This window comes from Monomorium pharaonis, chromosome 7 (assembly GCF_013373865.1).
Source record: "Monomorium pharaonis isolate MP-MQ-018 chromosome 7, ASM1337386v2, whole genome shotgun sequence".
NCBI classification, from domain to species: domain Eukaryota; kingdom Metazoa; phylum Arthropoda; class Insecta; order Hymenoptera; family Formicidae; genus Monomorium; species Monomorium pharaonis.
The window spans coordinates 19,944,600-20,521,315 of record NC_050473.1 but is presented as its reverse complement, the minus strand read 5'-3'; the positions used below and the strand labels follow the sequence as shown (position 1 = coordinate 20,521,315).

At 35.1% G+C, this 576,716-nt stretch overlaps 7 protein-coding genes, 1 long non-coding RNA gene and 6 other non-coding genes across 22 annotated transcripts; 4 read left to right on the top strand and 10 right to left on the bottom strand.

The window, feature by feature from the left end:
* Positions 1-30,507: 30,507 nt before the first annotated feature.
* On the top strand, positions 30,508-30,858 carry LOC118646555 (putative cyclin-dependent serine/threonine-protein kinase DDB_G0272797/DDB_G0274007). Its single transcript, XM_036289696.1, has one exon. It carries the CDS (start codon positions 30,547-30,549, stop codon positions 30,856-30,858), a length of 312 nt encoding a protein of 103 aa, XP_036145589.1. The 5' UTR covers positions 30,508-30,546.
* A 16,201-nt stretch (positions 30,859-47,059) lies between these two features.
* LOC118646554 lies at positions 47,060-47,599 on the bottom strand. The gene has a single exon (XM_036289695.1). The coding sequence runs from the start codon at positions 47,597-47,599 to the stop codon at positions 47,060-47,062; it is 540 nt and encodes a 179-aa protein (XP_036145588.1).
* A 66,177-nt stretch (positions 47,600-113,776) lies between these two features.
* Positions 113,777-133,243, top strand: LOC105836368. Of its 4 annotated transcripts, none has more exons than XM_036289536.1 (7): positions 113,777-113,860; positions 113,975-114,088; positions 115,475-115,709; positions 115,868-115,970; positions 117,831-118,095; positions 130,450-130,603; positions 132,704-133,243. In XM_036289536.1, exons 3-7 carry the CDS (start codon positions 115,475-115,477, stop codon positions 132,895-132,897), a joined length of 951 nt encoding a protein of 316 aa, XP_036145429.1. In that variant the 5' UTR covers positions 113,777-113,860; positions 113,975-114,088; the 3' UTR covers positions 132,898-133,243. The 4 variants fall into 4 exon arrangements, with proteins under 4 accessions (XP_036145429.1, XP_036145428.1, XP_036145430.1 ...); XM_036289535.1 differs by lacking the exon at positions 113,777-113,860 and having other exon boundaries at positions 113,867-114,088; positions 132,704-132,899; positions 132,982-133,243; XM_036289537.1 differs by lacking the exon at positions 113,777-113,860 and having other exon boundaries at positions 113,867-114,088; positions 117,831-118,083.
* A 12,990-nt stretch (positions 133,244-146,233) lies between these two features.
* On the bottom strand, positions 146,234-567,967 carry LOC105834973 (neurexin-1). Of its 5 annotated transcripts, none has more exons than XM_036290354.1 (26): positions 563,556-567,967; positions 541,515-541,565; positions 430,720-430,861; positions 423,781-423,840; positions 401,290-401,433; positions 394,842-395,002; positions 378,425-378,451; positions 366,791-366,949; positions 359,290-359,442; positions 336,564-336,635; positions 317,794-317,901; positions 316,007-316,199; positions 308,199-308,390; positions 306,059-306,202; positions 305,599-305,816; positions 290,731-290,839; positions 281,243-281,565; positions 280,408-280,699; positions 270,342-270,635; positions 268,274-268,452; positions 267,784-267,955; positions 159,678-159,919; positions 159,465-159,588; positions 152,398-152,568; positions 149,996-150,155; positions 146,234-147,948 (listed from the first exon to the last, which is right to left on the bottom strand). In XM_036290354.1, exons 1-26 carry the CDS (start codon positions 564,159-564,161, stop codon positions 147,528-147,530), a joined length of 4,917 nt encoding a protein of 1,638 aa, XP_036146247.1. In that variant the 5' UTR covers positions 564,162-567,967; the 3' UTR covers positions 146,234-147,527. The 5 variants fall into 5 exon arrangements, with proteins under 5 accessions (XP_036146247.1, XP_036146249.1, XP_036146251.1 ...); XM_036290356.1 differs by having other exon boundaries at positions 159,471-159,588; XM_036290358.1 differs by lacking the exon at positions 336,564-336,635.
* Positions 154,410-154,515, bottom strand: LOC114253802. Its single transcript, XR_003625278.1, has one exon. It is a non-coding gene; the product is annotated as a U6atac minor spliceosomal RNA (small nuclear RNA).
* Positions 183,060-210,530, bottom strand: LOC118646756. Its single transcript, XM_036290353.1, has 2 exons — positions 204,217-210,530; positions 183,060-188,411 (listed from the first exon to the last, which is right to left on the bottom strand). Exons 1-2 carry the CDS (start codon positions 208,825-208,827, stop codon positions 187,785-187,787), a joined length of 5,238 nt encoding a protein of 1,745 aa, XP_036146246.1. The 5' UTR covers positions 208,828-210,530; the 3' UTR covers positions 183,060-187,784.
* On the bottom strand, positions 195,365-195,546 carry LOC118646780. The gene has a single exon (XR_004964219.1). It is a non-coding gene; the product is annotated as a U2 spliceosomal RNA (small nuclear RNA).
* LOC105832882 (serine/arginine repetitive matrix protein 2) lies at positions 197,567-203,250 on the bottom strand. The gene has a single exon (XM_012674191.3). The coding sequence runs from the start codon at positions 201,572-201,574 to the stop codon at positions 197,588-197,590; it is 3,987 nt and encodes a 1,328-aa protein (XP_012529645.3). The 5' UTR covers positions 201,575-203,250; the 3' UTR covers positions 197,567-197,587.
* Positions 202,597-202,778, bottom strand: LOC118646784. Its single transcript, XR_004964222.1, has one exon. It is a non-coding gene; the product is annotated as a U2 spliceosomal RNA (small nuclear RNA).
* LOC118646781 lies at positions 209,846-210,030 on the bottom strand. The gene has a single exon (XR_004964220.1). It is a non-coding gene; the product is annotated as a U2 spliceosomal RNA (small nuclear RNA).
* Positions 217,100-217,284, bottom strand: LOC118646783. The gene has a single exon (XR_004964221.1). It is a non-coding gene; the product is annotated as a U2 spliceosomal RNA (small nuclear RNA).
* On the bottom strand, positions 224,353-224,545 carry LOC114254818. Its single transcript, XR_003626102.2, has one exon. It is a non-coding gene; the product is annotated as a U2 spliceosomal RNA (small nuclear RNA).
* Positions 225,777-228,843, top strand: LOC114255635. 2 transcript variants are annotated; one of them, XR_004964202.1, is made up of 2 exons: positions 225,777-227,841; positions 228,556-228,843. It is a non-coding gene; the product is annotated as an uncharacterized LOC114255635 (long non-coding RNA). The 2 variants fall into 2 exon arrangements; XR_003626857.2 differs by having other exon boundaries at positions 228,382-228,843.
* Positions 275,597-279,095, top strand: LOC105834974. The gene is made up of 3 exons (XM_012677869.3): positions 275,597-276,694; positions 278,237-278,455; positions 278,940-279,095. The coding sequence occupies exons 1-3, from the start codon at positions 276,426-276,428 to the stop codon at positions 278,944-278,946; spliced, it is 495 nt and encodes a 164-aa protein (XP_012533323.1). The 5' UTR covers positions 275,597-276,425; the 3' UTR covers positions 278,947-279,095.
* Positions 567,968-576,716: the final 8,749 nt, after the last annotated feature.

The following is a 576,716-nucleotide window of genomic DNA, read 5'->3' as shown; positions in this document are numbered from 1 at the left end:
AGCCAGCCCAGACTCTGCCGATAAGGCGTGATATGAACATCGGAGCGCAAGTTGAAGATAAACCTTATGCTGCAAAAGAGAGAGAGAGAGAGAGAGAGAGAGAGAGAGAGAGAGAGAGAAGGAAATAACATTTTGTAATAATGCATGTGTGTATACTTATATGTAATATGTAATATGTATGCACGTGTATACATATAAGTCTGTATATACATATATATGAATGTATGTGCGTAATTTATTTCTTTTTCTTTCTCTCTGTTTTTCTTTATGTAAGTAATGCTTTCCTCTTTTTGTTTTTATTTAATACATAGTTCTAATTTAGAGCTCCAATATTTAAAAAATGTAATGTTAATTAATATTATTAATTTTAAAGCTAAAGTGTCGCAGAATAATTAAATGTAAGAGAGAAGAAAAAAAAGAAAAAGAGAGAGAGACACAGAAAAGAGATTAGAGAGAGAGAATAAAAAAATAAAAAGCAAAATTGTCAGGTAAAATGTCTGGAACAGTTTGTATAATTTACATATACGCATTAAGAAAAGAAAACAGTGTAGAGAGAAAAGAAAAAAAAGGAAAATTATCAGGTAACATTAAGGGGGACAAGTCATGTAAATCGAAATTTTTTAGCAATTCTTTTTTCTTGCTTAAATTTATAGGAAATTTTTCGTAGAATATGAAAAAAAATAATAGAAACCGATTTGAGAGTTCCTTCTATGTTATTTTCGTTGAAAAGTGACGGTTGAATTCGGTGGAGCACTCATGTAGACGAGTCGGAAACTCAGTCTTTCGATCCCTCTGTAATAAATGTTAACCTGGCTGTGTTAGAATAATGTTCGAAAAACAGGAAGATCTGCTCTATGGCCCTGGAATCGCAGATTAGCAAAAAACTGCGGTAAGTTAAAATAAATTACGATTTTTTCACGATTTTGTTACTCGAACTTTAAACGCGTTTTTCTCCAAACTACTTTTTTAAAATTGGCGTGCAAGATAACTCAAAAACTATTCATCCGATTGAGTTCTCCTTGTGCACACATTTAGATAAATACTTTCCTCATAAATTGAACCTTTATTTGTAATTGTATTGTTTAAATAAATTATTTTTATTGCATAATTAACACGAAAATTTTTCGTAAAAATTAATACTTTTTTTTTACGTGTCGCCATTTTTACAATTTTGCATTATTTTCTTTAACAATAGGTTCAATCGATAACGCAAACCGTACAAAAAAGAAATCTATTTGGTTTTTTGTTTCAGATGAATACAAGCAGCGCTACATTGCACGCCGACATGTGACTTCAACGTCGACGCATTAGATTTACATTATGATTATTTATAAATTACATATTATTTTTCTGTCAAAAAATATTTTTTTAGTAGTTCAATATTACAATAACATACCCTGAAAATTTCAAAAGAATTGGTTGTATAACTTCCTCAAACAAAATTCCAAAAAATCACTCAATTTTCAGCGCGTTACATGACTTGCTCCCTTTAAAATATAATATAATTTGTAATGTAATTAAATATTTTCCATATGAAAAAACACTTTTATTATTAGATTATTGGACTATTCGCTAAAACGCTACTGAAAAACTATTGGAACTAATAGTAATACTATTGGATACACTATTAGTTCGAATAGTTTTCAGTAATTTATGTCAGTAATTTTTGGCGAATATTCTAATAGTCTAATAGTATTTTTTCATAAAGTTTAATTTAAAGTAATACACAAAATATATAATATGCTAAGCAACAAAATTAACGCAACAAAAATTTATACCAAAATTTCACTCAATTTCAAATAATCGTAACGTCGTGAAAACTTATCATATTGGAATTATTCTTTTTTTCATTTTAAAGCTTAAAATCTCTACTTTAAAGAGCATTTGTCAAATTTTGATCCTCTTTTTTTTCCTTGTCGGCATCTCTTCAAAAGTAAGAACGTGTTTGGTTCTTAAAAATTTTGCACAATTTGATGCGCTACATGGGGTGCAATGAATTTTTCTCGTAAACTTTATAAGAATTATCGTAAATTATAAACTTTTTCTTACAAATTAAAAAAAAAATAAAAGTCTGTGCGATTTTTTTTGGCGGGTTTATGACGTACCAAAGTTACCTGTGCATTTTAGTCTGTTTATGTCTGCTACCGCTAGCATTAGCATTACCCAATGCGCACCACGAGAAGGTTGCTGGTCAGATTTTACATATTGTGTGTGTGAAAAGAATTAAAAAACCATGACATTTTGTGCATATAAATATTTGTTAGAATATAATGCTTTTTTATAAAAAACGGTTATGTGGTCTTTTTATATAGATTGTTCTTATTATTTTATACATAATATTATTACAATAAAATGATAAAAAATAAATATTTTACGAAATATTTTATAGTTTAGTTTTTTGCCTAACAAGAAATTTTTTATAAAAATTATAAAATATTTCGTAAAATATTCATTTTTTCTCGTTTTATCGTAATTATGCATAAAATAATAAAAAGAATCTATTGGCATAAAAAATTTCTTGTTAGGCAAAAAACTAAACTATAAAATATTTCGTAAAATATTCATTTTTTATCATTTTATTGTAATACTATTATGTATAAAATAATAAGAACAATCTATATAAAAAGACCACATAACTGTTTTTTACAAAAAAGCATAATATTTCAATAAATATTTACATGCACAAAATGTCATAGTTTTTTGTAAAAACATGTGGTTTTCTTATATCAATTGAGTTTTTTCTTGTGCATAATATAAATCATTAAAATAAAATGATAAAAAATAAACATGTTTCGACTGATGCACGGCAAGCACATTGTTTCAATCGATCGAATGAAAATAGCTCGCGTTTATCGATTGTCTAGGGGCGATTCGCGCTCCGAAAGGTGCGCTCGAGGATCGTAGGGTCGTGGAGAACGATGAAAGATGCCAGTGAAGTTTCTTTGAATAATTGTCTTTATTGCGAATACACTATCCTTTTTGATACGATTACAGTAAATTTCACCCGATATACAACGTCCGCTGCGGGACGATATATATTTCAAGACGCACAGCTGATTGTCACGCGTTTCGACAGTGTCCGCTCCGGGATGCTCACGGTCGAAACACCATGCACTCACACAAGCGAACGGCGATCACGCGCCTCCAACATGTCCGCTCCGGGACGAAAACGGCCGAGACACGGCGCATCCACGTGAATTAATTGCATAATTAACATCCGCTTCGGGACAAGAATACTGCCAACGGCACACCCGTTGGAGTGCATCCAACTATCTAATATCCTTCTTTAGGACAGAAACGGCCGAACACAGCGAACGTATGCACGACTGTCTTTGAGTTTGAATATCCTGTTCAGGATGACACCAGCCGCCCACGGCGCACATAGCATAAATGCATCTCTTTCGAACTCGGCGTGCACAAGCACGAATGTATCTTTGGAACACGGCAAACATATGCGTAAATGTCATTTAAATTTCGCACTTTACAAAACTGCGGTAAACATCCGACAATTATTCTTTACGTAGCGTGCTGTTATTCTTCCGCGTTCCGTTCGTCGACTCTCTCACTTAAGAGCTCTCGATTCGGCAAGTACCCCCTATCGCGAGGCCCGCCGAACCGGAGCACAACGCAGTCTCAAATCACTAGTCACCCCGGGCCAATTTTGTCACGGAATAAAGGAATCCCGAACAAAATATATTAGAAAATATTTTATAATTTGTATGTTGCAAAATATTTCTGATTATACAGAAAACTAAACTATGAAATATTTTGTAAAATATTTACTTTTTGGTTATTTTATCTCAATATTTTTATGCACAAAATAATGAAGATAATTATTTATTATATAAAGAAAAGAAAATGAAAAAACAGTAAAGAAAATTAAAAAAAATAAAAAAAGTAGTTTTATGTTAATAATATTATGCACAAAACAATAAAAAGAATCTATTGGTATAAAAAGATCACATAACTGTTTTTTTTTTTTTATCAAAAAACATGATATTGTGTACTAAATATTTATATGCACAAAAAGATGAGAAAAATTATTTGATATAAAGAAAATAAAATTTAAAAGAACAATAAAATAAAAGTGAACATAAAAGTCTATTATAGTTTTTGGATATCTGCAATGATAACCGAAATATGAATTTTTCAATTTGTACGAATGAGAGCGCACCAAAAGAAGCGCTGAGCCGCTTCAGCTATAGCACGGCCCACTGTGTCAAGCATTGGCTGCCGGCGGCAACTTGAATATACCTTCTGCAAGACATCCTATATACATCATTAAGAAATCAATTCTGTTCATTTATAATAAATTTGTTATAAAAACAATTCAAAATGTTTTCATTAAAATTTTAATATGTATGTATTATGTATCGATATGGACTTGGTTAGGTGGTGTGAGAGTGAATGGTCGTGTGGCGATAGCGGTGTGAGAATAGGGATAGGAATAATTGAAATAACGAGATTTAGATTGTGAAAATTGTTGTAAGAGGGAAGAGAGGAGAGTAAAGTTGTAGGATAATTGAAGGGAATGCGGTAGAAATAGAAGATAAGGTCAGAATTTGGATAAAAGATTACAGGAATGGAAATTAGAATACGTAGTCGTGCGCGGGAAAAAGTATAGAAAGGAGAGTGGAAAAAGAGGTAAAGAATGTTAGAAGAAGACTAGAGAAATCGAATAGGTAAGATATAAGGTATATACGTGTGTCATAGTGAAGTGATAGAGGATTATGAGGAAAGAATGAGTATAGAACTGAGCAAGAGAAAGTTAGGTTAAGTTAACGTTTGAAGGTTCTAGAGAGATAACCAAACAAAAATAAGAGGTAAAGTGTATACGTTAATAAAAGCGAAGGTAATATAGTTATAGAATATGTAGGATAGATAGAATAGATAATAATATTGTTTCGGTAAGAATAGGAAATTTATAACAGAGGAGGAAGTAAACTCAGAACACATGCCCTGGATGATGAAAATGACAAGGATAAAGAGGAGGAGAAAAGGGAATGCAGAAAGGACAAGAATAAGAGAGAGCAATTCACTTACAAAACGGTCACGCTAGGAAAGAATGGAAAAGGCAAATAGATGGGGACTCGGGTTCTGGTAGGTTAACGGCTGTACACTAGAGAAGGGGAAAGCAAGGTTCTATGAAGAGGCAAACAAAATGTAGGAAAGATAGATAAATTGAAAAAAGAAAATTAAAGGGTTTTTGGGTCCGAAAACAAGAAAAGGATGGATTAGAGATGCAGTAGAGAGAAGAGGGTATAAACGGGCCTAGGATAATGGCTGTATACATTAGGAAAGAGGAAAGATAAGTGCTATAAAGAGATGAAAGAAAGGTAGGAAAGGAGTAAAATGAGAAGAGTAATTTAAAGGACTTTCTGGACCGGAAATCAGAAAAGGTTAGATCAGAGATGCAAGAGAGAGATAAGACAAGAGGAAATATTAAGGTAAAGGATTAAAAGAAAAGAAGCGAAGGATACAGTTTTATTGGTGATCCATATAGTACGGACTACACGGAGAAAATAAAGAAAAAAGGGTTGTGGTCTCCTTTGGATTATGGATCGGGACTTGAAAGTAGCTCACAATAGTACAAGAAGAGAAAATTCAGGAGGTACACGAGAAGAATGTAAGATATAGGAAGAAGTGAAGATGGAAAGAAGATTCGAGGACACAAGGGTGACAGGAGGGATGGAAGAATAAGGAGTAACAAGTACAACGAATTTAATATGACGAAAAGAGCAAAACTGGGAAGAGGCTGTGCAATGGGTTCATCGTCTTTCAGAGAGTAGATAGTGGAACAGGTTAGGTGCATGTGGAGTGGAGGGATAGGAATTATAAGTAAAGTAGGAAAGGATAGAATGATCAATGTATGTAGGGAATTGAAGAGGTAGAGCAGTTTAATTATCTTATTGTTATGTTATTGATATATTAGAATATTGGAAGTGTGTAGCGAAAAAAATGATTTAAATAAGATTATATTGTATTCTATGTAGGATTCTCTTCTTGGCAATAGATGCTGAAGAGAAAAAAGATTTGTTATATAAAAAGGATTCTTGCAATTATAGGGTAAGATAAGATAAGATACATTACATTAGATTTATAGGTATATAGGTTTATTTGATAGTGAGAAGCCATGCGACTGGAAATTAGGATAGAAGAATAGTTAAATGATTAGAGGAATACATGTAAAAATGTAGAAAGTATAATATATAAGATATAGTATAAGATATAGAAAAAGGTAAGGTGTCTAGAAAATAGAGGAACTGAATGTAAATAAACAGGTAAATGTCAAGAGAAATAATGATTAAGAAATTAGGAGTTTAGGTTAAACCAATCCCACACAGAACATGATATCATTAGAATATCGTGTACTCATACTGTGAACATACGTACCGTATATAATGTACTGAGAATATTCTCATAATATCTTCTATATTATATCATTATTCGTATATTATTAGAACGAACCTGTTATATCTAAATTAATATATTCCCAGCTAGCAAAATGACGCAAACTTTGCGCGAAGTTTGCCGCAAACTTGTGCAAACCTTTGCAACAAAATTACGACAAGGTGTGTCCGCATTAAGCTTAGCTTTTGCTGGGAAGGCTTGTTGTAAATAGTATGACGCATATTTTATGCAAATAACAGGGTAAAATTTGCTAGTAAAGCATAACAACAAATTTGCAGCAAGAACAAGGCAAACCTTGCTGTACACAATATGATAACAAATTTGTGGCAAGAATAGAGCAAACCTTGCTGTACATAGCATGATAGCAAATTTGTGGCAAAAACAACGCAAACCTTGCTATGCACAATATGATAGAAAATTTGTGGCAAGAACAGAACAAATATTATCGAAATTTAGATCAACAAAAATAAAATATTAGACTGATTAGTCCAATATCAAATGTGAATGGTGCAATTGTACTTGGTTCTCTGTTCTCGACGAGCCCCTTTTATTAATCCAGTAGGTAAATCTTTTTCACGAGAAATGCGCCATCTCGAGATAGATAGTAAAGTCAGAAATAAAATTTAAAACCCGGTAATGCAACCCTGTTATTTGCATAAAATGTGCGTCATGCTATTTGCGACAAGCCTTGCCAACAAAAACTAAGCTGTTTACGGACACACCTTGTCGCAATTTTGTTGCGAAAGTATGCTCGGCAAGTTTTATTTTGTTCTTGCTACTAATTTTTCGTTATTCTGTGCTTAACAAGATTTCCTGTTTCTGCCATAAATTTATTGTCATGTCGTGTAGCAAGGTTTGCTCTGTTATTTGCTTAAATTTTGCATTTTATCGTGTCGGAACAAATCTTGTAATTTCTATACGTAATATTTATGTACAAGTCTTTTTCTGTTATTTGCAGCATCGTGTGATGAAAACTTTTGCCGTAAATTTGCTCGAAACTTTTAGAAAACAAAGCAACAGACAATTACTTGTCATAAAATTGTTGTCAAAATTGAAACAATCCTTGCTGTAAAGCTTTCACGATATGTGATTTTAACAGGCCTGGCTAGCTGGGTTATTTCTCGTACATTCTTAGAATTTACTTTTGCAATCTAAATATCTTTTAATGTTTAAAGTTTATTTTTAGCGTCAAAAAATGTAACGTCACCAAAAATGACAAAATAATTTCTTAATTTTGATTACCATACTGTAAATATCTATACCGTACATAATATACTGAGAATATTGTTATAAGATTTTCTATTATATATATATATATATATATATATATATATATATATATATATACAGGGAGTCCCAGAGCATACTGGTCACTGTTCATAAAAAGGTAGATGGGATCGAGATGAACATAAAAGTTCAATATTGTTGTGGATTTGGTCTGCTAATAATCGAGATATAAATTTTTTAAATTATGCGAATGAGAGCGCGCCTTGCGCGCCGAAGGAAGGGCTCGAGCCGCTCGAGCCATAGCACGGCCTACTGTTTAAAGCATTGACTGCCGGCGGCGGCGGGGGAAAGAAAGAGAAGCGTGGCGTCGTCGCCGTTCCCACGTCTCGCCGCACCGCGCCTAAGCTCGCGTCGATGGCTGCTACGCACACTCGCGATTACATGACGAGATTATAAATTATTAATAAAAATAGGACAAATTTAAATCTTAATAAACTTTTGTAAGTAAGAAAGTCGAAAGAGAGAAAGCGATGGAAACGTATGGAACCTGCAAATAATATAATATTTGCCGCATCAAATTCTCTCATCGTTTTTTATGGAATATTAAATTAACGAAGATTTGTCACGATTGATTCTTTATACATTCTCCTTTCGTAACCATCTTATTAGAAAATTACGAAATGCACGAAATACTATCCCTAATATGCACTCTTTGTAAAATAACACGATAGAAAAATATTCACGTTTGATCTAACGACTTCAGGATAAATTATTCGATGCAACTTCTACGGTAATTATAGGTAATTAGAGATCAATGTTATGTCAAGTATCGTTAGTATGGTTAACTAGAAATGATTTTCTCTTGTATATGATAGAGAACTTCGAATTTCTTCTATCGTTAATACATTATAAGTCACTGAAAATCTGAAGACTCCCTCGGTACCCGGACGATTTCCTGCTCTTCCCGAGCTGCTGCAACGGGTTCCCGAGCCACGTCCACCGAAGTTCTTCGCCCCCTGCAAGGACTACCACGGGCATCCTCTCACGCCGAGCTCATCCAGCTCTCACGCAGGATCTTCCGAATCCTTCCGCGTCCCCGTGCTCCACTCCCCTTGCGACACTGTCCTTTGACGTCGGATCTTGTGCACTTCTTTCTTCTCTTTTCAGGATCGGGGGGGAATTTATCTCCGTGGACCCAACGCTTTAAAAAGCTTCCCGTCCTCTGCCTCGGCATTTGCCCTAAGTTCCACGGGAAAACCACGGTCAAAAACCGTGGATGAGGCAGTTTTCTTCTCTACAAGCAGCGACCTCCTTCCGAAAGAGATCCCTCTCCATCCGCCCTTCTTCTAAAAAGAAACTGCTCTCCGAAGAGCAACTGAAACACACAAGAAAACAAACAGAACAAAAACACAAAAACATGAACTAAAATTAACTTCAAAACGGTGTTAAAATTAGAATAAACCCCTCATTTTGTATTCGGGTTCGGATTCGTATCGTTTCGGTTTGAACTCGCATCGGCTTCACTCCCTCTCCATGAAAGGAGCCAAACGGTTTGCATGAACGACTTTATTTCTATGAAATCTCCGAATACAATACAATACATCATTCAATTTCTTGACTATCTTCCACGGACCGTCCCAAGAACTCTGCAACTTAGGAGCTCTTCCAGGAACCCGTCGAGGATCGAAGAACCATACTTTCTGCCCTGGTTCGAAATTTACTTGTCTAGTTCGTTGGTCATACCAAAACTTAGCATTTTTGGAGCTAATTGAAAGACGCTCTCGAGCGAAACGATGCATCAAATCTAATCTCTGCCTCAATCTGAAAATGAAATCAGTCCTCTCTTCTTTCTTGGAAGAAGGAGGGTTGCCTCTAAGAAGATCTAGAGGCAAACGTAAGTCTTGTCCCAAATACATTTCCGCAGGAAAAGCTCCAGTTGCTTCCTGCTTTGACGAACAAAAAGCCAAAAGATAAAGTGAAATCCAACGATCACAATCCTTCTGGTTTTCAGAAATGAACTTCGCCAAATAATCAAGAATTGTGCAATGTTGACGCTCGACTTGTCTATCAGACTGTGGATGAAGAGGAGTCGTACGCGTCTTCTTCATTCCTAGAAGCAAAGACATCTCCTTGAAAAGACTACATTCAAAATTCCTTCTCTGATCCGTGTGAAGCTCCAAAGGAATTCCGTGTCGAGAAAATACTTGATCCACAAGTGATCTTGCAATGGTACTAGCTCTTTTATTCTTTAAGGGAATAGCTTCTGGCCATTTAGTAAAACAATCCACCACTACTAGGAGATACTTATTTCCTGAAGAAGAAACCGGCAGAGGACCCAGAATATCGACTTGTATTCTCTTGAAAGGTGCGCCCACATTGTAAATTTCCAAGGGAGACTTTCCCTTTCCAATGGGCCCTTTTCTAGCAACGCATACCTTACAAGAGGCACACCATCTCTCCACGTCCTTCTTGCTGGTAGCCCAATAAAAATGTTTTCGTATTTTCTGAAGGATCTTATTGACACCGAAATGTCCCCCTGAAGGTGAATCATGGGTTTCTTCAAGAATTTCCTGAACTTTATGCCGTGGCACCACAATTTGAAAAATATCTTTCCGCAAGTTCGGGGAAACCCATTTCTTATGAAGAACTCGGTCAATCAATAACAATGAATCCCAATAAGACCAATAAATCTTCAAGGAAGGTTTGCCTGAAGCAACTTCTTGCCAATTAGGGCGAGTCTCAGCCTCCTTAGCACGAATTATCATAGAAACAACAGAATCCTGAAGCTGCTCTGAACGCCATTCCTGAAGTTCCTTATTTGAAAAGATTAAACGTCCCAAAATCTCTTCCTTTGAAGATTCCTTATTTAATTCCACTTTTATGCAGTATCGACATAACGTCTCCAAACATGGTCGTCTCGAGAGTCCATCGGCGTTTTTGTGCACCTTTCCGCTTTGATAAAAGATATCAAAATCGTACTGTTGAAGGCGTTCTACCCATCTTGCCAGCTGTCCTTCCAAATTCCGAAAGGACATCAGCCAACGAAGAGAAACATGATCGGTCCTCACTAAAAACTTTCGTCCATAAAGATAGTGATGGAAAGACTTCACTGAATCCACGACAGCAAGAAGTTCACGACAGGTAACGCAATAATTCCGCTCCGTCTTACTGAAAATCCGACTGTAGTAAGCGATGACTTTTTCCTCTTCTCCCTGCAACTGAGAAAGAACAGCCCCGATGCCATGATTCGAGGCATCGGTATCTAAAATAAATTGTCCTTCCCCCGAAGGAAAAGACAAAACCGGAGGACATGTTAATACACGTTTTAAATTCTCAAAAGCCTGTTGGCATTGAGAGGACCAAAAGAACTTAACGTTTTCCTCTGTCAAATTATACAAAGGCTTTGCTAAAACAGCAAAATTTTTCACAAATTTTCTATAATACGAGCAAAATCTAAGAAAACTTTGTACCTGCTTCCGATTTTTTGGAAGAGGCCAATTTTTAACCAAAGAAATCTTTTCAGGGTCAGTTGCAACCCCCTCTGCTGAAATAACATGACCTAAATATTTAACTTCTCTTTTAAGGAAACTACATTTACTAGAATTAACTTTTAAATTAGCTCTTTTCAACTGAATAAAAACTTCTTTCAAATTGAGTATCATTTCTTTAAAATTTTTTCCGAAAACAATTACATCATCAAGATAAACAAAGCACTTTTTTGAAATTAATCCTTCCAATACTCTTTCCATCAAGCGTTCAAATGTAGCAGGGGCGTTACAAAGACCAAAAGGTATAACTGTGAATTGCCACAAACCATTTCCGATAGAAAAAGCAGTCTTTTCACGATCCTTAGGGTCTAGGCTTACCTGCCAATATCCACTTTTAAGATCCAATGTACAGAACCACAAATTCCCCGTTAAACAATCCAAAATGTTATCAATTCTTGGAAGCGGAAAAGAATCTTTTATGGTCACAGCATTTAATTTCTGGAAGTCGACACAAAACCTTATCGTACCGTCCTTCTTTTTGACCATAACTGCTGGAGAAACTCAAGGACTATTTGATTCCTCTATTACTTTATGGGCTTTTATATCTTCCAAAATTTTATTCACTTTCGCCTGTAAATGAAGGGGAATTCGTCGAGGTACCTGCTTAATAGGGCGAGAATCACACAATTTTATGTTATGCGACAAAACATTACAATTACCAGCAATAATCTTTTCAGAAAATACACAAGAAAATTTAGACAAGAAATTCGAAAACAGTTGCTTTTGAGAAAATTCAAGTTCTTGAGAACTTTCTTCAAAAATCCGCAAAAGAGAATCGGAGAGCCGAGCAGGGCATTCCTCAATCCGAGAACAAATTTGCCCGCGCTCCTCCGCCTCGCTGCCCGTTAAACCGAGGGCGCTTTCAAACAGACCGTCAAGAATTCCCGCCTCAGAGAGAAAATCCACTCCGAGTATACATTCGTCGCTTATCTCCGCGACATAACACAATAAATTAACACAAAATTTACCTAAAGAAATTTCAACAGTAATACGAGAAATTACCGGAACTTTTTCTCCGGTAGGATATTTTAAATCACAAGAAATAATACGCTCCTGGTTAAAAGAAGCAGCCATCCTAGCACTCACGACCGATACATTCGAGCCCGTATCGATTTTAAAATTGCATACTCTCCCAATTAAATATTCGGTAAAATAACAACGACCGCGCGCGGCCGCACTCACACCGTCAAGTCACCGAACCAGAGCGGCCCCGTCGCGCGCGGGAACAGGAGCCCGAACTCCGCCTGCCGAGCCGGCCCCAATAAACCCGACAGAACTTAGTTTCCCGATTTATTTGCCGGACACTCCGCACGAAAGTGCCCGGTGGCCCCACATTGCCAAAGGAACCACTTATTTTACCTTTTGTAATTTTAATTATAGTAGTATTGCATTTATATTTTTTACATTTTAGAGGTTCATCTAATCCTTTGGGATTAAATAGGGATTATAGGAAAGTTTATTTTCATATTTATTTTACTTTTAAGGATTTATTAGGTTTTATTGTTATAATAGGGGTTTTTATAATCATTATTTTACAATATCCTTATATATTTGGTGATCCATTCTTTCCCTTTTCGCTCTCCGTTTCCTTCCTTTTCTTTAAAATAATTCCTTTTTTCTTTGTCCTCCTCTTTCCGTTTTGAAACTTCCGACTGCTCCGATCGAGAATTTCCGTCTCCCTTACGTTCCGAACGGAAATTATTATTCCACCTCCCCCCTTTTTCCGAAAAGCTATTTAAATTAAAAAATTTTAACATCTTCGCGCGCTCAACCGCTACCCGTAAAGACGTCACCCCTTCAACTTGAAGGGAGCGTTTGACAAACCCGTCCGACAGCGCAGCGATAAACTGCGAACAAGAAATTTTATCGCGCACTTCGTACGAGCACTCGGGATACGCTTTACGCGATAGGCGCTCCAAATCCGCGCCTATCGTCGCGAAATCTTCCCCCGTCCCTTGCTTCCGATTCGTGAACTGCATATAAAAATTTTGCGCGAGCTCACTTTCCCCGAATCGAAGTTCTAACTTTGACTTGAGCTCCGCAAACGAAATGGAGCCCTCGTCAGTCGGAAACGAGTCCAAAAGTGAACGCGCCCTCCCCCGCAGATAGGAAGCAAGAACCACTGCCTTCTCAGACTCGCTCCAACGATTCGCACTCGCGATAAGCGAAAATTGAGCGAGGAACTCGCGCAACGGAGCCGTCCCGTCGTAGGTATCGGGCTTTAATTTTAGTCCGACAATCGGCCGTGTTTCACCAAACGTTTCCCCGCCCGCGCCCAAAACTCGCGTCGCGTTGCCAACGTTCCCGGTCACGGGAATATTATTGGGAAGACTTAGCTGGGCGTCAATCCCTCGAGGAAACTGCAGCTGCCGCAGCGTCTCTAAGAATTCCCGCTGCTGCTGCGCTTGTTCCTCGCGCATCCGCCGAAGCTCCTCCATCAGAATCTGGAACTCCGGAGCGACAGCAGTCGAAGAAAGTCCAGAAATCTCGGCGCGCCTCCCTCCCGTCTCTCGCTCCAAATCCCGTGCATCTGAGCTGACATTCTCTATGGCGTAGGACCGAGTCACGACAGGAGAACGGGGGATGAACATCTTCGAATTCTCCGCTCCTTCTCGTCTGTTCACTCCGCGCTCTTATCACTAGATCCGCGCGCATTCCTCAAGGTCCAACAAGCGGACAAGCCCCCAAAATGTAGCGTGCGCGCCGCGGAAATGAAAGACACTTTTATAACTGTAAAACCAAGCAGCTTTATTAACGCGTCCGACAAGGCTCGAGACCGAGATTCGACTCGTTGTTTACACGCGTCGTCAAGCGCTCGTCAGCTGACAACGTTCGGTCCAGGAAATCAATAGTATTGATCCGTCTTCGAACAGCTGAGTCGCGGTCGCGGAGTATACCGGGCGACGCACGCAACAATATTATATATATATCATTATTCCGCAGCAGCCGCGAGTAGTTCGCGAGATCACTGCTAGGCGAGGGCGCGGCGCTTCTCCTTCTCGTGAGAAAATTTACACCAAAAGGTTTATAAAAGAAAACCATCTGCAGCAACAAATTATCTCTCGATGTGTATAGTGAGCTCAATAGATTTATCTAACAGCAAAGTGTAGTATCATTTTTGTCACTCGAAGAGAGTCCCTTGAGCTTCCGAATAAAGCTTCCGAGAATTGAGAAAATCTAAAAATAAAATTTTAACCCTTGATCCTTAGTCTAATGCAGTAGCCAGGAAGGAGCGAGAAACACTCTAGCTATAAAGTATAACTCACACATATGTGATTCTTGTAGAAGAAAGTAAAATAATTCACTAGATCTAGAGAGAGATGAATCATTGACCAAGTAGGTATGTGTGTGTATTTTTTATATATATATAATATTATATTAAATACATATGTGTATAATTATATATATATATATTAAATATATTATGTGTGTGCATGCGTGCGTGCGTGCGTGCGTGCGTGAGTGAGTGTGAGTGTTCTCTCTCTCTCTCTCTCTCTCTCTCTCTCTCTCTCTCCCCCCTCCCCCTCTCCCTCTCTCTCTCCCCCTCTCCCTCTCTCTCTCTCTCCCCCTCTCCCTCTCTGCTTTCGGTGAGTACAGCGTGTGGACGCACTTTTCTTCGCTCTGTAATTTTGCGCTTTTATTGTTGGTTCTTGCCCTTCGGGGCTTTCTTTTTGCAGTTACACGGTCAAGGGCACACTTTCTTGACACTTTCCTCTTAAGGTGAGTGTCCACTCATCTTTATTACACACGCTATGTTAAATTGTCTGATTCGGACGCACCGTTATATTTTGGATAACTTCTTCTGTCTCGTCATCTCTATTGGCTATCTCTCTTCTGCGCACGCGCCACTTCCGCCTGCTGCCTCTCTCTATGCCTCATCGTGCTGCCGGGTCTGCCTTGCCTCTGTGGCGTGTGCTCTGCGTGATTTCTGTGTCTACTGGGTATTCAGTTTGAATTTTTATTGTTAATATAATAACAGCGTAGGGCTAATCGTGACTGACAGTATTCGTTTTCTACCTGTGATTGATACGCTTATCATTCTAAGTGTTAGCTGTGAGATTACTGAGTGGCTCATACTCTTTTGTAAATATACCGGGCGCTTTATATCTGTGTGATTTCTCAGTGATTCTTCGCCTATTTGTGTAGACTTTAGGTTTAGCTTTATACATTGTGACAGCTATCACGTTGCCTAGTATATAGAGTTTCGGGGTCATATTCAGTGCTTATCCAATCTAACTTTTGTCACTCGTGTGCGCCAAGTGTAAGAAGGCGATTGCGACCGCGCTAGTTGAGTGTGTATGTAAGAGAACGTTCTATCCTGGCTGTGTTAAATCTTACTTTATCACTAAATACGCCGATGCGTGTTGCAAGTCGCTCTCTTCATCTCTGAGCCATTCTCTCACTCCTGTGGCTGACAACAATACATCTTTTAATTTCAATACTGTCGGTATGTCTGCGTCCGGGAGTGACGACACTCGATTGCTGCCGCGGTCGCAAGCGGTAGTGGAAACCCCTATGTCTAATGCTTCCATCGGAAAGCTATTGCTTAAATTGAGCGATCAATCAAGGAAGTCAGAGGCTAGGTTCACTGTTTTTGCGGATGAGCAGCGACGCACTAATTGCGAACTCAACGACAAATTAAATCAGCTTAATAGCATAGCGAGTAGTGTAGAGCGTAATAGTCAGCGGATTGCTGCGTTGGAGCATCAATGTACTGCTCTTGCAAATGAAGTGCGTAACCTGAAATCTGAGCATAGGCCTGTATCTGATCAATCTGAGAATTCGCTTATTCTTTCCGGCGTCCCATCTACAATGCCCATCACTCCTATGGTCTGTGCTCGCAACATGTTTACGGCCCTCGAAATTCCTGAACTGTCTTGCCACATTTTGGATGCAAGAATTATTCGCCAGACTCAATCTGTGGCAGCTAGCGATCGACCGTTGTCTGTTTCCGCAACTGGCTCGATTATTGTTACTCTGACCTCGCGTGCGGCTCGTGATACTGTCATAACTAAAAAGCGTGTACGACGTGTGCTTCTTCAGAGGGACATTTGTGGTAATGACTCCGATCGTGGTGTTTATGTAAATGAGCTTCTGCCTAAGAATACCTATGAGCTGCTTAAGATTACTAAAAGTATTGCCAAGGAAAAATCTTATAAGTATGTTTAGGTTAGGGACGGCCATATTCACGTTAGGCGTTCTGACGGCGAACCGATTGTTCACATCGACTCTGAAATCGATTTGGATAGGCTCATTTGACGTGCGCATCCTGTTCGCTTTTCGGCACCTGTCTCGCGTGGTGGTATGGATCCCAAGCATCAGTTACGCATTGCTCAATTTAATGCGAATTCCCTTTGTGGCCATATTGATTTTATTCGATTGCATTTCAATGGTAACTTATATTATCTGATCTCAGTCTCTGAAACTTGGCTTAACGCGAGCATTTCTGATGATCTTGTTGCCATTGATGGTTACTTCCTGATTCGCAATAATCGCATTGGCCGGATGGGCGGTGGTATTGCTTACTACGTCCATAAATCGCTTGGAGCTTCCATCGTTGCCATGTCTGACAGTGGTCATGTAAACGATCCGGAGTATCTGATTATCGACATTCGCTTACCGCATAACGATTCTGTCTTGTTTGCATCCATTTACAGGAGATCTAAAGGCTGCTTCCTTCATGACTTTGTTGCATCGCTTACCAGCTTTTCTTATTTGTATAAAAATATAATAATTATTGGCGACAACCTGAATTGTAATCTGTTGACTAACCAAGTGGAAGCATCTTATCTACGTGATCTTATGTATAGCCTATCTTTTCATATTGTTCACTCTGATACCACTTTTCACACTGCTACTTCCGACTCATGGCTTGATGTCTTAATTGTTAATGACCGAGATAAAATATTATCTTTTTCTAAATCATTATGTCCCTTTATCGCGGGCCACGACCTTCTTTCTCTCTCGTTCTCTATCAAGACTTTTATCAGCACGAAGCGCTCTATTCTGCGGCGCTGTTATAGACGCATTGTTAATTCTGAGTTCCTTGAGCTTCTCAGTGCTAATGTTGAGAATGTTTCTGCTACACTTAATATTTTGTCTGATAACGCTATTGTTAATGAATCATGTGCAACGCTTTCTAATGTACTTTGTAATGCGCTCGACGTATGTGCACCTGCCCGCGCTTTTGTGATCAGGAGGCCACCGGCACGATGGCTGACTGATGATCTGAAAATTCGTCTTCGTACTCGTAACAGTATGTATAAGCAGGCTAAGCTTTCAAGCAGTCTGCTTGGTTACTTAAGATACAGACATTTTAGGAATCAGCTAAACTCCGATATTAAACGTGCAAAAAATGAATTTCTTGTTGACTCTCTGGACAATATTGACGATCCGGCTAAGTTATGGAGAGAGCTTGCCCGTCTTGGTCTCATAAAGTCCACTTTGGTTTCTCCTCTTCATTTCTTTACCTTATCCCAGTTAAACTCGTACTATGTCTCTGTCTCCTCCGATTTACCATTGAGTTATTCTGACCTCAGCTCAGCCATTTCATTACTTACCTGTCCATCCATACGTCCAGAGTTTTCGTTTTCTCCTATCACTTCTAGTATGATTTATAAGCTCATTGTTGCCAACCTACCTCTATGTTCTCAATGTTTTATCTTCACTCTTTGTAACTCATACTTTGCCCTTCACTCTTACGCTTCTGGTGTTGACGGCATTCTTCTTTTTGTTCTACGCATTGCTTGGCCGTGCATCTCGTCCTGGCTTACTGAGCTTTTCAACAAATCGTTGAAATTCTCTTCTTTTCCAACTGCTTGGAAGCGTGCTCTTATTTGTCCGCTTTCTAAAATCAACAAACCGACGTCCCCATCTGACACTCGATCGATAGCCAATCTGCCAGCGATGTCTAAACTCCTTGAAAGAATTGTAGCTGATCAAATGGTGGATTATTTAAACGAACATAATCTTTTCGATCCTAGGCAATCTGCATATCGCTCTAGCTATAATACACAGTCTGCTTTATTGCGTGTTTGTAATGACATCAAGGAGGGAATAGACGCTGGACTTGTTACCATTATGGTACTTTTTGATTTTAGTAAAGCGTTTGACACTGTTGCGCATTTTCTACTTCTTACCAAGCTTAAAAAATACGGTTTTTCTGACGCGGTGATCATGTGGTTTTATTCATACCTCACTGGCCGTTCCCAAGCGATAATTGACGAAGTTGGAAACTGCTCAGAATGGCTTCCTACTTCCCTAGGAGTTCCTCAGGGTTCTGTGCTTGGTCTCTTATTATTCTCCCTTTTTATTAACGACATTAGTAATTTTGTTGTCCTTCTCAAGCCATATGCTCTTTGCTGACGATTTGCAGATTTATCTTTTCTGCTCTCCCAAGGATATTCCGCGTGGCCTTGAATTGATATCAAGGAATGGCTATATTTAAATATGCTGTAGTAAATGGTCTTAAATTAAATCTCACCAAGTCCAAGTCGATCATCTTTGCTAGCCAGGCTTACTTCAATTATATTGACACTTCTCTTCTTCCTCCAACTACTGTCGACTCTACACCTTTGAGTTTTGTTAGTGAAGTGAAGAATCTGGATGTTATTTTTTCCTCCAACATGTCATGAAGTAAATATGTCCGACGAGTCTCTAGAAATGTTCATTTTGCCTTAAATAGGTTAAAGTTCAACAGGAACTCTCTTTCAACTGAGCTTCGAATTAAACTCGTAAACACTCTGATACTGCCTCACATCGACTATTGCTGTTTGGTCTATCACGGATTGAGCAATGATTTAAATATCAAGCTGCAAAGACTAGTAAACTGTTGCATTAAATTTATCTTTAGTTTAAGGCGAGATGAACATATCACACCATTTAGACGTCGTCTTGAGTGGCTTTCCGTTGATAACAGGAGGCTATTCTTCCTTGGTTGCCTTATTTACCGCATTCTCAACCATCAGTCTCCCTCTTATCTAAGTGAACTCCTCATTCCTCTTGATCCTTCATTAAGGAGATCTAATCGCACAATGACATCATCACATATTTTTCACATTCCTAGTCATAGAACTACTTCTTATCGAAATTCCTTTCATTTATCTGCGATTTATTTCTGGCATTCTTTTCCGGACAATATTGTTTCCGCTCCCTCACTGGCATCTTTCAAGACTCTCCTTCGATCATTTCTACTAGCATCGGAGTTAGCATGATCTCCGCTGTACCACTGAAGTACGCCTGTTTGCTGTTATTTTTATTTTTATTTTCATTTCTATATTTATTTGTACTTTATTTACTTTTTTTCCTATTTTACGCTTACTCTGGATTCTTAGTCTTGCTTATGACTCGTCCTTCTTTGCGTTATGTAGTTTTAGTTTTAGTTTTAATTTTAGTTTTTAGTTAGGTTAGGTTAGATTAAGTCATCTTACTTTTGTATTCTTATGTAGCGTTTCATTAATTCTGCGTTTTACCTACCTCTATGTTCTCAATGTTTTATCTTCACTCTTTGTAACTCATACTTTGCCCTTCAGCCTATGCTTGGGCATAATAAATATCTCTCTCTCTCTCTCTCTCTCTCTCTCTCTCTCATAATAATTTTTTATTGCAAAAATATATATACTATCTAAATAAGATGCTTAATACTACAAAATGCATGATATCCAAACCAAATTACCTTTTTAAAAAAAGGTAAAAGAAGGCGCCAAGTGTGTGTGTGCGCTTCTAAGAAAAAAACTATTATATTAGGTAAGTTGTTTTATTATTCTATTGTTTTATTATCTTATTGTTTTCTCTATAAAATAATTGATATAAAGTAAATGCGCCAACTATGCGTCAACCTTGAAACGGAAAAAAGATGGACCAAATACATAAACGCGTGCTTTTAAGAATAAATTTAAGATCAATACAATTAGTCAAATATATTTAAAAAATATTAAATAATTAAATGATTAAAATCAATCAACGGGATTATAGTGAAGCAAAAACTTGGCGTGCCCGGCTCGCATTTTTTCTATATTTCCAAGATTCTATGTTATTGATATCAAAAAATACACAAAAACGCGATTAATGTGGCTTGGGTATTGTTTTACTCTCTATCAGTTTCTGCTTTATTATCTGTTATTATTTGTAACATTTCCATTTTTTAATTAATTTTTTAATAGATTTTATAAAATTTTTCTAGATTTTTTTTTTCAAATATACTTGGCTAATTGTATTAATCTCGTATTATTTTTGAATGCGTTTATGTATTTGATATATTCTTTTTATCTTTGTAAAGTTTTTAAAAGGTTATTTTTCATAATTTCATTTGTACAAATAATTTTCACATTGTATAACATTGATGGGTCACTGCGTTTCAACGAACCGGGCACGCCAAGTTTTTGCTTCACTATAATCCCGTTGATTGATTTTAATCATTTAATTATTTAATATTTTTTAAATATATTTGACTAATTATATTGATCTTAAATTTATTCTTAAAAGCACGCGTTTATGTATTTGGTCCATCTTTTTTCCGTTTCAAGATTGACGCATAGTTGGCGCATTTACTTTATATCAATTATTTTGTAGAGAAAACAATAAGATAATAAAACAATAGAATAATAAGACAACTTATCTAATATAATAGTTTTTTTCTTAGAGGCGCACACACACTTGGCGCCTTTTTTTACCTTTTTTTAAAAAGGTAATTTTGTTTGGTGTAGTATACGGCGCTTGGTATAAATAGAAGAAATTTCAAATTTTAGGTTTTGAACGTTGTGAAGTTCTTTTATGCAGTATGTTGTGAGCGTTTGCTCGTTTTGGGAATTCTTTCCCGTCGGTAGTTGGGATTCGTCCTGCCTTAAGGGTTAGGACCCAAAGGGTGAAGGTTTGGCTCGGTATATGAGAGAAAAGAAGACGCTTCTTATTTGCTTGTTCGTTGTCTTTATTTCTTTCTCTTGCGCTTACAGTCAGCTGTGTTGATGTCACGTAACACTCGCGATAAGATTTATGGTATGCGACGATGCTCGGTCGCTGTTATGATACTCTCCGCTCGGTCACAGCGTGGTCGTGTTTATATATTATAGTATCTGGCGCAATTTCGGGGGCCAGTGACCGGGCGTCGGTAGCTTCCGCGAGGCTAAGCGTTTCGACATCGGAACGCGGTAGCCTTGCGGTTTGATTTTGCAGCGTAGGGCCTATTTCTAGGACGATACGAGCTGCTTCCGAACGCGCTGCTGTAATCTCACGGAAGTTACTCGGTACTTCCGTGAGCGCGGCGGATTCTTGTGCGTCTTTCGAAAGAGGTGCTTCTTGCAACGTCTTTCGAAAGATGCGTGTCGCAATTATGATAGATATGGTTGTAATCGGCTTACAACAAGTACTTCTTTCACTATTTACTGTTTATTGACTGTCAAAAAAAAAAGATAACTTTGGTGTATTTTACAAGTGTGCTAAAATTGTCTAAAAATGTATTTCCATCTTAATATCTTTTTATTTAACAGAAGTACGCAAGAGTTTTCATCATATATATAAATTTTTGCTATTAAAGAAGTTTTCAAACTCATACAAAAAATTCCGCATATAAAAGTGACACTGCATGATGTATAATTTGTGATCTAAAAGGTGTAACAACCACGCAGTGTCACTTTTGTACATGCGAACATTTTTCGTACGAGTTCGAGAATTTAACGCATATTTAGGCGTGAAAAAGGGCATTAAAAAGCATTTAGAAATCCAGTGCACATTGATGGACATTCAGTAGATTTTGTTGGGATAGACATTATTTTACATAATTACATTTTAAGGACGTATAGTTTTGGATTGTGTATAAATACCTTACAAGCAAACATTTTCACCATATCTTTAGAGTATTTTAAGGATTTTCACGGATGTACCTTGAATGTTTAAAAATTCCTTGAGACACATTAGGTGGACGTACCTTGGATTAACTTTTGCTGTATGGAAATAAATTAAAATTGGCAAATAATTTGATAAATAAATTTCAGTAAAAATTATATAGTTCCTTTCATTATAGTCAGAAAGACAATTAAAAAGGATATTATGTCGCTGAAGAGGACTCCAAAGTAGAGTCGAAACGTTAAAATTTTGTAAGAATTAAACAAAACTGTAAATCTGTATCAATATATTTGCGCCTCAATAACCGCGCTAGTACTCTCATTAGCCTGCTCTTTTGTATACTTTGTTAATAATTAAAAAGTATTTGTTTAATATTTATAAAATATTTCTAAAAATAAAAACAAATGTTTTTAAACATTAATATATAAAAAGTAATTAATTTTATCTCGGACGTTGTACATCGAATATCCGAAGGAAAATATACTTAAGGATATCGATTTCTGTCCAAACAAAGACACTCTATTTAAGAGGATGCTAAACTACCCATCAAACTTGATCGATAATGTTCGTTTTCCTTGTTCATAAAAATATTTGCTTCAAAATATAAATTATATAGCTTATACGTACAAATGAATGGTATCCCTCAGTTCAGAATAGATTGAAGAATAAAACTATATTCGTCAAATTACGATTACAAACCGTAAAAAAAAATTTATTTATAGGATCAAATTTTGTATAGGATCAAATTTATTTATAGGATCAAATTTAAGCGTTTTCACTACAGATTTCTCAGTGAAAGCGTTTAAATGAAGAAAAAATTTGATCCTATAAATAACTTTTTTTACGACTTGTAACCGTAATTTGAACGAATATAGTCTTATTTCTCAATTTATTCTGAACTGCGATGTATCATTCATTTGTACACAAAAAAAAATTTTTTTGCACTTTAATAAATATATTTTGTTGAAATTAATTTATTTAATTTAAATAAGAATGTATTGTATTTATAAAAACATTTTATTAAATAAAAAAATAATTATTTGGATTTAAGAGGACTTCCGCTTCCGGTAACTGTGCGAGTAACAAAAGTGAAAGCAGTGTGCTAGTGTGCGAGGAGTTTATAGATGTGAGTGATAGAGCGAATGTTTCAAAGAGGTAGCAGGGAAAACAGGAGAGCAAGGCGATAGGTGAGAATAATAATTTCAAGAGGTGAAATAAGGAAAAAAGTAGAAAAAGAAAGAAAAAGTGTGGTGTTTTCGGTTAAGTTAGGTTAGGTTGAAACGTGGGTGAGCAGGGCCCTCTCCACCCTCCTCCCTTTCAAGGAGTTTGAGACGGGGGAGAGCATCGGTGCGGTGGCCACCTCGTGTAATCCCGTCTTCCGGCTTATGACACCGGTAGACGGCCATACTAGGGTTTTTAGTGGGTATTGGGGGTCTTCCCAGATTTCCCTCGAGTCCCACATACTGTCTGCCAATTTCCCGTCGGTAGAGAAATGCGCAAATAGAAGTAGAAGCAGTCGAGTTAACAAGGAGAATAAGGGAAATGGAGATAAAATGGGATAAAGGAAAAAGAGCAAAGAGGAGAAGAAATACAGTAATTAAGGGTATTAGATTGAAGGAAGAGAAGGCAAAAGAGGCTATAAAAAAGTTATGGAATGTGATGAATATTAAAGAAAAAGTAAAAGAGGTTAAGATGATAGGAGGTATAAATAAAGAGGGGAGAGGTTTAGTGTTGATAAAGATGGAGGAATTAGAAGGGAAAAAGAAAGTAATGGAAGCAAAAAAGAGTTTAAGAGGGCGGAAAGAGAGAATAGTAGATAATTTGACAAGGATAGAAAGAAGGGTGAGATGGTAGATAGAGAGGAAAGCCGAGATTGAAAGAGAAAAAGGAAAAAGGATTTAAGTGGGTTACATAAAGATATGGATGGATGGTGTAATGAAAAGATGGGATGAGGTAAGAGAGAAGTGGTATGGTGAAATGGAAAACGTGAGAGGAAGTACAAATTAAGGGATATAGGTAGGAAAGGGATAAGAAAGGGGTGAAGGAAAGGAGAAGGTAAAAGCAAAGGGGGAATGCGAGAAAGAAGTATACAAGGTAGCGTTTTGAAATGTAGCGGGCCTAGGGAACAAGGAAGGCGAGTTTTGGGAAGAGTTGAAGGAGTGGGGCGTGGTAGTAATGAATGAAACCTGGGTAAATAGAGAAGGATGAGAAAAAATAAGGGTTAGATTGCCGATAGATTACATATGAGAAATACAGTGGACAAGGAAAAAAAGTAAAAAAGGGAGAGCGATAAGAGGGATGGTGATGGGAGTGAGGAAAGGGATTGCGGTGGCTAGAGAAGAGAGGAGAAGGGAGATGAAAGGGCTGTTAGTGAAAAAAATATGCTTAAGGGGAGAGTGGTAGGAGTATGTGGATAGAGACTTAGAGATGAAATTACAAGGTATAAGAGAGTGGAAGATATGGAAGAAGGAGTGAGAGTGGTAATTGAAGGGGGGATTTCAACGTAAGAATAGGCAGAAAGGGGAGACGTTGTCAGATGGAAGGGAGGAAATTGAGGAGAATAGGAGGACGTCTAAGGATATAATAGTAAGTGGTGAAGAGAAAAGGTTTTGTAGGGTTACAGACGAGCTAAGATAGAAGATATTAAACGGCATGGTAGAGGAAGACGAAGAGGGAGAGTGGACGTACATAGGGAGGAGGGGCAAGTCGGTGATAGATTACGTAATTGGAAACGAAGAAATGAGGGAGAAGGTAGAGAGGTTAGTGGTGGAGAAGGTAGAATCGGATCATCAGCCGGTGATGGATACGGGGAAGCAAGCGGAAGGAGGCAAACAGATAGAGAGGGAGAGGGTCCGGTAAGGAAGAAAGGGAAAATACAATGGACAGAGCATGGGAGAAAGGAGTTTAAAGAGAAATTCGAAGTAGGGGTAGTAGAAACTGAGGTAAATACAGAGTGGAACACCCTAAGGAAAGATAAAAGAAGTTCTAGGAAACATGGAGAGTAGAATAAGTGAGAAAGGAAAGAGTAGCTGGTGGGATGAGGACTGTAGAGATAGTAAAGAAAGAGTGAGGAAGGCGCTAAGAAAGTGGAGGAAAGAAAGGGGAGAAAAAGAGGAGTATAGAAGGGAGAGGGGGAGACATAAAAGATTTTGTAAGAAGAAGAAGGAGAAAAAAGCAGAGAGGTGCCAGAAAAAAGTAGGTAAGGCGAGAACGGAGGGTCAGGTTTGGAAAATAATTAATAGAGAGAGAACAAGGAGAAAAGCGGTTAATGAATCGATAGAGATAAACGAGTGGGATAAGTACTTTAAAAGGCTTTCAGGAGGAGTAAATCGAAGAATACGGGCAGATAGGATTGAGGTTAGAGAAGATGAAGAGATTGAGGAAATAGGAAGAGATGAATTAAAAGAGATAGTGAGGAAGTTGAAGGATAAGAAGGCAGCAGGAGGGGACGAGATCCCGAACAAAATATGAAAATACGGAGGGGTGGAAGTAGTTAGCTGATTGTGGGAAATTTGTAATAGGATATGGAAGGGAGAGAGGTGTCCAGAGGCATAGAATGAGGGGGTGGTAGTTCTAATTAGAAAGAAAGGGGAGGGATATAAGGTAGACAGGAAAGTCACGTTAACGCAATCGGCATACAAGATATATATACGGCAGTACTAGCGAAAAAGTTGATAGAGAAACCGAAGGAGAGGTCAATTCTTCAGAGTCAAATCGAGTTTAGGAAGGGGATGGAAATGATAGATAACATATGCGTGCTCAACTATTTAATTAATAGGCAAGTAGAGAAGAAGGGAGAAAGACTGGTATTAGAGTTCGTGGATATGAAGGCGGCCTTTGACTCGGTGGATAGAGAGATATTGGTAAAGGCGATAAGAGAGAGGAATTAGAGAAGGGTTGGTGGGGAGATGCGAGGACGTATTAAGGGAATCGATAAGTAGGGCAGTGGTGCAAGATTCAGTCCGCTAGCACCTCGGGTACTCTCGGGGCACCTCGGGTGCTCCCGGAGCACCGAGTCGGCCGCGTTCATGCCTCGGCTTTCGGACCGGCTCGGCCGTTCTCGCCGCGTCTGCCACTACTCGGATATTAAAGAGAGAGAGACATCCGTCTCTTTTTCTCCAAGGCTGCCACGAAAACGTGCGTTCGCGAGCACGTTGATGCTCGACGAAAGCATTTATGCTCGCCCTCCCCTCGCTCGTCCCCCGCTCATCTCAAGCGTTGTTAAGCAGATTAATTGATATCTATCGTCGATATCATTAATCATATTATTTATTATTATTTGTTATTTAATTTTTTAGTATTAATAATGTAATTTATTGTCTTTAAAATTATCTAATAAAATTATTTTCAATAAAAATATAAATTAAATAATAAAATTTGTAATAATTTATTAAATACACAAATAAAAAAGAGCTGACGAGTTAGCAAAAGATTAATGAAAAAAATTTAAATTATTTAAGTGGCTCCCACGCCACCCATGAGGTGCCACTATATAGCGCGTTAGGTTTTTTTACGTGGACCTTCGCCAGTAGCCCTATTATACCACATTTAATTTATTGAAATTTTTAACACATCTATTTATAGATGTGAGGTCTAGCATACCAGACTAATTTTTAATTATTGCTTAAACACACCTATTATTTACAAATGCGAAGTCTAGCTTACCAGACCTGTTTAATGCTTTAACACATCAATTATTTATAGATGTGAGGTCTAGCATACCAGACTAGTGTTTAATTGTTGTTTAAACACACCTATTATTTATAGATGTAAAGTCTAGCTTACCAGACCTGTTTAATGCTTTAACACATCAATTATTTATAGATGTGAGGTCTAGCATACCAGACTAGTTTTTAATTGTTGCTTAAACACACCTATTATTTATAGATGTAAAGTCTAGCTTACCAGACCTGTTTAATGCTTTAACACATCAATTATTTATAGATGTGAGGTCTAGCATACCAGACTAGTTTTTAATTGATGCTTAAACACACCTATTATTTATAGATGTAAAGTCTAGCTTACCAGACCTGTTTAATGCTTTAACACATCAATTATTTATAGATGTGAGGTCTAGCATACCAGACTAGTTTTTAATTGATGCTTAAACACACCTATTATTTATAGATGTAAAGTCTAGCTTACCAGACCTGTTTAATGCTTTAACACATCAATTATTTATAGATGTGAGGTCTAGCATACCAGACTAGTTTTTAATTATTGCTTAAACACACCTATTATTTATAGATGTAAAGTCTAGCTTACCAGACCTGTTTAATGCTTTAACACATCAATTATTTATAGATGTGAGGTCTAGTATACCAGACTAGTTTTTAATTGATGCTTAAACACACCTATTATTTATAGATGTAAAGTCTAGCTTACCAGACCTGTTTAATGCTTTAACACATCAATTATTTATAGATGTGAGGTCTAGCATACCAGACTAGTTTTTAATTGATGCTTAAACACACCTATTATTTATAGATGTAAAGTCTAGCTTACCAGACCTGTTTAATGCTTTAACACATCAATTATTTATAGATGTGAGGTCTAGCATACCAGACTAGTTTTTAATTATTGCTTAAACACACCTATTATTTACAAATGTGAAGTCTAGCTTACCAGACCTGTTTAATAGAAAAATAAATTTAAAACATTTTTAAACATTATTATTGTATATTATTAGAAGTGGAAGGTTGATGAGTCTCATTATCATCATCATCATCATTATCACTATCTGCAGCATATAATGTTAAATGACATTTTGCTCTTTTAGGACATGTATAATATAATTAATTAGATGACATTAAAGCTATATGCTTCTCATTAATTTTTATATCTAGAGCAGTTTCTTTTTTCGCTTTTAATGCTGATTTTATAACACAAGTAGCATTGACTACTTCAGACGAAAGTTTATTTCGTTTTTTTGTTTTTAAATCTGGCAGAAAGGAAAAGATTCTTTCTGAGTCGGCATTTGAATTTGGCAGTGATCTAACAGCATTCAAAAGAGATTTTAAATTGGGAAATTGATCACTGCGTTGAAAAATTTTTTTCCACATTTCATCCAAATTTAACATTATAAAATTATTTTTTTCTACTTCTGTAAAATTTTGATGTAAAGCAAACCATTCTTTTCTTAATCCGTTATCATCAAACCCGCTAAAAGTTTTAGCAATGAAAGAAACATCATTAAATGATGTTTGTCTATTAGGATCACGTAATGCTGTCTCTGCTTCAAAAACTTTTAATTTGGACAAGAATGGATCATTTATTGGTAGTTTTTTAGAAATTTCTTGAGCAGCAGTAATGTAAAATTGCAAACAGTTCTGTCGAACATTTGCAACTACATCTACGTGTCCTTCTGTAATCAATCCATCAAGATATTTTTCACATTCAGTTCCTAAATATATTTCGTTTAATGATTTTTGATGTTCTATATTTGAAAAATCAAAATTAATATTTACATAATTTAAAAACTCTGTTTTTAAAAAAGGTTTACAAATCATGGTTAGGAACTGAAGTGATTTAGGTTGTAATAAATGTATTCTTGTCTCTAGTGCTTGAAAGAATGTATTAAACGTATTAAAAAAATGTAAAATATGTTTTAAAAATAATAAGTATGCTTTTACATCAAATTTTTGCATAATATCTAATAAATATTCGCCAGTCTTTGTCTTTTCATTAATAACAGTTTCTTGTAAAAAAAGCTTGATAGTATCCCAATATTCTAAAAGTCTCTCAATACACAAATGCCGAGAAAGCCATCGTGTATCGGATAACTTTAGAATTTTGCGGTTTGTTTCCTGAAAACATTCACAAAATTCTTGAAAAATAGCAGATCGCTTGGGACTATTGTTAATAAAAGTTGCTATTTTTTTAATAAATTCCTCGCAATAGTTTGGAATCTTACTGCATGCAGCATGTGCAACTAACGCGGCGGAATGACATGGGCAAGACAATGTTAAAACATTTTTACAAATGTTCCCAAGCTTAGTTTTAAAAGATGAATTTTTGCCTGTCATTACAGATGCATTATCACATGATAAGGCAACAATGTTTAGAAATGGAATTTGTAGTTTATACATTACATTTCTAAATGCCTCAAATAACTTTTCCGCGTTGCTATTTCTTGCATCGATATCAATTAATTTGACTAATTGCGAGCGAACATCTAATGTTTCAGGATCAACATACCGACTATGAAACGTCATCCATTTGTTATTAGTAATATCAGACGTTTCATCAATAAAAATGGTAAATTTATTATTTTGAAGAATGTCAACAACACGATCGGTTTCAACTGGACATAACACGTTTGAAATTATTTTATTACATTTAGTCCGACTCATACTCATAGCTTCTAATACTTTAGAATCTTTTCCTATCTGTTGAAAAAACGAGAGAATATCTTTTGCAGTTTGATGAGAAATATTTTTGTCGGCGATAAACGCAGCATATTTAATTTCTGCTTCTTTCTTTCGCTCATCAAACGACAAAAGTGACTCGTCTGTAATGTTAATATCTTCGTCTGTTTTCTTTCTTTCTTTATTTATATCTGTAGTAATTTTTAAATGTGTTATAGAATCTGCATGACGATAAATGTGCCATAAACTAGCATCCATGTATTTTTTGCAAAATTCGCAAAAAAATAAGGTTTTATCATGCGATGCTTCGCGTAACCATGGTTTAAATATTTCAATATCTAACCATTCTTGTCGAAATTTTTGTTTTGTCTGAGAAATACGTTTCTTTACATCGTCATTTTTTAATAAAGAAAATGTAGTTTTTTGCAGATTTTCTTTGTGACATGTAGAATTTGCATGTCTTGAAATACGTGTATTACAAGAAAAATTTTTCTTACATATGGTACAATGAAAAAGATTATCATTTAACGCTACTTTACGTATCCAAAATTTATATTCATTGTCGCTAAGCCAAGCTTCTTGAAAGCTTCGTTTATTTTTCTTCTCTAATGGTTCGCACATTTTGATAGACAATAGAAAAGAAACCAAACAAAGAATCAACGAAAGGAAAAGAATTAAAAAAAGGAGAATAAATAACGGAAAGATATATAAAAGTTTCTTACTTATTTACAATCGAAACTTTCAACTCGAACTCAACTTTCTCAATGTAACGTTATTAACAAAATGTACTTACGTTCAAAACGTTAACGTTAACGTTATAAAAAGAAAATATTACCAAAACACCGTGAAATACAATAACACAAACAAATCACGATCTCGTGCTATCTGCACAATAGTCAAACGACAAATGCGACTCGCACTCACACAATCAAGAACCAGCCGCGCGACGCTCAGCGCAGCACATGTACGCGATTCTCAATTGTTTATCATAGCGCTGCCGTTTTGCTCACTTGGGAAGCGACTACCATGGCAGACGGTGTGTCCCGTGAGTAATGAATTAATTTATTATTCTTTTTTCTGTATTCTAATGAAATTTACTTTTATATTATATTGTACATTTTCTTATATTACTAGAATCCGAGGAAGCTGCTTCGATGCAGCAGTTGTTGCAACAGCTGCTACAGCAGCAGCAGCAGCAACAACAACAACAGCAGCAGCAACAACAAGAACAGCAGCAGCAACAACAACAACAGCGACAACATCAAGAGGAAATGCAACGAGCGTTGCAGTTCCTCTTTGATGAGCTGCACAAGCAGCAGCAGCAGCAGCCGCAACAGCCGCAGCCGCAGCCGCAGCCGGAACAGCCGCAGCAGCCGCAACAGCCGCAGCCGCAGGAGGTGCAGCCACAGCCGCAGCCGCAGCAGCTACGGCCAAAACGTAAAGTATTTTACATTATTTCTCATTAATATAAAAAATTATTTTATTTTAATAACATATTTATTTATTTTTAAGAAAAAAAAGAGGTGCCGGCCGCGCGCGGGCCCGCTGGCGAGCACAGCGGGGCTTTTGGGGTGCTGGCCGAGGCGGTGACCGAGGTGGCGACGATCGAGGTGGCGGTCAAGGTGGCCACCGAAGTGGCGGCCGTGGTGGCGGCCGAGGTGGCGAGCAAAGCATAAGGCGAGGTGGTGGCCGAGGTGGTGGCCCCACATATATATATAATTATAAATACTATAATATTTCATAAAAATAAATAATTCATAAAAATATTATAAAAAATACTTCAAATCTTTTAAATATCTTTTATTCCTTTCATTATTCCTTTCCTTTATATAAATTAAATGTGGTATAATAGGGCTACTGGCGAAGGTCCACGTAAAAAAACCTAACGCGCTATATAGTGGCACCTCATGGGTGGCGTGGAAGCCACTTAAATAATTTAAATTTTTTTCATTAATCTTTTGCTAACTCGTCAGCTCTTTTTTATTTGTGTATTTAATAAATTATTACAAATTTTATTATTTAATTTATATTTTTATTGAAAATAATTTTATTAGATAATTTTAAAGACAATAAATTACATTATTAATACTAAAAAATTAAATAACAAATAATAATAAATAATATGATTAATGATATCGACGATAGATATCAATTAATCTGCTTAACAACGCTTGAGATGAGCGGGGGACGAGCGAGGGAAGGGCGAGCATAAATGCTTTCGTCGAGCATCAACGTGCTCGCGAACGCACGTTTTCGTGGCAGCCTTGGAGAAAAAGAGACGGATGTCTCTCTCTCTTTAATATCCGAGTAGTGGCAGACGCGGCGAGAACGGCCGAGCCGGCCCGAAAGCCGAGGCATGAACGCGGCCGACTCGGTGCTCCGGGAGCACCCGAGGTGCCCCGAGAGTACCCGAGGTGCTAGCGGACTAAATCTTGCACCACTGAAGTAGGGTAAGGGTCGGGAAGTGCGAAGGAACCAAATTTTGGACAGAGAAGGGGTTGAGAAAGGGTTGTTCATTAACTCCGTGCTTATTTACAGTGTTGGCACACATGGATGAGGAGCTAAATAAGGGAGGCTGGGGAGGTGTGAAAATAGGAGGTAGAAAAATTTATTCGCTAGCTTATGCGGACGATGTGGTGTTACTTGCAAATGACGAAGAGGGAATGAAAGGGGTGTTAGGAAAGTTAGAAAGGTATCTAGGCAGGAAAAAGCTGGAAGTAAATATGGGGAAGACAAAGATAATGAAATGTAGAAGGAGAGGAGGAAGGAAGAGGAAGATAAACTGGAGATGAAAGAGCGAGAAGGTGAAGGAAGTGAATAGTTTCAAATACTTAGGATATACAGTGACGGCGAACGGGAGGTAGGATGCGCACGTGGAGGAAAGAATTAGAAAAGGGGCGGCGATTTTAGGTCAGGTATGAGGGTTAAAAAAAAAGAAGGTTTGGGAAGGACTAAGGAAGGAGAATTTGGCTGTTCGATAAATTTGGGATTGGAAGAAGAGAGATAGAATCAAAAGGTTACAAGAAAGGTACTTGAGATGGGTACTGGGAGTGAAAAGAAATGTGCCAGGATACATGGTTTGCGAAGAGCTGCAAAGAGATAAGTTGGAAAGGAGAGCGGGAATGAGAGCACGAAAAGAAGTTAGAAGAGGTAAGGGGTGGAGAATTAGCAAGAGGATGTTGGAAAGAGATAAAGAAAAGAGCAAGGGAAGGTAGAGCAAAGACAAGTTGGGAGGAAGAGACGCAGAGATATTACAAGAAAAGAGGTTGGGGAGTGGAAGAAATAGAGAGAATAAGAAAGAAAGGGAGGTTAAGAGGGGAAGAAATAATAAAGAGAGAGAAGAATAGGCAGAGGAGGGAGAGATGATAGAAGATTAGTAGCTTGCGTTTTAATAGGTGGTACAGAAGAATCAAAGGTGGGAATATTCCGGATTATTTAAAGAGAAATTGGGAGGAGAGAAGGCGGCAGAGTGGCAAAGTTTAGATTAGGTAGCGGAATAAAGGGGGGAAGGTATTGGGAGGGTGAAGACGGGAGGCGCTGTAGAATTTGTGGGTGGGGATAGGAGACGTGGCAGCATATTTGAGAGGAATACATAGATTGTGGGGAGGAAAAGGGATGGCAGGAGATGGTGGACGAGGTGTTAGGAGAGAGAGAGGAGAGGGAGAGAAATGGTTGGAGAAACTGGACAACATGTGGGAGAACAGGGTGAGCGGGGGGGGGGGGAGGCCGGGAGGAGAGGACTGCAAGGAGTGAATGTGAACAAAAAGATTGGTGAACGAGGAATGGAGGAGCGACAGAAGCGGAGGTCCACGAATAAATGTGTGAATGGATGGATGAAAGGAAATATGGTTCTCTCTCGTAATATAATGTAAGCGTATGAGCGGAAGAAACAATATCTATTTTGTAAACGGAACGGAAGCCCGCTCCGCAAGGGAAAGGCAAATAAAGCTTTATTATATTATATGTATTATATTTCGATATAAAAAAAATCTTAATTTTTTTAATGGATTGCATTATATTTGAATACCAATAACTGTTTATTTTAACGTATAAAATTATTTATTAAAATGGTAGAAACGTACTTTTTTAGAATAAATAGTCAAAATTAATACAGAAGTCCGATATATAAATAATTAGTTCATTAAAGATGAAATAATATTTATTAAAATGAAAAACTTTTTTTTTAATAGGCTAGCTAAAAATTAAAAAACAAAGAATAATATTAAATAATTATTTATGTAAAAATTAAAAAATTATTCATTAGAACTAAAAATCGTTTTTTTTTTATAATAAACCACAAAAAACTTCTAAGAAATTTTTTGCATTCAATAATTGTTTATTTAAAATTAGAAAATTGTTCACTTAAATAAAAAAAACCCAATTTTTTTAACAAATAGTCCAAAATTACAAAAAGTTTGTTATTAAATAACTGTTTAATTAAAGTTAACTACATTATTCATTAAAATAAAAAACCTACATCCTTAAAGTAAGAAGTCAAAAGTTGAACAAGATTGACATAAAATTATTATTTATTTAAGGATAAAAAATTATTTAATAAAACAAAATTCTTTTTTTTAATGAAACAAAAAATAAAAAACAATTTTGCATTAAATTATTGTTTAATTAAAAATTAATTAATTAATTAAAATAAAAGAAACCTAACTCCTTAAGATAGGAAGTCTAAAGTCTAAAGTTAAAAACAAAATTGATATTAAATAAATATGAATTTGAAGGTAAAATCGAAAAAACAATTTTATACCAATTAATTATTTATTTAAAAATAAAAACTTGTTTACTAAAATAAAAGGAATTATAACAATGAAAACTTATAAACATATACGATACTTTTATACAGAAAACCTTTTTAAGATTAAATAATACATAGAATAAAACATAACTATTTAAAACGTAATAATTTTTATTATAAAACGTAATATTAGAAAAATTACAAAAGTGAAGGAAAATAATATTTATTATCTGACATAACCTAAACATTATAAACTTTAAAATTAATAAAATTGTTTTGAGCAATAAGTCCCCTGTCCGTACTTCTTCTTGTATTAAAAGTATACATAATGTTCACAGTAACATGTATCAATAAATTTATAGTACAAAAAGAACACATTTTTCGATTTATCGATTACAATAGCTTAAGAGCAAAATGTCGACTTTATGTCGACTTGTAGTTGACTACACAGTAACTGTGACTTAAGGTAGAGTCGATTTTTTTAAAGACGAAAGTCGACTTAAAGTCGACTTGAAGTCGGCGAATGTCCCAAGAAACGCCGACTAAAAGTCGACTTCCCGTCATAACGAAAAGTCAATTTTCCGTCAACTTTAAACGTCAGATTTCAGTCAACTTTCTATTCCAATCAGCAATAAAATGTTTAAAAAATGTTTTTAAAATATTTTGAAATGTTTTGAAAAACATTTTTAAAAACGTTTTCAAAAACGTTAAAAATAATGGGATAAGCGCCCTTTTTTTGGTAAAAAAAACATTTATTTTAACATTAAAATTAATGTTTTTTAAATGTTATAAAGACGTTTTTTAAAGATTTAAAGAAAATGTTTTTTAAATGTTATAAAGACATTTTTTAAAGATTTAAAGAAAATGTTTTTAAACATTAAAGAAACGTTTTATTAAAATTATTTTTTATTAAATGTTTTATTAAAAAATAAAAAAATCTAATTACTTCTACGGTAATTTTGTAAGAGGAAGAAGCCTACTTTACAACATGTTTCAGCCAACCCAGAGAGTCGTACCTGTTAAAGCATGTTTAATAGTTTAATATCTCTATACCTGAAAAAACGGTCACCCATCCAAGTGTCAACTCTCGCCGATGTCGCTTGACTTCGAAAAACCGTACGCATCCTAACGCTTCGTGATGATCCATGAACACTTTTTGTTTATTCATACATATTTGTTATAGATTATTGCAATAGATGTCGTCAAAAGGATAAAACATGTATAGTTAACTTATATTTTTATAAATAAATATAAAGTTTTAGTTTTTTTACTCATTTTTACATATGCGCGCAAAATAGCATGTTAAATGACTTATTAAAAAGTCTATTTTTGCTTTATTCGTATAAAATAAAAAAAATTTTTTTAATGTTATTTTTTATAATTTTTTAGTATTATTAATATGCCACATTGTCTCGATAAGTGTACTTTAAGTTCTTTATGTTCTGTTTTAATCTACGTTTCTTAAAGATTGAATTTACGCTTTTGTCATTTTTTAATTACATTATAATTCACTTTCCCTTTACACTTGATTTACGCTCCATTAATTGTAGAGATAAAAGATATGTTGGAATATTATTTGGATGTAATAGGATATCGTAAGATATTAACAGAATATCTTATATGAAATAAATAATTAATAAAAAATATTAAAAAACCGTTTTCAAAATTATATTAAAATTATTTTATAAATTAAATGAAAAATTAATAAAAAATACATATTGAAAAAGTATTATATAAACGTTACACAAATGTTTACTGAAACAGTCTTTTCAAATAAAAAACTAATAAGAAAATATATTTACAAAATATTAAATAAACGTTTAAAAAATGTTTACTGAAATTATTTTTTAAAATAAATAATTAATAAAAAATAAATATTTATAAAACATTAAAGAAACGTTTAAAAAAATATTTAGGAAAATCATTTTCTTAAATAAATAATTAATGAAAAATAAATATTTAAAAAATATTATATAAACGTTACACAAATGTTTACTGAAATAATCTTCTCAAATGAAAAACTAATAAAAAATAAATATTTACAAAATATTAAATAAACGTTTAAAAAACGTTTACTGAAATTGTGTTGTCAAGTAAATAATTAATAAAAAATAAATGTTTATAAAATATTAAAGAAATGTTTAAAAAAATATTTAGTAAAATCATTTTCTCAAATAAATAAATAATGGCAAATAGATATTCACAAAATATTTAAAAAACGTTTAGAAAATGTTTATTGCAATCATTTTTTCAAATTAATAATTAATAAAAAATATATATTTTACAAATGTTTAAAAAACGTTTAAAAAATGTTTATTGAAATCATTTTTTCAAATTAATAATTAATAAAAAACATATTTAAAAAATATTTAAAAAAGGTTTAAAAAATGTTTTTTAGAAATTATTATTTTTAATAAATATTTAATAAAAACAAAATATTAAATAAACATTAAATAAACATTTTTTTTCCAAAATAAGTTTAGAAAATGAATATTTAATGAAGAAAAATATTTAAAAAATATTTTTAAAACATTGTCTGCTGATTGGGATGCGGGGGATCTATTCTGTACTGCCTACTGACAACTATTGGTGTCGTTGCGCACATATTTTATATGGCAAAAAGCCTGCACAACGACACCAATAATTGTCGGTAACCAGTACAGAATAGAGCCCCACGTCGAAAACGCGGAAATTTTGGATGGAAGTATATTTTTAAGGTTATGAGTAGATGTTTAACTTGTCCTGTCAAATATGAGGAAAAGTTTTCGGGAATTATCGAAACGACAGAGAAATAGACGTACTTTAATTGTTGCTTTATCATCGTGATTCTGAACCTCCTGTTTCAAACAAATCATTATAGTGGTGATATTCTTATTCCTATTTATTCCTATAAATCATCTGCAATTTACAATAACTCAATAAATAATTTGGCAGGCGTTTTGTTTTCCGATGCATTAGTAACTACGTCGATCTTCTTTTTCTTGTCGGCTCGAGATCCTTTCTTGTCGGCCCAAGCACGAAGTCTTTTATGTCTAATGAATGACACAGATAGAGTAATGGCACTGATAGCATATAGGATATATGCGCTTCCCGAACGTAGCTCTAGTCGACTGACTTTTCGTCAACTTCTAGAAGTCGACATTTAGTTGACTTTCTGTCAACTTCTAAAAGTCGACTATTTAGAAGTCGACATTTAGTCAACTTTGTGTCAACTTCTAGAAGTCGACTGTTAGGAAGTCAACATTTAGTCGACTTTCTGTCAACTCTTAGGGTATATTTAATATTTTCAAGAAATGGGGAATCGTAAGTTGGTATATTTATGAAATTATTGATTTCGTAACGAGTTCCGTACAATCTTATCCATGAAACGCAATATCAATCATCACAAGACATTGGTAACAAAAGTTTAAAATTATCATAATTGCTTACAAAACGTAATTTTGAAATAAAGGGTCCATGAGAAAGTTTTAATGAAAAATCTTTATTATGAACAAATCTGTAACACAACTGCATTTAATGTTTTAATGATAGAGAATACACACGACATTTTCGAGAAGTAATAAACTTTACTATTGTTGTAGCCCTTTGGTGGATAGAGGGCCACAGGTATTTTGGGATCGTCCGTCGATACTCCTCGGGTCAGGTTTCTTGAGAGATTGTAGCCAATTGTCGTATAACAATGTGTATATATTTTCTATGATTTGATTACACTGAGTTACACTGACTTAATTCGTTAATACCCGTGACAAATATAAAAGGATGAGCGACATACGTTCGTCGCTGTATAATGTGTAGCAAAGCCCGCTCGTTGTCTGTACCTCGGTGTTTATATACACCGTTTTTGGGCGTATGACCGGGGAAGGTACTTCCGCGGTCACTGGCCTTTGGATAGTGTACTTGCTTAGCCAGCGAGTGCTGGCTACGCGGATTCCACCCCAAAATCAGATGATTTTGGATGTTATTGCTTAAACAACCGGGTGCATTTCCCGACGCCCGGTATGTAGGCCGGGCGATGTCCGCGCGCGAGGCGTCATTTGATACCTTTTATCGCTTGCAACATGCCGTATGTGAGTGTGATGCACTCACAACACTATATTCTTTTAATTGTTTATGCTTTCCTTCAAATCGCATTGTAGAAAAATTTTTTAAAGAACCAAATTCACGCATAATTTTTCCATAATGTAGTATGTAATGATGCTTTAGTTTGAGAGAACATTGAAAAATTTTCAAATATAATTCTAAATATTTAGATATTAATACATCAAACAATTCTACAATATTGTTAGTGAGAGAGTCTAACATAGAAATATTGACTACTTTATGCAACATTAAATAAAATTGTGTTGGGTTGTAGGTGCGGCGGGGACAGGCGTAGTGAGTCGAGAGATTGACAGTCCAATAAAAGATATTTATTTATTTGAACAATGCACAGGGCACACCCTTGTTATACAGCGAGACGTGTGGTGTGAGTAGTTCACAAACTACTGGTGGTGAGAGCCACATACAGTGTAGAAACACAAAAGGGGGAGACGCTGTGGTATCACTGGAAAAAGGCGCACGTAACAGAGAGAGGAAACCGTAATATCCATGAATCGCCATAAGGAGTGTGATAGGAAACCTTCAATAAGTTGCTATACTAAATTTGTGGTGGGAACTAAATCATTTATAAATAAGCCAAGATGTGAAATTGAATATTGTATTTCAGATGCAGACAAAATAATCGTTCCCTTTATTACGGATTCTAGAGTTATAATAGGAACATTTGTATCAAATTAAAAATGATCAAAATTTTTAATTCTTTTATTTAATATATTTCAATAAAAAATTTTTTTTCTTACATATAAGATAATATAAAATCTTAGCAATATCATACCTACAAGTTTCTTCCAACAAATCGTGCTATAGGATCTATTGATAGATTTTTAATTACGTGAAAATTTACTATATTATTGAATATGCAATTTTCTATAACTTCATGACTCCTATCAATACAATGTTTATTATAATTTTCTACATTTCTTAATAGAGTATTGTTTTCAACTGTTGCCTTATGCATTTCTTTTTTAGAAATATAACATATGCGACAACAATGAGAAGAATTGAAACTTTTTGTAAAGCCTAGAATTGTGTTAAACCTTAAATTGTCTCACCGTATGTAATACAATGTCTGTATTAAAATATTTTAAATTATTGCTCAAATTATTTTTAGTATTGCATGTTATGGCACTTGAATTACAGTTATGATACGAAGCTGTATTATTTGATAATAATTCCATTTGTTTTAATAAATCTTTTTGTATGAATGTTTCAGAAATTTAAAATATGTTTTCGTAAAGAATATACATTATTAAAATTACCTGTATAGTTTTCGAAGTTACATTTAACCTCAGTATTTATAAACAATTTATATTTTACTTTTATGTGTAACATTAATATTTCTATGGATAAAAATGCATTGTCACAGAAAAAGCATAAAATCATTATAATTATTCTAATATTTTCATTAATATAATTTTATTACAAGTAATAAAATGTCTGAAAATAGAAAATTTAATAAAAACACTTAAAAATAAAAAAATTATTTGTAGATTTAGAAATTAAACTTTTAGGTTAATAATAATTATAATAGTTTTTTATTATGCTTCAAAAATTGTAATCCTTATAATAGTATATTGTATAAAAGCTAAAAACAATAATAATGTTAATAATAACTACTAATCTTAAAAATGTTTAAAATGCTTATAAAAATGTAAATTTTTTTCAAGAATTTTATTTAATGTCAAAAAGTTTACTTAAAATGTGTTGTACAACGAAAATTACTGAATCCCTCATACTAACATTAAGAAACATGGTAGTGCCTTGTATATACAGAGTGTCCCATTTTAACTTGGACAATAAAATATTTCAAAAACTAAGCACCGTATACAAAAATATTTCAAACAAAAGTTGTATGGTCTGACTATAAATGTTCTGATCTGGACTATAAATGTTCAAAGTTCACTCTGTATACACCTTTTTGAATTAACATCTAGAAATGTTTGCTCATTAAAGGATAGTTGATTTGGAATACATGGACTGTTTTACAACATATATCGATCACTTGTAGTGTACTATTTGTTTTATATAAAATATTATCGATTTAAACGTAAGTTTTCTTAACTTCCTTAAAAGATCCTAAAACAACTAGGTTGTAAAGTAAGGTTGTAAATGTTTAACATTTCAGTTCTCCTTGCTTCTTCTTTCGCTACAGCCATATCTTTAAAAGTCCCCGGGAAAAAATATTCATTTCTGATACTATATATGTACATATATAAATGAGATACAAACATATATAAAAGAGATATAAACATATATAAATTTTACATGTCCATATATGGAGCATATATATTTATATATGATTTGTCGCCATAAATGATCAGATTGCACATTTAACATGGCACAAAATGTGATCATATTAGTTCATATATGATCAGACATAATGATACATGTATTCAGATATGACACCGTGCCGAAGAATAAATATTCATATCAAATAGTATATGAACATATATAAGTGAAATATGAACAGTATAAATTTTACATGTCCATATATGGAGCGTATACATTCATATGTGGTTATTTATCGCTATACATGATCAAATTGCACATTTAACATGGCACAAAATGTGATCATTAGTTCATATATGATCAGACATAATGATACATGTAGTTAAATATCCCACCGTATCTGGGAATAAATTTTTATATTTAATAGTATATGAACATATGTGAATGAAATATGAACAATATAATTAGTTTTACATGCCCACTTATGCAGCATATATATTCATATGTGATTATCTATCAAAAGCATCGGATTTGCTTAGCACCATGCGATAGAGAATGAAAATCTAAGAAGAAATGTCTAATATTATTTTTTGATGCGGTAAATAGTTTCGTCTTAATTCATTATTGTAATAAGTCAATAAGCGCGGAGGTACAAGAGAAAGTCAGTGACGGAGAATGCGTGAAGTTGACCCATGGTTCTTAAAAATTAAAAAATGCTTCTAATGCTAATAATTATCAATAAAATTCTTTGGAAGGCTATCAAAATTTTCAATAGAACTGTCGGTTACCGAGAAATATTTCCATTTTGACGGGACTTAGAAAATTTTCGAATTTGTATCTTTAACTAAAGAAATGTTTTATTCCGCAGCTTACAGCTTCGAGAGCTAATAATCATCGATAGAATTCTTCAGGCGGCTACCAGAACTGCCGATTACCGAAAAAAATTTTACCGTTATAGGTCTTACAAAGATTTGTCTATCAGACAAAGTAAAAAAAAATTTAATGATAATTAAATTTATTATAAAACGATAAAACATTATAACAAGAAGAATTTTATCGATAAATATTAGCACTCAAAGCTGTAAACTGCGGAATAAAAAATTTCTTCAGTTGAAGACACGAATTCGAAAATTTTCTAAGTCCCGTCAAAATGGAAATATCTCTCGATAACCGAAGGTTCTATTGAAAATTTTGGTAACTTTCCAAAGAATTTTATCGATAATTATTAGCATTAGAAGCATTTTTTAATTTTTAATAACAAGGAGTCAACTTCACGCATTCTCCGTCACTGAATTTCTCTTGTACCTCCGCGCTTATTGACTTATTACAATAATGAATTAAAGCAAAACCATTTACCGCATCAAAAAATAGTATTAGACATTTCTTCTTAGATTTTTATTCTCTATCGCATGGTGCTAAGCAAATCCGATGCTTTTGTAACACCCTGTATATGATCAATTGGGATGAATACAAAAAAATGTGATAAATTATAAACATATATACTTCATATGGCCATATATGAGAACATATGATTAAATCATTTTCGTAAATCCTACTTAAGTACGGTCTTATATAACCATATAGCCTAATGTTCTTGTATATTATCATATGTGATCATGTGGAAGCATTTATATGATCAAATATAATCATATATGAACATATATACTAGGTCTATCCATAACTGGTCCGTGCTTATGAATAGATCCAAGTATATATGTTCATATATGATTATACATGATTATTACAATTTTTTAATCTTTAAGGTTTTTAAATAATAAAATTAAAATGTCACAGAAATAAATAATTTATTATGTAATATATTTTTACTATGCAACATTTAATGTTTAAAAATCTTTTATATCTTAATAATTATGAACAAATCCGATTGTCAATAATTATGTTTAATTTTCTTTTTTACAACCATATGTATATATATACGTATATTACATACATATATATTTAATAAATATTATATACCCAGATAATCAAACCTGCAAAAGCAGAATCCCATACAGCAGATCCATAGCATACTATGTCCACATTAAGCTTGTGTTTTGTAAACAGAATCTGCTGAACAAAATCTGACAGCATATTGGCAACAGAAAAGGAACAGATCAGTCAAATGCAGTCTCTGTCCACAGAACACGAGCTTAATGCAGACACAGTAGGATATGGATTTGCTGTGGGATTCTGCTTTTGCAGGTTTGATTATCTGGGTATTGTTCTTATAGACAAACATATTAAGAATATCGTTTAGCAAAAGCATTATAATTTTAACTGAAAAATTTATAATCAAATACAAACTTATATAGTCATATAGAGTTATATATGATCAGGTCCAATACTATATCTCAAAATAGCTTGTTTAAATATATACAGCTGCGAGTAGTTTGCAAGATGGCCACTAGGCGAAGGCGCTTCTCCTTCTCGTGAGAAAATTTACTCCGAAAGGATTATAAAAGAAAACCATTACTCACGGTTTACTTCTAGCAGTTAGTACTTCACTAGCAGCAAAGTGTAGTATATATTGTTTTTGTTATACGAAGAGAATTCGTGGACCTTCGCAACTCAGAGAGAGCTTCCAAAAATTGAGAAAATAGAAAAATGAAATTTTGTTTAATTATATATACAAACTTATAGAATTATATATAATCAAATCACAATACTATACCTTCAAATATAAACTTATTTAAATATATATGCTCAAATATGACAGATAATCATATGTGATCATACATGAGTTTTTGCGGACAAAATTCATATATGATCACATATGATTATCTGTCATATTTGAGCATATATATTTAAATAAGTTTATATTTTTATTGCGCAATATTATGATTGCGGACATAATATTACTTCTTATATAAGCATATAAGAGCATATAAGAGGTATTTTTTCCCGATAGTGATAAATTACTACACGCAATTATATGTAATTATATCAAAATTTGTATAAATTAATGTAATAATGTTGGAGGTCATCAAATTATGGCTAGATTGAATTGTGTATGGACGGATATTTTTAATACGAATATGTCTGTTCGTGCCTGATCGTACCTGATCAAACATGAATATATAATATTACTAAATTATTTTTTATCATATCTGGCCAATTTTCATATATGACCAGACGTGACCAAATATATATGCTCATTTATGAAGAGATATGAATATTTTTTCCCGGGTCAGGAAATATAAAGTAAAAAATATTTAAAAAAATAGCAGGTAAAATAATTTATGCTCTAGAATTATAATAATTTAATACTAAAGTCTTATTGTGTTTGATTTTGTGTTAGTAATTAAGGCCCTATAACACTTGTTTCCATATTGTTTATATTTTTTAGACGGAATTAAATGTAAGATTAAAATAAGATCCGCAGCAACTTTTGTTTCTAAAAAACACAAAATATATTTTTCAAACTAACAATTATATAATTAACTCTTAAAATAAAAGTTAAGAATTAAGAATTAATTACCTGTCTAAGTATTTTCATTTTTCAACATTTCTAACATGAAATTTATCATCTCTGGTAATAAATATTTTTTTTACTTAATGGTGGTGCTTTAATTTTTGACAAGTATTTGTATTATATTTTTTCCAATAATATAAGAAATACGCCTTTTTGACTAATGAGTGGTATTAATTCAGATATATGGTAGATTATGATAAGTGTTGTAATATCTGTGTCGTTATATGCTCTAAACAAAAAAGAAATGTCATAATTGTACTTGTGTTACACATTACAGAATATTTAGAAAATAAAGCGAAATATTCAATTGAAAATTATAAGTATTCTACAAAGAAATTGTATTTTTATATCAATTATAACATGTAAAAAATAAAACACCGAATTAAAATACATTTAAAAAATATAATGTATATAAACGTTTAATTACAAAATATAATAGTAAATTTATCTAAAATTAATAAACTTTCCTTGAAAATTTTTTAAAGTTATACATATAAACCATTTTTGAAGAATATTTTAATTTATTCTTTTTTTTTTACATTAAAAATAATTTACTTTAACAGTTTAAGTTCGTAATTTAAATTAAGAAATATAGACAAACTAAAAATTAAATAAGGTACTGAAATAAACAAGACGAAAATTTTATAAAATACGTACTATGTGGTTTTCTATACATTTATATTACTTATTATTTATTTATTTTTTACTTATTATCTGGTTCGTAAAATTTACAAGCATGATAAAACAGATTAATGTGGAAACAATTATATAAACTTACTATTGAAATTATTGTGGGTGTGATGCACTCACACAAGAAATGTCGCAAGCGATATAAGGTGTCAAATGACACCTCGCGCGCGGACATCGCCCGGCCAACATACCGGGCGTCGCACCGGGCAATGCACCCGGTTGCTTAAGAGACAACAGTAGGAATACTACGGGAGTTCTAACTCTGGAGCTCCGAGGGGGGTGCGGGTGTGCGGGGGGAGCTTGTGGGCGCGGGGGGTGTTACGGCGGGGATGGGTGACATCACCTGGGGCTGCGGGAAGAACCGCTTATCAGAAGTAAACTGATATCCCGCTTATCAGACGTAAACTATTTTACGGTGCCTTTGAAAAAACTTGATATGTTTTTAGAAAACTTGATATGTTTTTATAAGGAGTATTGATATAAAAAAAATGCTACCTTTTACCCCCTCCCTGTTTTGGGTGTTAGATGGGGGGGGGGGAGCAACGTTGCAATAAGCGTTTCATGCATTAAACATGTTGCAACATGTTTCGCGATAACGTGATTGGCTTTCGATGATCACGTGATCTAGCTAAAACGTTGGCAACGCTGTAATTTTGTTGGGTGTGATGAGTGCTCTAGTTGAGACAAAGGACTAAGAAATTTGTGGGAGGGAGAGAGGGTGTACAATATAAGAAGAGTTCTGACAATGATACCGCATCACTCGCATGTCACAAGACGGACAGCAAAACCTCCTCAACAACGTTGCTCCTCAGTTGATCGGTGAAAGACGGACTTCAAAGCTTCCCGAAAAGAAACGTACAACATGAACTATTACGTTCCGATCCAACAGAACGAGGCGTATGATAAATCGTAAGTATTTTTATAATTTTTAAAATTTTCTTCATATTAATATTTTATATTTTTTCTATAGCTCGCTATATGCTTTTTTACAGAGCATTATCACAGCCGCGTTATACTCCTCGCATCTTGCGTAGGAGATACGCCTTGACCGCCACAACATACAAATATTTGGATATTGCAATCGGTGTGGGACCTATATCCTATGTGGAAATACTGCTTGGTGACAACAAGGGCAATCAAATAATTTTGCCATACGCAACATGGAAAACGTTTATAGATCGACGGGTGGATATTGAACGATTTGTGCAGTCAACTTTATTTGACTGCACAACGATTTGTGCAGTATTTTCAAGATTTGCAGTTTGCGATCTGATTATAAAACTTGTAAAAATGCGCGATGAAAATATTATAAAGTTGGTGTTGCATGATAATTACATGTACATGAAACCGTCAACCTTACTGTTCCTATACAAACTTGAAGATTGTGTTGATTATGTATGTCATCAATTGGATCAACATACGTACAGCGTAAGCGATAAATATAAGAAGTTTATTACTATTTTGCGTCAAAATCATATCACTAATAAAAGCGACGCTGCAAAGTTATTACGTAAAAAATATGATAAAACATATCTCGTAGAGTGTGAGCTAATTGCTTACGCTTTTGATAATATCGTATATGATGCTTTATATGACAAGTAAAATGTGTAAAAAAAACCAGTCTTGTAAACTGTAAGCTAATTACGTTGTGAATCATATTGTAAGTTATGCTTTATATAACAAAATAAATGTATAAAAAATGATATTGTTAGAATTATTTTTTTCCTATATAGTTTTAAGTTAAAAAATTATTGTATAAATAAAACAAGATAGGGAAAAAAGGAAAATATGAGGGGATGAAAGAATGTAAAAAATGGATACGATATATATTTATTTTTTATTCTTAGATCACCAATTAAACAGCTTAAATACATTTTGTAAAGCACAATTGTTCACATGATTCTGACATCGTAAAGTGCACATAATGTCCAACTTGTTTAGAGGTTCTATGTCTTCGTAATGCGTCTCGATATTTTCGACGTAAGCTTCCTGTCTCGCCTCGTCCAGAAGCAAATCATGCAACCATTCTCGTTTCTCATGTCCCTTGACATACACGAGAATTTCATCATCAGTCGTCGTTGTACCCATCACTGCCTTTGTAATCAAACTCCTAGCCATGCTGTGCGGAATTAATCCATCCTCCCATAATATTCCATGATGATTCACTTTCAACCATGCCACCTGACATCTTTCTGCCTTGGTAAGGCATTCCCATGGATAGGTTGGTGTAAACAGGTAGTGGGTGAGTTCAAATCCATTTTTGAGAGAGACAAATTCCTTAACGATAAATTTTTCTTCAACGATGAAACCTTGCAGATCTACAAACGTTGGTGCAGACATGACTGTTGTTATCAAGAAGAATGTGATTGACTTCGATGCGTCGTAGAGTTATATATCGTCTTATCCCCCTTTCCTTTAATGTACAAAGTTGTTAGGTGATTTTACGCACAACGTTTGTCAATGGGTTGTACTGAACCACGCGGTCGTGTATGATGAAGCAGTACGCGGTGGTATTCGTCGACACATTCTCTTTGCATTCAAATTCTATGCGCACGTCCACGGTTGCGCTCTTGACCGATTCGTTCTGTCGAGCGCAATCGATGATTACGAATGGACCGTTAAGTAAAAAAGTTAAAGTGGTGAGGTTCGGCTCGAGATACTTGTATCCATAATAACCCTTGCAGAAACGCGCGTACATGTCGTACAGAATCGCCCATTTATTTTTATCGAAATCCAAGTTCATATCGTCGTATGAATAACATTCCGAGTTCAGATACAGTTTCACGTTTGTCAATTTGCAATGATCGAATCGGCTTGGATCCTCGGACACAATGTTCTTTCGACCCGTCTGCAGAGCAAAAATAACATATCGTGGCTTCTCAAGCTGAGTAGCGGTCTTGATGGCCCACGAATGCTTAGTTGTTTGCTGCAATAGTGGAAACTCGTACAGATCCCACGAACGAAAAGCCATGCTCAGGTACCGTCCGCTCTCCAGAGTAGCATCGACAACTTATGTATCTTGTTCAGCAATACGTGAGGCATGCGCCATTGTATCTTGAATATATCAATCGTGGATTCCAACTTCAAACTTCCCATCAGACTGTTGTTATCGTTACGCGCGCGTATTAAAATTAACTCATGACAAGCGTTGATCACCACGCGTCTGTAATCCTCGCAAAACCCCAACAACATGTTGAGTGGTACGCAAAAATTAAAGTATCCATCCACGTCCCAACCCGAAATCCATCCGGCGTTCCTCAGAATCACGTTTTTGTCTGACGACACCGTTGCATAGTTTTTCAGTGTACTGGTTATTCCAACATTTCTGTTGCGATCAATTTCTACACCGTCGAGTTCGTATCGAATCTCATCGAACATGAACGCGACACAATTATTTCCCAATACCACCGAAAATCCCTCGGCTAGTTTCTTTATTGTCATTTTTCCCTCGATGTATAGAAAACTTTCGAACGGCAATGTGTACAGATCCTGTTGGTATATGGGTATTCGTATCTCGTCGCTGTGCCCGAACGTTGTGTTGGCAAACGGATTGTACGTATGAGTCTCGTCGCACGTGCAGTCTGATGGTGATTTCTTCTCCTCGAAAATCAAGTAATCGTCCGTTCTGATCGACGGCGCGTATTGTCAGATCCGTAATGCACCGCACGATGATTGGCAGATAAATGATTTGTGTGGTTATCTCATATCCTTTCCGATATCTTATATCCTGGTGGCACGCTCGGTGAAAACTCATGTATCGTGTGTACACTCTTATTGTTGCTGTACGTGCAAACGAACGTAAGAAATATGTGAACGAACGTAAGAAGTACGTGAACGAACATAAGAAGTACGTGAACGAACGTGAAACGAACATAAGAAGTACGTAAACGAACGTGGAAAGTATGTGAACGAACGTGGAAAATATGTGAACGAACGTAAGAAGTACATGAACGAACGTTACAAGTATGTTAAAACGTTAATAACGTGAATAAAACGTTGAGTCGTTGCTAACTCTTTTAAACGCATGTAGTAATGTATTAATTTTATACAATAAAAAACATTATGTATGTTAATTTACGTTGAATTACATTAATTAAATATTAATTTAGCAGTCATCTTCAATAGAATCGCCCATTGGTACGCACGGTGATAAACTGCGTCACGCCCGACCATTGATAAACACAGCGATCACACCCAACCATTGCGAGGTATAGCGTCACGCCCGCGCAGCCATTGATGCACGCTGCGACGAGCTTATCTTCCTTCTTTGCGCGGCCATTGATACGCGCCGCGATGAGCTTATCTTCTTTCTTTACGCTTTCTCTATCCGTACGCCACATTCACACACATACTCATATACAGCATACGTTGCACTCACCCACCTATAAATAGGTCGTTCGATTCCATATATAAACAGATTCCGAAAACATGAGATTCGTGCGACAGCCGTTGACGATATGAGTTACGAATTACGATAACAAGTTGCGATTAATGGGTGATGACGGAGACAGGCGCAAGCACAGTGCGATGCTGCCTACTACCATACGTGCGATTATTTGCGGCCCATCGAATTGCGGTAAAACCAACATTATAATAAACTTGTTGGAATGTCCGCACGGTGTACGTTTCGAGAACGTGTACGTGTACTCGAAATCTTTGCAACACCCAAAATATCGATATTTGGAGAATTTGTTAAGATCAATGAATGAAATTAACTATTTTACGTTCTCCAATAACTGTGTCATTCTGCCGAATGAAGCGCGTCCAAACTCAATTTTCATCTTCGACGATATTGCGTGCGACAAGCAGGATGCCGTGAGAGAGTATTTTGCGATGGGTCGGCACTCGAACGTCGACTGCTTTTATCTCTGTCAGTTATACGCGAGAATACCTAAACATCTTATACGCAAGAACGCAAACCTGCTGATCCTGTTTAAACAGGATGGTACCAACCTAAAACGTGTACAACGATCATGTTAACACCGATATGTCATACGATGATTTTTGTGCGTTATGTCATGATTGTTGGCGGCGTGATTATGGATTCCTAGTAATAGACAAGGATAGCTCACTTACTAACGGGCGATACAGAAGAGGATTTAACGAGTTCGCGGTGCTGCAAAGCAATTAATCGTTATCGATACTTCGTTGAGGACGAAACGTGAGCGATCGACGCTCTCTGTCAACATGATTGGGAACAACGATACGCGTGAGCGCGAGAAAATCGCAAAGGAAATTGAGAAAACGAGCGAATCGATTCGTAAGAAACATCGCGCTTTGAAGACCGGTAGGATTGAGGAGAATATCGCGGTAAAGAAACACTTCGAGCCACTCATCGAGCCGCTGCAAAAGATCGTCGATAATTCTGGCGTCTGCGCGATAAAAGACGAACCGCGTGTCGATGACGCAGGCGTCGAAACATCGTTCACCCAGAAGGATGTGATAAAAAATAAGAGAAAACGAAAAGACAGTTCAGTGGACCATGCATTAAGTGAATCAAACAAATGGATGCGATATATGTCAAACGATGCAATGAATTTACCGTTGCCATCGGTGCAACGTACGTCCAACGACGCAATAGATCCGTCGGTGATAACGTCCACACCGCGTACGGTAGCTGTACAATCAACGATTGAAGCTCCAAAACCGTTAAATAAGGCTCTCGAGACTGTTTTTGAATCCGCCGATGATTCGTTTGCGACAACCGTTCGAAATCGATTATGTTCGAGACTATAACAATTATTTTAGAGTTTTAACATTTCCTCTTTCTTGGTTCTGTTTTATCCGTGAGTAGTGAGAGCTCCTGACAGCCATCGAACTCCTTATAGTTCATTTCTTCGATGCACCGATTCGCGCGGCGCTGTCACTAGCTCCTCACGCGCGCAATTTTCGTTTGCTCGCATCGCCGGTAACTATGCATCTTGGTAACTATGCAAATAAACAAGTCCAAAAAAGGGCACGTCTAAATCCATGCCCAAATAAGTCTCGATATTGGTTCCCTACCGCCTCTTTTCTCGCCTCCGATCGTAATTGTTTTACGATGCATAATTCGTCAGTCTCTCGCAGCCCGGCACCGAAATCAGATCGTCCAGCCGATCTCTCCCGTCTTCCGCCGATCCTAGCTGCGGGGATTCACTTCCGCTTTTCCCGATCATTCGCGCCGTGATTGTGCGAGTGAATTATTAATTAATCCGCTCCTGCCAAGAAATTCTTAATTTTCATATCCGCGTGAATGTTGTAAGTGTATTACGTCCGTGCGCAGGTGACCGTATCTTTCCCGCGAACGTCCTCTGCCTTGCGCACAAGATCTTCGGATCGCGCGCAAGATTTCCGGATTCGCGAGGGCTTCGATCTCGAGGCTCTGTAAGATTTCCGCGTCGATTAGGCAGCGCAATATCAGGGCGTATCAAGATATCTGACACATTGTAAAAGATACGGTTTGCCCCTCACTTCGAGCGTTCGTTTGTGAAATAAATAATTAAGTGTGAGTGAGACCAACGCCTCCTCTTTATTCCTGTCACCTCCCGTGAACCTCCCGCATTCCTGACCACTCACTTCACGTCTCTATCGGGACGGATCCCGGCACTCCTTTCGCGTTTACCCTACGCACGCGCGAACAGATTACAAACGTCAGAAGGTCTAGAAACGTTATCTCAGCACTTGGGGCCGCTGAGTCAAAAGTACATCGGAGATTTTCTCAGCGGCCGTGGTGAAAAAAAGAAAATTATAGATATTGTGTACGGCGTTCGTTTAGACAAGGATGGTATGATGTTGGGTAATTTGACGTCAACAGTAGTGATCACATAATTATCGGTGATGTAAAATACGTTGATACACACGATCTTTACGAACTGATCTTTAAACGATATCCCAACGATTTAGTCTACACAAAAAACGATAAACGAAAGTACAAAGATATATTGTTGATACTACAAACGCGCATAAACGTAATTACGTTACACACGGCCGATTATTAGCCAATAAGGGATACAAGTATAAATATAGAATTGCGCCGTTATTAAAATATGATTTTACGAGCGGAATGGGATTACCTCGCGCTATGACGCCAAACGATGACGCAATCGGAAAGGAATTACCTCGCGCTATGACACTAAGCGACAACGTGATCGATTACGTGCATTGGGACGATCCTAACGAACTGGTAGATCGTCTACGGTTGCTCGAAGCCTCACATCGGGCTGGTCATAACGCTCACAACAACGAGATGCTGTCCATCATCGAAGAACTTCGCGAGGCAGGCCTTATTATAAATTAACTCGCGTATCGTCAAAACAAATCAGTTGATCGACGTCATCCCATACACCAAACATGAAATTACCGAAATCTAATGTTAGTTCCAAAAAACGGCGACTCGTCGAGGAACTGCATGCTTCAGCGAGAAAAAATTTTCCACGGAGACATGTCATAGTTCGAGGATACGATAATCTGTGGCAGGCCGATATCGTCGAGATGATTCCGTACTCACGTTTCAACAAAGGTTACCACTACATACTCACCGTCATCGATGTGTTGAGCAAGTACGCGTGGGCTATACCACTCAAAAGCAAAGGTGGAAGCGAGACAGCTAACGCTATCGCTGAGATAATTTGAGAGAGCGGCAGACGTCCGAGAAATTTACAAACCGATATGGGAAAGGAGTTTACAACGCTGACGTGCAGAAACTATTGCAAAAACATGACATTAACCATTATTCCACGTACTCGGTAATGAAGGCGTCGGTCGTCAAACGCTTTAATCGCACGCTGAAGAACGATATGTGGAAGCAGTTTACGCTCAACGGTAATTACAAGTGGATCGACCTGTTATCACGTCTCGTGTCGAATTACAACGTTCGGCACCGAACGATCGGTGTGCGACCCGTTGATGTAACTCTCGCGATGGCTGAAAGACTCTTGGATAGGGTATACAGCACTATAAAGATTGCTGGTCCAGCGAAATTCAAAGTAGGCAACTCTGTACGCGTGAGCAAGTATAAGACAATTTTCGAGAAAGGTTACACACCAAATTGGGCAACCGAGGTGTTCAAGATCGTTAAGGTGCAGCGTACCAATCCCGTAACTTATTTACTCAAGGATTATCGTGGAACATCTATCTCTGGAACGTTTTACGAACATGAGTTGCATCGCGCGACTCACCCGGACGTATTTCTGGTAGAAAAAGTATTGCGCAGGAAAGGAGACCAGGTTTATGTGAAGTGGTTGGGATTCGATAGATCACACAATTCGTGGATACACAAAGACAATGTTATTTAATCCGTATAAAAATTGTTTTTATTATAAACATATAAAAAATGTAGTGCATACATTATATAAAAAATATATAATTTTTTGACATATATGAAGCATCTTTATTATCCTTCCATCGTCCATTTCTAACGTTGCATATAAATTATCAAATAATTGTATGATTAAACGAACTTACCTGTAAGTGAAGTTCTATCATAATTGTATGAAGCGCCTCTTCCGAAGAGATCAAATTGTAATCCCCCTACTCTATACCGATGTCGCCACAGTCTTCAAAGTACAAAACTTTTGTACGTCTTCTACTCTAGTCGGCGTGTTTTTCATTCGTATTTAAAGTGCCCTTGCCGTAAATCCTTTGGGAATTCTCAATTATATTTATTGAGGATCGAGGATTGTTTATACTGGGAGGGATTGATCTTTTCGGAAGAAGCGCTTCATACAATTATGATAGAACTTCACTTACAGGTAAGTTCGTTTAATCATACAATTGTATTTCGCGCCTCTTCCTCGAGATCAAATTGTAGCTGTTTAAAGTTTTTTTTTTTTTTGCAATGGTTTCACGCCTTCTTTATATATATATTTTTATTTATTTAATAATTTTTTTTTGTCTCAAAATTGCCAGCGCATACGACGCGTTATCTGTTTCGATAGGACGCTTATAAAATCTAGCGAAGGTTTGAGACTTTTTAGTTCAACCGGCGGCTTTAAGAATTAGATCTATATTTACGCCACTGCGCTCCGCCGCAGATGTCGATGCATGCCTTGTGCTATAGGCGCTAAACTTAGAGGTATCAAGCCCGTTATTATTTAAAACTGATTTAATCCATCGACTTAAGGTTTGACTTCCTACGGCTCTGTGAGGTCTTTTAACTGCAATAAAAAGCTGATTTTCCTCTTTCCGAAGAGGTTTCGTTTTTCTTAAATACATAGTCAATGCTGCTGCTGGGCATATAATCATGTTGTTGTCGAAAAAGGGTATTACTAGGTTTGGTTGAACTTTTCCCGGTCTCAAAGTTTTTATAGTCTCCAATATCTTGATTTCATATTTATTATTATTTCTTATAATGTTTCTTATATCTATTGAAGCTAACGTTTGCATGCGGTGGCCTGTGACGAGAGCCAATAAGGTGACTAATTTTTTTGATAATTCATTGAGGGAAAGGTCCTCATTTGACTTTAGCTTACCTAGGTATTCTAAGACTATTTTTGGGTCCCAAGTATAATCATATTTAGCCTTGGGAGGTCTTAACCTAGCAACATCTTTGAAGAACCCTTTAATTCTGGGATCCTCAGAAAGGCTGGAACCTTGAATCTTTCTTATAATAATATATAATATTATATTGTTTTAATGAAGATTCGCTAAGTGATGATATGATAATGTCTGCAGACTCTGTTGATGTATTATTTATTTGGAGTGCTTTCCTGACATAATTCCTGCAACCAGGGTAATCTTCAACCATAGGGGATGAGGTTTCCTGTCCAGAGATTGTAACAATTTAATATCAGGTTTTAAATAGATTAGCGATGATTCAAGCATCGACATGTACACCGGAAACCAAGCCTGAGCTGGCCACCGCGGAACTACCAGAATTCCTCTACTTTTTTCGAATCTAATCTTTTCGAGAATGCGCAAAATAATTGAAAAGGGGAGAAAAGCATAGAAATAGTATTTTTTCCAGCTAATGGTGAAAGCATCAATTCCAATAGATCCAGGATCTTTTTTCCACGAAATGTATTTTTTACATTTTGTGTTTGTTCTACTGGCAAAAAGATCAATTTCTGGGTTTCCAAACTTTGAGATTATTTGGTAATAAGCTGATTTTGTCAGAGCATATTCTGTTTCAGGTTCCAGCCTTCGAGACTCAATATCCGCCTCAACGTTATCTTTAGAAGCAATGTAGCTAGCGAATATCCACAAATTTCGACTTTCACACCACTGCCAGATTTGTTTTGCAATTTTTGCTAATTTTGGAAATCTAACACCTCCTTTTTTGTTAATATATGCAATGGCAGTAGTGTTGTCTATTCTTAATAAGACATTGCAGTCTTTTAATTCCTTAGCAAAGCATTTTAACCCGAACCATGCAGCTAATAACTCTAGATAGTTAATATGCTGATTTCGTTCTTCCGAATTCCAATGACCATTAACTCTAGATTCGTTACAAAATGCTCCCCAACCTGAAGAGGATGCATCCGAGAAAATTTCGATTGATGAATTAAAGCTCTTTATTTGATTTTTTGCGTTAGTTATGTGCCTACTCCACCAATCAAAGTCCTCTTTTAAATTAGATGATAACGTCATTTTAGCTTCAAAACTGTTATTATTATTTTCAAGTGCTAAATATCGTTCCCGCTCGAAGGATCTCATGTACACTCTCCCGTACTTTAAAGTTGTGCAACAAGCACCCAAGGTTCCAATAAAGAATGCAAATTCTCTTATTTTGCATTGACTCAAAACTTTAACGTGATCGATTTTTGATTTTATCTTTTCTTGTTTTTCTATTGGCAATTCTACGACCATTTTTTCCGAGTCGTAGATGTTTCCTAGGAATTTGCATCTAGTTGAAGGAACCTTGTGGTTTTTTCGTTCGTTAATTAGAAATCCTAATTTTTTTAAATAACTCCACCGTAACCTGTACATTTTCTTGGCATTTGATCTCTGAACTCTCAATAAGTAAAATGTCATCCAGGTATATAACTGAAGTATAACCTAGATTTCTTAAATATGAAATAACTGATTTCATGATTTTTGTAAATGTATACGGCGCCGTATTTAATCCAAAGGATAAACAAGTAAACTCAAACAAACTCCCATGGAATTTAAATCTCAAAAACTTTCGATCTGGATTTCTAATTGGAATGAGATAATAGGCGTCTTGAAGATCAATTGATGCCATGTAACAATTGGGAGTTAATAGTCGTTTAACAGTTTTATCATTCTCTAATTTAAAATGTTCTGTATCAATAAATTCGTTGAGGTTTTTCAAATTAAAAATTAGTCGATACGATCCGTCTGGTTTTTGAACTAAAAAAATTTTTGAAATGAATTGTCTTTTACTTGGAGTTACCTGACGAATAGCGCCTTTTTTAAGGAGGTCATTTAGTTGCTCACGCATTGCGATACTTTCCTCCATCGACCACTTGGGTTCGACGGGTGCGACAGTTTGTGATGCCCTTGATGCAAATGGAATTCTGTATCCACTAATCCAGCTCAGGATTAGTCTATCAGAAGTAATGTTCGACCAGTATGACCGGAATACTTTGAGTCTTCCTGCTAATCGACTTACCGCCGCTATTCTTGTTTCTTCGAGGTTGACTGGTCTTGTTGGTTGTCCTTCTGTTGTGTTGAGCGACAATTGGATTGTTTCTGCTTCTGATATGACTGGTAAGATTTCCGCCCGCTCGACGTCGAGTTGTGAGTCGATCTGAATGATTAGCGGCGAAGCAGGCGTTTCGAGTTTTTTGATTAATTTGTTTGGCTTGGATAAATGTTGGGTTTTAAATTCTTGCTTGAATTCTCCAAAGTTTTGGCTGCTTTAACCTTTTCATCTAACTTTTTTCCAAAAAGCCACTCATCAATAGTAGTTGCATTAAGTATCTCTTTCATTGATGCATTAATGTTTTTTAATGAGACTCCGACGAATGCTGGTTTCCGCATGCTGAAGGTCTGCTATGAGTTGTAGAATTCCCCATAAGCATTCTATTAACTCCTTGATTGGCAACTTCTCGTCACTTTTGAAACTTGTTATCTTTGTGAGTACATTCAACAGACCGGCCAGGCTAGTAGTTATTCTCACCTGCTTTTCGACAATTCGACTGTCTCTTTTTGCAATAAATTCCTGAAGGCAGGCTTTTAATTCTGGATTCAATTTGAGGGGATCCATCATTAAACAATTTTCAGGAGATGGAAATTTTTGGATTAACACTTTCTTTTTATCCGTAGGGAGACCTTTTTTAATTATCTCCTCTATTCCAGATACAAATTTTGTATGTATAGGAGGTGCTAACTTCCTGTCCGGATGAATCCTTTCTCTTAATGCTTCAAGAATCTCGGAATCAAGATCTGATTCTATTGACTTCAGAGTTTGACTTTGTCCTTGATTCATCGTAGCATGAGGAACCTGACCAGGTTGAAGCACCTCCGCTTGATCTAACTGTGGAGCTTGGATCAATTGGCTTGGATTGTCAGTGTCGTCAGTTGGTGTCGTATCTATAGGAGTGAAAGGTCTCGAACTCCGAAACCTTTCTTTGACTCTTGAAGATACAAAAGATCTATTGCTCGAAACTGAACTGTTTCGTGATCTGCATTTTGGAAATGAGCTGTTACGACTTCTACTTCGAGTTCGATCGAGGTTCCTACTACGATCATTTGAATAACGTTCACGACTGACACTGTGATTTAAGTAGCGGCCACGTTGACTGTGGTTATCATAATGTTCTCTCCTGCTACTTCGTCTGTAAGGATGTTTATTACGATAGCATCTATCCTGGCCATCACCTGTCGAGTCAGAATTAAAAAAAATTGTTACAACAATTCATGTGAATGAGTCAATTGCGACATCATGAACGTTGTTTTTCTATTTAGATTGTAAATAAAAATTTTTTCACAGTTGGACTGTGAATCAGATATTTCTATCAATGTCAGTTGGACTGACTTGATAGAGCACGTCGATAGTTGTCAAAATACGGTTGGACCGTATATGGATTTAGTATATACCAATATCGGTTGGACCGAGATGGTAAGGTTATGTATAACGCTGATGGTCAATGTCGGTTGGATCGGCTTGGCCTTACTTATCACATAACTGACAACATTTGTACGACGTAATAACTCTTGTAACAGCAACCTCGTGGACCGAATAAGCTCTTTTTTTTTCCTTACCATTATAATTCGATCGAGCTTTCATGTGACGATTGATTTTTTTTTTTTAATCGCTTAATTTCTTTTCTTAACAAGTTTTCCTTATCATTATCCTTGTCTGAATACTTTCTCTTCTTACTCGACATCTTTTCAATTTTGCTGATAATTAACACTTTCGTGTAACGTATTCGGCACAAAGAAGAAGAATGAAAAACACGCCGACCAGAGTGGAAGACGTACAAAAGTTTTGTACTTTAAAGACTGTGGCGACATCGGTGTAGAGTAGGGGGACTACAATTTGATCTCGAGGAAGAGGCGCGAAATACAATTTTAAAAAAATATATACAATTTTTTTGTGACTTATATGAAGCATCTTTATTATCCTTCCATCGTCCATTTCTAACGTTGCACATAAATTATCAAATAATTTTTAAAAATACAATGTAAAATACACAATATGTGTAACACGTAAAATATATGAAGTGTTAAATGTAAAATTATAAAATAAATGTAAAACACATAAAATAAATGTAAAATACATAAAATATAAACTATAAAATATGCGAAACGTGAAATGTGACATTAAAATATAAATGTAAAGTATAAAATACATGAAACGCAAATATAAAATGCCTGTACAATACAAAAATATATTATAAAGGTATTTGATAATGCCCCCCACGGCAACGTCTTTACAGAATCAGGTACGAGATACCGCTTGTCGTCGTATGGACTTAGAGCGATTTTCGTTTCACGTACCGTGTATACCTCATGCAGTTTAGATCGTATGCACGTCTGATGACGCGTCATCTCTATCTCATCTCGCAGACACCGTATGTAGTCGTCGAATGTTATCGTTCTTGTGACAACGTTACACTTTACACCTTTTGCCTTTTTAGTGTCATTCTTTCCATCCACTTTTAACGCATACATTTTCGCTCTGAGTCCAACAAACTCGGTCGTTATTGCACCGTTGTTCTCGTCCTTCATTAGCCCGGAACTTTCTTATTCGCGAGTAGCATATCGTACGCGTTACCAGTCGGATAATCGCTCGTGTCGAACCTTGCGATATCGCGTTTTATATTTTCATATACGTCGTCGCACTCGATGTGATACACGAGACTATCAGTATCTGTGTACATCACTCTAGATTTGTCATGGTACAAAGGTAGCATGTACTCGTGATGAAATTCATACAAGCAAATTTTCGATATGTCTAGTATACACATACCTACATAAATCGGCTTGTTGAATTTCACCTTAAGTTTTCGGAGTTCGACTGCAATTAAATTTTCTGCAAAAATACTGCGACTGTGGAAATTTGGTTTAGCGATCATTGCCTCCGCACCGTATCGTCCTGTCCATTTTGTCAAAAGTTTTACGTCAACGTGATTGCGCACATTTTCCATAATTTTTCCGAATACAGCATTATTCATCAATTTATATAAATTTTTCTCAAAATCGTTTTTCGCGAGGGTGCAAAATTGTGTGTTAAACTCGATATAATTGCGAAGCCAGGCGGATTGAACAAATTGTAATACACGGTGTATCTGTGTTATGCGGAGACCATGACGAGTGCATTGCTGCAAGTTGTGATAATGTATGACGTACCGCTTCTTATCATGCAAGGTCGCTAAAAGTTTATGTTCTCGCTTGCCAGGCGGCTTATCGCGCGTTGGGCAGAATGGTAGGTCAGTGTGTCGATCGTGCAGATGTTGTACTCCAGATCGACTTCGAGAATGTACCCTGTGGGCGAATCAACAGCGATCGCGTTTACGTCAAAATTTGAGACGTCTTCGACCCATCGAAATTCTCCATAGGGCAGCGGCTGACACATTGCCCATCCGTACAAATTATTCACATCGAAATACATGAGGTACGACAATGGTTTCGATGGATCGTACGTCTGCATGTATTTATTGTTAGCCTGCGCGTATCTGCCGGAACATTGACTCAGATCTCCGCGTATACCACGCTCGATAAACATTACCATATCGATGTCGGTGAGCAACTCAAAATTGACGCGTGTATATTTAAGCATAGCGTCCTACGTGAATCCCGGTAATGTATAGTAATGTGCGGGATCAAGACCATAACTTTCGACACATTTGTCACGAAAATTTTCAAAAACGTCGGCTAACAACAATACATCTGTTTTCAAATACAAATCGCTGTATTCGCCCAGCGTTCGAATAGAGAATCGATCCCATACGTTCTTGGCGTGCGCGTAATCGCTCTCGGACACGGTATTGCCCGTCAACGAATTAAAAAATAATTCGCGCGATGACAAATGCGTTTTCTTCAATTTTGCGACACAGTCAACATACTCGTATAGGAATATGCCTTTACGAGTCAATAAATCGAATTCTTCGTCAGATAAATTCGAAAATTCCTTACGTACAATTTTTAGTTTTTCTTTACCGAGAAAAGATGCCAATTTTTTAAGACTAAAATTGAGAAATTTATATGAATCTATGAATCGTAATTTTATGTGATTGTGTGGGTTTAATTCGGCGGTACCTATGACATGCTTCGTAAAAGAAATATATTTTTTTTTGTAACGGGAAGCACATCGATATTCCCTTTGAATGTTGTGGCTATTTCTCTAATAATGAAGTGTGAATCGTATCCGGATAAATTATGAAAAATTACCAGTATGTACAACACATTTTGATAACACAAGTTACAAAGCGAATGCGCGGGACCGCGATAACGACCGGTGAGATGACAATGATCTCGCACTCGTGTATCATCCGGTGCAAACGGCTTATCACAAATATGACACTGCTTTGCGTTACGATATGCCTCCCATTGCTCTTTCGATAAAATTTCCATGGGGACCTTAGCAGATAAAATTGATTTTACACGATGCGCTAATTTCTCTAGTTATTTAGCGAACCACGCGATGCAATCCTTATCGCGATGAAATTAATACCCCGATAATGCGTCATCGTACGAACAATGTACATAATATCCCAAGCTAAATACTTGATGATGGTGATGATGATGCTGTTGGTACGATATTTCCATATCCTCCTCCTCCATCTTCTCCAATGTACACTCTAGGTAGGCATAGACGACAAACGGCACACGCTCCTTATTGTTAATGTTGCGGAAGCTCAGCCATTTTTCGTCTTCAGTAGGTAGTTGGATGGCACAGTCGTTCATTTTCTGACAATCTACGCTGTAGACATCCAACTTTTCCACAGAACTGAAGTAATGTAAACATCTGTAAAAAATGGCATAAATTTTTATTTTTTATTATAAAATTAATACAACGTTTATAAAATTATTACTCACTGGTCACAAATGTATTTTCTACATTTGTGTCTGCTAATTTGTGAGCCCACCAGGCGGGATAGATTTTGAATGCATGCAAAGTGTCCCACGTTGTCTTTGCGTGGATCTTGCACGTATAGCAGATTAACATGCTTCTCCTTCTTGTCGTTGTCGCAGCGGGAGAATTTTATACGTTTCAGTTTGATCCTTTTGAATCTCGTAGACGTTGACCGAAATGTTATTTAGTCTCTCGAATTTTTAAATGTCTTTTAACGCGATTGGAAACTCAATGTCGTCAAAATTCAAAACGTTTGTATAATGTGGGTACGATGACTCCCTTTCTGAATTTCTTTCTGCGGGGTATAGAGCGGCTATCACCGACGACGCGAAGCAAGCATTGTCCGTCGATTTCACGTTAACAACCGCACGCTTCGTCATTATTTCTTGCGGTAATGTCATGTGACATTCCGCGCGCATAGAATTGTACTTATTCACGTTTACAGTCAAATTCTGTATACGCGACAGAGCCCACCCACTATCACGTTCTTGAAATTCCTCGAGCGATGCTAACGTGGGCTCGATAACAAACCGCTCGTAAAACTTATCCAAGTCTGATGTTCTAAAGAGATCACTGTTTTTTGTGGTAATACTTTTATTGGCGCGTTTGTTACCCGTTACAAATACACCATTGAATGCGATGTTCACTTTCACAGAGTTGTGTCTTTCGATAGCGTCCCGCACTCGCTCGAGTACTATACCACCAGCGTCTTCTAAAAACTTTCGCGGTTCAATATAGTTCGCATTGATAACCGCTCCTGTCAGAACGCGATTCTCAAACGCGGTGTCAATCTCTCGCCACACGAGTCTGTCCGCGTTGTCACTCGCGTAATTACCACCAACGTGCACAAAACGTTTTTGCAGTCGTGTCTTTTCACCCGCGAGTCGTGCGATTCTCACCACCAAAGATTGTCCAACGTTAAGTCGAGGGCTCTTGACGTGGCTATGTTCCTCAAGTCGTTCGATACACTCGTCGCACCGCTGCAACCATTCAAAACACTCGCCCAAGGTAGCGACCCTGTCAATTTGGTCCAACAGCTCATGTTCTTCTTGCTCGAAATGTGCCATTTTTTTAATACTGTTTTTTCAATAATTATTAATAAGTCTTTACACTGTGCAAACCGGACACAAGTTACTGGGAATCATTACAAACATGGGCTGTCTGCAATTAGAGCAATATTTTCCATCCAGCCTACCAAACGCATTAGTAATATGTTTACTATAAGCGTACATTATTCCGAAATCGGTGTTCGCTATTCGCATAATGCATTCGGCACATACCGAATATGTACCACCCGTGGTGTAGTAAAAGTATATACTACAATGTTTCGATCTTACGGTTATGGTACGCACTTCCGCAGGTGTCAAATGTTTCTCAACGGCATCGATATAATCCTCGCTGTCCTCGCTGCAATCATCACTAATGTAGTTACTATCTTCCGATGCTACGCTCTCTTCATCCATTATATCCTCAAAATTAATATTATTCACAACGCCTATTATCTGGGCATCGTCCATTTGTTGTATATTGTCCACAACATTAAAGTTTTCCGGATGATTATCCGCAATGTCTATCACTTCGACATCATTATCCGCAATGTCTATTACTTCGACATCATCTATGATGTCTACAAGTTCCACCATCACTTTATTCGAAGTCATTTTTTTCACGTCACACTGATTTGCTCGCATTTTAAGCTTTACGTCGACTGTGCGATCGTGCATTTTTTGACCATTTATATACTTCCTATAATCCTTTATCTCTCTTTGTCTCAACCAGAACATTGGCATTCGCCATTTTGTTTTTTATTTATATAATTTCAAAGCAAGCTTCTAGTTCTGCGAACAGCTGGATATCGGTGCTAAACTGCGAATCGCATCCCTTGTAGCGATTGAGATGTCGATGCAACAAACGTCTTTTATTTCTTTATCCTATACCACTTCTCAAGTTTTCACATTATTTTGTCTTTGATGGATTTCAAGAGTATCTTCTCCCATGACTACGCGTCTCATAAGTTAGCAGCCGACAAAAAATTATAATATTGTTGTTTACAAATTTTAACCGTTTGGACAATAGATTTCGTCTATCGCTGGTAGTAGAGAATTTCAAAGATTTTTTTTCAACGACTTCCCCCTCCCCACATCTATTCTTTGTATATTTTATCTTTTTATCCCCTTTGTCTCAACCGAAGCATTTGTTATTTTGTTTTTTAATTATACAATTTCACAGCGAGCCGCTATTTTTACAAGCAACTATCGGGTATCGATGCTTAACCGCAAATCGCATCCCTTCCACGAATCGCATTCCTTATTTACAATTCAGTTGAAACGTCAATCGGTGTGACAAACGTTTCTTATTTTGAATCATACACCACTTCTCAGATTTTTTTATATTATCTTGTCTTCAGTAGGTTTCAAAAGGTATCTTCTTCCACGACTACGTGCATTGTCCCCCCTTATAAGTCGACGCCGACACAGAAAATTACAACGTTTCTATTTACAAAATTTTAACTGTTGTGGCGACACATTTTGTCTATCACTGATAGCAAAGAGTAAGATTATTCCCACGACTTCCCCTCCCCACGTCTTCCCTTATTAATATCATGAGCTTGGTGTAAGTAAAAACGTGCAAAAATATATATGCGGCGAATGAGAGTAAGAGCGCGCGCGAGAGAACGCTAGACCGCATCCCTTATTTACAAGTCGTATCGATCGAAGCGTTGGCGCTATCTTATCTAACGTCTAAATAATAACTTCCGACTGATGAAAGATTCCGCTACGTACGCATCATCTCGCACATAAGAAAGGTGTACTTACTCATTGTCAGTCAGTCTCGAGTCGTCCACCTATCGGGATGGACATTTCCGCGTTGGGAGCGAGCGTTTCCTTGTCGGGACGGGCGTTTCCGTGATTTCAGTTTTTTTCGCGTGTGAAACCAATATATGCGATCGGTCGCATGGTGGATGACTGCACCGCGCCTTCGGAATCTGACTCATTCGTGCGTAACTTTTTTCCTCAGTTGATAAACTGTTATATTTGTGAAAAAACTGGTAAATATTAAGGTCTCACGTGAGATCTTGAACAAAGTTTTTCCGCAAATATAACACTTTATCAATTGAGGAAACAGTTACGACATGAATGCGTCTGACTCCGAAGGTGAGGTACTTTTATTCATCACATGGCCCATCGCCTTATCAACTGTGTTAGTGAAAGTGGCGAGTCGCCTGGTGGATGGGCACGCTTCGCATTCGTCACTCGAAAACCATTCGCGTCATAATCGCGAAACATGCCATTATGATTATAAAAAAATATTAAAAACGATTTGCTGAAGATGATACGTGGGGGCTGGTGATATTTGTTGATTATATGGCAGTGATCACAAACCCACGTATCATCTTAAATAACGTGTAGGGTGCGCGGTCACTGCCATCTAATCGGCAAATATCGATGATGCGTGGGTGCGCGGTCACTGCCATCTAATCGGCAAATATCGCAGTCTCCACGCGTCAGCTTCGACAAATAGTTTTTAATATTTTTTTATAATCATAATAGCATGTTACGCTATTGACGTGAATGGTTTTTCGTTGGTGAATGCGAGATGTTCTTATGCACCGATCGACTTGCCACTATATCATCGTAATTAAATTCATTTGTGTGGTGATTTCAAAAAACGGTGAAGAGGAGGGGGAAGATCTTTTGGACTCAGAGCGATATTAGAAAAATTTAAAAATCTAATATTGCTCAGGGTCCATTAGATCTCTTTGCTCCCAGTTCAACACACAAGTGACATATGGATTACGTGAAAAATATTTCCCAACACGACGAAAGTCGTAGTGTAAGTCTAAAAACTATGAAAACACAAAATTTTTTACTGTGTGCCGTTCCTAATATCTTGGAGGGTGGAGGGGGGGGGGGGATATTGGTTCTAAAACTCCTGAGCTCCGAGAGGGGTGTGGGGGTGCGGGGGTCTCTTGCTGTTAAAGGGGGAGGGGGCGTCACGTTGGTGGGGAGAAAATGACGCCTCCCCCTCCCCTTTACCAGCAAGAAATCCCCGCACCCCCCTCGGAGCTCTCGAGATAGAACCCCCCTAGTATTCCTACTGACAACACCCAAAATCTCCTGATTTTTGGATAGAATCCGCATAGCCAGCAATTGCTGGCTAAGCAAGAGCATTGACCAAAGGCCAGTGACCGGGAAGTACCCCTTATACACCAAAAATCGGTGTATATAAACACCGAGGTACAGACAACGGGCGGGCTTTGCTACACATTATACAGCGACGAACGTATGTCGCTCATCCTTTATATTTGTCAAGTATTAACGAATCAAATTAGTGTAACTCAGTGTAATCAAGATAGAAAATATATATACATTATTATTCGACAATCGGCTACATCTCTCAAGAAACCTGACCCGAGGAGTATCGACCGACGATCCCAATTACCTGTGTCCCTCTATCCAATAAGGGCCACAACAAATCTGATAGCAGCGGTGGGATTCACTGTCGAAAAACCTAGAAGGAAATTACTCTCTAACGGACACAAAGCCAAGAAAGAAAAGAGCGGAAGCCGATCAGAGTAAAACTCGCCGAAGATCCTGCACAACGCAGCCGAGCCGATCAGCTGATCTGCGGACCCGAGATTCAGCAAGGAAGACAGCCATCGAGCCAGAGCTCCGCCATCGGACAGCGCAACAGCGATAGCGGCGAAATCGGAGAAGACACCGACCCACCGCATCGTGACTCACCAGCCAAGCGGCGAAACGGCGGACAACATGCAGCAATAGACTGCAATAATGTAAGTCCGAAAAATCACTCTTGTAAGCAAAATAAACTATAAGCAAGCGCGTCCGAAAACCCGAAATACACAGGCCCCCGATAACTTAGTTATCGAAAAATAACAGCAGCAGATAATTAGCAAAGGCGAATGTCAGACGATAGAAACTCGCCTATACGAAACGAATCGTGGCTATTCAGCGAAGCGGCGCGGCGGCGCGATTCATACATTATTTGAAATTGGATCTTGCATGGCGAGCGGCCCAAGCCCTTTGCGAGGAACGAGATAACGTTCGTAGGGCTTTAGAATGTTCTCTCGAAGGCAATAACGAGCTACCCGAGTACGTAATACGCGAGCGAGAATTTCCATTCGCGAGTCTCGATTCCAGTTTATTCGACAACGCAGTTGACGCGACTCGATAAGACCGCGAGATCAGACGGACGAGACCGTACCTTAGCCGAACTTCGAGCCGTATCCTCACGAGGTGAATTCTTATTAACCTCATACGATTCCGATATATTTAATCCCGAAGAAATTCTCGAAAGATACACAATGAGTGCCAATGAACAAGCACAACCATCGGGAGCTCAACAATCGGAAACTCAACGATTTATTGCCAATGCCGAACAAGAAATACAACAACTTCATCAGGAGATAACTGAAAATCCTGCCGAACGAACCGCACGACCTATCGTGGCGCGTGAACGGGATGATAACATTCGAGCCACCCTAGCTTTGATACAAGAAATTAGGGGAATATATATAGAAATTGACGCTTTACGTGAAACGCAATTACAAACACAACGCATCTGCGATTTTCGACCATCACATCACGGCAGACGTGAAACAGTGTTCGAAAATCCTGTAGAGAATGCGCGACATCAAAGAGGCCGCGGAATTCTGACGTTAAAAGAGGCCCGAAATATGATCCCAGAGATCGACGATACTTTGAGAGACCGAGTACGCGAATTTCTAAACGCAAGTACTTATACCATGAAAAGTATTCATTTTGCTGACGAGAATAATCTACTCGAAGCCATACTTTGCACGAAATTTAAGAAAGGCCATGATGGACTTCCACACTCGTGACATAAAAAATTTTGAGCAGCTAAAAAGGGAACTAGAGAATGAATATCTGGGCAAGCGTAATACTGCTCATCTACAACTCGAATTCAATTCCCTAAAACAAAAATCCAATGAGACCGCTCAAGAATTCGGGCGGCGAGTGGATAATCTTGCTATGGAACTGTATGAGTCCATGGAAGAAGGAAAAAACCACACTACGGAACAACAAAAAGTAAAAGAGAATATTAAGGAACAAGCTCTCTATAATTATCAAATAGGCTTAAATGAAGATATAAAATTATTGGTACGTGCACAGCAATACCACACGCTACGAGAAGCCATCGCAGGAGCAAGCGCAGAAGAAAAAGTCAAGGGACCAAATGCGAGAACCAATGGATACAGAAAAGATGCCCAAATCGCCTCTCAAAATGATCAGAACCCGACTCCCCAATGCAGAAAATGCGAAAAAACTGGTCACGACGGACGAGAATGCAGTAGCAGCCGGTATGCCAATCGTTTTGCGCTACCACAACCAGAGAAATCACGCGTCAACGCAGTCGAAAAATTTTGCGAACACTGCAAGAAACGCGGCCACACACGAAACGAGTGCTGGCACTTAAACGGGAAGACCGTAAATAACACGTCAAAAAGCCCTCAAGGACCACGAAATAATAGTATGAAAAATAATAATAATCGAAAAGTGATTGAACCGCGAAGAAAAAAGAACTCCGATTCTGAGCAGAGTAGCGACAAAGAAGGAGAGACAAGGAACAAGAAGGATAAGAGCGCGCGGTCATATCAACTCGCGCCGGTAACTCGGCCGCCCAGCGGAGCTGCGACCTCGACCAAGTTGCACTTCCGATACAGGAAACGCGGTCGGGAGAAATTAACATGCTATTTGATTCTGGCGCAACGATTTCGCGAATAAGATTAAATAAGCTAAAAAGGAAAACCAGAATTTCCCCTGAAAAAAATCACCCTGACGGGGGTGACTGGCCATCAATTGCATACGATTGGATGTATGCAGGCACATATTAAATTAGGTAAACAAGAGATAAAGCACACCATGTATGTGGTGAAAGCTGACTTCCCGATGGAATACGACGGGATATTAGGCCTCGATTTTATGAAGAAACATAAAGTAGCCTGCGATTACGGCAAAGAGAAACTGCAAATTGCAGGTGGCACTTTCAAATTAAAGCCATACGGAAAAATCACTCTGAAACCGCGCAGTGAGACCATCGTCCGAGCTACAACCAATTGAAATCAACCCGGAGTGATACGAGCTATAGAAACAGCGCCCAGAGTATACATCGGGAGATGCATGGTCAAACCAAAAAATTTAACGTGCGCAATCAGTATAGTAAACACTACTGATAAGCTGGTGAAAATACGCACGCCGCACGTGATCATTAAAGACTATGACGAGAATGATCATCAAATATATGCGGTTATAAAAGACGAAGGAAACAAAATTCAAAATCAGGGAAAAAGTACTATTATACGATGAAACGCTCCGACGTGGACGATCTAAAAAACTAGACGCACAGTGGACTGGACCGTATACCGTAACCGAAAAACATTCTGATGTAAATTATACAATAAAAAAGAAAGACAATTCGCGTACACGTGAACCGATTAAAACCATTCATAGAAGCATAAATTAAAATTTTAAATACGTGTAAGTGCGATTACAGACAGTCAATTTAGCGCATACAAGCGAGCGCACTTTTCAAGGTGCATACTTACGTCAATGTCATTGTATTGATTTGTAAAAAAAAAATTATTTTTTTTATAGCGCTATGTACAACAAAGCTTTAAACATATTGCGAAATATATATATGTATGTATGTATGTATTGTGACGTGGTAGCTTCGCTGCCACGGATGACAGCGTCCCTCCCCCGTCACAGGCTGCGGATTCGCGCCGGGCGGGGAAAATAGGCAAGGAGCGAGAGGGGATCTCCAGGGGAAATCGCGACGAGCGTGGCGAGCGTGCTATTAATTCTGTATAACTTGTTTCTTTGCGTGGCGACCGCCTCACGAGGGAATTCGGCAGGAGAGCGAGAGAGGACGAGAGAGCGATAGCGATGCGGTGAAGGAGGGAGGACTCCACCGGCAGCCGGGAGAGACGAGCACGTGGCCTGCACGGGGCCCCGGCGTGGCCCGGGAAAGCCACGGCCGGAGACTGGAGCGGCGGCGCCCGTCAGCATCCCGACAGGGCATCTCGGAGGGCTGCGGAGGAGCCTCGAGGAGACTAAACCCATCGGAGGAGGCGTCGGGTCCTCTCACAGGGAGCGGAGGTAGCGGCGTGCGCTGCCCCGGCGCGGGCGGTGGCCCGACGGAAGAATGAAAATTTCGCGGGGGTCTGCGCGCATTACAGCGCGCACGTCCCTGCGGTCGCAGGACTGCGTGCCTTGCCGCAATTATGTCACGGCGCGGAGACAATGCGCATGACCGAATGGGGGGTCGCAGCATCGATCCGGGATCGACCGCGATCCACCCCGCTTTTGCGTGCAAGCGATCTTGCTGATAAGTGGCGTATCGTGCCCCGTGCGAAATATCGATGTGGCTAGTGCGAGGCTCAGGCGAGAGTAACCGGGACGAGCCTGGAGACCGGGGAGGTGACGACGCCAGGAGATTTATCGGTGAGGTGGCCCGCGGTGTGGATGTTCTCGTGAGAGCGTTTGCCGGCTAGCGGGGTGTCCCAGGGTCCGTTCTGCATCCGCTTTCGCGTTGGTGCGTGGATCGCGTCGGTCGCGGGGTGGCTGTGCGTACACGTGTTTAGTTGGGGATCTATCGGATGCAAGCGGGCGGGACGCCAACGCACCGAGCCACGGGGAAGACACTCGCGGGGACGCTCGAATTCCGTCGGAGATTCCCCTCGACCGCGTGCGCCGCAAAGCCCTCGCGCGAGCGAGTATCGTGTCGCGAGTAGCGGGCGGACGGGACTTCCGGTCTCGGGACGAAGCAGGACGCGGCGGCGGCCGACGATTGCTCTTCGACCCTCGCGAGTCTCGCGGTCGTGATCTATCGTTGCCGGGAGTGTCGGCACGTTCGAACGCCCGAAACTTCTTGTGCGCGGAACACCCCGGCGCCCGTTGTCGATCGAGGCGGTATAGCGGATCAGCGGCATCCCGTTGATAATCGTGTTCATTTCTTACATTTATTTTGAATAAACCTCTATTAATTGTTAAATACGGAGTTAATTTTTCTAGTGTGTAGTCTGCCCCTTCGTGTCGTAGACGTTGCCCGCTCCTCTACGTACAGCCCCGCCCCTCTACCGTTAGGCAGAGCTGGCCGAGGATCGAAGCCGTTTGAGGTTTAGCGAATTTCGCGAGGTGACGCGTCGTAGCGCGCGTCTGACGCCCAACCATCATTCGCGATAGCGTGGCTGAGATTCGAGCGCGACGAGTCGGGCATAGCGGGTATCGGTCGACCCGCCGACCTTGTGGCCTTTGATCGCGGCTTTCCCGGTTAGGAAAAGTCGTGACAGTATGTATGTATGTACGTATGTGTATAATAATGTACAAAAAAAAAAAATTTTTTTTTCTCTGCGAGGGAGGGATGTGGTAGCCCACAAATATAACTTTGCATTTTAGACTATAACACAAGATTGTAATTTTATAAATAGCGTTCGTTCACAGTGGACACAACAATACAATGTATCTATGTATGCGTGTACGTATGTAAAAAAGAAAAGATTTCTTTTCAGGGCTACAAATTATGTAACATTATATTGCGCAAACAAATTTCTACGCAAAAACATTATATTGAACAATGTGACGATGCTTGTCGAAAAGCATCGTCCCTCGGCGCGAGAGCCACCGATCGCCCTAACTAGGAGGCAAAAAGGCGCGAAGCGCCAGCTCTCACCTAAACTCTGTGCTAATGACCGCGACCAAGGACCGAGCAAGCGTCGACGATGTCTCTCCGCGCACGCGCCCGTCTCCTCCACAGGAGTAGGGAAAGCGGAGGACGGAGACGACCGAAAGCGCGACAACCGTACCCGAGCTGGCGCCTCCACAGGTATAAAAACCGGAAGCAATTGCGACAAGTGACACTTCTGTCATCCGCCTCGATACCGTCCGTACTTGGCATCCGACAGAGCACATCTTCAGCGAGAAGCCGATTCCCCGGGGTGAAGCGTCTTCGCCTCGACCAAGCATTCTTGGTGATTGGCCATCGCTAGCTTCAAACCTATCACTGTATCTCCTACCGCCAGGCACGACCGTAGATTGAAGCACGTGGGGTAAAGCGTCTCTGCCCCCGCCAAGAGTACTTGGCAGCTTGTAAATCTCATGTACGCCTGCTTCCTCTCCCACCGGCCAAACACGGGGACGAGAGTCTCGCCCTCAATCGAGCGTATTCGATCAGCCATCCCATAATCCACGGAAAAGAAACCTAACTCCCAAGGCGGACCCGCAGTCCGTCTCACAGATATCCCCCCACCGGCCTAGTTTCCGCGCTCCGCCCCCGGGATCCGCGCCCACAGTCACGAAGCCACGCTGCTTCCGAAAAACGCGTACCCGATAACTAGCGCCGCGAAACACCGGTAAAACACATCAGCGCGATACCGCTCCGTATGCGTAGGCTCCGCGCTACCACCGGAACACTTGTACATATTTTATATATATATATATATATATATATATATATATATATATATATATATATAGGACTTTATTGCTTGGTAACAAAACAGCTAGAATACAATAGGAAAGTTACAGAGCATGTACAAGCAATAGGAGAGGCTACAACAAAGAATGTTGCTATGAAGCCTTCCAGAAACACATGAGAAACAAGAAAGAGAAGCGCAAGCAAGCACTAAGTATAAGTAGTTAAGGTAGAGTACATTTAAAAAGTAAAAATACATAAAGTAAGAATAAAAAAAAATAAAAAAAGAAAATTGATAGTAAAAAAAAATAAATAAAATACACAAAATTCAAGAATAGAGAGTCTGACTCAGCCGACAGAATTGAAAATACGCATACATAGAAAAACGACGCAAGACAAGTAAACAGGTTTAAACATTAAGAGAGAAGGAGGATGATGAGATGAAGCGGTCAGCTTTCTTACGAAACGAAAGAAGGGAGGTATTGGATTTTATGGACAGCGGAAGCTGATTATAATAGTACACAGCAATATAAGAGAAGGAGGCACGAAATTTAGAGGAGTGATGAGTGGGGAAAGACAGAAGGTGATTGTGACGAGTATCAGGCGCTGAGGCTGAATGGAGTTCGGAAGTGAGTTGAAGAAGCCGCCTAAGATATGGAGGAGAATTGGAGCGAAGAAGAGAGAAAACGAGACAGCATAGGTGGAGGATATAACGAGGACGCATTCTGAGCCAACCTGAGCTGTCGAAAAGAGGAGTAAGATGGTCAAACTTGCGGATACCGTAGGAAAAACGAAGACAAGAGTTTTGGACACGTTGAATACGATCAGATAGATGTTGGGTGAGAGCAGGTGCATAAACGACATCAGCGTAGTCGAACAAGAAGACAATTATGGACTGAGAAACAACAAGTTTTTGAGAAGATGAGAGGATGTGACGGAAAGGATAAAGGAGGCGTAGCCGAGAGAAAGCTGCACGACATTTCGCAGTAACATGAGGTTTAAAGGACCAGGAGGAATCAAAATGTACACCAAGGAGCTTAATGGAAGAAGAGTGAAGGATAGATGATAAGTCAAGGAAAATATCAAAAGCATGGAGACGAGATAGAAGAGCAGGAGAACCAGCGATCAGGAGGGAGGATTTCGAAGGGTTCAGGCAGAGGCCATTCGAGGACGCCCAGTTGGCAACGATAGCAAGATCGTTGTTTAATCTGGAAGAGGCGGATATGGCTTCGGAGGGATGGAAAGAGCTGAGAAGGATAACATCGTCTGCGTACGTGAACAGCTGCGAAGAAAGAGAGATGGAGGTCAGATCAGAGACGAATATGTTAAAAAGAAGCGGGCCCAGAATAGAGCCTTGTGGAACTCCAGATATGACCTGACGAGGAGAGGATAGTAAAGGAGATGGGTTGTGGACAAGGACTTGTTGAGAACGATTAGAAAGAAAGGAGCAAAGCAAGGATATAGCAGAGGGAGAGAGACCATAGAACCTGAGCTTGGTAAGAAGAAGGTCATGGTTAATAGTATCGAAAGCCTTGGTAAGGTCAAGGGCTACAATGGCCGACAGATGACCCGAGTCGAAGCCACGCAGAACACAGTGAGAGAGGTGAAGTAGCTCCGTCGTTGTGCTATGCATGCGACGAAAGCCCGACTGATGCTCGGGGAGGATAGCAGACGCCTCGATGAACGAGCTAAGTTGCATATAACAAATGCGTTCAAGCAACTTAGAGAGGAAAGGGGGAAGAGATATAGGACGGAAAGACGAGAGTGAGGACGGGTTTCGAGTTTTTGGAATGGGAAGGATAATTGAGTGTTTCCAGGAAGTAGGAAAGATGGAAATAGATAGTGCCGTATTTAAGATATGGAGGAGAGGGTCTAAGCAGTTAGGAAGACAGAGAAGAAGCATCCTGCCGGAGATGTCGAAGGGACCAGAGGATGTGAGGCGGATGTGCTTGAGGATATTGAACAACTCACGAGGAGAGATAGACGAGAAATTGAAATTAGTGGCAACAGACGGAGGAGAGGAAGAAAGACGGGACAGTAGTTTAGGTGAATGAGGAGAAGCCGGAAGAGAGTCAATAAAGTGGTCATTTAAGAGAGAGGGATTGAGGAGGTGGGCAGGAAAGGAGAAGGAGGAGAAGGGGGAGCGTGTACCACCAAGAATTGAAAGGTTACGCCAGAATTGACGAGGAGAGGAGGCTGAAAGTGAGCGAGATAGGAATACTTTCTTCTCTCTACGTATCGCAAAATTGGACTCATTCCGAAACCGCTTATAGCTGGCCCAGTGAACCGCAGAGCCAGTACGCCTAAATCTAAGAAGTGCACGGCGCTTGAGGGATATAAGATCTTTGACCCCACCCTTGAGCCAAGGCGAAGGAGGACGTGAGGCGCGCCTGCACGTCAGAGGGGCGAGGCGGTCAAAGATAGTGAGCAACGATGATGTGAAGTGAGTGACCATGTCGTCAACACGCTCAGCATCGAGGACAGGAGACCAGTCGATCGAGTTAAGTTCCGATTCCAGGACCTCATCTTGGATAGCGTTGAGGTTCCGAGAGATCGTATTTCGCGAGCGTTTACGAGGCCGACCGCATTTCAAGGTCGCAAATACTGCTAGATGATCGCTGATATCAATATCGTCCGCCACTCCCGAGTCAGCAACATCAATCCCAGAAGAGACCATGACAAGGTCAATGAGGGATGATGAGCCGCCCGAGATACGCGTGGGAGTTGAGATAATCTGTCTGAGAGACAGATGGGACATCATGTCCCTCAGGACTCTCACTCCACAATCCGAGATGCTGAGCATGTTGACGTTCAGGTCTCCCAAACAAACGAAGTCACAGTTAACGCTTGCAACATGACATAAGCAAGCTTCGATGTAATCGAGATCGGACCGCGGCGAGCAAGGAGGCCGGTACACACAGACGACGGCCAAACGCATTTGGTTAAGACGCAGTGAGGCTGCTACAATGTCGACATGCGAGCCAGGAGGAGACGCAGGAAGCTCGATTAGAGAAAACGACAGAGAGTCAGTTATGTATAGTGCGACTCCTCCGCCGCGAGAGCCAAAGGCCCGATCGGAACGGACCAGCGCGTAGTCGGGTAGGCCAATAAGGTCAGACTCAATATGTTTTCGTAGCCATGTTTCTCCAATGGCAAGCACGTCGGGCTTGATAAGCATAGTTAGGTCCTTGATCGCAGAGAAGTGAGGCAACAGCGAGCGCGCATTAATGTGGCAGACACGCAGGAATCGGCCAGACAGACGTTGAGGCAGGGCAACAGACGACGAACGGCAAGACCGTCACGCAGCAGTCAGGGAAGCAGAGGTCGACGGAACTGGGACGTCAGCAGGTGGGGCAGCCGACGACACACCAATCACAGCCATAAAGGACTCCTCCGAGGCGAATCGATGCGACGGAAAACCCTCGGCCATCCGAAAGTACGTGATGCCACGCCTCATCCAGACGTATCTCACCCCATGCAACCCAGCAAGCCGACGAGCCTCCGAAAAAAGACGACGTTCAGCCGCAGTAGACCGCTCAAAAACAGCTATCCTGGAGGACGGCCACGACCCAACAACGTCCGAGGTCGAGAAGTCGCGACGGCGTCGAGCGACAGCCAAAAGCTCATTGCGACGAGCAGCAGTCGACAGACTCACTACGATAGGGCGCAACAAGTTATCGCGACCAGGAATCCTATGCGCACTGACAATCTCCGAGGGAGAAAGCAATACGTGGAGGGCGGAGGCCACGGCCAAGACAGTGGCCGAACACTCCTCCAGTGGAAGCTGAAAAACTCCAAAAATTATAAGCTCCAAGTCACGCTTCTCGTTCAGCATACGCTCAAACTGGGTCGAAAGGTCGGACGACACAGCAGCGGCAGCGGGGGCCCGCGGTCCACGAGACATCTCCAGTCCATCACAGCGTTCACCAAGCTCGGCAAGACGCGCCTCCATGGAGTTGAGGCCAGCAGAGAGCCCCTCAATGTGAGTCTCGACATCCGAGATACGATGTAATGCCGCCTCGATGCCATATTTCGCCCGCATTCTTATGTATTAACAATATCGTCCGCGTCCAAATTAAGTGTAATCATTCCTCCCTTACATCTCTAATTAAAAATAAAGACCCACTAAGAAACCACGTAAAGACTGCCTTTTCTTTTTCCCCCGCTCGAACCGTCCGTGAGCTATTCCGCAGCCACAGACAGGTATTTACAAACACTTTACGAAAACTTATTACGTTTGCGCGTAAACGTTTGCAAAAACTCAGCCTCCTCGTTTTCTTCTTAATAAGGGGGAGGGATGTTGTGAGTGTGATGCACTTACACAAGAAATGTCGCAAGCCATATAAGGTGTCAAATGACACTTCGCGCGCGGACATCGCCCGGCCTACATACTGGGCGTCGCACCGGGCAATGCACCCGATTGCTTAATAAACAACACCCAAAATCTCCTGATTTTGGGGTGGAATCTGGATAGCTAGCAATTGCTGGCTAAGCAAGAGCATTGACCAAAGGCCAGTGACCGGGAAGTACCCTCCCCGGTTTTACACCAAAAATCGATGTATATAAACAGCGAAGTATAAACAACGAGCGGGCTTTGCTACACATTATACAACGACGAACGTATGTCGCTCATTCTTTTATATTTGTCACGGGTATTAACGAATTAAGTTAGTGTAACTCAGTGTAATCAAGATAGAAAATATATACACATTGTTATACGACAATCGGCTACAATCTCTCAAGAAACCTGACCCGAGAAATATCAACGGACGATCCCAAATATCTATGGCCCTCTATATCCAATAAGGGCCACAACACAATGTTAACGATGTGAACAGAAATAAATGATGTGAGTTTTGTTATAACATTATGAAAAAGTTAGTCTCTTCATTTTTATCCTAACTATCACCTTTAATTATTTTCAGTTCTAATAATTTGTAATTATTTAGAATAAGGCCTTTTCCCAAATTATGAGAATTGGAGGCTGAATACTCTGGTCTGGATGATATTAAGGTACTATTATGATATAACGAATTGAAAATTCGCGGCAAGATGGCGGTATCTGGAAGCAACTTTTCATTGGTTGTTAAAAAGCGTATACGTATGAGCACACCTTATATTCTTCCACCATGGTTTTAGCCGCCAGAAAGATCAATTAATTTTGGTAGAGTAAAGTTTAATGTGCTTAAACCAGTTTAGGATGCTGGTTAACACAATCCCCAGATTGACAGCTCGGCCGACAAAGGCAATGGGCGAACCGTTGATGATAAGTTTATGATCAAGGTTATGAGCCTCAGAAATGCTGTTTACATATCTTGAGCTCCCCAGGAGTATGGCCTTGGTTTTATTCGCATTCAGTTTAAGGCCGTTACGGTTTGTCCAGCGCTCAATGGCGGCTATGTCCTTGCTCATTCTCCCCAGGGCTGAGTCGAGATTGGAGGGGAGGAAGTGGATATAGATTTGGAGGTCGTCCGCGTATAGAATGTGTTTACAATAGTTTAGAGAGTGCCTGAGATCGTTTATGAACATGGCAAAGAAGAGCGGTCCAAGGACCGAGCCCTGAGGGACCCCTGCTAAGGTGGGAGCCCAGAGAAGAAAAGAGCCATCGAATCCCCGCACTCTCTGATGGCGACCAGAGAGATAAGATTGAAACCAAGACAGAGCGGGTGGGGAGATATTAAGGTAGCTGGAGCTTATGGAGAAATAGTTCGTGGTTAACAGAATCAAAAGCTTTAGTGAAGTCAAACAGGACAAATAGAGTGACCATCCGATTGTCAATGGCCAATCTAACCTAACGTCATCGACGAGCTTGACCAGCGTTGTCTGTGTGCTATTGCCCCTTCGGAAACCCATCTGGAATGGATCAAGGTGATTATGATTGTTAAGATGTGTAGAAAGCTGGTCGTAGACGATTCGCTCCAAAACTTTGGAGAGATAGGGGAGACTGGAGATAGGACGGAAATCAAATGGGGACTGAGAGTTTTTAGTTTTAGGAAGGGGAATGACATGGGAGAGTTTCATATCAAAAGAAAAGGAGGAGGAGACAAGAGATTGATTAAAGAGATCGAGGATGAAAGAGAAAATCACCGGCAAGCCATCCATGATGAGACGTCGATTTATATTGTTTGGTCCGGTGGAATTAGAGGAGCAGAGGGTAAGTGCTTTCCGCAGGACAGTCGAGGTGATATGTTGGAAGTAGAAGGTACTGGGGTCTAATAAGGATAAAGAGGATGTTGGAAAAATGTTGTGCGGTATAGGAGGAAAAATGTTGTGCGGTATAGGAACGAGGGTGTATGAGGGTAACTGGGGAGGGAGAGAAAGTGAGGGAGGAGGGGGTGAAAAAGTTAGTGTATGTGAAAAAGGCATTAAACTGATCGAGAGAGAGGTCGGAGGGAAAGGAAGATCTAGACTTGATGAGGTCGAGAGATCTTAGTTCTCACCATAGGCGCGAAGGTTGAAAAATAGACCCCAACCAATTCGAGAGGTAGGCTTCCCTAGCTTCGTCAATGAGCTTTTTTATCCCGAAGGGATTTAAAAGTGTTCCAGAGGTGTGAGGAGGGATGGAGGCGGTACGCCCGACGGTAAGAATCCCGTCGCCGCATCAACGATCGAACAGCGTTGCTAAGCCAGGGAGCGGGAGGGCGTCTAGCTATGAAAGAACAAAAGGGGCATGAAGGTCCCGAGCATGTATAAGATGGGAGTCTCTTTAACGTCGAAACTTTAGTGTCGAGTGTAGTAGGATAAAGGAAGACAGACCAGTTGGAAGAGTATAGCGAGCTGCGGAAGTGGTCAAGGTTTGAGTAGTCACGTGTTTGAATGAGGTGAGGTGGCAACCAATGTGCGTGGAAATTTAGAGTGACCTCGATTAGATCGTGTGAGGAGAGAAAGAAAAGGGGTTGTTGATGGTAAAAGAGGAGCAAGGATTTGTCACTTAAAAGGCAGTGATCAATCCGAGTGTGGGAGGAGGAGGTATAGTGGGTATTACCGTAGAAAACGACGTAAAGGTGATTAGAGGTACAGAGTAGGAATTCGGAGTCGGGAGAGTGAGCATTTAGGTCGATATTAAAATCTCTCATTAGCACAGCATTAGGATAAAATGAATGAAGTCTCTCAAATTGAGCTTGAAAGCCGGAGAGATGACCAAGTTTATGGTCGATAAAATATTTTTAGTAAAAAAAGTCGTGACATAGAGGGGGAGAAACTCACAAGAAAATATATTCAAGTTTCCCAAAATAAATCTCGGGTAAGGAGGCCAGAAGGGTGGCACTAATCCCAGAGCGCGCGTATAGATCAATACCCCCACCCCCCTTACCCTCTGTCTGTCAAGGAACTTGGGAAATGTAACTAAGCAATCGGGCATGTAAGCCTTGAGCCAGGCCTCGGACATAGCAATGAGATCGTATCGATTCCGCAAAAAATAATCGCGAAATTCTTGGAAGTGGAGGAGGAGAGATTGATAGTTCACGTGGCATAATCGAAGCGACTTGAGGTTTATGGCCTTCTCGTCGCGTCGGTCCCGGACATAAGCACCGGTCTAAGCGTAGAGCCGGTGATCAGCGGCGGCGCAGGGGACGCAAGAACAGACGGCCCATCATCGCTTGAGGCCGAGCCAACCACCACAATATTGAGGCTGGCGGTAGGTCACCGGACGGCCGCGGAGGCGGATGGCGAAGCGAGAGGCCAAGGAGCAGCAACGAGGGCGGAGTTAAATGTGCGATGTCGCGATTTTAATGGGCATGAAGTTAGAGGTGGAGTTAGAGTGGAGCATGGGAGCGTCCCAGATGCGCACAGTAATAAACGGACACAGCAGGCTGAGTGAAACGGACACAGTAACAAACGGACACAGACTAAACGGACATAGTAACAAACGGACACAGTGCGAAACGGACACAATAACAAACGGACACAGTAATAAACGGACACAGTAATAAACGGACACAGACCAAATGCGCACACTGCACATGCGCATTTGGTCTGTGGACACGGACCAAATACAATCCATGTACATTGCAAGCAAAGTCCACATAGGTTAGCGACTTGGACGGGGTGGGTGCGGGAGGGGGGCCAAAGGCCCCCCTTGCACCCCCCCCCGTGTGTGTGTGTGTGTGTGTGTGTGTGTGTGTGTGTGTGTGTGTGTGTGTGCGCGTGCAAAGCATTTATTGCTGCAACGTTACTTTCTTCGCGGCTGCAACTTCGCCGTGCTTCTCAACAAAAGGTTGGGCGCCAGGCGCGTAATTCGCGCCGCACAAAACTCGCGATACTCTCGGTACTTCGCACGACGGCCAAATGCCGGCTAGCCCGCCTCCACACGAAATGGCAGAGGGGCGAGGTTCTTTCTCGGCACGCGGAATAGGAGAGGAGAGGTCTCGCGTGAATAACTAGATCGACTGAATAAATATAATAAGCATGTATTGAAGTTAGGGTGGCAACTGCGTTGCCATCGATTACAATCTAATCATTATAACGCACTGACCGGTACGGCTATAGCGTACTTAACTCAACATTCACAATAGCTCCAAGCTTACTCTACACAGAATACAATCTACTTCAATATGACGACACACGACGTTAACAATACTTAATAGGCGATAAACGGGATAGGCCGCTACGTAACTTGCGCATTCCGTGCAGAAATCCTCATCTGCGGAAGCCCGCCTCGGTATTGCACCACCGGCTCACACTCTCGGTATGCGGCAGATGAATCCCGGCGGGTATTACTTTACGCGCTATCCCGTCGCGAGACTTTACTTCTTACGCAATTACAAAGATCGACTGTCGGCTCGACATATTCCCTGAGGGAGGAGACAATAGGCGCAATAGCTACTCTATACGAGGCGAAGATCGACACGGCCCTGCTACGCGGTGACTCGACTCTCGGTATCACGAGAATAATAGATCCGCCTACCGAACGCTCGGAAGGGTAATTAATTCTCACTAAAGGTCGGGCCGGCCGTCTTCGCTCTTACCGCGTGGTCGAAGTGGTGGCCTTACAAGCAGGGTAGCGTCGTCGATGGCCGTGGAACCGCTCTCGCTGCTATCTCGCCGAACAGTGACGAACCGTGAGCGGTCGGGGGCGCCGCGGACGCCGGCAGCGGCCCGCGCATCGATCGCGCTTCGATTTGCGCACACCGATCGCTAGTCGATGGGGGGTCCTACGCCCGTCCTGCAGGATCTCAGCGTCCGAGGGCGCCTCTGGTCATGACGCCGCGTAATTTGAAGGCCGCGGATTGCACGCCACGATGTCCTTGGCTGTCTCGGCTGCCGCTGAGCCGGCTCGGGGTTGATCAGGCCCCGTCCGGCCTCTCCTCGGGGCCGTGGCTACCGCGCCGGCTGGGGCTTCCTCCACCCTGGTTGTCGGATGTAGGGGCGCATGCTTCCTCCCCGGCGTCGCCTCCGGCTGCACCGGACTGCTGCTCCTTTCTCTACAATACAGTATAACGGCAGTGTCTGTCCCCTGACTTTTACAACGTACCTCAGTACTGTATGCAATTACTTGTTCTTGCTCGCTGTCCTCCGGCTGTCCGGGGCCCCGCCGCTCGGTCGTCTATGCTTCTCATTCCTCTTCCCTCGACGGCTGCTCCGTTAATCACAAAAGGTCATCTTGGCGCACCACCTCTCCCGCGGATCGCGACTTCCGCTCGGCGGATACCTACGTGTCTTAAGAACTAACAAAATCTTATTGAGAAAAGGAGAGGCCGCTCCTCCTCCGCTCGGGGTAATGAGCGGCCCCAAATGACCTTTTCCCGGCCGGGCCATCCGGCCCTTGTGACTGACGAAAAACGTCACGTCACACTGCATTACATGGGCTTGCGACTTTCCGTGTGTGTATTTGGTACGTGCGCATGTGCAGTGTGCTCATTTGGTCTGTGTCCGTTTATTACTGTGTCCGTTTATTACTGTGTCCGTTTGTTACTGTGTCCGTTTATTATTGTGTCCGTTTGTTACTGTGTCCGTTTGTTACTGTGTCCGTTTATTACTGTGTCCGTTTGGTCTGTGTCCGTTTGTTACTGTGTCCATTTTACTCAGCCTGCTGTGTCCGTTTATTACTGTGCGCATCTGGGACTCACTCTGGAGCATCACATGAGTGTACCCATTCCGCGTCCACGCTCGATGCAACAAACCGCTCGTGACAGCTCCTCTAGCCCGGGCAAAGGCATAACGCATAGAAGCGGAAAGTCTTTCGGCGATATCGATACGCGAGCCGGATAGAGAGTCGGATACTTCCGCCCCCTCGAGGGCACCCCTGACACGCTTGAAACGGATCCACTGGTTACGGATCTCATTGGAAGTAAGACGGACAACCAGCGGGCGATGGCGACTGTTTGAGGCGGGTATGCGATAACAAGAATAAATGTCGCCAGGGGAAACCACCACGTCGAATACAGAGGCAATATTCTTTGCTAGCTCGAGAGAATTTTCAGGGAAGAGTTTTCTTGCTCCAAATACGATGAGCTCGGAATTGAGTCTCACCCGCTCGATTGCGTCGAGTCGAGCTTCGATCTGAGCGTCCGCACCAGAGGTCCCAGCGGTGGTCGGCAGCGGTGCGGAACGCTCGAAAGCGTCAACCCGTTCATTCAGATTTTACATAGATGCAGAGAGCGCGTCCTCAAAGCAAGTTCACTGTACGTGGCGGTGCAGCGTGAGATGTTGAGCTCCAACGTTGATAATTTGGCGTTAATCGCAGTAAGGTCCTGAAGCCAGTTCTTAATATTTGTCACCTTTTGGAGCAGCGAGGAGATGGTGCTTTCGAAGCTGCTAGTCTTGTCGTGGGACGATAGGGTGAATTCCCCCACCATCGGAAGCCCGGAGTAAGCATCTGAGCGCGAAGCGCGAGTCGTGCAAACAGGGCAGGAGAAATCAGTGCCATCCTCAGCATTTCTTAAGGCTTGTGGGCCAGCGATGAGCTGAATACAGTCGGCATGAAAAACGTGATTGCTCTCACAAGCGCCAGACAGAGCATACGTTGGCGAAATAAATTTTTTACAGTGCAAACAAGAGAGCGTCATTCTACCGTTTGATCATATAACAGCCGGTCTGATTTTCTTAGTGCTCGACAAAATACCACAACTTATTTTGTCAAACTCACCGCAGCCACGCTCGTGGCAGCGGAGGGGACCAGACAGCGAGTAGAGGCGCGCGCGCAGAGAGAGAGCGGCCGGTGTAGAGGTAGAAAGTGACAGTTTGCTGGTTCGAGAAAGTTCGTTGTCCCGGAGATCCAAACTTAGGAAAAATCAAAGAAAGTGCCAAAAAAAAGACACCCAGTGGTCACTCACCGTGTCAGCAAAGCGTCAAGTTAAATCGCTTTTGACTGTCAGCCTGCAAGAAAAGAGTCCCGGAGGGCAGAAACCAGCAGTATCCAAACACGAAAACGGAGCAATCAAAAACACGTCTAATCGATACTTACGCCATGACAAAGAGAGAGAGAGAGAGAGAGAGAGAGAGAGAGAGAGAGAGAGAGATTGATTGATTGATTGATTGTTGTTTATTATGCCCAAGTACAAACTAAAGGGCAAAAGTAAATGACCGAAGAAATATAATACAAGATAAACTAATAACAAATAACAATAAAAGATTAACTAAAAACTAATAACAGATAAATAGTTAGCTAAGAGTAATGAACATACTATCAAGAGTGTCAAAGCAATGAATCTTAAACTAGCTCTTAATACTAAGATTAAACTAAATTTTGAATATAAACATAATAGAGTGGACGAAATAAAGCCAGGACATAGAGAAATGGCAAGTCATATAAAGCAACGTCATGCAAACTCGGAAACAAGCAGGTGAGAACGAAAGAGCGTCTTAAAGGTAAGAAATGAATATGCAGATACAATATTGTCCGGGAGTGAGTGCCAGAGATAGATGGCGGATAATAGAAAAGATTTTCTATAAGTGGTGATTCTGTGATAAGGAAAATATGTAATTTTTAAAATTAAAAATATGTGAAGCTGAAGCAATTCGGTTGGATTTTCTCAACGAAGTATCGATCAGAGTGAAAAGTTCTCTTAACCCTCAGAAAACACATAGGGTCAATTTGACTCTTACCTCGAATTTGATTGTAAATATTTTGAAAGCATTTTGAAAATTGGCGGGCCTGAGGCCTTCTACCTGTAGTTTGGGGTACTAACTGTATGTTAAGATGCTCCTTTTGTACAGCGCAACACTTAATAGGTGTTGGACATTATTCGAAGTCGGTGCAGGGTCATTCTGACTCTGTTGTGTACTAAGCGTCAGTTTTTCAATAATGAGCACGATGGCATATAGTTTGCGGCCACGTATTCAGAATGCCTTAGTACGTGTCGAGCAAGAATATTTCGATGGCAGCAGTTCTTCTAAGGTGAATAATGTGTCAGTACAGTCAAACGCTAACACGTCGTATTCAGATTATAGTGAAGCCGTCGCCGACAATAAATAAGTTAACTTTTATCATAAGTCATTTAAGTAATAAAGTATTCACATATATGTAATAAGAAATAAATTTTTCAAAAATTTTTCACAAAAATGTTTGATTTTTTTTACCTTAAAAACCACTTTCATTTCCTAACAAAATAAATACTTTTTTTTATGGTACACTAAAGTACAATTTTTTTCTTGATTCTACTACATTTCAAGAATACACACGTAAATTTTTAGCCAAAAATATTTAAAAAATAAAAAAATACCATTTTTTTCGTAAATTACGTTTTTTTCAAAAATAAAATTTCTTTGTGAATTTTTTTAAATATGTAAATAATTCCAACAGCACTTTTTAATTATATCAATTGATTTAACAATGTTCTAAGTACATCTGGAAATTTTTTCAAGTTAATCGCACTTGTCAATTTTAAATGGTGGACGATCAAAGTGTGTGTAGGGTCAGATTGACCCACAGTGTTCTTCGTGATCGAAAAAATAGGTGTGTTCTCCGAGGGTTAAGTAAGAAGGAGAGCACGAGTACAGAGTGCAAAATGCAAGACATCCAAGGAAAAACAAGTGGCACTCACTAGACATGGTTCAAATGGACACGATGCTTTTGGACACAATATTTTACGCACGGTTGAAATGGCCACAGTACATTTGGACACAAAAGAAATTTTATCAAAAATGTACACCAGTTATATGCGCACCAATCATTTGCACATGGAAAGATACACACCGATCATTTGCACACGGAAAGATGCGCACTGATTATTTGCACACGGAAAGCTGCACACTGATCATTTGCACACGGAAAGATGCGCACTGATTATTTGCACACCATTCATTTGGACACGGTGCTTTTGGACACCGTTTATTTGCACACCGCTCAGTTGCACACCGTTCAATTGCACACCGTTCAATTGCACACCATTTAAGTCGCAAACCCATGTGATGCAGTGAATGCTTTACACACACACACACATACGGTGGGTGCAAGGGGAGCTTACGATCCCCCTCCCGCACCCACCCCATCCAAGTCGCTAACCCATGTACACATTGCAAACACAGCCATAATGTATGAATATTTAATATGCGTTTGATTGAACGGTGTGCAATTGAACAGTGTGCGACTGAACGGTACGCAACTGAACGCTGTGCAAATAAACAATGTGCAACTGAACAGTGTGCAAATGAACGGTGTGCAAATGATTGGTGCACATCTTTCAGTGTGCAAATGATCGGTGCGCATCTTTCCGTGTGCAAATGATCAGTGCGCATCTTTCCATGTGCAAATAATCGGTGTGCATCTTTACAAGTGTAAATAATCGGTGCGCATTTCTTGGTGTGCAAATGAATGGTGGGCAAGTGAACGAAGTGCAAGTAAATACGCAAGTGAGCAGTGTGAAAATGAATGGTGTGCAACTTTTACATGTCCAAGTGAACGGTGGGCAATTTTTCGTGTGCAAATATCTGGTGGCCAAATTTTACGTGTGCATATAACTAGTGTAAATTTTTAATAAAATTTCTTTTGTGTCTAAATGCACAGTGTACAAATGCACCATGGTCATTTGAACCGTGCGCAAGGTATCGTGTCCAAAAGCACCATGTCCATTTGAACCGCTCCCGGAAAAATAGCCTTCGATTTTTGACTAAAAGTCAATCCAGGCGACGCTTGAACGGCATAATGTGCCCATCATGTCTGAGATTAAAGATAAATCTGATACAATTATTAACCAGTTTCTATAGTTTAATATCGAGTTCCTCATTCAAACCGTGATATACAAGGCAACAGTAATCAGTGTGAGACAGGGGCTTGGAAGTGATAAGCTTGTGAATTGTAACTGAGTGAATTGGAGTAAATACAAACTCTTGACGGCTCAAGGATCAGAGTGGTTACTAGTTTGATTCTAAGCTTGGTGGAGAGAGCATTCTTGTTGAACTTGAGCTTATAAACGGCGTGATGTACACTCTGCGAGACATGCAGAATGTGCTTTCTCCAAGATAGGTTGGACGTAAAGATAACATCCAGATTTTTTGCCTCGCTCACAAAAAGTAGAGATATAAGATTGACAGTCACTAGGGAAAGTAGAGAAGTGTTAATATTGTTACGCGCGCGCTCGCGGAAATGAAGAAACTCTTTTAACTCTCAAAACGAATGACTTTATTAGAAGCGTTTACAATCAACGACCGATCTGGCTCGATGCCCCTTAACAACAGTTTGTTGATTCCCGTCAATTCCGTTGCCCGGCTTCAGACAGCTGACCGCCGTCGCCGATCGACATCGCCGATTTGACAGCTAACTCTCGGCGGGAGAATATACCGGGCAGCGTGCGTAATAATATTATTGATATAGTGTATTGACTACAAAAAATAATGACCTTGGACTTGGTGAGATTCAGTGTAATGCCATTTGCCACTGCATAATCCCTAGTGATCAAATTAAGATCACGAAGAATGTCTGACAGAGGACAAAAATAGTACATCTGGAGGTCGTTCGCAAAGAGCATGTGGCTGGAGAACAATAAGACCCTGGCAATATCATGAATGTAAAGAGAAAATAAAAGTGGACTAAGTACTGAGCCCCGAGGAACCCCTAGAGTAATGGGAAACCACTCGGAGTAATTTCCCACATTATCAGCCACAGGCTGGAAGTGATTGGTCAAATACGAATAGAACTCGGAGACAACAGTGACGGAGAACCCAAGTTCTTTTAACTTGATAAGCAGTCGTAGATGGGGAACAGTGTCAAATGCCTTACTAAAGTCGAAAAGCACCATAACTGTGACAAGATCAATCCCAGCCTTTATGTCATCGCATATCCGTAAAAGAGTAGATTGGGTGTTATGTCCAGTTCGATATGCAGACTGCCTAAGATCCCAGAGGTTACGTTTGTTTAGATAATCTGCGATTTGATCAGTGACCACCCTTTCGAGAATTTTAGACAATTCAGGCAGATTGGCAATTGGACGTGTGTCTGACGGGGATGAAGGAGTACGTGTCTTGGCTAGTGGGCGGATGAGCGCTCTTTTCCACTCAGAAGGAAATGTGGATAATTCCAACGAGCGATTAAAGAGGGTAGTAATCTAGGATGAAATGCAAGGCCATGCAATGCGAAGGAGGCCATGCATAGAGAGGAACACCATCTGAACTACCTGCATAAGAGTGCAGGGGCTTGGAAGTGATAAGCTTGTGAATTGTAACTGAGTGAATTGGAGTAAATACAAACTCTTGACGGCTCAAGGAGCAAGAAAGACAAGAGATGGTCAAAATAAAATCAGTAAAGCACAATGGCGAGGCAGAGAAAACGGAAGCATAATAGGAGTTTAGTTCGTTTGAGGTGAAAAAATGGAGGGGAAAGACTAAAAAAGATTTGATAAGTCCAGAGCAAGCTCTCTCCATAATTTACTAGGTTCAGTAATATTATTGAGCGAGACAAGAAGAAATTTACTCTTGATACGCTTTAAGTCAGAATTAAGTTGACTTCTATAGAATCTGTAGCACTGGTAACCCAGCAGGCTATTAGATCTCTTTGCTTGTTTGTAAAGCGAGTGTTTCCGAACACGAAGGCGGGATTTAAGATCATCAGTAAGCCATCGCACAGGTGGCTTTTTTATAACAAATTCTCTGGTAGGTGCAAAGACATCAAGAACATCACACAAAGCGCAGGAAAGAAGTGTACAGGATTGCTGGACAGTATCAACAGACTAATTATTAATAAGAATATTGGCACGGTGTACGACAGTAGTGAGGTGTTGTAGAAACTCAGAGTTGAGAATGCTATTATAATTACGACGTCGGATGCAGCGATTCGCTTGTATGTAAAAGTTAAGTGAAAGTGAGAGAGTGAGAAGGTCATGCTCTGCAATAAAAGAACTTGAAGATTTTGAGAAGGACGAAATCTTATCACGATCGTTGACAATCAAAACATGGAGGCATAACTCCGAGAACTTGATATGATAAGTAGCTTTAGAGTTAACACGAGTTGACGAAGATGTGATGCTTCACGGTTATCGGTAAGCAGATTACAATTCAGATCTCCTAGGATTATAATGTTTTTATATCAATAAAAGAATCTAGAGAGTGTTGTACCAAAATTATCAAGAAAATGATCCTTGGTCTCATCTATAAACGGACGCAAATAATATCGATTCACCATAAGACAGACGAATATCTATAATTAAATACTCAGGCTTCTCAAACTGACATCCTGTTGAAGAGGCAACAATGGTGACCTTAAGCGATTTATGTACATAACAAGCAATGCCGCCACCCGCGCGGGTCATACGATCATTGCGAATTAAAAAATAATCGTCTAAGTCGACTAAGTTACTCGAGATACCGGCATGTAGCCAGGTCTCAGAGACAGAAATGACGCGAGATAGTCATTGCAGCCGGCACACCAGATAGTATAATCGCATTTTCTGTAGGATAATGAGGTGTAAGATTAACAGAGCCGCAATCGCTTTTCAATTTTCGAACCGTGCAAGAGTCTTACACGCTACTCCATCTCCGCAATACGCTGAGTATTGCGCTCGACACTGCTCGCAATACAGTTTAGTTGATTCAGTTTGTCATTCAATTCACTGTTTGTTATTCGCTGTTCGTCGACAAACGCAGAAAAACGTGCTTCGGAGAATTTGATTTGATCAGTTAATTTGAGCAGAAGCTCATTAGTGGTTACATTAGTGTCGGGTGTTTGCGATTGCGTTTGAACGATAGCGCCCACGGGAGCAGCCATGTTAGCAGGGTGCTCCCGTGTTAAAATCGAATGGTGGCACTGCGCTATCAGCCACAGGTGTGAGAGGCAAATTTAGAGTTGAGAATAGCATTTTACAGCACGCGTCAGCGTATTTGGAGACAGAGTATGATTTGACGCAGGGTGGAACGCTCTCCTACACCCGAACTCGACCAACGCAGTAGCAATAGTTTTTCTACACTTGGCACAAAGCGGCATGAATAGCTCACGGCAGGTACCACTTTACACTAAAGAACCGGCACTCAATCAAATAAAATCACTACACAATTCAGTACTAGAGAATTAGCGCTCGACAAGTTAGAGTAAACACGCGATCGGTTATGTTCAAACAGTCTGTAAAGGTGGCGGAGAAACAGCAGACAGTTCAGTTGATACGTTGTTCCCCCAACTACTTCGGAGATGTCAGCAGTCTCGTAAGTAAGTAGAGGCAGAGCACATGGAGCAAACAAAAAGAGGTTGGAAAGCCGTAAATTAAAACTCAAAAAGCAGTATGCGGGCAGCGAGTCGAAATGAAAATAAAATGTCGTTTAATAGAACAAACGAAAATAAGTACGTGCCTGCAACAAAAATTTACCCAAAGGCAAGAGACAGCAGAAAACAGCGCAACCGAAACAGGAGCTACAGACAGACGTGCACAGACTTACTCACCGAGAGAGAGAGAGAGAGAGAGAGAGAGAGAGAGAGAGAGAGAGAGAGAGATTTGATTGATTGATTGATTGATCTATTATTAGCTTTCTCAGCTCCTTTGAATACATACATATACAATCTTATGCTACATCATTTATAACAAACTCTTTCAACATTCGTTTAAACATTTCTAAACGATTACAATGTTTAATTTCGGGTGGTTATGCGTTATACATTAACACACCTTCATAAAATAGATTTTTTTGCGCGCTTCTTGTTTTGCGAAATTCAACAGTAATGTCCCCTGTCTGCCTAGTTTTGCGTTCTTTCCTTACTATTCTAAGTCTATTACTAAATTGCTCCGGCATCATATTATTTAAGATTTTAAAAATAAATATGCACATATTGTAGTATAGTCTTTGTCTTATGATCATAAATTACAGCGTTTGGAGCATTACATTTAACTTTGGTACGTCTGTCACATTGCAATATGACTCTCATAGCTCTATTTTGCGCTTTTTGGAGCCTACTTAGCTGTCTATCTCCCATATCAATTAGTAGCGTCGCACAATACTCAAAGTGAGGTGCTATAATTGTCTTATATATTGTACGTCTAGTGTAAGCCAAAATATAATTTTCTATTATATTTAAAAAACTTATTTTCTTTTCTATTTTCTTTAGCATGTAATCGCAGTGGCCGCTGAATCTAAGTCTATCATCAATAATTACACCTAAGTACTTTATTATTTCTACACGCTCAATCTTATTCCTGTCCAAACATCTCACAATAGTATTGCCTCTCAATTCTTTTCTTATAATTCTAACTAACATAGTTTCGTTTTTCCCGCATTCATCTTCAGTTTATTAGTATTCATCCGTTCCTCCACTACGTTAAATGCAATATTCAATTTTCTCTCTACCTCCGCAATACTCTCATCTGTTACATATATTAAGGTATCGTCCGCAAACATTTTTATATTACACACATCCGAGCAAACATTAACAATCATATATATCGTTATCATTTATATATATTATAAACAACAATGGGCCCAATACTGAACCCTGTGGCACTCCGTATTCCGTAATCAGTATCTTAGACCATCCATCATTAAACTGAACTTGTTGCATTCTATTTTTTAAGTATGACCTAAATCATTCTAGGACTGTTCCTGTAATACCATACTGATATAATTTCTCTAATAACCTTCCTCTATCAATTGTCTCGAATGCTCGTTTAAGATCTAGAAAGATAACTCCTACTATTTGTCTCTCACTAATAGTCAACTTCCATTCATCTATAACTGTTTGAATTGCTATTTTACACGAGAAATTTTTTCTGAAGCCCGACTGATGTTCCGTTATGATATTATTACTTTTTAGGTAAACTTCAATTTGTTTTTTATTTTTTAACTATTATCTCTAATATATATCTTCTCATATATAGGCAGTATATTAATAGGCCTATAATCACTTACCTTCTTAAGTTTCTCTACTTTTGGTATTGGAATTATCGTGGTTGTGTTCCACTCTTTCAAAAAACAACCCTCACTCAATGACTTATTTATTATATGACAATATTCTTTTTCTATGACACACAACGCCGTTTTTAATATATCGCTAGTTATTCTTTCTTCTGTACCTTTCTTTTTTGGTAATTCCCTAATGATTATTTTTAACTGTTCTGTCGTAGTTGACCCAAATTTTTCTAACTCTCCCTTCTTTTCAATAAATAGTTCTCTTATTTGTCCTTGTTGTACAATTCCTATCTATAGATTTTATTATGGTTTTTAATACTCCGTATATAATATAAGTTAAATTTATCAGCTATACCGCACTCTATATTATTGTCTAATATCTCAAAATTTATATTTTCTACAACTTTCGCGCCTATTGGTCCTCCTCAAATAATTTTTTTTAATGTTTTCCACATAGTTGTGGGATTATTACTATTATGATCAATCATGTTTTCATAATATTCTTTTTTCTTTGTTCTAATTAAATTAACTACTGCATTTCTTTCAATTTTAAATTGTTGCGAGTTTTGTTCCGTGTTATCGTACAGTGCTTTTTTATATGCCTTATTTCTTCTAGTCGCTAGCTCTTCTATTTCTTTTGAATACCATTTTTTCCCTTCCCATATTTTCGGTATTCTAAAAATTTTCTTAGGTGCAGAGATGTCTAGCGCATCTACCATACTATTAATAAATTTCCTTGCTCTTACATTAATATCTAAATCATATCCTATTTCTAGGTTACTCTCCACTAGCTTAACAAACTCATCCGCATTATATTTACTATAATCCCTGTTATTGAATTTTTTATATTTATTTACAATCTTGTTCATATTTATCACGACTTTTATCCACGCATGATCTGTTATCTTAGGTTCGTACTTCTACATTTATTTCTTTAATGGCAAAAACTAGATCTATAATTGTTTTACTCTTTTCGATAACTCTCGTTGGTTTATCAACATATTGCTTTATACCTAGACTTTGCATAGTCATTAGTTTATTTGTATAATAAGAGTCTGTCATACAATCTATATTAAAGTCTCCTAATATTATACACTCTTCTTTTATCGTTAATTCTTCTACTATCTTTTCTAAAAATTCTATAAACTCTATGTGACACACTCGGTGAATGATATATTACCATTAACACTCCTTTAAACAATTTTTTTTTTACTTCTATTGCAACGCACCAAACAATCCTTTCTAATTTTTTCGATACTACTATTTCATACTTGATATCATCTCTTACATACAGAGCAATCCTTCCTGTATTCCTATTTTCCGCGTCACATCTAACCACACTGTATCCCAGTACACTTGTTTCACTGTCTTCGATTTCCGCAATCAGTTTCGACTCCGACAATGCTATGACTGCAGGATTTAATTTCTTCATAGTCTGATGCTGTATCTCGTGTCATTAAACTTTGCGCATTTGTATATATTGTTACGAGCGTCGCCGGTATACTCCGCGACTGCGACTCGGCTGTCCTGTAGCCGATCGATATATTGATGTTGCCGAGAGCGTTGTCAGTTGTCACGCTCTTGGCAACGCTTGTCAACAAGGGAAGTTGAATCTCGGCCCCGCTCTCGTTAAGACGTGTTTTGCAATCGAATTAATAAAGTCGCTTGTTCTATAAAAAAAGTGTTTTTTATTTCCGCGGCGCGCACGTTACAATTTTAGGGGTTCATCCGGGATCCGTTTGACGGATCCTGCAAAACGCGCGCGAATTTAAGAGATCAGTGCGCGGAGTGAAAGAACGAGAGAGCAGAGAATTCGAAGGACGTCCATCCCCCGTTCCCCTGTGGTGACCCGATCCCACGCTTCTGTCGCTGCGGAGGGAGACGGAACGGATGCACAAAACTCGGAGCAGGAGACGCCGGGGACCGTAAAGGCGCTCCTGGAAGAGATGCGGCTGTTGCGCGAAAGCCTGGCCTGGGGGGGAAGAGGAGCAAGCCGCGACGCTGCGACGACACGAGGAGGAGCTGCGCTTTATACAGCTGAGGCTTTCTAATAATATTCCGCAAAACAGAAACGCGGGCTGTGAGTCGCGTATGTCCGGAACGGACGTGGATGCGCGGCGGGAGGACGCATTCGGTGCGGGCGCGGACGCGCGGCGGGAGGACGTATTCGGTGCGAGCGCGGGCGTGCGGCGAGAAGATGCGCGAGGTGAAGCGCGAACGTCTGTCGATGTGAAAATTAAGCCGGATACTTTCGACGGGACGGCCCCGTACGGGAATTCCTGACCCAATTTTCGCTTATCGCGAGTGTGAATCGCTGGGATGAAACAGAAAAAGCGGTGGTGTTAGCCTCCTGTTTGCGGGGGAGGGCGCGTTCGTTGTTAGATTCGTGCGCCGTAAGCGAAAGCTTTATTTCTTTTGAGGAGCTGAAATCAAAGTTGGAGCTCCGTTTCGGGGAGAGCGAGCTCACTCAGAATTTTTATATGATGTTTGCGAATTGGAGACAATGTCCCGGGGAGGATTACACAACGTTAGGGGCCGATTTAGAACGTCTCTCGCGAAAAGCGTACCCCGAGTGCGCGCATGAAATACGAGATAAGATCGCTTGCTCTCAATTTATCGCCGCGCTAACCGATGGGTTTGTAAAACACAAGAGGAAATTACATCTTTAAGGGTAGCAATTGAACGAGCAAAGATGTTGAAATATTTTAATCAAAATAGTTTCTCGGAGAAAGAGGGGAGAGCGAATGGGTGGGAACCGTATAGAAACAAAGGGAGACGGAAATTTTCGTTCGGAACAGAAGGGAGTTTCGGAGGAAAAAGGAAAGAAAACTAAGGGATTAGTAAAGAACGGGGAGCGTAGGGGAAAAAAGTGTTGGCAGTGTGGGGCCACCGGACATTTTCGTGCGGAGTGTCCGGTAGTGGAGAAATCGGAAAACTAAATTTTGTCGGCAGGCGGAGCTCGGGCCCCTGTTTTCGCGCGCGACGAAGCTGTTTTTGTCCGGAAGCTCGGCGGCGCGAGCGCGGTTGCGTGCGATCGTTGTTGCGTCAGCGGGTAATTTAATGAGAAGTTGTGTGTTTTTAGAATTGACACGGGCTCGAATGTGTCGGTTGTGAGCGCTAAGATAGCTGCTTTTTTCGATCAAGAGCGTATTATTTTGTGTAATTTAAAATATCCTACGGGAGAAAAAGTTCCAATAATTTCTCGTGTTTCTGCAACGATTTCTTTGGGTGAATTTTGTATTAATTTGCCGTGTTATGTCGCGGAAATTTGCGACGAGTGTATACTCGATCTGGATTTTCTTTCCCAGACGGGAATTTTGGACGGATTGTTTGAAAACGCCCTTGGTTTGACGAGCAACGGGGTAAAAAAGCGCGGGCAAATTTGTTCCCGAATTGAGGACTGCCCTGCTCGGCTCTCCGAACCTCTCCTACAAATTTTTAAAGAAAGTTCTCGTGGACTTGAATTTTCGCAAAAGCAAAAGTTTTTAAACTTTTTATATGAATATTCTCATGTATTTTCTGAAAAAGTTGCTGGAAATTGCAATATTTTGTTTCATTGTATAAAATTGTATGATTCTCGTCCTATAAAACAGATACCTCGTCGAATTCCCCTCCATTTACAGGAAGAAGTAAATAAAATTTTAGAGGATATGAAAGTCCAAAAAGTGATTGAGGAGTCAAACAGTCCTTGGGTCTCTTCAGCGGTAATGGTGAAGAAAAAGGATGGAACTATAAGGTTTTGTGTTGACTTTCGAAAATAAAATGCAGTGACTGTTAAAGATTCTTTTCCACTGCCAAGAATCGAAAATATTTTGGACTGTTTAAAGGGGAATTCGTGGTTCTGTACTATCGACTTAAAAAGTGGATATTGGCGGGTAAGCTTAGATCCTAAAGATCGTGAAAAAACTGCGTTTTTGGTTGGAAACGATTTGTGGCAGTTCACGGTAATGCCTTTCGGTCTTTGCAATGCCCCTGCTACATTTGAACGATTGATGGAAAAAGTATTAAAAGGTTTAATCTCAAAAGTTTGCTTTGTTTATTTAGACGATGTAATTGTTTTCGGGAAAAATTTTGAAGAAATGTCATGCATTTTAAGAGAAGTTTTTCGTCTAGAAAATGCTAATTTGAAAGTAAATCCAAGCAAATGTGATTTCCTTAAAAAAGAAATTAAATATCATGGTCATGTTATTTCTGCCGAGGGGGTTGCAACTGACCCTGAGAAAATTTCTTCTGTGAAAAATTGGCCACTTCCAAAAAATCGAAAGCAGGTTAGAAGCTTTCTTGGTTTTTGTTCTTATTATAGGAAATTTGGTAAAGGTTTTGCCGTTTTGGCAAAGCCTTTGTATAATTTGACGGAGAAAAATTGTAAATTTCTTTGGTTTTTTGAATGTCAAGAAGCTTTTGAAAATTTGAAACGAGTTTTAACATGTCCTCCGATTTTGTCATTTTCTTCGGGAGAATTTATTTTAGACATTGATGCCTCTAATCATGGCATTGGGGCGGTACTTTCTCAATTTCAGGAAGGAGAAAAAAAAGTCATTGCTTATTTCAGCTGAATTTTTAATAAAGCAGAGCGGAATTATTGTGTAACTCGGCGGGAGCTTCTCGCTGTCGTGGATTCAGTGAAGTTTTTCCATTATTATCTCTACGGACGGAAGTTTTTAGTGAGGACAGATTATGTTTCTCTTCGCTGATTGATGTCTTTCCGGAATTTGGAGGGACAACTAGCAAGATGGATGGAACGTCTACAGCAATATGACTTTGATGTCTTTTATGGTAGAGGAATTCACAATAATGCCGACGGACTTTCTAGACGTCCATATCTAGATACTTTGTGCCGATAGTGCATAAAAGTAGAAATTTTTGGACGTCTGGTCTTTTCTAATGAGAATTTTCAAGAGTGGCGTGCAGCTCAACTCCAAGATGCAGTTGTTTCTAAAATTATTCATTTCAAGGAGGCCGGAACTCGTCCAGATTGGCAGGAGATTGCTTCTTCTTTGAAAATCTATTGGTCTTATTGAAATACTCTTTTGTTGATCGATGGAGTTCTTCATAAGAAGTGGATTTCCCCGAATTTGCAAAGGAATGTCTTCCAAATTGTGGAAGTTTGGTGTGAATAAGACACTTCAGAAAGTTCGAAAACGTTTTTATTGGGTCTCGAGCAAGAGAAATATAGAGAATTGGTGTGCTTCATGTAAAGAATGTGTTGCTAAAAAAGGATCACTGGGAAAAGGAAAATCTCCTATGGAAATCTATAATGTGGGAGCTCCTTTTGAAAAAATACAAGTAGATATTCTTGGTTCTTTATCAACTTCTTCTTCTGGGAATAAATACCTTTGGTGGTAGTGGATTGTTTCTCTAAATGGCCAGAGGCTGTCCCTTTAAAGAATAAAAGGGCCAGCACTGTCGCGAGACCGCTAGTGGATCAAGTGTTTTCACGTCATGGAATTCCCTTAAAATTACATACAGACCAAGGAAGGAATTTTGAATGTCATCTTTTTAAGAAGATGACTCTACTTCTCGGAATAAGAAAGTCACGAACAACTCCTCTTCATCCTCAGTTGGACGGACAAGTCGAACGTCAACATCGCTCAATCCTGGATTATTTGGCAAAGTTTATTTCAGAAAATCAAAAAGATTGGGATCGTTGGATTCCGTTATACCTTTCAGCTTATCGTTCTTCGAAACAAGAAGCTATTGGGATGTTTTCTGTTGAGATGTATTTAGAACAAGATCTTCGTTTACCTCTGGATCTTCTTAGAGGAGTTTCCTCTTCCATGGAGGAGGAGAAGGATAGTGCAGGTTTTGTTTTCAAGCTAAGACAGAGGCTAGATTCCATTCATCATTTCGCTCGACAATGTCTTTTGATTAGTTCGAAGAATGCCAAATTTTGGTATGATCAACGGGCAAGGCGGAAAAACTTTGAGCCTGGACAGCAAGTTTGGTTTTATAATCCACGTCGAATTCCAGGAAGAGCACCTAAGTTGCAGAGTTCTTGGGAAGGACCATGGAAAGTTATTAGGAAAATAAGTGAGGTTTTGTATTGTATACAGAAATGTTCTTGTTCAAAAAATAAAATTGTGCATGCTAATTGTTTAGTTTCTTACGTAGAAAGAAGAGGGGGGCAACATGAATCCGAGCCCAAATGTCAGAGGATTATTTTCTTTTAATTGAGTGCGTTAGGACGCAATTGTCGTTTTTTTTTTACAGAAAAAAGTTTTTTTCGTTTTTTTTCTTGTTCCTGTTCTGCTTGTTTTATTTTCAATAATTTTACCGAGAGAAACGGACACATGAGGGCTGCTTCTCGAGGGGAAGGAGATTTTATTAAGAAGACTGCCTCGCCCACGGTTTTTTGACCACGGTTTTTTCGTAGGACATTGGACAAATGCTAAGGCAGGGGGCAGGGAGCTATTAGAGCGTTGGGTCCGTGGAAGTAAATCCCCCCCCTGATCCCGAAAAAAGAAGCGAGATGCATGCAAGATCGGGCGAAGAGAAAATTTCACGGCAGGAGAGGAGCATGGGGACGAAAAAGGGAGCCGGCGCAGAAAATCCCGCGTGGGAGTCTGGCCAGCTCTGCAAGGAAAGGTGCCCGGAAAAGCCCTTGCTAGGAGGATTGTCTCGATTGGACGTGGTCCAGTTGAAGACAGGGAAATCGTCCTGGAAGCAGAAGAGGCCTTCTTGGAGTAACAAGAAAACTGCTCTCCTATTTGTCGGGACGACAATCTTGAAGAGGGGGAGCAGTGTTATGAGCGTCGCCCGGTATACTCCGCGACTGCGACTCAGTCCTGTAGCCGATCGATATATTGATTTTGCCGAGAGCGTTGTCAATTGTCACGCTTTTGGCAACGCCTGTCAACAAAGAGAGTTGAATCTCGGCCCCGCTCTCGTTAAAACATGTTTTGCAATCGAATTAATAAAGTCGCTTGTTCTATAAAAGAAGTGTCTTTCCGCGGCGCGCACGTTACAATATTATTTGTTCCTCTTTTTTCTGTAATTGCTATTTTTTGGCTTCCCATCCACCTCTCTTCTTCTCCTCTTCGAGCCCTCTTATATATCGGACGTTCCGAATCCAGAGCATTATGATCGTCTTTTATTTTTAAATTATAAGTTTTTATTTTAAACATACAATTTACACATTTGTTATGCTTCTCCCTACATTCACTTGCTTTATACTTTCTTGCATATTTATGACACGTTTCATTTTTCGTACAGTTTTTTGCAATGTGGTAGAATCCAGTACTTAAAACATCTCTTTATGCTGAAGTGATTGAACACAGGACATTTTCTCCAGCCTATATTCAACTTTTTTTTTTAACATCAATTCATGTGTTATTTCATCTACTTCAATTAATTATTACAGATCTATTTTCTTTCCTTCTAGACTGACTATCATCCATAATGTTTCTTTTCGGGATTTTCTTAACTATGCTTATACGAGATTCACCAATACTATTCTGTTTCTTAATTGCATCTATTAGTTCATCATCATCTAACTCTATTTCTTCCTCACTAATAATAACAATTTTTATTTTCGGCTTCTTTTATAGTGATTCTGTAACATTATAATTGTCACCCAGCTTAGACTGTACTACATCTTTTAATTTATATATTTCTTCTTCGGTCTCACAGCCTAGAATTACTGTTCCTTCTCTTCCTTTTTGTACCTTTGTTATCCCCATTAGCATATTCTTAATATCAACCTTTTCTTTTATTATTTTTTTAGCGGTCTCATTTTCTTGGTGATTCTTCGGTTTGATGATTATGAAATTTTCCTTCTTTTTCTTTGTAGCCTCACTGTAACTGCCGCGCACATTTTCCGCTGACGCCTGCATTCTTCCTCATATTACTTTTTGTAAGTTTTCTTGTTTAATAGCTTTTATTTTCTCCTTCATTGTCTCCTTAATCAGCGTTTTTATTTCTTGTTGACATACCATTTCATCTTTCATCTCTCTCATAGTTCTTACTAGCCAATCAATTTTTGTATCCATGCCCACGTTGACAAGTATCGCTCTGCTTCCGCCGAGTAAGAGCCAATTGCGCACATAAGCGATTGGACACAGACCCGATTGTACACGGACCCGATTGCACACGGACTCGATTGCACACCGACCCGATTGTACATGGACTCGATTGCGCACCGACCCGTTTGCACACGGAACCGATTACGCACCGACCCGATTGCACACGACTCGTTTGCACACGGATTCGATTGCGCACCGACCCGTTTGCACACGGACCCAATTGCACACGGACTCGATTGGACATAGACCCGATTGGACACGGACTCGATTGGACACAGTTTCGATTGCACACCATCCCGATCGGACACAGTCCCGATTGGACACGAACTCGATTGCACGCGGATCCGATTGCGCACCGACCCGTTTGCACACGGAACCGATTATGCACCGACCCGATTGCACACGACTCGTTTGCACACGGATCCGATTGCGCATCGACCCGTTTGCACACGGACCCAATTGCACACGAACTTGATTGGACATAGACCCGATTGAACACGGACTCGATTGGACACGGACCCGATTAGACACGGATCCAATTGCACACCGACCCGATTGCAGACGACCCGTTTGCACATGGACCCAATTGCGCACCGACCCGATTGCACACGGACCCGATTGCCCACCGACCCGATTACACACGGTCCGTTTGGACACGGACCCGATTAGACACGGATCCAATTGCACACCGACCCGATTGCAGACGACCCGTTTGCACATGGACCCAATTGCGCACCGACCCGATTGCACACGGACCCGATTGCCCACCGACCCGATTACACACGGTCCGTTTGCACACGGACCCGATTGCACACCGACCCAATTACACACGACCTGTTTGTACACGGAACCGATTGCACACAGTCCCGATTGCGCACCAACTCGATTCCACACGACCCGTTTGCACACCGACCCGATTGCACACAGATCCGATTGCACATCGACCCGATTGCACACGACCTGTTTGTACACGAAACCGATTGCACACGGTCCCGATTGCGCACCGACTTGATTCCACACGACCCGTTTGCACACGGACCCGATTGCACACGGATCCGATTGCACACTGACCTAATTGCGCACCGACCCATTTGCACACAGACCCGATTGCACACGATACGATTCCGCATCGCAAAATGATGCAAAAACAACCTAGATAACACAGAAAACTTAGCATAAATTTTTATAAATATTTTACAAATTTATTTTTAAAAGACTTTAAAAGTTATATAATTGTTTTTTTATAAATTATTTAGAAATAATACAAAAATTATTATTAACAATATATGAAATATATTTTTAAAACTTACTGAAAAATATTTATGGTATATAAAATCGAAATATTTTTTATATTTTTGGATTATAATAGCATAAACATTTATTTTTAATATTTTCGTAAATATTTATTATAATTTTTTTATACTTGGCAAACTCAGACTTAAAAATATGTACAAAATATTTATTATATTTTTCTTATACATATTTTATAGTCGCAAACCTATGTGGTGCCGAAAATGCTTTGTGCACACACACACACACACACACACACATACGTGAGGGGTGCAAGTGGGGGCTTTACCCGCTTCCGCACCCGCCCGTCCAAGTCGCTAACCCATGTACTATCTGCAATGCGGAATGGTATCGTGTGCAACCGGGTCCGTGTGCAATCGGGTCCATGTGCAAACGGGTCGGTGCGCAGTCGAGTCCGTGTGCAATCGGGTCGGTGTGCAATCGGGTCCGTGTGCAATCGGATCCGTGTCCAATCGAGTCCGTGTCCAATCGGGTTTATGTCCAATCGAGTCCGTGTCCAATCTGGACTGTGTCCGATCGGGATGATGTGCAATCGAGACTGTGTCCAATCGAGTCTGTGTCCAATCGGGTCCATGTGCAATCGGGTCCGTGTGCAAACGGGTCGGTGTGCAATCGGGTCCGTGTGCAATCGGGTCTGTGTCCAATCAAGTCTGTGTCCAATTGCGACTGTGTCCAATTGGGAAGTACTACTGTGTCCAATCGCTTATGTACGCAATCTGGACAGTTCCGCTTCTGCCACTTCCTGTCGATCCTGTTGAACTAAATCTTTCGCTTCCCGTTGATATTGGTGTTTTGTCCACATCCATATCTTTTTTACTGTTAACTGTAAATTTCTGAAATGGATCAGGACATGACAAATATTCTCGATTTCTATCGTACACCTTATGTTTACTTGCATATGCTGGATGAAAAAAAAGTTTAACACATGATTTACATGTCACGACTTGACTTTTTATTGCTTTCTTACATGCGGTACATCTATATTCTGCATATTCATCGTCCATATTAGTAGAGATCAGCTGACGCCGATCCTATCGATACGGGCGCCTACTCCCGCACGTAACTGTAATTAAGATACACATCACTATCAATGTCTATCTGTCGCGAATGTATGACCCGCATGGGAAATACATTGATTTTTCACATAGATCCACCCACTCTTGTTAGAGAATTTTGGTCCTATCTCACACAGCACATTTTATCCTGATAGTTTATCCCCAGGTTATCTAGATATTTGGACATATTGCAACTACGATGTCGTACGGTTATTGCGATATTCCTCGGATATCTGGTGGATATTGCGATATCCTGTGTTGTGTGAGATTTGGTCCTTACGTGTATTCTCACAGCCACGATACTTTTTTATAATTTTCTTTCACTTCTTGATCACTTTAAATGCACTGTATTCGCGGAGCGATCTTTGACACGTCCATCTCGCAGCAGAGACGGAGAGAGAGAGAGTCGCCGCCCAGTACCTCCGAAGGAACGCTGATCGGCGCTCGCTCGGGGGAACAGGGGGATTAATCGCCAACGAGGAGTGACGCGGGAAACGCGAGCACCCCGAGGACGCAAGAGCCTCTCACTCTCTTCCGACGCCGCGATCATAAGTCAATGGTGAAAGAAAGGAAGAGAAAGGAGAAAAGAAAAAAAAGGGAGGGATATGATGTACTCACTCGTTGTATTAGGCGCACTTACAATACACGCTCGAACTCGCACCCTTACAATACACGATGTTCACTCGCGGGAGCGTCCCAGATGCGCGCAGTAATAAACAGACACAGCAGGCTGAGTGAAACGGACACAGACCAAACAGACACAGTAACAAATGCGCACAGACCAAATGCGCACAGATCAAATGCGCACGGACCAAATGCGCACGGACCAAATGCGCACAGTCGCAAACCCATATGGTGCAGAGAATGCTTTGCACGCACGCACGCACGCGCGCGCGCGCGCGCACACACACACACACACGGGGGTGCAAGGGGGCTTAGCCCCCCCTCCCGCACCCACCCCGTGAGTAGGGGTGATCTGAGAAGTCGCAACCCATGTGGTAAGTCTGTTGGTTACTGTGTCCGTTTGGTCTGTGTCCGTTTCACTCAGCCTGCTATGTCCGTTTATTACTGTGCGCATCTGAGACTCACTCTCGCTTGCAACTAAACTTAAAGTAAGAGAAAATTAATGCGATTAGGCGGGGGAAAGACCACCTCGACTCACACAAGGTATTCTTTTCGAAAATCACTCACGAAACTGTGAAGGTTGTGCCCAAGAGGTTCCCCGTATGAATTGTTACGTGTTTGCGAATGTGAAACTACTTTAACTCGGAAATAACTAAGTTTGAAAATGATCTCGAAAACTCTTGCGCTTGGTAAATCAAAAAGACAAAATCCGATTTTCGCCCGAAAATCTCGTCTTATAACGCGAAGGCGAGGATGATCGGGGGTGAAGGGCTAAGAATCGCGAATCGTAAATCTTAAGTCACCTGTCATCTAATTCGCTAATTACTGTACTTTCGGCCCCGGTATTACGCCCGCTAGATACGTTTTTAAGTTTCTACTTGCAATCTTTCCTTGCGCGCGGCGAGCCTACCGCTGGGGCCTCTTAATTAGACTGTGCATTCCTAATTGCCTTTTTTCTTCATAGGTTTCGGGATATGTATTCTCGCTTTCATGATGGCAGCGCGTGCGTAGCCGCGTGATCTCAACCGCTAAATGTTGTTATGTGCTATAAAGGTCCGAACGCCCTTTTTTTTCGCGCGGCTGGGCAGCACGAGTGCATATGCACTGGTGCATTGGTAGCCTCGCGCTTCCACTTTTAACTGACTAATTAACAGTTGTAGCCAATCAATCAATTAAGATCTTTATTCCTGCTTAGTTTGAGGGCGGGGTGTCGTCCAGGGACTTTTATTTAAAGGAGGACTCCCTCCCTCCCGTGCTTCCGCGATTCTTTTAATAGTTCTTTATTATTAACAATTCAGCAGATTTAGAGCCGCGTTTGCATGCCGCGATCACGGGCCATCGCTTCGCCTTGTGATCGCAACACGCGGCAAGGCGTGCGCTGCCGCTGGCGCGCTTCAAAGTAACGGGCGGCGAAATTTTCGTCAGGACGTAACAAATTTAAAAACAAAATTTGTATTCTACATACTTCTATATCATCTTTTCTCAAGAATAATGCTAATTAAATTTTCGAAAAATTTCAGACAACAAATTTATATCTATAATACGTCCTTAGGACATCACGCTAATTATCCCGCGATTGTAACGAGATTGTCTCAAGGGATGCCCATAGGATTGTAAATGTCCACTTTTTTTACTGCAGTAAGATGATCTTGTTGGCTTCTTAAAGACGTGTTTAAGACGTCAATAAGATCGGCCTACTGCGGTAAAAAAAAGCGGACATTTACGATTCTATGGGCATCCCATAAGACAATCTCGTGACAATCGCGAAATAACTAGCATGATGTCCCAACGGCGTAGTATTGATGTAAATTTCAATGTCCTTTCGATATCTTATGGAGATCTTGGGCTATCGTAGGGACGTCTTTAGGATGTCAGCAAGATTGTCCTACTGCGGTAAAGAAAGCTGACATTTACGATCCTATGGGTATCCCATAAGACGATCTCGTTACAATCGCGGGATAACTAACATGATGTCCAAGAGATGTACTATGGATGTAAATTTCAATGTCCTCTCGATGTCTTATGGAGATCTTGCTTAATTTCTGCACCCAGGATAAACGGTCACCCATCCAAGTGTAAACCATCACCGACGTTGCTTGATTTTGAAGATCATACGTATCCTAATGCTTCGTGATGATCCATGAATACTTCATGTTTATGCATAAATGCATTCTTATAAATCATTTCAATAGATGTTGTAAGAAGGATGAAACACGTATAGTTAACTTATATTTTTATAAATAAATATGTATAAAGTTTTACAGTTTTTTACAAATCTTACATATGCGAAATAGCATATGGAATATGAAAACTTATGAAAAGATCTGTGTTTGCTCTGTTTGTGTAAGATAAAAAAATGAAAACTAGATGTCACTTTCTATAATTTTTAGTATTGTTTATATATTGTTTGAATAAGTGTAACATTTTCGTAATTTTTTCACTTTCTTTATGTTCCTGAGAGCTCCTATGGAAATTCTCTAGAAAGTACGCTTTGCTCGTTTATGCGCTGTTACGACGGGATATCGTTAGACCGTCCTGCATTGATCTTGAGTAGGACGAGGTCTTACTGATAGCTAGTATGGACAACCATAAAACGTTTTATGCCGGCACAAAAATGGGATAATATCGAGATGATCTCGGGATCAATTTTGCTGTGTGAGAAGCTATGATTAAAACAGCTTAAAATAAAAGCATAAAATTAGACACGATTTTACTTTTAATTTGTCATATATTCTATTTTGAATATTTTAGTTGGTTTGACTGTGTCACAGGATTTAATAAATTAGATTGTAATTATATTTGTGATAAATAATTTAAAGTTTTAAAAGAAATAAATAATACATTAAAAGAGAGTGTTAAATGGTTAGATGAGAATCTAACTCCATGGGAATTGGTTCTTCAACATTGGTCTATTACTTTTGATATCAGGCTTAAAGATCTTAATAATGCTGAACAAAAAAAATTTATACAATCTTCTTAACAAATGGTCCATATTAATACATTCTCAAGAATATGAATTGATTGTTCAAGATTTTTACAAAATAAATTTAAGTAATATGACTTTGAACTTTGATATGTGGCAACAGTTTATAGACACAGCAGAAACATTCAACATTTAATGCCAGAGATGATAAATTAAATTTAATGTTAGAAATGTGGAATAATAAAGATACTTCGACAAGTAATTCATTCTTAATTTTTAACTTTATTTTAAAAACCACTTATATAGGCTGCGTTCCGATATTTACTGTCAGTACTGAAAATCTACAGTATATGTGACGTAAACTATAGATTTTCAGTACTGGTAGTGAATATCGGAACGCAGTCATAATTGTTAGTTTAAAAGATATTTTTTATTTTTCAGACACAAAAGTTGCTACAGGTCTTATCTTAATCTCACATTTTAATTCGCCTAAAAAATATAAAAAATGTGGAAACAAGTGTTGTAGGATCTCAATTTCTAACGCAAAATCAAGTTTGATAAGATATGTAAATGTTAGTATTGAATTATTAAAATTCTAAAGCATAAATTATTTTATCTGTTACTTTAAAAATATTTTTTACTTTATATACTTTCAAACTCCTGGAGATATGGCTCTAGCAAAATAAGAAGCAAGAAAAACTGCTGAAATGTTAAACATTACGTTACAACCCTACATGTTTTAGGAACTATTAAGGAAGTTAAGGAAACTTACGTTTAACCCGAGTAGAAAATGTAATAGGGCACCGATAAGGCCCTGATAAAGCTTTCTTAAAATTAATCAGGCCCTAGTAAGGATATATAAGTAGGGCCTGAAAAGGAAGTGAAACAAATGGTTTAAGAGCACCTTAAAGGAAAAATTATCAGGGCCCTATAAACAAATATTAACAGGGTCTTATAAGGCAACCCCTAATTGGCTCTAATAAGGGATGTAATAAAAATAAAAATTTAGGGGTTATATTATGTATACCATATCCAAATCAGGACCAAACATCAAATCTGGCATGCCTGATTCGGTCATTATTACAGCATTTTCTGCAATCGAAAAAACGGTCACCCATCCATCTGCGAACCACCTTGAACGCTGCTTGACTTTTAAGATCGTACAGGAACTGACACCTCGAGTTGATCCATGAACCATTGATGTTTGTGGATATTTATATGTTATACATACGTGTTGTAGATCAATTCAATAGATGTTAAAAAGATGAAACATGTTTAGTTAAATTATATTTTTATAAATAAATATTAATTAACAAATTTTTTTATTAATTTTCACATACAAGAAATAGCATGTGGAATAACTTAAAAAACAACTGTTTTGATTAAAAAAACGAATTTTCGTTTATAAACAAGAGTTTATAAACAAGAAACATATATATTATAAACATTATATTATTTGTTATAAACATGGACATATTATACATGTTTTCGTCGTGATTTATTTCAGGCTAGGATAATTATTTGTTAATTTGTTTATAACAAATTGTAAAAAAAATTTTTTTTGCAATTAATTGTTACAAAAATTATTGCCAAGAACTGCATTAACATTTTTTCGATATTGCAACTTGTCCTTATTAGCTTTTTGTAATCAAATCTTATTTAGTAAATTTAAGGCATCCTTAATAGTACCTTGTAAGGCCCTTATTAGCTTTTCGTAACAAAATCTTACTTAATAAAGCTAAGGCATCCTTAATAACACCTTGTAAGGCCCTTGTTAGTTTTTCATAACAAAATCTTACTTAGTAAATCTAAGACATCCTTAATAGTACCTTGTAAGGCGCTTATTAGCTTTTCGTAACAAAATCTTACTTACAAGGGAACCTCGCGAACCCGAAAATTCTGATTTTAATGAAACTTGGCATAAATGTAGAGGGGGTGAATATATGAATTTAGAAATTAAAAGTTGGTGCTTATAAACGGTTTAAAGGGTTGAAACCACCCTTCAAAAATTTTGAGTTTTTGCCTTTTCTGGATATATCTCGTAAACTAAACAAAATATTAAAAAATGTTTTATACAAAAGTTTTACTGTATATATACCTTTATTTAACTATGTTATTTATTAAAAAAAAAAATCTTTTTTTCAAAAACAAATTTTTTTTTCTTTAAAAAAAAATTTTTTTGAAAAAAATAAATATGATAGTTGAATAGAGGTATTCATGCCGTAAAACTTTTGTATGAAACATTTTTTAATATTTTGTTTAGTTTACGAGATATATCGAGAAAATGCAAAAATGTCTCAACTTTGAAGCGTGCTTTCACCCCTTCAAGCCGTTTTTGAACCAAAATAAAACATTTCTAAATTAATGTATTTACTCCCTCTACATTTATGCCAAGTTTCATTAAAATCAGAAAATTTTCTGTTTGGTCTTATAAACGGTTTGAAGGAGTGAAACTACCCTTCAAAGGTTGAGATATTTTTACCTTTTCTCCATATATCTCGTAAACTAAACAAAATATTAAAAAATGTTTTATGCAAAAGTTTTACAGCATAAATACCTCCATTTAAATACGCTGTTTATTTTTTGAAAAAAAATTTTTTTTTTAATTAAGATAAATTTTCAATAAAATTGACTTTTATGTATATAGCATTTATAACGTAATTATACTATCTTATACTACGTTTTATTTATATCATCTATGTGTATATTATATATGTTATATATTATCTACGTTATAATACTATACATTTATATTATCTGCATCCTTGTATGTATTAGTTTTTATCTAACAGTTGCGCAATATTAGTAGTCACGTTACTTTCACACAGTGTTCATTCTCTCTACGTCACATATTTCACATTCAAGTTTTATATTCGTCATGTCACGGTATGTATCATATATGAAATCACGTATTAATAAAAGTTTGGTATCTTTATTAATGGTGTTACGCGTCATTTTCACATCAGTGTCAAGTCTAACGTGTGTTTGATCAGTACATCAGTATCACATCTAACATGTGCTTGATTTTTCTTGTTAGATTGTTTTTAATTAAGCGAAGCATAATGTTACACATAAATGTTGCGAATGTTCTTAATATGTTAATTATTTTATTTCAAATTACACATATTCCATCAACGCCTATAAATGAAAGAGAAATACAATTACGTGATGTGATAAAGGATATTATAACAAATGCAGTGAATGACTTATCATTTGATGTACACACTCATTTTGCTTTAAAATTTCAAAATTATTTGGAAGTGGATTTACCTGGCATAGAATATGTACCAGATAAAGTGGAAGAATTTTTAGAAAATGATAATGTTGATTATGAACCTGATAATGAATATAATTGTGAACCAGAAGACGAAATTTTAAATAGTAGCTATAAAAGGAAAGCCGTCGAATATTGGAGAAGTGATAAAAGGCCGACACTCTCTTTTAGGAGTGCAACGTCGCTTCAGAAAGGTGAAGTCCCTACCACAATTATCATTTAAAAAAAATTCTTCCTCATCATTTGTTACATATTCTATGTCAGGTAAATCCACTTCCCAATAATTTTAAAATTCTAAAGCAGTATCAGTGTGTACATCAAATGATAAGTCATATTCACTCTTATAATATCATTTGTTATAATATCCTCTATCACATCACGTAATTGTATTTCTCTTTCATTTATAGGTGGAATATGTATAATTTGAAATAAAATAATTAACATATTAAGAACATTCGCAACATTTACGTGTAACATTATGCTTCGCTCAATTAAATAATCTAACAGAAAAATCAAGCACTCGTTAGATACTGATGTACTGATCAAGCACACGTTAGACTTGATACAGATGTGAAAATGACGCGTAACATCATTAATAAAGATATCAAACTTTAATACGTGATTTCCATTTCATATATGATATATACTGTGATATGACGAATATAAAACTTGAATGTGAAATATGTGACGTAGACAGAATGAATTGTGTGAAAGCAACGTGACTACTCTAATATTGCGCAACTGTTAGATGAAAACTAATACATATAGGGATGCAGATAATATAAATGTATAGTATTATAACATACATAAAATATAACATACATAATATACACATAGATGATATAAATAGAACGTAGTATAAGATAGTATAATTATTTTATAAATGCTATATACATAAAAGTCAATTTTATTGAAAATTTATTTTAATTAAAAAAAAAAATTTTTTTTTTTAAATAAACAGCGTAGTTAAATGAAGGTATTTAGGCTGTAAAACTTTTGTATAAAACATTTTTTTATATTTTGTTTAGTTTACGAGATATAGCGAGAAAAAATAAAAATATCTCAACCTTTAAAGGGTAATTTCACTCCTTCAAACCGTTTATAAGTCCAATCGAAAAATTTTCTAATTTTAATGAAACTTGGCATAAATGTAGAGGGAGTAGATATATTAATTTAGAAATGTTTTATTTTGGTTCAAAAACGGTTTGAATGGGTGAAACCACACTTCAAAGTTGAGACATTTTTGCATTTTCTCGATATATCTCTTAAACTAAACAAAATATAAAAAAATGTTTCATACAAAAGTTCTACGGCATAAATACCTCTATTTAACTAGGCTATTTATTTTTTTCAAAAAAATTTTTTTTTCAAAGAAAAAAAATTTGTTTTTAAAAAAAAATTTTTTTGAAAAAATAAATAGCATAGTTAAATAGAGGTATTTATACTGTAAAACTTTTGTATGAAACATTTTTTAATACTTTGTTTAGTTTACGAGATATATCGAGAAAAGACAAAAACTCAACATTTTTGAAGGGTGGTTTCAACCCTTTAAATCGTTTATAAGCACCAACTTTTAATTTCTAAATTCATGTATTTACTTCTTCTACATTTATGCCAAGTTTCATTAAAATCAGAATTTTCGGGTTCGCGAGGTTCCCTTGTTAGTAAATCTAAGGCATCCTTAATAATACCTTGCAAGGCCCTTTTTTGCTTTCCGTAACAAAATCTTACTTAGTAAATCTAAGGCATCCTTAATAGTACCTTGTAAGGCCCTTATTAGCTTTTTGTAACAAAATCTTACTTAATAAATCTAAGGCATCCTTAATAATACCTTGCGAGGCCCTTTTTTGCTTTCCGTAACAAAATCTTACTTAGTAAATCTAAGGCATCCTTAATAACATCTTGTAAGGCCCTTGTTAGTTTTCCATAACAAAATTTTACTCAGTAAGTTTAAGACATCCTTAATAATACCTTATAAGGCCCTGATGTGGTAATATTAAGGTAGCCCTTTTTATGGCATCCTTATTAAATCCTCATCGGGGCCTTATGCTACATAAGGATTTCCCTAACTATTTTCTACTCGGGAAGTCGATGATATTTTGTATAAGATCACGAGACACGGTAGTGTCTCGCGCCAAGTGTTACGCGCAGCGCGAGACCGCCCGTGTATCTTTACGCGAAAAGACGACTTGCGTGCATCCGAGATATCAGATTCTCAATAACGGCTGAACTGATCATGTTTTAACTAGACTCAATCGAAAGTTTGAATTTGATTTGTATAAGAAAATTGTTTTTATTTTTACTTTACATGCCCTACGAGTGGAGATATTGTCACGCAAAGACCGAATTTAAAATTTTTCATTTAAGATACGTCGTTGTCACTCTTTATTCTTTGTCCAGTACATGAAATCAACACTAGAGGGCATTAATATTTATCTGTGACAGGTCTCTTATAAAGTGTTGATGTATACTATATTGATATGATAAATCGCTGTCATTCGTGATATGATTGTTTTTGACAGAATAAGAAACAAATATTAAGTGATATATCTGTAAATCGTACGGTTAATAATTTCTTATAAAAAGAAAAGTCTCGCAGATCCGATGAGAAGTGCGCGTTTGTAGTCGAATATATGCTTTGACGTTAGCAGACGAGTTCGCGGCGAGTTTCACATGATATATAAAGTTGACAAAAGTAATATAGATAAAGAAGCTCTACAGGAAATTACAAAGCATGCAGTATCAGGAAGTTATATAGTAGAAAAAAATTTCGCTGGACTTTTAATAAATTTTACTAAATTTACTAAAAGTATTGTAAATTATCAATATATATAATAATTTTTTATTGCAAAAATATATAATATTTTAAATAAGAACTACAAAATGCGTGATATCCGAACAAAATTACCTTTTTTAAAAAAAGGTAAAAAAAAGCGCCAAGTGTGCGCGCCCCTAAAAAAACTATTATATTAGGTAAATTGTTTTACTGTCCTATTGTTTTATTGTCTTCTCTACACAAATAATGATATAAAGTAAATGCGATAATTATAAGAATATTTATACAAAATTTATTTATTATATAATTTTTTATTAAAATATTTAAGGGGTTAAACCACTCTATAATTTTCAAAAAATGGGAAAAAATTTTTTTTGCTTAAAAGGTGCTTAGGGATCTTAGAAATAAGATACAACATTATTTATAAGGAGGGGAATTTTTTAAGTGCCTGTATTTTGATCCCGACCAAAGTCACCTGCTGCGCGCTCAAGCAGGTATAAGACTCGGCGTGACGCGCTGCAATTTTTATTATTTGGACTAGAAAAGAAGAAAAGAAGAAGAAAAGAAGAACAGAAGAATGTCAATTTGAAAGGCCAATTACGGGGCAGGCATTGCAGATTGAAAGTATATCAAAAATTTTCATGATTTTCTCATAAATAAAACTTTAAACGCGTTTTTCTCAAAATTACTTTTTTTGAGCCGGCCGGAAACATAACTCGCTCAATTCTTTACCGATTTGCTTGAAATTTTTACTATACATTCTAAACAACATTATCTAGAGAAAGACGTACAAATTTTTTTTTATGATGCATATTTCTTTAGTTATAAACAATTTAGTGCCTATTTTTTAGGTGAAAATTCGACTTTTTTTTCAAATGTCCACCATTTTTGCAAAAAGTGATATAAAAAAAACTCCGTACGTTTTTCTCGAGCTTTTTATATGTAAAACTAAAAAAACTTTTAATTTTTGTTCTAAGTTCAAAATTGGAGGAGAAACTTTTCCGGCCGCGGAGCACTTCGTGTCGGCGAGCGTTGCCATCAACCAGCTGCACAATTGGCATTTTGTTTTTAATTGCTTTATAAAAATTTATTCTCACACTTTGATGTATAGGCAATAAAGACCCATAAACATATTTTTCATATTTGTCATTGTTTTCCCGGAAAAAATTCTTAAAATTAGGTTACTTTTCGACGCTCTAGAGTGGTTTAACCCTTTAACAATGAACGGACTTGATGATCAAATAATTAAATGATTAAAATCAACTAACGGGATTATAATGAAGCAAAAACTTGGCGTGCCCGGGTCGCATTTTTTCAATATTTAAAAGACTATGTTATTGATATCAATAAGTATATATACAGAATGCGATTAATGTAGCTTGGGTTTTGTTTTACTATCTATCAGTTTTATTTGATTATCTGTTATTATTGATAACATTTCCATTTTTTAAATAACTTTTTGATAGATTTTATAAGACTTTTTAGTCTTTTTATTAAATATATTTGGCTAATTGATCTCGTCCCATTTTTAAATGTGTTTATGTAAAATTTTTGATGCATTATTATTTTTATTATTTTATTTGTACAAATAATTTAAATAATTTTTGAATAGATTTTATAAGATTTTTCTAAGTCTTTTTTTCAAATATACTTGTCCAATTGTATTGTCTTATTTTTGAATGCGTTTATGTACTTGACATATTTTCTTTGTAAAATTTTTGATGGGTTATCATTTTTTCATTATTTTATTTCTACAAATAATTTCCATATTTTTATTGTTTAACATTGATGGTTTGTTGCATTTTAACCACCCGGGAACGCCAAGTTTTTGCTTCACTATAATCCCGTTAGTTGATTTTAATCATTCAATTATTTGATCATTAAGTCCGTTTATTGTTAAATATTTTAATAAAAAATTATAATAAATAAATTTTGTATAAATATTCTTATAATTGGCGCATTTACTTTATATCATTATTTGTGTAGAGAAGACAATAAAACAATAGGACAGTAAGACAATTTACCTAATATAATAGTTTTTTTAGGCGCGCGCACACTTGGCGCTTTTTTTTACCTTTTTTAAAAAAGGTAATAAATAATACACTACGAGCGATTGATATATGTTTTAAAACGTTCCACGTATTCCAAATCAGCTATCCTCTAATGAGTGAACATCTTTGGATGTTAATTCAAAAAAGTATATATAATGTTAATTTTAAAACAGACAACTTTAGGATTTCCTTAAATGTCATTTCAGTTCTAGGATATTGGAACTTAAAATGTATATTCATAAAACATCTAGTGCTGAATGAGTATAAATAATCGCGTACGAAAAAGTTGTAACATAATATTTTTATATCAAAAATAAAGACATTAATTGAATAAGACAATGAATTAAATTTTGTGCTTATTTGTCTGTCGTTGTGAGAACGTTGGCATATATTGTTTTTGTGAATATGAGTTCTTGAAAAAATTTATAGGATCCATATCATATTGGGTTATCACGGAATCACAGCACTTTTTAATTTTATTCTTTGAACTTCGTTATGATTATTTACAAAAATTAGTCTAACATGCGGACTCAGTTTAGAAATTCAAGAATTTTATTTTCTCAACTTTACCACGTTCAAGCACATCATTGATTGCCATTGCTTAATTTTAACAACCTGCACATCATTATAAAATGACTGTCGATATATCATTGAGAATGATCAAAGGAAGCGATCGAAACGTCTGATTCTAATAAAGGATATGACCATCTAAGTTTATCTGTTGATTTTTTGGTACGCGCTGACATCTGCGGTAGGTTCTATAGCCATTTTTTACTATCAATTGATTTAATTTTAAAGACATTAACATTAACATTGTAATTAAATCTAGAGATAAAATGAACAATACATTTTTTGTATATGATAAAATAGTTTTTACATTGAAATTTAGGATTTGGGCGCGTGTAGCTCACTACTATAACTGGCTATGTTTTGTCATTTACGTTCAATAAAAACGCGCGTGCGCTCTGCACGAGTCCGATACCCTCACCTATCAGAATCGCACAGGGCTAGTGTTCAATGGTAAGAGCAAAATTTCTTATCACGGTCATATTCTTCTTAATTGTGTTCATACAAAGTACGATTCGTAACGCGTGGAAAATGGACAAATTTACTTAAACTTTTTGATTTATTTAGCGTGAAATCGATGCTTAGTGTGAAGGTGTAGAGACGGAAACATAATCGAGAAGACGGTGAAGGAAGCGGAATGAAAGAGTGACTGGAAATTTAACGTTGTCGTTACTTTCAAAGGTTATATATATATATATATATGTATACATGTGTGTGTTAAATTATTACGCATTTTGGTTTAATCACTTTATTTACAATATGAATACTTTATTTTTTATTTTATACTTATCTCTCTCTCTCTCTCTCTCTCTCTCTCTCTCTCTCTCTCTCTCTCTTTCTCTCTCTTTTTCTCTCTCTCTCCTCCCTATGCATTTTAAATGTAAATATACACTTTTAACAAATATACAATAATATTGACTATTTTAGGAAAGAATTACATTTATCTTTAATAACTTTTATTATAGACATTTGCTTATTACATATTTTGTTTACTAAAGGAACAAAAAGATGTATTAAATAACTTGCTTGATAATTCTAAAAATAGATGTTAATAACTGTCAATTTCATAATAATGATAGGATTTCTGTTAATAATTTAAGTACACTGGTTTAATAATCTTTAGCGATTTAAAGATAATCTAAAAATATGAATAAATGTTTATTAAATTACAAAAAATTATTAAAAATAAAATGTTATTATTAACGTCGCTTTTGGATGAAGTTTTGTTTTTAGTTTATTATGCCACGTAATACAAGGCTATTTTTTTAAAGAATCAAAATGCACACGTATATAAAAAAATTTAAAAAAATACATTTTAATTTTTTTAGATATTTTAGATTGTTTTTTTTTTTGTATTTGTTCATGAATTTATTTACAGGATATATGAAAAAAAGATATGTGTGATATATGATCGAGAAGGAATTTAAATTTCTGTTTATATATATATAAATAAATATATATATATATTATAATCCCAGGCAATACAATATCCAAAATTGAGACGTAAGACATCTTAAAGACGTCTTATGTTATATTTTTAAAAGATGTCTAAAAGCCGTCCAAAAGACGTTTTTAAGATGTCTTTCGATTTTGCACATTGTGTTGCCTGGGATATATATATCCCAGATAGCACAAAATATTTATAAAATATTTATAAAATATTCAGAAAAAGGAAAAATATTTATAATAAATATTTTGTACATATTTTTATGTCCGAGTTTGCCAGGTATAAAAAAATTATAATAAATATTTATAAAAATATTTAAAATAAATATTTATACTATTGTTATCAAAGAATATAAAAAATATTTCGAGTTCATAAATATTTTTTAGTACATTTTAAAAATATATTCTATATATTGTTGATAATAATTTTTGTATCATTTCTAAATGGTTTATGAAAAATAATTATATAATTTATAAAAAATATTTTTTGAAAATAAATTTGTAAAATATTTATAAATATTTATGATAAGTTTTCTGTGCTATGTGGGATGTATGTATATAATTTTTTTTAATAATAAATCGGAACATAATATCCAGCGTTGTTATTTTACGAATTTATAGATGAGAGCATTGGATACAATTATGAATTCAACTTGCGCCTATTGTACACTCGAACCGCCCCCTGACATCCTTCACATACCGCCGCCACCATTCCCGGCCATTCTTCAGCAAGGCTCCGAATTTTATCCGAGCTCTGACATCCTGCCATTCCCACCGTATTTAAATGACAGTCCCTGTAAGCATTTCTGCGACCGTCGCTCCGAGGGAGTCCAATACATAGAAATGCCTCAACAAGGTTAGTAAAGAAGTTAATTTGTATTATATTTATTCTTGTTATTATATTGTTTTATAGATAATATTGTAATTACAGATCATCGAGCCATGTAAAATTTTCTTTACATTTTGTTTAAATTAAGTTCAATTTGGATATAAAATATATATGTGATTTTTTAGGGACTGTTTTTGACGATACGTGGCTCTTGATTTTAATATCGTCATGCGTCGGTGTCATTTTTATTGGCATAGTGCTTGCGACGTTGCTTCTAAAATGCAAATTGTAAGTATGTTTTATTTTGTAGGCAGAATTTAATTGATATACCAGTAAATCTAATTCGAACTGATTAAAAAACAAACAACTAATTATAGCTTATCTTTAACATTTTTATAATTGTTTGGAAGACATTGAAAATAAACATTATACATCTTTTACATTTGCAACAATGGAATAAACATATTAGCAATGAAAGCTTGAAAGATCTTGCTTTATTCATCATTAAACTAAAAAATTATTATTTTAATCTATTAGAGGAGAAGGTGGTAATATGACCAGTGCGGATAATATGATCACCCATATTATCTCTGTTATTAGCTGACGAATTCTAGTAATTATTTACGATATCATTTGTTTAGTAACCTATTGTTATATAATGATGCTAATATGACAAAACACAACAGTCAACATTTGTTATAAGGCATTTTTTCTTTTAAGAATTTCGAAAATTTTTTAAGGTACATTTTAACATTTAATTACACATACTTCCTTATTCTTTTTAAACTTAACTGCATTATCACCCAAATGTATATGTACACCTGACTTTTTTATTATTTAACTCTTTATTCGATTGTATATATTTTCAGTTATACAAAATTGAATAATGATATAGGATATCGTCAATATAGCCATCTAAATGTGCTAGTAATATGGTCACTTTCGAGATCTCTATGTCGACAAAATGCCTCGATAAATCGACTAAAGGCTTAATTTAAGACTGTTAATTTTTTAAAATCCTTTATATGAATAAGTTTCTTTAGATTTAAGGTTTCATTATATAAAGTTAAAATTTTATTTAACTTCCATTAGATATGAATAAAAATCACCTGTTGCGATATAACAACTTATTTTATATAAATACATATGTTTCTAACAAAATACTGTGACCTTTTAAAACAAAATCAATTTTTCTACATTTATTTTTGTGATGACCTTCTATTTCTCTTCGGCCCATTATGCAGTATCGTTACATTTTTATGAATAATATATAATATAATAAATATTTTATAACTTTGAATTGAAAATCTAATGAGCAACACTTTGATGAATATAATCGTAAAATTTCAACTCAAAACATTGATTATTAACGAAGTTATTAAATAAAATATAAATGGGTGACCATATTACCACCTTCTTCTCTACTAGTATATTTTTTGTTACATATGCGTCGAAAGTCATTATTTTTGTGCACTTTTTCGCGTTTAGAGTTTTCCTACCGAATTTCCTACCGAGTTATTTCTCTCAAGTAAGCTGTTATTTTATTGTTTTCATTCTTTCAATAGATCGCATGAGTAATTAAGAAAAGTATTATTTTTACGTCTTTTCTACTCGGTCATCTGATCACTTATCCTACGTTTGCTTTCGTTATTATACTTGCATGTGCACCATCTTGTAACATGCATACGGCAACTATCGCAAAATTACTGACGCTTTGTCCCTTTCGCAAACCTAATCTTGGCTAATCTATCAATTCGTATTACTCAAGGATATCAGATCAGATATCGCGTTATATCAAGATAGCGTAAAATAAAACTATATAGAAATAAAATCTTTTTTTCATTTGTGAAGTCCTCCGCAAACCCCCCGTCCTGAATCCCTTCTCGCGTCCACATTTTCTATCTCACTTGTAACAAAAAGTAGTATGTGCAACTCGTGCGGATCGGTTATTTCTCACTCGTGGAAAATAGCCGACAAAATAATAATTGTGTGACGAGCATAGAAAATCGGCTAAAAAAAATATTTGATAACGGAGTACATTAGCACAAAACTTGAAGCAATTTGAGTAATCTAATCTTTCAAGACCCTGGTATACCATTCTCTTTTTTTATGAAAAATGTGAGATGAAAGAAACATATAATTTAATAGCAATAGAAACGGGAAAGGCGGGGTGATTTCCATGCCGAATGCGACCTCCAGCATGCAAACAAAGAATGGCAGACTCCAAAACGAGGCGGTGCTCTATCCTTGCGCGGCGGACACCATGCAGGACAGTCGAGTCATGTGGGCCACCCTTACTCCACGCGGGACGACAAGGCACTATTTAGAGGAGCACACGTATGAAACCATCGGGGGTGGGCAGTTCCACAAACGTTCCTGTACGACCACACCAACCGAACATGTAAAACTCAAGGCAATCTAACAATACATTTGTATTACAATTGTTTCGTATGCAAGATATTCTAGAAAAGTTTCCCCAGTGAGTACCTTTTTTGTTCATTTGAAAGTGCTTATTTTATTTTTAAAAAAAAGTTTAATTTTAAGACATTGTAAAATATTTTGTTTATGTTTCGTTTATTTACATTTACTTTTACGTTTTTTAAACGTTTAAAGATGTTTTAGTCTTAAGCGGCGTTTATATTTAAAATACTAATGTCTATTTTTACTAATTTAAATTAACTTTTATCTCAATTTATTTTTCATTTTTTTCTAATTCTCAGAACTAGAAAAATAAAGAGCAAGTCAAATCAAGATTAAAGTTAATCTTTATTAGTGAAAATGGACATAAAATATTTAAAATTGTAATCTTTAATAGCAAATACTTTAGTGTTTTAAATTTGAACATTTAAAATCAAAACATTTTTACATTGATAGAAAAATGTATGATAATTTCGATTATAATTGCATAATAAAAAAGTTATAGTAAAAAATATTATTTTTAAAGTAATTATCACTGTAATATAAGTAACAATAACCATATGTTTATAATAATTTCAACTATCAAAAATTTTTACTATAAACTTTACGGCTTTTGAATATAAATATGGTAAAATATAAAATAATGAATAAGAGATAATCAATTATTTTTATATAATTAATATAACCATAATAATAGTTAATTTAACTATATTTATATTATTTACTTTATTATTTATATAATAATAATAACTTGGGAAAGGTAACCATTTCCATACAATGTATATGTGACTATATTAAAGTACATTTAATTACATTTAAAATTTACCATATAAATGGTAAAAAATTACAAAAAATTTACTTAAAAATTACTTAAAAATATAACTATTTACATTTTATGCATGTAACTATTGTGATGGGACGCTCCGTAATGATTCACAGTCTAACAGTTTGATCCTAAAACAATCAATTGTTCTTAACAAATTACTATGTTTTTGCAATAGTTCTTTGGTTGTCCTAGACTCAATGTATTAACAAGGGAACGGACAGAACTGTCCCTCACCGATTTTAATGAGCTTTGGATATGTTGTAGAACATAAAAAAATATTACACCCATATTTTTTTTTATCTGCGTATCTCGACGTTTAGGGGTTGAAACCACCTCTCGAAAATGACGCATTTTTTCGTTTTTTGCGAATATCTTTGAAAATACAAGGTTTATGAAAAAATGTTCTATACGAAAGTTTTATGGCATTTTATATTCTTTACAATAGTATATTTATATTTTTTTAAATTTTAAAATTTTTTAATTTATTCCACCCCCACCCCTTTTTTCAACATTTAAAAAATTTTGTAAGGACAAAAATTAAAGAGCATTAAAAGCTGAATCCACCCATATATAATAACATATGGGTTCCATCATTCTCAATTATTAGCAAAACGAGATAGTAATCTCGCGCTATAGATGCCGCGCTAGAAGTAGTGTTGCGTTATTTCTTTAGTCGCGTCACACTCAATAACTGCCTCTTCTGCGTATATTTTTATATTAAAACATAAAAATGGATTAATCTTAATTATATAATACGCAACGTATTACACGATATAAAGCATAAGTGCATATATATAACAAAAGTAGCATATATACGTATGTGCCTACGTACATTTTCATTGTTACAAATGCGAATATAAATTAATATGAAGCAAAATATTTTTTAACGTTTAAAACTGCAAATACAATATAATGAAATATATAATATCAAGAGAAAAATATAAAACATAAACTGCAATAACTATTTGCATAATTATATTATTTACACTATATGCACGTAGCACGCTCTGATAATAAAGATAATATAAGTATATAAGTATATAATTTAATTTAATTTGAAGTTTGAAAATACATTTATACGGATGTATATATACATTTTGCATACGACACGGACAAATAACTTTAATATCAGTGTTGATAAAGGGACCGGTTGTTTTCGCGCAAGCGCATCACGTGAGGCTTCAGTAAAATATCCATTAGTAATAGGAAGGAGATATTTGATCCCCATACAATTTTTTGCAAATTTATAAAAACGTGAACACATTTCACATATTAAACACGCATGTATATTTTCTCGTATTAAATAGAATAATTTATAAATATTGTATTTTATTTGATAAATACTGGTAAGATTTTTTGCAAAATTGTATGGGGACCAAACATTTCCTTCCTATTACTAATAGATACTTTATTGAAGCCTCACGCCTGCGCAAGAATAACCAATCCGTCTATCACTGTTGCTAAATTTATACGCCGGTGTCGTGTGCAAGATGTATGATCAAATATCTCCTTCCTATTACTAATGGATATTTTACTGAAGCCTCACGTGATACGCTTGCGCGAAAACAACCGGTCCCTTTATCAACACTGATATTAAAGTTATTTGTCCGTGTCGTATGCAAAATGTATATATACATCCGTATAAATGTATTTTCAAACTTCAAATTAAATTAAATTATATACTTATATACTTATATTATCTTTATTATCAGAGCGTGCTACGTGCATATAGTGTAAATAATATAATTATGCAAATAGTTATTGCAGTTTATGTTTTATATTTTTCTCTTGATATTATATATTTCGTTATATTGTATTTGCAGTTTTAAATGTTAAAAAATATTTTGCTTTATATTAATTTATATTCGCATTTGTAACAATGAAAATGTACGTAGGCACATACGTATATATGCTACTTTTGTTATATATATGCATTTATGCTTTATATCGTGTAATACGTTGCGTATTATATAATTAAGATTAATTTTTATGTTTTAATATAAAAATATACGCAGAAGAGGCAGTTATTGAGTGTGACGCGACTAAAGAAATAACGCAACACTACTTCTAGCGCGGCATCTATAGCGCGAGATTACTATCTCGTTTTGCTAATAATTGAGAATGATGGAACCCATATGTTATTATATATGGATAGATTCAGCTTTTAATGCTCTTTAATTTTTGTCCTTACAAAATTTTTTAAATGTTGAAAAAAAAGGGGTGGGGGTGGAATAAATTAAAAAATTTTAAAATTTAAAAAAATATAAATATACTATTGTAAAGAATATAAAATGCCATAAAACTTTCGTATAGAACATTTTTTCATAAACCTTGTATTTTCAAAGATATTCGCAAAAAACGAAAAAATGCGTCATTTTCGAGGGGTGGTTTCAACCCCTAAACGTCGAGATACGCAGATAAAAAAAAATATGGGTCGAATATTTTTTTATGTTCTACAACATATCCAAAGCTCATTAAAATCGGTGAGGGACAGTTCTGTCCGTTCCCTTGTTAGTCTACACACAGAAAAATAATTACTACTTCCAAGTAAATATTATTTGTTCTAAGTAACTGGTGTTTTTTTACATCTGCAAATCTATAGTAAATTTGTTACAAGTATCACATTTACTTAAAACATATTCTAAATTTTAGTATATGTAATACTTCAAACAAGAATATTCACTTCAAACAAATACTACTATTCAGAGTCCTACGTAATTCTTCTTTAATCAAGTTTTATAATATTTTTGAAACAAGAATAAATTCTTATTTTAAATAAAAAATGCTGAAATTTTCTAATACTTGTGACAAGCATACCTGAAAATTAATATTAAAAAAATATTTTTGGTTGAAGAAAACTATTACTTGAACAAAATAAAATAAAATAAATAATTATTTTTCTTGGCTGTAGAATTTTTCTGTGTATTTAGTAACTGTCATGCAAGCCTAATATACGGATAAGGCACCTAAATTTACCGATACAGTTCTTAGTCAAATAAAAAAACTATTAATAGTAAGTATTAAATAGTAAGTATTTAAATAAAAAGTTAGTATTTAAATACTTTGTTGTTCCCAAAACAATATACTACAACAATATAATACAATTCTTTTCATAGATTTACAAAAATCACATACATTAAAAATTTTTTGTTTATAGTTAAATCGCAATTGTCGTTTTGTAGTTATGTTTATTGTCCTTTTACAGTTATTGATAATAAACCTATTTTGCCCATGTTTCACTTAATACTCTTGGATCATATAATTATGTGCCGGCTTGTAATGGGAAACAAAAGCGTGGCTCTTACAGAAATTGTAAATGTGATCTATGGCCTTTAGTTTCCTATTACAATCAACACATGATTATATGTTCTAAAAGCATTAATTAAAACACGGCAGAATAGATTTATTATCAATAACTGTAAAAGAACAATAAATATAATTATAAATGTACAATTACAATTTAATTACAAATTTAACTGTAAAATCACAATAAATATAATTAAATATAATGCTACATTAATGCAAAGAGAATGAAAAGTAAAATATGACGTGTCGTTCCATATTTGAAAAATTGACTCGTGATCATTTTGTAGTCTTTCGTCTTATGCCTTATTAATTTAAAATTTACAACAAAATAAGCTAGAGGATCAAAAATACAAATAAAAGTTGAATGGTTAAAAATGTTGAATATGATCTTTGCAAATGTATTTAAAAAATTGTATTAATTAGAATAAATTGTTTTGAGAACAACAAAGTATTGAAATATTTACTTTTTGGTTTTGATTGAACTAAGAACCTTATTGATATATTTCTGTGCCTTATCCATATTCGACTCGCATAGAATCCATAGCAGTTACTAAATAGACTAATAAGAGATAGAGATGATCCTTGGCATCCATATAAACATATCTTTGATATTATAGCCTGTGACCATGTCAACGGCAGTCCAGCTGGGTGACTTTATAATCTGTAACTTTGTTGTAATTTTGTTATTTTAGACAAGATTTTACACTTTTTACCCATTTCAATAATCTAAAAAAAAGATTGTACAATATCTTAATTTGAGAGCCACACACTAGTATTTTTTAGAATAAAATTATGACTACAAATACTTCCTGACACAAAATATAAACCTTTATCCTATCATTAACTTCATCCTATCATTATTTGGGAAAAAATTACGTTATTTCATACCTTCAAGGTCCACATCATATTCTGTCGAGCACTCTGTAAATTCCAAGCACTGAGATTAATTATATTTCTCTCCTCATCGTTCACTCTTTTCTTATATCTATTCTTCTTTTACTTTAATTTTCAATAAAGTGTTTCTTCCTCTCCTTTCAAAATAACTAAAAATAAAATACAACACAAAGTATTAATCTTATCTCATAATACTTATTTCATACAAAAAATGAAAATTTTGTGTAACTTATCTGATTATACAACGCGTAGTTATATTAAATTCTTCAAGTTGGGCACAGCCATATTTTCCTTCACAATGTAATCCACGATGTAATATGCAAATTATGGATAAAACTAAAAACTCGCCACTAGTCTCGCGCACGTCAACACGTTACTAATCTCGAACTGTCACATCACCGTCGTGAAACTCGCCGTGGATTAATTACCTCGACAGGCGGACTCGACCGCCAATCAAGCCCACATAACATCGGACATTCTATGTATATGCATTCTTTTTTCATAATGTGAAAAAAATATCTTGTATGTTAAATGTATATGCATCTCATATATATGATTCGAATATACATTATGATGTGTAACGTGTATATCCATTAATGTATTTGAAATGTATATACAGCGTACAATGTTAAATGTATATACATCTTATATACATGATTCGAATATATATTATGGTATATAATATGTATATCCATTAATGTATTTGAAATGTATATACAGCATACAATGTTAAATGTATATACATCTCATATACATGATTTAAATATACATTATGATATATAATATGTATATCCATTAATGTACATATTTGAAATGTATATAGAGATTAGAGCGTACAATGTTAAATGAATGTACATATTATATACATGATTCGGATAATGTATATTCTAATCGTGTGTATAATATGTATATACATTTAACATTGTTGTACGCTGTATATACATACCAAATACATTAATGGATATACATATTATATATCATAATGTATATTCGAATCATATATATAAGATGTATATACATTTAACATTGTATGCTGTATATACATTTCAAATACATTAATGGATATACATATTATATACCATAATGCATATTCGAGTTATGTATATGAGATGTATATACATTTAACATTGTACGCTCTATATACATTTCAAATACATTAATGGATATACATATTATCTACCATAATGTATATTCGTATTATGTATATGAGATGTATATACATTTAACATTGTACATTGTATATACAAATGGTATATAATGTGTATATTCATTAATGTACTTAGTATGTATATACAGCGTACAATGTTAAATGTATGTACATATGCAAAATATTTTTCCTCTATAACGTGAACTTGGACGCCCACGCGCAAGGAGTAATTCTCGCAATCATCGCTAGGCGATGCAACTTAGTCCTTTCTCCGGAGTCAAGTGATACTCTCTTGCATATATAAGGTCACTTGCAACTCCAAAATCAGATCTCGTATCTCATTTTTATTAGTTACCGTGCCTCAAGTACGATACCGCACGCAACAATCTCCCTCAAATTTGTATCATGTATATTCTATGTACATGTTCAGTGTTGGGTAGTATCTCTATACATGTATCTAGATACATGTATAGAGATACATTTTGTGTATCTGAACCTGTATCTGAGATACATTTGAATTAGAGTATTTGTATCTGTATCTAGATACAAAACACAGTAGCTGAACTGCTTTTCAGATACATTTTCAGATGCATTTTCAAATACATTTTCACGTACTTTTTGTCTTTATTGGGAAAAAAATGTTTTTTTAAGGTCATTTTTGATTTGCTATTACTGTCGATAGCGTCATTTAGATTTGCACAAATAGTACTTATGTATAAAATAACTTTGCTATCTAGTCTATAGAATCATTAGATTTTGTGCATATTACATACATTATTAATATTATTATTATTACAATAAAATATAATTTAAAAGACGAGAAACGCAAGTTTACTCAACAACTCAACAAACAAATAAAAAATTCGGAAAAGACAGTAAGAGTTCAGCGACAGGTATTTATGCGGAACACAAAAATGTAATTATTTATTTTATAATGCGCTTTTTGTGTTGCGCACAAACATTTAAATTTTTCAGATTTTTTTATTTTATAATAATTTAAGAGTATCTGATACGTATCTGAGATACTTTTAAAGTATCTAAGTATCTGTATCTATATACATTTTGATTTGTGTATTTGTATCTGTATCTAGATACATTTTTTTATAAGTATCTGTATTTGTATCGAGATACATTTTAAAAGTATCTTACCCAACACTGTACATGTTATATATATACTGTGCACATATGTATAATATTACGCATGTATTATGTACATTCTATGTTCATGTTATGTATGTGCAACAAATGATAAATAGACATGCATGATGTATATACAAATCGTATACATGTGTATTGTATACTTCCAATCTGCAATGGATATTTTCCTTGTAACATTTGCATATATATTTAATATGCAATGGATGTACGGTGTAATACAGAACCATATACATAGTATATACAGTATACATAAATGTATGTACATAATATATATTGTATATCAAATTGTTTTGTGGGAGACACGTAATTTCTCGTTCTGTTCTTCCGTGAACACAAACATGTACTTTTTGTCAATTCTTTTGCCCTTGTCACATTCGTAACTATCTATCGCGCAAAAAGCAAAAGTACAAATCCCCACCATCTGTCCCGGGCGACGACAATAATGATGACGACGACGTTTCTTAGAAATTTTACTCTTGATGCGAAACTTTAAATCGCGATATCTTCGCTCGCAAGTCACCTAGCGGAAAAATAAAAACACTTTTGTTATATAAATCGGATGCAAGCTATCCATTAAGTTTATTTAGAAATCAATCGATTCAGCCGTTACTGAGATCCGATAATCTACGGAATCTCGCAAACGGCGTCTGCTCGACTGGAATTCTCTACTGGAATAAGTAGAGGCATGGCAGTGCCTCGCACGCGTACACTTGGCGCGAGGCACTACCGTGCCTCTTGATACTATTATGTTTTTATCCGTTGACTTTTTATATATTTGATTTGCGGCGGTTAAGACGGCAAAACTACATTGTTTTATCACGTTGTAACTTACGATTTTATGATTTTGTCTTAACCGTGTAATGTTCGTTTATTTAGATTTTATTATTGTTAATATTTTTTCACTAGTTATTTATTTTGAAGAGGACTTTGTACTAGTCGAAACGTAATATTCTGAGAGTAATTGATTTATTTTGTATAATTTCTATTAGACAAGTTTACTTTTACTCATTTATGTCTTTTTAATAAAGTACAAACACTTATGTTATTTTGAATCAGCTGATTTATTGACCTTTCTTGTAAAATATTACTATGAATATAGTATGTTTTACTACTATTATACATAGTTCTTCGAACGTTTATTTATGGTTATTATTACAATATTTTATACAACTTACTATATTAAAATCTCCGTTTTGATTAATAGCAACCATATTATGAATTGCGTAGACAAATATTATGATCCTGCGGACTATAATAAAAAGTTAAACAAACTATAATTTAGATGCAATAAATATAAAAATGGATAGTTGAAATAATTATAAAAATAAGGTTAGGTCCAAAATTAACTATAAATTATAGTGAAGTCATTGTTGCCACAATCATTTTTTTATTAGTCTACGTAACTGAAAAATAAAAATAGAAAAATTATGTCCATATATATCTTAAATTAAACGTTTTTTTTAATGTTGTTTTTGTTGTCCTATAGTTTTAGTATTATCTTTATTGTTATTTCTTTTTATCAAAGGTAACTAAAACTTTTTAATTATTTTGATAAAAATGTCGGATAATATAAATTAAAATTGCAATTTTAAAGGAAAACTTTTGTCATTGATTCTGAAGTTATAGATCGATGAAAAGTGAAATTAATGAAATTAAAATAGAAAAAAAGTTATTATAAATACAATTACACGCAAAGAATAATTTTTTAAAATATCTAAAAATTTATTTGTGTGCGTGTGTGTGTGGTGTATAAATACAGAGTATCTACACAGTAAAAAACATTTTGTATTTATGTTAAAATCGGTTCTTGTTAAAATTTTTATATTAAAATTTAACACATTTGCTTGTTACTTTGAGTAGGTTTCAGTTGCCTACATTCCCAGTTGCCTACAGCTTCGTTTGCACACACGAAAATAATTAAAGTTCAAAAGTACGATTGCACACATAATATTATTTCGCTTATACACGTTGCACACATGATATTAATACGTTTATACACATTGCACACATGACATTATTGCGCACATACACATTACACACATGATATTATTACGCTCATACACATTGCACACATGACATTATTGCGCATTATGCACATTGCACACATAATGTCATTGCGATCATATACTCTGCCCACATAGAAATTGGCATCCAGTGGATGTCCAATGGACGTCCACTAAACCTCCATAGATCCATGGGACGTCCATGTCTATGGTGGAAGTCAGATAGACGTTCATTGGAGATCCAATTAACTTCCATGGCTCCATTGGATCTTCACTTCCATGATGGAAGTCTGATGAACGTTCATCAGAAATCCAGTAAACTTCCATGGCTTTATTGAATGTTTATTTCCATTACAGAAATTAGATAGACGTCCATTAGATCCACTACACTTCCATAGTTCTATGGAATATATACTTCCGTGGTAGCAGTCAGATAGATGATCCATCTTACCTCTATAATAAATTTCTATCAAACATTTTAAAAGATATCCATTATACGTTACGTGGATAATTAATGGAGGTTTGACGGAGTCTTTATGGACGACTGATGGATGTTTCATGGATCATTGGTAGAGAGTTCATGGAGCCTTGATGACGACTGACAGACGTTTCGTGGAATCGAGGCTCCTTTATTAATGATCCACAAAACGTCCATCAATCATCTACCAAGACTCTGTAAAACCTTCACTACCCACCGCTATGTGGCGTGTGTTTCTTGTGAATAAAATGCACTTTTTAGGTGAATAAAAGGGGTTCGTCAAGAGCGCAGAAGGAAGTAAGATTTTGCCATTGACATACAGTACAAGACTGATGAACTATATCAGTCTGTAAAAAAGATTGATAAAAATGAGAAGACAAAATAAAAACTTTTCAAAATAAAAAATATTCTTGAATAAAGGCACTTTTACATTTTTTTATACGTAATGATCCACGAAACATCCGTCAGATGTCCATCGAGGCTCCATAAGGCCTCCAACAACGATCCATACAAGGTCCAGTAGACATCCTTGACAACGTCCAATGGAGATCCAATGGACGTACGCAATGCGGAACTATAGATTTCCAATGGCTCTGTAGTGGATGTCCAATGGACGTCCACTTGAAGTTTCAAACTTCCATGACAGACGTCCAGTGGACGTCCATTGGAGGTTTCGTTTCTATGTGGGTGGAGGCACGATTCCAATAACTTGGGCGCCTTGATTTGACGATGATATCTGATAATTTTTTATGCCGAACAAAAAATTGTATAGATCTTATAGAGTTAACTGCTTTAGTTTTGGAGATATACCATATTAAAAATAAAAATAAAAGTAGATTAAAAATAAAAAAAAGTAAGTAGACCTTGTTTTGCATGGAAAATCGCAAACCCATGTGGTACAGTGCAAGCATAGACGTCGTTTCAATCAGATTATTACTTTAGTTAATGTTAGGGTAAATTTATAGAACTTAATTGATGATGTCTGTTTTACACTGCGCATCTGGGATTCACTCCCTTGCTCTTGCTAAAATGCATGAGCGCAATGATATCATATGTGCAATGTGCATATGCGCAATAATGTCATATGTGCAATGTGTATGAGCGTAATAATATCATGTGTGCAATGTGAATGAACGTATTAATATCATGTGTGCAATGTGTATGAACGTATTAATATTATGTGTGCAATGCGTATGAGCGAAATAATGTCATGTGTGCAATCGTACTTTTGTATCTTAATTATTTTTGTGTGTGCAAACGAAGCTGTAGGCAATCGAGATGTAAACAATCGGGCACCTTTGCAAAATTTGTGTGCAAACAAAGCTGTAGGCAACTGAGAATGTAGGCAAATGAGACCTCCCCGTTACTTTAACATATTTCTGTTATGTTAATTCAAGCGAAGTGTTAAATTATTAGATAACTGAAAAAAAAGTAAAAGTAACACAATGTGCACGTATATTTAATTTTACACAATAAATATGTTTCTTGTTATCAGTGACAGAATTTGTCTGTTAAAATTGAAAAAAAAGTTGAGTTAATTTTATAATATAAAAACGACTATTATTTCTCGACGTAATCTTTTGATACGTGTTACATTAATATTATAATAGTGTTAAAGTTACATGTTACATGTGTTACGTTAACATAATTTTTTCATTAAATTGTTACATAAAGATTATGTCAAATTATAAAATTTACATTTATTTTTATGTTAAAATATATTATATTATTTATGTTACTATTTAATATATGCCTAATATGTTGAATTAACAAAAAAATTTCTGTGGACCGTTTGGGACATGCGACATCTGTTAAACTTAACACAAATTTTTTTATTGTGTAAAAGTAATTTTGTTAAATCATCTAAGTTATATAGCTCTAGTTAGTTGTTAGAATGTAAAATTTTCTACATTATATTGATTATCATGTGTTTCAGTATTTTTTTATTATTTTGAGAATTTAACAAAATCATTTTGAGATCTATCCAGGTAAATCTTTAAAACTATAATATACCTTTCAGCAAAACTATTTTTTTCCATATAATCGAAGAATAAAACTTATTATCTGCTTGCTATTTAAAAACTAAGTTTTTAATAGTGCACTTTCTACTTATATCATTAAATTTCTTTACAGATAAAATCTCTTTGTTTTCTTATTGTTCAAAAATTACTAGCTAAAAATTTTTGTTTCTAAACCTAAAAATAACGATAAAAATGTCTACATCGGTCTGCAGCAAATTTTGATGCTGAATAATAATTTCTAGGAATAATTTGATAGCCAATTTATATGAACTACGCGCCGACGCTTTGTCAATCTTGATTTTATAGTTACTACCAGCTAGATATTGTTGCTTAAAAACATCTATAAGATCCTCTCCCTTGATATTTTCGTTGGTCGAATATTTAACTTGTTTTTATTTTTACACGTAGAAAATGGCTCAAATTTGTTTGCCAGATATTTAACAGATCTAAATTAAAATAATGAAGTTAATCTTTCGTACAGAATATGTATAAATATATAAACTAATGATTTTCTAGACATATGCCGATCCACCAGTTATTTCCCCGGTGCAAAATCGTCCAAAGGATGACAAAGCATTTGATAACACTGCTTTCGTAGATTACGAAGAACCATTATCTATTAAAACTGAATATTATCAGCTCAATGACGTTCTGGAACCGAATGAATCCGGTAAGACAGCCTTAACCGATACAATTAATTTTTTGTTACATGTGTGTCGAAAGTGATTCCTTTTGTGTCACTTTTTCGCGGATTTCAGTACTTTAATATTCTAAAAATTTTTGTCTTCTAAACAAAAAACTTCCCAGATAGCCAAATAAAGGCAACGTGTTGTTATTTTGCTGTCACTTATTCCCAATTAATTTTATCAGACTAAAGCCAAGGTGTTTCCTCAAACTGTCTGTTGTTCTGATATCATATAAAATTCTACATTAGAATTCAACAAACTGACGGCAAGTTGTCAACAAGGCTGCCAGTTTTGATGCTCTGCCACCTAGTCGGTGTGACGCAAACCTGTAGTGGTGGCAACACACACGGAAGAAGCCGTGTACATGTGAGCGCCGAGCAGCACACGTACACAGTTTCTTCCGTGTGTGTTGCCACCACTACAGCTTTGCGTCACACCGACTAGGTGGCAGAGCATCAAAACTGGCAGCCTTGGTTGTCAACATGCATGCATTTATAATTTTATAAACTCAAGAAGGTTATTTGCTCTCCTGATGTTAACTTCGTTCCATGTTAAATTACAATGACAGCAAATTGTGGGCAAGTTCACAACATACATGCAGTGCATTAATTTGCCCGATATGCTTAATCTCGCTTGGCTATCTGGGTTTTCAGCACAACTTTTGCAGCTCTTTTGATTATTTCGTCACTTTCGTGAATTTATTAACCTTGACTTGTCAAATTGCGAGAACCCAAAACACTCAAGGGACCATACATTGACGCACGGGTAACAAAAAATAAAGTATGCCACACGAACGTAACGGCCTTTTGTACACTCGTGCATAAAAGGCCGACTTTGCAACCTTGTTACATAATATATTATTATGGAAGTTCTTCAATTTGAAAAAAAATGGAGAAAAATTACATAATTTTTTAATATATTTTTTTTATTAAAGAAGTTTTTGGTATTGCTAAAAATATATAATAAGGAAGATTTAAGCAATAAAAACGATAATTTATTATTTAAAAATATTTTGTTTATAGTAATAACACATACTAAAAAATTACAAAATAATCGTTTATTATTATTATTATTATTATACATTTAAAAGATTTAAATATATACTAGTAATAAGAAATGTTGCATTTTCACTATTATGATTTCGTATTTAAAGAATATTGTGTGTGTCCACACACTTACACACACAATTTATAGACGTTTTGTATTCTTACATAAACATACGACGAAACTTCACTTTTTTAATTTCAAAATGTTCTTTAAACACCATTCTTTCTTATGAATGTAATTTTTCAAAATTTTTATATTTTATTTGCGATTAAGTTACTAGTCTTTTTTCCATAAAATACTATTTTAAAAAGTTATATTTTAAGTTATATTTAAAGAAAATCGGCTAAAAAATTTGAAAGAATTCAGAATTATCTATGTATTAATCATAAACTATTTTCAAAATTTAATTAAATTTTTATATTATGTAAAAAACTAGAGAAATTCCTTAAAAATATACAATCAGTTTTCCTAAAACGTATTTTTTTCATGAAAAATGTTATTCCTTTAATTGACATCATAATTGTAACTGAATTGTTTAATTAAGACATTAAACTGTTTTATTTCTTTCTTCGTTTTTTTAATACTATTTTTTCAATGTTTTTTTTAACAGTGTTTGACTTTCAAACACTAACTTATTTCCACTAATGTAGATTAATTTTAATTTTACTTCAACTTATCTTTAATCTTTTTTTAGTTTTAAAAATTAGTAAATGATAAATAGTAAATTAAACCAAAATTAATCTTTATTGGTATAAAAATACCTAAAATGTTTAAAACTATTACAGTTTTAAGCGTTTTATTATTTTAAATCTAAACACCGCTTAAAATTAAACTGTATTTAAATTTCAAAAACTATAGACAGAAATAAAACATTTTAATATTTTAAAATTGAACATTTTTTTCTGAGTGTAGAAGTTCCGCTTTATGCGAACATATAAAAACGTAATGTAAACTTTTATGTAGAAAAAGCAAAGTCAGTTCAGAGACGCACTACGTTACCTTTGTCGAGATTAATGATGAATCTTATGTGATTGTAGGAATACTTACGATTCAGAGAGGAACCCTTCGTCCACACGTAAGTTCTCCGACGAGAATTGAGCATCCGAATCTACCCCCGTTGAATCTTCATCCGCATAAACGCGCATCTCGCAAGGGCTCCAGCACGCAGCACACCTCGGACACATTGTTGAGAAGCAGCATCACATCGTCCACTTACATACCTACCATATAAACGTGCTCATATATAAATATATATATATATATATATATATATATATATATATATCTTCTCTTTCTTGTCATACATTTCTTTCAGGATTCCGCCTGATAAGCTCGAGTTACGTCGTGCACCTTCTACATCCTCGTTAATATCATCGTATCTAGTCATTGTAAGCACATGCTGACCGCCAAGTAAAAAAAGAAACGATATAATCGTGAGAAATAACTTCTTTTTTATTGATTGATATGACGATATTGTGATTGTGATTGTGTAGAATGGTAGATCGTAGACTTAATAGAATAAATAATATACGTTACATTTGCATCTTACGAAATAAAACAATGCATAGCAAAAGATAGTTTTTATCTCCGTTTACTTCTGTTTGTCCGTCCCATCATACTAAAAAAGAAGTATTTAATTTTAAGATATTGAAATGTTTTATTTCTGCCTCTGTTTTTTATATACTTAAAACTTTATTTTAAAATTTAATTTTTACAAAACATTATAATATCTTAAAGTTAAATATTTCTTTTTTAAATGTATTTCCAAAATATACTCATAAGAAAGTTTTTAATTTTAAGATATAAAAATATTTATATATTTCTTTTCTCCATCTTTTAAATACTTCACAGTATTTTAAATGTTTATAATTTAAAACATCTTTTTCAAAATTAATGTTTAATAATAAAAAGTGTTTCAGTCTAAAATAAAGTCTTTTAATGTTTTAAGTTTAAATAATTTAAAACTACATTTCTAATAAGTTAATTATTTGACTAATACATGTTTTAAAAATAAAGATAATTTTTTAATTATATTTTATACATTTTTAGATATTTAAAAAACGAAAACAAAAAATAAACGTTTTAATGTTTAAGCTTAACATTGATATTTAAAAATTAATTAATATTTCTTATTATCTTAAATTAAACACTTTTTTTATGAGTATATAAATAATAAATTTATTTGAAAGTGAATGCTGTTTACATCTGTTCTTTTTGTATATTCAAAAGAGAAATATTTAATTTTAAAATATAAAAACGTTTTATTTCTCTGCAGTTTTGTAAATACTTAAAAAATATAATAATTTTAAATAGTGTTTAGATTAAAAAATGTTTAAAGCTGTTAAAGATTTTAGCTTTAAATGTATTATACCCATTTCTATTAATAGATTAACTTTAATCTTGATTTAATTTTTTTCTTATACTTTTAGTTCAAAGAATTGGAAGAAATAGAAAGTAAATTAAATTAAAATTAAAGTTAATCTCCATTAGTGTGAATGGACATTTCCATTAGTGTTTTAAATCTGAATAGAGGTATTTTTAAGTATTTATTTTATTTATTTTAATTATTATGAAGCATTTTTTAAAAAACAAAAATAAAATATTTTAATATCTTAAAATTAATTTTTTTAGTATGTATATGTAAGTACAAATCTTCAATTCATCTTTACAAAATCTCCGTTTTTAGTAATATCACGAATTCATGTAGATTTGGAAAATAGTTCAGCTTCACACGTCGAAAGTCATCGGTATGTTAAAAGGGAAAAAGAACAGTGTTCCGTGTACAATTTCAATACTTTATTCATATAATTTTGTAGTTACGGCATTATTCCTATGTATTTACAACGTTCCCAAATATCTCAGAAGAATTTTTGTAATGCGTCAGTGCGCGCGCACTACGGTACTCGCATGTGTGTGTGTGTGTGTGTGTGTGTGTGTGTGTGTGTGTGTGTGTGTGTGTGTGTTTGCGCGTGCGTGCGTGCAATAGTATATGCGTGTGTGTTTAGTATATGCGTATCTGCATATCTCTTTTTTTTGGAAAATTGACGTAAAAATCTTCTGATGAAGCTGATGAAAGCGCCTATTTCAATATTTATAATGCCTATTGCAATAATAACCGATACAAGGTGAATGTAAGTTTATGCCTGTTTTTATTTCCGTGTTATGGGAAAGAGACTGCGAATATCTCGCAGTGTTTGTGTCTGTGTGTGTGTGTGTGTGTGTGTGTGTGTGTGTGTGTGTGTGTGTGTGTGTGTGTGTGTGTGTGTCTGAGATTATAAATATTTATAATATAAATAAAATAATAAATAAAACTTAAAAGATTAACGTATTATATAATCCATAATTCAATATAATTCCTAAAATATTCCTTAGATATATCTTTATATTTTTCTATTCTAAGAATTTTTCAAAACTGGTATTCTCGAAAAATTCACCATGGTAATAACAAAATCTAAAATGGAAATATTCTAGCATTCTGATGTCTCGTAACGAGTTGTAACAGTAATAAGTCGTGTGGATTAAACGCTATATCGCTTTCTAATTGCTAAGAGGTCGTGTAAATATAAAAATAGTCGTTTCACTCAGCTCCGTGTTATCTCTTCGTAAACTATATACTGGGTAAAATAATAATTGGTCTCTCGCGAGGTGCAATTTAGGATATACACCGAGAGAACGCGAACGAAACATGACCCCTCTTTCTTGATGTGTAAAAAATCTAACTGCACCGCATATATTTATCCATTATATTCAACGTTTTATCTATACTTCACGTAATCTGGAACAGAACAGCCAATATTCCGATATTGCCACGAAAACCGTATCAGCGCAACGAGATTTCGCATTGTACGAGGAAGAAATGAGCTACGAAGTGTCAATCGAGTTTACGCTAGTGAAAGTGATCGAAAATATTTCCTTTGTATAATAAATAAATTGTGATGGACGTCGGGAAATTAGGTATTAAAAATGGCACATAATTTCCGGACGCCAATCCTCGACGCCGAGAATACGTGAAGAAAGATTTTGCGTTTCAACTATTCGCAAACAGACACAAGAATCATCATTATTGTCACGCATCTTCAAGAAAAAAGCTTATTTTTTAAATATTGAAATGTTCTATTTCTCTCTTCGTTTTTAATATTTAAATGTTTTGTTTAAAGTTGTTAAGAATATCAGTTTTAAATATAAACTATCTGTTTAAAACTCTATCCCGAAACATTTTTTCAGAATTTTTCATATTTTAAATTTATGAAAATTTCTGAAAAAGTACTTTAAATTTTTTCAGACATTTTAAGTCTTTTTTTCAATTAGAATAATAAATCCTTAGAATATATCATAATCACATATCACGTATATGAAGACTTTTAGAAAAGACGTAGACTTTTCCATATATTTTTTCATATTTTACAAATTTTGTAAAATTTTTTCAAAAACTAAAGAATAAACAGTTCTTAGAATATATCAGAACTTATATATAGAATGTCATGTAAATTACAACATTTATAACCAGGTAGAGCGCATTAAACTAAACAGAAAAGTCCTTTACTGTTTTGCAATTTTCACAATAGTTAACGAGTTATTGCTTATTAAAATTTGCTGTATTAGCCCGGCCTATCAGCAAATGCAAGCGGATTTTAAAGATGTAGATTTTTTAATATTTTTTTCATAATTGCTCTGAAAGAAATTATTCTGCTATAATTGGAGCGAACAGTATATAGTACCGATGACAGACGGCCGCTGTGGAGTACATTTCTCGTAATTAAAAAATTGCCCTGGATAAAATAAAGTAGCCGCACAAGTATAACAATTCTTAATATAAATTTTAACGAAATGTTAATAAAATGATATTTTAAATGTAAATCTCTAAAATGGAAAAATATTCAGTTGTTTCAAGCTACATTTGAAAAATGTTCCAATTTATTGAAAACAAATCTTAAAAATTTTTCAACACTTTTATAAAATTTATGTAGTTTGAAAATTTTTAAGAAAAATGTCTATTAAGATAAAACAGTTAGTTTAAGTATTGGTAAAACAAAGACAGAAGTAAAACGTTTCAATATCTTAAAATTAAATGCTTCTTTTAATGTAAACTTGATGAAAATTTTTCCGTTTTTAATTTCTGCTCAATTGCACTTTCTCGATACTAAGTGATTTTTTCTCTTCTTTTCCTTTGTTTCTCGCATTGAGACCCGTAGCCCCGATTCGCACAACACGATCCGTTCGGCGGCGGATTTCTCTTGTCGATGCGAGACTTTTACGTGTGTATACACGTCCTCTACTATGCATACTCTACACACATATCTTGAAATTTTCACAATCAATCAGCCGACAACAAAAGTGTGTCCGCTTTTGTCAAAACTTCGCAGGATTCATTCTATAACGTGTCTCTCTTATTGTTAGCTTTTCCTCCGTTTCTATCTCTTCGTCTTTTGTTTATGAACGTAGTTTACTATCTAATTATAGTGCATCCATATACGTACGACTGTACAATGTAAAATATAATTCCGTCTAGCTATAGTAACTCTAGATATACAGCTGTGAGTGAGCGTTTACCTTTTATCATTTTTCTCCACTTACAATTAGTCCAGGTATTATCGAGTTGTATGTCCGTTAACAGTGGCGATTTTTCGGCAACTTTATCGACGAAATAAATATGCATTTCTACAGCAGTCTCTAGATATAATTGTTAAATGTTACAACATTTGTCAATTAGTTGTGCCCAAAGTATTATTCATTAATCTCTCTCGTGGTCTTTTTAAAACTGTCTTTAAAAAATCGCTCATGAAAGAAACACAATTCTTTGTCATTTTTATATAACAAAAATTATTCTAAAGTATTTCCTCTTCTTCTTATTTTAATATAATAATAAGATAATAATAATTCTTTGAAATTTTATAGCAGCAATTTTATTACAACTTATCGTAACATTTCATATGAAAAGAGTGTTGAAATGCATATTCGTTTTATTAGATGAAGGCTATAGCAAAGTTAAAATTACAAAATTCGCGATTAACTTTCGTGCAATCTGATATCTTCGTTCTTTTTCCTTACAATTTGTGTAATGGCAAAAGTTTCAACTCGTTACCACTACGACCCAGTGAGAAATAGTAGTACATCGAATCGACATCGATTTGACATCAAAATGATGATTTCGATGTCGATTCGACGTCGAATTGATGTCGAATTCATTATCGTTTCTCGCTGGGGAATAATCAATAGCTTATGTGAAGCGTTCGCTAGAGCTGTCAAATATTCAAACGACTTGTCGAGTTTGAATATTTTTGTAATTTGATAACGTTAATATTGTAAACAGCGCACACATATAATGTAAATAATGTCAAAAGATTTATGTAAATGACAAAGAATAATAATTATTATTATATTAATAACAGATATTTTGATTAAAATATTCCCATGGGTTATAATTATCGCGATATCTTCATTCACCACACGATTTTTTCTTGATTGTTGTATTTCTTGATTGTAGAATTTCTTGTTTGTTTTTAACCTTGTTATAAATAATTATTTTCAACAAATAATAAAATTATATCATAATTCTTCTCAATTTTTAAAAATGTATTAAATGTTTATAATTTTTTAATTTATTAAATTTAATTTATTAATGGCCTTTACACACGAATTGACATAACCATAACAATAAAATTTTGACCAATCACGTACTTGATTCAGCCAGTTATGGCAAGTTATGATTACGGTCGCCCAATCCGACGTGTCGAAACCTTATGTTATGGTTATGTCAATTCGTGTGTGAAGGCCCTAAGGATATGTTTTATTTTAGATGTGTAATTGTTATTATACTTTTTATTTAAATCAGAATTCACTTTTGTTTTGTTAAAAAGGTCACTTTTTTTTTAAATATTTTTCTATTTAATGTTTTTTCCTTTTTATCCTTGAAAAATCTGTAAACATTTAAACAGAAGCTTTAGATTTGTTTATGTTTGTTCGTCGAATTGTGCAAACAAAGAAATTAAATAGAAATTAAGGGAATGCTGGAGTGGACCCCAAACTTCATTGGGATCGATAATGTAAAATCATTCGTGCACATCGTTAACAAAATTCTTTTATAGATTTGAAAATCCTCCAGAATTAAAATATACGTATTAATATCAGTCTATGAATTTGACTTTATACGGAGAACAAAGAACTTTTTTCATATTGCTCTACTTGTCGATTTTTCACGTGTATGCAATTTAAATTTTCGTAGTGCAACTTTATTGTAATTAGGCAACAAAATTTAATTTTCAAAACTCGACATTGTTTGTTCCTGTTGTCTATCAGTCTGAACGGAGAAAATAATTTATAGTAAAAATTATTATGTTACGATAATAGCCATGGACTATAAAAAGAAATTTCAGAGTGTTATGCTATAAATAGTGTAAATGCTAGTAATTTGATAAATAACATATAGTAAAAATTTTCATAATTCCTTCCTTGGTCCGGATTTATTATCTGCCATAGTAATTTTTACTATAAAATTTTCTCCAAATGCGAATTCAAATTTCGAAAGTACAAACTGTACATCTTTTACATTAAGCAAACATTGTTACGATGTGACAGTGAATTAACAATTTTTCTCCGTTTTTGGTAGAAACTCCACCCCACAGACTGGTGATAATGCGTATACTTTCAGTTTGGAGAAGAATTTCCAAATCTATATAAGAAATAAAGATTTCCAAATCTATACAAGAAATAAAAATTTTGCGATATAAAAATTACTGTCTTTTTGTCGGTAAAACAGACGTCTCCAGCATCCTCTTAACGTACCCAATTACGAACAAATTTGACCGCTCCAGCACTTGCACGCGTCACGCTGTTAAATTTGACATAGTATATGTATAAGTTAGTAGTATTAGAATATAACACTGCTCACTAAATATATCTTTATAGAAATTAATTTAGTTTAGTTTAGTATAAAGTTAGTCAGTATATTGAAGGATATGCAGATAGAGAATTGGAGGGCAGTGATAACAATATGTTTAGAGTTTCTTGAAAACACGGAAAGAAGAATTTCTTCTTTAATGTTCCTAACGCACATCCTCGCGAAGATACTCATTGTTGATGTAAGAACATTAAAAAAAAGAAGTTTAATTTTAAAATATTTAAATATTTTTTATTTCTGCTCTTGTTTTCTAGAAACTTGGAAAATGTTTTAGTTTCAAACAATATTTAAATTTAAAACACTAAAATGTTTAAAAATAAAATCTTTAACAGTTTTGAACGTTCTAGTGTTAGTTAAATTTAAACACTGTTTAAAATGAAAATAGTTTAATATCTCAAAATTAAATGTTTTTTTGAGTAAGATAGTAATCCATAGTCCAATTTTTGTTTTACAAGAAATATCCTAAAGATCAATCAGTTATTAGAAAAAAGCGCATATACATAAAAGATTGAGAGAAACTTTTTTTTTTACATACAAAATATCTCGTTGTTATCGATGTATCGTTAAAACTGCCCACGCACGCAAATTTCGGAACACAGAAATATGTACGAAATCCACACATTGATTTGCTTATTCATAAATAAACTTTGGAATGAGACAAGGGAAAAATGGAGACAGGAGGGATGGGATGATTGCAAGCTTAGCAAAGATGAGAAGAGTTAAAATTTATTGTGTCTCATTAAGCGTAAGAACGATCTGCGCGAAGTGTGGATTGCGATAATCGGGAGTGGCACTTTTTTCGCCTCGACGATGGGTCCAAGCATTTTTTTGTGCAATTGCAGATTAAAGAAGCTCGTTCAAAGCGTCAGCTTGCGAGATTGTGCATATGGCGCGTTTCACCGCTGAATTTGTCGTAATCTCACTGGAGATCGACCTACTCGTTGGAAGTACGAATTAATTGAAAAATTAGATGTATACTTTGAGTCTGACAAAATTCTCAACAGGCAATTGTAAATCGGTGAATTGAGCTAAAGTGGAACGATCGTCGTTTGGATAGAAAGTACTCGATAGATAGAAGGATTAAACATTTGCAAAAAATCGCAATCAACAAACATCTATCGCTAATAGTCGGTAATCGATTAATCTTGATTGATCGTGTTAATTGTTCTTCCCTGAGGATTGTTACTTCGAGATACATGCATTATCAACTGGTTAATCTATTATTTCACCGAAAGAAGAAACGGCGAATAAACTATACAGATACAAAGAAAGATAGATAGAAATCGAGAAAGAGAGAGAGAGAGAGAGAGAAGTTATTTACTGAAAAACTAGCAACTGATTTTAAGAACTTATAGAACAACGTGATCTGAAGGATGATTCGCTCGTAGGAAGAGCGCGTTACAGAAGGAGGATCATTGACTTACAAAATATTTGAGAGTATATAGTAATCGGACGTTTTTTTTCTTTTGCCTTCGATTAATCGACAGGCAGTCTCGACCAGTGATGGGCAAAGTACTATTTTTTATCTTCAAATATTAAAGATAGCTCGCTGCATTGACACGCTTCTCTTCTAGCCAATCTATCTATTCTGCCAATTATTATACAAAATACCGAGAGAATAAAGTGAGCTTTTATTCTTTTCTTATATGAAAGATTGAAAGAGTGTTTTCAACAAATTTCTTGAAATATATGAATATATGTACATCTTACAGAAGTCAGCAAACTTTATTTGCAAATTAAGAAATGATTTAGAGATAAAACCATGGTAAGAAAATTTTAATTAAACTTTGATAAAGTTTCGACGAACCTGATATTTCATTAATTCAATGAAATCTCATAAATTTCATAAATTAACATGCAATAAAGTTTTAATTTATATTTTGCTGAAAAAATTATTTTGTGTTTAATAAAAAATAAATAATATTTTAATGAAGATTTAATGTAGTAAAATTTTAACAAAAAGTTATTAATACTAATAAAAACTAATATTAATAAAAACTAAAGTTAATAAAAACTAATATTAATAAAAAAGTAAAGAAATTTTTTAAAAATCATAATAAATTTTTAATAAATTTGAAATAAAAACTTGTAGGTAATTTGCAGTAATAATAAATTAACATTTCATTAAAAATATAACTTTCATGAAAATACAACGAAAATTTACAGATAAAATTAATCTATTTAAATTTAATCTACCATCGCCGTTTCATTAAGTCTGTTTACCTTTATATAAAATTTTGATAAAATCATTGATCAAAATGAATACAAAATTCGACAAGGTATCATCGAAATTTTATCGAAATTACATTAAAATTGTTCCATCAGGAACAATACAGGAACTTTAGACCTTTATATCTAACTGAGAACCATATTCACTCTTAAGCTTTTACTTCGATACAATATCTCTATAATGTATGGTTAGGCAACAATAGAATTACTTATATGCTTCCTTCGAATGATCGTACGGAAAATTTGTGAAAAGTATTTAAGAAGTATGCACATAGTATATGTTTCTTTTGACACATCTCCTAGTATTTTACTCATCTCTGGCGTGCAGGTGTAGGTGGTTTAAACAACAATTTGCACACACTCTCTTTTACCCCGTTTGTCCATTGAAGATCCGTTCTTCCTTTAGTGACACTTTTTTTACACTTTTCGTGGCTTATACGGAAAAGGGCGTAAAAAGAGAAATGTAACCGAAAAGAATAAGGATCTTTATGTACATGGAGAGTTGTCACGAGCGCTTGAGAGCCAGGCAAAGTAACGTTTCGGTAATTCGAAGCGTATTACCGCACTTTAGATTAGCTTAGATACTAAGCCTCCAATTAATTATTATTTTATTGCTTTTTGTCATTTTGAGGCTTGTTATTACTATTAACCATGTTAATTGTCAGCCGCATTAATAGTAACGATCGACTTTTTTTTTAATCTCAAAACAATTATTATACATAGCCTAACAGTTGTTAAAAAGCAATAAACGTGATCAATTTTTCTTAAGATTTCTCTTTTTATTGTTGGTAAAATTGATTATTTCTTTCTTTTGTAAAGTTTTTCTTTAGTTCCTTTTAATAACTTGATAATAGATGTAAATCATTGTCAGAGATTCAATATAACAATTACTTACGGTAAAATTACGGTAAAATGATAATTTATTGATAATTTTATAAAATTCATTGTTTTTAATTTATGTATAACTGTTTTTTAAATAATGTATAAGGTTAAATATTTTTCTATATTCATCAATTGTACTTTGCAATTAATGAAATTAATCTCTCGTAAACTCTGTTTTTTATGATGAGGATACAATCATATCACTTATAAATTTTGCTTCTGTTAATCAGTCTCATAGTGAACAAGAATTAGTAAGTAATGTGAACTAAAAATTTCTATACTTTTTAATATAATTTTTATTAATAATTTAAAATTTGGTTCTTTACGTTACTCTAATTACTTAAAATAATTTTACAGTTTTAAAAATATTTCTGCAATAGTGCAATTATACAAAGTTTATTTTGTTTTTTGTATACAACTAAAAAAATTTAAGTAATTTTGTATTCTTTATAATAAAAGTTTTCAATTATTATTTTATATTAATTGTATATTACAGTCTAATGACTAAAACAGTAATATAATAAATAAAACAAAGATACTATAAGGTATAAAAAATATCTGTATAAAAGATTCAAATTAAAACAAACAAAATACAAAATATCACAAGCCGGATTAACGTGTAATAATTATTTTAAAATTAATTTTATAAATACTCAAATGTTTGGATCCTAGAGTCATCTTTAGTGTGTACAATAAATAAAATTATAACATAAATTTATTGACATATATATATATATATTAAGGCTTGTCAAAACGCGTTTCTAAAGATATTAACTTTCTTATTATTTTATCTTTGTTTTACGTCTAATAAATGATAAAAATAAAAGGATAAAAAAGGTGCGCTAACATCTATATAAGCGTGTCTGAATATGAGTCTAAGACTGTACTGTATCTTTTACGTCTTTTGAAAATCTTAACAAAATAAATTTATTTAAAGTTTTGTTAATTATTATATTTATCTTGTTTCCTAATTATTATATGTTAAATGTAGTGTATTAATATTAAAATATTTTATGGAAAAATATATATATGAGTTATATAAAAGGTTTTACTCATTTAAAAAATGAAATGCTCTTTTTAAACTTTATATAAACATTTTTCTTTTTGAAAATTTTTTTCAAATTACCATTTTATCAGCTTTTCAAAAATTTTGGGTAATGTATACCGTAATTTACCAAGTAAGTTACCGTTAAATTGGATCGTTTTTTAATTTTTGTTCGATAATATAATACTATTAATCATATTATTAATAAAAACTGAAGTTATCTAAAAATCGTGACCTGTATTGTATTTTTTGTAAATGATTATTATTATGCATTATTTTGTCCTTCATTGAAATATAAATTACTTCTTTCTTTGTTTTCTAAACTAAGCATTTTAATTTCATTAAAAGATAAAGATCGACTACGTTAATAACAATAATTAAGTTAATTGCATGCCATATGTAAGGGCGCATGTTTCCCTTATAAATCTTTTTTTTTTTAACATTGTTAATATTATTCTATATAACTGAACTATGTTAATACAATCTAATGTGGGGGGATAATAAATTGTTCTTCAATCATTAACGTATTTTGTTTGATTTTGGCTTCATAGAAAATAGGTTTTAAAAAATCTTTATTATCGCCAACTACGTCAACGATTAACCTTGTTAATAGTAATACTAAGTTAACAACATACATTTATACACAGGAGATGCACCGAAGTACCGCTGATATCCTCGTCTATAAATTCTCGTCATTAATTTGGAATCTTGAATTTTTTAAAATGGAGATAGCGTGGAACACTGTTGCTTTTCGCGGGGTTTAGCGTAGAGTTTATAGCCGAGAAGAAATGAGGCGCAATACCCAGAACGACCTGTATAAAAACGAGCGTATCGTGAATTTAAATTTGAGAAAAGACGATGCAATTTGGTAAAAACGACTCGGTGCACTTGCGACGCGTCGTGCAATCGTATGCTCGCTCAACGTCGTTATCACTCGGTCAAACGTCACCTTAATTTGTATCGGCAAATACTGCATTCACACACCCTGTATTTATGTATAAGCATATTCGCATATACATATGCTATATAAATCACCTATTCGTCAAGTTTGTCTTCCTTTCATATTACTTACAGATACTTTCCGTATGTATAAGAGCCACTTACATACAATCTCACACGAAACGCGAGGACGATACACATGAACGAGGAATATCGAGCGTATTAATTAATATGTAACAACACGTACAGGCAACATTGAATATAAATATGCATTAAAAAATGTCTCTAAAGTAATTAATAAACTTTTAACTTTGTACATCGAGAATAATCTATCACTTCTCCAAAATATTTAGAAAAAACTGTGTTATTTTTAAATATTAAAATGTTTTATTTTTGTCTTTATCTTTTAAATACTTCAAAATGTTTTAGTTTTAAACGATTTTTTAAATTAAATTCTTTATTTCTTCGTTACTTTTTTCAGTGTAACCATATTTATGAAAGTAATGTTTTAAGTAGTATTTTAAACAAATTTCACTCTTTTCAAAATATTAAAAACTTCCATACAATAAATCTCATTTTTTAAAATCATTTCTTGCAAATATAATATTGTAATTTATGTAATTTTACAATAAAAAAATGCAAAAATTATGGCCAACAAAACCACTATTTCTTGTTTACAAATGTGGAGTGCTATCTATATATTTGTATAAAATAGAAATATTGTCAATAAATTGATAGATTTGACATTCCTCGTTAGATGTATTTCGCACTCAAATCTCTCGATAACGAAACTTTTATTATACATGTCATGTATTCGCTCAAAACAGACTTTAATAAAATCTATTTAATTCGTCAAACAATTTATACACGCATAACATAATCAATAAGTATGTGTGTTATATACATATACATTATCTGTTCGTTTTTCTATACAATAATAAATGTATAAATAGGATAGAATACGATCATCACACTCGATCACGATGTTTTTGTCCCTAACATTTCACTTCCAACATCTTATTTCAATAAATAGCGCGTCGAGAATAAAACATACTTTAATTTCTTTGTTATTATAAAATATTATGTTTGTTTAAATAATATTAAAAAATATCTTATTAACATATCAGCGAGGTAACAAAATTTATTACATTTTATTATGTCGTAATTATATAATAATTAATAACTTTTTTAAGTAAATACTTTTGTAAAAAAAAAGTTATAATATGACTTACGCACAAATCTTTAATTTTAAATCAAATTTATAAAAATCGTATCTATATTTTTTGTTAAATTAATAAATTAATAAAACTTAAGTAAATAAATAAATGTTATATAACAACTTTTATTTTAACAGATTATTAATATCTTTCCTGGCATTTATAACATCCATAAAATTTTACACTAATAAACTATATGAAACATTTATGCACGATTATTCAAGTTTCTTATTTATTTAAAAAATCATACAAATCACTGTCAAACACTTTCATCATCTAACTCCTAATGGATAGATAATTCAACTTTATAAAATAAGGATAAATAGAGAGCAAAATAAACAATTTCAAAATTAGTACATTTTTTGACGTGCTTGGAGACGATTTAATGTCGCGTTTACGGAGAAGATGTTGGAAGTAAAATCCGTGAAACGATAAAAATAGCCTGCCTATATTGGTGCAAATTGTTTCCTAAGATTCATTCGAGTCAGAGTCATTGCTAATATCACTTTCAACATTCCTTTCATTTCAATTAACTCCCACGATTAGTCTCACGATTTTCACGTTCGTCTTTCCTCTTCGTTCCTCGCGGCGAAATCTTATTGAATATGAACGCTGATCTTTCGATTGTCGACGAATCGACTTGCCATTGGATTAATTATAACGGAAACTCGACTAACGCTAACAAGCATTATTTGGAAAATATAATAGTTCGAAAAAATTTGCAGCAAATGGAAAAAAAAAGAAAAGAATTCTTTCGGAACAACGTTTGCGATCGACATTCAATTCCTGTCTAAATTTTGTCCCGAGATTTCGCGTCAAGGAAGCGAGAGGAGCAGCGTAAGATCATTGATTGGTACAGCTCGATGTACCTTTCCAAGTGCGATCGACCTCGCCTCAATTTGTCTCAACAGAATTAGAGAATAATTTAATTTTTTTTAAGGTAATCCCTGGTTTCGTCCTGCTTTTCCTTAAAGTAAACGTGTTTTTCCTTTCTAAACGACCTCTCAATCTCGATTTCTTAGAAAATGTACTTTACTATATCAGGGATACTCAATCGTGCATTTGGGTCCTTTTCGCACCGAAAAGAGGATTTTTATTAAACTGTGACTCTTTTTTTATTACACCGGTCTTTATATAAGCGATCGCGGAAATTTTCTAAAACGTGCTTTTCTCCTCACTCGTGACCGAGAGATCGTTTTCGCACATGCACGACTACGTCGTAGCCATCGTCGATCGGATTTTTCACGAGGCACCCTCTCCCCCCCCCCCATAAAAATGTTGTCTATCTATCGCGCGATGAGCAACTCGAACGAGATTTCCTCGGTGAATATTCGATCGATGGGTACTTTTCGTGTTGCGTCAGTTTCGAGACAGATCCTTGGAATCTCGGAATCCTCGAAACTCGTTAGAGCAGAGTTCAATATTTTTAGCGGGCAAGGAGCGTACTTCCTCCTTGCATCCCCACGCAAGACTCACGAGGAACTTCTGTTTCGCGTCTTGCTTTCTTCTCTGCCATTTTTTCAGCCTTTTCTGACGAATGACGAAAGATGACGCGTACTTGGCCATATCCTTGGCTATACATCTTCTGTACACACGAACCTCAAGCACAAGGCAATGTCCTGCCCAATATGGACGTCCCCCCCCCTTTTTTTTTACACGTACCACTCTTTAATGTCTATCAGTTCTCGCTTCTTGTTAGATTTGCTGCCATTGGCGCCATTCTTCAAGGCGCCGTTAAAGGGTTGGCCAGAACCCGCAGGGCCCAGTAGGGCCGCGTTCGGATCCTGACAGAATGTCTTTGTCTCATCTACTTTGTAGTTCGTCTCCGGCCGGTTCTTAAACTTGAGAATTATCAGTATGATCAGGACTATCGCTATCAGCGCGGCGGCGATGATGCCGATTATGAGCGCGGCGTTTTCCGCCGCCTCGGATGTGATCCGCTTATTGTTGTTGTTCTTGGGCGGAGTGGGCATCGGAGGGTAGACTGGCGGCGGAGGCGGCGGCGGCGGCTCCGTCATCTCCGTCGTGGTCGTCTGCGTCGTCACGGTTGTCGACCGATGCGTCACGACGCTACTGCAAAACGTTAGCAATAATCGAATTTAATTTCAATCATTTGTTCGAAACTGATATGCATGTATTATACTCGTACACTCTTTTATATAATTTTTTTAAAAAATTGAGGAAGAAAAGAAAGGTTTTGTTCCGCCTTTTCTTCGAACAATTTGAAAACAAATTGTTCAATTATGATAATAAATTAACATACTGAAAAAAATATTTGGTTGAATTACAATAAATTCATAAGAAATATAAATGTAACCTGATAATTTCGTTAGATATGATCCATAATTTTTATTAAAATAAGTAGACAAATTTGATTGTATTCTGTTTCGAGTACACTGAAAAAAATATGTTTCCATAAATAAGACAGAATTCTTACAGGCATTATCATTATTTCTGAATTAATTTTTACAGAGGTAATAACTGTCAGAACACATATTCTTATTTGTTTCCTTTTTTGAATTCCAATTTTGGGAATTCGCAAAAGAAATTTTTTTATTATAAGAATATTGATAAAAATTTCATAATGTGCTGCGTCTCTTGTTTTTCTTCTTACACAGTAAAAAATTTTGTGTTTTCTTGTTAAAAAATATCCTGTTAAAAAATTAACATAAAACTTTTATGTTAAAATTTAACATATTTGCTTGTTACTTTAACATATTACTGTTATGTTAATTCAAGTAAAGTGTTACATTATTAGAATAACTAAAAAAAATGTAAAAGTAACACAATATGCACATACTTTTAATTTTACACAATAAATATGTTTATTTTTATCAGTGGTAGGATTTATATCAGACAGATATTATTAAAATTGACACAAAAAAATGAGTTTACTTTATAATTGGGTTTTAACAAGAACCACTTTATTTTGGGGGATTTCACTATTTACCCCGAGATGACGCATTTTTTGTGAAAAAGATTCACGTATTGGGTGAATAAAAGGGGCTCGCCAAGAACAGAGAACAAACTACGATTGCATTTACATATATTATAATATTGGACTGATTAGTCTAATAATATACACACATAAAATTTTTATCGATGATCCTGTAATCTATATATGCAATTAAAAAAAAATGTTTTTAGCATTTCTAAGATAATTACTATTTAACATATATAATACGTTAAATTAATATATATAACGTGTTAAAGTAATATCTGTTAAATTTAACACAATTTTTTTTACTGTGTAGAGAAATAGAACATCACTACATCCATCTGATGGTGGTGTTGTGTACTATATATTATGTATCAAAAGTTTTATAGATCTAATCAGAGAATATTAATTTTATCCTTGCATTTATCGTATTACAATTTTCTGGTTGTATACAAAACTTTTAATTATAATAATTTGAATTTCTGTTTATTTTTATCAGAATTTGTATAATCAAATGCGTACTTTATTAATTCAATCATAATTGTTTCTTCCGTATACATTCTTAAATTTTTAGAAAAAGATTAAAAAAGAAAACCATTTTTTCAAGAAGTACGGAGAAACGCAACTGTAATAATGCTAACAAATTTTATTTTCGTAAGAATATTTGAATCTAATCGTTTACGGGATGATGTTTTCATGAATTCCGTGACTTTTTATCGTGAATCACGGATGATTGCACGAATTATTTGATTACGATAAATTAAATTATTTTCAAAATATAGATTAGAAACTGCGTAACAAAATTTAATGGCACTGAATTTTTAGATTTTGAGACGAGCAGCGATGTATTTTTAAAAAAAGCAAGTTGATCTTGTTAATTAACCTTTGTCTCGTTAATGACGCCTGCAATATTGAGAGAACACTCTTCCACTGTGTTAGTCAAGCTGTTAAAGAATTCGATAAATTCTGTGGATACGAGATCATTAATTTTAATTTTAATTAGGAAACAATTTAGACCGCGTGTTCCACGTATGTCGACGTGATTCCAGCAGAGAATGAATATCACCGGGGCGAAAAATGTACAGTAGCTTCTCCAGTAAAGGCTAATCGATATGCAATCGCGAATTATCCGACTGCTTCAGCGTTCAACTGCGAATGTTCATCGCCGACAAACGCACGCACCTGCTATGGCTGGTCTCGAGATCTGTGGTTGACACATTGTATTGGACGGAGACAGTGACTACGTCGCGACTTAATGTTGTCGGCGACGCCGACGTCGTCTGGGTGCTGATATGGCTCGTCGAGTACTCGCGGGGCGTCGTGTACGTCACCGAGCTGATATCTGTGACAGAAAGCAAGGGAGGGTAAAAAAAGTGCGTCATAGGGGGCTGCTTCCATCGCCTCGTTCCATCGGATGGAGGGGATGATGTACGGAAGGAGGAAGAGGAGAAAGAGGAGGAGGAGGAGGAATCGGGAAATAGGGTACGGGAAGCGAAAGGGATGCGCAACGTGCGGAGGCGACAATATTTACGCGTGCGTAGGCCGGCAAATATTCACGCGTGCGTAAGCAGGAACGTTGCGAGCCGAGCGGTCCCGAGGGCCTCAGGAACGTACCCTACAATGTGCATTTCAAAGAAAGATCTACAAAGTAATCACGTCAACTTATCTAGCTCAACTGTCGATTTTGTTTAGGACAAAAGAATTAAATTTCTCTGCACGGTGCTGCGCATTGCGTTTTTTCATGTTTACGCATGTACAGTCCAAAAATGAAACGTTTTATGATGTTAAAATGTTTCATTTCTGTGCCTTCGTTTAAAAAAAATATTTTAGTCCTAAACAAGTTTAGGTTTAAAATATTGAAATATTTAAAATTGAAATCTTAAACATTAAAGTTTAGTTTTATAGTTTTTAATTCGAACATTGTTTAAAATATATTAAGTGTTTAAAAAACGGAAACATAAATAAAACGTTTTAATATCTTTAGTGCAGAATGTATAATTCAATATAATGTTCTGATGATCGATGATGTACGGTATTCAAATGTTGTGTAACAATTAAGAGCGTCCTGGGGCCGCTCGAGAACTGACAAACAAACATGTAGACAACGTCTACGCAAAATGTTTTACGTCCGTTTATTTGCCAGCGTTTAGATTTAAAACGTTTAAATAATAAAATGTTTAAAACTATTAAATTTTAACTTTATGTATATCTCTTCCAACGTAGATTAACTTTGATCTTAATTTAACTTTTTTAATATATTTTCTATATGCTATATGTTTTCTGCAAAAAGTTTAAGATGCATGTCTTTTCTTATAATTGTGTTCTTTCAAAATTAATGTATTAACTCTGTATAGGTTGACAATTAATAATAAACTAATGATAATAATAATTGTAAATCAGTATTGATATCATAAATATCGTTTAGTTTTCATCTCGGTTTTCTCATGTTTTGATTTTAACATGTTCTGTTAAAATTCATCACAAATTTGTATCTTTACTTGAGAATTTGATTACATAATAAATTGTGTTCACGTTAAGAGGCAACAAGTCTTAATACTTTGTTTTTTTTAGCATCCACACACGCAAAACCTTTAACACTACATTTTCTTCTTCAAGTTCAAAAAATTAAAAAAAAGTAAAAAGGAAACAAAAATTTTTTTTAAATTAATCTACATTGATGAAAATATATAAACAAATTTATAAACAACGTTTAGAATTAAAACATTTTTAATTATTTAAAAAACGGAGGTATAAATAAAACATTTTAATATCTTAAAATTAGAAATGACTTTTCTGAGTGTGGTGTGAAAATTTTCATGGTCTTTTCTGAAACCTGGTGTTAAATCATCTTAGTAAGCTACCGGTTGTACCATATGTTTGCACTTCAACTGTGACATTCTTTATAAATGCAGTGCTTTCGATAAACTCGTGAAAATTTATTGGAATTTAAATCCGAAATAATTGGATTAATATTAATAAATTTTAATAAAAACAAAATTTTATTAAAAATTATTTGTTGTTATAGTTGTTAAACTTTTAAAAACAAACACCACACTTGTATTAGAACTTGAATGAAAATTCACAATAGCACTTCAAGATTAAACAATTATACACAATCACACATGAAAAATTTAAATTAGTCAGAAAGACGTATGTACATTATAAAAGACGAATAAAGAATTCTTTATGGATGCTTCATGTTAAAAAGAATATATCAAATCTCAAGTATATTTCCATGTGATTCTACGTTTAGACAAAATTAAGGCTAAAATATTCGGTTTAACATTGTAGCTCGACGGGGCGAATGTTATTACTGAAAGGAAAGTCGCCTTCGGCAACAGGGTGGTGCTATTTTCATGGCAGGCGATGGTTGGTGCGCGCGTCACAAAAAGTCGTCGCAAACACGAAGAAGACGCCCACGTCTTTCCGTAGCGGAGAGTCCTTTATATTTAAAGCCGATGACCGAGAGTGATAAGATCGATTAATCGCTCAGCGCGAAAACGTTTTATATTAATATTACAATATTATATAATATATAAAATAGTTAGAATTATTAAGTAGAACAATATTCTTAAAATACGGACCGGTGGCCGAGGTAACAAAAATCTCCGTTGTTCTGGGATCACCGGAGCCCTCTTCACAGTCTTCTTCGTCGTCGCACGACGGACGTTCTTGAATATTTTCCTTGTGCAGCTTCGGCCTCAATGTCGTTGGTAATCGTGTAGGCGCCACGTACACTGGCGTGATGATGTCATCTGGAAATAGAAGCGACATAATTAAGGCACGTGATATATTCGGCACAAAATTGACTTGTAGTAGGACATGGATTAATCACACACATAGCAAGATTCATATTCTACACCGTATCCCCGCTTAAAAAGTAATTGCAAATATATTTCTTATTTGATTCTGTTAAGAGTTTTATTTCACAAATATCGTATAACGATTAAAGATGATAATTATTAACTGATGCATTTGCGCAATTAATTATGAATCATTAAGAAATAATAATCTTATAAAAAGTAAGGTTTATATCAAGTATAAATGATAAATAAATCAAAGTATGAACTCTCTTGAGAAATCCGGTATAATTGGATCACATGAAAATTTCTCGATTATCACGCCGCGTTGCAGACCAAACGGATGTGACGTTCGATCATCATCCGTATATCGCGTCTCATTAACGTTATGATGTTAATTTAGTTTTTAGTTAGTCGGAGAAGATTTTGGAGCGGGGCTTCAGTTTGTCATAAGAGGTTTGCTGGAAGGAGAGAGGAGGAAGCCGTCAGGCTTTATCTCTCCGACCGACGATCCTAAATATGTAAATGAATCGAAGATACAACCGGGCGAGCATGAAGGCGAAAAGGTGGCCGTGCCATGCGATACGTGCGATGTGTGTGAATGTGTGAGATGCGTGAGTGTATAACGAGGACGCCCTTCCTCACGTGACGTAATGTGCGTGCAAAGAAAAATCGATATCAATAATAGTCTCAGAAGAATTTTACACATACAGATGCAGATCGATCAATTGAAAAATTTATTTCCTATTTTAATTTTAATTAACTGCTTCAAACCTACACAGTTATTTCATAAGAACAGAAGATTACAATTGTTAAAAAGTTATTCTTAGTTTTTATAATGATATATGTGATCTGCACTTTTTTAACATGTGGAATTAAAACGACTTAGAAACAAATTTTTTCCGTTTTATTATTAAATATAGTTTATTTTCATAGCCGATTAAACTTAATGTATATATTTAATTAATGACAAATTCTGTGTGTATAAGCTCCAAAAAGTGATTTATTTTAAGACATTAAAATATTTTATTTTTGTCTCTATTTTTTAAATACTTAAAGATATCCTTAGTTTTAAACAATATTTAGATTTAAAACATTAAAATGTTTTAAAACGGTTGAAGATTTCAGTTTTAAATATTTTAGAATTTTTTAAATCTAAATACCGTTTAAAATTCAAAATATTTTTAAATATTGAAAACGAAGAGACAATTAAATTTGAATATTTTAAAATTGACATTAATAAAATTATCATTGTCTAGTACAATTTATTAATTATTTTATTCATAGGTACTAATATCCTTTTATTTCTCTGTATCAATATCACCAATTTGTTTATAATCATCTCCTTGTTATATGTGTTTCAAAATATTATAAAATGTTTTAAATATGAACTATTCTAATATCTTTAGCACAAAAAATAGAAAACTTTAAATCTTTAAATTATCAGTCGTAACACACATTTTTTATTATGTCGATATCAAAAATATTTTTATAATTATCTCTTCGTTATATGTGTTCTAAAGTATTATAAAATATTTTAAACATAAATTATTCTAGTATCTCTAGCATAAAAAATAAAAAACTTTAAATCTTTAAATAATTATCGTCGTCGTAACACATATTTTTATTATTACAATTAACAATGATGAAATTTTTTTAATTTATTGATAGATTAAAATTGAAAAGATGTGATTAATTATTTCATAAAATGTTAAAATTAATTAATTAATTGAAAAAATTAAAATAATATATTTTTGTAAACAAGTTCTATTTAAATAAATAATATATTTTAAACAAAAAAATGTGTGGTAGTGTCGTCATAGACGACAAGTGCCTACCATTACATATGTGTGTCCATCCTTGTCTAGGGGAGTGCTAAACGTCTCTCCTTTCATACAACACAAGTGCGATCGATACTCGGTCTCTTATATATGAAGCGACTGGTCCGCAAGCACTTGCGAGAAAGTAGATTTTTTACTAATAATGCTTGATCTAACAATTATATTGCAAAATGATAAAGGAAAATATTGTTGCAAATGTTGTAATGTACCTCATCATATAAATTTAATCTACGTATATGTAAATTTTACATACATCTTATATTTATAGGATTCTATTTTAATATTTAACTTGAAATATCTTGGGAAAATATGAAAGATTTAGGAAAACGTTTTATACAAAAATAGTTTGGTTTAAAGGGAAACAAATAATAATAAATTTAATTTATGGAAAAAAACAATTTTTTAAGGTCATACAATGATTATCGCTATTTTTTAAATTGTAATTATATACTTCTTTTTTACATATCCCAGACAGCACACAACATCCAATAGATTTTTAAAGTATATTTATATTATTTAGATGTTTTAAAAATGTTAATTTTACGTACGTTAAAAAATATTCTCGTGTAAAATAATTATCAATTCTTTTTGACGCATATAATAAAAATGATAGCATGTATAAGAAAAATATTTTCTTAAAAATTATTAATTAATTATTCAATTTTTATTGCACATTCTTGTATAAGTTGACACCGAAACGTTAAAATATGTTCAAAAAAGTAATAATATCTATAAAATGTTCTTAAGATCTGATTTGGATGTTTTAAATACTTAATACAAACATCCTCTATGTACATTCTTAATATATTGTTAAAATGCTATGCGCTGTCTGGGATGATTTTGATTATTTTATAAAAGTATTTAAGTAAAGTCATTGAAAAATTAAGTTTACGAGATATTTTATATTTTATTCTGAATATTTCGACATGAAATATAAAATATCTTGTAATAAATTAGTAATTTTTTAATAATCCACAAAATTTTAAATAATGACTGTATCTTGATGCTTATACATATATATACATATATATATATGAAATATTAAGATAAATTAATTGTTATAAAAAAACATATGTTTTTAAACAAAAAATTGATTTTTTCTAAAAATTGATTATACCACTATTTGCTTTTTTATAGATTATATAATTTTTGTTTAAAGTGTCTTTTTTGATCCGTATTTTTCGAGACATTTCGATATTAAAAAATAAAAATCGAATATTCTGTATACATATATATTATAATTTTAATAAGTATATTTTATTATATGTATGACAATACTCAAAATATGTTTAATTATAAGGTTATATATTGAAATGTTTTATTTCTGACTCTGTGTCTAAATACTTAAATATGTTTTAGTTTTCAACGATATTTAGATTTGAAACAATAAAACTGTTTAAGTAAAATTGTTTAAAGCTGTTTAAAGATTTCAAATTTTAACATTTTAATGTTTTAAATCTAAACGCGTTTAAAATAAAAATACTTCAAGTATTTAAAAATATGGAGACAGAAATAAAACATCTTTATATTTTTCAGTTAAACATTTCTTTTTGAGTAAAGTTATTATAAAAATCAATTATACTTGCTTAATTTTTATAATTCAATCTCTTTACTTCTCTCTTTTTGTCTCATACAAGATCAGATCTGTCTTGCGAAATCCGACTCGCGAGTATTAAAGCTTTCATTTCGCCATCGCTTCAATAGAGCGAGACAGAGCATAAGCAAACAAGGATAGATGTTAGAGCTACACTTAAATTCAGGCCTAGCTCACTTCATAAATTAAAAGCGCCGAAAGGGCCTTTGTTCATGCAATCGTTGCGTAGCTGTATTTCGCGTATAATTTATCATGTGTCTATTAATCTTATAACATTTCTACACCAATCTTTTTTACGTACCGTTGTTTTTTATCGTAGAAAATATGAGTTTGTTTGACATATATTTCCAATTTTAGTAAGATTTTCTAATATTATTTTGTTAACTCAATAATGCATGATACGTAAAGTAATAGTTTTACAACATGTAAATGTATAAATAAATTAGAATTTAATAATAAAATACGCGATGACAATTTTATCTTATAATTTTTATAAATTTGAGATTTACAGATATACATATATCAAATACATATATATAATAATTTCCTATAATAAGAAACAAAAGAATGTGTTTAAAAAATCAGTAGCAATGCTGCAATGTTATGAGCTTCACAGACACAGGATAACAGATGAAATATAGTTATGCAACGATTACAGGAGTAAGGGCTATCACACACAAAATGACATAAGCTGCATAAGCATAGCATAAGAGCTCTAGGCTAATAAGCATCTTATGTATATCAATATGGCAACTTTATGCTGGGAACTGATTGGTTCAACGATCTTATGCTGTGCTTATGCAGCTTATGTCATTTTGTGTGTAACAGTCCTAAGGGTTTCTTCGACGCCTTCGCTTTATGAACATAAGCAGATCTGGATTCAGGCGGAGCTCTACGTTTATCTTTTCTTGTTTAATCTCTCTGTCTTACTCTATCGAAGCGACGGAAAAGTGAAAGCGCTTTACTTTACGAAGGTTTTGGACACTCTAGATCTAGATTTACTAGGTTTTTCTTGAATAAACATCAATACAATCAATAATGCTTACATATAAAGCTACAGTATTAATAAATTAAAATTGAATAGCACGTTTTTGAGAATTTTAAATTATAATCAATTACAATTCCCAGACAATACACCACATCCAATAGACGTCCAATTTTAGTCTTTTTTTTTATCCAAATGTCCAAAATATAGCAACAAAAATGAATATGAGTGATGACATTGTAACTTTAAGATTATTAAGAGTGACAGAGTAGCTCTATTAATTTATTAGTATGTTTTGCGCAATTAATAAATTGCCATCAATTTTATTTCCATTTGTTTCCATTTATTTCCATTAAAAACAAACACTCTACCTATAGATTTTTTTTTAATTTTTTAATGATTGAAATAAGTCCATTTAATACTTAAAACGGATATTTTTCAGATGTCCAGAAAAGTAACAGGACATCTTTAAATGTTCTAAAATGTTTAGGAATCTGATTTGAATGTTTTAAATACGTAAAAAACGTCTATTACGTACATTTTTAATACGTTTTTAAAATGTCTGTGCTGTCTGGACTAAACATTACTTTACAATTAAATACGTGTATAATGATAAAATTATTTTAAATATTATTATGTTTTTTTTTTAAATTGTAGAAAAAAAGGAAATGCTTTTAAAATTATTCAGAACATTCAGAAAAAAATGTTTAAAAAAATCCTGTAGTGCCTTTGAAATTTGATCGAGGTCAATAATGTAGAATCATTCATGCACATCATTAATGAGATTTCATATGTATTTCTTGTATAGATTTAGAATTTTTTTTTTCAGAATTAAAATACGCATATTAATATCAATCTATAAATTGAATTTTATATTGAGAACGAAAAAATTTTTTCTCATATTGCTCTACTTATCGATTTTTTTACGTGTACATAACTAAATTTTCTTTTTTTTATTTTCCAATTTGCGGAATGCAAATCTTTTTTTCTAGACTTCTAATCTTATTTCTAATTGCACGATATTATTCCTGAGAGTTTTTTTTAGGGGGCGACGTAATTATTTTATACATATAAATTGTAAATTTTTCAATAAACAAATATTGTCGTTAAGTGACTAATAAATAACCATTTTCTTTATTTATCAGAACAAATCGTACGTCGCCCCCTTCATTTTTGTGCGTACTTTAATCTTGTAAAAGGATTTTGCATTCTGTTATACCAATCTGAAAATCCAAGTTCCCAAAAAATGTCGGTAACTCTGTCACTCCTGGACCTCCTTAATTTTTAAATAGTAAAATAACAAATGTTTTCAAATAAGTAAATGTTTCGTTTATCTCCGTTTTTTAAATACTTAAATATGTTTAAATTTTTAACGCATTCTTAGACTTTAATTACTAGAATACTTTTAAAATTAAAATCTAACAGCTATATAAATATAGCTTTAAATCTAAAACATTATTTGAAACTAAAACAATTTTAAATACTTATAATACAAAAATAAAATACTTTAATATCTAAAAATTGCACAGTTTTTTTTTTATAAAAAAAATATATATTCAAATATGTATAATTAGAAGAAAATTATAATAAATATAATATATTATAAATATAATATATATCCGTAAAAACGTGCAAAGTATTAAAGTGACGTTTGTTAGTACAAGATGCGATCTGCAACCCTTGTTGCACAAATTTTTTTGCTACACATATAATTTTGTTGAATTTTAGTGGAGATTTTCAATGTTAATTGCAAATCTAAAAAATTAAACAATTAAAATGGCGGATTTAATATGGCCATTCCAAAATAAAAAATTAGTAATGACTCATTTATGTACAATATTTTGCACGTATGTTTTCTAGGATTCTGATTTCAAATTACTAGTCAAAATATAAAAATATAAAATAACGAATTGATATATTTTGGAATTAAATACAACGTTCGAGTGAATATCTGACGCCTATACGTATGCTTTCCTCCCCCTACCGCTAGTTCTTCTGCTCAATGTATCGTAAAAGAAAGATTTTAAATTAAGTAATTTTCCTAAATATAAGTAATTTTTAAAACAGTATCTTGCAGAGAGTCAAACTGTGATTCAAATTATTATAGTAAAATTTTTATAATAAAATTTATATAGGAAAGGCAAATAGACGCATTTAGAATCAGTAATGGATTAAAAAACAGGAAAATATATTTACGTTATTAATATACAGATAGATGTTTCAGGAACATAACGATATTAAATATTTTACATGAATTAATTGTAAATACATAAAAATTGCGAAGAAATTAATGGGTCATATATAATTTACTATGCAACAAGATGTTAAGACAAAAATCAACGCAACAAGACACGCGCGCGTAGAAAAGAAGACTCCCTTGCGGGGAAAACGTGCAGAATAGATTACTTACGCCTTCCGAAATATTACTTACACTTACCGGAACCTGATTCATAAATCGGAGTGCACTCTTCGTCCTCATCATCGCCGGCGCATCCACTTCCGGCGCCGGAGAATATGAGATCGTCCATGACGCCAGGAAAACCGGACGCCGGCGTCTATGCGAATCAGATTAATTATTAAAATTTGCGCCATTGAAATTACTTTGAGGACTACTTAATGTCATTAACTTAAGAGGATAACATACCTGTTGCATTCTTTGCAATGGCGGGGCACGATCTAGAAGACTTCCAGCTGGTAGAAGCTGCACATCTCCTCTGACTATAACTTTGCCGTCTTTGGCCGCAGCTAGCTCTAAAATCCTAGCACCGTTGACGACCAATCCGGCTATCACACCTAGAAATGGTCGTTCCACTCTGCCTTTGCTGCGATTCCATCGGCCACCCACTTGAATAGTGGACTGGCTGTTGAAAACTGTCAGCTGATAACCTGTCGAGAAACACATAAGTATTTGAATTTATTTTCGTTGAATTTCTTCGTGTTATTAGCCGACTTAATTTTTACAATTTTGTTGATGTTAATTCAAAATTTTTCTGGTATAAATATATATGGGAATATATATGTATATATATATGTATACATACATACATACATACATACATATATATATATATATATATATATATATATATATATATATATATATATATATATATATAGAACAGGGATGTGTCGGATAGGAACCGTATACCGTATACTATTACCGTATACCGAATACCAAATATTTGGTAATAGTATAAAACCAGATACTAATTTTTAAAAAATACAATGCATGACTAACAAAACTTTTAAAAGTAGATTTATTTTCTGATTTATATTTTATAATATTTTTCTGACATTACTTTGTTAATTTTATATCTAGTAATTATAGTTTAATATTAATAAAGTTTCTATAATAAATAATATTTCTGCGTTTTGCAATAATAATCTATTTTTGTTGTCGAAATAAAATGATTTTTCTGCGTTAAAAAGTCCTTCTGATTGTACGGAAGAAGTTGGAGCACTCAAATATGTTAACTAATAAGTAATAAGACCTATAATACGATGTAAATCACATTTTAGCGCGCCTGTATAATCCATACAATCAGCAATATTAGTCATAGTAGAATTAGCTTCAAAAGAGCCGTTTTGGGAAAAATAAGTGACTCAGGTTTGATTGTGCGTAGATTAAGATAGACACGTTTGCCACTCGCAAAAAGGTGGGGGTTATTACAAAATTACAGGTTGAAGTGAGGAAAAAGTAGTTTTTTGCTTGCGCCTCGTAAACTAAAAACGGAATCGAAAAAAGTTTCGAATAAAAGTTGTAGGTATTAAGTAGATCTACAATGATAAATTTGGTTCATTAAGATCGGTCAATTAATTTAGGTTTAAAGTAAAAAAAAACATAAAAAATGGCCATTCCTTTAATTATTTATAACTTTTTTAAAAATTAACTTAAGCATTTAAAGTTGTAGGAAAATATAGCTTTTATGAAGATAAAAAAGTGTACCAAATTTCATCAAAAAATTTTAACAACTTTTCGAGTAATGTCAATTGTTAATCCAAAATGCGCTCCACTAAAATTTAATTTTTACATTTTTGAGACCATGCACGAACCTGAACCAAAGTTTTTTCTCTTCTTAAAAAGTTGCAGTATTATATATATATCGATATTGTGAAATGTGTCCAATGCAATTAAATGCCTCAAATAAACGTGTAAAAAATAAGCCTAATTAACAATTAAATAACTTTTAAAATCTTAACACTATCGTATAACTAAAACATTAAGATTTTTTTAATTTAAATGTTCGTTAAATGCACTAAATTATGCAAAAAATATAAAACGTACACATTCCTTGCAATAAAAGTTATAAAAAAATGATATTATATTAACTTAGAGCATACACGGAGAGAATTTCTCTCTTAAACTTAGTAAAATTCCTCGAGGTCATACATTATTCCACAATTGTCAGATTTTGAGGGTAAATTTAAAAGAAAATTCTCTCCGTGTATGCACACGCCGCATAGGTAAATAAATTATTTATACATATTTAACGCGTCAAATAAATAATTTTAAAAAGGAAAAAATTAATTAGAACGTTTATTTGAGGAGATATAAAAAAATGGTTTAGCTCATTAGTCTTGTCTCGTCGAAATAGCTCAGTTTAAAAAATATTTAAATATGAAATAAATACGTGTTTTTTAAATTTTTAACTAAAATTATTTTTATAATTACTGGGATTTATGTATTTCCTCTCTCTCTCTCTCTCTCTCTCTCTCTCTCTCTCTCTCTCTCTCTCTCTCTCTCTCTCTCTCTCTCTCTCTCTCTCTCTCTCTCTCTCTCTCTCTCTCTCTCTTTTTCTCTTTCTCTCTCTCTCTGTCTGTCTGTCTGTGTGTCTGTCTGTCTATCTGTCTGTCTATCTGTCTGTCTGTCTGTCTGTCTGTCTGTCTGTTTGTCTATCTGTCTATCTATCTATCTATCTATCTATCTACGTGTATCTACATTCATTTATTCATTCATTCATTCATATATTATCAAAAAATATAAAAAATTGTTTTCTTTAATATTAATATGATGTTAAAAAAAATAATTCCTTATATTTCGGCCTGACGGAAGAAACCACCATCTTCTCGCGGTTTCCGTTGAGCAACAATGTGTTCGTTATTCATAAAAATATTTTAAAATATATATATTTTAAAATTATTTATTTTTGACTTATTTATTATACAACTTATTCTGCCCGATATTTTTCTCTTATTAAAAATTTTTTTATCCTTAGTTATTGTTTGCAAATTAAAGGGCAAACTAAATAAAACATTAGTAATTGATCCTAAATAAAATAATACATAATTTAATTTTTTATTTAATTTTTTTCACTAATCATAAACTCATTAAATAAACTAATAAGTTTTCGATGAAAACATACACGTTGGCCAAGAGTGAACTATCATTTATTCTTTTCTATCCTTTATTTCTATAGTTGTTATTCTTTTATGTATAGAAAAAAATTATTTAATTTATATTTTTAATTACACCGTAATTAAAAGACACGACAGTGTCTCACGTCTAGTGCAGAATTAAAGACCCGCAAGATTCATTAGACGAATCAAGTTTTGTTTTGTTATTTTATTATAACATATATATAATTAAATAACTGTATAATTATATATAATGTACAATTTATATACAATAAGTATAATAAATAATTTAATAGTACAAATTTCTAATCGTCGGTCTGTAAATATGGTTATAAAAGTGAGCGGAGAGTAACGTGATAATTACATGAGAATGAGCGAGAAAGTAATGAAGGCGAGCGACACGACAACAGAGCCTAAAGAGCGAGCGAAACAGTAATAGAAACGAGCGAGATAAGAATAACAGCACAAGAAGAAGGCTCGAAGCTCGAGCGACTCGAGGTCGTACAGCTTGGAAGAGGAAGAGAGAGCTGTCTGCACTCTTCCGCTTCCCGAAGCTTGGACGAAGCGTGGACGAAGCGTGACAAAGCTGGCTGAGCGCCGGCAGCACACGTACACGGCTCCTTCCGTATTTGCGTTGCCACCATTACAGCTTTGTGTCACACCGATTAGGTAGCAGAGCATCAAAAGTGGCAGCGCTGGTTGTACGAACAACATATGTTGCAGCTTGTGTTCGCGTTGATTTTCGCATAATTTTATGTTTTTATTTTATGTTATTTTATGTTTTAACTGTTAAACTGTCATTATGTACTTCCGCTGAAATGATTTACCATCAATTGAATTATACGCAAGGAGGCAGCAGATGCTCTCGCTGCTCGACGCAGGTCGAAGAGTGGGGATTGCTTCTATGAGCTCTGTATGCAGACAGTATAACCAGCCTTGCTGGCATGTATATGTAAACTGGCATCTCTTAATGCACGCGCCCGCTCGTCAAACAATTCGCGACATTACCTTTAGAGGGCATTCTCTCGCTACTTTCTCCTACATAAAAATCCGCTATTGCCTTATATTAGGCAGTGCTCGTGGTCAGATCTTCACCTCATTGTAGGTCTTTGTCCCCCTCACGCCCCGTTAGATTCTTGGTTTTTAAAGTCTTGCCCAAATCTATCTCCTAAGTGTTGGAATAATTTTTGAAATGCTACATGGTAGCAGATACGCGAGATGGATTTTTGCTCACTCCTTATAGTTAACTACAAGAACGACGACGATGTATCTTAATTCTTAAATGAAATTTTAACATTTTGGACTTTGCATTGCGATATCTCCACTCGAAGGGCTTGTAGAGGAAGAATAAAAATAGTTTTCTTATATAAATCAATCCCAAGCTTTTGATTGAGCCTAGTTACAACTCGATTGATTTAGCCGTTTCTGAAATCCGATAATTTCGGGTGCTCACAAGCAGAGTAATGAAAATGCAACTTAAAAAATAATGCATTATTTATTAATTTTTTAATAAGTAATTATTTCTTTACTCATTAGTTATTAAAACAGTAATCCGAAATGGAAAAAGTCACATTGATTATTTAAAAAGTAATGCATAATAAAAGAAATTGCATTGCTTATTTTAACAGTAATGCGTAATAAAAAAAAATCGCATTAATTATTTTAAAAGTAATGCATAATGAACAAAAATCGCATTAGTTATTTTAAAAGTAATGCGTAATTGAGAATCTTCGTATTGGTTATTGAAAAAAGATTCTTTAATGAAACCATAATGCATTACAAAAAGTAATGCATTATTTAGAACCCTGATAATATATGTAATGAGAGTAAAAATAAACAAGATATATATTTTTAGAATAAAATAAAATGTATAAAATTAGTATATATTAAATATATTATCAGTTCGTGATCATATAATTTAAATTTTATGTTACAGTTTATTTTTGATTCGGTTTAAGTCAAGTGCATGCTCATCATTTCATGTTGAATAAATGTATGAAAAATACCCGTAAATGTTGTTTTTCACGGTTAGCATCATTGTTAATTATTATTATAAATGAACTCGGTCTGCAATATATTTTAATACAAATTAATTATTTAAAAAGTAATACGTAATGGAAAAAATTGCATTAATTATTTCAAAAGTAATGCGTAATAAAAAAAAATCGCATTAATTATTTCAAAAGTAACGTGTAATGAAAAAAATTGCATTAATTATTTCAAAAGTAATGCGTAATGAAAAAAATTGCATTGATTATTTCAAAAGTAATGCGTAATTAAGAACCTCCGTATTGGTTATTGAAAAAATATTTTTCAATGAAATCGTAATGCATTACAAAAAGTAATGCATTATTTAGAACCCTGCTCACAAGTCGTGTACTGGTGTAAATATACGGTCGTTCGCGCTGCGCGTTCATTTAGCGCGAGATAGATACTGTGTCTAGTGATGTATTATTCAAAATAAAAGAGGTTCCAAGCGTTGTCTAATTATTTTAGAAGAACCAATTATGGTTGAAAACAAAATGAAAATATTTCTTGATTCTAATTTAATTCTTTTCGTACTGTTACTTAAGGTGGTTCTTTAATTATTTCTTTATTTAATAAATCTGATTTATTGCCGGGATTTTGTCTGAGATTAATACGTGTTGATCTCGTGTTTATGTGAGCGGGCCCGTACCTGCTTGTATTGATGTATATCGTGAGCGTCAGATTTGAATATATTTACTATAACGAACGAGAAGATATCTTACGAGTAAGTCGCGATTTGCAGGATGCATGCCGTAACATTCGGCGTACATTACGCGCCGGACGTAACACATCTATACAAACTATTTGCTAACTCCGCAATGACAGTCTCTCACGAAGTTCAGGACCACCTCAAACATTTCGATAGATATGATTGTGGATTTTATTTTCTTTTTGAATGGATAACGTAATATTCTTTAACATTACAATTACAGTGAAAATTATGTAATTTTTAATGTCTTACTAAAATGTTTCTTATAATAACGTTATATAAAAAATTAAGAAATACATTTTTAAACTGTTATGTTATCAAATCTCGTTATTGTAATAATATTGTATTAATAATATCTTGCTTACTGGACATCTTTCTTTTTTCGACTTCTTTCTTTCTCTTTCTTTTTTCTCTTTCTTTCTTCTTGGTTACCCTCTTTTTTTATCTATTCTTTTTTAACTTCAAAGTATCCATTTTTTCTTTTTTTCTCTTTAGTTTACTTTTGAATATTCTTTATTTTTTCTTTAGATTTAAATATTAACATTAATAATATTAGTTACTATTTCTTTCTCTTTTTCTTCTAGTATACTTTCGCGATCTATTATTTTATGAAGAAAAGAGAAAAAGAACAACTTTTATTTTTATACATACATATTACATATACATATATAAATACATACATATATATATATATATATATATATATAATATATATATCCATATATAATAAATTTTAATTTATTTATATGTATATAAATTAAAATTGAAATTAAAAATTTTATTACCACTACATTACACAGTTAACCAATATTATGATATGCATCATGAAATGTCAAAATGAGATCTTCGCGATGATAGTCACTCACGAAGTAAGCGCAGTAAACGAACCAACGTCACAGAAAAGTGACAACAACTCACTCAGTGACTCAGTAAGCAAGAAACATTTGGTGCGCTATTTGACTCCTTATTTTTTACTTTTTAAAAATAAATCACAACGATAATTGTATAACTAATCATTTATACAAATTTGACAAATTTTTATAGCTTCCAAAATTCAATCGCAATAACAGTTACTTTTGCAACACGAAATAAGCGTAACGAGAGAACCAATCAACTTCGCGGATAAAAAGCAACAATGAGTAAGTTTCCACCGAGGATTCAAATCGGGGCCAATTAGCCAATGACTATGCTAGTCACAACAGAAATTAGGTTACTTCCGTTGTAACCAGCATAACTATTGGCTAATTGGCCCGACTCTGACCCGATTTGAACTCTCAGTGGAAATTTACTCAATCACTTTGAGATTTTGAATCGATATAACATGCACTTTTTAGAAAAAGGATTAATAATATTATTAACTTTGTTATTAATTTAATATTATAAATAACACCCTGGCGGAAAAAATTTCTATGAATATCTAAAAATATTTACTGAAAGTAAAAATTCGTGGAATTTTTTATTGTTTTATATAAATATTATTTTTTGTAGAAATTTTTCCAAAAAATAATCACCAATTACTATTTTTTATTAATTATATAGTTTTAGTTTTATCAGAAGAACAGAGCAAAAACATGGTTTTATAAGTCATTCCACATGTTATTTCGCATGTGTAAAGATCACTAAAAACACTGTAAATTTATATTTATTTATAAATATATTTTCTAAAAAAGTAGGATATAGTCATTGAGAACTAGCCTGTTTGAAAAAAATTATTTAACTACAAGTTTTATTTTTCTGACATCTATTAAACTGATTTATAACAAATATGTATTCATGAGCATCAAGTGTTCATGGATCATCACGAAGTGTTAGGTTGCATAGAATCTTCGAAATCAAGCAACGTCGAAATCAAACAACGGTGGTTCACAGTTGGATGGGTTTTTTTTGATCGCAGAAGCAACGCCAAATGTGACTATGGTGGGATAATTGTGCTTGTGTGAAACAACGTAAATTTAATTTTTTTTCTTACATTATAATTATGTTATTTCAATATTTTCACAATGTTATTCTAACATTTTTGCAATGTTAAAAAAATATAAATTCAATATTATTTATAACAACATTGCAAATGTTATTTCAACATTATACCGAAACCTCCAAACTAAAACCAAAATTTATTCATAATGATGTTGTCTACAACGTTAAAAACTACATACTTGGAAATGTTACTATGTTAATGAGTAACATTATAATTGCAGCAATAATTTTTTGTTTACTGAGAATAAACTTCTATAGATTCGAGTATCGATGGCATGTTCTTTTTAGAAATGAATACTTTTATTATATCATATCTTGAAAAAATATTTGTCTTATTTTAAGTAAAAAAACACCAATTACACTTTGTGTATTAATAAAAGTTGAAAATCTAATAAATACATTTTTAAATTTAATGACAAGTACAAAATAACGAGTAATTATTGTTCTATTAATTTTAAAAAATTAAAAAACAATAATGAAAGTAATATTAAATTGTATTTTTGTGTTAAGTATAAAGGCGTTGAGTATTGCAAAAAGAATAATTATATAGCAACTTTCTAAAATAATGTTGAAATATATTTAACTCTCCGTCTGTACACTGACCTCAAAAGGAAACAAGCAAAATTTTTCACTTTTGTAGCCACAAGGCTGGTGATAAGCAAAGCTTGGCGCCCTTCCTTAAAAAAACTTAGTAATAGTAAGTATTCATACCCGAAAGAACGCTTCGATCCGGCTTGTTATTAAAACGGCAGCATGTAAACTTTTCAAGTGTTCCCAAAAAGACCCAGTGTACAAACCGTGTTAGTATTTCGTGACAGTAAGAAATATTTGATTTTTGTATTTTTGTATTAATTATTTTGTTATTTTTATGATGTTTTTACTTGAGTTACAAGCATAATTTGCTTTTTTTAGTCGATAATGGCAATTTAATCACAATGGACCGCGCGCAAAGCATTCTCTGTACCACATGGGTTTGCGACTGTGTCATTTCGCACTGTATCCGTTTTGTACTGTGTCTGTTTATTACTGTACGCATCTGGGACTTATTTAATTTAAACTGTTATTGTAAAAAAAAATTTTCAATAAATGACCAAAATAACTATCTAAATTTAAAATGTAGTCACTTAAAAGTAATTGAGAATTTTTTCAGATTTTTGGCATGTATTTAACAGAAAAGGACAGGACAGACCGTGTTAATGAAAATAAGTAGTGTACAGACGGAGTGTTAATATTAAACATTTTATTATATCGAAACGATAAGTCTTATTCTTTTTTCAAAAGTTGCAAAGGGTGCAATATACAAAGAAAATTTTTTGTTTCTTTGAATTTAGTATATGTATTTGTTTAAATCATATTTGTTTTGCTAGAAAAAATTTATTTCTTACAGAATATTGTATTATTGAGTAAAAATTTGATTGTTTCATTACATTAAATCATATATTGTTTGATGGAATAATTATTGTTATTTGAAATAATACTTGAAATAAATTTAATTTAAATAAAAACGTTATTTGATTCAAATAAGATTCAATCTTATAGGTCGCAGCAGCCGCGATGTAGTTCGCGGACCGCCATTAGGCGATGACACACGCGGCACCTTTCTCATAATGCAATTTACACTCCAAACGCTACATAAACAAACCACTCACGGTGACAAAAAACGTATCAACCTATGCTATCGTAGTGAGCTCTCGGGGCCTATGTGGTATTTTTTGTGTCTTAAAGACACATCTAACCTCCGTCTAAAGTGCGCGTGTAGCTGTATCAAACTATTTTTAAGATGGAACTATCTTCAGGATGGTAGAAATCCCAATTCAACGTCCCTGATATTAGAAAATATCGATTTATATGGATTTCTGCTTTGGATCTGGGGCATTGGTTAGGTTAGGTTAGGTTACTTGGTTTCATATATATATTTGATAATAAGTTAAATAATCCAAGTAAGTTCTTTAATATATTCTTTCTTTCATATATAAATTAATATATATTCGTAAAAGATAAATTCAAAAATAAATCTTTAGCTACATGATATCATATATAGATATCTGTGATAATATATATTCACGTAAATTACATACAAATACATACAAATTTAACAATCTACCTAAATAAGAAGCTGTTAGATTGTATATTAATTTTTTAATAAGTTTTGACTAAGATTAAAACTTTTTCCAAACTCAGCTTAACCCTCTGCCTACACACTTTATTTTTCTCCCGATTCCTACACACAGGAGTTACGCTAACCCCTAAATTTCGTTGATTTATATCTTCAAATGTATTTAATCAATTTTAATTTCTTTTTTTTTATCGAAAAGAAAAAATCTTAGAATTATAATGGTCTTGGCTGAAAAGTCGAAGATATTAAAAGAAAATAGATTTTTTAAAAAGAATGAGAAAGGAACGAAAAATTTTTGTAAAAATTTGCCTTTTCTGTAAACGGCTGTATTTATTAAAAAAAAAAAAACAGATAAAGTAATTAAAATGGTGATTAATGGAAAGGGGAAGAGCTGTACTTTAAGAATCTGTCGTCAGTTTTTGGATTCTGTTCAAAAAATATATTTATTTCGTAATGTGAATTTAGTAAAAAATGAATGCAGTTCAAACACAATAGTAAAAGAAAATAGTAATATTTATTTTAAAAATGTAATTATTAATACACAAAAACATAATTATTAATACAAAAAATATTTATTACAAAAGATTTTATTTGTTATAGAAAAAAATTTTAATTTGTAATACTACAATTGCAGTATATTTTTGCAAAGTGATCGCGACATGGGTAATATATATAAATACTGTATGCGTAAATGATACTTAATGAACAAACAAATAACTTTTACTTACCCTTCAAATTTGGAACTTTTCCACTTTTTGCTACGTTCCCTACACACCGGGTAACTGTAACCCCAACACACACTTTCGATGATCCTACTTCTGTTGTTTTCAGAACACTGACAACACCCAAAGAGGAATAAGTAAAGCACAGTTCAAACTCTCCCCCCCCAGTCCCAGCGTCCCCTTGCTAAATACTTTTAAGTAACGGGCATTTCAAAATCGACTGGGGTTACCGTAACCCCATGTGTAGGGTTAACCTCAAATTTATGATTCAATTGCTGGGAAATTGAAATAATATGATTATGACAGAAAATAAAGATTCCACTTCTTTTTATAGATCTTATTTAAAATTCAAAGATGTCGAGTTATAAAAATAATCCAAAAAAAAAAGAAAAGTATTTGTTGAGACTGAAACATTAATTATTTTACAAACTTGGGCGACAGATAAAATTAAAACTATTTTCTTCCATGACACGACACAATATGATTTACAATGTAATTGCAAGAAAATTGAACGAATGCGGACATAATAGAACAGCGCCAGAAGTAAAAAGCAAAATCGATAATTTAAAAACGAAATACCGAAAAATGAAATTTAAATCAGGTACAATATTAGAATCATACACAACATTCCCACAGTTTTACAAAAAATTCTTGAAAAACTTTATGAAAATTACATCTTTTTTTCTACATAAAGTTATATCAAACATTTTTGACGAAGAGAAAGTATTTTTACAAATTTTATATTTTTCTTTACCTGAAATACCATTTTTCATAGGAGATTCAACACCAGATTGGCCTTATTATTCCGTACTACACGAAATTCTAGGCCAAAGAGATGCATGTATTATTATAATAACGATATGTTAAAACATCGTCTTATCGATGATGAATCAGAAAATAACACAAGTAATTATTGTTATTGTTTGTTATAATTATACTAAAGTAATATCTCTATGATATACAGCTATTAATTGCAGTCTAGGTTTTGATTGTTTTCAGTAAATCTAATTTTACATATGTATAGGAAATAATGACAGATTTTTTAAGAAATTAACAACACAACACATACAGTCACAAATACAGAATACTAAACTTCTGCAACAAATAATACAGCACTCTATTACTATTAATTAAAGCTTACTGTACACACAATAATCATTGTATTGAACATGTTGCTTACGTACGATTCGTGATCGCAAACGATTGTCATTGGTACTTTTACTTCGAATGAGACTACAGATATTTTTTTTTTTACATAATATACCTGAAACAATAGTTGAATCAGAAGTCAATGAGTCTGAGAATATTAAAGAGGATACTGATGTGCCTTGCGAGGAACAAACTGAGTAAATTTTGTAACATAACTTTTTTAGAAAGATGATGTTAATATGAATATTTTCAATACAAAAATTGTTCTTTTTTTTTAGTATTGAATCGAGTAAGTCAAGTGACTCACAACAACCAACATTTAACGAAGAAGATACTCTATACAATTACTCATTTAGACCGAGAAATCCTTTCAACAAAGATTAGATATGATGAGAGAACAAGAATGAAATTCGAGATGATATGGTAACGCATTCAATAAATAGATTTTTGAATGCTTTTACAGCCCTCGCTGAAGACAATATTGTACAAGATACATCTGCAGTTTTGAATATAATGCCTGACTTGAACGTAATACCGGAAATATCGAATCGGCATCAACAATATTCCATCAAAATATGACTGCTTCACGACCTAAATCATCTACAATTGCATCATCTACCGTTACATCAGGAACACATAGGGTAAAGGCGGGCATTATGGCCAGGCAGGTAATATGGCCACAATGCCCGTATTAAATATTCTAAACATTGATAAACATCGATAATGTATAAAAACTAATTATTGCAGCTATCCTTGAAGTTTAGCAACAAGAACCTTTTTATTTTGTTGTTATTTGTGGTTTGGTGCTTCATTGTTCTCCATAACTATCAAAATATACACGTCAAAGTCAGATATCGCACTTCCAACTAAGCAAGATTTTCAAATTAAAACAAAATAATTTTGACTTTTCTCATTACACATTTCAAAATCTAAACCTTGGCTATATTTTTATGATAAATTTATTGTGCTTTGCCCATTATTTTTGTAATTATAATGCACATTATTAAATGTATTCTCGGCGGCTAATATGGCCAGTCAGTGCAACGAGAGAGCAGCGAGTACAACAGAATGTAAAGTACGCCAGTGCTGAGAGTGACAATAACAGCGAAGCAAGAAAATAGTGATTGTGAGAGCACGACAGCGTTACGTAGAGAGAGAGTGGAGAGGAGAGAGAGAGAAAGAAAGCAAGCCCGAGATTGGAGCGAGCCGGCTAACCTCACTCCGACGTTTCAAATGTTTCAATGTTTATGTTCTGTACAATTAAAATTACCTCACTTTTGCAAAATATTACTGTTTTGTACACTTTTCTTATAGTTGGCCATATTATCCACCCCACGTTTAATATGGCCAAAACGCATGCTTTCAGATTCTTTTTGTTTCTTTGAATATGGATAGATTTTAATTGATCAAGACATTTTGTCATTAAAGTTTATTAAATACACTAGAATTTCAGAAAGTTACGAAATAAAAAAGCCAGTTGTTTGAAAATTATGACCTCAAATAGAAACTATGGCCATAATGCCCGCCTTTACCCTAATAAATGTCAGCGAAAACCGAATGTTAATCAAATTTATATCATTGACGATATGGATTCCTCATAAGCAATCATCGTTAATGAAAATGACAGTCAGCAAATAGCGGATATTTTTGTGAATGATATTAATTATCTCAAATTTACGTGTAATGAAAATTCAGCTGAGCAAATCGAGTCAAGCAGCATTGACACATTTCAAGAAAACTCTCACAAAAATGAAATAACAAATTCCACACAACAAATATTGAATTTTTCGGAATCTGTATTGATGGAAAATCAAAGTTTACACAAGTCAAATAAAATTATCCGTAAGCCAATTTATAAGAAAAAAAATACGAATGTGTTGAAACCTTTTATGTCATCTTACACTAAAATGTTACCGACGATAAAAAGAAAAATGAAGTGTCAAAATATTCTGATTACAAACACATTGTGATCTTAATAGTAAAGATTTTAATAACATGCATGGCAAACAAAAAAAGTAAGAAAAGATATTTAAAACTGAAATAAAAGAAGAAAGTTTAGAAAATCATTCTCGAGAGTAGTGTGAAGCTCTGATTTCAGAATGGCTTATTCTTGCTCTCGGTCTCTCAAAAAATTCATTAAGATCGACAAGGATACAACGGACAACATGTCACACAATAGTTTCATATATAAAATCTCGTATATGGATTGTGACGCTACATACGTTGGCCAGACTAAGAGAAAACTGATTACTAGAATAAAAGAGCATCGCTCTGACATTAATAGAGATGTCTCCTCTCCTTCAGTCATTTCTCATCTTGGAGAGAAATCACGAAAACTGGAGAGAAATCACGATTTTGACTGGGACCGGGTGAAGATTTTAGACGAAGAACCGTCTTATTATCTGTCGCAGCTCTGTAGCCCTGTTTTTTTGTTATTGATTTTTTAATTATTTGAGCCATTCTATTTTATTACTTGGAAAGTAAGTTTCATTTATTAACTGTTTTTTCATAATAGATTTACATAATACGGTATACGTTATTTATTTTGAGGGATATTTTTATTTAGTTTTATTCGTATTTCGTAATAAAGATAAAAGTTAGAAATTTAAGTTCCCAGTCAAATTATGAAAGTCGAATACTATTATATTTAAGTATAACCCAAATTAATTTGAATGACTGTGATCCTGGATGATTTAAAGTATACATTTTTTCAGTTTTATTCGTATTTCGTAATAAAGATAAAAGTTTATAATTAAGTTCCCAATCAACTTATGAAAGTCAAATACTATTATATTTAATGTTATATTTAATATTATTATATTTTGATGCCTGTGAGACTAAATAATTTAAAGTACAAGTTTTTAATTAATTTAATGTATTGTGATGTTTCAAAGACTGATTAATATAAAATTTATATTTGTAAGAAAATGGTAAAGAATATAAAATTGTTTTTCAATAAATATATTCTATTACAAATTAAATATTTTTTATATAATTTATTACTAACAGTGACTTGTCATTCATAATTATCTATATATATGCCGTCATTTCACAGTCTTTCGGCTAGCATATTCCGTTTCAGTTTTGCTGCTGTTGGCATCCGGGACAGGTATACTATTGACATTGTCATACCTTTTTTTCTAAATCTACGTCTTAGCGATCCATTCTGGGTAAAAAGTTTCATCTTTAGTTTCACATAAATTGTAATTACAATAAAGAATTAAACAAGCTTTAATAATATATTTCATATTTTTAAGTAATAGATCAGCTCTTTTTAACAATATCCTCTCCATCGTTCTTTCAAACGGCCAAAACTATTTTCAACAGTCATGCGTGTGCTACTGAGTCGATAGTTGAAGTTCCTTTGTGCCAATGACATGTCATTAGATATCGGATATGGTTTCGCAACCTGTGTTAATAATGGGAATGCTGCATCTGATATTATATGGAGATTTGTTGTCATATGCAGATTGACACCTACATTAGTAAAATTTCTAAACAAACCGCTTCTTCGAAATACTGACGCATTATTGCATCACCTTAAAGCTTCCCAGGTAGCAAAGTGACGTCTAATTGACGGCATTTTTTGGTCATTTTATGACGAACCAGACGTCATAATGTCGAGATAAAATGACGTCTAAATGTCGTAAAACTGACGTACATTTGTCTCATCTTAACGACGTCATATATTGACGTCAAAAATACGTCATTATTTTCATATTATTGACGTCATTTTTAAGAAGCTAGTATCGTACATTTGACGGTATTTTATTGTTATTTTTATGAAAAAATATAGGTTTTTAGGTTACATTTAATAAAGACGACATTTTAACGTCATTTTTATGACTATCCCAGGTAGTAAAAGCCGTTATTTTGACGTTTTAGAAAATATTTCGGGTACATGTCCTATATATGCAGTACTTGCATTATGAAAATATCGAAATAACATAATTATAATGTAAAAAAAAATTACGTTGTTTCTCAACAAGCATCACGACCCACCACACCACAGTCACATTTGGAATTGCCTAACTTCCGCGGTCACCCATCCAACTCTGAACCGCCGTCGACGTTGCTTGACTTCGAAGATCGTACGCTACTTAGCCCTTTGTGATGATCCATGAACACTTGATGATCATGAATACATATTTGTTATAGATCAGTTCAATAGATGCGAGAAACATGAAACTTGTAGTTAACTAATATTTTTATAAATAAATATAAATTTACAGTTTTTTTCCTGATTTTTACATATGCAAAATAACATGTGGAATAACTTATAGAAATATGTTTTTGCTCTGTTCTTTTGATAAAGCTAAATTATACCTCAGACAAAACGCAATATTTATAAAATATTTATAAAATATTTATAATATTTATTTAAATATTTTATAAATATTTATCCAAATATTTTATAAATATTTTTGTGGTCTTAGATTTGACAAATCATAAAGATTTATCCTAAATATTATAAAAATATTTATGAAATATTTATAAATATTTACAAAATATTACTTATACAAATCTTTATCTTTTATTTATCATAAATATTATATAAAATCAGAGATGGGCGAATTTGTAATTGACTATTACCAAATTACAAATGCTCAAAACAATGAATAATTAAATGTGATTTAATTACACATTACTTTGAACATTTGTAATTAAACACCATTGAATTACTAATTTGTTTGAACATTTGTAATGGATGTTCAAAGTAATTAAATTACACTATTGTAATGTAATTACATTTGTGTAATTTATTTATACATTTGTGTAATTTAATTACATTTGTGTAATTTAATTACATTTGTATAATTTAATTACATTTGTGTAATTTAATTACATTTGTGTAATTTAATTACGTCTGTATGTGTAATTAAACAACGACAAAGAGAACGTGAGAGTGTACATACTGTACATACTGCAAAAATAATATATTGTGTATCTAGCGGAGAAAGCGACATTTTTTAGACGATCGTGAAGTTTGCCTTCTGCTTGGGCGGCAATCATACGAGTCTGAAAGAAAAGCTTTCTCCCATGCATAAAATATTTTTCATAAGTTATGAACTTATGTTAACTCAATTCGAATAAAAATTAAAATGTAATTAAATTACACAGATGTAATTAAATTACACAAATGTAATTAAATTACACAAATATAATTAAATTACACAAATGTAATTAAATCACGCAAATGTAATTAAATCACACAAATGTAATTACATTACAATAGTGTAATTTAATTACTTTGGACATCCATTACAAATGCTCAAAGTAATGAGTAATTAAATGGAACTTAATTACAAATGCTGAAAATAATGGATAATTAAATGGATTTCAATTACAAATTATAAAAGTAATATGTAATTGAATGTGTAATTTGAAGACAAAAGTATTTGCTGCTACCCATCTCTGTATAAAATATTTAATTTATATTTCAATATGTTGAATAAAGATTTTTTTTTTTCGTATATATAAAATATGTGTAAAATATTTATATAATATTTTGAAAAAATAAATATTTTGAAAAAATAAATATTAATAAATATTAATAAATATTTATGATAAATATTATGTGCTGCCTGGGATGATTCTAAAATATTGATAGTATTAATTATATAAAATATATTAATTTTAATAATGTTGTTTATTAACCAATTTTTAAATAATGATAGTTATAGGTAGCAAGGTGTCGTCCACTAGACCTCAATAATTTGTCATTTGAGGTCAAATCGTCAATTATTACAAAGAATTATAGTTAACGTCAGTAATTAGTCACTAATAAAATCTTATTAATACGTCGTAAAATGATCAATTAACTGACGTTATTAATTAGTCAAGAATATGACGTCGGAAATACGTTGTAGGATGAATAAATGACTGACGTAATTAATAGGTCAAAAAATAACGTTACTATTACGTCTTAATTTGGTAACATGACGTCTGCGACCTTAAATGACGAATTATTGACGTCGTATTAACGTCACCTTGCTACCTGGGTTTAATATTACCATATTTGAAAAATTAATTGCAAATATAATCAATAGTTACATTAAATTGTTAGACAATTATATGTAAACCTTTACAACATTACAGATAAAAATGAATAAAAATAACCTTGGTAAAAATTCCATTAGAAACTGATAAAAAATGTATCCTATCCGTTTGTAACTGTTTTACTATGTGTTTCTTTCCCTCCATTTACAGATAGAAACGGATAAAAAATGTTGTGCAGATTGTATAGGATTATATACGCAAAAATGGAAAGAAAGACTAACTGCATCTAACTGATCTGTAACAGAACTATCCAAATCTGTGCGCTGATGTAACTATCTGTTTCTGCCGTACGACTCGGACATCACGATGAGTCCATGTGACACGTAATTTCAGTGCGTTTTCTTATTTAACACCTGTTCCACGAACGTCCTCTCACCCTGCTTACCATCCTCAGGGGCACCAGCAAACTCATCGCCGAGTCGCGAACAGTATCTAACGAAACGATCCAACTCTATACGGTAACGTAACTATCCGTTTTTATATGCACTATACAAAAATTTAAAACATCCAGTTATAAATGCTGTAAAGTGAACGAATACAAAAACATGCACTTGCGGATAGAACAAAAAAAATCTTTTTAATTGATTGCACTAGTTTATCTTCTTTCCTTCGCACTAGAAGAAGAAAAATAAACTTTGAATTAGATTAACTAAAAAAACGTATCGTTATACGTCTGCATGCATACATACATTCAGATCATTTCGTTAAAAATCGATTATATACCTTAAATAAATTACTATAAGTTGACGTTGCAAACAGAGGCAGATGGATATAGCATCCGTAATTACGAATAGATACTGTCTACACTTGGTGCGTTCAGAATGTGGACAGAAACGGACAAAAATCGTATCCGTAATTCCAAACAGATTCCTATAAGTTGACGTTGCAAACAAAGGCAGATGGATATAGTATCCGTAATTGCAGACAGATATCGTCAGCATCTGATGCATACAGGATGCAAACAGAAACGGACAAAATTTATTTCTGTAAAAACTTATAAATGCTGATATACGGATAAATTACTAATACATACAGTTACACGTTGTTGCAATTTCTGTATTTGCAAATGCAATAGTGTTGCTTATAAAAACGGATAGTAGTTAAGTTTTTTCTTTAAGCTTGCAGATACAACGTATAGGATTCTGTTAGAAACTGTTAGAAATTCTATCTTTTTCTAACTGTTTTTACCTGTTTCTAACAGAAATTTTTACCAGGAAATGTACGTAAATCTATATTTGTCATCAACAACCGTTAATATAACAAGTGAATTAAATGACTTGTAATTATAGTAATCTTTTGCATATTCTGGAGGAGCTAATATAGAGATACGATAGCCATCCGTGGCTCAAAAATAATCAGGAAATTGCCATCTATTGAAGAAACGTTGCGAAATAAAGATTCTTTCTTCTTCTGTTTTTGGAAATTTTATCGTTGTAGAACTTTTTCACTAAAGCATCACAGAAATCGTGTAACATGTAACCAACAGTACCACAGTCTAACCATACCCAGTTGCGACAATGAGCCGTCTGACTTGTAATCAAATTTTAGTGCGCATGTGCGAATGCGTACATCTAACAACATGGCTGCGCCCACGATTTTTAAATAATCTTAATCTGCCTCAATTTATATATGTACATATTTACAAAATATATAAGTCAATATTTACACAAATTTATGTGTGGATGCATTTCAATAATTGAGTGTATGCATTGAATCGTAGCGCCGATGTACATCTAACAATATGGCGGTATACCACGTGACTGAAGACAACTACATCAAAGGTGCCGACTCTTACTGTAGCAACTGGGTATGGTTAGACTGTGACAGTACTCTTGCCAATACCAAAAATATCAGCAACACTCCAAAAGTCAATATTCTCCTTTAACATTATTAAAGTCACAGTAACTCTTTTAGAAACTGTAATAGCTTTTCACATAATTGTATCCTGACATTTTATGTATGGCGATAACTCCCTGCACAAATATTCAAACAATGTTTTGGAAAAATATAATTTTTTTTTTAAATCTACTATCTATAACAATTAAAGTAATGTTAATGTTCAATATACATAGAATTTGAAAAATTTTAAGTTGGTTGATATAAAGATTAAGGACTAACCTGTATAATTAAATACAAATTTTCCAAAATTTTTTCATGATTATTTAAGAATAGTTCTGATTGAATCTAATAAGATCTGATGAAAGACCTACGTCGACGGCTCCAAAGAATAAATGCTATTAAAGCACGATATTTTTGTCTTCTTAATAGTATTAATTTCGCTCTTTTTGCACATTTTCTTGCTATATTCTATCTTTTAATCACTTATTATATAATTGTAGCGCTATACAATTTATTAGTATTCATTGATGGTTATTCATTACGATTATCAATTATTGACACGTTCAAATTATAACAAAAATATTTTTAAAGGTTATATATCGCGCGAAACAAAACAAACTATTGATTGATATCGATAGTTATCGATCTTTAAATAGAGCGTGTAACTGAGTAGTCGTTTCAAGTGCAAGTCACTTCAACGTACTATCTTAAAAATAGTTACTTAAAGACAAGCGTATAGACCAGGCATTAGCCCTAGTCTACAATGAAGGATTTAAGCTTTAAGCCGTAAGAAACTGGCCAATCACAGTAGATTTTTATAAAAATACTCGATTGTGATTGGTTAATTTCTTGCGGCTTAAAGCTTAAATCTTTATTGTAGACGAGGGCTTATGGTTAAAAATTTTAACTTTGGTAACGAATTCTTTTTCTGCGTGTAATGATAATTACGTATTCGGTCACGAGCTTTTGTCTCCTTAGAAAAAAAACATGTTCTTCAATAGTGAAATAATACATAGGTAAAGTAATATATTACTTTGAGCGACACAATAACATTGTTTGAATAATATAATAAAATTGTTTAAGCCTTAAACTTTAAGGTAAAGATATATGTAAGATAGGAATGTATAAAAGATATATTTGAAAAGTCAAACAATTGCATTTTATGGTTTAAAAATTGATTTGTTTGGACTATTCCAATGCATAGATTTCTTAGAATTTAAGAAAATTTCTTAAATCTAAAGAAATCTCTCTGTGTACTGGCAACATTTTTTTGCGTATGAAATTGATAAGACAACTTTAGAGCAATTTTTTGTAATATCTCCATTTGATATAATCTAAAACTTCATTTAACCGCTTCGGCGGCATTGAGGCCATATGGCACGGAAAATACGTGTGCCCCAGTGGGCATTGACGCCATATGGCGCACATCGTTTATTTTTTAATTGGCCGGATCGATTTGCATAAAAATTAATATCCAAAAGTTTTTTGTGTCGCTGAATATGAATCTAAGGTCCAAACTCCAAAATTCAAAATGGCGGCGGACCCAAAATAATCAAATTTTCCGATTGTTATGAAATCTGGTATTTAGGTGTTTTTTGGATCATTGAGTACGAATCCAAGATCAAAACTCCCAAATCAAAATGGCAGACTCAAAGTGGCTGTCAAAAATACGCGAGGCGATACGTGTAAGCGGGGTGAAAGTTGAGAAGGTCAGCTCGTGAGCCAAAACACGCTTGCTTTACCGCCGAAACAGACTGCTCCACCGTCTCTTCTCCGCCGCTAGAGCGTCTATCTTTCTTTATTCTCTCTCCAAAACGCTCACGAGATGACTTTGGAAAGGTCTGATTAAGATAGAATCGCGAACGTAAGGCAGAATTGCGAAACAGTCGGGTGATTCCAATGACAAAAAATATATACAAATATACAAGTGCTAAAAATTGAATAATGAACACAATACACCAGAATATAAATACTATCCACAAGCTGTTTTAAGATACAGCTTCACTCTACCTTAAAATAACACTGGTTATTTTAAATGTATAAAAATGTAAATTAGAATCAATAAGAAAAAAAGCAATTTGCTTGTAAAAGGAAACTACAAAGTGAGTAATGGAAATATAAATTTTACAACGAGTATTTGCAAAAAATATATAGGGGAGAATGGAGGAAATACGAACGCCGGGTAAAACCGGACATCATCATTTTTGTATTTGTCCGCCATCTTCTCTTTCCAGTAATAGTGTACCGTGTACAAACTTGACACGCTCAATTATAAACAAACATTCACGACGACAGGCTGCGAACACATTTCAAGATAAGTTATGACAAAGATTTGTTACTTTTAATATTTCGATCAGTGTATTTTCTGCGTTGCGTTTTTTTAAGTAGTAATATTATAATGTTCTATGTTTTATTTGGTTATTATTAAATTAGAAAATAATACTGTATATACATTTTTTATGTGTGCATGTTCATATGTATCTTGTAACACTTTTTGAAGTTAGATATGCTGTGGGGTAATGCTGAACATTTACGGACGTAAAAGAAAAAAAAATAAAAGAAAAGAAAAAAAGAAAAACGTAAAAGAAAAAACGAAAACAAATTAAAAAAGGAAAGTAAACAAGAATTACTAAAAAGACTACCAAATAAGAAACCAAAAATTGAAAGAGGAGATTTGAAGAAAAGAGAAAAAAAGCCGAAGAAGTACAAAGAACGTGAAAAAAGAAAACATTCTGCACAATTTGCAATAAGTAGTATATTGTTTTAACAATGCACCCATAATGTGCATTAGATAATTTGGAATGGATATAATTTGTCGACGTTCGAAATGGCCACGTTCGGAATGGCCACGTTCGAAATGGCCACAGTCGGAATGGCCACGTTTGAAATTGCCACGTTCGGAATAACCACGTTCAAAACGGCCACGTTCGGAATAATTTTTTTCTTGTTTTGCGTGGAAATTTGCAAACCCATGTGGTGCAGAGAATGCTTTACACACACACACACACACGCGCGCGCGCGCGCGCGCGCGCACGGTGGGGTGCAAGGGGAACCTTCGGTCTCCCTCTCGCACCTACCCCGTCCAAGTCGCTAACCCATGTGCATTGTACTGGAAATTATGTAAAACATACGTGGCCATTTCGAACGTGGCCATTTTGAACGTGGCCATTTCGAACGTGGCCATTTCGGACGTGACCGTTTCGGACGTGGACAAATTGAACTCCATGCAATATTTTCCGTGGTCGTTCCGAACGTGGCCATTTTGAACGTGGCCATTTCGGACGTGGCCGTTTCGAACGTGGGCAAATTGAACTACGTGCAATATTTTTCGTGGCTATTCCAAACATGGCCGTTTCAAAGGTAGCAATTTCGAACGTGGTCAAATTTACGCGTGGCCATTTCGGACGCTCCCGATAATTTGTATTAAATGCCAAAAATTGGTACAAGAGAACTGCATTGGTAGCAGTTTTTCAAGCGATTGCGTTTATGACAATTGTTTTTTGTGACAAGAAACTTATTCCTTATGCCTGTATTAATTTCATAATGTCCATAATTACTTATACGCTATTACCCTGATAGGTTCGAATAATTACGGACAGTAAAATTTTTATTTTTGTTTAAAATTTTCAAAGTTTAATGACAATTATTATAATATATTTTGTTTTTCTTATACAAGAATAAACAAAGATTTGTTTTTCATCAACAAAAAGTGAATTCCATATGTAGATTTCTTTTAACTTAAAATCTCCCTTAAGGATTCGTTTTTCCCACACTCCCCTATATACATATATAATATATATGTATATATATATATATATACATATATATATATATATATATATATATATATCAACACATAAATACTTATCCGTTATTTCCAATAATAAAATTTTGTACCTCAAATTTAGCAATTCAAAAATCCCTGTATTATGAATTTTATCCAAATAAACTACATTATTTTCGGTCCGCCATATTAGATCTGCCATTTTGAATTTTAAAATTTTAATATCTGATTCGTAATCAGCGACCCCGAAAGCCTTTAGATACAAAGTATCTTTGAATTACGATTACTTTTTTTTTGCTCACAGGGGCACAAACAGTGAAATTTCGTTTGCCGCTGAAACGGTTAACTTTATTAAAAACTGCTGAGGGCAAAACAATGATATGGATTTAAAAAATATTATAAATGTATTATATTTTGTTATACATATTTTAATATACATATAAAGTATAAAAATTGTAAATTTTATAATGCATTTGTATCATTATTTATGTTTTGCATCAATTATTGCGTATTTTCCACACCAAACTTGAATTTTTCCAACATAACTAGATCACTATCTTCAGCTCTATTAATTGTATCAATGTCTTCGACAACTCGTTTTTTACTTTATGGTTTATCAACTCCACAAAGAACTAGTACAATTAGTACGATAACATTATCAACTATTTTAAATAAAATTCCAAAGGGTATTATTTAAAATATTAATTTTAATGTACAAAACAGTTTCTTTTCATCACATGTGTTTCAGAATTTGTTTTTGAATTTTTTATTAGAAACCGTGCATGTCTTAATTTACTAACTATGGTTATAACATTTATTTATAATTCTAAAAAATTATATAAATCATTTACGTTTGGATTTTCAAACGACTGACATCGCAACGTTATAACGTCGGTTCATATTTTTAAAAATCCGACTAATTAATTGCAAATTCTTCCAATCATGTTTGATAACCATATTAATTTATTACTCCGTAACGAAACCAGTTGTAAAAGCATGTTGAATTTATGAGCACTCGTTTGATCCATTTGATGGACCAACTGAGATGGACACTCGGGAATCAGAACTTTAGAGGGAATCACAATTTTTGATCGCTCGGTTTATAAATACATCATATACCTTGACTCCGTTATCTCTTTTGTTATATTTTTATATTTAAAATTGTTTTCGTTGATAATGACTTAAAATGCAGTTAAACGCGTCCGTTTAAATTCATTTTATTTTAAAATTATATTAGAATTTTTACATGTATTAAATATTAATTAATAAGAACATATAATTATTACGAACAAAAAATTACCGCGTTTTACTTTTACAGCCTAAACTTACTTAGGGTAGTATATTTTTCTTTGTATTTTAATCATATAAATATTATCCAAGGATATTGAAGTGTATATTACTGACGAATTTGTTATACCTTTGAAAATAAAAATTAACTTAAATGCAAATAATCTAAGCGTAACTCTTACACATTTAAGTGTGTAAAAGTGTATTCACGTATGCGTTTAGATACAGGTTATTTAGATGTGTATCAATATTAAATTACACGTGCATAAAACGCGTAATAAGTGACTACACGATTTTATACAGAATAATACATACTTAGATTTAGAGTATATAGAAGAAAAAATAACGTACAGAAGAAACCCTAAGAGCCAAAAATCGACTTTATGTCGACTTGTAGTCGACTATACCGTAACTGTGACTTGAAAGTAAAGTTGACTTTTTTAAAGACGAAGGTCGACTTAAAGTCGACTTGAAGTCGACAAATGTCCCAAAAAACGCCGACTAAAAGTCGACTTCCCGTCATAACAAAAAGTCAACTTTCCATCAACTTTAAACGTCAGATTTTAGTCAACTTTCTATTCTGTACTGCCTACTGATAACTTATCAGTGTCGTTGCGCAGATATTTTATATGGCAAAAAGCCTGCACAACGATAGTTGTCGGTAACCGGTACAGAATCGAGCCCCACGTCGAAAATACGAAAATTTTGGATGGAAGTATATTTTTAAAGCTATGAGTAGATGTTTAACTCGTCCTGTCAAATATGAGGAAAAGTTTTCGGGAATTATCGAAACGTCAGGAAATAGACGTACTTTAATTGCTACTTTATCATCGTGATTCTGAACCTCCTGTTTCAAACAAATCATGGTGGTGATATTCTTATTCCTAAGTCATTTGCGATTTACGATAACTCAATAAATAATTTGGCAGACGTTTTGTTTTCCGATGCATTAGTAACTACGTCGATTCTCTTTTTCTTGTCGGCTCGAGATCCTTTCTTGTCGGCCCAAGCACAAAGTCTTTTACGTCTAATGAATGACACAGATAGAGTAATAACACTGCATATAGAATATATGCGCTTCCCGAGCACTAGTCGACTAACTTTCGGTCAACTTTTAGAAGTCGACATTTAGTTGACTTTCTGTCAACTTCTAGAAGTCGACTGTTTAGAAGTCGACATTTAGTCGACATTTCTGTAAACTGTGCTCTTAGGGAAGAATCAAACATTACCACCAAATTAAAACTTAAATTATGATCCAACAATTGTAATTTAAAATAAAGTGTATATATAAAATATTTTGTTGCTTTTTAATTTTTTTGAAAAAAAATAACGCACCTCGATATCTACAGACTAATTGGCAAAATTGGAAAATTTTTTTTTAATTTGCATTTTTTTGCAAATTTTACATTTTATAAATTATTTATTTTTGTACTTGTTTAATGGGCCAGTCTTGACGGTACTGCAGTGTTGGGTTGACCTGCGGTAGGATCGGAGCAAGTCCCGGAACCCCGCTTGGTCACAAAATTCAGTTTAATATTTTGAGGGCAAAACAATGATGAGGAATGGATTAAATATTAAGCTGAAAAATAGATAAAATCGTTCTTTATTTAAAATCAAAAGATATTCCCCAGGGAGACAATTCCCCACTGGGGTATAACAAATGTGAGCGGGCTAGGTCGCGCGCAAAATTTAAATATTATATAGGCAGGAGATAATAGCCCCATCTATATAATATTGTGAGTAAAATGACTAATTAAGAGCTGAGGGACGCTTCCTCCAGCCCGCGCAAGATATCACATATGTTTCATCCCCCCAGCTCGCTTGCTGGGAGGATACGTTATCACAATTGTGTGGGCGTCCCCTGGGAATATCACAGATAGTGGTCGTCAAAAATAATAAAAATCCCAGGGGTACGCGCACGCGGCAATAGGTATATATAATTAAAAGAGTCAAAACGCGGCATTCATATACGCTAAAATACAATATAATTTTCGCGACATTCATAGTCAAATATTCAGGGCCCCACAAACAAGAAAATAAAAATTAAAAGAAAATAAACGGGTAAAAATAAAGGTAGAATAAATGGAGTAAAATAGATAGGATAAATAAAATAAATAAAATACTTAAAGTGTATAAAATGAATAAATAAATAAATAAATGCAGTAAATAGATAAATAGTAGAAATAAAAAGCGGAGATGTAGTCAGATGTATAAAACGGAATAAATAAATAAATAAATAAAACCAGTCAGGAGGGGCCCCACGCACTAGTCAAATAAAGTAAATAAATAATAATAATTAAAATACTAATTGTTAAGAATAGAATAGTAAAGTGCATTTTGGGCCGCTCCCTCCTGTGATAGAAACGTTTCTCTTCGACTTATATAGAGTAGAAGGTTGCACTTTACTCCCGAGAACCGCACGCCGCTTGGTGGCAGTCACAGTAAGCCTTCGGTTCGATTGTCCTCCTCCACGGTCAATCCCTCCTTTCTCTCTAGTTGAAACACGTGGCTGAAGCCTTCTCTAATGTATACAATATTATTTTGAGAAGGTACTTCTAAATTCTCTTTTAAACGTTTATACGGCGATATGTAATAATCGTTCGGATTTCCTCCTTCATCTTTTATCGCCTGTGTTAGGCGTTTTATTAATATATCTTTCTTTCCTTTAAAGGGAAGGCCACGGCGCTTCAAATCTAAGATTAAGTCGATAACTAAGGCTTCATTAAGTTTTATTTTGTTTGGCATACTTTTATTTTTACAGTATCTAACAGAATAATTTAACAGAATAATTATATGAAAAAGACCAGCCACCGCGACTTTTGGGCCTTTTTCGTGCGACTGAAGCTGCGTTCGAAAACACTCCCGAGACAAAGTTGCGCAGGCGTATCAGATATTAAGCTGATAAGAACAGATTAACTCGCTCTTTATTTCAAAAGATAGTCCCCAGGGGGAACAAATCCCCCCTGGGGCAGGTACAAAAATGAGCGGGCTAGGCCGCGCGCAGTCTTAGATATTTTATGGGCAGGGGACAATGCCCCCCCTGCCAGTGGGCGTATTGACTAATTAAGAGCTGGGGGACGTTTCCCCCAGCCCGCGCAAGATATCACATATTTTTCATCCCCTCAGCTCACGTGCTGGGGGGATACGTTATTACAGAGATATGGGCGTCCCCTGGGAATATCACAGAAAAATGGTCGTCAACGATAATAAAGTCCCAGGGGTACGCGCGCGCGGCAATAAATATAATTAAAACATTGGAAAGTCAAAACGCGGCACTCACACACGCTAAAATACAATATTTATTTCGCGACATTCATACTCGGATATTCAGGGCCCCACAAACAGAGAAGTAAAAGTTAGGAAGAACAAAATAAATAGGTAACAATAAATAAAAATAGAATAAATACAATAAATAGAGAGTAAAAATAAAACCGAAATAAATAAATAGATAAATAGATAAAAGTAAGTGAGTGTATAAATAAAAGAGAGAATTGGGTCATGTGGTGTTAAAACGGAATAAATAGATAAATAAATAAATAAGTGAATAAATAAATAAATAGATAAAACCAGTCAGGAGGGGCCCCATGCACTAGTCAAATAGAAAAATCTAATAATAAAATTACTTGTTCTTAAGAATAATAAATAAAAGTGCATTTTGGGCCGCTCCCTCCTGTGCGGTTAAAAAAGGGGGGCCAAGACGAAGACGATGTTAAGTTACGCGACATTCATACATTCGGATACGCGACGCGCCGCTGTTCCATTTCTCCGGCGAGCCAGCGTCGGCGAACGGCTTGAGGCGGTGTCACAATTCCACCACCGGCAACATGAGGAGGAGCCTCGTACTGCCTGATGCCGGACACATGCTCCACGTATATGTCCCTAGACCAGCGTATGGTATCCGAGACGATCAAGCGGCGCATCATGGACGCATACGGGGCGCCAACCCGCAAGAGTCTCAGCACCGCTTCGTTTCTCGGATCCCATGACCCGAGAGCACCGACGACGAAGGCCGTCACGACCACACGGTACCCCTTGCGTTGGAGCTCCTCGGCTAGCGGCGAGTACTTGGCGATTTTCCTCGCGCGAGCGTCCTCGAAAGCCTGCCAACGGTTCTCAAAGGGCACCGTCACGTCGCATATGACGACACTCTTGGAGGGCTCGTGCCTGACCACAAGATCAGGTCGTAGCCCTCCAAGTTCCCCGTCGATCCCCTCAATACGCTGGTTGACCCGCTTTTCCCCTGGTAGACGGCAAGCCCTCCAGAGGCGGTGCAATGCAGCGTTGTGCCTCAGCTGTATTGCGGCAGAGTGGACGCCGCAGTGGCAGAGCACGTGGGGAAGTGTCTCCGATACCTCACCGCCGACAGCGCTTGTCTCCCTCCCCCCAACGCCGCGCGCCGTTGAGGGGCAAAACGTCAAGACGGGCCTTATGAATGAAGCGCCAGTCGGCGAAGCGAGTGAAGCTGCCGCCGCGGATGAAGTGATTGCTCACTCGGCACCGCGACGACACCTCGAAGACCTTTTCCTGGTCCTTCTTAGCGAGCAGAGTGCTCGCGTAGTGCTCTGCTACAGCTGAGCGCAACCGACCCACGACCTGGTCGCGCGCTCCAGGCGGGATCTTAATCGCCGCTCCTCTGGGACCTCGGCATTCCAAGATCATCTCCTCCGTCTCCTCGACCCACCGCCATCGCAGCAACAACCTCTCCGACTGTCTCCTTGCGGCGTTCCGAGCCCTCGACCAGAGCGAAGCCTCCCCTCCGTCCCTCAGGTTCCCCTCCAGCGAGCCGGAAAGGAAACTGGCGATATCCTCGCAACTAGGGACGTGGCCGATCCTGCGATGAACCACTCCCCTCAACGATTCCCACGCCAACGTCCTGACCGCCGCGTCACGCACCGTAAGCATACGGAAAACGTGGGCGATGGACAAGACGTCGGCGAGATCTGAGAGCGGCAGGAGTCCACACCCCCCCCATTTGGGTGGCATGTAGACGCCCTCCGCACTCGCTCGTTGAGGGAGATTCATCCAGGATTTCGCGTATCGACGGATGGTTTTGTCCACGGCCGTGAGAGGACGCTTCAAAACCCTGGCTCCCCGCAGCAGAAAATCTAAACGGGGCAGGATGAAGGTAGCCATGACATCAAACTTCTGCCACGGGGCGAGGAGGGAACGGTCGACCGCCTGGAGGTCAGAGACGATGTCCCCGACAGTGGCGTAGGGCGTCTGGTCGACGGAGAATCCCGTTGGAACCCCGAGATGTTCATAGGATTCACCCTCTAACAGCGGACGCATCGGTTGGCCCTGGATCCGGAATGACGTCGGCAGGACCCTGCCGCCATTGCCCGCACCGATGTGTAGGGTGGCACATTTGGCAGGGTTGAACCGCAATCCTACCGACGCTGCCTCCCTCTCCACTGCATTAAGCAGTCTCCGCATTCCCTCGGGCGTCGATGACAGGAGTGCAATGTCATCCGCGTAAGCCAATGTGCTCCACCGGTGGCCGTGGAGCCGATAGCCGTCATCGAACTCGGTAGTTGCACGCAACACCGAGTCGATGGCGATATTAAAGACAATAGGGCTTAGCGGACAACCCTGCTTGACGCCCGAGCGAATGCGGATGGGCGCGGTGAATCCGTCGGCGGCACGCACCCGCGTCGTGCAACCATCGTACATGGAGTCCCATATCGCTATGAGACCCCGTGGGACACCCGCTCCAGTTAGCGCATGACGGATCGTCTCGTGCGGGATCGATCCAAACGCATTGGACAGGTCCAGCCACGCGACGACCGCTTGCCTCCGGGTCCTCCGCGCATCGTTCAGGACCTCCTGAAGGACGAAGTTGTGCTCGTAGCACCCCTCGTCCCGCAGGAAGCCCTTTTGAGCGGGACTGAGCCGGCCGTGGTCGATCGACCAGTCGGTCAGACGGTCGGCCAAGAGCGCGGCGAAGAGCTTAGGGACAGTGTCCCCCAAGGCGAGAGGGCGCCAATTCTCCAACACGTTCTGGTCACCCTTCTTATGAATAAGAAGAGTGTTGGAGGTCTTCCAGGACGCGGGAACCGCCTCGAGACGCAGACACGCATTAAACACCGCGCTGAGGAGCCCAGCTCCCGGATCCGCTCCACGCAGGTCCTTGTAGGAGACACCGTCGGGACCCGGCGCAGAGTTGTTCATACGCCGGAGCCGACGGTCCACCTCTCGCTGCGTGAAGGGATTCAGGAGATAGGAAAACTCCCCCGCCACGTCCGAGGGGTCAGTGTGATTGGCCTCGCGCACCCCGACGCCGGCCAGGTTCTCCCGGTGGCCGGAGTATAGTTGTTCGAAGTACTCCTGGACCCGTCGAATCGGCACTTGGCATGACTCGGCGGGACCCTGGAGCACCTCTCGAACCGCCTTCCGACGGTTCGCCCTGTACAGCGCCTGGATGCGCTTGGCCTCACACACCCAGTCCCCGCGTGCTTCTCCCGACGCTGCGGGGCGAGCCGGTGCTGGCCCCGCGCTATTGGCGCCCTCTCTCCGCAGAGACTCACCTCACCTCGCCCCCCGACGCGCTCCCGCGTTCCGCGACCGAGTTGGGCGGTCTTGGGCGCCGGGAGCGGCACGTCCGGTCCTTTCCGCTGCTTCCTCCCCGAAGAATGCCGCGACCGAAACCGCGACAGTCTCCAAGTCCGCAATCGTAGCGACGGCCTCCGCACGCCCGACCAGCGCGTCGCGGGCAGCCACCCGCTCACGCCTACGCTGCCTTGCGACAGTCGCAGGCGCCGGGCGATCCCGCGGCGGCTGGCCGGCCGGAACGTCGACACGCCGCCGACCGTCGTGCCACCCCCGACCCCCGTGACGACAGACAGGGGCCGGAGGTGCGCCACCCTCCTCACGAGGTGGCACGCTGGGTGGCACGGCTGCACGCCGCCGACCCATTACACCGCGGACACTTACAGGAGCATTCGGGTGTACGGCACCTACCTGTGCAGTATTTTCCCGGTTGCTTGCCTCCTCACGGTCCGGCGATGTCCTGCGACAACTTTCCGCCCCCGTCGTGGGTGGTGGGACGGATTGGGTGGAAGTAGCCGTTATTTCGTTGTTGTTAAAATCTTCGGATATATTTAAACTCTCGCGATGGCTGGCAGTTTCGCGAGAGTTCGCCGACGCTTTCGACGACGCACTCGGCGGGGTACGCGCGCGCGCGGCCAACGGGGACTCGGAGTCAGACGGGGGTGTAGGGGGGAGGCGCCTTCTCCCCGCTCTTCTCCCCAGGTGCACCCTCCATGCACTATCCTCGTCCCCCTCACTCTCCGGTGTCCTGGATGGCGCCGCGCTCTTCCTTCCTTCCGGGGACTCCCTCCTAGGTGGCGCTGGTGGTCGTTGCTTAGGGGGAGTCCTCAGCATGACCGCCGCGCACGGTGACGCCTCCACGATGGTCGGGAGGGGGGGTAGGCGCGGTGACATTTGCCTCCCCCCTGCGGGTAGTCCAGTGGACATCACTGGACTCCCGCACGTCGTCGTCGTCACCGTGCAGGTGGTCAGCGTTGTCGGTAGCGACGTCGCGGGCGAGAGAGATGGAATTCTCTCGCTGGGGCCCCCCGTTGGTCTGTCGCTGGTGTTCGGCGACAGGCTGGGGGGCCGCACGGGGGGTTGCTTCGCCGGGGTCCTCCTCGTCGACACCCCCGTGCTGCGCGACGCCGCACTGCCCATCGCTCTGGACGATGTTCGGTCCAGAGCAGCCCGCCGGCTCTCCAGGGCGCTGTTCTCAACCGGAACGCTGGCTGCCCGACTCCTCGTCCTCGTTACGGCTCCGCCTTGGCTGGTGGACGGCGGAGTCTTGTCGGGCAGCTTTCTGGTTGATTTCCTTGTCGCCCCCGCGCCGCCGATGTTCCTTGGCGTGCCCTCCCCGTCCGAGGAATGGATGGAAGTTTCCTCGGCGGGGGGGTGCGGAGGGACGCGTCCCGGTCTGGCTGCGTTTTTCCTGGGCTCGCTCTTCTCGATCGGCACGCTCGCCGCTCGACGCGTCCTCGACGCGATTGGCCTCTCGAGCGGCGATTTCCTCGGAGCTCCCTCCCCGCTCCGACGGGTGGTGGTGGGCGCTCCTCCTGCCCCCGCAGCTGATGTTTTTCGCTGTGGGGGTTGGGAGAGAGCGCGTGCCGATCTTGCCGCGATTGGCGGGCTAACTGCCGCACTGGCGGGCCGGGTGGTGGTTTTGTTATAGTTGGCGCCGGCCCGCGAGGTTGACGGTTGTGCGGCAGTTTTCCTATTGATGGGCATGCTCACTCTTTCGTTCGACAACACTGTACACCTCGTCGATGTTGTCGTTGCGGCGGTCCTCGCCGATGTTGTGGCTATTGGCGCGGCGCTTTTGGCGGCAGTGGGTCTGCGGGTACCTATTGTTGTTGGCGGGGTTGTCCGTGGCCGTGTGCTGCCCGCAGTCACTGCCGCGTAAGAGGGGGACTCTGTTGCGACTGGCGGTGATGTCGCGCTCGTCCTAGTGGCCGCCCTGGATGTTTGTGGCGGCGGGGTAGGCACGAAGGGCAACCCGGGTTGCCGCAGGTCGCGTGGGGCATTGTTTCGCACCCCCCTGGCCGCCCCCGATGGTCCCGCGCACGCGCCCGTCGCACGAGTACGCACGCCCGTACCGCTTGACTCGCCGGATTGCCTATTATTATCGCGAGTGCTCGGACATGGCGCACCCGCAGCGGGGGATTTGTGGTGTTTCTCTATATGTAATTTAACATCTTTCAGGGGGTATCTACTCGACCCCCTGAAATTACAAAAAGCGCATTTATATAAAATAGTATCCCCCGCATGTTTCTTTTTCATGTGTTTTGCAAGATGCGCCATGTCGCAGAAGTCGCCCGTCACGCTTTCTTTGTGACTGCCTGCCTCCCTCGCTGCCCAACACCGGGGGCAGCGAGCGCGATTGTTCCATTCTGGAGGCAGGGGGTATTCAAAAACAAATTCCGTTGGACCCGACATTGCTATTACTTTCAATTAATTAAATTTTAATTTGCTATTTAAGGGCCCTCTCGTTGTTTGGAGAGACTACTGGACAAGTCCAATAGCCTCTCGACACGCAGTGACGGGGCGAATCCGCCTCGCCGGAAGAGAGCCCGGCGCGCGCGCTGGTTGTTCGACGAGAGAGCCAATCGGCGCTCCCGCCGTGCGCGCACTACTTAAAATTGAGAGCGCCGCCGGGCGACGCGCCCACGCCACGCACGCCGACGGCGCGGAAGAGTACGAACGTACCCGCGCACCGACGGCGACGCGACGAGAGAACGCCGACAGGCGCCGCTCGTTCCTCCCGGGAGTTGGCAACTCACGTGCCGGGGAGGAGGGGGACTGCGCCGGACTCTCGTCCTGCGCGGCTTCACTTTCGCACCGACCACTGAGTGCCGGCCCACCACCAAAGTAGATAGCAATGTACTTACCAATGTCGGGTCCAACGGTCCCTGGGCGATCTTCTGCTTCGTCTTCCAACAGTGTGTTCACTCGCGGTACTTTAACTTTTACGGCACTCGCGATATGTATACCGGGAACTTGTCCGGTGAACGAAGCCTAATACTTATGAACCGAAATTAATGCGTTCCCGGTTCTAAGTTAAAGCGGCGCGTGTACTTAGTCGAAATCGCTCCTCGGCAGAAACGCGACGCGACATACACACTCGGACTTATGAACTAGTCTCTGAGCTATTGAACGCACTCGGCGTTGCGGGTCCGGCTTAAGCCCGGTGCGCGGCCGCCGTCTAAGTCATACTCTATGGCACATGGCGTGTATATTGCCATGTGCCATACTACTAGTTGTTAAAATTCGTGCAGTGCACAGTGAATTTAATGTAATACGGCAGCCGGCAACGGACTTAGGATATTTTCCAGTGCCGTACCCGCAGGTATGCTCGGGGACTCAGAATATTACTACACTTTATCTATAGATTATTATTAAATTCGAGGTAGGCGCCAGGCTCGCCTTCGCGATATGTATAATACATTTATATATGCAAGAACCCTTCCTTGGAAGGCTTTCACTCCTTCAGAAAATCTGGTATTCATATTTAACATGCTTGCTCGGGATATTGAGGATATGGCATGAGCTGCTGCCGTCAAGTATATAAAATTGACACTGTGGAGAGGTTTGATATCATTATGATCAAGAAGAAATTTCAGATAAGGTCTGTCTTCTTTATTGAATTGCTTCAGAAATTCAATTGCAACTGACATGGATGCTATTTCTGGACCATGTAATTCTGGAAAGTTTAACACATCTGGATTTTGATCATAGACATAATCCATTATCATCCAGATGTGACTCATTTCTGCCCATTGGAGGAGATGAACTATTCTATCAAATATAACATGCACTTGATCATCAATAATACTAGCAAGTGATCTTAGTATTCTGAATATACAAGCCCTAACCGGATGATTAGCTGCTGCTGATGTATAGATAGCTTGGCATGGTCGTAGCAAGGGTGGATCAACTCTATCTACATCAAATATTACATTTGCTACATTGGCAAGTGCTCGCCATCTGTTTCTGAACCATCCAGCTCTATTATTTTCATTCACGTTTTTCCCTATCAATATTAACAGTGATAGAGCTACAATAGTATAAGCTTGAGGGTTATCATCAAATGGCCCAGTCTTCATACTGTCAGCTAATATAATTTTAAGATCCGCTGTCTCATCCATCAATGCCTGGACATTAGCCCATTCCTTTTTCTCAATTTCAATATGGCAATGACTTAATGCAGTTTCTAACCCAGCATCAACCAATGCAGAATATGGCACATAAGATCCTAGTATGGTGATAATGGACCCTAGAGTTCCTCCTAAGAAGGGATTCGTTTCTCTGATCCAAGATGGATCATAAAGGTTTGCTAATGCATAAACATGTACTGATGCTCGAATTTTCTGTGTCATTGCATCATTCCCTTTGAACACTCCTATATGGATCTTCTTATTTGCAGTAGGAAGAAACTCAATTCTCTCAAAATCTCGCGTTCTCTTTGCTGACATCAGGCTTGCATTGTGTATTAAGAATCTATCTCCATGAGTAAGAAGTCCTTGGTGCTCTGCAGGAAGTCCTGAAAGGAATTTCTGTCTCTTTTGGTTTAGAATTTTAGCCTTATATATATCACTCATATCCCCACTTGTTGTCATCTTGACTTATTCTTCTATACTTTAGAAAGAAATTAATAATTCAGGATGACTTTCGTGCTCCAGACCCGCAGGTATGCTCGGGGACTTCAGAATACTACACTTTGTAATGTTTAATCTTAAATTGAGTAAGGCGCCAGGCTCGCCTTCGCGTATGTATTTAATACATTTATTGGGCCGAACTCGACGGCACTGCAATGCCGAGTCGACCCGCGGTAGGGTCGGAGCAAGCCCCGGAACCCCGCCTGGTTGCAAAAATCAGTTTAATATTCTGAGTCCCCTATGGGGACTGTATCAGATATTAAGCTGATAAGAACAGATAACTCGCTCTTTATTTGTCAAAAGATAGTCCCCAGGGGGAACAAATCCCCCCTGGGGCAGGTACAGAAATGAGCGGGCTAGGCCGCGCGCATGCTTAAAATACTTTATGGGCAGGGGACAATGGCCCCCCCTGCCAGTGGGCATGACTAATTAGGGGCTGGGGGACGCTTCCCCCAGCCCGCGTAAAGTATCACATATATTTTCATCCCCCCAGCTCGCGTGCTGGGGGGATACGTTATCACAATTATGTGGGCGTCCCCTGGGAGTATCACAGATAGTGGTCGTCGGAAATAATAAAAATCCCAGGGGTACGCGCGCGCGGCAATAGATAAATATAATTTAGAAATTAAAAAAAGTCAAAACGCGGCATTCACACACGCTAAAATACAATATTTATTTCGCGACATTCATACTCGGATATTCAGGGCCCCACAAACAGAGAGAAAAAAGTTAAAAGAGAGAAGAAAAAAAAAATAAAATGGAGTAAAATAAATAATAAAAATAAATAAATAGTAAATATAAATAGAAATAAAAATAGATAAATAGATAAAATAATAGGAAAGTATAAATAAATAAATATAAATAGATAAAAATAAAAGAGTTGAGTCATGTGATGTTAAAACAAAATAGATACATAAATAAATAAATAAATAAAACCAGTCAGGAGGGGCCCCATGCACTAGTCAAATAAAATAAATAAATAATAATAATAATACTAATTGTTAAGAGTAAAATAATAAAGTGCATTTTGGGCCGCTCCCTCCTGTGCGGTTAAAAAGGGGGGGCCAAGACGAAGACGATATTAAATTACGCGACATTCATTCATACGATTACGCGACGCGCCGCTGTTCCATCTCTTCGGCGAGCCAGCGTCGGCGAACGGCTCGAGGCGGCGTCACGAGTCCACCTCCTTCGGCATGAGGAGGAGCCTCGTACTGCCTGATGCCGGACACATGCTCCACATAGATGTCCCTGGACCAACGTATGGTATCCGAGACTATCAGACGGCGCATCATAGACGCGTACGGGGCGCCAACCCGTAAGAGTCTCAACACCGCTTCGTTTCTCGGATCCCATGACCCGAGAGCACCGACGACGAAGGCCGTCACGACCACACGGTACCCTTTGCGTTGGAGCTCCTCCGCTAGCGGCGAGTACTTGGCGATTTTCCTCGCGCGAGCGTCCTCGAAAGCCTGCCAACGGTTCTCAAAGGGCACCGTCACGTCGCATATGACGACACACTTGGAGGGCTCGTGCCTGACCACAAGATCAGGTCGTAGCTCCCCAAGTTCCCCGTCGATCCCCTCAATACGCTGGTTGACCCGCTTCTCCCCTGGTAGACGGCAAGCCCTCCAGAGGCGGTGCAATGCAGCGTTGTGCCTCAGCTGTATTGCGGCAGAGTGGACGCCGCAGTGGCAGAGCACGTGGGGAAGTGTCTCCGATACTTCACCGCACCGCCGACAGCGCTTGTCTCCTTCCCCCCAACGCCGCGCGCCGTTGAGGGGCAAAACATCGAGTCGGGCCTTATGAATGAAGCGCCAGTCGGCGAAGCGAGTGAAGCTGCCGCCGCGGATGAAGTGATTGCTCACTCGGCACCGCGACGACACCTCGAAGACCTTTCCCTGGTCTTTCTTAGCGAGCAGAGTGCTCGCGTAGTGCTCTGCTACAGCTGAGCGCAACCGACCCACAACCTGGTCGCGCGCTCCAGGCGGGATCTTAATCGCCGCTCCTCTGGGACCGCGGCATTCCACGATCATTTCCTCCGTCTCCTCGACCCACCGCCATCGCAGCAACAGCCTCTCCGACTGTCTCCTTGCGGCGTTCCGAGCCCTCGACCAGAGCGAAGCCTCCCCTCCGTCCCTCAGGTTCCCCTCCAGCGAGCCGGAGAGGAAACTGGCGATATCCTCGCAACTAGGGACGTGGCCGATCCTGCGATGAACCACTCCCCTCAACGATTCCCACGCCAACGTCCTGACCGCCGCGTCACGCACCGTAAGCATACGGAAAACGTGGGCGATGGACAAGACGTCAGCGAGATCTGAGAGCGGCAGAAGTCCACACCCCCCCCATTAAGGTGGCATGTAGACGCCCTCCGCACCCGCTCGCTGAGGGAGATTCATCCAGGACTTTGCGTATCGACGGATGGTCTTGTCCACGGCCGTGAGAGGACGCTTCAAAACCCTGGCTCCCCGCAGCAGAAAATCTAAACGGGGCAGGATGAAGGTAGCCATGACATCAAACTTCTGCCACGGGGCGAGGAGGGAACGGTCGACCGCCTGGAGGTCAGAGACGATGTCCCCGACAGTGGCGTAGGGCGTCTGGTCGACGGAGAATCCCGTTGGAACCCCGAGATGTTCGTAGGATTCACCCTCTAACAGCGGACGCATCGGTTGGCCCTGGATCCGGAATGACGTCGGCAGGACCCTGCCGCCATTGCCCGCACCGATGTGCAGGGTGGCACATTTGGCAGGGTTGAACCGCAGTCCTACCGACGCTGCCTCCCTCTCCACTGCATTCAGCAGTCTCCGCATTCCCTCGGGCGTCGATGACAGGAGTGCAATGTCATCCGCATAAGCCAGTGTGCTCCACCGGTGGCCGTGGAGCCTGTATCCGTCATCGAACTCGGTGGTTGCACGCAACACCGAGTCGATGGCGATATTAAAAACAATGGGGCTTAGCGGACAACCCTGCTTGACGCCCGAGCGAATGCGGATGGGCGCGGTGAATCCATCAGCGGCACGCACCCGCGTCGTGCAACCATCGTACATGGAGTCCCATATCGCTATGAGACCCCGTGGGACACCCGCTCCAGTGAGCGCATGACGGATCGTCTCGTGCGGGATCGATCCAAACGCATTGGACAGGTCCAGCCACGCGACGACCGCTTGCCTCCGGGTCCTCCGCGCATCGTTCAGGACCTCCTGAAGGACGAAGTTGTGCTCGTAGCACCCCTCGTCCCGCAGGAAGCCCTTTTGAGCGGGACTAAGCCGGCCGTGGTCAATCGACCAGTCGGCCAGACGGTCAGCCAAGAGCGCGGCGAAGAGCTTAGGGACAGTGTCCCCCAAGGCGAGAGGGCGCCAATTCTCCAACACGTTCTGATCACCCTTCTTATGAATAAGAAGAGTGTTGGAGGTCTTCCAGGACGCGGGAACCGCCTCGAGACGCAGACACGCATTAAACACTGCGCTGAGGAGCCCAGCTCCCGGGTCCGCTCCACGCAGGTCCCTGTAGGAGACACCGTCGGGACCCGGCGCAGAGTTGTTCATACGCCGGAGCCGACGGTCCACCTCTCGCTGCGTGAAGGGATTCAGGAGATAGGAAAACTCCCCCGCCATGCCCGAGGGGTCAGTGTGATTGGCCTCGCGCACCCCGGCGCCGGCCAGGTTCTCCCGGTGGCCGGAGTATAGTTGTTCGAAGTACTCCTGGACCCGTCGAATCGGCACTTGGCACGACTCGGCGGGACCCTGGAGCACCTCTCGAACCGCCTTCCGACGGTTCGCCCTGTACAGCGCCTGGATGCGCTTGGCCTCACACACCCAGTCCCCGCGTGCTTCTCCCGACGCTGCGGGGCGAGCCGGTGCTGGCCCCGCGCTATCGGCGCCCTCTCTCCGCAGAGACTCACCTCCCCTCGCCCCCCGACGAGCCCCCGCGTTCCGCGACCGAGTTGGGCGGTCTTGGGCGCCGGGAGCGGCACGTCCGGTCCTTTCCGCTGCTTCCTCCCCGAAAAATGCCGCGACCGAGACCGCGACAGTCTCCAGGTCCGCAATCGTAGCGACGGCCTCCGCACGCCCGACCAGCGCGTCGCGGGCAGCCACCCGCTCACGCCTACGCTGCCTTGCGACAGTCGCAGGCGCCGGGTGATCCCGCGGCGGCTGGCCGGCCGGAACGTTGACACGCCGCCGACCGTCGTGCCGCCCCCGACCCCCGTGACGACAGACAGGGGCCGGAGGTGCGCCACCTTCCTCACGAGGTGGCACGCTGGGTGGCACGGCTGCACGCCGCCGACCCATTACACCGCGGACATTTACGGGAGCATTCGGGTGTACGGCACCTACCTGTGCAGTACGTTCCCGATTATCTGCCTCCTCATGGTCCGGCGATGTCCTGCGACAACTCTCCGCCTCCGTCGTGGGTGGTGAGACGATTTGGGTGGAGGTAGCCGTAATTTCATTATTATTTAGGTCTGATAAATTTAGACTCTCGCGATGGCTCGAGTTTTCGCGAGAGTTCGCCGACGCTTTTGGCGACGCACTCGGCGGGGTACGCGCGCGCGCGGCCAACGGGGACTCGGAGTCAGACGGGGGTGTAGGGGGGAGGCGCCTTCTCCCCGCTCTTCTCCCCAGGCACACCCTCCATGCCTCCTCTTCGTCCCCCTCATTTCCTGGTGTTGTAGGTGGCGCCGCGCTCTTTCTTTCTTCCGGGGACTCCCTCCTAGGTGGCGCTGATGGTCGTTGCTTAGGGGGAGTCCTCACCATGACCGCCGCGCACGGTGACGCCTCCACGATGGTCGGGAGAGGGGGTAGGCGCGGTGACATTTGCCTCCCCCCTGCGGGTAGTCCAGTGGACATCACTGGACTCCCGCACGTCGTCGTCGTCACCGTGCAGGTGGTCAGCGTTGTCGGTAGCGACGTCGCGGGCGAGAGAGATGGAATACTCTCGCTGGGGCCCCCCGTTGGTCTGTCGCTGGTGTTCGGCGACAGGCTGGGGGGCCGCACGGGGGGTTGCTTTGCCGGGGTCCTCCTCGTGGACACCCCCGTGCTGCGCGACGTCGCACTGCCCATCGCTCTGGACGATGTCCGGTCCAGAGCAGCCCGCCGGCTCTCCAGGGCGCTGTTCTCGACCGGAACGCTGGCCGCCCGACTCCTCGTCCTCGTCATGGCTCCGCCTTGGCTAGTGGACGGCGGAATCCTGTCGGGCAGCTTTCTGGTTGATTTCCTTGTCGCCCCCGCGCCGCCGATGTTCCTTGGCGTGCCCTCCCCGTCCGAGGAATGGATGGAAGTTTCCTCGGCGGGGGGGTGCGGGGGGACGCGTCCCGGTCTGGCTGCGCTTCTCTTTGGCTCGCTCTTCTCGATCGGCACGCTCGCCGCTCGACGCGTCCTCGACGCGATTGGCCTCTCGAGCGGCGATTTCCTCGGAGCTCCCTCCCCGCTCCGCCGGATGGTGGTGGGCGCTCCTCCTGCCCCCGCAGCTGATGTTTTTCGCTGCGGGGGTTGGGAGGGAGCGCGTGCCGATCTTGCCGCGATTGGCGGGCTAACTGCCGCACTGGCGGGCCGGGTGTTGATTTTATTAGAGTTGGCACCGGCCCGCGAGGTTGACGGTTGTGCGGCAGTTTTCCTGTTGATGGGCATACTTACTCTTTCGTTCGACAACACTGTACACCTCGTCGATGTTGTCGTTGCGGCGGTCCTCGCCGATGTTGTGGCTATTGGCGCGGCGCTTTTGGCGGCAGTGGATCTGCGGGTACCTATTGTTGTTGGCGGGGTTGTCCGTGGCCGTGTGCTGCCCGCAGTCACTGCCGCGTAAGAGGGGGACTCTGTTGCGACTGGCGGTGGTGTCGCACTCGTCCTAGTGGCCGCCCTAGATGTTTGTGGCGGCGGGGTAGGCACGAAGGGCAACCCGGGTTGCCGCAGGTCGCGTGGGGCAGTATTTCGCACCCCCCTGGCCGCCCCCGATGGTCCCGCGCACGCGCCCGTCGCACGAGTACGCACGCCCGTACCGCTTGACTCGCCGGATCTCCTATCGTTATCGCGAGTGCTCGGACATGGCGCATTCGCAGCGGGGGATTTGTGGCGTTTCTCAATATGTAGTTTAACATCTTTCAGGGGGTATTTAGACGTCCCCCTGAAATTACAAAATGCGCATTTATATATAATTGTATCCCCCGGATGTTTTTTCTTTAAATGCTTTGCGAGATGCGCCATGTCGCAGAAGTCGCCCGTCACGCTCTCTTTGTGACTCCCTGCCTCCCTCGCTGCCCAACACCGGGGGCAGCGAGCGCGATCGTTCCATTCTGGAGGCAGGGGATATTCGAATACGAACTCCGTTGGACCCGACATTGCTATTACTTTATTAAATTAATTTTAATTTTGTTTTTTGCTATTAAGGGCCCGCTCGATCTTTGGAGAGACTACTGGACAAGTCCAATAGCCTCTCGACACGCAGTGACGGGGCGAATCCGCCTCGCCGGAAGAGAGCCCGGCGCGCGCGCTGGTTGGTCGACGAGAGAACCAATCGGTGCTCCCGCCGTGCGCGCACTATTTGAAATTGAGAGCGCCGCCGGGCGACGCGCCCACGCCACGCACGTCGACGATGCGGAAGAGTACGAACGTACCCGCGCACCGCGCGACGACGCAACGAGAGAACGCCGACAGGCGCCGCTCGTTCCTCCCGGGAATTGGCAACTCACGTGCCGGGGAGGAGGGGGACTGCGCCGGACTCTCGTCCTGCGCGGCTTCACTTTCGCACCGGCCACTGAGTGCCGGCCCACCACCAAAGTAGATAGCAATGTACTTACCAATGTCGGGTCCAACGGTCCCTGGGCGATCTTCTGCCTCGTCTCCTAACACTTGTTTCACTCGCGGTACTTTAACTTTTACAGCACTCGCGATATATATACCGGGAACTTGTCCGGTGAACGGAGCCTAATGCTTGTGAACTACTATTAATTCGTTCCCGGTTATAAGTTAAAGCGGCGCGTGTTACTAGACGAAATCGCTCCTCGGCAAAGACGCGACGCGACACACACACTCGAACTTACTGACTAAGCTCTGAGCTAATGAACACACCCGCCGGTGCGGGTCCGGCTTAAGCCCGGTGCGCGGCCGCCGTCTATACTATACTCTATGGCACATGGCGAGTACATTGCCATGTGCCATACTACCAGATGTTATACTTTGTGCAGTGCACAGTGAATATAAGTAAATTTATTATAATACGGCAGCCGGCAACGGGACTTAGAGATTTTACGTGCTCCAGACCCGCAGGTATGTTCAGGGACTCAGAATATTACTACACTTGGACGTGTTTAGTCTTTATTCTAAGAGGCGCCAGGCTCGCCTTCGCGAATGTATTTTAATACATTTATTGGGCCGAACTCGACGGCACTGCAATGCCGAGTCGACCCGCGGTAGGGTCGGAGCAAGCCCCGGAACCCCGCCTGGTTGCAAAAATCAGTTTAATATTCTGAGTCCCCTATGGGGACTGTATCAGATATTAAGCTGATAAGAACAGATTAACTCGCTCTTTATTTTCAAAAGATATTCCCCAGGGGGAACAAATCCCCCCTGGGGCAGGTACATAAATGAGCGGGCTAGGCCGCGCGCTATCTTAAAATATTTTATGGGCAGGGGACAATAGCCCCCCCTGCCAGTGGGCGTAATGACTAATTAAGGGCTGAGGGACGCTTCCCCCAGCCCACGCAAAATATCACATATATTTTCATCTCCCCAGCTCGCGTGCTGGGGGGATACGTTATCACAGTTATGTGGGCGTCCCCTGGGAGTATCACAGATAGTGGTCGTCAAAGATAATAAAAATCCCAGGGGTACGCGCGCGCGGCAATAAAAAAGTAGTTAAAATTAAGAACAGTCAAAACGCGGCATTCATACACGCTAAAATACAATATAGTTTTCGCGACATTCATACTCGGATATTCAGGGCCCCACAAACAGAGAGAAAAAAGTTAAGAAAAAGAAGAAATAAATAGGTAAAAGATAGAAGTATAATAAATAATTAAATAGAATAAATAGATAAATAGGGATAGAATAAATAAATAGATAAAATAGTATAGATAAAATAGTATAGATAGATAAATAGAGAATATAAAAATAAATAAGTGAATAAAACAGAATAAATAGAAATAAATAAATAAATAAGTAGATAAATAAATAAATAGGTATATAAATAAATAAAACTAGTCAGGAGGGGCCCCATGCACTAGTCAAATAAATAAATACTAATATTAGTTTTGTTAAAGAATAAATAAATAAATAAAAGTGCTTTTTGGGCCGCTCCCTCCTGTGCGGTTAAAAAGGGGGGGCCGAGACAAAGACGATGTTAAATTACGCGACATTCATTCACACGGTTACGCGGCGCGCCGCTGTTCAATTTCTCCGGCGAGCCAGCGTCGGCGAACGGCTCGAGGCGGCGTCGCGAGTCCACCCCCTTCAACATGAGGAGGAGCCTCGTACTGCCTGATGCCGGACACATGCTCCACATAGATGTCCCTGGACCAGCGTATGGTATCCGAGACTATCAGACGGCGCATCATAGACGCGTACGGGGCGCCAACCCGTAAGAGTCTCAACACCGCTTCGTTTCTCGGATCCCATGACCCGAGAGCACCGACGACGAAGGCCGTCACGACCACACGGTACCCTTTGCGTTGGAGCTCCTCCGCTAGCGGCGAGTACTTGGCGATTTTCCTCGCGCGAGCGTCCTCGAAAGCCTGCCAACGGTTCTCAAAGGGCACCGTCACGTCGCATATGACGACACTCTTGGAGGGCTCGTGCCTGACCACAAGATCAGGTCGTAGCTCCCCAAGTTCCCCGTCGATCCCCTCAATACGCTGGTTGACCCGCTTTTCCCCTGGTAGACGGCAAGCCCTCCAGAGGCGGTGCAATGCAGCGTTGTGCCTCAGCTGTATTGCGGCAGAGTGGACGCCGCAGTGGCAGAGCACGTGGGGAAGTGTCTCCGATACCTCACCGCATCGCCGACAGCGCTTGTCTCCTTCCCCCCAACGCCGCGCGCCGTTGAGGGGTAAAACGTCTAGACGGGCCTTGTGAATAAAGCGCCAGTCGGCGAAGCGAGTGAAGCTGCCGCCGCGGATGAAGTGATTGCTCACTCGGCACCGCGACGACACCTCGAAGACCTTTCCCTGGTCCTTCTTAGCGAGCAGAGTGCTCGCGTAGTGCTCTGCTACAGCTGAGCGCAACCGACCCACGACCTGGTCGCGCGCTCCAGGCGGGATCTTAATCGCCGCTCCTCTGGGACCTCGGCATTCCAAGATCATCTCCTCCGTCTCCTCGACCCACCGCCATCGCAGCAACAGCCTCTCCGACTGTCTCCTTGCGGCGTTCCGCGCCCTCGACCAGAGCGAAGCCTCCCCTCCGTCCCTCAGGTTCCCCTCCAGTGAGCCGGAGAGGAAACTGGCGATATCCTCGCAACTAGGGACGTGGCCGATCCTGCGATGAACCACTCCCCTCAACGATTCCCACGCCAACGTCCTGACCGCCGCGTCACGCACCGTAAGCATACGGAAAACGTGGGCGATGGACAAGACATCGGCGAGATCTGAGAGCGGCAGGAGTCCACACCCCCCCCATTTGGGTGGCATGTAGACGCCCTCCGCACTCGCTCGTTGAGGGAGATTCATCCAGGATTTCGCGTATCGACGGATGGTCTTGTCGACGGCCGTGAGAGGACGCTTCAAAACCCTGGCTCCCCGCAGCAGAAAGTCCAAACGTGGCAGGATGAACGTCGCCATTACATCAAATTTCTGCCACGGAGCGAGGAGGGAACGGTCGACCGCCTGGAGGTCAGAGACGATGTCCCCGACAGTGGCGTAGGGCGTCTGGTCGACGGAGAATCCCGTTGGAACCCCGAGATGTTCGTAGGATTCACCCTCTAACAGCGGACGCATCGGTTGGCCCTGGATCCGGAATGACGTCGGCAGGACCCTGCCGCCATTGCCCGCACCGATGTGCAGGGTGGCACATTTGGCAGGGTTGAACCGCAATCCTACCGACGCTGCCTCCCTCTCCACTGCATTAAGCAGTCTCCGCATTCCCTCGGGCGTCGATGACAGGAGTGCAATGTCATCCGCGTAGGCCAATGTGCTCCACCGGTGGCCGTGGAGCCGATAGCCGTCATCGAACTCGGTAGTTGCACGCAACACCGAGTCGATGGCGATATTAAAGACAATAGGGCTTAGCGGACAACCCTGCTTGACGCCCGAGCGAATGCGGATGGGCGCGGTGAATCCGTCGGCGGCACGCACCCGCGTCGTGCAACCATCGTACATGGAGTCCCATATCGCTATGAGACCCCGTGGGACACCCGCTCCAGTTAGCGCATGACGGATCGTCTCGTGCGGGATCGATCCAAACGCATTGGACAGGTCCAGCCACGCGACGACCGCTTGCCTCCGGGTCCTCCGCGCATCGTTCAGGACCTCCTGAAGGACGAAGTTGTGCTCGTAGCACCCCTCGTCCCGCAGGAAGCCCTTTTGAGCGGGACTAAGCCGGCCGTGGTCGATCGACCAGTCGGTCAGACGGTCGGCCAAGAGCGCGGCGAAGAGCTTAGGGACAGTGTCCCCCAAGGCGAGAGGGCGCCAATTCTCCAACACGTTCTGGTCACCCTTCTTGTGAATAAGAAGAGTGTTGGAGGTCTTCCAGGACGCGGGAACCGCCTCGAGACGCAGACACGCATTAAACACTGCGCTGAGGAGCCCAGCTCCCGGATCCGCTCCACGCAGGTCCTTGTAGGAGACACCGTCGGGACCCGGCGCAGAGTTGTTCATACGCCGGAGCCGACGGTCCACCTCTCGCTGCGTGAAGGGATTCAGGAGATAGGAAAACTCCCCCGCCACGTCCGAGGGGTCAGTGTGATTGGCCTCGCGCACCCCGGCGCCGGCCAGGTTCTCCCGGTGGCCGGAGTATAGTTGTTCGAAGTACTCCTGGACCCGTCGAATCGGCACTTGGCACGACTCGGCAGGACCCTGGAGCACCTCTCGAACCGCCTTCCGACGGTTCGCCCTGTACAGCGCCTGAATGCGCTTGGCCTCACACACCCAGTCCCCGCGTGCTTCTCCCGACGCTGCGGGGCGAGCCGGTGCTGGCCCCGCGCTATCGGCGCCCTCTCTCCGTAGAGACTCACCTCCCCTCGCCCCCCGACGCGCCCCCGCGTTCCGCGACCGAGTTGGGCGGTCTTGGGCGCCGGGAGCGGCACGTCCGGTCCTTTCCGCTGCTTCCTCCCCGAAAAATGCCGCGACCGAGACCGCGACAGTCTCCAGGTCCGCAATCGTAGCGACGGCCTCCGCACGCCCGACCAGCGCGTCGCGGGCAGCCACCCGCTCACGCCTACGCTGCCTTGCGACAGTCGCAGGCGCCGGGTGATCCCGCGGCGGCCGGCCGGCCGGAACGTCGACACGCCGCCGACCGTCGCGCCGCCCCCGACCCCCGTGACGACAGACAGGGGCCGGAGGTGCGCCACCTTCCTCACGAGGTGGCACGCTGGGTGGCGCGGCCGCACGCCGCCGACCCATTACACCGCGGACATTTACGGGAGCATTCGGGTGTACGGCACCTACCTGTGCAGTACGTTCCCGGTTGTCTGCCTCCTCACGGTCCGGCGATGTCTCGCGACAGCTTTCCGCCTCCGTCGTAGGTGGTGGGACGGATTGGGTGGAGGTAGCCGTGATTGCGTTATTATTAAAATCCGATAAGTTAAGGCTCTCGCGATGGCTGGCGTTTTCGCGAGAGCTCGCCGACGCTTTTGACGACGCACTCGGCGGGGTACGCGCGCGCACGGCCAACGGGGACTCGGAGTCAGAGGGGGGGGTCGGGGGGAGGCGCCTTCTCCCCGCTCTTCTCCCCAGGTGTACCCTCCATGCACTATCCTCGTCCCCCTCACTTCCCGGTGTTGTAGGTGGCGCCGCGCTCTTCCTTTCTTCCGGGGACTCCCTCCTAGGTGGCGCTGATGGTCGTTGTTTAGGGGGAGTCCTCATCATGACCGCCGCGCACGGTGACGCCTCCGCGATGGTCGGGAGGGGGGGTAAGCGCGGTGAAATGTGCCTACCCCCTGCGGGCAGTCCAGTGGACATCACTGGACTCCCGCACGTCGTCGTCGTCACCGTGCAGGTGGTCAGCGTTGTCGGTAGCGACGTCGCGGGCGAGAGAGATGGAATTCTCTCGCTGGGGCCCCCCGTTGGTCTGTCGCTGGTGTTCGGCGACAGGCTGGGGGGCCGCACGGGGGGTTGCTTTGCCGGGGTCCTCCTCGTCGACACCCCCGTGCTGCGCGACGCCGCACTGCCCATCGCTCTGGACGATGTCCGGTCCAGAGCAGCCCGCCGACTCTCCAGGGCGCTGTTCTCGACCGGGACGCTGGCCGCCCGACTCCTCGTCCTTGTCACGGCTCCGCCTTGGCTGGTGGACGGCGGAGTCTTGTCGGGCAGCTTTCTCGTTGATTTCCCAGTCGCCCCCGCGCCGCCGATGTTCCTTGGCGTGCCCTCCCCGTCCGAGGAATGGATGGAAATTTCCTCGGCGGGAGGGTGCGGGGGGACGCGTCCCGGTCTGGCTGCATTTCTCCTGGGCTCGCTCTTCTCGATCGGCACGCTCGCCGCTCGACGCGTTCTTGACGCGATTGGCCTCTCGAGCGGCGATTTCCTTGGAGCTCCCTCCCCGCTCCGACGGGTGGTGGTGGGCGCTCCTCCTGCCCCCGCAGCTGATGTTTTTCGCTGCGGGGGTTGGGAGGGAGCGCGTGCCGATCTTGCCGCGATTGGCGGGCTAACTGCCGCACTGGCGGGCCGGGTGTTGATTTTATTAGAGTTGGCACCGGCCCGCGAGGTTGACGGTTGTGCGGCAGTCTTTTTATTGATGGGCATATTTACTTTCTCGTTGGACAACACTGTACACCTCGTTGATGTTGTCATCGCGGCGGTCCTCGCCGATGTTGTGGCTATTGGCGCGGCGCTTTTGGCGGCAGTGGATCTGCGGGCTCCGATCGTCGTTGGCGGGGTTGTCCGTGGCCTAGTATTGCCCGCAGTCACTGCCGCATACGAGGGGGACTCTGCCGCGACGGATGTCGGTGTCGCGCTTCTCCTTGTGGCCGTCGTTGATGTTTGTGGCGGCGGGGTAGGCACGAAGGGCAACCCGGGTTGCCGCAGGTCGCGTGGGGCAGTGTTTCGCACCCCCCTGGCCGCCCCCGATGGTCCCGCGCACGCGCCCGATGCACGAGTACGCACGCCCGTACCGCATGACTCGCCGGATCTCCTATCGCTATCGCGAGTGCTCGGACATGGCGCACCCGCAGCGGGGGATTTATGGTGTTTTTCTAGATGAATTTTTACATCTTTCAGGGGGTATTTAGTCGTCCCCCTGAAATTACAGTAAGCGCATTTATATAAAATTGTATCCCCCGCGTGTTTCTTTTTCATATGTTTCGCGAGGTGCGCCATGTCGCAGAAGTCGCCCGTCACGCTTTCCTTGTGACTCCCTGCCTCCCTCGCTGCCCAACACCGGGGGCAGCGAGCGCGATTGTTCCATTCTGGAGGCAGGGGATATTCAAAAACAAATTCCGCTGGACCCGACATTGCTATTACTTTTAATTATTTAATTAAATTTATTCCTTGCTATTAAGGGCCCGCTCGATCTTTGGAGAGACTATTGGACAAGTCCAATAGCCTCTCGACACGCAGTGACGGAGCGAATCCGCCTCGCCGGAAGAGAGCCCGGCGCGCGCGCTGGTTGGTCGACGAGAGGGCCAACGGCGCTCCCGCCGTGCGCGCACTATTTAAAATTAAGAGCGCCGCCGGGCGACGCGCCCACGCCACGCACGTCGACGGCGCGGAAGAGTACGAACGTACCCGCGCACCGACGGCGACGCGACGAGAGAACGCCGACAGGCGCCGCTCGTTCCTCCCGGGAATTGGCAACTCACGTGCCGGGGAGGAGGGGGACTGCGCCGGACTCTCGTCCTGCGCGGCTTCACTTTCGCACCGACCACTGAGTGCCGGCCCACCACCAAAGTAGTAATAGCAATATTACTTACCAATGTCGGGTCCAACGGTCCCTGGGCGATCTTCTGCTTCGTCTCCTGGTCGCTTGTCCACTCGCGGTACTTGTAAATTTTTCGGCACTCGCGATATGTATACCGGGAACTTGTCCGGTGAACGGAGCCTAATATTTATGAACGAACTTTAGTGCGTTCCCGGTTCTAAGTTAGAGCGGCGCGTATACTTGGTCGGAATCGCTCCTCGGCAAAGACGCGACGCGACACACACACTCGAACTTATATACTAATCTCCGAGCTATTGAACATACCCACTGTGCGGGTCCGGCTTAAGCCCGGTGCGCGGCCGCCGTCTATGCTATACTCTATGGCACATGGCGAGTATTGCCATGTGCCAAGCCAACAGATGTTATAATTTTCGTGCAGTGCACGTTATAATAAGTGAATTTATATTACTACGGCAGCCGGCAGCGGGACTTAGGATATTTCCAGTGCCGTACCCGCAGGTATGTTGGGGGACCCAGAATATTACTACACTTGGACGTTTTTACTATTAGATCTAGAGAGGCGCCAGGCTCGCCTTGTATGTATTTGATAATACTTATTGGGCCGAACTCGACGGCACTGCAATGCCGAGTCGACCCGCGGTAGGGTCGGAGCAAGCCCCGGAACCCCGCCTGGTTGCAAAAATCAGTTTAATATTCTGAGTCCCCTATGGGGACTGTATCAGATATTAAGCTGATAAGAACAGATTAACTCGCTCTTTATTTTAAACAAAAGATAGTCCCCAGGGGGAACAAATCCCCCCTGGGGCAGGTACAGAAATGAGCGGGCTAGGCCGCGCGCATGCTTAAAATACTTTATGGGCAGGGGACAATGGCCCCCCCTGCCAGTGGGCATGACTAATTAGGGGCTGGGGGACGCTTCCCCCAGCCCGCGTAAAGTATCACATATATTTTCATCCCCCCAGCTCGCGTGCTGGGGGGATACGTTATCACAATTATGTGGGCGTCCCCTGGGAGTATCACAGATAGTGGTCGTCGGAAATAATAAAAATCCCAGGGGTACGCGCGCGCGGCAATAAACAAATAGTTAAAATTAAGAGTAGTCAAAACGCGGCATTCATACCCGCTAAAATACAATATAGTTTTCGCGACATTCATACACGGATATTCAGGGCCCCACAAACAAGAAAATAAAAGTTAAGAGAGAATAAATAGGTAAAAATAAAGAAAAATAAAAATTAAAGAGTAATAAATAGAATAAAAAAGAAAATGTCAAATATGTAAAAAAAAAAAAAAAAAAAAGGAATAAATAAATAGATAAAATAAATAAATAAGTGTATGAATAAATAAATAAATAAATAAATGATTAAATAAATAAATGAATAAATAAATAAATAAATAAATAAATAAATAAATAAATAAAACCAGTCAGGAGGGGCCCCGTGCACTAGTCAAATAAAAAAAAAATAATAATAATAAAAAAGTTTGTACTTAAAAATTAAAAATAATAAATAAAGTGCATTTTGGGCCGCTCCCTCCTGTGCGGTTAAAAAGGGGGGGCCGAGACAAAAACGATATTAATTTACGCGACATTCACACATTCGGATACGCGACGCGCCGCTGTTCCAGTTCTCCGGCGAGCCAGCGTCGGCGAACGGCTTGAGGCGGTGTCGCGAGTCCACCACCGGCAACATGAGGAGGAGCCTCGTACTGCCTGATGCCGGACACATGCTCCACATAAATGTCCCTAGACCAGCGTATGGTATCCGAGACGATCAAGCGGCGCATCATGGACGCATACGGGGCGCCAACCCGTAGGAGTCTCAACACCGCTTCGTTTCTCGGATCCCATGACCCGAGAGCACCGACGACGAAGGCCGTCACGACCACACGGTACCCTCTGCGTTGGAGCTCCTCTGCTAGCGGCGAGTACTTGGCGATTTTCCTCGCGCGAGCGTCCTCGAAAGCTTGCCAACGGTTCTCAAAGGGCACCGTCACGTCGCATATGACGACACACTTGGAGGGCTCGTGCCTGATCACAAGATCAGGTCGTAGCTCCCCAAGTTCCCCGTCGATCCCCTCTACACGCTGGTTGACCCGCTTTTCCCCTGGTAGACGGCAAGCCCTCCAGAGGCGGTGCAATGCAGCGTTGTGCCTCAGCTGTATTGCGGCAGAGTGGACGCCGCAGTGGCAGAGCACGTGGGGAAGTGTCTCCGATACTTCACCGCACCGCCGACAGCGCTTGTCTCCTTCCCCCCAACGCCGCGCGCCGTTGAGGGGTAAAACATCTAATCTGGCCTTATGAATGAAGCGCCAGTCGGCGAAGCGAGTGAAGCTGCCGCCGCGGATGAAGTGATTGCTCACTCGGCACCGCGACGACACCTCGAAGACCTTTCCCTGGTCCTTCTTAGCGAGCAGAGTGCTCGCGTAGTGCTCTGCTACAGCTGAGCGCAGCCGACCCACGACCTGGTCGCGCGCTCCAGGCGGGATCTTAATCGCCGCTCCTCTGGGACCTCGGCATTCCAAGATCATCTCCTCCGTCTCCTCGACCCACCGCCATCGCAGCAACAGCCTCTCCGACTGTCTCCTTGCGGCGTTCCGAGCCCTCGACCAGAGCGAAGCCTCCCCTCCGTCCCTCAGGTTCCCCTCCAGCGAGCCGGAGAGGAAACTGGCGATATCCTCGCAACTAGGGACGTGGCCGATCCTGCGATGAACCACTCCCCTCAACGATTCCCACGCCAACGTCCTGACCGCCGCGTCACGCACCGTAAGCATACGGAAAACGTGGGCGATGGACAAGACGTCGGCGAGATCTGAGAGCGGCAGGAGTCCACACCCCCCCCATTTGGGTGGCATGTAGACGCCCTCCGCACTCGCTCGCTGAGGGAGATTCATCCAGGATTTCGCGTATCGACGGATGGTCTTGTCGACGGCCGCGAGAGGACGCTTCAAAACCCTGGCTCCCCGCAGCAGAAAGTCCAAACGTGGCAGGATGAACGTCGCCATTACATCAAATTTCTGCCACGGAGCGAGGAGGGAACGGTCGACCGCCTGGAGGTCAGAGACGATGTCCCCGACAGTGGCGTAGGGCGTCTGGTCGACGGAGAATCCCGTTGGAACCCCGAGATGTTCATAGGATTCACCCTCTAACAGCGGACGCATCGGTTGGCCCTGGATCCGGAATGACGTCGGCAGGACCCTGCCGCCATTGCCCGCACCGATGTGCAGGGTGGCACATTTGGCAGGGTTGAACCGCAATCCTACCGACGCTGCCTCCTTCTCCACTGCATTAAGCAGTCTCCGCATTCCCTCGGGCGTCGATGACAGGAGTGCAATGTCATCCGCGTAAGCCAATGTGCTCCACCGGTGACCGTGGAGCCGATAGCCGTCATCGAACTCGGTAGTTGCACGCAACACCGAGTCGATGGCGATATTGAAAACAATGGGGCTTAGCGGACAACCCTGCTTGACGCCCGAGCGAATGCGGATGGGCGCGGTGAATCCGTCGGCGGCACGCACCCGCGTCGTGCAACCATCGTACATGGAGTCCCATATCGCTATGAGGCCCCGTGGGACACCCGCTCCAGTGAGCGCATGACGGATCGTCTCGTGCGGGATCGATCCAAACGCGTTGGACAGGTCCAGCCACGCGACGACCGCTTGCCTCCGGGTCCTCCGCGCATCGTTCAGGACCTCCTGAAGGACGAAGTTGTGCTCGTAGCACCCCTCGTCCCGCAGGAAGCCCTTTTGAGCGGGACTAAGCCGGCCGTGGTCGATCGACCAGTCGGTCAGACGGTCGGCCAAGAGCGCGGCGAAGAGCTTAGGGACAGTGTCCCCCAAGGCGAGAGGGCGCCAATTCTCCAACACGTTCTGGTCACCCTTCTTATGAATAAGAAGAGTGTTGGAGGTCTTCCAGGACGCGGGAACCGCCTCGAGACGCAGACACGCATTAAACACTGCGCTGAGGAGCCCAGCTCCCGGGTCCGCTCCACGCAGGTCCCTGTAGGAGACACCGTCGGGACCCGGCGCAGAGTTGTTCATACGCCGGAGCCGACGGTCCACCTCTCGCTGCGTGAAGGGATCCAGGAGATAGGAAAACTCCCCCGCCACGCCCGAGGGGTCAGTGTGATTGGCCTCGCGCACCCCGGCGCCGGCCAGGTTCTCCCGGTGGCCGGAGTACAGTTGTTCGAAGTACTCCTGGACCCGCCGAATCGGCACTTGGCACGACTCGGCGGGACCCTGGAGCACCTCTCGAACCGCTTTCCGGCGGTTCGCCCTGTACAGCGCCTGGATGCGCTTGGCCTCACACACCCAGTCCCCGCGTGCTTCTCCCGACGCTGCGGGGCGAGCCGGTGCTGGCCCCGCGCCATTGGCGCCCTCTCTCCGCAGAGACTCACCTCCCCTCGCCCCTCGGCGAGCCCCCGCGTTCCGCGACCGATCTGGGCGGTCTTGGGCGCCGGGTGCGGCACGTCCGGTCCTTTCCGATGCCTCCTCCCCGAAGAATGCCGCGACCGAAACCGCGACAGTCTCCAAGTCCGCAATCGTAGCGACGGCCTCCGCACGCCCGACCAGCGCGTCGCGGGCAGCCACCCGCTCACGCCTACGCTGCCTTGCGACAGTCGCAGGCGCCGGGCGACCCCGCGGCGGCTGGCCGGCCGGAACGTCGACACGCCGCCGACCGTCGTGCCGCCCCCGACCCCCGTGACGACAGACAGGGGCCGGAGGTGCGCCACCTTCCTCACGAGGTGGCACGCTGGGTGGCACGGCTGCACGCCGCCGACCCATTACACCGCGGACATTTACGGGAGCATTCGGGTGTACGGCACCTACCTGTGCAGTACGTTCCCGGTTGTCTGCCTCCTCATGGTCCGGCGATGTCCTGCGACAGCTTTCCGCCTCCGTCGCAGATGGTGGGACGGTTTGTGTGGAGGTAGCCGTTATTTCATTATTATTAAAATCGGATAAATTTAAGCTCTCGCGATGGCTGGCGGTTTCGCGAGAGTTCGCCGACGCTTTTGGCGACGCACTCGGCGGGGTACGCGCGCACGCGGCCAACGGGGACTCGTGGTCAGAGGGGGGGGTCGGGGGGAGGCGCCTTCTCCCCGCTCTTCTCCCCAGGCACACCCTCCATGCCTCCTCTTCGTCCCCCTCACTTCCCGGTGTTGTAGGTGGCGCCGCGCTCTTCCTTTCCTCCGGGGACTCCCTCCTAGGTGGCGCTGGTGGTCGTTGCTTAGGGGGAGTCCTCATCATGACCGCCGCGCACGGTGACGCCTCCACGATGGTCGGGAGGGGGGGTAGGCGCGGTGACATTTGCCTCCCCCCTGCGGGCAGTCCAGTGGACATCACTGGACTCCCGCACGTCGTCGTCGTCACCGTGCAGGTGGTCAGTGTCGTCGGTAGCGACGTCGCGGGCGAGAGAGATGGAATTCTCTCGCTGGGGCCCCCCGTTGGTCTGTCGCTGGTGTTCGGCAACAGGCTGGGGGGCCGCACGGGGGGTTGCTTCGCCGGGGTCCTCCTCGTCGACACCCCCGTGCTGCGCGACGCCGCGCTGCCCATCGCTCTGGACGATGTCCGGTCCAGAGCTGCCCGCCGGCTCTCCAGGGCGCTGTTCTCGACCGGAACGCTGGCCGCCCGACTCCTCGTCCTCGTCATGGCTCCGCCTTGGCTAGTGGACGGCGGAGTCCTGTCGGGCAGCTTCCTGGTCATTTTCCTTGTCGCCCCCGCGCCGCCGATGTTCCTTGGCGTGCCCTCCCCATCCGAGGAATGGATGGAAATTTCCTCGGCGGGAGGGTGCGGGGGGACGCGTCCCGGTCTGGCTGCGTTTCTCCTGGGCTCGCTCTTCTCAATCGGCACGCTCGCCGCTCGACGCGTCCTCGACGCGATTGGCCTCTCGAGCGGCGATTTCCTCGGAGCTCCCTCCCCGCTCCGACGGATGGTGGTGGGCGCTCCTGCTGCCCCCGCAGCTGGTGTTTTTCGCTGCGGGGGCTGGGAGGGAGCGCGTGCCGATCTTGCCGCGATTGGCGGGCTAACTGCCGCACTGGCGGGCCGGGTGGTGGTTTTGTTATAGTTGGCGCCGGCCCGCGAGGTTGACGGTTGTGCGGCAGTTTTCCTATTGATGGGCATGCTCACTCTTTCGTTCGACAACACTGTACACCTCGTGGATATTGTCGTTGCGGCGGTCCTCGCCGATGTTGTGGCTGCTGCTGTTGGCGCGGCGCTTTTGGCGGCAGTGGATCTGCGGGTATTCGCTGTCGTTGGCGGGGTTGTTCGCGGCCGTGTACTGCCCGCAGTCACTGCCGCGTATGAGGGGGACTCTGTTGCGACCGGCGGTGGTGTCGCGCTCGTTCTCGTGGCCGCCCTGGATGTTTGTGGCGGCGGGGTAGGCACGAAGGGCAACCCGGGTTGCCGCAGGTCGCGTGGGGCAGTATTTCGCGCCCCTCTGGCCGCCCCCGATGGTCCCGCGCACGCGCCCGACGCTCGAGTACGCACGCCCGTACCGCATGACTCGCCGGATCTCCTATCGCTATCGCGAGTGCTCGGACATGGCGCATTCGCAGCGGGGGATTTGTGGCGTTTCTCGATATGTATTTTAACATCTTTCAGGGGGTATTTAGACGTCCCCCTGAAATTACAGAATGCGCATTTATATATAATTGTATCCCCCGGATGTTTTTTCTTTAAATGTTTTGCGAGATGCGCCATGTCGCAGAAGTCGCCCGTCACGCTCTCTTTGTGACTCCCTGCCTCCCTCGCTGCCCAACACCGGGGGCAGCGAGCGCGATCGTTCCATTCTGGAGGCAGGGGATATTCGAATACGAACTCCGTTGGACCCGACATTGCCATTACTTTATTATATTTATTTACGGCTATTTAAGGGCCCGCTCGATCTTTGGAGAGACTATTGGACAAGTCCAATAGCCTCTCGACACGCAGTGACGGGGCGAATCCGCCTCGCCGGAAGAGGGCCCGGCGCGCGCGCTGGTTGGTCGACGAGAGAGCCAACGGCGCTCCCGCCGTGCGCGCACTATTTAAAATTAAGAGCGCCGCCGGGCGACGCGCCCACGCCACGCACGTCGACGATGCGGAAGAGTACGAACGTACCCGCGCACCGCGCGACGACGCAACGAGGGAACGCCGACAGGCGCCGCTCGTTCCTCCCGGGAATTGGCAACTCACGTGCCGGGGAGGAAGGGGACTGCGCCGGACTCTCGTCCTGCGCGGCTTCACTTTCGCACCGGCCACTGAGTGCCGGCCCACCACCAAAGTAGTAATAGCAATATCACTTACCAATGTCGGGCCCAACGGTCCCTGGGCGATCTTCTGCTTCGTCTCCTGGTCGTCTATTCACGCGCGGTACTTTAATTTTTAACGGCACTCGCGATATGTATACCGGGAACTTGTCCGGTGAATGGAGCCTAAGACGTGTGAATTGCAATTAATGCGTTCCCGGTTATAACTATAGCGGCGCGTATAACTTCGACGGAATCGCTCCTCGGCAAAGACACGACGCGACACACACACTCGAACTTATATACTAAGCTCTGAGCTAATGAACATACCTGCCGGTGCGGGTCCGGCTTAAGCTCGGTGCGCGGCCGCCGTCTACATCATGTTCTATGGCACATGGCGAGTATATTGCCATGTGCCAAGTCAATGGATGTTAAATTTTGTGCAGTGCACGTTATAATATAAATGGATATACTAATACGGCAGCCGGCAACGGGACTTAGAGATTTTTCGTGCTCCAGACCCGCAGGTATGTTCGGGGACTTCAGAATACTACACTTGGGCGTGTTTAATATTAATTCTAAGAGGCGCCAGGCTCGCCTTCGCGTATGTATTTAATACATTTATTGGGCCAGTCCCGACGGTACTGCAATGTCGGGTTGACCCGCGGTAGGGTCGGAGCAAGCCCCGGAACCCCGCCTGGTTGCAAAAATCAGTTTAATATTCTGAGTCCCCTATGGGGACTGTATCAGATATTAAGCTGATAAGAACAGATTAACTCGCTCTTTATTTTAAACAAAAGATAGTCCCCAGGGGGAACAAATCCCCCCTGGGGCAGGTACAGAAATGAGCGGGCTAGGCCGCGCGCATGCTTAAAATACTTTATGGGCAGGGGACAATGGCCCCCCCTGCCAGTGGGCATGACTAATTAGGGGCTGGGGGACGCTTCCCCCAGCCCGCGTAAAGTATCACATATATTTTCATCCCCCCAGCTCGCGTGCTGGGGGGATACGTTATCACAATTATGTGGGCGTCCCCTGGGAGTATCACAGATAGTGGTCGTCGGAAATAATAAAAATCCCAGGGGTACGCGCGCGCGGCAATAAACAAATAGTTAAAATTAAGAGTAGTCAAAACGCGGCATTCATACCCGCTAAAATACAATATAGTTTTCGCGACATTCATACACGGATATTCAGGGCCCCACAAACAAGAAAATAAAAGTTAAGAGAGAATAAATAGGTAAAAATAAAGAAAAATAAAAATTAAAGAGTAATAAATAGAATAAAAAAGAAAATGTCAAATATGTAAAAAAAAAAAAAAAGGAATAAATAAATAGATAAAATAAATAAATAAGTGTATGAATAAATAAATAAATAAATAAATGATTAAATAAATAAATGAATAAATAAATAAATAAATAAATAAATAAATAAATAAATAAAACCAGTCAGGAGGGGCCCCGTGCACTAGTCAAATAAATAAAAAAAAAATAATAATAATAAAAAAGTTTGTACTTAAAAATTAAAAATAATAAATAAAGTGCATTTTGGGCCGCTCCCTCCTGTGCGGTTAAAAAGGGGGGGCCGAGACAAAAACGATATTAATTTACGCGACATTCACACATTCGGATACGCGACGCGCCGCTGTTCCAGTTCTCCGGCGAGCCAGCGTCGGCGAACGGCTTGAGGCGGTGTCGCGAGTCCACCACCGGCAACATGAGGAGGAGCCTCGTACTGCCTGATGCCGGACACATGCTCCACATAAATGTCCCTAGACCAGCGTATGGTATCCGAGACGATCAAGCGGCGCATCATGGACGCATACGGGGCGCCAACCCGTAGGAGTCTCAACACCGCTTCGTTTCTCGGATCCCATGACCCGAGAGCACCGACGACGAAGGCCGTCACGACCACACGGTACCCTCTGCGTTGGAGCTCCTCTGCTAGCGGCGAGTACTTGGCGATTTTCCTCGCGCGAGCGTCCTCGAAAGCTTGCCAACGGTTCTCAAAGGGCACCGTCACGTCGCATATGACGACACACTTGGAGGGCTCGTGCCTGATCACAAGATCAGGTCGTAGCTCCCCAAGTTCCCCGTCGATCCCCTCTACACGCTGGTTGACCCGCTTTTCCCCTGGTAGACGGCAAGCCCTCCAGAGGCGGTGCAATGCAGCGTTGTGCCTCAGCTGTATTGCGGCAGAGTGGACGCCGCAGTGGCAGAGCACGTGGGGAAGTGTCTCCGATACTTCACCGCACCGCCGACAGCGCTTGTCTCCTTCCCCCCAACGCCGCGCGCCGTTGAGGGGTAAAACATCTAATCTGGCCTTATGAATGAAGCGCCAGTCGGCGAAGCGAGTGAAGCTGCCGCCGCGGATGAAGTGATTGCTCACTCGGCACCGCGACGACACCTCGAAGACCTTTCCCTGGTCCTTCTTAGCGAGCAGAGTGCTCGCGTAGTGCTCTGCTACAGCTGAGCGCAGCCGACCCACGACCTGGTCGCGCGCTCCAGGCGGGATCTTAATCGCCGCTCCTCTGGGACCTCGGCATTCCAAGATCATCTCCTCCGTCTCCTCGACCCACCGCCATCGCAGCAACAGCCTCTCCGACTGTCTCCTTGCGGCGTTCCGAGCCCTCGACCAGAGCGAAGCCTCCCCTCCGTCCCTCAGGTTCCCCTCCAGCGAGCCGGAGAGGAAACTGGCGATATCCTCGCAACTAGGGACGTGGCCGATCCTGCGATGAACCACTCCCCTCAACGATTCCCACGCCAACGTCCTGACCGCCGCGTCACGCACCGTAAGCATACGGAAAACGTGGGCGATGGACAAGACGTCGGCGAGATCTGAGAGCGGCAGGAGTCCACACCCCCCCCATTTGGGTGGCATGTAGACGCCCTCCGCACTCGCTCGCTGAGGGAGATTCATCCAGGATTTCGCGTATCGACGGATGGTCTTGTCGACGGCCGCGAGAGGACGCTTCAAAACCCTGGCTCCCCGCAGCAGAAAGTCCAAACGTGGCAGGATGAACGTCGCCATTACATCAAATTTCTGCCACGGAGCGAGGAGGGAACGGTCGACCGCCTGGAGGTCAGAGACGATGTCCCCGACAGTGGCGTAGGGCGTCTGGTCGACGGAGAATCCCGTTGGAACCCCGAGATGTTCATAGGATTCACCCTCTAACAGCGGACGCATCGGTTGGCCCTGGATCCGGAATGACGTCGGCAGGACCCTGCCGCCATTGCCCGCACCGATGTGCAGGGTGGCACATTTGGCAGGGTTGAACCGCAATCCTACCGACGCTGCCTCCTTCTCCACTGCATTAAGCAGTCTCCGCATTCCCTCGGGCGTCGATGACAGGAGTGCAATGTCATCCGCGTAAGCCAATGTGCTCCACCGGTGACCGTGGAGCCGATAGCCGTCATCGAACTCGGTAGTTGCACGCAACACCGAGTCGATGGCGATATTGAAAACAATGGGGCTTAGCGGACAACCCTGCTTGACGCCCGAGCGAATGCGGATGGGCGCGGTGAATCCGTCGGCGGCACGCACCCGCGTCGTGCAACCATCGTACATGGAGTCCCATATCGCTATGAGGCCCCGTGGGACACCCGCTCCAGTGAGCGCATGACGGATCGTCTCGTGCGGGATCGATCCAAACGCGTTGGACAGGTCCAGCCACGCGACGACCGCTTGCCTCCGGGTCCTCCGCGCATCGTTCAGGACCTCCTGAAGGACGAAGTTGTGCTCGTAGCACCCCTCGTCCCGCAGGAAGCCCTTTTGAGCGGGACTAAGCCGGCCGTGGTCGATCGACCAGTCGGTCAGACGGTCGGCCAAGAGCGCGGCGAAGAGCTTAGGGACAGTGTCCCCCAAGGCGAGAGGGCGCCAATTCTCCAACACGTTCTGGTCACCCTTCTTATGAATAAGAAGAGTGTTGGAGGTCTTCCAGGACGCGGGAACCGCCTCGAGACGCAGACACGCATTAAACACTGCGCTGAGGAGCCCAGCTCCCGGGTCCGCTCCACGCAGGTCCCTGTAGGAGACACCGTCGGGACCCGGCGCAGAGTTGTTCATACGCCGGAGCCGACGGTCCACCTCTCGCTGCGTGAAGGGATCCAGGAGATAGGAAAACTCCCCCGCCACGCCCGAGGGGTCAGTGTGATTGGCCTCGCGCACCCCGGCGCCGGCCAGGTTCTCCCGGTGGCCGGAGTACAGTTGTTCGAAGTACTCCTGGACCCGCCGAATCGGCACTTGGCACGACTCGGCGGGACCCTGGAGCACCTCTCGAACCGCTTTCCGGCGGTTCGCCCTGTACAGCGCCTGGATGCGCTTGGCCTCACACACCCAGTCCCCGCGTGCTTCTCCCGACGCTGCGGGGCGAGCCGGTGCTGGCCCCGCGCCATTGGCGCCCTCTCTCCGCAGAGACTCACCTCCCCTCGCCCCTCGGCGAGCCCCCGCGTTCCGCGACCGATCTGGGCGGTCTTGGGCGCCGGGTGCGGCACGTCCGGTCCTTTCCGATGCCTCCTCCCCGAAGAATGCCGCGACCGAAACCGCGACAGTCTCCAAGTCCGCAATCGTAGCGACGGCCTCCGCACGCCCGACCAGCGCGTCGCGGGCAGCCACCCGCTCACGCCTACGCTGCCTTGCGACAGTCGCAGGCGCCGGGCGACCCCGCGGCGGCTGGCCGGCCGGAACGTCGACACGCCGCCGACCGTCGTGCCGCCCCCGACCCCCGTGACGACAGACAGGGGCCGGAGGTGCGCCACCTTCCTCACGAGGTGGCACGCTGGGTGGCACGGCTGCACGCCGCCGACCCATTACACCGCGGACATTTACGGGAGCATTCGGGTGTACGGCACCTACCTGTGCAGTACGTTCCCGGTTGTCTGCCTCCTCATGGTCCGGCGATGTCCTGCGACAGCTTTCCGCCTCCGTCGCAGATGGTGGGACGGTTTGTGTGGAGGTAGCCGTTATTTCATTATTATTAAAATCGGATAAATTTAAGCTCTCGCGATGGCTGGCGGTTTCGCGAGAGTTCGCCGACGCTTTTGGCGACGCACTCGGCGGGGTACGCGCGCACGCGGCCAACGGGGACTCGTGGTCAGAGGGGGGGGTCGGGGGGAGGCGCCTTCTCCCCGCTCTTCTCCCCAGGCACACCCTCCATGCCTCCTCTTCGTCCCCCTCACTTCCCGGTGTTGTAGGTGGCGCCGCGCTCTTCCTTTCCTCCGGGGACTCCCTCCTAGGTGGCGCTGGTGGTCGTTGCTTAGGGGGAGTCCTCATCATGACCGCCGCGCACGGTGACGCCTCCACGATGGTCGGGAGGGGGGGTAGGCGCGGTGACATTTGCCTCCCCCCTGCGGGCAGTCCAGTGGACATCACTGGACTCCCGCACGTCGTCGTCGTCACCGTGCAGGTGGTCAGTGTCGTCGGTAGCGACGTCGCGGGCGAGAGAGATGGAATTCTCTCGCTGGGGCCCCCCGTTGGTCTGTCGCTGGTGTTCGGCAACAGGCTGGGGGGCCGCACGGGGGGTTGCTTCGCCGGGGTCCTCCTCGTCGACACCCCCGTGCTGCGCGACGCCGCGCTGCCCATCGCTCTGGACGATGTCCGGTCCAGAGCTGCCCGCCGGCTCTCCAGGGCGCTGTTCTCGACCGGAACGCTGGCCGCCCGACTCCTCGTCCTCGTCATGGCTCCGCCTTGGCTAGTGGACGGCGGAGTCCTGTCGGGCAGCTTCCTGGTCATTTTCCTTGTCGCCCCCGCGCCGCCGATGTTCCTTGGCGTGCCCTCCCCATCCGAGGAATGGATGGAAATTTCCTCGGCGGGAGGGTGCGGGGGGACGCGTCCCGGTCTGGCTGCGTTTCTCCTGGGCTCGCTCTTCTCAATCGGCACGCTCGCCGCTCGACGCGTCCTCGACGCGATTGGCCTCTCGAGCGGCGATTTCCTCGGAGCTCCCTCCCCGCTCCGACGGATGGTGGTGGGCGCTCCTGCTGCCCCCGCAGCTGGTGTTTTTCGCTGCGGGGGCTGGGAGGGAGCGCGTGCCGATCTTGCCGCGATTGGCGGGCTAACTGCCGCACTGGCGGGCCGGGTGGTGGTTTTGTTATAGTTGGCGCCGGCCCGCGAGGTTGACGGTTGTGCGGCAGTTTTCCTATTGATGGGCATGCTCACTCTTTCGTTCGACAACACTGTACACCTCGTGGATATTGTCGTTGCGGCGGTCCTCGCCGATGTTGTGGCTGCTGCTGTTGGCGCGGCGCTTTTGGCGGCAGTGGATCTGCGGGTATTCGCTGTCGTTGGCGGGGTTGTTCGCGGCCGTGTACTGCCCGCAGTCACTGCCGCGTATGAGGGGGACTCTGTTGCGACCGGCGGTGGTGTCGCGCTCGTTCTCGTGGCCGCCCTGGATGTTTGTGGCGGCGGGGTAGGCACGAAGGGCAACCCGGGTTGCCGCAGGTCGCGTGGGGCAGTATTTCGCGCCCCTCTGGCCGCCCCCGATGGTCCCGCGCACGCGCCCGACGCTCGAGTACGCACGCCCGTACCGCATGACTCGCCGGATCTCCTATCGCTATCGCGAGTGCTCGGACATGGCGCATTCGCAGCGGGGGATTTGTGGCGTTTCTCGATATGTATTTTAACATCTTTCAGGGGGTATTTAGACGTCCCCCTGAAATTACAGAATGCGCATTTATATATAATTGTATCCCCCGGATGTTTTTTCTTTAAATGTTTTGCGAGATGCGCCATGTCGCAGAAGTCGCCCGTCACGCTCTCTTTGTGACTCCCTGCCTCCCTCGCTGCCCAACACCGGGGGCAGCGAGCGCGATCGTTCCATTCTGGAGGCAGGGGATATTCGAATACGAACTCCGTTGGACCCGACATTGCCATTACTTTATTATATTTATTTACGGCTATTTAAGGGCCCGCTCGATCTTTGGAGAGACTATTGGACAAGTCCAATAGCCTCTCGACACGCAGTGACGGGGCGAATCCGCCTCGCCGGAAGAGGGCCCGGCGCGCGCGCTGGTTGGTCGACGAGAGAGCCAACGGCGCTCCCGCCGTGCGCGCACTATTTAAAATTAAGAGCGCCGCCGGGCGACGCGCCCACGCCACGCACGTCGACGATGCGGAAGAGTACGAACGTACCCGCGCACCGCGCGACGACGCAACGAGGGAACGCCGACAGGCGCCGCTCGTTCCTCCCGGGAATTGGCAACTCACGTGCCGGGGAGGAAGGGGACTGCGCCGGACTCTCGTCCTGCGCGGCTTCACTTTCGCACCGGCCACTGAGTGCCGGCCCACCACCAAAGTAGTAATAGCAATATCACTTACCAATGTCGGGCCCAACGGTCCCTGGGCGATCTTCTGCTTCGTCTCCTGGTCGTCTATTCACGCGCGGTACTTTAATTTTTAACGGCACTCGCGATATGTATACCGGGAACTTGTCCGGTGAATGGAGCCTAAGACGTGTGAATTGCAATTAATGCGTTCCCGGTTATAACTATAGCGGCGCGTATAACTTCGACGGAATCGCTCCTCGGCAAAGACACGACGCGACACACACACTCGAACTTATATACTAAGCTCTGAGCTAATGAACATACCTGCCGGTGCGGGTCCGGCTTAAGCTCGGTGCGCGGCCGCCGTCTACATCATGTTCTATGGCACATGGCGAGTATATTGCCATGTGCCAAGTCAATGGATGTTAAATTTTGTGCAGTGCACGTTATAATATAAATGGATATACTAATACGGCAGCCGGCAACGGGACTTAGAGATTTTTCGTGCTCCAGACCCGCAGGTATGTTCGGGGACTTCAGAATACTACACTTGGGCGTGTTTAATATTAATTCTAAGAGGCGCCAGGCTCGCCTTCGCGTATGTATTTAATACATTTATTGGGCCAGTCCCGACGGTACTGCAATGTCGGGTTGACCCGCGGTAGGGTCGGAGCAAGCCCCGGAACCCCGCCTGGTTGCAAAAATCAGTTTAATATTCTGAGTCCCCTATGGGGACTGTATCAGATATTAAGCTGATAAGAACAGATACTACACTTTGATCTTAGCTCAGAGAGCCGAGAAGCGATAGTTAGAAACATTTCTCTTCGACTTATATAGAGTAGAAGGTTGCACTTTACTCCCGAGAACCGCACGCCGCTTGGTGGCAGTCACAGTAAGCCTTCGGTTCGATCGTCCCCCTCCACGGTCAATCCCTCCTTTCTCTCTAGTTGAAACACGTGGCTGAAGCCTTCTTTAATGTATACTAAAACATTTTATATTTGCAAAAATTGTTTTGCAATTTTTTTGCAAAAAATTTTTTTTCAATTTTTTGCAAAAAAAAAATTTTTTTTTAAATGTTCTAATTATTTTATATCTCTTTAGTGAATATATATGTGTGTTTCTGACGCTATTTTCTCATTGTATTGACGCTTATAGTAATTCTTACAATTTTATTTCTTGAATATTTATATTATTATATTCACGTGTTTACACGTCGTGTTAACCTGTCGTCGCTGAATTTACGTATTGTATCGTATCTAATTAATTTATATAAATATCTGCCTCTTAAGTATACTTGACACGATCCATAATTCGACAGACTTTAAGATATAATTTTTTTTTTTAATTTAATATATTAAATTGGGTTAAAACTTGAATTTGATCTATTGTACATGGTTTAATGAAACATTCTTAGCAGGTTAATGGATTAATTGTGACCAAATAAAAAGGTTTAAACTATTTTGCATTTTCTATTTTGAATAAATTTAGATATCTGATTTGCTTATCTTTGATACTATCATGTTTATAATTTGCACACCACAATCTATATACTTACATATTATACAATACAGTGTTTGAGTGTGTATATTAAATTCATTCTTTAGCTACTGGTCTCTCTTACGATGCTGCAAGTATATTCAATTAATATCAAAACTTTCATAATTATATTTGCAATTATAATATTAATTTTGCGATTGTATTTGCAATATATAATATCCAATATGTAACATTAATTTCGCAATTATCAACATACAATATATTATTACGCAATATACACGTATAATATTAATTTTGTGATTATATTTGCAACATACGGTTAGCAATGTATGATATTAATTTTGCCATTATATTTGCAATGTTTAATATGCAATGTGTAATATTAATTTCGCGATTATATATTTACAATATATTTTACGCAATATTTAATATTAATTTTGAAAAATATTTGAAAATTATATTATATTATAATTCTACAATTATATTTGCAACTGTAATACATAATTATATATAATATTATAAAATATATTTGCAATATATTTTACGCGATATATATACAACATATTATCACACAATATACAATATTAATTTTGCGATTATATTTGCAATTAGAATTATAATATTATTTTTGTGTTTGTATTTGCAATATATGATATGCAATGTATAATATTAATTTTGCAATTCTAATTGCTTTATGCAATACGCAATACATAATATTATGCAAAATATTAATTTTGCCATTATATTCGCAAAACGTTATGCAATATATAACATTAATTTTGCGATTGTATTTGCAAAATATAATATGCAATGTATAATATTACTTTTACGATTATGTTTGCAATTATAATACATAATATTAGTTTCGTGATTATATATTTGCAATATATAATAGTCATTTTATTGATTTATTGCATAATTGTTTTAGTTAACTTAAATTGTTAAATTAAAAAGGCATGAATTTGTGAAGGACTTCTTTTTCAATCTAATACAATTTCGTAAGCTGTTTATAAATTACTTTTATTATAAATAAAATATTTGTTTTGAATAATCTTTAAAAATTTCTACGTTCAGTTGAATTATGTTATTCTTATTTGACTACAAAAAAGCTTTTACTTTTGATATCTGTTTTCTGTTTATACATGATATATTTATTCGGTTTTTTAATATTTATTACATAAAATAGTTAAATATTTATATATTATTTTTTTACAGATACATCTCTTAAATAAAAACTTCTATTATTATTTTTTATCTCAACTAATTATATTTTTAGCATTATTCAATGCCTTTTCGAAATAAACATAAACTTTGCGGGATACTTTATAAGTCTATTTAACTGATTGCAAATGTTGTTTTAAACATACGAGTCTAACGACAGAAGAGTAACAGTTGCCACTCACTGGCCAGGCATAGTCAGTTCACCAGTATGACATAAAAATGCAGCTGGTACACCAGTCTTGTAATCAGTTTCGTGAGAAGCGGAACCATGTGTGCGAGCAGTGACATGCGAAGTGTTATATGTGCATACGTGTCCCGAATTGACTGCACAGATTCGTTCCCCCTTTTCTCCTTTTTTTTCTTTTCTGTCGAATTGAGATAAGAATGTCATTGACGCTGCATTCCGATCTGAAGAAGTCCAATAAACTGTATCACTTTACTAGGGAAGCATCAACCCAACGGGTGTGGTCGTGCTTCCGTCTGGCACCGGGAATCGAATAGAGCGTGGAGCCAAATCTTTAGAAGCGAGGAATCCGTAATCTAGAGTGAGATGAACTCATAATCTAGAGCAGTTATAGCAATTGCGGTATAAAATCCAAACGACGGTAATATTATTACCATATGACATAGATATCTTTATAAAGTTTTTATCAAAATTTCAAAAATATTTTTGGCAAAGAATAATAAATTGATTGTTTACGTAGAAAATAAATCTGTAATTTTTTTCTTAAATAAGGAAACAACAACATGTCTTGCAATTGCGGAAATAAACTTTAGTTTGTCATATACATTTGCAGTTTGCGAAATAAAACTGGGCTTTCAGATAATTAACTCTTTAGTGACATAGTCTAAATTGATACATAAATTGACAGAGAAGTATAATATACTGGGAGGCTAAATTTGAAAGTGGATTGAGTTGTCATACTTAGACAAGTAGCACACTTGGTTAAAGTAATGAGGAGACGAGAATGCTCGATATATTCACATACACAGTAAAAAATTTTGTGTTTTCTTGTTAAAAAAATATCCTGGTTAAAACTTTTATGTTAAAATTTAACATATTTGCTTGTTACTTTAACATATTGCTGTTGTGTTAATTTAAGTAAAGTGTTAAATTACTAAAATAACTAAAAAAGAGTGTAAAAGTAACACAATGTGCACGTACTTTTAATTTTACACCATAAATACGTTCTTTATTATTAGTGACAGGATTTAGCTGTTAAAATTGACAGAAAAAAATGTTGAATTTACTCTATAATTGAGTTTTAACAAAGACCATTTCATTTTTTAGGACTTTACTATCTAATCTGAGATGGCACATTTCTCGTGAAAAAGATTCACCTATTAGGTGAATAAAAGGGGGTCGCCAAGAACAGAGAACCAAGTACGTTTGCATTCACATATATTATAATATTGGACTGATTCCAATAATATACACACAGTTTTTATCGATGATCCTGGAACGATCTATATATGTAATTGTAAACATTTTTTTCAGCATTTCTAGAATAATTATTATTTAACATATATAATATGTTAAATTAATATATATAACGTGTTAAAATAATATGATTGTGTTAAAATAACATATATAATATGTTATTGTTACACGTTATACACGTTACATTAACATTATTATAATGTTAAAGTAACATATTACATGTGTTACTTTGACATAATTTTCTCATTAAATTGTTACATAAAAATTATGTTACATTATAAAATTTATATTTAGTTTTATGTTAAAATATAACATAATATTTATGTTGCTATTTAACATATGCTTAATATGTTAAATTAACAGAAAAATTTCTATAGACCGTTTTGGACATGCGATATCTGTTAAATTTAACACAAATTTTTTTACTGTGTAGCACTTACGTATTTTACATTAATTGATTAATTTTATTTGTCTTTTTTATAGGTCTAAATTTTCTGAGTTTATCTGTTTCGGAACAAATTTAGAAGACTGAAGATTATTAATATCTAATTTGCACTAATATATTTCAACTTTTATTATAATAGAATTTGTAATATATGTTAATTATATATTATATATATAATATAATATATATAATATGTATAATGTATGTTTTAGGTATGTGCCGGATAGTGAAATTACCGTATACCGGATACCGGATATCTGGTAATAGTGTAAAACCGAATAACGGATATCTAATCGGATATTTGGTGCCTTAATTATTCGACCGGATATTTGCTGGATATCCGATACTATTAAAAAAAATACAATATATAAGTGACAAAATCTTTAGAAGTAGATTTATTTTCTGATTGATATTTTGTAATATTTTTCTGACATTATTTTGCTATTTTTGCATTTAGCAATCATAGTTTAATATTAATAAAATTTTTATAATAAATAACATTTCAGCGTTTTGCGTTAATAATCTGTTTTCGTTATCAGAATGAACCGATTTTCCTGCGCTAAAAAGTCTTTTTGATTGTACGAAAGAAGTTGAAGCATTCAAATATTTTGACTAATAAAAAATAAGACCTACGACGTAAATCACATTTTAGTCCGCATGTAATACAATCAGCAATAGGGCTGCGTCAATGATAGCAATAGTAATGACATGTGCACATATTCACGTGAAATATTTTGTGACTATATGTATGTATGTTTGTCCAATTAATATAGCATAATTACATCAAAAATTTAATATAAAATTATATTTGCCAGATACTAACGATATTCGACTGTCCGGCTGGATAATAATGAAAGGGTCGGGTAAACCGGATATCGGATATTATTGGATATCCAACACATCCTCATAGTTTAAAACGCTAAATATTTAAAATTAAAACATCTATAACAGCTTTTAATTTTTTGTTGAATAAAAACTGAAACATTTTAAAAACTTAAAAAACGGAAACAAGAAATAAAATATTTTAATATCTTAAAATAAAATACTTTTTTTATGAATGTTAAATTTTTATGGACATTATATTCGAGAATAAAGGGAAGGATTGCGCGGTCCAAGCTAAAATTAATTCGTGCGAAAATTAAAAGACCTGAATTTAAGACGGAAACTCTCACGAACGCGCTTTGGGAACCGTCGTTGGTTTTACGGTGAGAACGGAGAGCGGCTGGGTATGGGAAACATCGATGATTCCCAGGCGGTGGTAGCGGCATTTCGTATACGAACGTGAACAGCGAATGTAAACGCGACGCGCACGTGCACGTACATTTCATTCGTACATCGGCTGGCTTGTCGCTTGTCCGGTCGTAGCGTGCGAGACAAATGTACACGCGCTCAGGGAGCTGCAGTACGCCTGATTCAACCGTGGGACATGTTCGCGTCTTCATTCTAATATCGACAATACGTTCGGCAATTCAATCGTTCGAGCTTGTAATTACCAGCCGCTTAAGAAGCGGTAAATATTTAGGCCAGGATAAGAATCGGAAATGCAGATCACGGTTTGCTCGCGCAAATTGATCCGCGTCGTTTGTCAGGCTGACGGGTAAAGATCCTGCGGCATTAATCAGACGGAAGATTCCGCTCGATCGTCTTCGACTAGTAGCGCGTTATCACTGCATCAGAATTAATTAACTGCCGGGTCATTAATCTTCACATCTTCATTCACGATGCTGGCCGACGATGATTGATGAGCCAAGAAAACGAGTTTTATACATTCGCACGTTAAGCTAGCCCCCAGTGTACTGACACAATGTTAATTACAGATTTTGATTATTATTAAGATTATTTTGATTTCAAAAATATCTGTAAGTTTATTCGACAATTCTTATGTGAAAAGATGTGCAGTAGAGAATAAATTCGTGATAAGATAGATAATAAAAGTTCGTAAAATTTTTGTTTGCACTTATTAATGCAATTTGCAAGCAGGCATTTGTTTAAATATATTTTTTAATTGGTTAAATTTCAAATAGAAGTGAGTTGTCAAAACCAGCGCATTGTGTAAGTTTTCGAAATTATATCATTTTTGAAAGTATCGAATAATTTGTACGCAATAAAAATGAATTTTATTAGAATATATAATTTTTTATTAATAATAAATTAATTAACTAAAAACCTTTTTGTAACAAAATTCTGCAAAAAGTATAATTCAGACGATCAGTTAGAGATTTTTTAAATTAATACCATCTCCAAATGTAATTAAAATAATTATGAATTAAAAATAATATATAATATAAAAATTTTCATTAATTAATATATATTTTATTAATAATTTATTTAAAAAAATAAAAATAAATAATACTAACAAAAAAGTAAAGATATCGAAATAAAACTGGCTTGAATTAATTTTTGTAATTGATACATTTTTGTTTATATCAATTAGTTTTACTTATTAGTCTTACACATCAATATCATTTATTATAAAATAATAAAATAATAGGTAAAATTCATAATAAAGAAAACTTGATTTTATAAAACGTATCTTTATAATAATTGCAAATCTATAATAAATGCAAAATATTCTACATTATCTTAATAATTAATCTTTTCTTTGTAAAAATATAGAATTGTATATAAATTAAATTATTATCAGCTATGTAAATTGATCAAAACCTAATATAAATTGATTTTGTTAATAGTATTATTATAATACGCACAAAACGACATGTAATCTGTTAAATTTTTTTCAGACGTTAGTCATTTTTTATTTTCTTTATATTTTTATCGCTCAACGTTGCTTATATAAAATAAAGATATAAAATATTGATGAGATAGGCAACCGCGATACGATCAGTAACTCTCTACTTTACAATTTAAAATCTGCCACGAAGAGAATAGCAGATCGCAAGACTGTCTTTTATTATCTATTTATTTTAAACTCTTTTCTCTATAATGCACTCGCGAATTTCCAGATTTCTTCTGTATAAAATCTTTTCTCTTTGCTGACTTGGTGTCTCGGTCTTCGACCAATAAGAGTAATATGCGAGGAAGCGTCGCAGGAATCAGTGCACTCGACCGGTCGCTGAATCCTGCCCGGTAGGTTTAGAACGACCTTCAGATTCCAAGGCTGTTCCTAGCGTACGAGAGCGCAGCTTAGGTCGACTACTATCTCGCTATGCTTGCCTGGTTCTTCTAAGCATGTAACTTAGAACGACTAACCTATCTGATGAAGCGCGAATATTACCAAATCTATTGCTAGTGATAACGAGTTACAGCACAAATATTGAAGAAGATATTTTTAAGAAGGATTTTAAATCCGTATTTTATTTTTCTACATTATACAATTAAAATCTGATGAAAATATTAATATCTTAGGGTTTTAGAGAGTGTCATATCTATGAAAAAAAAAAAATTTAGTATTAAATTTAAAAGAAAGCTTGTGCAAAATAATGAGTACTATTTTATGAATTTTATTTATTTTTAGTAAATAATAAAAAAAAGGTATTATAGCCTCATTTTCATTTTGTACAGTAATATTGTTAATAATCAATATTTTAAGTTGAAAACATAAAACACATACATTTCCATTCGTCAATATGTGTTGTTCAATCGATTCCAGATTTAAATGTTATTTATAAAAAGGTGACACTGCATAATGGATAAAAAAATAGGAGTAATGATGTGGCTTTTGCATTAACATAGATAAAAAAATAAGTTTTATTTGAAAAACATAATGTTTTATATGATAAGATTATATATTTAATTAAAATAAAGAGAACATATTGCAAAATATGCAACTATATATTCGTATATATTAAAGCCACTACATAACTGCGGGCTACTGAACAAATGATTCCATAAGTAATTACTAGAATTCCTCATTTAATAACCAAAAACGGGCAACAATACTACTTTCTGCTCTATTAAAATAAATTATTTGTATTAAATTTATATTACATCAACAATTAGCATCAATTAATTAATCGCCTTATTCGTTTTATTAAAATAACAATTTTAGCATTAATACTATGTAAGAGGGTAATATAACATAAAATTATTAAAAATTCATTCCAATGTTTCAATCATCAAGATAAAAAATAGAAGAGACAATTATTCGCGCCTCTTATTACGTCCCAGGTCGTTTCTTGTCATATAACTTTCAGGTTGTTTCACGATGTAGCCGTAGGTGTGGTCAGGACGATAAACTTGCTATGTTAGGTCTAACAAACCCCTCCCTCTCTCTCCTCTTCCAAAAAAAAGAGGAGACGATCCTAGAGGCGACGGATTCCGAAATCGTGAGAAAAAAGTCTCGTAGCGGTTTCGGCGTCGCGTTCCTTACTGGCTTTCTCATGGCGCACGTCGCTTCTCATCGTTTACTGATACAAAAAATAATGAGATTTCGGAGGTACACAACAGCGAGACATTCGAGCGTGAGAAGATGCTGAACTTGGGGCTGAAATCGCCGCTCCGTGCACCAGGCATGTATCAAAGTACAAGAGCGATTCCTATCACGTGTCCTTTGAAAAGTTCTTCAACCTTTTAGCCGCGAAGGTCGCGTACAGGGTGATTCGTTATTGGACGACAACGACTCCAAAACGTGAGAAGCAACACAAGAAATGTCAAGAAGACTTATATAAATCGCGCGAGATTTTATACTTGAGAAAATTCTTTTTTGATATTAACAATTTTTTCCTCTCTCATTTGTCCCAGCATGAATAATGCCTAATTATCTTGCAAGATTTATTATTAAAATACCAGTAAAAAATTTGCTATCCCATTCAAAGAAACAAGAAATTAATTAAACAGAAATTAATAAAAATTTGAGATGGGTTATTTGTGATCAAGATACAATAATAAAATTATATTTATTTTCTTAAAAAAGAAGATATAAATACTAATACTATTTAAAATATAATTTTTTTTAAGTTCTTAGCCTGTTAAACAGATTTATCAACTTATATACGTAGAAAAAAGAATCTTGTTGAATTAATTGGAAATCTGGTATGTTTAATTAGAATCTGGTTGAACCTATTAGATTTCCAATTCATTCAACAGGACATTTTTTAGTGTATATGCGATATTATTCAAAATTATCTTAAAATTTAAAAAATTTAATACTCAACAGTTTTTCAAAAATAAAATTAAAATATTTATTATATATTTTCAATTTATTCTTTTATTAATCTAATGTGTATTAAAGATATCTTAATAATAATGAATAACAGACTTCTTTATAGAAACGACGGCAAAATGCCGAAGAAGAAATTTGTCGGCTTATGCTTCAATCTTATAAATATATCAAAATAAGTAAAAGCTAAGTAAAAGCTTTTTCATATTTAGATTTTAAATTTTGTCTCGAATCTCTTGTTGTAATTCGTAAATTGTCAAAACATCCTTACAGTCTGATATGTTTTGCACTTCTCATACATTGCGACCGTTGAAAAGGCGCGTGTCGCGCGCGTGCGCGACTTCCGGTTCAAGTTTTCTCACGAATTCCGGACGCAGGCTCATTCCCACAGGCTCTGGATCAACAGTAACGTGAGACAGAATGTCCCTGAGGCCAGCCAAGCGATCTGGTTCGGTAGTAGGCTTGCAGACGAGTGAAAGAGTTTCGCGATGGATTTCAGGCTTGCACACGCCGGTCTTATTTATTGGGAATCGAACTTGTCGGAAATCGAATCTGTCGAGCATTTTAAGACGAAAACTCAAACACTCCCTTCTCACATTTAACAGATCCACGTGGCTTCCTATTCCTGGGCGCAACAAAATAAAAGAGTAATCCCGTCATTTTCTACGAACCGAAATCGTCATTCGGTACGATACAATCAACTCCGTCGAGCTATGCAATTAGAAGTCCGAGAGGAATGGATCATGATAAGGGTCAAGCTTTACGAGAGGGCATTCAATTCGAGGTCGACGATCCTCGACACGAGGGGTTAAACCGCTTAAAATGACCAGCGCCCGACGGAAAAAGAAAGAGAGAGAGAGAGAACGAGAAAGAGGGACGACACGGTGGGAGGAGGATAAAGCGCCGTCTTGGGACAAGAGGCTGGCTTCTTAAGCCAATTAAATTCTTCCCACGGGATCGCACCGTGGGAGAGTCTCTCCAGGAACGCAAGAACACGAGATCCAAGACTGCCAGGACTTCATCCGCTCTCAGGAAGTTTCTCGTTTCTCTAAACATTTACTTGAATACTTGTTTACCTGACATCAAATTATTTTTTTTTGTTTTATTACTAATAAATCGTCGAGATGTTTTTTTCAAAATCATTATTAAATAACAAATCAATAAAGTTTTCAATGTACATACACAACATACTTTGTGAAATTAGATTCAGATGCATATTCTTTATCAGAGTTGGGTAGTAACTAATTAAATAATAAAGTTAAAATGTTGATAACTAAACTTTTTATTTTATTTAAAACAAATTAATTTTTAACTTTAACTTATAGTTATTTTTAAAACACATAAACTTTAACTTATTTTTTTTTTAAGTTGAAAATTTTTATGTTAAAGAAAATATTATGAACAAAAAATGCATATAAATTTTTTGTTCTTATATTAAAACAATATTTCTTTATTATTTCAGAAAAAATTTAATTTATAAGAATATTTAAATTTATTTCGACAATTCATATTATAATTTTTTTGAGTAATCTAACTTTAAAAAATTAAGACATTCTATTTTTATATATAATTAATGCTTTTTAAGGTTTTTTAATTCAAGTTAATCTAAACAGAATTTAGTTCTAATAGAAGTTAACTTTTTGTTCAACTTTTAATGCAATTAAATCAATTTTATTAGCCATTTACTTTAATTTTATTTAATTAAAAAAATCTTAACATTTCTAATCCTGTTCTTAATCTATAAAGAATTAAAAAAAATAGTTTAAAAGCAAAACTCGTATTTGGGCATATTTTATACTTCTTTAAATTTATCCTTTTATTCTTTTTTATTTCCTGAGCAAAATTAGTTTAACAATTTATTCGTACTGTGTTTAAATCGATATGTTTGTTAAATAAATGATAAAATTAATATATTATAAAATATATATACTTAAGAAACTTATGCACTTTTTAAATTTTATATGATTCTACACAGTCGTATTCAATTAATTATTTCGAAAAAATAAGAAAATCGCGTTGTGTGATCTTAAATTTAGACTCTATTTGCACTTTAAATTAGATACTTATTTAGACTCTAAACAATAGATACTGTTCTCGTTGCATAGCATTCTGCATACCATTTTTGGCAGTGCTTAAAAAGAATATATTGCATCGTGCAACTTGATCGACCGGGGAAATCATTTACTATTCTCGCGACCCTCTTTGCTCTTCCCACTCTTTCGCCCGTGTCTTTTTTATGCGGCCGTATCGAGGCACACATGGAGGAAGGGAAGGAGCTCGCGTGAGAACTTGGAGAGGGCTCGTGGGAAAACCACGAAGGCGCGTGGCGCTTCTGATACCAGGGTATCATGAGAGCTTAGCAAGTATCACGGGTACCCTTGATATCTTTTGTACATCGCTCATCCCTCTATAATTTCTTCTCCCCCATTTAAACGAACAGGTGGGATTAAATGGACGGACGCGTGATGTAAAATTTGAATGACTTAGAATCGGGTTTTACAACTGCCATTATCTTGCTCAATATTTCATCAAATGCCTGTAAGCATACACTTGTGATATTTGATTATTGTTATTGAAGTGTTACTGAATATTTTGTAGTAAATTGGCATTCAACATTTTTCTTAGCATTAAAATAATACAAGTTGTATAATAAATGTACAAATAACAAAATCAAATACAATATAATATAGTTTGAAAAAGAAATTCTAAGATAAACGAGTAAAAAAGAATAAAATATTCATAAATTAAATAAGTTACAATTTTGAAATTAACAAAAAGAAGGACACAACAAAAAAGGGATTATGTGAGTCAGGTGCGAATTTTAGTGTATCAAATAACATAATTGCTATTAAAAAGTTATAAATCTATTGTTTTCGTGACAAGAAAGCATAATAATAGTTTGTTTTAATTTAGATTATTGTTACGTCTTATTAACATCACGAAAAAAAAGATTTGTAACTTTTTAATATCAATTATATCATTATATATTGATGTACTAAGATCCCGTAATCCTTTCCATGTTATGTTCTTCTTTTTCTGTTTATTTAAACAAATAAAATGTATATGTCAACATATTACACAAAAAAGAACATTCTTGTTTTCAGATTATCTTTATTAAAAAAATGTTAAATTTTTAAGTAAAATTACATAAAGTTAGACATAATTTGTTTACACGAAGAATTTTATGTATAATTTTAGTTTTCCCCAGAAAAATATATTTTTAATTTTATTAATTATAATTAATAATTTTTATAAGTTAAGTGAAAAAAAATATTGAATGAAGAATAACAATATCTTGAAATAATATTACCTTTAAGAATTAAAATTTTTTTATGTTGTTTTATTAAAATTATCATATTGTGCTCTTTAAATGACTATTATAAGAAATATTAAAATAAAAATATTACATTTACTAAAATCTGAAATAATTAACTTCTTTAAAAAATATTAAATTATATATAAGAAAGATCATTATTGTTTCACATATAAGCCAAAATATAATTTCTTGTTTATGTATGAAACAATGTTTTTTAAATAAAATATATTAGTTAGAATTTGATACTATATAATTTTTGATACTATTTTTTCTTTGTAAACATTAATTTTATCAAAAAAATGTGCTTCCGCAATTTGTTTTCAAATTGTGTTAAAACGTTATTTTTTGTGTTAAATAATTAAAAATAACATTTTAACATAATTTGAAGACAAATTGCAGAAGCATACTTTTTGTCTTTTATATAATATTTGTTTTTAACGTATTCATTTTATATTAAATTAACAAAAAATTTGGTTAAACCAGTTGAGGCCATGTTAAACGTTAAAATTAACACAAAATTTTTAAATACATTTTAATATATAACTTTAATGTGTGTGTGTGTGCGTGTGCGTGCGTGCATGTGTGTGTGTGTGCGTAAATTTTCACGACTAGTATTTATATTATTATACGTATTTCTGCCTTTTACAACGGTTATATTATTTATTATATAACATTTATTGTATATCGCAATTTGTGACGTAACATGAGGAAATATAATTTTACAACTCTAAGCTCTATGACAACGAGGGGTAAAATTAATAATATTTGAAAAAAATTTATTAAGAAAGCATTGACTGCAGAGTCGGAAAAAAATTATAAGCCCGAGGTAGTTGATCCCCTTTTGGAATAGGGCAGCATGAATCAATGCTTTTCCGTGGCCTTTTCGAGGGTTCAGGTCTGTGCGAACCCTAAGAATGCGGTAAGAAGAAGATATTACACTCGTCTGAACAAGTCCATTCATTTAAATGACTTCTGTCAACAATGGTGCCAGGCCAGCAGAAGATGTAGAAGTACATTTCTACAGTGTCAGTGACAATTAAAATTAAACTAGACGTAGCTTATTTGTAATAAGAATAATGTCAGGATTGATAATATTAATATTAATTTTTTTCCTCATGCTTGAAAATGATAATTAATTTTATACGTACAATTTATTTTTACAGATATTTTACACACTAATACTATACACGTGATTTGAGTACTAAATTCTTTTCTTAAAAGAGAGAGAGAGAGAGAGAGAGAGAGAGAGAGAGAGAAAGTACTACAATAATAAAAAATTGATTGAAAGGTTCTCCAATATTTTTCAACGGATATCTCGTGTATTTCAGTGAGCAGGGCAGTAGAAATGATAGAAAGTTAAAAAATCTCTTGTGTAGGAATACGAGAATCTTTAATGCCAATCTTTAATCCAATTTGTGATCGTTTAATAACGCTCAAAAGAAAGATCGCGTAACGACCATCGCTCATTATATATACTATCGTAATTCATTGAGAGGCGTGAAAAGCATTGTAAATATAAATTAGTACAAGATTTTCTATTAGGCTAGCAGAAACGTCGAAGTGGTCCTTGACGAAATTCGACCTTGACCAGTCTCTAAACGAAAAGGCCCTAAAGAAAATCGGGTTGTTACGTCAAACGAAGCGCTTTTACACAAGATCTACATTCCTCTTTTGTGCATTTTGACCACTTGTATATATCGTCAAGTATTAATGATGTTATATGATATTATATATTTTTGCATACATTTTGTTTTCCCATACTTTTGTTATTGTTTTATTTCTTTCTATCTTTTTATGTCTCTTATTTTTTCAGATTTATATTTTTATCTTCAGACCTGCATAATTTTGATTCATATAAAAACTATATACGTGAAATTCATAGTATTCGCTGCTATTGTATTATATTTCCAAGTAAGGAAAAGAGTTTACTTACATTTAATCTCATCTATAATTGCGATCTGTAATTTTATCCATCAGAATAAAATCTAATCGCTTCTAGTGAATATCTAATTAGCAGGAAATTGGAATAAAATTCGTGTAATTACGATTTATAATTCTTATTCGCGGAACGTTATGTCTTGCTATTATATCGAAAAAATGTGCTAACGGAAATTTTATAGCCTCCTCCTATCAGGTTTGCATGTCATCGAGGAAGCAGCGGGACATCTAAACTTCGTTCACGCACACAGCAAACAGTCATGACACAAAATGCTGTTTATCTTGCATTGATACATTTTGTTCGGTTGCATCTGATACTAAAATACATTGATAATGACATCGTTAATGACGTGTTAAGGGCTGAACCGAGGCGTGAAGAACGTTGTAAACACGAATTAATCGAACACCCAATATCAGGCGGTCAGGAAACGCCAAGAACGTCACGCTGAAGAAGAAAGAGAGAGAGAGAGAGAGAGAGAGAGAGAGAGAGAGAGAGAGAGAGAGAGACCCAACACATATACATATTAAAGAAAAGGTGAATTTTTGTCAGCGTTCTCGGTCGGGATTCTGACCACATCTGGTACTGCACATTCCATCTTGTTTACAAACGTTACGCAAGAAAACTCTTTTAGTTTTCCTTCTTTTGATGAAAGAATCTTTTCAATAATGAAATATAGAAATCAGAGAGAATTTAGAATGCGTGATAAATATAATAGATTGTAGCACAAAAGTGTATGTAAAGTCAGAATGATAAAATTGTTCGGATTTTTTTTTATTTTAAGCAAAATTTTTTAATATGTATATTACAAAATAAAAACGCTAAAAAAGAGGCAATACCTATAATGTCGTAGAAAAAGATAGAAAAACATTATCTTTATGATATCGATAGAAAGAGAATTATCCATTTGTCTTTAATTAAATGAAATAATCCAAGAGCAATAGTTGCTTGCATTTTAATTAAAACAAATGCAATTAAAATAAATTTACAATAATAGTAACTTACAAATAATTGTTTAATTATTCATTTATGCCTGGCTGTATATTATTTCTTCAACTTTGAGATAATGTTCGAAATAGAATTGTTTATACGTCTTTGATTGAATTGAATAACTCAAAAATGATAGTTGTTTTTCTATTTCAATTCAGACAAATTAAAATAAATTTTAAGTGACAGTATTTCACAAGCATGTGATTGCTTAACTGTAATTCTTGATTGGTCACATTAGTATTATTTCTTCAATTTTGTGACAATTTAAAAACTCATGTCTTACATTTCAAATTTTTTATTAATAAAAAATTTATTGAATATTAATTTAGTCTTTTATTACATTGAGTATATAATGTAGTAATGTTATATTACGATATAACAGATTGTATTGCATTCATCAATAGTTTTAAAAATTTTGTGATTATTTAGCAAGTTCTATCTAGTATATTGAAAATGTCCCTTTGCAATTTAATGATTTTCACAATATTAAAATAAATTAAAATTCAGCATCTGTACAATTACGATATTACTTTTATTTTACATTCTATCAGAGAGTTCGTCAATGAATATGACACTAATTCAATTACGTTCAAGTCTATAACGAAAATTCATACAGAACAAGAATTGAGAGTCGTACAGAAAGTTGGATTTGTTAAGGAGGTTTCGACAAGAAGCTATTGATTAATGGACGCTTTTCAAGGAAGATCAGTCGAGCGTGTCATTCTTATTGGGAAAACAGAATACCATGGAAGTACTTGGAAAGGATCTTTGTGCAACTGTATGCGAAACAACGGCACATAAACACGAAACGTCGACAAAACTTATCATGTAAATTAACTTCATTAAAATTCACCATGAAAAAGCTTGCATGACTTAATGCTACGTCTTTTTATAAGCCGATCTTATCTACATTTGCAAAGTGCAATTACGTTCCCTTATTTTTTTAAATAAAACTGTATTTTTTACATAAATATTTTTCTAGTTATCTTGTGTGTGTGTGTGTGTGTGTGTGTGTGTGTGTGTGTGTGTGTGTGTGTGTGTGTGTGTAAAAATTATTGGAAGCAGAACTACAAAATTACGATAAACAAAAATTTGTTATAAATAAAACAAAGTAACAAATCATGTTTCTTTAAAAATTTATTTTCTTTAAAAGTTAATTTTTAAAAATAAAACTATAATATTTGATTAATTAATTATTTTACGATTAATTGAAATGTTGAGGAAAAAAATGTTTAATCAAAATATTTTACATATTTCTAATTTTTAATGATATATACATTATATAATTTTTAATAACATAAATTTTAATAAAATGGGTATTATATATACTATATATATATATATATATATATATATATATATATATATATATGTAGTACACATTTATATATAAATATAATTATTTTAAAAAGTTAAAAGATTGTGTTTTACTAAACGTAAGTTAAACGTAATAACAGTATTTTTTGAAGACTATTAACTTAAGAACAATAAAGACAACAGTGAGCTGTCATAAAGTGATAAGAAATCTGTTTAAAAAGATAAGTATTATATCTCTCCTCTTTTTCTAGCAAATATTATCAACCTAAAAAAATCTGAAAGAATATGTTAAGAAACTGTTTCAACTTTCTGTTCAGAATTATCAAACTATTAGCAATCTTTTCTAATTTTTAAAAGCAAAGCTTTTCGAGAATTTTGAATGTATTATTTATCTCTAAAATGCGCACGTGGACATGTTACGATTCATTATTATTATTATTTCTATAAGTTATTTTTTAATGTTCACTAATATGTTCTTAATATTAATTTCGTTGGAGTAACTTCGCACTTTATGCTATTATACGACAATTCTGATAATCTTTGAATGAAAACGTATCGTTGCATTAGCAATATCTTAACTAACGGATTTAATAATGAGTAAACAACGTTCTTCGTCTAACTAACACACTGACTAATTACGGAAGCGTAATTAATGGGATTACTTAATAACCGTCTTACAGGCGCCTGCGCCCCAAAGAAGCTTCTTGGCACGGAATGATTCCCTAGTAACCCTGAGAAGATTTCGATCTCTCTTCGAAGCTGCTTTCTCACGCCCGTTGCGACTCGTCCTTCGATTCCCACGAGCCTAACGGATGAGGCTTTGCCTTTCAGCGAAAAAAAAGAAAAAGAGAAAGATCCATAGTTATCTTCCAAGAACTATGATACCTCGGATTTTTCAACGATCTCGAATGAGGGTGGTCAGTCGTGAAAGTCGTACAATGGCACTTATTGTTAGAAAGGACTTTACGATCGAAATATTTTGCAGTTATTTCGTTTTAAAGAATTAGTCTAATACGTGGTAGAATGGCGAAAGATAAGAAAAAATGTTCATTAACTTAACAATTATTTTAACACATAAAACTCCACGCGACTTGTAATATGCAACATTACGAGATGAGTAAATCATATTTTTTTCTGATATTTCAACGAGTTTAAAATCAAGAGATATGGAAATTTAAAAATATTACTTTAAAATAAATGTCATCATTGTAATTATTTATTAGTTAACAATTTGCGCGATTGTGCAAGCATATTTGCAGTGCTGGATAAATATTAAAATATTATAGATTCTATAAAAATATTTATATAATTATATATATATATATAATTTTTTTTATTTATAAAAAAATTTATTTAAAATAAATTTTTGAGTATTATTGTAAATATAAAAAAAGCAAATATAACACTTACATATCCATCTACTTGAAATAAAATATTTATTTAATATTTTAATATGTTTTAGGTAAATAAGTTATCTCTATTTTTTCTGTTTATTTACTATTTTATATTTTTTAAGAAAAGAGAAAATACAAAGTAAAAAATATTAAAAATAAAGGCACAGCATATATTTTGTGAATTTATAGATGTAATTAAATTTCTATAAACACATTTTAAAATAAATTTATTTGATTATTTAGCTACTTAAAAAATCTAGGTAAGAAAAATGAGTCACAACTCATAGGTGTTGGTTTTTATTTTACTATTTTCTATTTTACCCTTTCTCTCTTAAAAAATAGAAAATATTAAATAAACAATAGAAAATTGAGAAAACTTATTTATTCATAATGTATTATAACATATTCATGATAAATGTAAAATAAATATCTTATTTCAAGTAAAAAGTAATATAAATATATGTATATATATATATATATATATATATATATATATATATATATATACACACATACATATAAATTAAAATACCATTTGTATTACATAAATGTTATATTCATTACACAAAATATCTATTTCAAATAGTATTTTTATAGATATATCCTTTAAATATTTCATTATCTAACATATTTTTTATTTCAATTATTTTCCTCGGTATATTGCATATTTGGGATGCCTTTTAATAGAGAATTTGATTGGACGCACTAGTGCGCACTAGTGCACATTAAAGCCGTAAGTATATAAATTGACGTAAAGGTCTATGACGTGTGATATGTTACTTTTACACTTAAATTAAATTGAGGCTTTAACGTGCATCAGAGTGTGCACTAATGCAGCTTATTCGAATTTATTGTAAGCAAATCCACACGCGCGAAGAATTCAGACTTTATAAATCCGTACGAGGAAATATAGTTACATTACTTTATTAGTAACATTTTTTATACGTTTTATTGTTAGAGTACAAGATATTTTTGTGACATGAAGATGTGGGAGAAGTTTCAAAGCTTTCTAAGGAAAATTAAAAGGATAGCCTTTTTCATCTTTGAGACAGTTCACTGATTGATTTCAAAATATTCTGTCGTTTTGAGTCTGTTTTCACGATGTAGATTATTTTGACGCGACATCGTCTCCGGTCTTCTTCCACCATGCTGAGAATTATCGACACGAAATTCTATGGGTTCAAAGGTCCTCGTCTATATGCCGCAAACGCGGAGGGAAGATCGCGAAGGAGGATCCAAGGTTCGAACCCTCTCACGACCCCTCGACTATATCGGAGGACGCCTTCGCCGAGGACGCTGGAATCCTGCCTCGAGCGTGAGAACGATTCTCGCCCACGGTCAAATTCCGTCGATCGAGTATTAGGGTGTCAGGGCGACGCAGGAAGAAACTTTAAGACGTGTCCGTCAGAGGGATTAAGAGAAATAAAAGCTCGTTTTTATACAAATGAGATGAGAGTACGATGGAAAGTGTTGAACCCCAATTTAACATCTCGAGCTGACTACGAGCGATTTCCACGATTGAAGGAAAGTACTTTATCTTTTTGCCATTTCTCGAAAATAATCGCTCGAAATAAAACAGATCTTTAATTAATTATGACTTCGTTATGAACTATTGTTCCAAAGTAATAAAAAATCTGTATCATTCTAATAAAAATTGTTTCTATATCTTATAAAATTCAATATTATTAAAAAAACTATGTCTTTTTGATAACAGTATAAGAAAAAATTAACTAAAAGTAATTAAATATTAATAATTTTAATGTTAACAATAATAAAATTATTACAAAATAACACATGTATTTTACACACTATCGGAGACATAAAATTTAATTATAAAAATCTACATATTGCTCTTTAAATTGCAAAAAGATAATAATATTATATAATTTCTTATTATATGCAAAAAGATAATAATATTATATAATTTCTTTTTATAATAATATAAATTATGAGCAAAAAGAAAGATAGTTTCTTTTTCCAACATTTCTAAAATTAGTTAATCATTGATAAATTTGTAAGTAGACGTATTTGAGTAAACTTAAAGTCTTCCATTTATGACTTGGAACGTTCATTTAGCATCAATGGTATATATGGGTGGGTTAAAACGACGCGAAATAATGGGCAGAAGAGGCTATTATTCCTACATTAGAATGCATAGGCGTTCCCTTAGGGACGCGGATTATATTACCCCCGAGGGTACACCATGAATAGAGTTCCTTAATTAGAGACCAGGATAGCATGGAATTCGAAGAAGCGTCTTCGAGTCCTTATAGGCGTAGCTTTCGCTTTTCGGAATAATTTTATACTTCAAAATTCGTCATTAAATCGCAATACGATTTAATAATGAAATAAAAGTTTAAGAAACAGAAACGTCAGATTCACTTTGATTATATAGAATACTAATATATTTGTTTCTACCTCTTTTATTTAGAAAATTATAATTATAATATGTGTCGCGCTACAGTATAGAAATTATTTAAACGAAGAACGGCACGTTGTAATGAATTTTATAGAAACCGTCAAATTTACGAAATAATAAAGTCAATAGATTACTTCGCAGGAACGACATACTGTGTCAGAGGATTCGTGGCTCATAGAGGGAAAAGGGTTGATCCTTCTAGTCGAGTTGATCTACTTAGATATCAGGAAGATAGGACGATCAAGGAGGATTGCATGGGATGTCCTCGTAAAGGATACTGAAAGTTTTATTTTCAACCCTCGTTCATCATCGTGTGATCGATAAAGCTTTATTCGCGTCTCTTCTATTAATATGTCATAATTTCTTAACAATTTGAATTTTTAGAATTAGAGAATCAATCTGGGACGCTTACGCTATGTTGAGGTGCACCTCATCACATCAGCTCACACACATATGAATATCACGTTTGTGCATATTTACGTCGTCGCGCAGAGTAAATAATAATCGCGAGGTTTTAATTTTCGAGCACCACGTGTCGTTCGAACTATTTTACGACAGGGACAGCATAGAGGGTAAGAAGTGGCACAGGGGTGAAACACGTAGGCATCAGAGCGAAGAACGTAATGAGAAAAAAGGCCTACTATGTGACCTTTTCCATCAGAGATGCATGCGACGTAAGAAGGTGCCGTTAGGAGCTTTTCCTCCGAAGGAGTTGCTTTCAATTAGTCCAGAAAGGGTAATTCAATTGAGGTGGCCGACTCAATTAAATTATTGTCGACTTCCATGTCTTTAGTAAGCAATGTGTATTCCATTCTCGGCGTGTCGATCATGCAGTTTGAAATCGGTGGAATACTGTATATTCTCTTGTCCCTTTCTTGAACCGCGAATAATATAATTGAAATTGATCCCGGCGCTATTGCGATATTTTTCTCTTTTCTTTTTAATCTAATAATTTGTTGAAAGCGGAGCAAAATAAACAATTTTGTCTTTGGCAAAAACATCTCGTTATCAAAAATAAGAAGAATATTGTTTAAAGTAAAAACTCATCTGAAAACTCAAGTCACGTCGTTAAGCACGTTCTTTATTACTATTTTATAATATTGCTATCGTGTTGCTTCAAGCGTTTTTAACTTTTCATCAAATTTATACAATTATTACTTATTGTATTTTGAAGGACAATTCTATTCAATGTTTGCAATCGTGTTTTATTACATAAACGTTTTTTTTTTTCTAAATATAAAGATATATCTTCGCTTGTATATTCGAGAGAAGATGATGCAAGCGTAAGAGAGAACACGTGGCTTGGGGACAAGCAACCTTCCACACATGAAGCAGAGCAGCAGAAAGCGCGAAGAGGATTCTCTTCTTGCTTTCGTTGCAAGCCGCAACGATACGCGAGTCATATGGGGCAGAGGGAGGATCGCAGCATCGTGCATGCTCCAGAAAGGATTGAATTTCCTAAACTCGAACTTCGCGCGAATTCGCGATGGTGAAAGCAACACAGTGAGAGTCATCAGAATAAAAAGATGTTAGTTCTACTATCAAGAAAAGCTGCTCAATTTACTTTATTTTTTTTTAGTAAATTAAGATTATCTTTAACAAAGAAAATTTTCTTGATAATTGTCCTAACATACTCAAAATAAAGAATTTATACTCTTTCAAAGAATACTATAAAATTGAAGTCAAAGAACAGTCAAAATAATAAGCAACTCAAATTTTTGTTTTAATTTAATATTATTGATTAAAGTATATTAAATTATTACGGTTCAGAACATATTTTATATTAATTTGATACGATGTATGCACATATAAAATATTCGTAATAAATAATATTTATTTAAGTATATACATTCAACTATATACATTTGTGTTGGTAAATTTATTTTAAATAAATAGACATTGTTTCAAATAAATGTAACGACATTTAAGATTACTACCAAGAAAATATTCGTTATAAAAATAAAGTTGTAAAGATATTTGAAAGGGAAAACTAAAAATTGAGTAATCAATTGAGTAATTTTCTTGAGAGAATGAAATTTTTCTACGTGCAAGATATAATGCATACACAAATAAACATAGAGAGCTTACAGCAAAATATATTTTTCATATAAATTTATCTTATAAAATGTGTCATTTAGTATTATCATTATGTTAATGTTTATTATAGTGACATCAAATTATGCAAAAGGTACCTAAAACTATCCATATAATAATCTCCGTAATTATTAGTCATAAATAATTAATATATTTTTTTTCAATATCAGAATTTGGTAACAATTTTTCATTAGTAACAATTCTATTTGTTTACGTAAATGCATGCGAGGCTGTCGTTCTATATAAAGTAAATATTACAATAAATTTAAAAAATATTAAAATGACGGCATTATTAAAATATGCTTCCTTTCTGACTCACATAGCACTCGGTTTAGTATTGTAATTATCTAAAAGATTATTTATTATTATTACATAAATATTTCAAATAATTTAACAAAGATGTACATTGATTGTCTGAATCAATTATAACTGAATTAACATCACACCGTATATCAATATATTATGGTAATTTCTTGGTAACAATTATCGGTTGGAATCAACTAATACTATTTAGAAAATTTTACAAAATATCTAATCAAAACTATTCGCGTATTAACTTTTATTAGAAAGACAGAGAAAAAGATAACCAAAATTCTGAAGAGTTTCAAATAATTTGAGAACCTATCAGGACAGCAACGTTGGTCAGGAGTTTTGCTCGTGCGACACCACTAAGCAGGCAATTGGGGTGCAGCAATAGACTCAAAGGGTTAATGTAACAAAGGCTATATTCCTTGAAGTCAAAGGCCTCTTGTGACGCTTAACCGAAAATTTTGCCCAAAGAGATGACACAATTTCCTTAGAAATTTCCGATAACTTTTGACATCTGCTTTGGCATTAGAACTACATGGAGAGAATTTTTTCATAAAATTTACCGAAAAATAATAAATAGTAGTAATAGTTGTAAGACAGCACTTCGAAGAATATTTTATATGATTATCTGATTTATTAATGTAATAATTACACAAATATTTTATTATATCTTGACAGTAAATGTAAAATATATTGGATTATTTTTACCAAACTGTACAGTTAAATTTCAATAATTTTTAAATATATTAAATTTTATAATTTGTTATTGTTTTAAATAAAATAAATATCAAATAGTTATAAAATATTATACTGCTACTTCTACATGTTTATAACATGTAGAATTCCTTATATAAGTTTTACAATGCAGTATAATATTTTCAATCTGATTTATTAGCTGATAATTTTATCATGCAAAATGTTGATTAATTAGTGCGCTGTTTATACCATATATAACAATATATAACACTTTTATTAGAAGAAATGACACAGCATGTAAAACAAGAGATTCATGATCCAAAATCCCAGATTAGAATCTTACTAAGGTGAGTCCAAAAACAGGCTAAAAATTGCCTCTTTTGCCACCCTTGAATTCCGACTTGAATTTGATGCTAAACAATAGTTATATATAAGACATTAATTCTCTAGAAGTTTCAGATTTAGCCCACTTTTTATCTTCAATATATGAGAGGTCAAAGTTTGCATTCTGCAACGCTATACAGGCACACACAAAAAAAAGTGATCTGTCTCTGGGACTCTACTAGTCAATCTCTATGTATTTTGACCTGCTGAACACGAATCAGAATTGCTCCATCACCTACCTTTTTTTTTAATAAAAAAACTTTTTTTAAATAAAAATTTGAAAATTATAATAATTTCGCTGCACGCGGAAAATAGTGGATGATGGGACAATTCTGAACACCGGATTTGTGTTTAGCTCAAAATACACAAAGATATTATGATCTGGTCCGTGATACAGACCTTTATTTGTGGGTGGCTGTGCTGCACTACCGCACCAAAAAAAAAAAAAAATTTTAATCTGTATTATGGCCCATGATATCTTTATGTATTTTGAGTCACTAAACACAAATCCGGTGAATTTTGCCCCATCATCCACTATTTTCCGCGTGCAGCGAAATTATTACAATTTTCAAATTTTTAGACCATTCTTTTTATCTCAAAAAAAAAAAAAAAAAAAAAGATGATGGAACAATTCTGACACCGGATTCGTATTCAGCACGTCAAAATACATAGAGATTGACTAGTGGAGTCCCAGAGACAGATCACTTTTTTTTTGTGTCCGTGTAGCGTTGCAGAATGCAAACTTTGACCTCTCATATCTTAAAGATAAAGAGTAGGCTCAATCTGAAACTTCTAGGGGATTAATGTTTTATATATAACTATTGTTTAGCACTAAATTCAAGGATGGTCGGAATTCAAAGATGGCGAAAAAGGCGATTTTTGGTCTCGCTCTTTGTATACGATCACATATTATTATGTAAGCAAATTTTGTCTCGAATTATAAAAATTCTGCCTTAGAACATTGCACACAAAAAAGAAATTGATCCAATAAAATATCTTGTGGCGACTGCTAACAAATATTTATACATTATATACTCAATATAATAATATTTGCTATTAATACAAGTACAACGATTTCGATGGAATTATGATGTTAATTTTGCATTAGCATATACTATTGTATTGCGTATATCTTCTGTTGGCAACAAGACATTTTATTGGATCAATTACTTTCTTTTTTCTGTGTATGATATTGCATCGTAATCTTTATTAAACAATTTTAATAAAACGTTTTTTGTATATTTCGAAAAAATTCTTATCATTATTCATAATATTTGATAGTTTGTCAAATTGTCTCAAGTTTATCACCACACATGATGAACTTTGTAACAAATTTCATAGTGAAATATAATGTAATGGAACATGTTTTCTGTGTCTAAACTGTACTTTATTAAAGGGATTATAGTTACAGTTTACTTTTAAACAGAAATTTATTTTAAAAAACTTGTAATTATACAATACTTGTATATACTTTAAGAATCAAGACATTTGTGTTTCTTTATTAATTTAATACTTTTCTATTTTTTATTTGCATTATACATACTATCATCTTCAATGAACGAACAAATAAACAGGTATAATTATTCAAATTATATGCAGATAACATGATTCAAAAAAGCAATTAAAATGTAATAAAAAAAGCAAAAATATGAATTTAAATTAGATCTGACACATATTTTTATATTTATATTCGTGCAACAATTATTCAAACGGTTATGCTACTTATCGAATTAAAGGCAAAAGATTTTGTAAATATTCGTTAAATATTAAATTCACGTGCGTATTTGCGAGTTCCGCACTGCGCAAACGATGCCCGCGGGACCGAAAAGCTCGTACACTTATGAAAATGCATCGTGCATTAGTCGACGATAAATTTTCCCGGGTCAGGAAAACGAGTGCAACGCAGTCTATTATGCGCAATGCTACATCGTAATTAATATCTGTGTAGAAATATGTAAACAGAAGCGTGAACCGTCTGATTATACATGGCGAAGTAAATCTAATTTGTTGATGCGTTGAATGAAAAAATATGGTAGTCAATGAAGCCACGCGAGATCTTAATTTGATTATACAGATTATACTTATAAAATATCGTTTTTAAGCGTATAGTTTGTATGAAAAGTAAGATAAAATAATTTCACGAAAATAACAAAAATAAAAATAATTACTGATATTACAAAGTTAGAGGGATGCTCGGTGAAAAAAATGCTGAACATTATTATAACGCGCCATATTTAATCTATGCTGTATTCATATAGGGACGGATGCTAAATTATATTAAGTAAACCGACGGTTTATTATATGTGTGTAAACAATTTGAGTAATATAACTAAGTGAGGCACTTAATTATATTAACGCGCGCAACACCGCAGCACGAACAAATGCAATTTCTAATAAACATGATATACGAGCGACATTATAAAATTAATTGCACACGCGGAAAATAGAAATCCTGTTTTCCCGTTTACTAATTAAATACGTAACGTTTGCCGAAGAAATTCTTTTCTGTTTATTCATATCTCTTAAATTAATTAATTAATTTGCTCGTCGGCATGTGTTTATTTAAATTTTTGACAGAGTAAAACGTAATTAATATTTCTACGATGCGCTGACTGATATGGACATATACTAATATCTCCATAGATTTTAACCGTAATATATTATATATTATCACATTGTTTTTAGATAATATTTTTAGACAATAGTTAATAAAACTTTGAAAACATGAATATCCTAGAAGTGCATTTTATTAGATGGTATCCCAGGTTGTAGATGTTCGTTTTATAAACCTTTTCTAAACATATCTAATATTTTTTAACTGTCAAGCACTAATAAGAAACTTTTCAACGGAAACGTTTTTAAAACCATAGTTTAAGAAACGTATTTTTCACATTTCTATAGATAGAATAAAAATTAATTTTTTAATTCAAAATTATATATACAGAGGAGAAGATAATGACTACTCAATTACGCATGCGCGTGTATGTGTATGGGTTTGTGTATAACACGTTTTTGAAATAAATATGTGCTACTTGGGACATTTATGTGATAGTACATACGTTATAAAGTTTAAAAAGACTAATGAAGAAGTATATGTGTAATTTTGAAATGCTCGAAACCAAAATGCCTTTTGTAACAAATGGCTATTGTATATATTAGCGCCAATTATGTAACAGCAGACTGCTAAATAAATATATGATTCCATAAGTAATGCATTTACACATATCACACACATATTACACACACACACACACACACACACACACACACACACACACACACACACACACACACACACACACACACACACACACACAACACACACCACCACACAGCACACCGACCCACACAACACACACCACACACACACACACACACACACACAGCCAAAAACCCAGAGATAGTAGAGAGAGAGAGAGGGAAGAGAGATAGAGGAGAGAGAGAGATCAAGTAGTCTATAGTAAGATATATAGTAGAGATAGAGGCATGCAGGAGATAAAGATAGATATATAAAGATATCATAATAGTTATCTGAGATATAGATCTAGATAGAGATAGTAGATGATATATAATATAGATAGATATATAGAAGAATCTATAGTCTCTGCGATCTCTATCATCTCTCTCTCTCTATCTCTATAGCTATCTCGATATAGATCGACTCGTCTCTCTATAGTATCTAGCTCTCTATCTGTTCTACTCTAGTCGTCTCTGCGCTCTAATCTCTTTCTCTACTGCTGCTAGCAGCTCTACTACCTCTCTCTCATCTCTCTCTCTCGAAAGTCTCTACTCACTGAAAGGTACGCGCTCTCGTACTCTCTGCTCACATCAGCTCTCCTATCTCTCTCTCTCTCTCTCTCTCTGCCTCTCTCTCTCTTCTCGTCTCTCTCTCTCTCCCGCTCTCTCTCTCTCTCTCTCTCTCTCTCTCTCGTCTCTCTCGTCTCGCTTAGCTCTCTCTCTCTCTCTCCTCTCTCTCCTCTCTCTCCTCTCTCTCTCTCTCTTCTCTCTCTCTCTCCTCTCTCTCGCGTCTCTCGCTCTCTCTCTCGCTCTCTGCTCTCTCCTCTCTCTCCTCTCTCTCTCTCTCTCTTCTCTCTCGTCTCTCTTCTCTCTCTCTCTCCGCTCTCTCTCTCCTCTCTCTCTCTTCTCCTCTCTCTCTCTCTCTCCTCCTCTCTCTCATCTCTCTCTCTCTCTCTTCTCTCTCTCTGCTCTCGTCTCTCGCCTAGTCTCTCCCTCTTCCTCTCTCTCTCTCCCCTCTCTCTCTCTCCTCGTCTGCTCCCGCTGGTCGTCTCTCTCTCTCTCCCTCGCTTCTCTCTTCTCTCTCTCTGCTCTCTCTCTCTCTCTCTCTCTTCTCCTCTCTCTCTCTCTCTCCTCTCTCTCTCTCTCTCTCTCTCGCTCTCTCTCTCTCTCTCTCTCTCTCTCTCTCTCCTCTCTCTCTCTCTCTCTCGCTCTCTCTTCTCCTCTCTCTCTCTCTCTCTCTCTCCTCTCTCTCTCTCTCTCTCTCTTCCTCTCTCTCTCTCTCTCTCTCTCTCTCTCTCTCTCTCTCTCTCTCCTCTCTCTACTTCTCTCTCTCTCTCTCGCTCTCTCTTCTCTCTCTCTCTCTCTCTCTCTCTCTCTCTCTCTCTCTCTCTCTCTCTCTCTACTCTCTCTCTCTCTCTCTCTCTCTCCTCTCTCTCTCTCTCGCTCTCTCTCTCTCTCTGCTCCTCTCTCTCGCACGCTCTCTCTCTCTCTCTTACTCTGCCCATATGAGAACGCGGCGCTCTCCACACTTACTGCTTATTTTTCTTAAATACTTTTGACAAATAATAATTTTTCACAAATAGAGAAAAAAACAAATTTTAACCGTTTCTTAAACGTTTTTTTTTTTTCCTATTAAAAAAAACGTTTTCCTAAACGTTTTTGAAGTGGACATTTTTACTAATTAGAGATGTTTCTAAGAGCCGGTTATGAAACGTTTCGAAGAAACATTTGTAATGAGTGCTATCTGGGATAGTAGTTTTAATAATTCTGTTTTACATTTTGTAATAAATCAATGTCTTTACAACATAATCAAAAATAAAAGAAATGATCCCTAAGAAATTGGACACCAAAACTGGCATAGTAGGCAGTAATGACAGAACTTAAACATGACCTTATAAATATTAGAGAAATTCATTATAAAATAAATTAATAAAATTTATGTCCACATTTTTGTATTGGTTTCACAGTTACAAATAAACTTCCTGCTGGGACAATTTAGACCGATATATGTATAGTTGATGGGTATGTATGTTATTTTTTTATTTATACACGTATCTCATTATATTGTTTTGTAAAATGGAATAAAACAACTTTTTTTTTGCTTTTTTTTAGAAAAGCGACATTATTATTAAAAGACATGTACTACATTTATATAATTAACCTAATCTTTATATAATCATGTTACATATTGTATTTTTTTCAAAACAACGTAAGATATTTGTATAATTGATAAAAAATTTTTTATTAAAATAAAAGATTTTTAGGAATTTTACGTTAAAATGAAAAGTTTTTAGAAATCTTCATAATATACATTAATTTATAAATATTTTGCACATTGCTATATGTTAAAGGAAAAGAGGAGAAAAAAGGTAGCTTATGTCAGTTTTAGGATCACTCTTTCAGTTCATTTTTGATTATGTTAAAAATACTTAATTATTATAAAATATAAAACAATATTATAAAAATTGCTATAGTATTTGACAGAAGACACTTCTAATTCACATTCATGTTTAAAAATTTCATTTTTAATTTTTGTTTAAGAAATATTTTCTAAAAATAAAATAAGAGATATTAGTCTCTTTTTTTGTAATACAAAGTCCAATAATTATGATATGATCACTTTAATATAAAAGTACTGGCGAGAGTTAATTGATCTATTTTTTTATTGACCCATGCATTTTATTTCTTTGAAAGGATAGATTGTGCAGGTATTAGAAGCAGGACTGATATGAACTCAGGCCTCTTGTTAGATAAGCGAAAGCGTTTTTTAAAGGTCAAGTTATCAGGACAACATGTTATGGATGGAAATTTCAAAGCTCGTAAGAATAAATAAACTTAGCTTGCGTTCGATAAAACTTCGATCACTCGGTTGAACATTAGAATTTCATTTAATGGAACGAAAAATATGTCATTGTATGTGCGTCAAGATAGAGCGTTAAAAATTTTAAACATATCAAATTTGTAATTAAGTAACTGATTAATTAATATTATTAAAGTGTAAAATAATTATAGAGAAGTGGTAATGTGATCAGAGGTGATCTTTATAACTCGATAATGAGAATAATATAAAATTATTTCAAATTAATTATTTCAAGTCAGAAAATCAGGCGGATTAAAAAAAGTAACAAATTTTTTAAGATTTTCTTAGAAATTTAATTAACAATCTTATATGAAAGAAATCTTAATGCTAACGCAAATTTTCTATGCAAAAAGTAGTTATTTTGAAGAAAGAAATAATATTGATGATTTTGATTTAGCATTTTCCACTCTCTTTATTTCTTATATTTATAAGTATTTCTTAGAATTACTTCCTTACAATTTTGCTCATTGCAATTATATGTTTATATTTAACTAATTGATTAATAAATTATAGGAGATACGTATTTAACATATCGATAGTGAATTTACTAAAATAGAATGTTTCTAAGAATAATCTCTCAATCAATATCTCGATTTATAGAATAAATAATATTGGTGTTTGCGTCAGATAGATAGACGTGTTCAGGATGAAAGAGGCGGGAAAAAGTTTCAATTTCCTCCAAAATTATTTATTTTTTATTTTTAATTATGTAAAAATGTAACTTTTAATTTTAACGCTGAGTAATTTTTTGTTATCACATAAAATATTTTCTCATAATTTTTTAATTTTATAAATTTCAGTAAATAATATTTGCTTTATTTATTACTTCTCTTTTTTCCTTTTTAACTTTAGTTGAATAACACATTTTTAATAATGTTTAACAATGTTTTTATCTATAAAGAGAAATAATCATAAATATTTTTATATAATAATACTAATAAAAATAAAAATAGTAATAATTTAAGAAACTACATTTTTTAAACATAAGTGTATTTGGTTCAATACTTTCAAGAAAAAAATTGCAAATTATAACTTACAAAGTGTTACAAAATCTAACACTTTTCACCTTAAAAATCAGTAATCAGGAAGCATTTTAAGTTCTAAAGTATTCGGAAAAAATAATTAACGTAAAAAATTATTGTTTATGTGATAACAAAATCAATAATCCTTTCATCTCAAAAAAGTTCTTAAATATGCAAAGATAATTTATTATCTTCTAAATTCAATCCTAATTGAGATAATATTTTTTGCAATAAATTTTCTTTAATATTTCGAGGTTGGGATTATATATGTTATGGTTAGTTAAATTGATAATATTATGTTATTCAAGAGGCACGGTAATGCCTTGCGCCAAGTGTATGTACGCGCGCGAGGCACTGCCATGCCTCTATTTACGCGAGACGCAGTTTGCGAAATTCCATAGATTATCGGATCTCAATAATGGCTGAATTGATTGATTTTTAGATAAGCTTAATGGATAGCTCGTATCCAATTTATATGACAAAAGTGTTTTTATTTTTCTGCTACGTGACTTACGAGCGAAGATATTGCAATTTAAAGTTTCTCATCAAGAGTAAAATTTTTAAGAAACGTCGTCATTATTGTCGTCGCCCGGGACAGATGGTGGGGATTTGTACTTTTGCTTTTCTCGCGATAGATAATTACGAATGTGACAGGGGCACGAGAATTGACAAACAGTGCATGTTCGTGTCCGTGAAAGCGGCGCCAAGTTTTTGTAGCAAAATATTTATTTGTATTAAAATATTTATTTGTAATATTTGTACAAATAAGTATTTGTAAAAGTAAATGTTCTAATTGGTATGAACATCCATTTTCATAGTTGGTGCATTTTCTTCATATCATTTTATAGTGAAAATATTTTTTTTGTTCTTTTACAAGAATACATTTTTGAGAACGTTTTGTATAAAAATACATTTTTGAGAGGGTTTACGATCTTATGATGAGAAAAAGATCCGTTTAAAAAGTAACGAACAGATTTTACCGATCTCTTAGTAGGGAAAAAAGCCGATGAAGGTCAATGAAAACAGATCAAAAATGTCTAATCAGAAAGTTCCGATTATATCATATTTGATTAATAAACCTAGCTAATGAAATTCATTAAATACTGATAGATAACACAACGCAAAACATACAAAACACAGTACACAATACACAATACTGCGTCACACTGCTGTTCACGTACACACTGCTTTGATGATGAAGGAAACAATAGAGACAGGCTCGTACACGTCTAATCGGTACGATTGTTAGCACGACTAATCGCAATCATTTATTGATGCGCACGCAATTACCGAAATCTGCGCGCGCATATATTTCATCGGACTTTTGAATTGATTATAATACATTAGATCGGACTTTATCGGTAAACTAACCTGTTTTTAACCGATTAATAAGTGCAATGTCCGATTATATTGTATATAAATTTAAACGGATAAATAATCGCGGCTCATTATCCGTTCATATTTTATTTTAAAAAGTACACTTTATCGGATAAAGGTATCCATTATTTTATCGAATCCATTCCAAGATCCAGCTCCAGATCCATTCAAAAGCAATCGCATAAAATGTCCAAACGATTTTTTCCAATTAAAAATGCTGGTTATTTTTCTCGGTGTAATTTTATTCTAAGTAGTTGTGTTAAATATTTGAAAGCAAGAGCGCGCAATTCGAATAAAGTACACTCAGAAAAAAATCCGTTTAAAATTGATTAGAAAATCCATTTAAAAGGTAACGAGAGGATATTACCAATCTATTTAATCAGACAAAAACCGATGAAAGCTAAGATAAAAACAGATTAAAAATGTCTAATCAGAAAGTTCCGATTATATTATATTCGATTAATAAACCTAACCTAACCTAAGCCTTGAAATTTTTTAATTAAATATTCATAAATAACAACGATAGATAATAAAATACACAAAACATAAAACACAATACACAATACTGCGTCACACTGCTGTTCACGCACACGCTGTTCTGACGATAAACGTAATAATAGAGACAGGCTCGTGCACGTCTGATCGGTATGACTTAGCACGACTAATCGCAATCGTTTAATGAGGCGCACGCAATTACCAAAATGTGCGCGCGCATATATTTCATCGGACTTTTGAATCGGAAATAGTACATTAAATCGGACATTTAGTTTAATCCGATAAAAAAAACTCAGTTTTTAACCGATCAACTGCAATGCAGGACTACATTGTATATGAATTTAAACAAATAAAGAAATTGTGGCTATTATTCGTTTATATTTTATCGGAAAATACAATTTGGATAAAAGCATCCACTGTTTCATCGGATAGCCCCAAATCCATTCAAAATCAGTCGAATAAAGTGTACAAACGGTTTTTTTCCGATTAAAACTGCTGGATATTTTTCTCAGTGTACCATTGTATTGTTGCCGCTTTATCGCGATGCTGATTGGTTTTCTCGCAAGCGCATACTTTGTGTTGCAAGAGTAACTGTCATTGCAATTGAATTTTGACAGCTGTCAAACTTGTATAGAGGTTATCTATACAATTATTGTTGTATATAGTCTATTTTTAAAAAGTAAAAAATAAAAACATAAATAGCGCGCGCGAAGCGCGTATCTATAGTGCCTAATCCATCCACCCATAATGGGTGCGTTCCGAAATCTACTGCCAGTACTGACAGTACTGTTTTTTCGTTCCGAAATCGTTTTCAGCGTGCTGTCAGCAACTGTAAATTACTATCTATTCTACAAAAATAGACCCTAGGGAATTACTGACTTCCGGCTAATTTTACACATTGTCCGGAGGTAGTGCAAATTCAGTAAAGCATATGGCCGCCGTCCGCCGTACATTAATAGGTTAGGTTTTTATGATGGCATCAACAGTTGCTGATTTGACTGTAAACGCATTCCGTTTTTCAGTGTTGCCAGTATTCACTGGCGTTTCGGAACAGCTCAAACCCAGTAATTTCAGTAGCAGTACTGTCAGTACTGTCAGTAGATTTTGGAACGCACCCTAAAAAAGGCCGTGTAGACGCGAGAAGTGCGCGTTTGATCGCGTCGTATTGTTGCCGCTTTACCGCGATACTGATTGGTTCTCTCGCTGCGCTTATTTCGTGTTGAGAGCAGGGTAATGAAAATGCAAATTAAAAAATAATGCATTACTTATTATTTTTTAAATAAATAATTTACTTTACTCATTAATTATTAAAAAAGTAGTGCGTAATAAAAAAAATTGCATTACTTATTTCAAAAGTAATGCGTAATAAAAAAAATCGCATTACTTATTTCAAAAGTAATGCGTAATAAAAAAAATCGCATTACTTATTAAAAAAGTAATGCGTAATGAAAAAAATCGCATTACTTATTAAAAAAGTAATGTGTAATAAAAAAAATCGCATTACTTATTAAAAAAGTAATGCGTAATGAAAAAAATCGCATTACTTATTAAAAAAGTAATGTGTAATGAAAAAAATCGCATTACTTATTTAAAAAATTATTTGTAATAAAAAACATCGCATTACTTATTAAGAAAGTAATGCGTAATTAAGGATCTTCGCATTAGTTATTAAAAAAATATTTTTTAATGAAACAGTAATGCATTACAAAAAGAAATGCATTATTTAGAACCCTGGTTGAGAGTAACTGTCATTGCAATTGAATTTTGACAATTGTCAAATTTGTACACATGGTTATTTATGCAATTATCGTTGTAGTATATTTTTAAAAAGTACAAAATAAAAACCTAAACAGCGCGCTCGAAGCGCGCATCTACAGTGCCTAAATCCATCTAAAATAATAAGGGCCGTGTAGATGCGCAAAGTGCGCGTTTAATTGCGCCGTATTGTTGCCACTTTTCCGCGATGCTGATTAATTTTCTTGCTTGACTCACTTCATATTCCGAGAACTGCAATTTGACAGTTTAGTCAACACAAGCACGCACGAAACGGGCGCTGCGTGTTAGTCCATCCATCCATCCATAATCCATTTATAATAAAAAGCCCGTGTAGACGCGCAAAGTGCGCGTTTAAACGCGCCGTATTGTTGCCACTTTTCCGCGATGCTGATTAGTTTTCTCGCTTGACTCACTTCATATTCCGAGAACTGCAATTTGACAGTTTAGTCAACACAAGCACGCACGAAACGGGCGCTGCGTGTTAGTCCATCCATCCATCCATAATCCATTTATAATAAAAAGCCCGTGTAGATGCGCAAAGTGCGCGTTTAAACGCGCCGTATTGTTGCCACTTTTCCGCGATGCTGATTAGTTTTCTCGCTTGACTCACTTCATATTCCGAGAACTGCAATTTGACAGTTTAGTCAACACAAGCACGCACGAAACGGGCGCTGCGTGTTAGTCCATCCAACCATCCATAATCCATTTATAATAAAAAACCCGTGTAGACGCGCAAAGTGCGCGTTTAAACGCGCCGTATTGTTGCCACTTTTCCGCGATGCTGATTAGTTTTCTCGCTTGACTCACTTCATATTCCGAGAACTGCAATTTGACAGTTTAGTCAACACAAACACGCACGAAACGGGCGCTGCGTGTTAGTCCATCCATCCATCCATAATCCATTTATTATAAAAAGCCCGTGTAGACGCGCAAAGTGCGCGTTTAAACGCGCCGTATTGTTGCCACTTTTCCGCGATGCTGATTAGTTTTCTTGCTTGACTCACTTCATATTGCGAGAGTTGTAATTTGACAGTTTAGTCAACACAAGCGTGCGCAAAACGCGCGCTGCGTGTTAGTCCATCCATCCATCAATAATCCATTAATAATAAAGAAGCCCGTGTAGATGCGCAAAGTGCGCGTTTAATCGCGCCCTATTGTTTCCACTTTTCCGCGATGTTAATTAGTTTTCTCGCTTGACTCACTTCATATTACGAGAGTTGTAATTTGACAGTTTAGTCAACACAAGCGCGCAGGAAACGCGCGCTGCGTGTTAGTCCATCCATCCATCCATCCATAATCCATTTATAATAAAAAGCCCGTGTAGACGCGCAAAGTGCGCGTTTAAACGCGTCGTATTGTTGCCACTTTTTTGCGATGTTGATTAGTTTTCTCGCTTGACGCACTTCATATTGCGAGAGTTGTAATTTGACAGTTTAGTCAACACAAGCGCGCGCAAAACGCGCGCTGCGTGTTAGTCCATCCATCCATCTATCCATAATCCATTTATAATAAAAAAGCCCGTGTAGCGCGCAAAGTGCGCGTTTAAACGCGTCGTATTGTTGCCACTTTTTTGCGATGTTGATTAGTTTTCTCGCTTGACGCACTTCATATTGCGAGAGTTGTAATTTGACAGTTTAGTCAACACAAGCGCGCGCAAAACGCGCGCTGCGTGTTGGTCCATCCATCCATCCATAATCCATTTATAATAAAAAGCCCGTGTAGACGCGCAAAGTGTGCGTTTAAACGCGTCGTATTGTTGCCACTTTTTTGCGATGTTGATTAGTTTTCTCGCTTGACGCACTTCATATTGCGAGAGTTGTAATTTGACAGTTTAGTCAACACAAGCGCGCGTGAAACGCGCGCTACGTGTTAGTCCGTCCATCCATCTATCCATAATCCATTTATAATAAAAAAGCCCGTATAGACGCGCAAAGTGCGCGTTTAAACGCGTCGTATTGTTGTCACTTTTTTGCGATGTTGATTAGTTTTCTCGCTTGACGCACTTCATATTGCGAGAGTTGTAATTTGACAGTTTAGTCAACACAAGCGCGCGTAAAACGCGCGCTACGTGTTAGTCCGTCCATCCATCTATTCATAATCCATTTATAATAAAAAAGCCCGTATAGACGCGCAAAGTGCGCGTTTAAACGCGTCGTATTGTTGTCACTTTTTTGCGATGTTGATTAGTTTTCTCGCTTGACGCACTTCATATTGCGAGAGTTGTAATTTGACAGTTTAGTCAACACAAGCGCGCGCAAAACGCGCGCTGCGTGTTAGTCCATCCATCCATCTATCCATAATCCATTTATAATAAAAAAGCCCGTGTAGCGCGCAAAGTGCGCGTTTAAACGCGTCGTATTGTTGCCACTTTTTTGCGATGTTGATTAGTTTTCTCGCTTGACGCACTTCATATTGCGAGAGTTGTAATTTGACAGTTTAGTCAACACAAGCGCGCGTAAAACGCGCGCTACGTGTTAGTCCGTCCATCCATCTATCCATAATCCATTTATAATAAAAAAGCCCGTATAGACGCGCAAAGTGCGCGTTTAAACGCGTCGTATTGTTGTCACTTTTTTGCGATGTTGATTAGTTTTCTCGCTTGACGCACTTCATATTGCGAGAGTTGTAATTTGACAGTTTAGTCAACACAAGCGCGCGCAAAACGCGCGCTGCGTGTTAGTCCATCCATCCATCTATCCATAATCCATTTATAATAAAAAAGCCCGTGTAGCGCGCAAAGTGCGCGTTTAAACGCGTCGTATTGTTGCCACTTTTTTGCGATGTTGATTAGTTTTCTCGCTTGACGCACTTCATATTGCGAGAGTTGTAATTTGACAGTTTAGTCAACACGAGCGCGCGCAAAACGCGCGCTGCGTGTTAGTCCATTCATCCATCTATCCATAATCCATTTATAATAAAAAAGCCCGTGTAGCGCGCAAAGTGCGCGTTAAAACGCGTCGTATTGTTGCCACTTTTTTGCGATGTTGATTAGTTTTCTCGCTTGACGCACTTCATATTGCGAGAGTTGTAATTTGACAGTTTAGTCAACACAAGCGCGCGTAAAACGCGCGCTACGTGTTAGTCCGTCCATCCATCTATCCATAATCCATTTATAATAAAAAAGCCCGTATAGACGCGCAAAGTGCGCGTTTAAACGCGTCGTATTGTTGCCACTTTTTTGCGATGTTGATTAGTTTTCTCGCTTGACGCACTTCATATTGCGAGAGTTGTAATTTGACAGTTTAGTCAACACGAGCGCGCGCAAAACGCGCGCTGCGTGTTAGTCCATTCATCCATCTATCCATAATCCATTTATAATAAAAAAGCCCGTGTAGCGCGCAAAGTGCGCGTTAAAACGCGTCGTATTGTTGCCACTTTTTTGCGATGTTGATTAGTTTTCTCGCTTGACGCACTTCATATTGCGAGAGTTGTAATTTGACAGTTTAGTCAACACAAGCGCGCGTAAAACGCGCGCTACGTGTTAGTCCGTCCATCCATCTATCCATAATCCATTTATAATAAAAAAGCCCGTATAGACGCGCAAAGTGCGCGTTTAAACGCGTCGTATTGTTGTCACTTTTTTGCGATGTTGATTAGTTTTCTCGCTTGACGCACTTCATATTGCGAGAGTTGTAATTTGACAGTTTAGTCAACACAAGCGCGCGTAAAACGCGCGCTACGTGTTAGTCCGTCCATCCATCTATTCATAATCCATTTATAATAAAAAAGCCCGTATAGACGCGCAAAGTGCGCGTTTAAACGCGTCGTATTGTTGTCACTTTTTTGCGATGTTGATTAGTTTTCTCGCTTGACGCACTTCATATTGCGAGAGTTGTAATTTGACAGTTTAGTCAACACAAGCGCGCGTAAAACGCGCGCTACGTGTTAGTCCGTCCATCCATCTATCCATAATCCATTTATAATAAAAAAGCCCGTGTAGCGCGCAAAGTGCGCGTTTAAACGCGTCGTATTGTTGCCACTTTTTTGCGATGTTGATTAGTTTTCTCGCTTGACGCACTTCATATTGCGAGAGTTGTAATTTGACAGTTTAGTCAACACAAGCGCGCGTAAAACGCGCGCTACGTGTTAGTCCGTCCATCCATCTATCCATAATCCATTTATAATAAAAAAGCCCGTATAGACGCGCAAAGTGCGCGTTTAAACGCGTCGTATTGTTGTCACTTTTTTGCGATGTTGATTAGTTTTCTCGCTTGACGCACTTCATATTGCGAGAGTTGTAATTTGACAGTTTAGTCAACACAAGCGCGCGCAAAACGCGCGCTGCGTGTTAGTCCATCCATCCATCTATCCATAATCCATTTATAATAAAAAAGCCCGTGTAGCGCGCAAAGTGCGCGTTTAAACGCGTCGTATTGTTGCCACTTTTTTGCGATGTTGATTAGTTTTCTCGCTTGACGCACTTCATATTGCGAGAGTTGTAATTTGACAGTTTAGTCAACACGAGCGCGCGCAAAACGCGCGCTGCGTGTTAGTCCATTCATCCATCTATCCATAATCCATTTATAATAAAAAAGCCCGTGTAGCGCGCAAAGTGCGCGTTAAAACGCGTCGTATTGTTGCCACTTTTTTGCGATGTTGATTAGTTTTCTCGCTTGACGCACTTCATATTGCGAGAGTTGTAATTTGACAGTTTAGTCAACACAAGCGCGCGTAAAACGCGCGCTACGTGTTAGTCCGTCCATCCATCTATCCATAATCCATTTATAATAAAAAAGCCCGTATAGACGCGCAAAGTGCGCGTTTAAACGCGTCGTATTGTTGCCACTTTTTTGCGATGTTGATTAGTTTTCTCGCTTGACGCACTTCATATTGCGAGAGTTGTAATTTGACAGTTTAGTCAACACGAGCGCGCGCAAAACGCGCGCTGCGTGTTAGTCCATTCATCCATCTATCCATAATCCATTTATAATAAAAAAGCCCGTGTAGCGCGCAAAGTGCGCGTTAAAACGCGTCGTATTGTTGCCACTTTTTTGCGATGTTGATTAGTTTTCTCGCTTGACGCACTTCATATTGCGAGAGTTGTAATTTGACAGTTTAGTCAACACAAGCGCGCGTAAAACGCGCGCTACGTGTTAGTCCGTCCATCCATCTATCCATAATCCATTTATAATAAAAAAGCCCGTATAGACGCGCAAAGTGCGCGTTTAAACGCGTCGTATTGTTGTCACTTTTTTGCGATGTTGATTAGTTTTCTCGCTTGACGCACTTCATATTGCGAGAGTTGTAATTTGACAGTTTAGTCAACACAAGCGCGCGTAAAACGCGCGCTACGTGTTAGTCCGTCCATCCATCTATCCATAATCCATTTATAATAAAAAAGCCCGTGTAGCGCGCAAAGTGCGCGTTTAAACGCGTCGTATTGTTGCCACTTTTTTGCGATGTTGATTAGTTTTCTCGCTTGACGCACTTCATATTGCGAGAGTTGTAATTTGACAGTTTAGTCAACACGAGCGCGCGCAAAACGCGCGCTGCGTGTTAGTCCATTCATCCATCTATCCATAATCCATTTATAATAGAAAAGCCCGTGTAGCGCGCAAAGTGCGCGTTTAAACGCGTCGTATTGTTGCCACTTTTTTGCGATGTTGATTAGTTTTCTCGCTTGACGCACTTCATATTGCGAGAGTTGTAATTTGACAGTTTAGTCAACACGAGCGCGCGCAAAACGCGCGCTGCGTGTTAGTCCATTCATCCATCTATCCATAATCCATTTATAATAGAAAAGCCCGTGTAGCGCGCAAAGTGCGCGTTAAAACGCGTCGTATTGTTGCCACTTTTTTGCGATGTTGATTAGTTTTCTCGCTTGACGCACTTCATATTGCGAGAGTTGTAATTTGACAGTTTAGTCAACACAAGCGCGCGCAAAACGCGCGCTGCGTGTTGGTCCATCCATCCATCAATAATCCATTCATAATAAAGAAGCCCGTGTAGTTGCGCAAAGTGCGCGTTTAATCGCACCGTATTTTTGCTACTTTTCCGCGATGGTGATTGGTTCTCTCGCTGCGCTTACTTCTTGTTGCGAGAGTAACTGTCATTGCAATTAAATTTTGACAATTGTCAAATTTGTACAGATGCTTATTTATACAATTATAGTTGTAGTATATTTTTAAAAAGTGTAAAATAAAAACCTAAACAGCGCGCTCGAAGCGCGCATCTATAGTGCCTAAGCCATCCATAATCCATCCATCCATAATAAAAAAAGGCCGTGTAGATGCGCAAAATGCACGTTTAATCGCGCCGTATTGTTGCCACTTTTCCGCGATGCTGATTGGTTTTTTTGCTGCGCGTACTTCGTGTTGCGAGAGTAACTGTCATTGCGATTGAATTTTCACAATTGTCAGATTTGTACAGATAGTTATTTATACAATTATCGTTGTAGCTTATTTTTTAAAAGTAAAATAGTTCATATTATATTTTAAAAAGTATAACATTTTATCAGATAAAGGTATGCATTATTTCATCGTATAGCTCCAAATCCATTCAAAATCAATTGGATAGTGTCTGAATGGTTTTTTTCTGATTAAAACTGCTAGATATTTTTCTCAGTGTAATTTTATTCTAAGTATCTGCGTTGAAAATTCGAAAGCAATCTCGCGCAGTTTGAATAAACTGCAAAATATTTAAATCACACGACAAGATCCGCTTTGACCATTTTTTCGTTCATCTCTAATTAAATTGTATTATTCACATATACGGTCTTATATGTCATTGTACAAAGATAACTTGTTTCAACAAATTAGTTGTCCATTAATACTAGAGATGTTAAGCAAAAAGTAGCGGATTTAAGCGGTTATCCCTAGTCGCAAACACGATATTTTTGGTGATTTTTATAAGAAAGTTTAATTTATATTTTTTTACAACTAATTGTTGATATTAAACAATATTCAGGAATTTTTTATTAAAAAATATTGTAAATTAAAAGTTACAGCCACGTTAAAGAAACCAATGGTATTGTGCGATGACAACGATTTCTCCAAGTCAATTCATCTGAAATTAAAAAATCCAAAAGATTCTATTAATATATGATTATATCTTGTTCGAACGAAGAATTAAAAAAAATATAATTTTAGACAAAATGGCGGCTGTTTTGAGAAAAAACGTGATTAAATTAATTATTAAATTAGTCACGTTTTTTCTTAAAACGACTGCTATTTTATCTAAAATTATTTTTTCGAAATATTCTTTATTCACAAACAAGATATATTCATATATTAATAGAATCTTTTGGATTTTTGAATTTAGATAAATTGGAGAAATTGTGGTTATCGCTCAATACCTCTGATTTCCTTGGCTGTAATTTTTTTTATTTACAATTTTTCAGCGAAAAAATTCCTGAGTGTTGTTTAATATATGTACTTTTACATCAACAATTTGTTGTAAGAAAAAATAAATTAAACTTTCTTATAAAAATCCTCGAAAATCACGCGTTTGCGACTAAGCATAATCCTTTAAATAAATCCTACTAAAAAATTCTTACGTTTAATTATTCGACGAAAAAATTTAACAAATGTTATATACCGCCAAGGAGAGAGCGTCTAGACGGAGATCTCCATAAATTTTAGAACCAACAATGCATTCGAGTGCAATTGCGCGTGGAGGGAGGAGCATTTTCGGATAATCGCCGGATAATTCTCAGTCAATCGATAAATCATTTCCAGTACACGAACAAGCCTTCCCGTGAGAGCGGTAGGCGGCCTTCCAGCTCGTGGAAAAGGACGAGACAATGGCCAGGCCTTGCAAACGACCGATCAAGGCCGTTTCCCATGGTTGGGACGGGTCAACGGCCGTCGACATCACGATGCTCATAAAAGAGCGCATGGGACCCCTTCGCCTTCAGTTTCTCGGCGGTTCTCGTGGTGTCCGGATCGTCTTGTATTTATTATACGCGGTTTACACGCAGTTCTTGTTTGCTCTAAACACTACGTTTATTCACGTGATTGATTGTAGTATCATGATTATTTATCGTGACAATTGGGGAGATCGTAATCGCGCTTTTTCAACTTGGTTCTTTAATTTATGTATCGAGGAAGTTTGTGAATCCCCCGATAAAAAAGTTCTCTAATATCTCAGCATATTTTTAAAAATTTGCCATGTCTTGCACTTGCAAAGATTAAAAAGAACATTACGTTAAATTTCTTTATATTACATAATAAATTTTCTTCAGACATTATAGAAACGAGAAATCTTATATTTTATCATATATTTCTTAAGGTACCTGAGTTAAATAAAGTTTATTTATTTTTTACTTTAGTTTGTAAAAGTAGAATCAATTACATAATTAATCTTATTCAATCCAAATGTCTTACATGAAGAATTTTAGAAAAGACAACTTTCTCGGCACTTCTAAAAGTGTTTCAATAAAGAAAGTGAGAATTTTTAGGAAAAAATTAGAAAATATTATATAAAAAATGTGAAAATTTTTTTAATACATGCAGAAATTCTGAAAAATTATGTAAAGAAATTTTTAAGAAAATTTTTTATCAGAGGATTCTTTGTCTCGTCACATGTGGTATTGACTTATTAATATTTATTTTGATTTAAAGCTACATTTGATATAAAACGACACTTTGTCTCTTACCGCACATCTGACATAAGACTGACGAGACAATCAATCGAACATAACAGCTTATCAAGCATCATAGAATTATTCCCACGGCATGCATTATACAAAAATTACTTACCCGCCGGGTGATTAGATTGCAAATTGTAGTCATCGACTTGTAATGTGCTGTTCGGCCCAGTTCTGGTAAATCTAACCACGTGATATTGATTGTCGTTAACTTTCACACCAACTTCGCCGATCGGGTGGTCGTTGGTGCCCATATTATAAACTGCGAAAACGTTACCTTCTACCTACGACATAAATAAGTCATTCATCTTTATTTGTGAAATTTGATTCGTGCAAATCAGATTAAATTGAAATGGAAACTTGAAGAATCATGAACTAATACATCAATAAGCTAATACATTAAATAAAACGCTTGAATAATTAATATGTAATATGTTAATCCTTATTTTAGATCTAATAATTATGCAGTTCAAAATTAATAATACACATATATATATATATGTATATATGTGTATTAAATTGTATGTATATATAATATACATACTCGTACTTGAGAATAATATTCTATGATATATTAATTCAACTTTATCATATATACTAACAATTTCGATTTCGAGATAATCATTACTCGATGCAGATTCTATCCTAAGCAGCACAGCGTCGTTAACGCCGGTGACGAAACCTAAGGCCACGGTATCTCTTTTCATTTCCGGTCGACGATCGGGCGGAAAGGTATACGTGATAATTCCTTTCCCGGGTCCAAATTCGTAAGCAACAGCCTCTGCAAAACAAAACATTTGGATATTATAACACAGTGTTTTATCTGTTATATGTATATTAAATTTTAACTCTTATTGGGACTATAGCTTTAGTTTAGTGTAATTATAATCATGCATCTTGGTGTAAAATTAATTTAATTTTTATTCTAACTGTAAAAGTGTCCTATTTGTCAAGTTTCGTCAATAACTGCGATTAAAAATATTTCAGAAAGTATTTATCCCTCGGCAAGAAAAATCGATTCTATCCAAACTACGAATTAGTTTTACATCTCTGTAATACCTATTTATTACACTGTAGAAAAATCCGATAACGGTATCGGACTTTGATAATTTTATAAATTACGTTTAAAACATACACGCATAGACTAGTATATACACAGAGAAAAAAGTTTCTTTGTATTTAATAAATTTTCTTTAAGTCAAACAAATTCGATCATTGGTATACGCCAATGAAACTGATATTTGAACCAGGGTTCTAAATAATGCATTACTTTTTGTAATGCATTACGGTTTCATTAAAAAATATTTTTTTAATAACTAATGCGAAGATCCTTAATTACGCATTGCTTTTTAAAAAAGTAATGCGTTTTTTTCATTACGCATTACTTTTTTAATAAGTAATCCGATTTTTTTCATTACGCATTACTTTTGAAAGTAATGAGTAAAGAAATAATTATTTATTAAAAAATTAATAAGTAATGCATTATTTTTTAATTTGCATTTTCATTACCCTGATTTGAACTAATAAATACAATTGTTTGAACTTTTAAACAAAGTAATTATTTTTTTAAATATTTCTTTTTAATTTAATTTTCTTTGATTTAAATTATAATGTTATTAAACAATAAAACACTATTGGAGCACATATTTTTTTCCAAGGAGACAGAAGCTGACCGAATACGTGATTACCACTACACGCAAAAATAAAGATTCGTTACTGAAGCTAAAATTTAGCCAAGACAGCTAAGATGTGTCTTTAAGACGTAATAAAAAATACATAGTACTTTGAGTGCGCACCACAAGAGCATAGGTTGATCCGTTTTCTGTCACCGTGGGTGGTCTTTTTATGTAGTCTTTGAAGTGTAAATTGCATTACGAGAAAGGTGCCGTATGCGCCGTCGCCTAATGACGGTCCGCGAACTACATCGCGGCTGCTGCGATCATATAAGATTGAATCTTATTTGAATCAAATAATGTTTTTCATTTAAATCAAATATTGTTTCGAATAATAGTAATTATTCCGTCAAACAATATGATTTAATGTAACAAAACAATCAAATTTTTATTCAATAAAACAATATTTTGTAAGAAATAAATTTTTTCCAGCGAAACAAATATAATTCAAACAAATACATATATTAAATTTAAAGAAACAGTTTTCTCTGTGTAGAAAGAAAAATTTTGCTATGAAATATAGATGCAAAATAATTTTGTTGAATCATTAAAATATTGAATTTAGTTGGTTACTAGAATTTCTTAGAAAAATGTAATATTGGGCAGTATTAAACTAGCCTGTAATTATTACTTATTTTGCATATTAAAAGCATTAACAGCAACTTTTAATCTAAAAATAAGTTAATCACTAGCCAATTTAGTATTGCCTAGTATTATAATATTTGTATAAAGCATATCAAAACTTTTCACAGCAATTTTATCACGCTTGAATGTCTTACATAATTATTTTGATGATTTATCATCGAGATTCAACATTTTTTAATCTAAATAAATTTTTAGGTATTGTAGTAAAATACAAAAAGGTAGCACGTCTAATAAATGTATAATAAAATATTATTTATTAAAAAGAATATCGGTTAATTTCTTTAGCACTTTCGGCATAAGCGCAAATACGAAAGCAATTGTGCACATCCCCCCTTTTTTCCTATTCCTTTACCATCGTTACAAGTTGGCCCGGTAAAACTCGTCATGTCGCAGTCGCACGTGTAGCTATTCCACTGTTGCACGCATGTCCCATGATTGGCGCAAAAATCGTGAGTGCACTTCTTGCCCGGATGCACGTTTGTGTAAATGTCGCATCCGGATGTGACGAGGGAACTCGGCACGACGGCATCGGTAATGAGGTCAGTGCTTTCCCCGCTGAGATCCAACGACGCCAGACACCCCTCGAATCCATGACGGCTGAGAATATGCTTTGGTAATTGACCATATTGTGCCCTCTCTACTCCACCTGAAATAAACGAGACGTTAAACTTTTTTTACGTAGACTGCTTGATTAAAAAAAAGAAATTTTTTTAAATTAAGTGTATTCATCTATTACGTGCTACTGTAATTAACGTTTACTTTGATTTGAAATTTTTTTAAGTGTCATTTTTTAATTTTAATTAAATAAAAAAGGATGTATTTATTATATCTCAAAGCATTGCCAAAAATATAAAAATTTCATAGATTGTTCTATTATTACTTTTGAGAATGTGTGTGAAATTTGAGCACAATTTCTACACGGTATAAGATATTTTTCAAATATTTAAAAAATTTTAAAACACTTTACATAAATATTTTTGAAATATTTATATGCCCATTAGATATTGTCAAAAAACTGTTTCAGAAATAATGTAATAAAATTTGCATACATATACACTCAAATATATTTAATAACATTTGTAAAAAATATTACTTTAAAAAATAAAATATTTTTAAAAAATCATACAAATATTTCACAAAAGCATTTTTTGTAATGTTCTTTAAATATTTATAAAAAATTTAAAATTTAAAAAATTTTTTTAAAATATTTGTAAAATATTGTCAAAACATTTTTTAATACATGCTAGACTTTGTATCAATAGTTAAGTTCCTTAAGAGAGTTCCTTGAGATCTTTTAAATTAAAAATTGTAATACTAAAATATAAATTTTTTAACGGAAAAGATATCAAATAAACTAATTAAATTATTATAAATTTGTCCACTTAGACATGGTAAAATAGTTAAGATGTATGTAAAATCATATTAATAAACAAAATTAAATTCCTGAATACCTGTATCATGCGTTATGACATGTCTTATCGCATGAATTTTATACAATTTTATACAATTTGTGTGATTAATCAAATATAAATTTTTCTTATTTAAAAACTACTGTGGATTCGACATTTTAGTATATTTAAAATTTTCTTCTTAAAATCCTTTCAAGACTTTGCCATTAACAGTTATCATATAAACTTTGGAACGCTCTATTTTGCGAATGTATTTAAAATTATTTATAATCCAGTTAAATTGTTGTAGAAAAAATATTCTAAAATAAAAGTAAAAAATACAAAATTTTATTGAATCTATGTTAATTTATTATACATCTGTAATACAAATTTTATTGATATTTAATTGTAAAAAAATATAATATATTTATCTGTAATATATTCATGATAAAATTTGTTTAAAAAATATTTTTTTTAATTATAAAATCAATAATAAACAATAATAATTAAGTTAAAAAAATTGTTTTTCAAATATTTCGAAACAATATTATAAAAATAAGAAAACATGTAAGTTTGAAATATTATTTCAAAAATATATATTTCATACATTTTAGTAAATATTTTTTAGGTGTATATATATGTATATATTTTTAAAAACATTTTTAAAAATATTATCTTTTTTTTTCAATTTTAAAGCCATTTAAAATTAATGCTAAAATCTTTTTTAAAGTGTTTTTTTGCAATATTTTTATGAGAAATATATTTTAAAAACACTGTTTAATATTGTATTTTATATAGGTTCTATTATTGGTTTAAAAATTATTTCATCTTTTATTTGTTCTTAATTTTTATGTAAAATCACATTTTGTAGCATTTATTTGTTTGTGTTATTTTTTGTACACTATAGAAAAAAATAGAATTACAAATTATTAACAATTTTTTAATATCTATATTAATAAAACTTTCCTAAATATTTGTGCCAAAGTCTATTCGAATTTCACTTCTTTATTTAAAAAGTATATACTTAATACTGTAGCAAAAAAGATCAAATTATTTAGCTTATTTAAATCATTTTAATCTAAATTATTCGTTGTTTGTTTTGTTTTTTATTGCTAATTTTAGGTTCAAAATTTGATTTTTTCGTGATCAAAATTTTTGTTGGTGATTAGGAAGAAAAGAATAAATCTATTAGAAGCCTGCAGTTTTTAAATTTCGATAATTTTTAAGTGATATCCAAAATATTCTGTAAAACTTTTCACCAATCCATTTTCATGGCGAGTTTGCATATCGACATTTGACGCAAGATGGAATTGCCAAAATGTAGACGGGATGTCGCGTTTGACGTAAAATATCGAAACCGAAATTCGGTAGTTAAATCAAAATCATCCTCTCTCGCAAACTCTCTCTCGCCATGCCTTGCGATATCCGCAGGCTTTTCTGCCTCTCGGCAATCGCGGATATCGCGGGTGCTCGACGAACCGAGACGACCGCACGTCCGGTCGATCTCGCCACCATAAATCCTGTGGGATCGCCGCCGGTCGAAAATTATTTCGACGGTCACACATTATACCTCATATGACCGCGCGTCCAGGAACTTCGAAACGCAAACGCGCGGCTATCAACTCGTATGTAGCACAAAAGTTTCTCATCCAGAATACTAACGATTTTTACGAGCCAAACGAAATGCGATGTTATATATAGCATCCTTTTCCTCCCTCTACTATAATACGTAAAAATACTTAATAAATATGTAAAATAAACTTTAACTAAATAAATTATGATCAAATAAATTTAGATAATAAACTTTAAACTGTCTATCGCATTATGTCCAAAAACTACATTGAGAAAAAAATTAATTTTTCAAGTATTTATATATATTTAACTTAAATTGAAAACAAATTAATCAAGTTAAAATATTGAATCAAGTTAATAACTTGTTTAAATAAGAAATAATGAGAAACTAGAAAATCAGTGAGCGAAGAATATTTAATTAATAGAAAAATTATATTCAGCATCAAGATCCGCTGGAGATCAAAATAGGCAATCCTAATTTTACGTTTAAAACATTTATTGATCAAATAGTTAACTTACTGTTATTGAAAAAAACAGTTTTTGATTTATAAAATTTTTACAATAAGCTTGAAGAAGATTATTAATTATTAATTATTATTTATTAATTATTAATTAGGCGAAGCATTACGAGTGCATAGTGCCTTGCTTTCTAACAAAAAATTAACAATGTTAATCAAAGAGAGTACGTTTTATTTTTCAAGAGATATTTCATATAATTGCTGTTTTATATAACTACTTAATTGTCCACCGTAATTGAGTCAATTAAATTTGGGGAAAAAATGTCACTAAATATAAGAATAAAAATTCCAATTTCTAGTTTTTTTTAAACTAATTTTCTATTAACGAAAGAAAAGTAAATTTTATTTTTTATCGGTGTATTAAAGATTAATATATTTAAGGAAATCTTAATGCAATATTACGTTAAACTGGAGTGAAATTTTGGTTGTGATTTTGTCGCGACGGGTGTCGAACGCGGTTTGATAATCGCTATTGAAGAATAATTGATGACTGATTTATCAGCCCGACGGTGATCGATAGATTTATTAATGAATTAAGCAACAGGAATGATATGAATGCATCTAATTAATGGTGATTCATAGCGTGCTACTCTGATACCGACCAACTGAATTTCCAACCAACCAGACATTCGTAGAGATTTACCCGTTATTAATTGGAAATGCAAAAATACTTGCATTATAATTTCTTTGTCAACCAAAACTTATCATTTATGTAAAATCGTGATTCATCGTTGTCATTCTGAAAATTAATTGTATTATGCATTGCCAAGAAATTATATTTCTCGCTGTAGCTGCGACATTGTTTCACAAATACCACGAATAATAGAACAAGATTTTCTAACTAGATAAACGGAATAATTCCACAGATGTGTACAAAGATAAAATCAGCTAAATCTCCACACACTTACACACACACACACACACACACAAACTCGCGCGCGCATACAATTTCTCACGTTATTTGTTGTTTGAAAAGTCATCCGCTTACACAACGCGGCAATAATCGTCGCGTGACATATCTTCGCAAAGTTTACCGCTCCTCCGTAGCCTTCACAGTAATTACAGTGGAATTACAAAGAATTGCAACGATAAATAATTCTCTGCGTTGCATCGTAATACGTAAAAATAAAAAATTAAACGGTTGAGACCGCGCGTATTAACGTGACGAGAGAAATTGCATTACACGGTCAAGGTGCCCTGAATTATATTTCCTTGCATAATGCGGCAATTAATAAAAGAGTCGATTAGTTTTTTTCCTACCATCGATAATCTTCGAAAATTCATGTAGATAATAATGATTAAACGAACGAGGCACTAAAGATAACGCTCAGTAATTCATGAATCCGCCGATAATGGAAATATAAGTATGAATTCATAAAATAAACACAGAGATAAGTCATCGATATGATGATAGGTTGACACGTATGTGCTATTGGTATTATGTAGAAAATTGGAAAAAAGACAAAAACCATTTTTTAACATTTACGTAAATATAATTCAAAAATACCGTACCAATAATAATAGTTGAAATAAAAAAACTACAATTGTTATTTACTTTTTTACAACAATATTGTACATCAAAGCTAAGATTATCGAAGGTATGTCCAGTGTAGATAATTGCCCAGAATAAAGCTCCCTTATCAAATATGGAACGACATGAGATGATACAAACGCGTAACGTTTTGTGACTTATGATGCAGTTGTATATCTAAGAAAATAAAAATAATATCAACAAAAGTGTTTTACAAATATCTGTTATTTTCCACTTCCTTGCAGCAATTTAAGTTATATTCAATTAGTATATTACAATATATTTTAATTTTAAACATTTTTTGAACCTGTTAAATAAATTTAAAGTTACATTGTAAAAAAATTAAAATTATTATTGAAATAATTAATATGTATAAAAATTGCAAAATTTATAATGGGAATTTATAATATTGCAAGTTTTAACAAAAAATTTAATACTTTTATTTCTATATAAAAATTTTTGTAATATTATGTAACGTAATGGTAATACATATAATATTTGGATTTTTATTTTTGTACATTATAGCTTAAGAAACCGTAAATTAATTTTTGTAAGTTGTTTTTTATATAAAAAAAAAAATAAATAAATAAACTGAAGTTATAATTTTACGAATGCAGAATGTGTAAAAACACAAAAATTCTGAAAAATTCTGACAGAAGGTACAGATTCTTTTAGTATTTCTGAAAAATGTTCCAAATCATGTAAAAATTCATAAAAAAAATTTTTATTATGAAGATCAAATGTGAGTTCGATTGAAACAACAAATTAGATAATATTTCAGTAAATTTTAAATTCTATAACTTTTTTTCTAGACGTATTCAAATGTTAAACAAAGGGTTACCCACATCCAAGCGTGTTTTTCACACTTCTACGAATAAAACTAACCCGAACACAGCCTTATCAGCAGGCTGTGACGTTTATCGCGTACGGCATACTCACACCTATCGAGCTATCGTTAAATCGTATTAATTGTAGTAACGGTAGGCCATTTACTCACTTGAATTTAATCTTAAATTTGCGATTGCTCTGTGGTCGAATGCCGGATGTGCTGCTCGCTGAGTTAGTTAGAATTTATCATGAGGGGGGAAGGAAGGGGTGAGAGGGCCGATCATTTTCGCGCTTCGAGCAGTCGTCTATGCATCATCGTCGAAAGTGCACAAATTCGTAGAGCGCTCGAATCGTGCTCGCCGGTGCAATCAGGCTCGAGGAGTTGGGCTCGACGTCGACGTCGGCGAGAATCGGCGGAAATCAGTTGACGCGCGACGAGAAGATAATAGGTTGCGGTGGCTTTATCGCTCTCTCGGATCGGTATAATTCGTAGAACCCCGGATTCACTAATCATCGTTGCCATAGCCGCTCGTGTCACGAGATATATAATAAATCGTGGAGATTCAATAGCTACTGTTTTCCCCTAGTTATCGGTCATTATGTCTCCTCGCGATCTCGTTTTTCGTTTTCTGCTGTTCTGTTCGGTCGTCTATTTCTCGACAACGTCGATCATTCGACCGCAAAAATTGTTCGTCGTGCGACTCTCGCCGGAATCGCCAGCGAGGAACCTGGGCAATGTACCGGGTAGATGGAGAACGGTGCAGCCGGAGTTTAAAGCGCCACAAATCGAGATTCGGTTGATGAAGAATCACATCTCGCCGGACTGGAACTTCATCAATGAATACAAATACTCCGGCAAAGATTACCAGTACGTATGTAAATGAAAACGAAGAATATGCCTGGAGTGCGAGGTGAATTAATTTCAAGACCTTGTGTCGTTTTCGATACATGTAATGTATAGATACGCGTTTCGAAATTTATTAGATTTTCCGATACACTAGAAAAAGAGTGATAACACAACTATCAAATGTTAAAATAGTAGCAATTAAATTTAACCAAATGGGTTATTATTATATTATTATATTTGGTTGGTTATATAATAATAATTACTTTTCTAAATGTTTAGAAAAGTGATGTTTTAGAGAGTTATTTTAATAAAAATTCTTTTATCATTATACTGTATTAACCGAAGAATAAATGACCAGTTATAGATTATACAATGAAAGTACAATTCCAATGTAAAGCAATATAATTCCGAATTTTTAATCAATTACAAGACGCCGTGTGTTCAATCTGAAAACGTATAAACCAGAATTAAAAGGCATTGATGACGCAATCGCACATTTAAACGTCGCGAAATCTTAATCTAATGCGAATAATCTTAAGTTGGCTACATACGTTCAAGTAAACTTGTCAAGTATACTTGTGCAAGTCAACCGGAACGTGTGTACGTACATAGAAAAAGATTAGTATCAATTCAGCAATCATTGCCTTATATAAGCAAGAATTTTTTTTTTTTTTAATTAAATTTATATGAAAAACTTTAATTTTAAGAATAATATTAAAAAATTTTCAATCTTTGTTCTGATTCTGTAGATAAAAATAATAGTATTGTTATTTTTTATCCAATATTTTTTCTCATTTCAATAAAAATTATTATTGAATAATGAGAATATATTTTTTTTCATAAAATTAGTTTATATTCTTGCTCATATGAGACAGTGACTGTAAATTTGAAACTAATTTTTTCTCTATGTATTACCGTATTTGTGGTAACTATTTTGTCATTTAGATGTTTCGATAGACTTGCACAAGCGTGCTTGTACTATATATGTATGTGCAGCTTAAAAGTAATTACATGAAACATATACCAAACAAATGCACTTTAATTGAACAACAATTAAAAGTCTAACAAAGGAAATAGAAAAACGATTGATAAGCAATCATTATGAAAACTTTTATAAGAACAACTTTTAATAAAATTAAATGTAAAGGAATAGAGATTATATATTTGTTCTGAGTAAAACTTTATGACCATTTTACTTGTAATAACATAATTGTTATTTAAAGTTGAGCAAATATAGACATATAGAAGAAATAATTAAAAAGCAATTATTTTCTATAAGTTTTTTTTCGTAATTACTTTTATTCGCAATATCAACTTTTGATTGATCTGTATCTCTAAATCTGTCACGCCGTTCTTTGATTTACTTGAGCAAGCCAGTTTGGTGCAAGTATATCGAATGATTTTTCGCATTTACTCCAGTCGCTTGCGCAAGTCAAAATAACACGATGCAGTTTTGTTATCTACACACTCCAATAAACTTGGACGAGCGTGCTCGCGCATGCATACTTGACAAGTTTACTTGAACGCGTGCGGCCGACTTTTACATGGTGGTGAATCGATTAGTGGTGCACCAAAGATGACATCGGCGACAAACGAGAGGAAAGTCTCACGAATTAGAAACGGCGACATGAAAGTGAGAGAAAAGGAGAAAGAGAATCCGGATAATATCCTGATGCCCGATGGAATCATCCCGCAGATTGGATCTAGGAATATTATTGCAGTGCCGACGTACTGCCCGGAAGGGCAAAGGGAAGATAGTAGAGGACGTTGTAGAACTGTCATGTGAGTCATCTCTTACTTTTCATGATAATCTTTGATTACAGAATAATCAGGTGTCTTTTATACAGGAAAATGTATATATAGTTACTATCTTCTCTCTAGAGACTCTTTTTGATAAATTAAAATTTTAAAAAAGAAGATTCAAAGCAAGTTATTTTCTTGCTTTAACTTTATAAAGTATTTTAGAAAAAAATTATTAAAGCTCCTGTGAAGATTTTGTGATTGAATTGTTTTCTAAAAGTTATTAAAGACGTATAAACTCTCTAACATTAAAACTGCTAATATTTTGTATTTTTTTTTACGAAAAAATTAACTGCAAATTGATCGCTCTTATAATATAACATTATTTATATAAAACATTTTATGACTTTATACGATTATTACTAAATGGCTATTAATTTCTAATTATTAAATCATGAAATTCCTGATACGTCTAGCACATGTTTATACAAGAATTCATTAATCAATTTTATACTTTCTGTTATAGAACGTAAAAGAGAACAAGCAATAAAGAGGATGAAAAAGGAAACATTTGAATAATTTCAAACTTTTCAATTATTGGTATTTATCTTATATCGTCAAATATTAAGAGTGTATAAAGCTATTTTGTTTTTCTTAATAAACTGTTATATTAAATTTGTAACTTCTTAGGCGTCTACATTTTTTATTCAAATGTAATTCAATCAATATCAAAATTATATTTTATATATATTAATTATAAAGTTTTCATAAAGTTATCAAAGAGTTAAAAGTGGATTTTTCGAATATCAAAATTTAGCCCATGCGATGTTTAATTTTCTATAAGAGAAATTATATATCGGCGAGACTATTAATATTGTTGAAATATATAATTACTACATATTTCAAAATGCGAGAACTGAATCGTAAAAAATGTATAAAGTTCATAAATGTACACACATTTTTGCTCAATAATGAATGAAAGGAAGGAACAGCTTACATTTTTCAGAGATAAGATTGTAGAACTTGAGGATTTCGTTAGCAGTCTTATCATTAAACAGGTTCTATGACAAATGTGGTAAGCTAAACGGCAATATGGTTACATAACATAATTCATTAAACTAATTAAGAAACCAATATATAAATGACGTATTTAACTTATACAATAAACGGATTGCCGATGTAAATCACGACCGGCTAATTAAATTAAATTAATACCGCGTACACGCCGCTATTTTATTGTAGTAATATCTCCCGAATGAAATTGTCGAATAGAATCCTGATTAATTGTATTACCACGCGTTATATAACGGGTGGATTAAATAGAGAAAACGCAACATACAGATTATTATAATTAAACACGTTGTATATAATACAAATAAATTAATATTAGAAAAAGTTAACAATTTCAAAAAATTTTTTTAAAACTCAGTTTTATCAATTTTAAGACAACAGTTAATTTTAAAACAACAGCTATACAGCTTAAAAAAATTGTTTATACATATATTACTTTTAATAATAATTGTTTTGTGCAACAGTGCAAAATCAGTATTTAACGAAAAATATTACAATTTTAAAATAACTCTTATGATTATACGGCTGTAAGTTGACAACTCTGATATAAGATATGACGTCATGACATATGATATATATTTGACGTGCGCTATCTTATTATTCAAATAAGAGTTTTAAAACAATATTTTGCGTTACATATTAATTTTACGCTGATAATACAAGAAACAATTATTATAAAAAGCTATGTTTGAACTACTCAATATCTTTTTTTAAAATAAAAAATATAATAACTATTTAATAATTGTTTAAAAATTAATATTAAAACTAAACTATTTAGATTATATCAGGTCCTTTTTAATTCTCAACGATTAATTGCATTTTTATGCATTTATCATTAGATAAATTTACTAATATTAATAAAAAAATTTTTTGTTCAACAACAATTAAGTCATACATATTATTTCCCTTTTTTTTTCACTTACCTATGTACAAAATGCCATCGAGGTCAAGATTCTCGTTGCTGCCCTGACTGTTGACAGCGGTCACGTGATCGTCCACGGAGAGAGTGTGCCTTTTTGAGGCAGGTCTACCGATACTGACGGCGTGCCACTTGCCATCATTTAACTTGGTCTTCGAAGTGTCCCTGACCCTGACAGCTCCGTCGCCTAAGTCAAACACGTAGTGAACGTGGCCGTTCACCAGCTCGATCGCGATGAAATCGTGCTCCCTTCCGGCGTTATAAAGGATCAAGCCGTTTGCTTCGCGCGTTTTAAACTGAAAAGTAATTTGTAAATGTAAGGCGACGAAATTCTCTCCCAGCGATTTGATTGAGTTGAATTTTTATGATTGATGTCGTAAAATCTCTATTATTTAACACAGAAAAATGCATCTACTTAGCCATAACTTTCCTATGGCCTCTTCCTGTACAGTTCCTGCGATGCATTCGCAAAGCGCAATAGCGCCCTTTTTAAATTCATGTACTTTCTTTATAAATTATTATTAATTAATTCTCCTTTTTATTATATCTTCAAATAATTATATCTTTAAATAAAAATATTAACAAAAATTAGTTAAAAAATGTTTTACAAAATGTACATTATATTTTTATATTATTTAATTTAATATTTTAATTTACTCAAATTTTATTTAAAATATATTTTATATAATTTTAATAGATAATCTAGCTAAAAGATTTTATCAAAAGTTGGATAAGAATTCGATAAAAATGAACCCACGCGGTTTCTTGTTTGCCGAATGACTTAACAGAAAATAACGTAATGCCCGTTACTCGCAAAAAAAAAATATATAAATTTTCACCTGGAAATAGATATTGGTTTCAAGGTACGCCTTGAGTACCGGAAGCCCTACGAAAGTGTGTTTGGAGGTAAAGGTCACCGGATGGTGGACCGGATGGTTTCTCTTGCCGAACTTGCCGGTGACCCGGATGATGGGCGTGACGCCCTGATGCGAGGCTTGATGACTTCCAGCGCTGCGCGCAATCTCTAAGTATGGATATCCATTGAACCAGATTTGCTGGAGCTGGCCCACGAAATGCGATATGTCCTCGCCCGCATGAAGATATCCACCCACGTGGAGAGTGCGGAATTCCAAGATGCCCTGTTTTCCAAGCTGCGCTTCCGCTATATCCGCGTACAAACAGCCGTTAGTCATTCAATTGAGAAGCATTGAAATGCTAAATAGGTTTAAGATAATATAAACAATTTTTTTTAATTTACAATCTTATCTCCTTTACGTTTATTATTTTTTAAAATGAAAGTAGCGATAATAGACAGTTACATTGAATAGTTACACAAAAGTTGCCTCCATATCAAAGAGGCATAAACTGGGGCTGATAATTTGGATCATCGTTAGCTCTAGGTAAAACAAGGGCTTAACTTTGTTCTGATTTTTTTGTAGAAAAATGGCAAGAAATAAAGGTCTTATTTATTTAAATCTCATACTTTCTTCTAGTTAAGATTTAAGTTTCATTAAAAAATAAAATAGCGTTGCTATTTAAGTTTTCATAAATCATGTTTTTTAAAAATTGCATTTACGGTAACCTCAACTGCTCCCACAGGATTAGAAAGCAAAATAGTATGACAGGTATATAAAGAACTCTAGTGATTGACTTAACCACTTTTTCAACTATTACGTTTGAACAAAATGGCAACTGGTCAAAGTCAACATAGCAGTTTTTTTATTATAAATTATATGTGTTTTGACTACGACAAAAAACTAAGTATCGTAAAAAAAATCCTTCGTTAACTATTAATTTCTGGTGTCTAGGAAAAATCGAAGATTTAATAAAATCCGTGGTATCTAATTATATTAATTTTATTTTTGTTTGACATATTTATAGTGTATTCAAGTGTTTACAAAAGTACTTCAGAATCAGAGAATTGATAAACGTAGAAAAGAATTGATAAACGAGCGACCAATCGCGAGCCGAAATTTACGATGTTTATGAAGATTTGAATACGCGAAAACTTTAGCGTTTAAACTGAACTGCTGAACTACACTGGGGCTTAAGACGGGAACCGCATGTGTTTCGCTGTGCGGCAATTATCGTCCTATAGCGCGATCGATTGCGCCGAAGTAAAGGCCGTGCAGGGCTCTACTGCAATTTAGGCTATTGCCACCTAACTCAATATTGCCAGCACTCGCCGTCAGTTTAATAGGGTGATCCGAGGGACAGCTTTGCGAGGGTGGTCGTTTCACGCTGGCCACTGCGGTGAGGTTGTTTTGCAGGGGCCGATTCGGGCCAGGCTGATTGGTAAGCCAATCACGTGCGGTTCGCATTATCGATATTAATAAGATACGACCGGGACTGTGTTCAATCATGTCAGTGCACCGTTCCTAGTGGAAGAGTACCAATTACTATCTTATGTTATCTTTCACATAAATGCTCACGTAACGTGCAAATTTCGCTAAGGAAAATCCTAAACTAATAAACTAATACCGATGTATAGGGTATAAAATTACCCAAATTGGCTGTATAGAATTAAAAACCCTTTTATTTGTACAAAATGCACGTAAGAATAATAAATGGTAGAATATTCAATTAAGGCTCAAAAACGTTACAAAATTAGAAAATTATGTTCAGTTTTTAAAGGTCACTATGGGTTACTAAATTTTTACTTCAAAATATTAAGAATTAAAAGAAGTTATAAGCTTTTAAGTAAAAAAAGTAAATTTTTACAGTTATTTCCTTTCTTTAATTTCTTTCACTATTTTAAAATTATAATTTGATAATTAAACTTAATATAATAAAAACCAGATTGCTCCTTATTTTAAAGCGTTCAAACTTTACTGAATAATTTTTTGCATAAAAGAATTAAATAATATCATCGCAGCAAGCATTTAAAGACGTTGAGGTGTATTTTACCTCATGTACCTCTAAGGGTTTAATATCAATAATTTTTATTTTTTTTAAGTTTAAGTTAAGTAATACATTTCTTCGTGTGCTCTGAAAATAAAGTTGTTAATTTGATTAAATCTTGCAGCTTGATTATGTTTCTTCACTTCAAATATTTATTTATTTAACTCAAATACATATATAAAATCTTTAAACTTTAGTTTCAAATATTCATACATTTAATTGAAATACATAAATGTTTAAACTGAAGAAGCCGAGTTAAAAAATTCAATCGAGCAATATTTTTTCCTCGGTGTATGTACTCTAAACTTATAAAAAGAAGTTTTTCAATTCTGTACAGAAAATGGGGAGAGTTTTGTATCCTGTGCAATGTCTAGTGTGTAATCTCCCTCGGTTTAGGATCCCATTAATGGCCCGCCAACATAACACGATCGCGCGAATCCTGGCGGAGAGACGCAGGTCATAACGACGCTATCGAGCAGATAATATCGATATCAAAAATGCCAACTATCACGAAGGCCCCGTATTAAGATCCCCCGATATATCAACATTGTTTGCTCATCCGTGGCGTGCTCGGATCGTTCCGCTAACCGCGGAAATTGCGCGCAACTGGAGAGAGCGAGAGAGAGAGAGAGAGAGAGAGAGAGAGAGAGAGAGAGAGAGAGAGAGGGAGGGAGTCCCGAGGGAATTTCTACGGAGCGGTTCACAGTTGATGGAATCGCGCGAGGATATAATTTACTTTATACTTGAAACGCTTGCGCTTTTGCGACGGAGTGCCGCGAATGCCGCCGCAGATCCGTCGATCCTTATCGCCGATTCCGGATGCACTTTTCTCGTTGCGCAGCCAGCGGTGGCGGCGGCGGTGACGGCGACTGTGTGAAGAGCATTTCGAGGAGTCGGCTCGATAAAAAGCGCATTTGCATGGTCGCGATTTGTAATCCGTCCGTGTTAGAAAATCGATAGCGCTGACTCGCGTATCTATACCGCTCGTAAATAATACGGTCGGCGAATCGGCGTAAACAGTGAAAAATCGACGACGGCCTCGGAGACGAACTTGCGCGTGGAGAAATCTCCGAAGGAGAACTGCTGCTGTGTTTCTCCAATTAATCATACGCCTGCTCCCGGTGCAGCCGGAAACGTGGAGTAGTAGAGTAGAACTTCTTTTTTTTACGCTTCACTTTTACGCCCCACTTTTGCGTGGTTTTATTATAACAAAATATCGAGTTTGGAAGCCTCGCTGTACCTGAGCGTGGGGCGCGGGAGCATTCTCTTTCAACCGTAAAGTTCTTTTCGCGCCGGCTTTAAAATAAATCTGCTCTATACCTTATTCATTGTACTTCATCGCTCGATCGCCCCTGGGATGCCTGTGCTTTATGGTTCGCTTATACGGCTGATACATTTTTCAGCCTCGTCACTATTGTACCTCTACAAACGGACTTTTCGTTCGCGCTGATGGTATTTTTCGCGACTGACACACACCGGCCGAATGCAACGACGTTTGCAGACTTGGAAAATCTTCGATTAGCATTCATAAGAGTGTCTCGATTCGAAGGGTCGCCGACGGAATGCAAAAGTGGACGCATCGCGCGATGCATTTTGAATTTCTGATTGCAGGAGGATCGAGAGCACCCCCCGGGAAACTTGGTAATTTATCCGACGACGGAGGAAGCGCAATCGGAAAAGGTGAAACTTTAAGCTGTATCAAAATCGAAATCGCCTATAATATAGCGCCGCCTGCGAAAATGATTGCGTGCGGAACGATGCGATTTCCTTTTTTTTTAACCGTTTCTTGAAATCGGAAGCAAACAAAGGAACTTACTCATTAATGATAATTATTTGTATTATATTAATTGCGTACTCTTATTTGCATACGCGCAAAATTGTATAATTAATTATTTATTATAATTACACATTAATTTACTCAGATTGTGTAATAAAATTATGAAATCTACATATAAGCGTCGACCCGAAGAAAAATGTAATTCCCTTCATCACATACGCAAAAATAATAATAAGTAATTTTTATTGTTATATATATATTTTATTATATTGCCATCCAAAATTTATATATTTGAGTTATACATTATAACTCAGTTATAAAATTAATTAGTAATAAACTAAATAATCAACGTTAAATTTTTGAAAGCAATAAACAAATTCATGAATTATTTAAAGAATAAAAACGTACACATACTATAGTTTTAAAAAATATAAATGTTTTATATTGTACGTAAAAACGCAAAATATTCTTTAAAAATCCGTGCATTTAAATCTTTCCCTCCTCCTCCTTTTCTCGATCCATTTTGCTGGAATGACATCAATCTTCCTAAGTTTTGCAATATTGCCCATATCGACAGAGTTTAAAGTGTCAGATAAGCTGTAACGTATGTCCCAAGTTCTTAGTTCTTAGTTTCTTAGTTAGGAAACTAGTATTTTGCACCAAACCAGTAGTTTCTAATTCGCCATTTGTCCCATTTACACAACTTATGAGGCAAGCGCGATGAGCAGGGTCTTGAAACTTGCGTGAAAAATTGCCTGAGAAATTTTTAATTTCGTGCGCCCGCTCGTCAATTCTGCGAAAACTTTCCCAACGATTTTCATCAATTATTCAAAATCCACAAGGCGATCAAACCAACGCGATTACTCGTCTCGTAGCGTGACTCAAAGTGTCCTTCGCATGTATAAATATTTTCAAAAAATACTTATATAAGATTTAAATTTTAATTAGAATTTTCATGTACAAAGAAAAATGTTTGTACCAATTCGAATATTATATATAAAAAAATGTGCAGAACAATCTATTTAAAATGTTATTTGCTGCTTATTTGCTGCAAATTATTAAAAATAACGATAAGTTTTTCTTTAAATCCTCGGAATACAACAAAATCTTACTGTATTTACAAACTTACGAGAGAGCTCTTCTTTATAAAGAGAATTTTACGTAAACAATTGGCGCGGGTCTTCGTGCATTTTCCAAAACGAGCGAAAGATTTGTAAAACTGTCACATTCGACGACTCGTTCGATCACTGCCAGCAACGATGGTCGAAAACGACGGGACGATTTAGCTCCCAAAATGCTCGGCGTGCCAATTTCCCCGGACTCGTCGGTCCGGCAAATAACAACACTAATATTGGGCACGGACGAGCGATCGCGCGGCGGTGGCGCGATGATCGAGAGAAGGTGGAAAATTATTTTCCGCACGAGGGAGCGCGCGGAGTTCCCGCGCACACGCGCACTCGAGAGGTTACGTCGCAGGAGTGCGTTGTATACTACGCTGGCCGATATAAATCTTGATAGATCGAATGATCCTGCCGCCGCAGAGAATCCACCGACTGATAAATCTCGATGTGGAAATTGATTATCGGACGGGAATTCTCCCATGGCAACTCCACCCTTCGCCTCGTGTGTACATACACCTGTATTTATACGGTCGGGGCAATTTGGTCGTACGGTGCAGTTAATCCTTACCCTTTTTCCCTCCCCCTCTCAACCTCTTTGTCTCTTTCCTTTCTTTGTCCTCACGCACCTCGCGCTTTCTCACCGATTATACACACATGCACATACAGTTTATTCGACTCCGGCCCAAGAATATTTCTGTTTTCCAATTTTCGAGGACGACATAATTTTGTCACGAGATAATTAAAATTTGCATCTATCGTTGTTTGTTTATCTTTCCGTGCGAGTGTCCGGTTGTAATTTTTTATTCTTTTATGAGAGAACCTGTTATCATTTTTAAGGTTGTTGTGAGAATATTTTTCGAAGAATATTTTGAAAGCTATAAACGGTGATAGTAAAAATTATAAAATTATTCCGAATTACTTGACAAATTTTGAAGAAAGCAACAAAAATATTAAAAATAATATATTAAATATATATGTTGTAAAAGCCAAAGTTATATTCATTAAAAAAAAGAAGGTAAGAAGATAATCTTAAAATTTTCCAAATTGTATATAATTTTTTCCTAATTTCTATAAAAATAAAAATATATGGTTTTTTTCAGATTTATTAAAGCCTTGTTCACCATCCATAAAAAATTAAAATTCTGTTATCGAAAAAATTAAATTACGTGTTAAATTTTTAAAAATTTATAGTTTTTGAAAGCGTGTAAACTACTTTATCTTGCCTTCAGGATGCACGTAAGTTAATATTCATTGCGTTTATTTGTTTATTTAATAAAAATGTGACAATGCAAAAAATTAAAGATATTAATATGTTGTTATATACGTTATTATTTTTTTAGTATTGTACATTAATTTTATGGCATAATTATAGCAAACACTTTTAAAGAAAATAAAAGTATTTATTATAATTATGTCATTTTTTATAAACACACGTTAAAAATGATTAATATAAAATAATATAAAATTACTATTTAAAACCTAACAAAAAATTTTTGAAGTAATAACAACAGCTTGCACAGATCAGAAAATATTGCAATGTAAAAATTGCAAAACTAAGCTGCTCGAGACTTTTACATAAAATTTATTAGTCATAGTGTTATATATTTCTTTTATTTCTTTCAATTTTAATTTTCATTTGTATATTAAACTATAAGAGAAATATTTTTTTTTAATTAAATGATTTGAAAAATTATTTCTTTAATAAAGCAAAAACAAAGTTTTATAAATAGAAATATGAATACATTGTTTTATTATATCCTAAATTGTTTTGTTCAACAAAATAATATAATCTTTAAATTATTAGATTATTAATGAATATAGAGTTCATTTTTTAGATAAAAAAGTTAAATTTTTCTTATTTTCTTCTATGATATATAGTTACACATTATAATTTATATCTTATCTTTAAATAATAATCTCTAGATAATTGTTATTATCTAGAGTACGAGACTATGAATAATGCCAATTCGATATATTGCGCACGAACGATTGCGTTATCGAAAAAATCTAAACGCGATCTTTCTTACACATCTGCCGACTTTAGTATTTTCGTATTTCAATGTGTGTCCTTCTATCTCTACATGTATATTTCACCACGACTTTTTTCCTGCTCTGCGACTTCCGCCGCCACATATTTATGTTAAATAGGGATTTCGAAATACGATATTGCTCCCTTGCGTGAGCATGCGCCTTGTGACGAAAAGTTCGAACGTGTACATGCATACCATGCATAAGGATCCTACGAGCCGGTACAATCGATATAAAGTGCAAAGTATCCCTAGTCCTCTTCCGCGCTTCGAAATGTCATGACAGGGAAACTTCTTTCTTTCGAAACTTGCAAATGCATTGTATAAGCTTTATCGTACATTGAGAAATTACTGCGCATCGGTATAATAACTTTCTTTCGATAATTTCGTCATATCAATGTATTAAGATAATATAGATTTTCACAAAATATCTCGCACTAAACTTGCACCTGCATCGACTTACGTGTTTATAATCCAGTATTAAGTCTTTTTTTTTTAAATATAAAAAACTTCAAGTTGTAAACAACTAAAAATGAAAAGAGTATAATTCATAAAATAGTAAAAAAGAATTTTTTTTCAAAGAAATTGCTTTTATATTGCTTATTAATATTTAATTTTAATTTATGCTTCAGAATTGCATAAACCTATGATTGGCTTTAAAATTATGCTTCTTTACGACTAAAATGAAATTTTAAAAATTAAAATGACAAATATTTTAATACACTCTTGAAATAAATATATACATATATTGTAGATTTTTATTTTACTACAATGTGAAAAAAAGCACATGCACTTTACGAAAAGCTGAGAAAGGAAGTAATTATTTTGAAGTAAAAGCACGATACGGAGGAGGAAAGGAGAGATAAAGAAAAAAATACATACATCCCGCGTGATAAAAGCATGAAATAAAAAAATGGAGGCAAAATAAAAGCATAAAGTATAAGAGAGCAATTTCAAATAAATAGCCTTTTGATTTTACAACAAAACAACCATTTGTATTTTAAAGCCAAAGCTATTACACTATCCTGATAGCGTATCAATAACTCGATCAAAAAAAATTTTTTTTTATCTTTATTGTATTTGCTATAATCTCACTTGTAAAAACTTTTTAGTTGAAAGAGTAGACAAGTTCTTAATCTTTTGTACAAAATAAGGAGCATTATAATAGGCTTCATTTTATGCTTACAACTTATTGTCTAAGTATAGTTAGATAGTTAGTATAGTACTTATTGTCAAAGCATAGTCAAAGCATCGCTTTTACTCTCATTACTAATTCAGGTTTAATTATGAGACGACTTTAAACCGCGTGTAGAAGGAGCACGAGAAAACGGTCTATTGATTACTGTAAAAGCAAGGCTGATACTCATCTATATTTCGAACGTCCCTGTAAGAGCGTCGCTTAAATAGATTTATCCGGATGGTTCTCATGTCAGCTATTATATTACGAAATTTCATTTTGCAAGAAATTTTTATTTTAATAAATACATTAAAATATAATTAACTAACGATTATTTTTATCTGTTAACCAATGCATTCCCTCAAAATATAATTTGCCACTAGAATAAAAAGTCAGTCGATATTAAATAAAAGATATCAGAACATTCTTTTTTTGTCTCAATCTAATTAGAAATATCTTCTGTACATTCGAAAACTCTGATATGCATTTTTAATATTTTCTGTTTACTTCTCTTTCTCTTTCTTGCTTTCAACATTTTAAAATAGAATCGTCTTTCCCTTGTCGCTATTTCTCACCCATTGCGATTGAAGATGCCATTTGCACTGCTGTGCCATGAAACCATGCAATCAACTGTTTTGCATCTGGTATCGACATATAATTTGCTGCACTTTACGCGGCATCCTGTTTCCGTAATAATGTAATTTGTGTCTAAATTAATCGACTTTTCTTTCAATTTCCAATACACTTTATCACATCTTATACACTCTACTGTCTCATGAATTAATTCCAACGACGAGATTAATATACAGAATACGTTTGAACTGGTTTAATTTGTTTTGAAAACTTTAGAATGCAAAAATGTTTTTTGTACAAAAGAACAAGAAATTCAATATGTATGCTGTCAAAAATTTGTTCAATAATTTATGGCAAAACTTTTTTTTAACTTTAAAATGTCCATATTTATTCAAAAACTAAAATTAATTTAAATTGTAGTTCGGCAAAAGAGGCGTTACTAATTTTCCAGTTGTCGAAAATAAAGTCTCATCGGAAAGAAATTTATTTGAAATTTTCAATTTATCTTGCGTAAAATCATTCATTTCTCGATATTACCATGATTTTAACACTCTATACAAAACTCACGCGTATCGCATCAATAAATCGCTTTATGAGTTTCTGAAATCTCATCCCATACGCATACTCGAACATACGCATTTTGTATGCAGCGATGTAATTTGTTGACTTTAATAAAGTATATGTTTCTCTCTCTGGAATATATATTTCTGTCGCACATAAGCGATATATCATTTCAGACGTATGTACGTACCTCGTATTGCCGTTTCACCATCGATCTGAAACTTGAGCGAATTGAATCGTCTGGAGAACCTCAGTGTATGCCACAAGTCATCATTAAGACCTTGCCCAGCTGTTAATACCTGAAATAAAATAATATCTATTAAATCTATTCGCATTCTTTATTTAATAAAATTTATTTCTCTTTCATTCTATTTCGTTTATTTTTTCTTTCTTTTTCTATCTAATATAAATACTGTAATTTTTTAGTTTTAGAAAAGAGCATTTTATTATTAAGAATGTTTTGGTTATACAATATTTGCTAAAGTTGTAACTGTACTCTCAAAATTAGTGTTATTCATTGATTGCAGTTGTACTTACAACTGTGATAATTAGTAAGTGTTCACCGCCTTTTGACGATTTTGACTTCAGAATTAGTGTACTATCACTGAACGATCAATTCATTTATTTTACTGATAGATAAGTTGTAAGTATAACAGTGAAAATTATTTTCACAAACTTCACTGATTGTCATTTTGAGAGTAAGCTTAAGATTTTTTTTTCCTAATCAGCGACAAAAAAATTTGAATTTGAAATATTCAAATTTTAACCTTAAAATTAACTACAAAGAACGAAACAATAAATATTATAATTCTTTTTATGATGACTTATGTAGCAAAAATGATATTTTGCTTTTTTAAGTAAATAATTTTTAAAAGAGTAAGTATATATAGATTTAATCAGATAAACATTTATTAAAACTTTATTATAGTGTACATACATAAAAAATTTGATTCATGTGTCAATGCTATTTTTCCATCAAATTTGTAAGTAAATATGTAAAACGCGATTTTACATAAAACAAACCAAAAAGTAAATTATTCTTAAATCAATAAGGGAATTGTGCTCACATTTTATACTTAAATATTATAATAGAATAATAATAACAATAATAAAACGGTCCGTAAAATTTTTATATTTTATATTTTGTTTTTTGTTTTGAGATATAACATACATCTTTAATTTAAAAGTAATTGCAGATTTTTTGAAAAAATAATTATATTAATTATATTAATTTTATTATAAAAAAATTTTTTTCCTTTCTTTTTTGTTTTTAAAACTCATTAAGAGACTAAAGATTTACTAAAACAAAGTTGGAAACAATATACAGGCGCGACGATCTCCAATTTTTATCGCATTTTTGCAGCAACGTCATCGTGTCGCAATAGGTTTAACGCTATCGATAAACCATCTCTATGAGATGCCTGTCATTCGGCCAAGTCTCATAAATCCAAGCAACTCGTCACTATCTGGCACAGTTCTCATTGCAATATACGATATCACGCGTGTGTGACACCTGACGCACGTTTGTCATCTAACGTCATCTATGCATCGCTGCAATTGCCATCGAACATTATTATTATTATCACGAATACTAACTTATCGTTCAATTCGTGTCAATTGCTGAACGTACTCGGTGTCTTTATATTTAAAATAACTCACTATCAAATTTTTATTCAAAAGAAATTGAATTTATTTAATTTTTATGGAAACGTTTGTGAAAGAATCAAATAAGATGTGCAATGTATGATAAATTAACCCGATGAACACGTATTTTTATCAAGCTGTTACTTTAGCGCTGTCTTTGAAACTTTTCTAGCTTTACTTAAATCTTAAATCAAAGTTGAGGGATGCATCGAGAAAATTTAACTTTATATCACGTAGAACAGTTTAATATATTTGTAAAACATTCGTTATACAGCTAGCAAAAATTATATAATATTACTGAGGAAAGATTTTATCAGAGAGTAGATTTCATAAATGATTTTTAAAATAAACTTATATAAAATTATTAAAAACGAATACGTCACTTAATAACTGCTTTAATAATTAATGCACAACATAATACTTGGAAATTTTTAATTTCTTTTTCATCACGGATAATACGAGTAAGATGGAAAAAAGTAATTAAAATTGAATTAGTAATAAAATCGAGAAATAAAACAGAAAAATAAGAGTAATAATCTTTTTATAATAATAAAAGTAACAAGAATGCCTCAAATTAATGAAGCACCAACTTTACCATTAATAATTAATACAATTTCTTGCTCCCAATAAAAAGTAATTAATAAATTATTGAAAATCAGGGATGATAATCTCGCAATGAAGAAAAGCTCGAGGTTCAAGCTCACCGCCGCGATAGAAATCTTCATTGAGACGTATTCGAACTTCCTAGGAACTTTGTGGAAATCTGGTTTTCTGTAGACTAATCGTCGAGCAGCGCATTATCGTATCAATTATTCCGTCCAATTAACGAGTCCGTGTAGGTACAGAGATTGAAACATTACCCTAAATTACCGTGCGCCTTGTACGCTCGCGCTTATATGCGTGCACTTGTGGATTTGTACGTTGGCTTCTCATTCGCGCGCGATATGGGAGTTCCAAATGACTTCGACCCAAGATTGTTAATCTGAGTTTAACGCATATCTATTTAATATCCGCAATAATAATGTCGCACGTTGGATTACTGCTTCCCAACTAATTCTACTCAACGCTTAGCTTAGACGATCTAGAATCTGGAATAAATTCCTTTATATATTAATATAACTATATCAAATTACAAGTATGGAAACAACTTTATGTTGAATTAACCGTAGAATGCTTGAGTTAATTTTCATCCACAATGGTACTATTTTAAGTACTGCTTTTGATTAAATGTATAAAAAGTCTTAAGTTGTGGGTAAATTTTAACGTACTTAAGAATTTTTTAATTTTTAAGATTTTTTCATGAATTTCCTACTGTATAGATTGAAAAATGTTAAAACAAAAATAAAACTGTTCTTATTTTATTGGTAATATAATTTGACTTATTCACTAACCAATATGGGTGCCATCATGTTCACTGCAATATTGACAGTATATATGAAATTGTTTAGTAGCCAATACTAGTGTCATTATGGATATTGAAATATTGATAGTGCATTAACATTTTATTAATAACCAATATTATTTTCACATTGGATAATATTGGCCAAGATTTTCCCAATATAATCAATATTTAACGAACGTTGACCAATGTATTGCCAATGTACTGTGCTACTAGGGAAACCGCGTATTTTACTATTTTTGGGGTATGCTCTTTTGATTTTCAAGGTCAAAATTGCATTTTCATGTCTCAGGAAACTAGTATGGCGGATTTTAAGTGGAAAAATTCCGAAAAATTGAAAAATTTTTTTCGATATTTTTTCCTCTAAAAAAAGTATTAGGATTCGAAGTCGAAATAGTCGAAGTTTAACGAGAAATTTTTTTTGAATCCAAATTCACTGTAATCTTTCAAAATGGTAAAAATTGCAAGAAATTCAATAAAATATGGATTTTTTCTTAATAATTTTATTGAATTAAATTGAAAATTAAGCATCGTCAAGCTTTTTTCCTTTATAGTATAAATTTTGGATGAATTCAACCGTTCATGTTTTATTAGAATTTACAGTCTTAATAATAGCGGATCTAATATGGCGGTTAAAGAACTAAAATAATGAATTTTTTCCTGATTATTTGCAGCAAAAATTTTGAAATCATAAGTTTTGTACATCTTTTTAATGTTTTGGATACCGCCAAATATCGGATCCAATATGACGAATAGAATATAAAAAATGCCAGAATTAAAAAAAATTGTATTCTACAAAAAAATTTTTTGAAGAACGTATTCTTGCCAATTTCTTCATTGAATGCGTTGTTTTTGAAAAAATAAAAAGTTTTTAAATTATAATCACTATAAAGTAAACGTCTCAATGACCGGACATGTATCTCTATCCGGACACTTCCACACAAAAACTTAATATTAATCTCAAATGTTCAATGTTCTCTTTTTAACAATAATAAAATTTAATTATAACCTTAAATATTTAAAGATTACAATTAAATTATAATATTATAGTATTTAAGATTAATAATAATATTAAATTTTGTGTAAGTGTCCGGATATAGGTACATGTCCGGCCACGGGAACGTTGATCTTACACTTACTCTTGAGCTATCAGGCCAAAGAGAATTATCCTTTGTACGTTTCTACTATAAACTATTCTAAGGGTTTCTGAGATTGCTGAGTCCGAATCTGCTGATTTTCAAAATTAAAAATAGCAGATCCAATATGGTGGATGAAATATTAATTTTTTTAACATTTTTTATTTAAGCAAGTAATTTTAAAAATCTGAGATATGCGTAATCAGCAATAAAAAAAACAACCTATACAACGCCTATACTACATATTAAACTTTATTTTCTGTATACAATTATTATACCCATAAAAGTAAATGTGAAAAATAAAAGTACTGCCTTTAAAACCACTTATGGGCAAAAGTATGTATTAATTAAAGAGAATCATGGTAAATATTTTTTACAGGTTTGCATTTGTGCCAAATTTGAAATAAATCCAAGTGTCTCTAGTTGAGCAAGTTTATTTGTAAATCAAATTGAATATATTCAGAAAAATGATGCATTGTAAAATTTACATAAAATATCGCATACGTCTTTTATTATTTCCCTAGTAGCACAGTACATTGGCAATACATTGGTCAACATTGGCTAAGTAATGGTTATATTGGGAAAATCTTGGCCAATATTGTTCAATGTGAAAAGAATATTGGTTATTAATCAAATGTTAATGCACTGCCAATATTGCAGTATCCATAATGACACCAATATTGACAATTAAATAATTTCATATATACTGCCAATATTGCAGTGAACATAATGACACTCATATTGATTAGTGAATAAGTCAAAATATATTACCAATATTGCAGTACACATGATGACACCCATATTGGCTAGTGAACAACTCCAAATGGACTGTCAATATTGCTGTCCCCATAAAAGCACCAATATTGGCTAGTGAATAAGTCAAAATATATTACTAATATTGTAGTATAATAACTTACTATTTATTGCATTTACATTGGAAGTGCATTAAGGTGCTTTTTTATGCTGACGCTCATTTTTAGCGTCAAAAGACATTACGTGACTAAAAATAAAGGTACCCATTCGTCATTTTTAGTCACGTGATGTCTTTTGATGCTGAAAATGAGCGTCAAGCGTCAGAGTGAAAAGGCTCCTTTAGACAAGACTATAGTGAATTGCAGATTAGCTGCATGTGTGCGCGCGCGCGCGCGCGTGTGTGTGTGTGTGTGTGTGTGTGTGTGCATGCGTGCGTGTTTTTTTCGTATTTATATAAATATAGTTTAACTATACATATATGTTATTTATCTCTCTGACAATATCTATTGAATTCATCTATAACAAATATGTATTCGTAAGCATCAAGTGCTCATAGATCATCAGGATGTTAGTTTACGTAGGAACTTCGAGGTAAAGCATTATCGGCGGCGACTGGCAATTGGATGGTAACCGTTTTTCTGATTATAGACTTAAACAATGGATGAATACGTGTAACATGCTTACACAAGGTTATCGTAAAAATGAAGCGACACTAGATTTGTAAATTTAGGTATTTCCACGGAAAAGTACAAATTTTTTCAATTTTTTTTACCAGATTTGTTGTTCCGGAATTGGATAAATATTGTTCCTTAATTTTAGTCCAATATTATTGAACTAATATTGGGTAAATAAAACCAAGCGTCTACTTTACAATATTGGACCTATATTAGGAAACAATTCATACCCAAATATTTCCAATTATTTCACAATATTGCGCCAATGTTTTGTGCTACTAAGGTTGATATTCTATTTGAAACAATAAAAATCATTAAAAAAAAGAATCACAAATTGTTCTACAATTTTTTAAATTATTAAAAATTTTACTATACAATTTAGTAAAAATAATATAATAACATTGTACTTAGAAAAATATTTTTTCTTATAACAATGTTTTTTTTTTATTCATTAATATCAAATACACATATTTTACATTTTATTGTGTTAAAATAATATAACATAAAAAAATATGTTCTACGAATATCAGAACTTTCAGAGTACGTTTTATGAGAAAATTGCCTTTATATAATGTTAATGAAAAAAAGTATGAGCACTCCGGAGTTAATTGTATGTATATCCTGGCTATAAATAATGCAGATGTACGTTTAATTTTTTTAAAATACCCTTTCATTGTTAAACGAAACAATGGCAAATATAATATGTAATATTTTGTGAGACTTGTATATAATCGTCAATGGAAGAAAAGAGAGGAAAAGAAGGGTAATAAATTGCACAGTTACGCATCGTCTAATGAAATAGCTGCGAAATTGAATCGGTCGATTTGCTGCTCGTTCGGCCAGAAGCGTCGCAATTGCAGAATTGCTTATATTCATGTATATGGGAATGGCAGGTATAAGACAGGGATGTAGTGTGTTGGAAATTGTGTGAACGAGAGGTTACAGGATGCATTCAGAAATGCATTTGGCTCCCGGGAAAACGATCGATGGAGCAGCACGGAAATGCGACCTTCAGATAACTCGCTAATTCTTAAAAATTTTGCGAAAATTTATTATCTACCTGAAATAAGATACTTTACGAGATGAAATAAAAGAACCCTTGAATTTAGTGCGTTATTCAAATTACTTGCATACCTTATTCTACATAACTTTATTGTATTAAATTTTTATCTTGCCGGTTGGTAATATTCTTATTAAAATACAGTAAAAATTATTTTGTTTTTGTGTAAAATCAATCCTTATGTTTAAAAATGACCGCAAAAGTTGCCCGTTTCATAGACCTTGAGTGTTGATCCGATTTTGATGGTAAATGATTATATATCATCAAATTGAGCATATCTTTTATTGCTGAGATAAGAAAGATTGAAGTTCGTATTCACGAATAAAGGGCACGCCATTTTACACGTTCAACACAAGATACTTGTGTTGAACGTGTAAAATTTGAAGTTATTTCTAATACCAAAACATCTTGACTACTTTTGTATACAATTTTTCGTAGCTCAATAAAAATTATGCAATCTGTAAAATATCTCGGTGCAAAAGCTACCACTTATAGTTATAAAGGCTCGAAAAGAAAACTTGTTTTTTGCATTTTTCCACGGATTTCTTCAGATTTTTTTTCACAAAAGTAGAAAAATTTGTTTGGAAAAATTGGCATATGTGTTCGTAAAACTTACATTTATTTTCGTATTTCTAAATAACTAGAGTTAATTTAAAGTCGGTCTGTCACAAATTTTGTTTTTAAAGTTTTTAAACTTTTTAATTAAAAACAATGTTAATTACAAGGAAAACATCAAATCATAGTAAATAAAAACAAAATCAAGCGGTAGCGGCGCGACTCGAAATACATAAAAAAATGTGCCGCGCGACGCAATCTTCATTGCGTAAATGTCACGGCGCTACTAAGTTTTACCTGGAATTTAGCTGTCAAATTCACTTTCAGTTAAAATATCTCAGACACTAAAATTATAATTAAAAATTTAGTGGTAATTTCATTATATAATTTTGATGTAAGCCTTTGATTGCGACCAGTTCAATTAAAATTAATACACTCAATTCTGAGATCTTGAGATCTTTTGCGCGAAAAAGCTCACTTAAATTATTTTCTACAGATTCACGTGTACACACGTAAAGCCAGTTTGTTGTTCAAAGAGCTTCACAATGTGTCTACGTACAATTTAAAAAAAACTAAAATAAAATTATTTCGAAATGTAAGTGAATATTGATACGTGAATATTGATACGTGAAAAAAATGTAATAAAATTTACAATAAATAAAATAAATAATAACAATTAACAAATAATATACATGATATGTAAATGTTAAGAATTTTATTTAAAAAAAATTAATAAAATTACGAGTATAAGTTTCTGAATGTTTAAGCTATACCTACGGTAAAGATATTTGTTAATCCGAATATAAAATGAGCATAATAACAATAATATAATTACAATTATATATATATATATATATATATATATACAATATATCAAATAAATGTAACATTATGATGTAAAAAATATAATTATATGAAAATAGAAATTCATACAAATTACATATTACTACTTCATTTATTACGTAAACAATTTAAAAAATTATATACTTTTAAAAAATAAATACAATATAATTTTTCACATTAAATTAACGCAGGAAAATTATGGACTAATTATGGTACTAAATCTATACTTGAAAGAACTGATATAATAAAATAAAATGATAGTCTTAATTTTTAAATTGATGTTATTCAAATTTTGTAATAAGGAAATTACAAATCTGAATATTAAAACTATACCTATCGACAAAGATATCTGTCAATGCAAATAAATATTTAAATTATTAGTGCAATTTTTCATCGCGCACAGTGAAACTATAATCAATGTACATTATGCAAACATGATATGTATTAAAAGCGCAAAAAAGCGTTAATGAATGGTTTAAGTATAGAGAAATGCAACTGGCCTCGAAATGCTAAAAATACATTTATATTCTTTGCAGAACAAATAAAATAAAATATATTAGATTATGAAAATATACATATAAAATATACATACATATAAAATTAACACATTTAAAAGTATGTATAATAAAACTTGATGTAATTAAAAAAATAAATAATTCTTTAACTTTTACAAAAAAAGTAGAATCCCATAAAAAAATCTTTAAAAAGTAAAAGAGATACACTAAGTACATAAACGCGTACTTTCAAAAATAATTTTGAGATCAATAAAATTAGCCAAGTATATTAAAAAAAAAACTTAAAGAAATTTAATAAACATCAACTTAAAATTATATAAATAAAATTAAAAAATAATAAGATTAATCAAGTATATTTTTGAAAAACTTACGAAAATCCTATAAAAATTTATTCAAAAATTATTTAAAAAATAAAAATGTTATCAATGGTAAAAGAGATAGTAAAACAAAAAACTTAGCGTGCCCGGTTCGTTTTTTTTTTTGTATTTCCAAGACTCTGTTATTGATATTCATAAATGTTTATATAAGAATGCAATTAATATGAGCTGTGGGCACGCTAAGTTTTTTGTTTTATTATCTCTTATCATTGATAACATTTTCATTTTAAAAATGATTTTTGAATAAATTTTTATAGGGTTTACATAAGCTTTTTAAAAATATACTTGGTTAATCTTATTGTTTTTTAATTCTATTTATATAATTTTTAAGTATTATATTTATTAAATTTTTTTAGGCTTTTTTTTAATTAACATATTTTTAAATAATTCATGTATTTTTTAACTAAAATATATTTCATCTTCAAATTAAATCTTTAACTTATAATTTAGCATATTATAAAACTTTATAAAATAAAAATAAAAGCATTTACACATTTTAAACAGATTAAAACAAATTATAAAAATTTTTTAATAAAATAAATTATTAATTTGTTAAAAACTTAATCTAATTCGCAGTTCTAAGGATTAATATTTTTATAAACTTAATATTGTAAATGCAATACGTGTCTGTGTGTGTGTGTGTGTGTGTGTGTGTGTGTGTGTGTGTGTGTGTGTGTGTGTGTGTGTGTGTGTGTGTGTGTGTAAGGAGAGTGATTAAAAGTTTATATACATATATAAAAGTTTTTAAAATTAGTTTTAATTTGTAGTCAACATAAATCACTTACCGATATATTTGAGATGCTATTGTATTCTTTGCGCAACGTACATTCGCAAACAATAACGTCTGGCTACACTAACTGCGCTAGTTTAGAGTGTGTCTTTTTCCAATATGAAAACATGTGGAAAGATAGTACACTCAGAAATCTCTCGAAATTAGTGTGGTTAGTATAGTCAGGCATTTTTGTTCGCATTTATGTATAGAGCAAACAATAATTTTTTTCAAAAAAACATTTTTTCCAAAGGACCTGGTTTTTCTGTTTTTTCTCAGCGATTTGAAAAAAGCAGCTTTTTTAAAACTATACTACCACTAAAATATTAGAAAAATGACAGTAAATTCTATCGCAGCATTTTAGAAATCGATGATATGTATATTTGTAATATCGTTATAAGGTTTTCGGATTTATACAATATAAGGCAAGATAAAACCATGTTGACATAAGACAACAGTAATAAAATACTTCCGTATATACACATACTCATTCAGAGACCGCAGAGATAGGTATCCAATATCAGTTAAAAATTTTACTACAAATCGCAAGTTGATCTCTAAATGACCTTGACAATTTTGATTCAAATGTCGATTTGAGGCCACTATAAATTAGTCTTCTAACAGGTAAACAAATCTTATCTGTAACATTTTTGATGTGAGAAATAACCTCGAGGTATTTTGTGTTGAACGGACAAAAATGGCATCTTTCATTAATGTATAGTGACTTTAAACCTCAGTAGAATTTAAACCTCATATATCAGTAATAAAGGATATGTTTAATTTGAAATTTTCAGAGAATTGATGTTCTATGATGTACAATTATTTATTCGAAATCGACTCAAACTTTGATTCACGAAACGGGCGATTTTAGACCCCTTTTTGCGGTCTTTTTTTTTTTAATACCCAAATGTTAATTTAATATGTGTTATTTAAATGTTTTGTACTAAATATATTTATATTACATATTTCTTAATATCAAAATAACACAATTTATGAGTAAATAAACAAATAACTAAAAAATATTGTAGTTTTAACAGAAAAATTATAAAATAAATAAATAAATATATGCTTGTCAACATATCATAAATGTTAATTTTACTGAAGAAAAATGCTTTCATAATTTATTTTCAAATTGTGTCAAAATATTACATTTTTCATATTAATGTTTTACATAGTATTTATATTACTTTATGACATATACATTTTATGTTATATTCATAGATTAAGATGGACCGAGATTGTAAAATATATGTAAATAAAATTTAATACATTTCACATAAAAAAAATTTTACTGTGCACTCAAAAAAAGTTTTTGCTGATATAGACAGATTTCTTAATATCGCAACCAAAATGTATCGTTAATTTTTGTACCAACTAAAATTTTGGCTGTCATGTATAGAATTGGAAAATTCTGCTTCTATCAATCATGCATATCACAATATTTGCTAAGTATTTATCTATCTCGGCTAGATTTCACACACATATAATTTTGAAGTTGCAAGATTATTTTCTGAGTGTAATGTTATTCTAAAGAAATGTGAAAGTTCTTAAATCTCAAGTAGGTCGTGTTATTGTGTTGTTGTATTTAGTTACAAAATCTTTTCTGCCTTACGTCCCGCTAAAAGGAGGAGTTAATCTAGCAAAGCGTGAAAACCATTGCGCGTTATCCTCTATTTCAGGAGCAATTGCCGGGAATATGCTTTATGCGTCCAACATTTCCGTCAGAAAGAATGTTCCGTTACGCGGAGATGAGAGCCGCCAGCCGTTTACTTGGCGGATGTTGCTGCAAGTGACGTATTAAGTTAATGTCATGACGTCGTTCACAACGGGAGAACGATCTACGTCAACTATATATCGGGACGACGTTCAACATCGGGGATGCTTCGGGAATGTAAATCCTCAAGGATCACGCGAGGTCCTTTAACTTCTGAGCTGATGCTCGTTGACATTAAGTGGATCGAATTTGTCCGAGATAAATTCAATATTTTGTCTTTTCAACAACGTGTCCTTATTTGTGATAAGATTTATTCAAATAATATTTATAATAAAATGTAGTATTCCAAGAAAAAGAAATCTACACAGTAAGAAAATTTGTGTTAAATTTAACAGATATTGCATGTCCCAAACGGTTCACAGAAATTTTTCTGTTAATTTAACATATTAAACATATGTTAAACAGCAACATAAATATTATGTTATATTTTAACATAAAAATAAAAGTAAATTTTATAATTTGACATAATTTTTATGTAACAATTTAATGAGAAAATTATGTCAAAGTAACACATGTAACATGTTACTTTAACATTATAATAATGTTAATGTAACATATGTAGGATCGGAATTTCTTTAACATGTATATATATATAGGGTGCGAGCGGCATTCCTCTCAGAGAAATACTTTGCTGCCCGTTATATTTATTCGAACCAGTAATATAATAGAGTTGTAAGTACTACATCGAAGTCGACTTTCAGTGTTTGTTGACTTTCAAAACGGCTAAGTTAAGGGAAATAACAGCGATCACCTTGTTTATGCATGTAAATCTTGACGAGATTATAAGACTAATCGAACCGAAAAGCAAATGTGCAAAAATGCGGAGCGATGGGGGAAAAACATGAAAGACTGCGAGTAAAGAAGCAGTTCCCGCCCGACTCGAAGACGAGACACATCGCCGAAATCTCTTATACTTTTACTTCAAATATACATATTATCGTATTCTCTCATAACGGCTATCTATTTTTCATCATACTGCTTTTGTACCTGCCCTTCTTCTCTTACACATGTATAACGTGTTACAATAACATGTTATGTATGTTATTTAACATGATCATAATATTATTTTAACATGTTATATATATATTAATTTAACATATCATATGTTAAATAATAATTATTTTAAAAACGCTGAAAAAAATTTTTTTAATTGCATATATAGATTGTTCCAGGATTGTCGATAAAGGTTTTATGTACGTATATTATTGGACTAATCAGTCCAATATTATAATATATGAATGCAATTGTACTTGATTCTCTGTTCTTGGCGAGCCCTTTTTATTCATCCAGCAGGTGAATCTTTTTGACGAGAAATGCGCCATCTTGGGGTAGATAGCCCGCCCCGATGACCTTGGCCTTGACATATGTTGTCAAGATTACCCTCCTGAGTGACCTTGAAAGATTTTAGCCGTCGCTCGTGATTTGTTGAAAAGTTATTAGCAAAAAAAGTTTCATAAATATGACACATAATTATTCAGTATAGAAGTATATCAGATATACTCCTATACTGGGCGGGCGAAGCCTCTTCTCCGCCTACGCGTTTTCTAAGAATAACCCAACCAATTTTGTGTCGCTATTAGGATAATGCGAAAACATTGGAAACGAACAGTGTGGATCTTGTTTGGCGTGGAAAGTCGCAAACCCATTTAGCACTTTTACCGTATTTATGAAATGTATATATTTATATGAACACGTGGCAATAACGGAATCATACTTAGACTATAGGAATTCTTATAGTCAATATTAAGAAGTATCTCAAGATATAAACATGCACACCACGAGTTTCTCCATTTAACCAACAATTACGAAGAATTAGTGCGTTATCTTTGTGAAAATAATTTAGACAAACCATTGAATGTCCGCAATGTAAGAAGACTCTTGAAATAGATTATGGAAATATAAGTTATTTCATTGCACTGGGCATTATTACAAAGTTATTCGTAGACGAAGGAAACAAAAGCAGACATGCAATTTCAAATTAAGTCCATTTAATGAGACATTCTTTTCCCGTCCACTAACATTTTCTCCTACTTACAACGTGTGAAAGTCGCTGCTTTACCAAAATACAATTAACATATACATCTCTACAAAAGATCCACGCTGTTTGTTTCCAATGTTTTCGCATTATCCAAATAGCGACATAAAATTGGTTGGGTTATTCTTAGAAAACACGTGGACGGGGGAGGGGCTTCGTCCTTCCCCCTGCACTCCCTCCCCGTATTTTTTCCTAACCTAATCCAAACATTTTAAATTCGCTATTTGGCCACAATTACAAATCTAATATCGCAAACCCTTGTGGTAAAGTACAAGCGTGGACGTCGTTTTGCTCTGTAAGCAGGGGAGATGGACTTCGCTACACGTGGAAAGTTGCAAACTCATCTGATATACTCCTATAATGAATAATTATGTCGTATTTATGAAACTTTCAATTGCTTTAAGAATTTAAACTTTTTTTGTTAATAACTTTTGAACGAATCACGAGCGACGACTAAAATCTTTTCAAGGTCATTCAGGAGGATGACCTTGACAACATATGTCAAGGCCAAGGTCATCGGGGCGGGCAACGTTATAATATAATAATTTTAATCTCAATTGTAGTAAATATAACTATTTTTTAAACATTTATTTACTCTTTACATAGTGATATTAACTAATAACTATATAATGTGCATTGTTAAAACAATTGTAAATATAATTATCATCGTGAAAATAGCTTTAAATTACAATTAAATTATAATAATTGCAGTAAATCTTTCTCTTTGTGTAATTAATTTGAACAAAATCAATTTTAAAGTTTACGAATTTAATGATATTCTCGTATTATTCAGGAAAAAAACAAGTGCTTGTGGAACTAATTTTCTAATCTTTCAAAGTGTTCCGTAGAATTCTGATACCCCTTCCACTACACACACACACACACACACACACACACACACACACACACACACACACACACACACACACCAAATCGGCTAATACAATGCATGGTGTAGCGTCACTATGGCCGCTTACACGATGGAGTAGGGATAGTTCACGGTTGCCTAGTCATTTAAGGTAGAATGGGAACAACTTACTTCTCTTAGTCACTTCTTTAAAGTAACTTAGAGTCAGTGCGTGTGAGATAGCGAGTTAATTGTTCTCGATTTCTGATATCATAATAAAAGTAGCTAACCGTCAAAGAGAGCGACCCGCGGTTGTAGCTTGCATTCGCGAGTATATCTCGAGCGTCCGGGGCCCCGTGAATAATTACTCACGTGATCAACAAGATCATATGCGAGTTTAATAATTACTCACGTGATTATCAAGATCATATGCGAGTCAAATAATTATTTGTCACGATTCGTCGTGTTCACTCATTAACAACATTGTACATTATCTAAGAGATTTTTATGCCGATCTGGCTTTTCCCCTCGAGCAATAAAGAAACTTTCCCTTGGCTCGAATATTATTTGTGTCATTATTTACCTTACCCAAAAAAGTAATACCGAGACTTGTCCGTAAGGAAGGTTTCGACAATACACAAACTATATTTGAGCGTTTAAATATTCTGCAATCTTACCTTTTCTCGATCTCCGATGTGAATCAGCATCTGTGCCTTACCCTCGTCCAAATAAATCTGCAAGCGATCGGCGCTGTTTTCGAAACTAGTCGCGAATAGAAGGCCGCGCGGTCTCGTCGTTTTGAATCGCACGACAATTTCTTCCGCCTGCGTTTTTGAATCATCCGGCATCAATGCCGTCATTTGTTGCGTGCCGTTCAGATGCAGTGTCGATGCATCTGCAATAAGACACAATAGCTTGTCAATTATTAAAAATACATATTCATGAATTATAAACTCGCGAAATTTATTTAATTTTGGGATTTAACATAAGATGTTTCTGTCTCGATGGATTATTATATAATAGTTTTGTCTTAAGCCTAAAATTTATAAACATATTAAAGGGTTCCTTTGTTTCAAACATCGAACTATCTTGAAAAAGTTATTTATACGAAAATAAACAAAAAATATATGTTTTTACCTTTGCCACAAGTGGGTCCTGTAAAAGATGTGTTAGTGCAGTCACAGTGAAATCGATTCCATCCTTCGATACAAGTGCCCCGATGCATACACGGGTTTGAAAGGCAATGCGAGGTTTGAATGTGGCATGCAGGTCTCACTGCACCTGTAAAATACAAACACAAACATCGGAAAATATTATAGAATTAATCTATTCAATACAAAATAGTATATTACGCAACATAATTTTTTATTTAAAAAATATTATTTGATTTAAAAAATTAATTTATTTGTATACTTCTAATTAAATATTTATTTGAAACAAATTATTACAATTTTGTTAATTAAAGATAATTTTTAATTAAAAAATATTTGCTTGACAAAAAATTGTAATAAAAAAATCAAATGTCAAATTTGAAAAAATATATTTAATTTATTAAAATACTTTTTTATTAAATTTAGAAAAAAATAATATCTAGAATTAATTAGATTTATGTTATTTAGAGAAAAAAATGTTATTTTAATAATCTAAATAATTTTCAAATTCTTTCAGATCAATATAATGTTAAAAATATTTAACCAGAAATATTTAAACCAATTATTAAACTCTTAGACACACGTATTCGTGTTGCTATAGTATTTTAATATACTGTATTAACACAACACTTTATTTACTTTTATTTTAGAATCCAATTTTGAAATCTAAAACATCATTATTATTTCTTAAAAACATGATTAAAGAAGCTTGCTGTGTCTTTTTATTCTGTTGTGTTGTTTTTAATTATAAGAAATAATCTTTGTCCATCTATCAATAATGCTCAGTATTGTTCGCTCAATTTTTTATATTACAAAGTATTTGATCTTATTTACATAAAAAAATTATTTTTTTAAACAAAATTATAGTTTTCTTACTCTGTATATTATTTATATACTTACAAAATAATGTATTTAGTTTTTGCTTATTTTTAAAACATATAAATATTTATTGAACTATAATTTTTTTATTAAATAGTTTATTTTCTTTTTTTAAAATAATTGTTTATTCTTTTATATTTTATATTTATTTATATTTTTTTATATTGTATTTTAAATCAAAGCAATCTCTTTTTAAATTAAAAGATTCAAATTTGAAAAAGTTACTTTATATATGTTACTTTATATGTTAAAAAAAACATATTTCTTTGATTGTATAAATGTTTTGTGAAATCCAAAATGTTTTTTAAAAGAAACACATAAAAAATACAGTAATTTTTTATTAATAAATATTTTTTTTAGTATAGCAATTGAAAATAAATTATTAATAATCGGTTATCTATAACGTTATACATATATCAAACAGAAAGTGCAATTTAAATAGTAAAAAATCAAATTTGTGTAATTTATTCAGAAATTCTTTGTTTATGTGAAAGTTTTGATATAGAAGTAGACAAAATTTCTATATAGAAATTATTTTGCCAAAATGTTTTTCTAAATTCTTAAAGCAATTGAAAGTTTTGCTTGTATTATTTTTAATTAATTAATTGTTATTTAATCGAAAAATGCAACAAAATATCATGATATGTATGTATTTAATTGTAATAATTAATAAATTATAATAATTAGATCTCACATCTGTCATACGTTGACGGCATTGCAACCAATTTTTTCGATATAAAAAAATTATGCTTTACTCGTTCTGTATAAATACTAGTAATACCACATGCCGCAGGATGTTTTCAGTAACAAATAGTTAACAAACATGGTTTATCTCCGTGTAGGACAGAATAATATTTGGTTTCAACACAAACAACAACGGTTTGATTGTTACTTTTAATTACATTATTTCAGATCTATTTTATCTGTCCTCGAAACCTGTTAATGTAAATAATATTATTCAAAATCCATATATTAATGCATATTAATTTAAAAATTAATGTAAAGTCATGATATTGGCAACGGCGATCAAATATCGATAAATAATATCTGAACAAATAATATCTGTGTTGTAAACATTATTTAAAATTATATTTTAGTGAAAGAAAAATATAATCTTTTTATAATTAAAACACAGACTTCGTACTATTTTTCGTAATCAATTACAAATCGTTATTCTTCTTTAACAAATACTTCGTAAGTAATTTTGCATCATCTCCTGGATAAATGTTAAAATTTAATTTAGCTACCTGAATCCTGTTGCTGTGCATATCCCGCGATGTCTATTGGATGTCCATTAATGACGAGATCTCTCATGCAACCCACGTAGCCCTGACGAAGGGTGCCCGTCCACAAAACGGGCGGAACAGTCAATGGCGCAAAAGGCGCACCCACACCACCGATATACAACAGGCCATCCAAGTCTAATTGCGTGGAATCTCCTATCAGCAAATATTGATTGTATTATTAATACGTTTAAACTATTTTTAATAATTATTAAAGAAACTACGTGTCGATCATATTTAGCGTGCACAATAGATCAATTAAGATTTAATAAATTGCAAAAATGTATACGCTGTGACATCGATGTCGATGTTTGATTAATATCGATTCTAAACTTTTATGAACCTCGACTAAATTGAAGCTTTCCGATGTTTCCTGATATCATCGGTCTAAACTTTATTTTCGATATTTTGTACCATAAATATGAAATATTTTCTAGTTTAGACAGAAAAAATTATAAGTCTAAAATTTAATAATTTTAACATCTCTCATCTTTTTCTTATATCCTCTTGATTTCTGTCAACAAATCTAGATTTTGTTTTCCTTCGTACCGCAGTTAAACAAATTATTTCGCAGAGCATGCGAAAGCCAAAGATCTTTTTCTACGCCCGGCAGTGATCCGTGTTATTTGCTTGCGGTTTTACAAGGGCGCGAGGACGGAATTGCTCCAGGTTACGTTGGTACGATTCAAAGGAGAGTTTTGTCGGCGAATTAACCGTCCGTGTAATTCGGCTAACCGCGACAGGCTCCAGTCGTGGTAAGATGAAAACGGTGACACACTGACTAAAGTTATAAATTTATTTCGGGAATGTTCGGTGAGAAGAGGAAGAAAGCAGAAAAGAGAGATAGGCAACTTGATGTATGTACAAATGGAGAAACGAAAATAAATGGAGAAATTTATTGCGATTTGAAATAATTTGCCTCGAAATTCAATGCAATCTGCAGTGTAATAAATAAAACGTGGCAAATAAACCAATTAATAAAATAGGTTATATCGAGTATGTACGTGTTTGAATAATGCATGTTAATTTTATAATATCAACATATTAATCTTAGGGTAAATTCGGGTACAATGACCATAATTTTTTTTTTATGCAATAAAGATACTTTCATTTTTATTATTTTTAATAGCATTTCATATTATTTTACTTTACTGAAGCTTAAAGCATATAATACTATTGACATTAGAGAAAAAAAATTAATGAAAATTTTATATTATCAAAACAATGAAACATAAATATTGGCCATCTTTCACAACTTTTAGAGAAAAGTATTATAAGACAGTTGAGTATATATTTTATGTATTTAACATTTATAAAATAATTTAAAAAACTTATAATTTTACAAATTTTTTTATTGCCCCATATTATCACATATTTAATTTTATTTTTAATCATTTTCAATAATAAATGTTCATATAAGTTTAGCATCTGTTCAACTCATTGTTAGTCCTAAAAAATATCTATGATATATCAATTTTAAAAAATTAAGTGCGCAACTTAATTCGCCTCTTTTTATAAAATATATACACAGTAAAAAATTGTGCGTCCATACGTTAAAATTTTACTATTTTAATGTAAAATTAACATACAATTCATATGTTGTTATTTTTTAAATATTTTTATGTGTTATATTTATCTCAACTTCATAATTTAACATTTTTGATATGTTTTTTAGAAATAGAATATTATTTTGAGTGATTTTAACACAAACATTTTAAACAATTTACACGTCTCAAAGTCAATTTAATATTCTAAAAAAAGTTAAAGTTACTTTTTAAATAATTGTAAACTTCGACATACAAAATAATCAAATTTACTAAAATTAAATGTTTCTATTACAAATAATTGAAGTTAAAATAATAAATAAGTTTGTGTGTACATTTTTTTCTTAAAATGGTATTTTTTTCACTACCCACCGCTACGTGACGTGACGCGTTTTCTCGTGAACAAAATAGCCGATCGTGAGGAGATCGAACGTGAATATGACGATCCTTCGAGCTGGTCGTCACATGTGGTTCATTTCGCAGAGTCTATCTCGAGGAGATCGAGCGCCACTACGACTTCGTTCCGACTCGCACTGCAACTTGTACGCAATTCAACACTGTCGCGGTTCCTCCGATACTGCGTGTAATATCATTAACACCATCGTCATTCTATGAGACTGTTAGTGACTCGCGTGTTCGGAGACAAAACGATTCGCGCTTGATGGCGGTATTACGCGTTCTGATTTTCGAGGACCCGACCGTTTCGGGTGATCTCGGCGATTGATTAATCTCGGCGATCATCCCTCGACGGCGTGATCCCCGGGGGTGGACTTTCAGTATTGGTGGATCCAGGATCACGCCACAAGGAGCAGCCGCAATTGGCCGCGCACGCTTCTATATGTCGGATCGCGCCGCGTCGATCGTGCACGCGCCGGTAACGTGTTCCGATCCGCGCGAATCGAATTCTCGTGCTCCCCCACAAGACGTATGTCAGGCTACGCGATACCGTGACGGGCTGCACGGGGCCGTTGATAACTCGGGGGCAAGGACCTGCCACGATTGCCGCGCAATCCGCAAGAATCAACATTTTTATGAGTTGTTGTAACTACTCTTTCACGTAGTTTTTAACTAATTTGTATGTTGTTTTGACATTACATTTAAAATCATAATAACATTAATAAATGTAAAATATTGTGTTATTTACTTAACACTTCTAATGTGTTAATAAGTAACACATGATAAATGAGTTATTTTAACTTAAAATTTGGAGTAAACTTTCTTGGACATGCAAAAAATGTTAAAATTAACATTTTATTTTTGACTGTGTACCTTCGTTATGTGTTTAACGTTAATTGTGACAATTTTACTGCACTTTATTCGACGTTGTAGCAATTTTCAATAAACATATAAAAAACTTTGCAGGCAGTCAAAAGTAAAAAATATAATATCTATAATATTGTTATTTCGAATAGTATATACGCACATAAACTGCAATAAATATCGATTATCTTTGAAAATAATTACAAAAACACATTATTTAGAAATTATTGGAGAAATTATAGCCATCGGCCGTATGTATATTTTCCATCATACCCTAATTTACCGTACTTTTAAAAATAGCATCAAATTTTGCGCTCGCCTAATTCAAAAAATTGTTTCAAACGTATATAAAGTTATATTGAATTAGATTTTTACATGTAGTAGTGTTTGGCAATGGTAAATTGTCTGCGTTGCCAGCATAAAAAAAACGGAGATAAAAATGTAGTGGGATAGAGAAGTTGCTGATGAGCGGCAGAATTAACAGAAAAGCGGAAACAAACGGATAACTTAGTCCTTCGCTCGGCGAATTTTAGGGGGAAAAAATTACCACTATTCCGTGCGGATAGGTTAACAATTTATTGTCCGTTAATTAGCATTTGGCTTTTGACAATGAATCGGATTGGACGAAAGTTGATGTTTCCGGAAAGTTATAAAAAAAAACATTATATATGCATGTATATGCATATTCGTATATAACAGAATAACAGAAAATATTTGATCTTTCAAGCCAGATAGCTGTTCCATTGAAATATGTAATTGAAAGAGTGAAGTGTGTATCATCGTTGTATAATACGCGCTCTTTTCTAAATGCGATGGCATTTCAATTACGGGGATACGGGCATGTGCATGCTTGTTGGGTTTAAAATATGCGTGGATATGCAAGCTGTTCCGGATTTATCGAATACCCTTTTCGCTACATATTCTGTGACCAAATCAGATAAAACTTTTTTCCGTTTAAATGTCGCAACTCGTATTACTTTGGTTAAATTAACAAAATATAGTTTAAAAATACATTTTTTTTAAATAATTGTAAATTAAGATTTACATGTTTTGCTTGAAATAATGGGTTGCACACCAAAAAGTTTCTTACCTGTTTCTACTTTTTTATCTGTCAGTTAATAATATCATTTTTAAAGACTTTTTTCTTACTTTTGATACATAAATTTTTCAAGTTTGCTAACTCTTCCAGTTTTTAAAAAATAAGTTAAATAATAAGAACTACAGTGACATCTTCAGCAAGTTAAGTTACCGTTATGTAGAAGGATATATGAATCTTCACTGTCTCAATGAAATTCTTTTATCGTTTTTGTGGTATCGTTCACGTGTTTGCGACCGTACATACGTAGTGCTTTATCACTTAGCCATAGTGCGGTGAGTAAATTCTGGACATCGTGGTCCACCGACGTAAACGGTGAGCTGAGCGGACCGAGCAACTCATAATTCAGAGTTACACGCTCGAGGACACTTATCTGCCAGACCGGGTTAGACACTTTATATATACGATGAGATAGCTCTTTTTGAAAAACTGCTACTGCGTACGCATAAATACGCCGCGATAGGAATCGGCAATTCATCGATGGATACATTTCATATTTTAAGAATATTATTTTTCTATTCCGAGACGTATAAATAACAAAACGTGAACATTGAATATATTAGGCTGATGTATATATTAAATGTCACAGTTTCCTTAATTGACAGTATTGGTATCACTATTTTGGCCATATTAGTTTTATAGCATAATCTTATAAAATTTAATCACTTATTATTATTAATTACATTGTGCCCATAAGGTTTTTTTTCAAAAGTTCACAATTTGGTTATTTTGTTTAAAGTATATAGAAGAAAGTTACTAATACCAACATATTATTTTGTATTTCTTAAGAACTATATTAAGGACTATATTTCTTAAGAAGTTATATCACTGTAGCGGCATGAAAATGAGGTACATATTCAATTTTTTTATGTCAAAAAAATTTTTTATATTAAAACGAGTGCATGTACTTTTTAATATGGATATTAAACTTAAAAAAAATTTTTGTAATAATATTTTATTTAAAAATAAAGGTGCAGGAATTACCATAAGAAAACCTTTTTTTTTTAAGTGGCTTCGAGACTTGCAGGCTAGCGACTTTAATTGTTGACCTATATAAACAAAAATTTTTTTTTAATCTACATTAAATTATTTAGTGAATTTAAAAAATATTGTTTTTTAAAAAAAATGGCAAACATTTAAAGTCAAAATAGTGTTTTTATGTAAAAATTGACATAAAAAACAGTTCATAACATAAAAAGTTTTCAATTAATCAAAAAATTCATACGTGGTACCTCGCGGAATGTTGTTTTAAAACTACTGTTAAAATTTCAAGTAAATTGAACCAAAATTGTTAAAATTATGCTGGAAGCCAATTTGAAAAATACAGTTTCGAGAAAAACGCGTTTAAAGTTTCAAAACCGATTTTTTACCTTTTACACGTAAAAATTTTTAGGTTTGAATTTTTTTACTTTTAGTCTGCAATGCCAGAACCATATAATTGCCCTTCTATGGCGATATCTTTCTCCTCTTTCTCTTTGCGAGACAATGTAGAAGACGAGCGCACCTTTTTTACGGCATCCGTGAGCGAGCGTTCGGCCTGTATGCGCATCTCGTTAACTTCTACACAATAATTAGCAATTTTGTCCAATGACGATCATACCTAGCAGCTCCATAATTTTCATAATGCTGCATAAACCATTATTAAACATACAAACTGCAATATCAGTATACGGAGAGAATTTTCTCTTAAAATTTACCCTCAAAATCTGGTAATTGTAAGATAATGTGTTACCTCGAGGAATTTTATTATACTTTTTAGTATAAATTTGCTATACTTTTAGTAAATTCTACTAAAAGTATGGTAAATTTTATAAAAAATTACTATACTTTCAGTAAATTTTACTAAAAAGTGTAGTAAAATTCCTCGAGGTCACACATTATCTTATCTCACAATTACCAAATTTTGAGGGTAAATTTGAAGAGAAAATTCTCTCCCTGTAGCTATGTCAAGTGTTATGTTACCGCTTAAAAAACTCTTGGGTGCTATATTCCAAACTATACCATTAAAGCTTTTATTCCTTTTTTTAAACAATTATTAATGCCATCTACAATTACTTGGGGAAGCTCATTATTCGAAAGTAAGTTACTTGTTACCTATGAAATTCAAAGATTTAGGTATGCGCGGCTGCCGTGCTGAGATACGCTCAAAACGGCGTTGGCACTGCGACTGTACGTTCATAAAAACATCATAAAAATGTTTTGAGCTATAAAACCAATTGGAACTTGTTTTTAAAACATTAAGGCATTATTTAAGCAAAAAAATTTTTTCAATTTTTTGAAAATTTTACAGTGATATAACCCCTTAAACAAAAACTAAAAATAAAACTTTAAAAACACAATACACAATTAGAAAGTGTCTCTTATCAAACGGTATAGCAGTTTTGTAATAATTAATGTTTTTTTTTTTTAATATGACCGCAAATAGAGTGGCTAAGAAATTGAGTTTAAAAACTAATACAATAGGCAGAACTCGTGGCCCCGTAGTAAAGGAATCTGTTGGTTCCATTTTTTGATAATAGTTCTAAAGCATTTTTTGACAATAACTATAGAGTCACTTAAAAAAGGTAAATCGGTTTTATAATCATAAGTAGATGTTACTTTGTGCCGGATTTTTCAGATCCATATATAGTTGAAAGATTAACGTTATTATTCTTGCCAATTTATATATATTTTACTTAGATTATGTTGTTTTGCAAGCTTCAGTTAACAGGCAAGCATTTTTTATCGGTTCATCAATATAGTTGCATAGCGCGATATGGAAGATTAAAGTTACCATAGAAGAGATTACTAGTTTATATAGTTTATTCTTATGAAGAAATATGCCAGTTTAACCCTTTAACGTCACACTAGCACTGTTTTGTATCGTTCACTTCAATCATTCAGCACTCAATGAAAATGACGAAAATATCCATAAGAAATGCATATCCGGGTATTTTCGAGTATGCTCTTTCCGATTCTGATCTTCAAAATTCGAAAAAATTCCAAATTCTTGATGATTTTTGAGATTTAAAAAAAAACCTATTTTTTACAGATGAAATCATTTTGTGGTTTTAATTCGAAGTTTTGATCATGATACACCTTTGATATTTGATCGGAACCTTTTTAAACCGTGCAATTTTTGTTTGAACTTAAAAATTATGTACTTTGTTAAATGAATTTCACCATGGCGGATGTAATGTGGCGGTCGAAACGGCGGAAAATACCAAAATTTCGCTTTTTTCTCATATTTATCGTTAATAATTGATCTCAAATATGCATTAAATCATTCTGATGGATGTAATATAATCACAAAATAATACTAACAAACAAATATGGCAGAATCCAAAATGGCGCTTCGAAATATTAAATATATCGTAAATATTAAGAATTTTCTCGATTTTTTTGCACTTTCTTCGAAAAAATCATATGAAATTAAAAAATTTACATCTGTTGGGGATTGGAAAATTTTAAAATAAGTAATATTATGTTTATTTAACTGTATATAATGATATGCGCACGATCAAATACATACTAACATAAGTTTTGTTTGAATGAAGTTGTGGCCAATCATTATTACATGCATGAATATGCAAATATGTATATATTTATATATACGCATTTATCTACGCACGTGCGCGTCTGTATTTGAAATTTTTATATTGTATAGAAAACAATTCTATAAAATTAATACAGCTGAAACGATTATATTAATATCTTCAATTAGCGAGATCCAATTTTATATGTGCATTAATCTAATAAGTGATTATTAATAAAATGTTTTTTACGATCTATAAAATTGTGTTATAAAATAGTGGCTAATATTTTGTTAGTATCTTATATAATTACACATAAACACACATTTTATAATTAAAATTGTTATATGAATTCGTTACCTGGCGTACGAAACTCAATTGTGTTGCTGTCGACGGTGACTCGACCGTCTCTTTCAACTCTCCTTAGGACAACATCGTGCCAGGCGCCATCATCCACGCGTGTTTTTGACGCTCTTACTTTAATAGGGCCACTCCCGAGATCAGCGTGCAGATAAAGATGTCCGCCAAGAATCTCGAAGGCAAATAGATCTTGCTGTAATAAGTACAAGTACGGAAGTTTACATTACAATATTACCACTTCAATATAAATTGTTCCCGTGCACCCACAAGTTTTCTACGGTCCAAATATGTAAACGTTTATTTTTATTATATATTTATCTGATTTTTTAGTAAAAAAGTATTTAATTAAATAATAAAGTTTATTTATTTAATAAATAATATTAATTTGACAAGCAAGATTTATACTTTTTATAATGAGGAAATAGAACAGGAAGTTTCTTAAATATTTAATAAATTGTAGCATAATATAAAAACTTTGTATTTTTTATTAGTTTTTTGTCTAAAATGAAGAGAAGCTCATTGTCGCAATTTATTGAGTTTGTGTTATCCTGGATAGATGGATGAAGATATATTATGTCGGCGTATCGTTGTTGTTAATAGGATTACGGGTAAATGAAGATGTATTATCGCAACCCAAGTTTACCAACCATCGAAAAAGACTTGTCAACTTTGGTAAATAACGCAATTGGTAAATAACATAAGATCGATACACATCTTTTTAAATCTAACAGTTTACAATTCTTTCTCTAATAAAAAATGCAATAAAAAATATAATATAAAAATACAATAAAAAATATTATAAAATACAAATAATTACATAAAGTATTTTAATTGTATTTAAGTATAATAATTAATTAATATTTGTCATTTTATTTTATTTATAATAAAGAATCATTCTGTATACTTATAGTTTATTCTATGCATTTGACTATACTTATTATTTATAAGATTATGTATTGATTTATGTGCTTATTTTTGATAAATTCTTTACAATTTTTTAAGAAACTTATAGTATCGTTATTAAATTTGATAATCATAAATTAATTTGAGATAGTATTTTTATAAATTTTAGTATATAATTGCCTTTTAAGTTTAGCAACTGTAGCGGCACGTAATTTACAAAACTGAAAGATATATTTAATAATTTTAATATTGTGAAACTATTAATTTTTTATAAACACCGACATTCCGATCAAGAAATAACATTTTCTATTATTTCTTGTTATACTTATTAACGTGAGTAAAAACAAAGAGTAATTATAAAATTCGTGTTTTCTAAATTTTAAAATAATTACATAATAATTTTATATTAAAAAAAAGGGATTTAAGTGTTTAATATTTTGAAAATATCTCAAAGTGCTAAATAATCGTAAAATTCGGATGCGAAGGTCACTGACCGTCAGAACTCATCGATCGTCGGAGTGTCACAGGAGGGTGGAATTGTGCATCGATAATTAAATTACTGTCAGTCGAGTGTGCAACCGCGACTGAAATGAGTTTTGGGACAAAAGCGAGTTGTTATTTCGAAAAACGTTTTTAGTAGCCAATAATTGTTGGACGCGTAATCGCACTTTGACAGCCGCATTTGGTTTCATTGTCCGAAGCTCTTCTGCATTAGTCCACTTTTTTGAGTAACGGATTACTCGTTTTCATATTAAGAGAAATTTTCTCATATTAAGAGAAAATTTTAATATCATATCGATCATTTGGTTCTTGTTTTTTTTTGTTTTTTTTTTTTATTACAATGACAGCAGTAATTGAGAGAAAGCTGAATAAAGGATACGTACCCTCGTCTGCGCTCCGCTGCGGCTGTACATGATCAATCCATTGGGCTCGTTCGTACGAATTTTGAAGGATATAGTTCCAGATTTGGCGCTCTTCCAGGGTGGCAGAACCTGAAACAAATGAGACAGATGGTTTCTACTACGTCGCCTGGGAGTTTAGGGAAGAAAAAAAGAAGCGGTGGTGGAAATAACGGAACGGAAGAAGCCGCGTCGTCCTCGAGGAGAATGGACGAGCTAGCCTTGTCGTGCCCAGCATCCGCAATCTCTACGTGCAATCTTACGAATCCGCCATTCATCATAAAGCTCTTGAAAGAATCAGATCACTCGTTTAGGCATGAGCGACGGCGGGGTGAAATCATCGCACTCGATCTAATGGTGGCTTGCAGTGCCGGTCGTGGACCTCTATTCACGTGCTCATTCAAAATGTTCAGTCAATATTGTAAATTTGTGATTTTTCAAGATAGCCGTCACTATGGACTCAGTCAGTAAAAATACTTGATCAAAAGTTTGAGTAATTGTGATTAATACTTAAAATTTTACTACTTCATTTTTGATTGTAGTTGTAACTGTGACTAAAACCAGAATTGGGAAGTAACTAGTTACTTGTAACGAAGTTATAGTTAGCATTACTTTTTTTCAGTAACTATAACTTTACCTCGTTCCTCTTTTTTATCTGTAACTGTAACTTTGTTGATTTTTGAGATAACAAGTAATTACTTTAGTAATTACTTTTATACACATATTTCAATTTATTCATCAGCATGTGATTTGTGTTCGGTACACATACACAAAATAAACAATAAATTTTTGATAGCTGTATAAACAGTAATGTGAAAATTTTATTATTTAAAACAAAACACGATACTTTTGATTCATTTTGTCATAATTTTATCATAAAATTTGAATTCAACGAACTTTTTAACTAAAAAATATTAATCTTACAATTATATATACATATACAATTATATATATATATATATATATATATATATATATATATATACACATTTAATTTATATTAGTATACATATAAATATTAAATTCTTATACATTATTAACTCAGTTAATATATTAAATATATTTTGGATTTAAATTCTTATAATAACTGTGATTTATTATACAAAATAATAGAGCATATAACCGAATGTATAGTGTAAGCAAAATAATTTAGTATAATATTAGAAATGTGTATAAATTTTTATACTTTAATTTAAACATCAATATATATAAACATTACAAAAATAATAATTAATAGAAATAATTAATACAAAAATAATGACATTATTTTTTCAATGACTATAACTGTAACATGTTACTTTCCAGAATCGGTAATTTGTAACGGTAAACTACAGTTATTTCTACAAAGTAATTTTTTCAATCCTGTTTAAAATTAATGTGACGATAATCTTTTATTTAATTACATATAAATGCAAATGCATATTTCCCATGTATAAATTATTCTATATAATTAGCCGTCCGAAACATAATTCATACGCATGCACGCACACTTACACACGCATATATTTTACATACCTTTAGACTCCTGTATAAAATATAGAGATCTTTTTAATTAAATATTTTTTTCCTATTTGCCTTCAATATTTCAAATAGTTTCATAAATATTTGCTGCACTTTTACCAAATAAAATAGTCATTCCTTTATCAACCATCGCATCTAGCGAAAATATTTTTTTTTTTCGAGAAACAAAATATTTCAAACAAAAATATATCTTTTTATACAGTACTTGTTACAACAAGTGTTTAAAGTATCAACAATACTCAAACGACAGTGCGTTTCCTATTTCTGAACGAAATAAAGGATAAAAAAATGTGTCTTCGGTAGTTCTCCCCAAGTATGAAACTCATTTCGCGTGCCAGCAGTTTGCGAAATAATAGAACGTTGACAAACATGCGTAGAGAAAAATCCGAGAAAATCACAGAATTGCTACCGTGGCGAAGCGAGCGATACACCCACACATACGCAACACCCACACAAAGAATGCGTTCCACACCGAAATCGGAGGAAACAAGAAAAAAAAGAGTGCACGGACAGCATCGCGCAAAGACCGGAAATAGTCGGTCGAAATAGAGGGTTGCATTCGCGTGTGCAGTGTGTGTATACAGCCGTTTCCGCATTCGCGAGAATGGACTCTATCCAAATGTAAATATAAAAGCGTCCCGTTGTCCTCATATCACTTTTATCCTGCAATTATTTCTTATAGGTTTTACGAATCTCATTAGCTTGGATGACCTTTATATTCCTTAATTTCTAATCATAGCTCAATTCATAGTGATTGTTATAAAAATTACTATATACAAGTCTTATTCACAGGCTTATTGTACATAATTTGATAAACTATTTTATAGTTATTGCAACTAGTTTTAATTGCAATAATTATAAAATGATTTGTACAATTACGGTAATATTATTTGTGCAACTATTAATTCATAGTGAAGTAACTGTAATTATGTAATTATATAAACTTTATACTTAGTAAATGACAATTATATTCCTCTAATTTATGTACGATCAATTAAGCATCGGAAGTAACTACAATTGTGAAACAGTCATAATATAACATCCTAAGTGTTAGGAGTGAGAAAGACTCTCAATCGATTCAATTTATTCGTTATTTATATTTTTTTTTTTTCAGTCAGTTTATCCAATGATTCCTTACAAGTAATTAATATTATCATATTTGTTTAATTCATACAATTTATTATTGTTTTTATTATATCTCTATGATACATAGTTGAGCTACTATTTGTTCACAAATATAATTATAATTATAATTGCCACAATTTTTTCTCCGAGGGTACATACTAATTTGTTTCAATGTAAATATAGCCAGTACTTAATATTATTACACCGAAATAATGTTATGACACCGAAAGAAAAAATAGTTGCAGAACCATGATATCACTATAACTTCTGTCATTTTTGAATCCAACTATATTTTTATTATTATTCAACAATATAAATTATAGTTTGTTTAAATTAAAGTTCTTATAATCATGGTATTGGTCTATGCAACTTATGATATGGCTGCCATAATTAAAACAAAGATTTTAATATAAAAAGTTGTAAAACAATCATTATAAGCATTTACTATAACATATAATTATTATTATCAATAGTAATTGCTATATAAAAATAATGTTTCTGACTATAATTATTTTACTATATAATTATAGCTGTAAATATCATACATTTCTTTCTCAATACATTTGACACAGTTTACCGTTATGTTACGGTGCATTTCGTTTCCTCCTTGCTATCTTATCTGGTGATCTCCGAACCATTTAAAAGATTCATTTTCTTTTGGAGGACACACTTTTGGTGAACTTAATTAAATCAGATAAAGATTCCTCGTCGTTTCTTTTATTGCAACATTTACTTTATTTGTTTCATTTCACCGTATCATAAAATTCCGAAATTTGTCTTGTAGGTAGAGAATAACGTCTTTGATAAATTAGTAGTCGTATCAGATGCACGTCAAACATTTTACGGAATAGAAAAATAAATGAGGTGTGTGAAAATAAATAAAATACACTGCTGGTACAAATCCACCTTGTCTCTTTTTGCCCGAACCCCGTGCATCTCTCTTTCATTCGATTTTGCGAACAATCGATGCAGCTGGGAGAAAAGTGTACGACGTGCCACATTATTCGCTTTGACAGTCAAAAGTGATGCAGCCATATTTAAAGTCGCTCGACATTATACGGTCAGGTGTGCTCTCTGAATAATGCAGAGCACGCCTAACCGCTATGAATCAGCATCAGACGAAATGGGTCCTCCTGTCGTAGCTCATACTTCTCCTCTATCTTTTCAGCTCCGTAAAGATTCAGCATAAGCAACCACAAGACGTTGCCGTAAGGATACATTTCTCGCCTTTTTTCATACCAAACAACTTGCTGCTTTATTTTACAAAAAGATAATTTTATACTTATATTCAAGCATTTTTGTGTAATTAATTGCACTTTTACAAATAGTTGATAGTTCAATTTGACAGTTAATTTATATTATCTATTTTAAAAAATTTGATATATAAAATAATTATTTTTTATATTTAACTTGTTGAGAAAACTTCTTGAAATTCTTGCATTTTTATCATATATTTTATATATATTTTATATTATACATTTTATAAGGGTGGAATATACGACTTATAAAAAATTTAAAAATAATGTTTATAAATAACGCACTAAAATGATACAATAATCTGCGTGTTTAAAAATATGTTTAAAAATTTATTAAAATAGTACAAAAATAAAGAAATATTGCAAATTTTATTTTATAATAACTCTTGCATGTTTTGAAGTTTTCGCATAAAGTACACTTGTGCTAATGCATATCTTTTCTAATACTTTGAGCAAATTATAAGTTTGAAAAATTAAAAAATATAGATAAATACATTAATCATTAATGGTTTCTCTATCCTGATGTGACTTTCAAGTTTAATATATTGATATCTTGTTGATCTGATTCAATTTTTTGCTACAATATAACATATACATCTCATTTTATAATATTTCCTTTATAACCAATAAGATTCTTTGTAGCGATTATTATTTCAATTTAAGAAAATTAAAAAAATGAAAATTATAAATTATAAATTTATTGTTAATTTATATTTAGAGGTTAATATTTGTCAGTTTTACATTACATAAATTTTTTATAGCCACAAAAAAATTCAAGCTACAGAAAACTAAAAATATGTCCAAAAAAGAAAAAAAATTATAAGAAATTTTTTTTTTAAAAGAATTAAACAAAAATCTTTACATTTGATTAAAGTATTAATAAACTTTTCAGATGTAATTATCAAACTTTATTCATAATTACATAGACATTTATTTTATAACAGCTAAATTTATTTTTAACTTTAATTGAATTTAATTGTATATTTAAATTTTTAACTTTAATTTTTTTTTTCTTAAATTTGGTATTAGTTTAAAGAGTCATAAAATCGAGGGTTGGCATTTTTATATCTGGACAATGTTATTATAATTATAATTATTATGTTAATTTATCATATAGCTTGTTTTTTTATCCAAGAAACACACAATAAATAATATGATAAATATTATGACGTCTGTGCAAAGTACTTTCGACAAACTGTAATGCATATAAATACTATTAACTCTCCGTGGTCGCATGGTATGTACAGCACCCCAAGTAATTTTCGATTCTAATTTACGTGGTCTAAGATTCCAAATTCAACGCTAAATTTGACTATTATATTTGCTTATTCTCATTATTTTAATTATCGGGGCATATTTTTAAATTTTTTAATAAAATGTATCAATACTACTCAAAAATTTAAAAATGCAAGGTAGGTATAATAAAACCCCAAAAATGTCAGTGGGATATAACACTCCATGTAACCAATCTGTTACAAATTCGTGTGATCGGAGAGTTAATATTTTGATTTTACTTACCTCAAACACTCATTAAATTTACACTTTTTGCGTATTGTCATAGAACAGAAACACACACTTTTGTCATAGGACAAACTTTCCTTTTGCATAACGCATAACACATAAGAAAATCTATTAATCAAAGGTTTTCATTTTCTGGGGGGGGGGGGGATATAGGATTCTGCATTATGCGCTATGCGTTCCCATATATGATTCCGTTTTTATGAAAATGTCGAATAACATAATGGATATATGTAATGAATGACTATTAGATATAAGTTAGATAGTAGCAATCGGATAATAGAATAGTGCAGATGCATTTGTGTGCTATGCACACATTGCTTCCCAACTATAAAGCTTCTGTACGACGGCGTAAATTTCACGATAGCAAGCTAAACAAAGAATACAAGAGCTAAACACTTGTAATGTGATATGCTATACTCCATCCTTTATTATCCTTCTACACTTACATATCACCCAAATAACCATTACATTCTTTACACTTCCTACGTTACTTACTACATTGAGAAATTGATTCAACTCATTCTTTCATTAATACTAACGATAAGAAAAAATCAGAATACAATACTATAGCATTTGAAATTTCTCAAGCTAAATTTTCAACACAAGAATAAATGGCCAAGAAGAACTTCAAAAATATAAGTTTAGCAAAAATAATTATTAAAATAAAAAGTTTTTCCTGTTAATTAGATTCGCCATTTTTAATTTCTAAAATTTAAATTCATAATTGTCAGTCTGAAAAAAAATAAATACAAACGTTAATAAAAAATTGTAGAAAAAAAATGTGCTCCTGTAAGGAGTGTCAAGCTATTGTTTAATTATGTGTGAGCAGGGTATTTATTTAAAAAAAAAGACATCGATAATATAAACATCTATAAGAAAATATAGAAATAAAGTTGAGTTCACATCTGGAGAAAAGAGAATGCTGATACAACATCCTATAAACTTACACCAAGGAAAGATCAAAGTTTACAAAACGACAACGAAGTAACACACAAAGAGCGGCCGTCACTTCTCTTTCGCAATTAAGGCCGGAAACAACGCCCGTATGAAGAAGCCTCTATTGTAAGGGAGGTTATAATTAAATGAGGCGCCATGCGAGATATTCGCAATCTAAAGAGTCGTCGGAGAAACGGGCTAGCTACTTTCCCCCGCTTTCCTTTTTTCTATACCTTTCCTTTTTTTTTAGCTTGAACACCGTGCGCGGTAATTAGGCCACTCGTATGGACCATCTATGGAACAAAGAACGACCGGCAATATTTTCCGACCGAAACAGAAATGGACAAAGGATTTCATCCGTCGCCGTTAATCAACGTCCGATGAGACGGCCATGGCTCAACTAGATACCCCGCCGCGCCATGCTTTTTTTTAAATACTTGCTCCACGTAATACGTGCATTTAAATTCAAAGATAAACGGCACGTCCGTTTCGAAGCACGAAGCGGAACCTGAAATGAGCGTGATATCGACGTTCCTTAATTCGCAATTCTTCTACCCCCTGTTCTTGTTAGAAATGCTAAAAACAGTAGTTCGTTATTTTTAAGTTGTAAAAGAAATCTACTCAGTAACAAACATTCTGCATAACACATTAGATTGATTCAAAGTTATACGAACATCGTTTTCCATTAGTTGATGAATCTTCGCAGATAACACTTTTAATTTTGATCATGTGTTGACACCTGCTCCATTGAATATTTATGCAGTTCTGAAATAAGTTCGCTTTTATGGAACAATTGAAAAGGTCAATTTCAATAGAAAAACGCTCTTTTGTGCTCTATTTATAACTACAAGTTTTATAGAATCTTTTGCACAAAGCATTAGAACCGTACACGCTTGAGAAAACTGCCATACACAGTAGAGAATATGTATAATTTTTGAAAAAATTGTACTTTGTAATTTATATACGTTGAATTGTAATTTTTTATAACGCAAATTAAACAAGAAAATAAACGATAAAATATTGTATTGTTTGTAATACTGAATAGGATTCAAATACATCCAGGCTTTCCTGACTGCTCTGTGACATCACACTGCAATATATAAACGACTTTTATTCATTTAAAGATTAATTATTTTAAAAATGACCAAAGAAAACACGTACAAAACAGGTTTTGTATAAAAGTACAACCTTTGTATAAAAGTACAACAATTACAACTCCATATAAATTTCTTTTATGATCTTCAAGCTAAAAACGTAAGAAAAAAGCCGTTTAAAAGTGATAATTGTGCTGATGAATGAATAAAGAAAATGCAATTATTTTTGTTGTTAAGATCTTTTTTGTATACTATATAATATAGGTTTTTTATGCTTTAATTATAACGTTTATAAAAATAATAACAACGTATATATTCTTGTAAAAATATTTCGTAAAATATTCTTGTAAAATACTCCTAAAATCATTGACAGTCAAATATGCAAGTATGTAATTCTAAATCATAAGTATGCTTATTTTTGCTAAATTCGTTCAATCAGCTTTAATAAATTCTGGATTTAATTTGCTTAACATTTTATTTTGAGATTATTAAAGATTATTGTACATTTTTAATTAATTTTTAATTAATTTGCTTTAATATCTCTACGTAAACAAATAAAAGAAATTATTATTCTGCACAAACAATCGCGGTGACATGAAAGCTGATAATATATTACTTATTTGTATATTTTATTTTCATATAAACATATATTAATGATTTAGTACAAAAAGTAAGAACGATCGTATCACAATGATGAAATATTAAGCAAATGGTTAAAACTAGTGCAATGTGACGTCACGTATTTATTAAACGTTCAAAATTGTTTTCTCAAAAAGTTTTAAATATTCTTAAACTTTAATTTTGTAATACTTATCTATTAATAAAAGTTATAATTTTAGTGTACATAAATTTATAATAATGTATTTTTACATTTTAAACAAAAATTTAATATTTGTTTTCTTGTAAATTCTATTAGATGAAGTCTTATAAATACTAAGAGAAAAGTATACTTGATACTTGTAATTATAATTGGATAATAAAATAATTATAATTAGGAGTTTCATTCTTATATTAGTTATTAATGCTTAGTTATTATTACCTCTTATAATGTTAGTAATAATAGCTTTATGTTTATAATTCTACTAACTATTAAAAAATTTTATTGTAAATTATAATAATTTTAAATATTAAAGAAGTAAAATATAAAAACATGGTAAATATTTTTATGTAGTAAATGCAATAAGTAAAGTTAGGGTTTATTATTTATGTAATAATATAATAATAATTAATAACTATAATTTGTACATTTAAAACAAATATATATTTGACACCAAAAATAATTATAAATTATAGTTGTATTATATTAATTTTAACATTTTTTCTCTTAATAAAGAATTACGATTAAAAGTACACTGAGATCGATTCCAGTATTATCTTCCAAAATCAAAGCTAGAAAATAAATTAAGAAAGCGTTTATTCAGTCAAAATTTGTAAAATGAGAAAATTTTTTTTTTTTTTATTTAAAATTTTCGATTTTCAGTTACACGAGACAAAATCAAACAGGAACTCAATTCAATAACAAACAACTTTTTTTTGAGTTGCAGAACAGTATTTTTGATGGAGTTATTTCTCAGCAGTTAGACAATAAATCACTGATAACGCAGAGAACTGTTGTTTTCTATTAAAAAAAAATGTTCACTATTATTCTGAAATCATAACATCTTATATTAAAAATTGTAGAAGCTAAAAAAAATAAAAATACTCACGGAAACAAAAATAAACCTAATATTTCAACTGCGAAAGAACACGAGTGGATGAAAGAATGTGAGAGGAATGCATAGGAAAGAATAAATAATAAGTCTCGTAACCGAGAATTTTCGGTTGGGCTTTCCATCCAGGGAAATTAGCCCCGCTGTTATGAAACTCCAATTACACTTCCTACCTTCAGTATGTGCACGAAATTCACGTATTCCCCAGTCACCCGAATTTTACTCCAGCAGAGAAGAATTGAGCAGAATAAACAAGAGTATATTTTCTTTGTTTAAGTATTATAAATGACCGAACAGCGACATTAAAACAATTAATATAATAATATTTAATTCCGATCTGAAATGTGTTGCTAAAATACTTCGAACGTTACGCGCGTGCATCGGTATAGAGATTCCGATTGGAGGTCTGAAATACCGAAAGTCCGCGAGATTGATACTGCCCGCAGAAGCATCCACACGCAAACGGAAAAACTTTTTCCAATTTCACCTTTGGGAACGAACTCGGTAACTCGCCGCGAGACTCGAGACGGTTATCTTGAGCCTGGAAAACTTCTTCCGCAATACGACGAAGAAAACAGGTCCTATGCATGATTTTCCTTCGCACGTGTGGAAATCCAACGTAAGAACGAAATAAAACATACGTGTAGTTTTAGTAGACACCGGCGCGCACTTCTTTGCAAAGTTAATATCGGTACAATCCGCGGCTAACATCCCAATTATTACGTCAAATATCAAATATCATATGCAGCCTGTATTTTTTAGGCGATACATTCTATATATCTTCATTAAGAAAAAAATGCGATATTTGTGACTGTATAATTGCATAGTAAAATATGATTTTTATAGGAATTATTACTATAATATTGATAATAACAACACAGGACCATTGTCCGGATCAGGTATTTCTTATGGATTTTAAGTCGCTGAAACTGAATCCGAAGCCAGTTTAATCCCGTCAGGTTTTTTATTTATTAGAGAAAAAAACATCAAAATTAGGAATAAAACACCAAGTAACAGATCGCAATCACCTGAAACACTGCTCGTTTATTCACTTATGAACCCATAGCCCCTGAACTTATAAGCCCACTAATCCATTTAGGTGATTGCGACCTGTTATTTTTATCTCTGATTTTGGTGTATTTTCTCAAATAAATAAAAATTCTGACGTGATAGGGTTAAATGGGCTTCGGTTTCAGCGACTTAAAATTCATAAGAAATAAATACCTAATCTAGTCTGGATAAACTTCCAAAAAAATTTTGTGGTATAATCATAGCGATGTTTATAGTAATGCTTATAGTATTTATAGTTGTTTTAAAGTTACTACATTAAAATCTCCATTTTGGTTATGGCAATAATAAGTTACATAGATCAATATTATAATTATGGAAGCCTTAATATAGAACCTAAACAAATTATAATTTATATTATTGAATAACTAAAAAAATATAGTTGGGTTCAAAGAATGGTACCATAAATTATAGTAATATTATGATTACTAATAATCATTTTTTCTTTAGATATTCGAGTTACTTTTCTGCGTGGAATTCATTTCTCCTTAGTTCGACAACGGACCCCCGTGGTCGATGCAACGTACGAAAACGTGGAATCTCATTCACTTTAACGCTTCCGCATCAATATTCGATGTGCCGCATAACAACTTCTGCAGTAATATCGTCTGAATAACAATGAATATTTCAGGTGAAACACGTTGTTGACGTTCCGCGCAAATACTTAGGAATTAGGCAAGCTTGCAATTATTAATTCGTAGCTCGCGGAGTAGAAGGAGTAGAGAGAGAAAGAGAGAGAGAGAGAGAGAGAGAGAGAGAGAGAGAGAGAGAGAGAAAGAGAAGAAGAGAGAGAACGCGCGCGCAAAGTTACAAAGCTCGATGACGGCAAAAAGATCCATGACGCTGGCGAAATATAACTGCGGTAAATCTCCTTCAAGTTTCATGGCAATCTTCCTAAATTTTTTCCTTTTACCCCTTTCCCCCGCCCCTCCGAACCCTGAAGAATCGAAGAGATCGATCTCGAGTGGCTCGTTCTCGGGTGCCATATCTACGGGACTCTTCTTCGGGCACTTCTTACGCTCTTCCGCCGTGCCGGAGAATATCTCTCCGAACAACAATTCCGAAGAGCGCGGCGGAGTACGGTACTTTTCTCTGGTATTCTCTCTCTCTCTCTCTCTCTCTCTCTCTCTCTCTCTCTCCCCCTCTCTCCCCCTCTCTCATTTGTTCATTCTGCGACTTTTTACCGTTTTCTCGCTTTCAACAAGTTTCCCGAGGACACACGTTACCGTCGAAAGCGACTTTCAAGCGATGATCATCCTTAACAAACCAACTGCCTCGGAACGCGATCACTTTATGATCGATAGTGTCGCTTTATTAACTCGCCAAATTTGAGCGTTACAATAATATTAAAACAATTCCTGCAATTTGCATAATTATATAAATTATCGATTGTACGATTATCAGGTGATATATGTATATATATACATATAAATTAACGGTAAACACCAAATGATATCCGTGTATTTTCTGAACGGAAATGAGCAAGCGGCGTATAATTGTAGTCATATAAATTTTGATAGCAGCATTTAAATAAATGTCCTCAAGGCATTATATCGCAAGGGATATTTCGAATATCACTTCTTCAGTTATAATAAATTGTATCGATTGTATGACGATCAACGTGTCACGATAAAACATTCGCTAATATTTGTATTGGCTGCATATTGTATCAAGTTACCAAAAATAATGCCCATGCACCAAAATGCACAGTGTTTGCCGTTATCTATATAAAATTATCTAAATAATTATCTATTATAAATAAAAAAACAACTTTACTTTACTTTTATTTAATTAGTAGATTAGTAGAATCTATATATTACCTCAATTTTTATCTTAGAAACTTTTTTTTCAAATTATCTAAGTTAATGTAAACAACAAATATTAAGTATTATCCTTAGCTTCAAATTACATTTATATCCTAATAAGAGAGAAGTTTTCCAAATCTCTCCAAATAAAAAAAGAAACATTTTTGAAACGTCAGATTAAATTGTTTGAAGATATCTTGTGTGTGTGTGTGTGTGTATCTGTATGATTAAGAAAGAATATATAAATGTACTGTTTTCATATCCTAATTTTTACATTCTAAATTGTGTTTTGCTTAACAGCAATATTATCTTAAAATTATCTCAATAAAATAATATATAATTGTATCTTTAATTTATATAAATTTACTTTTGAATTATCGTTATCTTATCTAAGATACGTTCACATATAATTCATCTTACCTTTATTTAGATAATTTTAGATGTTCTAAGCGCAATACACTGTGCATACATTACGTCCCGTTCACGGATGCGTAGGTTTGATCACGAATCTCGTTACATCTCGAGATTCCTTGAGAATTATGCGGAAACTGGATATCCCATCCGACCGAAGTAGCCGCGCCGAGAAATTCATCTCCAGCTAGTCTGCTGCACAAAGTGGCTCTTCGTCGAGGATATTTCATCCTGAAACTGGCTACACCCTCCAATCACCCTTCTGTCTGCCCGCTACGCCTCGCCTTTTCCGCGAAACTCTCGACCAAGCAGACGATCAATTAGAAAAGTTAAATTACTTTCTGAAATAAATTATTTACTAATCCGCGGGTGACGCCCTTTCGTGTGCGTCCGTTCCATTTTACGGCTCACCGATTCTCTCGAATTCTCGCGTCTGTCAGTAAATGTCAATTATGATTGTGCGAGGTTTTATTGTGAGTAAATCGTCGATTAGCGTTTCCTGTGAATTTTACTTTGACCGTTTTAAAGTATTTGGGAGAGGAATTTTTTCTTCCAGCGATTGAAAGGGAAATCGTAAAAGTTTATATTATAAAATTAACAAAATTACACTTTAATATAATGAACTATACATTTATTATGTTAAAAGCTCCGATTGAAATTCTCATGTTAATTCATCACTTAAGTTATCGTTACCTTTGACTCTTGCTCGTAGCTTGTTAAAAAAAAAAGATTTTAAAAAAAGGTTTTCAGGATTGATAAAGGAGAAAAACGCATCCGGCGGGTAGTCCGAAAAGGTAAATAGACAACCTGTTGTGCAGGCAGGTCGTGTCCACGTGGGAGTACCTGCCAGCCATCTGATTGCGTTACACGACCCATGAGGATTTCCAGCGAATGGAAATGTGTCAGCGTGCAGGCAATATCGGGAGCTATCGGATAACATGTCGGAACGTCTCCTTCTTGGCGAACCGATTCTGACGGATTAAGGTCGCCTGGTATACATATACGCGCTGACTGGCTGATTAGTTTCCCCAACTACGTCAAGGTAGTTGGCCTCGCTTGGCATGCCCATCTAAACTAATCGTCGCGCTCGTCCGATTATATGTCGAGTTATTTTGTCCCAGTCGTGTACATTGCGAAGTCAATGATGTCGGACTAGTTATAATAACATGTCTTTCTCATCGTAAGTATATCCATTACATGTAGTTCAATTCACCTCAGAGCTATTTCACAATAAGGCAATACAGAAGCATCATACGTGGCATTTACTTAAATTTTGTAAAAGAAGTCTCAAATTTTTCGGATTTCCTAAGAATTTTACCCAACTTTCCAGGTAAGAATAAAGAATTTTATAATGCTGCTTAAAAATAAATTTATTTTGTAAAAAAATAATATAAACTAAACAGCTCACAACAATCGATCCAGAATGCACAGATCTAACTCATTAAAAGTGCAAAATTCCAAAAATAATTAAATATACTAAAGCTAATATAGAACAATGTACACTGAAAAAATTACATAAATAACATTTGTAAAATTATACAATTTATAGTGGAAATATATCAATTTTTTAAATATTTTTATTTTTAATTGTGCAAATATAACTTTTTGTTTAATATAAAGATATATTTGCACAATAATAAATTAAAATACTAAAAAATTTTACATATTTTATATCAATTGTGTAAGTTTTACATGTATTATTTATGTAATTTTACATATTTTTTCTACAGTGTTAATACCATTAATTTTTTAATAAAAATTGGCAAATTACACAAACTATACTATATTTATCGCTAATCAATTATCGACATTATTAAAGAAAAATAATAAAAGAAATCCCCTTTGTCAGAAAGAGAAAGTCAAAATTTAAATTTTAAAGTAAAAGATTTCTCGAATACTAATAATATTGGGTAAAAAGAAAATTCCAGGTTCTTCCAACATATTAAACTCCTCTTTTTAATTACAAATTAAATTACCGAATCATTCGAATCGCTCGTGGACGGAGCGATTCGGACGGCAATTAAAGGTAACTGATCAAAATGACGTGCGCGGAATGCAAACAATGTTACTTTGATATAACGTGTACTAATTTGTAACGATACTCGGGACATGTATGCGATTGGTGGTCCAATTATTCGCTATTTTAAACGTTACGTATGACAGTGTTTGTATATATTAATTCACGTTCTGTGTTTGTCTGTCAAGCTTCGAGCAGCTATCCAGAGTTCAGAAACCGCAAGCTGCTTCCTACAAGCTACTCCCCGAGTCTGATGCGCGAAACGTTATAGCCCGGCTTACAACCGCAGTAACTGTGTCGTACTCCGTAACACGGAGGCTTTGTTAAAAGTCAAGTGTTTACGCTCGGGGCTCGTATCTCGCCTCAAAAGATCGATTAAATGATCTCTCACCTGCAAGCTCCATCGACGATGAAGAGCAGGTCCACGCGAGCGGATCAAGAATCCTGAAATACATTGTAGACAACTCGAGAAGAACGGTGGAGGGAAAGAAACGGAGCTTTCTCTAAAACTTAGGAGGAGAAGGTATTTCTTTTTATCATTCAAGTATTAGCTGAGAGAAGTAGAAATTCAAGTACCGTACAAGTGTTGAAATACCGTACAAGTGTACGGTATTTCAACATAAACCATGACAAAATGTGACAGAATTACAGGTAACTTTGATATAAAAATAATTAGATATAAAAATACAAAATTTGTTAGAAATAATCAGTTTAATAAATTTGGACTTATTTAGTGCAATCAAATTTGTCGCAGAAAAAATAAAAAGAACTAAAAATATGAAGAATATGAAAAATATGAAGAAAGTCAACTGTATTGATTTTTTAATAAAACAAATAAATAAATAAATAATGTTCGACTCAAGTATTAAATTTTAAAATAATAATTCGTCCGAAATTCTAGATTAAGTTTGATATAAAAAAATGTGTACAATATAATCTCGTAAGTTAAAAAAGAAAGAGAGGGAAGGTATGGGTCAGAGAAGATGAATACCCTGAGGGTTGTTGCTGGAATGAGAAGGGGCGAAGGAACTTTTGGCATGAAGTAATTGAAAAATATATATTCAAAGTTATTTCAAGTGTTTTTCTTACCCAGAGCCCCACCGTGTTGCAGCTGCGCAAGAGTTACGATATTGGTGTCGTGGTTAGTGTGCGCGGCATACATATACGTCGAGGCTTAATAGACGAGAATTTAGGGGGCGATCTTACTCGCGGGGGATGGGCGAAACAAAGTGGGACGTGTATACGTTCGTGTTACGTATGTGTATCGTGTATGTTGCGTGTCGGCATCGTGTGAAACGACTGTGAGACGGGCTGAGACTGATTCTGGAATTGATTATCGATTGTGGCGTATTTCGATCGATATTTGAAACATCTCTCTCTCTCACACACACACACATACACACACACACACACACACACACACATCCTATTTTTCCTTCTCTCTTTCTCTCTCGCTATCTCTCTCTTTCTTTTCGCATCTTTTTGACATTATATTATCGATAATATAACGCGCTTTTCCCATTGTTGCCGAGTAATGCTGATACAGTGACATATTAATACTGACACATTTGCGTGATTTAGAAGCAGATTTGAAGTTTCCAAGCAGTGTTATTATGCGATAGATAAACTCCATATTCTTGTGAGTGGTTTTAGTTTAATTAATATTTCAATAATTTTAGTATTCATTTATGCTCTAATAATCGATAATTAATATATGTATCAAGCCCTTTGTCTATATGCTCGGTCAATACAATTTTTATTACAGAGCATTTTTATCTCACGACTACAAACAATAAAAAAGAATTATCTACATGTTTGTACTTAATAAGCAAATGAATAATTTTCGTTATAATTACATTATTTATTATCATAACACATTAATTTTATTAAATTTTGTTACACAGTGTAATGAAAATTATACGCGTTATAATTAAAAGTGGGTCGAATACATGTGGACAACTTTTTTGTATAACTACTTATTTAAATTTCTCTTCTGAGAGAGATTGCGTTTTTAATGTATATCTAAACGCGAAAAATAATTTAATAAATTTTATAAATGCAAAGATTAATTTAATTGTGAACAAATGTAACATACTATAAAGTCTAATATTCTTTTAGTTTTTTTATATTTTTTAATATTTCATTTTATAAAAATTTTAAAAGATTAATGGAAACAAGTTTTATAAATTATAATCTGAAAATTAAAATAAGATATTAAATTTTATAATTCTTTTAATTAAAAAATCTCTCGATTCGATTCAATATCTGCTTTTTTGTATGTTTTTCGTGACATGACAAATATGTGTTTCAGCATGACCGGTAACAGTGGGGGCCAATCGACGTCGATCTGCTATTTCGTCCTGAAAATACAATTAGACGTAATTTTTGGCGTCAACATGCAGGCGGGTGCATTTCGTTCGTTCTCCTTTCCTCATGCAGCTTGGTGCTCGAGCTAAAGGCAATTGTCAGACGCTCATTGATCACTCATTCCGTGAGGCAGAGAGGATGATTCGATGAAATGATCCGTTATTCATTATCGATCGGTCAAAAATCAGAACGAGCTTTAATTTGTCAAAAGTTAATCGTATTCATCAAAGAAGCAGTTTGATTTTATTAATCGCTCTCACAGTCATTTCAAGATAAGTAGAAGTGGATTCGAATAGTGATCGCGACAACTAATTTATAAACTTGCGCGAAAGTTTTATATTTTTATAACAATCCATTTTATTAGAAAAAGAAGTAACGATATCTCTTGTTCTCGAATAACAACAAGAAATTTCGATCTATCTCAGATTGTATTATACGCGTACAAAAATATTAGATCGCGTTGATGATAGATGATGATGGTAAGAGGAGCGTAGATTGTTGCGTGCATGTGCAATGACCAGGTGTACCTATAGAGCTAGCTTAAGTGTCATGTGCGTATATTATCCACGCGTGAGCTATGTACATATTGTGGCTGACTTCCTAACCATTCTCAAGAAAGAGCTCATGAAAGAGATTTTCTCGATACGACTTGAAAGAAAAAGAAAAAAAATTATACGTTTCACAGAGTGATGTGTATTTAATACTCATTAATATCTTATTTGTATTATTAAATGCCATATCGTAACACACGATAGTGATTCAAGTAATCTCTCTCTCCGTTGTCGAAAAGATACTTAATACTTAAATTTATTTAAAAATGTGTCGTACCAATCATCCTTTTCATAAGCTGCATGTTTCTTTTTTGATAGGATTAAAGAGAAGAAAAAAGAGTATAGCAGACAGAAATAATAGGACGTAGGATGAGAGTCAGTCGTAAATAGGATAGATGCATTCGAATATTGAAACATTCGATCATTCGAATATTCTACGTGACCTTCCAGCATGAAATTATATGCACATGGAATTTACAACGTCCATATATTAAAAACTGAATTACTGTTCCGCATTTATTTAGGTATATTTTTTTGAACAGCAAATGACCGTAAACGCAGCAATAATGCATTGTAAAATTGTCCAAAGAAATTAATTAAACAATAATTTTTAATATTTGTCAAAAAGTTCTACACAATAATTACATATGCTTATTTCATTTAATTTCATTAATGTACCTGTCAATTTTTTTATATAAAACTATTACATTCTAAATTCAACGTGACTAAATTGAATGGCTCATAAAATCGTAATTAAGTATTAAAGATTTTTATTGTACGTAGCAGAATTATTACTCTTTCACTCGTACAAATATTTTTACAGTATTTTTGAACCGAGCAATATTTTCTACGTTTCTTCACAAGGAGAAAACACAGTTTTCTTGACAGAACAACCATTATTATCGTCGTAGAAAACAGCCAAGTCAGAAAGTATCGTGCGTTTGATATTTTCGTTTTATTTACGAATCAACAACATGTCACAATAACAAGAAATTCTCGTGATCTTATTAAAATGTGATATTGTATGTCTATATCTAGAGGATCTCGAGATACTTAAATTTTTATCTTTCGCTATTCAGTATCTATTTGAAAAATCGAATGCAGGAAGGAGAAAAGAGCAAGAGAAGAAGAAAAAGAATAGGAAGTGAAGAAGAAGAAGAAGAAGAAGAAGAAGAAGAAGAAGAAGAAGAAGAAGAAGAAGGTGCGTTCTGGTGACCACTCCTCTCTAAGAAGCTAAGTTCTCGCGTGAAAGTTAGCCAATTAGGTATATACAGGTGCGTATCCGGGCCAAACGAGAGCTCGCGAGCTGAGCTCTCAGCTTCATCTCTTTCACTTGCTGATTTTTTTTTTCAAGCTTTGGATATTGAGGCTTACCAGGTGGGACTCTGGGCTGGTGAAGGTGACCAAAGCGCCGTGGAGTCGCCTGTTTGCCGTTGCTCCGGCCTTCTTTAAAATGGCAGTCCAATAGCGTACGTTGGCCCAAGTTCGACCACGTGTGGGCGCACGAGGGTCAGCAACATCGAGAATCGATTTTAGAATGATCGGTGTCGCGCGACATATGCATTCATTGCGTGGTGCATGGGTTTCTAATCGTTGGTGCCAGTTGTGTCTTAGAAAAAACGCTAACGATCGTTTTCATTTACGCAACTAATTAACGCGACGTGCGTTTACGGGTCCAAAGCAGAAAATATAATGCGCTCGAAATCAGTCAGGTTCTCTTAATCAACGGCGATTATTAATGCTATAATTTGTTCCTGTTTAAAACGTTGTCCCAGCGTTTATAAAATAACAGCTGATTCAATATTTATGTGCAAAATGTAAGTGGAAAAAATCTGATTACACATACGCAAAGCATAAACTTTAATTTTCTTCTTTTCCATTTACATCGCAACGTTAGTTTCTCACGATGTGAGAAAGAAAATGTCGGAAAGGCAGAGTCGGAGAATGTATTTTGGCGTGAAGGACATTTTCAATATTTCGTTCTTTTCTACCAATTTGTCTCTTGCTGCGTTTCGGAATGAATTCCTCGTACGCCATTCGTTTTTCGGCACGAGGAAGGAAGTCAGGACGCGTGACAGACAGCGACGTTGACAATCGAGCTCGGAAATTTATTTTTGCCTAGACTTATGAGAGATATACTCGTAATTTCCTATATACCACACTCACAGAAAAGATTTCTGAACCTATAATGTTATTATTCTTTGATCTATCATAAAATAGAATTGATATAGCGCCAATCATATTTATTATTAAAGAAAGAATATGTATTTTTAAACGGAAAGTTCTTGAATCTAGAATAAAATAATTTTTGATACTATTTTAATAATTTTCTTAAAATAATTTAGTTTTGTGACAGTCTTATGATATTCTAGATTTAAGAATAGACCGATCTGAAGATAGAACTTTCTGATTTAATCCTAATCTTGTTTTATTTTTATACTACATAGGTTATAATCCTATCTAAAAAAAAATGCATGTAAAGTCGATTGCTTGCATTTCTCAAAATTTATTGTTGCAGTCGCTTTTCCGCGATACCGATTGGTTTTCTCGCTCTGCGCTTACTTCGCGAGAATAGCTGTCATTGCGATTGAATTGTGACAACTGTCAAATTTGTAGATGATTATCTTTATAATTATCGTTGTAATTTATTTTTAAAAAGTAAAAAATAAAAAGTTAAGTAGCACGCACAAAGCGTCTGTGATGTCTAGTAAGATTAAATATGTCAAGAATATTTTTTGTCTTGGTATCAGAAATCCTTTCTGAGAGCGCAATTCTCCTATACTCTCGCACGTGCGAATTAATTTTCAAGTCTATCCATTTTAAATGACACAAGATTCTTATCTCCTTGGCGAGTTATTAAATTCCCATGAAATCCCTATACAGCATAGAAAGATTGTAGAAATATATTATCTTAAAATTGCAACATTATTACAAAAATATTGCAAAATGTTGCGATATTGTTGCATCATTGTAGCAATGATAAAATGTCCTCCGTAACGAGTGTACGATGCAATATTGCAACGATACAATAAATTACAACGTTTCTGATAATATTTCAAGTACCATTAAATTGACACAAATAATTTCTAGGAATATTATATATGGAAGAGTTGTCGAAGGCCACCCAAATTATTTTTGGTTATGTGTACTTTACATTTAATATCACTTGGAATGCAAATAAACATTGGAAATTTGAGCTATTTAAGGCACTTAAACTTTTCATTAATAACAAATTAATGTTCTATCAAGTGTTCTGTAACATGCTCCAAAAGATACGATTTATATAGGAAACCGGTTGCCGTAACGTAAATTGTACCTACTTTAAAAGTATTGAATTTATGAATAAAAATAATTAACAATATAAAATTAATAAAAGAAATTATTAACTAATGCCTATTTTATTTATAATTTATCTTAAACAAAAGATTTAAAAATTTTAAAATTTAGCTGGACTCGACGGTGGTTCTTTTACCAAGAGTTTTAAGCTTTGAGCGTGTAAAATGAAGAATAATATCATTGTGATTATATCATGTACAGAAAGCGTCAATAATGTCTTCCTACACGAAATAAGCTGCATTCGGAGCCAGAAACAATTAGCGCATCTTATCTAACTATTCGTGCATCATGACTGTTAGTCTAAAAAGATATTATTTCCAAATGGTGTGCATGCACATTCTTAACAGCTTTAAATGCACTTTGCAAAATATTGCATTATGTAGTAAAAAGATAAATAATAATTTATGCTAATTTAGTATATATAATCTAAGCAGTATGTATTGTTTAAAAAATAAGTAGATTAAAATAATACAAGTTATAGAGAAATTTAATAAAAAATTTTTTATACCAAATATATATAAATATGTATATATGTAATTATACACAAAATGTCCATATATTTTTATATTAACTTATTTTTTGTAAAATTTTTATTTAGTAAAAAATAATAATAATTATACTGAAATGACGGATTAAAAAAATAATTTTTCTACTGTTCTGTTTTGTATATTATATTGCATGTGATATTTACCTGACCGTGATAATTTTTTTTAAATTTAATTTAAACGCATAATGATTATAATTTATAATATACAAATCAATGCAAAATTAAGAAGAACTGCAGAACAAAATAAAAATATTGTTGAATTAATTGACGAAAATCCTTTCAATGCTACCGCAACAGTTTTTGTCTCACCGTGCTTTCCGAAATTGGAAAATTATTATTACGTAAAACTGTTGCAGCAACATTGAAAGAATTTTCAACTAATTCAATAATATTGTTATCTTGTTGTGCTGTAGTTTGTTTTGGTCTTGCATTGTTTTTTCTGTAATTTTTTAGAAATTCCGGGTCTTTCGTTCAATATTTTGATATCCGTCTACTCACTGTGCGCTCACTACACCCTACCGTTTGAGCGATTTCATTTCTGTTTACTTCTGATTCATAGAGTCCGATAATTTTAGCAGCTATAAAAAAATAACAATAAAAAAACGAAAATAAAAATCCGTTATATTTATTTAATATTTTATATAATATATATAGAGAAAAATTATATTAATAATATAATAATTTATTATTATCAGTAAACTTGGAAAGGTATATAAAATCACGCAAGTAAATATTAACGCAAAAAGTTTGATCAGCTTTGATCGATTAAGGCATATTCTGTATGAGTTGATAATTTATTATTATATTTTTTTCTTACAGGTAAAAACTTTTTTATATATAAGTACTCTGCTTAAAATGTCTTATTCAATAATAATGTTTTGCATCCACGAGATTTTATTGTGAATTCTGCTTTGCAAAAATCTCGGATTAGATTATGGGCCAATACTTTTCAGTGCAATATTAAGAATTGAATCATGAAATCTTGTATGCTTCTGAATCTGATAACAATTAGCAGAAGAAGTGAATATTTTTAATGCGGGAATTTGCAATTATGGTATTTCAATGCCTCTTAAGTTCGTATCAGACTAACGATTGGGATTGAGATTGGATTGAAATCTAACCAATCAAAGCAAGTAAATTACGCAAAAGTTTTAAAAACTGTGTTCTAATTCGTCAAATTTCAATCCAATCTCAATCCCAACCGTTAGTCTGATACGGGGTTTATTGCGATTAAATGCGAAGAATTGTTTAGACTCTATTGAATCCTTTTGAATACAAGAGTTGTTATTTAATAGAATTTTATTGAATGCGATAAAATAAGAAGAAGATTTGAAATAAATTGAATTCTTTTTAAGCAGAATTTAGAAAATATTCAAACTGTCAATATTTTTTAATTCTTTTCAATTGGACGTTTTATGCAGGGTATATATAATTATATACAAAATATGTCCATATATGTTTATATGTTTTTTTTTTATTTGTTTGGTATAAAAAAATAATAGTCATACAGAAAAGACAAAGAATTAATTATAAAGAAAATTTTAGCATGGTTTCTTTCACAGAAAGTTAAACATGGGAATAATAAAAAAAATGCCTACGTATAATCCTATATATTTATATTTTAAGATTTAAGAATATATATGATCATACATAAGCAAATTTTTTTATTTTTCACATTTAACTTTTAGTAAAAAGAACAGTAGAAAAATTATCTTTTTAATCCGTCATGTCAGTATGATTATTATTATTTTATATTAAATAAAAATTTTACAGAAAATAAGTTAATATAGAAATATATGGACATTTTGTGTATAATTATATACATTTATATATATTTTGTATAAAAAATTTTTATTGGGTCTTTCTATAATTTGTATTATTTTAATCTTTATTTTAATCTAATAGTTATTTTTTTGACAATATATACTGCTTAGATTATATATATTAAATTAGCATAAATTATTATTTATCTTTTAACTACATGATGCAATATTTTGCAAAGTGCATTTAAAGCTGTTGAGAATGTGCGTGCACACCATTTGGAAATAATATCTTTTTAGACTAACAGTCATGATGCACGAATGTCTAGATGCGCCTAGTTGTTATTGGCTCCGAATGCGGCTTATTTCGTGTAGGAAGGCATTATGGACGCACATGGATATACAAGTATGTGTTCCTAAATTATACAATACAAGAATCCTTGTGGTGGTACGATTTAAGAAACTTGACCAATTTGATAAAAATAGCGATGTGATCTTTACTTAATAATTGTAAACTTGTAAATTGTAATTATAAATTTGTAAATTGTAATTATTTAATAATCGTAAATTTATGTATGCTATGAATGTAAAATATTTTACAATAAACTTCTTTTAGAAAACATAAAAATTCAATGTAAAACTGCATGATTATATTATTATCAGCTATATAAATTAAATAAAAATTTACATCAGTAATTGTACCTGATTTTCTAAAATGCTGCGTATCATGTGTAAAACAAGGTATAATCTATTAATTTTGTCTATATTACTCATTTCTTACATACATTGTTTTGGTTACTAAATATTATATTAAGTTAATCTATAAAATATTAAAAAAGTACGATTTAGGCAATTGGTGCGCATTCAGAAATATTTTAAAAAAGATGTTGCAACATTGCGCTGCAATATGCTACATTACTGCAAGCTGTATGAATGAGAAAAAACCGACTGTTTAACATATATTCCCATCTGAACTTTTAACTTCTTACTTTACGCAAAGCCGAATGCTAAATTCTAAATAAGTTGACTATTAAGTTGCCGTGAACGAATGAATTGCCGACGGAACAATGAAGTTTCATTCGCGAGAGGTATAAAAGTGAGTACGACTTTTAACAGTAGTTTAAGAAACGTCCGTTGTTGAGCACATCCCTGGCGAATAAATCCCTTGGAGAATTACCACGTAGCGTAACTTTCGTTCACGAAGTCTCGCAGGAAGAATTGACGCAGTAACCCTTGCGAATATAATTGCGCTCACTCTCCATCAAAAATATATGCACGTCATGAGATTTAAGTTAAAGTTTTGTCTTTATTTCTAATTAAATGGTAGAGCGATATGTCTAAAAAATAACTGACTTTGAAGCAATTGATGAAGCTATCATGAAAATTAAATTTGACGAAATCCTGGATAGAAGTGTAAAAATATGCGAAAAAAGTACGTAAAAAGAATATTGGAACGTCAGTTTTTATTCTTTTTTTTTTGCTTCTCTTTTTGTTAAAATAACGACAGAGCACAGAGTTTTCTTGTGTCTAGGTTGAAGAATAATTTGTTCAAAATTTTTACTACCACCGAAAGCACGGTAAGCACTTAGCCTCTTTCCAAGCAATCTTTTGTAGGACGAGCGCGCAACGAGCCGTCTCCGGAACGAAACGAGTGTAAGGCGCATCGTTAAACACGTCGCGGGGTATAATGCGTCACTTTAAGACGAGAATTATCTTTCGGGCGGTATAACGAGAGGAGTAAGTCGCTGAAAGTCCCTGTGGCAGGGGGAGGTTCGTGTCGGCACATCGTACCCGGGCATTAAGGTGCTTGTCATAAATATGAGGAGACACGCGTTCGTCTTGAATACTCGTAAAACTTCCGCAGCGAGCCGCAGAGTTCGTGCGGCAAAATGAGAGCGTCACGAAATTACGCGCGAGAGCAAGTAAATTTACCGAGCAGAAAACGAATAAGGCTTTATTCGTAAATAACGATGACTTTAACATGTAGCAATGCGACATAAGAGTACGGTAGGAAATTCGTACAACACAGAAAGACTGTAGAAACATTGTAGAAGTATTTCATTGCAAGATTGCAACATTGGAAAAAACGTTACAAAATGTTATTGCAATGTTTATTTTAATGTTTATGATAATTAGGATGTTTTTAACTTCAATTAGTATGTATCAGATATGTGTGAATATAAATGTTATAAATTAAAGTAATAAATAACTTTTTTTTAATGCATTATTAATAAAATTAGGTAAATTTATATTTGAAAATATTAAATATTTAGCAAAAACTAAAAAAGTTTAATATTTTTTTAAGATATTAATTTTAAAGTATAAATCCTTATTCGTATATCTATTATATGTTTAGACAAAAATTACCAAATTTATACAAAAAAAATATAAAATAATATTTTTGTTAAGATTAACTTGCAAAATTTTGTAAATAAAATGAAAGTTAAAAATTTATTGCTTTATATTCTTTAATGTTTATTTTTTTATCATTATTAATGTTATAGAAGAAAATAAATTTAAAATATTATGAAACAAATATGTAGTTCGCATATAAACTTTTAATGAGAACAAGTTTAGACATTTTTTTAATTTTCTTTTTTAAAGTAAATCTCCTAAATATTCATTAAAGTCTATAATTGTTTTTTATATTTATTATATGTCAAGAGAAAATTTATTAAATTTATATAAAGAAAATATAAAAGAATATTTTATAAGTAAATTGCTAAATTTTGCGAGTGAAATTAAAATTTTATAGAATGAATAAATAATAAATATAATATAAAATTCTCGGAAGAATAAAAAAGTTCGATTTTTTTTCTTTTTAATGGATCTTTAAAATATTAAATAAAACTTATAATTTTGTCCTCATACATATTATATTGTTGCGTGCGTCGCCCGGTATACTCCACGACCGCGACTCAGCTGTTCGAAGACGGATCAATACTATTGATTTCCTGGACCGAGCGTTATCAGCTGACGAGCGCTTGACGACGTGTGTGTAAACAACGAGTCGAATCTCGGTCTCGAGCCTTGTCGGACGCGTTAATAAAGCTGCTTGGTTTTACAGTTATAAAAGTGTCTTTCATTTCCGCGGCGCGCACGCTACAATATGTCTGAAGAACAAAAATTATCATACAATGGGCACTTTGAAGATAATACATTTTTTTCTAAAAATTTTACTCCTTAGTTGATTTTTGTAACTCTTAAATTGCTTTTTTAATTTTTTGCATTTATAATCTCAAATTGTTCATGATTTACGTAAAGTCATAAGGAGGATGCCAAAAATCTGTGAAAAATTGTGCAATATCAAAGCTTTTTGAGTGATACTTATTTTGATCTACGACGCGTTGGGCATTTTTTGGCATCCCCCTTACTTAAGGGGATGCTGGACTGCCTCTCAAACTTAATCGAGGTCGATAATGTAGAGTCATTCGTGTACATCATTAATGAGATTTCGTATATATTTCTTTTATAGATTTAGAAATTCTTTTCCAGAATTAAAGTACATATATTAATATTAATCTGTGAATTAAACTAGTGCTCTGTTTCTATCCTCGGACCGCCTCGGACCGATTCTTCACTCACACATATATACGAAATTTTCTCTGACGCTTTTTTCTTACACAAAAGCTTCTAGCTCATTTCTGCAAGCATTTTATTATTCTTTCATGTAATAAGATTAGTGCGTACTAGTTATTTGTACGTACAGAGTCTTTAAAACTTATGTGTTACAGATGAAAGATACGAGGTGACTGCACAAAAATATAATTTTCTAACTTTTTTTGTTTTTTACATAATATTATAGGTAGGCACTATTTGTTATTGTCTATACTTTAATTCTGGAGAAGGATTTTTAATTCTATAAAATCAGTAAAAAAATAGGCCTAATTAAAAATAATAACGTTCAATCGGTAAAACAGACGACTCCAGCATCCCCTTAAGTGCCTTACAATTACATAAAAATTTCATCATATAAAGCATATTCAAATAATTATATATAAAATTATAGCAAAAATTTATTTCCACAATGTTCGCACAAAATATTGCCGCAACATTTATTAAGATCGTATGATATAATATATCTACGTATTAACAATGTTTCAAAACATTGAATTGCAATATACAAGGTTGTAATATTGTTACAATATAAGATTCCATGTGGTATGGAAAAATATATGAAAACAATAACGATCAAATTGATATTAATATATACATACATGCATATATATATACGTATATATGTATACTATACACACATCGAGACATCAAGATCTTTGATATTAGAAACCAAAGCATCAACAATGTAATGACGGAAATATTATAGTGTGAGCGTCCCAGAATCGGATCTAAGTACACGAGGAATATCTTCGGTATACCGCGGTGTAGAATAAAATACACCTGTATGCTGGGATTTAATATCGCGGCCATCTCTCGTCGAGACGCTTTCGAGACGTCACGTAAGCTCGAGCTACTCGAAGCTTAGCGATTTCGTGACAGATTATGTCGGATTATTCAACGAGCACGCACATGAATAAGAAAATATACCTGGGATCCGACGACTTAACCCAGATACCAGCCAATTTTACGCGAGGTCTCTAGAAAATTTCGTTGCGCATCCTTTCACGTTCGTCGATTTTCTCCACGAGGATGGCGAAGTTAGCAAATGTCTCAAGTAGCACAGGACACATATACTGACCTCTTGATAAGTTAAATATAAAATACTTCAAACATGAACATAAAACATATTTAATGTAATTGGCATATTTTCTATCCCGTTGTGAAGTTTTCACTTGACTTGAGGTTGAGGAATTAACATAGCGGAATGTTTAATCACGAACGTGAGCAATTGTTATCGATAAATGTAGTTTGTACACGTCAATTTGTATACGCAGATTTTAATTCAGTTATTTTTTCCTCGGGCGATTTATATCGTGCTTCTCACAGATATTATTTATTGCAGTTTAATAAGTGAATTATAATCAACCCATATTATTCAAGCGAAATCGTTACATGCATAAAGAGACTATTGAACATTTAATGAAGAGCTTTAGTTCAATGATAATACACCGCCATTCATTAATAATCGAAGACAATACGAGAGAATCGTGTTTTCATAACATTATTTATTAAATAATATTAAATTATTTATTGTCCTACATCGCAAAGTGGGACAATGCTATAACTTATAGTTTACAGTCTCCTTCCATGTGAGATATATTTATTATCCATAAAATATTATTTGGCACAATAAACGAGTTATTTTTGACACTTTTCAATTTTTTACACTTGACGTGTAATGCCTCAGGTCTTTAATTGAAGAGTTTAGTCACAACGTTTTACCTTCACACACACACACACACACACACACACACACACACACACACACACACACACATTTTTAGAGAGAAAATACAAATTATTTGGAAATTATTAAAAATTATAGAAATAGGAAAACACAGACCTTATATTAAAGTATTTATTTTCAAACCATCTCAATATCTTTAAAAAATGTAAATTATTTGAAAATTATTAAAATAATAGAAAACTTGTTATTACTTTAACAAATGTAATCTACGTTTCAAAATAAGCGCTTCAATTAGTATATCAAACGCTATTAACGACAAATATATGTATTTAACAAATTAATATCTCATGTTTGAATGTATCGCGACGCATTCGACGGTGCCACGAAATTTAGCTTCCGTTAGAAATTAATTATTATGCTACCTGTAAACATAACACTCGCGCTTATTAATTCTTGAAACTCGGTCGCCCTTCAGAGAGAAGTTCACTCGGTTAATTAAAGCAGTACCGAAAACGGCTGGCGCGTTAATTAAAAGGTGGAAGGAGCGTCTTACAACCGTACTGATTGCTGGTACTATGAAACAGAAGGGACGGTGCTCGGCTGTGAGTACCTGAGTACTTCAAGGGAGATCAAGTCGCTCCAAGATGTAACATAAGAAACAAATGAAGCATTGATTTAGAAACGCTGTTAACTTTAGAATTTGAAAAGAGAAAGCGACATATTAATATAAAGTAACAAAATAATTGTCCACGCATTCGAATATTAATTATATAATATATATTTATGTGTATCAAAATATGTAAATCACAAGACATGTTTAGAAGTAATTAAAAAACATTAATATTGAATTATCAGGTTTTTGTCGTGTTTGTGTAAATAAAATAATTATTTTTGAAATTACGCTATTTTGTATAAAAATGTGCCTTTTAAGGATATTTTGGCTTTTACAAGTCGAAATTTAAAAGCTGCAGGTTTCTCAGATTTGTTTTTTTCCAGAATCAACGACAAAAAACGTTGAATGTAAATTTTAGCTGAAATCAGCTATAAAACAAATAACAGAAAATTTGGCTTATAATGTCTTATATAGCAAAAATTATTATTTATACATAACTACAATTTTAGATAAATAACTTTTAAAGTAAATGGATCCTAAAATAAACTTTTACATGAATATATATTAAGGTTTCATTAATATCTGTGCAAATTTGATTAATTCGCGCGTAATGTTACTACTTCAAATTTGCAAATAATGATTATAAAACGTGATTTTGCATAAGAATCAAAAATAGAAAAAATTAAATGACTATTAAAGTAAGAAAGTTATATTCGAATTTTACAATGTATTTTAAAATGTTACTTAAATGTAATAATAGAACAATCTGCAAAAATTTAAAATTGTTGATAATAAGTTTGAAATGTGTCACATACATCTTTAATACAAATACTAAATTACAAAATAATATAATTCTTTCTAATAACCTTATTTCTTATGTATACAGATTTTTATTTTGATGAAAATAATATCAGATGTCAATAATTTACAAGTTAAAAGCAAGATAAAGTAGCAAGATTAAAGGTACATAACAAAGTTTTATTTTTAATTCAGTATCAGGTGAACTTTGAACGAGAATATTTAATGCCGAAAATTAAAAAGTTATAAAAAAGTGAAGTCCAATTAAACTTTCCGTAAGGAAAAATCTGTCAAAGAGTGCGCTCCTAAAGCATGGCGACCTATTTTAACGTCGCTTTTATAATAAGATTTATTTGTCAGAATTGTTCTTTCCTGCTCATTGTTAAATAAAAGATTTGAAGAAAATAGTTTCGAGCATTCTTCATAATAACTCAGGAAGGAAGAGAGTGCTTTATTGGAGTATTTCCTGTTATGCAACGGACTGAAGGAAACAGAGCATTTCACAAATTATTGACTGATTTATCAAAACCGTCGATTTGTCGATTGGATGCGAACTCATAATTTCAACTGAAAATCGTTAAATCCGCCCGAGCTGCGCGAAAATTTACGAATGCGGCCTGGATTTACCCACCGACGGAATCGTGACTCGTAACTCTCGATCACGCGTGTCACGAAGGTAACGATCGAGGTGAACCACCTGCATTGCACAAAATGCGAACACGTAATTACTTAAAAAGAGCAGCGTGATCCGTGAAAGTACGGTGTTGTTTAACAAATTTGCAGTTTTAAATTATTTTATTAAGTCATGTGAGTTTCAAGATCTTAATAAATACTAATTAAATGTTTTAATGTACATTATCATTAAATTAATGCAGAAGATTTTATTTTTTTCAGTAAAATTTAAAATATAATTTTATTAAAAACGGTAAAAATAAAAAAAATTTTATCTAAAATAGTCATAAAATTAAAATAGTATTCTCGTTATTGTATTTTAAAAAATATGTTTTTTATATTTCTTAATAGTTTAATCTTAAGAAAAAAGTAGATTAAAAATATAAAATTTGCAAAAATTATTGTTAATATATAAACTGTTTGTAAAATTTAAAATACGTTTTAGAAATATTTTTAAAAATTCTTGTCACAATAATTCACTTAGTTTTAAAACAATTAATTCAAAATTTTTAGAAGAATATATTTATAATATGTTTCTTGTTTAATCTATAGTCAAATAAAAATTCTAATTTTAAGATTATCTGATTAGAAAATTAATTATTTATTAAAATTATTTAATAAGAAAATTTTAAAAAATTAATTATTCAAAGGTAAAACTCTCGAAGTTTTCACAAAAATCAATTTTTTTAAACAAATATAAAGAGCTCGTTAATGCTAAGCAAAAATAATACGATAAATGAGTCAATATATCGAACCAAGACAAATTATCCTAATAAAATATAATTTATTAAATAAAAAATATATAATTATAAATGCGACTAAAAAACAACTATGTTAAAAATGTTAAGCAAATTTTGAAATTTGTTTAACATTCTTAACACAGTTATTTTTTAGTCGCAATTATAATTATATATTTTTTATTTAATAAATTATATTTTATTAGGATAATTTGTTTTGGCTCGATATGTTGACCCGTTTATCGTATTATAATTTTTTTACCTTAATTGTGGATGAAATGAAAACCTAATTTATATAAATTAAGAATTCTTTTTAATTTGTTGTTTCAGATGATTTATGCGTCTCAAATTATATGCAATATTAAACTAATATTCTTTTTATACGCCTACACAGATTTGCAAATAATTGGCAGAAATATATTTTTTCTGCTAAAAGAATGTAAAAAAACAATAAAATAAAACAAATAAATATACCAAGTTTTAAGTTTATAATTTTTATATTTTTTTTAAAGAGAAAAGAAATTTTTTAAAAATGTATAAAAATAGTATTAAAAGTAAGATAGCTTTTTAAATTGTCTTTCTCAATATATTTTTATTAAGAAAATAGTTTTTTAAACCTATTTGACAGAGAAAGCAAGAATGTTTAAATTAATAACTTTATTTAAAATAACAAAAGAGAAATTGCAAAATTTAACACCAATGTAATAAGCACCGTCGTGCGCTGTATCGGCATTATACGACTCTATAATAATTCGGTTAACTTTGATAACTTAATTACAATATTGTTTTGTTTCGAAGGCGCCAAGACCTCAATATGTAGCGAAGATAAAATCGGCTTATCGCGCGTGCATTGTGGGAAACAAGCGAATAAGAGAAAAGCAAATGCGCATGGAGAGAAGAGAGAAGAGAGAGAGAGAGAGAGGGAAATCAGAGTTGTGCAAGCGGGACGAGTGGTATATCCGTACTATTCTTTTCCGACACTTTTCCCAGATATAACCCCCGTCGCGAGCTTTCTCGTCCATTTATCCTCACGGTGCACTCTGCACCCAGTCCCGACAATGTTTTATTTAGCAGGGACGTATATTTTCCGGCCGGCTGAGATTCGTCGTCTATCCAGGCGAAAATGTTTGGAAAGGACGAGCGAAAGCGGCCAAGAAGAGAGAGAGAGAGAGAGAGAGAGAGAGAGAGAGAGAGAGAGAGAGAGGTGCAGGAAAAAGAAGAAGGAGAAAAAGGAAGCAGAAGAGAATAAGAGCGTAGGACTAATCTTGTTGAATAACGACGACGTTTGCACTATTGTAACAGGCGAGACGCTACACGGTTGATTTTCTATACCTCCCCGATAGAAATGATATCGTAAATCGCCGAGCGTGAAACTGAGCGCATCAGACACTACAGAACGATCATAAATGTTGTTCAATTTCTTTGCGGTGGCGGCGGGGCTCCTTGATGGCCGCGCGGGTTGATCTCAACGGGATTAACGTCTCGTTCGAGTAGAAACGGAGGAAACGCGAGTTGAGAAAATTCAGTTGACGTGAAATACATTTCGGGATCATCTGAATCAAACATAGATCTTGGCAGTTCAGACATTCTTACACATAAAAACATAAGATACTTAACAAAAATATCTATTATCTTGTACGAGTTAAATAATTAAAGAAAAGCGCGTAAGAGAAAGAAATGAGTATTGGATTATATATTTCTAAATTTTTTTTTTATGTCAATTTTCTGTTGTGTAACATAAATGTTCCAATGACCAAACATATATTCTTAAACTTATACAAAAACTTACTTTTCATATTATGCCTAATATTAAAATTTAATTGTAATTTATAATTATTTATAAAAGATAAATTATTATAAATATTATAATATTAAAAAAGTAAATTTGTTGCACCAGAGATTGTTACACTAGAGATTAGAATTAGTATTTTGATTATAATCATAAAACTTTTTAGCGACATATATATTTGTAAAGGTAATATTTTTTATATTTATTTTATAAACAATAAAAAAATTTTTTTAATCAATTTTTTATACTAAAACAAGTATTAAAGACAAGCACGTACGACAAGAGTTTTAGGTTGGATTTTTTATTCATTTTAAAGTTTTACAATTTATCACAATTTATATTCTAATTAAATATATAATTAGATCATTTTACGTTGTGAATTCTTACAAAACTTAATGATCTTTGCTCTGCATTGTTAAATGTCTAGTTCCTGTAACATTTACCTTGACTGAGATATAAAATTATCCCTTCTTTTTATCCCGAGTCAATAATAATCGATAAAAAACACGTTATACTCATCAAATCTAGTCACTCGAGACTCGTAAGCTTTTTGCTGTTTGTAGATAGATGAGTAAAATAGAAGGTTGAATCGTTCTCGAATTAATCGCGCAAGAGAGACAGAAGACGGGATGAGAGAAACTGGAGGGATTGTGCCGAGGAACAAGCGTGAATCCGAGAAAGGGGATTCGCGGTAATTCGCGCGTCTTTGCCTAATTGGATTACTAGAGATTCCAGTGTTTTGCTTATAAAGGCATACCATGCATTCCCGGTCGGCCGAGCATTTCCGGTGTTCTTGCGCTACGGGGGTGCTCGATTTTTGCCACGCCAGCTCCGTCGTTTTGGTAGCGCGCGGGAAACAATTCTTATTATTAAATTGTATTTCGCGGCAAAACAGACGGAGGAATTGCGTGGCAGCGGGATACAAGATTGAATTTATTCGACTATTTGACGCGACCGGCATTTCCATAAATCTTTTCGGCCAATACAAAGCAATTTCATCGATCGATGTTGCGCAGTTAGCTTGGATATTCTTTGTCGCCTACAAAACTGTAACTAATTCCATTACATCGTCGAGCTGCTATACGTACAAATTATTACAAAATACGCTTGCAAAATATTATGTTCTTCTCTTTATTTTTCTTTTTAAATTAATAATATCTTTCAGACAATTTTCATCACTGACATAAGAGTTGTAACAATAACATCAAACAGAGAGAGAAAAAGAGAAAGAGAGAAAGAGAGAGAGAGAAAGAGAGAGAAAGAGAGAGAGTCAGCTATTTTTTAAATTTGTATATTACAATTAAAAAATAAACAATGATTACAGATTAAAATAATTAATTTACTGAGAATAGAATTATATACCATTTTATTATTTGTCGCTGCTCTATCCCACACTCGTAAATTGAATATCTAAGAAATTTTTGAAGAATGATTCTGCCGTTGGCATTCTGTGCATTTTGCATTTATAATATGCACCGCAGGCAACTACGTAATGTTGCGGAAGTCACCAGCGAAAATGTCTGCAAGCTGGCTAATAATATGTTGCCCAGCTCGGTGGTAATTTCGCGAGTTTTCTACTTTAACTGGAATTAACTTTGCGCTAATGGCGCTTGCTCTGTTGCTGCAGTAAATAAGTGAATCGGGACGTCCAGTTTTCGACTTTTCCTCGACAAACGAAATTTCATGATCTATGACGCGAAAGGCAAACTTTGCGACACGTAAAACTGTATATGTTTTTTTTTTAAATAAGTTCCTCAATCAAAAAACATTCAGTGTATATTTTATGTAATAACAATTATAGTATTAATAGTTTTCAGACAAAAGTAGAGCATGAAAAAATTGATTTTAGAGATTATTAAATTTTACTAAGTAATAAAAAAATTATAGCTGTAATTTAATATTTATTCCACGCAAGCTGCTTGTTTCGTTTTGATCTGGCTAAATTATTGGTTAATTATAAATTAAGACGGTGCGTTATATAGATTAACGGTACTAATTCCGCGGAAACTGAGAGGGAGACCGGTTGGATGAAAAAGTGCAGCTTCGTAGTTAGCTGATGCATGTAGCCACGTGTACAACGGGATAGCTATATGACTATGGTACATTAGATGGCCGAACACGGCAAGTTCCGCAGAATAAATCAGGGGCGCGTTGCCGTGTAGACGAGGAAAATCGGCGTGTAACAACGGCGATGCATCCAACGCGCGCGCTCGTACTGCAAATGTATTTCGTGCAGGTAATGCAGCAGAGGGAACAAGAACCCACTGCGCGGTCGTACGTATACCGCAGCGTGTAAAAAATTCTATGCGAGATTTCGTAAAACCCTTTTTGCTTTTGCAATCCGTTGTAATCCGTAGTTGTCCGGACCTACAGTACCGATTTTGCTATAAACGATGAAATACTTCAAATACCTGATGCGAGACATCAAACTTTCTCTCATATTGTCAATTGTTTGTTATCAAAGAGAATGGCACAATAATGTCAATGTTAACATACATATATATAATTCTTTAAAATTAAAAAATTAAAATTATAAACAATTAAAAATAACAAATATACATATGTAACAAACTCGTGTTTTTTATTATTAACCAGAAGCGTTAATAAATATTGATAGTTCTTCATATTTTGCAGAAATTTTGAATTTATTGTTAATTTAAATTCGTTCAAAGACTAAACTGTGTATATATTCTTGTAAAACACTAATTCGTTAACAAATCATACGGATAAAACAAAGTTGAAGCAAAATGAAATATTGATAAAGACAAATTGTTGTGTATTGAGTGGACTATGACTAATTATTTTTAAATCCTTTTATTGTAATTCTGTAGTACCTCGGAAGGAATTACAGAAGATCGATAAAATATCCTTTTTAATTGCTAATAGTATGTACAATTTGCTTTTGACAAACGGAAATGACAATATTAATATGATAATGTGATAATACAGGTACTGAGCGATGGGAGTAATTTCGAGTATAACGAGTTTCAATTAAAATAGTCGAACTATAAAATGCTTGACAAACCCTTTAACGGCTAAATTAATTTATGCAAATAATTTAAAATTTATATAGTTTTAAACTATTTTGATATTGGGAAGTAGTTATTAGTTTTTTGTTATGTTCTTACACACACACACACACACACACACACACACACACACACACACACACACACACACACACACTATATATACATTTTATATATTACATATATAAAATTATAGTATAATAATATAATATTAATAATATGATAAAATTATTAAAATATAAACCAAGCATAAAATTAAAAATGTTATAAATTCTAATTTAAAAAATTTATTCTTTTTACAGTTTTTTTTATTCATTCTTTATTACAAATAAAAGATCTTAAGAATAGCTTGAATATAATCTTTAAAACCTGTAAGTATTGAAGTTTTAAGAAAAATAATTGTATCTTTTTATTATTCATAAATTTTTTAAATTCGAAATAAATTTAATAGTAAAATGCAACTAAAACATAATAGTAGTATTTATTGTTAAACAATATTGGTAGATACTTCTTAAAACAGTTACTAAATCATCGACAACTGCCTTGTTTACATATAATATTTTGTAACTTTCTTTAAAAGTAAGAAATACTGAAAAATCTAATAAAGAAGTTCCAATATGAGTTTTCTAACATTCGACGAATCAGGAAATAATTTTAAAGAATACTGCTGAGCAAAGCCGTAGCAGTTTTCGATAATTAAAACGCAACCACTGTAACGTCCGCATTGACGTTTACTCAGACTACTGCACCATCCAGCAAATGAGCGCTTCGATCTCGGGAGTTTCTCGTAAACGTCTCATCTACTAATTACTACCTTAAAATAATCCACTGTGTGGTCGCTGTGATGTTTCAGCGCTAATTTTCAGACGTCGCAAACGGTTGCAAATAGGTACAGTGTGTCAAATTTCCTTCGGCGATCCACAAAACTCGATGAACTCTAAAATTATAGTGACGCGACAGGCAAAAGATGCGTAAAATCAAAAACTTATCGGGCAAAGGAAATGTTGAATCGAGAATAAAATTACGAAGTGAGAAATTAATAAAGTAGGCTCATAGATTTTTAAGCTTATATGTTTAACAATAAAAAAATATAAAATAAAGTTAAAATTAAAATTGAACCTTTGTTTTAATTTCTTCTAATTCTCATTTCTCTTGTTCAAATGTTTTTAAAGATTGAATGTATTTACATATATATGCATAACAAAGGCGTTTCAAATATTAAAACTGTTAAGTGTTTTTGTGCGAGACATCTTTTAAAACTTATTTTATCCAAAACAGAGAAAACAAATAAAATTTTTTATTTCAAAACATCCTTTTTTGAAAATACTTGACATTATTGCTGATACACGTACGCTCTTGGAATAATGTACAGCGCTTTAATCTCAGTGTAGAGTATTGCAAATGCAATGTCTATCGAGAGTATTGCGTTAATATATATATATATATATATATATACGAAAATACGTCCCTACCTGGCTGCTAGTCCTCAATTCGAGAGTAACTCGAGATGTAACGTCGATATCTGAACGCGGCAGGCATTGAAGCCTCTGATCTAATTATGAATGCGCCAACAATACCGGTATTCGTATTTATATGTTTCCCTACTGTTGCCAAACAGATGGGAGTTCAGTGCAAATGCAGCATTACGATTATAAGCGCGGGACGCGCCGAGGATAATTGCGCTTGTATATGCCGATGTATCGATATTAATTATCACTGAACCACGAATGCGAATGTTGCTCGCATTGAATGACCATCTGCACGCCGTAATAACGAGTTTAATGCGTACTATCTACCGATCGAAAATAATATCAATTGCATTATCCTATATTGACGGGGATCTTTGCATTACAGTGCATAATTTCCATGATAAGTGATACAAAATACAATATTTTTAATAAAGTCGACTTCACACACAATTTATATATTTTTTTGTATGTATTAGTATGATTCTACTGTTGAACTAAATCCTTATTATTTACTGTTGATTGTTGAATTAGTGTTTTATGCTAACAAGGTTCTCAGTCTTTTCACGTAATATCACATAAGAACTTAAAAATTAAAAGGTAAGTTTATGATTACAGATTCCTACTTTTTAAAATTTTTAACCGTATAGTTTTCTTTAAATTTAAAATATAACTTCCTAAAATTCAACCTCAAACCAAATGTAAGAATTTTGAAAAATTATATTTACATAAGAAAGAATGGAATTTATAAAGAATATTTAAAAGTTAATAAAATTAAGTTTTAGCATATCATTTTCATCTAACATACAAAATGTTCATAAATTTTTGGTTAGATTATATAATTTTCCTTAAATATGACGTAATACTAGTAAAAATATACGCAATAAGACTTGTTATTACATTTAAATCGTTATTATAAATAATTCTTTTTCTATTCTTGCATATTCATAACTATCAATGTTATAAAGAACATTTTTTCAAATAGCAGATTATTGTTTTTATTGCTCCAATTTTGTTTATTATTTTGGAAATAATAATCCTAAAAGCTTTTCATTAAAAGATATAAACGAAAAGTCACACACATATTACTCTATTCTCTTTAATATATTTCCTTTTATATATTTTATATCCCAATTATATTTTTGTCTTAATATATTCTCCTTTGTGATTAAATATTATTTGATTATTTTATATTACATCCCGATTGTGTTATATGCGTATATAATTATTGAATATTTAATGATTTATTTAGGCTTTCATACAATGCTCGGAAGCTCAGAAGCAATGATTCATTAACTGGAAGTAGCGGCGAGGTGTATTTTACTTTAAAGTGGCTCGTAGACATCGTACATAATACGTACATACATAATATATTTAAGTAGTTAGTGAGAGGGTAATATTCTTGTTAAATTAAAAATCTCGATGACTCAAAGCAGTTCAGAGGCTCACGTGCGCCGGCTTCATTATCGTCCCCATATTATGCATGATAAAAAGCTGCGCGATGGAATAGCGGCTTGAAGCTTATACAAAGTTCAAAACCACAGTCGAATTTAATTTTCATTAGGGATTCAGTGACCTATTTCGAATCAATTTTTCCTCAAGAAAGGAGATGATTAGTTTCCGAGTGATTAACTACCGAAGATAAATGACTCTTAAATGAAAGAACTCTACCTAAAACAAAGCGAGAATATTACTTTCATCTCATAATAATTTTTCTTAGACCGACTATCATATGGATTATAAATTTGCGAACAATACTCCGTACATTGCGTTATGGTCAATAGACGATGCAATGAGCCTCGGAGATGTTGGGATGATCCACCGTCTGGACGTACAAAGGGAAAAGGGCGTATGGATGGCGGAATGGGTGCACAGTAATGCACCGACTGCGTAAACCATGACGATGGAGAGCGTCGCAATGCAAGAACGGTCATGCTCATAAACAAGTTCCTGCACGAGGGGCGGTGAAATGCGCTTTTAGAGGGCACGTACATTCACCCACGTCCTCGCGCCCTTTGACACCGTGATGGCCGGCGTAACAAGGATTTGCAATGGTAACGACGGTGTCTCGTGGCCTGTAAAAGCGCATAAGAGGACGCGCTGTGGGCAGAGCACTCGTGTTAGTGTCCCCTACGTCGACGACACGTCCGAGTGTCTTCGGATACGACAAACGAAGAGACTTGTAAAGATTTTCGCAACGAGGAAAAATCAACGTGTCACATTGAACTTTTTTTTTTCACGTCAGCAATATGCTGGCGATATTTTTGAAGAATTTACTTTTAAGCTTAAAAAAGGAAATAAAAATTTTATACAGGTAATCTGCGTATTATGTATAAGAATCGAGGGATGTGCTCAAAAATTGTTGACGATGCGTCATATACCAATGTTATATACCAATAATGCAGTGGTAGAAAAGAACGAATATCGAAGTTTCAATACGCCAAAGTCGGTTTTAAATACAAAACTTACATGCCATATTTTAATGTTGTTTTTTACGTTATAGCCTTCATTAATGTGATTTAACAAACATTCTGTCAAGTAATTGTGTGTACCGGATCATGTTTTTGCCCATACGGCACAGAAAGATTGCAGAACATTGCAAAAATATTTAATCGTAAGATTGCTGTAACGTTGCAACACTTTATATTGCAGTACAATGTTGTAGAGACATTGCAAAGATTTTTCTACGATATTACTTCAGTAACGCAAAAAACAAAATATTCGCTACTTTACTCATAAATAGTACGCGCCATTGCCACCAGATAGCGGCAAAGTTTCGTTTTTCGTAATTAAAAAACACAAGATAGAATAAAATGCGCGGTATTATGAAATATCTTTCATTCATATTTTAATGAAATTATTTCCTGAAATAAACAAATCCCGGGGTTTACATTTCAAGATAAAAGTGAACGAAATGTATTTTGATAGTAAAATTTTTGGTTCTCTTGTGTGAAAATCAATTCAGAGACATACGATATTCTTGAAAGTTATACGTATCAAAATATGTTAATATAATACCTAAAATATTATTGAAAATACCAAAACATATCATATCGTAGTAATGTAACAATATTTCAACAACATATTCACAACATTTTTTCAATGTTAGAAGCTTCTATGCTGTATGGGCGCGCTTACGCCCGGTCGATATTTTTTCTGCTGTATTTCTTCTTTCCGAAAACTTATGTGGCCGACCGCGCATCGGCAATTGACTACACGCGTCACATGCAAGAGTTTAAATGCGTCCCCGAATGTAAGAAAAAAAAGTCAAGGGAACTTCTAGTAATTTAGAACGCGGGCATTCGCGAAGTTTCCTTGACCTCGCCGCTTTCGCAGCTCTCTCAGAGATATTCGCGAAAACTCGAAAGCGAGCTGCACCGTTGCTTCGAAACGGCTATTTGCAGCTCGCTTGATTCACGCAAAAAACTTCCTCGAGTGCATTCCCGATTTAATCGGATATTTCCATCGTCACGATTCTACTCGATAATGGAATCGGATCGTATTTCTTCCTTGCATTATTTAAGGGACACGTGCATTAAAGTGCCGCGGAGAGAAAGAAAGCCGTCCTTGAGTAAAAACAATTATTCCAGAACGGTACGATATGTTCAATTTGCAGCAAATGTGTAACAGAAGCTCTGTTACATATTTGATTTTCTGTTCTAAATATCCTGTAATATCTCATTTCTGACGTAGATCATGCATACGTAGATTCTCATTTATTTTAAAAAGAGAAAACTTAAAGGCCGCCTTTATTTAAAGGAAATTTTGCAATTACACGTCAAACTTATAATAATTTAAACGTCAAAATTCTTAATTTACATATCAAAATTCTAATCTTTAAAAGATTTATAGCGTATTAAGAGTGACACATCATTTCTGATATGTCTTTAGACTTACTGAATGTATTTAGAACAAGGAAAAAAATTCGTTTATAAGAAATAATGTCACTTTTTTTTAATTAACACGTTAAACAAGAGTGCGTATATAGATATTTTTTAAAGAACATCACACATCACTACGTACATATATAATTAGAACATATACTCACGAGATGTGAGTCCCTGGTAGTGAACGTGATTGGATCTGTGGTTCTGGGTTCGCGACAGTGAAAATCCATCTTTCCCCAAGCAGCAGCACCTGCAGCACCGCTTTTGGCTGCCTCGATCAGCTCCATTCTAATCCTTTCCGCAGCAAACTCCACCTATAAACGTATGGTCATAACAATTAATGACATATATACATGCCAAAATATTAAAAAATTATTTATTATTTTCCTTTTTAAAATATTTGTCTTAAACATAATTTGAATTTTTAAATTCATACGTATACTCTTGACGTAGCACATTTCTTATTTGACTTTTTGTTAATTATTTATTAAACCGTGTCCGGCATTTTAAAATTTTATTTGGATGTTTTATTTTAAATTTTAAACGTTTGAAATGCGTTTAAATTACGGTTGAAAAACAGATAAAATCTTTTACAAATGTTTTCTTATTTGTACTATATAAATACCAAAGACTTTAAAATAAAACATAACTGTATGCATTTTGTTCCCGTTTTCCTAACTATTCTCAGAAGAAATACTCAGATAAGCAAAGGAATAACGGATTATCTTAATGAGATATCTTACTTTTGATTAGGTTACTATCCATCAAGAGACATGCAAGAGCACTCGATGCACATTGGTTGAAAGACATATTTTAATCTATATATAATCAGAAAAGCTTTGACATATTCTATAGACTAATCAAGGAATTTAAAGAAAAATGTCAAGAAATTTTTTTAAATAAAATATAAATATAGATATATATTTTCAAAGATTTTTAAAAAATTCATAAAAATTGCAAAAAAACTAATTTATTTTGACGTAGAAAAAAGTTACCAAATGGGTATCGGTCTAATAAATTGTATCTTATCAATATTTTATATTTTTAATAATATAAACAATATTTAGTAATAAAAAATATGAAATACAAGAGAAATAATTATATAGACAAAGATTTAATAAGTTACATTCTGTTTTAAATATAATGTATTAACGCTTAAAAAAATGTAATATAATTAATGTTTAATAACTTTTGATCAATTTTTGTAACTGATAATAATGTAATTATAAAATTTTATATTTTATATTAATAAAAAAAGAATTGTAAAATTTTTTAAATTATAATATGCTCATATGTTTGTAATTATTATAAAAATTAAATGTTTTCATAAAATCTGTTAAATTTTAAAAATATGTATTATCTTTCTCACACATACACACATATATTATTACAATTTTATCATAATAAATATAAGACTAATAAGTAATAAGACTAAAAATATATACAAAAATAAATATAAATAAAAATATTATCCAAAACTTTACAAAGGCAAAAAAAAACGCCAAGTACATACATAAACGCATTAAAAAATGAGCAACCAATAAAATGAACTAAGTATATTTTTTTAAAAAACTCTAAAAAAATCCTATAAAAATGTATTCAAAAATTATTTAAAAATTGGAAATGTTACCAATGATAACAGATAGTGAAGCAAAAACTTGGCGTGCCTGAGTCGCATTAATTGCATTCTTGTATATACATTTATTAATATCAATAATAAAATCTTGGAAATACAGAAAAAATGCGAGTCAAGGACGTCAAACGATAACGTCACCGCTTGTCGATTATCCCTGCGCTCTATACTATAGTTTTTCTTCAATTAAAACTTTATTTTAATTTTTTATATTAATGACTGAATAAATAAGTAAATAAATTTAAATCAATAAGTAAATAAAAAAATAACTAAATAACAAATAAATAAGAATAATTATAGTTAAATATTATTACAGTTTTTGATTTTTTTTTTCTTGTTACAAACTTTTCAATTTTTTTAAAGCTAAAAATAACATTATTTTAACGTTATATCCGCAGCAATATAATTAAGAGTTTTCACGATAATAAGTTAGGGCATAAGCAAGTATTTCAAGAAATATGCATTAATTATAATTATGCACATTTACAATTTCTTAAAGGCTATAAGGGTTTTCAATAAAAAATTTTTTGACTTATGAGAAATTTATAAAAAATTTTAAACTCTTATGGAATAAATCAAAAGAATCACGTGACACTTTCTCTCTGCTTCCTGTAATGTATTTTTTTTTTTAACCTATTTTTTATAATAATATTCATTGTAATGTTATCTCATGTCAATTATTACATTCTATATTGTATCTTTGCAGGACAAAATAACATTAAAAATATTAAAAGATTTAGATTTGAGATCATTATGTCGCATGCGTAGAGCAAATAAATGCTTGAATAATTTATCACGGGATCTTTTCCTTTACACGAGTTTGAACATACGAAATATATACTTTAAATATTGGTGCTCTAATATTTACCATTTATTTGATTATTTTACGCCCAGATGTAAATATTTGACACATTTATTATGGTGTTACTTTCTTGTTTGAAAATTTAATGCATTTTTGATTACTTGTGGCACACTGTTATAATGTCTAATATTAAGTTACTGTTAATCTATCGACAACTCTACTCTGCTTGAAATTTCAAAGACATGCCAAATATTAAAAGGTATAATATACAAACATATATTTAACAATACGGGTATAAAATATATCAATATACAAATTGTATATTGATTAATACATATATTTATTTCTTATAATTAGATCTAAATAATTGTAAACTTATAAATGATGAAAGATTTTCTCATCTCAGAAATTTAAAGTGTCTGGAGCGTTTACATATTTTGCAAATAGGAAACATACAAAGAAACTCTTTGTAGAATACTGCAAAGGAATCGATGCGTGACTTAAAAGCAATCACAAACGCAAGTTTAAACATTGACAAGGTCGCAATAGAATTGAAAAATTCATGTCCAAATTTGGAAAGGCACGTGGTAATTTTACATTAAAAGATATTGATGCCCTTGCTGAGTGCAAAACTCTACAAGAAGTAAATTTGAGTGCATTATGGAGTACGTATATAATTACAGATCCTTTAAAACACATATTATTATATTCTTCATTGAAATTGTATTCTTTGATTCTCTTGCATGTATCTTAAAACAGACATATATCTATTATTCTTCTCTTTGAAATTGAGAGACTGTAATAATCATGTAATCTTTGTTTACAATTCTGTTTATAGAAGAGTGCGCAAAATACCGAATGATTCACCGAAACTATCGAACAGCTTCCATAGATTGTTCTTCTCTTGTCAACATTTGAAAAAAATCGACTTGTCTCACAGTAAAATATTATATTTTTAAGATCACCGTATAGATTTGGAAACACTAACGCTGTGTAAAAATTTAAAATACTTAAACTTGATGTGTGTAAAAGATGTGACACCTGACGTAAGTTTCAAAATTTTTTATATAAGAAACTGGAAGTAATCGACCTTCGTTGCATAGATTGTAACAGTGACAACTTAGTTAACCAATGAAGAGTAAAATATCAAAATGTATTCATCCGATATAATGAATTTACATAAATGGCATAAACAAGTATGTCAAGAAATAATTCCTAAATGTATTTATATGTACAATCTCTTAAGCCTAAGTTATCATTTCCAAAAAATTACGAGCGTGCCATATTAAGATAATGCTATCCCACATTACATACTTCGTTAAAACTTTCACAAAGATCAACTAATTAAAAAAATTTTTTTTTTAAACGTCAGACTTCAAAGAATTTATCTATAGAGAAATTATGAAAAAGATAATAATTTTGAAAATATTTACTTATAAAAAAAAGTTACACTTGAATGTAAAGATTTAGCTGAGGTATTTATGGTAATCTAGGGTTAGGCAAAGCTATAAGAGTCGTTTTTTTCAATCGAGTTATTTGTTCAGTATTTTGTGTGAGTAAAAAATATAGAAAATAAATTAAGAACTCAAATATGACTTAAGATAAAGAACAATTATATAATTACAATTATATGTATATATTATAAGTGTATACTTATATATGTATAAGTATACATATATATAAGTATACATATACATTATATATATATATATATATATATATATATATATATAATTGTAATTATATTACTGTTATTGTACTAATAATTTTATACATACTAGTAATTTTATACAAGTATTTGCATTAACTTTGCCGTAGGTACTTGTAGCCTCAACATTCGATCAGAAACTTGTAACTTTCTTAATTATTTATTAATAATAATATAAACATTTATTTATATATTATGTATATCATTTGTTTATGTTATTATTATTATTTATTTATTTACTTTTAGTTATATATATATTTTTTTTTATATTAAAATATCCGCATACTAATATTCATCATTTAAAATTTCACACTGCATAATAATTTTATTTTAGTAAAATAAAATTGTATGTAGGCATGTTGTAAAATCCTTTAAATGACAAACTTACTTTACATGTGTGTGTGTACATGTGAGTCTGACGCAAGTTCGCATCAATATTATATAATAAAATTGCCATTTGATTTTTTATTAGAATTTTAATTTCTGAGATATTTTAATTAAAAGTGAATATGACAACGAAATTCCAGATAAATCTTAATAGCGCCGCGATTTGCGTATTGAAGGTTGTGTCACATAGCATGATTTTTTTATGTACTTGGCGTCGTGCCGCTACCGTGTCGGGTTGATGCAAATGCAATAATAAGCACTAGTTACTTTTTAATCCAAAGCCTTTACTCTTTCATTATTTATTAATTAATAAATATTTTATTCTTTTTTCTTAAATTATTAATAAAATAAATATTAATAATGACTCATATTTTTAAGTATTTTAATTCATAAAATTTTAATATTTTCAAAGACAATACCATTAAAAAAATCAGTTGTTTAAATAATATCTTTTGCAGCATGTTGCAAAAAGATGTATAACAAATTAATGTTATTTTGTTATTGATAAAAAGTTAAACATCTTCGTATAAGCTAATTCTAACATCATTTGCGCGCAAATCAATATTAAATAGAAAATATAATAAAAAAGTAACTTGAGTGGTATATCCGGCAACTTTTCTTTTCTATAACGCAAGAAAAAACTTTATACCGTTTCTTGCCTCTAACGATATAATGCAATATGATGGCAACGGGGAGCTAAGAGCCTTAGGTAAAAGTCAAAACTTCACCGCGATGGAATCCGGAACAATTTACATATCGCAAGCGCGCGAACGCTCGTAAATAAAACTCGTAGGAATAATTCACTGGGCGATTCGCATCGCGTAGCTTAAGCTGCAAACAGTCAGCAAATTACAGTTGCCATTAACCTTTTGCCTTGGCGGTGCGTTTTATATTGTGACAAGTTTTATCGCTTCATTCGCGTTTCTTTGTTGCCACCCATGGCGCGTTAGTTTGCCTTTACTTCACGGCGGAACTCCCCAAGTAAGTTCCTGGCATGAATATTTCATTGAGTTGCGATGACCACGTCGACACCCTGTTGGGCGAACATTTTTATTGGTTCCTACAGAAAGTTCATGTGTGTCGCGTTCTACTGATAGAAATAATTTCCAAGCGCTTGAAGTGTAAAAGTCCTCGGTTAGAAATATTCTTACGCAGTACTCAGCAAGTTTAGTGGGAATTATTGATCATTTATTTAAGGGAACTTAATTAAGAATCACTCAAACTTTTGCTCACCGAGAAGTTTTGATAACTACTACAAAACTCGAATTCTTCACAAAAACGATTATCATAAAAATCTTTTTGCAATTCAGAATTTAAACAACATTGATATATTTACTTGTTACTAAAAAATAGTTAAGAAAATGATATCTATTAAGTTTTTGGCGCAAAAATATTCTAATATAAAACTTTAAAATAGTCTTAATTTCTTTCTTTGAGTATTTTCTTAATTAGTCAAAAAGTGTAAATTTTACAATTCGTATTATGAATCACTAATTTGTATTACACGTTTGTATTAAACATTAATCTTTTCCTTTTTTTTGTCGTTTAATAAAAATGTAAAATCTAGAATATAAACAGTGTTATTTTTGCGAACATATATAGCTTATTTTATTGCTTTAAAAAATGTATAAATTTTATTATAACAAATATATATATGTATATATGCACGTTTACCAGAATTACATAAGTATAATACATATACACATTTCTAAGAGCTTACTTGTTACAGTTCTTCTGTAGAAAAATTTTGAAACATAAATATTTTTTTTATTTTCATAGGTGTTCTAAATTACAGTGTAAATAAAAACAAACTTGCAGATATACTATAAAAACTGTAAACGTAATTCTGTTCCGTGTAATATTATATTGAACCCCTGTGATTAAATATTTCAATAACACCGTTGACAGAAACTTAAGGAATTAAGAAACACTTTCCTGTGTTTTGTTTCACTCACACAAAATTAATAAGAATCTCGTTATTTCATAATGCATTATGTTACGTTCCTTATAGTATAGAGATAACAGGCGAGCTTTTAATCAATTTCATTATAGTGCAGAATATTTAAGGAACGTACATGCTCTCGAAAGAACTCAAGTGGATCTCTGATTACGTTCTCTTTACTGATACTATATATATCTTGTTAATGTTCAATAACACTATCGCGATTCCCCGGCAATCGTTAGGTGTAATTTTACTATCAGAGTAATTACTCGCTGATGTTCGGCTGAAAAGAGCACAAAAAGAGCAATTTAATAATTATGATAAACAATGGGGTATTTATTTACCAGTTCTATTATTGCTTCTCATCACAGGGGAGAAATAGTCGTTTACGATGAAACCAAATAAAAGGGCACACGATAAATCAGTCGCCTTTTAAGCTATTTTAGTGTATATTAATACTAAAGGAAAAATTAGTTCAATTTCCGAGATTATTTAATATAAAGAGCACATGATGAATCAGTCACTTTTTAAGCTATTCCTCTATATGTTAATGCAAACGAGAAAATGGGGTTAATTCAGATTTAAATATTATTTGACGCAAAGTATATTAAAACAAACGAATTGAATTTTAGCAACTTATTGCAAAACTCATTTAATTCTTCCTAAAAATGTCAAAGTGTCGAAGTCATTGTTACTTAATACAATTTTCCATATAATATCACTTATCTTTATATGGTAAGATTAAAATATTTTATTAAAAAATACGTTAAAAATTAAATGTAAGATGTAATACTGTAATTCATTTATTCTTCTTTAGAATTTATGTATAATTTGTTTTTAATCACTGAGATTTATCGATCTGTATCTTAGAATGACTTATTCTTTTTCTTAAAATAAAGACAGTAATCTTATCAGGTTTACCACTGGATTTATTTAAATTCTTCGATTTGTTCTAGAAACCAACACATAAAAATAGTTTCATTGAGATTTTACTGCTTTTCATCACACATTATTTTATCGCAAATTATTAAAACTGTAACCTTTTTGCAACATGTTCAAAAATATAGCATTAAAATGGTTAACGGCTTCTATTACGCTTTATGCAATTTTGATTCCAGTTAAGCTCATTTACGGTGTACGGATGAGAAAGTTACTGGAAGGGTATAAATAAATCATGCTGTCGATCCAACCTTTCTCAGACATCCGACGAAGTTGTTGATCCCTTTAGCGCCTTGCAAGGACCTCGCATCAGCGCCTCCACCGACGAGAAGTCGACGGCTCGCCAAATGTGTGAACGATCCGGCGGTGTGACCGTGGTCGGTGTAAAGTCCATCGACCATAGCTGACAGCTGTAACAGAAACAACAGCACAATGAAACTTTCATCTGAATTAGGAAATTGACTCTGTTACCTTAATTCTTTTACTGCATACAATTTAGCCCATTCGAATTAAAGACAATTAAAATTCTAATACTCTTGATTTAAATACTGAAAAAGAGTCTTATTGAATTAATTGGAAATCTAGTAGGTTGAACCAAAGTCTGGTAGAACCTATCAGATTTCCAATTAATTCAACAAGCTTCTTTTTTCAATAAACCTAAACTTTAAAATGTATTTAGTTTTATCACGCTAGTTAAATATTGTTTCGTAATTTTCGAACAATTTTATGAATTTCTTAATTTTTTGTTTATTTAAAGTTTATCCTTAAATAAAGGTTTGCTCACGTCGCCCGTGATTTTTCGTTCCGTCGTGAAAATTGCACCGGTAAATTGCAAGCGTCGTTATATCTTGCTCTTCGGAAAAGTAACCGGAATTAACATCGGTAACGTGCTTCCACATCTCTGAAAAGGAGCGGCTAAAGTTCCCGGAGCGATCATGCGGGCGTGCCGTAAAGTTTAGCATTTAGACAAGCATCGTTCTTGAGGAACGGTTCGTTACGACTTGAGCAGTAGTATCGATAGACGTTATCTCCCGTTATACTCTTCCTTTTTCGTTTAGTACCGTTTTAACCAACAGAAAGGGAAACCGGATGGAACGAGCAGGGTTAAAACGTTAAAATGTTACATCCTCTTGCCGTACCTCTCGGGAGTATATAATAGAGAGAGGAAGATATTATCCTCTTACCACCCTTCATCTTCGCTTACTACCAGGACCGCCGTGTTGCAATCACGAGATTTTTGGTAACAAGAAAAAATTATTGAATCTCAGGACTTTCAGTTTACAATTGTATGAATTAAAATGTTCAAACATTTTTAATTTTCCTAAATCTTCTTGCATTAAGTATATGTTCTTAAAAAAAGTAAGTATAATATAGAAATTAGAAATCTTTAGTCTTATACGCAAATATTATTTGATTACAGGACTTGCAATTCAGGCTTTTATTTGGTCCAATTATAAATAACAAGATTTAAATAACAAATAAAAATATTAATTTCACATTAACTTTGTCGTGTTGATATAATGATAAAATAATGAAAACCAAAAGTCTTAATTTAATGTAAAATTTATTATACATATATATATATATAAATGCGCTGTGTAAATTTAACGTAAGAATAATGTAAAAAGTTAATTATGCATTTATTTATAATGACCATATACATGTAGTACATTGTAAACGGATTAAATAATAAAAACTAAATAAATAAACTGAATAAGATTATTATTTAATAATAAAATGCATTATTTCGTAAATATAAATATGTATAAATATGTATAATATAATGTATATACGCGAATTATAAAATATTTTAAGTATAAATTTAAAAAATAGAGACGTATTAAAACACCGAAATGGAAGATAGAAAATGAAACCATAATAAAGATAGATCTAACACCTTGAAAAATAAGGCTTTGAAAAATAATCCCTTTAATTAATTTAGCTCCGAAAATATGACGTAAAGCATTAAAGTCATATAGGGTCGGCCCTGCTTGGCGCTTCCGCCTTTCCTCATCGTAATTAGGTAGCTCTCTTGTCGAGAGCGCTTCCTTGGACCGCACAGTCGAGCAATCTCCTTCATAATCCTCGAGGCCTTATCTCCGATGCTTCCCAGTGAACAAATAGATCTCGAGTTCATCGCGATGAAATTAAGGAACTGTCTGCGAGTAACGGTGTTCTATGCCGTAAATCGTCGTACTTTCACGAAGAGTATAAAGATACGTTAATGCGTTTCTACCATTACTTAATCATAAAATTGCATACATTGACAACAAAATTTAACAGAATAGTATTTGATTAAAACAGTGTCGTACAGAAACATGTAACTTTAAATAAAAAACTTTTGCACCCGTAATATTTTCCTAAATAATATTCGTGACGGTAAACAATAAAATTGATTAACACAGTTTAAGTAGAAGAGGTAGGCAAATAAATTGATGCATATACATATATATAATATATGTAAATATACAATTAGTAATAAAATAATTATTTACACGATTAATTTATAAATAGCAAATCACTGATAATCAAATCGACTCAATCACTTCGTATAATAAATTATTGCAATGCTGATCACAATTTATAGTTTTAGACTCAAAATTAAAAGTTTATTGCCGCGAGCACGTTTCTACTTTTTATTTCATAGTTCTTTTCTTGTTAATAAAAATGAACATATTTATTGTGTAAAATTAAAAGTACGTGCACATTGTGTTACTTTTACACTTTTTTCAGTTATTTTAATAATTTAACACTTTACTTTAATTAACACAACAGCAAAATGTTAAAGTAACAAGTAAATATGTTAAATTGACATAAAAATTTTAACCAGAATATTTTTTAACAAGAAAACACAAAATCTTTACTGTGTGGTTAAAATTTTTATGTTAAAATTTAACATATTTGCTTGTTATTTTAACATATTGCTGTTGTGTTAATTCAAGTAAAGTGTTGAATTATTAGAATAACTAAAAAAAGTGTAAAAGTAACACAATGTGCACGTACTTTTAATTTTACACAATAAATATGTTCCTTATTGTCAGTGACAGCATTCATCTGTTAAAATTGACAAAAAAAATGTTGAATTTACTTTGTAATATAAGAGTGACTGTCATTTTTTGACGTGATCTCAACGTGTCCAGACATGTCTCGCGAGTACTCATCTCATTGTCAAATCTCATTATAATTACATTAGGTTGTTCCACGACCAAACGAAAGAGTGACCGCAAAAATCGCCAATTTTGTGGACATTGAGTTTTAATACGATTTTGGTGGTAAACCATTGTATATCATCAAACATTTATCCTCTAAAAATTTCGAATTGAACATACCTTTTATTGCTGAGATATAAAAGGTTAAAGTTGATATTATTCACGAATAAAGGTTCCCGTAGGAAAAAATTATGCAAAAATTACTGCACAAAAAATTGCATCTTTTGTGCATAAATTTCTGCAGTTTTTACAGATTTTTGTACAAAGTTTTCGCCTTCAGAATTTTTCTGCAGAATATTTTGTAGAATTTTATGTAATATTTTCTGAAGTTTTGTGCCTTCAAAAAAAATTACATAAAATTCTGCAAATTTTCTGCAGAAAAATTCTGAAGGCAAAAACTTTGTACAAAAATCTGTAAAAACTGCAGAAATTTATGCACAAAAGATGCAATTTTTTGTGCAGTAATTTTTGCATAATTTTTTCCTATGGGTTACGCCATTTTACACGTTCAACATAATTCTGGCTTAAACGTCGATTTGAGATCACGATAAATTAGTCTTTTAACAGATAAACAAATCTTATCTGAAACATTTTTTTATATGAGAAATAATCTCGAGGTTTTTTGTGTTGAACGGATAAAATGACATACCCTTGTAACGTACGCGGGAACATCTAAACTTAAATTGCAATAATTACTTTAAACTCAATCTTAATATTGGAATGCATGAGTATTGATTTCTTATTCGGTTACTGGTGATACCAGGCGCAGGTCGATATCGGAATCAAAATGTAGAGCATAGGGTTACACTCTGAGACAAAACCTTCCTCCTCTACTAGGAATTAAGTTTGCGTAGGGGAAAAAAGTGAAGGGAAATTAGGTATAAATAAGGGAATCAAAACAGTTAAGCAGAGTTGTTAAGCTCAGTTCAGCTCAATACAGTTTAGTCTCAATCATCCTCGGAACTTTTAAATCTTAGTTTTACCGAACAACTCTCTTGATCTGCAGCCTGTAGCATCACCCGGGTCTTAAACCTTAGGGTTTGTTGTTTTGAAATCAGATTTTCGGAATAAAGGTAATTAACTTGACTTCTCTTTCAAGATTATTTTAAGTTCCCTTCTAATTCTGTCGCTGCCATTTAAGTGGCAACAGATCAAGTCAAAACTCTGTCGCTGCCGAGAGCATTGAGACAGATCTTTCGGGTCCTGTCACTGACGTTAGCGTGGCAACAGGTCCCCTGAATCCTGACTCTTTACTAGTTGTAGCAACAGAGAATTTTAAATTTAAATTTAAATTAACTTTAAAATATTTAACGTCCAAAAAGGATGGTAAACGTGTAAGAATTAAAAGATTGAGATATCAAATTTATAAAATTCGTTATCCTTTCGGTGAAGATTAATTTTCTCACAAACTTGTCCATCTCCAGGTAAATTACTTAAATGTATTGACCCAAAACGGACATTTAAATCAGAACGTGACACCTTTCATTAATGTATAGTGATCAATTTAACCCCTAATACCTCAGTAATAAAAGGTATGCTCAATCTGAAATTTTCAGAGGATTGATGTTCCATGATGTACAATTATTTACCGCCAAATTTGACTCAAACTTCGTTGTCCACGAAACGGGCGATTTTAGACTTGTTTATGTGGTCACTCTTTTATATAAGGAGTAGATTTTATAAAATGTTGTAAAATATTTCTTTAAAATGTTTTATAAGATCTATTATTATAGAGTAGACAAAAGCAAGTCGGATCTTAGGACGAATTGGAATAAATAAAAACGGCAGTTATATTTATTATACTATTTTGATTAAAATTTTTATTCTGGGATGCGAATTACTTTACCTCCTTACATCTTAAATCATTAACCTTATAAAAAACCTTACCAATCAATTAATCTTATGTTGGACTGATTCGCCTCGATTTACTATACACATATAAAATTTTTATCGATAATTTTGATCCAATTTGTATATGCAATTGTAAAAAATATTTTCAGCATTTCAAAAATAATTATTATTTAATATGATATGTTAAATTAACGTATATATATAACGTGTTAAAATAATATTATAATAATGTTAAAATGACATATATAATATGTTATTGTAACACATTATGTGTTACATTAATATTATTATATTAATGTAATATTATTAATATAATATTATTATATTAAAGTGACATGTTACACGTGTTACTTTAACATAATTTTCTCATTAAATTATTACTTAAAAATTGTGTCAAATTCTAAAATTTACATTTATTTTTATGTTAAATTATAACATAATATTTATGTTGCTATTTAACATATTCTTAATATGTTAAATTAACAAAAAGTTTCTATGGACCCTTTGGGACAAGCAATATTTGTTAAATTTGACACAAATTTTTTTACTGTATGTATGTACTGCATGTATGTATGTACTAAAGAACTTTACCCATTTTTCAGATCTAGCAGTAAGTATAAAAAATTTCAAACAAATAGGAAGAAACTTCTTAATTTCATTTTACTCAAAGCATTGAAATAATTGATTTTTGATAAGAAAATATGATTCTTAATAAGCTTCCTTTATTTTCAGTGGCCAAGTTTATGAGAATATCTAAAATATTTATGAACAAATTTCTTATTACAATTATTTCAACAAATTTTTGAATAAAAATTAAAATATATAATTTCTTGTAAAACTTAGCTAAAATAAAAAAATATTATTGTTAGAAACTTAAGATGTGTTCAAGATATAAACACACTCCTAAGTTGATACCGTTCAGAGATGTATTCTTTGAAACATTGTAAAAATGTACTTAATAATATTTCTTAGTTCGATTAGCTAATACTAAAAATTTTTCTTTCAGCAACAAATATTGAATACTTTGTTTATCTCTATTGATCAATACGTTCATTATTAAACATGAAAGGCTAAAATAAAAAAAAGATTGTAATTTTTAGAAACTCCCTTACTTTTTTACAAAATATGATATCAACAATATTTCTATAATTATATAAAAATCTATTATTTGTCATTGCTTTCTGCGAGAGATAATGATAAAAAAAGACGAAGTTTCTGATTAAATTTAATCCCGTGCCTTTGGCATAAAAAATAAAAGAACAGACACATAGCTCTCTGCGATACGATCGTACACGCAATTGGATTTTCCGGGTAAAAATTTATAAATGAGATTAGTCCATGCCAGCTGAAAAAAATTTTATAATAGCTATTAAATGTTAAATGAATTAAGTATTTGTCAATTGAATATTTGGTAGCTTTTACTAAACTCTTTCTTTAGTGTGGGTTTGCGATTAATCTGATGATAAGAGGCTAGAATTTTGATGTTAAAAAGTCTATGTTGGTATTAGCGGCACACATACCTTCTTTTAATAATATCTTTTTAAATAGGGAATGAAACACATTAAAAACCTTAAACAATCTCAGACTAGTTTTATCTCTAAGAAAAAGCGTGTTACGACAAAATACATTATAAGAAAGAATTTATTAATAATAATAATCAAGCTATAGTAAAATATATAATTTTAATTCAACATTTAATTAATGTAATTATTATTTAGTAATATTTAGTAATTGTGTGAATAATAATCAAACATTATAGTAGTAATCACTAGGTTACTAAATTTTACTAAATGTTTGATTATATTAACTAAACATATTATTAAAGTTGAAGTTCAAAGCCTAGTAATTATCATTTAGGCTTAAATACTATTACAAACCTGTTTTGTACAGTTATGAAATGAGAAATAGAAACGACAACTAAACATTGATACATTTCAATTTCAAATCTGCACAGTACTGAATTATTGAATGTCCACTTATGTTATGTGTTTCTGTTCATTATTTGTCTATTATATATATATATATATATATATATATATATATATAATACAGACTTGGCTTTATAAATTTTTAATTTTTACATTTTTTGTAAAATTTATTACGTCAGTGGATTAGTCACTTTGGCGAGTCGCTAATTGAGGTGGAAATTTAATTAAGCCAAAGTAAATCAAAATTTGTACCTTTGATTTGAATCAGGAAGCCGCAATATCTCACTCTATCACAGGAAGAAATTAATTTTCCGACTTAATTAATTTTCCATCTTTATTAGCCGCTTCTGGACCTGCTGACTCGTGCTAATAGCCGTCTTAAACATTTATAACACTGTTCCGATGTGAACTGAACTGGTAATTTATTGTACAGGCTATTTTGCTTTCCCGAAATTGAGCTTGATAATTTATGACGTTGCTTTTAAAATATAAAATATACTTTGTTATTGTTATTTTTTGTCATAAGTTAGGTAATTATCATTTCGTAAGTTCTTGCATTTTCTTCATTAATTTCTTTGCATTATAGAAAGTGTTCAGATAATCTCATTGTAAATAATTCAATAATATATAAAATAATAATAGCATGAATTCTTATACATTAAAAAGTTATACATTTTGCATACTAGAAAATAGCATATCTAGACAGAGAGAATTTTTTATAAAATTTGCTCTACAATCATGATTGTCATATAAGGCAACATTATATTTCAAAGAATTTTGTGTGATTTTCTGTAACGAATTAATATCTCCTATGCATATTTTATATTTTTACATAATAAAATGTATAATACGTTTCATTATTTTTACTAATTTGCATAATTAATCTGCGTAAATTTTAATGATTTCAAAATATGTTGAGTTTACGATTTGTTATTGTTTTAAATAGAATAAATGCTAAGTAATTATAAACATATGCAATGTCATCTATAAATTTTATATATAATACAGTATGATATTTTGAATCTGACTTAGTTGCTTATGATAATTTTATCAAACAACATAATTAATTAATGCTGTTTATACTACAAATAAATAAATAGAATATTATATATTTGTCAATAGAAGAAATGCAACAAGAGATTTGTGATACAGAAATCCCGGATTAAAATCTTATTAAAGTAAACGTATTTTTTAGAAATACATATACATTATACATATATAGTACAATATTAAATACATAATCACATAAAGACAAATTTGTATATAATTATATTTATAAAAAATTTTGCTTTAAATTATAAAAATTTTGTCTTGAAACATGTTGCATGCTTTATAAAAATTTTATTAACAGTTTATAAAATATCTTTTGTTTATTTGAATTTAAAATTCAAATCGTTATTCATATTTGGTGAGTTTTAAATATTTGCTAAGTTGAGACAGCCAACAGCTGTCTCAAGTTTATTGTCATACATGGTAAAATTTGTAGTAAATTTTGTGATGAAATATCATATAACGAATACTTTTTCCGTGTAAATATTCCGCAAGTAATGTTCATACGCAAATAATGCTTTTAAAATTAATTCCTTGTAATATAGATATTGGAACCTAAATGAACGCTGGGGCAAAAAGAAGAGCGTGCAAATCCAGTTTAAGGGTAGCGGGGCCTTTAATAGCATCTTTTTCATTGCATCGTGATAATCGTGAACCACAGAGCGTTAGCAGGTATTCCTCGGTTGCGTGCACAATGTATTTGGGGCAACACAATAAGCGCAGCCGGGAAAGTGGGCCGCAAACCCACCGTAGGAAACGTACGCGCGAGAGGGTCCCTCCTGCAACGGGTATGCTGATCCTCGTTTGACGAATATGGAGCGAATGGAGTGACAAGGGGATGGAGTAGACTATTTATTACAGCCAGACATGAGCTCTACTTAGCTGTTCAACGGATGACGGACACTGTGCATTTGTACGCGTCCGTGGAGACGCAAAAGTGCGTCGCGTTTTGCCACTAACGATTTTTAGGTTTCGCTTCGAGAGAGTTGCATTCTGTCATAATAATGCATCGTTAATAAAATGGCATAAGAAAATTATTAATGAATTTTATTTCATTCTAATACGCGAGAGAGAGAGAGAGAGAGAGAGAGAGAGAAACAGAGAGAGAAACAGAGAGAGAGAAAGATAAAAAATGTGCAGATTTAAAAATCATATTTCGTGAAATAAAAATTCGGAAATTTTTATAAACTTGGAAGTGTTTTAAAAGTTAAATTATTATTAAGTTATTATTAATATTCAAAAATAAAGTTGTCACCGAGATGTTATAAATGTTAAAAATTTAATATGATTTAATATAACTTTTAACAATGTGCTTATAACTGCTGTTAGTTTTAAAAGCTGATGTTTTTATCGCGTAACAAATAGCAATGTTGTTCCACGTTAAAAATGAAAGCTGCAAAGTGATCCCGTTTCGCTATTGGTTTCGTTTGCTCCGCCGATCGTTTTTCTACATTACGTCGTACCACGGAAATAAATGATTTCTACGTTTTTAACGAGATCGTAAATTATACCCGACACCCTGAAAGGCCGCCTGCGAAATGAGTGAAAAAAACAAGGAAAAAGATTCGTGGGAAACCGGGGAAAACCAGAGAAACGTCATCATCGAATTTACTGGAGCATCGCGAGAGTCTTAAGAGCGGTTCAGACTCAAACATCGAGGTGAAAAGACAGGAAATGTGAAAACTTCTACGTGCATACTCACTAGAGAAGAAAAAGAGAGTATCAACGTGAAATCTCCTTGCTCTCTGCATCATGAATGATTTATTCTTGCTTTTTAGAGCGATAGCGTCGCGTCAATTTGACATAGGATATAATTTCAAGAAAGAGAAAAGCTGTAACATATCAGACTGATTTCTATTCTACGTATCCAAAAATAAACGTCAAGGTAAAAACTATACATTCTGTAAGATTTATTCAACTGTAAAATTAAAAGATATCTTTTTTTTTAATTAAAAACGCTACTTTATGTAATTTTATATCATTTTTCTATAATTTTTTTAAAATTATCAATATATTATATTTCATAATTCTTTTAAATAGTGTCTCATAAAAAAATACGCAATATATGGAAATTTTTTGAAAACTTATGTTACTCGTAAATTTATGTTACTTACATTGTAATTTCTTGTAAATGATACTTTATTGAAAAAATAGATACGTGCGTTTAGCTAATGAGAAATTGTCAGTGATAAATAAAAGAAGTAATTTACGTTTACGTGACAAGAAATTCGTGATAATGTCAGTATTTTCAACTCGCGGGCTCTGCCCGTAAATTATGCAATCGATCGGTTTCGCACCCATTTGCATTTCAGAATCTTTTTCCGACTCCTTGCTTGAAAGCAGTCAAGTGCAGGTGAGATGCATCAGCTGCAACTTTTTCCGCCGTCTCTTCGAAATCGTCGGTATATTTCTTTGAGACAGGCAATGGAAAATTCATCGTTTATTGAAATGTTATTTCCCTCACAATATATGAAGTAATTTATCTCTTATATGAACAATTGAACAATTCAAAATACATCAGTATCATAAAAATGTAAGACATAAGATACTAAAAATTATTTCTAGTTTAATTTCAACTAGTTTATGGTATAAAATGTATGTTACATCTTTCAAATTAGATCAATTTATTACGAGTTATTAAAAAAAAACTCTCTGTCTTTTTTTCTTTCCCCTTTCTATTTAAAATAATATTTATATATAAATTATAAAGTAACACAGATAAGAATATATGTAATTTATTTTATTTTACTAAATTTTTTATATATTAAAATGTTTTTATTATATAGATTTTTAAATAAAAAATTTTCTTGTAAACTAGAATAAATTACATAAATTCTACAAGAAAATTTTTTTCACATTTTTTAAAAAAAATTTTTTATTTTGAAGAAGAAAAAATATAGTCGAGTTTAATAACAGTTATAATTAATAACTGACATGTTTTAAAGTTTTGTTAAAAATCTATCATTCTTTAGTCAGATCAAAATGTAGGAATTTCCTCTCACAGCATAACATCATTTATAAACTAAAAGCCCTCCACATATTTTACAGTTTAGTGGCATTGAGCTAGGATAAATAATGCGGGAACATTTGTCAACTTATTTCTGTATGCCACTCCCGTGGAAATACTTTCAATAAAAAATTCACACGGGATTCCTTCCGCCCGGAAGCATAGCGGGCGAGACAACGACGCTCACGTAGGCGAGAGGACGAGACTCGAATGGAGATCTCGAGATCACCCCGCGTGTCCCGGTAGGACATGAGTGGAGCAATAAGAGGACATGGCCGGAGGACCTAAACGGATGGATGACTGAGCTCTTGTTAAAAATGCCTCGGTATTTCTTTGGGATGCAGGCAACTTCGCGCCTTCCGTTGCGAACCGTTCCTAAGGTTTGACAGGAATAAGAGGCAAGAGAAACGTAATAAAAAGTCAACATTTAATCGATTTGAGAGAAAGAAGGTTCTATTGGGATACCTCCTTTTTATAAAATAAAGTTTTCCATTTTGAAAACGTTTATATTTCTTTCGCAAATAACAATGTAAGTCACCGTAAGAGATAAAAATTACGATCAAAAATAAAACAAATTTGTCGTTTGATAAAAGATGTAACGGCAATATCAATTAATAAGTGCAAAACAGAGCTTTGTAAAAAAAAAAGTACACGGGAGGGGAATCCCGTGATTAATCAACTAAATAACGTAAATCCAATTGGAAACGCCCATAATGTGCTTTTACGCGCTATCCTTTGCAATAATATTTGCAGCGCTTTCAGGGGCAATCGGTCAGGCTTCATCAAAGCTACGCATGTATGTACGTGCAATAAGTGGTGCAATAAAAATCACACACTCACCTTGCAAAAGCTAGTTATTGAAGAGATCTGAAACAGAAAGCATAAATGTGCGATCAGTGCATGCACAGGGTATACAGTGTACATTTTACAGCGTTCCCGAGCGACGCGCGAGGCAATTTGAGATCCGAAATTTGCCCGACAAGTGCGGGCGAGCTTTCGAAGCTGATCGCCATGAGAACTCGCTCGCTTACGCGCTAGGTATTCGGCACCTCCTTCCTCCTTTCCTTCCTCCCCCTAGTGAAACTTTTCCCTCTGGATTATCATAAGAACTTTTTTGATGCGAGAATGGCTACGCCGCGCGTCGCTCGAGGAAAATGCAAACGTATTTCACGTATTTGTAGAAACTTCGCCGGTTTTCATTTCCGCGAGGAGTAGAGAAGAGGCTCGCGGAGTTTGACGTATGAGAGCCTTGCCTTGCGCGCGCCGCTTTTGGAGTCAAGTTCGGAACCTAAATCCTTTGCAGAAGTTTATTAGGGTTTTGCAATCACTTTACCGTCTCTCGGATAATAACGTAACATCGGTGCGCTATCCGGCGCGCTATCAATGGCCGAAACGCCACCCCACAACTACTCTTATTATTACAAAAGCTAAATAACTCAAAAGGTATACCTTTTCGCTTTCATGTTATCTTATTTCCGCCTCTTTTCAACGAGTTCGCGATCGGGTTAAAAATTTTTGATCGCTTTTAGATGAGCGATTAAAGACCCCCCCGTCCCCAAGATTTCGTTAGTAAAATCTTTCCCCCTCCCCTCCACGTCAATGATACGCTTCGAACGTGCGTGTGACACAAAGGGCATTTGCTTTCTAAACGGCGCGGCCGGCGGTTTGCGAGCCTGCGGCTGTGTGCAGACCTTATTAAGGAATCCCTTTGATCACACGGCGATTAAACGACTGACAGAAGGGCAACGGCGGGAACGAGAGAGAGAGAAAGAGAGAGAGAGAGAGAGAGCCGGGCGACGAGCTTTTGCCTTTGCGCGCTGCGGAAATGATCGCGAAAAACGGACGCGCACGTGTCTCTCCTTGTGACGATTATATGTACGCGAACTTCTCAATCGTTGTCAAACTTTCCGTCGTTTGACAATTGCGCAGCAGCGCGCGCACGCGTGAAACCAATGTACCCTGTAGCTATAAACTTTTATAACGATTTTATTACTACGGTAAGAAAAATTTTTATTACTGTAGTAAAAAAAAATTATTATAGCAAAAGGTACAAATGGATTAAATTCAGTTAAAATAAAATAATAAAAAGGTATTTTTGTACTTTCCGGCATGCGCATTTCATACTTAATAATAAAACGTAATGGTATAAATTTTATATATGTAAAATAAATATATGTTCGATTCTCATTAGAACGTTGATATTAGATTATAATATTTATGCGAAATAAAATCACATTTCGAAAAGCATTACTCTCTAAATTGAAATCAGTGAAAGTGCATATTTCACTGATTAATATACATAATAATCATAAATAGAATGCAGTACTGAAATCAATAATATTTTACTAATTTCGATTTCACTAATTACGATTTAGAGAGTAGACCACTAAAATATAATATAACTGAAACGCTCATGGCCGTAGAATTCTTTGTTAAAAAATAATCCCCGAAAGAGAGAGAGAGAGAGAGAGAGAGAGAGAGAGAGAGAGAGAGAGAGAGAGAGAGAGAGCGTTTAAACGATATTTTTGTCCTTATTTAAGTTGTACTGCGCATGCGTAGTAGATAGTAGTGGGAAAGATACAGTTTCATAAAAAGTTTACATGTATACATATTCAGTTGTAAATATTAAACTTTAATTGGTTTTTGCAAATAAATATCTAATATTTAGAAAACAAAATACTGGTGAAAAACTGTTATAACTTGGAAACAAATGTGGAGGACAGACAAAATAGGCTAACATATATGTATATATATATATATATATACGAGGTGTCTTAAAACATGTGGGTCAACGCTCGTAAAAAGGTAGAAGGAATCGAGTTGAACATAAAAGTCCAATATTGTCTTAGGTTATGTCTTGGGTTAGGTCCACCAATAATCGAGGTATTAATTTTTCAAATTATGCGAATAAGAATGCGCTGAGGGAAGAGCTCGATCCGCTCAAGCCATAACACGAAAGAAAAAATCTATCGTGAACGTACGATAAGCTTTCATTAATTTACTGTTCACAATTACAATAGAAATTAATTATATTATTTACAGATTCCATACGTTAATATCTCGATTATTGGTGGACCTAATCCAAGACAATATTGGACTTTTATGTTCATCTCGATCTCTTTTACTTTTTTACGAGCGTTGACTCACATGTTTTAGGACTCTGTATGTATATATATACATATATATATATATATATATATATATATATATATATATATATATATAGAGAGAGAGAGAGAGAGAGAGAGAGAGAGAGAGAGAACTTTTTCCCAGATTTTACTAAAAAGTGACAAAGATATCACTTAAGACTCTCTTTGTCGGATCGCGACACTAGCACTCGTGCGCGTTCCAGTCATATTTCAGTGGAGTATATAGACAAGCACGATATATGTACATTGAGGAAAAAAGTCAAAATATTTTTCAAACAAATATTACTTGTTGTGTTCTTAGAAATTTATTAATAAAAAAATAGATAATTGCGAAAAATATGTAATAATTTCTGTGAAATATAATATTTCATCATTGTTTTTATTAATTTGTTTATTAGCTAGGAATAAAATTTTTGTCATATTTAAATAAGAATTTATTTCAGTAAGCTAAATTATAATTTAAATTTTTAAGTATTTTCTTCCAGTGTGTATTATAACGTCACTTGAAAATATATGCAATTCGTAATTATATTTAAAACATACTTTCACGCAATCATACAATATAATTCATGAATCATTATAATATAATATATCAAGTTTAACATATTACAGTCAATTTGAGGATCGTTACAGCAATGCAAACAGCTTCCGAAGGCTTGTAGTCAGTTTCTATGTACGAACAGCTCCTGATTTGGCATTATGTTAATATCCTCAGCAAGCCGGGTCGATACGTTTATTGTTTGCCTTTGATCAGTTATCTGCTTAATTGGCTTTCGATTTAGATCGCTCTCGGGTAATATTCGATCAGATTTCCTTCTATGCCGAGTACACCGCCGAGTAAAAATAAGGAACAAAGGGATTACGACGAGCACGATAAGCTTTGTCCCATGAAGCTTAGCGCCCCTGTGTCTACACGGGTTACAGAGTTGGGCGAATTTATGAATAACGAGAAGTCAATATTTTATGAGGCGTATTATAATTCACGTTCAGAATATGATGAAATAAAATATGAGATGTTTCAGAGATGTATCAGCCTTACCCTCTTAATATTTCACTCATTACTTATTTATACAATGCTCTTAAGGGGATGCTAAACTGTTCGTCAAACTTGATCGAAATCGATAATGTAGAGTCGTTCATGTATATCATTAACAAAATATTGTATATATTTCTTTTACAGATTTGGAAAAATCCTTTTCCACAATTAAAGTACATTTATTAATATCAGCTTATAAATTGAACTTTGTACCGAGAATTAAAAAAAATTTTTTTTGAATTACTCTTTTCAGACACGAAATTTTCGTATTTATTAAACTTTTTTATTAAAATGTCTATGTTCAATCTAAAAGCGTAGTATGTTCTTAAATGTTCACTCAACGACGACTCAAGCTTGATTTATACGTACAAGGTATAAAATTTTTACATCAAGCACATTTGGTTACGAGTCAACGCCAGAAGCCAATAATTTAAAAAGTTTTTCTTCGTTTTTCCTACAAAATCGTTACCGTTTGACTCTGTTACCGTGTATTAATTCTGTAAATGCAATTAAAAGATTAGTGAGTATAAAAATTATCGGTAAAACAAGACAACTTTAGCATCCCCTTAAAGAGATGCTGGACTGCCTCTCAAACTTGATCGGGATCGATAATGTAGTCATTCGTGCACATCGTTAATAAGATTTAGTATATATTTCTTTTATAGGTTTGGAAATTCTTTTCCAGAATTAAAATATCCATCTTTGAATTAGACTTCATATCGAGAACGAAAAAAATTTTTTTTTATTGTTTTACTTAGCGACTTTTTACGCGTATATAACTTAAATTTTCGTTTCACAATTTTGTCTCAATTAGGCATTAAAATATAATTTTCGAAACACGACACTGTTTGTTCTCGTCGTCTACTAGTCTGTAAATACGAATTTCGTAAGTACAAACTGTAGACCTTTTATATTAAGCAAACATTGTTATGATGTGACAGCAAATTAACAATTTTTTCCGTTTTTGGTAGAAACTCCACTCCACAGACTGGTAGCAATGCGTATTCTTTTATTCTGGAGGAAGATTTCCAAAGCTATAAAAGAAATAAAAAGATATTGCGAAACAAAAATTACTGTCTTTTTGTCAGTAAAACGGACAACTCCAGCAGCCTTTTAATATAAAATCTTAGACGAATGCTACTGCTGCTTTACGTAAAATTGGCATTACGCGACCCGTCCGTCCTGGTTCCGGTGAGATTTTCACCGAACGTGAATCTAAGGGCTACTTTGCACCAGCAGCGGCGGCATATCAAAGAAAATCCCCGGACTCTCTTTCGGATAAGCCAATGTTTGTGCAGCTGAGTCATACGTAACGAATTAAACGTTTCCCCGGGAAACCGCTCGAACGCGCGTTGCGAGCCCACCTCTCGCTCGCGCGCGAGAGTGATTTAATGCCGCGGATTTAGATCGCATACTTCAAACATTCCGCAAACGAAGGATCGTAGATCCTCCTATTCCGCCGTAATTCGCGATGATCTCTCCCCGGATATTTCACAAACGTCGGACTAACGAATCATATTCATTTCTCGGCGCTCCGGAGCTTGGAAACGTTATAACGGCGCCTTTGTCTATAGATCGACCCTTCTAGGATTTTGAAAGCAAAGACGATTTTTCTAACATTTAATAAAATCGCGCCGCACATCGATCTGAATGGCACGTAAAATTGCGAATAGATAGTAAATGCGTTTTCGATGTGTTAACTCGTATTAACGAGTGTTCCGTGTGTCCCTTATCGCGTAGTTACTCACAAAAATTAGCCTTATCTTACCCCAGGGGCTTTCAAACGGGGAGGGTCTCTTTATCACGCTCTTTATCCCTTTACACGCGCGAGTACGCGCTTAATCTCTCCGCGCAAATTTTCTCGCGTTCAACGGGCATTATTACACGGGTACTCTCTGTTTCCTCCCACGGCACGAATCGATCGCGTCAACAAACGTATCGTAGATGGCATAATTCGATAGTAAATTCCCGAAGTCTTCCGCGTCGTGAAAGCCAAGCGTGACAAGAGAAGCGAGGCGCTATCGATGCACATAAGTTCGATCCGGCAGGCGACGAATTGAAATCTTGATTTATGGTAGGATATATACGATCCCGAATCTTCTCGTTCGAGTCGCATACTGGGTGGCACGGGAAAAAGTGGGAAAGTTTCGTTTCCAAGAGAAATTGCTAGTTCAATTTTCTTCCCTATTGTTAGCCGGAACTGCACGCCCAAGAGTTTTTAATTTTTAACTTTAATTTATAGATGCCTTGAGAAGACCTCAAGACAATTTTTTAAATTTTGTAAAATTGAGATGGTAAACTTTCTAAAAGCAATGTTTTCATTATATTTAATTTGTTTTTTGTGTTTTTAATATACTTTATATTTTATCTTTACTTATATTCAAATCTGAGATCAATATTTTTTAATATTGAAAGTCTAAAAGATAGTAAAATCAAAATAATAAACAAAAAATTAAAATTGACATGTTAAATTGTTCATGAAAAAAGCTAGAAAACAAGACTACATTAATAAAGCTATTTGTTGTTTTTGGTCCACCATATTAGTTCCGCCATCTTGGCTTTTAAAATTTAAAACTATGGTTTTTAGATTAAAAAAAACCCTCTGTACTAATTTTCATAAAAATTGAAATAGTTTTAAACTATATATATAATATATCTCACAATTGAAGAAATGGCGTACTACATTCGTAGAGATTCATAATCCAAAGATTCTGGAATCAAATCCTACTTGTGTTTTTCTGTGCGTGTTTTTCTAAAACAATATGTATTATACATCATTAAATCAATTTAAATATATAATATTAAAATCATCGTACATTATGTCTTGTAATACAACTTTTTTATCATTTTTAATAAATAAATTCTAAGACTTTAAGTAACTATCTTATTTTTATGTTTAAAATTATTATTTATTTAAAAACCTATAATAGATTTCTAGAAAAATCTATATGTATAGATATTTAAATGTAGTAAACACTTTTCTTAAAATTAATGTTATAAAAAAACCAGTCATTTTTATAAAAAGTGAAATTTATGTTTGTACTTCAATAAATGCCTCAAATAATTTTTATAATTAATAAGTACATGTGTGTGATTTACTTAATAAGTTATGTTTTTTAAATAAATAAAATTTCTCTTTCAAGAAAATGTGTTTACATTTGCAAACATATAATTTACTAAAATTTCTATTTTTTCAATAAATTTTTTCTTGATATAAAAAAGATAAAAAGGGTAAATAATAAAACATAAAAATGTTACATAATTTTAAATTGCAAAAATTGTTAAACACTGCATTTCGGACAAGTTCTACGCAATATCGAATAAAATCACGTTGCCTATCCGAGACACCCTGTTTACCTACAAATGCGAAATTCGGTCTTCCGGTCGTTGCACTTGTCGTTACGACAAAAAAAAACGAGGGTGTGACGACGAGAGACGAAAGTACTCGTGCCTAAGGAATATCTGGTGATCTAGTGACACACGAAGGATGAGGCGCAATCCGCCTCCGTCACCTCCGTGCTCGCTCGCGCGTGTGAAAGCGGGAAGAATTCGTTGCGAGAAGGGACGCGAGAAGAACGAACGAAGGGGTTGCCCTCATAGGTATGCACCGAGCGCGGCGAATGGATGCTCTCCGAGGTGATACGGTGTTAAATCTTTCTGTCAGAGATCGGTGGAATCTCTCGGGTGGAGCACGCGCGATGGTGGCAGGCCCTTTGAAGATCCTCGAATCGACTACGCGCGCGTTTTCCATGTTCATTCTAAAGCATCCCTCGTGCTGGATGCCAGGTTGGATTTTATTTTCGATTTCTACTCGCGAAATACGTTGAAGAATATAATTCTCGAAGTCTAGAACACAAGGGTGGTTCGCACAACTGCGAACTATAAAATTTTTATTGGTTTTCGGTTTAACTTCATCTACACGTAAACAAAATTGCTGCGGATATAGGTAATGAAATAACATAGATGTGTTTATGCTTGTATTGCCAATTAGCATTAATCAATAAAGAAAAATGTTAAAATCTTATTGGTATAATAGTAAAGTAGTTGCCGAATGTGTATCGGTCGTTTAAACTGTAGTCAAAATTTTATATTTTTAGTACAAGTAATTTTTAATAATAAAAAAATATAAAATAAATAAAAAATAAATAATATAAACAGTAATTCAACAAGTTGTATCTTATTTTATTCGTGGTAACAGTTGAAAAAATCAAAATTTAACTTTTGACTAGCTCATGTAGCTGATAAAAGTAAATGCAATTGTACAATTTTATACTAAATTTTTAGGCTTATAAACTAAACATAAAAAAGTTTATTGTAAAATATTTTACATTTACTGTAAAGAAATATGTACATACATATACTTTGGCAATTATTATAAAAATTAAATCAATATTTTAAATTAAATCTGTTAAGTTTCCTAAAACAAAGTCTCCTAAACATCAACACATAAATTTTATTACACAATAAGTAATATTGATATAACACTAATAAATAATAATAATAAAACTAATAATTTATATAAATAAAAATACATTAATTGCAAAAATAAAATCAAACTAGTTTTATTTTGACATTATTTATTTTTACTAATTCATTACTATTATTTATTAAATATTTTATTCGTTTTCGATAAATTATTAATAAAATTAATATTATTTAATAATTTCTTACATTTCTTATCATTTAATTCATAAATTATAAATATATCCAAAAGCGATATAATTTAGAAAACCTACAGATTCGATTAAGATATTCGGTTATCAAATCTTATATTTTGCAGTATGTTATAAAAAGGTTTATAATAAATTAATTTGTTATTAAGAAAAGATTAAACAAATGCAGTTATTACTAACAAATACTCAAAATCAAATTATAATTAATTTTTAATGTTTATCTGCACATTTATCACTACCAAATAAAAAATATGATAAAAAAGAATACGCAGTCGACAATTTCTCTCTTTTCCGTACTCTTTCCTTTTTTTCTTTTTTTTGCAGTCCGCCAATTACAGCGATACATTATCTAAAATTTAATAAAACCTACGTGATTAACTGATAAAGCTTATCTCAAAGTCGCTGCAGGTCAGGTACATTTTAGGGCTTAATTTATGACGCAAGCGGTTGACGTAATCAATTGAAATCTCAGACATTCGCATGCGGAACGTCATCAGAGTATTCATGTTGGTCGATACTAATGAACGTTACTGCAAAGTGTCGTGCGTTAAATGCACTCCTGCGTGTCATCATATATAGCGTCAGCCAGCTGGATTTCTGTTTCCTTTGCGTTTCCGAGTTCGAGGCGCGAGTTCTTGAGCGAGTATGAAAAATAGTCCAACCACTTGCTCGATTCCGTAACGTGACTCGAATTCACAATATGTTAAAATATATCTTTACACAAGCCGCGAAAATAGAAGGAATAAAAGTTTATTTTTCTCGTTCCTTTTTTTTATTAACAAATGGATAGCAAAAAGCTAAACTGCGTATAATAGAATATAGAATAGATCGTTTGTTCGAATCGTTTGCTATGTATTTCTCTAACAACAGGCGTGTAAAACGTTTATACATCAAGTATTGGAAACTCGGTTGTTTATTGAACGAACGTGGATCTAAAATTAACTATTTTGCTTTGCAATAAAGTTTCCTATTTTATACTTGAAAGAGAGAGAGAGAGAGGTGGAGAGAGAGAGAAAAAGAGAAAAAGAGAGAGAAAACAAACGTCTCTAAACTATTAAAAATATATACTAAAAAGTTTTTTATTATATTAACGTTTTAATACAAGTTCTAAAATGTTCTGCTATCAACGGAGTTAAAAAAATTTAGGAATAGCTTTTAGCTTCTCTTTTCCTTTACTTTTATAATTATTTAAAGGGTTTTGCCAATATTTTTGAGTCGTATAAATAAACTTTATCTTCCTTTTAGCTTAAGCTGAGTTAAAGTACCTCTTTGATATGTCTTCAATAAAAACTCTAGAGAGAGTAAAAAAAAAGAACACTTATGCTCAACCATTATGTGCGTGCGACATTTATACCCGCGAAGCGCTTGTGGTAGCCGCACAATTAAACCATCGGCGAGATAATAGTGCTCGTGTGCACAACATACGGCGAGTGTAAACGCTTGCGGGAGGATCGTAATAGGCAATCCGCGCTGCAAGTCGATCCTCGCAACTCGCACCCCGCGGGCTCAAACTGAAGAGTAGGGGTGTCTAGACACCCAATCTCTTTTCCTACTCACTAACCCACCTCCTCTCCACGACGGTATTAACCTTTACACGTATCACGATAGTAACCGGTCGAAGGACGATGTTCAAGAGTGAGAAGAAAGAGGGAGGCCCTCTTTGCTCTTTGAACGCGTCCAGGAAGCACGTAGTCACAGCACGCGCAGAATGGAGGGGTTGAAAAGCGTTGTGCGAGAACCCTTGTTTAGAGCAACGACTAATCTTGCTGTATGCATACTTTTACTGCTTTCCACACTCTAGCCAATGAAGCTCAACTTCTACTAAATAAAGCTCAAAGTAAATATTTCTTTACGTACAGCGATCTTAAACGTGTGGAATACATTTTGGAAAATTGTTGACAGAGTGTTTATGTTTGTCACTTACACAATCATAAAATATTGTAATTTTATCTATCTTGAAATTAGAGAAAACTTGTTGTGAAAGTCATAGTTCAGTTTCCTTAAAATAAAGTGTTTACTCAAGTTTTATAAAAGAATTCTCTAAGAATATTATAAATAAAATATTATATATAAAAATCAATGGACTATTATAAAAAAAGAAAAAAAATGAAAGTAATATTATTAAAATGCTACAAACATGTAAAATAATCTAATGTAAACATGTAAAATAAACTATAATATCATTAGGACATCACCATAATCATTTTTAGACCAAGTTATATTCTTATAGTTATTAAACAATATAAATTAAAGTTAACTATAGTTAACTAACTGTAAACTATAGTTAACTTAACTACAAAGTTTTCATAATTATAATGTTTATCTATATAACTTACAATATGGTTACCATAAATAAAATAAAGATTTTAATATAGTAAGTATACTGCAAAACAATCACTAAAAGTATCTACTATACGTATGGTTATTATTACCAATATTATAATAATTACTATAAAATTGATATTTCTGACTATATCATTATAATTGTACAAATTCTATTTTTAGTTTAAAAAAATCAATTTTAACAAATTTTAATATATGAAGAAAAAATGCCATAAATGTTTGATTTATAAGTTTTTTTATTTTCAATTATCTAACAATAAGTAGATTATGTTTCTATCAGTAAGAGTATAAAAGTGCAATAGTTTATTAGTTTCCGAGAAATAAGGAGGGCGTTGCTTCAGGAGAGCTATGACGATATTGGCAGCTTTTCTCTAATAACGTGACGATTTTTCCCGATCTACCTTTATTATTAATTCTGGATTAGTCACGTCAGATACTACCAGGTCAGCATTTTCCGCGAAGCCAACATATAATATCTAACAGAAAGAATCGTGCGTGTTTAACCCGATCAACACGAGTGCTTTTTCTTTTTATAACGAGATCACCGTGTGCCACCATAAATGTGCAACGCAAAACGAACCCCAGGAAATAATATCGTACACGATTCATCCGTCCCGTTTGCAATTTAGTGTTTATCTTTCGCTATTGAAAATGTGAACAATTACTTGGCGCTTTGAACCGCGCCCGAGATATGTCGCAAACATGCGCTTTGTAACGCGATGGGAACAGTCGCATATATTGCGCACATGTGCGCGTGCAATGAATATTGAAACGCCACATGGAGAGATATCGCCACTCATCGCATAAGTAGAGATAACTGGAGTGCGATAATAAATAATATGCGTTTGAACGCGACATAAATGTCGTATACCATCGTGATTGCTCGTGATTAAGGTATTGATTAATTTGTCATTAATATTATTCAATGATTAAAATCAGAACGATCGCTGGAAGGCCATTACAGATTGACTGGCAAGCAAGCTTATCGCAGTCAAGGATCCACGGAGGAAAAAACCGGATTAGGAAAACTACTTCTCAGAAGTAACTCATTACCAAGTCAAAAAGGGAAATAGACATCATTATCATTATTTAAGGTATCGATTTGCTACTTTTCCGTTGATGCAAAAAAGAAGATTAATTTAAACAAAAATTTATTTTCCTAACGCGTTTTCTGTCGAAATATTAATAAAAACAATATTATTTTATATCTTAAATTCGCGAGGCAAAAAATTGAATGATGTTCTTATTCAATTTATAAATACATCAAAATTAATATTTTTTTACATCTTTAATTTGGTACTAAAAAATTCGAACATAATAACTCAAAATTGTTCTTAAAACGTCAATATAATATAGGTGGGTTGGTTTAAGAAGGAAATGAAAAGTAATGTCGTTGCTAAAAAAAGACGCTCTAAATAACGCATTACTTTCTAATTCCGAAGAAGAGCTGTTATCGGAGAAGTGTCATTATTACGGAATATTTAAATCAACAAAATTACAATATTAGAATTACATTAAAAATATACGTTTGCACGGGAAAAACAGGAGAATCTTCGTATTACAATGGTGAGTAAATATTTCCCTGGTTTAGCCGCGGCGCGAAGGACGATCCTTCGACAGCATATGTTCAGGGAATCGATTCCTCGTTTACACAGCTGCGGAAGTGATTCAAACGAACAACGTGTGCTCAGGAAAATTATCCAAAGCAGTGGCGGACATTAGCTTCGGACTATACGCTAGTCTCGACCCAATTCTCGACGCGCTGCACATCCGCAGCCCTTAACTTGTAACCGTGCGGAGTGGCGCATTCCGATTCTGATATAAGATAATGAACGATTGGTTCAGAAACAGATAAGTCTAGAAAAATCTCATGCTCGGCACCGAAGTGCTTTTTCCCTCGAATCGCAGACTCATTGGCTGATTTTGAGTCGATTTCTTCTTTACAGAAAACATGAAAGCTGCCCTTTTGAGTTTTGAGCCATTGAGTAAGTCGTCTTTTCAACTTTCAGAATCCGTAGTTGAAAGAAAATGTGCTCAATAAAAAAAAAATACCAGTACCAAGGAATCTCTGGTTCAATCGCGCTTCCTGTTGATAACGTCCGGTTCGTAAATGGCCAACAAGTGATAGAGACGATGCGAATTGAATGAGAAAGAGATTTTAAGCTTTCATTACTACGTACACTACTTTACTGCATTTGACCATGTGACACTATTTTCATTGTTCGAGTTACTCAATGCAACTAGTAAAATGAAATATATCTAGTCGTAATAGTCACTTTTATCAGCATCGGTTAATTTAAATTTTCAAAACTTTCTCTATTCTCGATTTTTTATTTTACCTCATATGTTTGAGCAAAACAAAAAACATAGGAAAAAATATATTGATTTTATTGCTACGGAAAGCGATTACTTTTTTTTACAAATAATGGTTATTTTTAACAAAAATTTTTCTCTCTTTCTCTCTCTCTCTTTCTCTCTCTTTCTCTCTCGACGATTGCCTTAAAATATACTCAACATGAATTTTAACCCATTTCAGCCCAATGGTCCATTTTTGGACACTTGCATATTTTGGCCACACCTCACGAGAAAAAATCCCATAAATACATTTCTAGTGGTAAAAAGAGTTGCTCTTTTCATTTCTGACATTAGTTTAAACATACAACTCCCAGAAAAATTAATATGGCGACTTCAATAGAAGTGAAAGTGAACCAACTGTTTTCTCAGTATTGCAATCATAATTTTTGTTGACAGACTTTTTTTCAAAACGAGCATCTTCAAATACCTCCAGAATAAAAACGAAACAATTTTATTATTTTTTCCGATACTCCAAACTCTTTAATTTAGAAAAATTTACCTCAAATGGAGGTCGAAAAAAAAATCTGACTCGAATTATGTAAAACACAATAGAAATTAATAATCATTACCAATCTTTAGACTAAAAAAAATTATGTCAATAAGAATTACGATTGCAATATTAAAAAAACAGTTGGTTCACTTTTACCCCCATTAGAGCCGTCATATTAATTTTTCTGGAAGTTTTGTGTTAAAACTAATATCAGAAATGGAAAGAGTCTTTTTATCATTAGAAATGTATTTATGAGATTTCTTTCTCATGAGGCCAAGATGTCAGAAAATGGACGATTGGGCGGAAATGAATTAAACAAACTCTTTATTATGTACTAAAAAAAAAATTTATACTTTTTCAAAGAATATTACAGAATTTTATTTAAAAAAAATCAAAATAATAAGTAAATCAAATGTTTATTTTAGTATTTCTAATAATTATTCAGTTTAGGACAAGCAGCTCCAATAACCTTGACCTTGATATATGTTATCAAGGCCACCCTCCTGAGTGACCTTCAAAAGATTTTAGCCGTCGCTCGTGAGTTGTTAAAAAGTTATTAACAAAAAGTTTCATAAAATACAACACATAATTATTCAGTATAAGAGTACAATCACATGGGTTTGCAACTTTCCACGCGTAGCGAGATCCCCCCACACTTTCCCCTGCTTAATTACAGAGTGAAAGACGTCCACGCTTGTACTTTACCACAAGGGTTTGCAACTTCAGATTTGAAATTGCGGTCAAATAACAACTTTAAAATGTTTGGGGTAAATTAGAAAAAAATATGGGGAAGGGGTACAGAGGGAGGGGCTTCGCCCCTCCCCCGCCAACACGTTCTCTGCACTACAATTTAAAAATGACCGAATGAACCAAGAAAGTTGTGATTGATGTATACTACAATTCTATCTATATGATGTCAGATAAAGTCACAAACTCATGTGGTATACTAAAAGTAGAAAATTTATAATTCTTAAGTCTTTATTATTGATGTAGAAAAAATTAAATTGCACAATCACTGTTATCTATCTTTTAATTTCCAGAATATATATATTTTATATCACTTAATAATATATGAAATGCGTTACATGTTTGCTAATTCATATGCAAAGTGTAGTGCAGAGAACGTGTTGTAGGAAGAGGGGCTCTGCCTCTCCCCTTGCATTCCTTCCCGTATTTTTTCCTAACCTAACCCAAACATTTTGAAGTATTAAATTAAATTAAGATTTAGAATATAAATTTTATGAACTTATGATAGATCTGCGGATATAATATATGTGGACTTAAAAAATATTTAAAATAAGTAATATTTATTTAATTCACAAGTAATTTACACATAGAGAGTGTTCTTTGCGTGTATACATATAATTATTTTAATAAATACTATTTACTTCAAGTAAATCATGAATATATTTTGAGATTATTATCAAGAAAATATTCTTTGTAAAAATAACTATTACTTAAAAAAAGAAAATTAAAATTAAATATTTACTAATTTCAACACGAAATTTTTTTACGTGCAAATACCTTAATATTGAACTAAAAAATATCTATATTTTATTTAACAAACTGTATAATATACATATAAACAAACAATCATATATTTTTGCTTATATATAAAACAATGATAATCCTTATGCAAAATTTAAACTTTTTTAAAAAATTTAACATATAATCTTAAATTTCACCAAAATAGTAATATACTTGTATTTAAATATTATATTAAGATACGATGATTACTTTAATAATAACAGTATCAATATTTTTTAATTTTTAATTTAAAAATATTCTTGTCTTTCACATTTTGTTTCTTTTTCTTCTCAACTCATGAAATATACATATTCTTATTGACTATACTTTTCTTGATAAAACTACACAAGATTCTCTCCTGTAAGCTAATTATGTTTGTTCAACGTATGTACATAATTTGCACATAATTTTATTTCAATATTTAACATTCTTCTTTTCTATGTAATCGAATTTGTAAAATGTCAAATTAACATTCATTATCAATAGACCTTATCAATGTTTTAATATGGTTAAAAATGAGATACATGTACGGGTGGACGAAACAATGTCTTTAATTAAGGTGATCCTGGAGTGACAGAGTTACCGACATTTTTTTGCAAACTTGGCTCTTCAAATTAGAATAACAAAATGCAAAATCCTTCTACACGATTAAAGTACGCACAAAAATAAAGAGGGCGACCTATGATTTGTTCTGATGAATTAAAAAGAACTGTTATTTATTAGTCACGTAATGACAATATTTGCTTTATACAAAAAAATCTACAGTTTATATGTATAACATGATTCCGTTGCACCCTAGAAAAAACTTTCAGGAACAATATCGTGCAATTAGAAATAAGATTAGAAGCCTAGAAAAAGAGATTCGCATTCTGCAAATTGGAAAATAAGAAAATGAAAATTTAAGTTATATACGCGCGTAAAAAGTCGATAAATAGAGCAATATGAGAAAAATTTTTTTCATTCTTAATATGAAATTCAATTCATAGATTGATATTAATATATGTACTTTAATTCTGGAAAAAAAATTCTAAATCTATACAAAAAATACATATGAAATCTCATTTAATGATATGCACAAATAACTCTACATTATCGACTTCGATCCAATTTCAAAGGCACTCCAGGATCCCCTTAACAGTTCGTTGTTACGAGATTAACAAATTTGAGAACAAATATTTAGCTTACTTTAATTATCGCGAACCATCTGTACGGTGTGTGTTACAATTCGACAAGGGATGCCAATATTTCGCGGCGATAAACTGATAAACCCGTGTCATTCCGCAGTTCACGAAACCCGCGATGGTAGCGCGCACAAATAATTGCGTTATCTATTCTACTGCGCGTAATGCGCAATGAATGCCGGTGTATATCCACGACATTAACGAAATTGCTCTCACGTCCGTTCGCCGATCCATTTGAATTGCGACAGTGTGAAAATTTAACGCCTTCAACGTCCGCACTGTAATGGATTTTCTGCCTTTCGCTCATTAAAATTAGACATTTAAAAGGGAAACGCGACGGTATATATCAATTTGACCGTATCAAACTTTCATAATGAATATTAGATACACTGTCCATCACTCCTATGATAATTCACTTTTACAAGTCCGATTTCTTTGATCGGTCCGTATTAACGCTTTCCTTTATTCGCAAGCATACAGATAAAGAAATAAACGATCGTTACCTCTTGGACCTTACGGTGAGCGACAATTTTGTGCCATTGGTGATCGTCGAACCGCACCTTGGCCGGCTTTATGTGCAGATCCAATCTCCCTTTGGCCAGAGTCATGCTAACCGCAACACCTCCGTCTTTCAGCGATATGGTGAGATAATCGTCGCCCTCTCCTGCAATTAAAAGTGGAAATTAATGAAGTGGCGAAACGCCGCACTTAATATACGTCCATCGCACCGCGAGTGAGCCCTTATCTCGCTCTTTTGAAGCGCAAATAATGCCACCGAATTAATTGTGACAGAGATTGTCGGCTGACGAGAGATTGCGAAAAAGGAAAACGCTCGCAGCCATCACGGACGTTTTGACTGCCTGTGTCTGTTCGTCGACGCGACCGGGACATTACCGTCCATTGAGCGCAATCCCTTTTGATGCGTTAACGTCGCACGCACTGCCTAGAAAGAGAGAGAGAGAGAGATCGACACAGCGGCGCAGCACGCAAATTTCGACGCAACTTTATAATCCTCACGGCGATCGCCGCATCGTCGGTTTCCCTCGCTCGCTCCATTTTTCGTCGAGCTCACCGGATTATAGAGCGATGCGACGCGTATAAATCGATTAACCATTAGTTTCGGGGCACTTAGTAGCCAAGCGACCGGTAAAACGTCCGGCCGACGATCGTCGTTAATAATTATCGCGCCCGACTCGCTGGGAAATCCTCGCGGATTATGTTATACTTGTAACGAGTTGGAGGATTAAGACAATTCTGCTGACGGACCAGCGAGTTTTACGATTAAAAGTTATCCCGAAGAATTCTTGCACAATTAATATCTGATACAATTTAGAGTACATTTAAGAATGTTTAAGAATTTAATATAATACCTGTTAAACGCAATAAAAATGATAGATGAGAAAAGTGAAAGAAACAAAGAATAGAGTTACCGAATACGTACCACTTAAATTATTTTTATTATATTTTTACTTTTATTGTATTTTACATATCTAGCATTAAGATTTATATACAAATAAACGTTGGAAATTGTAGCTTGATGTTTCAGATATCTATTACAATAATATTTATTACATCTTTTACCAATAGTAAATTAATTTTTTGCAAATTTCTCCGCAACATGTCACCAAAGATACGTTTAGAGTCTAAACTTTAGACAACCAATCTTCTAAGTAATATTGCTTTTAAAAATATTGATTTTATAAATATCAAATTTATAATTAAAAATATATATATTTATTCAATTATGCTTGTTGTATTAATAATTTATTGTAATAAGACTTTAATAATTAATAATTAATAAATAACGGTAATAAAAAAACGGTAATAAGATATTATCCAGTTTTAATATTATCATTCATCAGTTTTACATTACTATCATTTATTAATAAAATTTCTGGGAAAAGGAAGAAAGTCGTATAATTTAGGAAATTTAATACATTTTATAAAAATATACTAATTTAATCTTTATAATAATTATGCAAATGTATATACAGTAAATGTAAAATGTTATATTTATAGTAAACTTTTTTAAATATTAAAAATTTGCCATAAAATTGGATAATTACATTATTATAAGCTACATTAAATAATCAAAAATTAACATTAATTGCATTTAATTTTTTAATAGCGTGTTAGTACGCAAAACAAGAAATAAATTTTTGTCTATATTATTCATTTCTCATTTATTTAATATACATTTTTTGTCCGTAAATGTTGCTTTATATTAAATAAAAGTGTAAAATATTGAAATATAATTCAAAAAATCGGTACACATTCAGCAAGTCTTCTCTAAATAATAAAATTGATATACGTATATTATTTTTTATATATTCATTATTTTATATATTTTTTGTATGTAAAAGTATATATTTTATAAGTATTTTGTATATATTAACTTTTCACTAAAAATTAAAAGTAGTCTAATAAAAAAAAATATTTATAAAAGCTTCTTTTGCAGTCTTGATGCTTAATAAACACCTTCATAAAAATATAGTGTTTTTACTTTTTTCCAAGCTGTTGCACTTGATTAAATTTAAGGAATTTAAGAAACAAAAGCTCAAATTTGAAAGCATTTTTAAAAATTAATGATTACTTCTCTCGTAATGCATAGCGAATAATAAAAACTCAAAGATATAAGAGGTGTTAATACGGTACACAGCAAAGATTATTATATATATATATATATAATTTTACAAAAAATGAAAGAAAAGAATGTTTTAATTGAAGCAGAACTTAACAATATGGGTAATTATGCACAATAAGGGCAACCTCACCGATTTCAATATGTTGTCAGGGTCACTATTCTGAACAACTTTTTCCTATACATGTTACTGTCGCTTGGCCTTAGTTTCCGAGTTATACATAAAATTTTTTTTTTAATTTCTTGCTTCAAATTCATTAGTTTTAAAACAGAGAGGAGAGTAGGGTGCAGAAAACGCGTGGGCGGGATGCAGAGGGAGAGGCTTCGCCCCTCTGCTCTGTAAGCAGTAGCGGTGGAGTAAAAAAGGGGTAAAGGAGATTTAAAAATGTGCCATTGTTTTCTGATTAATATGAAATGAAATTTGTGAAAAGTCGTAAAGTTACATGGTATAGAAGACGCGTGGGCGGAGAAAAAGCTCCGCCCGGCTGATTTATGGGCAACTATACTGGCAAATGTTCGTTTATTAATTAGACAAATTATCAGCGTTTCAATCAATCTTCAATTTAGATTCTGTTCAAGTGGCAATAAAATTAAAAGGACTTAAATTAAAGGTTGTGCTAATTTATATCTAATTAATAAACGAACGTTTGTCAGAATAGTCAACTATCATTCATTTCATAAACAATATTATTATAAACGCCAAGAGAGACAAGAGAGAGAGAGAGAGGAGACTTTTCATTTTCTCTGTTATTCACGCATCGGTCTAATATTCAACTTATTGTTACAATTTTCGTCATCGCGTCAACGAGCTGGACGCTCAAGGGCGCAAACGAGCGCGGATGTGCCGTTACGCTTGTGAATCTCGCAAACGCCACCGTCGCTTTAAAATCAGGCCGCGACCGCATACTAATTATCCCACGCGCACAGCCGAGGACTCGAGCGTATAAAAGATGCAGACAGTACTTCGGGCTTAATTGCTGCTGGCGCGATGCATTAGCATGCGCCTAAGTGCATTACGCGCGTTACGTATCGCACTTTTATTCGCGCCGCCTGGCGGATCGCTATCGAAAAACGAAGCGCGCGATAACGCGCGCGCGTCACTCGCCATGAGGATAGCGATGAGAAATCGGCAGCGGAAACGCCTGCGCGTTTCCGTTGTTCCCGAAATTCTCATGGATGACCCACATCTCCCAGCCGCGCTGTGCGTACGCCATTGCATATTTAATCATCGTAAACCAAACAGGATTTTTCGAGACAAAAATAACAGTCGTTGGCCACCGATGGTGTATCCACGAACACGTGCGCGAAATTGTTATTTATTGCTTGTTTGCTCGTTATTTGAATGTACTTTGCCCCTAATTATGCCCCGGACGCGAATTATCCGCGCGAAATTATCTCGTATGTATGTACATTCGAGAAATATCTTTTGCGTAATGGCGCGCGTGATTGCAGATAGTAGCTCCGAAAGTGGACGAAACCATTTCCGATGCGAAGTAAGAGCGCGAAAGGCAAAGACGATCGAACTACATGTTCTGGCGGATCTCTCGAAAGGGTGAGTTGTTACATTTACCTCACTTCGTGGAGGGAATTCCCGCGCGATACGATATCGCGATTTTAAAAAACTGAAAGTCGCGCGTGTGGCGAGACGATAGCCACGCCTTCTCGCCCGCGGAAATACGTACGATTCAAATGCATGATGAGCACGAGGGTTGTACTATGGCTTATCTCGGGGAACAAATGAGCAAACTGGTGTGAGCGCGCGTCGCGGAGGTGCAAGAGAGAGAAACGAATGCCACGTATGCATCTTTCGTGTGTGTGTGTGTGTGTGTGTGTGTGTGTGTGTGTGTGTGTGTGTGTGTGTGTGTGTGTGTGTGTGCGCGCGCGCGCGTGTGAGCGCACATGTGACTCTGTGTGTGTTACGGCATTGCGGGTCCGTTATATAGGTTTCGAGTTGCCGTTGCAACCGTAGAAGCGGAGGTGCAAACTTCTCCTTTTACTGCGGATGGAGCAGTCTTGGCCGCGCTGATTCTACCGTTCATTACGTAAGTATAAGCTGGAAGTACATGTGCATCCAAGGAGAAAACCATAACGTGTCAGATGAAACGATGGGTATAATAAGGGCACAATAAATTAGAAATCTGACCGTTGCGGACGGGGGAGCCTTTATCCCGACACTTCGGTCGTTTTACCTCTGATGATCGTTAAACAAATTTAATCAAATCTAATTTATATGTATATTTTTACAACTTTACATTTTCAATTCCAAAACTAAAACTTTGTTAAAATTTTGAAATTAATATCAAAGAATAACATCGTGATTTATTTTACTATCTGAAACTTAGTTTTGCAAACACCTCTTCAAATTCAAACACACTTGTGTATAAAACTGTTGGTCTTTTTGGTATTAAAAAGAATTAACTATAATTGACTGCACTTTTTTTTATACAACATTGCAATTTTTCAAAAGTATTTCAGAAACATTTCAACTAAAAAGTGAAACATTTCATAAAAGTTGGGAAATATGTCTGCAACATTTCTGAAACAGCTTTAGAATAATGTCCGCAATTCTTGGACTTGAAACCTTGTCGAAAAGTTGTTGAAAAGAATTCGCAAACTTACCAAAACGTTACTGAAATGGTCGAAGTCTTTCGAAATATTGCTCTTTCGAAATATTTATAATTCTCTGAATAATAAATATAACTTTTAAAATATTTTAAATTTATGATGTAAAGTTAAAGTACTCTAGAAATGATATTTAAATTTATTATATTTTAATGAAAAAATACTAAAAAATTACAATAAATATTATACATAAAATATAATTTTGTTAGTGTTTCTATAATAAACGTAAATATGACTTCTGAAATATGTTTAATAAAAAAATGTATTATTATCAGATAATATTTTGTTTGCGTAACATTTTTCTTTTACACAGAACAAATATTTGAAACCTTTATTATATAACATTTATCAATTATCAACTATTCTTTAAGAAAAACTCAAAATAAATTTTTATTTATTAAAAATAGCGTTATAAAGTTAAAGCTTTACCTTGCTATTTGCTATTTAAAATATTACTATAAACTATACTTTTTAATCTATTATAGTCTCACAGTCCACTTATGCAAAGTATATCAAACAAATTGTACTACTATTATCATAAACCATACTCCAGTAAAATAATAAATCTCAACAAAACAACATAAAATTCACCATCAAAAAGACTCATTTTAAGCTAATTTGACGTTATTTTAATGTCATGATAACTTTTTATCCTATTTGGATATTTTTTCAAATTAACTGTATGTAACAGATTTATGATGCAACAGAAGAAATCTTTCTGTTGCATTTTATACGACATTTCACAGAATCCTTTTAGAATTGTCGCACACAAAATGTAAACTCGAAATCTTTCTGAAATTTTTTCGCAACAATCGATGCAATAAGAATAATTATAGCACGGAGTTTAAATAATTTTTGCCTCTATTTCGAATAACGTCTATTTTTAAAGTTATTCACAATTAAATTAAAAATTCTATAATTGTCGGTATAAAGTGTGCTCGCAAGTTGACATGTAACTAAAATAATTTAGTCAGGTTTTCAAAGTTATAAAATAATGACATAGTCTACTCAAAAAGTTCTAAAACATTTTTGGAGTCAAGATTAATACATAGGTCAGGTAAGAGTTGATATAACACCACTCCGAAACAAAAGAGACAGAGAAGGGAAGAAAAGATATTTAAAGAAAAAGAATGTTTAAACAGAAAGAGAAAAGAAATAGAAAGGCAAATTTTTTGGGCCGTATCCCAACCGCTGGAATTCATTCTAATTGGCTATAATGTCGCTACGAGAAAAGGAGAGCAATCGTAAAGATTTAATATGCGACCATTGTTCAAGAGGGTTCTATTGTTTATATCTCAACGGATATCCGGTCGTCCGTAAGTTACTCGATTAAATGCGACTCTATTGTTGATCTTCCCAAATTGTTTTCGATTAATCGCGCGCTTCTATCCGACCGATGATCATTTTCGGAATAGAAAATTTGCAACAATTTTGTATGTCAATCCAAATTTCCAATCATTATTTCCATCCATTCTTTCATATTATTTCTGGTTCTATCATATTAATTATTCACCGAATATACAAACTACGAGCGTTTTCCGTTATCAAGAATCTCCGTTCTCTTAATTGCAAAAGTGTTCGAAAGTGGAACAATTCGCAAAAGAAAATAAAATCGCCACTTATTGTTAGAGGGAAGCTATTATAATTGACAAAGGAAGTCGTTCGTCATGAACACAGGAAGTACTTACCGGAATAAAATAGAAGTCCATTCGCCTGTCTCGTTTTGAACTGGAGGCTTATGGATTCCTGTGTACTGAGTACCGGTTCTCCTTTGCTCAAATCTATCGTGAGATACTCAGTTCCTCTGAAGGATGCTTCCGAGGGGGCTTTGTCTGGAACAAAAAACACCACCACTTTCTAAATCGGTCAATTCGCCACAATGGTTTTAGCTATGGACTCGCTTAGCGAGTTACGGGCTAAATAAACTAAAAAATGAACAATCTCCTCGTATTTATTGAAACTTTTTTACAATTTTTGCTTAAAAAAAATTGTTAACTGTTAATATTTAAAACCGATGTGTTCAATTTTGCTAAAAATAATCTAAAAAATTTGAATTAAGCGATCAATTGTTAAATTGCGTAGTTTTTCAACTAAAATCTATTGTACGAGGAAATACAAGTATTATTTAATTATGACTGTACTTTTGGGAACTATTATCAACAAATGGGAGTAAAATTTTTTGTATCTTTTCGCGAGATTGCGCGAAATGGCGAGATTTCTCTGTCTTTCTCTCTCGCGAAGTTTGGGAATCACAGTAATAAGCGCCGAGAATCCCAACCCATCATCTTGGAAGCGACGCGCCTCTCGAGAAAAATCGACGCGGGGGCGGATTTATCGTGGCAATTCGTTTCTTCGCGCAGTTGAGCGAGCTGAAAGAGATACGAAGTGGTGGATATATATATGTATGTATATATATATATATATATATAGTACAGCGGCGGCTCTTCCTTACGCGGATCCACCGGATGATTTGCGGCGGTAATGAACATTTCAATCGGTGCATTCGACCCCGCGCGGTGCGATTTGGCAACGCGCCAGCGCCATTAAGCCCATCTTATGGCCTTTTTGCGCGACCGCGCTTACCTTTGTTTCGTCGCGATAACAATGAAAGATGGAAAATAACGGGGAAGCGCGTTCCCGCGACCGGTCTGTCTCGCGAGCGGAATCCCGAAATCCGATTAAGTGTCTCCGTCGAATCGAATAAAGAGCGTTAGGACTTGTTTGTAGCACTGTGAAACGGATCCCGTTGGGATTCCGTCACACGGAAGAGCCGATCTTGACACTTAACAAGAGAGAATGCCGAGGTTTCAAATGCGTGTAAAGCGGAAAACACGCGTTCAATTTCTAAAGTACAAAAACAACCAATACTTCCAAATTTTACGGAACGCGTTACCAATATACTATAATTTTTAACACAAATTATATAAGAAAATATATAATAAAATATTGCATTATTTGAATTTGCTGAATAAGATTCGGAAAATCCGAGTCCTTTCGAACGCTTTATGACATCACACTGCAATATCCGAACTACTTTTATGCAGTAAAATATTCATTTATCTTAAAAATGAACAAAAAAGATACATACTATATAAAGCGTATTTTGTATCTTGATGTAAAAGTATAACAATTAAAACACCATATATTTCGTTTTTTATATGCCGCAAGTTGAAAATGTGAGGAAAAAGTGGTATAAAAGTGCCTATCGTATTGATGAATAAGAAAAATGGAATGTTGTCAAGATCATTTTAATGTAATTATTATTATAAAAACGTATTATTTATGCTTTAATTATATAATATTTGTTAAAATATCAAACAACACAAATTTATTTGTATATTTTATATAACTTAAAAGCCCTAAAACATACATTGAGAAAGATCGAAGAAAAGTTGCAATGATACATTAAGACTGCGTTCCACTTGAAGCTCGTTCATGATTATTTCATTTTTGTTATTTAGCAAATGTAAAATAAGGACAAACGATCCTCATAAACCTTGTGAGCTTTAAGTGGAATGCAGCACAAGACGATTTAAAATTATTGCAATGTTACGTTATGCACGTAAGCCAATCAAAATTGTTTTCTCACAATACAGAACATATCAAATATTATTAAATTTTATTTTAATTTATTAATACCTACTTATTAATATTTAAAAATCAAAAACACCCAATTAGAATTGCTTCAAATTTATTTTGAAGCAATTAATTTTTTATTTAACAGTGTATACACACACACACACACACACACACACACACACACACATATGCACACACGTCCACTTAAATGCTTAAAAAGCGTTTTTAGAGAGATAATGTGTTAATAAATAATTTACTAAAAAAATAATTTGAAAAGTTTTTACTTTTTTATACTTTTATTACCATAAAGTTTTATATATGGAATATTCAATAATATACGCATTAAATGCATACACAGCGGTACTCTTTAATAAAAATTTATCAAAGTCCAATGCGCGCGCGCGCGCGATTGAAGAGGGAACGCAATCGCCGCTTGTTTCTTTCGGGTTGTCCTGTTGGGATACAGCGGGTGCTCCAGCAGCCGTTGAGCTTACTTGGTCATTGTCTTCTGCGGGCGTATAGCGGCAGTTTAGCGGCAAGATTTATGGTAAGAGGGGTACTCGCGCGCGATTGATCACGAGAGTGCGCCAGGTGCAGAATTACGCGGCACCCATTGCTGACTTCCTAATGAATAGCTAGCGATTAATACGGATTAGCGGAGGCGCGTGTATCGGCTATTCTAAGGCGCACTTAGCCACGATTTATGCGCGACTTTGTCAACGTATTTTTCGATGCGCGATAAAAGATACGAAACAAGAAGGTGTTAGGTGAGAAGTTGGAACACGTGGAACTTTCCGACTGGCAGACTTTTGCTCAAGGCACTCAGTTGTATATATTATAATATAAGACTGTTTGTACTACACTAAAAAAAAAACTGTTGTTAATTTGACTAAACTTTTTAATTCAAGTATTTGTGCATTTAACTTAAAATAATCGAATTTCAATTTAAGTATTTATACAATTTAACTGAAATACATAAATAGTTAAATTAAAAAAATTTACTCCAATTAAAAAATTTAATCAAATCAGCAATTTCTTTCTTAGTGTATCTTTCTTCCTTTCTTTCTGTCTTTTTACAACTGCAATCTTATATTGAATACAACAAATTCTTCGAAGTCGATTTTTTATAGTGTCAAAAGCGAGGCTTTTCGTATAAACTTGTTTTTAAAATTGTCTAGAATGGTCTTTTCCTCGAGACGAGGCAATGTCTATCGAGTGCTAGTAGCACGTGCCAAAGTAATGAAAAGTAATTACTATAAAACGTAGCATCTCGCGCGCGCATATTGCCCTGCTTAGATAATTACGCGATATCCAGCAGATTGGTGTTGCCGGGGTTGGTTTTGCTCCATTGGGGATCATTTGGCACTCTCCGTGGCGTCTCAACTAAATCGATCGGCCGATTTCGCAGTATTCGCGCATATAACGCAAGCACGGGATAATTAACATCAGCTGCCTGTAATTACTCCGGGAGTTAAACATCCTCTCTGATCTTTCTGAGAATTAAATTTCCACGGCTGAAACAATGTGCACAATGCAACGACATATAGTAGAAAATGACTCTAACTTCATATGGACTTGTTACTGTCTATTAGTAATATCTACGAAAATTTTGCGCACTGTTATCATATCGAGAAGGCAAATCTTTATAAATGATAGGGTTTGTATCATTTACATCGTAAAATTAAGCCTTCAGTTTACTTATCATGTTTGTTTCATTTTGTTTGTCAAATAATGAATCGCATTTCATCTTGGAAAGAAAGAAAGAAAAAAAGATTTTTCTTTAGTCTTTACATACATGTATGTTTTATAATACTAAATTATATATATATAATGCTATATTTTATTTGTATTATTATTTATAACTTATCGATGTTATTTATGACCGATCAGAATTTGATTTAAAGTCGAAAAAATAAGCAGAAATAGAAAGAAGAGAGAGAGAAAAAAAGAAAAAGAGAGAAAATATATTCCTAGCGTCTCTAATGGTTTATGTCGTTGGTAGAAATATCTATATCTGAAGAGAGAAAGACGGAAATACTTCTTCTTTACTCGACAACACTGTATGGCGAAGAAAAATAACCGGGAAAATGCCGATATCAGGCAATGCGTTACAAGATATCGGTGTTATATAACGATAGCAACGTTGTCGGATATCTAAAATTTTATTCAAAACCGTTTTATATTTCGTACTAGAGAAAAGTTACCAATACTGGCTTACCGCTTTGTTTTTGTATAATATTTCTTCAAACTAAAAAAAAAAACTTTACAAATATAAATATAAATTAGAAAGTGTTTTCTATCAAATGACATACAGCAATCTTTTTAATACTATTTTATATTTTGGAATAATTAACATTTTCGCAACATAACCAAAAATAAACGTTTGAGACATTAGACTTTACACTCTGTCATAATAGGCTTTATTTCCTTTTTTTCACTCTAACATAAGTTACTTGTACAAAATATGTGTACATAAGGATTCCTAGAAACTATTCACTTCAATGTAAAACATTTTTTGACAGTTATACAAATATCTTATGTTCTGTAGAACACTGCAGCATGTAGCGCGACTATACATATATAAAGATTTGATAAAGTATATTAGTCTTTAATAAATTTGTTTATAGAAAAAAATTATGAATGTATGAATTATGGTTTTTATTTCTTTAATCATAAGTTGAATATACTTTTATCAGTTTTGTCATTAATATAATACAATGATTTGTTTCCGAGAAATAAGAGAATATTGCTTTAGAAGTTTTAAAATATTGGCAATCTTTTCTACTATTTTAAATTTTTTAATTGTTTAGTTATGAACCCTTGCGTTAATTAAATCGCAAGTATTTAATAAAGGTATTAATCATTTAAAAGTAACTTAAAGAATAATTTTTTTTTTAATGTAATTTTTGCATGTGCGTTATATCATCAAATTATTTATATAAATATGTATTTTATTTGTACTTTTATATAAAATTTACAAATTTTATTCATAATTAAATTATTTTATTTATAATTTAGTCTTTATTCATAATTATTGTTTAATAGTTGTATTCAACTTAAAACAACATAAAACTTTCGTATATCAAATAATATTATTTAACAATGTGAATTGAAGGACCACAATCATATGAAAATACAAAATTTGATGAAAATACAAACATTATATTGGTTTATTGTAATATTTAACCAGTATCTCCATAATGGTAAACCATCTGTTTTTCTTGAGTAGCAGTAGAGCTCATTTGTTTAGGTTGAATTTCAGGAAACTTGCTGCTAGCCAGCGTAAAATAAACCGTATCGAAGCTTAAGCTCAAGGTAGTAGATGCGGAAGTATATGCAGGTTTAATAAATCTCGACGGCTCACGCGGATAAAAGCGTGCTAAGGACGTCGTCCGATTTATTTAGTTCCTGCACTTTCGAATCTTTCTACGTCGGTATTCTCTCTGCATTTAAAGGATTGCCGAGTTAATCCTCGCAAACAGTTTGCTGTACGAGAAACGCCTCCGGCAAAAGTAATTTGCAATCCTTCACCACAACGCAAATGCATATTAAAATATAAAATATTTGATAAAGAAAAGAGGGAGAGAGAGAGAGAGAGAGAGAGAGAGAGAGAGAGAGAGAAACAGAACGAGAAAGAAGGTTTTAATGTAAACATATAACAAGATTAAAAAGTTAACTGTCAATAATTTTATTAACAATATTAAAATTTTTGCATAACGTCCGTTAAAGTTGTAACAAACTTTGAAATGTAGCTTCTTTGTGTATAGAGTAACAAATTTATTAAGATATTACGTTAAAAATTAATACTATTTCTAATATACGCATTTAAACCATTAATTTAACGTAACGTAATTTAATTTAACGTAAAATGCAATTTGAATCTTGTAAAGAATTATATCTATAATTCAGAACATTGTAAATACTATACACATTGTATGTAATTATTATACATCATCTGTAAATAAAAGTAAATAAATTTAATTATGCGAAAATTGTTCTGCACGTGTATATTTATACGTTATTTGTTATAAATTCCGTTCTCTATTCTTTTGAATTAAATTTATTTAATTTTATAACGTTGTTTCTTTTTTACAACTTGCAGTAACGAACACGTTTGTTTACTAGCGGTTTAATTATAGTGTCTGGCAAACGGTAGGTTCGCCTTCTCTCTTACAGCTCACATAGAAATTTAACCTGGTATCGTAAACATAACCGGAGAACTCGACTTTCCGTGTTTCTGCGACTGCTGGGAATATTGTAGCCCACGGAAATCCCTTAAAACAATAAAGCCCTTTACTATCGTCATTGAAAACAAAGTTTCTCGGTATTAGAGCCAGGAAAAGTATCTACCTTTTTGAATGCTGCGGGCGCAACATGTCGGAGAAAATTGGATGACACTTTGATATAACCGGGTGTATAACGCGAAATCAACAATTGTCTACCGTAACAGCATATGGATAACATTTACAAAGTTTCTCTCGTTACTTTTTTTTCTCTTTCGAGCGAAAAGAGTGCATTAGCGTGAATTTTACAATTTAAAATGCTTCGCCTAATCAACCGATATTCTTGCCGTGCAGCGTTACGTTAGTTACGTGATTGCATTATTATTAACCGCGAGAAAATTTTCACGGAGAGACCGAATAGTATCTTCCCAACTTCTTTAAATCGGAGAGGAACGAGAGGAGAGGGCCCTCTTGAAATTCATGGGCGAGTGGTCGGTCGCCGGCGGCGTCTTTCGCAGTCGCTTCAAAGGGTCGAGGAGAAAATCTCGCGGCGGCGGCGGCGGCGGCGGCGGCATTTTCTAGCGCGGTATCCACCTCATGAACCGAGCTCGAGCTATCGTATTAGCATGTATATTGCGTCACGTCGGCGCGGCACATGATGACATCGCTCACCGGGAACTACCAAGGTGGTACAAGCCGTCGTTTTACTATCGCACGCTCCGTTGCGGCCCGCGCGCTCCGGGGATTCCTAACAGTCGTCCTACGTCCCTAGTCCTAGCCCTAGCTTCGGTCCGTTTTGCAAAAGGGATATCGTCGCTTCGCCGCGAAACTTCGCGCGCGGGGACGTGCGTTTCTCTCAAATCCCGAACGAGAGAAAATTATATCTCTCGGGTGCATCGGTCTGTGTACGTCGCCCGCCTGCGTCTCAAACCTATGAGGATTTTGCGGGACGATGCGTTTGCCTGACATCGCGAAACCGTGCGGAATGTCTCGCGACTCCGCAAGCCAAGAAGGAACACCGAGTTGATCCTTTCCCGTCCAAGAATTTTTAACAGTAGTGTTACGTAATAAGAAAGAAGGAGAGAGGAGAAAATAACGGAGGAGAAATTTATTTTCTCAACTTGAAAACTTCCCTCTTGTTTTTATACTAGTTTTTTCTAAAATAGGCACCAAGGGGGTACTTTTTAACTTCAAAGCAAATTCTTCAAAAAAATAGTTTAGTAGCGGATACTTTTAATTTTTATATATGAAGATATATAAGTAAAATTTCACTATATAGAGTTCCTCAGGACTGATTTTTCATAAATATAAAGCAAAATTAACTTTTATTTTAAATCTTTATATTTATGTACTGAAATATTGAATCTTATTGGATCACGCTGTTTAATAATAATAATAAACATAAATGTTAAATATAGAAAAAAATTGATAAATATAATAAATACTAATCTTTAAAACAAACATGTTGTCTATAATTTCAGGTTAGTTTTTCGAGCCACTTTTTATCATCGTCTTATTCGTTATTTAAATATCGTTATATTTAAAGGCTTTGAGTATCAAACACTGCATTGTTTATGTTAAAATATTATAATTGTTGCAAACATCAAATAAAACACAGTCTGTATAGAATATCAATGTTCCGAAGTTTGTTAAAAAGAATATTTTCTTAGTTTCAAATAATGTGTTTTGAAGGAAAAGAATGTTATTTTTACATTTATTAAGAATATATTAAGAAAACTTAAAGAGTAGTTTTTTTAAGAATATTTTAAGAATTTTTTGTGCAAATTTACAAATTGTATGCAACAATTATACGGTTTGTAAATTTCGTGAGTTTACGAAAATCCGTGCACCAAGGAAAGGTTCCTTCTGGAAAGGGTTTTGCGGCAAAGGAAGGAAATTCACATCCTGCATTCGGTCGAGCCCGCGCGATGGGGTTAAATAAGCCCTCGGCGTCGGGATAAAGTGCGAGAAGTTATTAGGGCAAGGCGACGCGGCGGAACACCAATTCCACGCATGAGCGCGTGACGAGAGGCGAGAGGCGTCGCGCTACATATTCGCCGGCACGGGGAAGAAGGGGGGAGGGACGGCGATGGAAATTACCAGTCGTGGTACCGCGGGGGCGCGCGAATCCGGACAATTGTGCACTCGGAGCTCAGACGGGCGTGCAGCAGCATCCCGGTGTGCTGTACCGAGAGTTCTGTACGAGTGGCGGAACTTCCTCCGTCAGCGCATTCGTCATGACCACCGCGCCGCGCCGGGAGGATTGCCGGGGAACTCCCTTGCATACCACAGACGCGCGGCCAAAGACTTTCAAGGCTCGATTCCGCGGGGATATATGCGGAGCCGAATCAAAATCCTGGCGCCGTCCGCAGGAACGCTCCCAGGACAACTCGGAACACGTGACACGAATCCAACCGGGACTCAACGAGAGAGACTCAATATTTGTCACTTGCCCTGTATAAAATCAAACTAATTTTTAACGGCTCTTATCTCGCGGGAAGAATCGAAAACTTTTTAGTAATTTTTATACGGAGAGCTCAAGCTACTCTAAAATCGCCATGAGCGAGACGCGCTGTAAACATCAAGAATATTATATATATATGTATATTATATATATGCAACTGTCAATAAAGGGTAAATTCATGTAAACCCGAACATTCAGCCAGCTGTGCAAATGTTGGAGCGCCCGTTTCGCAATGTCCTTCGGCAAATTAACGAGTAATCAAATCGAAGCATTAGGTTCTCTCTGTTTGAGACAACTGATTTAGTACGGAAGGTGATCTTTGTTTTGCCTTTGATTAAATCGTGAATATCTTTAAAACTGCTGTAAAATGTTGACGCTCGCGGCTTTTCTATCCTATATCGATTCGCACGACACCCATCGATGTATGTATACCCCGTATTTTTCATGCCTCAATAAAGTGCAATTTTCGTTGTGACTTATCGCCTTTTACAGTCTGCTAGAACACCTTAGAAATATATATGTATATATATATGTGTGTGTGTGTGTGTGTATATATATATATATATAACGTATACGTGCGCACGACGATAGTAAAGAGTATAAGCAGCCAATAAAGGTAAACAAGCCCCACGATACCTTACGGGTGGCTGGTCATTTTCACGTCGAGAAGCTTTCTCGGGGGAACGAAAATGGTTGAATCCAGACGTCTGGATATAAAATTACGTAAGTGCCCCCAGCCACTCGCGCGATCGAAGACCACCACCTATCGAATAACGCTTGTCACCGTCCGCGTGATAGAATATTACGAAAGTTTCCACGAAGCGCGCGTTAGCCTGGATTATACCGCGAGCCTATAAAACTCCTGTGACAAGGATCTCTTTGGATTGGGGTTAGCACGAAATCCGCGCAAGCGGCACCCCCGAGAAAGCCATTTAATTTCTTTGAGAGTCGTCTAGAAATTTTCTTGTTCAGAATTTTTCTTACAAAATTAAATAGTAGGAAAATTTTTAATGTCAAGGAATTGTTACAAGTAAAACGCATTAAAAGTATTTTTGGTATTACACAAGAAATATATTTAGGAGATTTTTTTCAATGATAGATTCTTTGATCAATTTAAAATCGAATTTTTCTTACAGAAGAAAAACAAATTCTATATAAATATACTTCATAAAGCAAATATTATTTTTAAAACATCATGTAAAATATTAAATTGCATTTTACTCCTCTCGTCAACATTTAAAAAAAATCAGATTAATTGTAAATAGTTTACTATAAATAATATTAGAGAAAAAATAAGCGCAACAGCGAATATCTTCTTGTGAATTATTTATAATCGGCGGATATTTCTTCTTGTGAATTATTTATAAATCAACACATCGCATGAAATCGAAACATTACGATGATATGTGCGTGTGCGGTATTGCGACCTATTTAATAAATTTTTGCAGCACGATAAAAACGGCATTAACGCTGTCGTTCGATCTCATGCTCGACATTGTCGTCGTCCCTGCGGGATTAGCCGAGTAATCTCTCGAAGAGCCTCGAGGAGTAACGAGATCCCCCGGGAAACGACATAGACTTTTTCTCATCTCAGGAGTAGTGCACCGCCTGTGACGCCACCTCGCTGAAATTCGTTGTTCTCTTTTCTGCACGTGAGGCGCTTGCATTTCCAAGGAGCGAAGCATCGTCGAAATAAAGCGTCACTCGTTTTCGCAACATAAGCGTGCGAGAGAGAGAGAGAGAGAGAGTAAAGTGAAAAATTTGTGCGAAGCTGTTGCGATGAAATACCGGAAACAGTTTTGCTTAATGGAATTCCTAGCGAGAAACGACGATAATTGTCATTAATTGACGAGCGGCAAAGTTATTCAGCTCGAATTGTTTATTGTTACGGAAAGAAAATGGAAAACCCAAACGGGAGAAGATACGAATAAATATTCCAGCCAAAATTGAACGCCATTGAAAGGTCAGTATATAATGCAAAAATATTTGGATTTATATTTTATATCGTATTTTCAGGGTGTCACAGGTACATAGGATACAGAAAAATTTGTAAGCATTTTTTTGTATATAAACGGTATAAATTTTTCAGTGTAAAAATTTTGAACGGTTGTAGCCAAAATCATAAATCAGTTTAGCGGAATTTTAAACAAAAAGTGTTATTTATTTTATTACTTGTCATATTACCTTTCGTGAATTGAAAGAAATCTCTATCTCTCTTGATCGCTCAGGACAAATTAATTTCATCAATATCAATATAAATGAGCCGCTTATAATACGTTTCGTATAAATACTACAAATCAACAAACTTATGGTATCAAAATAATTTTCATTGATTACATACATACAAATTTGTTGATGCATAATAGGAGTGTATGCTTTCAATAATATATCAATATTATTTCATAACTACTCTTAATTTTTCACAACTTCTGAGAAACTCAAAAGCACAAATAATTAATTATATATTAATAATTTAATTAGGTCACTTTATTTCAATACTCGGGGCGAAGGTGGGGGGGGGGACTATTTCCATGTTCGATTAAGGATTATGAGTCTGTTACCGAATGCGAATGAATAATCGAGTATTCTCTACAATTTGCGACTCGATACGCCGTATAATATAATACTATGCATTGTGCATACATGCATAACAGACCGTACACAATGTTGAAAATTTGGTCAGGTATACATGTACGGCCGTTAATTATTGTGGGTCTTTAATAATTTTGCTTATGTATCGCTGAATGCCGAGTATTCTCGTTGTCAATGATAGGCCGTTCCATAAATATGGATTACTTATCGCGCGACAGTTATTGCGAGCAATAAGAGTTTATAGCCAGAAGTGGGTGCCGAACGACCCTCTTCGCAGTGTCTCTTTGTATCGTTGCAGCGGAAAATTGCAATCGTCCGACTGTACGTGTAAAACTGACCTAAGCCCCAAAATTTAATAAAACCGTTTTTCTCACTGACCTCAAACGCCTCCATCCTGCGACCTAGTTGACGTGACGGGCGCAAAGTGACCTAGGTCATCAAATGTAATAAAAAAAAATCTACTCCGAGATAAAACTCGTGTCTGCTCGAAAAAAAGATGGACGAATTTTTTTTTTTTTTTTTTGTTAACAAAAATGTTATAATCGCAAATTATTATAATCTTATAAAGTAAAAAATAAAGTTTTAAAAAGAGAAAATATGACCTTCGTTTATATTTTAATATGAAACCTGTTTCAGACACGCGCTAGAACCATCTTTCATCCATTTTGAATTATTTGACTTGATAATAAGTCGAGTATTTCGTAGCGGAAGAAAGTTACTTTATATGAATTTAAAGCGAGTGAGAAGGAGAGAGCTTTCGATTTAATATCTTTACATTCAATCCTCAATTATGAATCTGTTTAGGAATAAAATCCGTTTAAAAATTTAATAAAGAAAATTGTATGTTATCTTTAGTCGAGCTATTTTCAAAGTTTCCTCTCCTTTTCAGCTTGAAAGGCCTGGATGTTCATCCATTAGAATTTCCGTGTTATTTTTAAATAAAAAATAGGCTCTTAGCGATAATTGGTACCCATCCTGTATATTCTACAAATATATGCCCCATTAAGCAACTTCCCTGGTTTACTTTATGCAATTGTATTGCTGCAATTACGTTTAATTTTGTTTATGAAATATCTTGCAATTTCTCTCTGCACACCAGTTTTAATTTTAACCTAAGACTACTATTTACTCGGTTACTTATCTATATATCTTATTACGCTATGTTTTACTGTATATATATAGTCTAGTCAAAATACGATTTTAGGACACATACGTGTTCAGAGAAATGTACTGAACAACATATGTGAATTCCGCCATTTTCCGCTATCCCTAAGTGTGTTTTTTATAAACAGTTAATAAACAAATTCACTTATCTCTACAAATATCACGAATTTCGAAATTATTATAAAGATCAAAGTCGTAGAGCAAAAAGATCTACAAAAATGTTCTTATGAGTTTTTTCAAAAGATCTCATATTTTTTTAGATATTTGCAACGGAAGCTCAAAATATTATAGCGCCGCGCGCTTACGGCCAACATTAACCAGACAAATTAGTTTCTGTTTCCAAGATAGCCATGAGGAGGCTGTTGGCTCAATTTTCACCCCGTTTGGTCTTTTTTGTTTTTTTTTTGTTTTAAAAAATTTTCTAAATTTTTAATTTTTTAATATTTTTTTTATTTTTTGTTAATTAATAATTTTCTGTATCTTCCTGTAATTCCAAATTAAAGCAACTCTCATACATTCTGTACATGATGTTGTACAGGATAATCTATTTTTTCTGCAAGTACATCTTTAACTTTGACATCCTTTCTTGCAATTACAACAAATAACTTTAAAAATATTATCCGGAGCTGGTTTACTGTCCGTAGTAATTGGTATTAATTTGTCTCCATTATAGCTCCAACTCCAATTTTCTGCTTTTAATTCCAAAGATTTCGAACTCCATACCATTATTTGATAATAAACTGGGAAATAATGGAATTTAGCCGATGCTGGAGTAGGGGGTAATCTTTCAGGTGACACAAAGCAAGTCGATGTAGTCATTTTTGAAAGAAACATTCTGAGGCGTAAAGAAATTATAGTTTCTCCCTTTTTGGCTTTATAAATGAATAAACGCTTGATTTTCAGCATTTATAAAATCCTGTGTAGATACTTTTGGCATTAAAAATACTTTTGCACATTGTTGGAAATTATTATCAGGGTAAATAAGAGACAATCTTACTTAATTTTTTTATCACGCCATAAATCAAAGATGTATCACAAATCACAACCAAAAAACCGTGTACGAATAAAAGTAAAGAAGAAATTTCTGTTCTAAGTTCTGTTTTTATTGTGTCAATATGCCAATTTTGAGATTCAGTTTTAAAATATAAATCAAACTTGTTTGGATCTGCATGATATATTAGTAAAATAAGTAAATCCCAAAATTGGCCATCCTGGAAACAGATACTAATTTATCTGGCTAATGTTGGCCGTAAACGCGCAGCGCTATAATATTTTGAGCTTTCGTTGCAAATATCTAAAAAAAATATGAGATCTTTTGAAAAAACTCATAAGAACATTTTTGTAAATCTTTTTTTGCTCTACAACTTAGATCTCTATAACAATTTCGAAATTCGTGATATTTGTGGAGATAAATAAATTTATTTACTAATTGTTTATAAAAAACACACTTAGGGGTAGCGAAAAATGGCGGATTTACATATGTTGTTCAGTATATTGTTTTGAACATAATCACGTAATAAAATGTCGCATTTTTTCTAGGTATCCCCGTCTTTTTCCGTATTTTGACTGGACTAATAGTGAACGTAGTTCTTTCAACTTTCATCAAACTACCGTTATAACACGAACTAACGCAATTCAAACTTATAAAATTTGTTTTCCGACTTGAGCGTTCATTAATAATTAGCGGAATAGTAGAACGACGAATGCATTAATGAATTATTATATATCGCTCTTACACAGTTTTAACACGACCGGGGCGTTAAAGAATTAAGGATCGGATAAAGTTCGTCACAAGTTGCCGCACCGAAGACCATAACTCTTCACAACCGGAACGTACGAGTAATTGCTCCAAGTCCCTTCTCACCTTATTTTCCTCGTCGACGCTCTGTCGTCCTGACAACTCAAAGGACCTAAAATCGGCTGCGGTACTTCAATACCACGGCATCGATTCCGCGGACGGCATGTAATTTAAATATTCGGAATGTGCCTCCACAAATCTTCCAGTTTTCTGGCACGTACGAAAAATCGATTTCCATTTCGAAAAGTATTGAGAGAATCTGTTGGGTTTTACGTAATTAAAGATAATAGATGAGGAATCTTCCGTGAAATAAATTTGACGAAATATAAAATAAAAATAAAACATTTTCGCGTTCGCGAAAATCTTGATGTATCTTGAGATATCTAGTAAACACAAATGTTACTGTTATATAACATATACGTAAACGTAATGTATCGCCTAATAAGTTACATAACAGTTGTGCATTCGTGGTTTGCTGGGTAAGAAGTACTTCAGGTAAAACTAAAAAAGAAGCTTTCTTCGTGCCTCGCTGGCAGGACGGAAGGTTCATTCCTCCGGGATCACCGGGGTGTAGTTGTGGAAATGCGGCGCACGAACTCGCGCGCGAAAAATTTAATTAGCGTCTCCCTCCTCTCTCTCTCTCTCTCTCTCTCTCTCTCTCTCTCTCTCTAACTTCCGTCTCCCGTAACTGCATATCTGCTAACAACGCGACAAAACGGCCGTTCATAATCCATGAGGATGGGGATCCGCCTTCCAACGCGATCCCACGCGCGTCGCAATTACCTCTACCTAGGAGCGGTGAGCGACCGCGCCGCGGCATAAATCCGGGAGAGACGCAGAGAGAATATTACCTTTCCCCTCCCCGGTGTGTGCAACCGCGAAGAGCCGGCTTTAACTCCGACTATCGTCGAAGACCCTCCATTCCACGCTTATCGTGCCTCCCCCCCCGTCCCGTCGTCGTCTACCGATGCAACGTATCCAACTATTTCCTAACGGACTTTTTGCTCGTATCGGACGAGAGATGCCGTTGGAAAATGAATTTTCCGACCGGACGCGGATAACTCTTTGTCGGCAATACCTTGGACGACGACTGTGTGGGGCGCCCACGGTGGAGAGTCGCCAAGGGGCGCGGTGAAGCGTAATCCGTGTTATTAACCCTCGTCTAGGGAACGCTCCTCGCCGCCACGTGACGCCGCGCCGCCGCCGCCGCCGGTTGCATTCAACGGACGACGAATGCTTATGAACGACCTGGCGTGTATTGTACGTCCGACGCGATAGCTTTCTCGTAAACCAAAAGATATTATTCGCCAGCGAATACCACTCTCGTATTCACTCGCGTGAATAATATCTCTTCGAGTTGCGTAAAGAAAATTCTAACTTTGTATGGACGTTTCTTTGCCAAAAGAGGAGGTGTGAAATCGCTTTCGCGATTTGCCGAACGCAGCCTTTTAAAGCGACTTTTGCTCGCAATCGCGATAGAGGACGCCCCAAAATTTGCGAATCAAAATACTCACAAAAAAAGTCTTAAAGCATTAAATGTAACAGTTATTTGTAGCTTTTTATTTAAAACATAATTATTTTTGAAAGAAAAAGATTTCAATCACTAACCTCAAAGCATCCGAATATCCGAACGCGGTTCGTGATTGGCCAACCCTTTATACCCTTCTGTCTGCAAGAACTATTGTTTGAAATAAAAGTTTACAAACAACTGTGTATTTCAATTCTTTGAAAATTTTTCTGCCAATAATATTTTGATTCGCAAATTTCGGGACACCCTGTGCGTAGCCGGAATCGCAATCTCACTTCAATCGCGAGTGAACCTTCGATTCCGGACGTGGACTCGATATCTCTCCTGCGATATCGTGAGTCATTGTGAAACCGTTTGGTACTCCCGAGTACCCGAGTCATACGCGAGCCTAATTCTGCACGGGTATAACCGGCGGCGGACGAGCGGAATGCATTGTTACCTCGCGAGGTATGCGAGGATTAGCGACTAAACACTGTTGGCGCAGAACCGCCATTGATACACGAAGGGCCGATCCGGGCTTGCCCGAACTGCCGTTCGATTCACACCGTCGTCTACCCCGTTGTTTACCGTACGTTTCGCTCCACGACTCACGGAATGTTCTTGGTGATTTACCGCTGTTTCGCCGCTGATTTCTGCACTGGGAGCTTATATCGCGATCGGGACTGCACCAGCGGGAATTTAGCAAGCTAGATGCGATGAATTCCTGCTCTCCATTTTGTCTCGGTATTATTGTTCAAAAAGTACATTTCCGAATAACGAAAGACAAATATGTAAACAAATATATATTTCTAAATTTATTTACTCATTACTCATAGATATTATTTATATATATATCGATAAATATTTTATTTCGCTAGCAGTACTGGCTTTTATTTATTATTAATAATTGTTAATATAATTTTATTTACCCACGATAAATAAAATGTTAAAAAAACAAGTATCATAAATATATATGTAATGTTTTTTTTTTATAGATTTTCTATAATCAGTAAAATTTGAACAGTATTTTAAAAATAATTAAAGATTAATTAAAATCGTGATACAAAGTGCTGTAATAATTATACAAGTTAACTTTGCAAAAAATTAAATTCTATATAAATAAATGTTATAAAAATGTAAATTTTATAAAAAAAAATAATAAAAGTACTAACAGCAATACTTTTAATATTTAAAATAAGTATTAATTACTGGCAAATTTAGTACTGTCCAGCACTGCATTTTTATAAGGGAGGTTATCTAAGTGATTTTATAAAGCTTGCACGTACTCTGAACGTGCTGCAAAATAATATTTTAAATATTTTATGTTAAACATTACATAATAAATATCACATAAATATTTCATTAAATATCCTCTTAAAATATTCAGAAATGTGCGTTTCATTTTGCACAGTGGTGTAAAATAGCGCTCAAATAATGAATGCATTACTCGTCACAGAAATTAGCAAATTGACTCTAAAAAAAATAACAAATAACAAATAAATCATTTATTCGTCGCTCCGCCGCCACCCTTTCCTCCTCCTCTCAAATTCCTGGCGTCCACTCTCATAGCGTTCATTCGTGAAAAGGTCATATTATACCGAAAGAGAGAATACGCGGCTAATTACGATCGCGACTACGATGTGAAACGCGACAATGCAGAAAAAATGCGATTACATAAAGTCGCGGCGAATTAAATGACGACGAAAACTCGAAAATCGCCCGGCCACTTCACTCGTTTCGCGCTTTTCGCGTCTGTTCCTTTCTCTCTTTCACCTTTTTCTCTTTTAAATTATCGTCCTGAATAATTTGTAATTTGTTTTCTTATTATTATTTATTATCTTGTATTATGAAAGAAGTAGGAATGCGCAGATATCTGTTACAAAATTAAAAACAAATATTGAAATACGTAAAAAAAGGTATTAAAATAGACTATAATCGTAGGATAGATTCGCATCCAACCTAACTCCGCGAAAGATATGTTTCAATGAATCATGCCAATGTAACCAATGCTAAATGTATGCTGCGCATCTAACGAATATCGGAACGTAGATTGAAATCAGGACGATACGTACTAATTAGACGTATCGAGATACCACTCGATGCCCGGCCAATCGATCCACTTTGTAGGTAAGCTTGCGATATTTCGTCGATGACCGAAAGATATAGACACTTGATGCAATGTTACGGAATCGAGTCAATATCCAATTAAAACGCGAAGAGTCTTTCGAAAATATACAGTTGAGATTGAATAAACAACTGCCCATATACAACCACACATTAGCAAAACAGTTACATGTACCGATATAAGTAAAATATTGTTTTAATTATTTTAAATAATAGAGTAACTTCTAATGCGTTTTCTAAATAGCGGAAAACATTTTACATTATAGAAATAGAAATTTATAATTTTTAAAATCCCTGACTCCCCTCGAATAAACATTATAAAGTATAAATAATAAATAATATTTTATATGTCCCGTATCTTGTTTATAAACGTAATTAGTTGTTCATGTGCAAAAGTTTTATTTTTGGGAGCTTAATATTTTAGGAGAGAAAATAAAACGTACGATATAATGATTTCAGTTATTTACAAATAACTTGTATATGTATGTGTATACACAAGAGATGTAAAACATTGTTGATATATATTAATTATTATAAATGAAAATAATTATTTTAATTACACTTTCACTGCTATCTTTTACTTCAGCAAATTTATTAATTGTATCATAATTAAATAATATATTTTTAATTATTGTAATTATAATAATTAAAATTTATTAAAATTATTAAAATTATAGAAAGATTGAATCGTTCCTTTGTCTGATAGTTAATCTTAAAAAGTTTTTAATTAATTTTTATTTGATTAATTTTAAATTTCTCTTAAAGGAACCAATAAAAACAAGAAAAACGAAAAATATTTAAATAATCTTATCCAAATATTAATTGATATTCAAAATGATACGATTAAATTAATTTGAAATCATGAAATTTGATATGATTCAATGTTTCTTATTAATCGAAATTTTAAATTTAAATTAAATGCACAGCAAATATATAAAGTTAAATACTATATATATATATATATATATATATATATATATACATATATATACGTACACACATATATATGACATTTTATGAGTTTTATTTCTCTTCATCCTAAGTCCTGAGTCTGTGTTACTGTTGCCCATGCTTAATTGGTTTTGAAGACTCTTACTCGTATTCATTGCATTACAGGAAAACATTGCAAAAACGTTACAATATTGCAACAACGATAAAATGTCCGCTTTTAGAAATACTGTATTACAGTATTGTGCAGTAGTATTATAATATACGTTTTAATATCTTCGATAAAATATATGTATTTTAATGTTTTTGGTAATATATATTTTAGATATGTCATTATATTATATTAACTCATTTTGGCATATATATATTGTATATCTATATATGATTTTCAGAAATATGTATATATTATGTATACGTTTCTAAATAAACACAGAGAATATACAGAATTTACTTATAAAGAATTTATATAAAAGAACCAAAATTTTACTGTCAAAATACATCCCATTTATTTTTTTTGCTTTCGTCTTCGAACTTAATTTCAGATACTCGCCTTTTCAAGAAATTATTTCATTAAAATGTAGATTAAAAATCTCTTCTAACATCCCTCTAATAGCGGTGACACATGCTGCTCGCGAGTGAAGTAAAGAACATTATTTTTTACCATATTTTTGAAACATTGCTAAAGTACTATCGCAAAAAAATATCTCTGCAATGTCCCTGAAAACATTACAAACAATGTTGCTGCACGTTTCTGTGCACAAGTTACATTTAATGTTCATTGAGTGAATCAATCAAATTGATTGTTAAATTCTCACTTTTGTTTCTAATATCTAATTTCTCCATTTTCCGACACCCTTAATTATTATTATTTACAAGTAATGCCATTGTCATGTCCTTATTCTTCGCGACACAGTAACATTTATTTTCATCATTTCGCACACAATCGTTGCGAGAGAGTTCAGACGGTTTCAACGACTCTCGCGCTTAACAGCTCGCGTCGAAGCGCCGATCATATCCGTCCGAGCGGATATCTGCGCGCATTTATTTGTCGTAGAAACCGAAACGTCGGGAAACGGCAGTTGTGTCGCGTTCACTATCGTATCAGATCGACGGCCATATACGGGTATATATCCCGGATGAATTTCCAATCAATCGATAAGTGTAATTCTTCGATACCCTCGAACCGTGAGTGCGGATTAATGCACGCGAATTACATCAGATCAAGAAATAACCCGTGATACATCGGTTATTTATTTAACAGCGTGCATTACATTTTAGCGGAATTCACGGTCGGAATTTTGACGAAACACTTCGTGGCCAGTATTTGTTTATAATAATTTAACTTACTTGTCTATTCCTCCTCTCCCAACAGAACCTTATTTTTGCTTGTAATGTATATGTCTCCTACGGCTTCTTCATGTTATTCCTCTGTTACGGAATAGTAAAGTGAGCGATTAATGAGTAGGGAGTGCTGTACAAGATGTCGCGCGATTGTTACATTCTGTAATTAACGCGCACGAGATTATCGGTAATTAGCGATATCTTCTCGAAAGTGTTGTGCTAAACAATGAGGGACTGAAGAAGAATGAAGAAGGCTTGGAAACAATGGCACACAGAGAGAAAAAACAAAAAAAGTAGTTAAAGCAAATATTGCAAAAATCATTATCTAATTAATATTTAACAATAAAATAAGATAAAACGTAAATAATTATAACATATAAATTATAAAATATAAATTATGTAAAATATAAATCATTTTATAAATAATAACCATAAAATTACTACAATATATTGCGATATTAGTTACAAACAGTTAATTTGACTAATTATTTTTTCTTTCTGTGCGACAGAGCAATAAAGTAATATTAATTTTTTATTTATTATGTTATGTTATACTATCTGTAAAACTGTATACTAATAATGTATTTCCGCGACAATCATATAGCTCATTTATTTTAATTTTATATTTTTATATTAAAACTTATATATACAAGGAAAAATTATCTAAAACGTATAAGATACGTAAAATAGTTATATAAATTTTTTATGTATTTAAAAAATATATAATTTTTAATAAAAGCAATATAATTTGTAATATTTATTTATGTTTATAACATCAAATTTTTATTTTTAAAAACGAATAAAAAATTGAAACGTTAATAATTTTAATTATTTTAAAATGCAGTTGTAATTTGGACAAATTTATAATTCCCTCTGTCGACGTTTGTAGAACAACTTTGCTGCTGCGCATCAAATTTGTGAATCTTTAAGGGCCTAAACACAATGTCAGGCAACAGGCAATAAGAACAGAAATAATGAAAGAGAGACGAAGAGAAAGGATCTTCTTCTCTCTTTCTCTCTTTTTTTATTTCCCATTCCTATTGCCTGTTGCCTGGGATTGTATGATATCCTTAAAGTGTTTTTAATTTTAAATAGAAATAATGGATTTACAAAAAATTCGTATTAGATATATTTAATAATTTTATTTTTATATTATGTATAATAAGTTATATTATTATTTAAAAAAACTATAAATTAATATTAAATTAAAGTACACATAAAAAATAGAATATTATGTATACTGTATATGATATATATATATATATATATATATATATATATATATATATATATATAGGATATTATAGATGATTATGTCATAAACTCATTGTCAAATGGATGAGCTACGGCAGATTAGCATTAACATTTAATCCTGAAACATATACAACTGTCAATCTATTGTGAACATGCAAGAATGAACACATTTGAAGCTCATGAAGCTTAATATTAATAATATATCTTTTAAAATTGGGTTAATCAGTTTATTATTAATAAAGTAAATTCTATCAGCTAAAATTTAGATTTTATTACTTGGATTAGATTATTACTTAGGTACACAAAAAAATTAATGGTTAAGAGAAAGAAGAAAGACAAATAATGAAAACAGACATATTTGATGATTAACTCAATGATTAATTAAAAACTGATGATTAATGAATAAATAATGGCAAATGTTTTTTTGTGTTTATTATATTTGTTAAACATTACCATGGATAATTATCTACTCGAATAACTATTTCGTTTTGGTTCTGTCGTTCGATATTTTCCTGTTTTTTTAAATTTCCGTTGTTAACGTTAAATATGATGTTTAACAATTGTTTATCCATTTTAATTGGTTTGTATCAAATATTTGTTATTGATTTGTATTCTTTACGGCAATTTTATTATTATTCCGTTCATATATAGATATACAATTACTTAGTAATACGTATAAAGTTCGGAGATAGCAGGTAAATTGGGTATCTAACAATTACATTCATTATAACAAAAGTCTTATTTGAAAGATCTTTTGTTTTTATAATACATTAATGAAAGCTACGTAGAAACTAATTACATATAAACGATTTCTATAAAATTCAGACTGGGGCAATAAAATACACATGTGATCTAAATCAATTCTAAATATGGATAAATAAATAACAATTATATTTAAAAAACGTTGCTATGATAATACAATAAAGACATATAATAAAATACTTAAGATTACATGGATTACTAATATTATCGACTATTTTTTCTGCAAGTTGTACTTTGTGCTACATGAATCATTGCATTTAATTTCGCGTTAGTAAAGGATCTATTCCGTAGTGCCCAAAGGGTCTATATAGAGACAACTTAACTAACGGGTTTAGATCTACTCTGATTACTCGTACTGATATCTCTACCACCGCCGCACCACGTTATTGTGGATGCTTTGGTTTTGTAATTAGCGAGACTCACTATAATCCGAAGCCCAGTAATCGCCAGCACCCGCCGAGGGCAGCACCGCGCTCCATGCCTCTATGTAAGAACAGAAAGAGAGAAAGAACAAAAGTAAAGAACCGAACCATGCGTCGAACGCGCTCGCGCATAAAGATCCTTATGCATTTTCTAGAAAGAAAAAAACGAAACGGGGAGCTCCGTTCCGAGCTAATTTAAATCGCTTAAGAACTTTTGCGCGATCGTTTTAAAATTGCCCTCGTGCAGAGGCAGTTACACAAACGCGAATATCGAGTGTTAAACAACGAAGTTTCCTCCGTGCGGAATGCCGCGCAAAGTTGAATCACTTTGTCCAGATAACGATTCGCCGCGAGAATAAACTCTTGATTATCCAGTTTGAAATAGATAATGCGAAACGAGTTGTTCACCGTGGCTTGTTTTATACTCACGCGGCGATTAGTTTCTCGACTTTTTGACTTGCGTTTTTTATCTCTACAAAAATGTTAACAGTCGTAATTTTTAATACTGATCAGCCACAGCCTCTGGGTTGAGCTTGGATAACTAAAAATTTAGTTAAAATAAATAATATAAATTACATGTAAACGTATCTTACAAGAAAAACTTCTTTACAATTTTGAAGTACTCTTGAAACAATGCCATTTTTTAGATATTAATTTGTTACTATATTTTATACAATTCATAAATTGCTAACAAATTAACTTCAAGTTGCATTAAAAACAAATACTTTACCTACGTCTATTCTTTAAAAAAATTTTTTTTATGCTTGAAACAGATCTAGTTTTAGTCTGTTTAATTCTTAAACATTCATCACACATTTGAAAAGCAATTTCTGATTGTTAAACAACCATATTAATAAAACGAACAATTTAAAAAACTCATGTCATTGTTTTGACGTTTCAACTATTAAGTATCAATTACAAGAATGTGCAATAAAAATAAGGAATTTTATTTTAAAAAGTTCAGATTTTAATACAATCTTTATATTGTTATTTAAAGTTAAAAGTTATCTATTCTTTTTGTTTACTCTTTATCTCGCTCTGAGGCAACGAAGAGATAATACAGCTAAAGTTTGTGAACTCGTGAGAATTAAACCTGACCTGATCTAGGCCAATTTTCGTGAAAATGTTTTTCTTATACATACTATCATTTCTATTACATGTCAAAAGAATTGACAATTATTTTACATAAAAATTTTTTTAAAACATGTAAAATGAACATCTTTAAAACGTCCAAATATGAATATATTTTGAACATCCAATGATGTATAATCTTAAAACAAATATTACACCCATGGACATTTGAACAAAATAAAGACCAAAATTAGACATCCATTGGATGTCTGGGTAACTCATATAATTATTGACAAAGTTTTTTTTTTTAAGTTTTTTGAACTTATTATATGTATTTTGAGAACAATCCTTATATTGCGCTTTATTATTTTCTAATTTGAACAATTGTTATTACCACTTGAAAAAATTCTTTTGTTAAATGATGATAACTTGTAGGTTAAAACTAAGAACAATCTTCATACGCGTTATTGTTCGCATTAATTTAGATAATTTGAAAAAGGTAACATTTTTTTTACTAAAGCAAATTTAAAGATAATATACATTCTTAAAAAATATGACAAAGTCATGACTTTTTTTAGATAACTTTTTGGATAATTTTAATATGATTAAACACATTATAGCTTATTTTAAATAATAAGTAATGCTGTAAACGAAACAATATATCGACTGTCGAATCTCTTTCCTTCTCCCTTTTGGTCTTGTAGTCTTTTCTTTTTCTCAGTATTAACATTTAATTTTCCGCAATATTTGTTAAGAAAACCTGGTAGACTGATTATTTTGACCCTAATAAATTCTGAACTCTCTTTTTCTTTATAGTCGAGCCCTCATTTCTAGCTTCGCTATTTTATCTTGCGCGTCTGTAACACTCTCATCCTTTCTGCACCCTCCCATCTTCTTTTTCTTTTTTCCTCCATTCGTTTCAACATGGTCATTAAGGCTGGAAATTACATTATATCGCGTATAACGACTGTGCCTGTCAGCTACGACAAGGACAATCGTGCCTGCAAAAAGCTGTTAAGAGAGGAATTAAAATGAAATTGTCCTGGTTCCTTTTGCGAAGAGTCTTTGAAGTTTCGCGTTCTCCTGAACGATGTCTCAAGCGACAAAAGGCTCGGCCGTGAGTTCGCAAAGATTCGCAATTATCAGTGAAGTAAACCTTTGAATAAACATTCCACGCTGCAATTTTCGATAAAGAAAGATTGTTTATTCAGAACACGAAGAGATACTTTTTCTATAATAAACTTTCAATTCTTAATATTAAATACCTTCGTCAATTGCGAAACCAATTTATTTTGTACCTTTGTATATTGCATCAAATAATGAAAAGAATAAAGAAATCAAATAATTTACATAATATTTAAAAACAATTTTATATGATTTTATATAATAATTTTATATTATAAGGTTTTCTCTTATCGTTAGAAAGAATAAAGAAAACGCGATAAAGGTATAGTGTGTCATTAATTATTGCTTAAATGTAATATGAGTAAGACAATTTAATATATTTATTTGTTACAAAAGAATACAAAAATCTCTACCACTCTAAACGATTCGTAGTAACTTACATCATACATAAATACAACATGTTTTAAAATTCGCGAATCAAAATACTGTAGCAAAAAAGACCTCGACAAATTAAGTAAAACACAATAGTAATTCGCAAATTATTATTTTAAGCAATAATTTTTTTAATCTAAAAGTTTTAAAATGGTCAATCACAAACTGTTTAGACCAGACCCGTCCAAAACTCGATTCGCAAGTTTCCACCTTTAAAGAGTGAGATAGAGAATGAGCAAAAAAGGATAGACGCTAAAGTGTTGTCTGAATCCAGGCCAAAGCACTGAAATCTTGCTCGAAGCACCGAATGGCCGTTTACTGCCGCAATCATTGCCTAGCGAACATTGCTATACCAATCTTTTACACCAAGTGTAGCAATGTTATAGGCTTTACAGGCACGGAATGATAGCCGAAACATAGCTAAAGAGTAAAAGCTCTTGCAGAGTGCAAGACAAAGTTTACTCTCCACAATGACGTAATAGTAACAAGAACCAATCGTTGGCTTTTATTGCTATCAAGTTATTGTACATTAGAGGCACAGCAAAAACAATAACTTCTTATTTTTAATTTCTATTTCTTCTTTTTATTGGATCTTTTAATTGATCATTTCCTGGCATTGAGCAAAGACCGTTAAGATCTTTTCGACATTTCCCTCCATGAACTTGGACTGTCTTGGATTCAGACAGAACTTTAGGGTCATACTTTCTTGTTTACTTTCTGTTTCGCTCTATCGAGGCGGACAGGTGGAAGAGCTTTGGCTCGCTTCTAAATAAATTTGACTTGGACAGTCGCATGTCCGTGAGTTGTACGTGCGGTAGGTAATCGCAACAGGTAACCCTTTAAATATCTCTATATATATAATTGGCTATGTATAACTTTAAGCTTTCATATACATATATCTTAAAAATTACTGTTTGAAATAAAAGTTATTTTACTTAATTCTTTAAGAATTACTTTTTCTGTATAGAATTTTGATTTGCGAATTTTTCATTCACTCTGCATATCTTAAAACGGTATCATATATCTATTATGCGCAGTAATGGAAAATCCACAAGCAATAAAATTGCCACTAATGCATGACCAAAAATGCTGTTTTCGTGAACAACACGTAAACTCGAGAAAACGCAAAATTTTATGGTAGAGAGTGAATCACAATTAAAGTAGATCCGGTATATCCCTTATCAGCAAGAAATCCAACTTTTCACTATTAAATCTGTCAAGTACACGGTTTTTTGAATTTTAAAAAGAAAAAATTTATGTGAAAATATATGTTGAAAGTTAATACAATAATATTGTACTTTTTTTGACGCTATAATAAATAAAAAAAATATTTTATTGTTGCAGTGAGTAGAAAAGTTTAAAATTAATTAATATTCGTAATTGATTAAAGTTACTGTTTGTTGTTACATAAAGCGTAGAATTTATATATAATTTATTACAATAATTTAATTCTAAAATAAATCCTTCTGATCAATATTTCAATCAGAACTCTAATATGCACAGTTTGTCTAATAAAATTAATATAAAAAAACAGACATTAATTTCTTGTTTACATACTTTTTTATTTAAAAAAATCGTTCTAAATCAATACAACGCTGATAGCAATTAAAAACTTTTTATGAGCAGCATTGTATTCCGTTTTCAAAATCGCAGTTGAAAGATTTTAGATGCCCCGAATGTTGTTGTGACGCTATCCTTTCATCCCCAATTAAATTTTGTGAATAACCCAAAGTCACACGAAGTCAAATCAGATAAACCGACATTGGTTTCAAGTACTACTTCAATATCAAAGATGATAAAAATAAGTTGAATGCCTTTTGAGACTAAGAAATCGCGTACGATCTTGGATTTGTGCGCCGGTATATTGTGTAGAAACAACTAAGACCCTCGCTCTCGGTATTCAAACTCGAAGAATCCCGTTCCACAAACAATTCGAAACGCCAAAATAATGATCCATTGTTAACCTTCCGATATGATTTACTCTGAGTCTTTTCGAATGAAAAAGAAAGTGAAAAATGATGATACGTCTGCGATGTTTTCCCTGTTATAAAATCGAGTATATTATTTAGAAATATTAAAACAATTCAAACGATCACTACGTACTTTTCATTATTTTGTACGTTTCAATAGCTGTTTTACTTATATTAAAATAATATTTAATATTGTTCCATATAGTGTTTTTCTCGACAAGCGTTAATAAAATATTGTCATACTTAACGTCAATATAACACGTCTAATTATACATATCTAAAAATTTCAGACATATTGAACAGATTTAAATTACATAATTGAAATGTCAAGCTTCATAACGCAATTATTTATCAAGACACATTTTAAAAAATAATTGCAATTACTATAATTTAATTATAATTTATAATCATTTTCAATAAATTGTATATTTATATTTTAACTTTTAACTGTACATACATTGTAATTATTAGTTATTACTACAACGTAAATAATAAGCAAATATATGTATGTGTTAATAAAATATATTTACTATAATTTTAATTACACTTACAACATAAAAATATTTGTTTTATTTATATATTTTTATATCTTACTGTATAAAAAGAAATTTGATCATTATATCATAATTTATAGTAAAATTAGTTCATAGTTGATAGAATTATAGACACAAGATTATTATTATTAACGTTATAACATAAATAATTGTAAAAATGGAGCTCCCAACAAATATGTTACCAATGACAGTCACAAAATTACTTTTCTCATAATGTACACTTAAAAATTGTTCGTTAATTATTAAAACTGACGTTAATTCTTTTACAATAATCAAACTTATTTCTAGTAATTTCGAGTGACGGGAGCAAAGTTATAAGCTTTCACGTATTTTGTCATTCGCATTAGCGATTTCCAAATCACCTCCGTTAACGGCTCCTTGTGCGCGCACCTCATTAACGGTGAAGAAGTCTGATTGTAATTATCGGTGAAATGTCTTGGAACGATCCCGATTTGCTCGGCTTCTCTAATTGCCAATGGCTTATGAGAAGGAAAAAATTATTCTGAAACACCGTCTCGCTTCTGCAGCTGTCGACAATTACGCCTCATTAGGCGTCGCGCGTTCTCCCGGGAATACGCGTAGGAGGTAACGAGAAATGCACCCCCGTGCAGTTGCGTTCCGGCACTTTATCATTAAAGGCAACAGCCGATCAAGCGGAATATGAAAAAAGAGAATTAAAAAACGGCAAAGGTGACAGAATGCAAAATGTAAAAACAACTGATGAATTTTTGAAGGAAATATTTCCCATTTTCGCGTACCTTGAGCCAGTGATTAATATTAGATTTAATGAAACACGGTCTGCGCTGTTAATAAGTTATCGGTCACTAAATCAAAGGACACAAACTAAAAGAACGTTGTGGATAAATTTTTAAATTAATAAAAATAGATTGCTGGAAGTAATATCAAAACCGCACAAAATCAATTTGAATAATAAATGCCAAAGGTTTACCCATTTACCCATTCAAATGGAATTGCGGCCTTGGCGAGAGATGCTGAGCGTCTTTAATAAATTGTGGCGAATCGCGCATTCCGACAGTTCAAAATTGACAAAGATAATTTAACTTTCCATTATTTATAAATTGTCATTATTAAAGTATTTTAAATCTGCTTTACTAATGAAACATTTTAAATATAGTAGATCTTCTGATCTGTAAATTGTATCTAGTTTTTAACTTATTACGATTTATTTATTAAATTCTATATGTGTGTCACTTTGGTTACAACTGTATAAACGTATTAAATAGCTTGGAGTAAAAACAGACCATTTGTACCTATGTTCAGTTAAATTATACGCAATGCACACAAACAAATTCATAAAAACGTATTTCTGTGCTTCACGTTTCTACCAACGTATTTTACACTTTGTTTTTATAGGATAGGAAAAGTTTATTTCTTTTGTCTCGTGTCACTCAAACACTTTTAAGTTTGCTTCCAAACTTTTAAGTTTGTATGCATGATACACCCCTTTAATCATAAAAGGTATAATTCGCAAAAACGTGTAATAAAAAGTAATAATTTGAATCCTTATTCATTTAGTGTTGCAATATCATTAAAATTAATTATTTTTTAATGTACGTTAATGCCAAATATGAACAACATATATTATATTGCATTTAAAGAATTAAAAAGTTAAAACATTAAAAATTAAAAAATTCCAAGCTTAACATACAAGTAAAGTCCTCTCAGCAAAATATAATATAAATCTATGACATAAAATGTAATTAGTATCGTAAAGCTAGTCTTACAATTAGTTTAGAAATTCAGACTATTAAAAGTTAATTTACTAACCTTTCTCGCAATATGCGCCCTCATAATCACCGGTGCGACACTCGCAGATCGGCCCGCTGTCCGTTGAAATGCAAATGCCACCGTGCTGACACGGATCGCGAGTCTCGCAAGCATCCGTCGTATTCGTCATATTGCGTAAACTCTATAACAGACATTAAACCATAACGTTACAACAAATAATATTTAATATAATTTAACGTTCAAATTATTAATAAAAGCATTCAAATCTAACGATACGGAACGTAATACAATTTTTTATGAGATCACAAACAGTATAATTATAACTTTGAATTAGCGTCTGTGTAATAAGAGTATAATATTATATCGGGGAAATATTTACATCGGGCATTGATTTGAAAAATATTTCATTTCAATTACGTTTGTCACGACAAAAAAAAATTATTTTTGTCATGCGTAGAAAAGAGATTCTTTCATTATCTATAATCATATTTATGATATAACAAATTTTTTTTATAAATTAATACAAATATATATAAATTACCGCGTAAAATATTGCATTTTTTAAATATAAAAAATACAAAATAATATACAGAAAAATGTTTTAAATAATCTATTATTTAATTAAAATCGCAAAGTTGTATATTACATAAGAATTAAATAATAACTATAAATGTAAATTTATTAAAATCTTACAAATGCAAATACCCTGAAAATATTCTTATTATTGCGCGCTACAATTTTCGCATCGTATCATGCAGCAGACGGATTTTCTGGCAGGGATACATTAACTGCAGAAATATAACTTCTTAACATGAATCTCGAGAAAAATTCAGTATGCGTGTATAAATAAGGGCGCAGAAATAAAGTTTTTTATCTTCTATTTCACGCGACACTTCTTTCGGCATTCAGCTGTTCCTGTTTGAATATTTAATAACGCGTTACGATACATCTCGTTTCAAGCTATTTGACGCTTAACTAATGATATCCTTTTTACTGAACTTTATTCGTCTAAAAGAGACCACAGACACTTTTAAATCTTTAAACATTTCTCAAGCATTGCTGATTCTCCACTACGTGAAATTTTTATTTAAACAGCGTTGTTACAAAAAAATCCCCTTTTCTCTCAAAACTAAATGATGCATGCATTTGATATGTTCGCTTGCAATATCGTTCGCAATATTTACCGTGATATTACGCAGCAACGAAAATTAAAGAGACGGTAGAAAAATAACGTACTTTAGTTTGAAGAAGAGCTCCGCATTTTTTCAATTTACATTTATCTTTATTTCGCGACCTTATGCACAGCTCTTTGGGGGCGACGAATAATAAACAAACGGGGGGGAGAGGGAACTCGCCGTCGCGGTAAACATCTTTTTTTACGACTCATTTATCTTGACAGCGCACTTTCAGTACTGCAACTCACTTTGCACCGTGCACCATCGCGTTTTAAGTCGCGCAAACGAGATTTTTTTTTCACTCCCAGGAGCCGGCCGCAACCGACTTTTATGGATGCTCTTTGCTACTGAGAATAAACGGGACGTTGATCTTATTCTTCAGGCTCTTTTAACATTGGTCCCCAACTCGATTTGAGTCTACAGAATTTGATTTCGCCGCGGATCACTTTGCTACAATATATAGGTTAATTCCGAAAAATTGTTCCAGATTTACACTAAGTTCCATATTTGAAACATGTTGTAATTTGATTATTTAATTACTAAATATTAATTAGCATTCTTTATAGACTGAAAAAAAGTTTAATAGTAATAATTGAACTGAAATAATAGTTACTTTGCTCTTTTAAAATAAGTTTAATCAAAGATTCAGCTAATGTAATATTATATTTAGTAATATTCAGTAATTGTTTAGTAATTGTTCAGTAACTGATTACCATTATATTGTTTCTATTAATATAATTATTAAATATTACTAAATGTTTGGTTATATCAATCAAACATTTAACTGAAACTATTTTAACAGAGTTCGATTGCTTTTACTAAATAAATTTCTTATACATTAAAAAAGCAATTTAATGACGATAATCAAATCTAAATAAGTTACTAAATTTTTAGTGAAATAGTTTCACAATTAACTATTCAAGTAATATAATTAAATGTTTAATAATATTTCATAATCTACTATTAATATATGTAATTATTAAATATTTCATTATATTAATCAAACATTTAGCTAAAATTATTATTGTACCAAAGCTTAATTATAATTACCAGATTCTTTTTCTGTGCAATTATGTATATTTATTCAATTATACAAAGTATCTTTTATGTTTGATATCGAGATTACTCCTCGATATCATATTAGTTTCAAATTTGTATTTAAAATAGGACAAATTAATCGTTAAAAACTTTTGCATTACCGTTCAAATGTTCCACAGAAGATAATATCGCGGCAATTGATGAAATATCCACAATTGTCTTCGCGAAAAATTGAAGTGTTTTCAAAGGATTAGGGGCCAAATAAAACAGTCCTAACTTTCACGAAAACAACATCGAATTTGCAAATGAATTTATCTTTGCGCAGCGAGCTCCCGCAATTCCGGCCGATAAGACGACCGCGAGAGATCACGATCCCTTTCTCTCGCTCGCGATGCCAAACCGATTTCCGCCGGTAAAGTTCACAGTGCGTACCTGTTGGCCGGCGGATATAAATATTTGAACTCTCAATCTCTCAAGGATGCACCGTAATTTCTATTCGAGCGGAAAATCACTGGCGCTTTTCCGGTTAAACTAACGGCTAAGTGTAGCGCTCGCTGCATTATTCTCTTACTTCCTCGAAAAAAAAAACAAACCACAAAGGTGGCCTATATAATTAGTCCAATTAATAGCGCGAGTTCCCTTTGCGGCAGACGAGTTATTAATATCCTGCATCCCTCGGAAAATTTTCGTTGGCATTTTTTTACAGACAGCTCGATCGCGAGGAATTTAGTCGGTGGCGCGATGCGGATGCACGTGTCAGGTCACGAGGTCAATCGCATCACTGTGCCCTATTATTGCGCCCCAGGTTGGGCTCGAGAGTTGGCAAATGGCCATCGCAGAATACGGAATAGTAATCTTGGCGATGACGCGAAAGGAGGCGATATGGGTTAACTTCGTCGTGCATTGAATAAGTGAATGGCAGCATATGTAAAGAGATTGAATTTCATCTGTAATCGTAGATATATTATCGAAGAATTAGCTTTGAATTGTTTGGCACATTGCCGATTATTGTTTTTCAGATTAAATACAGTTTAACACAACATTACCTACACATAATGCTCAATTCATTTGAGTCGATATATAAACTTTTCTCTATACGAACACATTTATATATTAAAAGCAAAAAAAATGGTTGCATTGGTTTAAATAGAATTTACAGTCATTTTCGGTGATAAAGTATATTTTTATAACTAATAAATCGATCAAAGGCTCTACAAAATAAATTCAATTAATATAAATAGTATTGACCCAGGGCACTAGATTTATGTGTGCAAATTAAATTTTATTGAACAATGATTGACAAGAGTTACGCGAACGCTATAGCGTATAATAGATTTTTATTTGGTATGCAGACTTTTCAAATTGACATTTACAATTGTATATACGCATATATATTTATTGTTGTTCTAACAGTACATTATGCATACACAGCTGTACATTAGTTACTATTAACGTGTAAATAATTAGAAAATGTTAAAAAACAATTTATTTATTATATATACACTATATTTATTAAAATTGTGATTGTACTTATTATGTAAAAAAGTTTACTTTTACTGTTCAAATCTTGATATTTTATTATATTAATACTTGAAATTTATAGAAAAACAAATTGTATGATTAATAAAATATTATAGCAATAATAATAACTGTAAAAATTAACTGTAACTGTTTTATTACAATTATGATAACAAATATTAAATACTTATCTCACAATCTCAGTGCAATATTGGATATACTAGCTTTTAATATAAACTCAATTTCAAGCTTAATTTATAGATAATAACAGATACAATGTAAAAATAAAAAATTTACCATGTCAGAGGGTATTCCTCCTTTTTCTTTTCAAGTATTGCGAGTTTGATCGAATGTCCGTTATTACAAGTAAAATCGACCATTGTGAAACTTTATCTAATTCATATCCGTTTTTGCGCAAGCAAATAAAGAGCTAAAAAGGCTTAGATTTAACGAGTATGGACTGCACGAATATGGCCACCAAGTCTGCTTAACGAGTCGGCCGCATTAATCATATTGGCCCATGCGGCGCAGAGGATTGTTAACGAGATTTCCTGCGAGAAAAGCTAATTGACGTCTAGTCGCGGCAAATTGCATTTTCGATATGACCCCGGCTTAGCCGTTCCTGGCCTTTCTGTAGTTAGCAAAGCGGCGCGGTTCATTATTCTGAGATTTCTCCAAAAACTGACCAGACACACATTAACTATAAAATATTAATTGACCATTTGTCTTAGTTAAATGCGCGTTATTTTTATTTCTTTGTATTACCCAACACAAAATTAACCCTCCGTGGTCACATTTTAAATTTGTAACAAGTTGGTCACATGGGGTGTGTTACACCCCACTGACATTTTTGAGGTTTTATTATAATTACTTTGTATTTTTAAACTTTTAACTGGTATTAATACATTACTAAAGGTTTTAAAAATATATCCTGAATTAAAATGATGAGTATACGCAAATATGATAGTGAAATTTAACGTTGAATTTAGAGTTTTAGAATGTGTAAATTAGATTTGAAAATTGCTTAGGCTGTATATCCCGTGAGACCACGGAGGTTTAATTCTCCAAATTAGCTTTCTATCTTAATAAAAACAACAAATAGTAAGTTAAGAATCTGAGATTAGAAGGGAACAAATAGTATAACTTACAAAACAGATTTAAATAAGTGAATTTGGAGCAGAACAAAGTTTCGTACAGAACAAAATCGCTTTCACGTAAATTCGAGAAACTTGAAAATAACAGTTACAAACTCATAGATGTTAATTTTCTAAATTTTCCAAATTCACCTGTAAATCAATCTTTCACGCATGACTGCGTCTATTTTTCTTTTCGAACCTCGGTTCACGCAAATCAAACTTTGCGGCCCAGAATTAATTAACTGCAATTAATCTAGCGTGCACGACGGAATTCGGTTAAAGACAAAAGCTGCATGATGTTTATGAACTATGCGCGGCATAGTTACGTAAAGTATGTCTACCGACTGTGTACCGACCACCACACGAGGGGAAAGTGCTCAAATAAATCAGGCGATTTAATTTCGACGGGATTAAACGGCGCGATCGGCCCATCCTCAGCAACTTTCTATTCCTGCACGAGTTTAACGGTAATCTACCCATACTTATAGATCAACGGATCGTAAATTTAGATCTTCTTAAAATTGAGCAGTCACCTTTGTCTTACGATAATTCGAAAATCCTATAAGATGAATAAAAAATCTATCACTCTCAAAGACGTTATTACACACCAGCTCGCTCGAGTGGTGGTCCATAAATTTTCTGCATGAGCAGAGTTTATTATATTTTTTATCTAGTAATGATATGTACGGAAATAAACATTAGAAATTGCAGCGTGATATGTTAATTACTCTTATAATTACAACATTTGACCCTTGACGAATGACAAATTAATTTAGAATTAGAGAAAATCAATTTTTAAAAAGCGAGAATAAAATGGTACGATTGAGAAAACTCAATTTTATAAAACTAAATTTTATAATAAAATACAAACATGCTTCTTTTATAAAAATATAAAAATTCAATATAAAATTAGATGATTACGTCAAAAATTAATATCGGTTTATATTAAACTTTTTAATAATATTAACACGCATAAAACAACCATTTCTTTCATATCACCGCAAAATTTTGCTTATATTAAGCAACAATATGAAATTTTGATGAGGTGCGATTTAGACAACCATTCAGCAGCTCTCACCTACGATGCAATTCCATAAACACGTCAGACGTGGCAGTCGTGAGATACACGTATATAACATAAGATGCGGAGCGATTACGTATGCGTCGGCAGGAACGATACAATTTTCGCGCGACACGAGTCATCCTGTCTCCGAGGATGGCGCATCCCCAGGTGCAGCGCGGTGCATTCTTCCGACCGCAGAGCGTACCGCAAAATTCACAGGGGGGAACTCGCGGCCACGGCAACTCTGATAAAGTCGGAAGAAGGGGTCTTGTACCCCGACCGCCCTCCCCCGCCCCCTCCCCGACCCCCGAGCCCCGTCAGATTGTCGACGGAAACTCGGGCAATAAATAAAGCACCTTCTGCGCAGCTGCGGATGTGCAGCTGCATCCCCCGCGTGCCGTCGCAACACGAAACTGCGCTGTCGTGCCAAAACTGCGCTGTTTGGTTTTGACCGCGAACACGGGAACCCCCCGGACAGCCGTGCGACCTCGGGGCATAAACCAGCGGGGATACAGAATAAGTTGCGTCAAAGGGAACCCACCCGTTCGCCAAAGTTCGGTGAGGGCGCGCGTCGCCCAGTTTACCGAATTAACAACCGCGATGGCTAACCGCGTTAGCATTAATGCAGCATGATAGAACCAACCTACCGATTGCATAATTCATCCGTTATCTTCATTGATTACTATCGTTCAGCGTCGCAACTGCAAAATTAACTCTTCCCTTGATTTCCGCGGAATATGCGCGACAAAGGAGGGAGAGGGAAAAAATGCCATTGTTGCAATTGATTTTAAATCAAAACAAAAGAATATTTCAAGAACTTGTGATTTTACTTACAAGAAGAATTTCATTAATTTATTAATTGATATCACGTATTGCATATAAAGATACGGGAATTGCGTGAGCATATTGCGTTTTCATCACGATACATTTCTGCAAGTTATTATGTGTCATATACACGTATAGCACACGGAATATGACGTACAATTGAGAAGCGGAGACACAAGGATAATTTTAAATGGAGATCTGTATTTAAAGTATACGGTTTTATTTGGTTAAAATAAACATGCGAGAGTCTATAACGAAGTTCGACGTTGACTTTGACTAAATCGGAAAAGTCTGCAACTTTATTCCACTTAAAACTTTAAATCTTTCTATTAAACTCGCCCGATTCCCTCTCTCTTACGCGGTTCTAATAAAAATTCATATTAAAGTTCTATATGCGCGCGCGCTATATGCAGTGGCTGCGACTATCTGAAATGTTTGAAAACATCAAAATATTAATGTCGAAGTTTGACGTAAAAATCTTGCAAACAATGTTAAAAGTAAAAATGTATTTCCTGTAATGAGAAGCCGTAACGTGTCATCCATCAACGTCATATCTTTACCTTGTTCTAATTAATATAATGGCTTTAATTAATATAATGCACACTGTAATCAACTCACGATATTGCGATATGTGTAAACGATGTAAATATTATAATATTTTCTAAAAAAATATTGAGGTTCGAGCGCAATAAACTCGAACAATACATTTTCAATCTTTTTATAGTTATTACTTCAATTACGACAAAAATACAGAATATTTCTCTTAGAGATACGAAATTACCCTGATTTCTAAAAATACAAGTAACATCATATTCATTCAAAAAGATTTGTCAATCCCTAATATAAAATCCATATTGCTCGTTTGCTGCATCAAAATTTTACAATTCGAACGTTTTGAAATTTTGTGATGTCCTTTTTAAATCGATTTTCGCATAATAACTGACAGAGGAGTAAAGGAATGAAAATATTAATATACAGTATTAAATTCCTATCAGTATTCTCATTTTTCTTTGCAAACAATAAAAAAATGACGATTCTCTAGTCAGTGTGCAGTTATGTCAGTGGTGCAGCAAACAAACAACATAATAGAATTAAAAATTTAATAGCGCAAATCTATAGTTCAAAATACACGCTACGAATCGTATAAATGGCAATATTTTCAACGTGCAGCGCACACACTGACACGATTTAGCCCCCGTCGCATCGTGCATTTCGAATTTAATAGTAAATTGCGCTCAAAGAGGCACGAAATACACGCGCGCGTACTCCGCTGCTGTTAACCGTTGCTTGAGATGTTAGGCGGAGTGTTTCGCGGAGTTTCTCGACGGTATAACAGCGGAACGCGATGTCGCGGGCGTCCCGAGTTTCACCCCGGGCTCCGATACCGCAGTCTAGCCGCCCGAATTTCGCGGATTTGTTTCTAGACGCGGCCCTGTCGTCGTACTCCTTCCATTAAGGAGTACGTGGTAAATCTTTGGGCCTGCGATCCTTCACACATACGGCGGATATGGCGAAAGTTTGCAAACCGATTCCGAGACTTGTCACGGAGTTTACGATATATATGTATGTATATATATCCCCACCTCTCTCACTTGTAGTTTCCTATCCAATTCCTGTGCACCTCGTTTCCTCGAAGCGTTGCGCAATGAAATTTACCGGCCAGTCAGGACTCTGGAAAGGGTGCCTGCGCTACTAGGAATCGAATCGAATAAGGCATTCTAATCGACGTACATTTCCAGTTTTAACCAACACTTGCTGGTAGTGAATATTATTTAAAGTTACTCTCTAAATTGCAATTAGTGTATTATCTCTGATTTGCAGTGATATACTTGAAATTGTGACAATTAATGAGGATTCACTGCATTTAGTAACTTTTATTTCAGAATCAGTAAATAATCGCTGAAAGATCAGTGTATTTATTTCATTGATTAACTAGTTATAAATATACCACTGGAAATCAATATATTTTCACTGATTTCACTGATTATAATTTTGAGTTTGAAATATTACGCTCTATTACATATTTATTTTATTTATAAATTTCTCTAATGAAAAATGTACAAATATTTTGATGCAAAGTGTTAATAAAATAAATAAACAATATTTTTCACATGCTTAATATAAAATTTTTCCAACAAAAATTTGTGAGAAAAAGAAGTAAAGATCTTGCAAAAAAATTTAATGTAAATATTTAAAATATTATACATGTATTTTGTTAATAATTAGACGATAATAAATATCTTCTGCTCCCTTTTTAAAACATTATATATGCACCAGTACAAAATAAATGCTTAATTATGCTTTATAATATTTATTACCTTTTATTTTATGTAACCATATAGGAAGATACATCGCTGAATTAAAAAAGTATAATAAATAACTTGTTTTAGAAAGTGTGACTATCATTTTCCATTCTGCATTGCACGAATCGCAAGTCGGATCAAAACGTAATTAAGTTACGCATTAATTAGTGGTCGTTTAACAATCTAGGTAGACATTATTTTCTATTTGGCTTTAACTGCGAAAGAAAAAGATGAAAGAATTTGGTGCGTGTTGAACGAGATCGCCATAACTACGTGGCCTGCCCGTTACCGTATCTCCCTCTTTTTTTTCGCTATTATTTGCGCGAAATTATGGAGAGCCTGGTACCATGTGAAAATTGTTTTAACGAGTTGCAGAGATTGCGGTGTTATAACAACCGTCCTCGTCTGTAAAGTACTTTAGCCTTCCAGCCGGAGAATAACTGGAAGAGGCCGGAAACTAAATACGTTTACTGCGGCCCATTACAGGCTCTTACCTACGAAAGAGGCCGTACATTCGCCATTCTCCCTACACCCGATGAATATTACTGTCCAATACCAGCAACCGTTATCGCCCGTTTTCCATTTCTGATTGGAAAAGAAACGCAACAACGAAATCCAATTGCAGATTTGATCGTGAACGTAATACCATTACTTTTCGTTTTCACAAATTTAAAATTTGGAGCATTACAGCTCCGAGAAGAAATATTAAATTCAACGCAATGCAGTTCTTCAGTGGTCCATTACCCAATGATTTTATTATGGAACTTTTACCCTTTTGCCCATCTAGTTTAGTTGAAAAAAAAAAGGACAAGAATAGCCTTTCGTTCAGAGATAGAAAAAAGTTTAACTTTACAAAACGTCATTATTCAAGTCAGTTGTTCACAGATATCCGCTGTTCGAATCTCTCTCTCTGTTCCACTTCCTCCATGCCGTAATATCCTTCGACGGGTTCTGATTTATTTACCGCGAACAATCGATACGATTAGCCTTCCAGACATTTGCTGTGAAGAGCGACGGGAGGTTTCCGAACAAATACGAGCACCATTATTTCACTGAGAGTTTATTATATATTCATTGTACCGCGGTATTGCTACCGAATGCGAATTTTTTGATCCGTCTTGTCGAAGACTTTCGTGATTGATAGCAAGTTCGAGAAACAACAGAATAAAATCCTTTCTCTACAGTATTTACAATTAACTCGTATTGTTACTGTGCATGTATTTTATTTTTATTATAAATATATTATTCAGAAGAAGGTTACCAATACTTTATACCACTTTGTTTTTTAACAATATTTCTTAAACAAAAGCTAAAGTAAAACTAAAAACATAAATATAAACCAGAAAGTGCTATAAATAATACAGCAGTTTTCATAGTACTGTTTATTATGTTTTATAATAATTCATGTTTTCATAATATAACAAAGAATAAACGTTAAGTAATTTAGCCTCAAAACTTTTATAATACAGTAATAGTGGCAGAATATAAAATAAACTGCTAATACAATATATTTTTATGTATCTAATAACAAAATTTATAAAATAAAAAGATTTGAGTTTTTTAAAAATAAAAGTAATTTAAAGACTAAAAAATAAAAATAAACAATTAATTTAGGAAACAATTTATTTAAAAAAAAATTATATTGTAAAATAGACAAACCACACATCTATAATTTGTTCTCAATAACAGAGAAATGAATCGATTTATGGCCCATGGCAGTTTTGTTTCATACTGAGTTATGAAAAAAAGTATATAGGTAATAAAAAGAAAAATATGAACAAAATAGTTTTAGACAGCTACGCAATGATCTAATATTATCAATAATATATTCATTATTATAATTATCCAACTTACAAAAAAACATGCAAATTTTATTCTTCTTTTTGAAGATTTTGTATTTAGTAGTTTTTGTATATAAAAAACCCATGAGAGTATAAACTAAAGGGATTTTTATTCTTTTCATTATTTAATTAAACAGTTCATGTGTTTATGAATAATAATATAATTCAATGTTTAGTTTCTGAGAAATAAGGGGATGGTTCTTGACTGACGACCTTCCTTTAAATTCTTGAGAATTTGCTAATTTAAAATTTCTAGTAATTCACCGAATATATTGAGGTACAATTCTATATAACATATGTATGTACAAAAAAATTATGTAAATCTTTTCTAAAAAATCGAATAAAAGACAAACTAGATTGTTTGTTTGTTCTCAATTATATCCAACAACACATATTAATAAAGTATACCAAAAACTTTTTTTTACTTGAGATCATTACTAAAAAACTGTATTATCTAATAATATTTATTTTACATTTTTATCGTAAAATTTTTGTGAATATCATTATTATTGTATAAAAAATTTAAACTGCGATTTTTCAGTTAGAATAGAAAAACCCATAATTTAATTTACATTTATTCTATATTTCCATCAAAAATGAAACTGATAATGAAAGAGTCGTTTGAAATTGCAATTCCCAGTTAATTATCTGCTGAATTCTTTATTATTGCAATAGCAAATTTACTTCTATGTGTAGCGCAATAGGAAAATTCAATTAACTTTTTACTTCTGACCCCATTATGACCCGATTCTAAACTCAAATAATACATCTGCAGTTACAGAAGGTAGAAGAAATTTTACTATTTAATGACCCAGTTATAACGTAACTTTCGAGGAAACTTATCGTAAGACTCAAACAAATTCTAATTATGATCAATCCTTTTTTTCCGCTCGCCTCGCGGTATATCCTCATTCAATCGGGGGCGTTTACCTCCGCTCCGTACATACGGCCTCGGCCGTATTACGGGCGTGATTACGAAAGTTGTCAACTTGATTAAATGGTTCTGCTTCGGTTCCGAAGTTCGCTCAAAGGGATAATCGTGTGAGGTGTCCGCTCGGAGCTACGCCAGAACTTTCTTAAACCAGACGGAGATTGGAAGACTCGTTTTCGCGAGGAAGAGAGCGGGACCGGGGGGGGGGGGGAATTTGGCGATACGCTGTTTCAGTCACGGCATAATTATAAGCTACCGGGAGAACTTTGTAGGTAAAACTTGGAGTTTTTCCACACTGAAGCGCACTGGTTCTCCCCCGACCTGCCGACTCCTTTTATTTTGTTGTTACGCGAACGGTGTATTAACTCCGTTTAATTATACCGCGTAAAAAATGCAAACGCCATTACGTATGTACGTACATACAACAGCTTCTGGAAATTTTTACTAAGTAGCGAGCAACGTACCCGTGGGAGAAAACTTGAGGTAAACTCTGATTGTCTGATCGGGGTAGCGCATATATTTCCTCAAAAAAAGTTAAAGCGGCGCTAATTAAATAGAAGGTGCATCGCTGATTTATGGGTATCCAGGGACGAGGATTGCGGCAAATGATACTGCATACATAAATTTATTAATGCTTAATTAAAACATTGGTTGATTTGCATCATCAGCGGCGGTGAACAACGTCTCTCGGTAAAATGGAGTTTTTCGCGAACTCCCCCCGGAGATCGGAGAGTTGCGAAGGACGTTATAATATCTTCGATCAACAATTATTGCGCGCGACTCCAATTTCGGAGCGCCGGCAAGCTTAACCGGCGAGATTTATAAGCACGGAAATGAAATCAGAAAATGAGCCCCGCGCGATCAACGGGCGCCGTGACACGAATTCGGGGAGGTGGCAGCGAGGTTTAAACATTGTCGCCAACAGGGCGGTTATTAAATCGTGCGGCTATAAATTGCCGCGCAATTTCCCGCGAAACTTAGTCAATTTCCACGTGAACGTGAATTCTCCCGCGCCCGTGCCGGCAAGTATTTATGCGTCCACGTATACGCCTACTTGCTGCGCATTTCGAATTGCACCTTAATCCGCGGCATCGCGCTTCATTTCCAGATTTTCTCATATTTCTTTGCACCTCAATAAGCATTCAAAGAGAAAAATAATTTTCATCAGAATATTATACATCACAAAAGCTTGCGGCAACATTGCAACATTCCATGTTGCAGCGCAGTCTTGCAGCAGAGACGTTGCAAAGACTTCTTTGCAATATTATTTTAGCAATGTATCGTCATAAAATGGTCGCGATTCTGTTTCTTGTGGTTAATAAAAAAAAAAGATAAAATCGAATAAAAGGCATATTGTAAGATTTTTCACTCATATTTTAGTAAAATAATTTCTTAAACAAACGAGTCCCAAAAATTAAGTTCAAGTACGAAATGTATATTTTGATTATAAATGTGTTATTTTTCCGTGCAAAAATTAATTCAGAAATATAAAGTATTCCTGGAAGTTACACGTATCAAAATGTATTAATATACTGTGTCAGTAATATCTGAAATATTATATTAAAACGCTAAATATATTATATTGTAAGACAAATGAGAAGTCTCAGTTTCCGCATTTGGATGCTTAATAATATTCCTATTTCAATTATTAAATATATTTTTTCCGCGTGTTAATATAAATGTCGGACCTTAAAACGCAATCGTGAACTAAAGCTAAAAATAATACGTTAAACTTATAATTGGATTGTTAAATTTAATAATGATGCTATATATGAGCATTTTAAAAAATTGAAGTTTTTATTGTGAAAAATGTCAAATTCTGTGGAACTGAAAAATACATTTAATAATTAATATTAAATTATGACACCTTTTTTATTTCTCATACCGATTTACATAACGATAAATATTGCTACAATATTGCAATGCAATACTTTCGAAAGCGGATTTCACAATTATTGCAATATTGTAGCAATATGTCGCACTGTTTTGCAATCTAGCAATAAATTACATTGAAAAAAATGATGTTAATTTGACTGAATTTTTTAACTCTATTAAACTTCTTCAATTTAATTATTAATTTACGTATTTCAATCAAATATATAAATACTTAAAGTAAATTCCAAGTATTTTATGTATTTAAGTTAAATGTATAAATATTTGAACTAAAGAAATTTAATCAAATTAACTTCTTTTTCAGTGTATGGTTCATCAAATAGTTACTTTACAATTTTGCTGTTGTATTTTTCTATCAAAATTCCAACCGTTAATAGTTAATTAGAACAATAAGATCATGAATGGCATGACAATAGCATATAAAATAAGTTATGTTCCTTCTTCTTTCCTTTTGACAAGTGACCATGTAAATCTACAGGTAAAACCCCAACACGACGTACAGCATAGAAACCTACCTATGCAGGTTGTTAGAGATCTCAAAGGCCTAATCAACCTAATGTAAATTCGTATCTGGCCTTTAATGCGATAAAGCCATGTGGGATCGGCGAAGGATCGGCTTCGTTAACAGATGATCGTAATGAAGCCTGTATCGTATCGACAACGACGTTTTCCACGCGCCGCGCCGCGCGCCGGCGTGAAGTCGTGTAACTTCGTTTGACAGTGTAATCATTCTCCCGACGGAACGGTGTAATACCGCGGGATTGATAGTTCCGCAGGTGAGCTCTATCCTCGAGTATCAGCAGGCAGCAGCGGCAGTAGCACCGGCAGACGTTGCGCCCGGCGCTGAAGCTAACCCATTTTTTTTCTACTGCAATGCGGCACGATGCAACTAAGTATCACATTACGTTACTCGACCCGCTATGACTAAATATCTCATCGTAAGTGCCTTTCCGTGTGAAGTACTTTTATTGCGCTTAACTTTTCAGTACGCCCGCGTACTCTGATTTATTGGCCCTATGAACAGACCTACCGGGTACAACTTTAACAAAGAAATTTATATCGAGCGCGACGATCCTCTCATTTTCACAACGAGAAATTTTTCACAACGAGAAAATGTAGCCTGTACGTGGATACAACATGTAAATAAAAACTCTGTTACGAATATGATTATTAGTTTTTAATACCTAGATGAAAATATTTCACGCTTCCACATAATTTTACGTAATAACGATAATTATTCGAAAGAAATAAACATCTTACCCGTAAATTACCATCACCAAAGTTAAAAGACGTTCAATTAAATCGTGATCATTTCTTCTTATTTTCAAATGTGCGACTTCCATGCGGAATTCGCACGACAGCGCGACGTTACACTTGAGTGATGGCAAGTCGTGGTGGAGCCCCACATCGTTGGGTCGACTTCATTATGATCGGCCGTTAATCGGCCGTCCCTCGAACATTAGCTTATCATTCGACCCATTAAGATCGGAATGATTGGAGATACGCCGCGGTGTCTGTACCGTGCACGTGTATTATCAAAGTCCACACCAAGATATCCCCCGTAACCCGATCGTTCACTAATCAGGTCTTCGGACCTTCTAATTTACAGCAAACTCGAGGCACGCGAACCCAAATCTACCTTTGATATTAAACCACTCATGCCCGCGTTTTCGAAAATATCTACTCGACCTGGTCTTCATGCTCGGAACTTTAGGAAACTTTATTGATCCTTAGCTTTTGATTCAGCACTTGTGCGTCGGTTAACAGTTTTCATCGAGTTCTTTGGTTCATCGTAATTGAAAGTTTTAAATGTAGTTAGAAGCGAACCAGAAAAGTTATACAAGCATAAACGTTTAATTACATACGTAAGTCGTATAAATTACACATTTAATTAGAGAATTAATTACTTTTTTAAATTTAGAACTTTTGCCGTAAATCATAAATCGCAATTTTTATCTGCATAAATTATAATATAATATATAATTTTGTTCAACTCCTGATAAAAATTAGTATACAAAGTGGTATACAAAGATACAATATATTTCAATTAATAAATTTCCGCATCACTTATAATAAAACACACATTGTGTTTATTTATCAAGAACTTATTTAAGGAAAACTAATAATTCTGAAAGAAATATAAAATATTATTTTATGTAGTGCTAGTTTAACGAATTACAGTTTCTTCGTTCGTTCTTTAATTTACAGTTTCATCATTGTTGTCATTTAATCATGACAGCTTGATTCCAGTAACTTTGCAAAATGTGTTTCGCGGAAATCCTACCGCGTACACGTGAAATGAACATCTCATTCGACGTAGACACGTAAACAATTATTTGCTGAAATTCTGACGAAAATACTACTTTGTTAGGCGCTCAATAGGTCAAACGTAAAGGGAATCAAATATGGCGAGCACGAAAGGGCAGATGGTAGTTATATACATGGTTGAGGGAATGTGTACACATAACAGAAATGACACAGTTAAGGTTCATCCAAATTGAAGCACGCGCACATTGTAACGGTATAAGTGTGCACGTACGTTCTCAGCTTAAAAGCTTCCTGTTTAAACTTGTGCAACTTCTCAGCGCGTATACATGTCCCAGAGCTATTTCACTTTGCCCAGGTTTTGTCACAGTCTCTCAGACGATCCTCGTGTAATAAAAATTTCGATATGTACGCTGCCCTTTATTACGCAGTCGTTTTTCTGTACTAAATATCTTTCTCACTCCACAATTAAAATAAATTCTAAACAAATAAAAATTGATATTGAATTAGACAGAAGAAGATTGTTGCCCGATAAAAAAGGATTATCGATTCAACGTCGATTCGCAGAGATAAGCAATGTGACTATAATTTACAGATATTATAGAAACAGTCCAATATAATCTTATCATTTACCTATTAAAAATACTATAATCAATATTTTGAGCAAACATTATTTAATATTCTAAGAAAGAGGATTTAAACATTGTACTACAAATACCATATTTAAATTCAAATATTTAAATTTAAATTTGTGAATCGATTAGTTAAAATTATATAATTTTACATAAAGCCTAACTTTTGCCACCTCTCCCCCAATCTCCCTGTTACCATTTGTTACAGCCTCTATAATGCAAATACGATTAACGTTAACTTTTACTACATCTATTTACGAATACAACCGAACTTTATTGCAAACATTGGCCTATACACCGTGCAATTGCAAATCGAAGCGCACGTAAAGACCGTACGTTTTGCTACGCGCTTGTCGCTTATGTATGCCGCGCTCGTGAGAGAAATAAAGGCAGCCGAATACTCGGGGTGTCGCTTTATCGGGCTGACTATAATTCCGAACGATTTCCGCGGGGCGACTGAAACAACCGAGAAGCTCGTTTGCAACGCTCGTACTGCCGCCATAAACGTCGCTCCAAGGAAATCGAGTTCACCTTGCTTAAATCGTCGCCAAAGTCCCGTTGTTCTGCGAAAGAAAGAAAATAAACGACGACGGCGTATTTGCCAGTACGAGACATTTGCTAATATCCAACTTCACCGCCGAATGCTCGATTATAAAAGTCCAATCGAGAACTAAATTAGGTAATCTTACAAGAAAAAGAATTGCAATTTTTTCTTCTCTAGATAAGATGAATTTTGCGACAGCTTAATTTATGGTACCATGTAAAAAAGATATTGTAAAAAAAGTTACATAAGTGATATGTGTATTAAAAATTACAAAATTTATAATAGAAATATGTAAAATACATAATATTGGGTGCATTCTTGTAATAATTAATAATACTACTTGTATTTTACATACTATTATACTTATTCTAATTGTGTAAACATGTCTTCATATTAAATGGATAATTATAATAAAAATAATAGATTTTATAGTTTTAATATAAATGTACTAATTTTTTTATTATATAACATGATGTAATAAAAAAGTTATTTGCATTTTTAATTTTGTACATAGTTAAAAAAAATTGTACGTCTTTTGCACTGACAAATTATTATATTAATATTTCCATGAACTTAACTGTAAATTTTTTTAAAACTTTTTAACTTGTGTAAATTTACTTTTGCTAAAATTGTTTAATTATTATTTTTTAAAATAATTTAATATATAAGCTTTATTCTTTTATGTAACTTTATTTTTAATTTTAGTGTATAAAACTACATTTTTATTACTGACAAGGGGTTCCAGAATTACCCAGTATTACCAAATTACTATTATAGTTGTAATTATATATATATTTTTATACAGTGCATTAATTTAATTATATTAATCTTATTATTATTTTGACCGTACAAATATAATCTCGCACACACACAAAGACCATTGATCACCGACAATAAATATTACAATTCATAATTGCATGCAACAAATTAGAAATTTTTATTTTCTACACGGACAAAGTTTGATAGAAGCTGATTGATTCTTTCGACAATAATAAATCAGTAACATTAATTTAAGTATCCGATCAAAGCCGCGAATTTTAGATTCATTAATGTTTCACATATTTCAAGCTACCAGACTACGAACTGGGTCATACTAAGTCACGACGGATCTAAGACGGTATCTCTCTTGTTGAAACATGCAATCCGAGAGTGAGAAGTTAGGAGCCTATTGTTCTTCATGCTAATAACGGAGTGCCAGCGAACACCCCCTTGTGAAAAAGTTAATTCCCAACTTATCACAGCTTGTATTGCAACAAGAGAAAATAAGATAAAAACGGACGAATGAATTAAACCGGACATCCACCTATTATAACTCAAATATTAACTATTTTATTTCTTAATCTCATAAAAAATATTTAAATATAATTATGGTTACACTAAAGAGAACAAATTTTAATCAACAAGTTTTGTTTTTCAACGAATAACAAAGATTTCTTGTGTAAGACTTTTTACACGGAAAAAGGATGTTTTAAAAAAAAATAATTATCTTGTAATTCAAAGAAATTCAAAAAAAGAAAAAGAGACCAAAAAATGATAATTTTATTACACATCGACAGCAAATTTTTGTTTATTAATGCTACGCAAAAGTATTGTTTATTTTAGTACAATTTTTCGAGATATTATAAATGTATAGAATTTATACAATAAATGTATATAAAATTTAAAAATAATTTCTTTTTAATATTCAATGACAAATTTTGATCTTTCCTTACAATATGAATAGTCATTTCCGATATATATTTGCCTGTTAAACACTTTCAATGTTCAAATTTGACTATCATGTCCAAATATGACATCCAAAAGGCTAAAATCGACGATTTTAAAGGTTTGTCATTTTCTGCCTCTTTGATATCTTTTTTCCAAAATTGTGACGTGATAACTAAATTTGGACAATAGACTCGTGTTCAACAGGCAAAAATACATCGGAAATGACTATTTGTCATAAAAATCCTCAGTCATTGTTTTTTTACCTCTTTGACGCTATTTTTTTAAAAAATCTACGGTAAGTTCTTTCAACGTAGTATTTTTTTCAACAGTTAAAAATACATAAATATCACTACTCAGATATCGAGAAAGAGAAACGTTCCTTAATATCATTTTGTTCCTCAGTTCTATTAGAAAGATACAAAATTTCTTGCAATTCAAAATTACAATTTTTAAAATAAAAAATAAAAAATGTTACGTTTTTAAAAATAAAAAATGTTAAATTACAATTCCATTAAAGTAATGTCTCAAAATAATAAAAAATGTAAAATTTATATATTTATCTCTTCAACCTAAAATTACAAAAAAGCCATCCTTTTCAGTTACCTCTGATTTTCAAGTCACGGGTACTCTTTTTAACAAAAATTACATTACACTGCATTAAAAGTTTGCTGAATAATTTTATTGATGACATATTAGGGTTAAGAATGTTATACATATCAATCGGTCACATATTGATCTAAGTAATATTATGTGAACACAAGCGGATTGACGTTGTAACAATAAATCTACAATCGTATCCTGTTATAGACGGAATACCTCTTATGCAGCATTACGTTACTACCTAAGCCATTTCCGTAACAATTAGTTTGCACTTGCAGCGAGTATATGTCCATCGTTGAAAATAGGACGATTGTGGTAATATTACCATTTCAATCGAAATATTGGGCGCCTATCTGTCTTTCACGAAAATGGACAGACGTCTGGTTTGATTTACCCAGTTTTACCTACGTTCCTCTGACACATCACGATTACGTGAGAGCACCTTACGTACGCTCTGCTACAAACAATATTCTCTTTCACTGCTTAAGCAGTTTTGTTCGCTATTACCTATTATTACGTAACGGTCTATCTTTATATTTTTGATGAACCAGCAAACTCGCTAGGTCAGAACCCGGGGAGCTATTAGGATCAGGAAGTTTAGGCTGAGTGGCAAACTATTAGAGAATTATGCCGCATCATGTTCTCTCATAAATGATATTGTTTACGTTATAACATTGCAACTTTCGACACTGTCATCACTAATACATCCCCCTTGAAAAACTGAACTCCCTGAAACGCCCACGGATATTGCGAGTATACGAAATAAATAAGTGGGGCAGCGTTAACGGAGTAAATGCGCTTTTTGTTTTCGCCTCGTCTTTTTTTTTTTTTCTTGTAATAGGCGAGATTAACCTCGGACCAGCTGCAGGTACAACCAACGACGGCTTATTCCGCCATTCTGTTCCATCTGCGTCTCTTTTTCTCGAGCGCGCCGACTGCCAGGCGGTGGCAATCGGATAGCAAAAGAAGTTAATTGAAAATAAGATAATGCCGGTAGCGTCGGTAGAAACCGGGGAGGACGATGGGGCATGGTGGGTGAGCAAGACTGGACTGCAATCCCTTAATTAAGTTGAGCTCCTTACTTACACGTGCACCGCAGAAAATTGTAGGATTACTCTTTCCTAAATAAAAATATTGACACACAATAAAGTCCAGGGAAGAAAGCTCGTGAATGCATCAGTCATCTGTTATACAAATGGATCTCTCATGCTTCACATAAGTAGACTTACTTAGTTGCTAAAATAAATGTAATATAAACTTTAAACTATAGATCCTCTCCTACCCTCAAAAAATATAAAAACTTAAACTTCAACATTTTCTCTGCGAAGATTCTCCGTTATAGAGATGAGAAATTTTATCATATTCTTTTTTAATTAAAAAGTTTTAGATAGGTAACAATACGTTTTAAAAAAAGATATTATGTAAAAACATTAGAAATATTTTTGTACAACAAGAATAAAATGTAATTTCATTGTTTATCATGTAAATCTCAATATTACTTTGTATTTTATCTGCGGCCTCTTATTAATTAAACGTTATTAATTAAACGTTATTAATTGTAGTTTCTTTATTATTTTACCTGCTTGATTAATAAACTGCTAAAACGATCTTATAACGTTAGATATAAACTTGTTCCGACTTTCTTGAGAAAACGGAAGGAGAGGATTCAAATTACTCCCTTAAACGTATTCCAGGAAGACGCTCCTGCGCGATCGTCAAAATTCATTAATGTCAAATTAGCTCTAACGTTAACGCCCAGGTGAACGCAAATTAAAAATCTATAATACGTCGAATTATATTTAGCTGTCCCGAATTATTAAGCAGCGAGTACGAGATAATGGTAAAGCCAAGAGTGGAAGCACGGTAATAACAACGATAAGTTTCGATTTATAGTCTCCAGCACTATATGAATAACTTTACATAACATAAATATGGTAATCGCAGCCATAAAATTTCAATCGTGCGGTTATAGCAAGTTCGTCCGCCGCGAGTTTTCACTCGCAGCACTCCGCGAACTGGAGCACAAGCAGCACAGAACGAATATAAAATACATGAAAGCACAGGCACAGTTTCTTTTTTTTCCTAGGGAAATATAATAACTCCCCCGGATTGTTGTTGATTTATTCTTATTGCCCCCCCCCCCCCTCTCTCTCTTTCCCCTCTTTCTGTTCAAATTTAAAAATCAAGAATATATGTTAACCTGAGTATTCAAATTATAGTTCCTCTGTCGGTCTTATTTCGGAGTGCATATACGATCAGATTCAATTAATAATCTAATTTCCAAATAAACCAGTCCAACGTAAGTTCGATAATGGCGTACCGCTCGTCGTGTTTCCGTGCGGTACAATTTTTGAAAAAAAAAAAAAAAAATGTAAATCCAACACTTTTCCGCCCAAATGGTAAAAATTTCAATCGCGATTTATTCTCGCCGAGCAAGTTTTCACTTCGCGGGGCGAATTGCCTTCGCATGAATCGCCGGAAACGAATATAAAGCGCAGACGCGGCCGTTTCCTTCCACCCTTTTTTTTTTTTCGTTACGCGAAGGAACCGAGTGGTACACCGGGGAAATCTACCGAGTAGTTATTAAAATTCCATCCGCGTCGTGATCGCGCAACGACGAAAACAATCTCGAACGCAGCGGATTTTTGCCACCAATTTTTCTCGCCGCACGTTCGCCTACTCAAATTAGAATTTTCAGCTGACTGAGAGGCGAGCATTATCGCGAATTATACTTGCTCCACTGTCATACGGATGGCCCTGACGCCACGAATGTCATTAAATTATATGCGATGAACGAAAGTACTTATCATAAAGACCGCATAACGATAACGTCTTTTATCCTATAGGCGATAAAAGTTTCCCTCGTAATCTAAAAGAAAATCTATTTTGGAATATTATTTTTTTAAGAGGTCAGAAATCATTCTTTACTTTTCTTTTATACATAATATATAAAATTTTATCTCTTTTATCGTTTTTATTAGAAATTTTATAGAAAACATTATCACAAATAACTTTATCTATAGATACAGATATTGCGTTAAAGAAAGAAACGTTTAATGTTTACGTTAAAATATCTTATTTCTGTCTCCATTCTTTAAATACTTAGTTTTAAAATACGAAGATGTTTCAATCTGGAATCTTTAAACGTTTTAGTGTTTTAAATCTAAACACTTTTATTAAAAACTAAAATATTTTTTCAAACAATAAAGAGAAAAATAAAAATATTTTTAGTATCTAAAAATTAAATACTTCTTTTTCGAGTGTACTATTTTAAAAGTATTCTATATATGTATGTACATACAGAGTATGCCCATACAAATTGCTACTCTGCATATTTCGTAAAATAATATCAGAGATAAACTTAACAGAAATATAATATCAATTAATATGATTTTAATTGAATTTTATTATGCATTCAAAAAAGAAGTGTATAATTTTAGGTTGTTAAATTTAAAACATTTAATGCTGTTAAAAGTTTTAATTTTAAACGTTTTAGTATTTAAAACTGCGGTCTTTTGTAAATGAATAAGAAACACTTCTGTTTTCATTAGTGTGAGCATAGTAATCACTCAGAAAAATTATCTACGTTAGAGAACAAAGCGACACGTGCATAACTTTTTTATAGTGACCTAGATATTTCGTTATAATGAAAGTTGTAACGTTTTTTCTGAGAAGTACAATAACGTATGATATAATAAAATTATTTTAAAAATTACACAAGGATTGTATTATATCGTACATCGTTGCATTTCTTATAAGGTACGCTACAACTTTTATTAAATCGAAATATTTTACGTTACTATAATATAGTTGTATAATGTATCTCTCTGTTTTTTAATGTAGATAATTTTTTTGAGTAATTACTGTGTTTACAATAAAGTCCAGTTCAAACCAACTAATTTGATATTATTTTTGTTAAGTCTATTGCTATTAATTTGCAAGATAAATGAGGATGTTTATACTGGAATTTATAAATCTAGAGAAAAGTTACCAATATCGATATAGGCCTCTTTCAAAAGGACATTCTTCTATTTCTTGGAAACTAAATATTGCACTTTATTAATACTAATAAAAACATGATCTGCTTATGTAATTAAAGAAGGAAAAATCACTCTTTCATTTATGGTTTTTTTCTATAAAATCTATTAAAAACAAATTCTTCAAAAGCGAAATTGAAATTTACACAATCTTCTTTTTCAAATTGCATAATTTAAACAATACTGAGTGTATTATTAATAATACTAAATTATTTTATACAAGTTCGTAGTGTTCTCAAGTAATTTTATTTATATTTTTCTGTAGTTTTTATTTTTCTTACATAATGCAGCTTCAAACATGAAATCGACATACAGAAAATTGACCTATTGATAAGACAGATTATACTACAGTAAAAATCATAGAATAGAATAAAAAACTACACTAGAGATTTATTAAGTTAGAAACCTAATTTAATTTTTATATACTGTCGTGCTAAATTTTGCGTTTTGCAAAACAGCAATAATACTTGTATAAACAAAAAAATTTTTACATTAAAGTAAAAGGCTAGAAATCCTCATATTCATTAACTTGTACGTATTTTGTACATACGCTGAAGAAAAAGATAAGAAAATTAACTTAAATTACTTATGCAAGCTTTAAAGCTTATTTTGTCAGATGTTTATTTCTACTTATACTCTTACAAAAAAAATAAATTAATACAAAATTTAGAGTGATATTATAAAAACTATTATAAAAAGCATTTAACAGAAAATATTTTTTCGTTTATATTTGTGTTTAAAAATTTTTAGTTTTAGTTTTGATTTTAAAAATGTAGTTTAAACAAAGTGTCAGTATTAGCAATTTTCCTCCATTAGTATTTAATTATTATTATTATTATTATATTAGTTAATTCATAAAATGGTACTATGTAAATTACAGCAGGATATGCGAAACAAAGCTTATCTGAACCTCTTATTTCTTTACATTCATAAAATTACGTATTCATCCACGTATTTATCCCGCACCCTAGGAGCTCTTATCTACACCTTTCAGAACGCTTACATTAATATTCAATTTTATGTTTAGAAGCGTTAAGAGAGTAATTATAAATCTGAAATAATACTAAACGCAGGGTGGCAGGGGAGAGAGAGAGGGGGGGGAGGTGAAAAGGAAATGGAAAATGTAGAATATAAAAATCACGAGGGTGCAGATGTTTTCTGAGTAATGCAATTGTATTTCGATCTTCCGCGTTCTATTTTCCGTCGGAAGCCCCGGGAATGCCGTCTATATCTGGCTAGAATTTTCGGACACGTTCAGAAGAATGGCTCGGACGGGTAAATATTCATAAGCTGACTATCTCTCGAGTGGAATGGCGAGTTGTGCTATTTCTGAGCAAATTCGGTCGGTCGGTCGTCGCGTGTCTCCTATAACGGTACTACCCGCTGATATCGCGAGCCATGGCTTTTATTATTTTTCAACCGGGCAAAGTTTGCTCGTGAGCGCGCGCCATGGAATTACAACTATCCTCGAAAAAGACATTCTTCGCCCGGCATTGTTTGTAATTTCCACGGAACGAGTCTCCGGAGAAATTTCTATTACTACCACTCGGACGGCTTCGCAAATGAGAACTGTCGTACAATCTATAAGCATTACTCGCGCAAGCTCACGCGCTTTTCGGATTTTTAATTTTAAATTGCCGCGCGGAGATCTGCTTCCTTGAGATTTTTCACCTCTTCCGCGAACGTTTCGCAAGTTTCAGCCCTTCGAACAATAGCGGCGCGGACGTTCGATTATTTTTATACACCTTAATATTTCTTTTCTCTTTGCGTGTTATTCAAATAACGAAACGCATTATTATTTGAATTTAATTGCTCCACGAGAACTCACGCGCGGCGCCCTCGCTTATTTGACGAAACTCCTGTGATTCCGCTTTATTCACGGTGTACGATGTCATCGCGATCAATAAACGTTCGACTAAAAGCAAACGGCAATCACGACGAACATCTTCTCGATTTGTCGAAACGGCCGTCCTCGCGCGCGCGGGGAAAATTCACCCCCGAAATTCCCAGCTGGTAAAACCGATCGGTCGCGCGGAATCTGGTCCTCTCATAGCAATTCGCCTCTCGATATTAAACGCTTTAATATCGAGAAAAGATGCGGGCGGAGAGGGAGGGGGAAAAAAAGGGGGCTTTCGAGTGTTATCCGGCGACCGTGTGGGTGTGTAAACCGCGGATGAAAGTGGATAGATCCGCGGTTGTTCGACGAATAAACGCGATGCGCATTGTGAGCCACCCCCTCCCCCCACACACACGCGCGCGCGCATACAGACACGTATGACGTACGCAGTACGTAGGTGTGCACCTGTGCGCACGTGATGGTAAATACATTCGATTTATTGGAGGACGCGGCCAGGTATAGAGCCATACGTTTTTCGTACGATAGCTAAAGCTTCTTTTTGCGTGGCTCGCATTTTGTTGTTGCACTTTTCACTACCGACTACTCGTCGTCGTTTTGCCCGGCCATTTTTTTTTCACCCCTTTCCTTTTTGCGCGTGCATATATACTTTCCCTCCCTTCGGTCTCTTCTCGCTTGTGCATGGCCGAGGTCGATACGTTTCGTGCAGGTGAAGGTACGTCTGTACGTACTGTGCAACATAAATATGTATCTATCTATATTAATATAAAAAGCGTTTTTGTATTTCTGAACTTTCTTTGTTAAATCTTTTTTTTTTCTTCCTCGACCCTTTATTTAAACGTTTATTGTTTACTAACAAAAATTCTCTTTTGATATGTGGCCTCCATTAAAATGTTACGCAAATCATGCACGTGCGTGAGTAGAGTTTTTTATTTATTGATGTGCTTTTATAATAAATTGCAAAGAAATTCTAATAATTAAAAACCTAAAATGTTTTTACATAGTCAAATATACTTTTGAAATTTTTTAACGTAAAAGAAATTTGAATTGCACTTTCTCTTTCTCCTTCTCTCTGTACAATGTCTAAATATACGTTTGTTTCACTTTAAATGCAGATAGCGCAAGAAAGTGCAGTAAAGACCCATTGTCATTGGTAATCCTCTTTCTAACTCGTCTCTTTCACCACTCCTTTGTTGGTGGCTGGTAATACATATTGTTACGCATTTTATTCCAGTTTCAATTACAAATGTGATTAATAACCGACATCAGTTTTGCAACTTAACGGGGATACCGGTATACAACGGCTCCTTAACAAGGAAGCATTTTCTTCCACCGTTTTGTCATTCCTAACTCGTCTCCTCCCGTTATTCCCCTCCCTCTCCTCCTCACTCTTGTCGTCGTCGTCGTCGTCGTTTTCCCGGGACTATCGCGGTTCCCCGCCTCGAGAAAATGTCTGATACTGACAAAAAGAGGAGACGTAAATTAAGAAGGCGAAAGAAAGATATAAAGAGAGAAAGGAAGAGAGAAGGAGTGAGAAAGAGAAAGAGAGGAAAGAAAGTGGGAGATCCGTTGATGGATGATCTTGGTAATTATTTGCGGACATTTCCTTACTCCTTGCTTTTCTCTCTCCGCAGGTGCAACCAAGCAACGCTCCCTTTGCAAACCCCCTCCTTACCCCTCATCCCACCCCCCCGTTCCATCGTGCTTCTTCCTCGCGCGCTCGCGATTCTTTCTTTTATCGCCTCTCTTTCTTCCTGTCATTTTTGTCTCCCACGGCCGCGGTCAAGATGGATGAGGAACCATCGGCGATGTAACCACTAGCCCGTGTTTCCCGATAAAGAACAATCGACGAGCGTTCTTTCTCACTGTCGCCGGGGAAATTATCAGTTCGGATCCTTTCTCTCGAAGCATTTTTGTCGCCAGCCAATCTCGATGGACGAAAAAAGGAGGGAAGCGATGTTTCACCGTTTCTTTTTTCCAAAAATATATAATTTTCCGGCGTTTTTTATATCGCAATATAGATTTTCTTCATACATTTGCTTTTATTAAAATTTGAAAGTTAAAAATTGAATCGTCATTTAATAGTCATCTATTGATAAGCGAGACTGAGAAAAATGATAAATTTTCCTCGTTTAATTTAATTAATGTTTCAATCTGGATAATTAAAATTGTAAAACAGAAATTCAAATGTATTAATTTTCAAACAAAAGTTGTAATATATACGACAAAAGTATAAAATATCTTTACAATTTTTTAGCGGGTTATAAAAAGCTACAAAAATGTAATGTTTTAATCAAGTTTAGATACAAAAAATTTAAACTTTAAACAAAAAAGTACGCGATAGTTTGCATTGTATAGATATGTTGCGTATATACGGTAAAAATATACTTAGAGATAAATCAGCCCAAAAATATACGGAGACTCCCCGATGACTTTCGCAATGCAGTCTCGGCAATTTTTCCCAAGCGATCTTCTCGCCTGAGATAATTCTGTTTGTCGAGTTTGTTGTCGATATTTATCAAGTCTATCGAAGTTTGACGTAATTAAGGAATGGCAGATTGGACACCTAAATCTCGTTGAACGTCACCGGCTGCCAAAATGCGGCGGCGCAGTTTAAATGGACTTTGCATGCTCTGAAGCAATAAACAACTGCAGCTCACTTTTCGTTTATTCTACGCCGCATCTGTCGCGAATATGAGTGACACTTTTCTTTCGAACATTCGCTGCAGTTGGCGGATACTCTGACTCGATTGCCCGGCACAGCTCGTCAGCGTTGCTTAATTACGCGCCGCGATTAGAAGTTGGGCAATTTCGCTGTAATTACAAAACGCTGCCTCGCGAATTCTGTCGCAGTCCATTAGACAGCAGCAGCCCGATTTTAGCGCGTAAGCGACAGCCTAAATCTTACCCCTGAAAGACACCATTCGCGCGATGCAGTTGCGAATGTAAAGTACACGTCGCTTTAATTCACCAATTAATTATTCGGCATTATAATACGATTCTAAGGCGTACAAAGGAATTCATGATTTATAACATTAAATTAATTAATTGACAGTTTATCAAAATGTGGTATTATTATTATATTTACTTGATGCTACAGTTTGCAAATTACCCTATACAAAGACTGCATGTTACGTTGACATTTATTTAATTATTAATTATCTTACGTTATTAATTATCATACGCTGTAATTCTCTTTCTTTCTACCGCGCGTAGAAAGAAAGAGACAAAGCGCATTCAAAATTAGACACAATTGACGTTTTATATTTTTAATAGATGCAGCTGACGTAATTACACGATGATTATTTGAAATTCAGTTTCGTGTCATCGATTTTTACATTAAATGCAGTAATAACTGTGAACAGGGAAAATAATTTGAATTGGAGGGATATTCACGAAACAAGCATCCGATATTCAATACAACAACGTTGCTGGCACAAATGAACGAATGTACACTGGAATTGTTTTTAACTATCTGGATACGTCGATAGAAACCGGTGAGATTTTTGCTTCTATGTCGAGGAACTTTTCAAACAGATAACTAAGCTATTGTCTGTAAAATATATATAAAAATATGTGAATGTTAACTGTCCGCTTTTAGTGTTACGATAACTACTCGCCCTCTCTCGTCCAATAAGAATCGCACTATTTTCGTAATAAACCATTATATGGAAAAGGCTTGCCGGGCAGTCGAAGTGGATTGAAATAATTCCTCTCTCGCGCAGTCCTGAAGATTCAAAACGAGAAATTCGGCTCTTCTTCGATATTCGAGAAACAGCCCCCATTTATATCAATTCCGTGCGTACATCCGCGGTACCTCCGGTCACAATGTGATATTTTATTGACACGCCGTTCCGTACGAGTGCATGCATATACGTGCATCTCTGTACCGCCGTGGAATCTATGCCATACGCGGGACGGAGAGATCGATAGCATCTGGATACCGCTGGCATATTTTATCCGACGACTGCCGTAACGGCGGTTGCACGCGGTACGTCCGTGGATTACTTAACCCCGTATATGGATCGTCGGAACTTTACGACTCCGCGCGTATCCCCCTTTTCCGGACGTGCCATCACCTTCGTCGCGCGAACGAGACCGAAATCGAATCGGGGAATCTAATCCGGAAAACGTAATCCGCGTAAATTTTCAAATTTCCGATGGAAAATCACAATGAAAACGAGTGCGATCGTTCAGATCCCAGAGAAATTATAACGAATTTCGTGATCGTCTCAAGGCTTCGACTCTCGCTGACGAATCACTCAACGTTTAACCGGGGAGGGGGGCGTACGAAGTTACGTGGAAATATTGCGCGCGAGGACGAGGGGAGGGGGCTATCGTGAGAGAGAGAATTCGACAGCTTCCGCCGACCTGGAACTTTTACAATTTGTTGTAACTGCAGGACACAAAATTACCGTCGCGCGCCGCGGTTATTATGAACTTTCGCGTGACACGAACGCGCTCCCCCGAAACGACAAGGAAGCAGGGTAGAAGGTGTGTCCGAGGGAAGTGGAAGTTTGGCATGTGCACATGCCAGATTGCCACACATAACACGCGGCACGGCCGCGAAACGTGATCGTCCGACCGCAGTGCACCATCGACAATGAAGTTCCTCGCGCATTTGTAACCGTGCGTTCCCGTGCATCTGCTACCCCCCCTCTCTCCCCCCCCTCCCGGTGCACGTTGTTGCCGTTCCCGCAGACGATCTTGTCTTCCGATCTCCAAATTGATTGCACAGTGCGCAATTTATTTCCTTACTATGCGAATGGAGAGGGGAGAGATTAAAAATACGGTAACATTTTTCGTTAAGCACGCGCGAATATTTTTCATCCTATTTCAGTTCTTTTGGTTAATCTGAAATTTAAATCTAAAGATATCGTGCATTTTTAACAAACGCACTGAAAACGTGCATTTATATTTATATAATATTTATATAGAATGAGGATCACAAAAAAAAAATATAAATGTAATTCTGCTTTTTCAACAGCAATACGTATAATGTTTCAAAATACGATTCAACATGAGAAATATTTTAAGCTTAATACCTGCCTGTAATGCCATATCCGGAAATTTATTTTATTTATTAAATTTTATTTATATAGGTATATTTTTTATTTTACATTTATCACAGCATATAACGTCCCTCCCACTCTCAAACGTTTACTCCATTTATTTTATTATATTTGATAAAGACTTTTATTAGAAAAAGCTGTACCAATATTACTTCGTTTTTGCATTACATTTCTTACATAACAGTTTAGAATTAAACTAAAAAAAATACTTGAAAAAATAATATATAAAATAATGTATAAATAAAATATAAAGAAATGAATATGAACTAGAAAATGTGTTTTCTATCAAATAACATATTTTTTTATAATACTGTTTAAAATTTTTATATTTTACAATAATTAAGGTTTTTATAAGAAAAAATGAGCATCTAAGAAACTGAGGCTCAAAACTAATATATAACGACGTAATTCAGATGCGGCTTCGTGTATTAGAGAAGTTAAGTTATTATGAAGCAAATTGCTAATATATTACATAAGCTTCTTATGTATAAAATATATCTCCATATATTAAACAATATAAAAACAGTTTAAAAACTAGAAAATACAGATAAACAATTTCCTTAGAAAACAGACAAATTATTATTAATCTAATATGTACTAACATATTTATTGTCGTATTGTACACGTGGTCCATAACGAAATGTATCGGATTACGCTGCGCGACAATTTTATGTTTTAAACCGCACGAGAAAAAATGTGTGAAAGAAACAAATATAAACGAAATAATTTTGAAAAGCTACAAACATATAAAATGTCACAATATCAATATGTCATATATTTGATTCTCCACTTAAAAGAATTTGATTGCAGCAGATGTTATATTTAAAAACCCTCGAATGTATGAACCATGATAATATACTTATGTTTTAAATTATCTAAAGAAATCTTATGCCTTTATCATGTAGTGCAGTTTCCAAGAAAGCTGGTGTCGCTTTAGGAAGTGTCGTTATGTAGACTATTAGCGATTTTTTTTTTAACATTATAAAATATTTTCATGTTTCATAACATTTCTCATATAAACTGTAAAAATTGCTGCAGAAAAATGCTCGTCTATTTTTGCCCGGATACTTTTTTATCCGGCGTTTAAAGTGGTAGATCTTGAGAAACGCTAAATTGAGAATATTCTCGAAGTAATTAGAAAAGTAATGAGCTACTCAGCGTTGAGGGCGAGAGACTGGATTACCCGGAAAAAGTTTCATTCTTCAATAATATCACTCGTATGCACATTTTCGCTAAATTTTCACCGAAAGCAACGGAGGAACTACATTTTTCCGGGGCATACGCTTCTCGTTCGCTGATATACGGCACTCATACGTCGTTCAACTTTTGCGTTATGTAATATGTCAGAAATGCAGTCTCGTGCGCACGCGGAATTGAATTAAACATTTAAACATTTTTCACGTCACGGTGCGCAACAAATTATTTGGATCTTCTCTCTCTCTCTCTCTCTCTCTCTCTCTTCTCTCTCTCTCTCTCTCTTCTCTCTCTCTCTCTCTCTCTCTCCTCTCTCCTTCTCTCTCTCTCTCTCTCTCTCTCTCTCTCTCTCTCTCTCTCTCTCTCTCCTCTCCTCTCTCTCTCTCTCTCTCTCTCTCTCTCTCTCTCTCTCAACGTCTAGCGTATGCACGTCGGATACACAGAGAAATTGATCCGACAGTGACATATGGCGTGCTAGGGATATAATAAGGAGCGACGAATAACGAGGATGGGGGTCGTTATCACGATCCGCAGACAGGATCCTGCTTAGGTGGACTGCTTCTCCCGCTCGTTTATCTTACGCCGGTGGCTGTCCCGTGGCTCGTCTGCAGAACGGGAGAGATCGAAAATTCGCGCTGCGCCCGAAATTTCTCGCTCGTTCGAGAAATTGGCCCAATTAAATGGCAATATAATTGACAGTGACTCAATTACGCGGGAGAGAAGCTGGAGTTGGAGACGAACAGGTGGGAGGAGATGCGGTTATGAAGCTACTACTGGAAATACGTCTTTAGCATGGCGCGTAACAAATTGCAGCCAAGAGAGATAGACAGAAAGAGAGAGAGAGAGAGAGAGAGAGAGAGAGAGAGAGAGAGAGAGAGAGAGAATTGTGCGGCTCCTGTCAAATTAATATATATCTGCGTTAGTAGTATTGCTTTCGACGTTGATCACCGTGGCGACAAGATCAAGATTGACGTGCAACAAGAACATTCGAAGTCATTTCCTCGTTACAGTCACGTTTTGCTCCTAGTACTGAGAAATCGAATTGTATAAACTATTGTCACTCTCAAATTTTTAGACGATGCCAGCAGAAAATATTGATGTTTATATCCCGGAATCTTAATTCTTCGTTCCAAATATAACAAGCTAGGTCTTGTTGATGTCAAAATCGTCCAGAATGTCATTTGGACGATTAAAATAATGACAAATAACGTCAGCTTGCTACCTGGAACATCTGCAATCTGGAGCTTTCTTGTTCAACCTAATTGTTTTTACTGCGTTCCAGGTTTTCAAAAAGTCTAGAACAATTCAGGATTAGTTTTCAACATCTCTATACAATTTTTTTTTAATCAAATGTTAAAACCTTTACGTAATAAAAATTGACATTCAAAAAGTAAAATTTTGCTTGCCAAAAACGATCTGTATTGCAGACGGAGGCCTAATGTGTTTTCTTAATCGCATAGAACTGATTTAGGATTCATATATTCACATTCTTCTTTATGTAACTCAAAATTCCTCGATCGGTTTTTGCTTCCAAAAATGTTCTTTAAAAATACCTATGTATCGTGTTATCAGAACGTCCTTGTGTAATCTCAAAACATCAGCTTCGAGCTTTGATCATCCTCCGAAGCTCGTCGCGCGTAATTTCTACGTCGAAATAATAAAGATCGTGGTGCTATTAAAGAGGCTACATCGTATCCACACTCTTTGTATATACACGGCAATCTCGTGGATTTCTTCGTCGCTCGACTTGTTGTTTCTTCCGGCTCCGTCTTAGGAGGAATCGTGGAAACGTGCCTGAGGGAGAGAGAAAGAAAGAGACAGAAAAAGACCGGAAGTAATGAAGATTCAGCCGCCACAATATTCGTACGTACAACGGATCCGTTACGTGACTGCAGCATTTATTGAGTTTATCTTTACTCTGACTCTCTCTCTCGTCACGTTTTTCCCCTTTTCCTCGTGTATACGACAAACAATCCCGATACTTTCATTTTAAAGCGAACGAAATTATAAATTATTCCGTCGGAGCTTATTTCAAAGTAGCAACAATCTCTTTAAAGCAGGATAAATTACATTTTTCCCCTCGTATCGAAACAAAATGAAACGTATTTTTCAGATTTAATTTTATCATAATTACATCGCACACAGTGCACATGTTTACCATAGTAAATTATTTCTATTTATTTTTATTATTTTATAATTTTTTAAATAACCGTAACAAAATAGTTACCTTTTACGAAAAGAAGAACAATAAAAAAAGAATATTTATATATCGAAACCAATCTTGACAGGATTGAAAAGCCTCTCCGGGCAAATGTATAACCCTATGTAATAATATCCTATTACATATCATATTCATACGTGATATATAATATTAATATATTGATATAACGGTAATGATATTTAATATTTGAAAATCGTGCACGATGCAACTAATGTAAATAATATCGTTTTAGGTATAAAATAATAATTAAATACAATTTTACATTATCATATTATAATTATATTTTATTGATATATCGTGGTATATTATTATAAAAAAGTAAACCAGAAAAAGCAACAACAAAATGTGAATATGAAAGGCAATGAGTGTCACAAGATAATTAATAGACGGAAGTATAGATCATGAAAAGCCAAAACGCTACATAATTTACATAGATAAATACTACTAATAATTTCAATATGTACAGATTTCACATATGTATTTGATATTACGGTAACAAACGTTACAATAATAATATCGCGATGTAACGTTCCGTTAAAAGATACGTTGCTGTCTGCCACAAAGGTCGAAGGAGAAAAGAAGAAAGGAAAAAAGAAAGGCGAAATGTCATATTGCGCGTAGCTGTCGACTTTGCATGTCGTTGGATCAACCGGGCGATATTCCGTAAAAATCACAAGGCACATGCGTGCACGATGATCCCGCATGTACGCATTTTCACGGAGGAAAATAAGGAAGCGGGGGAGGGCAGCAATTCGCGGTGTTACGATATTGCGAGAATATTGGAAGGCCGCCGGTATGGGGAGCCTGGCGGAATACATACATATATCTTCGATTCCGCCCGCCGCGGGCGAATAAAAGAAGATTTGGCGAGAAGCAGGAACGGAGGGTGTATGCGGTGGGTTTACCTACCGAAATCGAAGCGCGGCATGCGTGAAAATTGAGGCGCGAAAAGTGCCGGCAATTGGAGCGGAAATTGGAGGGGAGTGTAATAATATTTCGGTGTAACGAGAACCATTCTGAACGGTAGTCACACTAAATCCGATTTTTTTTTTTTTTTTGCAATAATCCCAGGGCAAATGTTACGTGTGAATTGATGGTATTATTGGAATATTATTGCAAAACCGCCGGTATAATGGCGGTGATTGAAGTTTCGCACGATTAAAGTATTTTCAATGAATAATTAGCCAGATGCCGTTCAACAATTTATACGGCATTGAAAGAAATTAATATATTAATAACAAAATAGAGGGAAGGAATGAGTAAATAGCACGATTAATTTTATTGCATTAAAACATTTATATATTGTTGCATTCTTTAAACGCGCGCGACATTCCATCTAATATTATTGTAAATCAACAAAGCGAAATATATCGACAGGAGATTTTATGTCATTGATGTCTTGAAGAAAATGCTTCAATGTTTAAGCGGCCGTAAACCTTCAAAGTTCAACTCTAGAAAAGCTCGTAGTTGTCTAATTTTTATATTCTGTCGTCGAGAAGTTATTGGATTTCGAAGTCTTACATCTCTCTTTGTATATAAAGCAGCTTTATGCGTTTTCGATTAACATTATGATTGAATTTGCAGCGAGGCTTTATCACATTCCGATTTCAATACGTTAGTTTATTGATTCGCGTAGCATATCGCGAGCAAACACGCTTTGTGAAAACTTCAATATACGCAAATCTGGATACAACGCGCGGGAGAGACTGACATACCTTCAAAGATACCCCTTCTACCGACTTATTTGCCTGGCAGTCGAAGTACTCGATTATCTGTAGCCGGATAGTCGTTCAACGAGGGTCGTAAGAGGCATAAAACGGTATTACCTTCCGGGAAATCTGCGATAAAACGGACAAAAAGAAGGAAAAAGGACCGACTAAGAGCGGGCGAGCTCGGGGGGGTGGGACAGGAAGAGGGCGGGATGAAAGTAATTTCCGGGTTGAAAGAAGCCGACTTCAGAGTAAAAACATAATCAGAGGGATGGTCTTAAGTCTTTTAGAGAACCAAAGAGAAAGAAAGAGAGAAAGAGAGAGAGAGAGAGGAGGGGAGGGAAAAAGATAGACAGATTGATGGATTATGTGGCCAATAAATCAAATTCATAGCATATTTGCTGAGAGAAATGTACAAACGAATCTATTAGTTTAATCTGATATGTATCTTTGGAAGATATACATAATAATAATAATATAAATGTACAAAATGCAGTCGAAATTATTATACATCACACTTCAGCCTTTTAAACTGATTGCGCTATATTAATTGCGTTAGACTCATTGCATAAATATTATACAGCAATAATCATAACAAAAATTTCACAACAATTGCGCTAAAAAAAATTTATACGCATGGCTGTTTTGTCGGAATAAAATTTGTAAATAAAAAATTAAACAAATCTCAATTTTAGATATTTGTATTTACGTTTATACTTTAAATACATATTTTATAATAATTTCAAAAACTGTTTAATTCGTGTATTCAAAATTTTGCCATGCTGAATGTGTAATATTATTTTACATTATTGTTTAAGTATGTGCATAGACTAATTCTTTTTATATAATATAGCTAAAATACTTTTCTCAATTATTGACGTATCTTTCCAGATTTAATTTTACAAATATGTCACTAAAGTGAGATTCTTTATATTAAACAATTATCAATATTTTATAAAAGATCAATACTCTTCTATATCTGTAGTTATAAATATACTTAGATAATTGTAGATTCTAATTTTTGTGCAAAATTTCGTTATACAATTTAATAAATTTTGTCTTTGGCTGTACTAAAAAATTTCCAATAAATTTATTTATAAAAAGATAAAGAGAGACAAACGAGCGATTCTCACGAAGTGACACTGGACCCCATCCAGCATCGTTGTAGAGCGGTGTATAACTCAAAATGCAATGTTTAGTTTTAATTGGCGATACAGCGTTTGTGTTGCTCGCAAAACAGCTTGGAACATATCGTCACGCAACATTACTGCCTGTCAGTGGCACAGACAGCCCCGCCACGTTTGAACAAGATATCCCAAACTGGAGCTGCAGTAGCGATAGGTCACTTGCATTGCCATGCTACGGCATGCATGAATGCGATGCATCCTTGGCTCGCGATCCGCTCACCGCTCATAAATTCCGCTTCCCGATCCGTTATCTTCGCTGCAGACCCGGAAGATAGGGTCGTCCTCGCCATCGACAAAAGAGCCGGGAGAGAGAGAGAGAGAGAGAGAGAAAGAGAGTTGCGCATCTGTTTCTTAACTTTATCCTCTCCGCTTTACAGGTTGCCAGTGAGCTTGCAGATTTTATCGAACTGGCATAGGTTTGTCGCATTTTTCAAATAAAGTCGACGAAAAATCCGCCGGTAACTTCTAAAGTAACTTTTATTAATCAGAGTCATTCGATGCAATTCGATTTACTCGTATTTTATTCTTTCCTCTCTATCCCACGGGGATATTTTACGATTCGTACCTAAAAAGCTGACTCATTTAAAAGCGGGACTTAATGGAAAAGCAATTAATCTTTCGCGCCGACCTATTAATTAACAAAATACTGAAATTCTCCTCTCAACGCGCTCGATTATGCTGTCCGACAGGACGCGGTAATATAAAATTTGCATTTAGTGGACTGTACGGCGCGTTAAAACATACGACTTGGCACCGTTTCTGAACAATATTCGGCGCGCACCTCGCAACGCGGCGTTAGCATGGCCCCACTCGAAGGCATTCGTTATAATTTGCGTCATGAGCACACCTCTCGTTGTCCACAAACCGCGGCGGGCAAATTACTCTAATGTCTCAGCCGAAATCGTACATACGGTTGTGTTGCATAATGCCGACTACCGGCGGCACTGCATACGGAAAATGCGAAATCGCCTGCAACAACCGTGTCATAATTCAAACGCGTGTGTTGCACGCCCATCAGGAAGTTAATAATCGTAAAATTTACAACTGCCGCGTACTCGAAGTTCTTCAAGGAAGACAACAACGAAGTCGCTTCTCATTTAGATCTTGTATTTTGTCTAAAAGATTATACAACACAAACAACACAAACAATCGGTTTTTTTCCTATTTATTTGCTTTAATCTTTCTACACTCATTTATCTCAAGTTATATTGTGCGGTTTAGTCGGAATATTGACGGTATCGTTTAATTGGATATTATTGTGCAAGAGTAATGTGATTTGATACACGCTACCAAATAATGTAGAACAGTACACATTATTCGACACAGTCATTATCGTCAATTGCATGAAGCCCTACAAGATACATATTGCTGTTCTAATGTGAAATATATATCTTCATTAAAGCCAATACAATCCATATAATAATTCATGTCGTCAGATAATCGTTATAAACGTTAATACTGAATAAAACTCAAATTTTATTATTGTTTAAACCACATTTTCCTTAAGGAAGTAAAACATAAATTTATAATACTCAAATATCTCTACAAATTTTTATTTAAAATTATATTTTAATAGTGAATTTGTAATCAATTACACATGAATGTATTTATGTACATTACTTACGCTATTAAATAATTATTTATTTACATAATTACATATAGGGAGATTTGGTAAATACTGATCATTTAAATTATATTTTATCAATGTTTTATATTTTTATTTATAAGCAACATTTAGTATAAAAAATATAAAAAAAGTAATATAGACAAAAATTTTACATATTACATTTTGTTTTGTACATCCTAGCAAAAATATAGATACAACTGATGTTAATTTTTTATCAATTATGTAACTGACAAAAGTGTAATCAAAAAATTTTATACTAAATATTTTTATTTAAAAAAATTAATATTGCAAAAATTCATATTTTTTAATATTTAATTTAACATTTAACATTTGTATTATATATATGTATAAATATAAATACATATTTGCAATTATTATAAAAATTAAATTGTTGTACTTTTATAAAATCCATCATGTTTCCTAAATTATATCTCACTACATAAAGTTTATTATAATAAATAATATCAATATAAGACTGATAATAATATAATAATACTAGTAAAATTAATAATTGATATAAAGTCAGTTACAAAAATAAGATCAAGTGATTTTTACTTCAACATGTCTTTTTATTATTGTAACTTATTAATTATCAAACTCGTTAATCTTTTCCCTCGATAAATTATTTATAAAATGAGTATTAATTAAAAATTTCTTATATTTTTAATTATTCTAATTCATAAATTTATTTTGAGAACTTTTAATTTGCGATTCTTTCAAAGAAAATACGATTTCAGACCTATGTACGAAATCCTTTTAGCATGTTTAATAGCTGAAAAGTTTGTAATAAATTAATTGTATGTTAATAACAGATTATTAACTCAACATTAATAATAATAAGTACCTAAAACAATTATTTCTAACGTTTATCTGCATACGCGTCAGTAAATAAGAAATATATATATTACTTAAAAAATAACTTAAATAACACATTCAGCATCTGTTCTCTATGACCATCTAACTTGTGTAACAATAAGATATTTTTTGAAAATTTAGTAATAAACAGCTGAAGAAAGTTGCCATGTGTATTCTCGATGATATTGCGTTATGGAGTTGGCGAAATAAGCGAACGGGACAACGAGAGAAAAGTTGTATGTTACAGCAAACGCTGCTCAAGGCACGAAAACACGAAAGAAAAGGTAAAAAGGAAGTGGGAGACGCAGTCTGGATATGAAATATGCGCGAGAAGTCCGAGCAAACACGATCGCAAAGCTTCCAGCCTTTCGCCGAGAATCTCCATCTTTCCTCCGCCTGACCTTCTTCCATCTAGAAGCGCCCCATGCAAGATTCTACCTCGTGGAAATGATGGCAGCTCGTTTGCCCGTGGAAACGGCGATTCTTTTCGGTCACGAGAGCTTCCCTCCTGGCCCCCGTAAGGCGTAAGCTCGCGGACAAGCAGCTTCACGTTCAATATCATCTTTCTACCCGCGCCGTGCAATCTCGTACCACCCGCCAGCAATTTCAAAATCTAACTCCTTAAGCCGTGGCGTACATTCCTCTCGGCAAATTGCCGTTAACGTTTTATACACGACTGTACACGAGCTGTACCTCTCGTCCAGAAAGGACGACCGCAATTTGTACGTCGCGATGTTCACAAATGACTAATTGGTATACTGTATGAAAAAGAGTAGCAACATTTGTCATTTTAATCAATGTTTATCCTGGAAGTTCAATCTTAATTTAAGTTTTCGTTAAAAAATAATTTTTCCCAAGTTAACCCCCAAAGGGTACACTGGGTTAGCGTAACCCGGATAAATTTTCAAAGTTGCGGCATTTAAAAAAATCTATTTTCAATTTTTACAAAATATCTCTTGTGCTATAACTTCTTTGGCTTTTGACTGAAATATTCTTTTTCTTTAAATTTCAAACTATTGATTGAAAAAAATGGTTTAAAATTGGTGCATTTGACCCAGAGACATACGTAAATAAAAACACAGAGTTAGGGAAACACATGTGTGCCTAAATCAGAAGGTTTTTTTATGTGTGATCTCTGAGGGTTAATTAATAGCTTCAGCTGTATCTTGTTAGTCAGCCTAAACACGTGCGGTGCAATTAGACAAGAGAGCTTGGATTTCACGCTTACGTGTGCGTAGGCATCACGTGTCTTTCTTACTAAAATTATGCACACAGGCACAGATGAACCGCATCGGGCATTATTAATTGCGAAATAAACGAGCGGCGGCTCGTATTACGCGGATACGCTCAAGGGATCAAGGCCGCGATTAGAAATATTCCTGAATGGTTTCATTAATTCGACTACCTGAACCTCGTCGTCCTTTCTTCGCGTGTCGCGTGGAATTTCGACGTTCGTTAGCTCAATTAATGAATTTATCCCGTCCATCCCGACGACGGGAATAACATTCTTCCAATCAATAAGTTTCTACTAATTGAAATCGTGTTCACATTTCCATAATCTAGCCGCGTACCAGTTCACCGCTCTTAATTGGAGGGATAAGATCACGAATTATGATCCGTTCGTTCGTTTATTCCGCGTGATACCCGTTCAATCAGATAACACCGAAAACAATAGTCGATAAAATATTTGCATACAGAATTTTCACATTGTCAAATAAACATCGTCTAGATACATCGCCACTTTCGGAGCTGAACGTTCAGTTTTATTTTTGTTTTTCTGCAGAATAATTCAAAACAAAAAATTAATATTACAGTGCTCATATATTCACAAAATTACAGATGACAATTTTATATTTGTGCTGAAATAATAGATGTATAAAATCTTGTATAAAAAAAAACTGGAATCGAAACGAACTGTCGAAATGTCGCTTTTTCACTAATGTTTACTTACAAAATTGTAATGTACTGACATGGTTTGGTTTATTTCTGTAAGTATTACAAATCTGTCAATTCTTGATCGCTTTCATATGTCAATTTATTTATCTTTGAGTTTATTTATGAACTTTTAGTATACTTATTAATATATTTTTTTTTCTTTGCATAAACTTGATTTGCTTTCAAATCGTTAAATCAGTGTGGCCATTTCTTTACCACCTTGTGGTAGCAAATAAAGTAGAAGTGCTACTGATTTACACACTTCAGCAAGGCGGAACACAACAATGTTTATACATTGCGAAGTAGCATGGTGGAAAGGACTCGGCTCGTTTAGGCCGATAACATACGATCTTTCCAATTTTCGTAGCTCGAAACGACTCTCGTCCTCAAGAAGCCAGAAGTATATAGTCATCGGTCGATCGAACGCCTGTAACTCGTAGGGCGAGGAAAACGTCGTCGTTTTCCTGAAAAAGGGCGAGAACACGGACGAGTCTGGGTGTCAGCGGAGTGCTAACGGCAAAAGAAGACGAGCCAATCGATAGCTTCGGCAAACGAGGAACGACGACCCGACAAAATATTGACTCACACTACTTGGCAGTGCGGTGGCCGCGAATTTCGGTAAAATTTCCGTAGCTGAAATCTCTTCTTACTTTTCCCTTTTCAGCCGTGAGGATTGCATTCGACAGCAAAAAATAGAACCCCACAATTTAAATTTGTAAAAACAAATATCTCCTTTACATACGCTTTGTTTCTTGAAATGAAACGGATTCAAATGCGGCACATGGCAAACAGGACGGAATAAACATAACTTGCAAATGAAAAATTTGCGAACATGGAAAGATAATGAAAATGCGAAAAAATATACCCCTTGGAAAATTTTAAATTCTTCCAACGAAGCAAAATACGACGAAAAAATTATATATAACTAAGCGAATACGTATCGTATAACGGAAAATCATAAAATGTTATCAATATAGTGATAGCAAATGTATCAAAAAAAAATACAGATGCACTGCAAATGAATGTAAGTTGAGAACGTGTAAACATATGCACAAATTTCTCTTTTGAACAATGTAAATATTTTGAAGCTAATTCTAAATAATTTATAAATATTCTATAAATATTTATTTTAATATTTGCTATTTAATACATATACATTTTGTAAAATAAGCTTTTAAGTATTTTCAAATGAATTTTCAAATTTTGAAATGTCAAGCAGAAAAGAAAGTCGAATCTTTTTTAAAGATAAAATAACGATACTTTCTTATCTTTGCTATTATTTTATCTTTGAGGAAAACTCGAAATTTACTGCTTCGCATTTCTGAAATATCTTATTATCCAGGGGTGGAAAACGGAAGCGTCGTCAAGAACAGAGCAAACGAGCCTGGCTTCGGAGATAAAGATAAGAACTTGATGAGGCGGAGGGTGGAATTCGGTATCGTTGCGTAGAGCGTACATCGCCACCGTTTCCACTTCCGGCACACAGTTCATTCTGTTACGCTTTATTGCGACTTACGACGGTCTCGCTACAAAATTATTTTTTCAGGGCACCAGTGTTTGCGCCGCGGCACAAAGTATAAGCATACAATGCTCTCGTGTTTTATCCTGGTGCGCGCCAGAATTCACTGTGCAAAATATACAATTCGCTTAGAAAGACGTAATCTTACGAAAATGAAAAGAATCTTTTAAGAAATGAAATTTTTTGTACTTTTATTAACGAAAGATTTATTTAAAAAAAGTCCCCAGTAACGACATAAGTTTACGGCACTCACCTATTTCTCAAAAACTAAACGTTTTATTAATTTTATTAATATTGGCAGAAACACGATTTGCTTAAATAAATAATTAATCAGGAAGAATAATTTACGTGTCCATAATTTTTTTCCGTACCATTTATTAAAAACAAATTCTTCCAAAACAAAAATAAAATTTGCACTATCTTTTGTTGCAAATTGCATTGCAGTGTAAACAATAGTGTATATTATTGTGATAATTTTGTAAATAATTTTCTGTAGCGTTCTTAAACTGTTTTATTTATATTTTTCTCTCTCTTATCTTTCTCATGATACAATTTTAAAAATAAAATTGAGGTACAACGTAAACCGGCATACTTATGAGTAAGACAGATTGTAAAAATCATATGGGATAAAATAAAAGACTACATTATTGACATGTTCTTTTTCGCACTGCTACACTGCTGCAATAAGTTAGAGCGAAATACATATATCTTTGTTTTACTCTAACCTAAAACCTTATGAAATCTGTCTATTAAGCGTTAGTAATTTGATCTAATGTTTAAATACTATTGCACCACATCTTGCAAAACAAGATATTTGTATAAAATCAACAAAAATCATTTTACTTAAAGTGAAACACTTCTGAGAAACCTTATGGTAATTATTCACTTATACGGAGCCACCCCCGATTTCAATGTTCTTTCACATATATTAGCAGGGACATGACCCTGAGTAACTTTTCCTTATAACTCAATCGACGGTCATTGTTCGTTAAAGAGTTATTAACCAAAAGAAGTTTGAAAAATATTCATGTAGAATAAAACAACACACACACACACACGGGTGGGTGCGGGAGAAGGAGACCGAAGGCATTGTTATCAAGATCATCATTCTGAGTAATATGTAAGGAATAACATTTTTTGCACATAAATATTGTAACAATTCATTGTACTTTGTAGTTAAAGCAAGAAATTCGTAATATTTCATTTTGGAATACTCTAATAATGTTAACAGTATCGCAATTTGTGCTATACTGATTCGTCTTTCTCGAAAGAATTTAAAAAACACACACACACACACAATCAAAACATTGTCTGTGAATCGCAGTTAACCCTGCGGTAACCTTGCGTTTTACAAAATTTCCATACACAATTTTGTGTGGAAAGAGAATATATTTTTAGAAAACGCGTGGGCGGGGGAGGGATAAAGCCCCCTCCCCGTAATTTTTCCTAACTCTAACTTAACCAATTTTATGTCGCTATTTGGATAATGTCAGAAAACATTGGAAACGAACAGCGTGGATATATTGTTTAACGTGGAAAGTCGCAAACCCATGTGGTACAGTATAAGCGTGTTTGCTTTACGTTCAAGTTTATTAATATAGTAAAAGTGCCGAATGAATTTGCTTCGTGTAGAAAGTCAATGAAAGGGCAAAAACCAAGAAAAAGGCTGAGCTCAAATATTCAATTTTTCAATTGTATTTGATTAAACGACGTCCACGCTTGTACTGTACCACATGGGTTTGTAATTTTCCACGCGAAACAAGATTCACGTTGTTCGTTCCAATATTTTCGCATTATTCAAATAGCGACATAAAATTGGTTGAGTTAGAGTTAAGAAAAATTACGGGAAGAGGGTGCAGGGAGAGAGGCGGAGCCGCGTTTTCTGAGAATATATTCTCTTTCCACACAAAATTTTGTGTGGAAATTTTGTGTGACATAGTTATTTCTCAACAAAGTACCGTACTTTTGTGCATTTCTGTACAGAGCATCCTTACCAATGGAGTGGGTGCGGAAAGAGGAGGCCGAAGGATCCCCCAATTGTACCCCCCCCCGTGTGTGTGTGTGTGTGTGTGTGTGTGTGTGTGTGTGTGTGTGTGTGTGTGTGTGTGTGTGTGTGTGTGTGTGTGTGTGTGTGTGTGTGTGTGTGTGTGTGTCTGTAGAATTAATATATTTTTAAATAATTTATATATTTTTTTAATAAAATATATTTTATTTTTAAATTAAATCGTAACTTACAATTTAAGGGTGTATCGGACATACAATCTTAGACAAAAGTGCATGAAATTTGAAATATTTAAATATCTGTCTAACGCATAGTAAATTTAGATGTAAAAACTTGAACGATAGTTGGAGTCTTATTTTTACTCTTACAAAGGTATTTTTTACGTATTTGCAATTTTTTTCACTTATGAATTTAAACTTTTGACAATGAAAATGCACAATTATCTCAAGTTATATTTTATTTCTTTAAAACAGTGTAGTGAAGACAATTGGAACTTGGCAGATATTTTCATCTATTCATATACTAGATATACAAAAAAATTCAAAAAACTGGTACTATTTCTTCTATATTTTTTTAGCTGTTTTATCCGTCAAGATCGTCTTTTTCCATAAGATAGAAAAGAATACCATGTAAAATCAGTGAAAATTAAAATAGTTATAACTTAGCAACCGTTTAGTGGATGCGTTTTCAAATTTTGCAGTACATTAAGGAAACTGAAAGAACAATTTCATAAATTTTTAGCAATTTTGTACCATTTTAAACTTTAGTCCGATACATTCTTAAACAAAAAGCATATTTATATTATATTATATATAACCTTTATGAAACAAAAATAGCATTTACATGTTTTAAGGAGATTAAAACAAATTATAAAATTTTATAAATAAAATAAATTGTAATTTTTTTTAAAATCTTAACCTTATTTGCATTTATATTATTGTATTTATAATACTAGGTTTTTATAAATCTAGTATTATAAATACAATATGCACTCGCGCGCGCGCGTGTGTGTGTTTTTAATTTATAGTCAACATAAATCACTTACTGATATATTTGAGGTGCTATCGTATTCTTTGCGCAATGTACACTCGCAAACAACATCTGGCTACACTAACTGCGCTAGTTCAGAGTATGTCTTTTTTTCCAATACGAAAACATGTGGAAAGAGAAAGATACACTCAGAAACCTCTCGGAATTAGTGTAGTTAGTATAGCCAGGCATTTCTGTTCGTATATATATAGCAAACAGTAATTTTTCGAAAAAACCCAGTTTTTTCTGATTTTTTTCAGGCAATTTAAAAAAAGCGGCTTTTTTCAAACTATAGTTTCAAATATTTTGTATAAACAATTTGCTTAAAAAAAAAAGAGAAGAAAATGTAGCATGACTTTCTAAATTTCACGAAGTGAAAATGCTGCTACTAAAATTTTTCGAGTAATTTTCCATTCCAATAAGAATTAAAATTTACTCTATTAGAAAGTTAATATCAAGAGATTCATTTTAATTAAATTTAGAAAGTACTATTGCCTATTATGCTAATTTGGGGTTTAATTTGTCATATTTGTTGGTTTTTGTTTATTTTACGAAAACCTTAATTATTACAAAATTTGAAACATTATTACAAAAATTTAATGAAGACACTTTGTAGTTTCTATTTTCCTTTTTACTACTTAAAATTTTATTTTTTAATTTTATTTAAGAAAAATAAGCCAAAAACAAAATAATATGTCCACATTGGCGATCTTCTTCTACTGACTAAAAATAAACTTTAACATACAAAAAATAAGACACAAGATAGACAGTTTGAAAACCGTATTTATATTTAGTTTTTAGAAACTGTAGAAAATAACTATTCTCATTCTGATGTTAAAAAAAGATATTCTTTAATGAACTGTGTCATCACAAATAGAAATGGTTACAAAGCGAAAATCTGTAAAGTACCTTTACTATTTCAACGTCTGTGCAGACAAATCGTCTAATTAACAAATAAAATATTTCGTAGTATTTCGTATAGTGCAACCAATATAAATCATAATAACATGGAATAATACCAACATATTAATATTTCCCGTTCAAACTAGAATCGTGTCGCTTTTAGAATGTTCCATATAGCTGCTGCTCAGAAATTCTCGCGGCATGGCTGCACCGAAGGTTCCTAACTACCTAAGTTAGCAGACGTAATGGCTATGGCACTGCATCGAATCACTATGCTTTCTGTCTTCCTGAAATAATTAATATATAAAATCTCTATATTAAAAATCCATTTTTTTTCCTTTAACCTCTCCAAATTCCTCACGTCCTTAAAACGCGTCTAGCAAAGATCTTTGATGAATAAGCATATGTGTTCTTTTTACACTAGGTACAGAAACAGATAGCTGATGCCAGGAGAGCTTTCCTCGGCGAGAGGAGGAGACTCAAGGTCACTGAAACGCGACAGAATCGCGTGTACCTGGTTCCCGTTCCTTCCCCGTGCCCCTCTTCCAAAAGTTCCCCTCCTTCCCCTGCCACACCCTCTCCTGCCGCCATATTGATCGGCGCCCCTACACTTCGTAGCAACCCCTACTGCGTCTCGGCCACCCCTGCAGCCGTTACCGCGACGTTGCCGCGTCTTTTTCCCCCTGACAATTTTCTGCATCCTGACATTTAAGTACGTTGACGGACCAGAATGGCGACATGGCTATTGTAAAAAATTGATTAACGTCAAGATCAAGAACCGTCTATATCCTGAAATGCTCTATTATCGTGACTGTTTGATCGATGTATAGCTCATCATTCGCAATAATCCGTATCGTGTTTTGTATCGCGCATTTTAATTTCGCAATTGTTAATAATGAATTGCAATGCCCACAATTTAATAGAAATTGTACGTGAAAGAGAACAAAGCTAAATTTATTTTTTGCAGACAGAATACCAATGGTTCAACGAAAATGTTTTTCCTCTTAAAAAGGATTTTCGGATTTCCTTCGCTTCAGTTAATGATTAGAGCATAGCATTGAACGTCTTTTATGTCTTTTAGATAAGTTAAATATCAAGTTAAAGAATATTTCTTTGCACCTTATCCCGGGACTCGCTCACTCTCGTATTCAGAGGTTGATAAGCAAATGCCGTTTTTCCTCGCCGTCGCGCTGGAAGTTACTTCAAAAAATAAAATGTGCCAAAGATATGCATACAGAATTTTATGTGCACGTAAACACCATGTTTTATTCTGCTTTGCATTTTTTAACTCCGCGATATGTAATTCATCTTATCGATAATACATTTCCATGGCCGGGGTGAGGGTGAATTTATTCCATCGTACATAACACACATACACACATAATACAATGAAAGGGAAAATTAATATCAACTCGTTTAATCTTTTTAAACGTTTTTTTTTAGAGAAATATTAGATACTACGCCTGTAGGGAAAACATGTCGCTCCTGGTGTTAAACGAGCGCAACGTACATTCGACCCTTTCCTTTTTCCTCAACCCTATTACCGTCCCACGCGTCATCTTTTATCTTCCACTCGCTTTCCTGTTTGTACTTTCCAAGAAAGTGAGGAGGAAAGGGAAAAGGGATCGATGCCTTTCCGAGCGCTACGTGCAACGGCCGGTAATATCGCTTTCTCACCCCCATAGCCTTAGAACCCTTTACAACGCTATTCCCCCCCTCCCTTCTCTTTTGGCATTAGTTGCAAAGCGAGTTATTCTACAAAATCCCAACAATAGCACGTGATTCTCGATCGTTTTTCGCGACTGCGATTCTGCACTCCTCTCCCATTTGTACGCGGGATTGCGGAGATGCCGCTTTGCCAATTACTTAATCCCTTTCTCTCCGACCAATAGCTCCCTTTATCGAGTTCTCTGTCGCAGCGATTTGTTTCCCGCATTCGAAATCGATTCCAGTGTTGGCTATTTAAATAGCTAAATAACACGGTTTTTCTTTTAGCAGCCACACAAAAACTACTATAAAGATTAATTGTTCGTAAATAAAGCTCACATCCGACTTATGTGTGTTAACACTCTTTCTCGCATCTATATTACAAACATCGTAGTTTAATGTTTAATTTACTTTCATTTTAAATCAACAGAATATTTGAACTAGCGTTTTAACAGTCGTAAGAGGATGGAAAAATGTCAACGAGTATTTAAATGCATGTCAGTATGAATTAAACGCATTTAAACAATGTGTGTGATGAAACGCATGAATAACTCGATGTAAAATATTATTCACATCGAGTCTTGTTTATTTCGTACTTGTATTTGCGAATGCATTTAATTGAAAGAAGATCTTATTGTTTAGCTAATAATTACATAAGTTTTGATTAAATTTTAAATTAATTTAATTGGATCTTTTATCTTGGATTTTTTCATATGGTTATCGTATTAATAATAAAAAAAATTAAATTTTTTTGCTTATTTAACTGCAAATAACAAATACAGTTACTATTCCTTCAATACTCGCTAAACACATCGAAGAGACGATTGGTAGCGTACAGATTACGATCAGATTAATTCACGGCTCCGATCCGCTTCGATGCGGCGGAGAGATAAAAAAAAATGACCGCACGGTGTGTCACGATTAATTTCGACCTATCGATGAAATTTGATTTAGGATTTCCGTAGTTTTTATTCTCCAAAACATTACAGATCGCTGAAAGGTCATAGAGCATAAGCATTTGATCGTTGTGAAATCTGTTTTAAAAGTTTAAAGTTCATACCGCAGATGACAGAAGCTGGCCGAGGTAAAAATGATGAATACTAGTCTCTATTTTTTTGAGAAATTAATATGAATTAAATAATTGTAAAGTACTTAAGATATTAAAATACACAGAAGAAAAACACAGTTTTATAAAAGCTCACATTACATTAAACATAATTATATGCGCAATGTATAAAACATTTATTTTTATATTCACCAAAAGAGCATATACACCTGGACTGGTCAAAACAAGGGTCTAACTTTGTGCATTTCTTGCGAAAAAACTTTTGTGGAAAGCGATAGAGAAGTCATGTTTATTTCATTGCAAAAATCATACTTTTCTATGTTTGACATTCGACACTTAAATTTTATTTTAAAAATAATATAAAATTTATTACATATATAAAATAAAATTTACGGCACATATATTTTCATATAAAAAAGCGTTATTCACGTTTTCCTAAATCATGTTTTTTTTTAAACAGCGTTTACAGTGCAGCTGTCTCAGAATTGAAAAAGCAAAATGGCACAAATTTTATAAAGGTAAAACAAAGATCTACTTGACATAGTCGTTTTTCGAAATAATGGATTTGAACAAAATGACAGCTGAAAATCAACATCACGATTTTTTTACTATAAAAATTTTGGCTTGTGTTTTAGCTAAGCTGATAAAAAGCTAAGCGTAATAAAAAAATCCGACGTTAAGTATTAGTTTTTATTGACTAAAAAAATACAAAATTGCAAATTGATTGATAAAGCATTTTCAAAATAAATATCGTTTTTTAAAACATGATTTGAATACCATACAATGCTGTTTTTTATTATTTTTTAAAATAACATTTAAACAAATGGACAAAAATATAATTTTAAAAATGGAATAAAAATACAACTTTTTTTTTTTAACTTTTCCCCCCAAAATTCACAAAGTTAAATCTTTAAATTCTACCTTTCTGAAAAGCATGATAGGTTACATGAAAATTATATAAAGCTTATAATATTTCTGTAACTATTTTGTTATTACGAGTGATTAATTGTAAGTCAGATTGAAAATATTATTCTATAAAATTTATATAGGATCCAAATTTAGTATGTTTATTTCTTGGTATTTATTTTATTTCAAGGATGATAAACCGTTTAATAAATTTTAAAAATAATCAAAATTGAACTATATTATATTTTATTGTGTTAAAATATATATGTAAATATTATTAAATCATAGAAAACTATAAAAGTCGAAATACAATGTTGTTTAATGACTGCCATAATTTTCAGGACAAACTGTATGAAAATATTCTTTTAGTGTAGATACAATTTCCGGTTTGGAAATAATTTTTCCCTCAACAATGCATTTTCATATTCTGCATTGATAACTGTCATGTATTGACACATGTTCGACAAAATATAAATCTCTTATTTATTTACAGTTCTTGAGAGCGAAACACTAATTAAACGTAAAATATAAAGCTCAATAATTGTCATTTTGGTTTTCATTAAACGCTATCGCGGTTTCTTAGATACTTTGCCACTATCAATAATGGAGCGCCGTATTCAATAATGGTTATTCAAAGTCCGAGTAACTGCCGGAAACAGAAACTACTTCACGTTGCTACCCATACTCAAGTCCTCTTGCAACTATCTGGAAGACCGAAACTCCGAATCTATAGAACTGTCGTCGTCGGACTTGCGACCTGTGTAAAGACCCGTCTGACGAAGAGAGATGAGGAACGCCTGAGAATTAGCAAGTAAAAATAAGGGAGATATTTGGGCCGGTGAAACTGAAACGGTAGCAACCAAACGGAAAGTTAGAAGGGTTGTGCTCCATGTAAGAGATCGTTTAACAACATTGAAAAATCACTTGGAAACGTTAAAAGATCGCAAGTTTGCTCTCCCAAGCTATCATATCAGTTTGGAGACGCAAATAGCAAGATACTTTAGAAGCCTTTGAAAGCTTTCAACCGCAACAGCAAACCAGGGTGAAATGAAATGCCCGTTATATACCAGCAATTGACAAATTGGATCAATATCGCGATTCCGACGGAACAATAACTACTAGGCAGCTAAATGTGGCAAAAGTGGAGCATGGACTTTAATAACCGGCCGTTAACAAAGTTTGATGTATTGCTCGAGATTTCGTGAAGTATAGAACCTTCAAGGAGAGGAGACCCCACGTATGTTGAGGCTAAGGGTCACCGGGAATGCGGGGCAGAATTCCGCAACCATTATTTCTGAATTCTGTCTCTGAAGTTCCACTTTGTGCGCGCAGAGAGCACAAAGATCCCCGTAATTCTAAATGCACGAAGGGGAGAGGAGAAGACGCGTCAAGATTCGAGAAGCGAATTACGAATTTCGCGTATTAACGATTACTTGCCAAGTATCGAGTGTGATAAATAACGAGGGGATATACCTTTTGTTTTTTCCTAATCTTTCTTTTGCTGATACTTTCTCGTGTGCCCTACGATCTCTCCGATAACGCCACATAACGCGCCAATACGTCAAGCGCAAAGATTAATTGAGGCCAACGTTGCAGGCGCATCGGCGTTACGGACAAACTACCACGTCCATCTTAGCTTGGATACGGGTGCGAAAGATGTATCGCGCCCTCCCAACTAACACGAATCGAAATATAATGGATGATATCGATTCTTAATAAAGCGGGGCGATAAGAAACGTTGAGTAGAGAAAAGGTCGGCAATCCCGACTTCGTTTTTCGACTTTATTCCTAAAACAGTAACTGAAAATGAAACTTTAAAAACACGAATACGAACTAGAAAGTAGTACTTTTAAATGCACGGTAGTTTCTATAATATTGTTTCAAATTTTTTAACAATTAAATTTTTCGTCATAGAAGCAAAAATGAGCGTCTGATAAAATAAACAATAATGCTACATTTTCTTTTGCATATAACAGAATAATAATTCTTAAAAGTTTATTTATATAAAACGGACTTAAAAATTCATATATATATAAATTTTTATACGGAAACCATTTCACTTTGATATAAAACTTTCTTTGTGGATTTATACAAATCTTATGTTATTCCGCAAGACGCAACATATAGAGGGATGAAAAATAAAAAAATTAGATTAATTATTAATTTAATAAACATATTTCCTAATACTGTATCATTTTATTCATTTGATATTTTTATGATCCATATAGGAATAGAGAAAAAATAATAAATTATATTGCTATTTTTATTTATAATATTCCATATTTCACTGATATTATAAAAAGATCTATTAACAACTTTATAACTAATTATTTTCTCTGTATCGTATCATCCAAGTTATTTTGTACACATGTTGTTTGTATTATCTATCATGAAAAGGTCCGTGTAAATATAACGTAAACAATATATATAATAAATAATCTATATAATCCTGAAATTTATGTCACAAAAACCTTTATTTTTTTATTATCTTTTAACATGTCTTATCGATGTTTACGCTGCACTCCAATTTTATATTTAAAATTGCATTATAAAAAAATGTTTTTAATATAAGTAAAATAACTTTAAGATATTGTAAACATTTAAAATAATCTAATAACTACTAATAATATCCTCACTTTTATTTAAACTACGTAATGTACAAAGAAAATTGTGTAAATTTTATCTTTACCTTTAAAAATTTTTTTAGCAGATTTAATGCAGAGAAGAGCCTTATAAATCTGTACACTATGGATTTTTATTTCTCTAATCATTTAATCATGTCAGTATTAATACAGTGCAATGTTTAGCTTCCAAAACTTTCTAAAACAGTCTATGCCAATAATAGCGACTTTCCTTTAAATTTTAATTTAAAAAAAAAAAGAAAAAAAAAGAGAAATATCACCTTATATTATTCATTATAATTGTACATTAGTCGTAAACGATAAATACAGATGCAAAATGCATGAAACAGGCGATTCTGTGAAATTGTTAAGCAAAAATCATATTTTATACGCTAGGTCCACAACAAAAAGTGGCACAACGTTCTTTTATATAAATAACTGCCCTTTTTATTTAACGCCAGGCATTCAAGGCAAAAACATGCCGATTAATCGTAATATTACGCTCGTTCTCATTTTAATCAAATAGGTGAAATTTAATTCTGTGTGCCGTCGGGTCTTCAATTCGATTAACTCGAAAAACACGCGGGTTGACGACGGATTAAATTTCCTGTTTCGATTACTATATACGGTTATGCTTTTAATGCGATGGAAATTTCAGCTCAACTGTACCGCATGGGGACACATATTAGCGCCGGGGATACATCGCATTTAATAAATCATCTAGATTGATAGGTGCGCGCAATTTCGCAATGCGTTGCGACGACGACATGTCTTTCGACACATCGCAGCAACGAAACCTTCGGACTTATTCCGAAGGAAAAGATTTTCAGGCCACGGAGCACCGTCCGCGAGACTATTCCGACACGTCGGTTGTCGTACGACACGTACGGTTACCAGCAGGTGAGTACGTAGAAATGTCCGACATCTCCTTTGAAAAATCGTCCATAGAGTGGAGCCTTCGTCTTCCTCCCTCCTCTCCCTGAGTAATTCCCGTGATGAATGTACTACGGTAGATTCAACAATAGCCAGCCGAAGCACATTGCTGACCCCCTTCAAATTACGTTCTTGTCAACTCTGAGCCACCGTTCGCTCTCGAAAATATCCCGTCGCAGCGAAAGATTTTTCAATGTGTGCACACATATGTGAAAAACGTTTGCACCAAATCTACCTGCAACAAATGCTCTTACGTGAATGTATTAAGAGTAAAAAGTTTTAAAAGGACGAATCAATGGTTTCTTTGTTAATTGCTGCTTGCGTAAAAAAAAAAACAAAAGTTGTAGAGTAGATGTGAATGCGAAACAGTCCTAAATCGAACATCATCAATATTTTACATGTTTAATTAGTATAAATAATATTTAGTGATAAAAATATAAAACAACAAAATTTTTTAAATGTATTTTTGTGCGTGCTAATTTTGAAAAATCAATACACGTATTAATTTATATAGTTAATAATCACATTTGGGTAGTAAAGTACTTGTTAGAAAGTTAAAGATTAAATAAAGTTAAGAAGTTAATAGTTTTTATATTTATATATATTTAACTTGAATCAGTTGTTTAAACACGTAAATTTTTTTCCTAGTTAAAAATTTAAAATAATTTTCTATGTAAAAGAAAGAAATATAAAAACATATATGTCTACATATAAAACACTATACAAGGTGTCCTGCATAAGATATCAAAATCTTCATGGGAAAATAGACGGGATCAAGATGAACATAAAAGTTTACCATAGTTTTTGGATATCTCTAATGATAACCGAGATATTAATTTTTCAAATCGTACGAATAAGAGCGCACCGAGGGAAGCGTCGAGCCGCTCGAGTTATAGGACGGCCCACTGCGTCAAGCATTGGCTGTCGGCGGTGGGGGAAAAGGAAAAGAAGCGCGCCATTACTCGTGCTTCGCCGCACTTCTCCTCCTTTCCCCCAACCTCCGACAGCCAATGCTTGACGCAGTGGGACGTCCTATAGCTCAAGCGGCTCGGCGCTTCTCTCAGCGCGCTCTCATTCGTACAATTTGAAAAATTAATATCTCGGCTATCACTAAAGATATCTAAAAACTATGGTAGACTTTTATGTTCACCTTGATCCCGTCTATATGTTTATGAAGACTTTCATACTTTATGCAGGACAACCCTGTATATTCCTTCATATTATATAAACTTAATTTATAAATAAAATATTAAATTTATTCGATGATCCATATTATAATTCTCTACCTTGATACATCAAATATAAATATTTAATATAAAATAAATTATAATTTAATATTAAATATTATGTTTCTTACCATTAACTTTCAAATTATAAGTTAACTTGACCTTAACATAATTTTTAATTGAGTCTTTTATTTATGTAATTTTTAACTAAATTAATTTTAAATAAAAGTCAACTTTAACTTAATTCAGTTGAAAATAAATATTAGCTAATAATAAATTAATTTGTTATTGATAAAAAGCGAAACATTGTAATAACTGACTCGTTTGGGAACTCTCCCCAATAACATTCAATTATTTGGATGATACGTGCTGGATTGTACTGAATTAAAAATTGAAGGCGCTAACTAAGAGATCGCATTACGTTTCCGAACGCGTGAGAAAACTCTTGGTGGAACTCTCGGTGGAAGCGCTATCGTCTCCCGCGCGCACTTTAATTCCACTCACGGTACAAAAAGAAAATCTATAACATACTGCAACGTGGGAAACGAAATTCTCCGTCTCATAAGGCATTCCTCGCTCGCATGCCACGGAAGAGAGAGGGACATCGGCGACGAGGTGGAGGCGGAAAACGGGGTAGCACACGGAGCACAAGTGGGTGGACATTTCCTTGACGTCAAAGGTCTCCAGCCAAGGTTTTCCAGCGCGGCCGCGCGGTTTTCCAGTCACGAACATCAGTATGGGAAAAGGCATTACAAACGCGGGAGAACCGAGAGAACAAGACGGCGCGACGGAAGGAAACGATATCTCGTTGCACGTCTAGCGCGGGACGAGAAATTGCGGAAGCCGTCGTCCACGAGTCGAGAGAGAGAGAGCTTGGATATCAAACGAGTAATTAAATCGTCATACACGTAGGTTTCTGGATAAGAATGCGTAAGTGTTTCCACGTTTCTAATCCCGTACTGAAAAGTGGAAATCAGCGCGAGGCAAATTTGACAAGTGACACAGAGGGATTACAAAGTGTAAATGGAAAAAACTTCTACCTTTTCGCCTTCAAATCTGCCTACGTAATAATAGACATATAAGACTCCATTATCCGAAATCGTCCCGTTTGCAAAACATAAATCGTAGCATTTTGCGTAAATCAAGATGAATTTATATACACAATATGAGGCAATTCTCTCGTAACGTGAAGCTGCTAGCGTCGTCGGTCGCGGTCATCAATACACCTGCGCTATCGCGGCAGTTGCGCTGCCTGAAATATGCGCGCGGCAGTGCGCTGTCATTTTTGTTTACCTATCGAGAGAACCCCCGGCGCAATGGACGGCAACAATAAATGGCAACAAAGAGGGCAATAGACGGATTAATCCGCCTATCGATATTCGTTCGTTCATGTAACGGGCCGCGTAATAAATTCGCCAGTTTACGCGTGCGACGGGACATTTTATGCGGGTATATTCGTAATTCATAAATGCGGAAATGTCACGGGGGCCGCGAGCGCGCGAGCTAGTCACGGCTAGCCGATTACCCTCTAGGTATACCTGCATGCATTGTTACGCTACGTGTGTGCACGCTTTTACCTTTACCGCTGACCTTTAACAACTTGAAATGTCCGTTACAAACACACACGCACGCACACATTCACACATTGATCGCGGGCTGTCCCTATAGCTCGCGCAAATAAAACGAGTGAGTCCTCTGGGTGAAGATAATGATCCACTTGGATGAAGGACGTGGCGGCGAAAGAATCATTATTATTTCCTCCTAAGCGAATTTTTAACGGACAATTCCGCACGTCATTCCTCCCCGATAATTCCGTTATTTTACAGCACTTACATTACGCGCTATGTGAAATAGATTACGTCGCGCAATTGTGTCAGGATATTTTCATCACGTTTTCAAATATGGCTGAAAGGCCACTGATAATGTCCGCGATTATCTTGATGATGATAATTATGTTTGCTAAACATAGTGGAGAATTATTAATACAATGTGGAACAAAGCTTCGAATAGGTTTCTAGTGATAAATTATTACCGCGAACATCAGACATGGATGATTCAAGACATATTGCACAGTTCAACAAAAACGTAACACGAGATTAGTAGTAACATATTTTCTGTAGTTTTCTAGGTGCCGAAAGCGGTTTCTAAATTACTACTAAATCATGTCACAATTTGGAAAAATTTGCAATTAAAGTTACAATAAAGAGCTATTTTCACTTGTAAAATACGATTAAATACCTCTACAACATCAATCGTTGTTGTGAACAATCTCAAAAAGATATCAAATATCAGCCTTTCAGCCATTTCATGTATAACAATTCTGAAAGGATTCTGCAAATTGTCATATCAAATGTTGCAACTGAAAGGTTTCTAAAATCTATCATATATAGTAAATTTAAAAACGTTAAAGCAACGTCAAAATAATTTTAAATGATTATTAAAAGTTACTTTTTGATCAATCATGTGTCATTTCAATGTCATTCTAACGTATATTAATATCAGCGTAACCGATTGATTCAATATTGCATATGTTTAGAATAATTGTACGGGAAGAAATAACCATACTAATATATATTAGTTAGTATATTAGTATATTAAATAACGGAAATTGTCGCCAGAAATTATATTCACATTTAGCCCTTGAAGTACACACTACCTCTATGAGATATAAAGTACACAATGGTTCAGTTACTGCAACGAGAAAATGAATTATTTTAGACTGAAGAAATTAGATTAGATACATTTTTTAAACATTCAAGATTAAGGTCTAATCGTTCCAAAAGAAATAACAATAAATTTTAATAGTTTAAAAAATCAAAATTTCATTAAAAATACGAAAAATGCTTTTTTTACCAAAATTTTGATAACTTTCTCAATTTTTAATACTTTTAAGCAAGAATTTAACCACATACTCTTGAAACAATATACTTTAAAGCAAAAATATGCATAATAATACACATTCCAAAAAAGGTATTTATTTGAGCAACCAAACGCGTAATTTTTGTCGAAAAATTGACACAGCACATTTTTTTATTATCTTTAACATTTCAAATGCTTTATTTTACATTTTCTATGGAGATATTGCGACGCAATATTTTCGGATTATTTTGATCCACGGTGTACTTTAAAGATTAACATATTAATAAGATTACAAATACTAAATAAAATTGTCCAATAAAAAAATTAAGTATAGATTACACATATGTGATTTTTATTATATCTTTTAGTATTTACAATTTTTTTAATATAATAAATTTTTAAAACATTTCTAAAATACTTTAAATTTATTAAGAATTAAAATTATGAAGTATACTATAAAATATGATATCAATTTATTATATTCAGAGAGTTAGCATATTTTTTTAAAAATTCCGGCCATTTCAGCCATAAATTTTTAATAACTTTTCAGCACCTTTTCTACAAGATTTCAAATACGAAAATCGCGAATATTTTGTTATTCCAGAGTCATTTAAAAAATGTTGTAAACATATTTCGTAATTTTTATGAAGCGTTTTACTTTTTAATTAAAGTATTTCTGAAATGTACATACATCTGAAAAATTTCGCTACATAGATGTGGAATCGCGGAAAAGCTGTAAATTAAAGAATTGATAATTTACCAATACAGCTTTCAAATATGTTTTAAATTTAAGGATTTAGATTGCTTAATAGGATAAATCTGAATATCAAAATTGACAAATTGAAAATGGATTCAATATAACGGATGTTAAAATTATTTAAATGTTCAAACTTTTACAAAATTTTTGTAAAAATCTTTTATCATACTAAATTTAAATCTTAAATGTTGAAATTGATGAATTTAAAATGATACTTTTAAAAGCTAAAAGTCTTATAGACACATTTAATTTTAACTGTAATAAAACTTTTCATCATGTCGCAGTTATAATATAAGCAAAGTACGTGAAAATAATTCTTGTTTTCAACTTTTATTGTAAATTCCTCAAAATTGTGACATGATGAAGCAATTTGAAAACCGGAGTTGTATTAAGCGTCCAAAGGCTATAAAAATAGCTAATTTTATTTCGATGTAAAAAGTAATTTCTTGTCACACTGTATTATTTACAGTTGAACTTTTAAAAAATACAAAAGGGAATATTGAGAGCAAGTCAAAAACGAATAAAAAAATGTCGTTTAGAATATCTAGATGTAAAAATATTTATGATAACCTACATTTTATTTTTAATATTTAAATACAGATCGTCAAATAAAAATATCTCCCTTGTTACTGCTGTTAATTATTTAGCTATTTCAAAATCAACGTATCTTTAAAATTAGAGTTGTCAGTCAAATAGATTTCATTTTAACAACTTAATTTTAAGCTCAGTTACAAAGATACTCGTAATTTTAGGGCACCCTCCGTCACTAGAGAGATTCACATTCGTGAGGATTGGTAATTCCGAAATACTTGAGCTTTCCAACGGCTGACAATATAAGCTAAGCTATTCTAGATTTTAGAAATAGAAATAAAATACCATGTGCATTTTTCATGATTTTAAATGATTAAATCATACATTTAAAAAATGCACAAAAATATACACGAAATAATATTAAAATTCAAACACACAGACACGGACACAGAAACCCAAATAAAAAATTACGATAACTTCATTACTTCACGGGAGAAAGTGTTATATACATTATAAATAAAAAAGAAAGTATTCTTTTATATAGAAGAACGCCATATACGTATGTTGCTGGCATTTTATCTCAATCTATTTTTAATATACTACTGCGCCACTGCCCTGCATGTTATAGTCTTCCCATTGAACGCAATATTCTTCAATGAATATACACGTCAGGCAGTCTATGATCTATTCCGTGCGAGCAAATGCTGAAATATTTACCCTCGACTTGTGCGTTTCGACGGATGCGAGCGGAGTAACGTTGCGACGGCTTCGAGCAATCTAATAAATATGCGCGCACGCGTAACGAACGTTGTTGCTGTCTTTAAATCGATTCGCGCGATACGAATTGCTTAAATTAATCACGAAGTATCTCCCGCCCGTCTGAATGCACTTATTCATGCAACGTTATCAGCGCTGCAGCCGTAGCAGTCGCGAATGCCGTTTTCTTTTTCGAATCTCGTATTTGGTTAAAAATAATTACATTAAGATCCGCGCGCATCGGGCGCACTTGGATCGATAACGCAAACTATTTCCGTCCCATTCCGCAGTCCCTCTCATCCCCGCTTCCTTCATTCTCTTGAAACTGCAGCTCTGTTATGTAACGAGCGAAGTGAAAAAAAAAAGAGAAAGAGGGGCGAGAGAGAGAGAGAGAGAGAAGGAAATACACAAGCCTGGAAACAATTCTATTCCGGCGGTGTTTCTGAAAGAGGTGCGCCACGAAATCAGGAACTACGCTTCTTCTTAACAACATTTCTTGCTTATCTCTGCTGGTTGCGCGGAAATGGCGTTGCTGCGGCAAAACATTTTCCGGCGAGGGCATTCAATTTTTTCGCCGCTACCGCCACCACCACTGCCCTTTTCCCCCAAACTACGGCAATCATCGTCCCCTCCTACTTCTCCCACGCGAAATGTTTAAGGTCACGATTCGCTGTGCATACCTCATCAATTGCAAGTTTATGCGTTTGTGCTTCTCGCCCAGCACCGCGATTGCCGCAAAAAGTTTCCTCAGAGAGATTTTCAAATCACTTCACAACCTCTTACATTTTATGTGCAACAGTACTGCAATGTGATATGAAATGTTGCGACAGAAATGTTTCTAAAATCTATTAATAAATTCGAAAACTTTGAAAACATATTAATCGTTACGAAAAACTTTCACGTAAATTGATTTTAAAAATCAGCGAGCAGTGCGTAAAACCGCCGCTAGATGGACACGGCAAACTTGTATTTCTTATAAGTAAGGATAATAAAAAATAAATAAGAAATAAATAAAGGGCGTAGCACCACGAGATTTCTTAGCTTTTCTAATAAAACGATACTTCGAAAATAAGTCTTTAAAAAATTGAACTATAAAGTAAAAGTAAATAAAATGAAGTTTTAGTAGAGCAATTTCGCTAGTTCTGTTTAAGAATGTATTCCTGAAAGAATTATAATTTCTCGGAATAATTTAATCATTTCACAATAATTTTTTAGCAATATCTCAGAAAAGTTGCAGATTTTGTCAATAACCCTTCAGAAATTCCATTCCATTTCCTTTTTCCATAAGAATCCAAGAATCGGACATTTTGCTTTTTTCACAGCTATCTTAGAAATGTTGCAGACATATTTTGAATTCTTATAATATGTTTCACTTTTCAGTTGAAATATTTTTGAAAAATCTTCGAAACATTTCGAACGTGTATGAATTCAATAATGCATTAACAATCTTTCTTATATAGTCGTGTCAAATCTTTTCACTTTAATCATTTAAACCTAAATCGAATTCTGCAAGGAGGAGTAATTCTTTTTTTTTGCGAATGAGAGTTTTTATTTATTATATAAATTGTAAAATATTATTTTAACTCCGTAATGATCGAGTGAATTATTGCGGTAGTTAATCCGTGAAGAATGCGATGGGAGTTTCACAAATAAAAGCAATATCCCGGATTAAAATTTTTTTTAATATAACCGTATAATTAAAAGGTTCGTTAACGTTTTCGCACGCGCGGCTTGAAATTCGTTCGCGTACACGAATTATCGCACCGGCACGATAATCCGGCCGCCATTGAAGCAAGGGAATGCCCCGAATCGGGTGTACCACTACACCGCATTATACTAAACATACACGAGGCACGTCTCGACGCATTATGTAAATATATGCAATAACATTATCTAAGTGCACACGTTTACGTTACGTTTACGTTTCGAGTGGTGCGCTAGTCAAGTGCAACTGTCCCTGCTGCATAATTTGCGCGACGGCTCGCCGAATCGTAATTCGCTTCTCGTGATTATCAACCGAAATGGCGTATTACAATTCTGCGAGAGCATATCACGGATACAGTTTACTCACGTGACAATACGCCCCGGCGTACGTGACGTCGAGGTAAGATAAAACGTCACAGAATGAAGAGGAAAAAAAGAGAGAATTCTTTCCTGAGCCAGTCCCGTGGGCAGGTGTTTTTTGCATCACACATTCTTGGATCGCTAAAAATAGCCGGTAAAAAGCGGCCTTTACCCATTCGACGAAGTTCGGGTTGCCGTGATCTACTTCTCCGCGAGTCACGCCTCCCTTCCGCGAAGCATTAATCGCGCAGCCCGCCCCGACTATCGCTGGAAATGCATCCGCGTACTTTAACATTTCGCCCCCCCCCCCCGGTCGCGTGCGGTCGTGGCGCACATTTAGGCAGAAAAACGATAAAGCGTATTTTTGCGACCGCTTGCGGTTCAGCACGAAAGCAACGCGCGCAGTGGTGCTGCTGATGGAAGAAAAAGGAATTGCAGGAGCTCGCAATTTTTTCATCGTATAAAAAATTTTGCAGATTTTTGTGATATCTCTATGTTCCATCGACAAGTTACGCTCTCGTTATCCTCTATTTGTTCAAATTATCTGACAATTTTAATTTAAATATTTAAATCGTCACAAATATATATATATATAAATACGCGATGAGCGCCAAACTGTCAGAAATAGCAACACATTTTAATTATTATATTTGTAAAGATCGTTTCGTTTTTTTGTTTAGCTCGATAAAGTTTTGCATTGTGGTTACGTATTATGCAAAACAGAAAAATTTAATAATATTTTAACCTTTGTGCCAATTTTAAATTGACCGTTTTCATGCGAGAGAGACGTTGTGTTACAATAAAGTTAATAATATTTGCAAAAAAAAAATCATTTTTTCTATAATACATTGCTATGTAATAAAACGTATCTGACACACAAAAGTGTATTTCAATTTAATAGAAACCTGTGATTTTTATTTTAGTTTCTTACACATACTTTTTCCCACGTATTTCCTTTAATTTCAACAAATTCCGACTTTGTTCGCCTTAAGCACCACTGTGTGTGTTGCATTGGTTCGAAGGTTGCCGGTGAATGTAGGTCGATTTTCAGGTTCTAACTTGGACCCGTGTAGCCAAAACGAGCCAATCTCCACCCTTTCCAACCTGGAACGGAGACAAAGAAGGAACCGGTAGGGCCGTGAGGAGATAGCGGAGGCGAGAGGTTGCATGCATGGATGGGCGCGTGGATGGTTGAAAATGGTGCCGGGTAGTAGTGGTGAGGGTGGAGGATATGCGGCAAAGGTAAAGGTCAGATAAAGCGAATGCTATCGACTGCTTTGTTCGCGGAAACGTTTTACTGGTAGCCATTGTGTTCCCCTGATTATTATGTTCATTCTCAATACTTGCTGCTGTCTTTTATCACTTTATATTTCCACATCAAAAGGTTTTATTTCATCACCATTAAAGCCACTATAGTTTATCACGTTTACGCTACTGCTATTTCTGATTTAATAACTCTCTTTGCTAATGCTACAATTTAATAGCGCTTGTTAATAAAACTCCTTTCACCTCTCTGAAGAGTTACATATACCAGTATCGTTTAGAGAAATACGGTGTTCTTTTTTAAATCGATTTCGATAACAGTTTAAAGTTATCACGATGTTAAATGGAAACAGAAATTTTAATCAAATTATATATAAATATATATCATAAGAAAAAGAAGAGAGGAAAATTTACATTTACTTTCTATAAACGAATTAAAATAGGAAACATATCTTTTATTACCAAAGAGAAGATCTTGTTAAATATTTCGCAATAAAATCTTTGAAAAAAAATAGATGTATTTTATTTATGTATCGGTTTAAAAAAATTGAAAATTTGATACTTTTGATCGATATTTCAAACATCCTTTGTTACGATGAAAGCTTCGACGCAAAAAAAAGAGATTCAAAAATTCCATTGCATGTACGGGCAGCGAAAGGAAGGACGGGAGGCAAAGTGGGAAATGCGAATGGAATGGAAATAAAGAAAAAAAATGTATACATAGGCAGAAAGATTTGCAACACGCTTCGTAGGTCGTTCAAACGTGCCACTTCCGTCGCGCAAAAGAGACGGGCTAAAAGATGCGATGGATAGAGGGGTTAGTTCGATTAGAGGGGTGATACGGGGTTAATCGCCGCGTTCACACTCATCGCACATCAAAGCCGCTCAACTACATCATGCAGCCCTGTTTCTCTCTCTCTCTCTCTCTCTCTCTCTCTCTCTCTCTCTCTCTCTCTCTCTCTCTCTCTCTCTCCCCCCTCTCCTTTTCTTGTGCACGATCCGGAAAAGAGAAAATCGTTGAACAGTGAAATTCGACGCGGGTTGCCGAGTGTTGCCGGGGCGGAACGCTGGACGCGAAGAACGGATTTATGATGCGGCAAGTGCTCACATTGCGATATTCTCGTTTGGGTCAGATGAACGTGACGGCTTCTGGTTGAAAGTAGCTGCAAGTGACACTTTTTTTTTATTTAAATAAACTACTTCATTTATGTACGCCGGACGGATCATTAAAGTCTTCCGTTTCCGTATCGAGTTTTTCATTGGAACCATGTCCAGATATTTAAATCTTTCGAAGTCTGTCGTTATCCATTATTGACTTATTACGGTTTTATATTTTTTCCTAAATAATTAAGGAAAAGATGGTATTACAATTTCTCCATTTATATTTTATACAATAATTGTTAATAATTGGTATTCTAAACCGAAAACTTAACAATTACATTCATTAATGTGTTATCCAATTAATTTTGAATGTTTTTTGTAAAAATATATAACGATACTGCATAATGGCTCGAAGAGAATACAGATATGGTAATGTTTGGGCCTTGCCTGGAAATAAATTTAAAAAATCAGTTTTGTTTAAAAAAAAATAGAATGTCTCGTTATATCTTCATTTTGAATAAATGTATATGAAATTATCTACTTCTTCAAAATAAGGAGAAACTAGAATATATGCAAATCCATGTGCTTATGCATAACCCTTCCGCGTACAGACTTTACGGAAAATCTATAACATGTATTATGTATAACGTATAGTATAGATTAGCAATAGAATTACGAACTTACCAAATATCTATTTTGATACAAACATTTCAAAAAGAGGCCTTATCTATTAGCACCAGCACGTTTAAGGACTGAAATACACGGAAAGAATTTTCTCTTAAAAATTACCCTGAAAATCGTGGTAATTGTGGGACAAGGTAAACCTTGAAGAATTCTATACTTTTGACAAAATTTACTAAAATTTTAATAGAATTTGGCAAAATTTTGTAAATTTTACTATACTTCTAACCAAATTTACTAAAATTTTATTAAAATTTTATTAAAAGTAAGGTAAAATTCTTAAAGGTTTACGTTGTCTCATAATTACTCCAATTTTAAAGTAATTTTTAAGAAAAAATTTTCTCCGTATAGAATTTTACATTGTTTAACTTTGCATGACTCAAAATATACAGCCGAATTAAATAACAAAAAAAAACACAATGTATATACATTGATGAAATGCTTAAGTTCGAAAAAAAAAAAACAAATGTGAGTGAAATTAAACGCTGAAATGTATCTTAAAAAAGATTCAAAAGTCTCAAACGTTAAAACGCTTCATAAGAAATGTCAGCTCTTGTGTATTGGCATATTTGCGCCACTGCATAACAGCAGGCTGCTAAGCAAATGATCCCATAAATAAACATTAGAATTCATCACCTAATAACAGAGATGTTACAAATAGCCAGGACACCACGTCCTCTTATATAACTTACCTGACAAACGAGATCTATATTTAAAAAAAATCAGGTCTTCCAACGATCGTTCATTAAAATAAAGCGCTTTCGTTAAAACTACAGCATTTACATCGCAAAGAAATCGTAATCGGGAACGGTCGTTAGAGCTTAACGATCGATGCGGTCGGCTATGTCAACACGAAACTAATCGGCATAGTCGGAGAGCCGGCGGTTATCCCGGGAATCCTGCAGGATCGGTTATCCCCGGCGCTCCTGCGGTTAAATGTAACGACCCTGCCTCGAACGTCGGCCTCGAACAATTTCGTAATTTAAGGCACGAGGTTGCTTGCAATTACAATAACTCGAAACTTTTTAGTTCTGTCTCATTAATACTCTTGTGCACTAAAAATTTTATAGACGACAAGTTCAATTTGTTAAAAATTTGGTTTGTAAGAGAAATTGTGAAAGTATATATTACACTCAGTACGTGTCATTTAGTCTTTTGTCACGTATCTTTAATTAAGATCTTTACATTTAAATTGAATAAGATTTTGCACTAAATAAATCCTACTTTTAAATACTTACAGATATTTTATTTAGAAGATATTGTGAATTAAAATAAAGACTTTTTTCGCTTAGTTTGTTTTATATAAATAAAGTTTATAAATTTAAAAAATTGTATCTAATAAGCCTCATTTTGCTCAGGTACCTTACACAAAGAGAATTTTTTATTACATTTACAAAAATATTTTCCATAAATCTTTTACTTTCCGTGGCAACAAGCTTGGGACAACTTGGCAACCTATCAAGTATTATGAATAACAATAGAATTTTTTGAAATATTCACAAAAGACATTTTATGAATATGGTTACTAAAAATTATCATATGTAGCATTGTAAAATATTCTAAAACAAAATTTTTATTGTACAATTTGTAACAAATTTTTTTATGTAACGATATTTAATCACATACAAAATTTGTATTTATATCGTCTTTTGAAAATATTTACCGTAGGTAAATTCGAACATGAATCGTGAATTTTTTGCCATTTTCTCTATTAATAAATGTGCTATATTGTCCATTTATGGCATAAACAGTAGGCTGATAAATTTATCATGATACATGATAAAATTATCAAGACCAGAGTCAAATTGAAAATATCGAGTACATAGTATGATGCTACGTGAGATATTATGTGCTTGTTTTTATCATTATTTGGAATTTATTCTATTTAAAACAGTAAAGATTCATAAAACAGGTTCAGGATATTTTAAAATAACTGAAATTTATAGTCAAAAGTAATCAAACATATTTTGCATTTTATTGTTAAAATATAAAATTGGTGCAGTAGGGGAGAGAAGAGGGAGTACGAATTATGTGTGAAGCTATGGATTTAACGATATCTCGTATACTTTGTGTTGAATTTTGGGAATAACTATCCAAATTACTTCTTTACATATTATTTAAATATTATAACATGGCCATTGGTCATTAGTGTTTATTATGTTGTTATAAAAGCTGCATTTCAGTATTACAGGTGGCCGAAAGTTTTATAGATGTGTATTATTTATGTCATTTCGAGATTTATATAGAATATTAATTTTTTAATTTAAAAAATTTTAATGACTTCGAAAAGACATAATTGAATTTAATGTTTGATAATGTGTAACGTAATGCGTGCATGCATTTGACCTATAAAGTCATATTGCCTGCGTTCAGGGTTATGGACCACTTGCAAGTGTCGCGAGTTTGAGTCTCATAATCCCCTCGCATATAATTTAGTTATATTTATACAATACTTATTAGCTAATATTATTTGTTATAATACTTTTTTAATACTTTTGCAATGCGCAAAGTCGCAAAAGCAAAAGATTTTTTGATAATTCATATGTAATACTATGTATAAAATACTTTTGCAATACTGATGTGCAAGATTTGTCAGAGAGCGTTACTTTTTTTATTTTATAGTAATAAAAATAGTTTTGGAAATTTTTGTTGGTAATGTTCCATATTCCCCCATATAGGTTCCATAACCATAATCTTCTTACCCCTCTTCAGTAGATTGTCAATTATGCATATACGAAGTACATACTGTCTATAACATGATTTCACAGAACTTTGTGGATAACAAACTTGTACCGTATGTTACATAAATATTTAAATAAAACAAAATGGTTCATATTTTCCTTTTCTAAAAATTAATAAATCAGAAAAAAATCACATAGAATTCTTTAAAATATGTACAATGCCTACGACTACTATGATTTTCAGGGTTCTAATTTTAGAAGAAAAAAGATTTATATATGTCGTGCGAAAAGTATTTTCTCTTAGTTATTTCGACGCAAGGAGATTTAAGTATTTGCAGAATCATTCATAACAATATCGTATTTCTATGCAAACAGCATTACACTGATGAAACAATTTTCACAATTGCCTTATAATTAGAAGAACCCGTTTGTGTAATCGCGCTACAGCGCTCTGCCGCGACACTTTAGATTTGCTACAATTAGCGGCAACTTCACGTCCGGGTCTGGCAAATAAGCGAGTTATTTTCGAAAATTGAGCAACGGCAGCGGGAAATTCGGTAAGTTCTCGAAGCGCATTTGTGAGGAGCGCGTCGTCAGTTTCCACGGTGCGCGCGATTTGGCGCAAAGGATTCCTCAAGCATCCGGCGCTGCCGATTTCGATACGTAAGATTAACGATCGTCGAGCGAATAATGACTCGTCAACTTAATTAAATTTAAACTCCCTCGGGGAGGGCTGCGCGAAGTAGTTTTCGAGTGGGCTCAATCACCGGCGACGTCTTCACGAACAGAGAGGAATTAATGCCTCCAGCTACAAGCCTTACCCTCGAGATGCCTAACTCGAGAGCCTTTAATTGCTTTTCGCCTGTTGTGGGACGACAGGATTTTCGTCGAAGCCCGTAAATCGCGACGCTCTCGACTTTTCGACGACTTCTCGCGCGGCAAAAAAGTATTAAAAAGAAAAAAATAATAAACTCGCCGCAACAAATTTTCGCGCAATTTATCATATAAGCGTAATAAAAGTTTACCCTGTAAACAATCGGTGTCAGTTTCGCGTGGCAGTTATTTGGAGACCTGCAAGCGGGAAAGCCGCAGTGCTTGGCACGCCAGGCACACTGGAGAGCGCCCTCGTTCCGATGACGAGGTAGGGGTTGAGTTGAGAGGGACGCGCCCCATTCTCGTTACGCTCAACACCTCCGTCGAGAAAGATTTTCCACGGCCTTAACAGGAGTACAAACGTTTCGAGTACGCCTGCCGCCAGGAAGGACGACCTCGCCGCCACTCTTAAACCCGCTAAGGACTCCGGCAGCAATCCAACAGTGGAGAAGAGAGTTGCTCGACATTGTTCGTTTTGGGGTTTCCAAACACACAGAAACTCGACCGATACACGCGCGCGCGCGCTCGTAGGAAAAAAGAAACAAAAAATATAATATCGCACAACTCTTCGCGCCGACAAGTCGCATTACGGCGTATTAGAGAAAATAATAATGGCAATGATAATAATTTATAATCTCTCGCAAAGGGAGGGATAATGGTTACTGTTTGTTGCCAAGTTAGCTGCTGCTGCTTCGAGAGAAACAAGTCTATCGTTTCGTAACTTCGCGAAAGAAAAAAATCTCACCGCGGAATACGCCAACGCGACTTTGCGAACTTTCAACGAACTAATGACAAACGTTTTATGCGCGAATAAACTGTAACGATAACAATAACAATCCACCCATCACCATAAAAGAAGATGTAGTTTATTATAAAATTTTATTTCTCATAAAATGTGTGAATAAAATTTCTCATAAACTGTGCGAAAGAAATAAATGGCTAGTAAATATATTGATTGATAATTCATTATTCAGCTTTGTTAAAGCTTTGTTAAAGCTATTACTTGTCAACTAAAAAATTACGACTTCTCCTTTGTTATGTAGAATGTCGCTATTAAATACAATTACTAAAAATATGGTGGCAATTTTAGAAGAAACGTTCAATTATCGCGAAATGTACAACGTTGAAAATTGTAGTTTGAGCTTTCGGGTATCTATTACTAAACTTTAACCTGTAACAAATTAATTTATTATAAACCTTTTACCAACACACGTTGCAAAAGATATGATTCAAGTCGGTTGCTTTTAAAGGTACACAATTTATGAATTAAAATAATTAAACATATAAAAATTTATTGACTATAATACTTATTTTATTAATAATTTGTCGAAAAAATATTAAATGTTTAAATAAAGATGGCTTAAATTTGTTTTACAATTAACATATTTTTGTTCATATCAATTATGAGTTTTATTACTTATCAATTTTATATTAATACTATTTCTTGTAATAAAATTCGACGTAGTACAAATTTAAATTCTTAATAAAGAATATTTAATCTTTATAAATATTTAATATGCATAATTACAAATTTATGTATATACAACGGATGTAAAATATTGTAGAATAAATCTTCTTTATATACTAAAAGTATATAAATTCAGTTTAAGAGGGGTTATACGATTAATATCGGATAAATTAAAATTGTAGAGAAAAGGCACCGAAATTGGAACAATTTCCCAAATTGTCACAATTTCTAATATGTCCAAATGATGATCCAAATTCGTTGTCTTTCCTCTACGTATTAAATTTCTTCATTTATTTCATAATTTTATCACTAAATATTGCATATATTAACTAAAAATATAAAACAGAATAAGCTATAATTTAAGCAATCAGTACGCATTCAGCAGCTCTTCCTCACACATAAAATATAGTTGTAATTTTAAGAGCTCTAAATATAAAAATATAAACGTTCAATTAATATTTAATGTATTTCCAAATTCTAACATTAGCAATATTAATTCCAATAAGAAATTAAAACATTTTCGAGCGAGAAATATTATCACCACCATCCTTATCGTTTACATCCTAAAATATTCCCTCTAGCTTTTCGAATAGTACCTAGCGTTAAAAGAAATTGGGAGATGCTCAGAGGCAGCCTATGAAGGAGAACGAGAACCTCATTTTATTCTATGCAGTGCAATATGTCAGAATTATATGTTATATTCATGTCAGAGGTTTTTAACAGTTGGCCCATTTCGGTAGAAATGTCTTTTCGAATAAAATACGCTTTAAGAGTGATTCATTGTTGCCCGCGGACACGTACACGTGCGCGCGCGCGCGCGCACACACATACGCTCACGCACACGTATATAAGCGCCTCGAGAGCTTTTGTCGATCTCACGAAGAACGAACTTGCGACTGGATATACGTGCGAGACATTTCAAGGAAGTCAGACCGCGGCTTTTGCCGCCTGAAAGTTGCAAATCCTTGAGCGGACTTTGCACAATGGGCGTGCGCGCGCGCGCGCGCAAGTTCGTTCGCGCGCAATAAAAAATGGGCCACCGCGATTTCGCGCGTGAATTATCCCGCCGTGAGCAAATTGAAACTGCCGGCACGACTTCCGAATATATATTTCGCGAAGTTGAGTTCGTTCGTTATGCGGAGGGGCCCGCAGGAGTAGGAGTCTGCGGACTGCTACGCGCGAAATACGCGGAATTAAGCGCTCGTGCACGCGCATAACGTGGAAACGAGAATGAGAAATATTGAGTGACTTTGATCAATCTGCAGGCTTCGCGGCGATATTCAGAATATTCACTCTTACGTCTCATTCGCTCGGTTCCCGTGAATACAGAGAGAGAATAAGAGAGAGAGAAAGAGAGGGAGAGAGAGGTTGGAGGGGGAGTAAGTTCGCTCTCGATTCAAATAGAATTTTGATTGAATAATTATGAAAATGATATGTTTATCTCCGGCGGAATTATTTTTATTTTCAATCCAGGTCTGAGATTCAAATGTCGTTTTCATCACTTTAATCAAACAGAGAGCTTTTTTTCCACATTCACACGCACGTTAAGCCCTTAGATTTATATCGTGCGAGTTTTATACGTATTTTAATAACTTTACTCGTATTGCAAAAGCCGCTTGTTTTACCTACTGGATTATTTAAAAAAAATTTCCAATGTAAATAATTAATTTCTTTTATGTATTGTATTGTATAAACGGAAATTCGCGCAAAAAAGATAAATTTGCCGGCAGATTTAATTACAGCTCTAAAAAATGTTGCCTTTTTCTTCTCTAATTTAGTTTTCTTTCAGAGGGGAGAGTAGAATGCTTTATTAATTTTAGAGACGATTTATGTAACAAAGAATTTAGCACAACGTTATGCAAATTATTCTCTCGAAGAAATGTAATTTCGTTAAAATATTTGTTTAATATTTAAGTAGTAGAGTTAATAGCACAAATTTTTTACATTCTTTTACATTTTAAGTCTCTCAAAAAGAGAGAATATTTTAAAATACGAATAAAACGAATTCTTTAATGGCTATCACTTAATCGTAATATAATCCCTTCCAGAGTTTGAAGAATGAAAGACATTAGAAATAACGTGAGAATATTTTCCAGCGATTCTGACAGTCTGGAAATTATTTATATTGCAGGTCTCTATAAAGGATATTGGCGGTAATAACTGCCAGGATTCTTAATTCGCGATCTCGATAGGGCGAAAGGATATCAAATATCACGTTGTCGATATACGGCTATTCGAAAATGGGAAGCCGAGTATTCCCCATCCAATATCATTGGTCACACCAGTTTCCTCGTCTCGTACCATCGACCACAGATTAAATCATCCCATTACTAGACCGCTGCGGTTCTCCTTACATTATATTCCGGAATCGTAGCCGGAATTCTCATTCCCCCTTCGCCAGCCAATCGATTTCTAGAAGACGTAACTGCGCTCGTTTTTTTCCCCCAACACAATCCGTCTGCGTTCGGAATCTCGCGAGATCAGTTTCCGCTCCGCAGATTATATTCATTTACGGCCAACTGAACTCGCCTGTAAAATTCGATCGCGCTTCGAGACGCAAAGAAAAATCGTTCGTGCTGCATTATTTGCACATGAATAACGCGATTCCAATTCTGTTTTACTTTCATTCAAATTAATCGATCCCGCAGTAATCGAAACAGCAAAGTATATCACGCACAAAGAGAAAGATTTCTTTTGATTTAATAAACAGTTTTGTTCGACTATTCCAATGCATATATTCTTTTTAATAAATTTTAAACGGATTTCTTTAAATTTAATAAAATTTATTAGAAACAAAGAAAGATATATATATATGCTTTGGAGATCGAACAAAATGGTTTATTTTATTAAATTTAAAGAAATTTTTCTCTCTATGCAGAGATATCTTGAAAATATCTATTGCAAAGCACTGTCAAGATGTCTTAAAAATGTTCTTGAGATATCTTCAAGACACTAAAAAATCATGATAATTTATTCTCAGATGCGAAAAAATGATGTGTTTCTCTATACGATTTTTATGTTTAATCTGATCTTTAATTCTTATATTTAAGATAGCCTAAAGTTTATCTTAAGACATGTTCTGCAAATTATCTCATTTGTCACGAAATATATCTCAAGATAAATATGAAGCAAACTTAAATAAAATAAGAAATTTTAACTATAATATGAACCATATTATATGCAAATGTAATTATATGCAGATATTCTTTTAAAATACACGTGATATCAAGTAATGATATTCTGCAGAATTCTATGAATATCTGACAATAAGATATCTTAAAATTGATTAAAAATTGTAAGCATAAAGACATCTGATTATATTTCAGATAGAGTTTGCTGTATGATTGGAAGATTTCAATTTGTCATTGCTTCATAATATTTTCCGAAAAACATTTCGAATCATTTATTTTATCATATCACAGCAATCTATTTAAAATGATCGATGAACGGCACTGTTAACTTCCTATCCCCTCCCCCCTCCACTCAAGCTGCAATCCGCGATAAAGATAGATCTATTGCGAAATGGACAAGTCGGCCACTCGTGTCCTATTTTTAATCCGATCAATGGTTTCAAGTGAAAATCGAACCCTTCGTCATTTGCGAAATAAATCCCGTGAGAGGCTCTCACGTATCACGTGCTTCTTCCCCGTAGCTGGTTTGCATCTTATAAATCAAAATCGGGCGACTGTACATTAACTGTATGTACATCCCAGCCCGTCTCTCTCTTTCTCTCGCTCTTTCGCGGAAGTTGCGCGAGTTTTTATGCGGCAATAAAAAAGTTTCGAGGAGAATCTTTATGGAGCAAGTTTCACGGTGAGATCGCTAAAGTTTCCCGGATCTTCTCTCACTCCCGTGTGTCTCCTCGTACTTCCGCACCTCCCTTCATATTAATCCGTTTCAAATTCGGAAACGAATAAACTTGGCTCGCTTCGCGAGATCCGTTTTTTATTTTGTTCCGCGCGAAACATTTTCGATACGGTCGAAAAACGCACGGCAGCTTCTTTATGCTACTTTTTTACCTCAGACGGCAGCACGGCAATTTAAACATTCATTCGTCATCCCCCGAATTAAACTTTGCGTCCTTGTACCGTGAATTCATAAGTTCTGGATACTTTTCTTTGTTCCTCCCGTCATCTGTCAAATCCGTTTTCGGAGCGTTGCTGTTTTATTCAGTTGTAAGTAAGTATATTTTCCGTCGCGTTTCTCAATGTCATCCAATAAGAAATATTAACGAATATCGATTAAATTAATAATATTCTGCAAATTTTTCAGGAAAAATGTGCAACGTGCAAAAAGATAGACAACGTTTTGAACATACAAATTAACGGAGACATTCAGATTTTATAATATTTGTGTTATCTCATTGTTAAGTCCCAAGAAATCTCTAAGCGCTTTTTTATTCTAAATCTTTATAATTTAAATTAAAATTTGTAAACCGCAATTGTACTTTCTAAAAATTTAGTTATCGGAATATGTAAAAAGATTTTTTTAACCTTTATGTTTTTGTTCAAATAATTTACCTTATTATCGAATAAATTTCCGGAAAGAACAACTCTTTTCATCTCCAACTATCAATTGCGATCTAAAAATTTTGATTAGATTCTGAGTTAAGAGGATTTAAAACAGAAAAGTCTATAGAAGTCCACTGGCGCTTAATGAATATATTATGCAAAGATGTGAAAAATGGAAATTGTCGTTGACTTACTATCAAAGTGACCACTAGTTAAAAAATTCAAAAATTGTTTTCTCCTGCGGCAAAATTTTTGACGTTTGATGAATTGTTTAACTTTTATTTTCAAATTAATACCATGCCGCTCGAAACATCATATTGGGCTCTCTCTCTCTCTCTCTCTCTCTCTCTCTCTCTCTCTCTCTCTCTCTCTCTCTCTCTCTCTCTCTCTTTCATGAAGATTTTTCTTTGCGTTGAATATTAACTGGTATGTCGCTCAGCGGAGGAACCTTGATCTCGTCAAATCTTTGGATCAGTTATCCTCCACTGAACGTGGTGATAACATGAACATTTTTCGCGATTTTTGAAGGCTCCTAAGGCCCGTAGAAATAAAAACGGATATTAGATGTCGTATGCATGATTGATTCTTTGTTCGATATACCATTGAGGTCATGTAGAAATTCAGAAACTCACTCAATGTCTACCGAAGCATATTTGTTATCGTGACAGACAGTAATAAGTGTGAAGATTGTTTTACGGGAAAAATACATTACAAAAACTATCCGTTTTGTAGGCATCGCAAAAAACCATCAAAATATTTTGCATTTTCTTAAATGGGCTTTAAAAGTTAAATTGTACTTTATTTTATTATTTCGCTGCATTAATTTATATCAAAGTTACCTACCTTTTTATGTAGTAAACATTTCTCTTGAAAATTTTGTAAAGTATACTAATATACTAGAAAGATATTTTCTTTTATAATTGAGAGACAAAATTAATAAGTTTATTAACGATATTTTTATCGTTTCTTACGTTACGTAAAATTTGATCAGCTTTGCAACTTGATATATAATTGTAATAAACGTATTTAATCATTATATATCGGTTACCACCATGCATATTTTGTATATAGACCGTAAAAATTTTATTGTAAACATTTCGATAGATTTTCAATATAAAAATAATTGTAGATTTTGAATTGTGACTGTATTCTGTGACTGTATTTTTTATCGTATTTTGATCGTATTTCTATTCTGTTTTGTAATTCTTCTACTGCTTTCTATACTGTACAAAATAAACTGTATTGGTACAAAATAAACTGTATTTTTCCATGCTTTTCTACTGTGCTATAAAATAAACTGTATATATAAAACATGATAAATAATTAAAGAATAGAAAAACACATGTTTAACGAAAAAACAGAATAAAAATCGGCAAAGACGATGTCTTTATAGATTTACATCGTTATTGTTAAATAAAGTTTTAATTTAAACATAAAATTGTAACTATATAATTCTGTTTATAATAAAAAAAATTTTAGGCCAAATTTGGCCAATGTATATTTTTAATTGTAAAAATATTTAGTAAAAGAGCAACAACTAACGTAAAGAAATAAAACCGCTTATTTATTTCCCAAGTAACATAATAAAAAATGTAATAAAGCATACGCATTAAGAATGTTGCGTAAAGTCTCATCTATGAATCTAGGGCCGTTACGACTTAGACGTCCCTACACTGGAAATCGATCGTACACCCTAATACAAAGTTGAAAAGACAAAAACTAAAAAATTTTTGCCTTTAGCGCTACCTAGAAAAGAAGAGAGACAACAGATCTTCCACCATTCGTGCAGGCCTGCTTCGTGAGCATCTAAACTGGCATCGCTGCATAGCACCCTCTAAATTTTGCGCCCTACGCTAGAGCGTATACTGCGTACTGCCTAGTAACGCTCCCACCTATGAAAAGTTATTCATAAATACTGATAAGAACTGAAAATATATTTAATTGCCAAATATATTTAGCAAACATAAAATATAAAAAGTTTATAGTCTAAAAATATTCACGCAACGGAACAAACGTAAAGTGATATTTAATTCTGCGAGATCTAGCTCAAAGAGAACATGATAGAACAGTGATTATTCCTGCTTCTATCCAAGCCAACCGCAAAATCCTCCCTCTCTACATCAAAGTCTGCTTCACGCCCACTTTCCTTCTAGTCCGTATCCTTGTTATGCCTCGTAGACATTCACTCCAAGACCCATGTTCTTACGCCCGACATGCTAGCTAGAATATATCCCCGCGTCCTGTCAGAGCGTCATGCCATATGACTGTCCATTGAAAAACTCTTTAACGTTTCGCTAAAATAAAAGCAAAACTGTGAAAAATTAAATTGGCCGAGTTCTATTTATAGTACATGTTTATAGTAATAGCAGCAAAAAAATTAAATCTGGCAGACAAACGCCAGATTCAATTACCTTTTACTTTTTTTTCACAAAAAATGTCTCATAAAATATAATACCGTAAAGTTCTTTTAAATAACAAAGAAGATAACATGTTTTTGTCCTCTTTCAGTGCTGCTTAATAGAATAAAAAATTACTTCTTTCGGCAAAAATTAATTTTGAGAACTATAAAATATTTATAAAATTCTTTCTCTTTTACATAAAAAGATATTCCTCGTTTTTAAATTTCAAAGAATAGACTATTGATATTTAATTTTAATTAATTGAATCAGATAAAAATCAGATAAAAATTTCAATTTTTCCAGAGAAAAAGTTTGTCAAAAAAAAAACAAAAGAATCGAGTATTTTTTCAAAACTGTTTTCGCACAAAAATCAATTTTTTTTTTCAATTTCTTTTTAATTTCTTGTTTCTGATAATCTCATCTTGAAATCATGACAACGATGAATCGATATTTTTTTCACACGCTCACAGATTTACAAGTAATTCCTAAGAATATCTTTTCTAACGTTTGAAAAAATTTGTAGAGAGTATTAAAATATCAAAGTGAAAGCAAGAATGCTCTTTGGAATATTAATTTATTTGATAAATAACACGATATAAGATTTAAATACTTATATACAATTCGAACTTAGTACACGGAGAGAATTTTCTCTTAAAATTTATCCTCAAAATCTGATAATTGTAGAATAATGTGTGACCTATCCCCTTTTAGTAAATTTTACTAAAAAGTATAGTAAAATTCCTCGAGGTCACACATTATCCCACAAATTTTAAAGGTAAATTTTAAGAGAAAATTCTCTCCGCGTAATAAATTTAATTTTCAATGCAATATTCATCATACAAATAATCATTGATATTCATTACCTTATGAAAGTTGTGCAAATTATTGCTTCAACGGATGTCGGAAGGGCATGGACGTTTGCGATGATACGAGTTGAACATCTGAGATCGCAGTGGGAAGCTGAAGAAGAGGAACAAAACGAGAGGTACGACTGCGGTGAGGGTGATGGGGGGGAGAGGCGGGGCGAGAGGCAACTTCGCATGACATCGTTAAACATGGTGGCGCAACTCATAAATTCCCTTAATTAAAACTTCATATCCCGCATATCTGCATAAAGAGAGGCGAGCCTACGGATCTCCCGCTGTCCCCGCTGTTCATTCATATTAACGTGCTGTCACATGCGATACGTGCCGCGTTCCGTTTCTCTCAGAGAGAAAAGCCAAACTAAACTAAAAATTACTGCTCCTACTCCTCGGAGCGTTTCACGATTCTGTACTATTTGTTTATATATTATATATATTAGAGCGTCTGATTTAATTGCGGCACTTTACAAATATGTATTCAGAGCAGGCAGGGGGTGAGGGGAGGAGGCGGGAAATAGCGTGTAGAAGGGTCATATATCCAATAAACCAGTTATTCCCAACACAATTGAAATTGATAGAACTGATTGAACTGGTTAATGGATAGTAAATAATTCATCGGTAACATCAGTACGAACAAAGGAGAAAATTAATAGGAATCGACCAAATTTAAACGTACTCCACCAACAGCCCGCGTCATAAATAACGGCACAATGCACCGTTTTGCGTAAACGAAAAGTAAAATAATAATCGGGCGTAATTAGCGCGCAAAATTTTTGCCGATGGCAGCGTCGAGATCGGGAGGGAACGTTTATGCGTATTCGCGAAAATTATTTATAGTACGGATGCACAGGTCAACCTAAATCGCGCGCCGTCATGTTTCATAAATTAAATTGTGAGTGGCAACCGACATCTGACATGAAACAACGTTGTCTGTAATTACATTCCGAACGCGAGCCCCGCCGCGCTTGGGTTCTGTCGATTATCAACTGAATAAAATCATGTAATACGCGAATTAAAATGTCGACAAACTTACACGCTCGATATTTATAAGTGATAAGCTTGTGATAACTAAATAATTTAAATCTCACGTGCTTGAACAGAAGTATTAACTAAAGTGAAATTACAGCTAATTGATTTCTTGTCATTTCAAATTCCACATTGAGAGAAATAAAAAGTTAATTAAAATTCAATTGACTTCGCTTAACCGAAAACGTGTCATGTCAATTATTTTCGAGAAAAATTGTGACGTTCAATAATCTGAAATATTTAGATAATATTTATATGCATCAATATGATCAATACTGTTATAAGTTGCTGAAATAATTCGCCTGGGCTGGCAAATAAAAAAATTTGTTTTCTTTTTTTTTTGTAATAATTGTCTCACGAAGGTACTTGAAATATTAAATAAAAGTTAATATCTCTCTCTTGCTGTTATTTTTCTCTTAGTAACTTCAGTTTTTATAATTTTTACTTTAGCTTTTTATATATTATATTTTATCTCATATTGCGTTTTATACTAGCTGTATGATAATTTCGTTTTATAATAACTTGTATAATTTAAATTTTTTAATACTTAAAAAGACGCTATTTAACTAAAACGTGTTATGAGTTAAATTTATCATTCTTTCTTATTTTTTAAAAATAAAAATACAAATTATATCTAAGTTATTTTTTAGTATAATCACGTGATTATCGACGCACATAGAAATATTGAGCGCGAAAAATAAACTCTGCAGAATACCGTTTACTCTGAAAAACAATCCCTTGTCTTGCGGTTGGAAGAAAATAGAAAAAGATCTCAGTCTTGCAAGCGCATACAGAATAAGAGTAAGGATGAGTACGATCTTCATAGCGTGCGAATAGCAAAAGCAACCCCGTTTTTAGACCCTAATTGGGAAGAAATCCGCTAAAAGGAATGGATTCATAGCCATGGTCGCCATATATAAAGAGAGAGAGAGAGGGATAGAGAGAAAGAGAGAGAAAGAGGGAGAAATAACGTCATCGTTCTGAAAACTACAACCCACAGATGCAACTTATTTTGTTAAAGTATTATAATACTTGTGTTTCTCCTTATTAATGGGGCTCAATACATTACAGTACATAACCACTGGTGGAAAAATAGATGGAACAGCATTTCCTTTCAACTTTGGTACCTTACGTTGCGCCGTAATAGTTGTACCGTCTGCCATATGAAAGATATCTTCTTTGATAATGTCATCTTTCTGAAAATGTAACTCACAGATGCGACTTGTTTTGCTAAAAGTATTAATACCTCTTGCAGCAATTTCACTGTCACCCCAATTATTGAACATTTTTTCCGTGCAACCCGTAAAAAGGCTTTTTCTTTTATTTAGAAGCATCTTTTTTCTATCCTTTGTAGTACATCCACGTATCCAACATTTTACAATATTTGATTAATACAGATAAACAAACTGAGATACAGCCAGACTAATCAGGTAAGGTTAATTATTGCAAATGACAGCCATGGCTATGAATCCATTCCTTCAGCGGACATCCTTCCAATTAGTGTCTCGAAACAGGGCCACTTTTGTTTCACGGAGATCGTACTCTTTACTCTTACTCCGTGACGCATACCGTATCGGGAGTACAAAGCTGCATTATTTATACGATTGATATAATGCACAGTGAACACGCATTGGCGACAAAGCGCATTAAAAAGACAAAAAAGACGTGCCATCGCGGGTCGCTCCTCGCATCGCGCTGCGGGATACACGCGTATTTGATATCCCGCGAACACACTTTCTCACTTATCGCGGAGAGCTTTTCGCTGATATTTGTCGCGCGGTTCTATCGCGCGATGCTCGACGTGGCACGGATTCGCGAAACGCTGACGCACCCGGCTACAAAATCGCACGCGAGCTATTAGTATGTATATATATACGCAACGTAATGCGAGCGCAAACAGAAAAGCGCAATCGTCGGCTGATCCACTGTTGCGGCATTAACTATTGCCTATGCAGAATTCGCCTAGAGAACCGCTGGGAGTTACTAATACGTGCACTGAATCGACAACTGCATTATGCAGCAAAACCCGGCCGTTGAATTAAGTAATTCAATTTAGTCCGCGGGACGTAACGTGTTTTTTCTCGCCGACTAAGAGATAATATCGGTTAATTTCCCTGATTATGACGTTCACGAAGAAGCGGTCAAGAATTTCAACTTTACTCTACTACACACATGCAGAAGAATTCTTTCTAACGCTGAAAAAAGCAGCGTTTCTCATTTTTTAGTTTTCTTCTTTTAACGGTTAAGGAACGGTTACCTTTGCAAAGAATGTCTCCTTGATGAATAGCCTTAAAATACATTCATCATTTACTTGGAACAAGTAAGCTTTACTTAAAATAAACTTCGGTGTACACGAAGAAAAATATGTACTTGAATTAAATAAGCATCATTTATTTTTAATAATTTATAAGTTTATATATCCGCAAATTTATCGTAAGTTTGTCATAAGTAACAAATTTATTCTAAAACTTAGTAATTTAATACTTTAATTGAGAATATTAAGTTAAAATAAAGATTTGATTTAGTTATTACTCTCTCTCTAACTTTTCTTCAATTCAATTTTATATTATATTTTTCGAATATATGATATATTTTTCAAATATATGATAATAAGTTTTTCTAAAACATAATTGTGACAAATATATTTTAAGACTATTATCAAAAAAAATTCTTTAGTGAAAATAACCGTCACTTATTATTAAAAAAAAACGTGAATTAAGTAATTGCTTTTCTGGCAGTAGAATAAATATTTCGCTGCGTGTAGAAGCTCTGACACAATTTAAATTAAAAGTTTGAAAAGGAAGATATAATTGAAGAACAAAATTATTCATTAAAATGTGAAAAATAAGAGAAAAATGCGTTTCTGAATTCGGGTTATTCGGACGAAAAGAGGGAATCTCGCAGCATCGCCGGCATTCCGTTCTGAGAACATCCGAGGGCTGGCATTCCGGAGTGTGTTTAATAACTGACGGTTTTCGGAATGACGCACAAACGGTAAGCAGACGCCCGCAATGTTGTCGACAGTTAGAGCAACACGTAGCCCCGTAATCGTATGCAGATGCACGAACGGTCGTATACTCATCTGCCGAGCTCCATTCGTACTCTACATGCAAATCGCGCGACTGACAGAGCAAAGCCGCCGCCCGCCGTGGTGGTGGGCTGGCAGTGTATGATCGAGCGGGCGGCGCACGCTTTCCCTCTTTGTATCGATGCGGTAACATTTCCTGTATCAATTCGGCCACGAACGATTCCTTTGACGAACCCATCCCCCAGCCGCCTCGTAATTATCGCCGCAAATTTATTGAGTGCATGAGTTAATCACACAGCTTGATTTATCTCACCTACGAAGATTTTGTAATTTACCCCGGGATATTTCCTCAAAGAGCCGCGTTGGACGATTACAGCAATGCTATTTATACATAATATCGTTAATTGCATTAGACTTTCCTTCTGTTCTATCAAAACTCGTTCCAGTTATTAAAAATTATTGCAATCTTTGTCTTTATTAACGATTTGACGTTACAAAAATATTAATATAAATTCACAAGATAAATAAGATAACTTGGTAGTATTTCAGACAACATTGCGGGCTTCTTACAGATGGAAAAAAAATGGAAATATTACGTTTATTTATAATAAAGTATGACATACGATATTTTAAATTGGTGTTGACGTAACAATCACTGCGAGGTACTCTGTACAGTAAAATTTTTATTATTCAGCCAAGAGATTCCAATAAATAATAATTAGAAATGAGCAATACAAAAAAAGAGTCCAGCTATTCCAAATTTATAGGACAATGAGATAACTTGACAAAATATTCTAGACAAACTTATTCTAGATAACTTCTTTACCTCTAAGAAAATGTAAATTTTATGTTTAGCTGTAGTAACATGTGACATTAAATATTGGCACTTACGTAATAATTACTACGAAGAACTAGTAAAATTCTTATTCAAGCAACGGGGATTGTCAGTTTCCGATAAACGATAATTAAGAGTAAAATACAAAAACAGTGAAAAGAATAGCTATTTCAAGTTTACTAGACAAGTTTACTACACAATATTTTTAACGACAATTTAAGAATAAATAATATAAAACTATTAAAAGATGACGCTATTTCAAATGAGATATAACTTGATAATATTGCAGACAAGCTTTTTACAGACGAAAAAGAAATGGAGATTTTACGTTTACCTGTAACATAGCATGTGACACAGGATGTTAGTATTTACTACACGTAAAAAAAAAATTACCGCAAAGAACTGGCAAGATTCTTTTTACTCAGGCAACGGATTGCCAGATCCCGATAAACGATAATTAAGAATGAGCTTAGATGTAACGAGCGAGGCCGATATCTCTCCCTTCGGCCGTGTAATCATTTTTGGCAGCGAAAAGGGGACGGACGCAAAAACCGCCTTTTGGAATCGCGCCAACGATTTTTGCCGCATTGCCCCACCTGTTACCGCCTCCGCCGTGTCACACAAATACACACACACACACACACACACACACACACCCGCGATCGCACATACTATTTCGCGACACCGGGTATGTCACCGTGTTCGCGAGCGATCTTTTTATTTCCGGATGGGGAAACCGAGCTCGTAGCAATTTCTACTCCGCCGGCGAAGCAAAAAGTCCCGAATGAGCGAGCTCATCGGGAAAATGCACTTCCGACGGATATCGACAAGGACAATATTTCCAGAATGTCCGTAAATCCGTCGTGTTAATAACACGCCCTACCGTGTTTTCGTTGCGGCCGCTAACAAGGTGCGCCAACGAGGGAGGCTCCGGCTGATGAGCTTCGGCGAACCGCCACCGCCGCCGATTCTTCGCAGTTAATTACGCGGATTCAATTTCACCGAGCGCCAGGTAACTCACGGGGCAGGTAGTAGGTAGACGGAAAGAATCGACAGCAGGGTAATCGCGCGCGCGCACGTCCATCCATGAATTTTCCACCTCGTGAGGGTAAATAAATAGCTTACGGATAATCTGGACGTCGTCGTAGCCGCTCCTCTCGCGCCCCGCGCGAAATGTCGCGAGAGATGGGAATAAGGATGAAAACGTTGCTGCGAAATTACAGCATAACGCGCTTAAGGAAGCCATTTTCCCCGGGGAAAACCCGTTACGCGAAAAACGAGCTGCCCTAAACTCTGTTTACTGGGTGTTTTTCACGTGAGGGAGAGAATCCGAGGGCGCGCGCGACTGGCTGCGATAAATACGACGACGTCGCGAGAAGTTATCGCAGTTATAAGACATTTTGCGGATTAAGTCGCGAATAGGGTCGTTATCTCCGCGTTAATCCGCAGGCAATTTCAGAGTCGTTTAATGCGCAATGTTATGCAAACCTACATTCCCGTACGTATGTATACGAGAATATGCATCACGGTCGTGCCGCGTAAATTCCGTACACGCTTGAAATGAAATTCCATGGTTTGCTCGCGCGCTCAATCGAGCCGCCTTTTTTTGCTTCTCCACAAATTATACAGGTAATATGTAAAGTATGTTGGGGAAGATGTCGAGTTAGGAAGCCACTTTAATTGTAGTTTCTTCATGAATCATAGATTGGCTGATCTGATGGTGTATATAAGCAATGGGCTACATAGAAAAATTTCAATACTACTAATAAGAATCAGCAAAGATTACAAAAATAGTATTATAAAACTCTACCATCTGATAGAAGACACTTTCTAGTTTACAATTGTGTCTTACAAAGTTTTATTTTTAGCTTTTGTTCAAGAAATTTTGTTCAAAAGCAAACTATGGCAAATTTCCTCTTAAAATTAAAATTTATACGTTAAATTCAAATTTTGAATGCTTTAAATAATTTTAAATGTTTTAAATTTGTGCATGTGTAAAATGCTGTTTATACCAATAAAAATATAAAAGTATTTTTTAATTAATGCTTTTCAAATTTTCCAATTTAGATTTTATTTTTTTGTGTTTTTATAATTTAAGTTTCATAATCTGTGTAGAGGAAAAACATATACAAAAGTGTCTATCACGTCACACTATTTAAATAATTATGACATCTTTCTTCATAAATAACAACTTATCCATGTTGTATGATTGCTTGAACTTAATCATTTTCTTCCAAAAATATAGGATATAGGAATTTTACCTTAATTATTGTATGCATAAATAAACTTGAGAATATTACATTAATTTTTCATAGCTTAATTTTATAACTTAATAAAATTATTTCAAAAAAAAATTACATTTAGCATCTTTCCCCAATTCACATCATGTTCTCATTAAAATTAGATCTATCTGATAAGTTGAAAGACAATACTGGTTTGCAAAAAAAATCTTTATATGAGAGATATTTTAGAATACTGTATATGTGTCGGGTCTGTAAAATATCCTATATAAATTTTCGTATTAACACGTGTTGAAAAACTGACAGTCAATAAAAATTCCATTTTAGTAATTTTTAAAAAGACACGATCACTGGAAAAGAGAAAAAAAAAGGTTGAGTTGAAATAAACGGGTCATAATTTTTATTAAAATAAGCAGATAAATTTGATTACTTGCATTGTGAAACAACCAGATAAATTTAATTGCATTCATCCTAACTACGACCACATGGGAAAAAATCTGATTGCATAAATTGGAAATCCGATAGATTCAACTAATATATCTGTTAAAAACAAATCAGAATTTTTCTAAAAATTATCAGATTCTTAAAATAATTTCTGTATAGAAAAATGCTACCAAGATATATCTTACTTGTTTTTTTACTAATTTTTAGGAATTTAACATTATTTTATTAGAATAACGGTGAAAAATCTTATAACATTGTGTATTGCTAAATACATACAAAAAGTTTTATACATCCAAAACCAAATCCTTATGATATTTAAATATTCTAGTTACATACTAAAATATTTGATTATAATAATTAGAAATTCTCTTCTTCTCTCTCTCTCTCTCTCTCTCTCTCTCTCTCTCTCTCTCTCTCTTTATTTATTTTTATCAAAATTTACTTAATCAAACATGTTATTGTTGTTAATTCAATCATAATTTTTTTTTTTTGTGCATTATCGTTCACTTTCATCAAGTAATAGTAGATCTTAAAGAACTGTTTGTAACTATTTACGCATTTAATTTTTAACGAACCAGTTGTCTGAGTGTAACAAATCAGCAATGTCGGTTCTTGTCATAAAGACGCTCCGCGTCGACTGTTCTGAAATGCATATTTGTTTATAAACTGTGTTGCGCTATCGCATACATAAATTAGTAGAACACGTACTTTCCAGTTTCTCTGCACGTCTCTGAAAAGGATGCAATCTGTATGTTTCTGCAAGTATGCAAATTGAAAAAGAATTTCAATTCCATTAAATTATTCTATTAAAACTAGTCAACAAGATGAGGACCAATATTTTCAATTCATTTTTATTGACCAAAGAATTGAAATAACTTATTGTCGCCAGTAATTAAAGCAAAGAGATAAACAATTTTACAGTTGACAATATATATATTAAACAAACAAAACATTATCTGAAAACGCGCTTAAAAGAACACATGAATGATACAAAGAAACATAAAAGTGGCCCCTCTAAAGTCAATAAACACCGGTTAATAATGAATCATGAATTCGATTGGCAATCGCCCCAAGTTTTACATTGTGAAAAGAACAAAGAAAAAAGAGATGGCGGAAATGTTCTTTATAAAAGGAATCTTAACACTGTCAATTTACAAAAAGACTAAATATGTAAACACTATTTACAACAGAGTAATCAAAGCCGCTTAAATGTTTACCTCTAAAATTCATATCGTTCTTAGGATAAAAAGTATATTAGTCTCTTTATGGCTTTTGCAGGTTTTTATATATAATGTGTACTATAATACGTGTTAATGCCTTATACTATAATAGCGTAATAAAGACAAATTTATATTTACATAATTATTTTCTTAATTTTTGATATTTGTGCATGTCCTCTAAATTGTTCGTAATTTAAATGTTGTAAGTTTTAAATATCGCTTTAAAATCACATTAAAATTCAATATTAAATCTTTGTTGTAATTACAAAATTATAAAATTTAGTTATATTTTGGTAAAAAAATGTTTATTGCAAAATTTGTTATTAACATTTTTAACAATAACTTCACGTGATTAATCATGATAGACTCGTAATAGAATATAAAACTTTTGTATATAAATACTTATAAGTTTTATAAATGTAAACAAAAAAACGTGCGCATATATACAAATATTTATATATAATACTTTTATTTTATTTAAAGTATTATATACAAATATTTTGTTTAAAGGGTTTTATATATATAGTATTTTGTTTAAAGGGGTCTATAAATAAAAATAAGTTGAGAATATATAAATCTTTGCTTCTGAAACAGTAACAAGATCTTCTTGTATATAAGAATTGTATTTAAAAGTTATTTATTAATTATTCCTTAAAAATTAAATCCACTTTTCATTGTACATTTTCCAAGATAGTAATTTGAATAATGAAGTTTTAACTGTTTACTCGAGCATGAAATTTGAAACTTGTACTCTGTATAATTTTACGATATAATTATATATACATATTATATATATATATATATATATATATATATATATATAGTATATATATACTTTAATATTTCATATTTAAATAAATAAAAGACCAATACTCTCCAAAACAAAACCGAAGAACTGATATAAAATGTGCAAAAATTATTCAGCAATATATGTGAATTATTTTTCTATTTACACTATTCAAAAGATTGATATAAATTAAATAGATTTTAAAAGTTTGCATTTTTGTTAAAATTAATACCAAATTTTGTCGAATTATAAATTTATACAAAATGTTAAATAAAAGCTAAAGTCAGTAAAATACTGATTCTATCTACGGCATTTTATATGCATAATTATTCAAAACTTATATCACCTTTATTTATAAAATATAAAATTTAAAGTATTTAATGTGTACTATAAAATACATTCTCAAGACAGATTCTTAAACTATATCACGTTAATTTTTACGGCAATAATTTTGCTATAATTGAAACAAAGAATGTCTCTCGCTTGACCGCGAAATTGACCAGCGTATTATAAAATAATTGAGAAAAAGCAGACAAAAAAGCCGAAAAAAACAGCAGAAAAAAAACAAAAAGTATGTAAAAGAGACATGGAACCCCACGTTAATAAAACGTGGGCGCCGACGTGAACGAATAGGTGATCATGTGAGCCACAAGCGTGTCGATGAAATTAATTGAAAACCAGTTTATTTATCGGCAGTTTGACGGTGGCGATGCAAGTTTTTGGTGAACGTCGGCAGATTCGGCGCTGCACGCTCGAAGTAATTGGATACAGGATCGGATGGAAATAATTGCTTTCAATCTCCGCGCCAGTAATATTTTTCTATGTTTTCTCCACATCCTTTCTATGTACTATAAATAAATTTAAATATATCATACGTTTTGTATGTGCAAACAGTGCGTGGAAAATAAATGCGAAAAATAGAATGAAACTTTTTTGTTTAATTCCTCTAGGTTCCAATGTAAAAAAGCTTAGCCCTACAAACTTGATATCTCAAGTATGACCACTTTTCCATCTATTTAAAGTGGCTCAAAAAATGTCTAAAAATTCGTGAACATATACTTTCAAAGTTCTCTTTAAAACAATTCTAAAAGTATAAATTTTTTAGATTTCTTTTAGGACAACTATATCTGTACTTTATTTTGGAGAAAAATGTATATAATTTAATTACCAAAGATTAATCACAAATTAAATAAAAGAGTTATTTAGCTTAAAAAAATGTTTTTTTTATTATAATAATAATACTTTTATAATAATAAATACACACATAAAAAATGAGTGAGAGATTTTTTGAGAGTTCGCTAAACTTCCACGAGAAATATAGAAATCGATCGGACACGAGTTACCCAGGTTGATAAGAAGAAGGTTAAAACGTTAGAACTCAAATGATCATTAACCTAAAGTGGCATTAACTCAATATGCATGTATAACCGTCGTTGCTCCTACGCTCCAAATCGTCCCCCGTCACGCTTCGCGATCGGTATCGCGCGCTGTAACTAGATTGGAATTTCATCCGACGAGGGAAAAAAAAAACAGGATGCCACCCTCTCTCCCCGGGACTTATTGAGCAAGAAAGACGCGCTCCCCTCGCTCTCCTCTCTCCATCTCTTTTCCTGCTCTCCCTCGCCTCTCCGCGTGACTACGCGAAGGTGGCTTAAAACACAACCCCATTACCGGTAATCAGATGGACCTGATCCCTCGGGGATAGGCGGCTTAAGGGACTTTGAGCTCGGGGTGCAGAGAGGGGGGGGGGGGGGAGGTGTGGATACACCGACACGCTACGCGAACGTAATTGAAAGTTTCCCGAGCTCGACGTTGCTGTCGCTGCTCGCTCCCAGTTTCCCTTCTTCGCGAAACTTAGCTCGGCTCGACGCGCTGAAAGAAAACGGCTGAATGGAACTTAGCGTGCCGTGGCAAGGGCGGGAAACAGACTGCCGCCGCGCGGGTCCTTTCAGACTGCGTCCTTACACAACCGACATGGCTGCAGGCTCCTTTGAACACGACACTCCGGGATGTCGACAAACGAGCGCGACGAGAACGCCCGTCCTCCGAGGCTTAGCACTCGACGGGCGAGCGAGATGACGCGGTGAAAAAAAAAATAAACTATTGACATCGAAAACATTCTTCTATTAGATCAGGATGCTAGGGAGAGCGTAGGTACGAGTAAGCCGGTTTGACATGTAATTAATGTAGAGACGCAGGACTAGCGTTTGTACTTCGTTACAAAAAGGCTGAAACGCCTCGGGAGAAGAATCTGATCATCCCGCCGAAAAAGGCTGGGTATTACTTTTTAATTAATTAAAAAGGTTATTATGCTAAACCCCTGCAAGTTTACCATGTTTTCCACTGCTATGGAAAGTTCCTAGTCAGACTACCTGATAGACGATTTGCGTTTTTCAAAGGGTTTTTGAAAAAAATCTGAAAAAAATACTCTTTTAACATTTAGGAATATTATTATACGTCCAGAAACGTTTCCGTTTTTTCTATGCACATGTTTGAAGTTTAAGGAAGACTCAACGAAATCGAAAAGATCGCTTGCGTCAATGTAACCCAGGCTAGTGTGTGAAAATATGTAACTTCTGTTTGTAGCAAAAGACTAGTGTTTCGCGCTGCGATTGCGCGCAAATATTGGGGCAAATTTCACGCTGCAAAATGGCAAGCAGATTGGGGGGGAAGAGGAAGGGTAAATTTGGGTCTCCCGCCTGCATTGCGCGCAAAGATGACGTTAATTATATATTGTTATGGGATTTTCTTTGACGTAGTCCATTTTCGTCGCTGTACCGTCGATCACGCTACATCGGAGGGTATTGATGCATCGATACATAGTTATATACGTCCCAGGTATTATCGCTCCAATCCAGTAACCGCTTAATTAAGGTGATCGCCCTCGTCGCCTTTGACATGGTCTTCCATGCAAGCACAATGACGACGAGCGTTTAGTTCGTGTTGATGAAATAATACCCCGCTCAAAGCGTCGCATAATCGATTTAACTTCATAATATATAGATGTTGCGGCAGCCTATGCGAAACAATACGCTCGGAACGACGTAATACCACGAGGCGTATTCTTTGCCCTGATATTACCGTCATCACTGACGGTAATAAGATCGATTCTAATCTTACGTAATGCATGTATCTAATAGCTTTCGTGGCTTTCGCTAATTTAAATAAGATGAGACGCATAATTTAAATAAGATGAAGACATCCATTTTCTATCTTTTCTTAAATATTCTTTGAAACATTGAAAAAAAATTGAATTAACTTGATTCTTCTCGTGCGTGAAATTTTGAGGGAAAATATGAGGAGAGCACGAATTACAAATATTCTGTTGCGTTCAGTCTTTTTGTGAAATATTTTCGTCCAAACTGAAATTAAATCGTCTTACATTCTTCTTCGATCATATTTATTTATCTATGGATATCCAGCAAACGACATTAAGTATATTCGCTGTGTCGTCGCGACGTAGCAAAGTGCGCGGAAGTCCCCGAGAGAACTTCGAAACTTCTTTGATCATGGCAGATAAAAGAGAGATAAAAATGAAAGAAAAAAAAAAAGATCGATACACCGCGAGGTAGAACACCGTGGAATGGTAGATTTGGAAGGGCGCCGGGGTAGACGCTGGGAAGACGAGAGAAGCGCGCGAATCCCTTTGTGAACGGAGCAGATCGAATAGAAAAGGAGATAAGCGAGTTAAGAAGACGAGTACACGCGAGAGAAGAACAAAAAGAGATGACAGCGCCGTGGCAGACAGAGGACGACTTCTTTATTCCATCCAACTATTCTTCCGGCTGGATGGAATAAATTTTAAGAAGAGATTTCAAGAAGAGATTCCCGCGAAAGACGAATTGATCTCGTCACCCCCTGCGTGAGGAATTAAATACCTATATCTCTCTCTCCCTGAAAAAATGAAGAATCGCGCACGGATGTCTAAAATATTTCATTTTCGAATTTGTTTTTTTTTAATTTGAGGAAGGGTCAGCCCTCAAAAAAAAAACGGAAGTCGATCGGATGACCGACTCGGTGCGCCGGTGCGTTCAGACACGTTTAAATATTCTCCCCCAAGTAAGCGAGCGCACCCCGAGAGCACGAATATTGAGAGAGAGGAAGATTCCAGACGTTATCCATTATTCCGCGGGAGAGGGGAGGAGAGGGTGGCACGGCGGTCGAGTAAATCGTGCGATTTTCATCGGCGAGCCCCGACGAGAGATGCGGTGGCAATCCCCTCCCCCCGCTCTGGAAGGGTGGCAATCTTCCCTCGCGTCTTCCGCGAGGTTCCGAAGATTTCCTCTCGATCTCACGGCGAGATAGAAGAGATCTCACCCCGCTGCGTCGACGCGCATTGCCTCCCCTCGACTCGCATACTCGATTTCCTCTCTGTACGGCGCGCCACGGCGATTCCCTCCCGATGAATATTCCTTGGAAGAATTCATAACGTCCATTTATGCACGGGTCAGTAACTCATATCCGGGACGCGCAATCGAACGGAGCGGACATATATCCATCGTCCCTTTTCCAAGGATGACTCGAGTTCCCTCTTGAGAGAAAGAGACTTTCGTTGACGATGTAGCGGCACTTTTCAATTTTGCCATGTTCCCCTCGTTACTTTATATTCTTATAGGAGAGTATAAAGTCCTCGCTAGTCTTTTATGAGCGCCGGGTTCTCACATCGCGTCTTTATAGCGTCAGACAGCTACGCGTATTATGGTCTGTCGTGTAATCGAAATTATATATTGATAAACTCAGAGAAAGATGTTTAGGATTTGTTACAATTGATTAGTGAATTAATTGTGATTAGATGCTCCATTTTTATAATTATTACTTTGCTGTAATAACTCCAGATTTATATATCTGGAATCTTCGACATGAAACATTTCGTTGGACATATCCTACCTTCCATCCGATTATGGATCGAGTTGAGAAACAATCGTATAACTCTGGATCATAAATTGTCTATGATAACACAGGATCACAAAATTTTTGCGAGAGTTTACGATCGGACCAGACCAGACATTTCTCGTGGATTTTAGATCGCTAAAGCCAAATCCGAAACTCGTTTAACCCCATCACGTTAAGTTTTTTATTTATTCGAGGAAAACACCAAAATCGAGGATAAAACACCAAGTAACAGGTGACAATCACTCGCAAACCCCTAATCCCTAGACTCTGAACCCATAAACTCACTAATTCATTCAAGGGATTGAGACCTGTTACTTGGTGTTTTATCCCTGATTTTCGTGTTTTATTTCGAATAAATAAGAAATCTGATGGGGAAAGAAAGAGAGTACACGTAGCGTGCACGTAAAAGTGCACAAAAAATTATGTATAATGGATTATTTTTACAAGTTTTCTCTTGGAAGTTTAACTGCTGTAATAGGCTCGGCAAAATATACCAAGAACAGAGATCGCCGTCCATTTCGGAGAAGCGAGTTCTTAGGACAACATACATCAGTGCAGGTATGACAAGCGTTAAAATGGCGGTACGACGATAATCCGCAAGCGGCATGCTCGCACATACCACGTACGCACACACATACACATGTACGTATACAACACACGTCGCTGAAAGCTCGCGACTTCTCGACGACCTACGACCTCTCCTCCAACCCGCGCACGACCTCCTCGGATCTCTCTCGAGCATCAACCTATTTTCATCTTGGGTCCTGGGGGAGGATGGCGGAGAGATGTTGGAAGAGAGTAGACGAGTAGACGTCGACCGGGATGGGGCGTGTTTGGGAACCCTTTTGCGGTGCTCCGAAGACAATGGAGCGAGTGCAAGCGGGACGACCCGACGGAGGAGGAGAACTAGTTGGATGGTATAAAGGAACCGACGTCTACGAAGAAGAGGCACTCTTCTATCTTTCCTTTTTTTTTCCCACCGTTCTCGGATAGGTGTTCTTCTTCGTCTTAACTTGCTTATCTCCTTTTCACTTCGATCTACCTTCGCGAGGCACTTCTTCGTCGCATTTCCGCTTGAAAGAGAACCGTAGGTCGACTTGGGACGTGGCATTAATAAAGTTACGGTATCGTTTTACGTTTGCCTTTGTATTCGCGAAAAACACATCAATGTTAACCGCCACTGTATTATGCAAATTTATTTACTTGTTTATTTATTTATTTATTTTTTATAACAATAAAATAATAAATGGTGTATAATTCTGCTAAATATAACTTTTATAATATGAAACGTTTATATTTATGCATGTATAATGTTTATAAAACATTTATACACCCTAAAATTCATTAAAAGAATAAAATTTCGTTATTCATAATAGTGTATAAAGGAATAAATACTAGAAGTGTTCTAGAATGTTTTTTCTCATCGATCAAACATTGTTTGCTCTAAAAACGCTTAATTTCTATTATAGAAAGAATCTTATAATATTATAAAACAGTGGAATTAAAGCAATTATTATTTTCATATCAAAATATGCCAGAATGAAGTATAAAATGTCTTGTAAATGTTGATTTTTCCTTAACTCTACTTTGTCATTTTTATATTCAAACTAGACGAATTATATTATTTAATAATCGTTGGAAATTCTAGAATATTTGATTCGTTTATTCGTTTACTGTCTATATATTTTTGCAGTATTTTATAACATTTTGTGATTAATGTACCAAAACATATTGTTTGTTTATTTGATATTATTCGATCTGCATGACATTTACATGAATTGACAAATAGTAATATCTTTGCTGAGAGACGTCTTTGTAAAAAGTTCCAACGTTCTGGCGGAACTTCGCTATTGGAGCATAGTTTATTACAAAGCCTTTCGATTCTGTCAACAAGCCATATCATTACAATGGCTTGTTAGAGCGCCGACAACTTGCAGCATTCAACTGAATATTCATTCAGAGTGCGAGAACAAAGATCGCGGGATAAAGAGCAAAACGATACAAGGAAGCCTCGAAGAGGGAATTATCTCACAAAGAGGAGATAAACGCAACAATTCGATTCTAAGTAATTCCCGAGAGCGGGTCCGTTTGCAGAGAAAGACGAGGAAGAGCGAAAATCTCCAGCTTCCTCTTAAAGCGATAATAAGGCCCGTTTGACTCGAAAAGTGCTAAGCATAATGAACGAGAAGTGTGCAATCTTTGCACTCTCAATGGAGAAACTACCTGCGTGTCTGGCTGTATCGATCCTTAAAAAAAGGAAGAAGCGTGCTAAAAATAGACTTAGTACATTGTATTAATAGAATTCGAGCCGACCGGGTATTAAATATTAAACAAGAATGTTTTTTTTTCTTTTCCTAATAAAAGTGCAATAATCGCATTCGCGATTGGTTCCGATTCCCTCCTTCCCCCTTGCTCTCCCTCGTCTCCGTAACTAAGCGCTGATGACTGGCGAAATGGAAAAATCGTGAATCGCCGAAGAGTGCAAGATCTCCTTTGCATAAATTTGCAACTCACTCTGTGCGGTATGCATTTAAGAGAATAGCGTCGTCTAGTAGAACACGCGCGAACTTTCCGACACATTCTGCTTTGCATTTTACATACAAGCGGCGCGACGTTAATTTCAAGTACGTCAAACTCGAGCACGCGGAGGAAGGGAGATCACGAAGCCACTCGGACTATTCGGTCCTGTATAATGGCACGATGGGCGCGATGCGATATTCAACCTGGACCTCCTTTCCGATGAAAGGCGACCTGCTCTCTATCGATCTTCCGCAAACTCCCACGAAGAGAGAGGGCACGGCTGCACAATTGCCTGACGGACCCATTGTCGCGGGTCCACTGTCTTGGTCCTCCATTTCATGTCCTTAACCCACGGAGTGGAATCACCGTCCCTTCGCCCCGTTCCACTTCCAGGGCTTCGGCTCCTCACCTTTGGATTCTCACCTACGGTCCTTCGATTCCAAGAAGCGAAATATATTCGAATATCTTGATGGCGTAGATTAAAACAACGCATCCGTCTATTCGTCCAGCCTAATATTCGACGATGAGCTCGTGGATAACGGAAAAATTCCTCGATAATTAAAAAAGTGAATCTCGATAATGAGGATGCACAATTATAATATTTACGCAAAATATTTTTTTTTTCGTGCTAAAAAAGCAGTTTCTCAGCATTTTCTTCTTTTAAGTAACGGTTACCTTTGCAAAAAATATCTTCTTGAGGAATAATGTTAAAGTACACTTAATATCATTTACTCGAAACAAATAAGATTCACTTAAAATAAACTTCTGTGTGCATATAGAAAGATGTATCTTAAATTAAATAAATATCACTTATTTTAAATAATTTAATTAAATAAGTTTATGTATCCACAATCTATCATAAATTCGTCATAAGTAACAAATTTATTCAAAATATATTCTAAAACTTAATAATTTAATACTTCAATTGAGACTATTAAGTTAAAATAAAAATTTTATTTATTTATTACTCTAACTTTTCTTCAATTCAATTTTATATATATATTCTTCGAGAAAAAGAGTATAAATTCTTTTTTTAAGTATACGATAATGAGTTCTTCTAAAATTTGTGATAAATATATTTTAAGACTGTTATCAAAAAAATATTCTTTGTTGAAGATAACCGTTACTTATTATTTAAAAATAAAATTAATTAAATAATTACTTTTCTGGCAGTAGAATATTTTTCCGAATGTACTCTCCTAAACCGAGCATATTCACATCAGACTCACAACTAGGTCGTTAGAAAAGATCATCATTTTACTCTGTTCGTCTTAAATAATCCTACTTAACTCGAAGAAGTTGTAAATTAACAATGAATGAAGGATATCGTCGAGAAACGGCGAAAAGCGGCGCTGTTCCTGCTTCGCTTCGTCGACAATTCGGTTCCAACTTCGCACACCGAGCACAATCAACTTGACATAATAAGCGCGTCACGCTTACAGCTATTCGCGATCACTCATCTACGATCATTCGTCGGAAAGCACGTCGGGCACGGGATAGTTCGAGGAACACGCGGTACCTTTGAGACACACCGGTATAACGTCGGAAGTGCAAGAAATGTCTATCCCGCGCGGAGGAGAGAGAACAAATACAACGTCTAACCACCATTTTCTATAAGAGGTAAGACAACCGTAGACAAGCTTGTAAGGTACATTATGCTGGGGATCCGGTGGTTTGCATAAAGCCGGTGATAGAATTCTCCTTGGCACATGCTGAGGATGAGACGCGGATAAATTTCGCTGACAAGAAAGCAGAAATCAAGATTGTGTAATGTCAAAAGATAATAAGATGGAGCTAAAGCAAATAGTAAAATAATAGGCAATAGGAGAATAAAAATACTAAATTGTAATTAATTAATTTTAATCTGAGGATATATGTATATACGATAAAATATTAATAATCGTGTATACAATATTTTGATATTCTCGTATTAATTATTTGACTCAAAAAGTTTAATTGATTATTAATTTTTACAATTTCAAAATAATATGGATTTTTATTGTCATGATATCTTTTTCTTTTTTATTATGTACAAAAACATTACTACAACAATTAATTACTATTGTCAATTATCGATAACAACTTTTAAATGTTATAAAAATTAATCTATACATGTGATTGTAATCATATTTTCAATTTATTTAATTACTTGACGACTTTTGTTTATATTATTTATTTAGGTCATTGAACAATCACCAATAAACAATATTTTAGAAAAAATTAAAATAATAAGTTGTAGATTATTTGATATCTTTTAGATTCAATTTTCAAACAGATTTGATTAAAGTATCATCTTTTTATTTAAAAATGTTATTAAATTATTTGTTTGTTTTTTTGTTCGTTAACTGGATCAATTTTTTCATTGACTAATGCAGTGATCCCATATTACTTTTGGATTAAGAACACACAGAGAGTAACATACAAATTGCAAAATGGAATAATTCCAGTAGTAGAAGTGTTCGATATATTGATTACTTGTGATATTTTTTAAGTAATTCAAAACTACGGTCTCTCTTGGGAAACAACATCGCACGTATAAGAACGGATCCTCTATTGGGTATTATAGTATGTCATATGTTGTATCATACAAAGTACGCGTTTCATTTAATGCACTCTCATTCGCGTCAAAGGTCTAATCTTAACAAAGGCAAGTTTAATAACACATAAGCTCGCTTATATGTCTGTTTCACGTGTTCGCAGTGAACGAGTCGTTGAAATTTCGACTCCTTATTAATGGAATGCATAATTTCGACTGATTGGGTCTCGGCTGCGTTTAAGTTCCCCGTCTGTCTTAATTAATACGTTCCCCTCAGACTCGCAAACGCACGCATATATCACCGAATGCACGCTAATGAAATAGCGGTTAGCGGCTGTTGGAATAGAGCAAACGCTTGTAGAATCCAGCCGCGACTCTCTGAGAACTCGCAGTCGCATTTACACACATGATGTACACGTCTTACCCCCTTCCGTTAGAATTATTACTAACATCTGCAGTATTAAGGTTACAAGTTACATTCATCTATTAACGACATCTGTTTGATAAAATCGGGATATTGTATATCTTAATTATTTAATTCTTTTTTCTCTCGTCATTTTTCTTCTTCTCTTCGTATAAATCAAATTATAAATATAAAAAAATAGAAGCAAAAATTTCTCACTTTGCTCTAATCATAATTATTTTACCAGACATGATAATAATTACACGTACCAACATATACACTTTTCTTTTAGTGCACATTAAGAAAAGAAGGTTTATAATTGCTATAATATAATTATATATAAATATTATATATAATTATATATATAATTTAAATAATAATTTATGTAATAAGCAAATTATAAGAAGTTTAGCGCAGTACGTTAATTAAAACAACTAATTAAATGTTTAACACATGACATTTTGGCTTAATTTTGATCCATCTTCAGTAATCGTGCGCTGTAATGTTGGAGTTGCCAACATTATCCGGAGAAATACATCGCAAATTATTTTTCATCCCAAATTAAATTAAAAAATTATCTCTCAACCGATTTCACATAGCCAGATGAAAAGATTACATATATCAAATAATAAAAATTACTGTCAAATGAAATCAGGCTAATATAACAAAAATCTTTTCAATTACAGCTTACTTCAGAGTCACTGAAATATCCAAACAAATAAACTCATGAAGTATAAATAACAAATATTTAAAAAATATTAAAATAAAACATGTATTATATTAATAAATTTTGGAAGTAGTCGAAAAAATATTCCAATTTATATATTTAAACAGGTCAGCATGGTGTCAAAACTTAAAATAAGATTGTCCACTGGGACATTGTTGTTTTATATTAAAAACAAAATTAAACTAATTATAGATTACTCAATCACTGTTTATGTACTGGTAATGAAATTGTTTGATTTAGCAAATCTTTATTCGTTGAAGGTTGTTATTCTGTTGTTTAATGATAATATTTTAGAGATCTAATCTTTAATTAAGATTCTTTCAACATCCATTTCAATTTTCACATTTTGTCTAAACAAAATCATAGTTGTGATACATTTGGTAGTTCGTAATTGACTCGTCATGTTTCATCAAATGATTCCGGTATTTACTTTTCTTATTTTTAATTTATCTTTCAACATAGGATATATTACAATTTTTTTTTTTATTGATATATAAACTACATTTACTTTTAATAGATTAGATAATTAATCCTTTTCTTCTTTTATTAATTTACATAATTTACTCGTGCTAAAAAAAGACCATTTTTAATTAACCAAAGAAATATTTTGTCAGATCCGACAGAATCGATTTTATATATGTGATGTAGTGAATCAAGAAAGCGTTATGTCAAACCCAGCAGAACTAATTTTAAATATCTAGCGCAGTGAATCAAGAAAACGTTTTGTCAGACCTGACAAAATTAGTCTTAAATGCCTGGTCCAGTGAGCCAAGAAAACGTTTTGCTAGAACTTGCAGAATCGGTTTCAAATGTGTGACGAAGTGAACCAAGAAAATGTTTGGTCAGACCCGGCAGAACTGGTTTTAAATGCCTCGCCCAATGAGCCAAGAAAACGTTTTGCTAAATCTTACAAAACCAGTTTTAAATATGTGAAACAGTGAGTCAAGAGAACGTTTGGTCAGACCTAGTAGAACGAGTTTTAAATGTCTGGCGCAATGAATAAAGAAAATGTGTTTTCAGACCCAGCAAAATCGATTTTAAGTGTCTGGCTCAGTCAGCCAAGGAAACATTTAAAACCGATTCTGCCGGGTCTGACCAAACATTTTCCTAGCTCAACCAGACATTTAAAATCGGTTCTGCTAGTGGAAAAACTGTCATATTCGTTTCTTTGACCGCACACATAGATTTTGTACTTGCGTGCAGTGATGACATAAAAAAAAAACGTAATAAAAATTAAAATTAAAAGGAATTGCCTTATAATTTTTTTAACATCTTCTATACTTAACATTTATTACTTATTAAACAAATAAAATTACACTAAAAAGCAGTGCCATATGTTTTTAAAAAGTTTAAAAATTAATATTTTAAGCATTCTAAATATAATTGAAAAACAATTCCATTTGGTTAAAAGACAATTTTTTAATATAACTCATAATCATGAATAATAATTAACAATGTGTTTCATAGAAACACATAACTAGTTATTACGCTAACTCCTTATAATTTATTTATTACTATTTTACTATTATTATTTGTTATTTAAATATATGTATATAACGAGGAATATTTATTAATCATTTTATAATTATAATTCATATTTGCTGTACCAAATCACATTTTAATAGTTATTTATAATTATTTTAGTTTACAGTTATAACAATTTTATTCAAAAAAATTATATTATTAATTATTATTACTGCACATATAGTAAGCAAACATTAAGAAAATATTCTTATATTCATTATAATTGTTATTGCATTTAGTTAGAAAAATGTTTATATTTTTGACATCCATATCTTGACATTTTTTATCTATATTTATATAGTATTTAAAATTATTAGAATTTATAGTAAATTTTTGTCAAATAATTAATTAAACTATAAACACAAGATGATGATGATTATTATTATTATTATAGAATTAACAATTATGGAAATAAGTCTCTTAACTATAATTATTTTGCCCAGCAATTATTGCCACAAGTACCACTTTTCTCTCAGTTTAGACTACAGAATACTCCCTTAAAGTATAACGACCGACACAAAATCGGCGGAGCGATTCGCCTCAATCTTGCAGATGGTAAAGCTACGGGATTGTACGTATCCCCCGCATATATTATTGGTTCATCGATTTCGCGCGCTGATGGATAATCGATGTGGAAAGACCTTTCCGCTCATTTATTTAATCGAATACGAGCGCGTACACGTAACCGATATATCCTCGCCCATCGGCCGCAAAATGTATGCCACTTTACTCCGCTGCTAATCGCCGCGGCGGAAATTTTCGCCAAACGCGAATGAAATGACAAACGCGCTACTTTCAGCGAGTTATGAAGAAGGATCGACGATTACGCGCTAATGAATTTGTCGCTCTCTATAGAGATCTGTCCGACGAGATCTCCTCCACGGTGCGGTGCGCTCGCGCACGCGGAACGCGGCTCTAATACGTTTTTAATGGAGCCGCACCGCCGTCTACGATGAATAATGAAGCACGAATTTAATTTGCACCGCCTTGAGATTCATCTCAATCTAGAGTGAACTGGGGTGGGGGGAGGGGAGGTGGGTGGCCGATCGCATCGGTGACAAAATGGAGCGGTCTGATAGCTAAGTGATTTATGAATGAACCAGAGATTTTCCATCGTATCCGTCGCCCTTCTAAAGTTTCACGTATTCTGGCTGGACTTCTTCTTATTTTTAACACGAAACCGGGTCAGCGGGGTAGAGATTATTCTTTAACCAGTGTCGAGACAAATTTTTCGTGGCAGGAGGGACTTCAGGACTCGAGAACTCCGAGGTTTCCCACGTGCGGCGTCGGATGAAGAAGAACGCCCGACATTGTGTCCCTCGTCACAAATAAAATGTTCCAAATGTAACAAAACAAAAAAGTGAAATACGACTCGTACGGAAATGAATGAAGTAAGTGAAGCATGCCTATCAGTTTCGTTAAATTCATTTCGCTTCCATTTTCCTTCGTCCACGAGACAGAAGAGGAAAGATGTGAGATATCGAATTACCGTTTAACTTATCGAGTAGTACGTTCCATGCGCCACCGCTCGTCTATGTTCGTCGCTATGCGTATCCACAAATGATATTTTGATCGATAGACTATCGTGTTACTCCAGCCAGCACTCGATGATTACGGGAGACGCGAAAGGCAGACACGATAGTCTTGATCTAACTTGTTTAAAACGAACAATGTGTTACATGGGAAATCCAATTCTTTTTTGTATACTTATATACATAAACATTTTTTAATATTATATTAAGTACATGTATAAATATATATATATATATATATGTATATATATCTGTGTATGTGTGTCTGTGTGCACACCAATGCAAAATGCCGAGTGTACCGTTAATCGACCCATCAGATATTACGTGTCCACTTTGAAGTGCCGATTTTTAAAACGCCGTCCTTGCCGCCGGTTCGTAAATTGAATTCCGAAGTCATTCTGCCGCATCGACCATCAGTGGGGACATTTTGCAGAAGGATAATATAGAAATAATGTTCTCGTGGAAAAACGATGAGCCTTGTTACACCCGATTTATCCTTCGGGTTACAATCGTGGTTCAAAATCATTTAATGTATCGTTAATATAAGCACAAGAAGATTAAACGCAGTTCAATAGATTTTTTTAAAAATATGAATAATCGACTCGTAATCAATTATTGAAATATGTACTTCTGTGAATTAAAATAACATGTATTATATATAAAGTTTAATATAACTTAATACAGTAAAGTCTTGCTTTGAAATTTATCGCCATATTTTTTGAACCTTGTTACTATAAAACACGTAAAATTCATATGTAATTTTATATTAATTTCAATTAATAATAAAGCAACGTTATTAATATGAAACTCGACCAACTGTTTCATTAATTTTTCATCCAACCATTTTATATCATAACTTTAATTGCAATTTATACGTTTGAATTAGAACAAGTATATCGAAAGCAGCACTAAAATAATTTAATATTTAATTAATATCAATCACTCATCAACTTTAGACATCGCGTGTATGAGAAAATAAAAAATTTATACACATAAAAAATGTATTCTTTAAAAAATACAAAAATGCCTTGATTTAAGAATATTTTATACTTAAAATAGCGCCAAAAAACATAGCGCTTTAATTAAAGAATAAAACTGCATTAGTTCAACACTAAATGTGCTTTTATTAATTGTGTAATTTTTCTATCAATGAGTCTTTTTGTCAACTTTATTCAAAATAGATTTAATTTAAACATATTACTTTTCTTAAATAAAAGTTTCCACATTTCCGTCCTTCTCATTTTTCTCGATCTCTTTTATATACTAACATATTTCAACCAATGTTATATGTCGACGTCGAAATCTTACTCTTTTCCGCGCTCTTGGCGAGTCCCTTTTATTCATAAAAAAGTCCATTTCGTTCACAAGATGACACGCCACGTAGCGATGGATAGTGAAAAAAATATCATCTTAAGAATAAAATATATTCCACACAAACCTATTTATTATTGATGTAAGTGAACATTTCTAGTTAAGGATAGCATCTCATATCGAAGCATATAGCGATCAAGAATAAAAATTAACGTGTAGCAAGAATTCATTTTTTTTTGTGTACAACAGCGATGTATAATATGATATTCTTTGGGAAAGCTAAGTCCGATTCGTTGTATCGCGGGACCTTAATCCAACTATATTCTAAGCGAATAGATAAAATCATACGTTTCTTACAAGTGTGTAGGCTCAAATGGAGAATTTCATATCGATATTCGATTTTCTCATTCCCTATCACGGTACATCGTCTCTTTCGCGCTTTATAAACTGAAAGAAAAAAAAACGCAAAAATGTGAATCCGCGATTTTGGTTCTCCCATTACGTGATAAATCATGAATGTTTGCTCAGTTGCAAAAACGACTCGCCTCAGGCGATTGTAAAAATGGCACGATCTTTATAAGGTAACGACACGACAATCTTTATAAGGTAACGATTCTAATTATGAATTAAGTCCTAATTATGACTTAAATTTACAAAATTAAATATTTTACACACACACACACAATTTGTATATATAAAAATAATTTATAAAATATAAAATATTGTGCCTATAACGTTATAAAACAATTTGTATTCTTTGAATTTTTGTAATGAGTGTAATATGATATCATTTATACAATCATTGCTGATGTTTAAGAAAAAAACGAAACATTATCTTTTTTAATCATTTTTGTTTAATTATGATACTCTTAAATGATTGTATTCATTGTTAGTATACTTACATTGCACAAAGGGGTCTCATTTGCCTACATTCCCGATTGCCTACATCTCGATTGCCTACAGCTTCGTTTGCACACACGAAAATAATTAAGGTACGAAAGTACGATTACACACATGATATTATTTCGCTTATACACATTGCACACATGACGTTATTGCACACATAAGCTAAAGAAACAATATTAACACATTTCACACATGATATTATTGCATATTGCACACATGATATTAATCCCAAATGCGCACAGTGTAAAACGGACATCACCAATCAAATTCTATAAATTTATCCTAACATTAACTAAAGCAGTAATCTAATTAAAACGATGTCCACGTTTGCACTGTACCACATGGATTTGCGACTTTCGATGCAAAGTGAGGTCTACTTACTTTTCTTTTTATTTTTAATCTACTTTTATTTTTATTTTTAATATGGTATATCTCAAAAACTAAAGCAGTTAGCCCTATGAGAGCTATACAATTTTTTGTCTAGCATAAAAAATATTATCAGAAATCATCGTCAATTCAAGGCGCCCAAGTTATTGGAATCGTGCCTCCAAAGTGTATAAGCGCAATGATATCATGTGTGCAATGTGTATGAGCAAAATAATGTCATGTGTGCAATCGTACTTTCGTACCTTAATTATTTTCGTGTGTGCAAACGAAGCTGTAGGCAATCGAGATGTTGGCAACGTAGGCAATCGGGCACCTTTGCAAAATTTGTATGCAAACGCAGCTGTAGGCAACTGGGAATGTAGGCAACTGAAACCCACTCCATTGCACAAGCTAAAATAATGTAAATTTTAATGTTGTTGGCATAAAAATAATTTTACATTAGAGAAATAATCACAACTCAATAATCATGACTAACACGAAATAATTTGCCGATCAGATTCAGAATTAAAACTTATATATACATAAACATTTTTAAATATTTTTCTAAAATTCACTCAATGTTTATTAAATATATAATATGTTTCCTCGAAATTATAATATTTACTTATAGTAATATTGAACTTTTTAAAAGTTTCATTATTAAATTTATACAGATTAGTAAAAGCCACTTTAATCTATAATAATTGTGAAACCGTCATTTTATTCATCTTTTTTCCTTTGGGCAAAGATAAAGACGAGAAAAAGATGTGTGTGTGTGTGTGTGTGTGTGTGTGTGTGTGTGTGTGTGTGTGTGTGTGTGTGTGTGTGTGTGTGTGTGTGTGTGTGTGTGTGTGTGTGAGACACGAATGTCAACCATAAAATTGACATCAGGATATTGCTATGTTATGTAACGAGTTTTTATTTGTCCTATGGGATCTGGATGGGACATCCAGTCGCGAGCTTTACGAGGGAATCTCGTATTATATGAGGATTGAGTTTAATATTTGACAGTTTCATCGAGCGAACAATAATCTCGCGAGATTATTTATCTTTGGTAGATGGGAATTAAATCGATTCGCTAAATTACTGAGAAGTCCCTTCCTCTCCGGAATTCCATCGAGCATGAATGAATATTTAAACGGAGAAAAGGCAGCCAGCATTAAGGACTTTCTTATTATTAAAAAGTTCATGATAGAAAATAGCTTATTACTTTCAATGCACCTGGGCTTTCCGATAAGCTTCATTATTTCAATACTCTCTTACTTATTTTCACTGTTTTAAAACATTGAAAAAAATGTCAATAAAAATAAAATATAAATATAACTTAAAGACACACAATATGCACACACGCTTTGCCTAAATATAATACAAAATATGATAAAAAGTTATTTTTTTTATTTTTCTTATAAAAAGAAGTAAATATAAAATTCTCCCCGTCTTATTAAAATTTCAATAATAATATTGAAATTTTAATAACTTTTCCTTGGCCATTCAGAAATTATTTTTCTCCAGCAATCAATACCATTACAGATGTACATGTAATATAATAATTACAGATTGGAAATAAAGAACCTTTTATAGAACAAGTTTAAGAAAAATATAGGTAACAAAGTAGTATTCTTCAATTAATTTCAAATAAATATTAGCATAATACTGTTTTCCATCATATCATAATCATAATTGTTTTCTATCAAATTATAACATAAATAATGAAAATTGAAAAGAGAAGGCGCTACTGTCAGAAAATACTCTGTGCGTATAGAAAAACTAAACAGCAAGATAAATTTTTATTTGATTTAGTTTAGTATCAATAAATTTTCTCGCTATTCACTTTTTTTCTGGACAAACATGCGTTTATATTTTATGTTTCTCAATCGTTAGCCTCCAGAAAAGAAAAAATAAAATTTCGAAAATTGCATTAAATCCGATACAAACTAATTTATGAAATAAAAAAGTTCGTAATATCTTTTAAACAAAGCATAATTTACGAACATTCAATATCTTCGATCTCGACCATCCGCCTTTGCGTTTTAACTTTTCTGAGAAAGGTATTTGCGACATCCGTCTTCTTGAGTTGCGTGAAGGAAGTTCGTAAAGTCGTCGAGATTCTTTTCGCAGTTTTGCTGTCCTCGACTTTGAAATTCGACGAGATTATAGCGAGAGAAGGGATATCAAATATCTCGAGTATTCTGTTTTCCATCCCCGCGACTAAGCGAGACTGCAATTTACTAATTCTAAAGCTTATTGTTACCAGCTTATGCTATACAATACCAGATATTATACAATATTATACCGACCCTTAAAGTCCTTAATCATAAGTATTACAAGTCCAATAGATTTTTATCCACAAAAATTCTTTGAAATTTCAAAGGTAATTAAATTACTTTTTTTTCAAAAATAAAACATTCGTTTCTAGAAATTTAAAAGTACGTGTTTATTAATTGTTTGATTTTTTAACACTTTAAATTTAAATAGATGAAAAAGTAGGTCAAGTTCGAAATGCTCACAATTAGATATTCAGTAAAGTACCGTTTTTTATTTATTTAAAACGATTTAAAATATCTCTAAAAATTTATAAACATACTATCAAATTTCTAAAACAAATGTCGGTATTTATTTTAAAAAAAAAAATTTAATTTAATTTTTCTTATGGAATATCCTATTGGATTTATATCGACTAACAAAAAGGCAATACCTTTTTTTTTACGAGGAAACAGGCAAGCCAATTTAATGTGTTAATCTAATGAGAGAGCAAAGTCGATTACTTCTAACGACGTAACAAACACCGTGCATTTATCAGGCGCCATTTCTCCGATCGCACTCAAATCGCCGATGGCCTACTTAGAACCCACCCAGCCGAGCAATTTATTTTCATTTTTCCTAACGATTCCTGAGCCACCCCTGCACCCGCGCCCCACTTTCTAAATAAATGACGAATAATTCGAGAACGCGCGCGATTCACTTGGCGCGATCGATCGCGTTAACATTACGGCTCCCAAGGAATCTTGTAACGCGATTACGAGCGAGCTAGAAAACGCATATAATGGCTTCCGGCGGCATCGCGAGATGGCCAGCGTCGCATCGCGATTCGACGAAGGCGCCGAGGTTCTAACGGCGAAAAATTTTTCATTCAAGCGAACGAGATACGTAAGGCAGCTGCCGCGACGTGTTCGAAAATACTCCCTCACTTCCGTTCGCCACTGCGGCATGTGTTCCGTGAAGTTTGGAAAAAAACCCCTGGTTAAACTTTTTAATAAATATTTCATCGAGTTTTGTTTTAGCAACTTTGCACTCTGCTCAGCGTATAAAGTTTCATGACCTAAAAATTAGGATTACGTAATACATTATACATTATGTCTAGAAGCTTACGAAACCAACAGAATTATGCATTATACATTACATCTTGAGATACTTACAAAAATAATACATAATTTTTTTTATTAATTCATGGCACACAACATAATTTTGTAATTGCTCTTTTCCTCTAAAATTTATACAAAAGACAGCGTCAAAAATCAGTATTAAATTGAAACTAACACAATCAATTTTTAATAGTCATTGTTTCATGCGTATTTTGCTCACATATGAAATGATAATTTTGCTTATATGTATATTGTTATTTTTTCTATCTAATATTTTTTTCTTTAACTCACTAAAAATTATTACCAAATACGGAAAATATGTTTTTCTTTGTGTAAACAAATTATATCTGTTTAATAATATGTATGACATCTTATTACAAAATATTTAACATTTTAAAAATATAAAAATTTTGAAAACAAGAATCTGTTTCCTGTATACATATATAAGAAAAAATTATACGCTGGCCATATATAATTTAATCTTGTTTAAAAAATTTAATAACCAAATTTCAGTTAAATATTATATTTTTATTTCAATATTTATAATTTCAATAGTTATCTAAAAGGCACAATGTAATTGTAATAACTACACAATAAAAAATTTTAATTGTTGGTTTAAAGACATTAATTTTTTTATGTAATACTTTTTTTTTAATTATAAAAATTATTAAATAATAAATTTCTTCATATATAAGCTAATATCTGTTTAATGCTATATAATCTTGCTCCAATTTATTTTAAAAATAAAAATATTCTCAACAAGAATGTTCCTTATTTCTACGATATCCACTTCGCAGTTTGAATTTCCCTCTGTTCACAATACATAAAACTAAATATATTAAACTTAAATACATTTTTATCAACAATATTCAAATTTTTGTATATTAAACAAATTTCTTTTAATTACGAGTGGATGTTATTTTTAATATTGTAATTTGAAGCCGAATCGACGAGAAGTTCATAAAAAAAATCTTTAATTATGAAAGAAAACATCTAACACAATGTCCATACTAAAACATACACAGCTTATGCTTTCTTTCAGCGTGTGTATCTTTATCTCTCCTCCTCGATCCCTTTTCCTCCTTCCTTTTTGTCCCTTCTGCGGATCTGCCGTTATCGTGCCGCGATTGCGGCACAACAGCTCGTAATACGTAAATTTCTACGGATGTGTACGCACCGCTGCATGATTAAGAGAGACTCGACTTGCACGAGAGATGCAGTGACAAGGAACGAAATACGGAAGGAGACGAGAGAAGAGCAGGGGGGGGAGTGACAGAAGAGAGATAGAGAGGACGGCTTGGTACCGTTTGCATACCGCTGCATAATATACGTAACTGCGTTACGCGGCGTACAATGCGCGCATTAGGGAAGGAATAACGATACGTCGTTTCGCCAGCTTTGCACCGCGCTGCTCTGATTTGGCCCTGACGTAATGATGTTCCGCGCCGCTTATTTGTTCCGCCGAAAGCGCCGCGTAACAGAGAGAGAGAGAGAGAGAGAGAGAGAGAGAGAGAGAGAGAGAGAGAGAGAAAGAGGCGGCGCGGCACACACCATTTTGGCAGACGGGCAAATGCACGGCGCGACTAGCACACGTATAATACGTCTTGTCTTTCATGTAAATGCAATTAAGGAGTTATCGAAGACATCAGCAAAAAAACAATAATTTTTGTTTTGCAATATCTTTTTATTTCTTTCACTAGATTTGGAAATCCTTTTTTCCAGAATAAGAGTATACGCATTACTACCAATCTATGGGGTGGAGTTTATATATATATATATATACCAAAAAATTGTTAATTTACATTGTAACAATGTTTGCTTAATATAAAAGCTCTACAGTTTGTACTTATTATGAAATTCGGACCCATAGACTAGCATCCCAAGAGGATGCTGGAGTGCCCTTTAAACTTGCTCGGAGTCGATAATGTAGAGTCATTCGGCACATCATTAGTAAGATTTTGTATGTACTCTTTTATGAATTTGGAATTTTTTCTAGAATTAAAGTACACATATTAATATTAATCTAAAAATTAAATTTTATATCAAAAACAAAAAAATGTTTTCATTGTCCTACTTATCAATTTTTCAAGCGTATATAACCTATAAATTTTCGCAGAGCAATTTCGTCTCAATTAGGTATAAAAATCTAATTTTCGAAACTCGATACTGTTTCTTCCTGTTGTCTACCAGTTTGTAGATACGAATTTCGTAAGTACAAACTATAGATCTTTTACATTAAGCAAATATTGTTACGATGTGACAGCTCCAGTCGCCATTCAATTAAAAATACTGCGAATTAACATTTTTCCTCGTTTTTTATATAAACTCCACCTCATAAACTGATAGTAATGTGTATCCTTTCTGAAGAAGGTTTTCCAAATCTGTGAAAAAAATAAAAAGATTTTGCAATACAAAAAATATTGTTTTTCTGTCAGTAAAACAGACATCTCCAACGTTCCTTTAATTTAAATGAGACACACCAGTTTGCACATTTTATCCTCATTTTCGCTTTTATCATGCGATCGACATCTTCGAGACGTCTTCGTAATCGAATTACCCGAATCCCATTAGTGGCTCATCGATGCGACGGTGACTCGAAGTCTGTATGCATACGATCGTAATTAACGATCGTAGTCGGTGTATGTATGTACGCGGAAACCCCATGTTGTTTGCCAATGACAAATTCGGAATGCGCTTGATTGAATGTAACATATGAGAGCGCATGCAGAGCGTATATTGGCATACAACAGTAGTCGGTCTTACGAGATATTAAACCATAAACCCGGTCAAATCCCGCGCGCGCGCGCGTCGCGTAATAGAATTGATAGCGCTATTGGTGAAAACAACAAAAATCGTTGTACAACAACACCGAGAAGCCGATATGCGGGTGGGGAGTCCCGCGAGGCAGGTGCATTCGCTTGTGCATGAAATCTGTTTGCCGGCTTTATCGCTTGCGTAGCTTCATGGAGCAGCCGTTTGAAAAATGAAAAAGAGCCCAGCGGCGTATACCGAATAACTCTTTACCCCCGCGACAATACTTATTGCCTCATGAGGCTGCCGCGGTTTTTTTTTTTTTCCCCCCCATTGTATGATGTACCTTACGATTCATTAGTACCCGGCGATTTTTGATAAAGCGAGGAGAGCTCATTATCTTGTCTAACTCTTTAAACATGTTTTAATATGTTGTTCTATCTGTAAGCTAGCTGTCGTACACGTACAGTGATCTGATATTACATAATATCATATAATAATATAATATTATAGATTTGCAGGAAAGAGTTTTATTACTCACCCTTGTTGACTTGCGTTTGTTGGCGCTCTCGACGCAGGGAAAACCACCACACTGAAACACACAAAATTGCACTATATAGCACACTTTGTCTGCCTAATGTCTAATTGTGTCTAACGATAAAGGAAGACCACTGGATACTAAAACACCTCGTTTTTTAATTATATTTCTTAAACAGAAGCTAAAAGTAAAATATAAAACAAATTAGAAAGTGTCTTCTATCAAATAACACGGTAGTTTTTAAAAACTGTTTCGTATTTTATAATAATTAATATTTTTGTAGCATAATAAAAACCAAGTACCTGAGAAATTAAACTCTAAAACTAACATAATATAATTGAATTAATCAAAACGGAAAATTAATAAAAATTATATATTAATAAAAATTAATAAATTAATAATAAAGTAAGTAACGAAATGTATTTCTATACATATTAAATTGCAAATTTTATAAAATTAAAAGATTTAAGTTAAATATTATGAAATAAAAGCAATTTGGACACTAGAAGATAAAAATTAACAGTTTACTAAAATAACAAACAATTTAAAAATTAAATAAGATAAATCGAGAAGAAGGTGCCAGTTGGGAAAAGAAATTCTTTAATTCTATTTTTTTTTTTTTTTTTAATTATAAACCAGAAGTTATTCTGATTGCATACACGGAAGAAATTTTATAGTAAAAATTATTATAGTAAATAGTAAGCGCAGAGCAATAAAAAAATTTTGAAAATTTTTACTATATTTTTCTCATCAAATTACTATAGTGTTTACACTACTTACTATATAATTGTCTGAAATTTCTTTTTGTAGTCCATAGCTACTATCACATAAATAGTAATTTTTACTATAAAATTCTTTCTCCGTGTAAAAGTATACACTAAACTATTAAAAAGTTATAATTATAAAGAGCAATTCTGCTGCTAATAAAAATTAGCAAAAATTTATTTTTTAAAATGTAAATCGTGTGATAATTTTTATATATAATATTTGATGATCTAATAGCTAAACTCTGTAATTTAATGCTTATTTTTAAACAAGTTAACTTTTAAACAGTTTTGAGTCATGTTTCATGACAGTCACATAATTTATATAAATTATATTTTACAAAATCATTATATGTGTAAAAAAATCATCACAAGCTGCAATGACATCTCCTAGACTTCAGAATAAAATATCAGTATATACAAAACATAATTTTACGAGTTTGACACATTCATGAAAATGTTTTTACAAATTAAAATATTTTAGGTACTTCATATAATTATAAACATATTAAATTTGTGAAATATGAAAATATGAATAAGTTGAGTCTCAAGTGGTTTATTTATGTTTTAACATTTTTTGTTTTTTCATAATTTAAACTTAATTATTTACTGTACATAACCAAAACATATAACCTTCTATTACGTCATACTATTTAAATACTTATAATATCTTCTCTCATAAAATATAATATTTTACCCATATACGTTGGAAAAAATGGTAATTTAGCAGAATTTATAATTTTTTTCTAAAAATAATCTTTAATATTGAAACTTTAATTACTTTATTTGTATAAAGAATATTATATTAAGATAAAATTATATTGATATTAGAACATTCAAATAATTAGTTATTTCAGAAAAAGCTTAAATGTAGCATTTTCTACCAACTCACACCTTACATAAAAGTCATATGTTAAATATATACTAACACATTTATTATCACAATATACACGACATACGGAGTGCACCAGTTTTTGTGTTACACAGCGATATTATGTTTAAAATTACATCATAAGAAAAATTAAAAAAAGAACAGAATAATTTTAGAAAGTTATAAACATGTAAAATAATCCAACAATAATATGATCACTATTATTTAAAATGTATAATTTACAAAAAAAAATCATACAAATTTTATTCTCGCTTTTGAATTTGTGTTTAGCAGATTTTACATAGAAAAACCATAATTGTATAAAAATTAAATTCCTGAATTATTAACTTATGTTTTTATCAGAATTACCAGTATTATTACATTATTAATATTATTATATTAGTGTAATGCAACATTTAGTTTCCGAGAAATAAGGAGATGTTACTTTATATAGACAGCCTATGTCGGTATTAATACAACTTTCCATAAATATTGTGAAATACTTCTACTAAAGCGATAAACTCTATTAAAATCTCCATTAGCAATTTAAAGCCTCAAAAAAGATTGTTCTGTCAGAAAGATTTTTGTTCACCATTGACTGTATCTGAAAAAATATTTTTATGCACGAGATATCAGAGCCAGAGATAGGTAACGTAGATTGATTTTATGGTAGAATAAACGGTATACGGCACAATATAAAGTGCATGCGAGGTGATAGCAGTCTTCGTAGCCTTCACTGTGAACGCTGCGACTTCCGCAAAGGTGACTGATCCACACAGTCATTTGGGTTTAGCGAACCCGAGCTCAACACACTCGTGTACATATGTCTACACACATTGTACACACATCCATACATACGTGCTTTTGCGATCGATATAGTTCAGCAAATAATTGAGGAGAAGAGTTGAAGTAAAGTTTAATTAAATCTCTGTATACATCTCTATCTAAAAAAAGAGAACACGAAAAGAACAATTTTATTGTAGTATCTGAAAACTTTGCTAGATCTGAAGGTAAAAAAGAAATGTTGAACCATCATAATAATTGAAGGATTTCCTATGGAAACCAAACAAATTCAAGTCAAGAGTTTTTTATTTTATTTTTTTTAAATAATTCCTTAAAATATTAATTAAAATCTACAACTTTGTACTTATAACTTGTTATATATCCAAAGAAAAATTATTATATTTATACAATTAACGATTTCAACATGAAAATATTTTTTGTTTCTTGAAAATTTAATTTTTTAGACTTATTTGGTTTTTATAGAAAAACCTCCCAATTGCACGTATATTAAAATATTGGTAATTATATTTCAGTATGATAATATTGCTGCAAAATATTTTGACATTTTAGCAACTAGCTTAAACATCCAATATAAATATTTTAACGGTCCAACATATTAAAAAGAATTATTTTTTTACTTGGACTGAAATAAAATATTTATAAAATATAGATCTGGTGGGCATTACTGTATTTTTATTTATGCCAAATAAATGCATTATTGAGAAAGCAAAACACACGAATTTGTTTAGATTGACACAACCAATTTTTGGTTGCAATGTTACTAAATATTTAGTTTATCATACTTTAGCGAAATTATTGTTCAGTACAAAATTTTTGTTTTGACAAAATTCTTTTTTTGCACAATTATAATTCATATTTTTTAAATCTATATTTTAGCATAACTATTCTTTTTATAAAGAAATAGTAAAAATAAAAATAACAAAATATATATAAATAGGTGGAATAGCGAAGAAAATTCATTTTTTAATTGTTTCTCTTCAACAGAAACGGTATAACGCAAATGTGATCTTGTGTTTTCATCAGAAAAATATATTAACTTGCAGCTGCATTGTGGAATCGTGTCCGCATTTCGAGCAAGAGAGAGAATTTAATAGTCAATACATTGGAATTCATAGTCACGGAAATTATACATCGCAGCTGTTAACTCTTATATTACAATACAACTGTAACGTTGCAGGTGCATTTGTAATAACGTTTACGCGGATGCGACGTATTACCGGAGGAGATTCAGCAATCAACGGAATTCTGAACTGCGATGCAAGACTCGTAGATAATGTAATTCGATTCGCGCTGATCCAGACTATGTTTTAATGCGACAAGCAATATAGTAACAGTTTTTAATTTATTTTCCCGTTCCAGCTCATTTATTATGCCATAAAGCATCAGGACGGTAATTACATGCAAAATGCGTTTACATAACCAAATGAAAATTAATAATGGAATTTTTTGAAGAGTGCTAAGGGGATACTAAAGTGCCTTTCAAACTTGATCATGGTCGATAATGTAGAGTCATTCGTGCACATCATTAACAAGATCGTATGCATTTTCTTCATTCTAGATGTAGAAATCCTTTTCCAGAATTAAAATAGGACTTTGTACTGAGAATAAAAAAAAATTTTTTCGTATTGCTCTACTTACCGATTTTTCACGCGTATGTAACCTAAATTTTGATAGTGCAATTTCGTCGCAATTAGACATCAAAATCTAATTTCTGAAAGTCGACAATGTTTGTCCCTGTTGTCTACCAGCCCATTCGAATACGAATTTCGAAACATACGAAATTCGAATTTTGTAAGTACAAACTGTAGTTCTTTTACACCAAGCAAATATTGTTACGATATGACAGCTCTAGACACCATCCTCTCCGAAAGGATTTCTGACAAAAAATATTCTTGACATATTTAACCTTATTACAATCTCATGTATCATAAAAATAAAACAAAATTAAGATTAAATCACAAATTTCTATTCGTCTTTCTCGAATTAAATAAGATCTTATTATCTTGAGACAAAAGTAATATATATAAATTTAAGCTTACAGTATATATTTTTACGTTTAGAATATATTTTATTCTTAAGATGATATTTTATTTACTATCCACCGTGGCGTTCTTGTGTTTTCTCGGCAAAAAATGCACTATCTAATGAATAACGAATAATCTTACTTTCTTCCTCGCTAAGAGCGTGGAAAGAAGTAAGATTTCGCTATTGACACATATAATATACTAGATAAAAATATGTCAGTCTACATATAAAAGAACTCGAGAAAAATGAGGCTTACAATACATACGTTAATGTGTTAGTGTTAATAAGTATTGATGTAATGAAGTTAAAATATTAAAATCAAATTTTCAAATTAAAATCTTCACATCGGTCTATTCTTAAATCTAGAATATCATAAGATTGTCACACTAAATCATTCTAAGAAAATTAATAAGATAGCATCAAAAATTATTTTATTCTAGATTAAAAAACTTTCCATTTAAGAATAAAATATTCTGTAATGATAAATATAATTGACGCTATATCAATCCTGTTTTATGATAGATCGACGAGTAATAATCCATTAAGTTCAGAAAATCTTTTCTGTCGGTGCACACTCGACTAAAAATACCGGGAATTAACAATTTTTTCCGTTTTTGCTATAAATTCCACAACACAGGCTAATAATGCGTATACTTTTATTCTAAAGAAGGATTTTCAAATTTATAAAAGAAATAAAAAGATTTTGCGATACAAACATTACTGTCTTCCCGCCAGTAAAACAGACGTCTACCAGCATTCCCTTAAAAAGCGTTGGAAAATAAGTAGATGATAAATTGAGAAGTACGTACATCGTTGCGATTACAAGAGGAATACTCCACGATCTCTTTCTGATAATTTCACAAAACTCACCCGTCGTCGGAGTCGTGCTTTCCGCGAGACGCGTTTACGCGCCGTTATAATCGCGCGGAGAGAGGCGCGGCGGAAACGTCCGCATGAAAATGGTCCCGCAGGATTCGCCGGGGTGGCAATAATTCGCTGCGTTCCTCATCCCACCCCTGCTGTTCCTCCCGGTCTGTTTATTACAGCATACGGTTTGACGACGCCGACGCCGACGACGACGACGACGACAACGCAATGCCGCAGCGCGGGTAGGACGGAACCGTGCGCGGGCTGTTTTTCAGTCCCCTCGTTATACGCGCCGGCGGCCGAAACGAGCCGTCATTCCGAAACGCGGCAACCATACCAGCCACGATACCGCAAATGCGGTTTATTATTTTATCGCGCGCCGGAGGCATAAAAGTGACGTGAGCTCGGTGTACGTATACGCGATTTCCGGATTTCGCGTGCGACGACGAGCCCGGAAAGCCGGTACGAAACGACGCGGAAATATCGCCGCCGACTGACGTGCGATAATCTCTCTCCCTTATTTTTCTTTTCTTTTATATAAAGTTGAAACTTAACGTTTAACCCTTTTAACTTCCGACGCGTCGTCGTGTGCGCGCCATCCAGGACGAGGCGAGGCGAGGCGTTCACGGCAACAGCAAGTGGGGTATCTTGAGTGATTAATCGATTAAAGCGCTTCTTGCCACCGTGACATCGTCATTTCCCGATCCCGACGCTGAATTTGAAAATAATGTAACGAGCGCGGTGTCACGTAATTTGCAGTGCATTTCCGTTCTACATGTCAACAGCTTTGAAAAAAGCTGTTTTTATATCGCAGTTAAAAAAAAGTTAAATCGACCGAGCGCGCGTTTGTATCCGCGCGCGCTAAAGCGATGTCAAATATTGCATTATGTAAATATTTTTCGTAAAAGTTGCCGACAACTTAGTTCTCTCAGGCGTTAAATTAATCGGTTTTTCTGTCAAAAATACGTAAATGCGTATGCTCCCGTTTAAAAGTGCGCTTCGATACGAGTTACAGATTTATGTTTAGCGGCAAAAAACGAAATTCCTCTCCCTTCTTGCTTCTAAACCTTCGGAACAGTTTCGAAAAGGCGAGATACGATTCTATTTCTATATCTCTATACACGGCTCTATTTACATAAAACACAACTTGCGTCGAAAACAAACTTATGTAAATTTGTACGAAATTTACTTCGATATTGCATTGTTCTGGCAAAATGCAATATTCCTGTCAAAAATATGACCTGAGAAACTCGGAACATGGGACGTTGGACGAGTTACGATGGAAAGGACGTGAAGGAAGAACGCTTGGTTTTGTCGATGATTTGCCGAGCGGTCACGACGCGGAAGAATGGAATTGCTTTCCGCTTCCGGCAAAATTTCCACCATATTCTCAGGACATGCTACTTCCGATTATATGTAACATACACACACATACATCATTTCTACTTCCGTCAGATAATTAAAAATTGCTGCAGACATCTTTTTAACAATTATGATCTAAAATATTTAATTTATAATTTATCTAATAAATCTTATTGGCTGATTAAAAACATTAATTAAAGAATTAAGTAGTAGAAGGTTGTCGATACCGACATATCGTTTTCTAACGACATTTCTTAAATGAAGCTAAAATAAAACGTGAAGACAAACTAGAAAGTGTCTTCTATCAGATAATCAGTTTCTATAATATTGTTTTAAATTTTGCAAAAATTAAGTTTTTTGTAAAAAAAAATAAGCGTCCGACAAAATGAGACTCAAAAAATCAACGTGATAGACAATAATGCTACATTTTTTTCTGTTTAAAAATTATCTGTACAAAATAACTAAAAATTAATGAGGATACCTAGAAGCCTTGTTATTTTCTATATAAAACGTTGCTTGTCAGTTTACAAATATCTGATGTTGTTTCGTAAAATTCGTCATACAACGCAACAATATATATATAGATTATTAACTTAACAGACAGATCTTTTAAGTTTTTATTTTGTACCGTATAATTTTTACTATCGCTAATTTATTTTCTTCTCTCGGCGAGTATGTCAATTTACGATGCATCTCAATTTTATGTCTAAAACCGCATTGTAAGAAGACTGAGAAAAAAGTAGATATAAATGAAACAGTTCTAGGACGCTACAAATAGATAAAATAATCTAATATTATCTATAACACTTCATTATTTAATCTATGCAATTTGTAAAAAGAATTATTACAATTTTATTCTCACTTAAAGAACTTTTTATCTGATTTTTATAGAAACAAGTCCTGAATGTATGAACGATGTACTTTACTTTTTCCATTATCCAAGCAGATCATGTTTTATCAGTATTAATAAAGTGCGTTATCGGTATTATTAACAAGTCGTAGTTGCTTTAAAAGAAAACGTAACGCACAGATCCTTAATTAACAAAAACAACTGTCACGTTTACTATTATTTGTACCTTTAATTGTCACATGATAAGTGTCAAATTTGTAGCAAACGCGCATAAAAGTTTCAGGAAATGACAATCCGATCCCTGACGTCGTGCCGGCCTCCCTTTCGCGGAGAGATTCACGGTCGACAGGAGGGAGAGCCAACATTTATCCGCTCGCGCGATCCACCCCCTCGCGATGATTAAGTTGTCCCCAGAGTTTTATCCTCGAAGGACGGGGAAAAAAAAGTTTCACAGACGAGGACATGAACTCCCTCTTTCCGCTTAGGAACGAAGCGTGCTTTTATCTTCGATCACGTTTCGCGCCGCGCGATGCGGTCTCGTTTGCGCAAAGTCGAGCGAGATAATCGATACGTCTTCGTCCGTCCTTCCTCGCCACCTAAAGCCGTCCGGGATGCTATTTCTCGCCGCTCTCTTTGCCCTTAGTTGCCGCGATCTTTTATTATTACGCACGTCCAAGGCTAAGACGAACGATTTGCGCGACACCATTTTTCTCTCGTCTAGCGAGTCGCGATACAAGTATGACAAAAAAAGCGCACAAAAAATCCACACAAAAAAGTTGCAGGCTCGAAATAAAAGGTCTATATTTGTAAAGTCTCTTAACACATACTCTCAATGAATAGAAATTTTTTTTTTTCTAGATTATCTAAAACTAAAAATATATTTTTCCAACAAACTTCTAGAAAATAACATTTTATGCAGACCGTGTTTTATTTTATTAATGTTTGCAACAGTTACATGGTAAAAATTTAATATAGTCGACGCAATGTATAATAGTATTTGGTTTGGTGCCCATAACACTGAACATTCGTCATATTTAAGTAGTGGATGAGATTAAAATAGATAAAAAATGCTTTAAAAGCGTCTCACACTGAAGAAATTGAAAATAGCAACTACTGAGTAAAATTATGTCAATTAAATATACGTTTTGTATAACTTAAAATAATTTTTATCAGTAGTACCAAACAATACTTGGAAAAAATAAAATTATTTTTATTTGTATTAACTAAATATTTAATTGGCGTTGTTTCACTTAATATTTGGTATCTATTATACTTTTTTTTTTTTCATACACACAACATGCATGTTTTAAAGCACTTCTAATTTTTATCAATTTATTTTCAATTTTTATAATCGCCGAAGAACAGTTTGTTTCAAAGTTTAATCTTTTAAAATTACATTTTTCCAAATTTGTAAAAAAAATTAGTCCTAATGTAAATTCAGTAAATCTCATTTTATATATTTTTATAAAAATAAAAAACCAACTACTAATCTATCGTTTAGAAGAATTCTCTTTGAAGTTAACAAGATCCTCTTGATGTCAACTTTACGCCTTCCCTTTAAAGAAGATTACTAGAAAAATAAGAGAAAGATTCTTACATTGAGAATACAATTTTCCAATGCATTTAAATGGTTTGACTTTTTTCGTTAAGGTTCTTTTCTGTATCTGAGACAGACAACTGATTTATTGATTCTGGAGCTGAACTTAAATTATTTAATTATAAATATGTGCGCGTTTCCATATATAAATAAAGAGTACGTGTAGGTAATAGAAGCGCGATTCTAGAAAGTATATAAATAAAAGCACAAACATAAATAACGTACGAGCGACCCAGAAATAAAGTCTAAATAAAAGCATTTACGCTATTTCAGAATTTTCACGTGAAGGAAGCCCAACGCCGTATATAGTAACTCTACATCGTGGCTCCGATCACAGTAACTGCGCTCGACATTATGACACTTTAAAATATGCACTCAATATGCGAAACACACTCGCGCGCGATATTAATGACCGACTGTAAATATCTGAATTGTGTAGGCGGGATTATGGGGTGCGCTTGAATCGATTTCCGATCCGGCACTCAGCCCCCGCTGAGTTATACGTCCAATCGCTGACATTTCCCTCAACGAAAACGTCTAACGGACCGGGACATTGACATTGCGTTTCAAGTTTCGGGGCACAAAGGCTGTCACCGCTACTTCGCGCTACGATTCGTTTTTAAGTGAACGGGAATATCGATCGCCGCCCCTGCGGCGCAATTCCCCGCGCATAATAACGCCCTGAATAATAATGCGAATGTCGCAATGCAAATTCTCGCCGCTGCCGCCATGAACGCGAGCCACTGCGCTGTATGCGAACCATAAGTAATTTAGAGTAACGACCGATTAATGCGAGCGGCGGCGTCGCCGTGAAACGTTCACCCGCACGATCGGCACGGCCGACTGTTAAATCGTCGAAAGGCTCGCGTGTCAGCGAAGATTTTCATTTTTGGCAGTTGACGATCGTTACTACCACCACCCCCCCCCCCCCGTTCCTCCCGTTCGAAACGGAAATTAATTCAGTTTTGCAACCACTCCCCTTACATTTGCGCTTCCATCCTCTGCTCCATTCCCTCCTCCTCCCTCCCGCCCCGGAAACCATCCCGTTTAAATGCACGTCTGTCCCATCCGGGACGGACAGTAAAACCGCAGCGACCTGCGCGCGCTATAAAGGGCGAAAGTGCTGTTTTAATTAAGGTAAAAAAAAATTTATATACACAGGAGCTCTAATTGCGCGGGTTTATTACGACCGGATTTACGGCCGAGCGCCGGACGTTTCCGAGTTTCGCATTATCGGTGTGTGCTCGCGCGTAAAAGAAAGAGAGAGAGAGAGAGAGGTGGGAGGGAGGGAGGGTGGGTAACGCTCTCTTCTATCCTCAATATGCAAAACGGGTCAGATCCACCCCAGTCCGCGCCGGCAAAAGACGGAAACGTGCCGGCGAATTTTTTCCACGATAATTAACCGATCTCCTTGCGGATCTCCTGTTAATTTCTGAAAATTAAATTCAGCAGCCGCGCGCGGCCTTAATTATGTCATCGATTGTCCGCCATCACGTACTCGTGAGGTGGAGGGGAGGGTATGTAAATGACCTGGCTGTAGTACGCGGTCTCGTGGCAGCGATTTCAACTGGCAACTGAATCGCAGGAATTACGTACGAGGGGCGCCGAGTATAGAACAGTGTCAGCTAAGTAAGCAGAGAAAAAAAAGTCGACGACACAGATATCGATTGTAGAAATGCGATTATAACTTGATAGTACGACGGTACGCTTCGATTATACCATTTATTTTTACGTTTCGCCGTAAATAAATCGATGATGCCCGTGCAAGTGGCACAAATCGAATTTAGACTTTAATTTGTGTCAGCCTCTTCGCCCGCCCCCTCCTCTCCCATCACCGTCAAATCTCCCGGCGAAAGGGACCAGCGATAAAAACTGCGCGATTCCAAAATGTTAAGCGCGGTCACGTTACGTTGAGCTTCCCTTTTTTGTACGTGTGCGTGAAAGCCAAAATAACACCGCGTGCATTTCTCGCGTATCGAAACCCGAGGGGGGGTGGAAGGGGAAGGGGAAATTTGCACCGCGCGCAGCGCGTTTTTCTCCCAGCGTTAAAATATTTTCGCCCACACGAGTGTATCGAAACGACAAATAATGCAACGGTGAAATTGATAAATATGCAAAGCCGCTTATATGTTTTATATGGCGGCCGTCGGCGGATAATTCGAGCATAAACAGGTGATAAAAATTAATTAGGCGCAGGGATCGTTACAGAGAAAAAAAGAGAGGGAGAGAGAAAGAGAGAGAGAGAGAGGAGAGAGAGAGAGAGAGAGAGAGAGAGAGAGAGAGAGAGAGAGTCGCGTTGCAAACTTTTGCAACGGGCAATCCCACATTTACGTAACGTGCAGCTTTCTCGTTACGAGACCACATCGCGCGTCTCGGTACATTCGCGCGCATTCATTATTTCCGAAAGTGAGGTGCGCCAATGTATCTCCACCTCGGCGTGTGCGGCGGAATTTCGTTCAGCCACCCTCATTAACGAGTTTCTCGATTAATTATCGCGGCGCGTTTCAGCCCCGCTCGTGCACACGTCTGACCAAATATCACCGCGACCGAATATTACTTCGCGCCGAGGAAACGCAAGTGTCAGCAGACATCTCAAACGTATCGATATAATTGACGTGATTCGAGTCTGTCGAGTCTTCTACACAGATTTGCACTCGAGTTGTACGAAGATATAGCGGGATTCATCACGCGGGAAGAAGAATTTTGCTCAAGTGTCTTTAAAAATTTAGCTGGATATAAACCTGAAAATAAATTAAACAGACTATTAAAATAATTGCGTAGGATGTTTAAATTGATTCGAACGTCGAAACCTTTTGCGTCAAGCTTTAATTCCAATTATTTCGTCGATCAAAATTATTTGCAGATCTGTATTCCGCTGAATCTTTCAATACTTTGGCAAAATGGTTCCTTCCGCATGGCCGAACTACCTTCGTAATATTCGTTGGGTACGTTGCAGTTCTGCTAAACGTGTATTCAGCACAGGAAGCGCACGTTACCTCTTTTGCATCATGATTTTTGTCGCGGGGGTATGCTTAATGTAAATTATATTGACACCGATTCAACACGGGCGTATTTTGCGTCCCGGAATCGTGTTTGCTACGCGGCGGAATGTGATATCGTATCTCATTAGCTGCAAATCCGCGCATTCATTAATCGTGGTAGTCAACGTAATAAACGCTGTGTGTAGTCATTTACGTCACTCAACGCATGATTACATGCAAAGAAATATACGGCTGGGCGACAAAAAAGCCCCGCGATTACGTCAGGCAGGCATAATTAATTAAACGCGATATTTTCTATTGCTTAGACATTCGCGTCTTTCGATTTACAGAGCGATTTCGAGGATATTAGATCGGAAAGCAAAAAGAAAAAAGATAAGTGTGATTAATAGGACGATAGCGTTACTGTTATAACAACTTTTCCCTTCGACGTTGATTGATAATTGCAAATTAATCGTCATCATGATCAGATTTTTATCCTTACATTTCAACGAATAACAAAAACCTTTTCAGACACTAAATGAAGTACATTTTAATAATATATCTCATTTATAAATTTATTTATTAAACGACTGCAAGAGTTCATTCCAGTTTTATATTGAAATATCAATAGTTGATTTATACATAATATAAGTTTTCTAAATTTAAATGCAGAAAAATCAATGTATCATCCACTGAAAAATAGTGGATGAAAAATAGATACTCTGATCTCTTTGTGGTATAACTATATCTATAATCAAGTACATACTTTTTCAATGATAATATACTGATTCCAATTAGTTAGAGTTCTTGATCGAAATTAAAAAAATAGTAAATAGGAACCAAATATTATACTTTCTACAATTACAATTAGTGAAAATACACTGACTTTCAATAATATACTTTTAAGTTATTAATCAATAAAATAAATACATTGATTTCAATGATATAATATACTAATTCTATAAGTATCTCTAAATCACTAAAAGACAGTGAATAGTCACTAATTATCACAGCTACACTACTGCAAATCAGTGGAAGTAAACTGAATGCTATTTTGAGAATAGTTATAAGTATAGCACTGCAAATCGATCAGATTTCACTGATCTGATTTCAAATATAAAATAGGTCAATTATTACCGATATATCACCCTTTCTGAATCGAAATTATTAAAAGACAGTTAACCCTAATTTTACACCTGAAATAAAATAAACCCCACTGGTTTTTTACTTTAGTTTTTTGCTTAGCTACATGAATTTTTGTACTGTTTTAAAATTTAAATTGCTCCAAAATAACTTTTAGACATTATTTTTGGAAGTTTAAAGAATGTTGAAAAATTTTTTTGAACCAAAATGTTTGATAACATTCGAGTAATAACCACTTTAAATGACTGGAATGTATTACACCCCTTGTGTAGAATATCGAATTATTTGATAGTCTGTAGGATTAGGGTTAGTGAAATGAATCAAATATAAAACGCATTTATTTAATTTTTTTAATTCTATACCGTGTATATATGGTATAGAATTTAAAAAATTAAATATATATATATATATTCTAATTAAGAAGTTGAATAATATTATAATGTTATAACATAAAATAATGTACTTAATAAACTTTGCAGAAAATTTTAATAAAAACGCCTCATACACAGTCAGTTCATTACAAATTTTATTGCACTAAAGTTTTTGTTGCAGCGTTACCAGTTTCAATTCTCAGTTTCTCTTTATGTACTTTTCACAACACTTCTTTTGAGCATACACTCTAGGCATAAAATACACTTTTAACTAGTAAATTTAAAAAGAGTCTTTTTTGTCGACCTTCTTCAGATACCTTAATCATTCTAGTTGTAAATGTAATACTGAAAATCAATAAAATATTTACTAATTCAGATTTCGAGGATAAAATGATAAAATATGTCAATTCTATTATTGAATTACCGGTACTCGACGTGTCACTTTACTCATTATCGACATAACTGAAAGACAATGAATTGTCACTGACGGCTATTTTAGTTTTAAGCATAATAGTACGATTCAGTAAGATTTTGCTGATTCCAATTTAAAGAATAAAGTGATAAAATGTGTCATATTAGCTATTATATTGAATTGCTGATACAGCAGCAACTTTCTGACTCAATATTTGCGGATTTGAATTTAGTAAATAAAACCGAGTTTACTAAAAGAAATTAAGTTTACTTTGTCAAAATTTTGCCAACTATTTTCTAACACGTAATTCTATTCAATTATAATATTTATTCAAACAAGCAAATTAAAAACTTATTTAAAATTAAGGCGCTCAAAATCTTCTCATATCTCGAATAACTCGAGATGGAAACGGCTGGTCGGTGATCACTTCGCAAGATTATTCTAATTATTTAATGTCTCAGGCAATACAAACTAATTTCACGTGTGAGTGACAGCTAAAGTTCATTATCCTTTCTGCGAATTAATGCAAAATATTTCATACAACGGTTTTGTAACTTTTAATGAAGACGGATTTATCGAAAATTAGACTTAAATTTGATTATCCATTGTTTATAATTATAAACGTTAACGGAATGCATTTCATTGATATGCACGGACACTTCCTGCATTTCGCTGTGTGCTGTGCGCGACATGTTATTTTCATTCGGCTCGAGTGCGACGGCGCGCTTTGCCGTGTCCACCCAGCAATTTGCACTGTCCACCGTACTTGTCGCTCCACATTATTATCCGATAGAGATCTATCTTGGCTGCTTACCGTTCTTTGAAACGCGACTATTATTAAGGCCACCTGCGCGCGTATATGAAACACACTCGTGAGACACACGCGCATTCCTCGAAATGATACAACGTTACCGCGAAAACGAATTCCACAGTTCCGCCGCCGTGCAGTATACTACTCCCCGTGCAAATTAATTAATTTATCTTCTCGTTTAATCCGTTTAATCACCTAAACGGCGACGAACTGTAACTGCCTCGCTTGTTCTCTCTCTAATGCTCTACGGCAGCTCGGCAAATATATCAGGCGCTAAAGACACGCTTGTTACCGTTATTAAAGCGCGTCTCTTGGACAATATCCTTTTTATCTTGAACTTTTTATCTCAAACTAATTTCAATTTGCACACGTCAATGTGCATTTTCCAATGTGCAAATTAATTATTTTCAATAATCGCGCATTATTATCAATTCAAACTCTCGAATTCCTAAGAATTAACTACGTAAGAGGGTAAGTCCCTCCCCCCTCCTCCGTCTGCGATTTAACATTGGCGATTCTCGAAATCCAACGCAGTGCGACAAATAATCCATTCTCTCTATTTGCTCAACGACTGTTTAATTCACTCTATGCGCGACACAGTCCACTGTGTAACAGGTAACGACATAATTGCTTCCTACGAGTAGTAATTGCCCGGTTTTTCCGCGACAGTCGTTTGTAGCAGACCGCTGATCGCGTACTCTACTCTCTCTCTCTCTCTCTCTCTCTCTCTCTCCGCCCACGTACGTCTGGTAATCGCTTTTCGTGCCGCGCGTACATTACGACGTTAACGACAGAAAAATAATATTAATACGGCGGAGAGGATGGCGCGGTTGGAGGGACGTTTTGCGTGGAAAAACGGTGATTTTCTAACCGAGCGCAACAACGTTTGTCCTCTCCGAGCTCGCGCGAAGGGATGTAAAACGCAAGCGCGCGCCGTAATGAGAAAATCAAGATGAAATTTGAACGAAAGGGTCCATCGAAGAATGATAATTAGCGCTGATTTCTGCTACGCGCATTCTGTTGCAACTCGATGATGAGTTTGCAAAATTTTCCTCGCGTCTTTTCATTTAATGTATAATAATTAGCAAAACGTGCTAATCAATTTTAGATAATATAAAGGTAAACTCCGCCATAATTTTACAATGTGCAAAAAAAACCACTTTTATTCTATTATTTTTAAATAGTGTTTGGTATGTTACTTTATTGAGCCTTGAAGCATGTAACACTATCGACATTAAAGAAGATACGTAACAAAAATTTTATATTATCAAAATAATGAAGCATTGATCATCTTTCACAACCTTTAGGAAAAAAATGGTCATAATATTATAAGATAGTTAGCCATACTTCATATATTTGACAAATACAAAATTGTACGTAAAGTTATAAGTTTTTTTAGTATTTTATAAATATAAAATAGTAAAAAAACCTATAACTACGTATTTAGTTTTATTGCCACATATTAGCACATATTTAATTTTATTAACATCTATTTAACTCATTATCAGTACTAAAAAACATCTATGATACATCAAATTTAAAATATTAGCACTTAATTCTCGTTTTTTTAATAAAATGTATACATAACACATGCATTGTTAATTATTATTGTCTTTTGAGCTATCTTATCCAAACTGCGAGAGAAAAATAGTCATTTATTTCAAAAATGGAAATAAAAAATATAATCACACAATGCACATACCTTTGTTGTATGTCTAACGTTAATTGTGACATCTCAACTGTAATTTATTCAACGTTGTGGCAATTTTTAATAAACGCATAAAAAAACTTTGCAGACAGTAAAAGTAAAAACGTGATATTGTTATATTGAATAATATACGCACATGAACTATAGCAAATGTCGATTATCTTCGAAAATAATTACAAGAACACATTATTTAGCAATTATTGAAGAAATTATGGTCATTTACTATCTTCCACTCCGTATGGCCTAATTCACCCTACATAATTGTCAGGAAGTATTATACATTCCGCATACATTTCCTAGTAAAGGAGATAATTAAACAATTATATAAGTTATTCACTTCTTGCGCGACTGATAAATCCAGGTTATCTATCTACGCTGCCGTAAACGTCACCGTATGGATGTACGGAGGACGATAACGTCGACCGGGTTACATCGTTGTACTCGCATGGCAATCGCATGGCGATCCTCCTGACGGATATTCTCGATTTGTCGCCTTATCTAATCGTAAGCGGATGCGCGCCTCGTAACCACGCGTGTGGCCAATCGAGCAGCAAGGTGACTAAATTCACGAATACGTGCGCCTTACTTGATCCCTCAAACAATAAGTCCGGCAGCCAATCACCTGAACACCAGAATATCTTTGCATATAAAATCAAAGATCACAAATACGCCTTTGTTTGTTATTTTTTAATATTATTTTTATTATTTTCTATTATCATTATTTTCTAATTAAGATAAACTAAGATACTTTTTTATAACTAAGATCTTTTTTTTTTTTTCTAAATTAAGATACTTTGGCACGAAATTTTAAATGTATGTACGTAAATATATCTTTGCACTGTTCGAATAAGTAAACGTGACAAACGACATTCGTATGCGTAAGAGCGAAATGTCAATCTGTGTGTTCACCAATATGTCGAAATGTCGGCCGTCATCGTGGGAATAACAAGCATGCCCGGCCGCTGTTTGCTAAATACGACGAGATTACTTTCGGAATGGGATACAAGATTCCGGGGATACTTGAATAAAGCGGGATACATACATCCAAAGAGTGGATGGAGGAATTCTTGGCAGACGGCCATTGGGAGAAATATGAACCGAGCTTAGTTCCACTGTAACACATAGTAAATTCTGTCATGTGGTGCCAACAGACAGGCACATTGAAGTAGAGTATACTGTACATAAAGTGTGTAAAAAAGGAAGAGACTCATCTCAATTCACTTAGACACGCTGAAAAGCTGATATTGATATCGATAAAATCGTTATCCAATTAAGAATGCATTTCATTCATTTTTACAAATGTATTAATATTTATACTTTAAATAAATTATGTGTACACATAAAAGTTGCGTTAATAACATTCTATTTTTACCAATCAATGTGTTTATTTACTTTATTACTTTTTATTATTATCAATAATAAAAATATATAAATAAATAAATTTTTTGTTTATTTGTCAAACAATTAATATCTGCATCCCAACAAAATTTTATACATAAATTATCTCTTAAAATACTTGTTTGAAAAAAAAATATATTTTTTTATTATTTCTCAATACATCTCCACATTAGACTATATTCCGACTTCTCATTAAAATAATTTTTACTTCAAGTAGAAAATCGCTATCGACAAACTTTTTTACGTTACTTCCAAATACAATACAGAGCAATCTGTAAGTTTTCCATAAGTTTAAAAACAATTGTGTAATCCTTAAAGTATTACAACATTCTTAAAACAATAATTAAAATAAACAATCAAGGTTGGGAAGTAACGCGTTACTTGTAACGTCGTTACTGTCACCGTTACTTTTTTTCTGTAACGATTTGGTAACGCCGTTACTTTTCTTTTTTAGTAACGAAAAAATAACGACGTTATATTTTCTTTTGTAACGAGTAACGAAACGCAGTTACTTTTATTATTACTTTTAAATATAAGGCCGGTACATAAATATGGAAATACTTACCGTCTGGTAGAAAGCAAAAAGACTAGAGAACAGGAGAGAAAACTAATTTTTTGCATCTAAAAAAAGAATTCATCTTAGAAGATTTCTTTTTGCATCTAAAGAAGAATTCATAATTGGTGACATAAAAAAGCAATTATTTAAAAAATTATTTTGAATTCATTGTGCTATCTGGATAATAGGTATATGAAGTAAACGTTTAAAGTGTACAAAGTATATAAAAAATGTAATATGTAATGTATATAGATATGTACTGAAAATATATAAAAGTATTTAAAGATAAATATCTTCCAATTTTATATTCTGTACATCTTAGTATCCTATTTTATAAATCTGTCTTATCATTAAGAAAAAAGTAACGAAAAGTAACGATTTTTCGTTATTTTTAAAGTAACGGTAATGAGTAACGGTAACGAGTTGCTTTTTATCGAGAGTAACGGTAACGGTAACGAGTTACTTTTAAAAAGTAACTTTCCCAACCCTGTAAACAATTATTTAAAAAATATTAGAAATTAAAATAACGGTTATTTCGTAATTTGTATATTTTTATATTTAACTCGACATAAAAAGCGGAATGCGTTTTATATCATAAAAAAAGTGAAAACTAATCTTTTGAGTTTCTGAATAATACACCTAAATTTGAACAGATTCTTTCGGCGGACAAGTGCTCCATCGAAACTCTTGGTAGATAGAAAGAGCGTTAAGGGCTAAACTTTTATCCGGTAACGGATTATCCACCTGCTAATTATTGCAGGCACAAAAATCGACGGTGGAAAAGCACTATTGTCCCGAAGATGTTAACCTCCGGACAACGGAGGGAGTATCGATCGTCGGAAGTGAGCAATAAAATAGCGCGGAAAGAAAGAGGGGGGAGTGGAGGGAGGGTCTTCCTTCTCTCTAAATGAGAGAGATTTATTTTTAGTCCCTTGTGTACGCAATTCGCGCTAGGGAAAGTCACGGTTTTATATGCTGACGGAGCAGCACACGCACGCGCTTCTCGCGTAGCGCACATTCAAGAGGAATCTCTCGATGAACCTGACTCAGCTATCGGCCGCTCGGCCGTGTTGCACACGGCCAATGACACCGTTGGATATACAACGTGCATTGTTCTGACCAGCGTGTATTGATTCTTTAGTAGAAGACGACAACTTCCGTGATCCGCATTTCACATTGTCGCAACGTTAATATTGCGAATGCGACTATAAAAGGGATGAAAAAGTATATAAAAATGAGGGAGAAATTCGGTCAATAGCGATGCGTGTACTTTCTTTATTAATCGTGTCTTTTTAACAAGACGACAGAGTCTTAAGTACGAAAGATCTTGTACGACAATTATCATACTAATTATGATGCTAAGTATTATGCGATTATCGAAAAAATGATGCGCCTCGATGCGCCTCAAAAGTACAATTCATGTGTGACTGGAGAAATAGTCCACATAGTCAATATCAGATTGATAAACAATTTGTTCCGCGTCATGAATTTTGAGATAAACGATTCTTCTGTTTTCCAATCTAATCGCCGATAGGATGTGCGGTCTGTTAACAAAATCGGACTGTCCGATAACTCGTAATTGGCACCCTCCCAATTTGCCGGCGACCTTCGGTCTCGGAGCGAACAAACCCTTTCTCTTATATTTCGGTCACGTACATCACGGAAATGCCCCTTTGCGAAGAAGTACGCGTGAAAATAAAAATTGGACCGTATGATAGATTACAAGCGACCGGGGAAACAATGAAGAGAATACATAAACGTAATTTTCCATAGTGTTAACATTATTCTTGTTTTTATATTTATTACAATCATAAAACTAATTGTTTGAACACAGAATACGGAAGTTTACTTTATGCTACAAATTTATCAAATATTTTTATTTTGGAGGAGAAGGGGGAAATTGGATTGAAAGAGGAAACTTTTGCAAGTAATACAGTTCCATTAAGGAAATGCTGGAGTATCTTTCAAATTTCAGGGTTGATAATGTGGAGTCATTCGTGCACATCAACAAGATTTCATGTGTATAATTTTGTTTTTTTAGATTTAGAAATCCTTTTTCAGAACTAAAGTATACGTATTAATATCAGTCCGTAAATTTTATACCAAAAGTTTTTTTTATATTGCTCTACTTACGGACATTTCACGCTCATGTAATCTAAATTTTCGTAGTATAATTTCGTCTCAATTAGACGTCAAATCTAATTTTTGAAACTCAACATTGTTTATTCTTGTCGTCTACCAGTCTATAAATTCGAATCTCATAGATAGATCTACAAACCGTAGATCTCTTACATTAACCAAATATTATTATGTAACAGCTCTAGACACCACACTCGACTAAAAATATTTAAATATAGAAGTATTCAAAATTTTAATACTCAATTTTTGTACTCAAAATAAGTAATAATTGCTAGCCAATTTGATACTATTTAATATTACATTTTTATAAAGAATTTATATGTGGATTCCTATAAGAGTCTTTCAATCCGATAATATCGCAAAAAACAGCATGTAATGCGACTGTAATATAAAGATTAGATTATGTCAGATTTGTTTTTAATAGATTTTATACGAAGAAATTATATAAATGTATAAACTATGGATTTCTAAGTCTTTAGGTATCAAAGCAGATCACGTTTTTATCAATATTAATACCTTTTAGATAACAAGCTATCAAGATCATTTTGACATCTAAAGGACATTTAATAACGTCTTGACGTCAAAATGACCTAGTTTGTTACCTGAGACAGTTTAGTTTCCACGAAATAAAGGAGTGCCGCTTTGGACTTATACTAGTATTGGCCATCTTCCTCTAATGTTAGTAGTAATAACCTTATATTTATTGTTCTATTACCAATTATGAACAAATTTATAATAATTTACTATAATTTCAAACATTAATATAGTAAAACAGATCAAGATATAGATAGTAAAAATAAATATTTGTATATAGTAAATAGTAAACGTGTATAGTAACGTAAATAGTAAAAGTAACCACAATGCAAATATATAACTAGTTTGGTTAACATTCGCTTATTAGCAATAATAATAATAATAATAATAATAATAATAATAATAATAATAGCTGTAATTTGAATAGATAAAACAACTAGAAATATACAATTTATAGCGTCAAAAATAGCTCATGAATGAATTACAGTCGAATTATGATAATTACAACAATTGTTTCTCTCTGTGTAAATAAAATAAATTTTTAGTATCCTTGTAATGTTTTGGACAATTAGTTTCGCAACTATATGTACTGTTAACAGGAAACTTCTATAAATATTAGCGAAAAGAGAGCAAGAGAAATAGAGAGAGCCATGAGCTCCTTGGTCGCGAATACGCTGTGAAAAATTCATAAAGTTTAGATTCAACACGAATCTAAACTTAGAATCTCTGCGTTAAAGACTGTGTACTTTCCGTAGAAATTTAAATAGTCCTCCAGACCAAGCAAATTAAAAAGCGAACGTAACGTCAAACAAAATGGTAGTAAAAAGAGTAGACGAGTAGTTTCCGCATACCTTGGCGTCCCGACTCTTCATCTCCTGCCTCCTGGGCACAGTATTCTCCCCGTCGGCATACACGAGATTCCTAATAAGTCCGTTGAATCTGGGCTCGAATATCACGCTAGGCAGCGCCAACAGCGTCAGCTTACTGTTGTACCAGCTAGGCATGCCGCCCACATAGACGTCCGAGTTCCCAGCGAGCTTGCCGAACTCGAACTCCTTGCCGCGAGACGTCGAGACCGCGCCGAGCCCATCCACGGTCAGGGTAGTGTTCTCGTTGCACCTGGTGATCTGCACCTTATGCCAGTGGCCGTCGCCGAGATCGTGGCCGACCGTGACGATCTGCGCCCCGCCGCCAAGGTTGTATCTCAGTCTGAGAGCGCTCTCGACCAGCTTGACCTCGAAGAAGTCGTAGGTGCCGCCGTCGTCCGTGTAGAGTAGCAATCCGTTGCCCTGCTCGGTCTTGAACTCGAATTCGAGGGTGCCGTTCAGGCCGGCGTTCCATTTACGAAATTGCGCGTAGCTCGTCGCGGAGCCCTCCAGCAAGAAGGACCAAGCCATCTGGCAGGCGAGTATCATCACCGCCAGCCGCAGCAACGCCGGCAAAAACGTGGGACGCATGATTCACTTGCTTTTGAACCTCTCGCTTTGAATCTCCAGCTATATCCTGCTCATCCGCACAGTCGAGTCCTCGTTCTAAAAGTAGTCCGTCACGCGCTCATACGCATCGCGCGTGGGCACTCGAGGCGTAGGTGCGTGACGTTGTTGGCCACGTTGTTGCACCACCCGGCTGCACGTCCGTGAGCACGTGAGCACGCACGCGCGAATCGTGCGTGGGCTGGGTGTGTGATATGCGATTTTGTGCGAGCGTACGCGCGCTGACGCCTCGTGCGTACTCCCCTGTGCGTCCCCCCTCGCTCCTCCTTTCCTCCCCCGCCCTATGCCGTGTAAATACTCGCGAGTGTTCTCGATTGGCGGCTCCTTGAGTGAGCTTCTCTCTCTCGTGTCGAACCCTCACCGAACAAACTCGCTGTATATCACGGGAGCGGGAAAGTCCTTGCCAAATAACCGTCTCGGAAAATTAATCAACCCGATAGCGTTCGGACACGTACGTTCGAAATTGTGAATTTATCTTCGTTATTGAATTTCGGGATCCCCCCTTTTTAAGATATAAGTTACAGTGATAAATGCTTATGAAAATGTACCTTGATTATAATTATCCGTAAAATGATACTCTTTAAAATATCTTATATTTTAATGGAATTATTATAGTTAGCAAGAAGATTCGTTCGCGAATTATTTTCACAAAAGTGTCGATATTTCTGGATATGTCTTCAATTTCAAGTTCAGTCTGTTAATTGGACGCATCAAGTTTTCAAATAAATTACCTCCCGAGTTCACCTCTAAAGATACCAAGAGCGCAATGAGCGAATCCACAATACCCTTTTCTCTCTTTAACGCGCGTATATATAATGCACACTAATCGATCGGTGTGCAACGAAAAGTTTCTTTTCGAAGAGCAAGAGTTTCTATCTCACACGTTTACTGTATTACGATTTGAAACCAAACCGAGCGATTAAGACTAGAACTAGCTATACTTTCCTCCAAAGAATATCAGTTAGGTTTTACTACTTAGCGCACGCTAATTTGACCACTGCAAGATGCAATCTCCCTGTACCAGCATATAATATTCTTACATCAATCGATGTCAATCATTCAGTCACTGAAGTGTCTTTAACGGGGCAGAAGAAGTATCGACGTTTTGTCTCACAGAGCGGACCTTCTTCCTTCACAATATGCCTGTTCGTTCCCGGCAAGACCTTCGATGCGAAGATGATCAATTATTCCTTTCGAGCTCGTTCCACCGCTGGAGTCGCTGTCACTGACGTGTCGAAGATATCGCACAACCAACGAGGGACAAGTTAGTTCTTCTCGGAAATCACAATGCAAAAACAAATCAGCGTGCAATACGTTGCTTGCTGAGAGAAGGTCTTTCAATTGCGTACTCGAGAAGGTAAGGATATGGACAGTTCAATGAAGATCAGACGTTAGCGCGCTTCTTCCTGGAGCTTCTTCTCCTTAGAGAGACCGCGCACAGCAGGGTGCGGGTGCAGAGACAGATAAGCACCGCGACGTCGAGATATCGACACTCGAGGATGGCCGATCGTCTCGACGAGCGTCTCGAGGGTCGCGTTGCGCCACGAGACTGTGACACACTTTCACCCGCGGCTCCGCTTCACGCGGGAGATACGGCGCGGCGTCTCGGGGAAGATCGAGCAAGCGTCAGGTCCGAAATGCGTGGCGTGGAACGTCACCTGGACCCACGCTTCATCCCCGGCGTCCCGAAGGTCACCGAAGGGACGTAGGGAGCGAGCGAGAGGGAAACAGTCGTCCCAGCGACACGACCTCGACCTAATCACGCGATGAGCACTTTCACCACCAACGGCACACACACCAGGCTCTCTCGTGTCCCTCTCCACCCTCTCTATATACCGCCGTCCGCGACGCAGAATCGCGCGCGCGAGAGAGAGAGATGTCGGAGGCCGCGATGTCACCGTTTTCCCCGTTGACGTACGAATGGCGCCCAGCGTACCACGCACACGCAACGAATGCAGACGGGAGGCGCGCGCCCGCGGAGGATCCCTCTCGTCGGCTCGGAGCAGTCAGCACGACTACGTTACTCGCTCGCGGTTCACTCTCGAGTCAGCCATCCGTTCGTATCGCGATCGATCCGGCCGCGCGCTCCATTTTTCCTTCTCTCTCTGTCTTTCTCTCTCTCTCCCTCCCCCTCTATCTCTGTCTCTCCTTCGCTCGTGCGCGCGACCGCACTTCCTCTCGCCACCCGGAGGCCTCGGCGAGGCCGAGCGTACACGTCGCGGGGCAACCACGCGCGCGAACCACCACGTAAAACCACCGTCGTGACTGGCTGTGATTGCGGTTCAGTAGACCCCGTTCCCGGAGGTGGATCGACCCTCTCGACGGCTCCCGGCTTGATACTAGCCTGGCGAGACGAAGCGACGCTCGGTCGAGACGTCGAGCGCTGCCGACGACGATGGTGCGACGCCCCCGGCATGACGCCGACGCCGACGACGGCGTCGACGCCGACGCCTCGCGCCGTTCCTCTGCGCAGCCGCGCGTCGAGGGAGAAGACCGAAGGAGGAAAAGAGGAGTTGTGCGCGCGGTGCTGCTAGAGGGTTGTTCTTCGTGTCGGTGCCTACCTGTCTGTCTGTCTGTCTGTCTGTCTGTCTGTCTATCTCTCTGTCTCACTGTCTGTCCGTCTGTCTGTCCGTTCGTCGCTGTATAACACGACGGGACCAGGTGAGGGCCGCGAAGGGAGGTCGGAGAGGTGCACTTGGTGCGTACCTCGGGCCGGGAAGGGGTTGCGCTTTGGAGGTTTGCTCCTCCAGCGGGAACGTTAGAGACGGGAAGTGCGGAAAAATTGTCGATCGAAGTACGGAAGGAACCCTTAACGCGAAACGCGATCCCGGGACTACTGATCCACACGAGGAATACTGATATCTATGGATCCGTGATCGATACCGACAGAGAGACGCGATCGGGATACCGTATCGCAAGCTCGTCGACCATGTCGAATATTCAATTTTCAATTTTTTATATCGACGAGAAAGAGAGAGAGAGAGAGAGAGAGAGAGAGAGAGAGAAAGAGAGACAGATATGTGGAGCTCGAAAAGAAAGACGAATTTTATATATTTATATCTGGCTCTTGTTAGAAACAGGATACAAAGTTTTTTACTCTCTTCTATTAAAAGATGCGAGATGCGAAAGAAAGAAAGAAGAAAGAGAAGAAGAGAGAGAGAGAGAGAGAATCATATTAAAACCATATTAAACTATTTTATATAAATACGGTTATTATTTAGAGTTAGCCATACACATATCTCACGTTTATAAAATAAATTAAAGATAGAACATTAAAGATAGAAAAACTATCCTGCATGAAAGAATATTGCGATATTTTCTGCTTCGCTGACTTCACTCGCGCTTTATTTTAATATAACTCGAATACCCACACGAACGGCATTCCAAAAATGTGACCAGTATAACAAAAAGATTATCAACAATTCAATCCATTTTTGTAACTGGATCTCATGTTAATAAATAAAGTTATTTTACCTGGAGAAGCGAATAGTACAGTTCCCGATTTGCGCTGTAAGTTCGACATTTGACGAGACGGCAAAAATTGAACCGTTCACAACGATACGATACTACAAGAAATTTAATCAAATTGATTCGTTATTTATTAAACATTCTATGTCCTCTAAAGCGTAAAGAACTTTGTTGCAAATTAAACATTAGGTACAGTTGCTACCAATATAACAGGAACGAGAAGAAATTGTTAATTTCACTAAATTTTTCAACTTGATTAAGTTTCTTCAATTTAACTATTTATGTATTTCAACCAAATACATAAATACTTAAATTAAACTTCGGGTATTTTATATATTTAAGTTAAATACTTGAACTGAAGAAATTTAATCAAATTGAAAGATTTAAGTGAAATAAACAACTTTTTTTCGTCATTGTAGACGCCTACACAAAAGTAGGGAAATAAAAAATAGTTGAAAAATATTTATAAACAATTGAATAATAGAACGACGGAGGCGAGAAAGGAGGATGGGTGACGGTGCGAAATTTGGTTGTCCAAATAAAAGAAATGTTATCCGAAACCAAGAAGATGCTGCGCAAAAGGTACCACGTAAAGGTGGGTTCCTCGGACCGAAGTGATCGAGGTGGAATAGGTGTAGGTGTCAGTCGAAAGGTGAAAAAGTGCTGCGACTCGATGCTGAGAAAGCACCGTGTGGCCGTTCGGCAGAAAGCGCCGATCCGCAAGGACGATACAACACGAACCGAGAGATGGTGTACGGCGATTTCGCCTGGTCAGAAGTACGAGGAGCCGTCGAGTGCTTTCAACGTCGAACGAAGTCGACGATTTTTCGATCGCGTTGCGAGGACCGAGCTCCTAAATGTACGGTTCGCGCGCTTATAATCCATCTTGTAAAATATATAGCTTTGTTAAAAACGAGGATTTTGAGTAACCGTTGATCGTCTCGATGTTGCCTTTGTCGATCTTCCCTTCCGAAGAAACTTCTCGGTTAATTATTACAAGTTGGTAATTCTGATTACAACTATTCCTCCACGTGCAACGGAGTTACGTTTCGAGATTTCGGTTGTAAATTGATTTACATTTTATGTAACTAAAACATTATTTATGCAAAATAATTATTTTATCACAAATTTCTATTTAGATAATGATAAAACAAAATTCTAAAAATTACAATTTTTAATACAATATTTAATATTATAAAAGTAACATTAAGTATAAACACAAATGAGTTTTAACAGGTGATAAAAAACAATACTATTTTTTATTGTAACTTACAACATAATAATTAAAACTTAAACGATTACTTTACGATTTTGTAAATAAAATTTAAAAATATGCAACAAATAAGCTTTATGAGACCCAATATTTATCTTTGCTAATGTTAATTACAGTAACAAACAGAGATACAGTTAATAAACACGTCATGTATATAACAAACAAATGTTTCAACCTTTGATGCCTCTATTGAAATATTTACATTTGATTTAAACAAATTACGGTATTAAGAAAACGTCGCAAAGGTTAAATTAAAAATATTATATGATTTGATATGTTAAATTATATTTGATCTAAGCGTTAAATTATTTGATAGCCTAAGAAAAAGAATTACTTTGCTATATTTATGCAAACACATAGATTACATAAACTTTTGAATTGTATAAGAATAGATTTTTGAGAGCGTTTCTTGCGCGCGTATACTTTTGACGCTTTTTTATATCTTTTATTAAAAAAGTAATTTTGTTGCGTATAGATTACATAAACTTTTGGATTTAAATTTTGCATCGTCTCTTCAGTCAGCTTCAATCAGTTTTGTAAATCGACTAATTAACTTTTAACAAATAGAAATGTCACCAAATCCAAAAATTCGTGAGAATAGTGATAAGTTATAAAGGGACTCCTGTACTTTCATCGGACTCGCACTGAGCCTTGAGAGTAAAAATATACTACAGGTGGAGAGGAAATGGACCATTTGTCACCAATTATGACAGTTGGTTATCATTAACGCTAATTTAATGCCCGTACGCCTCGAGATAATAGCTCCCATTAGTCCGTGTCGTTCGGTATAATTAACACTTTGAGTCCGGTGGGGGTACACTGCAAATCCCATCGTGATGTTAAACGCTCTCCGGATTCAAAGTATTAATCAACGTTGTATATATTAATATCACATCTATATAAATCAAGGGGGATACGTATCAGGGAGGCTGATACATTTTCTGCCGGATTATCATTCTTGCTGAAAATTCTAAAATCACAGTCGTCACCATTTCTCTTTAGATTCTCTTTAATTTCTTTTTTCCAACTGTCGATCCGCCGCGATTGTTGACTCGATAACGACGTATTAGACCCGCGAGAGTAATTAGGTTGTTCGCTGAAGACGGCACGGTGGCCCTTAAGTCGTCGTCCGCACACGTAAGATGAATCGTCGCTCGCGCGACGTCTTTCCCCTGTCTCTCGTTAGTATTTTATCCGCCGGACAGTGTCCGCCGTATTGATGGATCGCAGTAAACCGTCCCCTAAATCCTGGCAAGTAGGTCGATCCAACGGATGTGTTTACTTGATAGCTCGCCGGTACTTTGGGAAACGCTGCAAGACAGAAAGACCGCTCGGGCTGCAAAAGTTTTCGTCGAATGTACGCCGACATCCCCCGATCCCTCGCATTGGAAAATATGTCCCGATTGTGACTCCCGAGTTTCGTCCGAGCTGCGCTGATACCGGGTGATCAGGTAGAAACGTCAACTGCACGTATCACTGCACGGTAAAAAGACATTTTGTATTTACGTTAAAATTGATATGTTAAAATTTTTTATGGTAAAATTTACACATCTGCTTGTTACTTTAATATATTGTATTAATTTAAGTAAAATGTTATGTAAATTGTTTGAATTACTGGAAAAAAGTGTAAAAGTAGCACAATGTGCACGTATTTTTTATTTTACACAAGAAATATGTTCCTTGTTATCAGTGGCAAAATTTATCTGTTAAAATTGACGAAAAACATCAAGTTTATTCTATGATATGAAAAGTAATTGTTATATACGTGATTTCGTGATATACGTTACAATAGTGTTAAAGTAACATGTCACATGTGTTGCTGTGGCATAATTTTCTTAACAAATTGTTACATAAAAATTATGTCAAATTATAAAATTTACATTTAATTTTATGTTAAAATAACGACATAATATTTATGTTGCTATTTAACATATGCTTAATGTGTTAAACTAACAGAAAAATTTCTGTGGACCATTTGTAATTATACTTTTAACTATAAGAAGTAGACCAATATAATTGATATAATGTGTAATATAATCGAAATATTATTAAAAACACTCGAAGCGCTGACTCTAGTGCTGAAATTTTCTTTGCTCTCCAGACGTACTACGCAAATATCGCACTTGAAATATAAAATATTACATAACTGAAATGTAGAAACCAAATTTATATGCACGTTGCTTTATTCTACTTCACTGTCAGCTCCTGTCCTTGCGCGAGTACCGATTTCTTCTTTATTTTTCTTCTTTTTTAATAAAAATTCGATTCGCTTCGGATACACAAGCAGCACTTTAGGTAGCATTAAATTTTTCTTAGATTTCCGTTTGTTCACCCGATATACGAGCGCATGCATACGTGCGGAATAGAATCGAAAACGCCGGGAAACTTCGACGATAACGCAGGACAATATGTATGTAAGGACGCGCGTCTCTCCCGCGTTTCCAACAAATATCGACTCGCACCTGACCCATCTTCCCGGCTCAGCTAGAAAAATTGCGAAAAAAGATTTGTCATGCTAAGCAACTACGGAGAAACTCTCTCGAACTGTGCCAACCAGAGCGCAGCAGATCCTCGCGGCCGCATCTATTTATTTATTTTTTTCCCTTCTTCCGCGCTGTTTACCGCGCTGAAAGTATCGCTACGCGAAATTTGTTTGCCGACCGAAATAAAGAGTGCGCAATGTACGTTTTTATCTGTTCCGGCCGTTTGTTTTAATCTCGTAATGCGTGTTTTCGCGCAACATACGCCGACAGAGTAACGTTTGAAAGAAACGCTATCGATCTCGCAAATATTTTTGAAGTAAACGCGAATAAGACAAAGTTGTGCTGTAATATTTAGATATTTTCAGTTTGCAACTTCAAATTTTCTGCAAGAATACTTGCAGAAATCTAAAGAGAAAATGTATCAAGCAAATAAATCACGAAAACAAGTAAATAGTAAAGAAATTGTTTCCTTTTTATATTGTTTATAAAATATCTTTTTATTATGTATGTACATTAAAAATAAATATACATAACATTGTTATTTTATATGTATTATAATTATGTTATTTTTATAAAAATACAATATTATTTAACATACAGTTAATAGTTTAATACAAAACGTTTTATTGAAAAATTAAATATATATTTGTGAATAAATACTTAACACTTTTTTCACGAGTTTATATAGGCAATGAGAAAAGATTGATAAATGATATTCTCTGATAATATATTTATAAGACCCTAGTCTTAATTAATTGCATAAAAATTCACAGAAAGTATAAGTTAATTCTTTCATCGGATATTTGCTACGTTCCGAATTGCATTACAAATAAAATGTTATTTATAGTGTTTTGAAATTGAATGTGTATGTAACATACACTATAAATTTTTAGTATTGTAGATAGCAATTTAATATATTATATTGCAAAATAATTCAAGTGCAATATTGCTGCAACATTGCTAAAGTAATATTGCAGAAAAATCCATGTGCAATATTGCTGCAATATTGCATTGAATTGCAAAATGTTGCAATGTTGCAGCAATGTTGTTGCAAACTTCTAAGCTATATGGGAAAAAAAATGTTATGAAAAAGAAAATATTATTTGAAATATAAAATAATAATTTTCACACTTTTTATTTACAAAATTTTACAAATTGCTATTAACAAAAGTATCCTTGTTAGATTTCTCTTTGTATAAATAATAATAATTTTCTAAATATTTAATATATTATACAAACAAAAAATTTAGGTTTAACTTAATATCTTGAGAAATGTATTTTATACAAACAAATTAAAAGCTTATATAAACTTGTTTGATTTTTATCAAAAATTTTATATATTTACTATGTATTCATATTTATATTTTCTGATTTAAGGAGCTACATACACCCAAAGACGTAAATAGACCTTTTTCTCGATTTTTTTTTACATAATGTATGTAATTAATCCTAATTTTCTTTATTTTAAAATACATTCTTAAAACATGTTTCAGAATAAATTTGAACTAAAAATATTAAAAAATGGCGGAGGTATTGTCCTCGTCGCAAGACCTTGTTGAAAAAAGGTGCTCCGCGGTATCAATTGCAGCTCGTACAGGACTTATCTGAAAGAGACCAGCCTAGAATTTTCTTAAACTGTATGAAATTATCTAGTCTTTATCGTGGCCGATTTTGAAAATATCGTTTTTTGGCAAAATGGCGGCCGTTTAAAGAAAAAAAGCGATTTTTAAGATAAAAATCGGTCGTTTTCTTAACTGTAAAAAAGTAAGGGCTCTAAAAAAACCGCCACGATAAAGACTGCCTTTTTTGTGTAGATTAAACCCTCCAAATTTCGAGTAAATTGGTCCAGCCGTTTCCGAGATATTTTTGGTACACGTTTTGAAAACATGGTTTCGAGAAAAACGCGTTTAAAGTTTGACATTCGGTTAAAACGTAGATAAATTTTTTCAAATATGAAGTCATCCACTCCAGGGTCATATAATAAACCTTCTCAGATGTAGCGGCATCAAAGGCTTCGATCCTAGCTAGCTTGCTGGCATAATATTCTTGCGTAAGCTACCTGCTGCGAAGGATTAGGGCGCGCTCGTATCGCCCCAGCGTTGTCGAACGCGCTTGGACCTTTCTCGCTATACCTCCGACAATTTTCAAGGAATCACTTTGAAACAGGGGATATTCTCAAGACCTTATACTTTACAAATATGCAAAAAAGCGAAAAATGCATTTTTTCAAAATTTCTAGATGTATATAGCTCCTTAAGTCCTGCAGAAACAAAATTATTTACGATGTAACGTTACTGACAATAAATATTTTAGCGTCAAACTCAGATTTTGAAAAGAAAAACCGGATTTGTTTGGTTTTTGTAAGAAACCTTTTAACAAAATCATACATAAGTCCAACATAATTTTATAATAAAATACATGTGAAACACTTATTAAAGAATTTTACCCGCAGTCTCGAATGACAATGCACAATACACGTGTAGTACGGTTTTTCCCCCGTTTTTTAGCAATGTCCCGTTTCTTTGTTGGTAACTACGTACCAAAGAAAAGTTGCGCCGGAGAGAAATCTTGACAGCTTTATATCCAGAACAACTGCCGTAATGCGAGAAACGCCGGCAGCGGAGCTGACTTTAATCCCTCACGACCAAGCCCACGCACGTCTGACCCGTGACTTACCCATACCACTGAATCCGTACCTGGAAAGTCGACGACGCGCCCGACTGCGCGATAGAGAGAGCTAATTGGGCAATTACTCCAATCGTTCGCAATCAAAACATCGTTCTAATTTCATCATCCGCTCTGTATCCCTCTGACCTCTTTACAGATACTCGGAACAATTCTTCTTGCTCGCGAGAAACACCGGGAAAACCGGTGGCCACCATTATTATCTCCGCTGCTCGAAGCCGCCGCTGTGCGCGCTCACGGCGACAATATAATTACTAAGTCCCGCGCTGCCACGTAGGGGTGTGTAATTAACCCACAACCGACAAGCGCCATTCCGCGCGAAATGGAAGAAATTTAAATACCAATATAACCCAGAACGCGCACGACGAGCGCGCGGGGGCTCGGTGGTCTTGGAGGACAGAACGCGCGGAACAATTCTCGACGGTCTCTCTAACGAGAGTGCCAGATGCTCTGGAAAGCTTCATCAGAGATGCCGCCCCTGGAAGCGACACTTTATTTCTCCCTTTTTCGCGCCAAGTCCTCTTTGTCGTTATCGTCGTTCAGCTCCAGCCTGGTGTCTCAGCCTTTCTCTCTCTCTCTCTCTCTCTCTCTCTCTCTCCTTCTTTTCTCTCTTGGCGGTAGATAGTTGTTATTGGCAATCATAAATTTCTCGCGTTGCCTGATAGGTACAGCAGTCGGAAGTTAAAACTCTCGCGGGCCATTGAATTAATCGTATATCTCACGTCCGAGTGCGTGCTTACATTATTCAGCGTCTGTATTTACAAAGGACCGGTCGGCGAATTAAACTCGCCCGCGCGGAGCAGTCGCGCGAAACAATAATCAATATATTAGCGCGGGAATTAATTAACAACATGATGACAGAGAAATTAGAATATCTCCCTGTCTGTCGTCGCGGAATGCATCCGCGAATGAATCGTCGTCGTTATTAAATTGAATCGGGTTTAATTAATTGACAGTTCGCTTCGACGGAGACCACCCACATCGTGTATTACAGCCGCGAGACTTTTTGTACAGAGATAATAGAGGGGAGGAGGGAGCAAGGAGAAGGGGAAAAGTAGAACGTTCCGCTCTTATCCGCTTTGAAATCTATGATTGAACGCGGCTGTAGACACATTTTTTCGGATTTCCGAGTGAGCTGCATAACGGTGCGCGCGTATTATCTGCATACGTATCGCGCGGTGTATCGCGTGTACGGGTCTGTTTTGCAGGAATTATTTTCAGCGTTAAAGATAGCACACGCGCGCAGCGAAATTTTTAAAGCCCCGCCCGCAACGCCGCGTTAGTCGAACGCAAAAATATCATAGCGCGGCGCGCTATTCCGCAATTATTATTTAAATTGACAAAAAGCGCGCACGCTTTTAATCCTTTACCGCGGACAAATTTTACATCGAATGATGCTTGCACGAGTGACGCTTCGCAAAAGAAGAAATAACACAATAGCACATCGAAACGTAGCGTATTTCATTGTACGGAGGATTGCGATTTCGTAACGGATGGAATTTGCCTAAAAGAAAAAAGAATTAGTTGGATTAATGCTAAAACATATATACGGCAACTTGACAGTTTGGTGAAATGTAATTTATAATTATTATAAAAATAACCAGACAAATTTGATTACTTATATTCTGGTTTGGAAAAAATCCACGCCGGGAAAAAATCTGATTAAAAAACTGGAAATCTGAGTAGATTCGACTGGTACGTTTGCTCGAAACGACCTAGAATTTTTGTAGAAATCATTTCTAAATTGACTTTCGTACAGAATCAAAAAATTGTATTCTTGAAATACATCTCTCGTTTGCTTTCGTCTTCGAACGCACAGTTTTGGGATCAATTCGCGAGAGAAATCATTTTACTAGAATAACGATGAAAAATTCCACAATTCTGCGCTTTCGTTCTATTATGCGTGGTTTTCTTTCTACGGCAAATAGAACGCCGCCGCGTCCACCTGATGCCGCGAACTGATATAAATCATAGATTTTGTAGATTTTCACTAAATTTTGTAGATTTAATACTAAAAATCCTTAATCTTTTATTTTAACACTTAAATCCTTATAATCGTCATTGTAACGACTAGAAAATTTATTTCATCAAAATTTGCTCAAAGTATCCCGTTAATTCAACAATAATCGTTTAGATACTTTTTTTCGTAGCTTTGATATATAAACGTACGCTTCACGGAGAGAATTTTCTCTTAAAATTTATCCTCAAAATCTGTGTAGGATAATGTGTTAACTTGGATTTTACTATACTTTTTAGTAAAATTTACTAAAAGTATAGTAAATTTCACTGAAAAGTATGGTAAAAGTTCTCGAGGTCACACATTGTCCCACAATTAGCCGATTTTGAGGGTAAATTTGAAGAGAAAATTCTCTCCGTGTTTCTTTTCGTGCAGCAGCAGGATTTTGGTCATTTATTTCTACTTAAAATTTCGAACGGGTTGTATTATTGTGAATTTATTTTCCCGAGCCGAAATTTTCGCTTGAAGAAAGTGAATTACAGGGAGAGATGTGTCAACGGGCGACACTTTCGAAATCTGACCTGAAGTCCTGACACGCGTACAAGAGGAGTCGACGCGGCATTATTCGCAGTCATCGATTCCTCTCACGACGGC

What these genes read in the sequence shown, in the direction of transcription:
- LOC118646555 (XM_036289696.1), top strand. Translation starts at nt 30,547, where the DNA reads ATGCAGCAGTTGTTGCAACAGCTGCTACAGCAGCAGCAGCAGCAACAA.
- LOC118646554 (XM_036289695.1), bottom strand. Translation starts at nt 47,599, where the DNA reads ATGGCTTTTCGTTCGTGGGATCTGTACGAGTTTCCACTATTGCAGCAA.
- LOC105836368 (XM_036289536.1), top strand. Translation starts at nt 115,475, where the DNA reads ATGAGAGCATTGGATACAATTATGAATTCAACTTGCGCCTATTGTACA. An exon ending in TTGCTTCTAAAATGCAAATT is followed by an intron (nt 115,971 to 117,830) that starts GTAAGTATGTTT and finishes ATAATTTAATAG; the next exon opens with CAATAGAAACGGGAAAGGCG. An exon ending in CCGAACATGTAAAACTCAAG is followed by an intron (nt 118,096 to 130,449) that starts GCAATCTAACAA and finishes ATGATTTTCTAG; the next exon opens with ACATATGCCGATCCACCAGT.
- LOC105832882 (XM_012674191.3), bottom strand. Translation starts at nt 201,574, where the DNA reads ATGTCGGGTCCAACGGAGTTCGTATTCGAATATCCCCTGCCTCCAGAA.
- LOC118646756 (XM_036290353.1), bottom strand. Translation starts at nt 208,827, where the DNA reads ATGTCGGGTCCAGCGGAATTTGTTTTTGAATATCCCCTGCCTCCAGAA. An exon ending in GCTGTCGGCGATGCGGTGAG is followed by an intron (nt 188,412 to 204,216) that starts GTATCGGAGACA and finishes GTCGGCGGTGAG; the next exon opens with GTATCGGAGACACTTCCCCA.
- LOC105834974 (XM_012677869.3), top strand. Translation starts at nt 276,426, where the DNA reads ATGTCTCCTCGCGATCTCGTTTTTCGTTTTCTGCTGTTCTGTTCGGTC. An exon ending in TACTCCGGCAAAGATTACCA is followed by an intron (nt 276,695 to 278,236) that starts GTACGTATGTAA and finishes TGAATCGATTAG; the next exon opens with TGGTGCACCAAAGATGACAT.
- LOC105834973 (XM_036290354.1), bottom strand. Translation starts at nt 564,161, where the DNA reads ATGCGTCCCACGTTTTTGCCGGCGTTGCTGCGGCTGGCGGTGATGATA. An exon ending in CCAGCCCAGAGTCCCACCTG is followed by an intron (nt 317,902 to 336,563) that starts GTAAGCCTCAAT and finishes CATTTGTTTCAG; the next exon opens with GTTCTGCCACCCTGGAAGAG. An exon ending in TTTTGTTACCTCGGCCACCG is followed by an intron (nt 150,156 to 152,397) that starts GTCCGTATTTTA and finishes TTTCTGTCACAG; the next exon opens with ATATCAGCTCGGTGACGTAC.